Raw genomic sequence first — 525,474 nt, forward strand, 5'->3', positions numbered from 1 at the left:
GTGATTTCTGTGCATAAGCAGTCTTCCCATTGATTGGATATGTATTTATGGGACAGTAGGGCCTAGTTTTATTGGGGAAATATTCTATTGTTACTTTTCTTGCTGTGTTATGCCATTAAATGCTTTTGCTTCAAACTAATTTTGTACTCAAAAGTTGTCTAGTTGTCCTGAAGCACCTTGGTGGTGCAGTAGATATAGCCCTGGAATTGGAGTCAGGAAGACTTGAGTTCTAAGTCTAAGTCTAAGTCTGAGCTTCAGACATGATCCTGGGCAAGTTGCTCAACCTCTGTCTGACTCAGTTTCTTCAACTGTAAAATGGGGATCATGATAGTACCCACCTCCCAAGGTTGTTGTAAGGATCAGACGAGAAATTTGTAAAGCACTTCACACAGTGCTTGGCACATAGTAAGTACTATATAAATGCTTATGCCCTCACCTCAAACCACCTTTATTCTTTTTTTTCATGCCTCTGTCTCCCTATGCCAGAGTGTGGGTTTCCCTTGTGTCTTACCTTTATCTTTAAAATTTATCTTTAAAAATTAGATAGTGCCTAAGAACAGTATTAAATCTGAGATATTCCTTTGTTCTGTATTATCTAGAGTCTTTGAGCAGTCCTTTGGATAAGAAAATCATCACCAAAGAACAAAGCTAGAAGAGACCTTGCTAGGTTCCTCTTATCCATCCAGTCAAGAAGGACCACTTCCAAGTCATCCTAGGCAAATGAGAATCTATACTGATTTTAAAGTTCATAGAGGGGAAAAAGACTCCATGCTTTTTTTCCATGGCCTAGAAGTTTGGGGTTGGCTTTTTTTTTTTGGTGGGAGTGTTTTGGTCTTGACCCATGTGATTTCAGGAATTCCCAGTGTGGAAACTCCCACTACCAATGCTGGTCAGCAGCTGTTCTGCAGTTTGTTGTCTTAAACTATTGCCTGAGGTTCAGAGAGGTAAAATGTCTCGCTTAGTGTCATACAATCAGTATCTACTCTATCATGGTGCCTTTGTCACTTTTCTAATATCAGCTACTAATCACATCCTTTCCTCTGCCCTCTGCAACTCTAAAAATAATTAAAATTCAAATGGCCCAAGTCTGGAATGCAACTCCTTAGGAACATTCACACAAATTTTGCTTATATTTATATTTATTGTATTACCTGGTCATGTCACTCAAGAAACTCCAGTAGCCTCCTATTGACTCTAGGGTAAAACATGACCTTCTGTTTTTAGCTCTTCAAGCTCTTCCCAACCTCTGCCCAGTCTATCTTTTAGCCTCATTGTACATTATTACTCCCTCCCCAGCACTCTGTGATCCTGACAAACTGGCTTCTTCTAAAGTCATTGCCCAGGAATCTCCATCTTCTGTTTTTCATCATTTGCACTGGCCATCTCCTATGCCTAAACTGCACTCACAGCTCACCTCCAATTCATAGAAACCCCGCCTTCCTTCAGTTTGTAGCTCAGGCACCACCTTCTATGTGACATCTTTCCTGATCCCCTCAATTGCTAGTGCCCTCCCCTAAAAACCACTTTGAATTTAGGTGTGGTTGTTCAGTCATTGTGACCCCACGGACCATAACATGGCAACACTGCCCATGGGATTTTCTTGGCGAAAATACTGGAGTGGTTTGCTATTTCCTTTTCCAGGGGATTAAAGAAAATAGAGGTTAAATGACTTTCCAAGGGTCACGAAGCTATTAAGTATCTAAGGACAGATCTGAATTCAAGTCTTCCTGACTCCGGGCCCGGTGCCTGAGCCACCTAGCTGCCTTGAATTTAGCTACTTTGTATTTAATGGTATTTATCCTTTTTATTTTATACATACATACTGTATATGTGTGTATATACATATATCTACATGTGCATATAAACATATTTGTACACACATATATGGAGACAGTCAATGGCACAGGGGATAGGATGCACTGAATGGAGTCAGGAAAACCCAAGTTCAAATCCAGCCTCAGACACTTAATAATTATTTGACCCTAGTCAAGTTACTTAATCTCAGTTTTCTCAATAAAATGGGGATATACTTAGACGTGTACTTGTTGTCTCTCCCATTATAATGTTAGCCTCCTTGAGAGAAAGCGCTGTTCCATTCTTTGTATTTGTCCCCCTAGGTATAACGGTGCTAAGCATATAATGAAAAAATGCTTGTTGATGACTGGTGGACTGATGGATGCACCTAGGATCCTTGAATGGTGGTCATATATGAATATGAAAAAAATTTAAAATGCTTTTAGGAATCTGTCAAACTTTTCTATTCCATGTTACAGGCAATGCATAAATAGCAAGCCTTTAATTTAACATGTAGTCAGGAAAAATTCTGGGGTAGCTAGGTGGTACAGTGGACACAGTGCCAGGCCTAGAGTCAGGAAGACCTGAGTTCAAATTTGGCTTTAGATTCTTTCTAGCCGTGTGACCTTGGGCAAGTCACTTAACCCTGTTTGCTTCAGTTTCCTCATCTGTAAAATGATCTGGAGAAAGAAATGGCAAACCACTCCAGGGTCTTTGCCAAGAAAACCCCAAATGTGGTCATGAAAAATTGGACACAACTTAAAAATACCTGAACAACAGGAAAAATTTAGATGAGTAATTAAAATCCCACATCTACCTATCATTCATGTCATTAATTCAATTCTAAGTCCTTGGGAAGAAGTGTCCATCAACAAGTCTCCTTCCATTGCCAGAAGGGAACAGCATCTTAGGATTATTTAGAGCTCAGTGAAACTGCTCCTCGGTGAAACTTCACCTTGGTCCTTTCCAGTTCCCTTGTTTCTCTGGAAGTCTAGGTCAATCTATTTACATTGTGTGGAAATGAATTACTTCAGAAGACTGTTGGATAATTAATTAGCGAACAGAGTCTTGGCTCAGTCCTTTATTTGGCACCAGTCAAAGGAAGGGCGTATTGGATACCAGTTGTATTAACTAATGTTTTTGAATTTCCAAAACAGAAATAAAATCATAGAATTTAATACCAACTTTCAGAGCATAATAATTAATTCAGTAGTTCTTTATTCATTGCAATTCAGAGAATCACAGGATTTCCTTAAAACCTTAAGGGAATTTAGTAGCCACTTAGTCCAAGCTATTCCCCCCCAAAGTTGGGCAGCTAGGTGGTGCAGTGGATACAGCCCTGGCCCTGGAGTTAAGAAAACCTGAGCTCAAATCCAGCCTCACATATTTACTAGCTGTGTGACCCTGGTCAAGTCTTTTAATTACGTTTGCTTCAGTTTCCTCCTTTGTAAAATGAGCTGGTGAAGGAAATGGCAAACCACTCTAGTATCTTTGCCAAGAAAACCCCAAATGGAGTCACTAAGAGTTGGACACAACTGAAAAACAAAAGAACAATAGACTTTGTAGATCAGAATGATATCCTGTACATGCTCTTAATAGATTAATTGATCACCCCCCAAAATAATCCCTTCTACAATGTCCCTGACAAGTGGTCATCTAGCTTTTGCCCAAAGACCTCTACAGAGAAGAAACCAACTACTTCTTCTTTTTAGTCATTTTTCTCATTGAGCTCTGTTGTTTGTACCTGCTAAAGGAATATAACTATGTGGAGTAGCACATAGAGTGGTAGACTTAGAGTCAGGAAGACCTGAGTTCAAATCCTGTCTCAGATGCTTACTAGCTATGTGACCCTGACTTAGTCTCTCAACCTCAGTTTCCTCATCTACAAAATGAATAAAATTGTGAAACCTACTTCATGAGGCTGCAGTAAGGATCAAAATGAAATAATATATGTAAAGTGCTTTGAAATTTTTGAACACTACATAACAGTGATCTATTGCTATTATTACAAATATAGTCAGTATCCTCTAAATTTCAGGACCCTGCGATAAAGCCCCAGTTGCCTTATTCTATGGCTTTATACTTCTAAAAAGGATGAGGGGCAGAAGATTTTATAAGACTTCTCTGGAGATCTGTTGCTGCCATCACCAAAATAGCTTCCTCATTTACTTATTAGTGATTGAAATTCTTTTAAAAAGTGACCAAAGCCTTTCATTCTACATTTTGAGATAAAAATGAGATAATAAAATTATCCCTGAGAAACATAATACATTAGCTTAAAATCACACTAAGATAAAAATTATTAATATCTGCTATTAATAATTAGTATGTATAATGTTAGTATATAGACATATGTGTCTATAAACACGTGGTAAGAGGAAAAGGCATAGGAAGGAGGCCACTGGATTCCAAAAATAGTGAGTACCATAAAGAGGAGGCTGGAAAAAGTCCAAGTGGGTCCAACTGTTTGCATTTGTGGCATACTGGGGTTTGGACCTATGGTTTAATTTCTGTAGGGAACTCACTTGTAATTTGATTGTAGAGAGTTAACCTGGAACAATGACAAGTTAAGTGCCTTGTCTATGGCCACATAGCTAATGTGCTTCAGAGGAAGGATTTAAAACCAGTTCTTCTTGACTTTAAGAACAGGTCTCTAACCACTGCCTTATATTGAGAGCTATTTGTAAATTTCATATAAAAATAAAACTCCCCCCCCCCCAGTTCTCTGCTTTTATCTGGGAGTTACATACATCAAGAGGGTTGATCAAATTTGGGAGAAATGAGAGGAGAAAGAAGGAAGAGGGGAAAAGAATTTTTAACAAGTAGAATTGATGGAAAGCAGTTTGGAAGACAGACAAACATCTCATATGGTATTACAAGGTAAGGTCAAAATGGATAAATATTTTAAATATAAAATGAGATAATCATAAGTAATTTAAGGGAGCATAAAAAATGTACTTGCAAGATATACGGAAAAGCGTCAAGAGTTTATGACCAAACTAGAGATATGGAGGATCACAGGAAGTAAAATGGATAATTTTGATTACGTAAAATTTAAAAAGGGTTTGCACAAGCAAAACTAATGCAGCCAAAATTAGAAGGAGAACAAGAAACTGGGGAAATTTTTATAGCAAATTTCTCTGATAAAGGTCTCATTTCTCAAATGTGTAGGGAACTGAACCAAATTCTTAAAAATTCAGCCATTTCCCAATTGACAAATGATCTAAGGATATGAACAGGCAGTTTTCAGAACAAGAAAGCAAAGCTATCAATAGTCACTAGAAAAAAATGCTCTAACTCACTATTGGTTAGAGAAATGCAAATTAAAAAAACTGAGATACAACCTCACACCTATCAGATAGGCTAACATGACAGAAGAGGAAAATTACAAGTACTGGAAGGGTTCAGAAAAATTGGGACACTTATGCATTGTTGGTGAAGTTGTGAACTGATCCAACCACTCTTGAGAATAATTTGGAACCACATCCAAAATGCTATAAAACTGTGCATACCCTTTGACCCAACAATACCACTACGAGGTCTGAGAGCTAAAAAAAAAAAAAAGGAAAATGAAAAGAACTCATTCGTACAAAAATCTTTGCATGAAAATCTTTTTGTTGTGGCAAACAATTGGAAATTGAAGGGATGACCATCGATTGGGGAATAGCCGAACAAGTTGTGACATGTGATTGTTATGGAATGCTATTGTGTTATAAGAAATGATGAATTGGATGGTTTCAGAATAACCTGGAAAGACTTGTATGAACTGATGTAAAGTGGAATGAGCAGAACCAGGAGAACGTTGTACACAGTAACAGCAACATTGTAAGAATGACAAACTGTGAAAGATTCAGGTACTCTGATCAAGACAATGAAGCAAGTCAGTTTCAAAAGACCCATAATGAAAAAATGTTATCTACCTCCAGAGAGAGAACTGATGAACTCTGAATGTAGAGTGAGGCATGCTTTTTTTAAACTTCCTTTATTTTTGTTGCTGTTGTGGGGGGTGGGGGGAAGACAGGAGTTGCAACATAGCTATTATGGAAATGTGCTTTGCATGACTTTGCATGTATAATCAGTGTCATATTGCTTGCCTTCTCAATGGATGGGAAAGATACAGGAGGGAGAGTGAATTTGGAACTCAAAACTTTTTTTAAATGAATGTTAAAAATGTCACATGTGACTTGGAAATATTTAATGAAATAAATAAAAATACATGTAAAATTTTTAAATAGATGTGAACAACTCATTTTTTGTTCATTAAAAGACATTGAATAACTAGTTTAACTAGAGGCAATAAAATAATAAAAAAAACTAGAGACAATGTGTATGGTATGGGGAAAATAGGAATAGATTTGAAATCAAAGAACCTAGGATCAACTCGTGGTTCTGCCACTTATTAACTGTGTGTCCTTGGCTTTTTTGGGCCTCAGTTTTCACATCTGTAAAATAAAGCAGTTGGATTAGATGACCTCCTGGATATATTCTAGCTCTAAATTGATAACAGTGTTTTTCTTTTCTTTTCTTTTAGGGAGAGGGCCAGGCAGTTGGCGTTAAGTGACTTGCCCAGGGTCACACAGCTAGTAAGTGTCAAGTGTCTGAGGACAGATTTGAACTCAGGTCCTCCTGACTCCAGGGCTGGTGCTCTATTCACTGTACCACCTAGCTGCCCCAAATGTTTGCTTTTATAAGGATTATTCTGGCTTTATGTTGAAAGAATTTGGATAGACACAGAGTTGACGTTTTCTAACACCTCACCAAATGCCTTCTTCATTAAATTACACTTCCTTGCTAAACTTTCACAAGACATGGTACCAAATTTTAGTGGGTATGTTCATTTATTTTGCCAAATTTTAATAAGAATATTGTTTTCTATGTCCACATGTGGTGCTCTGACTCCTACCTCCAGGCCTTTGCACTGGCTGTTCCTCACTCCTGGAATGCTCACCTTTCCCTCATAGAATCCTTCACATCCTCTAAGTCTCAGCTCAAGCATCACCTTCTATGTAAAACTTTTCCCAGACTTTCCAATTTCTAGTGCCCTCCCTTCCCAACTACCTTGCATTTAACCTTCTTGTCTTTATCTTGTATTTATTCTATAATCATATAGGTACATGTGATTTGCTCTGATGTATTATAAACTCCTTCAAACAAGTTTTTTTCATTTTTCTATCTCTAGCACTTGGCATATAATAGATAATTAATAGATGCTCATTTATTGGTTGATGAGCTAGAGCATATCCAGAGGAGGGCACAGACTAGGAAGGGAAGTTGAGGATGAGTCATATGAAGGATGGTCCAAGGCCCTCTTGACATTAATCCTGGACAAGAAGACTTGGTGGGGGGAGGCAACGGAGAGGGGGAGATATAATTAGCTCTCTTCAAATATTTGAAAGTAAGTCATGTGACTGAAGGATTAGAGCTAATCCACTTAACCCCAGGTGGCAGAAGCAGGACCAAAATAAGTGGGAGGTAGATTCCGAATCAATATAAAGAAGAAATTTCCAACTATTACTACCATAGAGAAAAGCTACTTTGTTAAATGAGTTCTCCACTTTAATTATAATGATCAAGCTTGGCCCCCAGAGAAAAAAAAGAGAAAATCTATCCCCCTCCCTCCTTTGCAAAAGTTGGGGAGGGGGGGCTATGAGTGAGTAGCAGTGCATATACTTCATAATCAAAATAATAGAAGGATTTGGATTCACTCCTTACTGACTCTGGGGTCCAACCCCCTATCCACTGTGCCACCTAGCTGCCTCTAGTTAGATGTGGGTGGGTCAGTTTTATTGACCTGCTTTTTCTCCTGTCTCTTCTCTACTGTTACAAGCTCTGACTCTTTGACTGGGGAAGAGCTACATATCTTTTGAAAAGGAGGTGATGTAAAATAAAAGAAAGATCAATAAAATTAAAAACAAATTAGTTCCTCATGGTTGGAGGGATTCAAAAAGAGCTTGGGTGGTGACACATCCAAAGTTTTGTAGACAGCAGTAACACCACTCAGGTAAGGGTGGAAGGAGGGTAAGTTCTGGAATTCCTTCCAAATTGAGGGCTCCATGTAAAGCTAGTAATATTATGAAAGGTTCTAAAGAAGAGGAATCTTCTTGAGAATAAAAGGGGAAAGAAAAGTTCTAGATACTGGAATGCTTTCAAGGAGACACTAGCTGGTCATATAAAATGAAAAATAAAATCGTTTGCATGCCACATTGTTGCTATACCCGCCTATATAGTTAAAGACACTGGAGAAAGTCTGATCAGTGAAAAGGAAGTGGTTTGCTAAGAGTTACACGAATGCTTTCAGATTGCAATGGAACCATTTAGGTTCAGTGAAGAGCAATTTACCCAGATGCCTCTTCCACACTGATCATTATTTTCACCTTTACCCCAGTGGAACCTCGTTCTCTGCCCCTGCATCCCCAGGCTCCAATAGTTGAGCATTTGCCTTATTTTGCCCAAACCCAGGATTCAAGTGGGCCCTCCCCAAATTTCCACTTCGCTTTATGGGCCATCTACCCCATTAGAATGTAAGCTGCTCATCTGGTTTACTTAGCACAGTGCCTAGTACAGAGTGAGCAGTTAATAAATTATCTCTCTACCTACCTATTTGTCTGCCTACCCAATACACGGGGTATAAATAAGTAATAAACAGAGTGAACTAGAGATCTTATATCAGCATGTTAAACAGGACTTCGTAGGAATACCCTTATGCAAAAACAAATAAACAAACAAACAAACCTACATCCCCAGATGATGTTAGAAAAGGAATTCGGATAGCATTGTACATAAAGTATGTGTTCAACTGTGCAAGAACCCACTAACATGAGATGAAAGGCATGATGGGTTAGAAGCAAAGGAGACAATTCACTTCAGATTAAGAAGCAAAACTGAAAAAAGAAAAATGACAAACATTGGAGGGAATATAGGGAAAGAGGAATGTTAATAAATTTTTGGTAGAGCTGGAATCAATCTAACCATTCTGGAAATCACTTTGGAAATAGGCCCCCAGATTTATTAAACTGTACATATCCTCTGATAAAGTGATCCCACCACCAGCTCTATGTCCCAAAGAGATCAAAGAAAGAGGGGACTTTCTATGTAAAAAAATGTTATAACAGGGCTTTTAATGTGGGCAAAGAACTGGAAGCTAAGGAGTGTGAAATTGATTATTGCTTACTGACTGATTGAGAATTTTTAATTACTGAAACTAATGTCTAAGGACCGGATTTGTGTAGGCCTCAACATTTAGGGTTTGTAAGAGTTTAAGTACCCTAACTTTAAGGGCTACAAGCTAGTCCTGTCTCATGAAGATAAGAAAGATGAACAGTAGATGAATTAACCTGGTCAGATGTTTTGCTTAGCGCTGGGTCTCTCTGGTACTGAGTGGTACCTGTCGCAAGACTTTCCAGAGGGTGTTGTTTAAGTCTGTGTTTTCCCATTGCTATGGATTCTGGATACATTATATTAAGTAAGCCTAAAATCATAAAAAGCATCTTGTAAATAGAATGGAATTAGATTCCTTCACCTGAGTCCAGATGGGGATACTTTGAATTGAGGCCACACAAGCTTCCCAGCTCCAAATCAGAAAGAGACAGAGAAAGATAGATGGAAAGACAGAGGAAGATACAGAGCCATAGTCAGAGACACCAAGACAGAACTTGCCAGAGAAGGAGGAGAAGAGGAACTTCTACCAGTCAAAAATAATGATGAAATAAACAAAAGAGTTCTCTGTCCTTTTTTTTGGAGAAGCAGTAAGTGTAGTGGGCAGAATACTGAACTTGGAGTAAGGAAGACTGAGTTTAAATCTTTCCTCATAAATTATTAGTTATAAGATTGTGTAATGTATTATTAAAAGAATAACATAAATACTTAGAAGATGAGGTGGTTATTAGGCAATCACTGGATGCCAAAATTGAGATTCAAAAAGACCTTGACAAGCTAACAGATGAATAAGATCAAAGAAGATGAAAAGGTTAAATGTAGTATCCTCCATGAGTTCTAAAAGGCAATTATACCACATTAATGGAATGGAATATTACAGAAATGTAAGAAATGACAGCCATGAAGAATTCAAAGAAACATGGACCTCCTTATATAAACTGATGCAGAGCAAAGTAGGAAGAACCAAGAAGACAATATACACAGAAAGCATCGATGTGAATGGAAAGGAAAAAAGGAAATTCAGTACTACGTAATTATGACAGCTGAGCTTGATCAATTTTTTTTAACTTTTTTAAAAAAGTACCTTCCTCCCTTCCAAGCAGAAGTGGAATATTATGAGATGGTAATGGCTACGTTCCAACAGAAATACATGGGCCTATATCTGTTTGCCCATGTGATTTCCTGGCTGACATTTGCCTGTCTTTTTTCTTCCTCCCCAAGCATAGGTCAGAGACTGGAGTCCTGAGATTGAACTTTTCCAGCCTAAGAGATAGAAGTAACTACAATAATTATGGAGTATTAAGAATTTTTACAGGAAGAACCAGGAGAACAATTTATAATAAAAAGATGATGTCTTAATAACAAATTTGAAAGACTTCAGAACTCTGATCCACCATAATTCCAGAGGACTGATAATGAAGAATACTACCAGCCTTCTGACAGAGAGAATTAATATGCAAAACGAGACTCTCATTTTTGGACATGGCTAATATAGGAATTTGTTTTGCTTAACTGTGCTTATTTGTCACAAGACTTGTTTTTTTTTTCTTTTTGTCAGGGGAAGGGTGTTGCGGGCCGAGTTAGAGCTGAGCCCTGCTCTCCTCAGACCTCCAGGCCCAGGGGCCTGCTGAGATAAACTCAGGGCTTTGGGATGTGGGTGGAGCCAGGAGGAGGGGTCTCGCCTTTGTTGCCTCCCTGGCAATTCCAGGTCTTTGCCCGTGCCCGTGACCTGCCTGACCACATGGAACTTCCGGCTGCCTGACCACGTGGAGTTTCCAGTTCTTTGCCTGGACTGCCTGCCCGCAGGGAGCTTTGGGTAGCTCGGGAAGAGAAGGGGAGGCGAGTAGGTGGAGTCGGGGCGGTCCTAGTCACCCAGGTGAATTGAATTTTACCTGTCCTTCACCTACATAACCAAAGAATGTACCTACGTCACTAAAGATATAAATGTGCTGCTTGCTGACATAATAAACGGAGTCCTTCACCATCTTTTCGGCTCCCGCCCCATACATTGTCCGCGAGATCAGGTCCTTTGCCTAGGCAAAGGCCTGGGGCTTGGGGGGGACCCCGAGCATAGTTACGAGGTTTCGGAAGCCCGTAACAGAAGGGGAGGAAGTTGAAGGGAGAAAAATTAAATGCTTGATAACTGAAATAAATAAAATTTAGTTTAAAAAAAAGCAGAAAGTTTCTGCAGAAGCACATGGCAAAAGCAGACATGTACTTCTGAATGGCCTGATAAGGAAGTCCACGGACAATAGCCTTAAAACACTAACTCCTATGTAGAGAAGAGGTGGAAATGTTTATTTCCTAGGCAAAATGATGACAGAATCTAGCCTTCTAGCCAGAGAAGGGAGATTTCTTTAGTAACATTGGTGCCTGATGGGCGCCTCATTAGGAATCCCAAATTCAAAAGTTTTTTAGGGGTGGGAGGGGGAGGTGGGCAGGTTGGACCTTCTAGAGATAGAAGGGGGTTTCCTGAGCAGTGAATCTGGTGGAAAAGAAAATACCTGTCTGAATCCCATAATGCCTTAAAAAGCTAATGCTACAAAGCTGAGAAGGCCTTACTGATCTTTTCATGAGTGATGGTAACAGTATAGATCCAATAAGAAGAGAGTGGCCTATTGAGCAGAATAAAAATCTACTTGCCTTCACGGGGGAGTACAAACAACAGGGTGTTTCCACAAATCTTGGGAAGACAATGTTGGACTCCATGGGAGAGAGGGATTTCACCAGAATACCAAGGTGTTGCCCTACTGTAACACTGGAAGTCCCCTTCTGAGTGGAACGATCATGAATGTTTCATACGTTGGGTTTTTTAAAATCTGTATATAGGCTCCTATGAGTCCTTTCAAGTTCTGCATTTTGTGTAAGATAATATAAAGACCATCCTTTAACCTATATGCACTTTTTATTTTGAGAGCTTATACAGGAACTAGGAACCCTATTATCCACATTTTTGAAAACCTAAACATGAGTATTTTTGGAGATATTCCAGAGTAAACTTTGGGTAAGCATAAAAACCAAACAGAAATTGACCTATTAGAATAGTTTCAAAATCACCCCAATATCTGTAAGTCCAGAGCTTGGAGGGAGGGCAAGGGAAATGGGAAGAAGTGGACAGAGTACATGGGCTATATAAGTAAATATTAAATATATACAACATAAGTTGGTGGGGGTGGGGAATTGTGAAGTGCCTTGCACAGTAAGCAGGACTTTAGGTGAACCTGAAAAAAGCTATAGGAAGTCTAAGAGGTGGTGTTGCTGAGTGCATTTTTAGCTTGGGGGCGGGGCGGGGGATGGCGGGCATCAATCTATGCAAAAGCATGGGATTTGGCAATGGAGTGCTAAATATGGGGAAGAGTAAATAGGCCAGTTTGGATGGATCATAGAGTACACAAGAGGGAATAATGATCACTGAAGTTGTAAAGATAGACTGGAACCAAATTATAAAGGGCTTTAAATACCGAGCTGGGAAGTTTGCATTTTATCCTAGAGGCAAAATCCTTCAGTATCCTGAATAATCCAAGGGTGAAGATGAGGTTGGACTGGCCAAATATTGATCCCTGGAATCCCCCTTTTAAAAATCACATTTCCTTGGGTAAAATTTCTCTGGAAAAATGAAACAAAAGAAGCAAATTTAGAATGCTGTTTAAAGTTTCTCTATTTGCAAAGGAAAAATGTTATCAATCCCCGAAAATGATTAAATAAAGATATGTTCCAAGAGTAATTTCCTGGTAACCAGTATTTATATATGTTTCAAAAATATATATACAAACTTTGAGCTGACCCACTGAAAACAGATCGAGGGTTTTGTGAGGTTCACATATGCCATTTGACTTAGTAACAAAGTGACTCACTGCAAGGGGCATATCAAAGCTGCCCAATTATTTCCTATTTTCTGATGTGCCCAGGAAAACAGGAAAAGAGCTACCTCAGAGTAGGAAATGGGACCGCCATCTCCAGAATCATTTGGGCAAATGAGTCAGTAGGGGTACAGTCAGAGCACATAACTGAGCTTTAATCTCTATCCCCAGTGAGGAATAAATTAAAATCACTAAACACAAAAGCCCTCTTCTGTTTGCTTTCATGCCCCACCCCTTTTCCTTTCCTTCCCTTCTTTCTAGAATGGACTTTCTCTTCCCTACTGGATTTTTTACAATACAGTCCAAATATGGCCAATGCCACTGCCACACCCTTCCCGCTGAACAGTTTACCAGCGCTCCTCCTAAAATATAGACTCAGACAGATGGAAGGAAAGAAGCCAAGAAGGCATGTAGACTTTCCTTTCAGAATCAACCAATCAATAAAAATTTATTAATTGCCAACTACTTGTTAAGCATGGTGCTGGGTACTAGGGAGACAAAAACAGAAAGGAATCAGTCCCTACCCTTAAGAATCTTACATCTTGGGGGCAGGTAGGTGGCACAGTAAGTAGAGCACCAGCCCTGGAGTCAGGACCTGAGTTCAAATCCAGGCTCAGACACTTGACATACTAGCTGTGTGACCTTGGTCAAGTCACTTAACCCCAATTGCCTTGCCTTCCCCCCTCAACCAAAAATAAAAAAATTTTACATATCACTAATCCAGAATTTTAGACACCACAGTGTTATGGATTGCCTTAGGATATGGCAGGCTCCCTCTCATTAGAGGTCTTCAGGCATAGGCTATTTGCTCCCTCTTTGGGTACTTTGTAGAAAGGATTGCTTTCTTCAACATACAGGCAACTAGGTGACACAGTCAATAGAGTGTTGTACCAGGAGTCAGGAAGACCGGAGTCCAAATTGTGTTTCAAATATTTAGTAGCTCTATGACCTTGGGGCAAGTCGGTTAACCTTTGCCTGCTTCAGTTTCCTCAACTGTAAAGTAGGGATAATAATAGGACCTACATCACAGTGTTGTGATAATATCTGAGATAATATCTGCAGAGTGCTTAGCACAGTGCCTGGCATATAGCTGGCACTTAATAAATGGCTTTTCCCCCTTCCTTTTGGGTACCAATTAGACTAAATGGTATTTGTGATCTCTTCCAATTCCAAAGTCATGTCATGCTCTGATCCCACCTTCCTTCAAGGCTGAGCAAAAGTACTAACTAGCTCCTTAACAAGCCTCCTTTGATCCCTCTCTCTTCCCAATTATTAGAGATCTGTCCCTCCTTAAATCACCTTATGTTTACTTATACATGGATGTAACCTATTCCAGTAGAATGTAAGCTTCTTGTGGTCAAGTACTGATTTTTTTTTCTTCGTGTTTGTATGCCCATTATCTAGCATGGTACCTTGAACACAGTAGGCATTTATTTGTCAAATTGAATTGAATGTATTTGGAGGGATTTTCTGGATGGTAAGAACGTGAGTCATGTGTCAAATGAGAAAAATATATTCTGAATTAAGCGGAAGAGAGCACCGAAGACTCCCGAAGATTTACACTACATAGACTTGCACACCAGGGGTTGTTGTATTTCCAGTATCTGTTATTAATGGCAAACCTAGTCATGACTCTCCTCCAGAGTGAAAAAGCATTCAGCTATCGTCTAGTTAACTCTCACAGCTGAGGGCTACTGAATCTCCCAGAACCGATAACATTTATCAGACTCTTTAGCAGGAATGAGAGGGAAGTTGTGAGAACCACATCTATTTAAGAGACAGAAGCTCTCATATCCCCAAAGAGTCTCCTGGGCACTGATATCATAGGCATTTTGTGAAGTACAAACTGCTCTGTAAAGCTCTAATGAAAATGTATTCTTGGGTTAAATGGAAGAGAACACTGATGGCCTCTGAAACAAATACATCTGACTGCATGCCCATCATAATGTTCATTGGCTTGGAAAGTATGTATTTAACAATAAAGGTAATTGTAATAACTAACATCATACAGAATTTTAAGGTTTGCCAAGTGCTTTACATCTGTTCTCTCATTTAATACAACAACCCTGAGGGGTAGGTGCACCTATTATTTCTATTTTACAGGTAAAGAAACTGAGGCTGAGAGAGGTTTAAATGACCTGTGTGGAGCTACATAGCTAGTAAGTGACTGAGATAAGATTAAAATTTCAGTCTTTTTGTCTTCAGCGCCAACCCATCTAGTAGACCGTCTATCATAATTTTAAATGACACCACACAAAATAACCAGTTTTTGTGCCAAGATGATGGCACTGGAAGTTCTAGGGGTGGTGGGAAAGGGGTGCACAGTTATTCATAAGATCAAAAGACTGAATAATACTACCACTGCCTTAAGGAAGTTCTCCTCTTTGATGGGGGCACTTGGCTGAGTCAGCCCGAAGAGCCAAAAGAACCCTGATGATAGACATCACAGCTGGGCTGCCCTCAAGCTCAGATATGACCCTCTGTGAGGGAGAAAACCCAACTTCCCCTAAGCCTTGGCTGACCCTGTGCAGTTTTTAGAGATTCCAGGGCACGTGTATTTCACTTGGCTATAGCATGGAAGACAAAATAAACCTTCCAAAGATATAATTGAATAAAAATACAAAACTGACCAGCTGCCCACTCACTGAATGAGCCAAATGAAAAAGGAACGTGGTGTCCTGGGTTAACTGAATGGGAAAGAGGGGTTACACTATACAACAGAACTTTTAAAGCACTCACAAGCAGAGTCCCTGGTATAGGCTTCAGCTAGAAAGAAAGCCTAAGGGAAAATTTCTTTTTAATCCATCCCTTGATCCTGAGGTCACTACTCAAGGAGGCAGACATACCAACAACTCATTTGTTCTGTGATCCATAATAGCTGTTGAGATGGGAAATTGAGAATCTGGGTCATAAAAAAATTGCCAACTGTTTGCCTACCTTTGACCTGGTAAGAAAATAAAAAGAAATGTACTTTAAAAAAAGTTCAGATAAAATAAGCAGGTGAGCAAAACCAAACTGCCCAACCAATAAAAAAAGAACAGAATCCAAAATTCTCCTGCTTTTCTTCTAGTGGCATGATTTTTACTTTTCAATATTTCTGCTGAGATGACAGCAAGTGTGTTATAGCAAATCTGTAACCATCATAGCCCTGTTATAGCTCAGCTGTAGTTTACTAAGCTAAAAACTCAGGAGCAGAATTCTCTTCTCTAGTTTCCAATCAAACTTCTCTGCAGTGAGATGTTGGTACATAAATGGAACAAAGCTTATGGGAACAACATTTTCTTTTTTAAAAAAAACTCATTTCAATTGATGTTTTTTGCTTTTGTATCTTATTCATTTCCAAATATATCCTTGCCCATCCCCTCCCTAGCAGGCCATCCCATGTAATAAAGATTAAGAAGGAAGGGGGAGGGGTAGCTAGGTGGCGCAGTGGATAGAGCACAGCCCTGGAGTCAGGAGGACCTAAGTTCAAATCTGGCTTCAAACATGTGACACTTACTTGTTGTGTGACACCAGGCAAGTCACTTAACCCCAACTGCCATCCACCAAACCTGAAAGTATGTACGATATTGTACGCCCAGAGTCTTCTGCTCCTCCCATAACATAAGAGAAATATATTTTCTCAACTCACCCCCAGAGCCAAGTTTGGTCATTATAATTATATACCTCTCAGTTTTGGGGGTGGGGCTTTCTGTTTACATTCATGGGCCACACTTTGATTAGCCATTCCCCAATCAATATGCAGGGCAGCTTGGTGCAGTAGTGGATAGAGTTCTGGGCTGGAAATTAGGAAGACTCATTTTCCTGAGTTCAAATCCAGCCTCAGCCATTTACTAGTTGAATGGCACTTAGCCCTGTTTGCCTCAGTTTCCTCATCTGTAAAATGAGCTGGAGAAGGAAATGGCAAACCACTCTAGTATTTTTGCCAGGAAAACCCCAAATGGGGTCACGAAGAGTTGGACATGACTTAAATGACTGAACGACAACAAATTAATATGCACCTAGTTTATCTCCAGTTCTTAGCTACAACAAAATGTGTTGTTATGAATATCTTGGCTCATGCAGGACCAATTTTTTTTCTGTCTTTGATTTTCTTAGGATATATGCCTAGTAATGGGATCTCTGAGTCAAAGGGTAAAAACATTTTGACAACTTTTAAAACTCATTATTCTAAACTCCTAAAAACATAATTTGCAACAAAGATCCAAAAACAGTAATTCCCCTTCCCTTCTCTCCTCCCATCTACTGCTTACCAACTCTATGACCTCATAGTCATTCCCCTTCTTTGGGTCTCTGCTGCTTCATCCAGAAGAAGAGAAGGCTGGACCAGATGAACTCTAAACTTCCTTCCCACTCTCAATCTACAATCCTTTGATTAGCTAGTTTGGGGATAACTTTATTCCATTCAGAGATTATCTGGACCTGTAACTAAATTTGTTCGTGCATAAATGAGGTCTCAAAGACCAACAAAGATTCCCCATCTCTATCCTGACTACATAGACCAAAGTAACTGATAGAAGAGTGAAACATGCAGTCTGTTTTTTTTCTGCATGATACACAGCATCTGAAAAACATCTCTTCCATCCAATGCCTTCTCCCTACTTACACTGCCACCACCCTTATCACCTCTCACTTAGACATGGCGATAGCTTCCTAACTGATCTCCCTGCCTCAAGTATCTGCTCACCCTTGTCAATCATCCATATAAATGACAAAAGATTTTCCCTAAGCACAGATCTGACCACGCCACCCCCTACACTCAATAAACTTCAGTGGCTCCCTATCACCACTAAAATAAATTCCTCTGCTGAGCTTTTGATGCCCTAAACAACCTACCAGACAGTATTATTTACATGATAGGTGCATGAGAGGATTGCAAAGTGCTATGTAATATATATATATATATGTATATATATATATTGTGCTCCATGTATTTGTCATGTTTCTATTAACAGCGGTTGCCTTTTTAAAAGTATGTTTATATTCTATATGTTTTGAATGGCACTTAATGTTTTTCCACACTTGGACGAGACCAGGTCTTTCAGAGCCAAGCCTAGTCTGCGTGTCTGTAATAAAGAAGCTTTGGGAATTAAGTATCATTTACAGCCTTTATTCTCTCATCTTTAAAATGAAAGTTGAGCTGCTAAATGATATTTAACACTCCTTCAACTCTAAAATCTTATGATTCCTATTTAAACAAGTAAAGTAACAATATACTGAGGGTAAATCGGCCTTTACCTTGGAGAAAACTCGATGGAAAAACTGAATTTATGCAGACTGCTAGAATGGAAAAAATATTGGATTTTGAATCCAAAGATCCATGTTATATCATGTTAGACAAATCCCCTCTCCTCCCTGGGCATCCATTTCTTCATCTGTAAAAATATGGAGGTTGGCTTCAATATTCTCTAAGATTCCTTCCATCGATTCTATGAACTTACTCTAGAAATGCAATCGATAAAATGTCAAGCTGAATATATTGTTGGAAAGCATAATGAAAGCTCATGTAGGGGAAAGATAAATGTTTTAAATTATTGAATTATAAGGATATTAGGATTATTAGGATATGAGGAAATTATTGAAGTATTAGGATAAATTATGATAAATCTGTAAAGGGGAAAGCTCTCTAAAATTAGAGCTTCGAATGAAGACTAACTGGAGGGTAAACATTCTTGTTTGGGGTTTTTTAAAAACTTTCTAGTCCAAAGATAAGAAATCCAATCCATCACTTTCCCTCTAATGTCTTCTTTGTACCTCAAGTCTCTGCACTTCGAGGTTGGTTTTTATTTGAAGAGTCATCAGTACAGAAGAGAAGTGAGCTTAGTCTCAGAGGATGTAGCTAGAGAAGCCACAAGGAGGCAGAGTGGACATAAGAAGTCTTCAGATTGAAGCTGGTTGACCACTTGTCTGAGACATCATGAAAGAGATTTCTGCTTTGAGGAAGGAGCTGGGATAGAGAAACTCTCAGGTCTCTTGCAACTCTGAGATCCCATAATTCTCTATTTCAGTAATTCTACTACCAGTATACCACCATAAAGGAGAAGGTTCATTTTTAAAAGCATGGGATAATAATATTTTCTCACTAATTATGTGGAAAGAACACTGGTTTTGAAGTTGGGGATCTGGATTCCAGTCCTGATGGTTATTTTTTACTTATTTGTCTTTTGACGAAATCACTGCTATTAATCAATCATGAATGTTTATTAAGCAGCTACCATGTGAGGCTCCATGTTAAGTACTGAGGTTCCAAAGGCAGAAAAAAATCAATTAACTCCTGCCCTCAGGGAACTCACATCCTAAGGAGCATGGGAATGGGGGCAGAGGTGGGGAGGGAAGACAATGTTTATATAAATAAGCATGGCATCACCTCCCTGGTGTCATGGTCCTCTTCAGGAATGAAAGACAAATAATGATAACAACAAGCATATAAAATAACTACAAGATAGATTGCCCGGAGGAAGGACATTAACAGCTGGGGAATCAGGAAAAAGACAGTGCCTCCACAGAGTCTTGAAAGAAACAAGGGATTCTAAGTGTGTTCCAGGTATGGAGCTTCACTAGTGCAAAGCACAGAGATGAGAGATGGAGAAGGGACTATAAGAATGCCAACTTGGCTGAGCCATGGAGTAGGCTTATCCAGGCCTCAGTTTCCTCATCTCTAAAATGAGGGAGTTAGATTAATCCCTAAAGTTGCTTCCAACTCTAAATCCTGCCCTCCTATAAGTGTGCAGTAGAAGTAATTTTCACAGTAGCATAAAATCAGTTTGTGGCATTTATCCAATTTTCTTTGCCTCTTTCCAGTCATCTTTAAATTTCAGACCTACATGTTCAAAGATAAAAAGATTTGTAGGTTTCTTTCCCTCTACTCGCGCAAGCACATCATTTTTGAAACCTGCTGTCTGGCTTATGTCATTCTCAGCGGGTCACTGAATTAATCTATATCTAGCTGATGTCTTCCCTAGGAAGCTTTTAGGAAATCAAAATAGTAGTAGATTATTCTTCATAAACACACACATGTGCTCAATGCCTAGTGAGAGCCCAACATTGCCACTGGGGCATAAGGTCAGCTTCAGGGGAGTGATGTTCATTTCTTGAATACTAAACGGAAGTGAGAGGGGGCAATCTACTTCATTTTTTTTTTAGTTCAGGAGTGCATGCTGAAATATCTCTAATGATAAATAAATATTCAGAAAGGCCATTGTCCTTGGATTCAGGAGACTAGGGTTTGAATCCTGGTTCTGATATTTGTTGTAGGAACCATAGGCATACCACTTAATGTCTTTAAGCCCGATGTGCAAAATGGAGAAAATCATACTTGTACCCACAGGACTGTTGTGATGAAAGCACTTTGCAAACTGTGAAGCACTATAGAAATGTGAATATTTAGTCATCTCGTATCAGCAGGTTAGGATGTTGGGGAGGAGCTGTAGAGAACAAGCATTTATTAAGTGCCTTTTGTCATTGTTCAGTTGTGCCCAACTCCCCGTGACCCTGTGAACTACACTCTCCATGGGGTTTTCTTGGCAAAGATACTAGAGTGGTTTACCTTTTCCTTCTCCAGGTCATTTTGTAGATGCGGAAACTGAGGCAAACAGGATTAAGTGACTTGCCCAGAATCATACAGCTAGTAAATGTCTGAAGCAGCATTTGAACTAAGGTCTTGCTGACTCCAAGACCAGTGCTCTGTACATTACGCCACCTAGCTGCCCGCCTAGGAATAGCATGATGCACTGCAAAGAGTCCTGGCTCCGGAGTCAGAGGGTCTGGGTTCATATCCAGCTTCTGATGCTTACTACCTGTGTGTCTTTTCCGGGGGCTTAGTTTCTTCATCTGTGAAATGAGAGGTTTGGATTAGATAATCTCTGAAGCCCTTTCCACTTCTTCCAAATACAGAATCCCGTGAGTCAGTTGTAGTAGGATGTGGACAGTTTTCTATTTCATTCTAGGCAAAAGAAGGTGATTGTTCTTTAACATCCATAAAAGAGACTCAATCAATAAGCATTAAGCTCCTACTGTGTGCCTAACACATAGTGAGCACCAGGAGTACAAAGACAAACAGGAAACTATCTTGGTCCCCAAAGAACTTTTATTCTAGCAGAGAAACAATGTGCACACACACATACACACAACATGCACACGCATATATATATATAATATACGTGCACATATAATAACCAGATGTCTAATTTTACTGCCACTGGAGTTTCCAATGGGGAAATTCTCTATAGATACAGCAAACTCTCAGGAATTCTGAGTTATAAGAAAGGAGGGAATTCATTCTAGGCATAAGGGACAATCCATGAAAAGGCACAGAATTAATTGTTGTGTGTGAGTATTAGCAACAAGACCATTTTGTCAGGACTGCAGTGTACAGAAAAGGAAGTCATGTTATAATAAGTCTGGAGGGAGGGAGGTTGGAACCAGGTTGTGAGAAGCTCTAAATACTAAATAGATGAGTTTATATTTGACCCTGGGGGTAATTGGGAGCCATCGGAGTTCATTGATCATTGAGATGACATGGAACATAACTTTGCCAGCTGTATGGATGATGATGGATTGGAATTGGAGCGACGAGGCAGGAAGATGTCAGAGGATGATTGCAATCATTCAGGAGAGGGGCCTGAGCTAGGGCAGCAGCCTTATGAGTAGAGAAAGAATATATGAGAAAGGCGTGGGGTCTGCCTGCCTCTCAAATCCATCCTCCAGCTGCTAAAGTGATTTTCCTCAAGTACAGGTCTCATCACATCACCCCTCCTACTTATTAAACTCCAGTGGTTCCCTATTGCCATGAGAGCAAATATATTCAAAGCACCCCCCCGTAACCTGCCCCCTCCTACCTTTCCAGTCTTCTTACACCTTAATCCCCAACACATACTCTTTAATCCAATGCCACTGACCTGGCAGAACCATGGGCATGAAATGCCATAGTAATGCAGTGCCACCTACCATAACTTCCCTCCTTAGGGTACCCAGCACAAATATCGGGGTATCTTTCATACCTGTAGTATTATAATTAGCCCTAGTTCAATGAAGAAATGGGGGGAGGAGTAGAAAGTGAAAACATCATTGGTTTAAGCCTCTTATTCTATACCTGAGAAAACTTAAAGACATAGAGGTAAATGTATATGGCCACAGTGAAAAGTAAGTATGGGAGCCAAGATTCACACCCGAGTCTTGTGACTTCAGATCCTCTCCACTAAACACTCCTTGACACCATCTCACTGTCAGTGGCTTCCTATCTCCAACCAAGCAAGCAAGCAGCCTTTTTAGACACCTGGGATGTACCAGGAATTGTTCTGGGCTCTAGAGATACAAACATAAAGCTGAGACCATCTCAGCCCTTGGAGGGTTTACATTCAGCAACATGTTCAGAAATAAGTAAATATATGGATATCTATATGTATATTATAAAAATAGCTAAAATTAATTTAGCAAAAAACACTTTTACAAATATTATTTCATTTTATCCTCATATGCCTCCCTAGGAAGCACTTATTATTATCTATATTTTATAAATGAGGAAATTGAGGCCTTTTCCTTTCTTATTGATTTTTTTCTTCTTCCTCATTTTCTTTTTTTCTTAAGTATTTTTTTCTTTTTGGAGGGGGAAGGCAGGGCAATTGGGGTTAAGTGACTTGCCCAAGGTCACACAGCTAGTAAGTGTGTCAAGTGTCTGAGGCCAGATTTGAACTCAGGTCCTCCTGACTCCAGGGGTGGTGCTCTACTCACTGTGCCACCTAGTTGCCCACCTTGTTTTCTTTTAAAAATATTCCTTGTTCTATGGGATGACTTTCTGGGAGCAGGGGAAAGAAAATTATACAATGGGTAATTTGGGCCATGGAAAAACACAAAACATCAAAATTTATTTTTAAATAAAAATAAATAAAATTTCATTTAAAAAAACCATAGTGATAGAGTAACACTATATATATGTCTAACTTTTGGACCAGGCATTCAAGGCACTCCACAAAATTCTGTGCTCTGATGCCTTTCCAGTCTATTACAGGACACCACATTTTGTGGTAAATGCATTCAAGGACTGCAAAAGAAAATACCGAGTGAGTGCCAGGGAGTGAGCAGGAAGAGAAGGAAAGGGAAGGGAACAGGACAATCTTCATTAAAGAGATTCGGAACTTGTTTTGATTTTATGTAGTAAGCACTTTATAAATGTCAGTTATCATCATCATCATCTCCTGTTTTGGGTCAGTTTGCCTTGAAATCTGTTTCAGTTTGGCTCCACTCTCACTGTTTCCCTTGGACCTTTGCTTCCTGGGTTTGAAGCTATTTTCTTTTACCTTCATTGCATGTTACAATTAGTGGTACTCACTCCTTGGCTGGCCACTGAAATGCCCTCTTTCTGTCACCTTTTTTTTTTCTTCCATGACTGTTTGAGCAGGGTTGGGTTCAGTTCTCCTGGAAGGTGCTGATCTCTTAAAAGCCTTTTCGTCTGTTTCCCTCCCCCAGGGTATTTCTCGCCTTCGGAGAATCCATCTTACTGACAGCAGGCTCATCTTGTGACTGTAATGTGTCCAAGAAATGCCGCCTTATTGATAGTAAGTGGCCTGCCAGCTCTTGCTGTCCTGACCCAGCTGTGGGAAAATTCCAGAATGGTTTCCTGGGCTTAGGCATCTCTCTGGGATAAAGGTTTGTAACCTCTAAAGTTCTATGAGTGGGAACATTTTTCCCCTGTATAATCCTTTGGGAGTGGGAGTGGCCTCCCTCCACCAAAGTCCTTTTCTGTTACCACTGTCATGGGGGGCACAGGGCAGGGGTTGATCAAGACACCTCTGTTCAATTGATTTCTGCCCCAGCCTATATAATACAATCACTGAAAGTAAGGAGCATGTAACAGCAGGTGTTTAAAGCCTTAAACGAAGTGCAAACCAAGTCTACACTCTTCCTTGAAGAGAGGCTGAGTCAAGTCTGATAAAATGAAAGGGTGGCTAGCCAGTTGCTGAGCCAAATTGTCGAGGAATTTCATAGAGGCAGGAGACAGGTAAGAGCAGCAGAGTACAGAGCCAACTACAAAGAACCCAACTAGCGAGAGGGAATCATTCCTCGACTTTCAGGAAAAAGAAGGGAATTTCTCTCCGCTATCAGTCATGGTATCTTGAAGCAAAACTACAGTTATCCCTTCCACATCATGATTTTCCCTATACTGATTTTGATATATTGTGGCTTGGCATAAGAAATTAAATGGGAATTTTAGGGGAGTTTTGCAGAAGCTGCAGGCAACATGTGAAGGCCAGCAGACAACACAGAAAATGTTTAGATACTCGGAAATGCATAAAATATATGCATAATATTGTGTAATATAGATATAGTTTATCTTTTAATACCATAGTAATTCAGACTTCTTCTCTGGTACAAAGGGAGGGACAACAAATTTTATGCAGACTTTCCAGACTGCAGTGGCACAGTGCCCCTAACACCTTTGATGTGGAAGGGATGATTATATTTGCTTGGTAGAAGATAGGAGAGAGGGTCCAGTGAGCCGAAGCAGGTGACAGATCTAAGCAGAAGACAGGTCAGAGGAATATAAGTCAAGAAGATTATCAGTCCCAGATGTTCAGAATGGAGCTGTGAAAGGAAGAGGAGCAGGGAGTCTGAGTGATCTATCCAGTAGAGACATTGCACCCAGGGGAAATAACATGGATGTATCTCAAGAAGGGAAATCACATTGGGGCCCTGTAGTGCCAGAGGTGTGAGTTGCCTAAGCCATATGTGTACACTTTGTGTGCCCCTCTATACTAGCGTATCTGTGTGCCTATTCTTCCTACAGGGGCATCTAGGTGGCACAGCAGATAGAGCACTGGGTCTGGAGTCAGTAAGACATGAATTCAAATCCAGCCTCAGACACTTAGCTGTATTTTCCTGGGCAAGTCATTCAACCCTGTTTGCCTCAGTTTCCTCATTTGTAAAATGAGCCAGCAAAGGAAATGGCAAACCACTCCATCTTTGCCAAGAAAACCCCACATGGGATCACAAAGAGTTGGACATGACTAAACAACAACTCTTCTTATAGATGCTATGTATAGTTATGGGATAATTCACCTCAGGTCTCTCGAGGAATATTTTGTACCTACTATCCCTACAATGCAGCTACAGCAAACACCTTTGTTTTGAGCTCTGTTTGTGTCCTCTGGTTGATTGTTAAAGGTCAATGCATCAGCAGAGGCTTATGAGTAAGAGTCTTAGGAAAGCAGACCCACCAATACCTTCAACCCTCTGAGGGATCCAATCTGTGAGTGTGAGCTGGTGGAGCAGGCTGAAGGGGGTGCTGCACCTTATTGTGGCTAGGAGGCGATGATGAGTTCTCAAAGATTATGCCAATAGAATGGAAGCTCTGATAGCTTCTTCCAAGTTGGCCTGGTGAGAGAATGCCCCCAAGGCACCAGACTAGCCAAGTTCAGAGAGGAATATGGCCAAAATATTGGCCACAAAGTTTGAAATTTAGGGGACGCTAAAACTCATTAAGCTTGTTAGACCAAGCTGTGGAAGCATCAAAATCTACAAGGAGTAGGGTATACCCACACTGATGAAATCATGAATCATTTGCTATGTTGGTATAGGGATTTCATCGTTACAAGAAAACTCCTTGAGATTTAGAGTTGACTGGAGCACAGAGAAGGTAAGTGACCTGCCCTGAGTCACATAGCTAGTATGTCCCAGTGGTGGGAATTGACCCCAAGTGTTCCTGCCTTCAAGGCCGCATTCCCTAAAAATACCGATGTAGCTTCCTCCCTCTTTTTCCTTATAAATGCTTATTAACTGACTATGAGCCATCTTAGCCTTCTCCTTCTCTTCCTCTTCTTCCCCATCTTCCTCCTTTTCTTCTCCTCATTAGTGTGGCCTAATGGATAGACAGCTGGCTTCAGAGTAAGGAAGACCTAAGTTTAAGTTTCACGCTTGACACATACCAGCTGTGGGACACTGTGCTGGTCACTCTCAGTGCCCCAGGCAACTCTCTAAGACTATAAATTGCAAAGCAGTTGCATACCTGCACTGGAGAAGAGAGTTTCCTCACCTAGGAGTTCCCTAGACCCATTAAATCACTTATCTGGTGCCTGCCCACCAAAATGTAATTGGCATTATTTTTGTGACTGGGCCCCATCCTAACTTGATTTGCAAAAATCTGCCCATTAAGGGGACAATTAGAAGGCTAAGGGACTGGGAGCTGGGAAGGGGGCTATCACGAATGTTAATAGATGTCTGTGTGCCAATAAAGCCCATTATCTCAAAGAAATTCCAATTAAAGAGCATCTGTGGAAAAAGAAGGTTAATCCCAGGTGTTTACTGAACCCCACCAGATCAATTAGCCTTAGTCTTCAGTTACATGAAACTTCCTGATCAGCACTAGGCTCTCACCCTCTCACATTCCTCTTGGTAATTGTACACTCCCCCACTTTCCTGAATCATTAATGGTCCAAAATGATTTCAATTCAGAACATTCTATTCAGACTAGAGATGTAAATTTTCTAGAAATTTTGAAATTATTGGTGACAAGGAGAGGGTTGGAGGTTTTGTTTTCTCAGCTTGAGGAAGGAGGCAAAATTTGAGGAACACTAGAAGTCTACATAATAATTATTCTTTAGACCCTTTTACAGATCTGATTTCTCTACCTCTTCAACCTCTGCAACTGATGTTGATGAATGAGCTTGCAGTTATTTGGTGCTCTTTTTTGTGAGTACTTATTGTATCTCACTACATGATAAATATCCCATGATGCTTCTTGTATTCGTTAGGCTTATTATAAAGCTGACTACCAGCTCCTTTATGTGCCTTCTGAGGATCCCCACCCCCTGCCCCAAACACGTACATACATGCTCAATAAATCCCAGTGGCTTCCAATCACCTCTAGGATCAAATATTAAATCCTCCGTTTGGCTTGTAAAGCCCTTCCCAAGCTGACCCCTTCGGATCTTTCCAGTTACTATTCCATCCTGTGACACTGGCCTCCTTGCTTTAATTTGCACAAGACACTCCATCTCCCGTCTCCTGAATTTTCTGTGGCCCTCCCCCATGTCTGGAAATTTCTCCCTCTTCATCTCAGCTTCCTGGTTTCCATGGCATCCTTTAAGACTCAGCTCATATTTTACCTTCTGAAGGCCTTTCCAGTCCTCCCCTAACTCCACTATTAGTATCTTCCATGAGAGTGCCTTCCATCTACCCCATATACATCTTGTATGTACATAGTTGTTTGAATGACATCTCTCTAATTAAATTGTAAGTGGTTCATTTGCCTATGAGCCCTCTTTCCATTTAGCTACAACTTCCCTCTTTCTTGTGGTTTATAATGAGAATGTCAAGCTTGATATGATTCACCTCTTCCTCCTCGGTAACACCCCGGTTTCATGGCCTTAAGCAATGTGAGAATCTTGGAAGAGTTTCTACCCAGGACAGTTTGGTTTTCCAGCTGAAGGGTGAAAGAGTGCCTTCAAGTCTTTTCAGATCCTCAGTCTCTGTGGGGAGAGACAGACACAGAGAGAGACAGAGACAGAGACAAAGAGACAGAGAGACAGAGACAGAGAGAGAGACAGAGAGAGAGAGACAGAAACAGAGGCAGAGACAGAGACAGAGACAGAGAAACAGAGAGAGACTAAATTCACTGAACTTTCTGCAAGGAATGTGTTTCCTTTCTCAGATAAGAACTCAATTTTTTTTTTCTTTTTATATTAGTCAGTAATTAAACTCAGCCTGTGGGGAGGAGTCCATAGTAAAGAAGCCCCTTAGTGGAAAGGAAGAGAACAATTACCCAAGTGCTCTTTGAATCCAATGTCAATTTTGTCATAGCATTGGGTACCCAACTATGTCCATAGGAGTGTGGGCCCTCAGTAAAAGATAAAGAGAACAAAGGGCCCCAGCCTGCCTGGAACTAGTGGATCAGTGTTGCTATACAAACACCAAGCCAAATCATTGGGTTTCTCACCTGAAGGGTTGAGGGAGTGACTTCCGGTAGAGCCCTGGTCCTGGGATCCCTCCAAGGAGCTCTCCATGTACTCAAGAGAAAGGACCAGGATTTTTCCTCTGTGAAAGGAGGCCTGGTTTCCTTTTCTTTTATTGTTTCTGGATTTGCTAGCACTAAGACCTACTAGAACTTTAAAAAAAATGATATTAGTTTGTTAAATTGGATCACCACATATTTAGAAATATAAATGAGTCTTAATTTTTGGATTTGATTATCAACAGTGCCACACAGTGCTTAAAATTTTAGTATAAGGCACAGGGAAAGACATTCAAGAATGGTCATATAGACCCTCTATAAGTTTCAAAAGAGCTATCCAGTATTTGGAACTATGGCCTTCACCAAACACACTCCAGTAGAGTTGCTGAGAATATCACATTTTAAAATTCAGGACAGACTGCGAAGGTAGGGGTCAGCTTGGACAAATATTCCACCCGCCCCCTTTAAGCAAGTGACAAAATGCCATGACACTTTAAACAATGAGAACAAGTCTTGATTTTTCAGTGGGTATGAACAAGTCCTGGATATAACCCTGTTCAATCAAACAATTAATCAGCCATAGACATTAGACTAAATGCAAAAAAGACTTTAATCAGCTTAGATGTCTTTGAAAGCCACTAAATAAACTGGAATGATTTTGCAAAAAACGTGTGTTCAGATTGGTTCCCCACTCTTGGTTGAGTGACTTGGTCATATCTTTCCGAGCTTCTTTGAAGCCAGTTAGATACACAGAATCATTTGAAAGAAGAAAGAAGTGTCTTGCAAAACTTCTGAGAAGCAGTCACTTTTGGAGACATGGGAAGGGGAAGAAGGCAGGAAGAAGAGCACTTGGACCCCTCCTCCCTTGGCCAGAGGAGGATCTGATACACTTCATGGGACTAGAGGATTTGGATTTTTCATTTGCATCCTAGTAGTGTTCCTGTGATAGCAACAACTAACAGTGGTATCTGCATTGGGAACAAAGAACTGGATTTAATGAGAAAAGTCACCTCAATGCTCTACAAGGAGTTCAGCAGAAAATTACACCATAACTAAGAGAACATCTTGAAGACTACAGCAAAAGAAATTTGAGGAGCTGTGAGTTACCTCTTTAACATATATGCTTTCTGAGTTTGAAACCACTTTCCCCCAGACCACTCCCCTGAGCCAATTAGACAATGTTTCACAGACTTTGACTGCATCGTAAAAAATATATCACCATACCGCTATAGTAAATACCTTTTTCTAAAAAACTAATTAAATCTAGCTGAGCGGAAGGAAAACACACCAATGGGGGGCTCATGAGTGTTAGGATAACACACACATGTGCATATGTACAGTCTATACACATACAGACACATGTTATATACATGTATATACTCTTATGGTACAGTATATATGTGTGCATTAGACATGTGCATGTGCACAGGTGTGTATTCATGGTAGACAGATAGACTGATAGTTAATCATCCAACCCCTCAGGGCTATGCCTAGATTCTAGAACTCTGAGGTGTAAGTGGCAGCCATGCTGTAGGGACCTACCTTGACAGTTCAGGTTGGGGTTAGGAGGACTATGTCTCAGAGCACATTCTACAGTTGGACGAATCCATAGCTCTAATGTGTGCCTTTTTCCCACAATCCTTTCAACACTATTACCATCTTTTAATATGATGCGCATTTGGAAGGGCAACCTATAGAGCTTATTGATAGGTATGTAATATCTGGTTGGCCCTGGATTGAACAGGAAGAGAAGAGAAGGCTGGATTATTTCACGAAATTATAATGCTCCTTTGTTGACCCCAATCTCTTTCTGGAAACAATGGCTCATCTTCTGAATGCTGACATTCTACAGATCTATCCCCTGCAGCGCTTTGCTCTCCTGAAACCTCAATGGTAGATAGAAAATCCTTTTCTGTTTTTGGACCCTATAAAGTTGAAAAGGCTTCAAGTCCAGATCCTGTACCAAATTCTGCGTCTGTCATCTGAGATCCATTCTAGCTAAATTCAGGGATACTCTTCACCAGAAAATTGCTTACCAAATGATGTTTTTTTAGAGGCATTTGGGGTTGTGACTTGCCCAGGGTCACACAGCTAGTAAGTGTCGGAAGCCAGATTTTAATTCAGGTCCTCGTGACTTCAGGGCCTGTGTTCTATCCACTGCATCACCTAGCTGCTCCCAGGTGACAGGTTTTGTTTTTTGGGTTTTTTTTTTTGATCACACAATCTTATCAAACTGTGTACTATTAAGGCCTAGAGAGATGGGGATCTGTATTGCTGGCAGGAGTACTCATACTCATAAAACTTTGGATATTTTGAACTGTTGTAGTAAGTTGTCAATGTTTTAACAAGCTCCAGCTTGGGATTTTTGCCTTCCTAACATTTTTCTTACCATTGTGGTTTTGTGCAACCCATGTATCCCTGCATGAGTATGCTCCCTTCCTTCCATCATTTATACAGATCAGAGACATCACAGATTCATCAAAGTAACAAAATAAGTTTGAGATCCTGGAAGAAAAGATGTTTCAAAGGGAATGCAAAGTAGCTTACTTTTCTACTTAACATGCCCTCTATACAGAGACAAGGGATGGAAAACCTCTCTGGACAATTTGGAGTCTTTCCAGGCATGTTAAACTTCCTCCAAAGGGGGTTTCTTCTGAGGAGGGGAAATGCTTGTTTTTCAAAAACATCTCATTAGGGACCTGCCAACTGACTAACTTTTTCATAGCTGGAAAATTTCATCCTCTGATAAGAGACCTGAGAACAGCTGGCTGAGAAACACATCTATAAACAGCAAGAAGAAGCATGACAAAGGACTCTGTAAGGACAGATGCCCAGGACAAGTTTTCATCTCCCCTGCTACAAGTACATCAAGGCCTTCTTGTTGGTTTGAGGCCAGCCTGGGGGCAATATTACTACAGAGGAAGAAGAGGAAAGAGAGAAGGACAAGTTCCAGAATCTAACTGATTTGTCTGTTGTTTCAATTGTCATCAAACAAACCCAGTCCTGATAAGGGCAGGAGCTAACTGCTGGGGGTCTATCCTGGAGTATTGCAAAGGAAACAGATATGTCCCTTTTTACTCCTTTAGTTAGATAGGCGTTCCTGGGTTGTTACAAAATGGCACTGGCTTTTAGCCATGAGCTATGGTGAAAGTGCTGACCTCTGGATTTTCTAGAGACACCTTGAAGGGGGACCTAAAAACAATGAAGTTCTTTGTTAAATGCTATTTTTTACCTCCCCTTAGTACTCCCTAAATGTCGAAAACCACTTAGTGTGAGAAGAATTGACGCTGAGAGTGATCCAGTATTTTTAGACCAGCTCTCTTTCTTACAGACACGTGAAACACAGAAGTAGAAGTTATAGAGATGATGGAGAAGGAGCAGGTATGGAAGTATAACTCAGGAATGCCGGCTGTAATCCAAAGGAGAGCTAATACACAGGACAGCAGAATCATGACGAAAGACTGTGTTGACAGGTTAGAACATTGGGCTGAAACTGGCGATAATGTGAAGTTTTATCCTATGTTGAAAAAAAATTGCTTCATAAATTCAAGATGAGGGAGGCATGAAAAAAAGGTTTGAGTGGATTATAAATTCCGTATGAGTCAAGAGCATGATATGGAAGCTAAGAAAGCTAATATATTTTGGGGCTGCTTTAAGAGAGACAGAGTAGCTAGGACTAGGGATATAATAGAAGGATTCATTCTATGACTAGAGATTCTAAAAAGGAATTTGCATCAAGTGGCCTTCAGCCAATCAACAAACATTTTTGAAGCTCTTATTATGTGGGAGGCAGTGTGCTAAGTACTGGAAGATACAGATAAAAGCAAAAATCTGAGCCCAGCCATCGAGGAGCTTATATTCTAATGAGGGAGATATCATGCAAATAACTCTGATCATACAAGATATAGACAGTATAAATAGAAGGTATTATCACAGAGGAAGCCCTAGAGGGTTGGTAGGAGGAGGACAGCAGAAAAGGGATTTGAAGTGAGTCTGGAAGGAAGCCACAGTGGCTAGGAGTTGAAGGTGAGGAAAGAGAGCTTCCCAGGTGTAAGAAATGGGAGGAGGAGTTTTGTTTCCACAGAACTAAAGGTGTGCTTCCCTGCCCTTCCCCACCACAGCTTTAGCAGAGACCAGGGCTCAAGGTCGGTCAGGTGAGAGGTCAGAGGCTTGTACGCATGTGCATACTTTTTGAGAAGGCAGTCTGGGGAATTAGAGAGGCCAAACCCACTTGAACCTGTTCAAGCTCATCTAGGGTCTGGTCTTGGTCGAGAATCCAGGCCTACTGATTTGCATCATTTGCATATGTTAAAGAAGGAAAGTAGGGGAAGTAAAAGAATATAGTTTAATCCTAAACTAAGACAAGGAAAATCTAATTAACTTCACTTTTGCTTCTGTATCTTATTATCCTATTTATATAAACTGTATAACCTAGGAAAACTATGTAAAAAAACAAAGATTGTAAACTAATCATGACTCTAGCAGGAGTGGAGGGAATGGTTACCCCTGCTCCTGCAGCTGTATCGGTGTGAGTGTTCCTGTGAGCACTACACCCGCTCTCTCCGGGAGCGTAATAAAATGCCTTCCTCTGCCCACTCTGGTCCTGAGTTCTTTGGCTGTGAATGGGCAAATCACGTGGACTTTCCTAGGGTCAAGTGAAGGGAAGCAACAGGCAGCGGAAGCTTACCGGGCTTACTCCTGGATCTTGTCTTGGGGTGTCCTGTGATCCCCACTGCAGTGTTAAGAGGGCTACCACCCTGGATTCCCTTGGGGAACCTTGTGGTCTGCACGGCCTTCTTAAGGGGACATCACTTGGGACTTCCGGCCCTGTCTCGGGAGCCTTGTGATCTTACCGCCATCCTAAGGGGCCATCCCTTGGGTCTTCCTTAGGGTCTGACCCCTAGGAGGCCCTGTGATCCCCACAGATTAATGATGGCTACCACTTGGTCTTCCTCTGGGAATCCTGTGGTCTGTACAGCCTTCCCTAGGGAGTATCACAGGGTTCTTCCTCAGGACTTTGGCCCTGCCTAGGAAGTCCAGTGATCCCCAAAACCACATTTCTCACACCAGGCATGAGAGCTTCCCAGCCAGCACAAATTCATGGAAGCAGGGAATGCAGTGTCATGTGTGAGGAACAGCATTTAGTCTAGGTCAGCTAGATAAGAGTGCACAGTATTGAGTAAAGATTAAGAAGACTGGGAAGGTAGGAAGGCTTAAGACTATTAAGGACCGGGGCGGAGCCAAGATGGCGACTGGTAAGCAGGGACTAGCGTGAGCTCCATACCGAGTCCCTCCAAAAACCTATAAAAAAAGGCTCTGAACCAATTCTAGAACGGCAGAACCCACAAAACAGCAGAGGGAAGCAGGGCTCTAGCCCAGGACAGCCTGGATGGTCTCTGGGTGAGGTCTATCCCACATGGAGCTGGGAGCTGGGAACGGAGTGGAGCAGAGCCCAGCCTGAGCGGCGTGGACCAAAGACACCAGGAGCCAGGCGGAGGGGGCCCTAGCGCCCTGAATCAGTGAGCTGCGGCAGTTACCAGGCTTCTCAACCCACAAACACCAAAGACTGCGGAGAAGGTTAGTGGGAAAAGCTGCGCGAGTGGAAGGAGTTTGCGGTTTCGGCTTCCGGCCCCGGGGGCAGCGGAGGTGGGGCAGCTACAGCTGTTGTTGCTTCTGGCCCCAGGCCCACCTGGTGGGAGGAATTAAGTGGCGGATCAGAGCAGGAGTGCACAGCCTGCTGAAGATCTAAGCCCAGTCCGGGTTGGGAGTTCTTGGGGAAGGAGGAGTGCTGGTGTGGCAGAGCCGACACCTCCCCCCCAAACATGGAACATAGAACTCTCTAGTCTACAAGCAGTCATACCCCACCGAAAAACTCAAGGGTCAAGTTGGTTGGCTGGGAATATGGCCAGGCAGTGAAAACACACCCAGATTCAGTCTCAGACTTTGCATTCTTTCTTTGGGGACAAAGAAGACCAAAACATACAGCCTAAAGAAGTCAACAAAGTCATAGAGCCTACACAAAAAGCCTCCAAGAAAAACATGAACTGGTCCCAGGCCATGGAAGAGCTCAAAAAGGAGTTGGAAAAGCAAGTTAGAGAAGTAGAGGAAAAATTGGGAAGAGAAATGAGAAGGATGCGAGAAAACCATGAAAAACAAGTCAATGACTTGCTAAAGGAGACCCAAAAAAATACTGAAAGATACACTGAAGAAAACAACACCTTAAAAAACAGACTAACTCAAAGGGCAAAAGAGCTCCAAACAGCCAATGAGGAGAAGAATGCCTTGAAAGGCAGAATTAGTCAAATGGAAAAGGAGGTCCAATAGACCACTGAAGAAAATACTACTTTAAAAATTAGATTGGAGCAAGTGGAAGCTAGTGACTTTATGAGAAATCAGGATATTATAAAACAGAACCAAAGGAATGAAAAAATGGAAGACAATGTGAAATATCTCATTGGAAAAACCACTGACCTGGAAAATAGATCCAGGAGAGATAATTTAAAAATTATTGGACTACCTGAAAGCCATGATCAAAAAAAGAGCCTAGATACCATCTTTCAAGAAATTATCAAGGAGAACTGCCCTGATATTCTAGAGCCACAGGGCAAAATAGAAATTGAAAGAATCCATCGATCGCCTCCTCAAATAGATCCCAAAAAGAAATCTCCCTGGAATATTGTCGCCAAATTCCAGAGCTCCCAGATCAAGGAGAAAATACTGCAAGCAGCCAGAAAGAAACAATTTGAGTATTGTGGAAACCCAATCAGAATAACCCAAGATCTGGCAGCCTCTACATTAAGAGATCGAAGGACTTGGAATACGATATTCCGGAGGTCAGTGGAGTTAGGATTAAAACCTAGAATCACCTACCCAGCAAAACTGAGTATCATGCTCCAAGGCAAAATATGGACTTTCAATAAAATAGAGGACTTTCAAGCTTTCTCAGTGAAAAGGTCAGAGCTGAATAGAAAATTTGACTTTCAAACACAAGAATCAAGAGAAGCATGAAAAGGTAATCAAGAAAAAGAACAAGAAAAAGAAATTGCAAGGGACTTACTAAAGGTGAACTGTTTTATTTACATTCCTACATGGAAAGATGATGTGTATGATTCATGAGACCTCAGTATTAGGGTAGCTGAAGGGAATATGCATACATATATGTTTATGTATATATATATATATATATATATATATATATATATATATATATATATATATATGGGTGAATGTGTATGTGTGTATATATCTATGTGTATATGTATATATATATATAGAGAGAGAGAGAGAGCGTGGACACAGGATGAGTTGAAGATGAAGGGAAGATATCTAAAAGAAATAAAATCAAATTAAGCGATGAGAGAGGAGCATACTGAGAGAGGGAGATAAGGAGAGATAGAATGGGGTGGATTATCTCACATAAAGGTGGCAAGAGGAAGCAGTCCTGTGGGAGGAGGGGAGAGGGCAGGTGAGGGGGGAATGAGTGAACCTTGCTCTCATCAGATTTGGCCTAAGGAGGGAATACCATACATACCCAATTGGGAATCTTACCCCACAGGAAAGAAGAGGGAAGAAGATATAAAAAAAGTGGGGGATGGTGGAGGGGAGGGCTGATGGGGGTGGAGGTAGTCAAAAACAAATACTTTCGAAAGGGGACAGGGTCAAGGGAGAAAATTCAATAAAGGGGAATGGGTTGGGAAGGAGCAAAATATAATTAGTCTTTCACAACATGAGTATTGTGGAAGGGTTATACATAATGATACACATGTGGCCCATGTTGAATTGCTTGACTTCTTAGGGAAGGTGGGTGGGAAGGAAAGTGGGGAGAGAATTTGGAACTCAAAGTTTTAAAAACAGAAGTTCAAAAACAAAAAAAAAAGTTTTTGCATGCAACTAGAAAATAAGATACACAGGCAATGGGGTGTAGAAATTTATCTTGCCCTACAAGAAAGGAAGGGAAAAGGGGGTGGGAGGGGAGTGGGGTGACAGAGGGGAGGGCTGACTGGGGAACAGGGCAACCAGAATATACGCCATCTTGAAGTGGGGGGGAGGGTAGAAATGGAGAGAAAATTTGTAATTCAAACTCTTGTGAAAATCAATGCTGAAAACTAAATATGGTAAATAAATAAATTAAAAATAAAAAAAGATAAAAAAAAGACTTTTTTGCATCATTCATATGTAACTTTTGACCTGTTGCCTTTCCGTGCTCCAAGTTTCCATGTTTCCAAGTTCCATGAGAACATATGCATTTATATGCCTTTCAGCCCCTCAGCCAGTCTCCCACCCTACTAGGCTTACTCAGTAAACATTTATGTAGTATCAAATTAATCAAGTACGAATCATTTGCCTTTGTGTTCAGCCCTAGCATACAATTTTTCATTTTCTTACTGAATTTTTTATTATATTAAATGGGCAGTTAGGTGGTACAGCGGATAGAGTGCTGGGCCTGGAGTCAGGAAGACTCACCTTCCTGAGTTATATCTGGTCTCAGACACTTACCAGCTGTGTGACTCTGGGCAAGTCACTTACTCCTGTTTGCCTCAGTTTCCTCATCTGTAAAATGAGCTGGAGAAGAAAACAGCAAACCACTCTAGTATCTTTGCCAAGAAAACCGCAAATGGGGTCACAAAGTGTCAGACACAAGACTAAACAACAACAACAAAATTATTAACTAGTGGACTTCCTTCCTCACCTAGCAATGTAGGGAACTCAGATGATCCGCAATTCTGGACAAGTGCTCATTCCCCACCCCCCACCCCCACCAAAAGGATAGAATCACAGAATCTCCAGGGATTTCAATGGCCGTATCCGTATCTGAACAGGAATCCCCCCCACAATATACCTGCTTAATGATCATTCAGTTTTTGTTCAAAGATTTCCAGAGAAGAGGAGCCAGCACCTTCCCAGGGTAGCCAATTCTGCTTTGGGAAAGCAGCAATCCTTTGGAAGATTTTCTGTACATTGAAATGAAATCTGCCTTTCTGAAAATTTCCACCATTGGCATTAGTTTTGCCTTCTGGAGACAAGCGGAGCAAATCTAATCCCTCTTCTACCGGCCAGTCATTCAAATACTGTGATAGAGTATTTTCTTTTCTTTAGAAGCAGCTAGGCAATAGAGTGCTGATCTTGGAGTTTGGAACACAAGTTCAAATTCTGCCTTAAACATTTACTAGCTGACAGTCCCTGGGAAAATCACTTAACCTCCATCTGCTTCAGTTTCCCCATTGTAAAACGAAGCTAATGATATCACATTGTTGCTGTTGAGTCATTTTTCATTCCTGTCCAACTCTCCATGACCCCATTTAGGGTTTTCTTGGCAAAGATACTGGAGTGATTTGCCATTTCCTTCTGCAGCTGATTTTACAGATGAGGAAACCAAGGCAAATGGGGTTAAATGACTTGCCCAGGGTCATCTCTTAGCATTATTATGAGGAAGAAAGGTGGTATTTCTAAAAGTGGTTTGCAAACCTTAAGGTGCTATATAAATGCCAACTATTATTATAAAGTGGCCCTTCAGGTAGCATGAATAAATGTTTCTTCTCCCTAAAGAAGGATTTCTTGTGCTTCGCTCAATGGATAAATTTGAAAGTCTCTGTGGTTTCCTATAATCTGGTTCTAATGTTGTTCATCCCCTTGCCCAGCAGGAAGATGTTATTTTAAAAGTCTCTGCTTACTGTGTCCATCAATCTTTCCCTGGAATTGAGTGAGAGTTGTTTTTCATTATTCCCAGGGACTAAAGAATGTATCTGTACTCAGTATGCAGGACGCCCTCCCCATGTGTAGGAGTAGGTTCTTGAAACCTCAGAGAATAGCTAAATCTGTAACCAATTATCTCCAATATAAAATGCTTCCAGCGGCTACCCATTTCCTCTCTAATGTTTGGCTCTTTCAATTCTTTTGATTACTTGATGAAGAAAGCTATAATCACGGGTTAACTGCCTTTAGCACCACTCTTTAACACCTAATAATCTCCCATTTATCAATTAAATTTGTCAAGGCAGTAGGGGCCAGATGCCTGAGGAGATAAATATGTGCAGCCTCAATGACTGGTGCCAAACTGAGAGGCCATAGAGCAGGGGTGGGGAACCTGTGGCCTCAAGGCCACATGTGACCCTCTAGGCCCTCAAGTGTGACCTTTTGAATCCAAACTTCACAGAACAAATCCCCTTAATAAAAGGATTTTTTCTGTAAAACTTGGACTCAGTCAAAATGCCTCCCCCAAGGACCTAGAAGGCCACAGATTCCCCACCCCTGCCATAGAATGAGGCTGAAGCTGCACCCTGGACCAGGGATCATTTTAGTGGAAAGACCAGGGAGGAGTTCTTAAAATTTTTGTGTGATATTGCAATCCACTAGCAGCCTGATGGAGCATAGGGACCCCTTCTTCAGATGTTTATTGCCCAGATTTGTAATTAATTTGTAAATTAATCTGAAGGGCCACTTTATAATAATAGCTAGCATTTAAATAACACCATAAGATTTGTAATTAAAAGAAATGTTAAATTTTAGTTAGAGGTTAGAGAAAATAAAGATGTAATTCCCCCCCCAATCATAGACTTCCTGAAATCTACCCTGAACTCCTTAGATTTCTGGTTAAGAACCTTTGCTCAGAAAGAGGCAAGTGGTAGAGACTGGGAGTATGTAAGGATGGAGCTATGTTCAGGCCCAGCTGGTAAGAAAGGGTGCAGGATGCACCTCAGAGAGCAGTTTGGTTGTCTGCTCATACTCCTAAGGCAAAGGCCTGGGCTGGTCCACCTAGGGGTAGAGGAAGCCCAACTCACAGCAAGCCAGCCCCACTTAGTGCTAGCAGTGGACAGTGGGTGGCACTTCAGGGACACATTCTCAGCATATCTCAGGCCACCTGGGAGGCACTCCTTCCTCTGCCCTCTTCCCCTCTACCAGATCATCTGGCTGGTAAGGAACCATGGAACCCTGAGGAGGGAGTCAGCTTGGAAGAAGTGACCCAGACCCTGGAAGGCTAGACTGTGCCTTTCTGGGTACAGCTCTGGCTCACCGATACCAAGAACTTCTTCTTTTTCCTGAAATTGTTTTACCCTTCCTGGCTTCTCAAGTACTGTCCAAGGACCAGAGTCTGGAAGTTGGACAAAAAGATGAGGTAGAAAATATGTGTAAACCAACCATTGCCCAAGGCCCTCAGGGGCACACAGGAATATAAATGGACTTTGAAAGACACCTATCCCACAGTGAAAAAAGGACAGAAGTATCCTAAGGCTATGAATACTGAGAATTGTGGTCCTGGAGAAAGTGTTCTTTTCCACACTGGAACTGACTAAAGATTAGAGCTCTAAATATGTCAGCAATAGAGAGAGAGAGAGAGAGAAGTAAGTGGGGGAGGGCAGAAAGAGAACATGGAGTTCCTCCAAACCAGGACTTTTGAACAAAACTGTGGGAGAGTGAGGGAGAAAATGGGGAAGCCAAGAGAGATGTAGGCAGCAGCAACAGTAACCCTATGTGAAAACAATGCTAGCTTTGAGACTAGAAACTAAGCATTTTAGGCTGACTCCATCAGCAGGCCTCCACTCTATAATATATGAATTCTGATGAGAGTTGACTGCTCAGAGTCACACCTTGGGGGTTAACACAAGGATAATGCCTGTCCTGGCAAGAATTTTATATATGAATTTTCATTCTTTAAGTGGTTTCTATTTCCTAATTTGGTTGGCTATAAAGAAAACTAAGATCAGCCATATCTGCTTTGATATATTTGATATATTAATTGAGTGTGAGGGAGTATAATGGAGGAACCCAAGGATGAACTGGAAATCCATAAGATTTAACCTGAACAGAGGACAGCACCACAATCCAAAGCAGAGTTTTCTCTGATTTGGGGGCTCTGAGCTGTAGTAGTAAAAGGTCTTTGTGATTTTGGTGTTTATTATTAATGACTTTTATAAACTCCTAAAATATCAGAGAAATATGACCATTACCCCTACACTAAAATGAGTCATTGTTGTAGCCAGGGCTTAGAACAAGAGTTCTTCAGTGGAAAAACTCCATCTTCTGACGTGGACAGGGAGGTGTGGAACAAAAAATGGCCCCTCATCCTAGGCTTCCTAATGAGAGGAGAAAGGTATGCTTTGTAAGAGTAATTACTCCCCTAGAGTAAAGCATTTAGCACAGTGCCTGACACATAGTAGGTGCTTCATAAATGCTTTTCCTCCCCCCTCCTTTTCTTCCTTCTTTTTAATTCCTCAATTTACTCATTTACTATGACCTATTCTCCTACCCCACCTCAGCTACACACAAAGATGTTGATACCTTGATCCGGCGTGTATCATCCACAAATGCTCCATTTCCACATTCATGGATTCTGAAATTCTTTTATCTGATCACAATCTGTTGTCATTCCACCTCTCCCTCTGTTTTGCAACCCCAAACTCTGTTCTTTGTCCTCAGCATGACCTCCATAATCCCTCCACTCCTCAGTCCTTTCCAGGGCCACTACCCCTGCAGTAGCTACACTCACTTCCCTTTCGCCATCTTGACCTCTTGATGAACCAGTTCAACTCTCCACTGTCCTTTTCTTTTGAGTCACTTACTCCCATGTCCAATTGAAGATCTTCTCCTGCTGAGTCTTAGTGTTGGATTATTGTTACTATCCTCTGCCTTTATTCTTACTCACAGGATGCTGAATGAAGCTGGAGAAAACAACAAGCTGTGCTGACTAGATCCACCACAAACTGGGCCCTCATTAAGGTAAGGAAATCATTTTACACCACCTGAAATGACTCACTGCCTCACTCACAGCAGTGGCTTTTCCAAAACTTCTTATCTCTCCTCAAGCCAATCAGGCTCCCCACCCTCTCAGCTGAAAGATAAAAGGCCAAAGGGAAAAACTAACCCTTTGGATTCAGTTTCCTGAATCGAACCAGATCCATATGAGCCCAGAGTCCCAGGTGACTCTGAGCCATGAGTTACATGGGTACAAATATTTTGAATACATTTTTATATCTTTTGTTTTCATGTCACCTACATTCCCATAGTATATTCCCTTTACTTATCCCTCCCAGACAGAAATTCCTTATAATGAAAAAACTAAAAAGAAAAAATAGCCACTTTAGCGAAACTAATTTCTATGTTGAAAAAGTCTGGCATCATATGCAATATATCAGAGGGCTACTGAGAAAGATCTAGAGAGCACAGATAGGTTAAATGTTCTGTCCAGGGTCATGGAGCCAGTCTGCACCAAAGGCAGGCCTTGGATTCAGGTATTCCTGACCTTCAAGGTCGGAGCCAATTTCTTAAGGGTTAAGAGCAAATTAGCATTATGAAGCATTTATGAAGCACCCACTGTGTGCCAAGCAATGTGTTAAGTGCCAAGGATACAAAGAAAGGCAAAAAAAAAAAAAAAGAAAAAAGCAGTTCCTTCTATGTTACAGAGGAAAAGTTTTGGCTTTGAAATAGGAAGACCTGGATTCAAGTATCATTCTGCTACTTATTACTTTAAGAATAAAATCACTAAAATGCTCTGAGAGCCCAGTCTCCTCATCTCTCAAACGACGGCACTAGACTAGATGGTCTCTAAATTCCTTTCCAGCTTAAATTCTTTGTCCCAATGACTTTTAAAGCACTTCACTGATGAAGTCACCCAGAAAGGGATAGTATTGATAAACCATATGTTTGGAAAAGACATTTAACAATGCATTAGGAAGAGAAAGGACCTATATTTACAAAAATACTTATAGCAGCTCTTTTTTGGTGGCAAAGAAATAGAAATCGAGGGGATAGCCATCAATTGAGAATGGCTGAACAAGTTGTAGTATATAATTATGTGGAATGCTATTGTGATGGAATAAGAAATGCTGAGCCGACTGGGCTCAGAAAAGCCTGGGAAGACTTATATAAACTGATGCAAAGTAAAGTGAGCAGAACCAGGTCATTGTATACTGTAACAGCAATATTATTAATGATGATCAACTGTGAAAGACCAGCTACTTTGATCAATACAATGATCCACAACAAAGTTTCATGATAAAAAATGCTATCCACCTCCAGAGAGAGAACTGATCTCTGAGTGCAGATTGAAGCATATTATTTTTTACTCCTTAATTTTCTGGCTTTTTTTTGGCAACATGGCTTATATGGAAATATATGCATGATTTCACATGATGTATAATGGGTATCATATTACTTGCCTTCTCAGCGGGTTGGGGAGGATCTAAAAGGAGGGATTCAAATTTTTTTAAATGAATGTTGAAAACAAAACAAAAAAGTGCATTAGAAAAGAGCTTCATTTCAAACCAGGTAAAAGGAAAGCAAAGGGAAGGCTTTTGGAGGGAAAGAAGTGTGAGTTTTGATAACAACTCAGATAATCTTGTAAATTTCAATGAAAGCAGGACAGGGAAATTACAGGCTGTCATTTGTATTTACAATTTCTCTCCAACAGGAGACTGCATTTAAACCCATGCATGTGAAATGTATCTGTGAGGAAAGGTTTTAGAGGACCAGCCAGCTTGTTGGAACACTGTTCTGAGCACTGGTCTCAGTCACAATTAATTAGCTAGATGACCTTGGATAAGTAACCAGTGGTGCCAGTTTCCTCTTCTTATCTCAGAGAAATGTTCAGAGGACTCATTAGTGGGGAAGAAGGAGAGAAGGGAAATGGCCAGTATTGAAGGACATATTAAAAATACAAAGAGTAATTGAAATTCCTGTCTTAATCATGACCAGTCAACAGAGTCTGCTGTAAACCCTTGGGCCCTGTTAAAAAACATGCTAAGTTCAACCCGAGTTCAGATCTTAGAAATGTTATCAGCTCATTGACCACTTTCATTGGTTCAGCTAAGAGGGTTTGCACTACAATTCCAAGTTATTGTTGTTGGTTTTTAATTGATTTTTTTTTTAATTAGACCAGGGTATAAGGAAACATATACATAGAGGGTTTGTGATTTCTTTTGTCTAGGGAAATCCTAGGGAGGGGAAATCCATCCAACTCCTCTGATTTGGTATGTAAATCCTAGGGACTTGACCAATACACATAAAGGTTCAGTGATTTGCCCAGGATAATGTAACAAGCAAGTAGCAGAAGAAGGATTTGAACTCAAGTCTTAAAACTTGATAGAATCTGATTAAAATAGATATGATAAAATCGCAGTATTTTTTTCAAATTCGAAAGAACCTCAGTGGTCAGATTCTAGCCCAATCCAAACTAAAGAACATCCTCCAAACCACATCCAACTGGTCACTTAGCCTTTTTATGAAGACCTTCATCAAGTGTGAACTCACTACCTATCAAAGAAGCCCTCCAAAATCCTCAATACAACATACCTAGTGGGTAGTTATGAAGCCTTTTCTCAAAAGTGACCAGTGAGTAAGAACCCATCACCTCCTGAAGCATTTCATTCCCCTTTTGAATAGTGCTAATTATTAGAAAGCTTTTCCTCACCTCAAGTTTAAATTTGCCTCAGGGGAACTTCTTATTGATTCTAGTTTCACCCTCCACAAACAATTTACCCCAGTTTCCATATGACAACCTTCAAATTCTTCAGCATAGCTAACATGCCCCACCTTGAATGTTCAGTCTAACCAACCCTAGTCCCTTCAACTGATCCTCACTTGAGGACCTTTACCATTATTAATGAAGGACAAACAACAACAAATGCTCTCCAGCTTGTCAATACCCTTCCTAAAATGCAGTGCTCAGAAATGAGCACCGTACTGCAGGTATGGTTTGACCAGGAGGATAAAGAGGGACTATCACCTCCATGGGAGCTAAGCCTGCCATATTGCAGAGCTGCTTCATGTTAACGTCCACTAAAACCCACTGATCTTTTTCAGAAGAACTGACATCTATCCATGCCTAGATCCTTTTAGCATAGTAGAGCCAACAGTGGTTTAGGCTTTGGACAACCTAGAATCCACAGGGAAATACCATAGCACCGGCACGAAAGCATATCCACGATATATATGTAGATGTATCTATAACCATAGTGATGGGGTGCTTGGGTGCCTGGGCTTGGACCCCAATTCTACAATCACATTTCTCCCTACCCTCAAAACACTGTCCCTGGCAGTTTCCCCCCAGCCCAAGGACAGTATGCTCTAGCAAAACAGGACAGTGTGCCCTAGCAAAAAATTTATCTCTTCCTGACACAGTAGCCAGCTGCACCCATAGAATTTATTAGTTTGAACCAGCTGTATACTGGCTGAACTGGCTGTGTACTGGCTCATAAAGATATTTACTACTCACTGGACTACTATACATATGCATCCTGGACTCCTCATTATGTGCATCCTAGACTTAGACATATGTATACTCCCTACCTTTATCTTGTCTAACAAGACACTGATTGATGGGGGACAGCCTGGGTATTTCTCAGTCAGCCCTGACCAGTAGTTGACTTAGTGATGTTTCAGACCTAAAACTACACCTCCCTGGAGCCCCTCTTTGGGTTATTTCTCTGGGTAAAATGCCTATGCAGTAGATACTAAAAGTGCATGTTCCTTTAAGAACTGACCACTCCTTAACCACTCCCTAATCCAGCCCTGAACCACCTAGTCAACACATTTAGCACATGTTTTACTATAGTTTATCCTATATAAACTTTAACTGTAGCCCTCTAAGATTGCAGATTCCCTAAGCACTCTTGCCTGCTTAAAAGCATAACAATAAATCTTTGCCACCTTGACTTAGAGAATGCTTGAGTTCATTAATTCATTCCAGATAACCCTGTCCATGAACTTTAGTCTTTGGGGTTCCTGTATCTCTCCAGCCCAATCAATAGGACTTTTATCTGAAGGCTTAGCAAATGTTACATTTCAAAGGACCATATTTATTTTTAAACACAACTGATAGTTAGCTACACCTACAGGTACAGATAGGCCCTGGACACTGAAGGGCATTAAAGATCTAATACTGATCAATACCCAGTAGCTGAAAGCCATCTCTGCCTCTAAAATTAATTGTGATGCTTACAACATGAGAGTTCCATAACTAATTACTGTTTCCCCAGGCCTGGAATGTACTCCCTGCTTATCTGACTCTACATGAGTCCTCCAATCCTCCCTTCCCATCCCCACCCTTAGCTACTATTGTCTTGCCCTTAAGATAACACAGCATCTATATTGTATATTACTATATATGTACATGTTCTTCCCCTTCCCCTCAAAAAAATTGTAAGCTCCTTAATGGTAGGGACTTTTTTGCCTTCTGTCTTTTTATTTCTAGCACAATTCCTGTCATAAATGTTTGTTGATTGATTGATTTAATATATAACTAAATAATTTTTTAATGAAGTTGAATTTACGCTGAGTTAAACAATTGATTTCTTCACAGCAGGTGTGGGCAGAGGGCCTTAGGATGGTATTTACATTACAATGAAACCCATGAAAAAGTCTTGATTGTATAGTCCTAAAAAGTGTTTCATCTGTAAAACAGCTGCAATTATAAGCTAAGGTAACTAATAGTGAAATTTGGTAAATCCATGGTTGAATTGATGCAAAGAATAGAACATCTTCCTTCACCAAAAGGAATCACCAAGCCCGAGGTTATAATGCCTTTAGTGAGGAAGGTTATATTATCCCTGTCTCTGCTATTCTTGTTAAGGACATAAATAAGTTTCTTAAAGTTTTAAGCCCTAGAAATTTGCTTTCTCCTTTAGGCAGCACCTCACAGAGGGGGAGAGGGAAGTAGATTTCTCAAACAAGGATTTAATTTACATCTAAAATGAAAACTCCCCTTGTGCTAATTATGCTCCTTGTCAGAACTGATAACTTCACCGTGGAGACAATTTGTGCCAATTTGTCTCAAAAGGAATGAGACTGTGGTTTTTGTTCAGTGAGATATTATTTTCTGGACCCCACTCTTCAAAATGAATAATCCTTAAAGATGAACAATCAAACATGTGTGTTTGAGTCATAAAGCTTCAAAAGAAATTACAGATAAAAGGGTTGTATTTGGCATTTAATCCATTCTTCTTGAGAAGAAAAAGAGTCACCTAAGATTTTACACTCACGTCTTCAATCTCAAATAAAAGGCTTCATATTTCAGTTTCAAGTGCAGTAAGATCTCTTGAATAATTGGTTCTTAAAGGGTATGGTACAAACTTGGCTCAGAAAATTTGGGGGCCAGAAGGGGACATTGTGGACCATTTGAATGACAGAATCTTTGCCATCCAAACAAAGAAAGTGGTATGACCAGAGAAGAGTAAAAGAATTGCCTCCTCCTGATTCCTGGAAGCTTACAACTCTCTTACTGTTGCCCAATATTGCATTTGCTTTCTGGGCCACCATATCACACTATGAACTCATGTGGTCCAAGCTCCTCACTGAGAGATGAGGAAAGGGAGTTCAATGAAGGAGAGGTGCTTACTCACAATCACACAGCTCATTAGTAGTAGACCCAGTCTCCATTCTCATCACTAAGATGTGACCAACTGCCTCTGCGTGCCCTCATTGTGTTCCTCCAGATTTGTGGCCCACTATCTATAAGTTGTTAATTGCACAATTTCATGATCCCTTCTAAACTGTTGTTATGACAATAAATGACAATACAAATGAAATAAAAGTGCTGCTCCTTCACACTTTCCACAAAACCCTAGTTCCTGAGATGAAATTCCTGCTGATCAGAAAGCCTGTCCCAACCATCTTTGCTCTGGTGTTGCGCACCATCATGTTCACCTATGGGACAGGTCCTCCTACTTCTCGGTAACTGATTTACAGTAGAAGCCTTTGTCAGGTTACACAAATTGGACCTTCCTTGTGAATTCAAGGAGGAGAGAAGCCCTATGGAGTGATCCTAAGTTAGGGTTAGAGATAAGAAAAAGAGCCAGCATGGTCTGATGGACTGCTGTAAAGTAAAAGGAAGGGAATAAACATTTATTAAACACCTACTGTGTGCCAGGCACTGCACTGAGTCCTTTACATGTGTCAACTCATTCAATTCTTACAACAATCCTAGGGATTAGGTTTTATTACTATTCTCATTTTACAGTTGAAGAAACTGAGTCAGGCAGAAGTTAAGCAGTTTGCCCAGGGTCACATAACTGCTAAGTGTCTAATCCTAGATTTGAACTCAGGTCTTCCTGATTCCAGGACCAATGCTCTATCCATGACTCTGGCAGCAAAGCAAGCAGCATGTTGTAGTGGAAAGGGGGAGTGGGAGGGTCTAGGTTCCAATCCTAACTCTCCTCCTTAATGCCTGTGTGACCTTAGACAAATAACTTCTCTCTGAGAATTAATTTGTTCATCTCTAAAATGGAACTTAGATTACTTTGTCATGCCTCCCCCATTCTGGTTTCTAAACCATCTACCCTCATTGCCACCAATCAGTGACTTCAGGCTATCCCTCGAATGACCCGTTCCCTTTCCCCATTGTTTATATTCAATTTATTGCTTTATTATAGACTCTCTTATAAATTTCATGTTGATCGAAGGAATGTGTTCTGAGCACTGTGCTAAAAATATTTTATTAAGTACTCACTATGCACTGGGGGCTTAGTTTGCAATATATCAAACCTGTATGTGTTTCTCTGAAATTTCTTCCCATTGCCCCTGGGCATCACTGACCCTAGAGACAAGTAGATCAAATCTAGTTCCTCTTCAACACAACAGCCATTCAATCACTCAAAGAAAGTTATCATATCCCTCTTATGTCTCCCTTTTTTCAGGCTAAACATCCTGTTTAGGTGTGTACTCTTCCTTCCTTTGACTCTCGAGCCCCCAAATTAGATGAGATAATTTCCCCTATCCTTCCTATCCCTTTCCACCCCATATATACATTCCTTTCCATCCTCCCTTTCCTCTTTGCTTTGAAGATCATCAAAGTGTAACAATCCCTCCCGATCTCTTGGTCTATGACACCTAATGACGAGTAGCTTCTAAGGGGACACATATATCACTAAGTGCTAGGGATAAAATACAAAACAAGTAAGACCATTCCTACCATCAAGAAGTTCATATTCTAATAGAGGAAGACAACATATATAGAGAAGCTACAGTTGGTAGAGATGGAAAGTCATGGGTGGGGGGCTGGTCGAAGGTATGCCCATGGTGGTGCAGTAAGCCTGGAACTGAACAAGATGAGGTGAAAGCTTGCTAATCAGAGCTCAGAGTCTGAGGGGTAGGAGACTGAGTTCAAGTGGGAGAAGAAGGAGAAGGAGAAGGAGGCAAAGGAAGAGAAGGAAGAGAAAGAGGAGAAAGAAGTAGAAGAGGAGAAGGCTGGAGTGCAGGCAACTGTGAAGAGCATGTGGAGAGAAGCATAGTACCCAAGACTAGGGAAGTGGTAGTACTCAAGTATTCTTCCCTAGTCAGACCACATCCAGAGTACTGTGTTCAGTTGTGGCTACCATATTTTATTTAGGAAGGCTATTGATAAAATGAAGAATACCCAGAGGAAGGCAACCAGGATGATTACGGGCCTCTGAAATTATGCCAAATGAGAATCAACTGAAAAAAAAACAGGATGTTTAGCCTGAAGAAAAGGAGACATAAGAGGGGTATGATAGCTGTCTTTGAGTTATTGAATGGCTGTTGTGTTGAGGAGGAGCTAGATTTGTTTTACTTGTCTCTAGGGCTGGCAATGTCCAAGAGTAATGGGAAGAAGTTTCAGAAAAACACATGTAGTTTTGATACATTGCAAACATCAGGAAAGAAAGAATTCCAGTATTAAGGAGCCACTACCAGACTCACACAAGATTTAGAGCCACTATTATAAAGAAAAAGAGAGCACAGAATATGATATTCCAAAAGGCAAATGAGTTATTATGATAATGGCTTGTAACCAATAATATACCAAGCAAAGCTGAGTATATACCTACAGGGGGAAGCTTTAATGAAATAGAGGGCTTCCAAGCCATCCTACTAAAAAGATCAGAACTGCCTAGAAACTTTGAAATATAAATACAGGAATAAAGAGAAAATTTTAAAGTAAATATGATTGAACAACCATAAAATACTAAACAAGGATGAACTATTTACCTTCTCTTATGAGGAGATGATATATGTGTCCCCTCAGAAGCTATTCATCATCAGGTGCCATAGACCAAGAGATTGGGAGGGATTACTACATTTTGATCATCTTCAAAGAAGAAAGGAAAGGGAGGAAGGAAAGGAATGTATATATGGGGTAGAAAAAGGATAAGAAGGATAGGGGAAATTATCCCATAATTTGGGGGCTCAAGTAGAGCCCCCAAAGAGTCAAAGGAGGGAAGAATACACACATATGCAATTGGATGCAAAAATGCATTCCATTCACAACGAAACAGGAGGGGAAGAGAGAAGAGAGAAGGATAAATAAGAGAAAGGGTAGATCAAGGGAGGGAATAGTCCTAAGGAATACAAATTCTAACTATGGAGGGTGGATTGCAAAGGTTTTAAATGGAAAGAAAGTATAAGGATTTGTGACTGGCCTCTAAGTTAGGGAAAGAGGAGAGGGGGGAAAAGCAGAGGCAGATTGTACCACCAATGCTGAGCATATGCATTCTCTCTGACCACCATCTTCTTCTTTATAAAGAGAGAGTAGACAGATACAGTGAAGAACCATGAACTCATAATGAAGTATGCTACCCACCTCCTGACAGAGAGATGATGGACTCAGTGTGCAAACTGAGATACATGTGTTTTTTGGACATGATCATTTCAGGAATTTGTTTTGCTTGAATATGCATATTTCTTACAAAGGCTTTGTTTTTCTTTCTATTTCAGGGAGAAAGAAGGTGAGAAAGTGATTTTCACCAATTAAAAATAATGCTAGGCTTGAAAAATCTAAATGACACATTGACATATGTTATAGCAGGAATTCTTGTACAGATTGGATTAGATGGCCTCTGAGATCCCTTCCAACTTTAAGACAAAATAATTCTGTGTAAGACCTGTCTCTATAACAACACTGGAAAGTCCTTGTAAGCAGTGACCTACTTAAGCTATGCTTCGAGAACGAAATGCGCTTAATAAAATGTTTGTCAAACTGAATATTTAGTTTTTAACCCTATAGTATATACTATAGCAAGCATTGTAAATTGAATTGCTTTCCTTTTGACTGGAAATTATTCAAAGACATCTTGGACCTTTCAGTAATCATAGACTTAAAAACATAGTACCAATTACTGGGCCTAAAGAGGCTAGGTAACTCACCCTATCCCCCAAAGAGGTCCTTAATTCTAGACCCATGCCTGTGAACTAGATTCAGGCCTGAGAGATTTATTGTTGTTCAGTTGTTTTTTTCAGTCGTGTCTGACTCTTGGTGACCCCATTTGGGATTTTCTTAGCAAAGATACTGTAGTGGTTGGTCATTTCCTTCTCTAACTTATTTTATAGATGAGAAAACTGAGGCAAACAGGGTTAAGTGACTTACCCAGGGTCACACAGCTAGTAAGTGTGTGAGGCTAGATTTGAACTCATAAAGCTGAGTCTTCCTTACTCCAGGCCTGGTGTTCTGTCCACTGTGCTACCTAGCTGTCCCTAAATAGAGAAGTTAGACTCTTTCCTGAGCTCTCTAACTCTTTACATCCCAGCCCAGGACCCTAGGGAGAATCATTTAAAGCTTAGGTTTGGACAGGGTCTTTCAAAAAGGAGAAATAAAAAGGTATTCAACATACAATGTAGATAAGTCACAAGACAGCTATTTATTTCCTACACACACACAGACACACACACACATACACACACTCACACAAATGCTTAAAACACAATGACTTACAAGTGCATATTGAAAAAGATTTAAACAGGAAGCAATAACTTAGAACTCCTATTATAGTCTCTCAGGATGTGTCTTTAGCCTCTCTTTGTATTCCTAGCACTTAGCAAGCACAGTCAGTGTCTGCCACAAAGTAGTCACCTGAAATGTTTATTAAATGACATATTTACAACATCATAACGCAGAACATTTTATGGGATGGCTGAAAAAGCATTTCACTTTCTCTTAGGCACCGGCTAAATAGCTCCCTCAAGGTAGATAAGTTCTGAAGCCAGGCCAGGGATTGGACTCCACCTTTTATTAACCCTCCTCTTCACTAAGAAGCATTGTAGTATCAACAGGGGCTCCCACCCAAAATGTAACAGATAATGACTGAGGAACTCAATAATTCCCAAATTTCAGAAATAGCCATTCCCGAAAAGTCCATGTCTCAGGACCTCTGTTCAGGCAACTCTGCTCCAGGAAAGAAACACAAAGCAGAAGAAGGAGAAAGGAGTACAAGCTCCTGACTCTGGCAAAGAAAGTTACATGAAAGACAGATGAGAGTTACAGCTCTCTCAGAAAGCCAATTGTTAAAATTTCAGTGTTAGCTTTTACAGATCAGAAATTGATAAATGCTACAAATAAGAGCTTGAGTTATTGCTTTGTTGATTGTCTAAGCTTAACAAAATGATGAAGAAAACATTAGTAATGAATATTTTTCACCCAATGAGCCAGTTATTAAACATTCACTAGCACACCAGAATAGTTATATGCTGCTTTACAAAGGGAGGAAGAAGAGAAAGCTCCTGAGGATGGAGCCACACCTGTAAGGTCTATTAAATGGCTGGCTCCTTTTGTCCCAGTGGCTCATCCTATTAGATTCAGCCCCTTCCTCCTGTTGTTATATTGGAAGGCCAGTAAAGTGGTGTGTCATCTCAAAGTACCAAATTTTTTTCTGCACTGAGCCCACATGGACCACTGCAAAACACCAAGTCAAATGTTACCAATGGGAGCTTAAATCCTAGAATAGCAAATATAGCACTAGAAAGGGCCCAGTTCCAGGGCTACTCATGAGGTATGCGCGATACAAAATTGACTAGGCTTTCTTAATTATACTCATTGTGATGACAGTATAGTTTCAGAGCTAGAAGGGAACCTAAAGGTCATGTAGTCCAACAGATGGGCAAAGATGACCAAAGAGGAAAATGATAGTTGTTGGAAGGGCTGAGAGAAAATAGGCACTATTGGTAGAACTGTGAATTAGTCCAATTCTGGAAAGCAATTTGGACCTATGCCCCCAAAGTCACTAAACTGTGTGTGCCACTACTATGTATATAACCTAAATAGATCACAGAAAGAGGGAAAAGACATGTATACATATACATAAATAATATTTATAGCAACTCTTTTCATAGTAGCAAAGAACTCATCTGTCGGGAAATGGCTAAACAAATTTTCATATGTGAATGTAATGGGGTGTTATGTTGGAAAAAATGATGAAATGAGTCATATCAAAGAGATAATGAAATGGATGGTATTAGATACATATAAACTTATGCAGATTGGAATGAACAGATTTAGGAGAGCAAGTCTAGGAGAGCAATTTGTACAATAAAAACAATTAAAAAAAACTTGAAAGACAAGAACTCTGATCAATGCAATAAACAACCATAATTCCAGAGGACAGATAATGAAGTTTGCTACCCAATTCTTGACAGAAAGGTGGTAGACATAAGATTCAGAATGAGACGTACATTTGTGGGAACAGCCAATGTGGAAACAGAGTTATTGAGGCATCTCAATGAGATGAGAAAAGAACAGAAGAAAGGCTACAAAGAATCACAAACAGGACAGCTTTGAAAGCTACAGGATGACTCTGATATATACTAGAAAACAAATAAATAAATGCAAACTTTACCTGATAGACAGCTGCAGTTTCATGGACAATTTTCCTTTTCCTACTATTTATATGTAAAAGTCCCTTCAATTGGCGGTTCTTTAAGTTTAGAATAAAAATTTAAAATAATTTTTAAAAGGATAATAAAGGTTGAGGTTTTTCCAATGTTTGGCATCCTACCTTATTTGAATACCTCAAGAACTGAACAATTAGATTTTTAATCAAAGCTATTTGTTCAGATCGTGTAGCAAGAACAATTTTTTACAAAGCAGCGGTGCACTCTCTTACTGCACAAATAAGGTATCTGGGGAAAGTGGGATTAACCATAGAGTGCAAGTATAGGGACTCTATGTGGTAAAGGCAAACCTTGCAAGTCATAGCACTGAGAGTCCTTTTCTCCCTTTGGAGATTGAGTGCCCTGTGTGAGAAACAGCCAGGAGGCCAGTGTCTCTGGATCACAAATACGTGTCACAAGAGTAAGGTGTGAGAAGACTGGAAAAGTAGGAAGGGGACAAGTTATGAAAGGCTTTAGTAGTGATGCTAAAACAAAAAAAAGAGAGAGAAAAGAAAGAAAAAAGTGCCAATGGAACATTTTTTAAAACTGTGCACAGAGATCAGAAGGAGGATAAGAGGCCCATGGAAACAACCAACACAATTTTGGAACGAAAATGCTGAATTGAATATATGCTTAAAAAATAAAGTCTTGTAGGTAATGAGAAAAAAAAAAACAAAAAAAAGATTTTATATTTGATACCAAAGGTCACAGGAAACCACTAAAGTGGAGCAACATGGTCAGACCTGAGCTTTAGGAAAATCAGTTTGTCGACTGAGTGGAGGATGGACCAGAGTGGGGAGAGATCTGAGTCAGGATGACGAATCAGATATAATACAAACTATGATAATAATAACAGCTAACATTCACACAGTACCTACTATGTGCCACACACTTTATAAATATGACATTTGATCTCAAAACCACTCTGGGGAGTAGATGCATATTATTATCCTCATTTTTACAAATGAGGAAACTGATGCAAGCAGATGTTAAGTGACTTACCCAGGGTGATACAATTAATAAAGTGGCTGAGGTCAGATTTGAATTCAGGATTTCTTGACTTCAGGTCTGGTGCTCTATTCAGTGAGCCACCTAGTTGCTCCATGGTATAATAAGTAATTTGTAGAGCTACTAAACAAAGTGTTCCATGAGATCTGAGGAGAAGGTTATATGTTTTTTTCCTTAGTAGACTATAAACTCCATGAGAGTGGGGATCTTTTCTTGACTATACTCCATTGTTCTGCCCCTAGGATATGTTTAATAAACATAAATTATGTCATTTGGAAAAAAATCATCAAAAATGGGATGGGCGTTGTAAGTCCTGAAATGGGCAGATGGTGTTCCAATTTTCAAAAAGTGAAAACAGATTTTTCAAGCTGCAGGCCAGTAAACTTGACTCTATCCTAGCAGAATTCAAGTACATCACTAAAAGGATTTTTGTCAGTTCTGAGGCTTTGTGTCTGGCCCAGCAAACTGGCAAAGATAACAAAAGATGCAGACAGTCAATGCTAGAAGGACTGGAAGAATACGGGAACCCTGTTGGCACTGTGAACTGGTCAGATTTCAGCCAATTAACAAGTTTTTGTTAATCACCTATTTTTTCTCTGGCACTGTACTAGGCACTGGGAATAAAAATACAAATTTGACAGTTTCTACCCTCAAGAAACTTACATTTTACCATTCTGGAAAAGGAGTCAGAATTAGGCTAAAAAAAATCGCAAAAGTGCATCCAGAAAAAGTAGCTAAGGGTTAATAGGTTAATGGTAATAGCTTACATTTATATAGAATTTAAAAGTTTTCAAAGCATGATAGATAGCTAGATAGACAGACAGATAAACAGTCATACAGATATATAGATAGATGGATAGATAGATAGACAGATAAAAAGACATACAGATAGACAGATAGATAAAAAGACATAGACAGACAGACAGATAGATAAACAGACATACAGATAGATAGATAGACAGATAAACAGACATACAGATAGATAGATAAAAAGACATATAAATAGATAGATAGATAAACAGACAGACAGATAGATAGACAGATAAACAGACATACAGACAGATAGATAGACAGACAGATAGATAGACAAACAGACATACAGATAGATAAACAGACATACAGATAGATAGAGACAGACAGATAAACAGACATATAGATAGATAGATAGACAGATAGATAGGCAGACATGCAGATAGATAGATAGATAAACAGACATATAGATAGACAGACAGACAGACAGACAGACAGATAGATAGATAGACAGACAGATAGACAGACAGGCAGGCAGGCAGACAGACAGACAGACAGACATATTTTGTCTTCACAATTCTGAAGTAGGTGCTACTGTAATCTTCATTTTACAAAGAAAATTTAGATTACAGAGGTTAAGTGATTTGCCCAGAATCACACAGCATGCCCTTCTCTATCATGGTCACCCTTTATATGGCATTCACCAGCTTATCAATGTGTTTCCTGAACTGCTACACCTGGAACCAACTTCAGTACTACATATATGGTCTCATTCAAGCAAAGTATTATGTGCATATTACCACTTCCCTATTCCTGGATTTGTTCAGTCATTTTTTACTCATGTCAGACTTTTATGACCCCATTTTCTAAATGGCAAAGATACTGGAGTGGTTTGCCATTTCCTTCTCCAACTCATTTTGCAGATAAGGAAACTGAGGCAAAAAGGGTTAAGAGACTTGCCCAGGGTCACATAAATAGTAAGTGTCTGAGGCCATATTGGAACTCAGAAAGATGAGTCTTCCCATCTCCAGTCCTGGCACACTATCCATCGTGCCTAGTCCTAGTACTAGATACTACACCTTTAATAGAGCCTACTTTCATGTTAGATTTTCACAGGTGATTTGAACAGTGGAAGGGAAAGGAGAGAGGCTTTGCCAGAAATCAAAATCCTTCTCACTGGCCTTTATTCTGTAAACTCGGTTCTATTCTCTTTTTTGAAAAGAGGAGATGGTTGCCATTCTCTAATCTTGCAGATCCTCTCCCAATTCTCCACTATCTTTGCGACATCACTGATGGCAACTCAGCAATCACATTGGTCAGTTCCTTCAGGACCCTGGGATATGGTTCATTTGTTCCTGGTCTTCTGAACTTACCACGAGATGGCAGGTGCTTTCTTACTCTTACCCTCTATACCTAAGGTTATCGGGTTATCCTATTAACCTCTTTTTTAGGTCCTTTCCAGTACAAAGATCATTATAGGTTAAACAATCATGCATTAAGTGCCTACTATGTGCCAGGTACTATTCTAGGAATTAGAGTTACAAACAGTCCCACCCTCAAGGAGATTTTATAAATACACATACCTCTGTGTGTGTGTGTGTGTGTGTGTGTGTGTGTGTGTGTGTATACATATCATAAGAAATATGTAGGAGTAGATATAGGAATATAGCATCTTTTATCAAAAGATGGAACCTATTGTTACAAGACATCATCTTCCTCACTGTCATCACAGCTCTAGTATCTCATACCTAGGGTTCCATGATTCTAAGTCCGAAGGGCATTAGCAGAATAGGGGTTTGTACTCGATTGTAGCTCTCCCCTGTTCTCAGTTTAAAATGTTAATGGATCAAAACAAATTAGCTTTTATAAAATCTGTATTACAGTAAAAATGAAAGGGAGGAAAGACTAGCCATAATAAAAAGCTCCCTTGCTATTTCAAGGGGGGGGGTGGAAATCATGCTTATAATCTTACGTATCTCTGAAATAAAGATTCAAGAACAGAAAAACACAGAGATAAAAATCTGAGAGTGGTATAGAGATGGTAATTTACTGTAGCTAAAAATAGGCCTCCACGTCAGTACATTTACATCATAAGCATTGTTATCAGAATGTCTGGGCCTTCAAGTATACCTATGTCAGAGCCCTCTGATGGGAACTAGGAGTTTTGTTTTAATATGATTTGCTTATGAGTCGAACCAACGTCTTATCTTTCCAATTTTGCCTGTATCCATCCCCACTAGGGACAGAATTGCTGCATCATACGCCGCCCCTCTCCCTTTAATTATCCTTTGTGTGAGATGACTTCTCAGATCTAAATATCTAGCTCAAGTTTCTCTACTAGCTCCAGTTCAACGTCACCTACTGCCTATTAGACGTTTTGAACTTGACGTCCCATTGGACATGCTATCCCTTCTACATATTTCCATGGCCATTACCCTCGCTGAGACCTTCATCCCCTCTAGTCTATTTCAATAACCTCCTAATTGGCTTCCCTGCTTCAAGTAGGTCACCTCTTTAATCCATCCTCCACACAGCTGCCAAAGCGGCGAAAAGTACAGATCTGACCATATCTCTTTTCTACTTTTAAAACAACAACAGCAACAACTCCAGAGACTTCCTAATACCTCTAACATCAAACCATCGAAGCTCTTCTCAGACTGTATCCAACCTACCTTTGCAACCTTATTATACGTGACCTCCCTTCATGTATGCTTTAGTTCAGCTAGACTGACCTTATCGCCATTCTTCATACAACGCTCCAGCCACTGTTTCCACACTTTTCTGTAAGGCTGTCACTCATACCTGAAATTCCATCTCCACCTCTACCTCATAGAATCCCTAGTTTTCTGATTCTTAGCTCATCTCAAATGCCCCTCCTAGATCAAGTCTTTCCTGATTTTCTCCAGCTACTAGCGTCTGGCCCCCTCCAATTACTTTGTATTTCTATTTTTATAGACTTTATTATCTACACATTATCTATCCTGATAAAATGCAAGGTTTTTGAGGCCAGGGACTATTGGCACAGTACCTGCCACCTACCAGGTGCCTAACATATTCATCTTGATTGATTGTTTGACTTAGGCAGATTGCTGGGAAGAAGCACATTCTATATAAAAAAATATTTTTCATCTAGACACTTCATTGAATATCCCATTCAGCCCGTCTTTAGTAGCTCCATGGGGAGATCCAAGGCATTCCTGAAGCATCTTTCTAAGCTAAGTAATAGGTATTATCTCCAAGAAAACCTACTGGGGAGGAAGCAGATGCTAAAAGAGTTGCCTCTTTCTTAGCACAGCTGAATAGTGACTGTCTTTGCAAATTGAAATCCCCATGTTTAAGAGACAGAGAATCTTGGAAATAGTCCTGCCTTCATAGTAAAGGTGTTAAATCTGATCTTCCATTTGAATCATTTATACATTTTTTTAAATAGAAGCTGAGAAAGCTTTGTACGAAGTACACAAACTAGCAATTGTCCTATATTTGGAGAGAGTCATTGGTGTTCTCATATTTTGATAGTATGTAATATCTCCTATGTATAGTGATTTTTTTATACAGTATTATGTTTGGTATATGCATAATGGTAATGTTATATGTACAATAGTAATAATTTTTTAAAGATGTACAACCAGTAGTGAGGGCTAACAGATGGACAGCCCACATATTCCATCAGGACCAACTTAATGTCAAGAGAGCTAAATAATGCTCTCCAGCTGTATTGGGGATCAAGATGGGCTCTTAGCACTTATTCAACCAAGTGCCCTTGAAGAGTTTGGCCTTTGTTTCCTTTGATTAATTCAGTGTCTTTGATTGAGTCTTACTAGGTGCTAAGCCCCAGGCCCAAACCCCTATCTATTAGGTGCTAAGCCTATGTAGGTGTGAATTGGTAACTAAGGTGGGGCTCCAGGTGGGGCCAATGAAGGGAGGTGCTAAGACCAGGGCCAACAGTGAGAGCTTAAGTTCTGGTCACTCAGATGACATTTGATGATGGCTAAAGAGTGCATAAAAAGGAAAGACAGAGCTATTTGCTTAGGGCTGTCACTCTTGGCTGTGCATTGATGTGGAGACTCCTGGCAGCTGTAGTTAAGAGCCCCGGATGTTTGGACTTTGTTAAACTCTGGTTACTATGCATTGAGATTTGAATCAGACAAGGTCTGTCTGTTGATGTTTGTAATTTGTTTGTATTTGCTCTGAAGTTCAGGGTGCTGGCTTTTCCTCTAAACTAAGCGAATGATATTTGTATGTTGTATTAAAGTAAGATTGTTAACCCCTTAACGTTGCTTTCCTTAGTAAAGCAGATCTAAAGAACCTGGGCTTGAAGCATTCTATGTGCTGGTTGTTGTTGGTTTTACACCCCCCACTGCAGATGCTAGCTGAATTGTTAAAACACCAGCACACTGAGGGAAACCTTTGTAGAAGATTTACAGGACAAAATGGGAAGGTTTCAAAGATGGAACTCTGAAAACATGGAGAGACAATTCCATTGAGGAGTTAAAAAAAAAAGTAGAGTTCTCTAAAGAGACCAGTGTGTGTACAAAGTGAACTCATCAACCCATCAACTTTGGTTCTTAAAATCTGTGCAGAAAATGGGAGCAAAGGAAGATAACAGAGGATGAATGCAAATACATGGCTCTTATAAGAATATATAAAAGTAAAACTACAAGAATGGTGCCAAAAGTCATGTGGCTAGTGATGAAAACTAAGGACATCAACAACTACAGAAAGGTAGGGAGCTGTATTGAGGAAAAGAGTATATTCAACATGGAACTAAAATCATTAGTTGGGTTGAATGTAATAATGATGATGATGATGATGATGGACTGAAGGTAGGTTTGCTCAACTCATATTTTGTTTCCATTTTCTCTGCCAAAGATAATGATCTTTGGACCAGAAAAGACAGAAAAATGGCTAATAGAGACTTGATGCTCAGCTTAAGTAGGAAGTGAAAGAGTACCTAGCTCCCCCTGATGATTTCATGCCATCTGTCCCAGATATGCCAGTCTCCGACACTCAGATGTCAAATCGATCTTCCTTAAGCACAGGTCTTTCTTTCCATGTCACCTCCTTACTCAATAAACTCCAGTCCCTATTAACTCAATATAAATTCCTCAGTTTGGGTTTTTAATTCCTTCATAACCTGGACCTTTCCTACCTTTCCAGTCTTCTTACATCTCTCTCTCCTTGCCTCCCACCCCCACCAGTGACACTATTTTATGTTTCTGTACTGTCCCTTATTCACTACACTCCATGTCCCCAAACCAAATGTTTTCATTGGCTGTCACCCATGCCTGGAACTCTCCCTCCTCATCTGCTTCCTCTCTTCTCTAGTTTCCTTAAAGTCTCCCATAAAGTCCTACCCTCTGCAAGAAGCCTTTCCTAAATATGTTTTGCATGACTTCACATATATTGTTGTTGAGTTGTTTTTCAGTCGTATCTAACTCTTCGTGACCCCTTATGGGGTTTTCTTGGCAAAAATACCAGGGTGAGTTACCATTTCCTTCTCCAGCTCATTTTACAGATGAGGAAACTGAGGCAAATAGGGTTAAGGGACTTGCCAGGGAGACACAGCTAGTAAGTGTCTGAGGCAGAATTTGAACTCAGATCTAATTTATCCAGCATATATCTTGTTTATACCTAGTTTTCTATATGTCGTCTCTGTTATTATACTAAGAACTCCTTGAGAGCAGAGATTGGGTTTTGGTTTTGGTTTTTGAAATTTTATTCTTTTTGTTTGTTTATTATTGTTTGCTTTTCTTTGTATCCTCAGTGGTCAGCATAATATCTGGCGCATAGTAGGCACTGAATATGCTTGTTGACTAATTGACATGCCAGATGTGATAGGATCACCAGCTACCAATGTTCCTTCCCTCTCCTCCCCTATCACGTAGGTTAGGAAAGCTATTCCCAAAACTTGACTGGTCCTTAATTGGACTAAGGCTCAAGTTGAGTCTCCATTGAAGCAACTTCCTGATTTTCTTTGGCTATATTGACTTGGCTTCCTGGTCACCCAAGGGCATAAAAAAATCCTATACCCATGAAGTATGGGCCCTTCAGACTTGGTGGAATGTGTCCCAAGGCTGCATGAGCTACCATTCACTGTTCTACTAGACAAGGGGGGGCAGAGTCTACCCAAGCTCAGTGCTACAATACCTTTGTTGAGCATCCTTTCTATGTGATAGCTATGTAAGCCTCCTTTTGTTAAATGTTGAATGACCTATAAGTGTTTCATTTTGTTCCAATACCAAATCTAAGCTAACAGGAGACTGATCTGAGCTAGGGCTGTATGTTACAGCAGGATACTGAATGAACTGACAGATGTCATTGCTGAGCTACTGTTCAACTTAGGAAGATTGTAGAAACTGGGAGAGGTGCTCCAGGAACTGAGAAGAGCAAATGTTGTTCCTATTTTCCAAAAGAGAGAGAAAGAGGGAGAGAGAGAGAGCCTACCACTCCCTTTTAAAAAAAATTACTCAGATCCCCCCTGGAAATCCATTTTCTTTAACCCTTTAATGGTTTTATTTTTTGAAATTTGTGTCATTTCAAAAAATATAAATTTTTTTAAACGACATCTTAAGTTAAATAATTTATTGTAAATTTGTATTCTTTTTTGCATTGAAATTTTGATGATGCAATATTGTGTCATGTAAACATAAAGTATCATATTGTAAACAAGTTATTACACACACATGTTCCTGCCAATAATGATGCATGCTGCACTTCCTGACAATGCATGGCATGCTCACCTGCCAACACTTGCTATTAGGACCTGTTGGTGGGCTTGACCACTGAGCAGTTATAATTTGCCTTTTGTGTATTTATTTGGAAAATAATGTAATCACTATGACTTTAAACTAAGAATTTTAACTCTGTTATACAATAGATGAAACATGTATGAATAGTTTTTCAAAATTTTCTTTCATTATGCTTCTATCACCCCCTTATTTTGATTCAACACCACACACCCCCCCCGCCCCAAATCATTCCAGTGCCCACCAGGAGGCTAATTACAATTCCTCACAATATTCTAGAATATATTGTTAAGGACACGATTACCATAAAATACAAGAAGCAGCAATAACAAAGAAACAGTATAGGTTTGTCAAAATTAACCTGACTTCCCTTTTGTGTGCGTCAAGAGGATATTGCAAATATAGAGTATGTAGCATTTGAAAAAGTCTCTCAAACTATTTTTTGTGGACAAGATGTGGAGAGATATGGGTCACACAATAGTAGTATTGTTAAAGGCATCCAAAATTGGTCAAGTGACCCAACCTAAAGAGCAGTTGCTGATTTGTAAGGAGATTTTCAGTGGAATGCCTTAGGGATAAGTAATTGGCCCAGTGCTGCCTAAAATTTTTTATCAGTGACTTAAATAATGGCACATGTGGAACGCTTATCAAAATTTGTAGATGATACAAAGCTAGAGACTTCTGGGTCACATGAATAACAAGATGGAGATCTAAACAATTTTTTCCAATCCTTACAACCTTCCAGACTTCTCCAAAAAGGAATTATGCACAAGAAATAAAGCATTTTCAACTGTCTCAATAGTCTAAGACACTAAGAACGCAAATGAGGTGGCCATTCAATGACCTTAAAAGCAGGGATGGCTACTCATCAGCCCTGAACATGCTCCTTCAGCATGCCCTCTCCCATTACCCACCATGCTATGACAACAAGACTGCACAGTCCGTGGACTTTAATAGAACTCTACTATACCACCACCACCCCAGTACCAAAGAAATTCAAAAGACAGAAGCTTGTTCTTGCTATGAAAGCAGCTCTCAGTGCAGTAGATTTTTGTGTCAAAATACAGCCCAGTCATAAAGCTGAGGAACAGAGAGAACAGTAGCAAGATACATGGGTGGCTATGTACTATTCCACTAATTCTAAGAATAAGAGTCCAGAATACAGCCGGCGTCAGTTTTGTGTCCCCAGAAGTCACTGAAGGCAGAATCACCCTGATTTAGAATGGTCTGAAACTGCTTTGAGGTGCAGCCTCCAGGGAAACCACACTCAAAAGGGAAGGAGTCAGAAAGGGAGAAAAATAGGGACAATAAGAAGGAAAAAAAGACTGAAATTACCAAATATCTCAGGAAGAAGAAAATTCAGTTAGAGACCTTGAGCATAAGCAGATAAACCTTCAGAAAAGATAATAATAACAGAAGAGAATATGGTTTCCAGGTCAGGTAAAAGAGTCCAGCCACCTATGAATAAATGTTGTAAGACGACGGAAAATGAATCAACACCAGATGAAACAAGGCAAGCATGATTAGCTAACAATAATAAATGACAAAGTCATCTAATATTTGTTCATCTAATCATATGAGAGAAGGAAGTATGCATTTGTTAAGTGCCTACTATGTGCCAGGTGCCGTGCTAAATGCTTTACATATATTATCTCACTTCATCCCAACAGAATATAAGCTCCTCGAGGACAGAAATGTTGTTATTACCCTATCTCCAGTACCTAACACAGTGCCTCGCACAAAGTGGCAACTTGATTGATTTGTTGCATGATTGATTAATTGACCTGCCCGTGGATACATAGCTAGTAAATGGTAAAGGTGGGATTTGAATCCAAATATTTCTTTCTGACTCCGTTAAGTCTAACACGGTAACATGCTGCCTCTCTCATGGTATGGTAATGAAGTGATGAGTTCCCTCTTACTAGAGGTCTTCAAACAACTTCCTAGGTATGTTGTAGAGGGAATTCTTTTTTTTTCAGGTATAGATTGGACTTTACGGCCTCTGAGATCCCTTCCAACTATGAGGTTCTGTCAGTTATTATTTAGAGAGGCAATTCCCTAATGTAGAAAAAGTTTCATTTTGCACAGGTAAAGAAAATTTTCTAATCTGGGAGTTCCCTATGCCCATGATCTCACTCCCTCTGAAATCCTGTAGCAATTATCAATACTAGTCATTTGGTATTTTGCCTGTGCTATCTTATATCATTCATTATCTGTTATGTATGCTCTGTCCTCCAAATTCAATTATAAGCCCTTGGATTCTTCTCCATGTTTCCAGCCCCTAGCCTCAACAAAAAAATTAACAATTAATGGTGATGATGAAGTTAATGGAAAAAGAGAAGGGAAAGGAGGAAAAAGAGAGGAAGAGAATGAGGAGGAGAAAGAGGAGAAGAAAATGAGGAGAAAGGGGAGAAAGGGAAAGAGGAAAAGGAGGAGAAGAAGGAGAAAGGGAAGGAGGACAAGGAGAAAGTAAAAAAAATGAGTGAGAGAGAAAGAGTGAAAAGAAGTAGAAGAGGAAGGGGAGAGGAGAGGAAAAGCAGAGGAAGAAATAATCTAATTACAACTCTGAAAATAGATTTATACAGTCTATTTCCACTACTGGTGAAAATAGCTTAAAAGGACAGGTCGTTCTGACAATGCATCACTAACATCTGTTCTGTATATTAATAATGAAACATCTCTAAATCGAGTATTTCAGAATTGTTCAAGGAATGAATGAATGAATGAATAGGAATGAGAAAGTATGGATTGAGCATTTACTAAGTGCTACGTGTTGGATGGATTTATATAGCAAAGAAGTCTGAGAATTATTGGTTCTCACATGCTTTTTATCGTTCAGTCATGCCTGACTCTTTGTGACCTTATTTGGGATTTTTTTGGGGGCAGAGATACTAGAGTGGTTTGCCATTTCTTTCTCTAGCTCATTTTATAGATGAGAACACTAAGGCAAATAAGGTTAAGTGACTTGCCCAGGGTCACACAGCTAGTGAAGTCAAATTTGAACTCAGGAAGGTGAGTCTTCCTGACTTGAGTCCCAGCACTCCATCCACTGTGCCACCTAGTGGCTAAGATTTGTTTTTCAGTGAACTCAAAATAGCACTGCATTGAGACTCAGTGTGTGCTAAGCTTCAGTATTACAATATAATACCCACTGCAAAGACAGTGGGAAGTAGATGGAGAAACTATAAAGGACTCGGTGTGTGCTAAGTTTGAGTATTACAATAAGATACCCACTGCAAAGACAGTGGGAAGTAGATGCAGAAACTGTAAAGGGCTTGGTGAAGCTACACTTGCATCTGGCACATGGAAAAGAACTCACCTGGGGAACTGAATCCACTAAAGACACCTTTTAGGCTGGAGCCATGGAGAATAATTGACCCAACAATACATGTCTTTTAACTGATCTCCCCAAGAAAGGCATCAAAAAGCCATTTATAACAGCTTTAAATCAAGTTATAAATTTGCATTTCAAGTCTCAAAGTTCATGTTTTAACAAAATTCTGCAGGGTCTCGTGTCTGACTTACAGCTTCCAAAACACTCAAGAATGGGGAAGGTGTGGAGACAGAGAGAGAAACAGAGAGCAAGAGAGTGTGACAGAGATAGAGATGGAGAGACAGAGAGACAGCGGGGAGACAGAGAGAGAGAAAGAGACAGAGATGGAGAGACAGAGAGAGAAACTCTACAAGAAGAAGATGCATTCCAAGCATGAGGAACGGCCAGTGCAAAGACAGAGATGAAGTGTTGTTTGTGAGGAATAAAGAGATTAGTTTGCTTGGATTTTACTGTGCAGAAAGAGGAACAATGTCCACTGAGGTTGGGGTGGGGGCCTGGCTGTGTAGGGCAAGCTAAACAGAGGAGGTCATATTTCAGCTTCAAGGCAATAAGGAACCACTGAAGAGTCGCGTGATCAGATTGAGGGAAATCATTTTGGCAGTAATGAGAAGGACAGATGACTTGAGTCAGGAGCCCACTCAGGAGTCTGTAGCAATAACATAGGCGAGAGGTGACAATAGGATACAGTAAACAGTTATTAAGTATCTATTATATACCAGGCACTGTGCTAAGCGCTGGGGATAGAAATAAGAAAAATAAAGAGTCCCTGCCCTCAAGGGGCTTCCAATCTAATGGGGGAAGACAATACAGAAAAGGAAGCCGGAAGGGGAGGGGAGAGTACCAGAGGGTACTTGGCACAGGAGGATGATGAAGGTGATAGTGGAGCTGAAACCAAGCAGAGCAACCAATGGCAAATGAAGACATGGCTGGCTGGTATTTTGAGTTTTCTTCAAAGGGAGGCATTGGGAGGAGGTTTTTGCTTTACCCTCCAGCCCTCTGATCAGAGAGGCAGAAGCAAATGAGGGTACTAATGAGGTGTGAGTAGCAAAGGTGAGGCAATCTCCACAGTTATGGATTTTCCGGTGATAAGTTTTCTGGATGGGACATGATGAAGATGATGATGGAGTTGAAACCAGGCAGAGCAGCTGGTAGCAAATGAAGAGATGGCTGGCATTTGGAGCTCTCTATGAAGGGAGCCCTGAATTAAGGTGGTCGCTAAATGGGTGGCAAGAAAGAATCAGAGGTAAGAGATACTAAGGTAATAATGGCAAGATCTGGCAGCTGATTCGATATATGGGGTAAAGGACAAGGAGTCCGGGATAATGCTGAGATTAGGAATATGAGACACCGAAAGGGTGGTGGTGCCTTCAACATAAACAGGAAAGTGTGAAGAGAGTAGCTTAAGGGGAAAGATAATGAGTAGCTTTATATATTTGGAGTTTAAGTTATATCCAGAATATCCCCTTTAAAATAGCGAATAGATAATTGGTGATTTGGGACTGAAGCTCAAGGGAGACACTAGGGAAGGATTTATAGATAATAATTAACTCTTTAAGATTTACAAAGTGCCTTACAAGTACATCTCATTTAATCCACACAACCCTGTGAGATAGGTGCTAATATCATCTCCATTTTACAGATGAGGAAACTGAGGTAAAGACAAAACTTAAGTGTCTTGCCCAGGGTCACACAGCCAGTAAGTAAATTGAGGCAAGATTTGAACCCAGGTCTTCCTGACCTCAGGTCCAGTGCTCAATCTACTGTGCCAACTAGCTGCCTAGATCTTCACAGAGATAATGGCAAGACTCATAGGAAGCAATAAGGTTACCCAGAGTATGGAGGGAGAGGAAGAAAGGACCCTCAGAATCTTGGGGAAAATCCACAGGTAGGAGATGTGAAATGGATGGTGAGTTAGCAGAGGAGATTAAGAATTGGTTAGACAGGTAGGAGTCAAACCAGGACAGACCAGGGGCACAAAGACAAAAACAAATGAAACGAAGGGACAGAGGATCCAGGAAGAAAAGTTGGTAACAATATTAAGTGTAGCTTTGCTCTTCTGTTGGCTACCAAGTAATCAGGCCAAAGCTAAGGTCCAGGCTCCAATTCCCAAACAGAAGCTCTTTTTGCCTTATCACCAGGGGTGTGCTGATAAATATTTAACAACCGGCTCTCTGGGGGAAAAGTATCCATGGCATAATTTAACATATAATCAGCTTCATTAACATTTTCTCCATCATTTAAGTCTAGTCGATCAACAAAACAATAAATCAAGACCTGATTTGTAGCATTTGGTGATGTCCAAGGTATAACTGCTCAAGCCTGAGCCTGTAGGAGCTAGCTCCAGCATATCCCTGCTCAGCACCACAAAGCTAGAATTGACCTTCTATCCTCAACCATGGAAAGAAATGATACAAAATCAAAGAATATGCAGTTGTAAGGCACCATGGAGGCAATCTAGTCCCACCTTCTATGCAGTGCAAAAATACTTCCACAACATCTCTGACGGTCATCCAACATCTTCCTGAATACGTCAATTAATGAGGAATTCGCTAATTAACCAAGGCCACTCTTGCTACTCTAAATCACAAATTTCAGCAGGACATGGGACCTGATGACCGCAATGAGTTGGCTTTCAGTCAGCAAGCATTTATTAAACATTTATTATGTGCCAGGTACTGTGCTAAATGCTGGTGGCAAAGTAAAACTAGCATGAAAGCAGAGCAAACGGGTATAATTTACCTCAAAAGGGATTTAGATTACATTTGAAGATTTAAAGAATGTCAGACAGTAAAAGCAGCAGAAAACTGAACTAGAAGATATCAAGTAACTAGCTCTGTGACCTCAGGCAAGTCACTTAACCCCAATTGTTCTGCCAAAAAAAAAAAAAGATGATATCAAGTAGTTTCTTCCAATCCTATAATTCTGAGAAATAGCAAGGAACAAGGAAGATAATTCCCAGGCTCTTTCCCCAGGTCTCAGGGTAACTCTAGCAAGCTCATAGCACTTCTGTATGTATCAATAACCATAATTTGTGGAAAACCAGGGGGAAAAAAACTTTGCTTTTGGAGAATTATTGAGCTTCTTGGGCAGTCGCCCCTTACACTGAAAAGAAAATTTGTTTCTGAGGTGATTTCAGAGAAACCAGTTTGGGGTATAACAGGAAGATGATCACCAACCTGACCTCACAGTTAACACCGTGATTCACAGACTCATACTTGGATGTATTATCATGGTACTATAGCTGCCCTGAGATATCCTTCAGCAAGGTATGATTTAGAGGATGTGATATTCTTAGAACTAGCTTGCTAAAGGATAAATTGGGCAGGAGGGGAGACCAAAAGCTGGTTTTCCTCCTCCTGCTCACTGACTAATATCTTTCTTCTCAGCCAATATTTATCAAGCTCCAACTTGGTGTTACAGTGCTGGGCTTGGGGTCAGGAAGACCTGAGTTCAAATCTAGCCTAAGATACCCTAGGCAAGTCACTTGACCTGTGTTTGACTCAATTTTCTCAACTATAAAATGAGGATAATTTTGTTGTTCAGGTATTCTTCAGTTGTGTCTGACTCTTTGTGACCCCATTTGGGATTTTCTTGGCAGAGATAGTGGGGTGATTTGCCATTTCCTTCTCCAGCTCATTTTACAGATGAGGAAACTGAGGCAAACAGGGCTAAATGACCTGCCCAAGGTCACATAGCTAGTAAGTATCTGAGGCCAGTTTGAACTTAGGAAGAAAAATCTTCCTGTCTCTAGGCCCAGCATTCTATCCATTGTGCCATCTACCTGCCCAAAAGGGAATGATAACAGCATCTATCTCCCAAGGTTGTTCTGAGGATCACATGAAATTGTACTTGTAAAGTACTTAGCACAGCGCCAAGCACATGGTAGGTATGATATAAAGCCTTGGTCCTTTCCTTCTCAGAGTACTAACCAATGAATTAAAGATGATGTGACAACACAGGCACGCAGAGAACATGGCCTAGGTGTGCCAATACACCTTGAGGCAAGCCTTGCCATTAGCCATTCCCCTGAAGGAAATAAAATTTTAAAAATAAAACCCCCAAAGACATCAATAACCTAAGATTGAAAAAAGAATAGTGTCAGGAAAGCTGAGGCCCCAAATCAAAGAATTTCTTCTGAGGCAGAAAAAAGAATCAATAGTCATGTTGACTTTAAGAGTATGCGGGCACACTCATGCACACATGGCCCAGGGTCCATGGATGCCTAGATGAGACATGGTCCTCACTCTAAAGGTACCTGCCATTTTCTTTGGAGAAACAGTGCGTAAATGAAGATATAACTAATATAAGCTATGTTTATTTACTAAGTGTCCAATGAATAGTGAAAGAAATTCCTGCTGTAGGGGTTCAATGTAGGGAATGATCACTGTGACCTGAAGTCCAGGCCCATAGCTGCAGCTGAATAAGAAGAGGGCTTGGTTACCACAGCCATCACCTTGGTCTCAGACTGCATATTCACATAAGATCACCCATCTCTTATACATATGACTTCATGCTTCCTTCCTTCCTCAGTGTTTTCCTAACCTTACCTGGTATGGACCAACCTCCACCAGATTTCAGAATTATTTGCCCTCTCATTCTATTCACAACTGCTTGTTTAATCCTATAAACCAGTTGCCTTTATGAACCCTGGGCGGGGGGGGGGGGTGTTATTTATCTTTATATTCCAGCTTTCTATTAACCTGTTTGGGTCTCTTCTTAGATCAGAGTCATAACTAAGGAAAGGTGATCATAGCTTTGACCCAGGATGCTAAATTCAAAGAGTACATGCTTGAGCAGCATAGAGACGGCAGAGTGTAAAATGTAGATAGCAAGAATAATGAGTTCAAATAATGAGGCATTCAAATATGGCTGAGGGTGAGTTCCTCCCCCACCTTGCCTTGCTCTCCCCATTCAATAGCCTCTGACTGCTAGGGTCTCTATCTCCCCTCAAATCAACTGAAGATAATCACACCACTTGCCCCCGCCTTGGTTTGTGGCCCTTGCCACAGTTACAAAAATGTCTAGTTACAGCTCTTTGGGAATCATAAAAATGCTGCTACTTGGAGTAGATGGATGAATGATAATGGACAATAGAGTGAAGGGCTTTGCTTGCTTTCTCTACCAAGGAGAATTATATCAAATCTGGGAATGAATGGGGTGGGGGGAATGCTTAACTGGTAGTTGAAAACCAAGACCAATAGGTGGCAAGAAAATCCCCAGCTACTCTCAATGAGCTCATGTTCAGAGAAACTACATCCCAGGATATGGAAAGAATTAATAGATGTAACTCCTGAATCATTTTCAGTAATCTTTGAAAAACATGGCCAATGGGAGCAGTGCTAGAGAATTAGAAACAAGTAAATGTTGTGATTTTGTAAAAAGCAAAGAGCATGAATTCTTCATTCTGAACAATAGTGAGTTTGACCAGAATGTATTATTAAAGGGTATGAACATTTAGAAAGGGAAATGGTACCCACTGAGAAGCAGCGTTGCTTCATCAAGAACAAGTCATGCCTGACCAACCTCATTGCCTTTTTTGAGAGGATTGCTAAACTGCTGATTAAATGAAATGCTATGTGTAAAGTGTTTAGTATAGCGCCTGACACATAGTAGGCACTATGAAAAGATTTCTTTCCTTTCCTTTCTGGAGTGGGAGAACACTGTAGGCATAGTATATCTGGGTTTTAGGAAGGCATCATTTCCTCCTTGTAAGCAAAAAGGAAAAATGTGAGCCAGATGGTAATATCGAAGAATTTCATTGGCAACAAACCTCAGCGGTCATTGATTCCAATCCCACTAAGAGAATCCCCTCTATATCATCCCCAATAGATGATCATACTTTGCTTTAAGACCTCTTCCAAGGGGAAACTCACTGCCTCCCAGGGCAACCTATTCAACTTTTCCTACATCTCTCCTCCCCTTCCCTCTCAGTTTTCCTTAAGAAATCCATCTTTACTAGATACCGTCTCTTCTTTTCCTCTCACTTTCAGAAACCTTTTTACAATCCAGCCTGATCATTCAATTGAAACTGTTCTTTCCATAATTATCGATGATCTTTTAATTAATATCTCTAATGGACTTTTCACAATCCTCATCCTTCTTGACTTTTCTGCAGTTTTTTACATTGTTCATCACCCTCTTCTCCTGGGTAATTTCTCCCCTTTTCACTTCCATGGCACTTCTCTCTTCTTGGTTCAACTTCTATCTGTCTATTCCTTCTCAGTCTCCTTTGCCGGATCTTTACCCAGATCACACTGACTAACTATGAGTTTCCACCAAGACTATCCTGGACTCTCTCCTCTTCTTCCTCCATACTATCTTGCTTAGTGATCTCATCAGTTCCCAGGAATTCAATTATCATCTCTATACAGATAATTATGTGTATATATACATATACAAAGAAATGTGTACATATATGCATTATATGTATTGTACGTACACATGCATGTATATGCATGAATAATCTTTCCTGAACTCTAGTCTTGAATCACCAGATACTTTTTGTATCTCTTCAACTGGATGTCACATAGGCTTCTAAAAGGCAATATGTCCAACCAGAATTTAGTCTTTCCCCCCAAACTCTCTCTTCTTTTTAGTTCTTTGTACCCATCCCACATATCCAATCTATGATTGAGTCTTGTTTCTACCTGAACAAAATCTCTAGTATATATCCCCTTCTCTAAGCCACACTGGTGTAGGCTTTGTCATGATCCCATACTTGGACTATGGGCAATGACCTTCTGCTTGGTCTCCATTCCTCAACTCTCTCCCCACTCTAACCCAACCTTAGTTCAGCTGCCAAAGCATTTTTCCCAAATTTCAAGTCTGACCATGTCACACACACTCCTACTCAGTAAACTCCAGTGGCTCTCAAGTGCTTCCAGGGTCAAATATAAAATGTCCTGTTTGGTATCTAAAGCCCTTCATAATCTGGCTCTTCCTGCCTTTCCAGTAGGTTTAGACTTTACTCCTCTCTATGTGTTCTATGATACAACTATGCTAGGGTTCATGATGTTCTTCACACATGACACTCCATGTCCCACCACCATGTCTTCCGCAGTTCCTATCCCCTATGATGAGATGTTCTCTCTCCTCATCTCCACCTCCTAGCTTCCCTTTAAAACGCCACTCAAATCTTACCCTCTGTAGGAGGAGGCTTTTCATCAACACCCCAGTTGCAAGTGCCTTCCTTCTGAGATAACTTTCCACCTCCTCTGTATATATCTTGTAGGTAGGTACCTAGTCATTTGTATACCATCTCCCTCATTAGAACGTGAATTTTATGACTGCAGGAACCATGGTGTTTTTCTTTTCCCTTTCTTTGTATCTCCAGTACTAATCACAGTGTCTAGAATATAGTAAGGGCTTATTGTTCACTGACTGATATATAGATCTAAATATTAGCAAAATTGTATTTGTATCAAGTATAAATGTTTCTGTCTCTCAGAATTTTGGATCCATTGCTCTTGTTTCTGTTACTTGGTTTTACATAGATCAAGTCCAATCCACATGAAAACTTTTCAAATATCAGAAAGGAACTCCCATGTCTCCCCTAACTCTTCTTATCTATAAGCTAAACAAGGCCATTTTCCCCTCCTGATCTTAATGGCCTGGAAGCTCCTTATCAGCTGGGTCTTTCTCATCTGGATATCTCCACCTTATCAATATCCTTCCCGAAATCTTATACCCAGAACTGAGTACAATAATCCAGATGTAGTTTGATCAGGGCAGAATACAACAGGAGAATCACATTCTGTCTTCCAGCCACCATAATTCTCTTAGTTCAACCTATTAGCTTTTGTCTTCACCCCAAAATACCTTCATACAGATAGCTAGATTTGGGGCTGGTTCAATGGTTGGCATCAAAGAGTAGTGGCCATCCTGTTTGGAGGTATCTAGTGGAATGTACCAGGTGTCTCTCAATCCTGTGCTGTTCAATATTTTATCATTGTCATAAATAAAAGCATAGAAGTAATACTAATCAAATATGAAGATTTTTTAAAGGGTGAGAGAACATGTTAAAATGTTGGATCACAGAATTAGGAACCGAAAAGTACTTGAAAGATAGAACAAAAGGGTCAATGCTAAGAGGACTAAATTTAGTAGAGATAAATATTAAGTCTTACAAACGGGTTCAAAAAATCAATTGCTCATGTATAGGATAGTGAGCCCCAGAGAGTTAAATTTGGAGACAAATATTCTGGTTTTAAATTCTGGCTCTATCCATTTTCCTGTTTTAAATTGTGCAAGTCACTTAACCTCTCTAGGCTTCTTTTTCCTTATCTGTAAAATGATTAGGGAGCATTGGACTAGATAATAAAATAATCATAGATGTAGAGCTGTAAGGGACCTCAGAGGCCATCTACTCCAATCCCTTCCTTTTACAAATGACCTATAAGATGCTTTTTAGCTATAAATCTGATCCCCTGTTCACTAGAGCTTGATTTTTCCTATTGCCTCTCCAGAGAAGAATATTCTGCCAACAAACCTAAGTGCCTATAAATGACCCTGTCACGAAAACTTTACCAGCCCCTATCCCACCTACCACACACTAGGACTTGTCCATTGCTGGAAACCTCCATATGGTGTAAAATATTACTCAACTCTGGATAGCTCTTTATAAGGAAGAATATGTGATTGTTGTCACTTTTGCTTCTGGAAGGTGGGTGAGTGGGAGTGAGGGGGAGAGTAGTAACTAAGTCTTATAGTCACGAAAAACAAAGTGAAGGCAAAGGACAACCCACGGTAGTCATTAGGATATTTTCTTCCTGTGTGGATAATACATGGTTTCATTTAAATAAGAAAAAAAGCTTCCATTAACAGTATTTAATAGCAGCAGCTTAAACACTTCCCAGCTCCTAGCTGTTAAGACAACTCCAGGCACTTCACGGGTTGCTTTTAAATTACAAGTAAAAGCAGTCCTGCAGAGCTAATTACCAATATACCTCAGAGTAGGTCTTACCAATGGTGCTGGGCTAGTGTAGGGAGAGGTCTGATGTTAAGTTTCTCCGAACTACAATAACTGGAGTGCCAATTAAGTGGAAAGCTATACCTACTCACATGTCAAACCTAAGCATGGAGACAGACAGGATGGCTTTGCAGGGACCACAGGGGAAAATGAAGGGGAGGAAAAGAGCTTCAAAAGATATCCTTTGAAAGAAGGATCCTACAAAATCAAGACCTGTTTTTGGGCTGAGTTCTGAGCCTGATACTCAAATACGTTGAGTTTCCAGATACGAAGTTTGAGGGCAGAGGCCAAAAACAATATCAACCAAGGCAGACCACTGAGTCACCCTAGGAGCAGAGTCCTATCACATTTTCTTGACCACACTTACACTTAATACCACCTATATTCCAGCTGTAACCACAGGCTCCTTGTGAATCTCACAGGACTTAATTCTAGCATAAAAGTCTGGCAATGCTTATAATAATTTCTATTAGCATCTTCCTATGGCAATGAAAGATAGTATCTTGAAATTGACTATTCTTGATGACTTATTACAGCTTTGTGGCCGAAATTCTAATGGTTTGTAGAAAACTAATATTGAAAATTACATTTGTGAGCCCGGCAAGAGTAAACATTAGACAGGATGATTTCCAGGAGAGGCTCGTCAGGAGATGATCTGAAATATAACACATTTTGGAAACCAGGAATAAAAATAAGTGAGGGAGCCAAGGAGTTGCTTTATCATTGTTAGTGCTAATCGCCATAGTTTGTCGTGTAATATAAAAGTTGTAGAACATGAGGACGCAGAGGAAGCAGCCTGTAAAATTGGAGCCAAGAAGCTGGTCGAGGAGTCGAGAAGCCCGGGGTTCAAGACCTGCATTGACTATGGCCCTCAAGCCCTCAGTGCCCCAGTCACTTCTTTATGGTTGTAAATTGCAGATAAGTTGCTGATCTGTGTGGATGGAGTCAAATCAAGAAAAAAAAAATGCATGACCCAGAGTGGATAGAATGAAGAATTTAGAGTCAAGAAAATTTGTGTTTAAATTCTGCTTTTTAACATTTACTAGTTGCATACCACTTCTCTGTGCATGAGGCATAGAGCTGCCTGGGATTTTATCTAAGTCATAGTTTTTATCTAAGAAGAGTTGTTTTTTCAATTGTTGAAGAGTGAGCTCCCACACCTAAAGGCCTGCCACAAAATCATAGTTATTTCAAATAGAAAGACACTGTGGATTAGTGTCCCTGAAGGCAGATAAAGAAAATGAGACAAAAAGTAGCCCAAGGAGTTGTGGTCGGAACTTTAATCAAATATTTTAAGTGAGAAAATGTGATACCTTAGAAAACTGATGCATGCACAAGATAGCTAGATCAATAAAATGCCAATTAGCTGACTTTTAATGCATCTGTGCTATACAGACTCTTTTTTAATGCATCTGAGCTATATATTTTCCCCTACAAATAAGTCAATTCTTCCAATAACTCATAATATTCTAAGCCACAAAAGTCCTTATTTAGAATTGGAACAGCTTTTCCACATGAAAAAATATATACTAGTATCCCTATAAGGTACATACTAGAACCCTTGTGGAGTATTTATGGGAGGACAGGGGACAAAAGCTACAAAGTTATGGGAGGGTGTGATCTGCACCCATGGAGGAAGTGTACACATCAGTGAGGTCAGATTACCAATCTACCCAAGAATCAAAGAATTATTGTACAGCCATATGAACAGTCACAATCACGCCCCACCCCCCATAATTCAGACAAAAAGTCCATACACTTGGTAGCAGAAATCCATGTCTGGGGGCTATGATGCCATAGAGAAGCTAACTGATAACAGTTCCACCAGGAAGTCAGTGTAATAGATTGAAACTGAGCCTGGTTACTCATTGCTTAGCCAGTTGTCTAAGATACTTCTATCCCCCCCCACCGCCCCCCACAGATGCCAACCAAAGCAAAGAATTTTATCTGTATTACTAGGGCAAATTATAGCTGCTGTGGCATAGACTTGGTATAACTGGCTACCCAAATACTGATACAGCATTATTTTAAAATGAAAAAAACCTAGAACTTTGACTTTCTTTCCATTTTAATCCTCTAGTGATTTTATTTCCTCTTAAATAACAAGTGGCCATTTCAAAATAATTTAACAAATGGAAGATTTGCTAAAATCATAAATCTCAAAGACACTATTTTGACTTCCATTTGCATTTTACATTCTCCATATGACAGAGTTAATAAGTCCTCATATACACTTGTACGATTATACTTGTCAGGGTACTATGAGTACTAAATTTAAACCAGCGTCAACTTGCTGCTGTCCAATGTTCTAAACCCCAAGCACACAGATGACTTTATACAAACCAGATCACATCACTGGTTCATCTTGCCAGCTACTCTGTCTACAAATATCAAACCAGAATTTTTTTTTTCCTGTTAGTTAAAAAGGATAAGAAGAGCCCTATGTAACCTTTTGTGTTGTAGTCCTTAAGGAAAGGTTTCTTCTTCTGAAAGAAGTAGAATGTCCAGTGGCCCATGTCTAGTGGGGTATACAGCCTTTGATCCATTACCTGCACTCTCCATAAGTTCTAACACTTAGGAGCATGCAACAGCTGCTAAGTTTAGCTATGAAGTCATTGTACTAAGAGTGTTTAATTATATCATGTGCATTGAGATATTTTTAATGTTAAGCATACAACAGAAATCTTACTCTCCTTAGCAACCATTAAATTACAGAATGTAAAACAAAACAAAACTGCAATCACACTTGGAGGGCATATAGAACTGTTACAAGATATTGGTTGCAATGAGTTGGTGCATGCTATAGAAACCATGAAATCATTTCCTAAATTAAAAAGCCCCCTCATTTGTTTTCACAACTGCCTACTGTTACTAGCTCCTACAATGAACTCTCAGCTTACCAAATGTCGATTTAATATCTTATGAAACTTCCTACATCCAGGATTGCAAAAAGCTATTACAAGTAAGCAATTCTTGACTTCCTCACTGGCTGAGTGAATCTCATTCAGGAGACACTTTGCCATCTCTGAAGCAAAGTCTTACCAACATTACCGATAACTCATATTTTGCAAAATTCTGCTCCAACACTACTGCAGGCTAATAATATACATTGGATAAATGAACAAAGACCAAATCAAAATTAGCAGGTATCTCCTAAAAATCATAGAGCATAAAGAATCTTTGTCCCATGCACACCCAGGGCTTTTAATAAACTATTATACAATGAAGGGGGAAATAAAGGTACTTTAATCACGGTGAATGATCCAAAAGGAAAACGCGAGTTGACCTGTAGTATGTAGTCTATGGTTTAGAATGAAGTTCGCATGGGTGTTTAAATTGCCAGCTTCGGTGTCCTCTTCCCTCCTACCCGCAGTCTAAGGGGTAATAAGCAGTCAATAGCAGACCGAACTGAATGATTGGGGGAAGAAAGTGAGTTTTCTTTTCTTCGGGACACCCGCACCCCATCCCTTTCGCGTTCTGAGAGTGAGGGAGCTGGCGATCCTGGCTGTCCCTGTGAGAGCTGGATGAAGTTTCTCTTGCCAGCTTTATTGCAGTGTATTTCATGAGTCCTCTTCCTCCAGCGATGTGCTGCTTTGGAGGAGGGGGCGGTCTGGGAGTTGGGAGTCGGGCAACCTCTTCTCCGTCGCCTGGGCTGCCCTGCCAACCGCGTCACCAGTGCTGGCCAGCGGCCCGGGTGCCCAGCTGTGCCTGGGACACAGCTGGTACGGCAGTGGCGGCGGCGGCTGCGGCCGCCGCGTCCCCGATGCCTGGCAGGACCGAGCGCACCGAACGGCGGAACTCTTCGTTCTTCCAGGTGTAGAGCAGCGGGTTGAGGGCGGACAGAGAGCAGCACAGAAGCCAGCTGGCCGCCTGCAACCCCCAGGGGACTGGCAGAGAGAAGCCGCTGGCTAGGCTCACCCACACGAGGGGCTGCGTGGCCAGCAGGAAGACGCAGCAGAGCAGCAGCACGGACAGCCCGTTGAGGCGCCTCTGTGCCCGGCGCGGGTGCAGAGTGGGCGGCAGGGGCTGAGCCGCTGCTGCGGCCGCTTGGGGCACCTGGTGCGGGTGAGGGGGGCCGGGGGCACTTGGAAAGGCGGCCGCGGCCGCGGCACAGCCCGGCAGCTGGTGCAGCAGGTGGAAGTTGAGCACGCTGACCCGCTTGACGCTCACCCGCACCCGCCGCACGATGCCCAGGTAGCAGTGCAGCAACAACGCCGTCTGAGCCAGCAGCGCCAGAGCGGCCAGCAGCGCCGGGTAGTGCACCTCTGGGGGCACGCGACCTGCCGGCGCTTCCCAGGGCGGTAGCAGCAGCACGAGCCCCAGAGCCAGTGCCCAGGACAGTGCCAGCATGCCTGCCGTGTGGCGCCGCTGGTACAGCACCTGGTAGGTGGCGGGCGCCCGCGTGATGAGCAGGTAGCGGTTCAAAGCCACCAAGCAGTGGGATAGGAGGGACACGGTGAGACCGAGGCCCAGCAACCCGCCCCGCAGAAGGCGGTAGCTGCCCCCAGCGCCGTCCCACCCCCCTGGAGGCTCGGGCGAGGAGTTGGGCAGCAGTCCTAATACGGCCTCCTGCGGCATCCAGAGGGCGCACACGCTCAGGTCAGCAGCGCAGCCGTTCACAATGAAAGCGTTGCTAGTGGTCTGGAGCTTTCGGAAGGATGACACCAGGTAGATGACCATGCCGTTGGCCAGCGTCCCTCCGATGGCCAGGCCCGAGTAGAGGAGGGACACGGGAATCCGACGTCCTGCCCACGAGCCCTCCTCTTCGCACAGCAGTAGCAGCGACCCCCCGGCACTGGAGGTGGTGGTGGACGTGGAGGAGCTGTTGGTCATGCTGGCTTCCACTTTCACCCCCAGCTCTTTAACTTTGACTTCTTTCTGAGGGCTCCATTACAACCAGCACTGTCCTGGAGGGTCAACGAGGGTGGCGGTCCACCCTCTACCCCGCTAATCGAAAGGCTGTGGAAGAGCGGACTTTAGGTGGAGATCTGGGGAGGGGCAGAGAGACTACAATTTGGTAGGTGAGCTTAATTTCTGGTAGCAGGTACCTGCTTCAGAAATGTCCCCAGAGCAAGGAAAAAGGGGGTTCCTGCTTTCAGTAGGAACGGGGCAAACAGCAGCAGTAGCAGAAATAACCTTTCTCCTTCCAGTTGGAAATAATGCCAGCTAGAGCACCCACTTCCAGGAGCCAGCAAGTATATCCCAGCTGGGAAAAATGCCCAGATGGAGTGTTGGGGTGGGAGTGGGGGGTGGAGGGATAGGAGATACCTTGCTCTCAGGCCGGTCCTGTGCCGAAAGTAACAGAGGAAGTGATTCTCTAAAGCACCTTATCCCAACAGCAGCATCTATGGTCCCAGGAAAAATGCCATTGGAGAAGTTCCACTGGGATCAGTGCCAGGAGCATCCCCAATATTCACGAACTAGGCACATGGTCCAAGGCTTGGTAGCAACAGCAGCAGCAACAAGCAAGGCTGGCAGCAGTGCCAGGGGGAAGACTGACTTTTAGCAGCCTGGAGACCCACCCAGGCAAGCAACCTCCTGCAGTCACAGTAGCAGAGAGTAGAAGCTTGTTGAAAAGCAAAATGAGAGCTGTAGAACACTGGGCTGAGAAGCAGGAGTGGTGGCTGATGTGATACAGCCTCTCCCTGCTCAGCTCACTCCTGTTCAGTTATTCATCACCCTGGGTAAATTCAGCCTTTCCACGCTTTTCATGAATTATTCAGCAGCCTTCGAACTTGGGAAAGGAAGAAAAATATCTTGCTCAGAAAGTCTTGCAATTAGGGGGTTTCTTTCTCTATCCTTTACTCTGTCTCCTACTCCCTCCTCACCCCCTCCCCCATCAATTTCTTTTCTCTTTTTAGTACCCTCCTTCTTCCCCCCTTTGATTGAAATAGAACCGTATAGGTCGACAGCACCTTTATTCCAATCTGATTCACAGACTGGTAGGAGATGTCGTAGCTGGTGAAATAGATACCTTAAACCTATATCTTCCTATAACACTAGTTTATCAGGAATTTAAAAAAAAATCAGTTAACTTCTCAGTTTACCTGGGCAAAATGCAACAGGGATTACACATAATCCCCCAGTATTATTATTTTGGTTTTCCTACTCAAGCCCTTTCCAGAGGCTGTAAAGGAATAGTGAAGTATGAATTTCCTTATCAAACAGCTGCAAAAAGTAGTCACCTGAATCTGCGTACACACAACAGAGAAACGTCCAGAATCGAACTCCTTCCATTGCTGGGTTACAGCTATTTGTTCCGTTGTGGTTGTTTTAATAGTGAAATGGCCAAAAGGTGAGTGATAGAGAATAAGAGAAGACAGGAATTGTGAACAATCTGCATAGGGAAAAATCAGGCTCCAAGTGACAGAGATTTGACTGCTTTCTTCCAAATTCATTTTCTTCTGAATAAGTCTTGAATAAGGCCTTAACATCTGAATTTGTAAACATTTTGTTGATGCCAGAAGTCTTTCACCTTTCTTGAGGGGGAAAATATGTTCAAGGGCAGCCCCCCCCAAAAAGTGCTTCCTGAAAATGGGGGGACAATTGTTTGAGAAAAGGAAGAATGATTAAGCAAAGAGCGCTAGACTAACAGTCTCTTTGATGGTGTTGCCATTTACCGGCTTGTTGCCATTAGCCAGCTATTTGACATTGGGTCAGTCACAAAACCTGCGTGATTTAGTATTTTTTTCTGTCTATGATGAGGGTATTTAACTAAAACTTTCTGGATCTAAAATTTAGTGATACTTAAAATCTATCCTCTTTCTATGGCCCTGGCACTTCCGCCTGACCAAGGAGAATAACACCTCACTTCAGCCAGGAGGAAAGATAGGGTGATAAGAATCGAGCCCAAAGGTCTGGCAGGATATAAGCCAAAGATGCAACCCATACTTCAGGGCTTTGTTTTCTCATCTGAAAAAAAAAAGATATATTTTTTTTTCCCCTTTCAAAGGAACCATGCTGATTACTTCATGATTGTAAAGTGCTTTGAAGAAAGTAAGTGCTAAGTATTACTAAATTAAGTCTAACCCATTTAAACTGTTATTCAAATGAGATTGGTGGTGATCTCAGACTGTAAAGCTAGATTTTTTTTTTGCCATCTGGAGTCTTTTGTAATTGAAGGATTGAGGGACTGGGTAATTTTTCTTTATATTAAAGACTATGCATCTAAAGTATATTTACTGAGCACAATACAACTCAAAAAGCATTTATTAATTACTTACTGTGTGCATGTATACTGCAGTATACTTTTCAGGGATGTACGCAGAGATGATCAGGTTGATGCAGGCATTGCCAGAACAAGCTCAGCGTTTGGGAGGCACCCAAGGAAAGTGTGGGAGAAAAGAAGTGTTAGGCTGCCTACCAAACTGAAGGTTTACAGAGCCATTATGCTGACCTCATTGTTGTATGCCTGTGAAACCTGGACGGTATACCAGTGCCATGCCAGGAAACTGAATCGCTTCCATTTGAATTGTCTTAGGAAGATTCTGAAGATCACCTGGCAAGATAGGGTCCTTTGTAGAGCTCTACTGCAGAGAGTGCAACTCTGACGGGCTGGCCATGTTTTTGGATGCCAAACATATATTTGCCCAAAAGACTATTTTATGGAGAATTCACACAAGGCAAGTATTCACATAGAGGCCAGAAGAAGTGATACAAGTACAATCTCAAGGTCTCTCTGAAGAATTCTGGGGTTGATTGTGAGATGTGGGAGGCACAAGATTACCCAGCATAGCACGCCCACATCAAAAAGGTGCTGGGCTCTAGGAGCAAAGCAAGATTACCGTAACTCAAAAGAAATATGAGATGTGCTGCTTTAGAGACATCTCCACTCCAAACATTGGTATGGACTATTTGTGTCTGACCTGTGGTAGAGCTAGTATTGGTCTGATCAGCCACAGTCAGACACCACTGTACCTTGACCCCAAAACGTTCTCTTTCAGCATGAAGGACAACAACCGTGTGCAGGGCAACGGAAGTAATCCGATTGGTCTAAACAGTTTTTTCCCAACCTAGACATTTGGTTGTTAGAGAAAAGATGTAGAATAGTAGCTTAAGAGGATAGCAGTCAGGTGAAGGATGGGGGAGACTTGGGCTTGTTTGTGGAGAGCAGGAAAGGAGTCAGAGGAAGAGAGATTAAAGATTGGAATGAAGGGATGATTAAGGGGACTGTGCCATTGGAGGAGACAGAAAAGATTCAATTCTACAAGCATGGGAGGAGAGAAGATCAAATAACTACAGGCATTGACTTTGATGAGGTAAAGTGCCCCCTCTTCCTCTTGAGTTTGGAGCAGAGGAGGAGAGAATGGGGGTGAAATTATGAGCTGAGATCCTCAGCTGAGAGGCATCATGAATCATAGAATTTTGGAGCTGAAAGTTTTTCAAGCTCATGTAGTCCATTTCCCTTATTTTACAGATGAGTAAATTGAGGCCCATAGAAGAAAAATTATTTGCCCAAGCTCGCACAGTTAATTGCAAAGGTAGGTCTCCTACTTCCCTATACAGTGCTATAACCATTACACCACATTCTCTCTCAATTTCCCCCTTTTTTTTTTACAGCCAAGTACATTTTTAAAAGCAAGAAAACCAAGACTCTAAGTTTTCTTGAAATCCCTTATAGTAAAATCTTGAAATTAACATCAAAACCTCTCCATTTTTACCATCTAAAAAGGATTCTCCATTAATCACCAAGATAGTGAGTGAATATCACAGTTCCAAACACAGGCAGCCTTTTCAGATTTTCCTTCAAAAGTAAATTGTAGACAGAGTGATGGCTTCAGATTCAGGTTTTTGGGCTTTTGCCCCCAAGCAGGCCCAAAAGTCAATGTCAGACTTCAGCACTTTCAGTGGGCCTTAGAAAACTTTCTGCTTTCATCTAGGGTTTCCTTGGCCCTAGCCGATCAGTGGATGTTCCCCATGCCTGGAATTCACTCCTTCCTCACTTTGGTCTCTCAGAATCTCTAATTTCTTTCAAAACTTGACTAAAATACCAACCTCCTAAGCTTCTCCTGATCCATTCAGATCTGAGTCTCCCCTCCCTCCAAACAAATTCCCTTGTATTTTTGTATCTATTTTGCATATATGTATATATGCACATATTATTTTTCTTACATAGACTATAAACTCCTCAAGGGCATAGGCTTTTTCATCTTTTTACTTTATGCCCAGCACCTGGTACAGTGTCTGGTACATCACAGTGGCTTAATAAATTTTTGATTGATTTATTCTCAATTCGATTAACTGTGGCCTCCCTCCCTCAACCCAAGACCCCCTGATTAGCTCAATGTCACTCATTCATAGAATTGAGGTTTGAACTCAGGAATGGAGTCTTCATCCAGGGCTCTTTTCACTTGAGCATGATACACACATCCCTTAAACATAAAAACCCAAACTGTTGAGGCCAAAACCAGTGTTCTCTGCATTGTTCCAAGCCAGATGGACTCCAAGTCCTCCATTTGCCCACTTATAAAGTTAAGCCTGCCCCTAGACATACTCAGAGTTCCTTCCTATCTATGGGAAGCCATGAATCTCTCTCTGCCTTTGTACCAGTAGGGCATCCTCAACCTGATGTTTCTGCTTTGGAGAGTTGCTTTGTGAAGTTTCCAAGGCATTTCTTTAGTGACCTACATTTGCTTGTAGCTTTTCTAAGAATACCACCATTCTTTGGGATTAAAATCGTTCCGGCTTGGTGTCTGTCTAGAAAAGCCTGCCCTCCTCTTCCCTCCATCAAGACATTTAATTTGATTTGTTTTTTAATCTGCTTAAAAATCCTAACTGCTGGTGTTAAGGGCAGCATATAGAAAAGAGAGGAGGGAAACTTTCTAGAAATTAGAAATACCTTCAGATAATTCTTTTTGCGTTGAGATGAAAAAAAAATTTTCTGTATTTTTCAAGTACAAAATACATTGGGTAATGAGCATGTTCTACCTGACAGGAAAGAGTTAAAGGTATTACTGGACTTCACTGCTGTGAGTATTGGTTCCACCTCTACAGATTGCCACTCCTACATGGTCTTCAGTTCCTACAAAGCATAGCCCAGGGCCTAACTTTCTAAGTGAGACCTTTCTTGATCACCTCAGTCCTTAGAACTCTTTTTCTTCTTGAAGTTACTTTCTATACCATGGTATATATACTTTGCATTTACTTACCTGTGTACATGATGTATTTATTCCCTTTCCAGTGGATTGTAAACTCCTTGAAGGCAAGAACCATTTCATTTTTGGTTTTGTAGCCCTTGTGTTCCAGCACAAGGCTTTGCTCATAGTAGATGTTTAATTGAATTAAAGTAGATTGTTGAATTGGTTAGTTGTGGGGACAACAGAATAAACAATTGTAAAGAATCTCTGTAACCAAAATAAAATTCTATCACCCAGAGCCAACCTTCTGGCTAGGAACCTCTTCAGACTTAGACTTTTCACTGGACAACATACATACAAAGTCTGTCTATGGATCTGTACTTCTAACCTTCTCAACCTTGGTAGGAAGTGCAAAATATATCTCTGCTGGCATCGCTTTTAAGAACAATTTAAACTTTGCAGAGTACTTTGTATTATTATCCCATTTGGGGCTCCCAACAACCCTGTGAGATATTATCCCCATTTTGCAGAGGAGGAAACTGAAACTTTGAGGGGCTGAGTAACTTGCCAATGATCAGATGTTTCAGGAGAGATTCAAACCCAGTTCTTCCCTGAACCCAAGTTCTGGGTCCTGTCTGCTACCTCAGGCTGCCTCTCAGTGTTATGCATTTGGATTGAATACTAGAATAGAAATTTCACCAAGGCAATTTATTCATGAATACGTTGAATTGATTTGCCAAAATGAAGGAAAAGAAAGAATGTTCATCTATGAAAAGGAGAGACAGAGAGGGGAAGAGACAGACAGAGACAGGGAGAAGGGAGGGAGAGAGAAAGAGAGAGGGGAAGTAGGCTAGGAGAGAGAATCTTCTTTGAATTATTGAATGGGAATTCAGGAAATACTTAATTGTGGAAAATTCGTGGTAGTGAAGACAGACCCCAAATTCTCATGAGCTTGGGCTAGTTTATATTGTTGATGGAGAGCTAGTGTCTATATTCTAGACTTTTCATATTTATTATGTCTTTGAACAATCAATTTGGCCTAATGGAAAGAGCCTTGGTGTAGGAGTCAGGAAGTCTTGTTTTTTAATACTGGCACTGGTTACTGAGTAGCTTAAATTCTGGACCATAATCTCATCTGTTAAAATGAGAAAGTTGAACAAGATCTCTTAGGTCTCTTTTCAACTCCAAAATTCTGTAATTTTAGGACAACAAATACATTTCTGTAAAAAAAAAATTTTACAAAGCATTTCTTCAAAATAATCATTGTCAGGTGGGCAATGCAACTGAGGCCCAGAAAGGTTAAAGTACTTAGCATATTAGATTCATCAAATTAGAGATGGAACTGATCAGAAGATCATAGATTTAAATCTAGAAAGGACAGTAGAGGCCTTCTAATCCAATGCCTCCATTTTACAGGTGAGGAAACAGAGGCCACTTAAACTGAGAGGTTTAGTGATTTGTTCGAAATTATTGTTAGTCATTTTTCAGTCATGTCCAAGAGTTGGATGATAGGTAGATTGGGGAATTTTAATTACTCATCTAAATTTTTTCCTGTTGTTACTCAGTTATTTTTCAGTTGTGTCCAACTTTTCATGACCCCATCTGGAGTTTTCTTGTCAAGGACACCAGAGCCATTTGCCATTTCCTTCTCCAGTTCATTGTACAGTTGAGGAAACTACAACAAACAGGGTTAAGTGACTTGCCCAGGGTCACACAGATAGTATGTGTCTGAGGCTAGATTGGAACCCATGAAGATGAGTCTGCTCAGCACTCTATCCACTATGCTACCTAGCTGCTCATATGTATAGCTATTGAGAGACAGAGACAGAGAAAGACAGAGAGACAGAGACACAGAGAGAGAGATGGAAAGAGACAGAGAGAAAGAGACAGAGAGAGGAAGAGAGAGAGAGAGAGAGAGAGAGAGAGAGAGAGAGAGAGAGAGAGAGAGAGAGAGAGAGCTTAGAGCTTAGATCTGGAATTAAACACAGTCCTCCCACCCCAGACCCAGTACTCTTTTCAGAATCATATTGCCACTTAATGAGCTACAATTTGGATCCAAGGTCTTCTAACTTCAAATCTAGGCCACGATGAAGCATCAGAGTAAGGCTATATGATCATCTTTCCTAATTTTAAGAGTTAAAGAGAAATTGGCAAGCTTGATCGGTAAAAGAGAATGAAAGACCAAAGTGTCAATTATAATGATTTAGAGGAAGATTAAAGAACCAGGAGACACAGTTTTATTTCCAACTATTTTATGCAGTCAGTGGAAAATTGAACGAGTCTATATACACACACTATCCTTTTTACCCCATATGCAAGGAATAAGGCAGGAATTCTCGCTTAACTGAATGAAAAGCATTACCCAGGATTTTCCTTTCTTCCTTTATGTACACAAAGTTTCCCAACATTCACACTATGATAAGCAGTTGGATGGATAACTTATCAAGCTCATCCATCCATATAGGTTATCTTGGATAAATGTCCAAAGAATTGAGCCTGGGATAGTGAACAGGAGGGGTAATATAGACAAGGTTGCCTCTGAAAAATTGCAAAGTTCTTTTAATGACCAAAAGCTTCTTCCTGAAATAAAGACCCAATTCTTCCTGTGCTGTTTTAAGGCTACCAGTCATGAAATGCTACTGTATCTGCAAAACAGAAGTTGAGGATTAACTAAAATGTAATAGATGGGCATACGCTAGGTGTGAGCAGGTGGCAAAAATTGCAGACAAAGAACTTTAATGAAGATGCAGTGCCATAAAACCACCAAAGAAATGCAGGATTGGAAAAGAAGATAGGTTGATTATGTGGCAAAAGCAAGAAAAAACTGAAGGTCAGCCTAAATGCTCTGCTGGTTCCTCATAATGTAAAGACTAAGAAGACCTCCAGCATGCTTCGTGGCTCCTGTTGGTGTACTCTGTGTGGGGAAGAAGTTGTGTTTTCACCCAAACTTAAGGGAGAACATGAAGAATCCCACAGAATAGAGAAAGTAAGGATGGGTCTGCACTGAAGGAAGGAATACTCACATTGATGAGATTACAGATATGTTGGAGTATCATTGCATTTAATCACATACAGAGCCTTGTCCTATCTTTTGGCTAAATAGATTGTTTATACACACTGCTGGATTTGGAGTCCAAGGATCTGAGTTCAAACCCTGGCTTTGTTACTTACTATGTGGGTGACCCTGAACAAGTCACTCCTCTCGAGACATCAAATTCCTCATCTATAAAGTGAGGGTACTAGTAAATGACCTCTGAGGTCTCTTCCACCTCTGGATCTATGGTCCTAGGATCCTCACCCATGACCAAATCTCTCGCTTGTCTTTTAAAGGTCAGGCAACTTGAACTTTCCTAGGACAATATTTTCTTTGCAGTGAAAACATTTGTGGTAAACTATTTCCTTAAGATAGTTCTCAGGTGGAATTTTCCGTCTCAGCCCAGAATGCCTTGTTCCTTATTTCCTTCTCAACTTCCTTTAGGATTCTGCCAGGAGAATTCCACAACCTCCATCTCACTTTATCTCCTGCCCCATTTTTACCAACTTTTAGGAGGCATATGGGTTTCTTTGAGAGTTATCAAGAGACTAAAATAATACTTTATTGAATCATGTTTTCCTAGGGCATCTGTTTCCCTCTTATCTGCTCAGTCTTGAAGTAATCCTTAATGCTAAATAATCCAAAAGGGATGAGAGAGGAAGATGATTACCCGAACCTAACATAATTATACATATATTGGCTGAAGATTCATAATGTTAGTTAACTCTGATCAAAACAGATCTCATTCTTCCAGTTTTCTTACTGTGATCTACACACCATAGGCATCAATTAAAAATCTGATGTACTTGTTAGATTTACATTCTCATTTTAACTGGAAGCTATCAATTTCAGTGATGGCACAAACATTCCAGTGTATGTTTCTACTGTTCTAAAATAAGGCCACGTTTCTTTTGGCTAATAGACAATTCTTTGTTAAACTCATGAGATGAATTTGACATCCATACATGGTATTGCCACCAAGACACTGAGACACAGTATATAAACACAGAGAAACAAGTTGAGAGTTAAAAATTCAGGGCTGCATTCTTGAAGGCAGATAAAAGAAGAGAAGAAAAGAAACATGTATCCACTAACCACAGTCCCTTGAAAATTTATTTCAATTGCCTCTCCCTTTTATTCTGGGTCTAGGAAGACAATAGCAACAAAGTCCATTAGCATTTCTAATTTTTTTTCCTTAAATTTTGCTGATGGTGTGGAGAATTAGACCCATATGATTTCTTCAGAGTGAGAAAAAACGTAGCACATTTTCCTTTCTTTTGATATTTTCAAATAGTCCAAATCTCAAGAAAGTAAGTAAAATCAACTGGTTTCAAAATCAAATATCCTATTTATGTGACCTTAAAGCCCTTAACCACATTGGATCTCAATTTTCTCATCCTCAGCCCAACAAGTGGGTTCAATTAGATGATATTTAAGGTACCTTTTTGTACAAAACCCTCTGATTCTATTAAGTATAATTCCAGCCAGGTCATATAACCTCCTGGACTCGTAAAATGGGCAGGTTGGAATAGGTAGTCTCTACGGTCTTTTCCAGCTTTAATATTCTAAAGTCCACGTGCAGCCCTCATTAGCTGTAGTCCCACAACACCAAAGTCTGTTTGACATCTCCACCTGGATGTCCTTTAGGTGTCTCAAACTCAACACTTCCAAAATATAACTCATTATCACACCCCAACTCACTCCATGTCCTAACTTCTCTATGTCTGTTGGGAACACCAACATGCTTCCTGTTACCCAGAACCACCACTTTTAGGTCACTTTCTTGTCCTCCTTTTCTGTAATACCTCATTCCCCCCTTTCCCTTATCCACTCATCCACCAGGCTCTGTTGATTGTTCACCACATCTACATCCAATCCCTTCTCTGCATACACATAGCCACCACCCTAATTCAGACCCTTATCGCCTTTCACCTGGACTATTGTAGTAACCTCTTCAATGGTCTCCCTGCCTCCAGTCTCTCCCCTTTCTAATCTGTCCTTCACAGAGCTGGTATTCCTACATCATAGATTTAACTATGTCATTCCTCATCTGTAGCGGTATCTTCTTTCCTCTGGAATAAAATACAAACTCCTCCGTTTTGTTTCTAAATGCCTTCAAACCCTGGTTCTACCCCATCTTTCCAGATTTAATAAGCATTTCTTTTCTTCACACACTCTGTCCTCCAGCCAAACTAGACCACTTGCTCTTTCCCTTATGTGACATTCCACACCCCACTCTCAGTGCCTTTGCGCAGACTGCCTCCATGCCTAGAATATACACCATCTTTACCTCCCTGCTTCATCTTAGGTCCCTTCAAAAGGTCCCTCAGTGCAAGTGCTTTGTCCTAGAGATGGCATACTCTGACATCCCCAGTTGGGAATGATCTCCCTAACACCATCTGCCCAAATACTGACATAGATTTTGTTTTTCCTTTTATGTGCACATATTGCATTTCTGTAGTGTGATGTCAGCTCTTTGAGGGCAAAACTTGCTTCCACTGTGTCTTTGTATTCCCAGCCTGGCACAGTAGATTGTACCTGATAGGCACTCAATAAATGCCCGTTGATTTGATTTCCCTATTCTTGTTCAAATTACTGTCATTACCTGTCCTCCCTGTACCGCTGAGATCCTTACCTATTCTTCAAGATCCATTTAAAATCTTAACACCTCAATGAAGTCTTCCCCCCACCTGGCAGCGCTCTGTCCTTCCTCTGAATCCCTGCACCATCCATGTGGTTATTAGGTATGTGCTGCTTTCTGATATCTATTGTGCTGCTGTCTTGAACTGCTATTTAACTCTTGTATTGTTATTTCACTGTTCACATACTTATCTCTGGTCTGCTCCAGGTATACTATAAGGTTCTCGAGGAGAGTAGGAGCCACAGTGCCTAGCACACTGCCTTGCACGCTGTAGGTACTCAAGAAATATTTCTCAATTGCTTGATTGCCATGACTAAGATTCTAGGCTGTCATTTTTTTCCAACTAAGTTTCGACTCTGAAAGTCCTCTTGAACAATTTAACACCAAAAATGCAGCATTTTCCTATGAGATGTTATATGCACATGTATTGGTTCGTACAGTGTTCGTATTAGAAAAATACAGAGCAGCCTTAACATGGCTGAATGCACAGAATATGGATGACGTCATTTTCATCTCTCAGGAAACAGTATAGACACGGTGGAAGGGAGAACTACATGGTTTGAAGTGTGTTCTGCTCTCCCTACTTTCTGGTTCCTTGACAAGAAGACAAATCGTGGTGTTGGGATTTGGGGGTTTCTTTGTTTTTTTAATGAGGAAAAATATTCCCAGATTCCCTCCTCCACCTCCTTGAGCTTTGCTAGCCCCACACTCAACTTTCCCCATCTCTATGAACAGGTAGCTCCTTTAGCACTCCCAGGTTTGGAAGAACAGTAGTGTCCTCTTCTTTTTGCTCCCATTTCACATGGATGTCGCAACATGGTGATCCTTTGTCCTCCATGACGTCCTCAAAATTCGTCCTTTCTATCCTCAAAGCCGAATTCCTGGTTCGGCATTTGTCATGTGATAGCCTGCGTATATGAAGATGATCTACCATCAGTAGGGCAAATACTAGGGTTTATCTTTCCAGTAGCACTGAAGAATTCACAAGGTCTCACCAAGTCCCCTTTGTGACCAGGATATATAGGCTAACTATGGAACAGACAGCAAATTCAGCTTATGAGTACCATGAGAACATCATCCATAACTGATATATTGGTCAAGCCCCAAGTAATCTACCACAAACTTATTCAGCTTCATCCTCTAGTTGATCCCAAGTTACCTTCCATACTAAATCCTTTTCCCTCCCACAAAGGTATCCCACAGCAGCAGATTCTAGTTTCTCATACTAAGTGCCAAGGATCTCAGCTAAGTCATATAATTTCATACATCACCTCTTCAGGCCCTTTTTTCTTACCTGCTTGCTTCACTATAAGACCAGTAAATCTACTCAAAGACCCTTCTCCTCCTACTTCAATCTGACTCTTCTTACAAGACTGCAACATACAGTCTCATATTCCTTGATAGAGCCTCCCACCAAACCACCCCTAACCAAGCCAAACATTTCATTTAAAATCTTCCTTAAAATCCCATCTCATGCAGAAAAACATCTCAGACTTTATTGGGTTAGGTGAAAAATCTCACTTTTCTCAAGCTTCTAGATCTAATCCATGCGTGTTTAGTGTCTTTTTCTAAGTCCCCATTAAGTACCCAGTACTGATGATAAAAATTGGATGTACGCAGCACCCCACTGCCAAAGAGCTCAAGGAAAAACGAGAAAACTTGAACAAAAGGTTCAAACCATGTATAAGAAGCAGAGATCCTTGAAACGTATGGCCTCAAAACTGCATTAAAATGGAACAAGCAAGAGGGAAGGGAACATGTGGTTTGTCTGTGTGTGTACGTGCGTGTATACACACACACATATAAACATATATACATGTGTGTATGTGTATATATGTGTATGTATATGTATGTATACAGAAGTAAATATAAAAAATCTGGTCCTCTTTGAAAACAATGGACAAACAACATATACAGAAGTGGAAAGTTGTGGTTCATGTGCAAGTATATGCAGGAAAGTGTAAAACACGTTGCATTTTTTAGATTTCCAAGTGCAGCCAATTTAAAATTACATGCTTCTTAATAAAAATTTCATATTAAATAGGGTCCTAAAATTTAGTGTATAGCAGGTATAATAATTCAAAAATGATGCACTCCCACAGAAACCAGAAAGTGTTATTGATAAACTGAATTGTATCCCACTGATTCCTACATTCATTTTAAAGAATAAAAATCATCTTAAAATTCCTTCTAATGATTGTTGCTCAGTGTTGTGTAAGCATGCAAAGAGGTCCCTATTGTAATTCAAAACAAAGGAGGCAGGGAAGGTTGCTGTGGAAACCTAAAAACTGAACTTTCTGACTTTTGGCCAATTAAATTCTTATCTCTAGTGCTGCATTAATTTTTTTGAGAGGGGAGCAAAAGAGAAGGCTCCTTTCTCCATTCCCAGTTGTAGAAATCTCGCCCTCTCAGGTTTATTGTGCTAGCTGGAATCAGATGAGTTATTAAGATTCCACATACATGCTCCTGAGACATCACTACATGAGACACCCTATTTTCAAAGCAGACTGACATTCTAACAAAACTTTCCTACAACTGTGTACTTCCTCATTTGTTGTTTCCAACTTCCCAAAATTTCCATATTTTTGCTTTTTATATTTGATAATATGGGAAGAAAGTGTCACTTTGAAGCAATGAAGTGAACTTCTCAACTGAAACCTTTGGAACCTGAAGTCTTTTCTCTAGTTAATATGCTCCCCAGTTTTCTTCTTGCATCCCTACTTCTTAGAAATGCTTTGAACAGCTCCAGAAATGACAGTGGCATATGTGGACCAAAGCTAAACAATGAAATTGTCTAGGTTAATACCCTTCCCACACCTAACCCCTCTAAAAAATAAACAATAAAAGCTTAAATAAATTCAAATAGTCAGCTAACTTCTTTTTTTAACAGCTTGCAAGTTAGCTGCTAATTAGAAGCATCTTAGGCTACCCAATATTAGTTTCCATCTGAACTTTTTTTTTAATAAAGGTTTTATGCTTCTTATAAAAGTTGTTTTTTCCCTCTTGGTCTGATTAACATAATTCATTCCATAGAGAAGGAACTGGGTAGGAATATATTAACATTTTAATGCAGTTCAAAATAATTTTATACAATCATTTTCTACTTTCCTTTGGATCCCACATGAACTCTACATGCAAACTACATGTAAATAAAAATACTTACGTGGAACTTCATACTGTAATTAGAAATATCCTTAATCTCTTGAGGGTAGACTGATATGTTCTGTTATCCAAATTTTGTTATATGATCAAAGACAAAAACTCTTAATTCTATAGATACCATTAACTCCTCCCATTAAAATGGCAGTGCATTATCAAAGGATAGAGGATAGTGGTAGAAGGAATTCATTCACAAAATGGGCAGAGAGCTGGATAAGATGTCTCAGATCTCTTCTAACTCTTCCATTCTACAATTCCATCCAATATGTGAGTCATTATGAAATACCATCCAACTTATATTATAGCAATTGTTTACAGAAGGATCATGTAACACACTGATATGCTTAGAATAATTCAGAGGAAGGTTCACAAATGAAATTCGTACTCAGAAATTAATGTAGCATCTAGTGAATAAAGAAAATATTTTAATTCCGTTAAAATTGCAGTTAAACCTATTTATAGCATCTCTTTTTGGAAACCGAGGGGAGGCCCATTAACTGGGGAATGTCGAACAAGTTGTGTGGCATATGATTGTGATGGCACACTGTTGTGCTGTGAGAAATGATGAAGACTGGAAAGACTTATATGAGTCGATGCAAAGTAGAGTGAGTATCAGGAGAACATTATACACAGTAACAGTAGTAGGGTAATGATGATCAGCTGTGAAAGACTTAGCTACACTGATCAACACAATTGATCCACAGTCATTCCAAAAGACTCATGATGAAAAATGCTATCCACCTGCAGAGATCTGATGAATTCTGACTACAGATTGAAGCATACTTTTTTTCTACTTTATTTTACTTGCCTTTTTTTCCACAACCTAGCTCATATAGAAATGTTTTGCATGACTTCATATATATAATGAATATCGTATTTCTTGCCTTCTCAATGGATAGTAGAGGGTGTAGAGGGAGGGAGAAAATTTAGAAATGAAAACAAAAAAAGTTTAATTAAAAAAGTTTTTAAAAAAAGAACCACAGGTAAACCAAGTTGAGTAGCTTCTTTGGATCTTCATAGAGCGTGATGCATCATTCAAAGCCCATCTGTTTAAAACTATGCAAACTTAATTCCTACAAAATAACTGTTGGTTTAGTTTCTTTTGCAACAAAAATTCTGAACTTATAGGAAGACACAGAATGCCTACTCTCTGACAGACTCTAAATTGGAAGGACCCAGATTTCTTTCTTTTTTTTACATTTGTTCTATTTTTACACAAGTTCAAGTCAGTTATTTTAACCCTTTCCATTATTTTTCACATACTGCTTTTACCAGCCACTGAGTATTTAGCTCATCCTCCATTCTCTGGCCAGATATTTAGAGTGGCCTGTTGGCAGATTAACTTTAACCGTCATTAGTTGGACTTGTTTTCTTCCCCAGAAATCAGAAAAATAAGAGGTAAGAAAAATAAGGCCTATCTTTCCAACCACTTCCATTACTTCGGCTATCCCCCCAAATTAAGACAATGTAGAACTCAATAAAACATGCCGACTACCATCAGCTAGCTCCTCCAAAGGAGGAACACTCCATAATTCTTTGTGCAGGGACCTATGCAGCTATTAGGAGAGACTGTTCCATGACCCCCAAAAAGTTACTCTGCTTTTTCCTTAATGGATACCTTTTTGCAGTCACCCAGCCTCTGATTTGACAAATGCATTACAGAACTGAAAAATATGCAGGCCAACAGGAAATCGTTCTTTTCCCCATGGCTCTATTTTCCACCGGGGCTAGTTCTGATGACAGGCATGACCCAAAAGAGTAAGCGTGACAATGGCAGACAGAAAAGGGAAAATAATTGTAGTTTGAGACTATTTGACTTTTATGAAAGCTTAGACAGTAAATACATAATAAAAACTTCCAATAATAAAACATGTAATAAAATAAAGCATAACGCTTAACAGTAGCAGCCATTTCCCCAAAACATGTTGTACATGTATGACATTAGTGGTTTTTTGAGTGGCAGACCTGTGGTCTCACCATTGTAGTCAACTTTCCATGTGAAAGCTCCCTACACTGATGCAAATCAGCAACTTGTCTGTAAATGGACAGTCTTAGAGAGATTCCTAGGGTGCTGATAGGGGTTAAGTCACTTGCCCATGGCTAGAAAATTACTATGTGTTAGAGACCTGACTTGAGCCTAGATTTTTTTGATTCCAAGGTCAGGGCTGCAGCCCTCTACCCACTCTGTCATTAGCCTCTCAAAAGGCTAATTATGATAAATAGGCAGTAAAGATAAAAACACATAACTGAAATTTTTAGAAATTCAGAAAACAGCGGCCAGCCAGATTAGTTGAAAATTAAAATTCCAGACAAACACCAGGATATCAGGGCTAGAAAGCAAACACATCTGAATTATAAGAGCCAGGGAATGATTTAAATGGATAAAACTTTTATTATTTATTAGCAACGTATTTATCTACACTTCAAAATACAACAAAATATAGCTTTGAAGGTATGCTATTCATAACAAAATACATGTCAAACATTTTTTTATAATTGGAATAGAATTATTTTGCTCTATATTTTCCATACTATGTACACATACTTTTTGGTGTGTCTATGTATGCACATGTGTAAAAATAACATTAAGACACATACACATATGCAGATACAAATGACTCCTATACACACGTACAACATGAACATTTACAGTAGTCAGGTTTACAGTCATTTAATATAGCTGCACACAAATCACTGTTCACAGACCAAAGTTGTCAACATGATTTTTTCTCCCCCCCACCCCACAGCAAATGTTACACGAATGGATTTCCTTCAATAATTCACATAAAATTGATATTGCAACAGTCATGATATATTATCATCTTCTTGTACTTATTCACTGATCATTTTGACAATAACACATAAATAATCAAAGACACTTTTTTGTATTGTTATTCACAACTTCTTTTGCTTTTACTTCTGCAAATTTGATTCCTTCCTTTCTGATCCAGTTTAAAACAATTACTTGGTCTTGCAAGTCCATTCATTTTTATTCGGTCTATATGGGCTAAACTAAGTTGATCAGAGCCCAATATTTATTTCTATGATATTTTTCAAGTAAAACAAGACCTGGGCATTTTGTTGGTATAAGCACTATTCATATAGCAGGATTAATCTCAAGGATTGGAGTAAAGTATTATGAACCTTTCTTGCTAACATTTCACATGCTAGCCTAAGTACAGCAGGAAGAGCATTTAGGGACCATGGTTGTTTTGTCCAAAGCAATACTGTCTAGGGATACTGATAAATAAATGCATGATTAATTAGTCTTATAAAAGAAAACTGTAGTAACACATATTAAATGGTCACTTAAAAATTATGTTGCTAAGATGTCCAAATCTGCATCAAACTCTTACGCTCTTAAAAAAAAATTTTAATGAAGTGATTAATAGCAGCATCTTGTGAATTTTTGTCCTTTTGTGACTTAAAGCTACTGAGAGAACATGTATGACTGACTACAGGCAGCAACAAACTCATATATTTGAAGCGAAGTCTAATCTAGAAAAATATCTTTTGGAAACAAATTTAAATGTAAAATTCTAGGAATGTTTCACTGTGTCGGGTACAGAAGGACCTATGTTCCAAGGAGGAATGTTTAGTTAACTTTTATCTGTAGCGAGATGTGAAGCTTAAAAGACAAGGAACATTAAGATGCGTGGAAAATGAATAGGGGATCGTCCAAAGGAATGGAGAAAAAAAGAAAAACTGGCACCATACCAACCAACTCCACTCATTTGCTAGTGACAGTCTTGTAACTAAACTGTTTAAATAAGACCGATTACCCAAAGAACTGAACTGGTCGTATAGTATTTTTAGTGGGTCCATAAAAATCATTCTTTTCCTTCTGTTCTTTTCTCCTACCTCCTTTTTTAATTATGAGAAAATATTTATTCATCATAGATAAAATCATCCTAGCAAGTTCAAAATACATATTTTGGTAGCAAATAGCAAGAAAATCTAAATCAAAATATATTCTAATCTTTACACAATTACATATTTATAAATTTATCAAAATAGTCTTTAGCTTGACAATACATACATAATATAACACTGTACAGAAATGTGATAACAAGTGTATTACCGAAATACATTAAAAATACTCCTTCAAAACACCAGGCTCAACATGAAAAATTCCCTTTAAAAAACACACCGACAGAATCATTAACATTTCCATAAACATAACCTCAGTGCATTTACAGTAGTCATTAACCAGAGCTTTCTGGTTTCAAGTCTCTCCTTGAGGTCTGATCTGAGTGCTTTCTTTAATTTTAAGGTTAAGAATGCAGAGATCTCCACCCAGTGAGCAGTTTCTCTCCCTCAACATTGTTCCTCCTCATGAAGAAATGAGTTTCTAAGGGCTGAGCAGCTTTCATCGAAGCAGCAAGGCTTTAGTACTGAACATATTCAGACTGAAGGGACTGTGCAGAGGAGAAACATAAACCTTTGTTAAAATGCAAAATCAGCAAAAACTTCCAATTATGCATCCAGCAACCTCTACCTTCAAACCAAGGTAGTCTTATTCTATTATTCTATAGACATGTGAAATAAGCTTTTTAAAAAAATAGAAAAGGGGGGGGAATAATTAACGCAGATGTCTATAATATATAGTTAACCAATTTTATAGTTAAATGGGTAAAACCAGATTTCAAAATCAAATCACAACTAGAAAGTGAAAAGGAGAAAAAGATTCTAAATGTTATTTTACTTCAATATCACAACTGACTTTTAAATACAATTAAATGACAAATATCCATTGGGGAAAAATGTACTTTCATGTAATTCAATATAGCTCAATGATGCTACTTCTAATCACAGTAATTAGCAACCTTTTAATTTTATTCTTTAAGGCTTTTCTCTCTTGATAGACACTTTGTAAAATGATTTCAAGAAAAATATCCAAATAAAATTACCACCATTTCTTAAAACTGATCCAGTGAGGGGAAAGGGTTCATGTAGGAGAACTTTACAATCATTCTGAATTTTATCAGAATGCCTAGTGCACGGTGGTGAGATTAGATAATGACAGACAAAATGAGCAGGAGCAAAACAGCAAATCATGCGAAAGAGGAAACAGAGAACATTGGACAACAGGAAAAATACAAAGATGGACAGAGAGTTCTCCAAGTAGTTTTCTTTTAGCAACAAAACAACATAGATAAGGTCCTTTGTTTAAAAGGGAACCACATCCAAATTTGTCCCTGAATTCATTAAATGTAATTTTTTGGTAAAAATTTACTCTACTCTCTAACACCAAACAGACTTTCTGTGTTCTAATAGTCATGTCTGAAAATGGTGCCTAATTCAATTAGGAATGATATGGTATACTTTACTAATATATCTTATTAAAGTTTACAAAGCATAAAATGCTCACAACCCTGAAAGGTCACTATGGATTACAGGGCATTATTCCATCATTTTATTACCCATATAGGTATCACTAAAAAAGGACCTTGCCATTTTCCTAAGAATCTCATAAATTAATACATGCTGCCTTTCAGAAAACCTAAAGAATCTCAAAAAGCTTCATAAAAAGTCAAAGAATTTCACTAATTTTATTTAATTCACCTGTAAAATATGTAACTGTCCCATAAAATTAAGGCTTATTTCCCAAATAAAATTCAACGACTGAGAGTCTGGATTGGAACAGAAAGCATCTAGTTTGACAAACGTTAATAATAACAAAAACATGATTGAGTCTATCTTAAACCGAAATTCTGGACACCAACACAGAAAGAAAACTACTTTGATCTCTCACATGGCATTGCTTACTTTCTGTATTCCACAGCACATTTATACATTCATAATTAGGCTTGAGTACAGCTGCTGGAGGCAGTAGTCACGAATAGCATGCCCAGAATCGCTACTACAGAAGGATTCTGTACTGGAAGGCACAGGTCCCCAACTAGGTAACTGTCCCACTAGTTTCCAACTCATTAAAACTGGGGGAAGAATACAGATTGGCGAGGGTGGAGGGAGGGAAGAGGGGGTGAGGGGCAAAGGATGCACAAATAATAGTGACCTTGGCATCAATCCCTAATGAAGAAGAATAAAAGTCAGAGCTTCAAAGGAAGTCCGTCGTACCCAGAAATACCAGTTTAATCTCTGCATTGTGCTGGGGGAAGAGGGGACTGTATCCAAGACATGATCCTTCCTTATCACTGCCAAAACACACCTTTTGACACACTGTGTTATGGAAATAAACAGATGCAGCCTTTGCCCTGCGGATATGTACAAGCTAAGACAGAGGACAATAATATGGATAAAGACATAAAGAAATGAGCTAACCTTGAGTGATTACTTAAATGACTATCTTGTCACTAGTATGAAGAAGGGAAAGGGTTGAGTTTGGATTGGCCAATGAAAGGCAAGCTGTGAAGCTACAACTTTAGACACAAATGATCTTCCTTTCCCATTTATTTGAGGAAATCTGCAGGGAAAGGCTGGCTTTCGGGAGCTTTTAGGATAAGGGGGAAAAAAGGCTGGCAAAGCAAAGGGTATATTCTAACCAAAATTAATGAATAAGTATATGGCTAGTGGAAATCTTTGATGTTCTATCGACCAGCACAGAAGTAGTGGACAATACAAGAGACTGGGTTTTTCCAACTCCATAGAAGTCTCATATGTGATATGTTAGTCGTGGCTTCTTTAAAATATTTTATTTTTCTCCCTTCTTTATGATCATAAAAATCCACTATATTAATTGGTCTCCCCATCACTGACATTCATTAAAAACAAATAAATAAAAAACCTTCTCAAGGGCCTTCTCAAGCTGACTTCTCAAATTCAAGTTCATTCAGGGTAGATTGTCTTTATTTCTGAATTTATCTGTAAACAACCATAAATTCTCAATGAATACTTATGATTTCTTTTTCAGAAAGATAACAAATGAATCAGCAAGTGTCCCTTATTAAATAGGTTTCTTCACAGTGGTTGCTAAAACACTAAACTAGAAAATAAAACACATGGCTGATAGAACATCAAAGATTTCCACTAGTCACGTATTTATTCATTAGCTTCTTTCTCCTCTCTTTAAAGCAAAGAAAGTCTTTATTTGGCATTATGTCACACTAATTTCCAAAGAGTACATGCCATCATCTCTGCAAGACTCAATGCAATGTGGAATTTTAGGGGATAGGAAACAGAAAAAGACTTAACAAGTGATTCTAACCAGACTTCTTTATACCAGATTTATATTCTTTGATTTAAATTTCAAAAACATTTGGTTTTCTCAGTTTCTTTTCCACTTAGCTGGTATTTCCATTATGGTAGTGGGTTGGGAGTCCTTAGGGAATAATTTATTGTTAATATGTGAAGAAAGGCCCAGTGTATCTTGGAGTTTTAAAACCAGACAGATACTTCTCCACTGGGCTCTTCAGTAAGGAAGCAGTAGCTGAATATGATGGCATTAGGTAAATTTCAAAAATCTTAAGTTCACACAAAAGACTTTTGTTGAACAGGGTCCACTTTTATTCCCACTAGTCCACAATTAAAGAAACTGAGAGGCCACCAAATCAGCACTTTCAGGTACACAACATAAGCAGTGGGAAGCCTGAAAGACAAACAAGGCAGCCACCAGTCTCAGATAATATAATTCAAAGAAGAATATAAAAGCCTCAGGCAAGCTCCCTCGCCACTGAAAACATTTCACAAATGACTGAGGAAATTTTAGTAATATTATGGAATTGTAATATTATATTACTGTAATATAATGTAATTGTAATATTGTAACATAATATTCTAATATTATAGCAATATTATGGAATTGTAATAAATATAAATGACCAGCTACCAGCAACTTAAAACTGATACCAAAGATAAAAGTTTCAAAGAATTTTTTTAAAAAGGAGTTTTAAATATTTATTGGTCAGGATGATTATAATCATTATCATAATAATAATAATAATAATCGGTAAGCAAGCACTAATTAAATGCCTAAGAAAATTGTACTAGGTGCTAAGGATATTGATAAAGAATGAAACTATTCTCAAGGAGCATACATTCTAAGAAATAATAATAATTAATTTGTATCTCTCTTCTTTTCTACGCATAGCATGGTCTTCTGCACACAGTACGTACTCAACTAAACTGAATCAAAGTAGAACTTCAAATGACTGGGGAACTCTTCTTTCCATAATAAAAGTTGTTAAAAATCAGAGATTTTTAAAAATAACAGCCTAAGTTACGTTTGTGGCCAATGTAATATTCAGATAAATTTCCTACATCTACAATAAAATGAGAATTGGTGTTAACAATGATGACTCTATGGCAACGTAAAATCTCATTTAACAAAAGAAAATAAATATTCAAAATCTCCTATTTTTTAAGGCAGAAAGTCAATAAAGTTTAGAAAAATGAAAAAAGTTCAGTAAATGTTTCACTGAGCTGCTCTGAATCTACACGAACAAGGATAAAAACAAATACGGATTTCTAACCCTTCAGTTTACCAGAAACTTAAGAAAACAGACAAGCCAGTCTTAAGCGTTCTAGTTAGTAAAGATTTTATTATACTTCCCCAACAGGGCCACACTGCTGCTGAAACTTGACAACAAATTCATCTGAGTTAGAAAAAAATACGCAGCAACAATAACTGTAGCAATAAGAACAGAACTGAGGATTGTACGGTACTTTTGTTATTAATGGAAAAGGTGATACTTTTACATGCTTATAATCTTGCAATTTTAGTCCCCGAAATAGAATATCCTCATTTATTTGGCAGTTAGGATGAACACTGTGGTAAGGAGTTCAAAGCAGATTCACATTATTTCCATCATCTATCTGCTTCTCTTTTCTCCATCAGCCCCCACCCTAGTTCAGGCCAACATCAATCTCATCTTGACCACGGCAGCAGCAACCTGAAGAGTCTCCCTGTTCCCGGCCTCTCCTTCCTCTAAACCCATGTTCTACACAGTTGCCAAACTGATATTCTTAAAACAGGTCTGGGTGCATCGTTTCCCTGTTGTCGAAGCTTCCTATTGCTTCTAGGATCAAATATAAAAATCTTCTGTTTGTCATCTGAAGCCCCTCTTTCTAGGCTAATTTTAATTTCACCTCTCTCTCTCTCTCTCTCTCTCTCTCTCTCTCTCTCTCTCTCTCTCTCTCTCTCTCTCTCTCCATTCTAGCCAGAGAAGCCTATTTGCTCTTTCCTCTACATAGTTCTGCCTTAATGCCACTGCACAAGGTTGCGCCTCATGTCTGGAAGGCTTTTCTTCTTGGATAACTTAACTCTATTCCAGGCTTGGCTTAAGTACCACCTCCTAAGAGAGGCCTTTTCTGATCCATGACGGCCCATTTCCCCATCTCCTCTACCCTCAAACCCATTTTTTGGTACATATTTTGTATTTATTTTCTGTACACATGCTGTTTCCATCTAGTAAAACATACATTCCTTGAGAGCAAGGACTGTTTTTAAATTTCCCCAGCAGCTAGTACAGTGCCTGGAACACAGTATATGTTTAATAAATATTTGTTGAATTGAGGAATAATGATAATACCAATCAAAGCCCAATCTGAACAGAGGAAAAAATCTCCTTAAAACTTGTAGCTTAATAGATTTTATGTCAAAATATAAGGTCTCATCAAGAAATCTCATTCTCTGACAGTAGCAAGACTTCTGACATAAAACAATCTGTTAGGTATGGGGGATCAAGACAATTTGTTCTGTTCTGGAAATCTGCTGCTAATCTGTTTTGTCAGATGTGGGTAGTGACTTTAAAAAAAATTAGCTATTCTGGGGGCGTTTCTTTTTTAAACAACCTAGTTACCTAATCATGGCTAAAAAAAAGTCTAGTTATGAATATAAATACTGTGCTGATAGTTTAATAAATAAAACCAAAGAAATTTCATTTTCTACTACATAAGATAATAATTTATAAATTTCAAGAAAAAATCTAAATATATTTGCTAATGATAAAGCAAAATAAGGTTTTTGGTACATAACAAATACAGACACGGCAAGTAGGGTACCTGGGATGATAACAGTAAATGCAGCTTCCATTCCTATGGTATTTTACCACTTTATCAAGTGCTTTAAAATATTATCTCCTTTGATTTTAATTACAACTCTGTGAGGTAGAGAACAGTTATTTCCATTTCATAGATGAGAAAACTGAGTCTCAGGGACATTATGCGACTTCTCTAAGTAAATGGCTGAGTAGAGACTCAAATCCATGTCTTCTGACTTCAAATCTAGTGTTCTTTTTACTACAACAGGATTATGCTAGCATAAAAGACCCAAATTCCCACTGATTATTCCCTTCCTTTTCTAGACCTTTGTTCTATATTGGCTTTTCTTGTTTTTAATTTTCCCCTTTATCCATTTTGTCAAGCTCTTTAAAAGTTTTAATGAGATGATAACTGTAGGGTATTCAGCACAGTGCCTCAAACACAGTAAGTGCTATAGAAATGTTAACTATTATATAAAGGTACACACATACACACACCCAGACATAGAACAGTCACAGTACTGAATGTTTTGCTTTTGTTGTTATTGTTACAAAGGAGGGTTCAGTCTGACAGCAAATGGGACAGGGGATATTTTCAGAAATATTTGTGATGTAAAAATGAAAAGCAATGATAATTTATTTTAATTTTAAAGATTTTATAAAAGAACTAATTGATTTGAAGATGAAGAGTCAGGTAGGTTTAGAAGCAAAATCTTTCCTGTTCTCTACATTCTGCTACTACTTTTATTAGGAGTAGTATTTAAAAGGACAATGCTCATCCACATGCTTTATCCCATATTATCCTCACTGGAGCCTATGTGAGGCAGATAAAATATTATTACCCCCATTTTTACAAGTGAACAAAACTGAGAATCAGAAAAGACTGTTATAGGTCACTGAAAATGTTAGTGCTAGAAGGACCCTTAGAAAACATTAAATCTCTTCTTTATAAAGGTAAGGAAACTGAGACACAGAGCAATTACAAACACTGGAAAGATTACACACAGCTAGCCACCCACCTGGATATGATTTCTTTTTTTTTCCTCAATCCCTAAAGCGCTTTGTCCCTTTCTTAGGATACTTACCTTACTATGTTCCTGTTTCATTTCTTTTAACTGATTACAAGTTCCTTGAGGATGGAGACTGTCTCATTCAGCTTTGTATTCCTCACAGCACCTACCAGTCAATTAATAATCATTTATTATTTACTATATGCTGGCCACTGTGCTAAGCACCATGGCTACAACAAGAAGCAAAAGACAGTCTCCACTTTCAAGGGGCTTGCAGTGCTTTGTGCCAGAAGTAGCAAAGTTTCAAATATTCGGTGAATTTTAATCAATCCAAATAAAATCCTATTATGATAAGCTAAAAAAAAGTTTTAATATAGTTTAGTTACTATACCTGCCCCTAAACCAAAGCAAAGCTAAAAGGCATCCTAAATACTATCCTATAATACTGTTTGTTTTTTAAAAATTTGTAAAAGTATTGTTTCTGACTTCTTATGTTAATTGCTGCAAATGATGGAAAATGAAAAACATGATACTAGAAAAGATTCTATTTTTGCCTCCTCTTGTACCTCTTGGGTACCACTGTTACCATGTCAACAGAATTTTTCAATTTTTGCACTTTATGACAATTTAGAACTATTTTACTAATGTGAAATCAATAAAATTATTTACTCAATAGTAAAAGTATTTGTTTCTATTTCTACAGTATATGCTGATATGGATATCAAGTTAATAGTGGGTTGTTAGGGTAAATAAAGTCAGTTTATATTGATATCACTGCAACTACAATAAAACACCTTAGGTTTTTCAGTTTTGATAGAGTATATGCATTTCCTGAGAAAGCATGGTGTAGTACAATGGGGTCTGTCATTGGAGTTAGAAAGACCTAGGTTTAAGTTCTGACTCTGTTAAAACTGGCTGTAGCAACATGGGGAAGTCACTTAACTACTCTGAGAGCCCTAAGGGAACTCTAAGATTATAAATTATAGACTAGTTGCCAATCTTTGTAAATAGAGTTTTTAACACCTGGAAATCACTATTACAATAGTATCTAAAATATTCATCCCACCACATCTGGGGGAACCAGATTAAAATCTATTTGGGAAACAGTTTTTAAAAATAAATTAAAATACAATGAAACATAGATAATGTTAATATGTAGCTGTCTAAGTCAAAATAAAGGCCACAGGGATCCTTATCTAAGTTTAGTGGCCTCAATTCTATTTGAGTTTGACACCACTGCATCAATAAAACCAAAGGGCAGTAAAAAGCAACTAGGTGGCACAGTGGTTAGTGTGCTGGACCTCAAGTCAGGAGGATCTCAGTTCAAATCTTGCCCCAGACACTTCCTGGCTATGTGTCACAGGAAGTCCCTTAACCTTCCTCTGCCTCAATAAATAGGCATAATAATAGCACCTACTTGCCAGGGTTGTTGCGAAGATCAAATGAGAGAATACTTGTAAAAGTGTTTAAACACCTATTAAGCTCCTACTGTGTTCTGGGCACCATGCAAAGACCAAAACAACAACAAATTAATTTCCTTAGTCTTCATTTTAAGGATCCTGAGCTGAGATTTTAAGGAGAGTAATATTTTTTAAAATGAAAATTATATACAAAATGTTCTTCCTACCTTTATATGTGATTTTTTGCAGTTTTTTCAAAAGAAATTCAATGTATACTTTTTATATTATTAGATATCAGACTGTTGACATCCAATTGGATTCTGAAAACCATAAACTTATTGAGGAAAATTCTGGTACAATTCTCATTTTTCTCTATATTTTAGTCACATAAAGCCATGGTACAAAATATGTTAAATAATTCCCAGATTGTTGCATTTGGCTTGGTTTTCTGATAGCAAAACTTTCCTGTGAAGATAATGATGCATGGATAATTAAAGGAAACCATACTTGTGAGTAACAACCAAATTAGTACTTTTCACTAACTTTCATCAGCCCATGTAATATTTATTCTCTTAGGTACAGAAACCTAACATCACCCTGCTCGCTTTGAAGGTTGATACTCCTTGACTTTCTGGATAGAAATCATCTCCCCTTGCTTTTTTCCCTCTGTTTTCCCCCCTCTTCTCTAACCCCTCTTAAATGAGGCTAGTGATTCTAAACACTTCCTCACCCCATACTGGGAGAATACCTTTCTAAAGCTGTCGGGCACCGTGAGTACTAGAAGCAACCGACTGGGAATTTCAAGTAACCAGCTAAGAATCCACATAGCACAGTAAGATGTAGTAGGAATATGTTCTTGCGCGCAAAATGATGCTAGTCTTCTATACGTGGTGTTCGACCCTTGGTCGTCTGAACAGTTTAGATCATCACCCTTGCAGAGATCCTGTGTCATTACCAGGCATTTTCATCAGAAAGAAATTAAATATCCTTTGACCAGCCAGGCCACTACTGGGCCTGTACCCCAAAGATATCAAAGAAAGAGAAAAAGGAACTCTATGTACAGAAATATTTATAACAGCTATTTTTATAGTAACCAGAAAATACAGGGGTACCCATCTACTGGGAAATGACTAAACAAACTATGGTATATAAAATATGAATATCAGAATGTCATCAAAAATGCATAGGTAAAGAAGAAACAAAATTATCACTTTTCGCAAATGACTTACTTAGAGAACCCTAAAAAGCCAACTAAAAATTAAATGAAATAACTATTAATTTCAGCAACCAACAAAACTCAGCAAAGAGTTAGAAAGTGGAATTCTATTCTGAAATAATTACACAAGATATAGTATATCATGGAGCATATATACCAAGATTCATCTAAGAACGATACGAATCTAACTATAAAATACTCTTTGTAGAAATACAGACCTAAAATACTGGAGAGACATTAATTACTTATGATGAGGTCAGGCCAATATAATAAAAATAGAAACACTACCTAAATTAATTTAATTCAGTACTATACCAAACTCTCAAAAGAATATTTCATAGAGCTAGAAAAAATCACAACAAAATTCAAATGGAGGAACAAAAGGTAAAGAATCCCAAGAGTTATAATAAAAAAAGTAAGATGAATGGGTATCTATTAGTACCAGATCTCAAATCATACTACAAAGCAATAATCATTAAAATTATTTGGTACTAGTTAAAACGAGAGAGATTGATCCAAGGTACAGATCAGGTACACACAACATACAAAGGCAAACAAATACAATAGAGCAAGATTTTTTGAAAAACCTAAAGACGCCAGTTACTGAGTATACTCATTATTTGATTTAAAAAACCACTGGGAGAACTGGACAGTAATCTGGCAAAAATTAGTTTAGACCAACACCTCACACAAAATACCAGAATGAGTTCTAAATTGACACATGATCTAGATATAAGAGGTCTCATCATTAATAAATTAGAAGAGAAAGGAAGAAATTATCTTTTAGATCTATGGACTGGGGAAGAGTTCATGACTAAACAAGTGTTAGTGTAAGATAAAACAGACAATTTTGATTATGTAAAATTAAAATATTTTGCAAAACAAATTTAATGTAAAAATTAGATAGGAAATAGATACCTGGCAAAAAAATCTTGGAAATAAAAATTTCCGTGGTTAAAATGTCATATCTTAGGAATATAAAGAATTTATTCAAGTTTTTAAAATTAAGAGCCATTTCCCAATGGATAAATGGTCAAATTATATGAACAGGAAATTTTTGAAGGAAGAAATTCAAGCTACCAACAATCACATAAAAATGCTCTAAAGGGAAATATGCATTTATTAAGCACCTTCTATGTACCAAGCTCTGTGCAAAATGCTTTGAAAATATTATCTCATTTGCTCCTCACAACAACCTTGAAAGTAAGTACCATCATCTTGATTTTACATTGAGGAAACAGAAGCAGGTTGCCCAGGGTCACACAGCTGGTAAGAATCTGAGGCCAGATTCAAACTCAGGCCTTCCTGACTCCAGGCCCACTGTGCTGCCTAGGTGCCTAAATCACTAACAGCACAGGAATGTAAGTTCATGTCCCTATCAAAATGGCAAAAATAACAAAAGAGGAAAACGGCAAATGTTGGAGGAACTATAAGAGATACTGGTGTACTGGTGCTGAGCTGTGAATCAGTCCAATCATTCTGGAAAGCAATTTGAAACCATTCCCAGAAAGTTACCAGATTGTGCATACCCTTTGCCCCAGATGTACCACTCACAGCCCATACCCCAAAGTAAGAGGAAAGGCATCTATATGTACAAAAATATAGTCACTTTTTTCATGGCAGCAAACCTTGGAAATTAAGAAGATATCTCCTATTGGGGAATGCCTAAACACACTATGGCATATTAATTTAATATAATATCAGAAATGGTCAATTTCAGATGAAACTAGGAAGACCTTTATAAACTGATACAGAGGAAAAAGAGCAGAAGAACATTTTCTACAATGAAACCAGCATTATAGAGAAAAACAACTTTGAAAGACTTTTACAACTCTGATCAACACAATGACAAACCATGAATCCAAAAGAATGAAGATGAAACATGCAACTCATTTCCTGAGAGGTAATTAACTTAAAATACAGAAAGAGACATACATTTTCAGACATGTGGGTATTTGTTTTGCCAAACTATTTAAAAAATTTGCTCTTTAAGGGCAGTGAGAGTGGGGTTGGTGGGACAGATGAATTAAAAAAACTTGTTATTTGAAAAATAAAAATAATAAAGTTTTTTAAAAGAAAATCAAAAAAGAAATGACAAAATGAATAGTTGTAGAGGGAACTTGGTAAGATTTATGAACTAATGCAGAGTAAAATGAGTAGAATTAGGAGAAAATTTATACGATGACACCATTACTGAGAAAAGCAATTTTATAAGACATCAGAACTCAGATCAATGCAATGATAACCACAAGCCTAGATGATGGAAGATGAAGCATGTGCTTAAAATGCAGAGAGGCGTATTTTTAACATGGTTGGTGTAGGGATTTATTTTGTTGGAATAAGCATGTTTGTTATGTTTGAATGGTTTATTTTGTACCATTTAACAGAGGAGGGAGTAAAAGAGATAATTAATATTCATAAAATGAAAAAGAAATACTTTTTAAAAATATTTTAAAGCAATTACAAACTTTTTGGCAACCAAAACCCTCTTTATTAGACTAAAGTAACATCTCCACCAAAAAAATCTAATTTTAGAAAAATACAAAACAAAGGCTTAATTTCTTTCTTGGGAAAGATTTAATTCTTCAGTAAACATAATTTTAGTTCCTATTATGCATATTCACTATGCTAGACACAAGATACAAAGAAATAAAAAGACTATCTCTGCATGTGTATTAGAGCATATATATTTGTGTGTAATTCATATAAATATAAATATGTAACTATTAAATAACGATGCAAGGAAATACATTATTAAATGATAAATGAGTCATACAAAAAATAAGAGTTTAGAGGAGGGGATATTTACCATGGTTACAATAGTCAAAGGAGAGCTGCAGGAGGCAGGACTGGATTTGAGCACTAAACTGGTAGAATATGTTGGGTAGAGAGGAGAAAAAGGTATTCCAAGGAAAAGCATGGAGGCAGGAATTAGTTTGGCATGTTTTGGATAATAAATAAATAACCCATCCTGGCTTTTTTAAAAGGCTCATTCTGAGAGTAGTAGGTGGTAGGAAATAAATTTGGAAGGTGGGCTGCAGATAGATTATGAAAGACTTTGAATGACAAGTACACATTGAAGAAATCTATGCTATAAGTTCCAGGATTTAGAAAGCATTAAAGGAAAGATGTTCAAGAAATCTCAGATGGAACATACCAAAGGAATGAAAAAATGGCAAAAAAAAAAAAAAGATATCAGCAACTACCAACTCATGCTATCTTTCTCTCCACTATAAAATCTTTAGGAGAAGAGCACTATGCACATAATGAGGATATCCATGAGAAAAGCAGGAGAAGGGAACAGTAAAGTATCTGCAAGTTTATGTTCTATATATATGCTTTTACAGTCATAAAAATGACTGCAAGGTTTAACTACTATAATAAGTTCTTGCTGTTTTTGTTATTAATCAATTATTTTTTAAGCTCATTTTACTCTGTAGACCAAACGAAGAATTAAAGTTCCTTTAACCCTAAAGTTATGCCACTAATGTGTTTCCACAATATGTATTAAGAAGCAGAGAGCTTTTTTTCAACAATCCTCTGGATATCAATATCTAAGGAATTACAAAACACCATAGCTATTTCCTACTGTCACGGAGAATGTCCAGTACAGATTCCCAATAGAAGAGGGAGTCCCTAAAGCTGGTGAGGTCCTTTAGAGCCTCCTGTTTGAGGCCAATATTGCACTATCAAGTCACAGAATTTTACAGGGACACTTCAACCAGACTCATAGTCACTCAAAGTCACACACTATCAGCCTAGTAATCCCCCCAAAAAACCCCAAAAAGATAAGGAACACATATTGAGTAGATTCTAACATATGATGTTCAGGTAGACCAGTAAATCATTCTATCTTAGACAGAAACTACAGATAGAAAATCAGTGGGGCCTAGAATGGAATAGGACAAAGAAGGTTGGCCGAACCGCAGTAGGCAAATTGTATAGCATTTTTAAGCCTAACACAAAAATTCTTTTTGCATACAAATATTCTTCTGTGGAGAGCAAAAGGTCACAATCCATGTAATATCATTAAAATTCAAAGTACGCAAAGAAGACATAATTGGTTTAAATAGGTTACAGCATCAATGATGACTTGTATGCAAAAAGTGGTGTAAAAGATATCACAAAAGAATATATACACACACATATCTTTACATCTATATATATATATACACACATATACATACACCACACACACACACACACACACACACACACATATGATCATATAAGGAGGTTGGCTGTTGGAGTGTTGCACAAAATGGTAAAAGAACTAGAAAAGGGCCTGTACCATGTTCTATAGATCTCCTATGTCAGCTTTAAAAGAGAATGAACACAAAAATAAGGAATGGGATGGTTGTGATCTGCAGTGATAACAAAAATACTGACAATGCGATCGCTCAATAAGCAAACATTCATTAAGCATTCACTATAGACAAGGCACTGTGCTGTGTGACAATAATATAAAGAAAAAAGCAAAAGCAAAAAGTCCTTGCCCCCAAGGAGCTACATTCTAGGGGGAGACAATATGTACCTAAAAAGACATGTACAATATTCGCGGAGAGTAAGTAAAAAGTAACTTTAGGAGAGAAGACACTAGCAGCTGGGAGAACTGGGAAAGGTGGCCTGGAGAAAGTTGGATTTGAAATGGATCTTAAAGAAAGCTTCAGAAAAGTCACTTAAGACCCCCGGGTCTCCATTTCCTCATCTGTTAAAATGAGAAGGCTGGACCAAATGATCGCCAAGATTCCCTCCAACTCCAAGATTCTCTGACTAAGCAAATTTTATAGTTTGTATACAGATGTCATTTTCCCACTGTCATTAATCTACCATTAATTAGTGGCAGAACAAAGAATAAATCTAGACTCTCAGTCCTATTGCCTAGTTCTACATCTCAAGCCCTAACTAACCCTTGACATTCAGACCTATCACTTCAATTGTCTGCTATAAATTTCACAGAATTGCTTAATAATTGGGGAGCTAGAACGTACCTCAGAGGTCATCTAGTCTAGTACATACCTGAACAGGAATCTCTTCTACAGCATCATTAACAAGGGGTCATTCAGTTAGACCTCCAGTGAAGGAGAACCCACTACATCACTTTCATTTTCTTACTGCAGCCCTATATTAGATTAGTCTTTGTAGCGGCCACATCATACCATTAACATGAGTTGACTCTGAAATCCACCAAAACCCCCAAATCTTTTTCACAGGAACAATTGTCTTGACATACTGTATGAGAAAGGTAGATTTTTTTTGAACCAACATGTAGAAACCCATGTTTATGTATTCCTGTTTAATTTCATCTTTATCATTTAGCTTATTGTTTTAGCCTGTCAAAAGTTTTGTCATCCAGCTCATTAGTTAACCCTCCCAGTTTTGCATTCTTTGTACATTTAGAAAACATATTATTTCTGCTCCCTTTCATAGCATTCCTAAAACTTTTGAATATAGGGCTTTCCACTAGAGACCTCCTTCTTGGTTGATATGGAAAATTAGTGACTGCTATTTGAGTAGCTCTGAATCCTTCCAACTGTACTATCTAATCCACATTGTCCACAGGAATAGCATGAGATACTATCAAATGCTAAGCTAAAATCCAGGAATGTTGTGTGATCTAATCTTATCTAGTAACTGTCCAAAACAAAATAAGTTTAGTCTTAATGATTACCACTTCTAAATACTCCTTTAATAATACATTCTACAATTATGCAAAATTTGTGTCAATCTCAGCCTTGACATCCATTTGCGTGCCCTTAACAACATGTTTAAGTTCAATATGTTTAAACTAAACTCATATTTCCTCATTAAGTATCTCCTCCTTTCGACCTTATTTCTGTCAATGGCTCCACCATTTTCTCAGGCATTCAACCTTAAAATGCTGGTGTTATCTTTGACCCTTCCCTGTCCACTGTTTCTCTCATTCAGTCTCAGCAAGTCCTGATTACTGATTATATGTGTTGTCTCCTCCATTAGAATTTAAATTCTTTGAAGGCAAAGGCTGTTTCATTTTCCAATTTGTTCCCAAGCACATAGCTCAATAGCTGTCATCCAGTAGGTGCTCAATAAATGCTTGTTGATTAATTGGTTGATAAGTTATATGTGCTGATACTTCCTCAATATCCCCTTCTCCTGGAGCCAGCCCCTCCCTCTGATTGGAAAGGGTGGAAGGTTGAAAGCAGAGAGCTCCTCCTAGATCCTCCATTTAAAAGGCATACCAAGACCAACTATCTTTTCAATTCCCATGAGGCTGCACTCCTCTGGACTTCATCATTCTTCCATATCAGTTACTCTCCCCTCATTGCCTCCCACTTTTCAGATTTTTTAAATGTGTTGTCTCCCCCCATTAGATTGTGAGCTCCTTGAGGGTAGGGACTCTCTTATGCCTTTCTTTGCATCACCAGTACTTAGCACAGCTCCTGACACATGCAGGCACTTCACATATGTTCTATTGACTGACTGACTAATGAGGAAAACAACTAGACTCAGGAACCCTCAGCCAAGTGACTTTAAAGCAATTTAACTATGCCCTGAACTTTAAAAAGTTATTTAACTTTTAGATAGAAAGGAAATAGTGGACCTTTATATAACAGAACAAATACACACACATTGCATGAGGAGCTTATAAATTTACGGGTCACATTAATGAATGGCTCCAGGCATGCCACAGCAGATAAAACGACAGACTGGGAATCAGTTAGACCCAGGTTCAAAAGCCGCTTCAGACATCCATTAGATGTGCGACCATGGGTAAGTCACTTCAATTCTCAGAGATTCAATTCCCTGGCCTGGAAAATAGAAATAGTAATCCTCAAAGTACCCACCCTTCCCAGTGTTGTTGGCTCAAATGAGATAATGAGTATTAAGTATTCTAGATATTTTAAGAGCTTCATAAATATCAGTAGTAGTATTAGTTAGAATCATCACCATCGTTTTACTTAAAGTCCTATTTTTTCCCTCATGGCTTAGAGTAGAGAGAGCCCATGGCACTAAGTGTAAAGTCATTGTGGTTCAAGCAAGCTACAAGGACTTTGAGTATGGGCCTAGAAAGGGACTATATATATGTTCCTTCATTTAAGGACTGGCTTAGCTAAATGTTGAAAGACTCATTACCAGGTTTTCTGCAGAATAATGAATGTTCTGCCTATAGCAACTCATAAAGACTGAGATATAATCTACAGTAGTGCTAGCAGTACCCACACAATCAGAGATCTTTGAAATAATGCGCTATGATTAGGTAGGCATAAGGGGACTTCCTCATTCCTACAGCTTCCCTTTCTCTCCCACACTTCTTCAGTTATGATCAATCACATAAACAAACCTCCCTCAGGAACAGAAGAGTATGGCAAGAAATGGACCAAACCAATTGTGTACTTACGGTGTATACTAAGAATGAAGTCAGAAACTTAGTGTTGGAAAGGACTTCAAGAGCCATTCAGTCTAGCTCCTTCCTAGGAATACCCTTTACAAAATCCCCAACAAATGTATCTTTTCAATACCAATTCTAAACATGCTATCTGTTCTGTCATACATTCAAACATATAACCGTGCTATCATCACTCATATTTCTGCCTTTGAATCTTGGAACCAAGAGTTAGGCAGTGGCTTGAGTCAGCTAACAACAAAATTCTTCCCATTTCTTAATAGACCTTTGATTTTATGTTTTCTTATACTCTAAATAATATATACTCAATGGTCAGATTCTCAAAAATAGCTCATTTTATCTGGGGTCACTGGGCAAGAGAGGAGGAGGATGATATGGTAGATAAAGGTTTAGTCTTAAGAATTAAGAAGACCCAGCTTTATGTCCTGCCTCAGTCACATACTAGCTTTATGACCAAGAACAAGCAGGCTTTACTTCTCATGGGCCCAGGCCACTCTCTTAGGATGAGTTACAGACCAGTTGCTCAATTGTGTTGAAGGGAATTTCCATACTAGGAGTTGCCCATACTGATTAAATCAGAGATGTAAGCAAAACAGTTGGGCAAAGAATAGCTGACAAAAATGGGCTACCTGATTCATATGGTTCCTTTCATTTCTAACATTCTATGATCTAAGACAATGGTATCAAACTCAAATAGAAACAGATCCCTTTAGGCTGCATACTGGTGAATTTGACAACTCTGATGTAGGATAATTAGAAGCAGGGGCGGGAAATTTAATAAGTTCTGTAGCTGAACCCAGATTTTTTGTAGTAAATTATAAAATGCTATTGCCACTCCTCTGCCAAAGAGTTTTTCTACAGTTCCAACATCATAATTTTAGTCTTTATTTTCTCCTTGCTTCCAAAGTCACAATATAAGTCACTATTACACAGCTTATAATTGCTTTGGCTCTTTTTATAGATGTAGGGAAGACCCAACTTTGTGAAATCTTTACAAAGCATATATAGATCATAAGTCCTGTTGCAGTAGAATATGGAATAAATATGTTGGAAAGGGCTCTGAGTATCTGGGGCTCCAATCTTAGCTCCTATATATTAATCACTACCATGTACTCTTTAATCTAATGACACTGCCTCCTTACTGTCCCCTCACACAAGACATTCTTATTCCCAATTCTTGACATTTTCACATGTTCTCTTCCCATTCCTAGGATTCTTTTTCATCATCTCTGCCTCCTGACTTCCTCCAAGTCCCTGCTAAAATACAACTTTCTATGAGAAACCTTTCCTGATCCACCTTCATGCTGGTGCCTTCCTTCTGCTGGTTGTCTCCAATTTCTCCTCTACAAGGCTTGGTTGTACGTAGTCGTTTGCATGTTTTCTCTCCCATTAGACCATGAGCTCCTTGGGGAGGGACTGTCTTTTGCCTTTCTTTGCATCCCCAGTACTTAATATATTGCCTGAAATACAGTAGGTCTTTAATAAATGAGTCTTGACTGTCAAAGTTATGGCTCAACACAAACTTTCAGTTCAAATGCCCAACATTATTAAAATCTCTCAGCTAAATAATAGCATTAAATTTAAGGAGATGTCATGACAGGAAGAATAGATTAAAAAACCATAGCAACATCAAAAATCAAAGACAAATAGAAAGGTATAACACTCAAGTCTCAGTGATTAAATATAATTCTTCAAGTGAGGATAGGATGACAGTGTTCAAAGTGAGAAATGAAAAAGGAAAAACATATCTACTCAAAGTCAGGAAAAGTCAAGAAATACTACTGGAAATTGGAGACTGTTTAAATAATATAGTGAAATAATACAATTGAGATTTGGAGTTTTTTTTCAAATCTGCAAATATCTCAATTAGAAATAGCTATGTGCTGGGTTTGGTGGCAAAATGCCTTATAATTCCAGCTGCCAGGGAATCTCAGATATAGTGGGCTCTGCCAATCAAGTGTTTCCACTAAGTTTAGAATCAATATGGTTAGCCCCAGAAACAAGAGTCACCAAGTTGCCTAAGGAGGAATTAACTGGTGGAGGTCAATGGGGCAGGTCAAAGCTCCCATGCTGTAGGATCATCCTTATGAGGAGGTAGTCCTTGAACTTCCAGCCTGGGCAAGATGAAGAAACCCAATTAAAAATAAATAAAGAGAACTATGTAGGACTAATTTCCAAAGGGAAAGGAGTGCATGTTAAGAGATCTGCTATCCATTCAGCAGCTGCTTACTGATATGACAACATTCCAATGCCAAAGGTCCTCTGATAAATGCCTCATTTCTCAAATATACAGGGAACTGAGACAAATTTATAAAAAGAAGAGCTATTCCCTATTTTGATAAATGGTCAAAGAATATGAACAAGTGTTTCAAAACTATCAATAGTCACATTAAAAATGATCTAAATAATTATTGATTGGAGAAATGCAAATTAAAACACTCAGGTACATCTCAAACCTATCAGATTGGTTAATATGACAGAAAAGGAAAATGACAAATGCTGGAGGGAATGTGGAAAAACTGGGCACTGATGCAATGCTGCTGGAGTTGTGAATTAGTCTAATCATTCTGGAGAACAATTTGGAACTACATACACCCAAAGGGCTATAAAACTGTGTGTGTATACCCTTTGACCCAGCAATACCACCTGGGTCTGAATCCCATGAGATCAAAGAAGAGGGAAAAGAACCTATTTGTAACAAAAGTATTTATAGTAGCTCTTTTTGTGGTGGTAATGAATTGGAAATTGAGGGGATGCCCATCAGCTGAAAATGGATAAACAAGCTGTGGTATATGATTGGCATGGGATACTACTGTTCTATAAGAAAAGATGAGCAAGATGGTTTCAGAAAAACCTGGGAAATCTTATACAAATCAATGCAAAGTGAGATGAGAAGAACTGAGAGATCACTGTGCACAGTAACAGTAATGTTGTAATGATGTAATGATGATCAATTGTGAAAGGCTTAGCTACTCAGATCAAAACAATGATCCAAGACAATTTCAAAGGACCCATGATGAAAAATGCAATCCACCTCCAGAGACAGAGAACTGATGAACTCATGAGTCCAGATTGAAGTATATTTTTTTATTTTATTTTTTCTTGGTTTTTGTGTGTGTGTGTGTGTATGTTTGCTTTGCAATGGGGCTAATATGGAAATTTGTTTTCTGTGACTCCACATTTCAACATCATATTGCTTGCCTTCTCAAGGGGTGGGAGAGGGGCAAGAGGGAGGAAGAGAGTTTAGAACTCAAAATTTTTAAAAATTACTGTTAAAAATGTTTTACATGTCGTTAGGAATTATTTAATGAAATAAATAAAAATGTTTAACTGGAAAAAATGTTCCAATGCTGAAATCTAACAATCTATGCCTGATTTAACTCCTACTCTAGTTCATAGGAGTTTAAAAACTTAAAATTTTTTGAATATTCTGAGAAAATATCCTGAGAAAACTTTGCCGTGTTCCTATTATATGCTTATCCTAGACAGATTTTGTAGTAATAGACACTTTCGCCAAGGAAAGCACAGAGTCTTCATAAGCACAATTTGTAAACAAAATAAAACTGGGCCCTTAACCAAAGCACCAGTCCAGTAAATTTCATCCTGATTTAAATGTTAACAAACAGCACCACAGTAAACAATTCAGCAATTTAATTTCTTTGATCAAACATCAAAGGAGCATCTATTATACTTAATATATTTGCCTAGCACCGGTAAAGTACAAAAGCCATAGGTACAGTCCCAAAAGTAGTTCACAATCTAGTTTGGGGAACAAGAGACAACTTTTATCCTAACCCCCTTTCTAGTCGTCTTCTACTTTATTACTCCCCACACTGCAATTCAGCTGCACTGGATTACTCAATGCCTTTCACAGGTGACATCATCTCCTGAATACACTAGGGGTGCCCCTCCTCCAATCCCTGAACTGCTCTCCTTCCTCACCCCTACCCCTTTACTTCCCTTACTCCCTTCAAGACAGCTCAAGTCTTGCCTCTGGCAGAAGGCCTTTTATGGCTTCCCCCGATATCAGTATCTTCCCTCTGATATTACCTTTCATTTACATGATGTCTTGCATGTCTCTAATTATTTGCATGTTGTTTTCCCCATTAGAATATGAGCTTCTTGAGAGCAAGGATCATATTTTGTCTTTTTTTTTAATTCCCAGAGCTTATAGTGCCTGGTACATAGTAAGCAATTAATAAACGCTTGTTGATTGACTGATGTTACATACTGATAAAGTACTAAATCGTGAAGTAGAAAATTTAAAACTAGAACAGCACATAACAATGAGCTAGTTGTGAAATACAAATAATAAGTGCAAAAGGAGTTTGAACATGGAGATACTATTGTGGACTAGGAGTTAAAGTACAGGTATGCTAGGGGCAAAAAAGAAGTGAAGGTAAACTACTCAATAAACTCCAGTGGTTCCCTATCACCTCTGAGATCAAATATCGGTTCCTCTGTTTGGCATTCAAAGCCCTTCATAACCTCGTCTGCTTCCTTTCTAGTCTTCTTGTACCTCCACACCCACACCACCTATCTACATCCACCCCTGCCAAATACTCTAGGATCCAGTAACATTGGCCTCTTGGCTGTTGCTGGAACAAGACATTCCACCTCCTGACTCCAAAGCATTTTCATTGGCTGTTCCCCCATGCCTGGAAGGCTCTCCTTCTTCATCCCTGCCTCCTAGCTTCCCTGGCTTTCCTTAAGTCTCAGCTAAAATTGCACCTTCTATGAACAGCCCCTTAATGCTCTCGCCCTCCCTCTGTTCATTACTTCCAATTTATCCTGTATATATCTTGTTCGTCTGCATGCTCTCTCCTCCATTAATTATGAACTCACTGAAAGCAAGAACTGTCTTTTGTCCTCGGAATCCCCAGAACTTAGCAAATTGTCTGGCACATAGAAGGCATTAAATAAATGTTTACTGACTGACTAAGGATATTTTAGGGACAGGAAAGAGCATGAGAAAGAAACACAGAGGAGGAAATGAGTGGGCATGTGGTAGGTGGGTAGGGAAGCCTAGGAGAAAAGAATAACTGGAATGTAGGGTTCATATATTAGAGAATGGTAGAGAGTAAAGCTGGATATTTGATGGTGAATCTGGAAGTGTTTTGCTGAATGAATTAAAGGGGAGAGGGGGACACAGAAGACAACAGGAGAGAGAGATCATCTAGGTTAGAAGGTAATTCACAGAATCAGGTAATGTTTGAGCCAAAAAGGACCTCATTCATCATCTAATCTATCTACTTCACCTTGCGTAAGAGAAGTGAAGTCCAAAGTTTCAGTTATTTGCCAAGAACACACAACTCGTCATACAGAACCAGAACTCAATCTCAGATCGTGGCAATTAGAATAGTGAAGAAATCTGAGAAATATTAACAGAAGCAGAACTGACAGTATTTCCAAATCTCATTGAGAAAGTAACCCTCTGAGGGGTATACAGACTGACATCTAAGACTAAATAACGGTACTTCACAAATATTACTACTTACTGGTGAACTAGGTAAGAAGTCTTTTTTTAATGAGGCCACGTCCAGTCTAGAGAATAACCAGCATTTATCTAGCCCTTGAAGGCTTATAAAGTGCTTTGCATTTATTATCTCGCCACAACCCCGCAAAGTGGCTACTACTGTTACAATTCACTTTTTATAGACGAGAAAACTGAAGCCGATGTATTAAGTCACTCGTCCAAGATCCCACAACTACAAAGTATCTGAGGCAGTAATGAATCCCAGTGTCCTAAACAAACCTTGGTCCCTAGTTCTGTAGCCGAGATGAGAGACCTGAAATCTGATGGGCCGTGAATCCTTATCAATTACATGGACCACTAGGCTTGTATCTGGGATCATAGATTGAAGGCTGGAAAGGGCCTTAGAAGAAATCAAGTCCAACCTCCTCATTTTACAGATGAGGCATTCAGAAGTTCGGGGACTTGACTTGGGTCACACATTAATAAGGATCTGAGGCAAAATTTGAAAACATGCCTTCCTGACTCCAAGTTCAGTGTTCTATCCGCTATTCCATTCTGTTACCTACATTCTCTGTAGTATAGATTCTAACACTAAAAAATGAGGATGATGATATTTATAAATCCCAAGGGTGTATGAAGATATTTGCACTTGCCTGTTCTAACTCTTGCTATCTTCAGATGAATAGTGCTACATAAATAGGGCATAAAAATAGTGAGGTATAATGGATAGCGTGCTGCATCTGGTGCCAGGACTCCTTGGGTTCAAATCCAGCTTTATGATTCTTCCTCAGGGTTCTCCTTTCTCAGGGTTGTTTGTGAGGATCAAGTGAGATAATGGATGTAATTGATATAAATATCACAGCTGTAATCATGACTGTTGCAGTTTGGATTTATTTCATTATATTTCTTTTGTTTTTCTCTTTCTGAAGGATATTCTCACTGGTGCTCATTAATAAAACCATAAGTAACTCAGGTGCCAAGAAAGTAGCAAACAAGGAACTTAAAGCTAATTTATAATTCCTAGTAGCACTCGTGGGAAAAACAAAGATACTTTTTTAAGGGAATTTCTTGGCCTTTGGAAACTATGTGTTTAACTGCTTTATCAGCTGAAGCAATAAAAAAAAACTCACACAACTTGAATATAAGAACAGTGTAAAAAATTTTAAATCTTAAAAATGTTAAGACATATGACAGAACTCTACAACTCTGATTTTTTAACAAATTTTTTTTCTCCTCTTTGAAGATTTTACCCACTCATTCCCTTGACTGGAAAAGCCCTCCAATTAGAAGGAAATCAGTAGTTGATGAAAATGAAGTTATTCAGAATGAGAGCATTACTACAAGAGATGCTCTGTCCTGCTCCTAGAAAAAAAGCAAAAAAAAAAAAAGATGGAAACAAAGTTTGACAATTGCCTCATTTTTGTCAAAACCATAAGAGTTCTTCACGGTTGCCTCTTAACATGTGTGCTAAAAAGCTTTAACGACAGAATAAGTGAAGTGTGTTTTACATGTACTGTTTTTCTGGGCTGAACTGTTACATAAAGCTAAAGAACAAGTGAAGCTTCTCAAAGAAAAATGGTAATTGTAGCTTTTAAAGTATTAAATTCCCTCTAGACCCTTCCCCCACCAGCAGTTCATTTGAAATCAATAGATCAAAAAGCATTTTTAAGTGCCTACTATGTTCCAGGCACTATGCTAGGCAGCATTATTTCCAAGAAACCTTAATACAATATAGCAATCCATGATTCTCATCTTCAAATTCAGCTATCGTTATGGCTGGCACCATTAGAAAAAAATGAAAGATGGACTATTTTACTTGCTACAATAAAGAAACTAAACTTAGCATTCAGCATAAATTTCCCAAGTTAATTTGTTCCACATAAATGGGAGTTTCCATACCAATCCAGGCTTTCTGTCATCAATCCACTGGGATCAAAATACCCAGCCATTTCTTTCCAAGAAATATATTTTTTAAAAAAAGGACAAGACTTGTTCTTGCTTCTCCTTATTTAGTGTAGGCAGGAAGAAAAGGAGGGAATAAAATTGTGTCATGCTGGACAACTCTATACATAAATGATTTCCTTTAAAATGAGATGGCAAATTGGGGGAGCAGGGAGTATAAGCAGTAGTTGCCTACACAGGCTATTATTTCAAATTCGGTTATTGGAAAACTATTCCTGTCCAACCACGAATGGATGAGTGGAAGAAGATGAAAAGAAATAAAGAATTACAGAGACAGACAAAAATGTTACGTAAAAATCATCAGAGGCAAAAAGCAACATCAGGTAAAAGGAGATGTCTAAAATTTCTCAGGTCTCCAGTAGCAAGAAGGAAAACTGAAGCAATTAGCCTGATATTTCAGCTCAAATAACCAATTCCCCCGGCATTTATATCTGACATACTTCAAATGTGACTCATGTTCACCTTTCTGCTCTTTCTAATCTCCTTGGGATAAATCTGTATTTATTTATATGTGACTCCTAATCCCAAAATGGGCATATTAAAGTCTGTAGGTGTTGAAAACAATTAGCAAAATCAATGAGTCATAGTTTTGTTTATAATTCTATTGTGAAGCAGAACAATTATTAGCTTAAATTAAAAGTATTTTGTTAATTACGAGCACCAAATTGTAAAAATATTTACTTAGGAGCCCTGCTGTGAAATATACGATTTGTGAACATACTTATGAAAATTCAAACACATTAATATTTACATTTAAAAACCCCAGTTACATAGGTTTGCATAGTGTTGTTGATTCACATGTGTTTTATAGAGCGTGATCAGCACTTTAACATACATTGTCTAATCTGTCACATCTACTTATTTTCATTCATCCCCTCTAATAAAAACAGCAATTTGATTTAGAAGACTTGGCTAAAATACTTTACAATAAGATTATGAAATAGTAGGATTGGTCCTTCTTGGGGGTATTTGAATTTTAAAGGAAGTGCTTGATAAGGCAAAAGCATCTCTAATTAGTGGAAATACTTATGAAAGTGCTTCCTTACACATGAGTCTTCTGAAGGCAGAGACAGAAGGCTGGAAAAGAACAGGCTCCAAACAGACTGCTTTTCTTCTAGGCTGGCAAGATCACCACTTTGGCAAGGGAGCCTATGCCATGTTGGATATCCCCAATCGTTAGAAAGTTCTGTGTGTAAACTGCCCACTTCTTTTTTTTTCAACAATCACTTTCACATTAACCCTATAAAAACTTCCTTCAGGGTCTTTGGAGAAACACAGGAAGGACAGCTTTTCTTGAAAATAAGATATTTCTACGTAACTAGATATGAGATCAATCAACTGTATTCGGTTATTATTTCTGTTACGTATCAAAATGGAAAATGTAGATAATGACCTTTTCAGACAGTACTCATCAGGTTTACCTATTTTAACAGGTTCGTTGATGTCTTAGACTTGTAACTCATCTGAGCCAAAAAGCTCAAAGTCTTACTCACATTTGTTATTTCATTTGTGCCCACAAATCAACATAATGCAAATGGAACTATGTTAAAAGACTGGTCAAGAGACTTGTTCCAGGTACATATCGAGTGAAGAGCAGAATAAGAACTTATTTATCTAGATCAATCCTCTTTCCATGACAGAACGGGGCAAACTATTTACTGGCCAGACTCTCTTGTATTCCTCTCTATAAATGCTTCTTTATCCTGGCTCTGGGATTACTTAGTTGTGTGTCTAAAAGCAAGTCATTCAGCCTCACTTAAGGCTCAGTTTCTTCAGGTATAAAATCAGAGGGTAAGAAGATGTTCTCAAGGATATGTGTAAGCATTAAAAGTCTATGATTCTAGTTCGCATGTAATTTGATGAATTTTAGGTAATATAAAAGGCTTTGAAGACAGAACATAAATATACTATTCATTCGCTGTATTTTAAACAAAAATAGTCATTTTATGTATTCATTTATATCATGAAAGATATAGCTCATATCACTATAACTTAATGTGACAAATCAAACAAACTCATAAGATTGACACCATATAATCTAAATTATTTTTTTAAAAAAACTGAACCTGAAAGTAACTTAAATGAGAAGTCTTGCTTTTGAACAAATTAGAGATTAAAGGTTGTTCCCCTTCTAAGAGTGACAGTTAAAAAAGAATGAAAAAAATGAAGAAAAACCCGGTTGAAATTTGGCATTTACTAAAAGAAGAGGAGCAAGCAGAATTTATGTGTTAAGACAGTTTCAAAAAGGGGGGAAGGGATCAGAAAGCTTCTTTGACACTATTAAATTTCTTTGGTGGTAGCTTTGGCTGGGAAGGCAAGGTACAGAAGTTTCTTTCAGGGTTCTGACCAAGAGGTGGTGTCTGCGAACTTACGGGGATGGAACGGCTCAGGAACCTTGATGAAGAAGCAGAGAGGCCAGTGTAAGGTCGAAAGACGTATTCATCGGCCTTGGCGCTGTGCAGGCTGGTGTGGTTGTTCAGGGTGGTGCCAGCGCTGGTGCTCCGGCTGTACTGGTTGTTGTTGAGCTCAGGGTAATTTCTGGCAGGCGGCTGTGAGCTGCCATTCAAGTGGTTGGAGAAATGGTTGACTGTGTAACCTGTCCTAGTGGGCGGTGTGGTCTTTTTGCTCTCTGAATCATCTGTTGCAGCATGCAGGTTCCCTAGAGAACTGGCTAGTCGAGTATTTATGGAAAAGCTGAACAGAAACACATGTGGGGGGAGGGAAAAACATACACAATGCATATCCATGTAAAGAATTCATGATTTTAAGACATCTATTTAAGACACTAAGGGAAAGTGATGAGGACAATTCTGATCAATGTACACGACGATTGAACAACTTCTTTCTCTTTCTTGATGATGATATCATGTGTTGTTTATATATGGAGGGGACTCAAACTTCTGCTGCCAAAAAAAATTATTCGAGGCATAAGAAGCTAGGCTAAATGCTTTGAATCGGGATCTTGAAATAAAACATCTGGGGTCCTTTATGTTCCAGGGCATGAATTAAATGAAAATGGCTTTCTTAGAAGAAACAACAGATTTTAGTATGCAACATTTAACTTAATGTACATTCAATCTGAAGCCTATGTCAACGGTCACTGACAAATTTAGGTTCCAACCACATATGTCATGTGCATTATGAAATAAGAAATGAAAATACTATTTTATATTCACAGATTACAAATTCACAGGGGCTGCCAAAGTTTGAAGATTATTTCCTGAATCGCTGGAAAGGGGAAAATTACAAGGTAGGCCTTTACACAAAGTTCTGCTCTTTAAGTCTTGTACCTAATTTAATGCTGGCAGAGAGACAGAACAAAACTTTCCAAATATCTCTTTACTCCTAGTGCCCCCATATCCTGTTCCCACCCCTGCAGGTCGCTACTACAGTATAACCAAAATAGAGACTGGCCGTACCCCCCACCTTCCATTTGGCATCCCTTTCCCAGAGCTCCATATGTTGGCTGCTGTAGTCACAATCACTTTCACCACACTGACTACAGTTTCTCACCCTGACACTCCAGGAAAGTGATAGTACCTTGAAGGAAAAGGAGAGAAAAAACATACCTCCTTGTGCTGGAGCCTGAGGAGCATGAACCTCTGTTTATTCTCTTGGCAGAGGCTGAAGGTGACAATACCACCTTGGAGGGCTTCAAAGGAGATATGCAGCCTTGTGAGGAAGAGCACACTCTTTGGGGAGAGGTGGGGAAAAGCATCACATTACATGTCAGACACTTCAAAAAATATTCAATAACTTTTAAAACACAGATAAGAAAAAAATCCCAACTAGATAAAGGTAATAAACGTCAGGTATACCAAACATTCCAATGAACCTTTCCTGATGTCTAATAATAGAAGGAACACTGGACTGAAATGTGACTATAAGAGGCCTAATAATTATAATGGCTTAGCACATGTGAGTTTACAAAGGATTTTCCCTACAATGCTCTTCTAAGGTCTGGGGTACAAATATTATCTCCTTTTTACAAGTAAAAAAAGTTCAGAGAGCTAAGTTAAATTAATCGCCCAAGGTCACACTTTGTAACTGGAATGGTCTGGTCTTCTAAATTCACTGTTCTTTACTCGAAATGATACAGCTTGCTCCTTTAATGAGGCTGCTACCAAATGTGTTGAATCCCAAACAAAAATCTACATTCGTCTCTCCTTTCTCTTAACACATTCTATGAAACAGGGACTTCATTTAACTGCATCATTCCATCGTCTCCCACCTCCTTTACAAAGTACTTTGCCACTAAGAGAAGAATGGGAACAGATAGACAAATTAAATGTTCTCAAGCTTCCAGAGACTGAAGGGGATTATCTTTTGGCAAGCACTCAGCATTCTCTCAAACAAAATTTCTAAGTGTTTGATAAGAACTACTGAAGAAGAAGAGGAAGAAAACACCGTAGCTGGTGATATGGCAGACAGAGCAGGGGGCCTTGAGTTAGAAAGACCTAAGCTCAAACTCAGACTCAGACACTTACTGCGTGTGTGACCCTGGGCAAGTAACATCAAAAAAAATCTCTCTCTGCCTCTGTTTCCCCAACTGTAAAATGGAAATAGTAATGGCACCTCTCTCTCTCCCAGGGCTGTGGGGAGGATCAAATGAGTTAGCATTTATGAAATGCTTAGCACAGAGACTGGCACATAGTAGGCACTTAAGAAATGCCCATTCCCCTTCCCCGATGTAATTATTTAACCGTTTCTTTGGCTATCACAAAACTTTCAGATGGATTCCTGATACTGCTGACAACTAGGGAGAAAATCATAAATAGGAAAAGACTCATCATTTCCTTCTTAAAATGGAAGGGATGAGAAGATATCAAAGGGAGGGGGGAGTTCCATAAGCAGAAAGCAGCTATTCATGGTTTTCCATTTCAGAGCAACAGATTACACTCCAAAAAGAAAAAGAAAAAGAAGACCAATGAAAGGAAAATATTTGACTGAAGAAAATCTAGACATGTAGAAATACAGTCCTCCTACTCAGTGAGAGAAAAGCAGTAACTTTGGAAAAGTCATCTGTAAACTGACAAGATCTTTAAGGTTCCTAAATCCTATGAGCCTAAGTATCCACTTAATGTCTAAATAATGCAGTAATGCTATATGGACAGGTCATTCTCTAAATGTATAACCACAATGAAATAAATGGAGATTGGAAGTGAAAATGAGTTACGGATGGCAATGTGGTAGAGTAGAAAAAGACTGGCTTTTGGAGTCAGAGGCCCTGGGTTCGCTGATGCCAGTTACCTATGTGACATCAGGCAAATCCCCTAACCTCCCTGGGCTTCAGCTTCCTCATCTATAAAATCAGAAGGTTGGACTGGCCGTCTCTGAGGTCCCTTCTGGCCATAGAGCCACATCCATGATACTCTGAAGTATCTTCTACATTGAGGACATCAATTAGCACTTCATTCAAAATGGATAGGACACAAATTAGAAAACTCCAAATCCATGTGCTATTTTGGTTTTTAAGTATGTCCAAATTGAGAAATGTTCCAAAGGATTGTAGTTATAGGCTGTCCAGAAACCTGACTTTATCGGTACCTGAGAGGCTGTGATATTGATCTGGCATGCTGTCTCAATTCCTCCAATCGACTGAAATCAAAAGCAGATGTTTACATATTACTAAAGAGTAAGGGAGCAGTATTTTACTTCCTTATAAAAATATATGATCAGACAATTACATGTTATCCTCGTGAAGTCACACTAGTAAAAACAGAAAACTGGCAAGGAGAATTTTTTAAATGACTTTTTATACAAGAAGCTTGCTTTTTTTTAATGCTTATTTCTCCCAGGTCTGGCTTTCCATTTTGCTAATGTTCTTTTAAAATGGCTATTTCTTGACTCCACAAATAGAACACCGCTGTGATCTTAATTGAAAGAATCTTCTATAACTTTTTGTCCAAAAGTAAGCAAAGAAGATTTCCATTACAGATGGTGAAGTGAAAAGTTTAAACCAAGTGCAGCTCCCCTCAAAAACTCCCCAGCAAAGATTAAAAAACAGTGCCAGATGACACAATGATCAATAAAAACCAAAGGGAAAATAATAGTAATTTTTCCCATCCAGACCAGAATTACACAGGAAGATGATCTGTGGGCACTGCAGGACCTGAAGCCAGTTCGGTTTCCAACAAACAAGGCCTACTCAGCCCTGGCCTGTCGAAGTCATTGCAAGGGACAAAGGCACACTCTGTTAGGTAACTGTCCGAAGAGACACAGATGGGCAAAGATGCTGCGGAGATCTCCAGACAGTCTGAAGCCAGCATGCTCTCCAATATTTGATATATTGTTGAGGCCTATCAGGACCCACAGCAGGGAACAAAACCCGATGGGTCACTGCATGAGGAAAAGTACACAGGAGCAAGACCAAGGCCAGCACCTGTATTAGGACCTCAGGTAGCGAGGGCAAAAGACAAGGATTCAGGTAGAGTGAAGGTCCTTGTTCCAACACTGGACACAGCTCTCTGACACAGGCCATAGCTGTGGAGGAGGGTGTAAGGAAGAGGACTCGGAACCAGCCATCCCATCTAGAACTGTCACAGGGCAACAGTAGTGGTAACAGTATTCAGACTACACAGAAGGGTCTGTAAGACCAGGCTCTAGCAAAACCATCCAGGAGGAAAAGAAGGGGTAGAATCTGGATCTGGCACAGTGCCACAAACCTCCAGAAAGATATACCTCAAATCCAGAGCTTCCAGGTCAAAGCAGAAATGTCATAAGGGGCTAGAAAAAGCAAAGATTCAAATATCAAAGAATCAAAGTCAGGATCATACCAGACTATCCTAAAAATATTGCAAGCAGGAAAATATTGGAAGACAATCTATCCCAAAAGGCAAAATAAAAAGGTTTAAATCCTAGAATAATTCATCTGGAAAAAATGGAAGCATTACCTTACAGGGGAATAAAATGAATCTTGAATAAAACAGAAAACTTTCAAGTATCCTTGATGATAATATCGGAAGCTGGGTAGAACTGCAGAAATGGAAACACTGGAGTCAAGAAAAATCCTGACAGGTAAATGTTGTTGTTCAATCATTTCAGTCACATTCAACTCTTCATGACCCCATTTAGGATTTTCTTGGCAAAGATACTGGAGTGGTTTGCCATTTCCTTCTCCAGCTCATTTTACAGATGAGGAAACTGAGGCAAACTGGGTTAAATAACTGGCCCAGGGTCACACAGCTAGAAAGTGTCTGAAGCCAGATCTGAACTCAAATATTCCTGACTCCATGCCCAGCACTGTAGCCACTACATCACCTAGCTGACAGATATATACGTTATAGCAACTGGAAAGATCTTAATCATGATGGAATGCTTAAATTCTAACAGGGGGAGAAGATACAAAGGCCTCATCTTCAAGGGTCACAACAGAATTAAAGACAAAAAGCAAGACTTGGCATTGCTTTTGTCTTGATTTACTTTGTTTTAAGAGAGGAAAGGGAAGAAAGAAATGCACTAGGGAAGAAATAAGGAAAGGAGAGGAACTTCCTGTTTTTCATAATTGGAGTGTGCCAGAAGAGGAGTATACAAACATGGAGTAGAGGGGAGTGGGAATCTCATGAGCCTTACTCATCTGAACTAGGCAACAGTAGGTTGAAAACACACACATGCATGCATGTACAAATGCACACACTCAGGCACAGACCCTGGTGTGCAAATTCATCAAATTCAACAAAGAAATAAGCAGGAGCTAGGAGAAGGAAGACAGAGGTCAGAGTTGAGGAGGGAATATTCCTAAGCAAAACAAACTCCAAATGGGATCATCAACTGATTAACCAACAAGCATTTATTATCTACTATGTGCCAAGTACTATGCTGAGTGCTAAGTGTACAAAAATAAAAGAAAAACAGTCCCTGCCTTCAAGACATTTGCATTCTAAGGGGAGCAGTAGCATATACTTACACAAATATACAATAAGGTATACAAGATAGCTTAGGGAGGGAGGGCATTAGTGGCTATAGGAAAGTAAGGGAGATCTTATTCACAATTATGAATAGATGCTGATTTCATGACCACAAGAGGGATAGAGCAGGTAAAATAGACAACGGTGATTACATAAAACTGATAACCTTTTTCACAAATAAAATCAATGCTGAAGAGATCTTTGCAGCAAATTTCTCTGATCAAGGTCTGATATTCAAGCTAGGAGAAAGGGAACACAGAGCAAAGAAGAGAAAGATGATCTGCCTCTGCTCCATCCTGGCCGCGTGACCCCAGACATGTCACCTAAGCTTCCCAGTGCTCCTCTGTAAGACCAGAGATGCAAAGAAATGCCCAATCAAGCTTATAACAATCTATAAGAGCAGATGATACTGTCCAAGAGATTTAAAAACAAGGTCAAAGAATATGAATGGGCAGATTTCAAAAGAAGAAAGGTCGATATGAATAATCCTATGATACATCGGTAAGTTACTAATGCATCATGGGAGAAGTTTTGAATTTAACTGTTTTGGGTCTTAATTTGGTACTTTATCCCCAAATTCACAAAACTCTTTGACTTTGTGAAGTTTGGATTCAGTCAAAGGGCCGCACTTGAGGACCTAGAGGCTACATGTGGCCTTGAGGCAGCAGGTTTTCCACCCCTGTGCTAAGCACTTTTTTAAAAAATTATTTCATTTGATCTTCATAACAATCCTGTGAGATAGGTGCTATTATATCCTTATTTTACAGATATGAAAACTGAGACAAATGGAAGTTAAGTGACTTGCCCAGGGTCACGAGGCTAGCAAGTGTCTGAGGCTAGATTTTAATTGAGGTATTCCTAACCCCAGGCCCAGAATTCTATCCACTGTTCCACCAGCTGCCCCAATATGTAAGAAATGATGCAGACTGAAGTGAGGTGGAACTAGGAGAATTATTTACATAATGACTCCAATTATATAAAGTATAACAACTGTAAAAGATTTCAGAATTCTGATCAATAAAATCACTCATGACCTTAGAGACTGATAAAAGATTTCAGAAGAATCTTTCCATCTCCTAACAGAGAAGGCACAGAACGAGACAAACATTTCAAGTACAACCAATGTGAAATTTTGTTTTGCTTGTCTATACTTATTTGTTATGAAAGGGCTTAACTTGGGGGGTGGGAGCGGGGAGAGAACTTGACGGCTAGTGATAGTGATTTTAAAAAAGAAGAATGTCAGTGAAACATTTAAAAATACACAGAAAACAGCAGAAGCATGTTCAGTAGGAACACAGAAGAGCAAGATAGTTTAGTACTGTTTTAAATTTAATATACATTTTTAAAAGGACAAACTGAAGATAAGTCCACTATTCAATATACAATCTTGTTTTTGTATAATGAAATGTTATTTGTTGTTATACTGTCAAACTTAAGTTGACAATAAAAAAGAAAATTTTAAATAAAAAAAAATATAGACTCAACATCAGAAAGAGTTGTGTTGTAGTTTCATTGAACCAAAGAAACCCTCATTTTATGGTAAAGTTGAAAAGAAAATAGATTCTCAAGAAAACAAGGCCAATTTTTGAGTACTAAAAAACTAAACTAGGACAAGAAAAGGAATACAAAGAAACAAACCATATGTCTTGGGCTTTTAAAAATCGGTGCAATTGATTATGGTTTTTTGCTTTAGCTTACTTTCCAAAAAGGTTCACAGCTTAAATATATAAATAACTATATGTCTTTACATATATACAACATATATGGGATATATGGATAGATATGTTCCAATTTAAGCCATGTATAATAGCAGCTCAAGGAAAAGACGTGGTTAGTAAAAAGGGGTAGATAAAAAATGAACTTATGATTACAAAATTAACTTTAGGCTCCTTTTATTCTGGCTGTAAATCATGGTGGTAGCTCAAAGGTAGAAATTAATTGTTACTAAGTACAGTTTACTATCCTACTTCAGGAAAGTGCCATTGCCCCTCCTTTATCTCTCACACTAGCAGTAAAGACTATCTCACAAATCACAGGTCTAATCTAACCAAAAGCCAACTTCAGTTTGATTTCTTTTTCACTAGGGGACCCTTAGAAAGCCAACTTTTTAGTGTGGATCCATTACCACAACATTTGGTGAAGGAATTTTTCTGCTCCTATAATAGAGATGTAATTCATTCAGCCGCCCATGGAAAATGTCCACCAACCAATTAATAAGCATTTAAATAGTGCCTACTATGCATAAGGTCCTGTGAGATAGCTACTGTGGATACAAAATTAAACAGTCTTTATCTTCACAGAATTTACATTCAATCAAGGAAAACAGCATGTTCACAAATATGCATACATAATATATGTATATATAATGCATATGATAAAAAGTCTCTATATATTATGCATAAAATATATGTTTCTATATATTATGTAGTCATCCGGGAGAGGGGGAGCTAGCAGTTGAGGGGATCAAGAAAGGCTTCATGTTGAAAGTGGTGCTTGAACAGAGTTTTGAAGGAAACAAAATGAGATGAGATAAGAGTACACATTCTGGGAAATACAGAACAGTAAGTGCAAAGGTGTGGATCTGGGAGACATAGCATGATGTACAAAGTATAGCAAGAACGCATGTTGGGATGGACCGTGTAGAGTGCAGGAAGGGGAGTACTACATAATAAGGTGGGAAAAGTAGTCTGGGGTCAGGTTGATAAATGGAGGAACTTATATTTTATGCTACAGGCGAAAAGAAGCCATTAGTGTTTGAGTGAGTAGGCGAGTGTCATGGTTACACCTGCACATTAGGAAAATCACTTTGGCAGCTATGTGGAAGATGTGGAAAGGGGAGAACAGTTAGGAGGTAACTGTAATAGTCTAGGGGACACATGAAGAAGGCCAGGAGTAGAGCAGGGACCTTGTGAGTAGGGAGAAGCAGGAATGATAGAAGAGATGTGGAGGTAGCAGTGACAAGATCTGGCAAAAACGTGGGGTAAGGAAGAGTGAGGTGCCTGGGATAATGCTGAGGTTGTGAATCTGGGTACCTGGAACGATTGTGATCCCCTTGCCAGAACTGGGAAGTGTGGAAGAAGAATGGGTGTTTGGAGGAAAAATATGATGAGTTCTGTTTTGGACATAGAGGACCATGAAATAACCAACAGGAAAATGAAGATGTGTAATTGGAGCTCAGAAGAGATTAGGGTCAGGTGTAAAGATTCAGGAGTCATAAAGATGACAAGAAAACCCATGGGAGTTAATGAGGAATCGAGAGAGAGGCTAAGAGGACCCAGAACAGCACCTACAATCAGGAGATGTGATACGGATGGTGAGCCAGAAAACAACACCTGAGAGTGCTCAGAAAGGTATGGCGAGAACCCAGAGAGATCAATGTCACCAAAACCCAGAGAGGGGAGAGCGTTCAGTATGAGAAGGTAAGTCAACCGTGTCCAAGGCTAACGAGGGAGCAAAGTGGGATGCAAAAATCTCCCCCCTTCTGAAAAAATCCCCCCTAAAATCTAGCAGCCACTCAAATTACCATCCTCACAGCCAAGCTTCTAGAAAAAAAATAAAACTGGATACAGAGTGTGTCCACTTCCTCTCTTCTCATTCATTTCTCTGCCCTTCGCCATTTGGCTGCCAGTTTCAGTTCTCAACTGAAACTCTTAATTGCAAACCTAATGGCCTTTTCTCAATGTGCATTCCTCTAACACCTTACTATGCTCTCATGCTAGACGCTCTCTCCTTCCGGGGGCCTGGTGACACTGCTCATTCTTCATTCTTATCTTATGTGGCCACTTCTCAAGTCTCCCTCACTGAGCCTTTGGGGATACCCCAAGGCTCTATCCTGAGCCCTCTAACCTATTCTCACTACACTCTTTCCCTGGGAGGCCTCATCATCATCTATGCCACTGCTCTCTCTTGGCTCTTATCCTACCTTTCTGACCACTCCTTCGTGGTCATTACTCATGTCATTCCTTTAGTGGAAGAGTTTGTCACCACGCAGGACAGAAAAATGGAGACCCCTTGAAGAGATTTATAAAATTTCTCTGTGCTTTCACTGCCTCTATCTTTCCTCACCCCAATGTTTGTTAAATTAATGGTAGATTTAAAGTCGAGGGTTCAGAAATCAGGTCCAATTGAGGGAATTTTAAAATAACTTCCAATTTCAAAACCAGGAAGGTTTAAACTTTGTAGGCATGTATATCTCATGTGCTTTTCCAGGTCCTTGATATCACGCAGAAGCAGAAGTTAAGCTGGGAAAAAATGATGGAGGACTTGGCAGCAAACAGAAGGGAATACTGTTGTATACTCATTTCAGCAAAATGTAGTTACACAAATGTCTTAAATGTTGTCCATAACAAAAAAAGATGAATGAACTCAAATGAAAAATGAAGAAATTATAACAGTTTAAAAAATTAGCAGCGGATTAGATTATTTAAAGGACATATGGAGAAAATCCTGTGTGTATATATGTGTGTGTGTGTGTGTGTGTGTGTGTGTGTGTGTGTGTACAAAGGAAACTCATTCTGAATTAAGCACACGCAGAGGCAATCCAATTAACTTACCTAAGTACACTAGCTGTTGAAGAGCGTGGCTGTCTCTGATTTTTTAAGGCACGAAGTTTGTCTCCCTGCGTCATGGTGTTTTTAATTTCCAAATCCCCATCATCATCGGTACTTCCCTGGAAAAAAAATTTTTTTGATTAAGATTTATATAACAACCATCCACAGTAATTTTGCTTCTTACAATGTCCTCTAATATAATGGCAAAGTCCTAAAAAAATGTCAGCTATATCATCTGTATACTTATTGCCAGGACATATAAGCATCAAATTCAAAAGCAGAGAAACACACACCTGTGTGTAATGAGAAATGAATAAAGAAAACAGAGGAAAGTGTCCAGGACTTATTTGCTGTATTTTGGGCATGATGAAGATGAGATGCCTGTAGAACATTCAGTTTGACATGGCATCCTCTACCACCTCCCCTTTATTCCATTGTTTGGACGTGTCTTTTAAAAACCTAAGCTCCCTGAGCATCCACATCTATCTCTTTAGACTACTCCCCACTTTCTTCTTCTTCCTATCTTCTTCTGTTTCTATCTTCAAAATTTCATTCTTGGGAACTAAACATACATCTAGTATAGAAAAGTTTAGGTCATGAGATCCTACCTATTCTTCACTTTCTTTTGTGTTATGGGTCCCTTTGGCGAAGGGACTTCACCCCCACTAAAGAATATGGAGCCCTTTTAAGAATAATGAATAAACATATAACCTACAAGGCAGGAGTTCTTAACCTGGGGTCCATGAACCTGGCTGTTATATATTTTGATAACTGCATTCTATATATTTAATATAATTAGCTTCTTTGTAATCCTATGCATTTTTATACATTTAAAAACGTTATTCTTAAAAAGAAGCTGAATAATCTCTTCTCTAAAGGATCTGGGTGAGGAAACTCCCTTTACCAATGTAGGTCAGCATCTATTCTGAAACTGAGTTGTACTTCAGTTGAGTGAATCGTCCAGGGTCACATACAGCTAGTACATATGAAAGGCAGAACCTAAACCCAGGTCTTCTTTTGGACTTTCTGAAAGGTCCAGTGACCTTTTAACCCACTATATGCTGGTTCTCATGCATGATGTTTAAGTCAATTTAAAGTTTAGAGTTAATTAGTCAAACACGTCCCTGTGATGGAAATAAAACCAAACTATGGCATCAAATATAAATTGGGGCACTGAAAATAATGGAAGAGAAAGCAATAGAAATATAAAGAAATAGCTCAGGAAAATTTATAAAAAGAAGAAAAGAATGAGATATATGAGTCATATGCTGCATGGATACGACTTTTTAACGGAAAGAACACCAATTTGGGAGTGGTGCAACCTGAGTTCTAATCCTGGCTCTGCCACTGATTTGCTTTGTAACCTAAAATAAGTCATTCTGCAGACTTCAGTTTCATTTATAAAACAAGGGAACCAGATGCTCTCTAAAACCCCTTCTAGCTTTGCTATCCAGTGGTCATTAGAATATCATACCAGCTTAAATGCATGATTACGCCAATAACTTGCCTGGAATAATGTGTGTAAAGAGGGAAAAAAGAGAAGAAACAAATGAGGGAAAGAGAACTGGAAAATGTTGCTGAACAAGGAATAAAACATACATATATATGTGTGTGTGTGTGTGTATTTACAAAAATATCACATTACGTGTAGATTGAATTTCACACATAAATACCTCTTCAGGAATAAAACCTTGTACACTCAACATCACTAGAGTACTTTAAAAATAAGAGTAACTATCTGTTCTCAGATGAAATAGTTAATTAAACTAATGTCTGAAAACAAGGAGCTGAGCCAAATTACCTCTAAATATCCCTTTTATCTCCATGATTATACACTGCTAAGAAGAGTGTCAAAAACAGAGTTAGGAACCTACAGCATGGTTTAAAGACAAATCCTTGAGAACTTTAAGAAGATATGAAATAAGACTTTCAAGAAAGAAATGCTTTAGAGGCAGTTTTTGTTTTGCTGTTACAAGCCATCCATTATCCCACTTCTAAAAGTGGTCTCCTTGGTCTTTGCAATAACAGTTTCATGACACTTTATAAATAAAGTAGGCCTTTTGGTATTTTGATAACTCAACTCCCCTTCCTTTCTTTATATAGAGATTGGCTTTATACCAAAATTTGTTTTCTCAGTCAGAAAATAACACATACATAGATTAAGTATAAAAATATTCCAAATAAAGCCAATTCAGGAGAGGGAAGAAAAGGAGGAGTAGTAACTATGAAGATGAAAAGAATCCTCTTAGAGAAGATGGCATTTGAGCACAGCAGAGAAAGTAAAAGAGGACCATGAAGCAAGAAGAAGCAACCAACAAATTTAACACATATCAAGAACCCCTAATAGGATGGAGCTCCTGAAGCCTACACCGGTGGACAGTAAGCAACAGGTCTTTACTAAACTGTAACAGCATTTGGCCACATGAAGTGATATTTCAAGCTATCAAGGGTTCTAACATCCCATATGCTTATTTGTACTATACCACAAAACCATAACCATAATGCCATCCTAAAGTTCCACACTCTCTCTCCAGGCTCAAACACCACAGCACTGCTGAACGGTCACATTTGAAATTTTACCCACAGTAAGTGCTGACTTATAATGATTTTGATTTCTTTCCCCAGCCTCCCTCCTCCATTTAGGCAATTATAATAGACACTTGTAAAAGGAAAAAAAAACTATTTTCTTAGTAAGAGTAGAGGAAAGAGGGAGAAGGGAAGAAGGAAGAGAAAGAAGACAACAGGGAGGGAAAGGGTACAATGAAAAAGAAGTCATCTGAAGAGATGCACACATTAATTATTCAGATACTTTACACTCTACTAATATTGTACCAATCCCTTGTCCAGTTATAAATTGATCTTCCACAAAAATAAAAGCCATTTTTTAAAAAACAGAATCTTGGCAAATCTGAAGTCCTCAAAAAAGTAAAAACAGTAATTTCCCAAGTTATCAGAGACTAATTTAATGCAATTTAGGATTTAGAAAGTTCTATATTGCTTCATGCTAATCATTTTTTCTCAATCACTGAAAAAATACATTTGTATCTTCAGATGTCTTTATTCAAAACTACATGGTTTTAATCCATCCTGTGAAGGGCTTAATCAGCACAATAAGGAAAATAATAAAAAGGTCCAACATAAAATCCTCTGGTTCATAAGGCTCTTCATAACCTGGTTCCTTCCTGCCTTTCCAGGCTTCTTGCGCCTTACCCTCTCTCTTGCCATGTATTCCATGATCCAGTGACACTGGTCTCTCCTTCCTGATCCTCCCACAAGATATTCTATCTCCTAACTCGGTGCATTTTCACTGGCTTTCTCTCATGCCTGGAACCTTCTTTTGCCTCATAATCCACCTCCTGGCTTCCTTCACATCTCAGCTAAAATCTCATCTTCTATAGAAAGCCTTTCCTGGTCCCCTCTTAATCTTAGTGCCTTTCTCCTGAGATTATCTCCAGTATATCCTGTACATATCTTCTTTGTACACAATATATGGTTGTTTGCACGGTGTCTTTCCCATTAGATTGTAATCTCCTCAAGGGCAGGATCTGTTTTTGCTTTTCTTTGTATCTAGAGCACTATTCAGTGTTGGGGAAAATTAATTTAAATGCTATATCATTTAATTATTAATATTAATCCATATCATTCCCTTTTCTGTCAAAATCTCCATCTCTTAGCCTAGCTCAAAAGATACCTCCCCCATTCTAGCTGAGGAATGCAATGACTCCCAGTCCCCTGTAATGTTAATGGAATGGGAAGATTTTATATGGAGCCCATTAAGGGAAGCTTGCTTAAGGGAAGCCTGCTTTTAGGAAGGCTCACACCTTTCACTAAATTCTAATTAGGCACTGAGTCATGAGGATTGTGATGCCTTCTGGATCTGAGAAGTGTATCTCTACTCTAAGGTGAGATTTTGCTTTGGGGGCTTGCTTATGTGAAGGACCTTGTGATTCCTTGGTCGAGACTCTGAGTGGCCATATGTTCAGAGTTCCCCAACTGCTCGGAGGTAAAGGCTCTCTTGATCCAGTGATGTATGTAAAGTGTACAGCAATATTGCTTTGATTCAGACGGCAGAGTCCTGTCTGTTGGTCTTTATTTCTCTGCTTCTATTTTCTCTGAAGTTCGGGGTGCTGACTTTTCCCCTGAAGTAGTGAATGTAATTAAAGATTGTTGATCCCTTAAACAGCTATCTTTCCCAGTAAAGCAGATCTAAGAACCTGTGCTAGCAGCCATCCTGGGTATGGCAGTGTGGTTGCTGTTACAAACCCAAAGACTTCTGCCTGGGTAGGGACCCTCAATTTGTTTATCCCATAAACAAAAGACAGCTTGAGCCAAGTCCCAGCTACCAAAGGATGACTCTTTGCTCTCTAATAAGTTCCAGATAACCGATCTACAAAGGGAAAACTAAGCCAGAGAGATCCTGATTAGGATGGTTTTCCTAGCTCAGATTGCTAGAGGTGGCATGAATCCTGTGACCAGGCCACATTCCCAGCTATTCTCCTCCTCCTAATGATGAAGTAATCTGGATGAGTACAGACTTATTAGCCCACTCATTCAATGTCCACCAATCAGGACTGCCTTTCACTCATCATGGGAAATCCCAAAGATGTACTGTCAGAAGGAAGACACCTAGATTTAAGATGACCTGGAATGCTCACTTGGGGGTCTTTAATCATCAGAGAGATGTAGGACATTGATTTATTGGTGATTTGCTGGCTGTGTTAATAAACTGATAAATCATACCCAGAACTTTGTCTCTCAAAAGTTTATTTGCAATAAGGTCAAGCACATGATGGTGGTTTAATAAATGTTTGCTGACTTACTTACAATTAAGTATTTTGGACATTAAATTCCTATTTAAGATAATTTTGTTTGAATTTAATTGATGTGCCTACAATATAGCCAAAGGATATTCAATTCTAGCTAGGAATCACAGTATCACATTAAAACTAGAATTTAAATTTATTTCAGGACAGAATATTCAAACATATTCAGATATATTCAATACTGGATTATCCTAGAAACATGATGCAGGATTGAAATTTTTTTCATTTAAAATTTTTGCTTTCTTTGTTATGAAGAAAATTCATCCTCTTCCAATCCCTCCCTCCTCTTCCAATCCCTCCCAAGCCCAAGCTGACTGATTGATCAGCTGACTGATTCACAATCTGGTGGCCTTTCCTGAGGAAATTCATTTCTGAGAAAATTCTTCTGGCCCAAGATAATGACAATGCATTTACTATTCCATTTTGTTAATCCTTTCAACATATTACTTTCATCTCTAGTATGGATTTCTAATAAATTTCTATCTAATGAGATTTGAATCTTCAATTCCTAAATAGACGAGCTCATTCCAGGAGGACCTTTACCACTTTTAGCTTATATCACCTTAACATAAAAACACTGAAGAAGACAGTTCATCTTTACTTTGAGTATATGGAGGCAGCCATGGAAAAAGCTTTGGACTGGGAGGCAAAAGTTCTAGCTCTGGCTCTTCAATTAACTAGATGTGTCATCTTATGTCACTTAATTTCCCTGGGACTTAGTTTCCTTCTCTGCAGAATGAGGGGTTGTAATACAAGATCTCTAAGATTTCTTATTCTTCTTCACTATCTCTCAAAGTTTGTCCAACTTCATGTTCATTGTTCCCATGATACTCTCTATACATACATCTCATTCTCTGCCATCCCCTTTTCTTTTGCCTTCAAACTTTCCCAACATCAATGTTTTTCCCAGTGAGTCCTGTCTTCTTATGATATGGCCAGGGTATTTAAGCTTCAGCTTCAGTATTTGACCTTTCAGTGAATGGCCTGAATTAATTTCTTCAAGTATTGACTGATTTGATCTCCTAGCTGTCCAAGGAACTCTCAAAAGTCTTCTCTCACAGCCATACACTGCCACTGGCAAAACCATAGCTTTGATTATGCAGACCTTTGTCAGCCAGGTCATTTCTCTGCCTCTTAGTGTGCTGTCCAGATCTGCCGTAGCTTTCCTTCCAAGGAGCAAGTGTCTTTTAATCTCATGGCTGCAGCTGCCATCTGCAGTAATCTCTGAGCCCAAGAATATGGAATCTAACACTGCTTCCACTTCTTCTCCTTGCCAGGAAGTGATGGGACTAGTTGCCAAGATCTTTTTTGTTTTTTTGGGGGTGTGTGTGTGTGTGTGTGTGTGTGTGTGTGTGTGTGTGTGTAGTTTCAAACCGGCTTTTACACTTTCTTCTTTTGCTCTCAGTAAGAGGCTTAATTCCTCTTCACTTTTTGCCAGCAGAAATCTAAGATTTAACATTCTATAAATCAATGATTGATCTTCATTTTTCAAGCAGGTCATTTCCTGACTTATCAGGCATGATAACTAACTCTGATTTTACTCTGGGAATACAGCATGAAGTGGGGTCTTTTAAAATGTCACTTGTAGTTTACATTATGCTTTTTAACTTTTCCTCATGGTCTATTTTACTTTCAACTTCCACCATTGTCAATTACAGAGCTTTTAAATTCCTGTTTTTGCCTCTTCACTTCCTCCTTTCAACGAAGCCTTCCTTCTTGGTTCATATTCAAAGAGGCACCTAGGTGATGCAGGGGATAGAGTGCAGGACTTAGAGAAGACCTCGGTTCAAATCCTGCATCTGACATCTGATAGCCGTGTGCCTATGGGCAAGTCACTTAACCTTTCTCAGCCTTCATTTCCTCCTCTGTAAAATGCTGGAAATAATATCACTCACCTCACAGGGTTGTTGTGAGGACCAAATGAGGTCATGCATGCAAATCACTTTGCAAACTTAAAGCACTTTGTGAATGAACTAGCTATTATTCACAAAATTACACGGTCCTTTATTCTTTGACTTCTTATTGTAGTTTCTGTTTGAAAGTATGAAGTATCTTTCCTGGTTTTAATTAAGTTCATTAATTTAACTTAAATACTGGACTTCATCCATTAAAATTCAGTGCTATGATATCTTTAGGTCCTATCATATTATATTTGTAAAACAGTAACGAAATACCAAAGAGAAGAGATACATGAATAGTCCTACAGATGACTTACCTCTCCATATCTGTCCAATGTTTGTAATTTGGAATAGCTTCCACCAATTGACAGTTCATCCAAACCAGACAGAATCTTATTTATACTTCCTTCGCTGGATGGTCTGTTTTTCAGTTTGGAACGATAAATGTCTCCTTGAACCCACAATACTGCTTGCTTTCTGTTCAGAGTAAAATAAACAATTTTTAGAATAAAATATAGTCATCAGAAACTTATTATTGGCTAGCAAATGAGATCCTATCAAGGGAAATAAATATTTACAAAAAGGAAACAAATTAGATGGACCACAATCAAAATTTTTAGATTTAAGAAAATATCACTTATTTTCTGAAAGCCAAGATCTAAGATTTTTAAATATTTCACATTAAAATATACTTTTCAAATTATAAGACTGGCAGGCTACCTATGGCACAAAATTATTTCCATGGCAGTTGTGACCATAAAGAGGTGAGTATTTTGTGTACTAATCAAAGCAACCTCAGTTTTAATCAGAACTTTCACTGAAAAAATGTTTCATTAATCTGTATTTTTATCTATCTTTTAGAATAACTGTTGACCCAGGAGAGAGAATAACAAATTAACAGATTTTAAGACAATTTTCACTGCCCCCAGAACAGAAGAGCCAACAATATCATTTATTTCTTAAAATGAGAAAATAAAAATCTAAACTATATTTCACAGGTACCAAAAACAGTACTGTACAAAATAAACAGTAAAGAACTGAATACTGACATTACACCTCAAAAAATATATATTTAATTATTAACTGTGCATGGAAAAGACACCAATCACAAAGGCCCAGATCTTTTTGGCCTCAATTAGGGTTTTATTTTCCTTCAGGGGAGAAAATACGTACCCAAAATTCTTTTATAAGCTTTTTCTTAGATAAACTAAAGGCTACTATAATTGTTCTTCAAGATGAAGAGAACTTTGGAAGAATAAGCCCAGTGATAATTTTGGATTAATACTGGGTCACATTACCAAGGGTAAGGCTAATTAGTATAAAGAATCAGATTAAGGTTGGTTGGTTTGTTTTGAAATGGTCTATGGTTCATCATGAGTAATAATCAATTTCCATGGCATGATCAGAAAGTAAATACTACACCCTTTAAATCTAAAAACAATACATTGATTTTCTGTTGCTGGTATTACTATTTTTAAGCTTTAGGTGATGAAAATGCTTCTACTCTATCTTTAGAGCTAGAAGGGCCCTGAGAAATCATCTTCATTTTATTTTAATTTTTAAAAATCATTTCTTTCTTAAGCACATATCTCTCCTTCCCATGTTCTCTCTCATTGAACAATTTAAAAAATGAAAAATAAAACCCTCATAACAAACCTGCATAGTCCAGCCAACAAATTCTCATATTGACCACATCCAAAAACGCATATCTTGCCCTGCATTTTAAGTCCATTTCACTGGCAGGAGGGGGTGGCATGTTTAATCATGAGAGAACACAAATTATTTCATTTTGTCTTTTTATATCTCTAGTGCTCGGCACAGTGCCTGTAGGCCCTGTAGGCACTTATTAAAGACTTGTTGAACTGAACTGAATGACATGGATTGGGGCCTGCATAAAAGATGAGACTATAAAAACAAGCAACCTTGAAAGCCTTAAGAACTCTGATCAACCCAAGGACCAGGCAGAATTCCAGAGGACTGATGATAAAGCATGCGTATACCTACCTCCTAATGTAGAAGTGATGGATTAAAGGTATAGAATGAGACATATTTTGGGGACATAGCCCATGTAAGAATTTGTTTTGATCGACTGTGCATATTTGTTATTAGGTTTTTTTCAGTGGTGGGCAAAGGAGGAAGAAGAGAAAAAAGAAATTTTGTTAATTAAAAAACAAAATTTAATTTAAACATTTTTTAAAAAAGGAGCTGTCTAGGACCTCAAAGCTTACATGGAACTATTTGAATCTTTGGATCGTTCATTAAAACTTAACATAGTACTGGCTGCGACCAGTCAAACAATTAACGAAAAGAAGCCTAATAAAATTTCAAGTGGTGCATAATCAACAAGTGGGTAGCATTGTAAAAGTTCATTTCTAAGTTGATGATTTGGAATCCAGAAAATATTTTATTTTCCATTCAGAAAAAAAAAAACTTATAAGTGGTTTTTAGCTTCCTAGGTTCATTTACAAAAGCCTATTTAAACCATAATAAAGCTAAAATACTATATATTTATTACAAAGAAAAATATATCATTAGAAAATAACACTTGGAAACCCAAAGAACTCTCACATTTTCGTTGTCGTGGAGTATCCTCCAGTAACCTCCTTTACAAATGGGCTCTGTGGCCTAGCTCCCCCTTCCCCCCAGCCAGGTCACCTGTGATCATCCGCCTCAGCCCTGACAGGGGCTGCTCGGGAGCTGCCACTAAAATTTACGTCATCATAAGAAGAACAAGCAACATGGCAGCAATCCACTTCCAGCAATGGCTCCTGTGGAATTGCTGAGTACTCTGGGGAAGTGATCCCCCACCATCCTGGCTTTCTCAAATCAAACCCAGGGCACCGGTGGGCAAGCTTCTTCTTTGGGAAGTCGAGTCATCCATTCACGACAACTGTATCGGAATCCCCAGAGCACTCAGGAACTTTCCAGGTTGCTCATGGCACAATCACCTGTAACCTGGCTCAGGAGGCCATGAGGAAGTGGCATGTCAGCGAGCCCAGCAAGACCAACACTGGGCCTTCTGCATAAGGAGCAGCAGCACCCTCCTTGCTGCTCCCCCGCTTCTGAAGGGTACTAGGCATCAGAGCCCATTTCCCCCTCCCCTTCTCTGCCCCCTTCCCTCACCCACCTATTCCCTTAGAATAGACTGCTTAAGTGTAGAAGTAGGTGTGTTGTGTGTGTGGTTTTTTTTTTAAAGGAAAACAAAAGCAAAACACCAAAAAAAACGAGTAAAAGAAACCACACTGCTATTGTTTGTTTGTTTGTTTGTTTTACTATCTGAATCACCTATGTGCTTTTCAGCAGCCTCAGTAACTTGTCTACTTTGTACTCAACAGAAACTAATAAACTTTGAGCAGACTTTAAAAAAAAAGAAAATAACACTTGCAGAGATGCAGTACACACTTCCAGTGCATCATGAGTTAAATATACTTATTTAAGTCATAACACCAAGAATACATCTTCTCTCTGTCCTCATAACATAAAGGGATTTACTCCTCCCACCTTCTGTCCACCTCAGCAGGAGCCACACACCACCTTGACAGTGATGGGAAAAAGGGATTTCGCACAATCTCGGTTAGTTATTTTGTTAAACTTCCGAGCTTTAGGAAAAGGAGGGAAGGTCAACAACCAAACAAAATGTTAAAAAAAACAAAGAGAACAGTCCATGTCTCAGAGTTCAGTTTGGCTCCGACCCACTTACAAGGTTTTCTGCCACAGCGTCTGCCTCCCTTTGCCTACTGGTGACTTCTGTATTATATTACAATGTGTATCAACATTATTACTCCTCTCTCATTATTCTGTTCTGTTTTACTAATGTTATGATATCACAATTAACAACAGTAACAGACACTCCAGTAGTGTTTAAAAGTCTGCAGAGCCCTTTCACAGACATTACTCCATTCAGGCCTCACAACAACCCTGTGAGGTAGGTACTACAGACATTATTGGCCCCATTTTACAGGCTCAGAGATGGTTAAATAACTTGCCCCTAGTCACACAGCTAATAAGAGGGCAGATGCAGCCACAGACCTTCCTGACGCCATGTTCTGTAGTCGAGCGTGCCATGCGGCTTCCTGCAACGTGTGCCTACAGACCTGGTTTGGTTCTTGATCCTGTTCTCCAACTCGCTCTTGCAAACCCATGGCTCTCAATCAACCTCCAACCCAGTTTGTCTCAAGACAAGTCACTGCACCTGCCTGGGCCTCAGTTTCCTCATCTGTAATTCATAGGAAACATGATCTAAAAAAGGACTCAGAAAGAAGACCCTCAGGTTCCTTCCAGCTCTAAATCCTGCGATGCCATGAAGGGAAGGTGAAATGGTCAGCCACCCAAGTAAGATGCAAAAAGCTGTAGAACACAACGAAGGATACTTCTGAAAGCTACTTACAATAAATAACCAGTGCCCACAAATTTCATCCCCAGTGGCCTGTGTGGTATCATTTTTATGAAATGTCAAGTCACACATATGACAATGTAGATAGCAAACCTCTGGATGGTTCTTAACATAAACCAGGACACAATTTTCAAATCTCGCATAGGGTACCTAAATGCCTTGTCCCAACTCACTGTAGATTTAGAACAGTGGTAGAATGATAGGCTTCTAGGTTTGAAGCTGAAAGGGAACAGAGAGGCCATCCTACCCAACCCTTTTATTTTACAGATAAGAAAACTGAGACCCAGAGAGGTCAGTGACTTTCCCAAGGTCATGCAAGTAGAAGGTAGAAAAGCTGGGATTTGAACCTGGGTCCTTTTGACTCCAAAATGTAGTGATCTTTTCACTGCACTAAACTGCCTTCTCATGAAAGCTTTGATAGAATTTTCAAATTGAACACCTCACAGTCATCTTACTGATCCTCCATTTTAAATTTCTTTCCCCCTAGAAACCATCCTACCACTTAGTTGGCAGGATTGTTTTTTTTTTCCTTGGTTTGGTTTTAAAGAACAAACCTGTTATCTTGGGCACAGCCCAACAAGGAGGCTGCAGAGGTGAGTGTGAACCACTTCACAGCTGTGGCTCCGATGGCCCCCGAGACTTGGGGCGGGGTTGGCGGTGGGGGTGGGAGGACTAGCTCTACACAACCCAGCTTTCAAAGGCCACTGGTAATTTCTACTCAGTGAGAATAACAGTGTAAGAACTTCTCTAAGCTCAGACACTTTGTTTGACTGATCCTTCATGTAATGTTGGGATCGCAGGAACATATATTTTAAACTGGAAGAGGCCTTATAGATGATCTAAGTCTACCCTGTTGATCCTCTCTCTGGATATTGCTAACTATTACCAACATACGGAGAGTCCCAATTTCCAAGCTGGAAGAGAGTTCTGGGGCAATCCGGTCCAAATCCTACCTAAAAATCTTCCACATTTTCAATAAGCAGTTATGCAAATTCTGCAGGTTGGCAATCTCCGGTGAGGAGGAGTCAGCATAGTCTTCTTTTGGATAGATCTACTTGTTAGGAAGTTTTTCCTAAAATTGGCCGTAAATTTTCCTTTCTTAGAATATAACTTTCCCTCTTCCCGGAAACAGGGCTTTGAAATAGGTCTTTGAAATCATCTGAAATGTATACAAACCCCTCTTTGCCTCTGGCCCTCCAGGCATTTGGTCTATTTCACTTTCTACAACTATTCACAACTAAATTATGAGGCCAAGATCCTCATGAGACTGAGACTCTTTGATATCTTCAAAGTAACCATGGAAGACTCAAGGCTGCCATACACATTTGTTCTCAACCTCAAGTTGAAGAAGGGTGGAACGGGAGGCAGGGCAGAGAGAGAGACTAACAACCAATAGAATCAAACCCTTAGAGGATACCTTTAGAGGAACCTTTGAGGTCATCTCATCCAAACCTCTTCATTTTATAGATAAAAAATTATGCCCAGAGAGGTTATGTAACTTGTCTCACAGAACACAGAATCCAAACCCTCAGTGGTTTTGGGAACTTCCCTTTGTACATGAATTGCTTTTTAAAAAAAAAATCTTATTTTTCAAACTGATGAACAGAAATATGTAAGGGTGGGGGAAGGAAATTCTAATAATTTCCTGAAAAATTCTTTTGACTAAACTTTTCATTTGGTGGTTGGGGTTTAGTTAGATTTTCCTTGTTTTGTTTCATTTTTCCTGTCTAAGGAAGTAAATAAGTGAAATAAAATATTCTGTGGATGAGCACTTCACATATAATTCAGCAAAAGTTATTCTGCTTGTAGCATATGTTGTTCAACACCAACAGGGAATCACAGAACCAAATTATTAAGAGACATATTAAAAGACATTATCACAAAGAACAGAATCAACTAAATGAGGCAAGTGGGAAAGAAAAACTTCCCACTGTCAAAAAACAATGTTTGTTTTCATTTGATTAGTTTGTGATATCTCAGAAAAGTCTATTAACCATTTGTAATAATTATTAAATGAATATTTACGTTCCTCTATTCTTTTATTGTCATATATGAAATCCACTAGGATATTTAAATTTTTTAAAAATCTTTCATGGCTATAAATAGTTTACTTTTGTTTTTTCTTAAATAAAACACTCCTAAGTAAGTTGATTAGTCAGTGAACAGGCATTTAGTTTGAACTGGCAATGAAATCCACATACATTTCTTTAAATTACTGACCTGAGTGAGAAGGTGAGAGCAAAATATTTAAATATTCTCCAAATCAAAATTTAATTTGGTTTAATTCCTTGATTCAGAGTGAAAAGGCCTCCTTCTGGGCTCATTCATTTTCCCACTGCCTACTCATTCACCTATTGGGGGTCAAACACATTAAGATTTCACAAAGCACCTTCCTCACAATAACCACACTACGCAGGCATTGAAAGTATTTTATCTTCATTTTACACATGAAAAAACCTGAGGCTCAGAGAGATGAAGTAATTTGTGCAGTCATACAACTGGTAAGAGTGTGAGTCTCTCCTAATTTCAAGTCCAACATGCTTTCTACTATACCACAACTGCTCTCTCAAAAAAAAGGAGGCAGCATAGATGTGAAGTCATAAGACCTGGATTTGACTCTCAGACTCTCTTACTTATTATCTGTATGTGACCTTCAGAAAAATCTCCTTATCATCCTACGTCTCAGTTTCCTCCATAAGTGAAGTGCCTAGACTATATGACCTATAAAGTCCTTTCCCTCTCAAGATCCTGTGAGCTAAGTGTCCAAACTTGAACCAGTATGTGCCGGTAAGAGTCTAATAGTCTATAACATTTTGTTATGATAATCAATACCAAAAAGATAAGAGGATAAAAACTAGCTGCATCAAATAGATCAGGAAAAAGGAAAGCCAATTCAACTCAACGTTTACTAAAGACCTCCACTGTGCAAGGCAATGAGTTTTGGGGAGAAACAAAGACAAATATGGAACAATCTTTGCCTCCAGGAAGCTTACACTACTGGAGACCTTCAGCATATAAACAGAAAGGCATAACACAAGCTACCTTGAAATTGGAGGGAAGACTAGCAATTTGGGGGGTAGGGAAGAGAGATCACAAAAGGCTTCATGGGGAAGGTGGCACTTCAAATCAAAACAGAAGGAACTTAAAAAGGAGAGAGCTAGAGAATAAGAAAAATACATCCTAGGATGAAAGCCCAGTGAAAGGACAAAACAACCCTGATTTCTCTGTCCTTTCTGAGAAACGGTTCGGTAGGAAGAGCAGTCAACAGTTGTTGGCAATACTTTCTAGAAGCTTACCATAGTTTATTTCATTAAATTTTCTTTTTATTACGAACTTAGTCAACAAACACAAACATTCCAAGATACAAAGAAAAACGGAAGAGCATTGTATAAAAACTGAATTTCATAGTTTGTTTTTGCATTTCATTTGCATTTCAAAGATTCTATACGTGGTCATTTCACCAGGAATTCTTAAAAGTGTCTATTTTATTCAAGTTCCATTTTTCCCATTCTGAAAAACTGCTGCAGAATAAGCTATTTTTAGATTAATCCTTCTTTCTCCTTCCAGTTTATGAAACTCCAAGATTTCCTTTCTTTTCATGTAGTTGCTGTGAAGTCTTGTGAGATACTGACTGGTTTCTTTGCACTTGATCTTTTTTTGCTGACTGCTTTCAATAATTTTTCTTTAACCTCCAAACTCAAAAACTCTGAATTTTTGCTTGACATTTCTGGGTACATTCCATAAGAACCTTCATTCAACAGATGTTCTATGATTTCTTAAAATTGTTTTTAAATGTTTACTTTGCTCCCTGGCTCTAATAATTCTGGGAAGTTTCTTTTAATATTCCAAGGTTCAAGGATTTTTGTTTTATCATGATTTTCAAGGAGTCCAATATTTCTTAAACTATCTCCCCTTTTGTTTTCCAGTCATTTGTTTTTGATCATAGATATCTCACTGAGTTTTAAATTATTTAGTCTATTTCTTTTTACTTCACTGAATCATTTGAGTTCTCTTTGCTTTATTCTTATTTTCAGAGTGTTGACTACTTAAACAAGATTGTCCACTTTTTCCTCAAAGTTTTTTCTTTTCTTTCCAAGAGAATAAATATCTAATATATTTTATTTTTGCCTTCATTTCCACCATATACTCTTGCAGGCCTTGTGGCCAAATCCATTCTTTTTTCTGTGATTGTACATGTGAATGTTTAAGAGCTATTTTCTTTCTCTGGGACTTTATCATGGAATTTTTAAAAGCCATAGTATTTTTTCATTGTAGTAGTTTTCTTGTGTTTTCTCATGTCTACTGTATTAGTTCTTGAATTAGGATTTGAATCAAAGCCAGTATTTACCCCTTACTGCAGTGCTGGATGGATTAGTTAGGTGTTGCCCCTACTACATTCTGAAGGCCACTGTCTGTATTCCTTGGATAGGAGGCTGCCTGGAACCAGGGCCAGACTTCTTCTGGATTAGGCTATTAGCTATTAGTTCTGACCTGGAGCCAGGTATTAGGTACCATGTCCTGCCCGCTGTTGCAGTCTATAGCTTCCAGCTATTTTCTACAGTGTTTCTCCTAACTCTGGTCATATTGGCTTCCATTTTCTTGTAATAGTCCTCCCAGATACCCATAGCTTCAGATCTTGGCTAATGGAGCAACCAACCCAAATCTTGCTTCTTCATTCAGGTCAACTAGGGTATTCTCAAGTTTCTTTGTGCACTCACCTACCTAGTAGTAGTCTGTGGCTTCAGGTGAGGCTCCTGGAATGACCCCATAGAAGAGAATATAGGCTTCAAGCTAATCTCCTGGGGCATCCAGAAACCCCATTCACACTGGCCTTCACCTAATTTCCATACATAATTACCTACCAAGAAGCCTCAATCCCTGGGAGAGGCCCTTGCTTCATATCCTATTGCCTACTGCTCTTTTATGAAACAGAGGAACTCAATGGTGCACTCTTTGTTGTTAATAAGTGTTACTCAGGGAGTTGGGTTTGGCTACAACTCTTTATGTCTTCATTTTAACCAGCTGTCTCCTTTAATATAAAATTCAGTAGGGGCGGAGTCAAGATGGCCACGTGAAAACAGCATCTTTCCGGAACTCTCTCACAAGTTCTGCCAGATACCGCTAAAACAGTGACTCTGAGCAGACTTGAAAGAGTTAGAAGCCACTAGCAGACTGAGTGGGTCAAATTTCCAAGCCAAGAGAGCCCAAAAGGCCAACAAGATGGATTTGTAGGCTGGGAGAATGCTCGGTGTGTGGAGCTGCACCAGACAGCACCAAAGCAGAAGCAGCTGTGGAAACCAGCCAGCGATCCAGGCTGGGAGAAAGCTGGGCACCTGAAACAGGCAGAGATCCCCAGGCCTCTCAACACAGGACAGGAGTCTGTCAAAGTGACAAGAGGCAGCAGCACAATGCCTCTGGCCGTGAGACATCTACTACTGAGGCTTGCAGCTCAAAGGTTTGAAATGTGCCTTCTTGAAATTCCGGAAGACATAATGGCCAGGTAAATGGGGCTCTAATCCCTCCCTCCCTGACCCAAAGAATTCCTCCAGAAAAACTCTGGAATAGAGGAGACAGAAGTGGGGCTTCAGTGGCCGAGCAGTGGGAGTTCCTGAGTCCCAAAGGGGCAGAGTCAGCAGGAGTCAACACCAGGAGCCCAGACGTACCTTTGCACAGCCAGGGGAAGTGGCAGCCACCAGTACAGACCATTGCTGAAGAGCAACAGTGCTGGAGAGCAGCCCCAGGGGAAAAGGAGACTTCAGGCAGCCAGACCCCTCCCCCACACCTTGGGAAACTGAAGGCTATCATACACAAAGCTAGTATGTAGACTCACAATCCCCAGAACAAGAAACCTGGGACAGAGATCTCTGAGCCCCAAAAAGAGAAATCCATTGTAAAGCCAGGAAAAAGCTAACCAACATGAAGAAGAACAGGACAAAACCGAGGACCATTGATTCTTTTTATGGAGACAGGGAAGATCAAAATACCAATTCGGAAGAGGACAGCATTGACACTATACTCACACCTGATACCTCAAAAGGTAATGTGAACTGGTCTCAAGCCCAGAAAGCATTACTGGAAGAGCTAAAGGAGGATTTTAAAAAACCAAATTAGGGAGGTAAAAGAAAAAATGGAAAAAAAAACCACTGATGAAATCAAGTCTTTAAAAAAATAAGATCAGCAAAATTGCTACAGAGATTCAGAATCTAAATAGAGAAAATGACACCCTGAAAGGTAAAATCAACCAACTGGAAAAGGAAACTCAAAAGCAAAATGAAGACAACACCACATTAAAAATCAGAATTGAGCAAGTGGAAGCTAATGACTCTATGAGGCATCAAGAAGTACTCAAACAAAATGTAAAGAATGAAAAAAATAGAAAAAAAATGTAAAATATCTGATTGGAAAAACAACTGACCTGGAAAATAGATCCAGGAGAGACAATTTAAGAATTATTGGTCTACCAGAAATCCACAATGAAAAAAAGAGCCTTGACAGTATCTTCGAAGAAATTATCAAAGATAATTGCCCAGAGGTCCTAGAATCAGAGGGTAAAATAGTCATTGAACAAATCTACCAATCATGCCCTGAAAGAGATCCCAAATTGAAAACTCCGAGAAATATTATAGCCAAATTTCAGAATTACAAAGTCAAGGAGAAAATACTGCAAGCAGCCAAAAAGAAACAATTTAAATATCATGGAACTATAGTCAGGATCACGCACAATCTTTCAGCTTCTACATTAAATGACAGGAGAAATTGGAATATGATATTCCGAAGGGCAAAGGAGCTTGGACTACAATCAAGGATCAACTACCCAGCAAAATTGAGCATAATTTTTCAGGCAAGGAGATGGACATTCAACAAAATAAGGAAATTCCAGACCTTCCTGATGAAAAGGCCAGAACCCAATGGAAAATTTGATTTTCAATCACAGAGCTCGAGAGACATAAAAAGGTAAACAGAGGTAAAAATCCCCACAAACCTTATTAATCAATAAGGGCAAATTATTTACATCTTTATATATTATTATATCATTTTATATATATCTGTCAGTCTGGAGAATAGTACAGTTATTATTGCAATTGAAAGGGATACACATAGACTGTGGGTGTCAGTAAAGAATAACTAATATAAGGATAAAAAACATAATTAGGAGATGTAAAAGGAGGGTTCTGGAAGAAGAGGTAAGGAGGTAGTAGAAAAGGGTAAATTACATCAAATGAAGAGGCACAAAAACACATTTATAGTAGAGGGAAAGACAGGAGGGAGAAGAGTAGTACATGAGCTTTACTCTCATCGGATTTGGTTCAACAAGAGAATAACATACTCTGAAAAGTCTAGAAATCTAACTTGTCCTACAGGCAGTAGGAGGGGAAAAGGGAAAAGAAAAGGAAGGGTGATCAGAAGGGAGGGAATAAGTAGCAAGGGGGAACGGGTAAGAAAAAGGAGGGAAATCAAGAGGGAATGTAAATTGAGGAAGGCTGTGGTCAAAAGCAAAACTGTATTGAGGAGCAGAAAGTCGGAGGGAGAAACAAAACCATAAACGGGGGGGGGGGGGGGGGCCAGAAACAGGATGGAGAAAAAGGCACAGCTTGTAATCATAACTGTGAATGTGAATTGGATGAACTCTTCCATAAAACGGAGGCAGACAGCAGAATGGATTAAAAATCATAATCCTAAAATATGGGGTTTACAAGAAACACATTTGAAAAAGGTGGATACACACAGTGTAAAAGGATGGAGTAGAATATATTGTGCTTCAGCTAAAGTAAAAAAAAAAGCAGGAGTAGCAATCTTAATCTCAGACAAAGCAAAAGCAAAACTAGATCTAATTAAAAGAGATAAGGAAGGACACTATATCTTGCTAAAAGGCACCATAGACAATGAAGCAATATCATTATTTAACATATATGCACCAAGTGATATGGCATGCAAATTCTTAGAGGAGAAGTTAAGGGAGTTACAGGAAGAAATAGAGAGCAAAACCATACTAGTGGGGACTTTAACCTCCCCCTCTCTGAACTTGATAAATCTAATGTCAAAATAAACAAGAAAGAAGTTAAGGAGGTGAAAAGAATTTTAGAAAAGGCAGATATGACAGACCTCTGGAGAAAACTGAATGGAGATAAAAAGGTATATACTTTTTCTCAGCGGTACATGGCACATACTCAAAAACTGACCATGTACTAGGGCATAAAAACCTCGCAATCCAGTGCAGAAAGGCAGAAGTAGTCAAAGCATACTTTTCAGATCATGATGCAATAAAAATTATTTGTAATAAAGGACCATGGAAAGATAAACTAAAAATTAATTGGAAACTAAATAATCTAATCCTAAAGAATGAGTGGGCCAAAGAACAAATCAGAGAAACAATTAATAACTTCATTCAAGAGAATGACAATAATGAGACAACATACCAAAACTTATGGGATGCAGCGAAAGCAGTTCTTAGGGGAAGTTTTATATCTCTAAATGCTTACATGATTAAAATAGAGAAAAAGTCGATCAATGAATTGGGCATGCAACTGAAAAAGCTAGAAAAAGAAAAATTGAAAATTCCCAATTAAATACCAAATCAGAAATACTGAAAATCAAAGGAGAGATAAATAAAATTGAAATCAAGAAAACTACTGAATTAATAAATAAAATCAAGAGCTGGTTTTATGAAAAAAAAAACAGTAAAATTGATAAACCTTTAGTCAGTTTGATTTAAAAAAAGAAAGAAAATCAAATTTCCAGTATCAAAAATGAAAAGGGTGAATTAACCTCCAATGAAGAGGAAATTAAAACAATAATTAGGAATTATTTTGCCCAATTGTATGCCTATAAATTTGACAACCTTAGGGATATGGATGAATTTCTACAAAAAATATAAATTGCCCAGGTTAACAGAAAAGGAAGTAAAACTCCTAAATAACCCCATCTCAGAAAAAGAAATTGAGCAAGCCATCAACAAACTCCCTAGGAAAAAATCTCCAGGGCCAGATGGTTTTACACGTGAATTTTATCAAACATCTAAAGAACAATTAATTCCTACACTTTATAGACTAATTTGGGAAAACAGGTGAAGGAGTCTTACCAAATTCTTTTTATGACACAAATATGGTACTAATACCCAAACCAGGTAGACTCAAAACAGAGAAAGAAAATTATAGACCAATTTCCCTAATGAATATTGATGCAAAAATTTTAAATAAAATATTTGCAAAAAGACTGTAGCAACTTATCACGAGAATAATACACTACAACCAGGTAGGATTTATTCCAGGAATGCAAGGCTGGTTCAATATTAGGAAAACTATCAGCATAATTGATCACATCAACAACAAAAGTAGCATAAACCATATGATCATCTCAACAGATGCAGAAAAAGCCTCTGACAAAATACAACACGCATTCCCATTAAAAACACTAGAAAGCACAGGAATAAATGGAGCCTTCCTTAAAATTATAAATAGCATCTACCTAAAACCATCAACAAGCATTATTTGTAATGCAGATAAGCTAGATGCATTCCCAATAAGATCAGGGGTGAAACAAGGATGTCCATTATCACCGCTACTATTCAATTTAGTGCTAGAAATGTTAGCTGTAGCAATAAGAGAAGAAAAAAGAAATTGAAGGAATCAGAATAGACAAAGAGTAAACTAAATTATCACTTTTTGCAGATGATATGATGATTTATTTAGAGAGTCCTAGAGAATCAAGTAAAAAACTACCTGAAATAATAAACAACTTTAGCAAAGTTGCAGGATATAAAGTAAACCCACATAAATCCTCAGCATTCCTATACATTACTAACAAAGCCCAACAGCAAGAGGTAAAAAGAGAAACTCCACGCAAAGTTACTGTAGACACTACAAAGTATTTGGGAGTCTATGTGCCAAGACAAACCCAGGGCCTATATGAACATAATTATGAAACACTTCACACAAATAAAGTCAGATCTAAATAAATGGAAAAATATCAGTTGCTCATGGTTAGGCTGAGCTAATATAATAAAAATGACAATTTTAACCTAAATTAATTTATTTATTCAGTGCCATACCAGTTGAACTACCAAAAAATTATTTTACAGAGCTGGAAAAAATAATGACAAAATTCTTCTGGAAGAACAAGAGGTCTAGCATATCTGGGGAATTAATGAAAAGAAATGCTAGGGAAGGTGACCTAGCCATACCAGACATTAAACTGTACTATAAAGCAGCAGTCATCAAAACTATTTGGTACTGGCTAAGAAACAGAATCACGGATCAGTGGAATAGGATAGGTACACAAGACGCAGTAGTCAATGACTATAGCAATCTACTCTTTGATAAACCTAAAGAATCCAGCTTATGGGCTAAGAATTCACTATTTCACAAAAACTTCTGGGAAAATTGGAAAACGGTAGGGCAAAAACTGGGCATAGACCAATATCTTACACCATATGCCAAAATAAAATCAAAGTGGGATCATGATTTAGGAATAAAGGCTGATACTATAAGCAATTTGGGAAAGCAAGGAATAGTTTACCTATCAGATTTATTGAAAATAAAAGAATTCATGACCCAACAAGAGATACAGAGCATTACAAAATGCAAAATGGATAATTTTGATTATGTTAAATTGAAATGTTTTTGTATGAAAAAAAGCCAATGCAACAAAGATTAGGAGGGAAGCAGAAAATTGGGAGAAGATCTTTACAACCAGTGTCTCTGATAAAGGTCTCATCTCTAAAATATACAGGGAACTGAGCCAAATTTATAGGAATACAAGTCATTCCCCAATTGAGAAATGGTCAAAGGATATGAACAGGCAGTTTTCAGAGGAAGAAATTAAAGATATCTATAAGCAGATGAAAAAATGCTCGAAATAACTATTGATTAGAGAAATGCAAATCAAAACAACTCTTAGGTACCACATCTCTCCTGTCAGATTGGCTAAAATGACGAAACAGTAAAATGATAAATGCTGGAGAGGATGTGGGAAAACTGGAACATTGTTACATTACTGGTGGAATTGTGAACTGATCCAGCCATTCTGGAGGGCAACTTGAAACTATGCCCAAAGGGATATAAAAATGTTCATACCCTTTGATCCAGCAATACCATTCTTAGGGGTTGTATCCCAAAGAGATCACACAAGTGGGAAAAGGACCCATGTGTACAAAAATATTTATAGCGGCTCTTTTTGTAGTAGCAAAGAATTGGAAATCAAGGCGATGCCCATCAATTGGGGAATGGCTGAACAAGTTGTGGCATATGAAGGTAATAGAATACTATTGTGCTATAAGAAATGGGGAAGTTATGGACTTTGCAACAACCTGGAAAAACCTACACCATATAATGCTGAGCGAGGGGAGCAGAACCAGGAGAACACTATATACAACCACAGATATATGGATTCTGTGATGACTAACCCTGATAGACTTCGCTCTTCTCAGCAATGCAAGGTGCAAAGACAACTCCCAAGGATTCATGATGGAGAAAGCTATCTGCATCCGGAGAAAGAACTATGGAGTCTAAATGCAGACTGAGGCACACTGTTTGCTCTCCCTTTTTCCCCCTTTGTATTTTTTTCTCTTTTGTTTTTGTTTGTTTTTTTTTTGTTTTGTTTCTTCTTTCTCATGATTCATTCCATTGGTCATAATTCTTTACAACTTGACTATTGTGTAAATAAATTCAATACGAAGTTATATGTAGAAGATATATCGGATTCCATGCCGTCTTGGGGAAGGAGAGGGGGAAGAAAATCTGGACCTCAAAATTATGCGGAACTGAGAGTTGTAAACTAAAAATAAAAAATCTTAATTACAAAAAAATTTTAAAAAATAAAATTCAGACCTGTAAGAGACCTCACTAGTCCAATCCACTCAATTTACATATGAGGAAACTGAGACTCAAATCAGTCATCACTCGTCCAAGGCTACACTGAGAATTCATGGCAGAACCAGGACTACAGTCCAGGTCTTTCCCAGTTCCCTGACTCTTACCCAGTGCCTTCCCTCTTATCTTCCACTTACACTCTACATATTTTATATATAATTATTAATTTTCATGTTGTCTCCCTCATTGTATGTGAGTTCCTTGAAGGCAGGGACCATGTTTTTGCCATTCGCTAAATCTTCCAAAATTAGAATAGTGTGCTATACATGATAAGTGCTTAAATACAAATTAATTGACTGACTAAACAAATACTGTCCATCAATCAATAAGCACCTAATAGTACTTACTGTTTCTGTGTGCCAAGAACTCTTGGAGCACTAGAGACAGAAAATAAATGAAACCATCAACCTCTACAAGAGCTTACAAGTCTAGTAGGGGAGACAAATACACAACTGAATATATAAATAAAGTAAAAACAAAGTGTCAGGAAAGGTCTGATAAGGCGGAGCTTGAGCTGAACTCTGAAGGAAATTAAGGCTTTTAAGAGGCAAAAATGAGGCTACAGGCCATTTGAAGCATGGAGGACAGACTGCACAAAGGAGATGGGAGACGGAATATTATGTGTAAGAAATACCAAGAGCCTACTTCTCTACCACACTAAGGTGCTGTAAGGGAATGTATAAACCCAACTCGCTGGGTCTCAAGAGAGCCAGATACACAGTCTGCTTTAAGCAAAGAAGAGGATGTCATATACAATTTTTTCCCCAAATCATTCAAGGAGTGACACTGACTGAGTACAAAGGAAAAATCAAATCACTTCTTTGAGGACAGAATTAGTATCAGGACTTGAGAGAATAGGCAGTGGCTAGGAAAAGGATAAGAATTCAGAGTAAAATGAAGAGAGGATAAAGAATTTAAAAGTCTTTAAAATTAGAAAAAAGGAAGATGAGCATATCCATTATCAAGCTCAAACAAAGGTTATTTTTGAACTCATCCCACCAAAAATAGGACCACAAGAACAGCTAATAAATATAAAATGAGAAGAAAGTCATTATGGAATATTTTCTAAGTTAACAATTTCTCAGCTGTAACTATTTCACAACGAAATCCAAAATCTTTCTTTCAAAGCAGATATCTGTTTCCAAACATGACCAAGAACAAAGGCTACCCCCATCCTCACCTTAAACTTAAAAGCAGAGTTCAACAGAATCTGCCTTCAATTTTCTTCTTAACACCAAAATACAACTCAGACTAGTTAATACAGCTTATCAAAAGAATCTCTTTTGCTTTTTAAGTTTCTACACTTGAGAAGAGGAATAAGGAGCAAAAAACAAAAACAATCAAACCATAATAAATTAGGGCTTTGTCTTTATGCTTTAAAGCTTTCCCCTGTAACTCTCCATCACTGCAGTACCGTCTTCATACCTGACTGCAGATTCATAATTGGCCACCACTCAGCTCTCTCTTTCAGATTAGAACTGAAGTGGTTTATTTATTTCATGGTTGGTTTATTTTTATTATGGGCTTTTGAGGCTCTAGTTTTGTACTTTTATTAACAGAAGCTAAAAAGCATAAAATAGATGAGGGGGAGAGGAGATAAAAGAGAAGGAAAGGCAAAATGAAAAAAAAGAAACTCCCAGATCTCCAAACAGTTCTGAAACTAAAGCCCTGATGCTGCTGCAAAACTAAAAAGTGAAACTTGAAAAGCAACACTTTTCACTTGTTCTGATTAAAAGGCTCCGTCTTGCCCATATATAAATGATTTCTCTGGAACATGAATATGAAAAGGTGGATAATATGTCAAAGCTGATTTATGTGTTGCTAAGCAATGCCATCAGCAAATACTCCAGACAAAAAGAAGCTCTTCATGCAAAAGTCCTTTTATTGACGATGTAAACTCAGCTTTTATTGTGGGATCTATTACCTTTTAAAATCTCCACCTCAAACACAAAGAAGTAAGACACTGTATTTTAAAGTATTTCACATTTAAAATCACACCCCGCTAATGTTAAAACTGCTTGCTCAATAGATATTCCATAAAACATGCTATCTTCTATGTCTGAAAATGACAATACTAGCCACAATCAGGAGGTTATGTATTTGGATTTGTCTTCCATAGCCTTTTTACCCTCATATCACCTTCAAACCCTCTCATTGGGAGACCAGATAAATTAATCAGCAAGATGGCTGGTCAGAGAAGAGCCAGAGGCCACTAAAGCTAATGGGACCTGGTCTAGACAATTCAATAGGTGCTAGGGATAGAAAGACTAAACAAAAAAGAATCTCCACCCTCAAGGAGTTTAATTAATCAATCGATAAATATTTATTAAGCCCTTACTATGTGCTAGACACTGGAGATATAAAGACACACAGATAACAATGCCTCCAAAGGGGAAAATAATATGCATATTATAGGAATATGGTAGAAACAAGACAACTCTGAACTAGCAGAAAAGGCTTACATAAAAGTGGTGCTCAAACTAAGAGTTGATCGCAAATGGAATGTTCTGTATAAGGAACAGCAAAGTCAGGCTAGGATGAGATGTACTGATCTGCGCAAAGATAATCACTGAATCCATGATAGTTGACGAGCTCTCATCAAGTGTGAAAGTACAGCAAGAGAACAGAAGAGTATCTAAGAGCTACATCCCCACACCCACAATTATAGGGCATGACACGGATGATCATCCAGCAAAACATCCCCCAAATGAGCAATCAGACATGTAGGAAGGGAACCAAGAGAGAGCAGGGTCACCAAAACCCACTGAGTGGAGATCAGGAGGGATGAGGCGTTGTAAAAGGCCATTAGGTTTGGCTGTTAAGAGATCACTGGTGACTGGAGATAGCAAAGGGTGCAACTAAAGTCCAAAAATATAAAAACTGGAGAGAGTTTGGAAGGGAGGCTTATGGAACAGGGAAGTTGGGGAAAATCTGTGTTTAGAAAAACAAAACAGGAAGAAGTGGCGGGAACGGGGTAGGGTTGGGGCAGAGAGAAACCACTTATGAAGTTCCTTCTAGCTGCAGAGAAGAAGCAAGCAGGGGCTGGATGCAGTGCCCTGCTATCAAGCACTGTTAACACCATAGGCACCTTGGCATCTTGTAAAAATATAACCATGATGGCAACTTTGCCACATTATCAACATCACTGCTAAAAAAAACTTTTAATTTAAAAAAATAACTATAGTCATCTTCCCTAGAACGTTATACAATTCAAAAAAAATTAATGTAAGCTTGTTACCCAAACAAACTAAACTCAACTGTAAAAAGGAATGAATAAGGGAATATTATAATTTGTGCAGGCTTTGAGACTGCCACCTTCTATACCAAAGATTTCTAATAGATATACCTGTTTTCTCTGAAATCAAATACTTATTCAATACTGATGTTCAATTAATTCAAAATAGTATCAGAATTTCATTTCCTTTCAACCCAGTTTCAGTGCCCCTAGACAGTTAAAGGAACAAGTCAAAATTTACAAAAGTAAATATTAAAGTTAACATTTAAAGAAACTACTGGTAAATGGATTTCCAAGAGAACAAGTACGCCTAATCTTCTTATTATTCCAGCAAATTTAACAAAAGCAAGCTTTACCTGATGTTTAAAAATTATTTGGTAAGCTTCAGACTTTGTCGTGTTTGCTTTCATTTACATACTTCAGAAATACATAGACAATCTGACTTTAAAGTACAAAAAATCTTTATGATAGTCTCAATCCTTTTCATAGCATCTGAATACATTCATTAAAAACTACATTATCAAAGTCACATGGCATGAATCAAGTATAATTAATTTTGCTTTAAACCTTCAGTGAGGAGTTTCATCTTTTTTCATTTTCTTCTTTTTTTAATCTCAGTATTATTCTTCCATCCTTCTTCTGACTACCTAAAATGACACTCAATAGCTATTTTAGCCCAACCCTATATTAAATTCTGAATCATGTCAATTCAACTCAGAAATCCATTAAGATCTACATATGCACAACGATTTGGCATTCATCAATACTTTTTGGGTAATAATGTGCTAGTGACAACTTTCCTACACTTAAGTACTGAAATAATAATGTTTCCAATTAAGGAAGAATATTGAATAATACAGAATTGACTGGAATACAATATAAAAATCCATGACAGCACAGCATACGTAGCACTACTCATTAATGAGAGCAAATTGCTGATTTACAGAAATTAAGAATCAAAGAGAGACAGCTCAAGAGAAATCACTGCCCTCTGGAGAGGACTTCAGGTGATTCTGGGTCACAGCAAGATGAGGCACATGTGATATATCCTCCATTCTCACAAGATGGATCCTCCTTGAAGTGTTTGAGAAAGAAACAAGATGGGGAAGGAACTAGAAAAAGCCACTATATTTGGAGTCATAAAACTTGAATTCCAAGTTCAGCTCTGATGTTTATTATGAAATAACCGATAAACATTAATTAAGTACCTACTACATGCCAGACACACAGGAAAAAGGGACCACGGTATATACAGCAATGGCCTCAGATTCAGAGGGAACTGGGTTCAAGTGCTGCCTCTGACATATTCTGGCTAGGTGAACTTGGGGAAGTCACATTCTTTCAGTGTAGCAGGCAGTTCTCTAAACTATCAGCTGCAATTGGTAGAGGGAGAGCCTTATCTCTAAATAAGATAAAATACGCCAGGCTCTTTGTTAGGTGTTGGAAATGCAAATACAAAAGTCAGGAACACCCCCTACCATAACAGAACTTGCATTCAACAAGGCATTATATTAAACACACAATGATTTGGTGGAGAGGACTCTAACAACTGGGCAAGAATCAAGAAAAGACTCTTGAAGGAGGCTGTACCTGAGCTAAACCTTTAAGGGAGACTGGAGTTGCACAGGCAGAGGAGAGGAAAGAGAGGATTCCAGGCATTGTGGGACAGCCCATACAAAGACATGGCAGCAGGAGACAGAATGCTGTATATGGGGAAGGACAAGCAGGCAGCTTGTCTAGAGTGTCAGTTGCATGAAAGAGAACTAATACATCATTAGTCTAGAAAGACGGCTAAAACGAGTTTGTGAAGTGATTTAATTGCTAAAGGCACTTGTATTTTATTCTAAAGGTAAAAGAGAGTCACTCAAACTTTTTGAGTAAGACAACGATTTGGTCCGGCCTGCCTTTGAGGAATGTCAGGTTTTACAAATGTGTGGAGGATGAATAATAATGAGGAAAGACCAGTTTGGGGGGCTTTATAATAGCCTAGGCAAAAACCAAAAAGGAACTGAATTAGGAGGCTGTGGTGTTTGCAAAGAGAGGACAGATGTAAGAGACATCAAGGATATGGAATTGACAAGGCTATGCAACTGACCAGATGGGGACAAAAGAGAGTGAGATTAGTTAAAGGAAATGAAGATGATGTCTAAGTTGCAAACATGGATAAAAAGTAGAATGGTGGTGACCTAGACATAAACAAGGAAGTTAGGAGAAAGAGTGGGTTAAGGGGGAAAAGTGATGAGTTGAAAAAATTGCTCCAAGTCACTAATTAAAGCAACTGTGAGGTTCCACATCACCAAACAGATTGGCAAACTTGACAGAAAGAAAAGAAAATGACAAGTGTTGAAAGGGGCTTTGGGAAAACAGACACATTGATGTGATATACTCTTGGTGGAGATGTGAAATGTCAATGCCATTATGGAACATAATTCTACACTGTCCCCAAAGTTACTAAATGACTACTACTAAGCCTATATTCCAAAGGGATCAAAGAGTTAGGGAAAAGTCTAATATGTACAAAAAATATTTGCAGCAGCTCTTTCTGTGGGGACCAAAAAAACCTGGAAACTAACAGGGTGCCCATCCATTGGTGAATGGCTAAACAAATCATGGCATGTGAATGTAATGTAACACTGTTGTGCTATAATAAATGAGGAAAGAGTGTGGAGAAACCCTGAGAAGACTTGTATGAACTGACGCAGAGTGAACTGAGCAGAAAAAGTAAAATATGTTATTCTATAATTATTCTATAATGTCAACATTGTAAAAAGGAACTTTTGGAAAACTTTAGAATTCTGATCAGCCATATTCTCTATGGCTGGGGAAGCTGAGGCTAGTGTATCTGCTAAGTTTGGTAGTTCTGAGTTACAGGAGGGCTAAACTCTATTGAGTATCTACACTAAGTCTAACACCAATATGGTAAGCCTCCTGGAGTGGGGACCACCAGGTCATCTAAGGAAAAGCAAACCAGCTAAGATTGACAAATGGAGCAAGTTAAAGCTTGTGGGCTGATCAGTATTACATGTGGGCACTGTACTTCCAACTTAAGTAACATAGGAAGAGCTGACCTGCAAAAAAAAAGTTATGAAAACAGTCATCAATAAATTATCAACCATGATTCCAGAGGACTAAAGAAGAAAATGAAACAGAAAAGTTTTACTTATCTCCAGAGAGATGATGGACTAATATGCAGAATGACAAATATTTCGGGATGAAATCAATATGGGAATTCATTTTGTTGGATTATATTTATTTGTTACAAAGGTGTTTTTTTTCCTTTTTTTCCATCAAGGGAGGAGGGAGAAAAAAATAAGTGCTCAACAATTGAAAAAAATTTAAAATTAAAAAAGAAAAGTAATCTATCTTGTTTGGGGCAAGATGAATTTGCCTATTCCATCTAATTTGAGAGGTTCATTAGACAGCAAGTGATCTAGGACCAGAGGCTAGCCACTACCACTGTCCGGGGAATGTTAAAAGCCAGATAAATAGATGCAGGGGTCCTTTGTAACAGAGGTGACAGGAGAACCTATGGGAACTGACAAGATCACGGATAAAATGGAGAGAAAAGAAGAGATAGCCTGGGACAGAGGTCTAAGGTACATCCATAGAGAGCAAGGCAACATGATGACCCTGCAAATGTGACTACAAATGATCAGAAGGGTCAGTCAAACAGTTAAGAAGAAAATCACAACAGAGCGATGTCCCAAGAATCCAAAGAAGGTAGAGTGTATCCAGGAAGGATGATTGATCAATATTGTCAAATATTGCAGAGAGGTCAAGGAGGAGGAGAACTGAGGGAAAAGGTGGTAGGTGGGGGAGGGGAAGACTGGATTTAACATAAAAAAGTCAATGGCAACCTTAAGGAGAGTCTTTTCAGAAGAGTGGTAGGCATGGAAACCATAGTACCAGAAGTGGAAAAATGAGTCAGAGCTGAGAAAGTGGAAAGTGTTACCTTAGGCAAATAACTACACCTCTCTAGGATTCAGAGTCCTCCTCTATAAAATTAGCCAGCTGGACTCAGTGATCTCAAGAGTCCCCTTCTAGTTCTAAATCTCTAATTTCCCTTTCTAGTAATAAATGCTATGATCTTAGGACTCATAGTAATTAAGTATCAAGAGGTAAACTAATGAAATAAAAAGGATAAACTGACTGAAAACCTTAAGTCATTATAATCAACAGGAATGAACAAAAAGAAAACACAGTTCATGAGTTCAGTAACTGATTTATCATACCAATGAAGATCAAGAAACCCCAGAACAGGTAAGAGGTCTGTAGGTGAAATCCATAACCACTTAAAAGAATAAAGTCTAACAATCCAGACAAGAAAAACCAAGTGGATAAAAAATTCTAGTTGTCCAAACTATAATACATAATTAGCTATACAGCACAATGAACTGGTCCATCAGTGCTTGCATATCTTGGACAGCTATTACAGATGAGCAACCAATTAGGTAAGAGAAAGAGTGGGCACGATTGCACTTGGTAAATTGCATACTTTTTAAAATGACCTCAAGATTCTCTCATACAAAATTCCATCTTTTGATCACCAATGTTCTTCAAGGACTGTCATTAATATGTCTACCAACAACGGACACTTGCCTAAAAGACTATTTTATGGAGAACTCACACAGGGCAAGTGTTCACATGGTGGTCATAAGAAGCAATACAAGGATACTCTCAAGGTCTCTCTTAAGAGCTCTGGAATTGATTGTGTGACGTGGGAGACACTGGCACAGGACTGCTCATCATGGTGTGCCCACATCAGAGAAGGTGCTGTGCTCTATGAGCAAAGCAGAATTGAAGTGGCTCAAAAGAAACACAAGATGCACAATTTTAGAGAATCCACCCTAAATGTTCACATGGACTATTTGTGCCTGACCTGTGGTAGAGCATTCCGAAATTGTACTGGTCTAATCAGCCACAGTCGGAGGCATTGTAACTTGACTCTAACATAGTGATGTCATTTTGGTCCTCTTCAGGAACAAAGAACAACAGTCAACAACCATAATGGAACATCACAACCTTCAAAACCTCAAAATTCAAACGGGCAATGGAGAGAAATATTGTAGGCCTAAGCATGCTGCAACATATTATCAATAATACCTTACATCTCAGTGGCATAAAACATACTTCCCTTCTTCCTCACCTATCCAAATCCTATTCATTTAGTTCAAAATTTACCTCCTTTCTGAAGGAAGTAATGATCCTATTAGTTGTTAAAGCTCTGTCCCTTCTCAAATTACTTTGTATTTACTATGTATGAATATATTGAATCATCATATAAAATGTTAAGTTCTTCAAAGACAAAGACTATTTCAGTTTATGCCTTTCTATTCCCGGTGCCTTGCAGAGGGTCTTGCACACCGTAGGCAATTAATGTTCGCTGAATTGGATTAAGGTCCTGATCTCCTCTATGAATCTTTCTCTAATTATTCCATCTCTCAACAATCTTCCTCTCCTCCAAACAAAATAAATCTATAGGATAAAATTTAGCACTCAGTTATACAGTTTTATATTGTTCACCATTTCATTATTAAAAATAAAGGAGGGGCCTTGGATACAAGGAGGTGAGAGGCTACATAAATACAGATACAGATATAATAAATATTCATACAAACACTCTCCATGGAAGCAAAAAAGTAGAAACAACAAGTTGCCTATAAATTTGGGAATGTTTGAACAAATTGTGGTATATGAATGTGATAGAGTATCATTACACCGTAAGAAATGACAAACCTGAGGAATTCAGTGAAACATACAGGATCATTGGAGAACAGAATGAGATTTAAGGCTGGAACGCCTTCAAGTCCAACACCCTCATTTTAGAGGTGAGGAAAAGCTGAGAGATAAATGACTTGCCCAGGGTCAAACATCTAGTAAATATCTGAGGCAAGAATTAAACTCAAGTCTTCCTGACTCCAACCTGTGCATTCTGTCCCCCGTATCACCTAGCTACTCCATCACGGAAAGACTTATATTAAATGATTCAGTGAAGAAAGGAGAAGCAAGAGAACATTATACTCAATATTTACAAAAATGTTCAGTGACAGTAACACTAAAAAGCAGTGGAACTCAAGATGTTACAAGAACAATCAGTCCAAGAGGACTGATAATTAATAATTAAACACTTTCCTTTTCTCAAATTAGTGTAGATTATAGGTGTGAAATGCAGTGTGTGTGTGTCTGTGTGTGCACATATATGTATATATATGTGAATATGTGTGTGTATATATATATTTACATATATGTGTACGTGTATGTATATATATACATATATATATATAAAACAGCTGATTTTGTTTGACAGTTGATTTTGTTTAAATGCTTTCTGTTCCTAAAAATGGGTTCAAATTGGAAGTGGGGAGCACTTCAATCCATTGTATGCCTGTGAAACCTGGACAGTCTACCAGTGCCATTCCAGGAAACTGAATAGTTTCCATTTGAATTGTCTTAGGAATATTCTGAAGATCACCTAGCAAGATAAGACACCAGACAGTGAGGTCCTTTGTCAAGCTGAACTACCAAGCATTCAAACTCTGCTTCAGAGAGTGCAACTCTGATGGGCTAGCCACGTTGTCTGAATGCAAAATGTATGCTTGCCAAAAGACTATTTTATGAAGAACTTACACAGGGTAAATGTTCACATGGTGGTCAGAAGGAGTGATACAAGGACACTCTCAAAGTCTCTCTTATGAGCTTTGTAACTGATTGTGTGTCATGGGAGACTCTGGGCACAGGACCACTCGGCATGGCATACCTACATCAGAGAAGGTGTTGTGCTCCAGAACTGAAGTCGCTCAAAAGAAATGTGAGAGGTACAAATTTAGAGAATCCACCCCAAATGTTCACATGGACTATTTGTGCCAGACCCATGGTAGAGCATTCTGAGCTCGTATTGGTCTGATCAGCCACAGTCAGACACGGTATAACTTGACTCTAGCATAGTGATGACATTCTGCTCCTCTTCGAGAATGAAGGATTACAACCAACCAATTAGTACATATCATTTAATATCACTGGACCTCAGTTTCCTCCCTTGTTATACAAGAAAGCTAGATTAGATGACTTGTAATCTCCTTCCAATTCTAAAATACTTTGTTGCTGGTTATAAAAAGTTTAGAATTTTCAAGTTCATCATTATAGTCAAAATCATTTAATTATCCATTTTGCATGTGACTTTATGTTAATGTAGAATAAATAATAGTCTCTGTCATATTACAAAAGAGATAAAATTGGCATCAATATCTAAGAAGGTGAAAAAATAAAACAGAAAAACAGGTAAGGTATGTTCAAGTAAGGGTGGGATGATTCAATGAATTATAAATAATGGGAATTAGAAGCTACATGTTGAAACGAGGTGGGTGTCAAGGGAAATTGCTTTTTATTTTCCAAACAGTTTTAGATTTGATGAACAAAGTGAACTTTTGCCAGTTGAAGCAAGAGAGCTGAGGAGTATGGAAGAAAAATTATCTTGAGCCTAGAGGGCCTAGTTACTTGTTCAAGGTCACATGACTAGTCAGGGCTGGAACCAAAATCCAGGCTATCTCCTTGTTATTTATTTGTCACCTAATGACTAGTTTGCCCACAGGTGCACCAATAGTTCAGTTACATGTAAATATGCTGGCAACATTATTCAGCTCATTGGTTGACCTCACTGCTGCTTTTCACTCTATTTTTAAACATGCAAACAGAAGGAAAGAATGAAAAGTGCCAAGTGAAATGACACAAGAAAATTGCACTCTAGCCAGATCAGACAAAGAAAAATGACAGAAAAAAGGTGGGCAGAGATGGCTCTGTGATTTCCTCCTCACTCTCACCTGAGCAAATTATATAAAAGGCACTAAGTTAGAATGCATTAGCTGTCAAATCAACAAAACTCCATTAGACAGAAAGCCTTCCCACAATGTGGCCTCTCTATAACCACAGACTTGACATGGTCCATGACCAGGGAACAAGAAGCAGATGAGCAGGAACAAAATTTATAATACAATAATGGAGAAGATATACTCACTCTTCCAGGAAGTGTTGTTGGGGTCCTATAATAGAACCTGGCCGGCAGATTCGGACCCACGCGATGATTTCAGCATGTGTGAACCTGTAGTGCTTCATTACATAACAGGCTATCAATGTTCCTGTTCTTCCAAGACCAGCTATGAGAGAGAAAGAGAAAGAGAGAGAGAGAGAGAGAGAGAGAGAGAGAGAGAGAGAGAGAGAGAAATGAGATACAGCATGTGAGCATGTGCACAGGCAAATACAATATAGTAAAACTGAGTACAGTTAATAGCATCAACAGTTTTTAGATTCTGGTAAGCTGACACCACTAGTCTCATATTTAATGTACGACTTTTAAATCAGATATTTTCAGTATAATTATACATTCTTTGATGTTCTGGAGTTTAAAAAAATTTAATGATAATATTCAAAGAGACACAATAATAACAAAGCATAAAACTGGATTTGAAAAGCATTTTAAAAGACCATCTAGTCTTTTTTCCCCTGAAATTTTAAGGATTCCATTAGGAAAACTATTAAAATATTAATCCCAGAACTAGTCTTCATAAGAGATCATTTTTAATACTACCTAGGTTGAGATGAATCTATTGATAACCACTCTGTAAGGCCAACTAGCCAGTTCCAAATGCAAGTAAGTTATATTATCAAGATTTTATTTTATAAACTTAGTGATTATTAATATCAGAAGGTTCAGAATCAAAAACCCTTCTCTAATCAAAGCAGATAACCTCTATCATCACTGTTTCTTAACTCTACCAGACAGATTACTCTGGCTGACTCCCAAGCGTAGACACTCTCTTTCCTCCACTCTGCCTACTGACCTCCTTTGGCTTCCTTTAAATCCCAACTAAAATACCACACCTTTTACTAGAAGCCTTCCCCAAACCCTCTTAATTTCCCAAGAGCTGTGGAAATTAAAATTTTATAGAACTATAATTTTAGACTTATTTTTTAAAGTTGTACATAATACAATGATTCTCATTATTTTTCCCTACTCCACTTCCCCCATGAGTGATCAAATTCATCAATCCAAAATCTCAAAAATGGCACTTCCTGGCTCATTTTAAGATGAAGAAACTGAAGGCTAGAGAAGGTAAGCAATATGCTGAGTTTCTTAACTAGCTAGTGGGCAGATCCAGTGTATACTCTTTCTACAATATCCCACTGTGCTTACAAACTTGAAAACATCTAAATCTTCACAGAATCCCCCAAACGGGAAGGAACTTCAAAGACCGTCTAGTTCAGCCTCATATTTCAGCTTTTTCCCTACTATCCAAACCTTCACATTGTCTTGGGCACCACAGGGAAGTGTGGAAGGAGTTTTGGGAAAACACATAAAACTGTGAGCCAAAGCATGAAGTAGTGGGGTGAATAAGATGTATACTAGAAAGGATCCAGGTCGGACTACGGAAGACATTAAAAGTCAGACAGCAGAATTTGTACTTGATGCAAATAGAAAACAGAAGTCATTTCTTTTGGTTCTTGAGGAGAGAAATGATATGATCAAGACAGATCTTAAGGAAACTCAGATTGGTAGCAGCACAGAGGTTAAATCAGGAGTGTCAAAATTTAAGCAAATAGGCTCTTGCAATAATACAGGGATGAAGGTTCTGGACAGCAGTAGTGCCAGCATTGGTAACAGAGAGGAAGGAGTGAATCGAGGAAGCATTTTAAAAGAAACCAGCTTTGGTGATAGACCACGCAGCATTAGGAATGCAGAATCTTCTATCTGAGTAAATGGAAGGGTGATAACTGACAGATATGATATAGTTGAGGAGACAAATCAATCTGAGCAATGGGGTAGTTTTGTGAGCTATTTAAATCCATCTTTTTCACTAATTTAAATTAAGGAAAATTGTTTTCCTTAATCCATCCCTTTTTTTACCTCACTAAATCTTGTTATAACTATGTTCAGGTATCTAGACTTTCATTTCCCATGCTCCATAAAAGTTGTACGTAATGCAAGGTATTTAAGATTTGTCCCTTATTTTTCATTACAATTACATTACTTCCTACTTATCCCTTGAAGTTAGGATGTTTTTAATAGCTTCCTGGAATCTTGTTTTTACCAGAAATATCTTCTACCTTCACTTAAACTAACTTCAGTTTTAAGTTACAACAATATACTTGTAGAAGTTAGATGATATTCTCAAGAGTCACCTCTTTCTCTAAACCTCTTTTCCCCTAAATATAAGAACGGAGATGACCGCTGTTTTTTTTTGGGTTTTTTTTTTTACTGCGTGGAGCTCTGGAGTCCTTTACAACTAATCCAAATACATGATCATTTGTGCCCACACTAATACACAGAACGAGGCTCAGGGAGTTTCAGTAGCCTCTTCTGGAGGTCATGTATTTTAAGCATCCAAAATATGCCTCAAAAATTTCTCTACCTGGATAGCAGATGGCTATCATGTCCTTCAGACACTCCCTTGCCCTTCTGGTTCCATTAGCTAAAAGTGAAAGAGTGTAGAAGTTTCTCAAACATCTCTGAAACTAAAGTTGCATCACTTTTTTTAACAGAAACTTCACAGAGTCTCCAATTTGGATCTATAAAAAGAATGCTCTTAGCACTGAATGGCTGGGAGTTCTTAACATATAATTGAACAAAAGAAAATTTCACCATTTTTAAAAATTTTGTTTTAATTGTTAAAATAGTCCAAACCAAAGGTGTTCTTGTAGAGTTGGTGGTATAAAAGAGATAATCAAGATATTCTCTATTAACATCAAGTGTAATCATAATTGCTTTGCCATTCTATTCATTTGACAAAATTCCTATAAATAAATCAGTATTCACTTTTCCAAGTGTTTTTTTTCATTGTTTCCCAAGAATTCACAGCCAAACCCTTTATCATCCATACAGACTGAATAGCAAGGCTAAAACTGCAGATATGAAATCATTACAGAATTTGGAATTTCATTTCCATAAATGGGTTACTAGCTTGCCTTCTGGCACCAAAGTTGCCTGTGGAGATGTGGCATCTTCATTCCTTTTCCAAAAGCTACTGAACTTCATTTACTGCAGGATAAGCTTCCCTTCCTCTCCTCCCTCATATTCAATTAAACTGCTCAGTTCCGCTTCAATTCTCAGAAAATTAAGCTGACTCAATTAGGGCAGATGTTGAAATAATTAATAGGCCCATAGTAGATACAAGTGTTCTATTAAAAGCAATGCAGCTATAATTAAAATGGGAGTTACAAGCTTTATCAAATAATACTACAAGTATGTATATGTGGAAATAACCATAACAAACAAGTAGAAAAATCTTCAACTTGGAAAATTGTTATCTCCTTATCAAGATAGCTTAATGTCGATTAATTGATTTTATTGTTTAAGGTTCTAATTAGGGATATAATTTTTTAAAAACTATGCAATGTCAAAATTGATATTTCTAATTAACACTTTGCTTAGGCACACAAAGGACAGAGAACTCCTGTAATAAGTAATGCTTTAGTAAGTGAGTTTCTTTATAGAATGACTCAAGGGGTGAAGTACCACACATGTCATTCAAGGTAAAGAACTTCAATGAAAACTGATCTCCTTAAAATCTGTAAACCCAAAGTATATTTTACAGATAAAATGTCTTTTCTTAGAAAGGAAAAAGCTTGACTTTGTACATCAACAATTACTTTATTAAAAAATGAAACTCATATTCATGACAGCAAAAACTCGGAATTTTAATTATTTTCCTTTTTTATTTTGTAATACTTTGAAGATGAAAAGGGAATATGCGTTCTCAGCTCAAGATAATACAGGTATCTAGTTAACTATTTTTCCCACATAAATTCTGCTGAGATATCAAACTTGGATTTTTCTAAATCTAAGCAAGCTCAAACTATATAAAAAGGTAACAAGCTAGAATGGTAAGGCAAACTTATGATGTACATGAATCATAAATCTAGGAGAAGCCTACTCAACCCCACTCACTGTGACCTGATTAGAAGCAGAATTACAGCTAGAGCAAACGGCAAATTAATAATGAATCTTTTAAGCAAGATCTCCTTATATTTTAAAATTCTGCAAAAATAGAAACACTCAGCTAGGAAGTAAGTTGGGGACTGGGGGTGGGTGGGACAGGGGAGAAAGGACCATGTTCAAAGTGCATAAAAGTTGACACCAGATGCCCTCATCTAAACTCTTGGGCCACGTGCTGATCATTTTGATCTTTCCAGGGCTCTGGAAAACTGAAGCTTCTACAAGCAGCTCACGTGTTCATCAAAGTCTCTACACCTACACGATTATTAAACATAGAAACCAGAGCCTACAAAATGGTATTTAAATTTTTTATCAGAAAGAAAGCCATGCTCATCTGAATAAGTCAGAAACAGTAGCTTCAGACATAGAAGAAGAGCTATATAATCCCTAACACCTACTAGCCAATTTTCCTAACACACTAAAGAAACTGCCTTCTCTAAAACTAAAATATGAGAACAGCGCCACTAAGTGGCACTTTTTAAAACCTGCACATGCAAAATAACAAGGATGCTGTGGGTACAAAGGTGCCCAGAGTGTTTCTTTACCACTGAAATGAAAGCTGTTCTATTCATTGAAGTTATGAAGGATGACTTCAAAGAACTTTAGTATCTCTTGACCTCACGCTATTCTAGGAAAGGCAAAGGCAGTCAGAAGTGGAGTTTGCTATCCTTCAGAATCTGATGATGGTTTTGCTTGTTTCTGGTAACTTTCCTGGTTTTCTGAAAGCCAATGTTACCTTGTTCATAGGATGACTAGCCCATCACCAAAAATGTCTATCCCCACCGGGATCAGAACCTGAAATTTTCTCATATGTTTTAAATAATCAAGTAAATCATTAGGGGCAGGTAGGTGGCACAGTAGATAGACTGCTGGACCTATTATCAGGAAGACTCATCTTCCTGAGTTCAAATCTGGCCTCAGACAATTACTAGCTGTGTTGGGCAAGTCAGGTAACCCTGTTTGCCTCAGTTTCCTCATCTATAAAATGAGCCGGAGAAGAAAATGGCAAACCACTCCAGTATCTTTGCCAAGGAAACCCCAAATGGGGTCGCAAAGAGTTGGACACAGCTGAAATGGGAAAGTGGCAATGATTTGTAACAAGTAATTTTGATGGTAAAGAGGGGAAGTAGAAGTTCAGAAGCCTTACTAAGTAAAGGACCATCTTCAATTACCAGAGAACAAGGCACTGAACTTCAAATAGGCGAAGAGAGGGTGAAAATGGAGTCAGAGACTTTTGAAAGGAGGGCACAGAAACAAACCTTTCTATTTCACAATTTTATCTGCTTCAGTGTACTACAGTTAGGTCCCAATGAGTGTGAGTAATGAATGCGAATAAAGTGGTTGCAAGTACTCAAATTCCCACTACTTGAAGTTATAATTATGTAAAAATAGCAGCTGGTTCCAGGCTAATGGAAATATGCCATGCAGATTCAAATAATGCTACCATGTCAGGGAAGTCATTATTTATACTAATTGGGACTTCACTGAATATCCCCAGTAATTTGCATATCATATTTCCTAATCACAGTGGACAATGCCAGAAAAACAGTTTAGGAGTAGCCACTGCATTTCCTTCCAGAAGTGGTCACAGAAAACCTCACCTATCACCTGAGATCAGTCAATGCCCCCCGGTACTCCACAAGCAAAGTAGTCTTTTCTTCAGAGAAAGGGAAATTAAAGAGGTTCTTGTGTCTCAGTTTTATGAATTAGAAAAGATCAGGATTTTATTATCCCCCCCCCCACGCTGCTCTATGTCCTTGGGTTTTCGTTTGGTTTTTTTAGTTGTTTGAGATTTGTTGGGGTTTTTTTTCTTTGTTTGGTTGGTTGGTTGGTTTTTGCCTTATCCAAATTTGTAAAAATATACTACAAAGGGCTTTGTACCAACCTTTGCAATGTACAGCAATTGCTCCTTCAGTGTTTTCACATATGTTTAGGAATCGTCGAACAATGTTATCACTTGGTGTGCTGCCATCTATGAAGAAGAGGTCATAGTGCTCAAAACCGGCATCTGTGAATCGCTTTGCCTCATAGATCTTTTTATTCAGCCTAATAATTGTAGTCACGTTATTCTTTTTAAAATAAGGGAAGTAGGCTTCAGGGGCGTGAAGAGGATAACCTAAAAGAGAAAGTGGAGGAAAAAAAGAGAGCAACGTAAGAAACTCCTATGCAAATCACCTTGGCAGAACAATAAAAACAAAAATCACTCACATCATAAGTGATAAATTATATAAATCCCAAGAGGAAATGTGAAATAGTGGATGGAAAACTAGCCCTGGAGTCACTAAGACCTGAGTTCAAGTTCTGCTTCCAACCCATACTGGCTACAAAAAGTTGAGTAAGTCACAAGCAATTCTCTAAGACTGTAATAGTAGGAAAGCAGGTACCAATCTTCATGGGTAGAGAGTTTCTTTACCAGAAGTTTCATACACCCATGAAATTACAAATCTGGCTTATATTTTCCTTCCTTCCTTAATTCCTTCCTTCCTTTCTTGTTTACAAAATTCAGTTCCACAAGCTTTTGAATTCAAAATTTTCTCCCCCTCTCACTCCTCCCCACTCCCCAAGACGGCATGCAATCTGATATAAGCTCTACATATACATTCACATTAAACATAATTTTCACATTAGTCATGTTGCAAAGAAAAATTCTAACCAATGGAATGAACCATGAGAAAGAAGAAACAAAACAATACAAAAGAGAGAGAGCAAATAGTATACTTCGATCTACATTCACACTCCCTAATTCTTTTTCTGAATGTGGAATGGCTTATCTTTTTAAGTATATGAATATCAAAGAGCATGGGAGACAAACACACTTTTACCCTTAAGAGTGAGCAGTAAATATAAATAGTACATTTAAAGATTAGGTCCAAATGTCAATCTAAATATGCTTCTATTACAAAAGCTTAAAGAAGTTTTTTTTTTTTTTAAGGTATAGTTTGTTATTCACAAAAACAAAATTTAAAAAGTATCCAAATAAAGTTTGAAGTTTTAATCTGAGATTTGGAAGTCCCAAGACTCTTTGGATGCTAAAACAAATGCATTCAGGGACCAACACAGTATTTCCCAAAAAAACCCTGTATTTTATCTGTGAACTTTGTGGGCTAGTTCAACCTATTCTAAATGTTTTTCTGTACCAGAAAAATGATTTCCGAATACAGCAGAATCTTTTTAACTAAAGTTCGTAAATATGGATACTTTACCTTTTATTACAACTCCAACTACTTAGTTATTCTACAAGTATTTGGTATGTACGATGTATGCAAACTTCTCATTGAAATTATAAAGAAAATACAGTCCTTCTAGCCAACCAACACTCAATATACTTTAATAGCTCAGCATCAGTGGATTTAAATATGGAATCAAAATATTTAGTGATCAATAAAACATACAGTTTTCTCTTTCTGCCTCTTCATACTAGATACCACATCTGCCTGTTTTCCAACGTAGTCTGAATTTATCAGTTTCTGTCTATGTTAAAACAAACTCCAGATTTGAGATTTTGCCTAATTCATGCTCACTTCAGGCTCATAACTGAAATGATTTATCATCTTAAATCACTCCCTTTCTATTTTCACTGGAGTTGGTTAAATTGTTGGCCAACTTTTAATTATTTGTACTGAAAGCACAGGAGAGGTAGTGCCAATACAACAAAGTGTCTTTATGTTTGGCTTTGGAATGCATTATATCTTTGTTCTGGCTCTCCCACAGAAGCAGCATATGCATCTTCCTAATTACACTTTGTCTATGCCAATATTAATTAACTTTCATTCCCTGAGTACACATGTACTTGGCAACAGAGTAGACAGTCAGGGAGCAAGCCAAAGAAGACAGACCAGAATTTAAAATTGGGTAGAGAGAATCCACAAAGCAGACAATCTAGAGTTGGTTTACATCTGTCAATGCCAGGCACAGTAATTTATGCACAAATTTAGAAAAAATATACACTGCTATTTAGGAAACACCAGATTTATTTTGCCTACTTTCCCCATTACCCAAATTATTTCCAGACATTCACAGTGTGCGGAAGTGAAGCCTACGTATGACACAATGAAAAAGATATCAATTAGATAGGGGAAGGAAGACATTCATAAATATCTTCAACAAAGATATCAATGTAACTGTACGGATGCCTGCCCCCATTATAAAGCAGTTCAACAGACCAGATTTAATTATACTATGGGCATAACCCAAGTACTATAGGTACAAGAGATGCCAAATACGTGCTAGTTTAACGAATGAAGTATTGAATATCTCTCTAACACAGAAAAGCTCATCTCTCAGTTTCTAAACCTTGTCCCTTAAAGGATTCTACCTGCCATATGACATTAAAGTTAACATGCCTTTTGAATTTAATAAGTAAACATATATTCCAGTATTCTGAAGTTATACATAATGATTTAAAAGTCAGAAATTATAAATTCTTAATTCAAGAAAGTTAACTACCTGACAGCTAAGCCCACATACAGTTATAAATTTAATATTACAGAGAACACTTCAGAGGCTGTCAATTCAATTTAAAAAAAATTTCCCTGATATGCCAAAAATTCCTTGATCAAAAATGAATCAGATTAATTTTTTTCATAAACAACCTCTGTAGCACACAGAATACATATGCACCACATTTCTAGCATTGCTACTCTAAATATCAAATGATGGGCAAATATGGTACTTCTTTATACTATATCACAATGAAATCATTCCTTTTTTTCTTTCTATTTCTTTCAAGAGGACTGCATGGAATCCTAGATACCAGATACAGAAGAATAGGAAAACTAAGAAGTGTGGGATACATCCCTGAATTTTTTAAGATTTGCATTGTGGAAGACACATACACAGTCCCATAAAACTGGCCTCTGTGCCAGAGTCAAAGAAAGAAAAGTATGACAGATGGTCCATAGGTATAACCCAGTACAGCACTTCTTCCTAAAGCTTCTCAACTGAACACTGAGATCCACTAAAAAATACGTACTTCATTTGGAACTTCCAGGATCAGATAAGCGACATATTGTTATCAGGTATTTTCCATGAGGAACATAAAAATGGGTGTGTCTGTTTATATGCATATACAATCTCCAATAAAGACATTCCAATATCTCTTGATGACTATACAAACCATAAAGACGCACTGCAGGACACTTTGTCTATTCCAATATTAATTAGCTTTCATTACCTGAATATACAGTTGGTCCTACAGAGTGGTGAAGGCTATGCGAATTGCATCAAAGGGCATATGTATCACTCAAGGACCAGCCTAGCTAGGTTCACAGTGGCCTTTATCAGACTGACCACAGGTTGAATTTTTCAACCACAGCAACCCTTACAGACCATCTCTGTGCTGGTGGAAAGTGTGCTCCCAACAATGAAATCACAGATAACTGAAATGTTAAAGCAAATATGTAATGTAACAGCGCTTTTGGATGGCATAGCAAGGACTGAGAAAGCAGATGCCTTCCTTTTTAAACTTTAAATCTATACCTGCCCTATTCAATCCCAAGTAAGTCAAAGCCTCCACACTAACCTCCACACTTTTAGATTGGTTCTCTTAGGAAGTTTTGCGCCCCATTAAATCAAGTCCTAACAATGAGAAGCCATGTGATACAGTGAAAAGAGAATGGATGGATGTGGAGTCAGGAAAGATCTGGATCTAAAGCCTACATCTGCCCTTACTAGTTGGGGATCTTAACTCATTTGTAAAAATAGGGACAACAGTAGCTACAGTATCTCTCTCCCAGAATCTTGCAAGGATCAAATACGATAATGCATGTAAAAAAAAACACGGAGAACCTCAAAGTGATGCAATCTAAAGTGGATAACGTATAAAAATCATTTATTACTATTATTATCACTCTTCAGGTCTGGCCACTATTTCATTCTACCTTTGTGCTTCCAGTAATCGGCACAATACCTAGCATTTATTAGGGGCCTGTTGACTGAATTAACTAACCAAGTTTTGAAATTCACCTAACCATACTGTTATGCAACAACCACAAAACAACAACAGTAATAATAATAGAATTTATATTACAGCACTTTAAGGTTTGTAAAACACATTCCAAATATTATCTCATTCGTCATCATAACTTCTCTATGCTTACTGGGTGCTTACTATTAAACCCATTTTTAAGATGAGGAAAATAAGGCAGGCAGAGGTTAAGTGACTTGCCCAAGATCTCATAGCTGCTAAGTACCTAAGGCTGGATTTGAACTCATGTATTCCTGATTCCAGGTCCAGTGCTCTATACACTGTATCACCTGGCTGCCAACATCACTTCATCTTGTACACAAAAAAAATAACATGGGAGACTTTGAAATCTATACGTATTTTTTCTCTATAGAATTTCTCTGCTCTGCCAGTCTAGTTATATTTTAAAAAAAGAAAAGAAAAGGGAAGAGAAGAGAAGAAAAGAAAAAAGAAAAGAAGAGAAAAGAAAAAGGTTAACCTGTCAAAATTCTATGCCAGACTGGCTTTCAGGGCTCAGCTCTTTCCTTTCTAAATGCTCACAAACTACCCCTTTGAAAATGTCACCTACATTTTTGCTCATTGTGGTCTATAGTTTGCACGTTGGTTCTTTTCCCTTCCCTTCAGAAAAAAATGGGGACAATATTTCCCTTTTTCCAAGCCTACGGGGCTTTTTTCACCTTCCATGATCACCACCAGCAGTTCAGCAGTCATATCCTCCAGTTATTTCAGTACCCTCGGAACTTAATCAAATCAATCTTGATATTCAATAGAAACAAAACCAAAACACAAAATATATTTGCAGCTAAATGGAAGGAAGACTCACAGGTTCTCCTTGCAGAGGCAAATTAAGGACTTGGCAGAGTTGGTTTTATCGTACATCCAAAGGCAACAAGAAACATCATTTCATGGGACGTTTGGTCATCTCTTATTTGCAGTGCTCATGAAAAGTATTTGCAAAAAGACCACCATAAAAATGACTGCAGCTTATGTATCAACATCTGTTACAGAAGATGAAGAGGTAGAGAAAGTCTATGAAGAACTCAATAAGATCCCTCAAATTAAATCAACATACATACTGATACTCAGTGACTTCAAAGCAAAGATGGAATAGGTAAGGTCAGCAAAAAGGATGACTATGACGTCAAAATTAGTACACAACACAGAAGATTCAACACCTAGACGTCATGTACATTTTCTTCAAGAATAACATCAGCACTCAACATTGTGATTCCAATTCTTTATACTGAATAGCATGCCACACAAAAATAAAACTGATTCTATTTGAGCAGGCGAGAAATGACCTTTCACTTATGGGAGAGTCATTCCTGAAACAGCTGCCTATGTAGATTCGGACAAGTCAGAGCAAAGGTCAAAATTAATAAAAAGACGAAACAACAGAAATGAGAAAAAGATAAGAGTATACACTTAAAATAATTCCATCCTGATATAGTTAAATAAGTTCTTGATGCCAAAAAAAAGTAGAAAGTGGATGGAAAAAAGCATACAGAATTACAACAAAGCATACAATAATTTCATAAAGAATTTTAAACAACATAAATCAAAATGTCATTGTAAGGTCAAAAGAGACTAAAACAAGCACCTTAGTCAGGAAATATAACCTGAACCTAGGTCTGCCTTGCTCCAAAGCCACTTCTCTCTCTACTGCACCATAGATGTTTCTCAATGTACATGTTTCCAAATATTTGCTACTGAGAATTAATGAATGCACTGGAAATGAAGGTCCTTTATGATTAAGCTAGCTTTGTTTAAAAGCAAAATAAGCCATAAATCCTAGAGTTGTCTGCTTTTAGCCACCCACCCACCTGCCCACCCCCCCCCCCAGTTTCTATTCCAGAAAAGGCAGCATGATATAGTAGAAAAGAACAGTGGATCTGGGTGCAAATTCTGGTCTCAGTGCACTCATGTGTGAAAAAGGGGAATTGGACCAGATGATCTCTAAGGTCCTTTTTCCAGTCCTAAATCTATAAATCTAGAGATCATCTTTGAGGAACAGGCAGGTCTTTCAAAAGCCTGCCAACTTAGATTCTGTGAAAACATGTCATTCCAGAGTTCTCAGGCAGGTTAAGATTTCAAACATAAAAGAATTGGAGAAGCATAGTGGTAAGAGTGTTAGATATAACAGGAGACCACGACTCAAATCCCACTTCTACTACTTGGCTCCTGGAATGTCTTTGGCCAATATAAATGATACCTACAGTATCATCCATGTATCTAATCTTGTGATATTGTGAACCCAAGTACTTAAAGTAGGTTTATAGTCCATAGAACTGTTGTGACCTAAACTGTCCTGTTACATTTCTATAACTAGCTAAGTATACTATGGGTTCGCATTTGTTTCCGCTGATTTTTGGCACGGGAGATTTTTTCAAGAATCAGTATTAAGCATCCACCTTCCCAACCCAGCAGGATTATCGCAATGCCTTGCTGGAACACCCAGCCAGCCAGCCTGCACTCATCTCAAGTTGCCAGTAGATGGCACTCATGCATGCTCTCATACTCCAGCCAAGGGCTATCTATGTCAGTGTATCCAGCTGGTGAGCCACAGGGTGCTGATACCTCCTCCCGGGGCTGGATGTGCCTGTCCTCAGGTGCCTGAGCAGAGAGAAGGCGGTCTACAGCTGCTGGTGGGGTGAGAGTGAAGCAAGGCTGGGCAAGGTGCATCGTTTCCAGCAGTCTGGCTGCCTAAGGGCTGTGCCTGAGCCACAGACCAGTTACAGACTCCAGCTCTCACTTCACAGGGTGGTGAAGAAGGGGCTTTGCTTTGTCAGTAGCTAAAAGCCTCCTATCAACAGAGCCATCAGCATTACGACTTGCCCCAACAATCCGTTAATTCAGGCCATATGATTTTTCCTGCCCCTCCCATAAAAAAGGATTTCTGTGCCTGCATTAATCCAAACCCTGTATAAACTACCACCACCTCATTTTGTCTTTAAATTGTAACCTATGAAATCTCAAATCTTGCTAAAAATAAATGTAAACAATATAGATTCAAAACTAAATTCCTCCCTTTCCCCTTCCCACCTCCTAATTCCATTCAGCTGTTGTGTAACTGGGGCTCAGTGAGAGTTACCCTTTCCCCAGAAAAGAAGCATCAGTCAGGTCCCAGCCCTTGACTTCAGCCACACAGCTGCTTTTCTACAATCCACCACCCACAGAAAGAGATAAGACTCCTAAATGGGGAAGAGAGTTGATTCTCTACCTGCTCTTTTCCCCTCTTTTTTTTTGAGGTAACAAATAGAGAACTATTCCATTATTGAGATAAAGGCCTGGAAGGAAAATGGGAAGAGGATTGGGGATGACCCCTTTTCTTCCTAGGTAGGAGGAAACAGTCAGAATCTACTACTGCTCCATGAAGTGGAGGCCTCTGGCAGTGGATTAGTCAACATGCTTCTGTTAAAGGACTTTCTACAAATCTGGCACTGTGCTAAGATCTAGGAATACCAAAAAAGGAAAAAATACAAAAACAGTCACTCCCCTCAAGGCGCTTACATTCAAATGTGGGAAACACATAAATAACTAGGGACAAACAAGACATACACAGTGTAAACATAAGGTGACCTCAGAGGAGATGTCACTAGCAAATAGGGGATGCTGGGAAAAGAGTCCTACAGAAGGTGGGCTTTGAGCTGAGTCTTAAAGGCAGCCAGAGTAACTCAGAGGCAGAAGACAGGCTTGCTCAGAATATATGGTGAGTGAGCCAGTTTAACTGGCTCAAAAACACAGTGGGGGGAAGGGGGTAGACATGTGGGACAAGTAGAAAGGTCAGAAGAGGACAGGATGTAAAGAGCTTTAAAAGGACAGAGGACTTTCTGTTTGATCCTGAAGGTGAGAGATAGGGAACCACCGAAGTTGACAGAGTAGAGGGGTTGTCATGGTCAGACCTGCTCTTTAGGAAATTCACCTTGGTAGCTGAGGGGAGGATGGACTGGAGCGGAGAAAGGAGGACAACCAGAAAGCTGCTGCAATTGTTCAAACAAGGGCTAAGATGCTAGGAAGAGAAGGCAAGCTGAAGATATAGTACTCAAAATTCCTGGGTTGTCTTAGGAGCTTGCTCTTCCCTTAATTAAGGGAGTGTGGTGGTAGAGTAAGTGGTGGCTAGGAAAAGGAGAAATCTGATTATCTTCTCTCCTCCTAAATAAAAAAGTGACAAAGTAGTTCTTGTGATGTATAGACTGGAGCCACAGAGACTGGGGGAAGAAAGAGGAGCTTCCAAATGAAGTATTAATCTTGCCCCTCCCCGCAAAGCAGATTTACTCTAAGGACAAAGACTTCCCCATGAGCTAGGAGGAGCTGCCTGAGGTATCGTTTGTTGAATTTGACAGAACCTAGAAGGATCTAAAGTTTGTTCGTGCTGTTTTCCTATAAAACAGAGGTGTCAAACACAGCTCCCAACACTCTCAAGTGCAGCCCAAACCAGATTAAAATGTAACTGGGAAATATTTAGCCAAATAAATAAAAATACGACAAAACTGAGATGATATTACATTTTAAAACAAAGTCAATACGCAGCCAGCAGGGATTCAAAGAGAAGTGGAAAGAAAAGGAGTAACTTTATGTAAGGATTAGTGACCCCCATTTCTATCTGAGTGTGATACCAGTGCTATAAAGTACAGATTAGTCCTCCTCCATGATATAACTTGGAATGATACCTATTTACACAGATATAAAAATATAAAAATCCGCATAAATGTTTCACATATATGTATATGGAAGATATATGCACATATATGATGGTAAAAATCTAATTTTTAAAGAGTTATGGAGGCTTATCTTACAAAAATCCATTTGTCGGAAAAAGTGGAGGAAGGAAGACTTGTAATTCATTTGATAAATCTCCTCGTCCTCTGCCACCTGTACTTCACAAACCTCCTTCATGTGTCCACAATGACACCCAATGGAGTCCCAACACTACACTTTTCCAAAAAGAAGATGCCAACCTACTTTGTCATAGAATCAAGAAAAAAATAACATCTCCCTTGAACTGTGCTAAGCACTGAGAATATAAAATAGAAGTAGAGAATAATTCCCCTCAAGGAGCTCATATTCTAATGGTGGAAGAAAACACAGAACCGGAAGATGAAAAGGCAAGGGACATGAAGGGCAGGGAGAGACCAAGGTACAGTAGCATATAATACAGAAAGTCCAGAGTGCAGCCCGCAGAGATATGAGGCATGGCTGACTAGGGCAGCCTCCCGAAATAGAGGCTCTGGGAGTTGATAAAGAGTGAGAGAGCTTCCAAAATGTGGATAACAAGGCTGGACCATGGCTTCAGGATGAATAGCTGGGGCACAGTGAGGCTTAAGAATGGGAGAGGAAGTCTGGAGTGCAGCCTAAAGAAGAATCAGAGGGTCCCTTTTCTGTATTCCTGAGACATTTACTAACTTTTCCCACTAAGTTATCCCTCTCTTTCTGATTCTGAGACACCCAACTAGAATAATCAAAACATATTTATATAGCATTTCAAAGTTTGCACATTGTTTTCCTCACAACAATCTTAAGAAGTACGTACAGCAAGTTAACTTATTAAGCCTACTATGTGCTAGGCATTCAGTAGATACAAAGAAAGGCAATCCCTGCTTGGAGGAGGGGCTCACAATCTATTATCATTAGCCTTTTAAAGACTACGAAGATCTGAGCAGGATCTAAAAGGGCTAAGTGATTGGCCCATAAATATGCATCTAGTCAGTGTCCACAGTAAGACTAGAAGCCAGCTTTCCAGATTTCAATTCCAGCAATCTCTCTGCCTCTCTCTCCCACACACCCTACTGCCATATTTCTGTGAAGCATCAGAAGTGGATAATGGCAGCCAATGTGGACAGATAAAAAGGGAAAGGGAAAAAAATCACTTTGACCTAACCTTCATTTCATTTGTATAAATAGCTCTTGATGAAGAAATCCCTCTATCCTGCCAAGAACTCTGAATTAAATTTCCTAAGGAAAACATACCTTAAGAAGAAAGATTCAATAATAATATAAACACTTTATCCTTAGCGGGCTAAGGCACTCCAAGGTCCTTGGGCAAGAAAAATAATAGCAGAAATTTGGGGCATAAAGCTACTTATCCACAACTTAACCACTCTTCCCAGACTCAGCGTCAATCCTAAATCAGATGTTGATGTGTAGGTGCATGTGTGATTACCAATACCAATAGTCTTTACCACTTTTGTGTATCTTTTAAAATTAGTACAATAAAAAGCTATCTACCCAAGTTCAAAGAATGAGAAGAATGAGATTAGATTTTATATACAAAAGGTTATAGAGAAATGAGCTGCTGAGAATAGAGTCCCAGAGCTGGAAAAGGTGTGAATAGAATTATGCTAAGCCTAGTTTTGTAACTCCGTGGGATGTCATCAAGTTGTTTATAAGGTTTCTAAAAATTCTCCATTTCCCTATCCTAAAGAATTTCAACCTGTTTTAATTTATAACAAAATATTCACTACCTACATACCTTTAAAAAATAAAAATATGGAAAGGCATACTCAGAAGAACAAACAAATTCTACAATCAAATTTCAAAAGAAGAGCATCCATGATGATGCATTCATGAGTTCCTGAAATATTGATGTGTAAGCAAGAGATGAGGAAACGTGTTCATTCTAAAAGGGCTCTTTGGAATTCTGTTCTTCGGCATATATTCAAAGAATGTGAGACTACGGAAAAATCAAGTAAGAGTTTCTTATTAATAATTAATGCGCAAAACTCATACACATAAATATATCAACGAGGTAGATGGCTATGTCAGTTACAGAAAATGACTAGGCCTCTTTTAATGGCCGACACCATGGAAATTCTTCTCTGAAATATTTTCCTTCTGCAACTAGAGTGTGAACACATTATGTCTAAATAAGAAATTAATTATAAGCTTTGGGCACCTTGAGGAGCCTAATACAGCATATCAAGCACCATGAAGTATACAATAAAAAATACCTGTGGGTTGTGATTTCAGTGAATAAAATAATTTCTGCAGTTACACAAGAAAAGACTGAATAACAATAATACTTTGCATTTGTATATCCTTTCACAGCTTAAAAATTGATGTCAGACACATATGAACCTAAGAGCAACCCCATAAGGTAGACTGGGTAGACATCATTATTACATTTAACAGATAGGGAAACTGAGGCCCACAGAAGTTAAAAGATTTGTCCAGAGTTACCTGGCTATGAGGTAGAGAGCACAAAATCCTGATAACTATTAAAATGTGTTTTTTCCATCCTACTACCTCATCTAGAACTTTTAACCCACAAGCACCAAGAAAAAAACAGTGGCTTTTCCAGTGCCAAATTACCTGCAAACATTTTATTTCCCAGTGTTTACTTAGCACAGTGCCTGGCATATAGTAGGTAATTAATAAGCTCACTGACTGGATCTGTTGACTTTTAAGTGAATTCTGATAAGAGATATCATTACCAAATATGCAAAACTAAAAGGAGCCAAATTCCTTCTGAAGACCTATATGGAAGTTAACATGCCTAAAAGGGCATGTTAAAATTGAAATTAGAGGCAGAAAATTGGGAAAGAATTTTTACAACCAGCATCTCTGAAAAAGGCCTCATCTCTAAAATATACAGGGATTTGAGTCAAATTTATAAGAATACAAGTCATTCCCCAATTGATAAATGGTCAAAGGATATGAATAAGCAGTTTTCAGAGAAAAAAAATTAAAGATATCTATAGTCATATGAAAAAATCTCTATTGATTAGAGAAACGCAAATCAAAACCACATCTCTCCTGTCAGACTGGCTAACATGCCAAAACAGGAAAATGATAAATGCTGTAGAAGGTGTGGGAAAATTGGAACACTACTGCATTGTTGGTAGAGCTGCGAACTCATCCAACCATTCTGGAGAGCAATTTGGAACTATGCCCAAAGGGCTATAAAAATGTGCATACCCTTTGACCCAGGAATACCACTTCTAAGGCTATATCCCAAAGAGATCATACAAGGGGGAAAAGGACCTGTATGTACAAAAATGTTTATAGCAGCTCTTTTTGTGGTGGCAAAGAACTAGAAATCAAGGAGATGCCCATCAATTGGGGAATGGCTAAACAAACCGTGGTATATGAATGTAATGGAATACTATTGTGCTATGAGAAATGAGGAGCAGATGGACTTCATAAGAACCTGGAGAAACTTATATGATCTGATGATGAGCGAAGGGAGCAAAACCAAGAGAACATGGTACACAACCACAGACACACTGCTTCTGTGATGACTAACTTTGATCGACTTGGCTCTTCTCAACAATGCAAGGCTCTAAGACAGCTCCAAAATACTCATGAAGGAAAAGGCCAATCCACATCCAGAGAAAAAAATTACGGAGTCTGAATATAGATTGAAGCCAACTATTTGCTCTCTTTTTTAAATTTAATTTTATTTGCTTTGATTTTTGGTATTGTTTCATCTTTCTCATGGTTCATTTCATTGGTTATAATTCTTCTTTACAACCTGATTGTTGGGAAAATAAATTTAATGTCAAGGTACATGTAGAATCTATATCAGATCACATGCTGTCCTGGGCAGGAGGGTGGAATCTGGAACTCAAAAACTTCTGGAACTTAGTGTTGTAAACTAAAAAAAAATAACTTTTAAAAAATAAAAAAAATGAAATTATATATCTGAACAGACTTTCTTTAAACAAGACAGATAATTCTGTTCAAAAACCAAGAGCTGTCCTAAAAGATAGCCTCTCTAAAGGTATCTCCTTGAGACTGCTCAAGAGTCAACTAGAATATAGGCTAATTAATGTCTAGCACATACAAAAAAAATCCAACCCATTAGCAAATTTATAAATAAGAATTTCTAATGTCTTGTTCTTTTAATAAATTTAATAAAAAATTTTGAAGCTCTATCTCAATTTACTCTTAGTATTAAAAAAAATAACAGTGAGGCACAGTCCATGAAGGGGAATTGTCAGGTGTGAAATGATTAGAAAAACTTATAGAAATTGAAACAAATCACAATTTATTGGCAGGAGACTAGTTCATATGATTAATCTCAATGCTAGACCAATAAAACTAATCCCTAATATAAGAACTCACGGTAAGTTGTAACTTTTCGCACCTGGGCAAACGGCACTTCTTTTGTGATAACTAAAAGACCCATAATCAGCTAAATATCTTAAGTCCTAATGAATCTGCCCCTTGAAAACATGTTTATAGCTCCACCTATTAGTACTGCTGTAATAAAAATATTTAAGATGTTTTAGTCAGGAATTACTAAATAATGTTAACTCTTTAAACTTATAGATAGGGATCAGATCATACACATGATCTGAAGAGTAGAAAAAGGTAAAGGTATATCCAAAGCAAAGTAGGAATATTCAAGAAGAGAAAATAACTTTTTTAAAAAAAGAAAAACATACCATTTTCAATTTTGCTTTTGGGATGTGGTCCACTAAACGCTAAAAATTTTCCTGGAACAATCCAATTGAAGTCACCATTTTCAACCCTCTGTGAGAATTTCAAAAGAGAAAGAAAAGCACTGAACAACACTTGAACAACAAAGAAGGAAGTCATTAGTAAATAAATTGCTTTTGATTTTAATCTCTGTATAAAGTTGATAAACTATGTTGTCATGTGAAATTGAAACTATAATAAATTCAAAAATGTACATGCTACCCAGAATACACTTGCTTTAGCATCGTACTTCACAATCATTTCTACAAGTATAAGAAGTTCACATGATTTCATGTAAAATAATTTAATTCAAAGGTCCTGCCCCTCCACCCCCCAACAAAAAAAAAAAGCCTCTACAAATTCATAAAGAAAAGATCTGTAATCAAATAGCATCTCTGCTGAATTTTAGTGATTTGAAGGTGTGTAGATAATACGCATACAAACAAAAGAAACGCATACTATATCCTAGGTTTGTTTTTTTTTTCCTTTTAACTCAGCCTAAAAATAGATATAGAGCTAATATTTATTTTTCAGGAATAGATTATTTAGGTTGTAAATTATCTAGCTCTTTACTCCTTTCTCTTTTATCCTGTTCATTAATAAGTCAATCCACTAGAGGGTGCCAGGACAAAAGAAAAATTCTAAAATCATAAAATGTTAGAGCAATTATTCCAAATCTCTCAATTTAGAGATGAGGACACTGATAATAAGACAAGACTATATGATTTACCTAAAGTCCCACACGGCAATGTGCTATGGGGCAGAAATGAAGCTAAAGCTCAAATCTCCTTACCCCTAATTCAACTTACCAATCACAAGTTCTGGGAAAAGATTTCTTTTTAAAATCAATCTCAAAAAGCATTTAGGGAGGATTATATGTCTATTTTAATCATCTATATCATCTTTGTCACCACATCTCTAAATGGCTAAAAATTGGCTGACTACATTTCACCTTAAAGATGGGTCTTTGGGGTATCTTATATGGATAATCTGTCTGTCTACAATTCATTACCTTGTGGTTTAGAAATACCTTTCTATAACATCCTAAATAAAATTTTAGAAAGATTAAAGTTATGATTACTACCACTAAATTAAATCTTACTGGTTTGGGTCACCCATTTTACTTCATTTGAACATTTCATTAGAAACAGCTCTTTATAACAACTGAAACATTTCTTTTAGTAAAATATGAACTTGAACCAATGGTTCAAACATTCTCATGAGTTATATAGGATCTGTCAAAACTATCAATAACAACAAGAAATTTTTTTATGTTTTAAAAATTATAAATGTTTCCAATGTTAATGTAGTTTAAGCACTTTCTCTACACATGTGATGTGTTAGCTAGATAGCATTTGTAAAGATTTTAACATATTTGGTATAAATAGCACATAGGATCAATACGATCATAATTCATGAAAATGGTTAGTCCACATCTATAAAAAGCAAATTCTTATACATTAAATGACACTAACCATATTGTCCATTTATAACCCACAAAGACAAACATGGAAAATGGTTTAGAAAAAAAAACCCAGTTGGGATTTTTAATCATGTGCCACTCTATATATGCTTAATAAAGCTAAATAACGCTAAAAAATTTTGAAAATATATTTTAAAAAGGCACAAACCTTCAATGGATCATGGATGATAACTGGTTTCTTTGTTAAAGGCATCTACACACTTGTGAAATATGTTTACTACATGTATATTAGTAAAAATATGGCTCTAAATCTATATCTTTTGGTCATATAACTCAGTAATTTAATATTACCATCATATATAAAAAGAAAACCTGCTCATAAAGATATATATATATATATATTCACTCCTTAAGATAAAAATAACTGATCTTTCTAAGTAAAAACATATGCATTACTTATATTGGGCTAATTTTAGTAGCTTGAAGTAATCTAATATCGTAAACAAAGAAAATTAACATTCAGGGAGTAAGTTTTCTTCTGGAAAAAAATCGACATCAGAAGCTATAGCTACAGCTAAAAATTATTCAATTCAAGCCTGTTTTGGTTATTTTCCAAAATTCAATAGATTTGGAGTTGGAAAATCTAGGTGTTAATCCTGGCTTTGCTACTAATAATATTAGCTGTGTAACCTTAGTTGTAAACTTTCAGGGTTTCAATTTCCTCATCTATAAATTTCAAAAGCTTCATGATAAGAACACAAGAACAAATTCCCAAGAAGACTAAGTGTATGCGACGTTGACAGCAACAGACTGAAAGTCCATAGACTCAAGGCTTGAACCTTTAAGCTTTGTTATCCTCTGGTAAGTGAATCAATTAATAATCAATTATCAATGAACTGATGCAAAGTGAGTTAGTTTGGAACAGTGCTAGATGAGATGCCAGCTCAGGTGGTATTAAAACCCCTGGCTTTGTAGCCAGAGGGAATTGGGTTCAAATTCAGGCTTTGCTACTGGTTAGGTCACTTCAGCTCCCGTATCTCAGGCTGTTCTTCTATAAAATAAGCCAGGTTTAACCAGAGGACATTCAAGGTCCTTTACCTCTCTAAATCTATGGTCATGGGATCTCTAGAACCCTGTTCCAGCTCTAACCTGGCTTTATATCTTCATTCTGACTATATTATGCTAAATGTAAACAGTTAACCATAAGAGTTAAGATCACTGACTGACTTATCTATCTGACTTTTCTAAGAAATCTAGGCCAGAATGGAATTAAAAGGCACTCTAAAGAAATTACTTTTGTCAAATGTCTAAATAAGAGAAAGGCAAAAATAAATATGCTCAAATGAAATAGTATAATCCATACTTAATAATGTCACATGACTACTGATATGCCTCCCTTTAAGAAAACTCAATAATCAAAGCTCTGATTCACAAGAATGGCAAATTAAGGTATGTTTTTCACTTCAAAATACAATTCTTCATTTTATAAAAGCATTTACTACAGATCTGGTTTTTTTAATTCCCTACCCGTTGAATTTAAAACAAAGTTTTACACTCAACTTTTCAGAAACTCACCTATTCCGTAAAGTGAAGTAAGACTGCACTCTCATAGTAATACATACACTTTCTTCACTCAAGTCCTACTAGTACTTTACAACTACAGATAGAACTTGCCTTCTATACCAAGTATGATCTAAAATGTTCACAAGACTATCGGATCACAGATTTAGAAGTACAGGATCATTGGAAAATATTAGATTTAAGTATAAATTGAGTTCTGTGACCACAATAGTTTAAAATGCAATATAGAAATTCACTATTTAAAATTATATCATAAATTTTCCTATAAGGTGATGGGATCCTTTTGTAATATAAAATCATACCTATATATTGTTTTTACTTCAAACAAGATAAACCTCCTCAACTACAGCATGGCCAAGAACTAAAGTCTTGATTTCAGAGTATACTTTTAGAATAGTGGCAGTTTTTTCCTTTGTTAAATCTTACAAGGTACTCAATATGCTAACTTATTCTAAAGAACACTTCAAACACAGTCAAATATTACAAGTTACACATCTAGCAAGAAAATAAAAATCTAATGAGCCCAGGAAAAGAAGACTTCTGGTCTCTGTTGTACTATGATTTTCTAAAAGTTCTACTGCTTCCTACAACATGATCTTACTTTAGAAAGTCTTTGTCTAATATATGTATATATGTATATGTGTGCATGTATGTTTGTATGTATTCATATGTGTATACACACATATATATGCATATAAACACACACACACACACACACACACACACACACACACACACACACACACACACCAAGCTTCTATCGCTGTCAAAGTGTCAAGGGGATAGTTTCCCAAAGTGAGTGTGTAGTCTGTAGTATTAAGAAAACCAGACTGGGCTGCCACCAACTGGCTACAGAACTATGAGCTAGTCTTTGAACCTGTCTAGGTCTTATCTGTAAAGGATGAGGAGTGGGGAGTGGGGTGGGAAGAAGAGTGAGAGATTTAATTTAAGAAACGTTTAGCACCTTCTATGTGAAAGGCCATGCACTAGACTGAGGGGGCATAAAGACAAAAATGAAAACAATCCATTCTGTCCTCAGAAAGCTTACATTCTACTGAATGGTTAGCCTAGATGACTTCCAATGTTCCTTTACACTACACGACTATCAATAAGAGTTTGAACTAAACTTTAGATTTTTAAAAAACCTCACTACATTAATAGGAGAGAAAATAGAAGGGGAAGGGAAAGGGAGAGAAAAGAGAAATTACTGACTTTTAATTAACCCAACTAATCTCACCACTATTTTATCAATATACACATTATATATCATTCTACCATGACACGTAGCCTCAACTATGCTCCCACTGACATCTGACAATCCTTCCAGACCAATCTGAATGACTCATATTTAGAGGCAAAATGAGCAATTTTTAAAACAAACTCGGCACTGGGTCTAAAAGTAAACATATTATACAACTTTCAACAGCACAAATAAAAGTGAGAGTGCCCCCTCTCCACCGTTTCTTAAGTCACACCAGACTACAGTACCAAAGAGTAATACCAGACTATAGTATAAGGGAGTGACAAAAAGGACCTATCTGCATCTGCTAAATTTTCCCTTTGTTCCACTAAAGATGTATTTAATTTTAACAAAGAAACTAAATTTATATGTGAAATGTTACAAAATTTACAAACCTCATAATGTTCATATTCTTCCACATCAAAGGACTCAAAGTCAAAAAACCCATGCTGCAATCCCTGAAAGACAGAAATCAAATTAGTTTTTTTTTCTCCAGTATAAACACTAATAATTAAGATGCAGAATTATTTTCCTTCACCTCAAGTTCCAATGTCATTTAAATGATCCTAATTTAGCAAGAAACTGTTTAAAATTCTTTGATATTTAATTTAGATCTAGAAATTAACTTCCCAATACTGGTATTCAAGATGAGGTTTATTGGATTATTTCAAAGAATTTGCTATTTTAAGAAACACTGAAACATGCCCCACAAAAATCATCCAAAATTTATGTTCATGTGTAGTTTGTGCTCATGAATAAATCTCAATATATACTACCATAATATTCAAGCTTAGATCACAGAGGGGTTATACATCATTAATTTATACATTATTTATCCTGGTGCTTGGATTCTGAAAAACAATTTTAAATAATTGATACTAGGAAGAATTTTTTTTTAGCATGATGATAGGCAGGGAATGAATTTCTCATAAATGGTTCCTCACACTGTTTCTACAATCACATTTTGGAAGAAGTTATTTCTTATTGATTATCCTCTTAGCAGTGAGTTTTTGATAGCATAAAAAACTGAAAGAATTTGATTGAGAAGGAAAAAGAACTTTAATCCATCTTGAAAATGTTAAAAGACTAACTATGGTAATTTGATACCCTGAACTTTTTGCAAACCAACTCACTGAAAACTCATTTGATGGGAAGACATAGAGTATTTTCTATGTATAAAGAAAGCAAGGTGAATTCCAAAGGAAAAACACATAACAGGTACTTGAAAAGAAAAAAAGAGAGAAAGAGAAATAAAATCACATCTTAAAGCTATTAAAAATGGAGAGGGAGGATGGAAAATGACCAAGTTAAGCTTCTCATCTACCCTGTAAAAATACCTACTTAACCAATCACTCCAAATAGCAAAATAAACAAGAGTGAAGTTATTTTAATTCTCTCAAGTTTAAATAAAACAACCAAGTTCATCTGAACGCACTATGCCAGAGAAACTACCGAGGGGGAAAATACCATCGACTCAAATCAACTTTTCCATTTCTCTTCTTTTCAATTAAAAATGAAAACATATTAGCAACTTATGATCAGAGATTTAGAGTTGGGAGAGACAGCAAAGGTCCACCTAGTCCAAATCCGTAATTTTACAGATGATGAAACTGAGGCCCAAGGAGGTTAAATAATTTGCCCCAGGTCATGCAGGTTATTTATCAGTAAGTGGCAGAGCCAACTGGGGCTCAAAGAACAGGGGGTCTGAAAATAATCTCAGCTCTCAATGTGCAATTTTAAAGGAATCAAGCCCAGAAAATTATGCTACATAATTTGACCATCATGTGATACACATGTACATGTATGTCATGTCATAATATCACATTTGCATTTATATACTTAGGTAATTACACACATGTTTATGGAGCCTTCTCACTGCTCTATAAACAGAGAAGAAAATGGTGTTTGATGTTACATTCACAGTATGGGCAACAGGCTTCTATTGCTAAAGAGCTACTGGAAAACCTAATCTCATTTCATCTAACCTCTCAATTTGATGTTTGTATTAACTTTGAAAATACACAGTCTCTAAGGAGACCCTATGAATGAAGCTATAACTTTCCTTTGAAAGGTAAACAATGTAACAAATGCCTGGATCAGGTTACTGTTACTATATCAACAAACAGAAACATTCCAGGGTGAACTCATTCTGAAATAGGCGTTCAGTACAAGGCATGTCCTGGGGTGCTGGACTTTCATCAGTTTTTTAAGTTTACACTCATGAGAATATTCAATTGAAATACTCTTATAATTCTAACTAAAGGCCCTTAGTTCAGTTCATTGAAATTTGTATGTGTGTGTGTATGTACGTGTGTATGTATGTGTTCGTGTGTATGCATGTGTTTGCATGTATATGTTCGTATGTATATGTGTGTATGTATGTATGTTTCACCAAGTAAATATCTTGGGATTTAGATTAGGCTTAGCATGTAGAGAAGGGCCAGCCCTGGAGTAGGGAAGACCCAAATTCAAGTCCTTTCTCTGACCCAGCGTTGTGTAAAACCTCTATGACCATGAGAAAATTCCCAAACCTCTAAGCAGTGTCCCAGACAACCAGCCTAGAGTATAAGATCTCCATCGGTAAAGGGATTTCCTAAACAAGGAGATCCTCCTATCAGTAAAAACACTGATCAAAACAAAAACATCAGGGTTTATTTAAATGTGTGCCCCGACTCTGCCCTTACTGATGAAGGGAATTATTTGTTATTATTTTCTATACGTTTAAGGTATTTTCCAAATGCAAACATGTAATGAGAGTGGAGCTTTTTAAAAAGTCACTTTCCTGAGGAGAGGCAAGTGTCATGGGAATCTAAGAGCCTAGACTAGAGCTGAAAAAGATCTCAAAGGCTTCTCTTTTGACAGATGAGGAAACTGAGGCCCAGGCAAGCTGAGCAACCCATCCAAAGCCACAGGGGTGCAGTAAGTTTCAGAGATGTGATTTAAACTTGAGATTTCTGAACAGCTAATTCAGAAAACAATATGGGGGAAAAGAGGTCCAAGGAGGCAAGACAGAAAACAGGGGAAAAAATTAAAACCAAGATAAACTGTTCAATTCAGCCTTTATTAAACTTCACTCTGAGTAGCATATTTTGCTAAGTGGTATATTGTGTGTGTGTGTATGTGTGCGCGCGCATGGTCTAGGGATCCAGTGGCTCCTGTTTTCTAGAGAATCAAATATAAAATCCTATTTGGTGCTCAGAGTTCTTTAAACCTGGCCCCTTCCCACGTCTCCCGGTTTCTCACACTTTACTCCCCCCTCCACTCTCTACTATCCAGCTACACTAGCCGTCCTGCAGTTCCTAAACACCAGACTCTCTCCTGTCTCTGAGGCTCTGGACTGGATGCTACTCTCAGGCCTGGAATGTTCTGCCCTCTTCTTCTAAGTTCCTCTCATCTCTATCAAGACTCAGCTCAAAGCCCACCTTCCTCAGAAAGCCATTCCTCGGGGGTAGCTAGGTGGCGCAGTGAATAGAGCACCAGCCCTGGAGTCAGGAGGACCTGAGTTCAAATCCGACCTCAGACACTTGATATTTACTAGCTGTGTGACCTTGGGCAAGTCACTTAACCCCCAACTGCCTTGCATTCCCCACCTCCAAAAAAAAAATAAACAAAACAAAGATATTAGAGTGGTTTGCCATTTCCTTAAAAAAAAAAAAGCCATCCCCGCTCCTTCCCCCCAACCCCATGGCCAATGCCTCCCCTTTCAGATTACATCTGATCTACTCTGTATATATCCCGTATATACCTAGTTACTTAGATATTGTCTCCCCCATTAGAATAATAATAATAATACCTAATATTTATATGGCACATTGAGGTTTACAAAACACTTTTATAAAGACTTTTTTCATTTATCATTACAACACCAGGAAGAAGATTATATTATTATGCCTATTTTACATATTAGTAAACTAGGAGATAACAATTAAGTAACTTTTCTAGGGTCACACAGAGTGTGTCCGAGGCTAAATTAGAACTCAGGTCTTCCTGACTTCAGTCCTAGCACACTATCTACTGTACCATCTAAATGCCTTGAGGGCCCCCAGAGGCTGGGGTTTTTTTTTTTGTTCTTGTTGTTACTGTTTTTTTCCTGTCCTTGCATTCCCTGTGCCTAACATAGTACTTGGCACATATTAAGAGCTTAATAAATACTGACTGAGACTGACCTATAATTTCCAATATGGGACATGCCCCGGTGAGGAAACTATCTCTACCAACACTGGCTGGCACATCCTTAGCAACTTATGGTCTTAGACTTGCCTACAGCAATGAGAGGTTTAAGTGCTTTGCCCAGAGTTCACCAATGCATATCACACACACACACACACACACACACAATCTGTGCCTCTCTTGGATATAAATAAACTTGTATATACACACACTTATATATGTACCATGCTGGCATAATCAAACCCTAGCACCTCAATGAAGTATAAATTTTATATTTTATACATATATATACATATTTGGGTCAGACTTGTAATTTCATTGGAAAAAGACCTCCCTCTTCTAAGGCAATTCAGCATCTGCTCAGAAGCTTTCAGTCTTAGCTGCCTGCTATATGAAAAGATGAGGTGACTCACCCAGGCTCATGCAGCTGTTTGTATCAGAAATGAGACTTAAACCCAGGTATTCCTAATTACAAGGAGTAATCCAATAAACAGGGCTTCAAAAACAGTGTCTTCAGCAAAAAACCAAGACGACTCAAATCAAGAAAGAGGAAGGAGGACGGGAGAAAAATATGCAAGACGCAAGTTTTGTTTTTGTTTTTTTTTTTTAAATAGGAACAGGTATTCCTAAAGGCAAAATGGGATGGGCTAAGAGGTGGATGAATTGGGTTGGAATGTTCTTTTAAGTAGAACAAAATTAATTTGAACAAAAGTGAGACTTTGGAAAGAGATAGTAAGGGCAGACAATTTTTGCCTCAAAGGTATCTAAAACTGAATGGTTTGGATTGGGGAATTAGTATGATTGAACTGGTAGGGTGGCAGTAGTTTGAGAAAGGAGAATTTAAGAAAAGGAAGTATTTATTTAACAGAAATTTTAAAATACAGGAATTTTAAAAGATAACCAAACTCAAAATTCTAAATGGTACATGGTACATGGAATACTATAAGACATCAGCCCAATCCAATGAAAGGTTATTGAACTTTGGCATAGGAATGACTACTGATGAGAGGCCTGCATGAAATCTCATCCATTACGCAGTATCCTCAGAAGGCATCTACTCCAACCTGGCACCTGAACAGGGCTCCCCGCAAGAACAGGGTCAGCAAATGGCTAACCAGAGTGCATTTAAGAACCTATAAAGAGGAAGAATCTACTACATCCTGAGGCAGCCCATTATACTCTTAAAGAGATAAAAATCATTTAAGAAGTTTGTCCTTACATCAATCCTAAATCTGCCTCTCTGCAATATCCATCCATTGTTTCTACTTCTTACCACTAGTGCCAAGAAAAATAAACCTAATCTCCAAAGGAGAGTAAATCTAATCCTACATGACAGCCATTCAAATACCTGAAGGCAGCTATCGTGTTACCTCTACCTTGTCTATGCTTTCCATTAAACCTCCTCACTTCTCTCAATTGACTCTGATATGTCATGTTCTCCAGGCCCCTCACCATACTAGTTGAGATCTTCTGGGAATAATAAAGTTTGTCAATGTCCACCTTTGCATGCAACGTCCAGAGCTCATCACCATGTTGCAGACAGAGCCGAACCAAAACAGTTACAGCAGAACTTTAATTCCCTTGTTATAGATATGCCTCTACTGATGCATTTTAAAACATTAGATTTTTTGGCTGCAATATCACATAGTGAAGTCTCATTAAGCTTTAAGTCCACAAAACTCCTATTTTATGAACATTTCCTTTTATTATTTTATCCTCTTTCATGTTTCCTTGCAATACATAACAACAAAAGCTTTAAAAAAAACTAAACTAAGTTGTATGTTGCCTTCAGACAGCAATGAGGGATAGTAAAATCTGACTGGCAGAGTCCATATCAAAAAAGAAGGTGTTATTATTGAGGAACCAACAGCATACCGGTAGAAAAAGAGGGGGCTGGGCATGAGAAGCTGGAGAGATCAAAATATAACGTATTGAAAAAACCAAGCTCCATAATGAAGGAAGGAAGGAAGGATATGGTACAGTAGGGCTGGTGATAGTGCAAAACTAGTAATATTTATAAGGGCAATAATAACTGATATGTGTGTTTGAGGGGAGAAGGTCTTTAAGGTTTACAAAGTATTTCTCATAATTTGCAAAATTTCCCTCAACATGCAGCAAACTAATCAAATAACCAAATTTACCATGAGTCAAAATATATGTCGGTTAGAGAATATTGCTCTGTATGACTTGAAAAGAAACTTAAGGAGAAAAAAATTATAGATTTTGATATGACAAATTTAATACTACTCCTCAGAACAGAAACTGTTGCTATATTCCATTCCTTATAATTTCTTCAATAAAACATAATGACATATAATTTGCTTTAACAGAATTCATGGCATGGCTTGCATAACACCTAACACTGCTACCAAACTTTATTAACATGGGAATGCATCCTGGAAATCCTCTAGCAAGAGGGTGGTGGGATGTGGCCCTGTGCTTTCCAGCGTTTTTGTCAATGACTCCAGTGGTGTAGGCCCTAGTCCAAGCAAATTTAGAGAGAACACACGCAAATAAATTTGACATACTGAACTGAAGAGTCAAATCCAAAAGGAACTTGATAAGGAGAAAGCTGGACTTAATCTAATAAAATGAAATTATAAAATAGGGCTAAATGTAAGTCCTCTATTTGGGTTAAGAAAACAAAACCAGTGCTACCAAGTCAATCCAGGCTATAGGAAGTTAAAGAGTCCTCTGCCCGGTACTTTTCCCTGGTTAAACTACATCTCCAGACGCATTCAATTCTGGAACCTCCATTTTAGGAATGTCACTAACCAGCTGAAATATTTCCAGAGAAAAGAGACCAAGATGGTGAGGGGACTCGATCTTATGCCATATGAGAACTGGCTCAGGTAACTGGAGATATTTAACTTGAAGAAGGATGATTGGGCAGGGTGGGGTGGTAGAGAGAAAAGATGGAGACAGGATAGCTGTCTTTCAAGTCTACTGAACCTCAATCCAATGATTCCTAATGAATGATCACCTACCTCCTTTCTGTATGAATATGTCCAGTGATTTGCCTGTATTCAGTCTTCCAAAACAAACACTAGTTGGACACTCATATTCAATAGAATGTAAGCTTGAAGAGAGGAGTTATCTCAGATTTATATTGACAGGAGCACAGGATCATACACTTGAGAAGTAGAAGGAACCACTGAGTCCAACCACCTTCATTGTACAGATGATGGGAAGTCATCTGCCCGAGGTTACACAGGCAATAAGTGATAAGAAGATTTGAACCCAAATCCTCTGACTCCAAATGCTGAGCCCTTTTCCCTATACTATGTTGAAGTACCTAATCTTTAATAAATGCTTGGTAACCATCTAATCTTTAAGTTCTTTCAGTATCTTGAAATGTAATTTGCTTGGGCCCAGAAAATTAAACTTATTTAAAACAGTGGATATTCTGGCAGTCTGGTGAAGCCTATGGACCCCTTCTCAGAATAATGTTGTCAAATGCATAAAATAAGATACAGGACTAAAACATAAACCAATTTTATTGAAATTGTTATAAAATTATTTTTTAAGACCATAGTAGGTTCACAGACCTTGGGCTAAGAAGCCTGCCCTAACCTAACTCAGACCTCCAATTTCCCCCCTGACTTTTATCTGTTTTTTCCCCAGAAGCAATGCCACACAGTGAACAGAGCACCAGACTCTAAGTCAGGCCTCTCCTTCTTGTTCTGGCATCATATGGCTTTATGACACTGGGCCAGTGATTTAACTTCTCTACCTCAAAGTTCTCATCTATATTTATACATCTGTAAAATGCATGATCTCTAAACTCAAAAATCCCATGATGTTAACAGTTGAGAGTAATCACTCTCTATAACAGGCGATAGAACCAAAATGAGATGCAGCATCATTACACCATTAAAAGAAGGCTTGGGGCAATTCTTCATACTTGTATGGGAATTTGCCTCCCTTTAGAACCTTTTATTACAGAAAACTCAAGATAAGGAATATTAAACTAGCTACCTACTGCCTTACAACTCCAAACCTATTCTGAGGCCAACAGTCACTTTATTCAGATTAACATGTAATCAAATGAACAAGTTTTTTTTCTAAAAAGAAAGAATAATTTACATAACAATAGTGCAAATACATGAGAAATAAAGTTTGCAACAAACAGGCAAGTTTCATTGTGATACCATTGCTCAGAAGCTAAGAAGAGAGAATTAAATGAAGATAAACACATTCTAATTAAGAGGGAAGAATAGAGGTGTACAGGAGCAACAAATAATTTACATTTGCTAGAGGATCAAGGGTTGAAAGCTGAAAGGAACCTTAGGGATCATATAACACAACTTCTTCATTTTACAGATGAGAAAGCTAGGGCCCTAAGCTAAGGGACAGTGTGGCAGGTCTCAAACCTTAGTCATAGGGCCTCTAACTTCCCATCCAGTATTCATGGCACCACATCATAAACATTCTTTTTACTGTTATTCTTGCCAATTTCCTGGTTCGTGCCTGAACTTACTGACTCTCAAACACCAAGAACCAACTGAATGAAAAGAAAAGATAAAGACAGAATAAAACCCTCTGGGCCTCAGTTTCCTTATCTATAACATAAAGGGATTTTACAAAATCATCTCGAAAGATCCTTTCCATCTCTTACATCCTACAGTTGTATGGTTTCCATGCATCAGGCAAAACAGAGGAGGATGGCAATAAATGCTGAGTCCAAACTAGATCTGAGTCGGGCAGAGCACGGTCCCTTCTACTTCTTTCAGATGTCCGTGGCTAGCATCATCCATGTCTAGGGAAATGAAATGTTTGAAGATTCCACTCCTAGACTTGTCCAAATGCTAACACTGTGTAAGTGGAGAAGATTCGTCTGCTTGCTGAATCAGTCTACTAAAGGAACACTTTTTACCCTCAATTTAAACAAGTTTGTCATTTTCATTCTTTGCACATGCTAAAACTTAATTTTTTTGTATTTTTCTATTTTAAATCACTCTATGTCAACCATTTAATTGCAATGAGCGTTGTCATTACCTTCCTGATTCCCTGCAAACAGTCCAGGATTGTGAGATTGTATGTACAATTTCCGAAGGAAGCATCCCTATAAATATAAATAAAATGGATGTTAATCATACATTTAGAGAAGTCAAGAAAGAAAATGCACAACACATATAAATGGATATTTATTCCTGTTCATGTTTTGTGAATGTGGGATCTTTCTCTAATAGAACAGATGCTGCTAGGTAAGTTCCAAAGTCTAAGGTTTCTTTTTCTGAGGTTCGATCAATCATCTGTCATTCATACTAAAGTGAAGTTTATTTCTTGAAGAAGCAAAATGGTTTAAATGGAAAAAGTCCTTGATTCAGAGTCAGAAACCTGACCAAGGTTCACCTTGGTTCAACCAACTTATTCCATGACTTGAAGCAAGTGATTTCTCTGCCTTCAGCTTCTTCATCTACAGAATGAGGCAAGATGACCTCTATACCACCCTTTGTTAGGATCCCAGACCTAGAGCTAGAAGAAACTGCAGAGGCCATGCCACACTGTACAGAGAAGGAAGGGAAGTTACTTGACCTACACATACACTCAGAGGTGACATTTGGACTCAGGCTCTCTGACTCTAAAGCCAAGGCTTTTCCACTCTTTTCCAGCTCTGAATCCTAGGAGCCTTGAAGGAGGTGTCTTATCTTGTTGGGGAGACATTTAAATGGGGCAGAGTGGGGAGGGGCAGAGAAGGTCAGTCAGGAGCACTCAAAGGACAAGCAAGAGAGAAGTCTACTACAAACAGTCACTCAAATGTTCTGTTTTTCCAGTATTCAGTGTCACTATGTGGAATATTCCAGGAACACAGTAAACCTGGGCTAGAAGATACAGGGGGCCACTCTTGGCCTGGAGTAGCATTATCTGGCACCTTACCAGTTCCTGAATGCCAAGAATGAAGAGGGAGATGAGCAACATCTTTTCTTTCACCCTAGCAACCCATTTCCCTCATGGACACAAAAGCAGAGAGAGTACATTTGCAAGCCCACAGTAATCTCATTTGCCTCTGGATTCTATCCCATGGTAAACAGGGGAATCTTCCTCCCTAGTGATTGAGACAGACAAAATGTTCGGGGGGGGGGGGATGCAGGATGGTGCAGTGTCTGATGATCATATCACATAAGGATCAGTGGGAGATCAGGGGGTGTTGTTACAGTCCAGAGGGGTGAAAAATGGTGGTGGAACAGCATCCAAGTATCTATCATGTAGAAATGGGATTATCCTTGTTATGCTTGGACCCAGACAGAAGAACTAGAAGAAAAAGTGGTCAAGAAGTGAGGGGCTCCACCTCATTAGAGGTGGTCTTATGATGTTTTGATGATTACTTGTCAAATCAGGCAACCTTAGCAACTGTGAATGCTTGCAACTGCAGATACATGTGACATTCTCTGTAAAATCTTTCAAAATGAAACCTACATGTAGGCATCAAAAGCATTTTCAATAAAAACCTAAGAAAGGTTTTAACGTGTGTTTTTTCCATCAACTAGTCAGACAGCTAAATGATTAAGAAGTATAGAGAATATGAAATTATACTGTTTGTTTTTTAAGGAAGCATCTGATTTAGCGATAAAACTGAGCACAGAAGGCACTCCTCAAAGGAAGTTCTTCTCATAAATATGCCAAAGTATATAGAAATAAGAGAACATCTAAATTCATCACCTTAATTCACTCACTCCCTACTCACTCTTAAGTCCCTTGCAAACTGATTTCTGGTATTACCTCTCTCCTGAAAATGTTCTTGCTAAGATTACTAATGACCTAGTAACCGTAAAATCCAATGGATTTTTCTTAAATGATTATTGTCAAATCCAATGTATTTTTCTCAATCATGACCCTTCTTTACCTTTTGAGACTATCGGCTAACTCTCCCTCCCGTACCTCTCCATTTCAGTCTCCTTTGATGGTTCTTCAACAACTAACCCTGTGTTTTCCTCAAAGAAAAAACCCTAGTCCATCTCCCTTCTCCATGCTTTTATACTGGATGCCTCCCATACCTGGAATGTTCTGCCCCTCTCCTCCACCTTTTTGGGGGAGATAATGAGATAACATTTGTTAAGCACTTAGCACAGTGCTTAGATCAAGATGGTGCTTTAAAAAAATGTTTGTTCCCTACTCTGTGCCCCTTCATGTCAGTCACCCACTATGTGCCAGATACTATGCCAAGCACTGAGGATACAGGGAAAGGCAAAAAACCAGTTCCTACTCTCAAGGAGCTCTAATGAGAGAGATACATGAAAACAACTATGTACAAACAAGATAATTAGAGGATAAATTAAGAGATAATTACAGAGAGAAGGCACACAAGGGGATTGGTAAAACTTCTTGTAGAAGGTGGCACTTTAGCTGGGACATGAAGGAGAAAAGGAGATGAAGATGAGGCGGAAAGAATTCCAAGCATGGGAAATGACCAGTAAAATGCACAGAACTAGGAGAGAGCAGGTCTTGTCTGAGGAACAGCAAGGAGGCCAGTATCCCTGGATCAGAGACTACATAGAGGGTGTAAGGTGTAAGGGATGGGAAAGGCAGGAGGAGGCTGGGTTATGCAAGGTTTCGAATACCAAATAGATTGTCCTAGAGGTGACAGGGCACCATTGGGTTTTACTGAACAGGAGAGAAGAAGGGAGAGACCTGCACTTTAGGGAGATCACTTTGGACTGGAATGGGGAGAGATATACTCTGCTCAGTGGGTTAGACGGAAGATGCAACGAGGCAAATTTCCCTTAGAAGCCTAGTAGCAGGCTTCCCGACAATCAGAGTTAAGTAATAGTGGGATGAATTGCCTAGGAGATAGTGAGTTCCTCCTTCTTAGAGATCTTTAACTAGGAGCTGGATGATCATTTACTGGGTATGACATGAGAGTTCTTTTTCACATATGGGTTGGATTCGATAGATAGCCCCTGACAGCCCTCTGAACTCTAAAATTTCATGGAACTCATTTTCTCCACCTCTGAACTCACCTTTCCTCTGAACTTCCTTATTTCAGTTGAGGGTACCATTATTCTTCTAGCCAAGCAGGTTTGTAATCTCAGAGTTGTCCTCAACCCTTCTCTTTTTCTCACCCTCAAGGTTCAATAAATTGCCAAGTTGTGTTAATTCTAAATTCATAACATCTCTTGCATCCTTCCCCTTTCTCTCCACTCACATGACCAACAAACACCCAAGTTAAGGCTCTCCTAACGTCTCATGTAGACTACCACAATCACCTCCAAATTGGTTTTCCTCTTTCCAGTCTTTTCCTTCCCTAATCCTTCCTCCATAAAATTGTCAAAATAATCTCCAAGCTAATAAATCCTATGATCCTTAAAGGAGTTTCACTGGCTTATTCAGAAGACATTTAAATGGATCCCTTAAGTACAAATATAACCATGCCTGTCATTCCCTTGCCAGAAGAATATTTAGTAGCTCCCTATTACCACCAAGATAAAATACAAACTCTTCAGCTTGGCATTGAAGGCTCTACTATGTACATTCCTATATTATTTCACATTAATTTCCCTTACATCTTCTATGCTCCAGCCAAAGTGCCAAACTTGTGGCTAGTCAACATTTAATTTCTTGCCTCTGTGCTGATTGCTCCCAATGCCTGGAATGTATCCCTCCTTACCTCTGGCTCCTTCGAATCCCTGTCTTCTCTTCAAGGCTAGTCCAGACACCACATTCTCTGGGAAGCCTTTTACTAAACCTCTGGTTATATATGCTCTTTTCTTCTTTAAATTACTTCGTCTTTATTTATCTGTTCATATGTTGATTCCCCCCAAAGAACACAAGTTCCTTAAGGGAAGAACACATGTTTTGCTTTTATAGCCTCCTCAGCTACAGTGCCATGAACAGAGTAATCACTTACTACGCTTAATAAACTGAAGTGAATTCGGAATGGTGTCAGTGGGATTCTTGGTCAGGTATGGGTCAGATTAAATGGCCTCTCAGATTCCCTACAATTCAGATGCTGTGATCTGGTCAAACATCACCCACCCAAAAGTTAATGTCTACATATTTCCTTTGGTAGCAGTACAATCTTATACCTTTCCAAAAATGCTATAAAATTATCTCCTTACCAATGAAAATGGATCTTAATTAGGTTTTAGGATATATGTCTCATTAACAAAGGCTATGATGTCTGGAAATTATTCCTGGTATATTGAGAATAAAAATTTCAGGAAACACAATAGCTTCTAATCAAAAGAAACTTTACTTTCTGCTCAACAAAGTCATCAATAAACATTTATTAAGCACAACTATGTACCAGCACTATGTTAACCACTGGGAATAAAAAAAGAGGTCAAATATAGTTCCTGCCCTCAAGGAGCTCACATTTATTAAGAGCCTACTATGCTTAAGACAAAACCCTCAAGACCCATCTGAATAAGCTGTCCAAGAGATAGCAACAACTATGATATTAAAACTTGCTGCTCCTTTCCCAATTTTCTCTATCTTTTGCTGGAAGCTAGAAGACTTTGTCCAAGAAGAAACCTCCCCCTTCCTCTTAAGATTCTTATAATCATTTCAATTTCTCTGTGTCCTTTACTTTTCTCCAATTTATTCCTTTCACTTACACATGCTGAAGAATCACACAGTAACACCGAACTGCTCAATTTCATTAGACTGTAGTGCTGGACTCAGAATCAGGAAGATTTCAGCGTATGAATCCTGCCTCAGACACTACCTGTGCACAGACTCTAGGCAAGTCACTTAACCTCTCTCAAGGTCTAGTTTGCTCATCTGTAAAATGGAAATAGCAGCAGACCTACCTCACAGGATTATTATTAGGTTCTAACAAGATAACTAATGTAAAGTGCTTTGCATACTTGAATGTACTATATAAATGCTCATTATTATCATTATATTATACATTTCTTATTACAAGTCAATCCAACAAACATTTACTAAGCATCTACCATGCACAAAAAGGCACTATGCAAGGAAATGGAAAACACAAATTGGGCAAGTCACAAAGATAAATAAAGATACAGCCCCTATCCCCAAGAAGTTTATACTCTAGCACAATGGTGTCGGTTAGAGAAAATAAATATTGTGCATAATTATAAAACAGAACATGATAAATATATATGTAAGTAAATATATATGCGAATATGAGAGAGGTAAAGTGCTACTGTTCAAAGTACTAGGAGGAAAGACTTTCTGATTCAGGATATCAAAGAAGACTTTACAAAGTAGGTGACATAGCCTCTCTCCCCAGAAATTAAATCTAGATCTGGACAGTTACAGATAAATAAATCCTAGCCACTAAAGTACCAAGAATATAGATGATAAAAATCATTTCTCCTTCCTCTGAACTTCCAGTTGTTTAAACAGTTCACTTAAGCAATTAATCATGTTCTACCTTTTGACATTCCAGCCACTGTTTTTGAAATTAAAGCTTTTATGATTATTTAATTTTTCAAGCTTATGTCTTCTCAAATAGACAATAAAGTCACTGAGAGCAATGGTCATACATCTTATCTTCCATCAAAGACCTTGCCAAAAACATCTCTGACTTACTTTTCTACATTTATATGATCTCTATCTATATACTCTACCCAAGGATATTCACCATTCCCAAACATACCTCACTTTCCCACAGGAGCATAGTACTTTAAGGTCAGGGGTCACTTAATCCAACACTTTTACTTTTTATAACTATCTGTGCCTTTGCCTAAATATAGTTACCTACTCTCAGAATGTCATCCTTTCCCTTTTCCTATCTCTACTTGTTAAAACACTATCTATCCTTCAATGCTATCTCCTCAACCTTTCAGCCAGATGTGTGACCTCATGCCCTCACCTTCTTGGAACACTTATAGTACTTGTCTTGAATATATCACATTTATTTTAAGTCATTATATACCAAGTAGAATTGCTTCTGTACCTCATAGACAGAAAAACAAAACAAGAATCACACAAAATAAGAAGGTACTAATGGATTGCAAGCCCTGATCTCTCTCCTAATCCCTAATCTCACATGTCCAGCTTCCTATTAGACATCTTCAACTCAACATGTCCAAAACCAAATTCCTTATCTATTCCCCCAACCCTTCTTCCTTCCAAATTTCCCTATTACAACAGAGGACACCACTATCCCTCCAGGCACCCAAGTCTGCAACCTTGGTGTCATCCTCAACTTGTTCACTCTCTCTCCCTCTCCAAATCCAATCTGCCAACAAGTCCCACCAGTTTTACCTTCTTGACATCTCTTATAGATGCCCATTTCTCTCCTTTGACACTGATCCCCTTGGTTCAAGCCCATATCACCTTACCCCGGGACTGCTGGTTGGTCTCCCTGCCAAATGCCTCCCCACTAAGGACCATCCATCCAGCTGGAAACATCAAATTGATCTTCCTAAAGTATAATTCTGACAATGACACACATTCCTACCTACACACACTCATTAAACTCCAGTGGCCCTCTATCACCTCCAGGACCAAACATAAAATAATCTGATTGACATTCAAAGGCTTTCATAACCTCCCCTCTCCTAACTTTTCAGTCTTCTTACACTTCCCCCCCCCACACACACACACACACAAATAGACACCACATAAGCTGTGACCCAGTGACACTGGTCTCCCTGCTAATCTCTCTACTCCAGGCATTTTCATTGGCTATCCCCCATGCCTGGAATACTCTCCCTTATCATCTCTGTTTCTTGGCTTACCTGCATAAATTCAAGTCCCAGCTAAAATCCTACCTTCTACAGAAAGCCTTTTGTGATGCTCCTTAATGTTAGTGCCTTCCCTTTGTGATTATCTCCAATATATCCTGCACATTTATGTTTGTGCATACATACATATATATAAATGCAAGTTTTATATGTGTATATATGTACACGCATATGTGTGTATTTGTACATACTTGTTTTCATTTCATATTGTGTCCCCCATCAGATTGGTAACTTGTTGAGTGCAGGGACTATTCTTCTGCCTTCTTTGTATCCCTAGTTTTAGTACAGTGCCTAACATAGAGTAGACACTTACTACTTGTTAACTGAATGATATAAAGGGACTAACCACACCAGTGAAATCACAGGTCCACTGAAATATCAAAGCAAGCATACATATCTTATTTTCCCAACTGGAATCTAAGCTTCTCGTTAGCAAGCACTGCATCTCATTCACTTTTGTATTCTCAGAATCTACTATATAAAATCTTGGATATAATAATTGCTGCTCAATAAATGACCGCTGAATGAAAATACTGCATTTGAATTTGATGGTAAAATTCAGAAAAGTGTTTTGACTTTATAAACCTAAAAAAAGAGAATATTTTCATTTATTTTTAAGTTTTCCTGGGGTATTAAATGCTGGAGTATGAGCTAAACAGGAGGAATTTATTCATATACGATTAATTTACATTTGTGAAAATCAATTTCTCCATTAATCTTAGGTTTGCGCAGCAGATACCCCAGTATCTTTACCAAGAGGAAATGTAAGTCAAACTCAGATTGTGGAGCATTTAGAATGCCAGGTTGAGGAGTGTGTATTTTATCTTAGAAGCAATATGTAGCCACAGTATACCATTTGCAGTGTTTAAAGCAGAACTCAGCATACCAGGGGAAAATTCTAAGGAGAGTAGTTAAAGAAACTGTCCTACAAAATAAGAGTGTTTTGTTCTAACCTCAGAGTTTTTGTACAAAACTCACATTTTGGTACTAAAAAACAAGGAGGCAAAGGGTTTTGCCAAACATTTTTGAGGCTATAGAGTAAATTTACTGCTATCTAAACGGAATACAATCTGCAAGATCAATCACCTTTTGCTTTTGAAAGACAGTATGACAGGGTGAATAGGAAATCTGCCTCAGTCAGGTGGCTCTGAGTTCCAGTCTTACCAGTCCACCTCTGACCTCTTCACCACTGTAAGCTGTGACACAAGCCATTTTCTATGACTAAGTTACAGCACTACTCCTGATCTACATCCATCATAGTTCATGTTCTCAAGGAGTGAACAAGTGGCTTCTTGAATAAAATATGCCTAAGTTATTAAGTGCTTTTCTCAATACACTTCTCAATTTTTTCTCCTAGAAGTACACAGTATAAATAAAGATGTTACCCGTGGTTGACAAGTCACAGCTTTCAGACCTTCTCATGGGCAGCAAGATACAATAGAGAGAACAGTAGTCAAGGCATGGAGAAACCTAGCTCTGGGTTTAACTGATACCCTCCCTGGACCCTGAATTTTCTCATCCATTAAATAAGAGGTGAATAACATGATCACTAAGGCACCTTTTTCTAGCTCTAAAACATTTGACAATTTTATGAAAATCAATCTTAGAATTTCCATTATCCATCCCACCTGCTTATATTTTGCTCCATTAAAGAGAGAAGTGTGAACAGCGAGCTTCAAATGTAAGATCTTGGTAGGCTATGGAGTGGCTTTTATCCCCCTTTTTGGACAGTCTGCTGAAAAATAGCATTCAATTCTTACTTTGAATGTTATCACCAAAGGAGACAAGTGTGCCTTCCCATAGCTGTACCTGCCTAACACCTTCTTCTATAATAAATCAAGTGAACTGATGCAATGCAACATCTCCATTTAGTTGAACCAAAATACAAAGAGAAAAAAGACAGGGAACCAAAGTAGATGCTATAATCTAAATTTCATTAACAATAACAGTATTCTGAAAGAGAATACTAGCATAATGCAATGAATTTGAAAAGGCATGAGCACAGAGAGAGCTGCCATTCCAAATAACCCATAAGACAATTGTTGGGCCAGGAGGAGTCAGGATTTGTGGATAAATGGCAAAGGTATCAGGAGGTAAGGGGAGGAGGAAAAGACACTAAAGGGCGATCTTTCTTTGTAAAGTTTAACTTAGAACTTAAATCTTGCCCCCCATCAGTCAAAATCTCTGCCACTATCCGGGCATCCATGCAATGGGATAGAAAGAAGAATTGGGAGTCCTAGATTCCAGCTTCAACCACGTCACTTACCATCTATGTGACCTTGAACAAATCACCGACCCTTTGTGAACCACAGTTTCTTCAACTATACAATACAGCTATAGGTCTGCCTAATCCCATGGAATTTTTGTGAGAAAAGTTATTTGAAAACCTCAAAGTGCTACATAAATATGGGTTAGACAAGAACAAGGAAGCAATGAATAAGGACACAGAGTTAGGCAAAATCACAATGCACTGTCTTGGGGGTGTGCTCTACCTTCATCCCTTTACTAAAGATTTTCAAGCAGATGATGGCAGATGAATGATGGATGACTAGTCAGTCAATAAACAGTTATTAAGCATTTACTACTATGCAAGAGGCAATGTGCAAAGCACTGGGGATACAAAGAAAGCCAAAAAAATCTCTCATTTCAAGGAGCTCCCTGTCAGGAGCTCACAGTCTAATAGGGGAGACAAGATACAAAGAACTAGATACAAAAAAAGCAATATAGGATACACTAGAAATAATCCATAAAGTGGATGGTGCTAGAATTAAGGGGGGATCAAGAAGAAAACAAGTATTTATTAAATGCCTACTATGTGCAAGGCATGGAACAAGGTGCAGAGTAGAGGAGGAAAGAGTAAGAAGGGACCAACCAACTTGTGAAGGGCTCTGAATGCTAAAGAGAGGGTATTATATTTGATCCTGAAGGTAATAGGGAGCCTCTGGAGTTGACTGAATAGCAGGGTAACATGATCAGACTCGCACTTTGACAGCTGAGTAAATGATGGACTAGAGTAAGGGAACATTTGTGTCAGGGAAAACAGATACAGTGTAGACTGGACATTCCAACTCAGAGACACAATGATTCTATGATATATTTAAGCAGTTTGTTTTCCGGAGAGTTGAACCTCAATAGAAACTCAGGAAAAGTCTATGGAAAAGGATTCCAGGGAGCCCAAGCAGATAAACTGAAGGACATTCAATGCTATTCATTCTGACTTATGCTTTGCCTTTTTCAAATAATAAAATTGAATTCAATAGAGAATCAGATGAATGAATTCTGAAGGATATTTTTAATAAATATGCCCAGGTGGCAACAGGAACTCATAACATATTCCACAAGTCACTAAAATTCCATAATCAAACCCGTTGTTCAACAGCATTACAATAAAGCTCCTAACAAGGTATGTTACTTGTGGTTTTAGATAACACTTCACAGGCCTCATCCATCAGCAGGGAATTCCTGACAACCCACTCAGACATTGTTCGGTAGTACTTTGAGTTTAATAGGTCTCTACCACCCTGAATTAAATGTTTCGTGCTCTGAGTTTGTAAGGCCAACCTTTAGGCAATAAAAAACTCATCATGGATCAAGTCCAGGAAAGTCAGGCAAGGACAGCAACAATGCATTAAACACTACCAACAGTACAGGGGCGCAGAAAGCAAAAAACAAACAAAAAAAACCAAAACTTCACACTCTTAATCAGTTTGTCAAACACCAACAGCTGATGAAAAGGAAAAAGATTTGTAGATTTGTGCAGAGCCAGGTAAAGAAACAGATAAACATCCCTTTAAAAATAAAAAGTCTTTCATCCTTCTGTATCTATGCCCAAGCCATGAGAAGAAAAAAAGAAAGAGGATGGAGTCCTAAAAATACCTAGATAACCAAAGAAGAGAGGTTTAATGAAGTTAATAGACATAAATTACCATACCAAGGTTTATTAAGCTATCCACCATGCAATGTGAAGCTGCATGCATAGCTAAGTCATAAAAGAATATGCAACATTAATGTCACCAAATTTCAGTATCATTTTGGTCTGTTGTTCAAATACAAACTCATCAAAGTAGTTTAATAAAAACGCTTCCAAGTAATTGACCCAACTTCAAAGATAACAGATGCAAACATGGACAGCCTTATTTCCAATATTTATGTCTAATCTCAAAATCTCTTTTTAAAAATGCCATCTGAACTCCTGAGCCACTGAAAAACAAAAAAGGTTATTTGAAACAGAAGCATTTAAAATAGCTTTTGAAAGGCATGCATTATATATTAGGATACAAAATGTTAATGCTATTAAACTGGGAGGGTAATTGGGTATCTAAAATCTACCACATCAAGCTCATATTCATATTAAAGTTTCCTAGGATTTCAGAGTTGGAAGAAACCTTAGAAATAATCTAATACAATCTTTCTTTCATGCCTTACGTAAGATCTATCCCTGGTATGCCTACATTAGAAGATTACCTGGTATCTTTTGAACACTTCTAGTGCTAAGAAATTCAGTACTTCACAAAACAGCTCATTACATTCAGGGGCATGTTAAAATGTTCATCTTGAATTCTGCTGAACCAAAATCTGTCTCCCTAAAACTTCTAAACATTTTCTCATTTCTGTCCTCTGGAGCTATATAAAATAAATCTATTTCTCTTCAACATGGAATCCTTTCAAAATTGAACGTAATTATAGCGTCCATCTACCATTGTCCTTTCTCAACCATAAGTCTCCCCTCTGGACTATAGAGGCACAATTCCTGCAACCATTCTGAGTGTAAGATGGTTTCAAGTTCCCTCATCATCCTGGTCATCCTCTTCTGGTCACCATATATTCTACCAATATCTTTCAAAGTATGACTCCCTGAATTGAATAAAATATGGTCTTGCCAGTCTGAAAAGCAGCTACACTATGATCTTCCTTTTGCTAGATACCATACTTCTATTAATGCAGCCTAAGATTGTGTCAGCTTGATTAGATATAATTATCATCAGCCATTAAAAGTTTACTACATATTAGATTAACTAGATGTCATGATAACACTAATTACCAATTACTAATTACTGATATTTGCTGAAGAATAAACATAGTTTTGTAAACCTTTAAAACAAACAAAAACACTATAATTTCCTTCTGCTGGACTGTGGCCCTAACTAAAGATATCCAAATAAAAATGTAACTGAGTAATTACATTTCAACATACCAACATTTAGAATCTTGGGAATTCTCTCAGCCTTCATGTGGCCTAAAAAGAGCCAACAGCCCCAGAAAACCACAACAAACTCAACATTAAAATTCATATATCAATAATTCTGGGTGGGGGTGAAGGTATGTATGAAAGGATATAATATTAAATTAGAGCAAAGACCCACCACTCACAAAGAGCAATCAGAAATGGTTTGTGAATAAAAGTAAGAAAAAGCTAAACCACCACCAGATGAATATAAAATCACAAATACGAAGCATTTTCATAAAGACCACAATTCTACCACCAGGAAAAGAAAGATTTGAAGTGGTCAGCAGATTTACTACAAGTCCTGCCACTTCAATCTGGAGGGTTTAGGCATAGGGGGAAACCACTTTTATCAGGCCTAACGTGGAGAAATAGACCTGATGCCCACTAACTTCCACATTTGTAGTCAGAGACACTTCTAGAATAACCAAATCAAATTTGATTGACCCTGGTCAATAGGGAATCATTAACCACTGAAGATATAGGGTCTTATCTAGAAGCGACAAATATGTAATCCAGCATAGCCAAACCATGGGAAATATTTAATGCAACTGGGAAATATTTAACAAAATAGGTAAATACAATAAAATGTAGATAATGTTCATTTGTGGTTTTCTTAGTCAATACACAGCCCACAGGGATCTTTATATTTGGTTTAGTGGTCCCTAGTTTCTATTTGAGTTTGACGCTGGTGTCATCTACCAGGTCCTTAAAGTTTTATTTTAAATAGCAATAATCTTCAACATAATTTAGTGTTCTTCTTAAGCATAGATATTTATATGACCTATGGGACCTTCCCTAATCCTCCTAGAAACTATGTCTAGAAACCTCTCAGAGGCTTTCTTCAAGTAAGGGAAATCCAAGAATCAAAAGTATCTGCCAATGTTTTGAATGCAACACACACTTGAATATTTTTTGATCAGGCTAGGTAAAAGTATAGGAGAGAATTATAGACTGCAGATAACTCCCAAATCAACATATCCAACCCTATGTCTCTCTCCTGAGCTCTTCGTTCTCCCTCATGCCCCCACATCCAATCAGTTACCAAATCTAATTGATGCTACAACACGTTCATATTTCCTATCCCCTTTCTTCTATATTACACAGCCTCTATACTAGTTCAAACTCTCATCAACCTCTCAGCTGGACTTCTGCAACAGACTCCTAACTAGTGACCATGCCTCCTCTCCCTGCTCCAATCTAGGCCCCCTCCACATAGGTGTCAATGAAATACACCTAAAACATAGTTCTATCTAAATCAAAATACTGACTCCTCTGTTTGGCATTTAAAGCCCATCATCATCTGCTTCTAGCCTACCTTTCCCAACATACTGCCCTTTACTCCTCCCTCCTCATGCATTTTACATTCTGGTCAAACTGGCCCACTTGCTGTCCCTCATACACATTCCATTTCCCATCTCTCTCTCTCTTTCCATGCTTGGAACCCACTTCCTTTTCACCTCTCTCTCCTCCCGGCCCAGAACTCACAGCCTCCTCCAAAACTCAGTTCAAGGGCTTTTTGTTGAACATGAGGCTTCTTCTAATCCTCCTAGCAGCTAGTTAACTCCTACATCCAGAAATTACCCTCCCATTATTTTTATTTTGTTTACTTTGTATATATGTTTCTCCTAATAGGACGTAAGTTCCCAAGGGCAAGCGTTATTTTGGTTTTTTACTATGTGTGCCTAGAACTTAGCAGAACACCTGTCACATAGGCAGCCCTTAATAAATGCTTGCTCTCTGACTGACCAAGGTGCTGAAGGGCTTGGGTTCCCATAGTAGGATCACAAGATTTCAAGCTGCAAGGGATCTTTTGGAATGTATTAAGAACTACCTCCTCACTTTATAGATGAGGACACTGAAATCCAGAGGAGCATGTGGCACATCTGATAAATGCTTATAGACTGACTGTGATTTTCCAAAGGTCACACAGAGGGACCTAGGATTTGAACCCCAGTGTTCTAACTACAAACATAGCATGCCTTTCACTGAACTGTGATGTCCTTTACCTCATGTAATCAAAGTGATCCACCATTCTTCTCTTCTGTGGTTCCATATAAATTCTGGGTAAATTATCAAAGCAAATACTGTAAAGAACTCATATTTTCATGGTAATTTAGAATTTACAGCATTTTCTTCCCAACAAACTTGTAGGCAATACAAATATTATGGAGATCAATCTGTTGCAATGCATGGAATGTAGGTCTTGAAGTTGGGAAATCTGTGTCCAGACACTTCAATCATGGGGCAAGTTCCTTAACTCTAAAAGCCTCTACTTCCTCATCGATAAAATGGGAATACACTACCTACTTCACAAGTCCACTGTGAAGAAAGTTCTTTGTAAATCTTAAAGTGAAGTATTAATCAATCAACAAGGATCCGGCGATACGAATACAAAGAATACAACAATCTCTACTAAAATAGGCTTACATTCTAACAGGGCAACAGGTACACATATAAGAACATATAAAATAAATACAGGTAAATACAAGGTAGGGTAGCTAGGTGGCCCCATAGTGCATAGAGCTCATGGCCTGGAGTCTGGAAGACACACTTTCCTGAGTTCAAATTTGGCCTCAAACACTGTATGACTCTGGGCAAGTAGCTTAACCCTGTCTGCCTCAGTTTCCTCAGCTGTAAAATGAGCTGGAGAAGGAAATGGCAAAACCACTCCAGTATTCTTGTCAAGAAAACCCCAAATGGAGTCAACAAAGAGTCAGACACGAATGAAAACAACTGAAAAACAACAAACACCCGGTAATCAAGGAGAGAGAGACCAGAAAAGTCTTTATGTGGAAGGTGCTGCTTGAAGGAACAGAGGGATTCTATGATGCAGAGCTGAAGAGGGATTACACTCCAGGTATGGGGGAGAGCAAGTACAAGAACAAAGGGAAAAGCTTAGCATAGTGCCTGGCACACAGTACGCGCTTAATGTTTGTAGATTTGACTTGAAGGGCAACAGAGTACCATGTGAGGAACAGAGAGAAGGTTAGGCTGGGCTGGATTACAGATTCAGGAAGGAGAGGAATGTATGATAAGACAGGAAAGATAGGTTGGGGCCACACTGTGGAAGACTTGAAAAGCTAAACAAAGATGTCTATCCAGAGGGAACAGAGAATGACTGGTGTTTACTAAGCAGGAGAGTGTCATGGTCTGATCTGCGATTGAGGAAAATTATTTTGCAGGTGTGTAGAAGATAAACTGGAGTAGGGAAGATGCTTTGAGGGGGTTAGATAAATTGGAAGGATGCTTCAATAATCTAGGTGAGAGATGGTGAACACCTGGCCTAAAACGGTGCCTATGGGACCAAATAGAAGGGTTTGGATGAGAGACATGTGGTGGAAGGGAAAACAGCAAGATCTGGTAACTGACTGAATATGTGTGATCAGTGATAATGAGGAATCATTGATGATACTGAGGTAACAAACCTGAGAGACTAGAAGAAGGACAATGCCTTTGACAGGAATTAAAAAAAGTTCGACAATGTATAGGTTTTTGGGAAAAGATAATAGAAGTTCAATTCTGGACACACAGGGTTTGATGTGTTCTCTGGGGTATCCAATTTGACATTATGATCCTCCTATTGCTGATGAGGGAACTAAAGCTCACAGAGAAGGACGGGGCTTGCCAATGGCCACACCACTGATAAGTGTCAAAATCTGGATTTGAACACAGATCTCCTGACTTCCTTCCAAAGGGTAGTTCTTCCTTGCAAAGACCTAGCTGCATTTACAAGCTGGCCTGTTTTGGTCAGGACGGTTTTGTTTTTGTTTTGTTTTCACAGGAGTGGGGTAAGGAGTGTGGGTTGGAATACAGGGCCACTGAAGTCTCTGACAAGTCTGAGATGCTCTGACAGATACCACAGTCCCCCTAAGTCTTCTTCTCTGTCAGTTAAGTAGCCCTAGTTCCTTCAGTCGAGTTTCATATGACATGATTTTGAGGCCTTTTTAACCAATCCTCATCACCCTCCTCTTGATGGTTGTCATCTCAAGAATGTCTTTACTAAAATTTTACACTAGAATTGAAAATAACACTCCAGCTGTGACCAAGGAAAAATAAGTGTAAGGCTTTTTAATATAAGGCAGAACTTGATCTGAACCTTGAAAAGACACCTAAGGATTCCAAGGAGTACAAGGGATGAGGGAGTTAATTATAGTTGCCGAAGTTAATCAGTGTGAAGGTAGGAAGGTGGAAGACAGAATCATGAGTTTGGGAAACATCTGTGAGAACAATTTGGCTGGAATGCTGAGTGAGTGAAAGGGAGTTACACGGTTTTATTAAATTTATTTTCAATTAACGAAAATCTATTTTGTTTCCCTCCTACTCAAATCCACTGCCCACTCCCATGCCTGGCTCAAGTGAAAAAACAAAACCCTTGTTACAAATAAGGTTCCTTGGAGGTCATCATTCCCTTGTCTAGAAGTTCATTAACCAACTCTTTAATAACGCATTCTAGGACTTTGTCCAGAATCAAAGTCAAGCTCGTTGGCCCAGTAATTAACAGATTCTTTTTGCTTCCCTTTTTCTGAAAGTGGGCCATCTGTTCCTCTCTAGTCCTACACTGCCTCTCCTGTCTCTCAGCAATCTTTCACGTGGAAAAAGGATTGGACTTTCTCTGTTCAACCCTGGAGGGCAAAACTACCAACAATGGATGGAAAACAAATGACATGATGTACGTAAAGAATTCTGCAAACTTTAAAGTGCTATAAATGGAAGCTCCCACTATTATTTCCCAATCTGTTCTTTAGTTTCCCCCACCTGTAAAGTGGCTGAGATGTTCTCCAAGGTATCCAAGCTCCAAGACATTTTCCAAGGTCCATTCTATATCTAAAACTGATTTCATGGAGTAAATGGCATTTCCAGACTTTCCCAACCCAACAAAGATACTATCTTATCCAAGAACTAAAAGCAAAATTTAGCCACATGGTATTCGTAGGAATAAGCTAAGACAGCTGACTGAGAACATTTTAGTAATGTATAAAAAGGTCATTCAGATTGGCTTTGTTTAGGATTTGGAAAAATACAAGATACCACGGACAACTGTAAAGCACGAAGCAAAATTGTAAATAAAACTTGATAAAATTCAGAATGTCACTTTATAACTAATAAGTAGACATAGCATCTTATGTAAAGAAATAACTTTTGCAATGAATCTACATACTTATATTTACCTTGGCTCATAAAACAGATCACCTAACTTACAAGTTTCCCAAGTAGCTGACCTCTTTTGTGCCTCCAACAAGTTCTGGCACGCCTAAAAGATCATGAGTAACAGCTACCAACATAAGCTATTAAATGAGCTTCACTGCTATCAGCCTCTGCAGTCAAGTATCTCTAAGTCATTCCCAAAAGTCATCCCCCCAAATAAGTAAATCTTAAAAAGAAAAATACACTTAGAAATACTATGTCCATCTAACAATGGGTCATCAAGTTCTTGCCATAGTACTTCATGGAACATCTACTAAGGGAGAGTTTCTGAAGCCATAGCTGTCTTGGAAATTAAAAGATTCCTACTTGTGTTAGTTTATAAAAATCCTTTACTTCTGCACCACTAAACATTAAGCTTATTTAAAAGATTTCCATGTCCGAGAGCACCAAAACAGTCGCAACAACGTGTAGTCTTTTTCTCTCCCCTACTCCTCACATAACCTTTTATGTTTAGGGCACCTTTGAGGTAATAAGTCTATATCAAAATGAACCTGAGAGGTCGTCTCTTATTAAAATGTAAGTTCCTTGAGGAAAGGGACTTTTTGCATTTGTGTCCTAGATCTTAGTAAATAATGCCTAGCAAGGGGCAGCTAGGTGGCTCAGTGAGTACAGTACCGGCCCTGGAGTCAGGAGGACCTGAGTTCAAATTTGACCTCAGACACTTGACACATGTACTAGCTGTGTGACCTTGGACAAGTCACTTAACCCCAATTGTCCTGCCCCCCAAAAAAATTAATGCCTAGCACATATAGAGTAAGCACTTGAGAAACATTTTTTTATCCATTCATTTACTCCACTCCAAAATGAAAGAGCCCACAATATGTGCCCCAGATTAAACTTCTGGACCTCTCTGGAACAGATCCATCCTAGAACTACATCCCAAGTGTTTCTACAGAATCCAATCAGTTTCTGAAGGTACAGAATCCAGCATTCATTTAGTTTTTTCAATTAATAATAATAAGCTCTAGGTATTATGAAATGAAAAAGCTTTCAAAATATAAAGACCTAACAGAAGAAATCAAAACCACATGAGAACAAGAGGAAGTAGAATACAACCCTCATCATCCAACTTAGGGCTCTTTCAGTGAACCTACTGAGGATGACCTCACATCCTAAAACTTCTGTTTAGCTGTAAAAGAAGTCACTTTATCCACTTGTGCAAAAAATATCCTAAATATTAAATATAAAATAATAATACTAATGTAGAAACCTGTCCCAGGCCATCATTTCTAACTGAATTCTATTGAACAACGAAAATGACTTCTTTAATAATAATAATGCAGCTAACATTTTTATAGTCTTCTGTTTACAAATCACTTTATTTTATCTCATTTGAAATTCACAATATCCTGTGAGACATATAGCATGGGTATTATTATGACTATTTTATAGACCAGGAAATTGAGCCTTCCACTCCTCTCATTAAGCCCACAAAGAGGCTGAGTAGCCCAAAATGTATCCAGAAAGTATTTTAGGAAAGAGGTCTTTGGGTAACATCACAATCTGATAGGATCATGGACTGCCTAGCCAGAAAGGATCATAGGAGATCATCCAGTACAATTCTTTAATAGATAAAGAAACTGAAGCCAAGAGAAGTGAAATAACTTACCTAAGATCATCCAGGCAGCCTGGAGTACTGGACCTGGATTCAAGTCCCACCTCTGACATTTCTGGCAGTGTAATATTGGACAAGTCTCAATGCACTAGACACCTAAGGCTCTAAGTTGCTGATCAGGTAAAATGAGGAAGTTTCCCCATGTAGGAAGGAGCTCCCAACACCAGAGAGACCACAGATCCCATACCTATCCCTATCCATACAGAAACAAGGGGCAAAGACAAGATTCAAATCTAAGATTTTTAACCCAAATCCAGAGTTCTTTCTATTATGCCCAAATCTAAAACCCATTCTGATCATTTATAAAGTATTGCTCAAAAGCTTAATTTCAAAAAGAAACAAAAAATTTTGGATACATCCCCAAAATTATGTTTCGATCTTGTCCTGTTTAATGAGAAAATTTATTCCACATTCAATTCCCTGTGCCATCAAATAAGGCTGCCTTAGGAAACTCTACACTCTTCCCAGTACAAAAATAAATAGTGTTTACCAGTAGAAAGCTCTGAAACACCTCCAGCACGAAGGACCTGACATATATTCATCAATATACATAGAGGTGGTTGCAATGAGATAAAAATACAAAAGAAATTCAAGCAAACAACTACTTAACATGGGATTATTTGTTAACTTTAAAATCCTGGACAACACTGAAAAGTCTTCATGCTGTTTTTATAAATATATGCATTCTCAAGATTGCAGACTGAGTGCTTTAGCTTGATGGTTTCGGTGAGCCTTACGATGACTGCCAGCTAATCTTCTAATGAATTCTGATGCTACTCTTTAAATAGCAATTGGCCAACAGCACTCAACCCTAGGCTTGTTAGCTTACTGAAAAATAAGCTTTGCCAGATTCACACCAGGTTAGCCATTCCAGCTTTCGCTGACTCACTCTAGAAGTGAAAGGGCACTTGTTTTCTAGAAGGTCAAGTTACAGTCCAATACTGAGGAGAGATTCAAATTAAAGAAAGATGGCAAGTCCCCCTTTTTTCTGTTCAGTTCTAATTGAAAACTTCAAAAGCTGAAGTCACAAAGAGGAATCATGCTGAAACTTCATCCACAAGTGGAAAACACACTAAGTGATAAAATACTCCCTTCGATCTATACAATTCTAATAAGAGAAATTAAATTGAGATTAATATAAAGTCCTGCAAATGGGGTAAAAACAAAATCAATTGCATAGGGGGCAAGATGGGAAATGCTTGACTAGACAAGTCCCTGTAAAGAAGACCAGGGGGATTTTGGCGGACTACAAATTCCACTGACTATACTTATATATTCAATTAAAATGATGTTTCTGTCCTTTCTTCTATTATCTATTTTTCATTATCAATAACTTGTCCGAATCAGGCTGGGTTGAGTTGTTTCAATTGAATACCATCTTTTTCATTTTTATTTTTCTACTTTGACTGAAAACAGACAGATCTTTCTGCAATTACTCCCACATGAAGTTGAGTTGAATCAAGTCAATAATCATTTATTAAATACCTACTATGTGTCAGGCACTCTGCTAAGTGGTGGGAATACAAAGAATGGCAAAAACATCTCTTACTCTTTTTTTCCTTTTTTTATTTATTTTTCATTTTCAACATTCACTTCCACAAGATTTTAAGTTCCAAATTTTCTCCCCATCTTTTCCCTCCCCCCATCCCAAGATGGCATGCATTCTGATTAACCCTTTCCCCAATCTGCCCTCCCTTCTATCACCCGTTTCTCTTATCCCCCTCCCTTCTATTCTTCGGTAGGGCAAGATAGATTTCTATGCCCCATTGCAATAGCCCCTACACTTGAAGAGCTCACAATCTAATAGGAATTGTTCCTTGTGGCTGTTAAAATATAATCTATTTCATTTTGTGCGTGTGAGATTGTTTGATGTTCACCATGCCCAAAGCCTACTGATTCCTTTCTTAAAGAAAGTCTGAAAAAGATCTAGGCATGAAGTTTCTGAGCAATCTAACAGTCTTTGTGCTTTCTCGTTCCTTAATAATTACATGAAGGTAAACGTGTTTAACAAATGTTATGTCAAAAGAATACAAGCTTTGGCAGGTTCTTCCATGCTAGAAAGCCTCTGAATATGGTCCCAGAAACAGATGGCATCTGTGTTCCAAGAAGTAGTCTAGCAAAGTAATACAGAGAGATTCATCAACAGTAGTAGGCTGGATACTTGATAATAAATTCTTTGGCCATAGCAACACAACAAAAATACAAAATGACACTCAGACCCTTGTTGCAGAAAAGGAGGAAGTGGGTGCTAAAAATATCGACCAAACAAAACAATACCTAAAACCATATAAGCTAATATTATATATCTATATGCATTTAAGCTAATTGTCTGTACTCTAAATTGTAAATGTGAGGGCCTTGCCCAATGACCTAACGCAACCATGACAGTGGAAGACCTCAATCTTATTAATTTTGGCATTTGTATTATAAACAAAAGGGGGAGAGCCACAGCTATATGGAAGGTTTGCTCACAGGTTTTCCTTGGGTAGGGACGACAAAGAAAATGGTTTTTTCCTATATCCAAAAGCAAGAAGAAAGATATCATGGGGCATCTAGTCCTTGAATATCATAATGTGCATGATAAATATTTGCAAAAAGACCACCATGAAAATATTCAATATTCTACCAATATGTGTGGTGTAAAGTATGAAGAGATAGAGAGACTCTCTGAATTTATTAAGACTCTCCAAATAAAATCATTATAAACTTTGATAAGGAGTAAGGTCAATACAAAGACTGAAAGAGGTAAAGATGGAAATAAATATACTGGAAAACACGGATCAGGATTAAGGAATGAGAAAGCACAAAAATTGTTAGATTACCCTGAAGCTCATGTCTATATGGTATGCATGCTCATACCATGTATACTTTCTTTAAGAAAAGAAGTTTGGACATGGCTAACACCAAATACCATCACTAAAAAAAAGAGAAAAGAAAAGAAACATTATATTTTAACAGCCAAGAAGCAATTCCCATTAGATTGTAAGCTCCCTCGAGGGAAGGAGCTGTTTTTGACTTTCTCTGTATTCCCAGCACTTAGCAGAGTACCTAGTACATAGTAGGTGTTTAATAAATGCTTGTTAACTTGATTTGGCTAGACTTTGTGTGAAAGTAACTGCAGAAAGAGCTATCTGCATTCAGTCAAACCACTAAGTTTTTAAACCAAAAATCAAAATTAGTACAATTCTAGAAAAAAAATTTAAATATGGAATTCAATTGAAACAACTCAAGTCAACACTGTTCAATTCAAACAATGAAAAAGACAATGAATAGAAGAAAGGACCTTAACAGATTACTATAATTTCTTTTTTTTCAGTTTTTTTTGGGGGGCAGGGCAATTGGGGTTAAGTGACTTGCCCAAGGTCACACAACTAGTAAAAGTGTCAAGTGTCTGGGGCCGGATTTGAACTCAGGTACTCCTGACTACAGAGCCGGTGCTCTACTCACTGTGCCACCTCGCTGCCCCAATTATTATAATTTCTAACATCAATGTCCAGGATATGAGGACAGAGGAATCATCTTCAGGAAATTAAAAAGTTCCTTTATCAAATAAAATAACATGTAAATGACTGCACAAACCTTAAGGCACTAGCTATTATCATTATTTGCTGCTGCTATTAATATTAATATTAATAATTCCCAGAAATTAAGGCCCATCTTTTCAAATAACACTATTATTCTACCAGTGTTGTTGCACAGATGAAATTAATGGAATGCTATGTCTCCAAAGAATTAAAAATAAGTAACAAAAGAAATGCCGAAGAGCATGACAGACTGCAACGTGTAAAAAACAAGGAATTTCGGTGAAAAAACAGTAAAGATTTCATCAGGAAACTACACGGGCAAAAGATAAGCCGGTCATATGTGAAGAGCAAGGGACAACAGGTGGAACACTATTATCCACACAATGCCAGGAAGTTCCCTAGGACATTGGGTGGATCCCTGAGATGGACTTAGAAGAGACGGCCAGTCATTGTACAAGAATAGCCAGTGCTACGTATTAGTGGAGGTAAAATCCAAATCAGTGAAATCCCAGATATATTTAAGTATTTAATATTTTGAGTGTTTAGAACAAGACTATAGTCCCAGCACATTCTGCTTTGGTCATGCCATGCCTTTAATATTGGGCTGAGTTCTGGGTATCACACTTCAGAAAAGAACAAGCTGAAGCATATCCAGAAGAGGGAAACCAGAAGACTAGAAACCAGGTGCCACAGGAACAACAACTAAAAGAAATCAGAACCTTTAGGCTGGTGAAGAGAACATTTAGTGGGCACATGATAGCTTACTTCAAATATTTTAAGGGCTGTCATGTGGAAAAAGGATTAGATTTGTTCCGCTTGACCCCAAAACACAGTCAAAAGAGTCAGAGACGAAATTTACAAAAAGGCAAATTTTGTCCTGACATGAGGAAAAACTTCTATTAACTGGAGCTAAACAGAATGGAATGGGTTCCCTTTGTAATTAGTAGGATCCTAATCACTAAGAGACTTTCAAAAAGGAATGTGATGACCACTTGTCATTGTTATGGCTCAGGAGATTCTTTGTTAGGTATTGGTTGGACTATCTGAGGTGGGAAACCTGCAGCCTCAAGGCCACATGTGGCCTTCTAAGTCCTCAAGTTTGGATTCAGTCAAAGGGCTGCACTTGAGGACCTAGAGGGCCACATGTGGCCTTAAGGCCGCATGTTCCTCACCCCTGCCGATTGTTTCTGAGATCCTTTATCACTGTAATGACCGGGCACTAAAACGATGATTCAACAAAACATCATCGGGCATCATATCCTGCCCTGAAGCAAATTCAGCTGACTCTGGATATGTAATGTATAAGGCCAAACTCTTAACTTCTAATTTATCTTTAATTACCTATCTGCTTATTTCTGCTACAGTAACTAAGAGCCAAATCTAAAATATTATTTCAAAATGCAAATAAAATAAAGGAAACTAAATCAGTTGGATCTTTTTGAGGACAATAATACTCCCACACTAGAATCATTAATAGTTAGCTACATAACAGAATTCTACACATGATTCATCATATGAGTAACGGGCTGTGCTACTGACTTCCCTCTACAGGACTTTCTCTTCCATGGCCCCTTGACCTTCATTGCCCCTTTGCTTTTCAGCTCCCTTCTATGTGTTGTCTTCCTCCACTAAAATGTAAATTAGAATGTAAGCTCCTTGAAGGTAGAGAATTTTTTTTTCTGCTCATATATGTATTCCAGAACTTAGCACATGGGCTGGTATATACTATACTCTTAATAAATGCTTGTTGACTTGACTATAAAAAAATCAGCAACTGTACACTCAAATATACAGCTTTTAACAGAGATGATGAAAAGTTTTTCTCTATACATATAAATGATATATACATCTACATATGTAAAATATATGCAGACATACTCACATATGCAAAGTGACTTTCCTTCGCATTTAACATTAAAAGCCTAAATAATCATAGCACAAATTATAAAAGTAGGAGCACCACCACTATTAACATTATTGTTGCTAAGAATAATAACTCACATTTATATGACACTTTAAGAGAATGAATTTTACATTAGTGACAGCTACACCTGCAGAAGGCCCAGCCGTTTTTATGGATCTCCTAAATTGTCTTCTACATTAAACAAATTATAATCAGGAACCCATGATTTGCTTAGGTATAGAAACTCCCTCCCTCCACTGACAAAAAAAATCAAAACCAATCTGTAATTTGGTGGATAGTCTTTGAAAATTGCTTAAGGCTGAAAAAAAGATTAATCAACTTTCCCATAATCACAAAGCTAGTGTTAAAGGCAGGACCTTCAACCCAAGTCTTCCCAAATAAAAGTCCAGCACTCCCATCCACTATACAGGATGTCTCTTATTAACAAATATGATAAATTAATTTCTAAAATTCCTTTTGAACTACCACTGCTTCAAATGAAACTTTCTTAATTTAGCTATGATTGACACTGGGGTTCCATGGAAGAGAAAACAAGAGAGAGATGTTAAAACCCAGAGCTGTAAGAGAGACTGAATCCCTAATGGATTGAGTCATCCTAGGATAGGCAACAGTCTATTAAGTTTAGCAAATCTCTATGATGGCTTAGGAAGCCCAAAGGTGCCAATTCTGAATTTTGGTCAAGATTTCAACACACTTGCCAAAACTGGAAACTGGATTAATCTTAGCATTAATAGCCTGGCCATTCTAAAAGTTAAACAACGCATGAAACATAATGTCTTAATATGAGAAAAGAAATTAATATTTAAAATGAAGTCCAATTGTGGAAAGCCAATAAAGAGTATCTTTTCACTTGTGTTTCTATATACATTACAAGAATATCAGCATGGCACTTTTGGGGGGCAGGTTTTGCTTCTGAAAAGTTTTATTTTGAAAATTCTTATTAATGTGACTTCCAGTCATGAATACCGATGCTTTTATTTTACTGAGAGCACCTATTGAAAGAGAAACTCAGATGATTCAAAAGCTATAGTTAAATTTAAAAACATTTAATGGTAGGCAAGTAGTGATAAACTGAAAAATAAATTATCCTGTACTTTTGTCAAGCCCTCTTCTTGTACACAGTAAGTGCCGTCACATGCATAAGTTACTAAAATTGTTCTTTCAGGTTTTCTATCCATAACTTTGTAGCATTCTTCTGAGCAAACCTTCAGTTGTTTGTTTTTTTTTTTTTAACACTGGAGAATACTGGACACAAAGGAGCCAAATGAGTGCTGAGTAGTAGTATTCCAGGCCTATGTTAACCAGGCATCATTTTCTTAGAGAGCGTCTGTCCATTCTGGTCACATTGCTCTAAAATGGTGGCATTCTGAAAGTAAGTTCCCTTTTTAACACACATTAAGAGCTGGGTGATAAGCAAGGATAATGTTATATGTGTATGTATATACACATATAATATTATATAGGTCCCAGAACAAATTCTGTTATCCATATTTTTTCCTCCACTTCCAATTTCTTTTCTTCAATTCAGTTTAATCTAGGCAAATGGGGAAAATAAAGTAGTAGGTCCCAATGGACCTCTAAGTAAAATAACAAAGCATAGAAATGAATAGATAATTTTTCTACTTAAAACCACACAAATAACTATAATGTGTCAACCCTTTTAACTGAAAGACCAGGGGCATCCTACAAAACTGTTTCATCCTTAAATTTCCTCTAGGAAGTATCCAGTCTTTGCATTAAATTAATGAAAAAGTTTGGTGCCTTAAGTGAAATTTCAGCAATATACAACTGTGTTGAATTAATATCCTCTACAAAGATTCTCTCATCCTGCCTATGTTCTTTGGCTACTAAAAAAAAAAAAAGTTTCCTCAGGAAGAAGAGGTATGGGGGCAAGAAAACTGAAGTGATGATTGAAACATTAATTACCAAGAATCAAAGAGGAAAAACAAATTGCAGGCAGTGCTCACGGGGGAAAGGAAAGAGAATTAGCTGAAGATTTGCTTTCTGTCCTAATGAAGGAAAAATAATAGTAAGCTGCATTCATCAATTCTAATACTCAATTAACCCTGAGAACACACTTCTGCACATGCATAATTTTAACTTGTCTTTTCTTGTTGTGGTTCCCCCCCACCAAAAAATTGGGAAAATAATAAGCTGGAGGAGCTGGAGGATGGAATGCTAAGAGGAAGTTTCTCTTCTTAAATTCAGTTTTCAGCTATCCGAACCACCATCATACCTAAAGTTCAGTCAATTTTTTAAGCAGAATTACTTCCCAAAGAATGTAAATGCATAAGTTCTGATCTATGAGGTGAACTGAGTGGAATTTGGGGAAGATGTATCATTTCTATATTTAAAGAGCTGATGTTTCAACCCAGAATGAGACATTTACTTGTCTACTAAAAGTCAACAAACATTATTAAGCACCTACTATGTGCCAGGCATTGTGCTGCATATGTGGTGGCAATGTAAAAGTGCCTTTAAGGAGCTTATATTCTACTGGGGAGATAAATAGGTACAGAGAGAATATATACAAAATATACCAATGAAAGGGGTGGAGAGTAGTTAACGAACCTCAAGTACCACACCTCATTCAAGAGGGAGAGTCAGGAAGAAGACTTCTTGAGTCAGGTGGCACTTGAAATATGGATCTTGAAGGAAGCTAATAGTTCAAAACAATAGAGATAAAAAGGAAAGGCCCTGAAAGCACGTGGGACAGGCCACGCAAAAACACGGAGGTAAGCCCACCACAGGACATCCTGTATGGGGGCTGGTAAGTAGGCTATTTTGGCTACAGCAGTGTCTGTATGGAGAATTAGCACATATTAGAAAGCCAAGAGAGAGAAGCTGCAGCCAGACCGTGAAGGGCTTTTAATTCCAGAGGAATCTGTATCTTATCCTAAAGGCAATAAAGGGCCAATTATGCTTCTTCAGAAGCAGAGTGACATTGCCAGACTTGCATTTCAGGGCTATTAACAAGTAATCAAAAACTAAGACTAGACCTTTTCTCCTATTATGTTCAGAAATAGAAATGAACTTGAATATATGAATAGGCTGGGAAAGTGGAAAATAAATATTAATGTTCCTACAAACAAATCCAATGACCCAAAGCTGGTGAATAAGCACTGGAGTGGCAGCAAGAGAACATGCACACATAAAAGCCTACAGATTAGGCAGCTAAACAGCAGCTGATGATTTATCAGATTAATCTGAGGTTTTAAAGCTTATCTGAACCCTTTAGTAGTTTTATGATGTTGTTTGGGTTTAGAGGAGAAAAGGTGGAGTGAGAGAGGAGGTAATCTGCTAATTTTATTCATCCCCACCTCCAAAAGGTGCCTTGAAGAATGGTAACTAACCTAGAGGAACCTTTCACTTTTCCCAATTCTAGACTACTTAGATACAGTGGCAAGAAACAGTAGGTAAGCAGGTGAGCACTTTCCTTTTATTAGCAATGAATTATCCAAGAGAATGAAACATAAATTATGTATTTTTATCTAATTCTACATTGCCCAAGGACTACAATAAAGTAAATGAAAAGAAGAGAACTGAATTGTAGCTAAAAAACCAACAGTCCCTGAAAACATTAGATAAAACGCACCTCGCCCTCCTCTTGGCAGAGAGGCAGAGGGCTATGAGGGCCAAATGTTCCAAACACTGTCAGACCAGGTCACCGGCTGGCCAAAGTTAACTGCGTTATTGCTTGAACAGTTTTCCCTTGTTGCCAGGGAGGGTTCAGTGAGGTAGGAACGAGAACACACATACATTACCTCCCACAATGATAGTGAGGTTAAAAACAAAAAGCAGCAATAAAAGCTTATCTAGTTAACCCTAAACTGGTCACCACCGCTGGTGAGAGACTGGAAGGTAGAAATAAGCAGGAAAGGCCAAGCCCCCGGATATCAGATTAGGGCAGTTGAAGAAGGGCAGGCAGGGTCCTGCCTTGGGCTACCCACCCACACATCTCCTCGCACATGCGCAGTGCTTCCCATTCCTCCTATGTCACTTGGATTCTTTTTCCTCCAGCCCCGACTGCTTTCCCTAGACAGACAGCAGAGGAAAATGTCCCCCCTCTACTCAAAAGTGCCTAAGCCCCTACTCTCAGGGAGAAACCCTGCCAAACTGTGAAAGGTTCCTCACCAAGAGGGATTGCTCCCTACCCATTCCCGGGGCCCTGACTCCCCAGGAGATAAGCAGCCTTCTCAAGCATGAGGTGGGGTGAGGGTGGGTGGAGAGTGGAGAATGGTGATCTGCTTCAGGAATGGGAACAACAAGCCAGATGATATCAGGGCTCTCTACAGAATACAAAAGTACAGAACTATGAAATTATCAACTCCCTATTCTGGATAGTAACTCCAAAGGTCTCTCTTCACCATCCCCTTCTACCTCCTCTTCTCAAACTCCAAATAAGGCAAAAGGATACATTGCCCAGGCAATATTACTTTAACTGGGGGATGCAAGGGCTTCTTATATAACAACAGCAAAAACAAAAGTAATTCACTCTGAATTTAGGTTTGGGGAAGCCAATGAGTAACAACAAGTAACTCCTGGTGTGAAGTCTCTGTACCACAGATCACCTCTGAAAATGCTTGCCCTAAAATTGCCCAATTAGTCATGTTAACAAAGTACAAATTTGGTTCAGTTCAAATTACAAGAATTTTCATCTATCCTAATAGGGTCTTCTGGAAAAAAGGATTACAAATCTCTTTTACCCATCAAGATCTGATATTTACTAGAGAGAGAGAGAGAGAGGGAGGGAGGGAAGGAAGGAGGGAGGGGGGTAGAGGGGGAGAAAGAGAGAGAGAGAGAGAGAGAGAGAGAGAGAGAGAGAGAGAGAGAGAGAGAGATGATATACATAGATACATAAATAGATACAGATAGATACATAGATACATACATAGACACAAAGATAGATACCTAGTTAGATACAGAGATACCTAGATAGACATACATGATATTTACTAACAAGATACTATGAATATATTAAAATCTATCTTAGTAAGAAGTTGAAAATATTTCTATAATAGACACTTCTCAGGAAGCAAGGAATTATAGCTAAATATTAATGCAAGAAAAATACTGCCAAGAATCAAAAAAAGTATCAAAATATCATGACATAGTTTCCCTCATCACAAAAGAATCTATTTTTAAGTTTAGCAAATATGAGATGAATGATCTCAAAAACTTCTACAAGATGTTCTGGGACAATTTTGTCTGTAATTTTCTTATGGTGGTCTCAAAACAGCTTCTGAATATATAATCTGATTAAGACTTTTCAGGTCACTAAGCTAAAGGAATCTGGATCATGCTGGAGTTTACTATATGCTCTCTCAGCTTGTAAACATTTCTCTAAATACATCTCAAAACTTGAAACTTCATACTAAAAATGGAAGGGAGGAGGAAAAAACCACATCAAAAGAAACCAAAGCATTTTAGAGCTAGAAAGGATCTCGGAGGTCATCTACTTTGACTGTTATTTTACAGATAAACAGGAAAGGTGTATTTGCATAATCTTCTTAATGCAGACATTTAAACTAGAGTCCCCCTACCCCTATGGAGCAAAGAATATACTGTCAGGCTCTCTGTGATCTATTTAGTAGTTTTGCTTCTCTCTTTTTTGATTTGCTACAAAGGATCTGAGGAAAGGAGGCGAGGGGAATATATTTGGAAACAGAAGTAAGGTAAATATAAAAGATGTCAATAATATTTTTTTAAAAAATAAAGTGTAACTCCCTTAATAACAGCTACAATTATAGAATTTCAGAGTTGGGATGACCTAAGTAGCCATTTACTACAACACATACAACAAGATAGATTCCCACTATGACACATCTGGCAAGTGGTCATCTGGTCTTCTCTAGTGATGGGAAGCTGCTCTCTCCTAAGGCAGCCATTGCATAATGAAATCCTTTGTAAAAACAAGCTCCAGGGAAAACCCTAGCACTGAGGGAGCAAGGTATAGTTGAAAGGGAACCACACTTGTAGAATACTGATAATGCCTTCTAGAGCTCTATCTGTCCTACAGTGTAATTATGAGGATCAAATCAGATAACCTACATACAAAACAGCAATTTGAAAACTACAAAGCAACACATAGGGAGAATGTGATGCTATTAAATGATCTGAAGTATTTAAAATTATAGAGTAATGACTATTTTTCATCTTAATACTCAGAGACTGATTGCTTCTACAAGTCACTGAAAATTCAGTGAAGTAGAATAAGCAGACCACCTAGTCACAATGACGCAAACCATTTAGTTTAAAACTGTCACATTGTAAAACAGGCCATGGATGTTCCTGAAGCCAATTTTGCTGAATTAAACAGAAAACCCATATAAAACATGCTGGTTTCCATGGTAGTCAGTCTGCTGGACCACAAGCTATTCAATTCTTTCTCATCCATCAGATTTGGTGGTTTACAGCACTGTGGACAGCAGCAGTCATCAGAACCTGCCCTATCTTTTGGCAGTTACCTACTGATGTGCCAATAGCCTTACGTTAATAAGAAATCTTTAGTCGATAAGCCATGTCAATTATTTCATCACCAAACTGGGCCAAGAGTCACAACTGCTATTCGGGGAGAAATATGTAATTTAGGTAAATGTCAGATGGTTCATTTATAAAGTCCTCAGGGCTTCTCACCTAATGTATGCCAAGTTCTGTGCCGGACACCGAGAGTAAGAGAGCAAAATTTTTCCAGCTTCAAGGAGCTGACATGCTATTGGGGCAGGGGGACAGGGGAAGATAATAACATACTCACACACAGCTAGCATTTATACTGTGCTTTAAGGTTCACAAGGCACTTTGGAGGTATCTCATTTGATCCCCAAAACAACTCCAGGAGGTACAGGTGCCGTTATTATTCCCGTTTTACAGATGAGAAAACTGAGGCTGTGTGGCAATAATCTGGCTAGCAGCTGCTGTGGGTGTGAAAAACCAACAGGAGCCCAACACCAAAAATGCTGCAAGCCCAGGTTCTTTTGATCTGCTTTACTAAGGAAAGCAACATTAAGGGGTTAATAAGCCTACCTTAATCCAACATACAAATATCATTCACTCAGCTCAGGGGTAAAAGCCAGCACCCTGAGCTTCAGAGCAAATAAACACAAATCAATGGACAGATTTCTGGCTGACAAAATCACAATATACAGTTACCAGAGAAGCACCAACATCTGGGTTTTCTTCAAAGCTGGGGAACTCATAACAACCACTCCTGCTGTGGCTCAGAACTCGAAAAGAGAAAGCCAACCTCTGGGTTTATGTATCTTGTTCAGGGTCAAAGGTGAGTCACACAAGCGACTCATCCACGTGACCTAAAATCATCACAAAAACGCGACTTAAACCCACGTGGTCTAAAAGCCTCTGATGTCACAAACACGTCACTCAAACCCATGTAAACGAGGCTTTCCTTTGAGGCAAGGAGGTCATCAAGGACTCCTAATTTAATCAAGGAAACAAAGGCCAAACTCTTTAAGGGCACTTGGCTGAATGAGTGCTAAGAGCCCATCTTGATTCCCAATACAGGCTGACAGGTTAAGTTACATGCCTGGGTGTCACACAGCTAGAATGTGTCAAGAGGCAGGAATTAAACTCAGGTTTTGCTGACTCCAAGGTCAGGTTTCTGTCCACTGAGACACCTACTCACATAGTTATGAAGGATGTAAAACATATACACAAAAGAAAAACAAAGTGGGGGGGGGGGACTAACAACTAGGGGAGAGATCAGGAAAAGCCTCTTGAAGGAAGGATGTCTTAAATTGAGCCATAAGGGAAGCCAGGAATTTTCTAAAAGGTGGTGTAAAGGGGAAAAGCATGCGAGGCATGGGACACAACCTGTACAAAGGTGCTGAGACAGGACGAAAGCCATGTATGAGGAATAGCAAGGAAACCAGTTTGGCTGGAATTTAAAGCATGTGATGGGGACTAATATATAATCTTCCTGGAAATACATGCCAGGGATAGATTTTTTAAGAGATTTAAATGCAATCAGAAGAGTTTGCATGCCTCAATATCAATAATCATCATCCTCGTCATCATCATAGTAATAATGAAAGTTACAACGACCACCACTCACACAAGCACTTTCCTAACAAGAACCCTATGAAGCAGGGTAATGAAAGTGTTCTGATTCTCATTTTACAGAGGAGGAAATGGGAATCCAGAAGTTACGTGACTTCACAATCAACAGCTGGTAAGGGTCAAAATAGAAACTTCAACTCAGATTTCTGACACAAAGTCAGTGTTTTTTCAAATGTGTCATGAATCAAAACAAGAAAAATGCTTATCAGAAGTAATAATGTGACTGCAATATAGAGCAATCAAGTGTCAAATGATCTAATGAAGGTGAGAAGGAAAAAAACATTAATTTGTCTATATTTCAATATTTGTGAAAATAGTTTAAGTTGTCTCTCCAGGAGGGATTCAGGACACTTCAGAAGTTTGCTAACTGGAAGTTACAAGGAGCTACTGTGTAGTTAACAAGTGAGTTTTGGCACAGTCAGAGAAATAGGAACTAAGATGTGCTTGGTGACCAGAGACAAATTATGCCACCTAGAAAAAAGGGGTGAGCTTACCTTCTCAAGTTTCTGGGCCCTCTCTCTGAAGGAGGAAGAGAGGCCTTCCCTCCCAGACTTTAAAGAATGGAACAGCAGCTCTCAGAGGTACTGGGTAGCATGGGAGGGATGCCTTTAGAATAGACATTCATTCCAATTTCAAGTGTATTTTGCCAAGATTAGTCCATGAGTCAGGCTAAGTTTACCTTTTACACTAAATGTCAAAATCAGAGAGGAGTAAAGAGGTGAATACTGACTGTGTACTTCTAAACTTATTAAAAAAATTATTCTTTTACCTTAATTCCTAAAGATAGATAAGGGAAAGTGACCCAAAATAGAGTCTTAAAGACTATTATGCTCGTGACATAAGAACCTGAGACCATCCTCAACAGAAAGAAGTGTTCATTATTTCAAATCAAATGTAGCAAAAAAACACTGGCAGACAGCAACAACTACATGTCACATGCAGATATACCTGAATGGAAGATAGGGGGGATTTGAGCCAGCTATGAGTGCTCTGTAGGCTTCTTCTGGTGTCTTCTTTAAATAGATTACCTAAGATAAACAAACAGTAACATTTAGATATAAATGCATACACAACATTAATCTGCTCACATACCAAGTATAATATTTGGTTATATTTTCATTCTTTGGACAGACATCTTAATTACCTACTATTACCTACCTTAATAACCTACGACCAGGCAATCGCCTCTTCTAATCAAGAAGTTTAGCAGAGTTTAATTCAAGAGTAATACAAAGGGAAAGATTTCAAGCTTAGACAAGGAACCATAGAGAAGGCTCTCCAAAAATTATTTACTAAAGTAACAGTGAACAAAGGCATATCCGGAGGGAGGAGAAGGTATGGAAAGAAGAATATTACATTTTACTAATATCTGCCAACCAGAGGCATAGCTAAGGCTTCTTTCATAGGAATGTCCACAAGAGGTAAAAGTCCAAGGTCTTGGTCAGTTGACAAATGGAAATCTTACATAGGACATGAGCCCATGTCTAGGTTTATTAAAAGGTCTACTTGGTATGATGGACCCCAGTGACGATTCCTAAAGACTAAATAAAACCAAACTAAATATTTAACGAGTTACTGTATTTACTGGCTACCTTTATGGAAACAAAAGCCAAAAGTTATTCATTTTACTACAGATATCTGCAATACCTAAGTCTCAGCTAGCCTAGTGAAAGCTATCTTACAAAAAGTAAGCACAGATTCCAAGTGACAATTTCACAAAGAGCTTCTTCTTGGTGTCTAGCTTCAAATTATGAAAACCTCCTATGTAAACCACAAACAACAGTAACTACTGACATAATCATGTAACTTGGCATAAGCCATAATACACATGACAGGTGCTCAATAATTATTTAAAGTTTATATAGATAATCTTGTTTGGTCCTGACAACAACTCTCCAAGGTATAATATTCATTTTACAGATTAGGAAAACAGACTGTGAGATGCTAAATGATTTGTCCATGGAAAGTACTCAAGCAAGCAATCACAACAAGCACTTAATTAGCATCTACCTATGTTCCAAGCTCTGTGCAAAGTACGAGATACAAAGAAAACGTGAAATAGTTCTTGTCCTCAAGGAGATTACATTCCAGTGGGCAATAAAAACATACATACACACATGTACATATCTATTATATACGTATATACACACATATATACACATGTGTGTATTATAAAAGGATATATAGATGGATGTGTGAAACACAGCAAATAATCAGTATGACTCAATGGTAGAGTCTGCAAAAGAGAACACTGGAAAAACTGGGAAGGTCCAGGTAGTGAAAAGCTCGAAATGCCAAACAGTTGATATTGAATCTGAAAGTGGTAGGGAGCCACTGGGGTTTATTAAGTGGAGGGGTGTGACATGGTGAAGCTACTGCTTTAGGAAAATCACAACAGCTGAGTGGAGGATAGACTGTGTCCCTTGAGGCAAAGAGACAAATTAGAAAAGTTATTGCAATAGTCCAGGCAAGAGGTAATAAGGGACTAAACTAGGGTGGTGGCTATGTGAGTGGAGAAAAGACAATGTATAGAAATTATATGGTGGAGATAGAGATGACAAGATTTGACAAACAACTGGATATATGCACTGAGAGTAAAGCATCAAGGATGAAACTGGGGGAATGGAAAGAATATTGAAAATACAATTTACTGGTTAAGTTCTCCAGGATATTTGCAGCATGGATATTTATCCTCTATCAGCTCAAGAAAGACACTGAGCTTCTGGTATATAATTCGTATCAGCACTATACAAAGGATGGTACATGAATGTAAAGGATTAGAAACTAGGAAAGAAAGGGATTCAGAGAAGGTTGAGAAGGCTGGTATGAACAGATGCAAAGTAGAACCAGGAGAGCAATTTATATAATTACTACAATAATATAAAGAAAAATAATTTTAAAAGCCTTAAGAACTGTGACCAATGAACAATCAGGACACCAGAAGACTGAACATGAAGTATGTTATCATCTCTTGGTAGAGGAAGGATATACTAGAGATACAGAACGAGACATTTACAGGCATGACCAATGTGTGGAATTGTTGTACTTGATTATTTGTTGCAAGGCAAGGGTTTATTTTTTGAGGGGGGCAGGGGAATTTTGAGGGTGAAGAGGAACAGAGGAGGTGGTGACAGTGGTGCTCCTTTCAAAAAAACCATCAATAAAACATTTGAAAATAAATAGAAGAGAACAGAAGGACAATCTGAAAGGGACACATACCCCCAGGAAAGTGTTGAAGTTATCAGGTTAGATTTAATGTCGTTGTTCAGTTGTGCCCAACTCTCCATGACCATTTGGAGTTTTCTTGGCAAAGATACTGGAGTGGTTTGCCATTTCCTTCTCCAGCTCATTTGACATATGAGGAAACTGAGGCATACAGGATTAAGTGACTTGCCCAGGGTCACACAGCTAGTGTCTGAGGCCAGATCTGAACTTAAGAAGATGAATCTTCCTGACCCAAGGCCCAGCTCTCCATCCACTATGCTACCTAACTGCCTAGCTACTTTAAAAAAAAACCAAGTTGTACACAAGAGATTTAGAATTTTATATATAGTCCTCTTCTCTTCTTCTCTGTCTGTGGAAATATTCATGTTTGTCAAGTTCATAATAAAGAAATTTTAATTTTAAAAATAGAATTCTAGCCACCAGTTCATTCTGGATATTAGGCAGGCATTTTTATAGCCTGCATATGTTCCATTTCCTACCCTTTCTTTGAATAATCTACATCGATCACTAAATCCGGGATACTTACGGATAACCCTTCTGTAATTTCTGGTAGAAATTACCTGGTTCTGAATTGTCTTTAAAAATTCTTCATTTCCACAGAAAAATAAGCCAAAGAGCCATTTTTCAGTGCTTCTTTGTCAATATATTGTCAGCTAAGTTCATTCAGATAGCAACCATGAAATGCCTCTCGATTCCATTCTTGGTCCTTGACTAGCACATAGACGTCAGCTAGAGGTAAACTATTTTTGGTAAGATTTGGTAATCCCTGTTACTGGTCTTTTTATTAAGTGCAAGAGGGGGAAGAAGATGACCTTGCTTTGTGATATGATGTTGACTTGTTCAAAAGTATTTCTGTAGATTTTTGGCCATTCATCATCAATCCTCTTACTTCTTTTTAATAAAAAAAAGTATCAATCTCTCTATAGCTGTGTTGGGATAATGGGCCCCAATTTTCATTAATATTGCATGGGTTTCTGTTAAGATTCTTTTCAGATATCTTTGGTCCATTTTATAGCTCCAAATGTGTACATAAACTAGTGGTATTAATTACTTTAAATATGTTCTTCTCATTCGAACATGATTTCCCAACTTCCTGCCGTGGCACCCTGCCCCTGCTACTGCTACTGAGAGAACAGCAACCCTGGAGGTATAATGTCCTAATTAAAGAGAGCCCACTATATTTAGCCATCCCCAGGGCCCCAGCCAGGCATCACTCCAGCCATTTTCCTACTTATTGTCCTGCTGCTGCTGTTGCTGATGCTGATGCTGATGCTGCTGATGATGATGATACTAGTGCCCCAAGAACTCCTATCCTGAATTGGTACTGTCTAGACTGCTGTAAGCCCACTATATCCAACCATCCTACCCATCTGATCATATACCTGCCATACTTCCCTCCCCAGTCCTGCTGCTAGGGACGTCCAAACTTCCACACTGGGGCTGCTGTCTATTCTGTTTGCCCAGAGCCCACTATAAGCAGCCAGCCTCAGACCCCTATCCAGGCTTAACCATAGCCATCTTCTCGCCATATTGAAACGTATATATCATCTCACCCTGCGCCCCACTGATTTTCACCTCTTGCTCTAGGAACGATAATCAAATCAACAAGATGATTGCTTCTAGAGTGGCTGTATCTACTAACTGTTTTATGGTTTCCCTCACCATCCCTGTGATGTCACAAACCAAAAGGCTCTTTCTTCCCAGCCCACCATTATCTTAAATGTGTCACCTCTCTTACTTAGAATGAAAGCTCCTAGAAGGAGGGATTAGTGTCCCTTTTGGTTTTGTATCCTCAGCCCTTAGCACATGCCTGGCACAGAGCAGGCATTTTTTAAATACCTTTCGAATTGGAAAATTGAGGGGATGTCAATCAATTGGGGAGTGACTGAACAAGCTGTGGCATACAATGTGATGGAATATTACTGTGCAATAAGAAATGACTAGCAGGATGCTTTCAGAAAAACCTGGAAAGACCTGCATGAACTGATGCAAAGTGAAATGGGCAGAACCAAGAGAACACTGTACACAGTAATGGCAATACTGTACAATGATCAACTGTGAACGACTTAACTATTCTCAGCAATGCAATGATCTAAGACAATTCTGAAAGACTCATGATGAAAAATGCTATCCACTTCCAGAGAAAGAAATGATGGAGTCTAAATGCAGATGAAAGAATACTTTTACTTTAATTTTTCTTGTTTTTGTTTTCTGGTCTGTTTTCTCTTTCACAACATAACTAATGTGGAAATATGTTTTGCATGACTGCACATGTATAATCTATATCAAATTGCTTTCCATCTCAATGAGGGGGGATGGAAGGGACAGAGGGAGAGAATTTGGAACTCAAAATTAAAAAAAACAAATATTTTTTAAAATTACATATAATTGTAAAAATTTTTTAATTAAAAATACTTTTTTATTCATTCATTCATTGAAGACGCCAGTAAATTTTTAGCATATTCAGCCACAGACTTCTCTTGATAGCTTTCTGCTCAATATTTCTTGCCTGAAGCAGACCAATGTTGTTGCAAGTATTGCTTCTCCTCTGTTGTTTCAAAGTGATCTTGAGATTCAAGATCAAAGCCTTCATTTACACACATTAAGAATTTTGTACTTAATGAGACCAAGGGGCATTTTTATATCATTGGAGGAAAAAAAAACATGAAATGAAGGAGTTACACACACACACACACACACACACCCATATGCAAAATTTAGCAGTCCTGTGTGGGAACACACTGTCCCAAAGTATTCTTTCAACTTAGGTAAAGTATCTTAGAGTTGGTTTTTTTTGGTGGGGGTGGTATTTAACTGCTTTTCAAAATTCATTTTATTTTCAGGTTCACATTATTTTCTTTCTCACCTTTCTTCCCTCCACTCAGAAAGCAAGAAAAACAAATATGTATAGTCAAATAAAACAAATTCAGGCAATAGCCATGTTCCCTCCCTCCACTAAAAACAAAAAAACCCACATATGCCTCTATCTGGGGTGGAGGAGGTGGGTAGCATGTTTCATCATAAGTCTGGAGAATTGTAATTGGAAACTATGTTGCTCAGAGTTCCTAAGTCTTTCAACGTGGTTTGTCTTCACAATATTATTATTGTATAAATTGTTCTCCTGATTCTGCTCACTTCACTTTGCATCAGTGCATACAAGTTTTCACAGGCTTCTCAGAAACCATCCCCTTCACTTCTTTTAGCACAACAGTATTTCATCACACTCATATATCATATTGTGTTCAGTCATTCCCTAACTGATGGGTACACCCCTGCAGAAGGGCTAAGCCCTATAGCCTGATACCATCCATATACACCAAGACAATTTTGTTGTCTTTCGTTTGGAAGTCATAGTTAGTTCTACTTAAGAAAAATGATAAAGCATTAATGTTAGGCAAAACCATAATGAGCTTAAACTCCCTCCTTGAAAAATGCTGTTTTATGTCAATTGTTCTTAACATTATTGTATTGGTGACGTTTTAAATAAAAAACTACTTTCCATGTGGAAAAAATAATAGCCAGCATTTATAGAACACTTTAGGTTTGCAAAGTGCTTTACAAATATTATTTTCTCTTCACAACAATCCTGGAAGTAGAGTTTTTTCATTTTGCAAATGAGAAAAAAAGAGAAAGAAAGGTTAAATGGCAAGCTCAGAGTCACAAAGGTGGTGTCTAAGGTTGGATTTGAACACAGGTCTTCCTGACTCCAAAGTCCAACCCTCTATGTACTGTGCCACCCAGCTGCTACCAAATCCTCCAGTCTTTTATTATCTTCTAACTCTAGTTGGGGTTATTTTATATATTTGCAATACATGATAAGTGTCATGAGGATGGAACTGAGTAACAGGTTTTACAAAACTCAACAAAGGCAATATAAATGTTACGGTACCTACAGGCAGCTTTTTCAATAATTACTAAATCAATAATAATTTGTACTTTACGCTTCTGGAACTTTTTGGTCTTCTTTTTGTTCCTAACCAATCTATTGTTTTCTTCTAAATGTTCACAGATTGGAGCAGGAGGGCTTCAAGCTATGAAGACTTCGCAGAAAGTACACAAACATGTAACTGGCTTACAGTTACAGGAATCGCTGGTATTGTCATCTTTTGATAATGGATATAGGGTGCCTTCCATCAGGAAAGGTGAGATCAGGCTTGCATCTGGGAGAAAGCTCTCGAGTGCTTTTCTATTAAGTTATGAACCATTGTGAAGCATATGAGCCAGTAATCCTAGATCTTATTCAGCCCCATCACCTTCTAGCAGTTTTACAAAGAAGTCAGCATTTCCATCACCTCACTTGACCTAACAGCTCTACCCTTCATTATGTTAACAGTGTATAAGGAGCACAGGTTGTGTCTTATTGGAGCCAACTTTCAGTCTGCCTTTTGTAATTCTTAGAACTACACAGATGACCAGAAATCTTCCATATCCTCATTCTTCTGTGGTTTTCTCTAGTTTCTGATTTCTTTAACTCTTCAAGCCACAGTAATAGTTTTTTATTAATGTTGAATTATTTATTTTGTTCCTTGGACTGCTTTGTCCTCTTGCACACCTTAACCTTTTGAATTTTGCTCTCAAATGCAGACTATGGGAATTTTTCCACCTATTTCTGTTTCACTGCCTTTAACTTGGCAACGCTGTGTTTTCTACTACATTTACCAGCTAAATCTTGATGTAATCTCCCAAAGCCTTTCTTGCAGATCTTCAAAAACTCTCTCAAGTTGCTTTTGTCATGGCACCATTTGATGCCTGTCCTTAGGGATATTCGCTGATAGTGTCATTTTCCTCAGATACTCAACTGGTAAACTGGTCGGCAATATATGATAGCCTGACTTAGGGCTGGAGATCTCGCCACCCTTCCCTGACAAAAGCTGTATGAAGTCCTTGCTTAGAACAAGAGAAATCTTTTTCCAAGTGTGTTAGATAAAGTACTTGTGTGTAATGAAAGTATTCATATTTTCAATGCATTCCATGCACACTTGCCTATGTGAGTTCCACCTCCACTTCAGTCTCTGCAATGGTGACCTTAGTATTGCTGATCTGTTCTGGTGATATTCACCATCTTATACTACCAGAACACAAAGAAGAACCACTCGCTCATGTCAAGCTGATTTCTACAATGGATACCAGCAAGGCCAGCCTATAACCTTGTGCTACCCTGTCTATCTCTTAGATGCAGAGAAGCAGTTTCATCCCAATGCCCAGGGTATTAGCCTAATCCGTGTTACCACCAGAGTACAACCAGTCAATGTTTCAGGATTCCTGCCCAGCCTCCAAAACCACCACAGCAATATACATTACCCTGGCTAACATTCCCTTACTTTGATGCTGACCCCTGTACCTCACAACACAGACAATGATATAAAAATTATATGGTATTATATATTGTATCACAGACTACAAATTATTCTATCCTGATAATCCTCTATCACGCTGGTTAGGCAAACTACACAGAAACCAAAATGAACCAAGTCCCTGAAAAGGCCTTAAAATGTATAAATGTGCTGACCCTCAGGCAAGAGATACCGATCTTATTTTAAAATACACCTTAATAATAACTGATAAATAACTAACAACATCCATTCGAACAAAGTTATCCTTTAAAAAAAATCAGCTTCCAATAATAATGTCAAATCTGGGTTCAGGTCTGTTGTAACATGCAAAGATAGGTTATAGTTAAGTCTCGAACTGTTTCTAAGAAAGCTTATAACATCTATATTAGGCTAAGAAAGTGAAAAGCCATCTCCAGGAAGCATACACACATATTCCCCTTCCTACTTCATGGTCATTTAAAGTTCTACTCCCACCACGAAGTGGTTTTTAAATTATTTTGCTTCTCATGTCACATGCATGACTTCACACATGTGACCAATGTTCTCACACAGCAAATTGAGACCCCTCGTTTTTATTTTTATCCAAGTGCTAAAATATTAATAACTGCAAAATGAAACCCAGCAGATACCATTCCATCCACAAGGTTCCAGAGACATAACAATGACATCATACAGCATCATGGACCCAGGCTGGGGAGAGAAACATTCTGAAATAAATGGCTTCACTTATTCAGAATGGCGTAATGCCAGAAAAGTGTAATGCCACCCATGAGATTTCCCTTTGATAGTTGAGGATACACTACTTTCCAACAAAGTCTCCTTGGGTACTTTTCCAGATAAGAAACTTGAGACATAGCCTGCTTCAAGCCCTACAAATAAAAACCCAGTAAACAAACATACCACTAAGTTAACTGGAGATAATAATTACTCCTTCTGGTCTCCCTCCCCCCATCAAGTATTTTATATCCCTTATACTTGGGATCATGACACGGAAGATTTAGAATTGGCAGAAACCTCACAGGTCAACTAGTCCAACTGAACTGAGGCAGGCCCATGGATATCAGGTCATGGAGACGGTAAGCAGCAGAGCAAGGATATGAGGTCCTCTTGACCATAAATCCAGTGGTCATTGCAGTATTCTGTGACCAACTTCAGAAAGAGTATAAAAATAAATGTACCTGCTCTGGGTCATGTGACCAACAAGATAACAGATTTGACCTTTTCTTCGATCCTCATGACCTCTCAAACCAAAGATTAAAAGATAAAGCAACGTCTGCTGTAACCATGGTTTGGGCACCAGGAGACCAAAAGAAAGTAAAAAACTCTATGAACTCTAATGTTCAACTTTAGCTTACTCAGAAGCCCCTAATGTCCATCACACATAAAGAAGCAAGGCTGCACTAGCCAACCCAACTCCTGGGCTTACAACAAAACACCCCTAAAACCCCCTTCCCCCTCCCTCTTCCACAGACCTTGCACTATGAAGACCAAAGCTCCAAACTGCAAAAATTTGTTAGGATCTCCTTAGTCAGCACCCTAGCAGCATTCTGGACTGCAAAAGATCTCTGCATGAGAACAAGGAATAATGGGAAAGGGGCAAGACTTGTTGGAACTTGAAATAGAGGCTCAACTGCACACCCCAGCCCCACCCTCAAAGACCCAAACTGAAAATTATAGAAGACATCCCAAGCTGCAAAAGCAAACCAGTGTGGCAACCCTCTATACTGGCAAGGAAGGAACAGGGCACTGTTGGGGGTGGGGGGTATAAAGGGCTATGTGATACTCCATTAAACCTAAAGGGGAAGAGTCTAGCATCCACCCAGGGCCAATTCCTTCTCCCCCTCCCCAACAAAAATCACTCAGGACAGAGGCCTAGGCTGGTGAACCCTGAATTGCCCAGTCTGGAAGGAGGCTGAAACACTTTAAGATCCAGCCCCCAGGAAAACCACCATCAGAGGCAAAGTAGTTAAAATATGAGCAACAGGTGAAAATAAGGAGAAAAAAGACTGACATTACCAAAGATCTAAGGAGGAAGAAAATTCAAAGACCTTGAGCACAAGCAGATAAACCAATAATGAAAACATTAATAGTAGAAGAACATAAGCCCCAGATTTAATAAATGAATTCAGGCATATGAATAAATAATGCAAAATAAAAGAAAATGATTCAATACTTGATGAGACAGAGGACCATGTGACTTATTTTGAGACCATGGAAACCACAACACACTGTTCCTGAGGAGTTTAAAAGAAAAATAAGATTGTTGAGAGCAGGATTTAAGGCCTAAACAACAGAAATAAAGAGCAGAATAGAAAACTTGAACCCAAAATGGCAAGTCTCACCAAGAAAAATAGTTGAGAATACAAATACATAGAAGTGAAGGATAATTTAGAAGAAACAAAAAGCAATGACATTAAAACAAAATATGCTGCCTATTCAAAGCATACTGATCTCAAAGACAGGATGCGTAGAGGAAGCCCAAGGATTATAAATCTCCCTCCCAAAAGAACATGTCCAAAAACCTGAACGCTATTGTGCAAAAATAACACAAGAAAATGGCCTAGAACCTCTGAACACAGAAATCAAAATGCCAATTGAAAGAATCCAAACATTACCTCCAGGGGTAAAAAAAAAAGCCCAAGGCTGCAAACTCCAAGACACAGTTTTTAAATTTAACAACTCAATTCAGAAACCACAAATTTTATAAACAACCACCAAGTACAAAGGAAAGAAAACTTGAATAACATAAGACTATTTTGGTCCTACCAGATAACACAAGAAGGAATGGAATAACATGTTCTCTAGGGCAATGGAATTCAGGATGCAACCTGGGGTGAGCTCCCTGTAAATATGAGATTAAGCATAAATGAAAAGGAGATGAATATTCAATAATAAAGAAATGTTTGAAACATTCTTAGAAAGAAAACCATTCCTGAAGAGATGATTTGCTTCTTGAACACCCCAGATAACAGAAACACAAGAAGCGTAAACTAATATAGCTGCCAAGGGAAAGCATCAGCAGGAGTGGTGTAGCAGAGACCAGTGAGAGACTTCTTTCTAAATATGTACAAACAAGATGACACGGGTAAAAAAACAAAAGTCAGGTAGAAGTACTGGTGGAAAGATAGGCCTATGGCATTCTGGACACTACCTTTCCGCGCCATGCCTACAGGTGAATTAACGTTTCCTGTGGGACTCCATTACATAATGGGAGGGTGCAAAGAGGAGGGGAGGGGAGGAGAGGGGAGGAGGAGGAGGACAAAGGGGAGTATATAATGTGCTGTGGTCAAGTCAAAGAGTAGTAATGAGGGAAAGGTGACACCTGTAGTTTCTCAGGAAAAGAAAAACCTATGGGGAATGAGTGAGAAGGTGGGGGGGGGATGGATTGAAGAGGGTAGAAGGGAAAGGAACAGGTCTTGTTTTGGTGGTGGGTATATATGTTCCTATAGCTGAAGAGGGATGTTCTGTGAAGGGAGATGGGAACCTTGCACTGGGTGTTGTCTATGGGGATTTGAAAAGACCACTCACTCATCCTACCTCAGGATGGGGTAGAGTTAAAGCTCCTAGGGGCAACTGGAACCTGGGGATGTGGAAAGGCAGGGACCCAGGGAGGAGATTTTGAGGCAAAAGGACAGAAAGTGATCAGGCAAGGGGTAAATAGGTCAGTGGTAGGATGCATAGTATGGGATGCTGAGGTGAGACAGATCCTGCCATGACGCAGCGACGTGTCACCTGTTTGGTTTTTTTTTTCAGTCTTCTGACTTTGTTTTATGGTTTCTTCATGACTCCACTTGACCAACTCTAATTTTTAAAGAGTTATTTTCTTCAAGGAGATTTTGCACCTCTATTCTCTTTTGCCAATCCTGACTTTTAAGGAGTTCTTTTCTTCAGTTTGTGTGTGTGTGTGTGTGTATGTAGGCATGCGTACACCCCTTTTATCAAATGGTTAAATCTCCTTTTCATAATTTTCTTGCATGGCTTTCATTTCTTTTCCCAATTTTTCCTCTACTGTTCTTTGTGATTTATAAAATCATTTTTATGCTCTTTTAAAAATCTTTAATTCTTCTAGGAATTATTGTTGGGCTTGTGTCCAATCTTCACTTTTCTTTGAGGTTTTACTTATAGATGTTTTTGAGTCATTGTCTTGGGAGTTTCTGTATTGAGCATCCTTGTCACGACAGTATTTTTAATGGAAGTTTCTTTTTTATTTGCTCTTTTTCCCAACCTACTTTTTGACTTTAGACTTTACTTTTGAGTTGAGCTCTGCTCACCTCTGGGGATGGTGAGAGATACCTGGCTTGAGTTTTTGTCTTTTATGTCCTTCTGCTGTTACAGCTCATTCTGGAGGCCTGTATTCAGTGCTCCCAAAGTGGTGTGATCAAGGAAGAGGATCTGCTCTTCTACACTGCACTCCACTACTTGCACAGGGAGGGTCCCTGCTCCCTCACAACTGCAACCACTCTGCTCTGACCTAAAAAAAAGTAACCCAGAACTGGATAATGGGTGACAGTGCTAGTAGATAGCACCAATTCCTGATCCCTGTGCCAGTACAAGGGATCTCCTAGAATATATTTCTTCCCAGATGTTCAATCCCCATAGGTCCTTGGACACCTCTCACCATGACTACTGATACCATGGATCACACCATGGTGCCACTTCAGCTGCTGCACTGTGCTCTGTCCATCCCAACCCCAATCTCCAGGTACCACTCTATCTTCCCAAGCTTCCTTGGTCTGGAAAAATTACTCACTTTGACTTTTTTCTTGGCTTTTCTATTCAGAATTCACTTTGATACATTTTCCAGGTCATGGTAGAAGTGAGTTTGAGGGAGCTGAAACAAAGTTGCTAGCTTTCACTCTACATCTTGACTCCACCTCTCACAGTGTCCTGTCACCTGAAGAACTGGCATTTTTCTGGGAGTGGGGTAAAATGGAAAGGGGGAATCTTCAGGGCAAGCTCTAAAAGGCAGTGGCAAAAACTACTTAGAAGAGAGGGACCAAAATGGATACCTCATAAGTTTTTATTCAGTAAGGAATACATAGAATAGAGAGAAATAAGTATAGAGAATTCAGACAGAAAGGGAAGATGAATAATGAATAGAGTGAAGGGGAGAAATCCTCTCTGGAAAAGGGTACAAAAAATGAAAATTTTAAACCTAAAAAATAGGACTAAGTTAAAAGGGAGGAGAAGGGAGAATCTGCTTTCCCAAGAGAGAAAAAAAGCAGAGAAAAATTAAATAACTAGATAAAAACATGAAAGAAAAAGGAACTAATAAGCAAAACTCCAAAAAGAAAAGCTAAATGAAATGGAAGATTTGGGGTTTGAGAAAACAACAAATAGGAGTAGGGCCACTCAAAAAAAAAAAAGACTAAGCTAAAGGAACAGAAGAGATATGGCACTGTGTTCATAGCAGAGGGGGAGAAATCACAATTTGGAAAAAAAAAAAAAAACAATGCGTTACAGACAAATAGAGGAAAATATAAACCTAACTCTCAAAACTTTAAATGTAAATTTATTAAACAATCCAATAAAATAAAAAGAATGACAGATTGGATAAGAAAATGAAACCCTACAATCTGCTGCTTATAAGAAACACATTTTAAAAACAAAGACATAGAAAAAAATTTACTATGCGTCAAGTGAATCCAAAAAATGCAGGGGCTGCAATCATGCTATCTGAACAAAGCAAAAACATTCATTAAATAAAAGGAAAAAACAAGGAAAATGCATTATGCTGGAAGGAACTATAGACAACAAATCAGTATTAGTACTAAACTCTGATGCTCTAAATATTTCAGCATCCAAATGCATAAAAGAAACATTAATTGAGCTATAAGAATACATAGACAGTAACACAATAGTAACTACAGGAGACTTCAATGTCCTCTCACTATTGGCTAAGTCTAACAAAAAAAATAAAAGAGAAAATGTGAAAATGAACAAATTGCTGGAGAAACTAGAGCTAAAAGACTTATCAAGTTTTCTAAATGAAGCTTCAAAAAATCCATTTATTTTCTCAGTACCACTGAAACTTTCACAAATATTGACTATTAGGGCACAGAGATACTGCAAGCAAATATGAAAAGGGAGGCAAATACACCCTTTACGGATCATAATGCAATAAAAAGTCATTGATATAGTGACACCAAAAAAAGACACACACACAAATGGAGACTTAACAACAAAATCCTAAATAATGAATGAACCAAAATCATAGAACAATTAATAATTATGTGGAAAAAATGAAAACAACATGCCAAAATTCTGGAAAGCCATTAAAGCGGTACTCTGAGGAAAAATTATATCCTTACAAGCATACATTAACAAAACAGAAAAAGAGAGGATTAATTATGTATTTTTAAAAATTAGAAAATGAACAAACCTTTAAAAAGCACAAAAGAGGAAATATTAAAAATTGGAAAAGAAATAAACTGGAAGCCCCCAAAATTATAAATTAAAAAGCTCTTCATTTTAAAAGACTAATAAAATAAGCCATTAACTAATTTGATTAAAAAGAGAGCAGAAAATCAAATATATAATCTATGAAATAAGAAAAATGAAATCACAACAAAATTCAGAATAAAAAGAATAAGAAGAACATATTATACACGATTATATGCTAACAAAACCTAGAACATAAAATTTTAAAAGGGTTAAAAATATAAAGTCCTTAGACTTTCATAAGACCACATAGAGATCTTAAATAACCCAATCTCAGAAAAGGAAATGTAACTAGCTATAAAGGAATTACCAAAGGAAAAAACTCCTGGTCCTAATGGATAAACAAGAGAATTCTATCAAACGTTTATAGAACAATTCATACTCATACTTCACAAATTATTCTCAAAAACTGAGAAAGAAAGCACACCACCAGAATCCTTTTATGAGACAAACATAGTCATAATACAATGAAAGATAAAACATAGAAAATTATAGACCAATATCATTAACAAATACTGACTCAAGAACTGTAAACAAAATCCTGTCAGAGACTACAGTGATTTATTTAATCACTCATCGAGACCAAGCTGAATTTATACCATGGATGCAAAGATTCAACATTAGGAAAACAATTAACATAATTAATCATACTTAAAAATCAAAATATCCAGAATCACGTGATTCTATCAAGCAGATGAAGAAAAGGCTTTTGACAAAGTACTACACCCATTTATACTAAAAATCTTACAAAATATAGGCACAGAGGGATTTTTTAATGTCATAAAGAACATCTATCTAAAACCAAAACAAACATCATATACAAAGAGGATACACTACTAGTCCCTGTCCCAATAGCATAAAGCAAGGATGCCCTCTCTTCCCGCTATTATTTGATATAGTTCTGGAAATGCTAACAACAGCAATAAGGTAAGAGAAAGAATTTAAAGACACAAAGATAGGTTAAGAGGAGATAAAACTATTTCTATTTGCTGTTGATGTGATGGTATATTTGGAACATACTAGAGAATCAGAAAAGATACTGAGAAAATAAGTTCAGCAAAGTTGCAGACTACCAAATAAACCTTCAAAAAACAATTACATATCTATGTAATAATAACAAAATCCAAGAAGCAATGGCAGCAAGGGAAATCCCATTCCAAAAAACTACAAAATGTATGAAATATCTAGGGTTCAACCCACCAAAAATACACAACACACAAAATTTGTATATATTCAATTACAAAGTATTCCCTAAAGAAAAAAGAACAAGTTAAATTAGCTGGAGAAATAGTCTATGCTCATGACTGAGTCATGCCAATATAATAAAAAAGACACTACTATCAAAGTTAATTAATAATTTTAATTCTATATCAACCAAATTACTAAGAGGATACTTCACAGAATTTCACAAAATAATAAAATTCATTTGGAAAAGCAAAAGATCTAGAACATCAAGGGAAATGATGTAAAGATGTAAGACTGAAGAGGGAATAGCACTTCCATACCTCAATCTATATATCATAAAGCAGCAGTAATCAAAACCATCTGGTATTTGTTTAAAAAAAAAACAACAGAGAAATAGATGCATGGAACAATCTAGACAAGGGAGAAACAGAAACAATACAGTTCAATAATCCAGTGTTTGATAAAGTAGGAAACATAAATTACCCGGCGGGGAAAGTCCTAACTATTTTTTTAAAAAGTGCTGTGAAAACTGGAAGGCATTCCAGCAGAAATTAGGTTTAAACAACCCCTTACACCATCTTCCATACTACGTTCCAATCTGTTACCTGACTTTAATATTAATGATCATACTATTAAAAATTAGAAGGGAAGCAGATCATGTAACTCTCAAAGCTATGGGTAGGAGATGTATTCTTCACCATGTAACAGAGGCAATTACAGAAGATAAAACAGATTAATTAAGTGAAACTGAACATTAATACACCTAGGGTAAAAGAAGCAGCAGTAGAATTGGGAAAAAAATCTTTCCATCAAATTTTTGTGAAAAGTTTCTAGCCGAGGCAGTAGGTTCTCAGTAGGTTTGTTCTTTTTTTTAAGGAGGTAAAAAGAACCAAAACAATAAATATAGTAATAAATTAAATGCTGAAATGGAATCAATGTATCCTCTTTACCAACTGCATAACATTAAGGTATTTTCACATAATAACTACTTCCATTTTTCCATGTTTAAGATTATTGATTACTTACATGTAAATAAATATATTTTTTTACATTACAGTGTAGCATTTACAAAAAGACCCTGTACATGTGGTTAAAAGTTCTACTGTGGTCAATATTAAAATCTCTCGGGAAAAGAATCAAAAGCAATTTTGTTTAGATTACTATTTTTAAGGCTAATCATTTGATAGCTTGGTATCTGTCCCCTGGGTTATTTGAATTATTAAACTGTTTTGGCTATGAAATATAAAATTCTAACAACGTGTTTATGGACAGGAATCAAGGGCCTAATGAACGCATAAGACTTTAGTTCATAGAAAAAGATTATCAGGTTGACTGTAGGAGGTATAAATAGGAGCTTGGTGAGTGAATTTGCTAATCATATGTTTGGGGCCTCAAAATAAAGGAAAGATAACATCTATTAGTACAAAATATATCATTCTTTTGTAAAATTCTAGTTTTCATAATAAAACCCCACATCATCTGATATTTGGAATAAATTTAAGATCATCGATTACAAAGTAGAAAACGTATGCTGACATAAAACAGGAGTAAGCAAACTATGGCCTAAGGGCCAAATACAGCCCAATGCCTGGTTTTTTTAAGTTTGAGTGCCAAACCCTGGTATAGAGAATAATCCCTATACCAATCAGACCGTGAATCTCTGAATCCCCTAAACTTCAGACCTATGTTACCAATCACATATTGTACATTTCAAAAATGAATGCTCCAGAGATCTTGAATTCAATAACAGGTAAAACTAAATTATTATCTTTCTTCCCAATCCTTCCTCTCTTCCAAACTCCCCAATTTCTATTGAAGACACACTTCCTTTCAGTATACCAGATTTGTAATCTCAACATTAATCTATCTCAGCTTTGCATTCTCACTTAACCCCCAGGATTGACCATGTCATTACCCTAAACTCAATAAACTCCAGTGGCTTCCTATTGCTTCTAGAACAAAATATATATGTCTCTGTTGAGCTTTTAAGACTCTACACAAACTGGCCCCAACCTACCTCTCCAGATTTGTTAGACATTACTTCCCCCACTCCAGTACTCAGGGATCCAGGCAAACCGGCTTCTTTGTTCCTCAAACAACACTCCCTACTCCTGTCCATACTTCTGGCTTTGCACTGTTCATTTCCCATACACCTAGAATGCACTCCCTCCTTACTATCACCTCATATAGTCCCTTTCTTCTTTAAGACACGGTTCAAGACTGATAGAATAGTGGAAAGATGGTGATGTGTAAGGATCTCCTAGAGGAAACCAATTCCCCCACAAACACCCAGTAAATCTCTAAAACTGCACCAGAAAGAACAATGATAAAACCAAAGTGAATCAACTCTATTAGGTCAAGGACTAACAAAAAAAAGACTGCCAGAAGTCTATGAAATTAGAAGCAGCAAGTAAAGAAAAGCTGTACTAAGTGGAATAAATTGCAAGGACCTCAGTCCTAAAGCAAAAGTCAGGCCAGATTTGTGCCCAGCAGCCCAAAAGGGCTTCATCCCTATCTCTGGCAGAAGATAGAGCCAAACTAGCATTCAAACAGCCCATTCTCAAACCAGCAAATAGGTAGTCTGTGCTCAACCCAGCATTCAAGCAGTCACAGACCAACTCAGACAGCACTGGCCTGAACCACAGTCAAGAGACACGGCTAGACAATTTCTAGGGAATGTGGAGCCTAGACTTAGCCACGAAACTCAGGATTAAATAGGGCTTCCTACATCATTCAGAAATAGATGACTGGAGTTTGACCAAAGTAAAAGGCCCTGATACAGAAAATGAAGCTGGAGATATGAATAAACAGAACACAAACACAATGGAGAAGAACTCTAAAGAAGAGATTAATTCCACCCCAGAAGAAGAGATTAACTCCACAACAAGAACAAATGGAACCTTATAGAAAAATTGGCTAGATACTTGTCCCAGGCAAGCCACCTCTAGCTGACACGAGACACTCTAAGGGAGAGACTGAAGATAGCAAGTGCCAGATAAATCAAACAACAAAGACACACCTTGACCATCATTTCCACTCAGACTCTGATGGAGAGAGCCCAGGACTCTGAACCCAAGAAGCCTTAGCAGTTGTAATACTACCAGACCAATGCCCTCAGCCATTATCTTGAGACGCAACTGCTATAAAGATGCAGCCTGGGAACAACACAATAAAAATTACATTCAACAAAAGACCTTTGAAGAAAGTATGAAAAATGAATTAAAGAATAAGTACTTTAATCATAAAGTATTGGTGGATAAAAGAGCAAATTACAGAAAATTTATCAAAAAAAAAAAAAAAAACAATGAGACCACATACCAAAATATATGAAATGCAGTTAAAGCAATCCTTGGGGTAAACTGGAGAGGGAAAGGAGGCAGAGAGAAAGAGAGAGGGAGGGGAGAGGGACAGAGAAAGGGGGAGGGAGAGGAAAAGAGAGAGAGAGAGAGAGAGAGAGAGAGAGAGAGAGAGAGAGAGAGAGAGAGAGAGAGAGAGAGAGAGAGAGAATTGGCCATGAAACTAAAAAAAAAGCAACAAATCAAAAAATCCCAATTTAATACCAAAAGAAATACCAAAAATCAAAGAAGAAATTAACAAAGCTGAAAGCAAAAAAGCCACTGAATGAACACATAAAAGGAGATAGTTTTAAAAAAACTAACAAAATAGATAAACAGTTACTATGATTTTTTAAAGAAAAAACAAATTGTATAAAAAATTAAAAGGGAATTCAAACAAATGAAGAGAAAATAAAAGCAAATATCAAAAATTATTTTGCTCAACTATATATGCCAACAAAATGGATAACATAAAATGAACGAAAACTTACAAAAATATAAAATACTCAAATTAATGGAAGTAAAAATTACTTAAATAACTTAATATGAGAAAAAATAAACAACCATAATTGAACTCCCAAGGAAAAAACTCCAGAACCAAATGGATTTACAGTAAATTCTACCAATATTCAAAGAATAATTAATTACAAACTACATTAACTGTTAACAAAAATAGGAAAAGGGAGTCATCTCTTTCTACATGGCATTGATACCTAAACCAGGGAGAGAGAATGCAAAAAAAGAAAACAGAAGACCAATATTCCTGGGGAACATTAATATTAAATAAAGTATTAGCAAACAGGCTACAACATATTCAATATAGATTATACACTATGATCATGTTGGATTTATACCATGAATTCAAGTTTGGTTCAATATAAGGAACATAATAAACACAATGGAACATATTAATAATAAGAATATGATTATATAAGTAGATGCTAAAAAGGCTTCCAACAAAGCCAACAACTATTTCTCTGAAAAACATCATAAAGTTTTCAAAAAATGTACTTGTCCTTACAATGATAAGCAATATCTATCTAAAACCAAGAATAAACAATATATGTAATGGAAAAAGGCTCAAAACTTTTTCAAAAAGATCAGGGATAAAGCAATGATGCCCATTATAACCACTTCTATTTGATGATACTAGCTCTACTGTAATGCGACAAGAAAAAGGAATCAAGGAAATAAACACGTGCACACAGGAAAAAAATTATTGCTTTTCACACACAACAAGACAGCTTATCTTAAGAACCTGTATCAGTAAGGTAATAATAACAATGTAGATGATAATTGTCAAAATGCCTGTGTAGTTCTGTACTGCAAAGTATACAAGACTCTCCACATAAAAGGTAGAAGAAGTTACCATTTATTCAGACACCAGAGAACCAGATCCCACAAGCCATTTATCCAGTTTATCAGAGCAGTAAAACATTCAATATTTAGTATCACAACATGGAGCCTTGCCATCCCAAAACCTCTCCCACCCCCTGCTGGGGTCTTCCCAAAAACAAACGCAGAGTACAGCTAAGTCAGTCTGTTCAGCTCTATCATGAAGACCCTTAGCAGCCATTAGGAGCCATAACAGCGCTCTCTCTCTCTCTCTCTCTCACTCTCTCTCTCTGTCTCTCTCTCTCTCTCTCTCTCCCCCCCCCTCCCTCCCCCCTCTCAGCATTTCCTGTGACGCAGTTTCCCTTTTCTGTCAGGAAGCTCCTCCCACCACATGTGACTCAGGCTGCCTGTGATGTAAGCAGGTCACATGGCCTATTAATGGGTGGGAAAGATCTTCAAATCTAAATTGCTACTACAGAACTCTAAAGAGTCAACTAAAATTAATGGAAACAATTTAATAAACTGATCAAAGTTCCAGGATATAAAATTAATCTGCATAAACTATTAATATTTCTGTATACTACCAACAAAACCCCAGCTTTCTTTTTCCCATCAGTGAAAGACAGAAAGAGAAAATCCATTTAAAATAACAACAAAATGTAAAAAATACTCGGGAGACTATCTACCACAACACAAAGGAACTACATGAATGTAACTACAAAACAGAAATTTTACAAAAATAAACAGACCTAAATAATTAGAGAAGTTATTCATTGTTTATGAGAGGTTATACAATCATAATAAAAACGACAATACTATATTACTTAGCCATTGCCATACATGGGCTATAAAGTATCACTTTATAAAGCTACAAAAACAATAAGATTCATTTAGAGGAGGAAATAGTCAAGAATCGCAAGGGAAATTATGGGGAGGGGAGTGAGAAAGAAGAGGGTTTAGCAGTGCCAGATCTCAAACTATCTACAAAATAGTAATCATCAAAATGATTTGGTACTGGCTAAAAAATAGATAAGTCAGTCCGTGGAACATTATTACATAACACAACACAGAGAACAAATGAATCTAGCAACCTAGTGGTTAATGTTTCCAAACACCCCAGCTATTGTGGTAATGCCTCACTACTCAATTAAAAACTTCTGGAAAAACTGGAAAGTAATCTGACAGAAATTAAATATTTCTCTAAAAATCTCACACCATATACCAAGATAAGCTACCAAACGTACATATGACTTAGACATAAAAGGTGACATCATAAACACATCAGAGTGAATAAGAAAGAAACTACATTTTGAATCTATGAATGGGAAACATTTCATAACTGAACAAGAGACAGACAGGATTCCAAGTTTAATTGTATAAAATTCAAATACTTTTGTACAAACAAAACTAATGAAGTTAAAACTGGAAGAGAAACAGATACATGCAAAAAATATTTCCATAAAGTTTCTCTCATAAAGGTTTCATACCCAAGATATATAAGAAACTGATTCAAATTTACAAAAATAAGAGCCGAAAATTTCCCCCAACAGATAAATGATCAAAGTATATAAAAAATTTTCAAAGGAAGAAGTTATCAATGTAGTTATCAATAATAATTAGAGAAATACAAATTGAAGCAAGTCTGAGATTCCACTTCACACTCACAATGGCAAAGGCGGCAAAAAGCAAAATTTTGTGAACACAACAAAAATCACGGGATTATTTCAACAGATGTAGAAAAAAAATTTTTTTGACAAAATAAAACACCTATTCCTATTTTTTAAGATGCTAGAAAACATAGGAATCAATTGAGTCTTTCTTAAAATAAGTTTTATATATCTGAACCAAAAAGCAAGCATTACCTATAATGGGGATAAACTTGAAGCCTTCCCAATAAGATCAGGGGTGAAAACAAGAATGCTCATTATCATCTCTATTATTCAACATTGTATTAAAAATGCTAGCCATAGCAATAAGACAAGAAAAAATCAGAGGAATAAAAATAGGAAATAAGGAAATAAAATTATCACTCTTTACAGACAATATAAAAGTATACTTAAAGAATCGACTAAAAAAACAGGTTCAAACAATTAACAACTTTAGCAAAGTTGCATGTTATAAAATAAACCCACATAAATCAGCAGAATTTCTATATACTGTACTACCAGCAGAACCCAGCAGCAAGAGACAGAAAAACAAATTCCAATTAAACAGTTGTAGATAATACAAAATATTTGCCAAGACAAGCTCAGGGAGTATATGAACACAATTACAAACCACTCTTTACACAAATAAAGACGGATCTAAATAATTGGAGAAATGTTCATTACTCATAGGTAGGCGGAGCAATATAATAAAAATAACAATTCTACTTAATTTAATTCATTTATTCAGTGCTGTACCAATCAAACTAGCAAAGAGTTATTTTATAGAGCTAGAAAAATAATAATAAAATTCATCTGGAAGAACAAAAAGTCAAGAATACCAAAGGAACTGATGAAAAAAAATGTTAAGAAAAGCAGCCTAGCAGTACCAGATTTCAAACTGTATTACAAAGTAGTAATCATAAAAATAATCTGGTACTGGCCAAGAAATAGAGTACACTGGTGGAATAGATTAGGTACACAGTAGTTAATGATCACAGTAATCTAGTTTGTTCAAATGAAATATTCAAGCTTTTGGGGTAAGAACTCATCATTTGACAAAAATTTCTGGGAAGACTATAAAATAGCTTGGAGGAAATGAGGCACAGGTCAACATCTTACCCCACACACCAAGATAAGGTCAGAAAAGATAAATGATTTAGACATAAAGGGTGATATCATAAGTATATTAAGGGAAAATGGAAATATGCACCTGTCAGATCTATGGAAAAGGGAAGAATTTATAACCAAACAAGAGATAGAAAGGCTCATAAGGAAGTAAAATGGGTAATTTTGATTACATGAAACTAAAAAGAGGTTGTATAAACAAATAATGCAACCAAAATTAGAAGGAAAACAGGAAACTAGGGGAGGGGGGAATTTTACAGCCAGTTTCTCTGATAAAGGCCTCATTTCTCAAATGTAAGGGGAAGTAGGCCACATGAGCTATTCTCCAATTGATTAATGGTCAAAGGATATGAAGAAAGTTTATAGAAGTCAAAACTATCAATAGTCATATGAAAAAATGCTCTTAATCACTATTGATTAGAGGAATGCAAATTAAAACAAGTCTAAGAGACCACACATCACACCTATCAGATTGGCTAACATGACAGAAAAGGAAAATGACAAATGCTGGAGGGGATACGGAAAAATGGGTGACTAATGCACTACTGGTAGAGTTGTAAACTAGTCCAACCATTCTAGAGAACGATGTAGAACTACTCCCAACAAATCATAAAACTGCTTATAACTTTTGACCCAGCAATAACACTAGTAGGTCTGTATCCCAAAGAGATCAAAGTGAAAAAAACCTATTTCTACAAAAATATTCATAGCCGTTCTTTTTTGTGCTGGCAAAGAATTAGGAATGGAGGGGATGCCCATCAATTGGGGAATTGTTGAACAAGTTACTTGTTGTATATGATGGTGATGGAATACTGTTGTGCTATAAGAAATGATGAGCAGGATAGTTTCAGAAAAATTTGGGAAAATCTGTATGAACAAATGCAGAGTGAAGTGAGCAGAACATTCTACACAGTAACAACCACATTGTAAGGATGATCAACTTAGCTATTCTGATCAAGACAATGATCTGAGACAATTCCAAAGGACCCATGATTAAAAATGCTGTCCACATCCAGAGAGAGAACTGAATTCTGAGTGCAAATTGAAGCATACTTTTTTACTTCATTTTTGTGAGGGGGTGGAGCAGGTATGTGTTTTCTTTTGCAACATAGCTAATATAGAAATGTTTTGCATGACTTCACATATATAATCAATATCATATTGCTTCCCTGCTCAAAGGGTAGAGAAGAAGCAGAAGGGTGGGAGAGAATTTGGAACTCAATTTTTTTAAAAATGAATGGTAAAAAGTTTCTACATGTAATTGGGAAATATTTAACAAAGTTAACTTCAATTTTTTTAACTTTCAAAAAAGAACTAGTTGTGGCAGTGGCTTTGGGGAAACGGGAATACTAACATACTCCTGGTGGAGCTACAAATTGGCCCAGCCATTCTGAAAAACAATTTAAAACTATGTCGAAAAAGTGAGTAATCTGTGCAAACCCTCTAACCCAGCAATATCACTAGCAGGTCTATATCCCAAAGGCATCAAAGAAAGAAAAAGACCCATATATTTAAACATAGTTATAAAAGCTTCGTGTGGTGGCAAAGAACTAGAAACTAAGGGGACACCCACTAGCTGGGAAATGGATGAAAGGAACAGTTTGGGAGAAACCTAGGAAGATCTGTATGAACTGACGTAGAGTGCATTAAGCACAATCAGTAGAAAATTGTATACTGTAAAAATGACATTATAAAGAAAAACAACTGAAACATTTGAGAACTGATTGACATAATGACTAACCACAATTCCAGAAAACAGCAGAAGCTTTCTTTCCACCTCTTGTCAGAGAGGTGATGGACTCAAGATGCAGAATGGGAAATACATTTCAAGCACACAATACGTGAATTTATTTTACTTGACTACATGTATTTGGTACAAGGGCTTTGTTTCTTTTTTGTTTTTTTCATTTCAAGAGGTAGAGGGTAATGAGAGATAAGGATATTGAGAGGCAGACAGGAAAATCATTGAGGCATCTTTCTGTCTTTTTAAGGGAGAGAAAATTACAGAAGAAAAGCTAGAAAGAAGGCCAGACAAGCAAAATAACATTGAAAGCTATGGGTTGATCTTATCATATAATTGAAAAGCAAGCTGTACATAACAGAGACCTATAGCTTCACATACAATCTTCTTTTTCAGTATGTGTATATATGCATATTCAACTACATACACAAGCATATATGTGTGTGGATATATATATGTATATATGTATATATATATATATATATATATATATATATATATACACATATATATCCACACATACACACACACAGAGTTGTTTTCAGTTGCTTCACTCATGTCCAACTCTTTGTGACCCTAATTTGTGGTTTTCTTAGCAAAATACTGGAGCGGTTTTCCATTTCCTTCTCTAGTTCATTTTGCAGATGAGGACTGAGGCAAAAAGGGTTAAGTGATTTGCCCAGGGTCACGTGGCTGGTAAGTACCTAAAGTGAGACTTGAACTCAGGTCTTCCAGACTCCATTCTCCATGTTCTATCCACTGCACCACCTAGCTGCCTCTTCCCCCTAGCTACCACCACCCCCACCACTGCTAGTGTCTTCACTCTGATATTACCTCCTGCCCCATTTGCAGCATGGTTTCCTCCATTAGAATATGGGCTCCTTAACGACAAAAACCATTTTTGTTGCCTTTCTCTGTATCCTCAGTGCTAGGCACAATGATTGGCACATAAAAGAAGTTTCATGAATGGATTCTGATTGAATGATTTACATTCAGAATAAAAATAAAATTTATTTTAAAAGACACAGCTCAAGCAGCCTCTTCTACATGAAACCATTCCTGCTACCCTGCCACCTGCTAGGGCCATCCTTCCCAAGTTGACTTATATTTAACTACTTTGTGTTTATATTGTTGATAATATTTATATTGTATTTAATAATGTGAACTCTTTTCCAGTAGGAATTGTTTCATTCAGCTTGAGTGCTGAGGACAGATCCTGGCACATTGTAGGTGCTTAATAAATACTTGTTGATTAATTAATTTCAAGTATTAAAGAATCGCAATTTGAAATAGACTGAAGAATATAATTCCTAAATAAAATATGGATCCTCTAAAGAAGAGTAGGTGACAGGGAGACTTCCTCAAAAAAAGTGAAGCAATGCTCTTTTAAAATTACCAACCACTGAAAACAGAAATACTAAGAAAATTGTTGTCCAAACTTTAGTTCCTATAGTCACCAAAGTAAAATGCTTCCTTTTTATGTGAAAATCTCTGTATGACAGAACATAAGCTCCAATTGATCCTCTAGTAGTGATGTTATAATGAGCCAGCTTCATAGTATTTAGTTTTACTATCCCTCTTAGAATCTCAAATTACGTATTTATGAAATGGCTGTTAATGATACAGATTAGAGAACAGCTTTTGTAAAAAATAATTAGTCCATATTACGGCCATTGATATTTGCTTAATACCACCGAAATTAGCTCTCATATGATTTCCCTCATTGTCTCTGACTGCTAAAATCCCTACCTAGTCACTTGGTCTCACAGCCAAAAGAAGTCATCTTCAACTTCTCACTCTCACCTTCCATATCCAATCAATTGTAAGTCCTGTCATTTCTACCTTCTGAATATCTCCTATTTTCATCCTCTTCTCTGTTACTTGGACCACCATGATGCAGACTCAGATCATACCAGGACCCTTCCAATAGCCTGCTGGTTGGTCTCTCTGCCCCAACTCTCTCCCCGATTCCAATCAAATTTCCAGTCAGCTGTCAAAGTGGCCTTGTTAAAGCACAAGTCTGATTATGTCACCCTCATACTCAATAGACTCTACTAGATTGCTATCATTTTTAGAATCAAATAAAAAATCCTGTTTGTCCTTTAAAGTCCTTTATAACTCCTTCTTACCTTTCTGGTAAGCCTTCTTACACTCTACTCCCCACTACATTTACTCTTCAATGCAGTTAACACTGGTGTCCTTGCTAATCCTAGCACAAGGCACCATATCTCCCCACTGTGCACTATCACTGACTGTCCTTTATGCCTAGAATGTTCTCATTCCCCATCTCTGCCTCCTCTTTTCCTTGGCTTCCTCCAACTCTAAGCTAAAGTCCCTCCTTCTGTCCTTCCCAGTCCTCTTACTGCTTTTCTTCTTAGACTACTCCCAATTTGCCCTGTGTATATCTTGTTCGTACACAGTCGCTTCACACATGCTGTCTCTCCTTTTAGGCTATGAGGAGCTTGAAAGCAACTGGTTTTGCCTTTCTTATCTCTCCAGTGCTTAGCACAGTGCCTGGTACACAGCAGATGTTTAATAAGTGCTTGCTGACTGACACCACACTGCCTGCTAAGTACCCAACTAAGGGCTATATATACCAAGTATTGTTGTGATGAGCCAACTATTTTCAAGGTGCTATGTTCAAGGAGGTGATTCAAGGATTTTGAAGTAAGATTGACAAACAAGTAACAATTAGTACACAATATGAACAAGCGCTAAGTCTGGAAATGGTGGTAACAGCAGGAGAAATTCAGAAAAGGAGAATTGCAATGTGGGTTGGAGGACGAATACAATGAAGACATGGGATTTAAAATGATCCTTGAAGCACAAGAGGCAATAATATTTGACATTTATACAGTGTTCTTAAGGTTTGCCAAGCACTTTACATATAATAAATGTATGCACCATAATTTCAAACTGCCAGTTAAGTTTTTACCATATATTGAATTGGATCCTCTTGAACTCTATATAGCAATCCAGGATTATATTGTGATAATTTCTCATTAATAAAGATACAACCTCTTTCTCATTAGGCTTTTAATTAGCTCCAACCCCAATTTATTAAATATTAATTATTCAATGAACTAGAGAAATTTCCTTTCCCATTAGTAATTACTCTTATTCATCCATAATTGAATAAACATTAAGATTACAGAATACAGAATTTATTTTTAAATTAGAGTAATAAACAGGAAATACAACTATTTATAATATTTTCACTCTGACCAATGTTATTGCCAGAGTCAATTCAAACTCTCAAAGTATCAGTAGGTAACTTCTTCATTTGTCTGGAAACTCCACCTAAAATATAGAAACTCAGTCTCTATTCATCAAACTCACTACAGATAATGATTAACGTCTCTTAAAGTATATTTTTCTTATTTCTTTTCTGAATTAGTCATTTCTTTTTGCCCCTCTTCAAAATATGTCTTTCTGGAAATATTGTCCTGGAAATATTATTCTTAAATAAATTATTTTTATAGAACTTCCTCAAAAATAATACTTATGACAATCATTGAGAAAGAAATCTTTCCTCATCACCTCTCTGTGTTGAATAGATTCTTCATCAATGCTCATGGATCCCAGATAAGCATTTCCCTGACTCTATAAAGAGAGGTGCTTCACATCCAGTCATTTCTCAACTTTCTTCAAACTGCTTTCTCCCAACATTCTATCTGATTAACAAATACCTGTCACCAATACCTGTAACCTCTATGATCTAAACAGTTGAAGGCAAGAGATAGATAGATAGATGGATAGAAAGATAGATATAATATGTATTGTGTTACTATAAACCCGTCCTAGATCCCTGTAATACTCTGCCATGATCTTTTGCATCCTCAGCCATAGAACTAATAAGATGAACAAAACACCATGCAGTTAAGACTTTAGAAACTAACAATAGGATTAGAAAAGGGTCTTATAGATCATCTAGTTCATTACTTTCATTTTCATAGATGGAAAAAAAACTGAAGCCCAAAGAGGCTGAGTGATTTTCACAAGGATACAACTAGATAGAAGTTAAGTCTGCTGATACCAATGTTCTTGTCAACATAGCATGCTGTCATGCTATGTTCAGAAAAGTTCCCATTAGAAACTGAGATGGCAAGAGACCACCAGAACTAGCTCGGAAAGCAGAAGCACAAAAAAGCATGTAAGCTTGGAAAAGTGCCTCCCCATCCCTAGGTAAGCAAAACCCAACTTCAACATAAATTCAAAGTGAAGAAATACGCTAGAAAAATGAGCAACAAGAAAAAATAACTTGACCATTAAAAAGCTACAGGTGGAAAGGAAAAGCAAGGCATAAATTCAGAAGACAACACTGTGAAAACAGCTAGAAAAAAAAGCCTCAAAGGAAAATGCTAATTGGACCCAAGCCCAACAAGAATTCCTAGAAGAGTTAAAGAAAGAAATAAGAGTGGTAAAGGAAAAATTGGGAAAAGAAATGAGAGTGATACAAGAAAATTATGAAGAGAGAATCAACAGCTTGGTAAAAGAAGCACACAAAAAAATATTGAAAAAATACCTAAAAAAAATAGAACTTGGCACGATGGTAAAAAAAAAAGACAAAAATATTCATTAAAGAAAGAACTTCTTAGAAAGCAGAATAGGTTAAATGAAAAAGAAGGTACAAAAATTCACTGGAAAAAAAGAACTCCTTAAAAACAGAATTGGGCAAAGGGAAAAACTTACTAAAGAAAATAATTCCTTAAAAATTAGAATTGGGCAAGTGGAATCTATTGACTCCATGAGACATCAAGAAAGAATAAAACAAAGTCAAAAGAATGAAAAATAGAAGAAAATATGAAATATCTCAGTGGAAAATCACTGATTTGGAAAATGGATCAAGGGGAGATAATTTAAGAACTATTAGACTACCCAAAAGCCATGATAAAAAAAAACCCATCCTAGACATCATCTTTCAAGAAGTTATCAAGGAAAACTGCCCTGATATCTTAGATATCAAGAAGGTAAAAAATAATTCAAAAGAGATCCCAAAATTATAGCCAAATTTCAAGGCTCCCAAATCAAAGAAAAAAATATTGCAAGCAACCAGAAAGAAACAATCCAAATATCATGGAATTATAATCAGGATAACACAAGATTTAGCAGCTTCTACATTATAGAACTGGAGGGCTTAGAATATGATATTCCAGAAAGCAACATACACTCAGGTGTATATAGAAATGTAACTTAGTCGATAGGAAAATAGGAGAGGAAAGAGATGACAGAGAGACTGGGGTGGGGGTGATAAAAGGGAAGACAGTTTAAAGGAGGCAGGAATTAGAAGCAAAATGGACTTTTGAAGAGGGACAGGACAAAAAGAGAGAAAAAGAAACAGAAGAAAAGGAGATGGAGGAAAACACAGTAATCATAACTGTGAATATAAATGGGATGAGCTCACCCATAAATGGAAGCAGATAGCAGAATGGATTAGAAACCAGAATCTAACAATGCTGTTTACAAGAGACACACTTGAAACAAAAAGACGCATACAAAGTTAAAAGAAAGAGGCAGAGTAGAATCTAATATGCTTTAGCTAAACTAAAAAAAGGCAGAGGAAGCAATGAGGATCTCAGACAAAGCAAAAGAAAAAACAGACCTAATTAAAAGTGATAATTAAGGAAACCACATTTTGCTAAAAGGTACCATAGACAATGAAGTAATACCAAAAAAATTTTACAAAGAGCTTCTCTGATAAAGGCTCCATTTCTTAAATATATACCAAGTACAGAACTGAGTCAAAGTTATAAAATAAGAACCATCCTCCAATCTACAAATGGTCAAAGGATATGAACAGGGAGTTTTCAGAAAAAGAAATCAAAGCTATCTATAGTCATATTCTAAAATACTCTAAATCACTATTGACTATAGAAAGACAAATTAAAACAACTCTGAGGTGCCACCTCACATCTATCAGAAATGACAAGTGCTGGAGAAGATGAGGGAAAAATAGGTACACTCACGAAATACTGGTGGAGTAATGAACTAGTACAACCATTCTGGAGAACAATTTGGAACTAGGCACAAAGAGTCATTAAAACTGTTCATACTCTTTGATCCAGCAATACCTCTACTAGGTCTGTATCTCAAAGGGATCAAAGAAAAAGCAAAGGGACCTAAATGTACAAAAATATTTATAGTAGCTCTTTTTGTGATGGCAAAGAATTGGAAATTGGGGGAATGCTCATCCACTGGGAAATGGCTGAATAATCTGTGGCATATGACTGTGATGGAGTACTATTGTGTTATAAAAAAAATTACAAGGGTGGTAGCTTTTGGAAAAATGTAGCAAGACCTAAATTGTGAGAGCAATGTTGCAGTGATGATCAACTGTGAAAGACTTGGCTACTCTGATCAATACAAAGATCCAAGACAATTCCAAAGGACTCATGATAAAAAAAGCTATCCACTGCCAGAGAAAGAACTGAGGAACTCTGAGTGCAAATTGAGGTATAATTTTCTTACTTTCTTTATTTCTCTTGCATTTTTTGAAATATGACTAATATTAAAATTGTTTTGCATGATTTCTCATCTATAATTGATATCATACTGCTTGCCTTCTCAGTGGGTAAGTTAGGGGAAAAGAGGGAGGGAAAGAATTTTGAACTCAAAATTTTAGAAGAAACAGATACCAATTCTATTCCCAGTTCTAATACCTTAAGCCAGTGTTCTCCAAGGTGGGCTATATGCCTCAAAGAGGCATGATTCAATAGAGCACAGGAAGAACATATGAAAATAGCTATTTATATTTATCTTTTTTAAAAAACCAAGGAAGAAATTAAGTTTTGTCATACTGAATATATAGTGTTACAAAGAACCCTCACTCATTGCATACGTCAAATGATCACATATCACATAAGGTATTCAAGGTATCCTGAATTCCACAAGACGGAGGAGTTTGGCAGAGGTGCCCACTCATTCACTCAATTTTGGCATATCCTGGCATAGTTCAGTTTACATGTGCCCAGCTAAGTTTATTTATGTATGATATGACCTAGTTTAAACTAATTCTCACAAAATGGATATGTGGCTTAAAAACATCTCTTAGAAAAAATGTTAATAACGAAAACACAAGAAAACAATAAGGAAATGGCAGAGATGACACTTCTATTCTTCATATGAGGCTCACTGTCAGTCACATTATGAAGGAAAAAGAAAAATGACAATCTAATCAGATCTGACAAGAAATAAATCCAAGAACTTAAAACTGTCCATAAGATTATTTAAAATACAGATTTATATTTATTATAAATTATTATTAATGATGAACTTTTCCCTAGTATACATTGTGCCTTGCGACAATAAGCTAATGACAGCATCATGATTAATAAAACATTTTAAAACTAAGCTTTTGTTGACAAAAAGATACAAGAACTCTCATATCTGTGCATTTTCAAAAAATACAAGTTTTCTAACCTGTTTAAAAATCTTCTAAATGAAACATTTCAATAGAATTTGAGTCTGTATATCAAAAATATAGTTTTATCATATATTATTTTCAAATTTGGGGCATATTAAAAGAACAAATGATCAACAATCAAGGAAGATCAAAATTTACTAGCCCAATTGCAACAAAAATTTTTGTAGACCTGGTGGTTAATACTAAAAAATGAGAACCATTATTTACTAAGTATTTGAATATACTTATTTCATTTTGGACGGATGTATGTGTCTTTGTCAGGCCATCAAAGCCAAGTACTAAAATAAACTGAACTTAGAAAAAGACCTTCAAATTGCTTACTTCAAATATCTTTAAATAACAAAGTATATCCAGTTATATAGCCCTTATTAAAATATTAATATTTCAGTAAGATTAAAAGTTTCTGTGGTGTTAATAAATCAAGTAAAATTATTTTAAATATTGCTCTTCAACTTTATCTTATTCTTAACACCTATTTTGTGTCCTATAATATACATAATATATTAGTATAGTTGGTCACATATAATTTATAAAATATAAATATGTAAATGTATGGAATGAGCACTAAACATTTTTTACCAAGAAGAGAATAAAATTTAAAAGTTTATAGAACACCGTCTTCGGCAACCTCTAGGTACTGAAAAGAAACTAGATTTGGATTCAAAGGAATTGGGTTCAAATTCTACCTGTTTCACTTACTACCCAAATGACTTTTGGCAAGCTGTTTAACCCCTTGGGAATTGTTTGTTCCTTTACAAAATGAAAAGTTTGGCCTAGCTGATCTCTAAGGTCCATTCCATTATAAAGCTAGGATTTTATGAATCTCTTGGTGCCCTAGTTATCAGCATCAACAAAATGGATATAATGTTCCCACTATATGACATCCATTGAAAATTATCACTTTAATATCCCTAAACTGGTCAATATATTTCTTCAAGGAACTCCATTCAATTAAATGGTGTTACATCACTAGTTTTTCTCTCACTGCAGGAACAAATTAATGAGAATACTAGGTTAGATTCATTTTTAAAAGAGAATTCTAAGGAATTTGCAATCATCTGCAAAGTGATAGCCAGAATGTTTTACAGAGCTATTTCTAATATTTAAAAAACTACATAAGGAAGGGTATTAAAATATTAATATTTTTATAGAATAAAGGTCCAAGTAAAAAGCTATCTATACCCTGCCTTCAGAATGTTTCTCTCTCAGTTTTCCTAAATGGTATTGTGTGTAAAAACTGGCTCTACAGAGAAAAGCGTTCCTTCCTAAATATGGCAGTGTACTTTAATTGTAATAAGACAAAAGAATTACTAAACTTTATTATTTTAGCAGCATTTTCTTTCATTCCATTATATAGAGCCACGGAGCAAATAATATTTACACTCTATTTTTAACAACTTGTTTAGATTTTCGGAATCACTGAATCTCAGACTTAGAAGGAACCTCAGAGTTCATCTAGGCCAAAATACACCTGAACAAGACTTTAGTTTTCAAATATGCCTGAGTGGGCCAGCCTTTGCTTGAATATCTCCTGTAAGATAAGAAATCTACGACCTCCTGAAACAGCAGTTCATTCAACTTTCAGACAATAATAATTGTTAAACAGTTGTTCCTAACCTCAAGCCTAAATTTGACTCTTTGCGACTTCATCTACCGCTCCTAATACTGTCGTCTATGGACAAGCAGAACAAAGTTCTTCTTCCAAAAGACAAGCTTCAGCTACGGACAGGGACACTAATTACTTCAACTTCATATGGCACAATCTCTAGATTTCTGACGAGCCTGGCTGCACTCCTCTGAAGGTCTTCCTGTTTGTATCAAAGCATTTCCTAACACGTAGCACCTATAACTGAACACAAATAAACCACCTGTGCTCAAACCACAACAGAGGATTACTGTTTTTCTCACCTTTCTAATACAATGCTCTACAATATTCTAAAATGAAATAACCAATTTTGTTTTTTATTTGAATCTCCTGTGAAAACAAAAATTGTATCAAACTTAAGATAATCATATTTAAACAACATATTAAAAACTATGACTATTAAGTATAAGGCTTAACATTCAAATGGAATTTTGTTTCATTTTTTAATATCTACAATCTGTTACGTTTAATAAATTGAAATAGGAGAGATATATTGGTTTGTTTTCTGCTAAGATTTTTAGTTAGGAATGTTATAAAGGAAAACAGGACATTCTTTTTGCTAGATGTTGACACTATTATAAGTCGCAGAGCAAAAATTATAAATGAGCATATATAATATATATAAATTAGTATAACAGTTTTATAAAATTGGGCAACCAGAATAATTAAAACCTTAGGCAGGAACTGACATCATACCCAAACCTCTTTGTCTACCCCAAAAATGTAGCATTATATCCAGACTTCACAAGAAGCCTAGAAATAGCAAAGCATTTTCAACAGGAGCTGATCATTTACTGGAATACAATCCATAACACTAATTACAATCTGCCCAACTTGGCTAACGGTTACGAGAACCCAAGAGCAAATGGCATTATTCAGGAGAATTAGCATAGCTTAAAGATTCTAGCTGTTCCTTTCTCAGGAGAGTAACCAAAGTGGTTATCTACATTTAGAACTGTGAATCCACTGGGGCTGATTTCACAGATGACTGCAAAGAACTTCAGGAAATTATCTGGAGATGTGCATCCATCCTATTTGAGAGGAAACAATTTCTTAATAAGAAAGGCATTGCTGATCACTCCCTCCCTCCCTTAGCTTCTTTGGCACTGAACTCTCCAAGGTCTCCTCCTGCTTCAATGACCCCCCCTTCACTTTTCTTTTCTTCTAAAAACAAACGATCTGATCTTTATAATGTAAAGCTAAAGAGTCTAGACTTTGTTTTATGTTCTCTTTTTTTATATTCTCTTCTTATTAATTTCATCTCCTTCCACAACATCAACTGTATTATCTCTACATGGATAATTCCTTAATCTCTATTTTCAGTCTTTAACCCGGTCACACGAGAGCAAACTATCAGGTGGAAAACTCACTGCTGTTCCTGCAACGTGAAGTGAAAGTGAAGTGTCCAATATGTTGAGTAGACTTTGTCATGAATTCATGGGAGGATGGTGCCAAAAGTAGCAGAGGTCAGGAATTGCTGGGGGAAATACCCAAATCCATGAGATTACAGAAGTGAAGTGAGTACTTGAGCAAACTTTCTCCCAAGCCACTGATCCCCAATTTCAGACTGTCTTTAAGCAGATGTTCAGATGACACCTCAGATTTAGGATATCCAAAACTGAATTCACTTTTCTTTCTCTCATCCCTAAATCGTCTTTCTCTGATATTTCTATGAATGGCCTCACTATCTTCCCAATTACCCAATTCAATTTAGTAAACATTTACTAACTGAAGATCTTTGTGGTAAGAGTGGGGAAGATGTACGAATAAATAAGACATTTTATCTCTGTTGTCATGGAATTTACAATCAGGCAAGGGGATTTGGAACAATAAAATCATCTGCAAAAACACCCAGACCCATCATCCAATCAGTTACCAAATCTTAATGATTCTTGCATCTGGCCCCAATTTCCCATTGGCATGGCCACAACCTCAGCCCCTCATGATTAGTTCTTCTTGAACTAGTCCAATAGCCTAAAGTTGTCTACCTGCCTCCATTCTGTCTCCTTCCAATTCGTCCTAAACTACTTTCTCCTGACAGCATGAGGCTAACAAAGGGGCTTTTTGGCAATTTGTATTGTACGGCCTCGTGTGCTACAAACTTGATCTGTTGCCAAAATAATCTTGCTGATAAATGGGTATTACCATGGCACTTTCCTGCAGAAATATCTTCAACTTGTCACTGCCTACAAAACAAAGTCTAGACTCTTTAGCATTGCATTAGCAAACCCCAAGACCATTCATAATCTGGCCCCAATCTATTTCTTCAGCCTTATCTGACACTAATCCCCTTGTGCTTACAGTATATTCCAGCCACCATGGGCTACCAGAACTCGTCTGGCATGTTCCTGACTACCTCGTCTCTGTTCACACCAGTCCACTGCCTAAAATGCCCTTCCTCTCCAACTCTCTTTCCTGAGGTTTTCTCTTTCTGCATCTGTTTTATTTACCTTAGTAGTATAGTATTTAAGTTGCATGAGGCTCACAGGATCATAGACCACTGAAACCATCTGGTCTAATCTCCCCCATTTTAAAGATCAAAAAAGGCCCACCCAGGTTCAGTGATTCACCCAAGTTCACACAAGCAGGAAGCCTCAGAAGCAGAACTCAAGCCCAGGCCCCATGAGCCCAGTGCCAGCATCGAATCCTTCCACTCAATATTCATTTCCTAATTCCCCAACATACTTAGCACTTAGCCTGATGTTCTGGCCACTACAAGTATCCTATGAATGTCAGGTGAATTAAATTAAAGGATGTTTTCTTCAAAAGAATACCTATACATAGCAGCAAGGCACTAACTGGGCTGTTTTGCTTGTAGTACACAGCAGCATGTCAATAAAACTGACAGAGGGCAATCAGTGCTTAAACAAATAGGCCAAAGAAGCACTAGGTCCATTTTTCCACTGTGAGGAAACCTACTCGGACTCAGTTTAACATATGTGTGTGTGTGTGTGTGTGTGTGTGTGTGAGAGAGAGAGAGAGAGAGAGAGAGAGAGAGAGAGAGAGAGAGAGAGAGAGAGAGAGAGAGACAGACAGACAGACAAGGGAGAATAAAGAGATCTGTACTGGACATTGCTGCAACCTAGGAAAACAATACAGATAAATGCATAGGATCATAAATTCCGAGCTAGAAGGGGACTTGAAAGCCAGTGAGTTCAACCTCCTCATCGGACAAATAAGGAAAATGAGGCACAGAGAGGCTAAGTGATTTGCCCAAGGTTTTCCTGACTCCAAGTCTACTGTGCTATCAACTATGATTGAGATAGATATGTGTATGTGTATTTAAAAATACATATATGTATATGTATATGTGTATAGATATATGTGTGTATGTGTGTATATCTGTATATATACTGCCTCTCATAGTCTAGCATTTTTAAAAACATCAGACTTTAAAAAAAAACACCACAGATCGGGACCAGTTCCATAGGATCACCTGAACCAAGAATTGTCTGAAAATGAGTAGTGTCATGTTTAAAATGAAAGATCTTTAGTTTCATTTATTACTTCTAGGGACAATAGAAATTTTCAATTGATGGACAAAAGTTCAAAATATCTAACTTAAATTTCAAATCTTAGACTCATAGGGTTAGACAAGGTCTTGGAGATCCTAACTTCCCTCATTTTGTAGCTGAGGACATTAAGTCCCGGGAAAAGGAAAGTGACTTGCCTATGATCACATAGCAAGACAGCATCATAGCGTGGATTAAAGCTCATGTGTCCTGATACACAAACAAGACCAGAGCTCTTTTTAAAATATCTAAGACTTGAAAATTCTAGAAGAAATGAGTCGTAATAGCACAATGTCACAAAAAAAAAAAGAAGTGCTTTCTTCTATTTACGATGGCACTCAAAATTTAGGCAACTATCTCATCTTCCTTCGCTATTCATTTTTAGCTGCAATTAAGCTTTAAAAAACAATCAATATGATCCAACCATTCTGGAGAGCAATTTGGAACCACGCCCAAAGGGCTATAAAACTGTGCATACCCTTGGACGCAGCAATACCACTTCTAAGGCTGTATCCCAAAGAGATCATAAAAATAGGAAAAGGATCCACGTGTACAAAAATATTTATAGAAGCTCTTTTTGTGGTGGCCAAGAATACCCATCAATTGAGGAATGGCTGAATAAGTTGTGGTATATGACTGTAACAGAATACTACTGCACTATAAGAAATGATGAGCGGGGCAGCCAGGTGGCACAGTGAGTAGAGCACCAGTCCTTAGAGTCAGGAGGTCCTGGGTTCAAATCCAACCTCAGCCACTTGACACACTTACTAGCTGCATGACCTTCAGCAAGTCACTTAACTCCAATTGCCCTGCCTTCCCCACTTCAAAAAAAAAAAAGAGAAAGAAAAAAGAAATGATGAGCAGAAGGACTTCAGAAAAACCTGGAAAGACTTGAATGAACTAATGCTGAGTGAAGTGAACAGAACCAGGAGAACATGTACAGAGAAACAGCCACATTGTGTGATGACTAACTTTGATAGACGAATCTGTTAGCAATGCAAGGATCCAAGACAACTCCAAAGGACTTATGATGGAAAATGCTGTCCACATCCAGAAAAAGAACTATGGAGTCTGAATGCAAATTGAAGCATATTATTTGCTCTTTCTTTTTTTTTCTTTTTTTTGTATGTTTCTTTTTGCGTGTGGTTTCTCCCAATGTTTCTAATTCTTCTTTACAATGTGACTCATGTGAAAATAGGTTCAATATGAATATATATGTAGAGCCTATATCAAATTACACACCATCTTGGGGTGTGGGAGGGGAGAGATGGGGAGGAAATCTGGAACTCAAAACCTTATGGAAGTGAATGTTGAAAACTAAAAACAAATATATTTTTAAAAAAACACTCAATATGCTAAACCAATACTCAATTTTTAAACTTCCTGTGAATTTCACATCTATTCTCAAATATAAGAATTTTTCCACCTTACAAATGGGTTTACATTCTCAAATTTATTTGTAAGCCATTTGTGTGGACCTCAAACTGCACTTTCCTATAAGTCCCTGCTTTAGCCCATAATAGTCCATTACTATTTTACTCATTATGTAAATTACTGGACATTTGAAATGGGAGGAAAATGCTGTAATAACAATATAAAAACAAACAGAAAACTGTAAAATTTGGGAAAGTTTTTTTATTATTATTTTGAATGATAATACCCAAAATCATGTTTACTTAGGAGATTGGGAAATAAATGGAGACTTCCAGAAATTCCAAAAAAGGGGGGGGATACTTGTGGACATTTTCAAGGGCTTGAGAGGTTACTGACACTAACTTTTATTTTGTCTAATTTTACTTCAAAACTTACAGATTTTTTTGTGAATGCAGGTCTATTGATCACATTTATAATTGGTTTGGGGTTCCTACTCAGAACAAAACTTCCCTGAGATAACTAGTCACTGTTATAGGAAAAACAGTAAGGATGTCTATCTAAAAAAGTGATTGCTTGAGGGGGAATTAACTGAGTTGTGAAATAAAAGACAAAGAAAAGGGGGTATGTCATATATGTAACTTCCACGAGGTTAAAAAAAAAAAGTAGTAGTAGTAAATCAAGGATATTATATTAACTCCTCATTCTAGCCACTAGATGGCACTTACAACTGTGGAAAGCTTGGTTGCTGTCCAAAGGGACAGAAACAGGATAAAACTATGTTTATGTGTACAGCAGTTTTACAAACCAAGTGTCTGTAACCCAGGAAATACCTATATGCAGAGCAAGGACTTCCACAGGCAGTTTAATAATTTTCAACAAAAGATAAAGATAATTAACCTTAATAGGAAATTGCAGGTAGATTATAATTTTTAAATTGGATGGTCTAATATCCAGATACTGAGCCACTTAGAATTTCAAAGCACTTTATAGTAATGTTCTTTTTTCACATTTCTTGATGGCAAAAAAATGAGCTATGCCACTAAAAGAAAAGAAAATCAGGTCAGCTGTAACACTGACAGATCAGGTTACAAATCACTATGGAAACTGAATTTAGACTCTCCTGTCTACTATTCTGTGAACCTACTCAAACACAAAAGTTCAACAAGGAACTCAAACGAGGAGCAGGATGTTCTTTTTCACTATTTACAAGAGATTTGTTGCTTAGAGAAAGAAAGAGAAACGAGTTCATATTCAAATTAGCTGCTTACAGAAAAGCTAATAGAAAGGTGTTTCAATAGTGTTTCTTCCCCACCTTAAGCACAAGTTCTTAAGACATATGCAAAATTATGCAACTACCAGTTGCGTTTTAATATGTTGAAATTTTTTTTTTTAGAAAGTAACCATGTTAGTTACCCAATTTCAAGAACTGATGTCCACATCCTAATTAAACCCATCTGGGGTTTTTTTCGAGTTTCCACAAACAGCAAAACTGAGACAAATACAGGGAGTCCCTCAATTATACCCAATTCACCTGTGCCCTTAACATAACCCACAAAAGGGCACACTATAACAATTTTTCAGCCCAAGACAACTTAGAAGATTGGCAGGAAGGGTCTGTAACATGGGGTAAGAGTAGAATGCAGTCCAGCCCAGGTAAACCAGCAGCAGGCCCTGGAGAAAACTACATCAGCAACAGCAGCTTCCAGAGCTCTCTGCCCACGGCCAGTAAAGCAGTCACACAACTGGTCAGAACAAGATTACAGGGGAACCTTTGCTAGTACTGGGTGCAAGAATCTGTTGCAGATCCAGGTCCCAATCCTGGTTCACAGTCCCAGGGTGAGGAGGGGCACTAGCAAACCAGAGCTTGTGACCCCAAGGGAGCAGAGATTACAGTTTCTGGGCATAAAAAGAATGCTGGTAGTCACTCGCAGACCAGAGCATAGGCCAAGAGAATAGTAAATACACCTATCCTTATAACATAACACCTTAGAAGAACTGAAAACTTACCCCCAGAACTAACTCTGAAAACAACTGCACAAAAAAATCTGGAGCTTGTGACAGTGCCCCCTCCATCCAGGGAGCAGAGCCCAACTTTAACACAATGTTAAAAGTCAAGAAATGGGCTGGAAAATGAGAAAACAACAAAGAACCTGACCACAAAAAGTTACTATGATAACAGAAGATCAAAACACAACCTCAGAAGAAGACAACAAAGTCAAAAACTGCTATATCTAAAGCCTCAAGGAAAAGTGTGAGTTAGTCTCAAGACCAGAAAGAATTCCTGGAAGAGCTCAAAAAGGATTCTAAAACTCAGATAAGAGAGTTAGAGGAAAAATTGGGAAAAGAAATGAGGGTGTTGCAAGAAAATCATGAAGAGAGAATTAACAACTTCATAAAGGAGGTAAAAAAATACTGAAGAAAATAACACCTTTAAAAACAGAATAGGCAAATGATAAAAGCAGCACAAAAATCCACTCAAAAGAAAAATTCCTTAAAAAGCAGAATTGGCCAAATGAAAAAGATACAAAAAATTCACTTAAGAGAAGAATTCATTAAAAAAAAAAACAGAATTGGCCACATGGAAAAAGTTGTACAAAAGTTCACTGAAGAAAAGAAGTATTTAAAAACAGAACTGGCCAAATGAAAAAGGAAGCACAAAAGCTCACCAAAGAAAATAATTCCTTAAAAATTAGAATTGGGACGATGGAAGAAGCGACTCCATGAGACATCAAGAAACAATAAAACAAAATCAAAAGAATGAAAAAAATGGAAGAAAATCTAAAATATCTCATTGGAAAAACAATTGACCTGGAAAACAGATCAAGGAGCAATAACTTTTAAGAATTATTGGACTACCTGAAAGCCATAATTAAACCATGTATAACCTCTGACTCAACAATACCACTACTACATTTATATCCCAAAAAGATAAAAAACAAAAAGGAAAAGGATTTATACGTACAAAAATATTTATAGTAGCTCTTTTTGTGGTGGCAAAGATTTAGAAATTGAGGTGATACCAATCAATTGTGGAATGGCTGAACAAGCTGTGGCATATGATTGTGATGGAATACCATTTTGCTACAAGAAATGACAAGCAGGATGCTCTCAAAAAAACCTGGAAAGACTTGCATGAACTGATGTAAAGTGAAATGAGCAGAACCCAAAGAAAACTGTACACAGTAACAGCAGTACTGTACAATGATCAACTGTGAATGACTTAGCTATTCTCAGCAACATAATGATCCAAGAGAATTCCAAAGGATTTACAAAGAAAAATACTATCCACCTCCAGAGAAAGAATTGATGGGAGTCTGAATGAAAATCAAAGCACACTTTTTTGAAACTTTATTTTTCTTGTTTGTTTCTTTTTGGTTTGTGTTTTCTTTTACAACATAACTAATATGGCAATATGTTTTGCATGATTGTACATGTATAACCTATTTTAAATTGCTTGACTTCTCAATGAAGGGGCAGGGGAGGGAAGGAGAGAATTTAGAATTCAAAATTTTAAAAAACTCATATTAAAAATTGTTTTAGTGTGTAATTGGAAAAAAATTAAAGATTTTTTAAAAGAAAACTCTAAACCACTAACATGAAAAATGCAAACTAAAACAATTCTGAAGTCTCAACTCATACCCAGAGACTAGCAAAGATGACAAAAAGCAAAATCTATTTATGTTTGAGGCTATAAGAAGACAGGCCCATTAAGGCACTATTAGTAGAACACAGTTGGTCCAGACATTCTGGAAAAGAATTTGGAATTATATTAGAAAATAAACACTAAATTACAGATGCCCTTTTGGCCTTCTGTGTATACCTCTACTAGAACTACATCTCCAAAGTAAATCAAAGACAAATGGAAAAGTCACATATGTGAAAAAGCATACTTATACATACCAAAAAAAGGATGCATACAAATACATTTACAGCAAAACTTTTTTTTACAGTAGCAAAAAAAAAAACTAGAAGGAAAGTAGGTATCTATCAAATGGGGAATGACTGAAAAATTGTGGTACATCTACATAATGAAATATCATTGACACTGTAAAAAATGCTGACTACAACAAGTTTCCAGAGAAACTTGGGAAGACACACAAACAGATTCAGAGCAAAGCAAAGCCAGGAGAATAATTTACAGAATGACCACAATAAGATAAAGGAAAACAACATGAACAGACTTTAGGACTTTGATCCATAAAACAGCCAAGAATGCCTTGAGAGGCCCGTCAGTAAAACACGCCTCTTGCCTTTCAGCACAAATTTTCAGACATGGCCAATAGATTAAACTATTTTTTCACTACATTTATTTAAAAGAAAGGATACATGGGGCGGGGGGAGGTGTCAAGTCATCAGAAAGTATCAGTAACAAAACAGGACATGATCATCAATTTTTTTAATTTGAAAGCTAAGAGATAAGAGGCAGAACAATAGAGAGGGTAGAGAAAGGTGGCCTCAGAGTCAGGGAGAGCTTGGTTCAAGCCCTATCTCTAACACATACTGACTGTGGAACCCTGGAAACAACACCAGTACCTCCTAGCAACCCTTTTAAGACTCTTAAGTGGCAGAACAAGTGCCAGTCTACATTGGCAAGAAGGAATTCCTCACTTTTAGATCTATGCAAAAATAGAGAAATAGATATAAACACAGACCTGTAGGCATTTATATATGTGAATACATATATTTATTACATGTACATATGTTACATATACACATATATACTGTACACACAAATCCATAAAAGTGTCAGTACTTTATCAAGCATGTAAATTAGAGTGAAATCACTAGTGGCACCTAGGCGGCACAGTGAATAGAGTTGTTGCACTTAAAATCAGGAAGACATGGGTTTGAATTCTGCCTCAAACACTAGCTGTTATGATCCTAAGCAAGTCACTTGACCTCAGCTTCAGCTTTCTCAATTATAAAAGGAGGATAATAACACTTTCTTCACTGGACTATTATGACAAACAAATGAGATCCCATATATAAAACATCTTGCAAATCTTAAAACATTTTATAAATGCTAGATATCTCAATTACTGTTATTAGTGTAAACTTTGAAAAATATCATACTATGGACAATTGAGAATTCCCAGAGAAAACAAAAAATCCACATCATTATTATATATTTTCTAGTTCTTCGTATTACAATACTAGCAAATACGGGAAGAGTTATTTAGTGAAAACTTTGCAGATAGGTTGATTTTTTTAACCCAGTATCCAATCTCACAGATATTCATTCGCTAATATTGAGCACCTAATGGGTGTAAAACACTATCTTGGGCTCATGCTGGAGATGTGGTAATCTCTACCTCACTGAACTTGGCAGTAGGTGAGCTACAACATGCCCACAAATAACTATAATCCAACATAAAATATAAAAGCAGAATAAGACAAGTGCAAATAAAGTATGGTGTGGATTTGGAGGAAAGGAGAAAAGGCCTTACTTCACAAAAAGACCCAGAAAGGCCTGATACACCACATAGTGCTTATGCAGGACTAGGAAGGGTGAATTGCACAGGCAGACCTGGAGAGGAGAAAACCACCACTACTATCACTGCATTGGTCGTCATTTACAGTTGAAGCTCACAAAGAATTATCATATCAGTCCCCAGAATATCTGATTATCAATGAAGCTTTATACAACAACAGTTTCTAATCAGAGTTTCTCTTCTGAAAATACAGTAAGGGTGGACTGCATAGAGGAGGAGAAAAAATACTGACCACAGGACAGGAAATTTATATGCCATATTCCCATTACAATTATCATTTTCTCCTCAGTGTAGGTAAGCACTGAAAAAATTAAAATATACAATTGTGGGAGTATGTAAATTTTTGTAAATCTTGGTCATTAACTCAAATACAACAAAAAAAGAATGAGTCAAAATTAAAACAGGATGTTCTCCCCACAGTTATACTGAATATCTTTGGAAGACAATGGAAAGCAGATTCTCACTTGCACTGGAGGAATGGATAGTTATATTTCTGCTAAGGGCCAAATGACACACAGGTGATAGGTAAGGAAAGAAAATCAAGCAAGGGTTATATACAAATGCAAAGCAATTTAGTTTAGTTTAGTTTTTATCCTTGAAAGAGAAACAACCATTTTAGCCTGAATACAGGTTACTCTTGCCCCTGCCCCACTCCAAAACTGGTTTATACAAAACCTGAGTACAGGCTTTCTTCATCCTCGCTGCATGGAAAATGAACTGTGAAGGGAATGGCCCTTTGAACTCTGTTAAAACTTAAAATGTCAAGGATGTGCTCCCAGGAGAATTTGTGTATAAAACTTTTACCAGTCTGTACATACAACACTCACTGGAGTTCAATAAAATATATACTCTTTACCGCCACAAAGACCCAAGTCCCTAGAAGGCAACAAAAAGCATATCAGAACTTAAGAGGTCAAGACAAATTCTCAAAACAAAAATACAGCGTATAAGGCTCTCACTCACAAACTGGAAACCATCCCAAGATAGGGGGGTGGGTATTAGAGTAAACAAACCAAACAGAACAGAAAGTGTGTCCCCTACTGCTGTGATGCTACTTAAGAGGTGACCTCCCCACTACAAGGAGAAGCAAGGTGCTTGAGGAATGCATGCCAGGGTGCACCAAAGGCATGCAATAGTAGCACTCAACCATTTGTTAAATGAATGTCTTTGAGGCTGTGCTGGGCTTTAAAAAAAATAATAATAATCTGCCTGCAAATTTTCCACCAACCATTTCTCTTCCAATCTTCACTAGTGTTAAAATAAAGAACTAGAAAATGTATGATAATCATCATATGGGGATTTTTTTTCAGTTTCTATTTAAATTCTTAACTGTCCATTCTCTGGCTTTTCTGGTAAGCCCTTTCTTTCTTTCAGACCCTGGGTCTGTGATCCCACTCCGATTTATATGCTTGATAAAGGATTTGGACTGAATGAATGAAGACATTCCAGTATATCTCTCTGAAGACCACCGCTACTCAAAGCAGGTATTCCTCAACTTCTGAAAGACAGTGGCAACTCAAAATGTCAGAGAATACTAGATTTGTAGATGGAGGTTCTGTCAACCAAACCTTTTCTGGTGTTTTTTTCCCAGCATAATTAATCAAGGATTCTATACTATTCACAACAATTTGTAAATGCAGACCTTTATAAAATGAGTCTTCAAACAGCAAAGCTTACTTGTGCTAGAATTAATCTCAGCCCATTTAAGGAAAAAGCTATTCCCTTCTAAATGATTTTAAACTCTTTCCCTCTAAGGTCCATTCTGGCCCTTAAAATACAATCCTATGATTTCCAGTCCACCTTGCATAAAGCAATACCATTGGCTACTTTTTATGAACCCTTGTATTCAATGTCTAAACACATTCATGGCTTTCTTATGCTTTTTTCACTTTATTTTTCAAAGTAAAACAATTTAAGAGCCAATTAGTCTTTGATAACACAGAACTCTATAGATTTTAGAAAAAAAAGTTCTTAGGAATTCATCATTAGCAGCCACCTAGCCAGGAGAGGCCCAGTAGCTACAGCGCGCTATACTTCAGCAATCAAGAGACCTGCATTCAGAGGCCTTGGCAAAACAGCCTGTCAGCTCTCACAAAGAAAGCCTGTACTATATTACTGGTACTCATACTCGTCTGGAAGCACAAAGTGGCTTATGAAATACTTTGTTCCAAGGCACTTCATTAAGAAACAAAGCAGGCTCCACCTCTGTTTAAAGATTCAAAAAGTGCTTGTGGTACATTATAGAAAGTGTTAATTGTTTATTGAACTGAATAAGAGAAGAGAAGAGGTCTGATTATTATTCATTAGTTTTTTATATCGGGGAAAGGGCCACAGAAACTTACTCAAAACTTTAGAAAAAAGGATCTTCCTTCAATACTTAAAAAGAAACATGAAGTCATCAAGCTGGGTGCTCCTTTCCTTGATACGGGATTGTAACCTCCACACACCTTGACAAATTATCAAATTATCTTTATGAGTTCCTTAAGTCACTCCCCCCCCAAAAAAACATCCCTATCATCTGGTGACCAAGTCTGTGGTGGTAAGAATAAGAAATTATAAACAAAGCTCTAACCTCATCAGTGGACATCAAGATCAAATAGGATGAGGCTTCCCAATAAAATGTTTTATCAGGGCATAAAGGTGACTTTTAATTGTGTGAGTGGGGCACAAACTCTAAAAGATCCTTCCAGAGCTGAAAATACTTCAATTATGGGACCGACAATATGTCTCAAGGACACTCCAGTTAAACTTGGAGGCTCAGCCACAAAGTGGCAATTTGCTTTGGTCAGTCAACTCAAGAATATCATCTATGCTAAGGCATATGGAGAGAGGTTATGATGTACATCAGTGGAAGTAGCATCCATACTTACAAAATTCTGGTCTTTTTAAGTTTTAAAATTGAAGAGAGGCATGGAGTGGAGCTCTTTATGTAGAAGCACAAATTATGCTTCTTCTAAAATAACAGCCCTAGCTATTTACCTATACAATCTCAATGCATCTTTGTGACTAACTCAAACACATTTTTTTTTGTTCAAGGTTTTTGACACTGCAGAGATCTATGCGAGAGATTATTTTGACGATGAAGAATATAGGCATGATTTATGGTGACATTTTGGGGAAGGATGTCACATGCTAAGCTATATAAAAGATTATTAACAAATATGACAAATTATTCTAGTCCTATCAATGAAGCTCCAAATAAATGTTCTTCCACAGTACAACACAGTTGTGAAAATGACCTTTTACTCCAGAAGCCATGATTCTCCACCAGCAATATTTATGCATGCTGAATGACTCCAATAATGTATTTCCTATTTATAAGGGAGTTTGAGCAGGCATATGTAGTATATGATTATATAAGCATCGATATACCCAATTCAATTCAATAGGCTTTTATTAAGTATAGGGAAGGGCAGCAGGTGATATGACAAAACAAAGTTTGGATGATGTGTTTTAAAGACATAATAACAATAACTGAAAAATAAATAGCTCATGTTCTTTATTAGTCAAGAAAAAAGATAGCCAGCTAGTAGAGACTGCTGAGCTGAAAATCTGATCTGTTCTCTATGAGTGACAAACTAAAGTACTTAAGCAAGCCTAAGGGGAAAAAGCCTAGTCGCAGCAGCTCACATTTTTATAGAGATTTAAGGTTTAACAAAGCCCTTTGCTCACAGCAAACCCTTTGAGGTAGGTAAATAAGTACTATTATCCTCATTTTTACAATTAAAGTAAAAAAACAGGCTCTGAGAGGAAAAGGCATTTGCCCAGGACCACACAGCTAGTATGTGTAGGAACCAAGACCCCAACCTGAGCCTCCCCAATAGCTTGGTAAAAAGAGCAGAGGGTTCTGGGACAGGAAAAAGAAAGCCTTCAGCTCTACGACAATAGGTGAGGGCCTGACCTCTCTTGGAGCTGCCAAACAGGAACCTAGAGAATGAAAAACCAGCCTGACCTATTTAAAAACGACAAAGTGGTAAATACAAATCCTGCAAAAGCATTTTTAGTTACCAAATAATCTTTTTTAATAGAAAATGGGGGAGAAATCATTTTCCCTTTGCTATCCCCCTTAACTCAATCTCTCTTGCTCTCTGTCTCTCTCTTTTCTCTCTCCTTCCCTCGTTTCTTCTTCCCTCCCTCTCAACCAAAGAATCGAAAAGATACAATCTCCTAGACTTAACAAACTACCAATGAAGAGGAATAAAAAATGCCACTGGATGACATCAGCAGTAGTTTTTATGATTTAAGTACAAAAGACCAGAGATTAAATTCCCTTTAAACCAACAGTGCTCTCGATACCTCATTCGGTTTTCTTGTCTCACCTTTCAACAATGTACATGTTTCTTTGGTTGAAAGAATTATAGATTTCTTGAAATACAGGCAACTCAGAGACGATCCAAATCAACCCTCCGACTGATAATGATTCTTCTCCTCTACCACACTGATGATAGAATATCCAACCTCTGCCTGAATAGGTTCGATGACAAGTAGCTCACTACTAACTGCAGCAGTATTTACAGTTTTCAGATAGTTCTAATGCTTGGGTGAACTGAATAGGTGAACTGAAAACTTCCTCCCTACAACTTCCACCTCATGGGCCCTTTAGTGGGCCCTTTGGTTGGCCATCTGGATCCAAGACTCTTCTTTGTGATGAGCCCCATTGGGCCTTCTTCTAAATAGCTGAAGATAATTATTGTGCCTGCCCCCCGCCCCCCAATAAGTTTTCTTTTCTCTCTGCTAAACATCCTCAATTTTTCCATCTGATAATCATGTGGCACGGCACCCATTCTCCTCCTTATCCTGATACATTCTTATGCATATGTTTTCAGTCTGTTAGTATCCTTCTAAAATGAGGCACCCAGAATGGTACCACCCCTGTACCATGACCAATGCATATGTGAAGGGACTATCACATCACTTGTTCTGGACAATGGACTTTCAATCAGTTCGGCCTGAAACTGTACTATGGATTTTTTTGCCCCCTCCCCAATCATAAGTACATTCAGTCTGCAGTCAATTAAAACCCATAGAATCTTAAGAGTTGGAAGGGACTGCAGAGGGCACCTAGTTCAACTCATATCAGAAGATAAATCTCCTACACAAAATCTCTGCTAACAGGTGACCTAGGGTTGTCACTTCCAGCTTTGTGACCCTGAGAGAGTCATGTCCCACCAGGAAGTCTCAGTTTCCTTTTCTACATAAGAAGTTAATTCTGAGGAAGTTGGATATAATAGGAAAAGATGCAGATGTGAGTCCTGGTTCCTACAACTGACAGCTGTGCGACCTTGAACAAGTCACTCAATCTTTCTAGGCCTTGATTCCCCCTTCTGTAAAGTGGAAATAATAATACACTTAAATAATACCTTAAAATCACTATAAAAACAAGAGCTCTTTCTATTATTATTATTATTTTCTGGATAGCTGTCACATAATCACAAAATTTCACACATACACTTGGGGTGGGGGGGGGGAGGAAGTCTCCCTTACAACAATAAATAAGTGGTCATCCACCCTTTTCTTGAAGACAACCAGAGAGAGATATTCCACTAGTTCCTGTGTCATCCTGTTACACTTTCACATCGCTCTAAGTGTCAGGAAGTTTTTCTTTACCCCAATCCTAAATTTGTCTCCATTACAACTCCCCTTCCCCCGCCTTGATCCTCTATCTAACACTTTTGAAACTAAAAAGTAAGAAATATCACTGGATTTGATGTCAAGAGAGCTAGCTTCACTGCCCCAGGGAGCCACTTGTTATCAATGAAATCCTGGGCAATTCACTTAACCTCCCTACATCTCAGTTTCTTCCTCTGTAAAATGAGGAGGGAGGGTGGATTTTATGACTTCTGAGGTACCTTCTAGCCCTAAATCCATGTATGATATCATGATCCTAAACCTAATTCTTTGTCCATGTGACTGCCACTCCAGTACTTGAAGACAGTAATCAAAGGAGAACAAGATTAAGAACTCAAGGACAGCCCAGCCTGTCTAATCCAGCCACTTCAATTAACAAATGAGAAAGGTCTAGCCTTTTTTACATGGGAATGCTGTGCCCTTCATGCTGATTTTGTATGTTAACTATCCCAGTTCAAGTTAAATTTAGCTCAACATTCTAGCCCGCTGATATCGCTTTGCATCCTGATTCCGTCGGTCAATGTATTTAGCTATCCCTCCAAGTTTTCTGTTATCCAGAAATTTGATATGCATGTCTTCTATTTTTTTCATCCAAGTAACTGATAAAAAGGTTCAAAAGAATAAAGTCTAGGAAAAAACTTAGAGAGAGGAGAAGAGATGCACATGGAGGTCATGAATCACATCAAAAGAAGAGATTTTTGACTTCATCAAAGTGGCAAACTATGGAATGGTCAAGGTTCAAACCTGGATCTCTCTAGGTCCTTACTGGCAAATAAATCTGCTTTAGTGAAGCTTAAGCTTTATACTTTCAAAAACATGTGTTTTATGTTGAATACAGCTGAACAGCAATTCTATTTGCGTAGAAGACAGTCCTCATATATCTGATCTCTGTTATGTGACTCTTCATCTATTATTACACTTGTGATATTTGTATACTTACTTTAGAGTCTTCAAAGTCATTTATTTATTTCAGTCAGTCCTAACATCGACCCTCTGAAGTGAGTCAGGCAGATAATATCCCAACCATTTACCCGAGCTGGCATATTTCCTCGGGCACTCCCCAACTTCCAACTGCTCACACCTCCCATCTATTCTCTATCTCAGAGCTACCTTGTTTGCCTGTCGTCTCCCCCATTAGAATATAACCTTCTTGAGGGTAAGGATGTCTTTTCACCTTTCACTATATCCCCAACACTTAATACGGTACCTGGTATGTAGTAAGCATTTAATAAATACTTGTCAATAATATGGAAATGTTTTACATAATTGCACATGTATAACCTCTGATTGCTTACTGTATCTGGGTAGGGGAAGGGGAGAGAGGGACAGAATTTGGAGCCCAAAATTTTAAATAAAAATGTTTTTAAAATTGGAAATAAATAAATACTTGCCAACTTTTTTATTCTTTGTTACAAGGGATGGTTATATGGAGAGGGAAAAGGATAGGAATATATTTAGAAATTAATCTGATGTAAAAAAGTGATAGCAATTTTTAAATGAGTCAGCTGGAGATTCATTAAAGAATCACTTTATACACAGTTTTTCAAACATATGTAAATAATATACAAATAGGACATCATGCTAGGCTTCTTTCATCAGACCAGAAGGTTTTGTGAGTCTCTTAAGGAATTAGAACCTTTCCATATTTGAAGAAGCCCCAACCCCTACTGTATTATTGCAGCAAGGTCTAAGGATTCTGGTAGTAAAATAGGCAAATTTAAATGTACCTACCATACTGTCTATTAAGGGATTCCTAGAAACGTCTCATGGAAATCAAGGGTTCTCTGAAACGTGGCAGAAAACTTACTCCATTGGACTATGTCAAAGTGAACAGCTGTGGGAAGGATAGATTAGGGAAAAGGTAGATGAATGGCTCTTGATGTCAGCCTCACCAACCTTTGGAAACCAGACACTAACTTGACCAATTAACCAACAATCGTTTATTAAGCACCTACTAGGTGACAAGCCTGTGCAAGGAAGTAAAGATAACAAAGATAAAAACGTGAAATAACTCCCATTTATAAGAACTTTACATTCTATCAGTAGCTTACATTAGACTCAGGGGAAGAGTCTCCAAGTTGAGACACTTTCCCCTCCCTTCCCAAAAAAAGATATCTCTAAAAACTAGACTAAGGCAAGATAAAGTCTTGAATAGGAGACTAAGAACAACATCCTAACCACAAATCATCACCAAACCCAAGAGAAAAGAGCAGATCGTTTGTGTGGCTCAAACCTGACATTATGACAGGCTTTCTATCATATAAGTAAGCAAGGTCTCAATTATCCAAATTCAAATGAGCAGTAATTACAAATGTAAAATCAAAAGCAAGCATTGTGCTTCATCTAGATTAACTCGACCTCCCACCATCTCACTAACTCATCATGACAACAGCCAGATTTGCCTCTGGTTTTCATGGGGGGAAAAAACAGGCTAATGAAATGCTAAAACCAGAAAACTGTCATAAAAGTGGAGACTTCTATCTACTCTATTCTCATCTTACAGATGAGGAAACTAAGGCCCAGAAAAGTTGAAAAGATGTGCCTAGGGTTACACAGCTAATTAGTGGTTGAGCTGGCATACGAGGCCTGTCTCCCAGTCCAGTCCTTATGTTGTCTGTTTTGATGAAGAAAACTTCATACAGCCACAAAAGACATAGAAAAAGACCAGGGAAGGGTGAACTGGAAATGAAGACCTAGAGGGCCACATGTAGCCTCGAGGTTGCAGGTTCCCCACCCCTGGACTACTCAAAATTGCTCCCTAAAAAGGTCTCATACCAATAGTGGGCCCCCAGTCTGAAGAAAAGTGTGAACTAATGACCTAAGGATGATGGTTTGACAGAGTAGCACTTTTCCTACTGCCATTAAACCAAGGCTTGACAAAAGGTGGCTCTATGTCACCATGACCCCCTAACCATTCTATCATAAAATCCTCACCAAGGAAAGGTAGTGTCACCTAATAGATAAAGAGCCAGCCTCAGAACCAAGAACCTTGAACCCATGTTCAAGCTCCACCTCTTACACACTCAGGCTGTATGACTCTGGGCAAGATAATTAATTTCCACGTACTCTAAGGAAACACTCTGAACCATTAAAGTGCAGGGAAGGCCAACATGTACTCTTCCACTAAAAGTTCCCTATACAAATGAACAGAATCAATATAAAGAAGGTAAAAACAACATAGTTAAATACAAGGTAGTTTTAGAGGGAGGGCACCAGCAAGTGAAGGGATAAGTACAGACTTCATGAAGAAGGGTGCATTCTGAAGGAAGAGAGGGAGGCATTCCAGGAAAGAGGAATGAGCCAATACAAAGGCACAGAGATCATGCTACACATCTCTTGACAGAGAGTGAATGGACATTGAGACAGATATCCATACATATGTGTGTGTACATGTATATATGTGTATACAGATATGTAGACATGCCACAGTCAAGTCAAGAATCTGTTTTACTTGTTTGTGCATATCTGCCTTGAGGGTTTAGTTTTTTCCTTTTTTACTAATGGGGGAAGTGGAAAGGGAAAAATACAGATTTCTGTTCATTGAAAAAATTAATTTTATTAAAAAAGACACAAAGACAAGAGATGAAGTGTCATGGGTAAGGACAAAGACAAGGCTAGTTTCAAGACTTAAATCTAGGAATTTTGATTTCTGATCCATTTCTTTTCTTCCTCAAACACAGCTGCCTTGAACACTGCCAGTGTAGGAGTGCCCAAGTGCACCTATAATGAACGACCTGGGGATCTTATCCACCACTACCCTAGGTTGAGTTGCACAAACTTAGGAGTTAGAGGGATAATCACTAGCCACCAGGGCTCCTCTTAGTACCACATGTGATCCCAGAAGAACTTTGTCTAGTATGCTGAGATTTGTCTTTGAACTCTTCCACATATCCTTAAAGCTCCCATAAGTGCTACCCTAATTTGAGTCTTATTCTAAGGTTGAAAGCCACTGGCACGGTCCACTTTCTTTGAGAACTAAAAAGTTCATTGTGTCCCTAAATTTCAGGGCTCACTCCTAGATCAAAAGCAAATTTGTCAAGTCCTGCTTTAAAGCAATATATACAGTACACGGACATCACACATACATGCCATATATCCTTACAATAGCTGTCATGAATGTAGAAAAAGTCTACAAAATCACCAGACAAGAAAAACGATTTTGGTCTTTCTAAAGTATTTGCTAAAACCTAAAAAAATGAAGACTAATTCCAAATTTCCTCTCCCTCCCTCTCTCTCTCTCTCCCTCTCTCTCTCCCCCCACCCTCTCTTACACACGCGCACACACACGTGTACACAGATACGCACAGAGGTAATTCTACCTAGATTAGGCTAGATTTGTGTGTGTCAGTGCTCATAAACCCTTAAGAAAGTCATCAGGGGTGGCAGGGGTGGAGACAAGATAGTGGAGTAAACGCAGGGACTCACTTGAGCTCTCCCTCAAACCCCTCTAAATACCTGTAAAAAATGACTAAACAAATTCTAGAAAAGCAGAACCCACAAAAAGACAGAGTGAAACAAACTTCCAGCCCAAGACAACCTGGAGGGTCAACAGGAAGGGTCTGTTGTGCCAGGCCGGGAGAGGAGCACAGTACAGCATGGGCACCCACACGGACTGGGCCCCCTAGGAAACCTAGAGCAGGCCTCAGGGGACTGAATCAGCTATGACAGCCAGACTTCTCAACCCACAAACGCCAAAGACAACGTAGCAGGTCAGTAGGAAAGGTGTGTTGCTCCAGTCTGAGAGAGGAACGTGGTCCGGCTCCAGCCCCAGCCCAACAGTAGCAGAGGCAGCAGTTGCTCTGTAACTCTTGGCCCATAGATGGTGGGGGGATCAACTAGCTGATCAAAGGGGGATTGCAGGGATCCCTTTGCTGGCACTGAAGCAGGATTCTCTTGCTTTTCCCATTCCTGGATATCGGTCGCAGCCCTGGGGCAAGAAGGAACTCTGGCATGGAGGAGCTTGTGGTGGTGGTAGAGAGGAAATCCTCCTCACAGTTCCAAAGCAGAAAAGAGTGCTTGTGGTCACTCACACACCAGAGCACAAGCCAGGAAAACAGTAACACCTCTCCTTTGATCATACCACCTTAGAAGAACTGAAAAGTTATAGGTTCCTAAAAATATCTCTGAAAACAGCTGCACAAAATCCCTGGAGCTTGTTACAGTATACCCTCCATGCTGAAAGCAGAGTCCTACCTTGTTTAAAAGTCAAGTAACTGGCTGAGAAAATGAGTAAACAGTACAAAAAAATAGACTATAGAATCTTACTTTGGTGACAAGGAAGATCAAAACATACAACCAGAAGAAGACAACAAAATCAAACTACATCCAAAGCCTCCAAGAAAAATATGAATTGGTCACAAGCCATGGAAGAGCTCAAAAAGGATTTGGAAAATCAAGTAAGAGAAATAGAGGAAAAATTGGGAAGAGAAATGAGAACAATACAAGAAAATCATGAAAAAGAAGTCAACATCTTGCTAAAGGATACACAAAAAAATGCTGAAGAAAATAACACCTCAAAAACAGAGTTACCCAAATGGCAAAAGAGGTCCAAAAAGTCAATGAAGAGAAGAATGCCATAACAAGCAGAATGGGCCAAATGGAAAAGAAGATCAAAGGCTTACTGAAGAAAATTATTCCTTAAAAATTAGAATAGAACAAATGGAAGCTAATGACTCTATGATAAATCAAGAAATTCTAAAACAAAGCCGAAAGAACGAAAAAATAGAAGACAATGTGAAATATCTCACTGGAAAAGCCACTGACCTGGAAAATAATATCCAGGAGAGATAATTCAAAAATTATTGGACTACCTGAAAGCCATGATCCAAAAGAAGAGCCTAGACATCATCTTTCAAGAAATTATCAAGAAAAACTGCCCTGATATTCTAGAACCACAGGGTAAAATAGAAATTGGAAGAATCCATTGATCACCTCCTGAAAGAGATCCCAAAAGGAAAACTCCTAGGAACGTTGTAGCCAAATTCCAGAGTTCCCAGGTCAAGGAGAAAATACTACAAACAGCCAGAATGAAACAATTTAAGTATTGTGGAAACACAATCAGTATAACACAAGATTTAGTAGCTTCTACATTAAGGGATCAGAGAGCTTGCAATATGAGATTCCAGAGGTCAAAGGAGCTAGGATTAAAACCAAGAATCACCTACCCAGCAAAACTGAGTAGAATCCTGCAGGGGAAAAAATGGATATTCAATGAAAAAGAAGACTTTCAAGCATTCTTGATGAAAAGACATCAACTGAATAAAAAAATGTGACTTTCAAATACTAGACTCAAGAGAAACATGAAAAGGTAAACAGGAAAGAGAAATCATAAGGGACTCATTAAAGTTGAACTGTTTACATTTCTACATGGAAAGACAATATTTGTAACTCATGAGACCTTTATCTGTGTTAGGACAGTTGGAGGAAATATATATATAGACAGAGGGAACAGGGTGAGTTGACCATGAAGGGATGATATCTAAAAAATAAAATTAAGGGGTGAGAGAGAGGAATGTATTGGGAGAAGGAGAAAGAGAGAGATGGAATGGGATAAATTATCTCACATAAAAGAGGCAAGAAAAAGCTTTTACAGTGGAAAGGAAGAGGGGGGATGTGAGAGGGAATGAGTGAACCTTACTCTCACTGGATTTGGCTTAAGGAGGAAATAACATACACACTCAATTGGGTATGGGACTCTATCTTACCCTAAAGGAAAGTAGGGGGGAAGGGGATAAGGAGGGATGACAGAAGGGAGAACAAATGGGGAGAGGGGATAATCAGAAGCAAACACTTTTGAGGAGGGACAGAATCAAAGGAGAGAATAGAATAAATGGGGGGGTGGGATAAGATGAAGGAAAATATAGTAAGTCTTTCACAATGTGACTATTATGGAAATGTTTTGCAAGACTACACATGTATAACATATATGGAATGGAACTGCTTGCCTTTTCAATGAGGGTGGTTGGGGTGGGAGGACAGGAGATAATGTGAAACTCAAGTTTTAAAAACGAATGTTAAAAATGGTTTTTACAAGCAATTGGGAAATAAGATATACAGGCAACAGGATATAGAAATCTATCTTGCCCTACAGGAAAAAGAAGGGAAGGGGATAAGAGAAGGCAGGATGATAGAAGGGAGGGCAGATTGGGGGAAGGGGTAATCAAAATGCACACAAGGCTTGGGTTAGGGGAGGGAAAAGACGGGGAGAAAATCTAGAACTCAAAATCTTGTGGAAGTGAATGTTGAAAACTAAAAATAAATTAATTAATTTTTAAAAATAAATTTTAAAAAAGAAAGTCATCAGAAAAAGAATACAATTATGGCTGCCAATCCTCAAAAATACCAAAAGACTACTTGAACAGACTACTCCAGCTCTCTCCTACTTCTTTTTCTAAGACACCATTATCTCAGTGGAACCCAAACCGCAAGCAATTTTCCCAGTGTGATCTCACTGTCTTCTAGAATAAAGTCCAGAGAGTCTCCGTCACCTTGCTATGATCTATGCTAGTTTCCAAACTTACTGCAAAACACCTCATAGTATTACATTTCACACATCATGCTCACTGCCCAAGAGTTTAAGAGCAGGCCTTGTTTTATTCATCAGAAAGATAAGTATTATGCACAAATGCATTAGTATGATTATCATGATTTTTTAAAGATCTACTTACCGCATAAGAACCTATTAAAAATGCAGCATTCGCTCTCTTTCGTTGATCAAAACTGGTGTAGTGCACTATTTTCTTTCTTGATAAACTGTATGACTAGATAGAGGAAAAAACATGTTAGTATAACTATATAATCACAATATCCAAACATAAACAGAACATATATGACTCAAAGCCAAACCTTAAATTCCTCTCAAATTTGCAAAGATCACTAGCTTTCGAACAAGGATAATTCTAAATAATATTCATTCGTGGGACATTCAGATTACATGCCTGCTTTGTGGATCTACTTATTCACACTTTCCATAGCACACCACCAGTTATCATCATAATGAACATCTTACCATGAAAAATGATTAAATTATAGGGATCTATACTAGGCAGGAGGTATTTCTATGTGAATACTTTTTTCCAAAATATTTCTAATTTAAAAGTCAGAGAAACACAATCAATGAAACAAAGTCTGTAAACCCTCTTTCTACTCCTAATCCCTTTCAAAATCAGTCAGTTTCACCTGTACCTTGTATATAGAAAACAAAACAAACACCACTTACTGCTTCATGTGTTCAGGGCAGTAGATGAGATACAAAGATAAACATAACATAGTCCCTACCCTCACGAAGCTTATGATCAAGAAGGGAAGCTAAAAACCAATATAAAATAACTTTTTTAAGTACAGTATGTGCACCAGACATAAATAAAAAGAGATTCAGGGAGGGACTGTTACCCAGGAGGGGACAATAGAAAATATAGAAAAGGTTTAGACAGAAAATTGAAACCTAACCTATTTTTTCTCTTCAAAGTATCATATTATATATGGCGGACAGATTACCAAGTCTAATCTTATTTTCTATCTACCATTCAGTGACTAATACTAGTCTTTTTAAATTATCTACCAAGAAACTATTGGGGTGGGGTGGAGTGGGGAGGAGAAATGAAGACTCAAAAAAAATACTAAATATACAACTTTGTATGATATTCACATAAACCAAACAAAAGGTTGCTATATTTATACCTAAAATGAAGACTATTATTAATTACCAATTAAAAGGTAGGACAAATCCCATAAATCTATTTTGATTCCATAAAGTCAAAGCATTAATCCAAACTCGTTTGAACATATAATTTAAATAGTGAAACCCACTCACAGAAACCATGTTAAAATTTTAAAAAATCAAAATGTATCCCCCGCAAGTTGCTAATGTTCTCTTCAGTCTCAAATTATCCTTTACTGACTATCTGTCTATGTATTGTATTGCCCTCCCTATCACCTCGAAACATCGAGAAATATGCCAAATGCAGAAAAACAAAGGTGACAGGAGGGAAAAGAGATAAATTTTCTGAAGGAATATAATAACAACAGCAGCAGTAACAGAGACGCTAAAGAAATAAGAAAACAATGTACTACAACTAAAGTAAGTGATACGGTAGATCTGCTATTCATTTGTATCCCAAAAGAGTACAAAACCCTACACCAGGCATACTAGGTGAAGAAAAGAAACATAAAAAGATTGTACACAAGGAGCTGCTTCTTCAAATAGGTCAAGTATTGATTGGATGAAGTGATTCATCCACGACAATTATTAGTCAGTGGTACGTTGAACACGGTAGAGAAATAGTGGATAGCAGGGTGTTCATTACTGCCCGCCCACTGTCACAGCTAAGCTTTTATCACTATTACGAAAATTAAAGCAAACGTGGGATATGGCATATTTATACTTCAAAGCACAATAAGTTGAAATAAACATGCATTAAATGCCTCCTACGTTCAAGGCACTGTGGCAGATGCTGGAGCTACAAAGACAAAATAAAACAACAAAACAAAAAGAGTGACTGTATTCAAGAAGTTTACATTCTACTTGGGGGAAAGGGGCCAACACAAATTAAGACAAGAATATCTACAAGAGATATTTTCCAACTCAAAAACAAAAGAGGGTATAAAAAAAAGGAGAAATGGTGTTCCACAGCTAATGACTTCCTCTGAAAAACAGACTATATCGACTTAGTTAAAAACTAACACACACCCACTAAATACAACAAATAGTTGAGATTGTCCAAGGGTAACTTGATTGGTGCCTTGCACAAGAGCATGCTGCTTGGCATTTAGGACAGCTTTGAAGTTCTGAAGGCTGCATATTATTTAAACATTCAACAACCAAAACGAAAGTTTATGAAATCTTTTGCCTCATTAATAGCAAGGGATGCAATTAAAAGGAAAGCCAAAATTGCAAAAATCAAGCTTGAAAGCTAATTTTAAGTCAAGTATATCTTATACGATCTCTTTTATAAAAACTGTTTGTCATGCTGAAAATATAACTATAAAGTCATTTAAAGTATTTTGTTTATTTTTAAACTGTGTCAAATTTTTTGAGCAAAAGAAACCTAAAATGCTGCCTATACATAAAATCTATTTGTTCTTTGTAAGAAAGAACAAGGTCTATTTACTCCCTTTAACAAGCAATATTTGCCTTATCATGGGAGAAGGTGAAGTAGACCAAAGCACAAACATGAGATAAAGCATCATTCTCTTGCTGGGGGCTGTGTTATACTAGGCAAAAAAAAAAAATAGCAGCCACAGAGCAAACTTTGGCCAACTCACTGCAAAAGCAATAAAGTTATTTACAAGGTTTCCTATGATCAGCCATGACCACTAAGTGTTTACCTCCAGCTTTCTCAGGACTGGAATATTCTTGAAAACGTTCATTGGCTGCACAAAAAAAAATATGGTTTATGTTTTTATTAGTAGCTATAAAACTGCTATAAAGCACATGATCACCTATTTTAATTCCCTTCAAAAAAAAGTCTCTTTCTCACAAGTGAGCACTTGAAACCAACAATAAAATCTAGTTTCTATAAATGAACCAATAAAATCGTTCCTAACCTGGGTTTCATGAACTTTGTTTTGTAAATGTTTTAATAACTGTATTTCAATATCACTGGTACCCTACTTTATTTTATGTATTTAAAAACCTTATTCAGAGAAGGGTTCCGTGGGCTTCGCCACTCTACAAAAAGGTCAGATTAGTTAGACCCTAGTCCAACATTGTTTTAAAGCTAGTGTCACAAGTAAGTTGTTTCTGCTCATTATTTGATCAGGACAATAAAAGATAAATGCCAAGTTTCTAGAGCTCTCTGCAACATGTTACCATTTAATTTAAACTGCATAAACTACCACCAGAATATCGATTTAAGAATGAATGCATCTGAATAGAAAACAAGGGTATGAGACATAATGTGTGATGGAACACGTAAAGGAACAGGCTTCATTCACTAAATCAGAGGTCTAGTAAACATCTAGATTAAACTGACATACAAATCTGGTTACTGACTTTATGACACCTTCCTTCCTAAAATTGCTCTATGGCACTCTATTCATTCCTACAAACACATATTAGGCACCAAATTTTGTGAGAAAAATGTGTGTAAGAAAATTTTGAACACTTCAAGATAACTATAGACAAGGGTGTGCTGGAACCAGCTCTAAAAACTTATTGTTAAATTTTCATTGTGAATATTTGTTTATTAAGGAAATCAGCAAACAGTACAAATCAGGGTTCACTAATTATCCAGAGGCCCGACTTCATAAAGTGGAGAAAATGTGAACAATGAAGACTAAACTTAAAAATGTCATGCATTTTTCTCAAAGATCTCACTGTTAAACATTTACCAGCATGCCCCTGAGTACAGGCATTTAAAAACCAGTGTTGGGCATCCCTGCATTAAACGATACCCCACCTTCCACAGAAAGTTACTTCCTTCAGGGACCTTCGTTTAATTTTCTTCTCGACCTATGGTTCTGTTGTAAGGAAAATTAAAAATAAACAAGCCCGATCACATTCTGCTTATGTCAATTTCTAAATATTAAACATGTGTTGGATGTTTAATCCCAACTCCCCTGCCTCATCTTGGCATGGAAGTGATGATTCTGGGGTTTTTGAAAGCTAAGTCAGCAGAATACAATTCTGGAAAGACTGAGTACAGGTCCCTAAGACCTATTAATGAGATAGAACCTAATGAAATTCAAACAAACTCATCACCAGAAGGTTGGCAGAGTGAGGCAGAGAGAGGTTTCAAGCTATATGAGAGGAGGAAGCACCCTAGAACGATCTTTGAAGGTGCTGGGGGAAAGGTCAGGTTTTTCTTCCCAAGTAAGTCTCAAGAGGTTATTTTAAATAATGAGTTTTTTTAAATAGAATATATTAATTCTCCTTTGGTCAGCCCTCTAACCCTATTCTCTCAACAGCTGATGGCATTTTCCTTTAAGTGGCATTTATAGTTCCTCAAACTGCGAATGCCTGTCAAATATGCCATCCACCCTTTCAGGTAAAATCATTAGAAAGACAATAAAATGTGACCACCACTCCACAGAGACCTTTCTGCAATCTACAATCACAAGGAGGCAGCTCAGAAATAAGCATGGGCTTGAGAATTTTTCCATTCTGATCAACTGCCCATTCAAATCAAGGTCATTCTGCATGGAATGCTTACTACCTGACAGAAATCAATATGTAACTACCACAAAACCTCAATTTGGGGTTTGAAAAAAAAACTTTGATAGCAACATAACGTGTTACTCTCTGCAGTTAACTGGAATGTATTTATTGCAATCTTACTAATAGCATAAAGAACATCATCAGAAAACTATTATTTATCACAAGGCCCTTACAAAGTAAAAACTCATTTTTGTAGGAAATGCTTTCACAAGCAACTTCTCAGTAGCTCCCCTAGTCTTAGAGAGATGTCTGGGTTACTAAGAGATTTAGTGACTTGGCCACAGTCTTTCAGCTCATAACTAGTGGGTTGGAATCAGACTAATCCACAATCTGAATGCAGGCAATTCCTGTCTCCAAGGGCCACCAGCAAATACAATGCTGACTCTCATCAAAACACATTAGGAAAACAAACTTAAAAACTGTGCAGTCACATTCGAACAAGAAATTCAGAAAAACGAACCCATGACAACATGACCTGAATCTTAAGCAAGAGTTGCTAGGTTTCTTTCCCTAACATGTGTTTGGCTAGAATAGCACAAAATCACTAAATTATGAATTCATGGTATATTTTTAAAATTAGCCTTGACATAATACTAGGGTCAGAGGCATTGATCCAATGTTAGATTCACATTTAATAAACCTGGATCAAATTTACAAGACAGAGTTAAGCCTAAACTGTTAGCTGGAAGGATTTCAGCTAGACCTCGGGAATATTTCCAGATAATTAAGAGACACTGGAACAAATTGTTAAAAGAAGCTGTTATCCTGTCTTGACATGTTTTTAGAAATCACTAAGATGACTAAGATAGAGTGAGACAGAGAAATGAATTAGATTGTCTAAAGCTCTTCTCAGAGGCAGCTAAGTGGTACCATGAATAGAGCATTGGCCCTGGAGTCAGGAGGACCTGAGTTCAAACCCAGCCTTAGACATTTAGCTAGCTGTGTGACCCTGGACAAGTCACTTAACCCTGTCTGCCTCAGTTTCTCATCTGTAAAATGAGCTGGAGAAAGAAATGACAAACCACTCCAGTATCTCTGCCAAGAAAACCCCAAATGGGGTCACAGAGAGTCAGGCAGGACTGAAATGACTCAACAACAACAAAGTTCTCCTCAGAACCCTGGTCCACAGTGATCTCCTCCTGTGAACAATCTACTAGCACTTCGTGTACATCTGTACAATTATAGGGCCATTATTCATATGCTCTGGGATTGTTGCCTCCTGCTGTGTCCTTACTCTTATAAATATAATAATAGTAACTGGTACTTTTTAATTCTTTAAAGTTTACAAAGTGCTTTATATATTACCTTATTTGATCCTCAGTACAACTCTGCGAGGTAAGAACTATGCATTTAATTTGCCCCATTTCACAACAGGAAAAACTGATTCTCAGAGAGATTTAGCGACTTGCAGCTAACTGATGGCTAGAGTCAGAGACCAGATCTTGAACCCTAGTCTCATCTAACTCAAAGACCAGTCTTCCATTCAATATACCACCCTACCTGCCTTGTTATTTAACTTTTTACAAAGTTATATTAAAAAAGCCTCTTCAACTAGATCATGAGCTCCTTGATAGCAAATGTCTAGACCACAAGTCTTATGCTTATAAAAAGGGAGGGCTGGAAAGGACTTAGAGAAGGAAAAGTACAACTCTCTCATTCAACAAACTAAGAAACAGAGGGACATTTCATAAGTCGGTCATGATCCTAAAGTGGCTTAAGTAGCAACGCCAGGACTATAACCCAGGCCAGAGCTCTCTCCCTGATCCTGAGCTGTATCTCCTTTCTATCCTTCCACAATACCTAAAATAGCTCCTTGAACAAAGGAGGCACCCAATGACTATTTGTTGGCTCATTCCACACCTTTATCCATTAAAGAAACTCCATCTCTCTGAAGACAGCCATTCTTTTACCTCTCTCTGAGTCTTATATTTCAGTTCTTTCCCATTTTAGTTATGCTAAAAATCCCATGAGACTTGTTCTTCATGAGAATCACAGAATTTCAGAAAGGAATCTTAGTGGTATCCCTCCAAAGAAAGAAGAAAGAGAAGTAAGCCTTGGCTGCCTGAGTGGATGAGGTATTTGGCAACAGTGATGGATGGCACCTGGGTGCTTTCTGAATGGTGCTTTATTACGTTTCTGAGGTGATGCTTTTACCTGTTTTGTATTTCTATTTTTCCTCTTGATTGGGGAGGGGAAGGGAAAGCTAGATGGTATAAAGTAATAACATAAAGTAGAAGAAATGTAGGCAAATATTTATACAATTGTGCTCACTATGCAACAGAAGGTTCCCTGATCATTCAACGGAGACACCCTAAAATTACAGAATAAATGAACCAACGTGTTCAATTCACAGTCGTCAGATGGGCCAGCCTAAAAGCGTGGGAAATGATCTTTGGTAGAATATATTCTTCTTTTAGGACAGGGGTGAAGAAATCCAGTGTGGTTCTTGCCCTGGAGACAAACACAGGGCCAGCTAAGCCTAAACCATCACAGATCAAGGAATTTGGCCTAACACTTGATATTTTTCTTTTATATGAACTTTTAATTACCTCATTCTCACAGATTACTTCTGACTCAACATGTTCTTTTTTCCCTGGTGAATAAACTCTTGAAAGTCCATCCTTATGGTCTGGATCACTATGACAAACCAGGGTATGAAGGAAAGTGAGGGCAGATGCCAGACAAGGACAGCCAATTACGGTGGTAGCAGCAAAGGTATAATGTCCTTAAGCTAGAATTTGGTGCCAAGGAAAGTGTTAGTGGGTGAAAAATGCCCCCAAGTCAAACGCCAAAGTCCCCTGATTTGGCTGCAAGGAAGAGATACCGAGGAAGCTTATTTGGATCAGCAAGTCCTATGGCCTGAGGCTGGATTTCTCACAATTCAGTTAACAGCTGCAACTCTACTAAAATATAATAATCATTCCAAGTTTATGAAACAAATATTTACTAAACAGCCAGGCTACACATAAGAGTGTTGAACTAAAAGTCCAAAGATCTGAGTTCAAATCCTGCCTCAAACATTTACTAGTGCTGTGACCCCAGAAAAGTCACTTAACTTCTTAGCCTCAGGTTCTTTATCTGTAAAGTGGACATAATAATAACACCTACCTCACAGGGTTTGTTGTGATGATCAAAATGAGACAATATGCATAAAGCTCTTTGCAAACCTTAAATCCTAGCTAGCTATTATGACTGAGTGCCTCCTATATGCAAGATGCTATATGGGAATACAAAGATGAAGAGGAAACGGACCCTACCCTCAATGACTTAATAATCAAGTGACGTAGCTTTCAATTATATGTGTTTTAATATGAGGCAGCAAAAGGGACAACAAAAATTCACATTTAACACTTTGCTTTAAGATTTACAATGTGCTTTTCCTCACAACAATACCATAAAGGAGGTATTATCCCCATTTTTTTAACATGCAAGAACACTGAGGCTCTTTGTGGTTAGTACCTTACCCGAGCCCACAAACCTAAACTTTCAGAGCTGGGATTCAAGATCTGGGTCTTGGTTTCATCATTTGTAAAATAAGGGGTTTGAACTCTCCAATACCAGCCAAAATCTACAAGCCTATGATCTCTCATTCTACTCCTCAAAAAAAAACCCAATGGGGTATGGGCATTGAGAGAGGGAAATTACTATGAGTTGATAGAGGGAAAGGATTAATCAGAAAAGGCAGCATTTTGGTGGATGCCATCCTCAAAGGACAGAAATGGGCTCTCCAAATAGAAGAAAGAAACTGTATAATCAAAGATGAGAAATCAGAAATATTCAGGTTACCTAGTCCACTTTGGAGTGCTGCCTGGAGAAACCTATTAGCAACCTCTCTTCAAGAGGCTTAAATGCCAACATAATGAGGTCAGATTTTAATTGTAAGACAATGGAAAGCCACTGAAAGTTTGGCGGGGAGAGGGACAGAAGAGTGGTGTTATCAGGGCAGACAGGATGGTTCAAAAGGGACAAAAACTCTGGGAAAAGTTACAACTGAAAATTGGCTAAAACCAAGGTCTTTATGTACTTACAATGTGCAGCAGGGATGCATTAAGCTTTAAAACGGTCATTACTCAACAGGTCTGTTCTTTTGTATTTGGTCTGGGTTAAATGTAAATATACTGCCAGCTTTTTTTAAACAGTGACCTCTTCCCTCTTTGGTCATTCATACAAAACAGACTCAGTTCCCAGACTGTTATTGTTAACACCCACTTTACACCAAATGCATTAAAATATAACATCAGAAAGGCAAAAAAATTACTTAAACCCCAAAAGAAAGAACAGGCTTCAATTATTTATGAATTATCCTTTCCCCATTAATTCACCCATTAAAAACATACTTTACATAAAAATAGTCTCTAAAGAATGAAAATATCTCAAGCATATATTTTGAACTATAATTTGCCTCAGCAGAAAGCTAAAAGGTACTAATAGTTCTTTGAAAACTATAACTCTCGTTTGAATGATGGATAAATGCCTAGTATGTATGTTTCTAAGTCATATTACATTTTGAAAATCATTTCCACCAATGATAGATAATAACAGATTTAATAATACATTAGCATCGGCTACAATAGTTTCCTTCCACTGTATTTCACATTTCTTTAAAAATGCCAAATTTTGTTCTCAGAATTGAAATTATTATTGTGAATTTTGACTTATCAGCATTTAATTAGAATTAAGTACCAATTTACCTGAAAAATTTGAAGTAGAAAAGATGGATTAAATATTTTTCTGTATTAAGAAACAAAACCTTTTTTATTTCCAGCTTTTAAAAAAGACAAAAAGGTAAAATAATCACAGTATCAAAGAATGTAGGTATAATATCCTTCACATGGTGTTGAATGTTAAGGAAAACAAAATCCATATGTTCATATAACGGAAATAAAAACATAGATTCAATATTATAGACATCTAAATATGATATTTCTGGCTCTGATAGACACAAAGGGTAAGATAATCCTAACAAAATCACTGCTAGCTTATTCAAGGTGTCATGGTTTACATACATATATTTAAGTGTGTGTCTGTATTTAAGTATGTGTGTGTGTGTATATATATAAGTGTATGCACTTTCATACACAAAGTGTCCTGTCAATGTACACAGAGCACTTTAAAGCAGAACCAAAGTTAGATCTTTATTAAACAAAACAAGGTTTAATTCTAGAGCTGTTGCCATGTAATCGTTGATCATATCACCTGGTAACAATGTTCCAGGGTAGACATAAAGGTTTTGGGAAGATAATCCTAGTTGGGAATTTGAGAGACACTCATTAATGAAAACCTAAGAGGATTTGCCCTTTATTTCTCAGCTCACTACTCCAGTGACTTCACTCAGTTCATATTTCAATCCAACCTGAAAAGTAAAAGAAGTGAACATGTCCTTTGTGGTGAACTCAAGAGGATCAGTTTCAGCTGGTGAATGGGTGGACAAGTGTCCACACAAACTCCCAGAGTTTAAGGATAACACAACAAAATGGTCTGTATAGAGCAAACTCTGGGTCAAAATCAACTGTATCAGGCTTTGTAAGTTCTCATACCAAAACAAACTCACCTTTAGTTTCTTGTTAAGTTTACAGCAATATCTGTATACCATTGCCAAGTTCAGAGGTCCAAAATCTGCATAGAAACTGTTTAAAAAAACAAATGTTATTTAGTAGAGCTATAAATTTCATGAATTTTATTAAATTTAATTTTATTAAATAAATTTCTGAATTTTAGCTTTATATTACTAAAGTAAATTAATAATGAAGTTTCCATTTTCCAGGTTAACAGGAGACAGCATGTGAACAAATGAAAATCCTATAGTTAACTCAAATACCTCAGTTTATTAAATCATTTCAGCTTCCCATCCCACAACAACCACCTTAAATATCACCAAAACCTGTTTACAAAAAGCAAAATTTATCAATATGAGGTGTCACCTTTAATTTCTCTAGGTGCCCAACAAGGATGAAATACTGATGAGCCAAGAAAGGAAAGACAGAACCCAGAAGATACAGGAATGAACAAAAAGGCATAGGCTACAAAGACAACAAGGAAACCCTCAATAATCTTCCAAGTGACTGAATTACCACTTGGATCTAATGTAGCCTGGACTGACAACAGCAACGTATCAAAGTTAAATAGGAATGGATCCCTGGCAGCAGCATATTAACTTAGAAAAACACAAACTAACATTGTCTATGTTCTATTACATTTTTATTTATTTTGTTAAACATTTCCCAGTTACACTGCAATCTGGTTCAGGCCTTTGCCATGCAGCCCTGGCTTGTGAGCTGAACACCTCTGGAACACAGTACACATTCCCTTTCATTGAGGATCAAATGAGATAATGCATGAAAAGCATTTAGCACTGTGCCTGGCACACAGTAACCCCTTAATAAATGTTCATTGATTAATTGATTTTTAAAGAAGCACCATACAGACTTTGAGGCATTAGAAGTATCTGGTATTGCTAACATGAGAAATAATAAAAGAATTTCAGAGATAAATTCAAGCCCTCTATCTAAAAATACATATTTTTTAATGTGCTATCTAAAAGTATCTAGTGTTCCGAAGAACACTTAGTCCTTGAGAGGCAGTGTAGGTGACACAGAAAGAACACTGACCTTTAAGTCCAAAAAGCTGATTTCCAGTCCAGCTCTAACTTACTAATCGGGTGATGACAAGAAAGTCGCCCTAACCTATCCAAACCCCTGATTTTACAGATGAAAAAACTGAGGTCCACAATAATGAAAGTACTTTTGATAGGTAACACAGGAAGGAAGCAGCAGAGTCACAAATTAGAACCAGTCATCTAGCTCTAAATGCCAGGGTTGGCATTTAGGCTGAGCTTCACTTCCTCTTGTGGCATTTAAAACTCGTCACAAGCTGGTCCCTTCCTATCTTTACCCGTAATTCAGCTGCATGTTCTCTATGGTCTCTTGCTACCTCTCCCATTCCACACTCTCTTATCTTCTCAGCTCTGTGCCTCTGCATGGGCCTTTTCCTTTCCTAAAATACTCTCCCCCTCCTCACCTCCACTTTTTAGAATCTCTAACTTCCTTCAAAATTTTGTTCATTCACTTTTCTTATACTCCCTATCTGCCACTGTCTTCCCCTCAAAGGTTATCTTGTGTCTATCCTGTACGTGGTTTGTATATACCTATTTATGTATGTATTTTTTTCCTTATCAGAATATAAGTTCCTTGAGGGCAGGGGCCATTATTGATTTTTCTTTGTCCCCCTGGTGCTTAGCACAGGGCCTGTGGCTGTGTAAGGCCAATAACACCAACACACAGGAGGGTAGCTAGCACAAGTCTTTTGATCCGCTTTTCTAAGGAAAGCAACTTTAAGGAGTTTACAATCTCACTTTAATTAAACATACATATATCATTCACTTAGTTCAAGGGAAAAAGTCAGCACCCTGAACTTCAGAGAAAGTACTAACAGAAATTACAAGCAGGAAAACTAACACAAATCAATAGACAGGCTTCTATCTGTCTGACCATAGCAATACATACATAGTTACCAGAGAGAAAAGCACCAACATCTGTCTTTTCAAAGCTGGGGGCTCCTTAACAGCTATCCAGAGTCTCATCTGGTGAAATCATGGGAACACTCTTCCAATGAGTGAATCCCCAAAGCAAACCCTCTCCTCCCACAGTTCTGAGAGTTCTCCATTCTCAAGTCTCAATTCTGAGTTCAATGGCTATCCTCTAGGAATATATACACTTTTTCAGGGCCTAACACCTCTAGAAGGCTTTATACCTCTCAGGACCTAATTAGCAAAAGGGTGTGGGCCTTCCTACAAACAAACACAAGACTCAATCAAAGGCACTTGATTGCCTTGGTGCTGAGCACTCCAAAAGAAAAAAACAGTAAAAAGTCCCACTTTGCTTGCCCTTACACATATATACTAAGTCATAAATGCTTAGTGATCAATTGATTCTCTAGAGAGGGATAATTATACTTGCACTATGTCAAAGGGTTACTGGAAAAGAGCTTTGTAAATCACAAAGCATTATGTAAGTGTTACTAAATAATACTATTGCCACTTCTGCCTCCTCACTATCCACTGTCTCACCAAACTGGTTTCCACCTTCACCACTCAACTGAAACCAGGTCATAAATAACATTCCAATCACCAAATCAAATAGACCAGGGGTGGAGAACCTGTGGCCTCAAGACCACATGTGGCCTTCTAAGGCCCTTGGGTGTGGCCTTTTGACTGAATCCAAACTTCGCAGAACAAATCCTTTTATTAAGGGAATTTGTTCTGTGAAGTTTGGGTTCAGTCAAAGGGCTGCACTTGAGGACCTAGAGGGCCACATGTGGCCTCAAGGCTGCAGGTTCCCCACCCCTGGAATATACTTTTCTCAGTCCTCATTCTTCTCAACCTCTCTGCAATATCTGACATTGATGATCAACTTCTGAAATTCTTCCTTCTTGCCTTCCATTTTCTCACTCAAAATATCTGAGGGAAATTTCCTTGACATATGACCCCAAAATTCAGTCCCCAGACATTCTGCTCTTCATATTCTTCCCAAGAAATTCCCTCCACTAAAGTCTCAAATCCACATTATCAACCCTAACCTAGACATGGGTTAGAATTTCTTCTGGGTTAGAATCAAGGATTGTTACCATAAAATCAAAATCTTAGCTGTATCCTCAAAGACCATCTATTTTGATCTTTATGAATGCTTTCTAAAATGCCTAACAAGTGGTTATTACTTTGCCTCCACTTGAAGACCTCCAGGAAGGGAGAATCTACTCTCTTGAGGAAGCTCGTTCCACTTTTGGAGACTTTTAATTATTAAGATGTCCTTATTCACATCTATCTGAAATCACCCTCTCTATAATTTCCACCGGTAGTTCCTAGTTTTGCCCTCTGAAATCAGGCATAACAAGAAAGTCTAATTCCTCTTCCACATGAGACCTTTAAATACAAATGAATAAGCTCTAAACTGCACAAAGACTTTTGGAACACCCTGTACTTTGAAGATTGCTATCATACCTACCCCTTCCCCAAACTTTCTCTTCTCCAACCTAAACTTGCCCCGTGCCAGATTTCCTCGTCTCCAACTACCTCCATGTCCGTTGTCATGTGAAACTCAAAAAGTCTAAAACCAAACTTGGCATCTTCCCCCACCCCAAAAAAAAAAAACCTTTCCCCTCCACATATTTTTCTACTTCTGTCACTGTGGCCTACTTCACAGGATTGTTTTTTGTAGCACTTACAAGTAAGTGCAGTTCACTATTACTTATGAATTGTGATTATTACCACTATCATTCTTCTAAGCATCTGTGTTCTTGATTCTCTGGTCCCTCCCTCTCCCACCTTCCACCTCTCTCTCTCTCTATCTCTCTCTTTCACACACACATACACACTCTCCTGTGGTTTCTTTCTTTCCATTCCCACTGTCACCTCACTATCTCATATGAGAACTCTCAGAATAGGCTCTTCCTTAACTTCCTAGCTTCTATATTTTCCCCATTCTAATCAGCGCACACATCTGTGTGACCTTGGCTAAGTCACTTGAGGTCTCTCAATCTTCATTTCCTCATCTGTAAAATGATGGGGTTTGGAATAGATAATCTCTAAAGTCCCTTCTAGCTCTCTAGCTATGATAATGTCAGGTTAACTTTTCTTCCTTTTTTTGGAAATTTTAAAATTTCTATGTAATTTCAAAATTTTAGATTTAAATTTTTAATTAAGTTTTTAAAATTTTTAAATTGCCATGTACACAGTAGAACATAAGGATTCAAAATAAACAATAAATTTCCATTTCAAGAAAATGTATATAATAAATACTATGCATTGTTTTCAAAGCTGCCTAGCTTTTCTTTGCTTCCATATAGATTTTCTTTTGTTCTCTGCTGTTCACTTTTCACTTTATTTTTCCCCCTCCCTGCCCCCACCCCAACTCTAAAGAAGGCTATAATTAAGTGCTGAGATATATAGATATACATATACATATATATCTCCGTACATATATGTATATATGTATATATGTACACACACACCAGGTTAACTTTTCTAAAATGCCACTATGCAAATATTGTTCTTCTGACCAAACATTTATTGATTCTGCATTATCTATATATAGGATAAAATCCAAATTTCTTGGTTTAGCATTCAAGGCCCTTCACAACAAATTTGGCACCTGTCCCATCACCATTTATATTTATATACCTACATATATAAATGCTGACTACATATACCAGTTAAACCTCTCTATTTATCATCCCTCTGAAATCTACCATGCAAACTAAGCACTTTTCCACCACCATTCATTTGTTGACACTGTTTCCTCTGCCTGAAATGGACTCCCCCTCTCCTTTCCAATTTGTCTAAAGTCTATATTTTGATCAAAGCTAGTCTATATCCCAGCTTCCTCCACTTCATGGGGCTCTCGATAACCATGCTGGAGAAGCAAAGTAATGTAGTAGTGCAAAAAAAGGCCTAAATTTGGAGTTAGGTTAAAAATTCTGGCCTTAACACATAATGCCTACATGACCCAGGGACAACTCATTTAACCTCCCCTTCTGTAAAATGAGATGTAAAAGGATCTTCAACTAGGTTTTAAGCAATACAAGGGCAAAAACCTTGTTTCATGCTAAATATTTTTTCCCTGCCCGTAGTAGTCGTTCAAAAAAATGTTAACATGAAGAATATTCTGCTAGCTTCTTACTGTCCTGTATGCAAGATACATTATCTCCATTTTGCAGATACATCAACTGAGGCTCTGGGAGACTAAATGACTTGTTTGTAGCATCTAATAAGCATCAGAGGCAGGATTTAGACCCAGGTCTTCTTAACTCCACATTAAAGGCTTAATAAGAATATTCCTAAGCAACAACAAAATGTCAAGGAAAAAGCAGCCAAAAGACCTTTAAGATAAATTCTCTTTATCAACTTTACTATCTGAAAAATTGGTTATCCCCTGAAAACTAATGTAGGCCTACCAAGTGTCATTTGCCCTAAACCAGTAAAAAAAATTCTGCTTTTGCATCTCTAACTATCCACACCTTGGTAACATTTTAGTCCTTCTCTTCAGAGAAGCAATAATCAGCCTGGCTCTGCTGAAAGCATATAGGAAAAGACGAGCACCTATCAACACAGACAGCATAGAAATGGCCTCTATTAAATAACCTTGATCTAAAATGTCGTATAGATGTGGTTCAGAACACAGACATAGTGAACCTCAACTCAGAATCCAGCACTGGTAGACATCAGGAAGTGGAACTTAACATCAGAAATCACCAATCCAAAAGATGCAAGTGAAAACCAAAGACCCATCACAAACTGAGCTTTGCAAATGACACTCACTCATCTTAATAAAACACCCATCACAAAATGAGCTTTGCAAATGAAACCCACATCCCACAACATTTGATTAAGGCTGCCCTGTTCTTATCACTACCACACGGAGAACTCTTTGTTCCACAGACGTCTGAAGTGATAGCCTAGGCCAGACCACTTCTTGTCTACTTGGACATGACTACACCGATATATGTAGAAATTTAAGGTAAAGCCACAATCTTTAGGCTTTGAAGCATTTAAAATTTACTTCAGAGGAAATTAATGCCAACGCAACAACTTCTGGCCTTCCATTTTTTACTCTATACTGATTTAACGTTAAAAAATACACAAATTAATCTTAACAAGCCTTTCATTAGCTTATACATATTTTGATTGGCTCTATTGTAATGAAGGACTGTACAATTAGTAAAGAAATTAAGGCCCTTACGTAGTAGAAAATAAGGAATCAATAGTCAACTGAATAATGAACTCCATTGGTGTCTGGTATCCACCCAGAGTCAACAGGCCTAGAGGAAAGTTCTCAACATTCCAAGATGTTCCCTGGGCAGAGGATTTATGGGAAGACATGGGTAAGAGTTAATATATCACACAGGACGAGAGAGACATGGGATGGGTAGCAATTTTACCCAGTCTGAAAGGTGTACCCACACTGATGAGCTTGAAGATGCATTGAAGCATATTACACAATAGTTTATGGTACATCAAAGATCCCAGTAAAGGATAAAAATCCTTAATAAAACTTGTCTGTGCTAAGGAATTAGATGTGGAGTGAGGGGAGAAAGACAGCACTGGGGTCTGAACAGGAAGGAAGAAGCACTGAGAGGGTAAAGGGCAGCAAAAGGAGAAGCTGGAACCCAGAACATAAATTTCACAATTGTGCTGAGGGCTGGTTCTACCAACTTTCAATCACCTGGGGAGAAGTAAAAGATAAGAATAATATAAAAGAGGATGTGAAGAGGGCTAAGGATATATACCAACAAGGTATTCCACGAAAATCTGAGGTAGGATCATACAAGGTTTCATAGAAAAAACAGGCATCTTATTGGACCATGAAGGAAAAAAAAGATTTCAACAGCTGAAATGAGAATACAGGATAAAATTGGGGAATAACAAATAGTGAGGTCTGGCTGCATCATAAGAGTGTACAGAGGGTACCTCCCTCCCTTCACTGCCAAAGACGAAGACCATGACAGTGAACTACCATAAATAGTACTGCCAGATTTCACTGAAGGATTGATAACGTGTTGCTGAGTTGCTTTTTCCCCTCAATTCCTCATTATAGACGAATGTCTAGATGAAGAGAAGGATATATTAAGGCAAGGTTTCCTAATTTCTTTTCTGTTGTGGATGCCTTTGCAATCTAGTGAAACCTATGGACCCCTTCTCAGAATAATGTTTTGAAATGAGTAAAATAAAAAGGCTTACAAAAGAATCCAATTATATTGAAATAAAGTTATAAAAAAATTTAAACAAAATTCATAGACCCCAAGTTTAGGAACCCCTAAATTAAGGTGATATAAAAACCAAAGACATAAATAAAAACAACTTCAAGGAGAGCAGACATGGGAGAGTGGTGTGAAATAAGTCTGGACAGGAAAAAGTCAGAATATGCAGGGCCTTAAAAGCCAAGCTAAGAACTTTATATTTTTTCCTCAAGATTGTGAAGTTTTGTAAGGGTTTATCCTTGTCCTTTTCTTTTTTTTTTTACCACACTACACTTTGTTATAAATGGTCTTCATTCCCAGAGAATTCATCTTTAATCAAGGTATCATTGTGTACTTTCTTATGAATATTTTTTAATTCCTCAGAGGGGAAAAAAGGCTGCATAAAGTATTAAGTTCATAGCATTTTTCATTGAATATAATTTGGAACAAACTGAGCCTCATCTTGATTTAGACAAATAGTCATAAAAATCTACAAGCTATAGAATTCTTCACCATATCTACATATTCTCTTCATCTACATTAACAAACCACCCCTCCTGTATCCTAGTCTTTGGATTTCTAGATTCTAGTAGCATCCCTACACCCAGATGCAAAGTTCTCCTAAAAAACATGAAACCTAAGAAGAGGCAAAGATGTTTGTCTTGTCTTTACACTCACTCATTTAAGCTCAAGGCAGAAGTCACTTTTCTTTGAAGTAAACATGCAAATTTCAGTTTAATTCATTAATAAAAATGAAATAAAATATGAAAGAGGAGATTTGCCTATGATGACAGAGAATGCCAGTAGCAAGAAGTTAGCCTCACTCTGAACCTTTCTTCATTGACCTTTAAAGAGAAAAAAAAACCATCACATCAGCTGTCTTAAAGCTATTAAGATCGAATTTCACTCAGTTCCTAACTCCTCAAAGTTAAAAAGAGTAAAATTCCTAGACCGAATCCAAGGTCAATTTCAACATTTCTGCACTGCCTCAATAGCATCCTTGCTTATGCTGACTTCCTGACCAAAAAAAAAATGAATTTCTAATACAGGTGTACCAGCTATAAATCATGGAAGAAGTGAGATCCAAAAAACACTGGACCAGGATCCAGTTCCAGCAACTGTGTCAACCTAGTGTAAACCATTCAACCCTTTCAGCTCTAAAATTTTATGACAAGAATCTAAGTTTCCCTATTAGTCAAACTTGTTGCATTATCAAAATGAAGTCTGTGACTAGGGAAGCTCGTGCCCTCTCTAAATACAGCCTGTCTTCAGAATAAGAGGTAGGGGCAACCACAGAAAAAGTAAATCCTTTGATTCTTTCCTTTCTTCGTTCCTTGAAAAGTCAAAGCGATTTACACCCAGTTGGAAGATAATAAACCAAACTATGTCACAGAAGGGAGAGCATTTTCTGAAGATCAGAACACCTGACTTCTTCTAGAAAGCTGATTTGTTAAAAATGAAGGAAACAGGAAGAAAGCAGTCTAATGTTAAATCTAGTGACTGCACACTAATACATTGCTGGCAGAGCTGTGATTTGGCACAAGCATTGTGAAAAGCAATTTGGAATTATGCAAATAAAGTAACTAAATGTCCATACCAGGGGTGGGGAAACTTCAGGCCACTTATGGCCCTCTAGGTCCTCAAGTGCAGCCCTTTAACTGAATCTAAACTTCACAGAACAAATCCCCTTAATAAAAGGATCTGTTCCGTAAAACTTGGACTCAGGCAAAAGGCTGCACCCAAGGACCTAGAAGGCCTTGAGAGATTCCCTACCCTTGGTCCATACTTTCTGACCCAGAGATTCCACTGCTAGGTATATACCCTAAGGAGGTCAGTGACAAAAATGTCTCCATATATAAAAATATTTATAGCAGCACTTTTTTGTGATAACAGAACTGAAAACAAAGTAGCTGCCCATCAAATTGTGGGGCACAAATGTAACAGACTCTTACTGCACTGTAAGAAAAAAAAAGACATGCATACAGAAGCATGGAAGGACAAAAAGTGAAGTGCTTACTTACTTTAGATCCAGAAAAATAATGCAAATAGAAAGGACCACTAAATAATCTAAACTGTACATTGTGAAACTATAAAGTACAAGTGTGGCCCCAATGAAGGAAGATACCTCGCCAGATCCTTTAATAAGTCAGATTTTCTTCCACGTACTGACAGAATTTGCTGGATTTTTTCCCTCCTTTTTTGTAAAAAAAAATTGTTATAAGGGATAGCTATCTGAGAAGGGGGAAGAGGAAGGATACCAAAGGAAAGTGAAGTGATATTAAAAAATATGAATAAAATCCATTTTTAATCTCCTGTCTTCAAATTGGATGTTTTGTCTCAGATCAAATAAATTCATGATGATATATTCTGGTATACACCATATACCATGTAAAGAGTACAGCCCTAGAGGGCAGCAGGACACTTACTCCCATCCTACCACCTCTTATTAGTTTGGGCAAAAATCACGAGCTCTTTAGACCTAGTGGCCCTACTCAAAATTTAAGAAAGATGTAACAAAGACCTATAAACAACATGAGTGGCATTAATTGAGCAATAGCTAAACAAACTGCAGGGCATAAATGAATGAAAAGCATTTATTGAGCAACTGTTACATGTCAGACTCTAGAAACAGAAGTAAAAAAAAAGTAAGACCACCAGTGTCCTCATGGAGCTTACATTCTAATGAGTGAGATAAAATGAACAAGGAATGGTGGCTAACGAAGGGAGTTTTCATCTGGAAAGTCATAAGGATGATGAGTAAAGCCTGTAATGATTTTTCTCTTTAAAAAAGTCTTTTATGTCTTTATTTTATTTTTATAGTCTCTTCATTTCTGCCTACATATAGATGTATATCCACCTCAGCCCCAGTCCCCAGGAAATCATACCTTGTAACTTTTTAAAGACAACTTTTAGAAGACAAAAGCAGTTTAAGAGAACCAACACATCAAATCTCAGTCTAAACAATACATCACACACATTGCCCCCCCACCACTGAAAAGTAGATCTCTCCCCCTCCAGTTCTTATAAAAGCATCTCCATGCCTACTTGCATTCAACCTCGAACCACCAAGTGATTTTTTGACATGATGCCATGAACTCTTACTATGTACATGGGACTTTTTTATGTATAAAATGAATTTAGCCCAGTATTTTAGTAGTATCAACACTACCCTGTTTTTGTTCCCTTCTTTGTACTTTCTTCTGTGCCTGTGTCTATGTTTTTTTAATGTTCCATCAACACTCTTTTCACTCTTTTCTGGAGGAGGAGAGGGGCTGGTATCACTGATCTACCCCTCAACTTCCATATGGATCTCCCCATCCCACCAAAAAAAAATCTTCCCTCGTAACAAGTCCATATAGTTAAGAGCAAAACAAAATCGCACATTAGCCTAAAAACGTATGGCTCACTTTGCACCTCCAGTGTATCACCCTTCTGCCAAAACGTAAGCGGCATGATATCTCCTCAATCCTCTGGAGCTGTGAATCAGCAGTGATCATAGTTCTTACGTCTTTCATAGTCGTTTTCCTTTACAATGTTGCAGTGGTAGAAACTGTTTTCCCATTTGTGCTCATTTTACTTTGCTTCAATTCATCTAAGGCCTCCCAGGTTTCTGTAAATTTTCTCTTTTATCATTTCTACAGTATAAGAATGTTCTATCATATTCATACACCATAGCTTGTTCAGTCATTCCCCAACTGATAAGCACCCACTCTGTTTCCAGTTTTTTGATCTAACAAAAAGTCCTTTCCCCCATTTTTGAACTCTCTGAGATATATTCTAGTAGTGCTATTACAGGGTCAAAGGCTATGCACAGCTTCATCACTTTGGGAATGTAGTTCCAAATTGCTTCTCAGAATTATCAGAGCAATTGACAGCAGGACTGTCCAACAATAGGCCTTTTCCTTCTCCGTTATCTCTGCCAATAAGATGGGGAGAAGGTAGAACTTCCAAGTTGATTTAACAGCATTTCTCTTATTATTAGTGATTTAGGGCACTTTTACATGGTTGTTGGTAGCCCCTGCCTTTCTTCTTTTGAGAAATCCCTGTTCATAGCTTCTGACCATTTATCTAGAGGGTAATGGCTCTTGTTCCTAAACACTGGTAAAACTGATTAAATAGAAGGAAGAATAGGAGGGCAGAAGAAGAGAGATGAAGGTAGCAGCACTCATGCAGCAAATGAGGGAGATGGCAAGATGCCCAGAGTAGGTGGTCAAATAGGATGGGAAGTATGGTCTGAAGCCAGGTTAGTGGGTTAGGTGAGCTTGCACTCAGCCCAGGGCAGAGTTCCAAAACCTAAGTGAACTAATTTCCTCATGGAAGAGGTGCCATTGACACCAGAGGTCTAGTCTAGAAGGTACTTTTCCAAATGGGGAGAAAGGAGGTAACACAGGGGCACAAGGAAAGATGTAAAAGAATAATTACTATAACATGAAAAGGATGTTAGTTATTCAGTTATGTCCAATTCTCCATGACCTCCTTTGGGGTTTTCTTGGCAAAGACACTGGAGTGGTTTTCCAGGTCCTTCCCCAACTCATTTTATAGGTGAGGAACTAAGGCAGACAGGGTTAAGTGACTTGCCCAGGGTCACACAGTTAGTAAGTATCTAAGGGTAGTTTTGAATTCAGGTTTTCCTGACTCCAGGACCAGGGCTGTATCTACTTTGCCACCTTGGAACCTAAGTAATGACAAATTGAGGAAGACGGAGAAACATAAGAAAATTTTTCTGAACTGACACCATAAGCAGAACCAGTAAAACAACGTACATTAATACAGAATTATTATGTAAAGGAGAAGAATAATCAAAACTGAACACTGCAAAATTATGTTAATGGCCAGCCCTAGATAAGAGATTAAAAACTGCCTTCTTCCTTGGATTGGTTAGGTGGAGTACTATTGGCTTTTCATTTTTTGTTACAAAGGAAGCCTTCGCTGCGGAAAGCAGAGAGATGGGTGTGTTTGGAAATTATTCCATTTTCGTGATATAAAAAGAAAAGGCTTCAATAAAATTGAATTTCTTTAAATAAAATAAGGATTTTGGACCAGATGGTCATTAATGGTCTTTCCAATTCTAAATTCTATGATCTCACAAATGAGACGACCTTTAAGGTCCCTTCCAGCTCAGAAAGCTACAATTCTATACAAAGTTGTTTAATGAACCACAACAAACTATCTTAGAAAAAAACAATGAGCCCAGCTCATGGCCACATGAATCAACAGGCTATGTATAATAAAGAGGCCCTAAGGCAACTAGTACGGATGTTCTCTAGGACATCTGGGGTTCCATATGGTGGCTTGAAAAAAGCCCAGTGACTTTACATAAGAGAGTCCCAGTGACAGCACAAAACTGAGTTTTATTCTGACTTTACGAATATTTATTTAGCCTCATTGTTGTTATTCAGTAGAGTCTAACTCTACGTGACCCCAAGGACTTTTTAAAAACTCCATGGTGTTTTCTTGGCAAAGACACTGGAGTGGTTTGCCATTTCCTTCTCCAGTATGTCCCCAGTTCAGAGATGAGTAACTGAGGTAAACAAGGGTTCAGTGACTTGCCCAGGGTCACACAACTAACACGTATCTAAGGTCAAATTTGAACTCAAATCTTCTTAACTCAAGGTCCAGTGCTCTAACCACTGCACTACCTAGTTGCCTCCCAGAAAAGCCTTAGAAAGGACTAAGAGCAAAGTCTCCACCTCCAGATAGAAAGGAAGCCGTTAGAAAACAGACAACAGAACAGTGGGGGAGGAAATGCCTGGGTAAGGAAGAAAGGGCAAGAAATGTCTGGGATGGAGAAGAGTCAGACCTGGAACTGACTCCCCACAATGGCACAGATGCCCTCCATTCTCATTTGAGGCTGGCCAATTCCCTGTTTGGCCCAAGATATAGAGCTTTCTTTGCCTGCTGCCCATCATCTAGCTCAATTTTTCTCACAACTCATCGTCTTTCCACCAGTTTCACCTACGTAAGTTTTCCAAGGCTGTAAGTAATGTTCTTCTATACTGGGTGATAATAGAAACAAATAGTAAATATTGCAGTTGGGTGGTGTTTTTTAAAAAGAATGCATATATTCTATTCTATATTATGCACATTATGGATGTGGAATATTGTATATACTGTCAGACAGGGCTGATGCATTGACTGGTTTTGTAGAACTGATTTTATTTCCTCTTTTTTTTTAATCTTTGTGACAAGAGCTGGGTTGCTAGGGAGAGGAAAGGAGAAGGATGCATTCAGAGATGAATATGTTTAAAGTATCAATGAAAATAAGAATTTTTAAAGAAAAATAAAAATCAAAACCACTCTGAGGTTAGAAGCTGGATTTGAACCAAGACCAGGGTTCATCACAGCTCTGACACTTATTACCTGTGTGATGGTAGAAAAATAAAATCACTTAGCCTCACAATGTCTCAGTTTCCCCATCTGTAAAAAGAGAGGGTTGGACAACAGCATCTTTAAGGTCCTTTCCAGCTCTATAGCTACAACCCTATTATGACTTCATTTCACCCGACAACATGTAAATTGGCAAAGACGACAAAAAATGGAAGTAGACAATGTTGGACAGGCTATAGACTGACAGATACACGAATCTACTATTGCTACAACTGCGTATTGTTCCAACTGGTCTGGAAAAGAATTTGGAATCATGAAAAAATGATTAAAATGTTCATTTTCTTTGACCCTATGATCCCCATGCTGATCATATGACCCAAAAAGTCAAAGACAGAAAAGTCTGTAAATACACTAAGAGCATCATTGCAGCATGTTTTGTGGTAGCCAAAAACTGGGAATAAAGTAAGTATCTATTAAATGGAAAATGGATGAACAGATTGTGGTGCATGGATGTAATAGAATATTATTGCACCATAATGAAACAATGAAGAGTTCACAGAAACATGGAGAAATAGAGGAATTGATACGGAAGCAGAAAAACAACATCCACAATATACACAATGGTTATAATAACATAAACAGAAAAACAAGAAAGTAAAGCTGAATATTATATGATAATAATTACCACCAAGTTTCACCACAGGGAAGAAATGAGAACCTGTACCTCTTTTCCCCCTTCACTGCAGAGATAAGAGATTAAAGCTATGGAATGTTGCTTATGCTATAAAGAATTGGAAGCTGTGTTGGTTCTGCTAAAAAAATTTCTTTGTTTAAGCTCTAGCATATGGGAAGATGGAAAGACATTCAGAAATGAATGGGATATTGGAACTAAGCATCAGTAAAATAAAAAATGTTTTAAAATAAAAAATAAATTAAACACAGTACTACAGCAATACCCCTGAAATCTCCAAAAGAAAAATACATATATAGTATCTCTATACAGATACAGTGTGCATCTAATACATATATATACACTATAATATACTATGGCATCTATATGTACTATGGTAGATCTACTATATATATTTAACATCTACTATGATAGTTCAACCACAGATAGACACCATACTACTGCCATACTAGTAAATCTACGCTATCCATGTGTGTGTATATAAGTATATACTATTGTAGATCTACTATGTATTTCTATAGTAGATATACATAAATAGATATCTGGATATCTACTATCATATGTACAGAGTAAGCACCGGTCCTGGAGTCAGGAAGACCAGAATTCAAAACCTCAGACACCTACTAGTCATGGGACGCTGTGCATGCTATTTAACCTTTGTTTGCCTTAATCCACTGGAGAAGGCAATGGCAAAGCACTCCAGTATCTTTGCAAAGAAAACCCCAGCAAGGGGACAGTATGGTCCATGGGGTCATGAAGAGTCAGACACAAACGAATGACTGAAAAACAACGCAGTATGTGCATATACCATGGTGGGGATGTTATACTGTCTGTATGTTGTACATATATGTGACATATATCATATCTCTATATACCACATATGTATTTTTCTTATATAGATATCCTAATACTACAGTATAATGTATATATTCTATAGTAGATATATCTATAGCATATTTACTATCTAGAGTCTACATAGTATCATCTATGTGTGTATATATAGTGTATATACACACAGAGAGTATATATATATATGTATATATGTATATATACATATATATGTGTGTGTGTGTGAATAGTATATAGGTATATGTATCTTGTGTATATGTCTGTAGTATATGTATATGCACATACCATAGACACACACACTGTGTTCTATACCAAGCAGCGAGGTGGTGCAGTGGAATAGAGTCAGGAAGACGTGAGTTCAAAACTGGCCTCAGACACCTTTGTGATCCTCGACAAGTCGCTTCACCTGTGTTTGACTCAGTTTCCTCATCTATAAAATAGGGATAACAATAGCACCTACCTCCTCCATAGTTGTAAAGCGCTTGACACAGTGCCTGAATACAGCAGGCACTCTATAAGTGCTTATTCTCTTCCCCTCTCCTTCCCTAGTACCTATATATACTAGTCTATTATGTAAGTGTGTACGTATATGCTAGTGTATCTAAAGCTATACTATGTAGTTTATCTCAGCAGCCAAGTATCAACATAGCAGCCAAAATTATAAACATCTATGCACTAAATAAAGCTCATTAATTTTCCTTACAGGAGACCCTCTCAAGCTCTCACTGAGCCCTTACTTTCATTTTAGGTACAATCCTAGCCACCATAATTACCTGTTTTCCAGCCCATATGAACTTAGAAGCAGAAAATAAGAGTAAAGAAATGTCTAGAGGAAGGCACACTGGTGGCTAAAATGTAAGAAATAGGAAAAAACAAATACAAGAAATGGAAAAAGCCTGATAGTCTGACTGCATTTAGCTCAGGACTAAGCAGCCTTCTGTGTACTTTACCACCACCACCACCCTCCAAAGGCATCATTTTGGGGGAGAAGGGGTAATTGCATGAGATCTCATCTTCATTTTTTTCTCCAAATTTGTTATTTTTTAATAATTTATTTATAGCTTTCAACATTCACTTCCATAAGTTTTAAATTTTCTCTGCCTTCCTTCCCTCCCCCCTTTCCCAAAAAGGCATGTAATCTGATATAGGCTCTATATATACTTTCTTATTAAACATATTTTCACATTAGTCATGCTGTGTAGAAGAACTAGAACGAATGGGAAGAACCATGAGAAAGAAAACATAAAACAAAAAAAGAGAGCAGTCTGCTTTGATCTGCATTCAGACTTCATATTTCTTTCTTTGGATGTGGATGGGATTCTCCATCATGAGTCTTTTGGAGTTATTTTAGATCCTTGCATTGCTGAGAAGAGCTAAGTCTATCAAAGTTGGTCTTCACACATTGTGGCTGTTACTGTGTACAATGTCCTCCTGGTTCTGCTCACTTCACTCAGCATCAGTTCATAGAAGTCTTTCCAGGTTTTTCTCAAGTCCACCTGATCATTTCTTCTAGCACAACATTATTTCATTACATTCATATACCATAACATGTTCAGCCATTCCCCAATTGATGGGCATCCCCTTAATTTCCAGTTCTCAGCCACCACAAAAAGAGTTGCTATAAATATTTTTGTACTTGTGGGTCCTTTTCCGACTTTTATGATCTCTTTGAGATACAACCCTAGAAATGGTATTGCTGGGTCAGAGTATGTACGTTTTTATAGCCCTTCGGGCATAGTTCCAAACTGCTCTCCAGAATGGTTGGATCAGTTCACAACTCCACCAACAATGAATTAGTGTTCCAATTTTCCTACATCTTCTCCACCATTCATAATTTTCCTGTTTTGTCATGTTAGCCAATCTGATAGGTGTGATGTAGTACTTCAGAGTTGTTTTGATTTGCATTTCTCTAATCAATAGTGAATAAGGGCATTTTTTCATATAACTGTAGCTAGCTTTAATTTCTTCCTCTGCAAACTGCCTATTCATATGCTTTGACCATGTATCAATTGGGGAATGACTTGTATTCTTATAAATTTGACTCAGTTCTCTAAATATTTTAGAAAAGAGATCTTTATCACAGATACTGGTTGTAAAATTTCTTTCCCAATTCTCTGCTTCCCTCCTAATCTTGGTTACATTAACTTTGTTTGTGGAAAAACTTTTCAATTTAATGTAATCAAAATTATCCATTTTGGATTTCATAATCTTCTCTTCTATCTTTTGTTTGGTCATAAATTCCTCCCTTCTCCATAAATCTGACAGTAAACTATTCCTTGCTCTCCTAATCTGCTTATAGTATCAGCCTTTATATCTAAATCATGTACCCATTTTGATTTTATTTTGGAATAAGGTGTAAGGTGTTGGTCCAGGCCCACCTTCCGCCATACTATATTCCAGTTTTCCCACCAGCTTTTGTCAAATAGTGAGTGTTCTTATCCCAGAAGCTGGGGTCTTTGGGTTTATCAAACAGTAGATTACTATAGTCACTGAGTAGTGTGTTTTGTGTTACCTAACCTATTCCACTGATCCACCACTCTATTTCAAAGGCATCATTCTTAATACAATATACAACACAATAAATGTGTATGAAGGACGATCATGAGTTATCCAAAAAAAAAGTTAAATCATTTTCAGTACAGAACAGGCCAATTTTGTGATCTGAGCAAGCACTGAAAATTGTGTAAACAAGTGTACATTCATATACACAGAGATATATGCTCTTAAGTCCACCACAGGGTTGGAACCTCCCTGCCACACATGTGACAATATCTCCACATCATAAAAAGAAGAATTTTCTGCCATTGAAACTATGTGCATTTGTACGTAGTAACAATAAAACCCTCTCTCCTTGTACCCCCACAGCGTGACATGACCCATTTTGCCTACCCTTAGTTCTACTTCAGCATACATGTCTAAATAGCTTTCAAGCAATTTGCTGAAAGATTTCCATCAAAAGAATGGCCAAAGGAAAAACAAAACATTGCAAACACTGATAATAATCCATTACCTAGTAAACTCTTATTCTCCTAAGATGAAAAATAAAAGAAACCATAACACTGTAGGATTTTAAAGCTCCAACAAACTTTATCAGCCATCAAATCCAATAGCATCTGACTTCCTCAATTTTAACAGATGAGGAAACAGCACACTAAGAGACTTGCTCAAGATCAGACAGGAAAGCAAGTGGTAGAGCAGAGATCTGAATCTAGGACTACAAAGAAAAGTACTCTTTAAAATGAGATCCCTCCAAATAACAAGTCTTCCCTATTTATCCAAAGGAAATTAAATTGTTCAACTGAAGAAAGCATCCACATCGTTTAATTCTTAACTTCAAATCATTCACAGGATATCTAGGCCAAAATGATTTGATTACATTGGCTAACATTGTCTGGCTAGAACACTTTATCCAAGATGCTATCACTGACACACACTTCTTATTGTACAAAGGAACTGATTGTCAACTAAACATACTTGTGTCTTCATTCATAAAATATTTCTCAGTAAACAGAGACAAACTACTGTATGTCAAGCACTTTTGATACACAGTCCTCATTAAATGTCTAAATATTATTGGCAGATTCCATCCATCACATTATAACTTTGGTGGGAATGAAAGACGTATTTAAAAAACTAAAATGGATTCTAATCTCCTCACATGAAAATTAAGCAAAAACTCTCTCAACAAAGTCAAAAAGAAACAACAGTATGGAAAGTCAGACTCAATGAATCCTACAGGGAGAAGGCAGTTTGCTCCCCTCCTGCCTTTGGAGAAGCCAGTGTCTAAATACCCAGGAGAAAGATTTCTGATCTCTTTCTAAATGCCTGCAAAGACTTTGATTAACATAGTTTACCAGATAATGGATTTTTGCCCCTTTGTTGTTCAGTCATTTCAGTCACATCTGACTCTTCGTGACTCCATTTGGGGTTTTCCTGACAAAGATATTGGAGTGGTTTGCCATTTCCTTCTCCAGCTCGTTCTGCATAGGAGGAAGAGGAACTGAGGCAAACAGGGTTAAGTGACTTGCCTGGGATCAGACAGCCATAAGTGCCTGAGGCCAAATTTGGACTTCAGGCCCAGCACTCTATCTGCTTTGCCACCTAACTGCCCCTAGGAAAAAAATTTTTAAAAAGGAGCTTAGCCTGACCTCGATGTAACTTGAATACATAACCTTTGCCACTTTGAACATGTCCAACTGGTTTTTTTAGTTTTAACAGTTAATCCAAGTCTTTCTAAAACACTCCTGTGTTTTATTATCCCAATTGTGAAGATCTCCTTCCTTTTACCTAACCCGAATCACTGTACCATGCTCTCTCTGTCACCAAGGCTCAAAACCTTGGGTTCATATCTTTGACTCCTCCTTCCTTTCTACACATCAGTCACTGACCAAGTCCAATAGCCTCCTATCTCATCACCTCTGTTCAAGCTGTGCCATCCATCTGGAATGTTACACAGCTCTCACCTACCCATCCCTCCCTTCACGGCCAGTACCTGCCAGAGGAGGACCCTGCACCCAGGTCTTGGGGGCTTTGAGGTCAGCTCTCTATCCCCTTTATCATGCTGCCTCCAAAAATAAGTCAACTTTTTCTATTCCCTCAAAAAGAATACCAAATATCAATAGTATGTACCATATTGGGTATAAAAACATTAAATATTTATCTATATATGCATATTATAAATATCCTCCCTAAGTTATTCTTCCTCCAAAGCTCCATCATGTTCTATGCCAGTAATCCTTAGTTACCACAGGCTAAGTCAGCAGACAGCAAGATCTAGAAGGTCCTGACAAGTTGAAATAATAATAATAACAGCATTCATACAGCTTTTAAGGTTTGCAAGGTACTTTACATATGCTATTATATCTGATCCTCACAAGCCTTTGAGGTAGGGGCTATTATTAAACCCCATTTTACAGATGAGGATGCTGAGGCAGAGGCAAACTGACTTGACCAGGGTCCCATCGCTAATAAGTACCTGAAGGAAGAGGTCTTCCTCTCTAAGTGGAATACTCAATCCACTAGGCCACCGAGACGTTCGCAGACACAGGGCTATGGTACAGTCTCTACATGTCATCCAAGAACAAGCTGTATATGCAGAGAAGTTCCCCACCAGGTTGGCTGCAGGTTTCTGCCACGATAGTTCCCAAAATATTTCCACTAAACTTTCCCATCTCTCCCCTTCCCTGCCCTCACAAAGCCACCAACCTAGTTCAGGCCATTATCACCTCTTACATGGATTATTGTAATAGCTTCCTAATTAGTCTTCCCTGCCTGCTGTCCCTCTTCCCTCTCCATTACCCATATCACTTCATCAATCCACACAGGTGCTACATTGATATTCCTAAAGCACCGGTCACACTACGTCAGTCTCCTGCTCAAGCAGAATCGGTGCTTTCTTACTGCTAATAAAATAAAATCCAGACCCTCTTTATTTGCAATTTAAAGTCCTACACAATCTGGTTCCAGCACCTATCTTTCAGACTGACTTTACATCGCTTCTCCTTGTATACTCTCTACAACTAAGTTAGTCTCTTTGGGGTTCCCAGCTTGGAATGCTGTCTGGCCTCACCTTTGGCCCTTGGAATTCTGAGCTCCATTCAAAATTCAACTCAGTTGTCACTTTCTATATGAAGCATTTCCTGAAACCCAGTTGTTACTGCTTGCCTCACTCTCCAAACTGTGTTTCCTATATTTAGCATTTATTTAAAGGTGTATGTATTGTTTCTCCCACCTGGAAGGCAAAGGCTATCTCTTTTTTTCTTTGTATCTTCAGTGCTTAAAACAGTGCCTAGATGCTGATAGAGTTAATTGTCTGTGGTGGGAAGAATAACTCCAATTGAAGGAAATTACAAAGCCTCTAAGAAAAAAGTGTACAACATATACAAAGACAGAGAGAGGGACAGAAAAGGAACGGAGCAGTTAATAATCTAAAAGGTGTTTGTCTTTAAAATGTTTATGAACTCACAAACATAACATTTTCTGAAGATGGAAGAAAAAAATAAAAAGATGGATGATGAAGACCTGAGTGAGCTGAGAAAACTGACCAAGATTCCTCATACTTCCTTTCTACTCTCATGGTTAATATGATTCAGTAATCCACTTGGGAATAGACCATTCACTTAAATCAACGTAAGATTTGTACTAAAAGGAATCCTTAGAGCAGGAGTAAAATATTTAGGTTTCAAAGGATTTTCTGCAGAGATATAAAAAAAGAGTTAGGTTTATAAATCCAAAGAACATACAATCATAAATTCTTTAAGGCCCAGCTAAGGTACCACCTCCTCCATGAAGCCATCCCTGATCACCTCAACAAAAGTTAGAGGATTATAGATTAAGAGTTCTCAAAGGTCCTTACTTCAACACCCTCAACTTCATGAATGAGGTTTTCTTATAATATTTGATATTGATCTCACCTTTATCCTGATCATGTTTTACCCTGTCATTTTTATTTCTGTAAGACATATTCCCCTACTAAGACTGTAACCCAAGATCCTTGAGAGCAAGAACTGTGTTGTTTTTCCTCTTTGTATTGGCAGTACCTGGTTCACAAAAGGTACTTAATAAACATGAGCAGAATACTTTTTATTAAGCTAATTATGTATCAACTAATAACAGTAAGCACTCATAAGGCCAATGCTATAAATAATTTAGTAGGAACTACCAATAATTAGAAAGCAATTTTTTCTTTGAGTAAATCAATGAATGAAGATTTGACTGACAGGAGGTATATGTACCCAGACAGAAACCACAAACTAGAGGAGACCTAAAATATCACAGCATCCTACCATGTGTCCTACCATACCCTTCAACGGGTGGTGTCAAACTCAAACAGAAATGAATCCCAGCTGGTCCATACCTACTTAGAAAACCACAAATTAATATTACTTGTGTTCTATTTTATTTTTACTTATTTTATTAAACATTTCCCAATTACATTTAATTGGGAAAGAGCTTTAGCAGCCCACAAGTTTGACACCTCTGTCTTAAAGGATCACAGGTTTAAAGCTGCAAGGGATCTTCAACACCATCTTATCAAATACCCACATTTTACAGATTAGGAAACTGAGGACCACAAGGATTAAGTGATTTGCCCAAGGTCACATAAAGGACAAGTTGAAAGAGCCAGAATTCAAACCCAGACCCTTGGATTACAAATCCCGGCTAGTCCCATTACATAAAGCTGTCTCTAAAATACCAAAAACATAAGTAAGTCTTAAGAGGTTGGAGCTGAGGGAAATCTGCTCTCCAATTGTAGCTGCTGAAAGGGAATTCACTATCAACTACTTCGGCCTCTTCCTAGAATGACAGAGAGAAAATGATTTTAGACTTGACTGTAAAATGACACACAGAAAGCACTGGACCTTTTTATAGGGTGTTTTTGGGTGGTCTATTTTTAAATGTCCCAAACAGACAGGTCCTCTGGAGGACAACAAAAAGCAGTGTGGGTGCTGAGGTTTCTGGGCTGCCGGGTTTTGGGGTCTACTTTTTGTTTCACTTTTTATAAAAGAGTACCTGTTCCTTGTGAAGAAATCATTATGAGAAAAGAAGTGAGATTCAACAGCAGAGAGAACCTTTCACGAGATTAAGCCCTGAACAGTCATTTTTACAGACTTATCAAAAAAAAGCCCACTTTGTTCCCCTAGTTTCTACTGTTCTTTCTTTAATATAAGACTAAAACCTCTGTTTGGTGAGGGTGGTTGGGTTTTTGTTTTATTTTTTCTATTCCATTTTGAAGATCCAAATCACAGCTGAAATCAAAGATTTTAAAAAAAAACATCCCAATAAGTGGGGATGACACATGTCCTACCTATGATGATCAATGTCAAAGAGCATTAGAATGTACTATATAAATTTAGGACCATAATTATTCAACGGAGGCTCTAATCCATTCTATCTGCAAGTGATCTCCGTAGGCCATGCCTCCCTCCTGCCTCCCCCAGCTGAAAACTAATACCAGCAAAGTGCTGTTTTTGAAGAGGAGTTGGTCAAAAGGATGGTGTTTTGCCAAGTATGGACATATTCCTTCTCTCCCTTGCCCGTTCCTTGTCTCTGACCCTCTTCTCTCTCTGGGCTTTCCTCCCTTCAACCTTTCTCTTCTCCATCTCCTCTCCTTACCAACCCTCTATGGACTGGTGCAGTGTCACATCAGGGAAAGAAAAGGAATCTCACAGAAATGAGTCCTGCTGATGGTCTCTTCAGTGTTAAGGAAATACCTGCTCTCTTTCAAAGCTACTTGCCAGAGTTTTACTCAAATATAAAAGTTATTTCTGTGACTACGTTAAGTGTGAATTAAATATTCCGTACTTTGAAATTAATTTTGATCTGTAAAGTCGTAAGTCATTTTTTTCCTAATTATAGCTATCATTTAATAGCCACAACAAGAACCAATATTGTCTAGTAATGTGCAAGTCCAGCTTGCAGCCAAAGAATCACATTACAATTATAAAACTTAACTGTCACTTATCTTTTGTTTTCCCCTACTTTTCAGTAGATTTTTTAAATTTTATTTTAGACTTAAGGACCAGAACACAAATACAGAATAAAGAAAAGGAACAAAACATATCAAATTTAAATATTGAAACTTGAATACAAAGTAAGAAAGAAAAAAAAACATGTCACGTGTATAGCAGAACGTAAGAGAGGATCCGAAATATATATTTTCAGTAGATTTTTATTGCATTCAGTGGAACTGCAACATCCTCCTTCAGCCACCAATATAAAATTAGGCTGTAACTTTACAAGAAGTGTAGTTTACGAAGAATCTACATCTTAGTATATTTGGACAGAGCAGTAGACTTGGGGTCAGGGAAATCTAAATTCAAATTTCACCTCAGAAACATACTAGCTATGTGACCCTGGGTGAGTAACTTAACTTCCCTGGTTCTCAATTCCTCATCCATAAAATAACGGGGTTGGGCTCAATGACCTCTGAGGTCCTAAATCTACGATCCTGTATTTGCAGAATGTTAGAACTACAAGAGATCTTGGAGATCACCTACTTCAACACTCTAAATTTACAAATGAGGAAAGTGACGTTTGGAGAGGTGAAACAACTTAGAAGTACCTTGGGCATCGATCAGAGATGAATACAAAAGAACCAAAGAATCACAGGATTTGAGAGCTGGAAGAAATTCTCAGGAGCCATCTAGACCAACTCATACACAAAAGAAATTCTCACTACAAACACACCCTACAGCGGACATGGACATCCAACCTCTGCCCCAAAACCTCCCAAGTTCAAGAAGCCATCACCCTCTAGAAATAGCCCATCTCACTACTAGATGGTTCTAATTGCTAGGAAGCTTTTCCTGACATCAAGCCTAAGCTTGGTTCTCTGGAACTTCTACCCAGTGGTCCTGGTTCCACTCTCTGAGGCCAAATGGAGCAAGTCTAGTCCCTCCTTGATAAGACAGTCCTTCGGATACTTGCTGAAGACAGCAATCATGTACCCCCCAAGTCTGCTCTTCTCCAAATTGCATGTTAGGTTCCTCCAATTGATCCTCCTATGACATGAAATCAAAGCCTTCCAACATCCTTGATGCCCTCTCCTGGACACTTCTCTAGTTCATAAATGCTCTTCTTAATCCACGGCACCCAGAACTGAACCCAATATTCAAGATGAGTTCTAATAAAGGCAGAATACAGTGGGACTATCACCCCCCAGTTCCTGAAAGCTCTACCCCTCTTAATGCAGTTTAAGATTGAATTGGCTTTTTTGGATGCCACACACCACTGATTCATATTGAGCTTGGGTTCTCTAAAACCCACAGATCTTTTCCAGAACTGCTGTCGATCTATACTTCCCATGCCTTATATTATTTTTGGTACCTAAATATGAGACCTTATATTTATCCCCAGTGAAATTCACCCCATCCAGTTCATCCCAATGATCTCACTTGTCAAGATCCTTTTGGATCCTGACTGTCATACACTTTGTTAGTTATCCCTCCTAGCTTTGTGTCATCTACAAATTTGAAATCTATTGATAAAAATGTTCAACAGGACAGGACAAAGCAGAGATACCTGGGACATTCCAATGGAGACCTCCTGCCATATTAATGATGAATCATTAACATTCAATCTTTGAGTCTGTCCATCCAACCAGTTCTGAAATGCATTGTACTACCTTTCCATGTTCACCATAAGAATAATGAGAAACTATCAAACGCTTTAAGAAAATCTAGATAAACTATATCCGCAGCATTCCCTTCACCTACCAGGATAATACTGTCAAAACAGGAAATGAGGTTAGTCTGGCATAACCTGTTCTTGATGAAGACAGACTGGCTCTTTGTAATCATCCCTATAATTCCATCTCACACTTCCCACAGAAGTAATTCCAAACCTTTCTCTTCCTGAAGTAGTTGTTCCAAACTTTCTTCTATCACCCAAACCCCATTCCTGACCCATCCTTTCTCTATCGGCAGATAACCCACCTACTCCTTTACTAAAAAGATGGAGGCCATCTAACTTGAACTCCTTCATATCCCTCCTCCACGGCACAGCTCAAAACCTGTGATCTCACTCATCCTCTCCTTCTTCCTTCCAGTCTGCACTCTTCTTTGCCAAGACTAACTTCAATATGTGCCATTAATCTCATCTCCTCCAGACTCCTCCAGGGACCTTGGTCCATACATCATATTGTCTTGTTCATTTTCAATCTCTGACTCCCAATTGATTTCTTTCCCTCTACTATCAAACATGTTTAGGTCTCTCCTATCCTAAAAAAGCTACTCTTTCCTCCCTTTCATTGTTAAAAACTTCAGTAAGTATATTCAATCACCTCCTCATTTCCTCAACCCACTATAATTTAGCTTCCTTACCCTCCATTCATCAACAGTGACATCTTAACTAATAAATCCAATGACTTCTTCCCAGTCCCGCTGCTCCTTAATATTTGTACAGCATATGATACTGATGACAAGACCATCATTTTCTTGATATTGTCACCTCACTTGACTTCCATGATACCATTCTCTTCCTGGTTCTCCTCCTCTGTCTCATTTGAAAATTCATCTTCTTGTTCCCTAGCCCTACCCCCATACAAGTATGGGTGACCCCAAAGTTCTGTCTCTCACTCTCTTCTCATCTACTTCATCTACTCACATGGCTCCTAAATCTGTATATTCAGCCAGAATCTCTCAACTAAGCATCAATCCCAAATGTCCATCCCTACAAAAATCCAAACTCACCATATCCCAAACCGAGTTCATCATAGGATCATATATTCAGAGCGGAAAGGGAACATCAATGTTGTGTAGTTCAACCCTCTCGTTTTACAGATGAAGAAACTGAAACCAACCAAACTGAAGTTTAAAGGTCTTGCTCAAAGACACAGAGATACTAAGAAGCTGAGTCATGATTCTAACCTACATCCTTTAGTCCCATACTCAATGTCCTTTTCACTGAACCACCTCCCAAAAAATCTGTCACCCAGTCTTAAAATCTCAGAGTCATCTTTGAATCTTTCCTTTTCATCATCCAACCTCCCTCATCCACTTAACTGCCAGAGGCAGCCAGGTAGATAAAGTGCTGGGACTTCAGTCAGGAACACCTGAGTTCATATGGCCTCAAATACTTACTGTGTGACCCTGGGGCAAGTCATTTAAGCCCAGTTTCTTCAACTGAAAATGGGGGTGATCTTAGCACCTACCTCCCAGGGTTATTCTGAGGATCAAATGAGATAATATTTATAAAGCATTTAGCACTATGCTTAGCACATAGTACGTGCTTAATAAATGCTTGTTCCTTTCCTTCCAAGTACTGTAGAATCTGCCTCTATATTATTTCTTGCTTCCTCCTTCTACTCTCCATTCACACTGCCACTACTGTGTAAGACTCCTCTTCTCCAGTTTGCATTTCTTTAGCTGATCTCCATGTCCAGGATGCTCTCCTTCCTCATCTCCACCTCCTGGCCTCCCTGGCTTCCTCTGAATCCCAGCTAAAATCCCATCTTCTACACGAAGCCTTTCCCAATTTCCCATGATGCTACTTTGTGTGATTATCTCCAATTTATCCTGCATATCTCCTGCTTATACAAAGATATTTCTGTGTTTTCTTCCAAAATAGACCTTGAGCTCTGTGAAAGCAGGGACTGGTTTTTCTCTTTCTTTGTATCTTCAGTGCTTAGCATGGTGCCTGGCACACAGTAGGTGCTTCATCAATGCTGACTTGCCTGGGCCAGATCATTATCACTCCCCTAGACTAAGGTTAACAGCCTCTTACACATTTTCCCTAACTCTAATCTCTCCTCTCTACAATCCAGTCTTCATATACAGCTGACAAATGAATCAGCCTGACCATGTTACTCCCTTAATTCGAAAACTTTCAATGGTTTCCTACCTCTTGTAATACAAAATTTAAAATCCTACACCTGGCATTCCCTAGTCTGGTCTGGCCCCAACCCTACTTCAGACACAACCCTTCAAGCATACCACATTTCAATCAAATGGGACAACCAGCTGCTCCCAGACCTCATCCTGCACTCCCCACTCCCCTACTTCCCTGCAGTCACACAGATCGTTCCCCATGCCGCAAATCTGGAATACAATCCATTCACATCTCTACCTGCTGAAATCTTAATATGATAATAGATTTGAACCTGGAGGGGCCATCTAGTCCAACCCCCACTTTGGAGATGAGGAAAAAGATATTCAAAAGAAGTTCTAGAACTTTGCTAGGAAGAAAGCAGCAGAGAGTCAGGGCCAAACTTAGGTCTCTTACCTCCAGACCCAGTGCTCTCCACACGGTACCATGCTGCCCTCTCTTCCTTCAAGGCCCCACTTAGGTACCACCCTCCGAAATAGAATCCCCCATGATCTCCCCAGCTCAAAATGATCTCTCCCATGTCAAAGTTAAAAGATCAAAGATTTAGGGCTGGAAGGGACCACGAAGGTCTTCTTCTCATTCGATGATGACACCAGTGATGGTTTGCCTCTAAGGGCATTTGAGATCTTCCCAAAGGAAGGGATCTTGTGACAGAGTTCCAAAAGTGGAGAGAACTTTTCTCTTACCTTTGAACCGACTGCTCAAGGTTTTCTTACAGTACTTTGACAATGAGGTTTTCTTAGAGCAGGGGTGGGGAACCTGTGGCCTCTGGGCCGCATGTGGCCTTTAGGTCATGAGTGTCAAGTTTCACAGAATGAATCCTTTTATTAAGGGGTTTGTTCTGTGAAGTTTGGCTTCAGTCAAAGGGCCAAACTTGAGGACCTAGAGGGCCACATGTGGCCTCAAGGCCCAAGGTTTCCCTCCCCATCTTAGAGTTTTATTGTTGTTTAGTTTTCGGTAATATATGACTCTCCGTGACCCCATTTGGAATTTTCTTGGCAAAGATGCTGGAGTGGTTTGCCATTTCCTTCTCCAGCTCATTTTACAGATGAGAAACTGAGGCAAACAGGGTGAAGTGACTTGCCCAAGATCACAGAATTAGTGAGTGTCTGAGGCTGGATTTGAACTCAGGAAGTTGAGTCTAATTGACTCCAGGCCAGCACTCTACCCACTGTACCACCTAGCTACCCCTTTCTTAGAGTACTTTGTCTAAATGCCTCCTTTACCCTTGTCACATGTTACCCTATGTCACACTTAGTGTATATGTCACATTCTCTTATTAAGAGATGAACACAAGCTCTTTAAGAGCAGGAACTGTGTTAATTTCCTCTTGGTTTGGCAGCTCCTAAGTCTAGCACCTTGCATGTAGTAAGTGTTCCTATTAAAATGAATAGTTTGTGTGACAGAACAGGAACTAGAACCCAGGGACTAAGTCTCCTGGATCCTCATCCACGGCTTTTCCTATTCCTCACCCCCATTAGAACTGTGGTTCCCACATTCAACATGCATCAATTGCCAACTATAAGTTTCCCCCAATGGGTAGATGCAGAAGACACAGGAAAAAAGAAAAAAGCTAATGAAGTGTCCTTGTCCTCAAGAATTTTACAATTTATCATTCACCAATTGTTAAATGGTCAAAAGATATGAACAAGCAGTTTTTAGATAAAGAAATTTAAGTTATCTGTAGTCATATAAAAAATGCTCTAAATGACTACTGACTAGAGAAATGCAAATTAAAACAACTTTGAGGTACCACCTCACACCTATCAGATTGGCTAATATGACAAAACAAGAAAATGATAAATTTTGGAGAAGACGTGGGAAGATTGGAACACTAATGCATTGTGGTGAAGTTGAAGTTGTGAACTGGTCCAATCATTCTGGAGAACAATTTGGAACTCTGCCCAAAGGGCTATAAAACTGTGCATACCCTTTGATCCAACAATACTACTAGGTCTGTATCCCAAAGAGATCATAGAAAAGGGAAAAGGACCCACATGTACAAAAATATTTACAGAAGCTCTTTTTGTAGTGACAGAGAATTGAAAAGTGGGGGGATGCCCATCAACTGCCCATGAACAAGTAGTGGTGTGTGAATGTAATGGAATACTATCATTCCATAGGAAATGGTGAGACTGGAAAGACTTGCATTAACTGATTCGGAGTGAAGTGAGCAAAACCAGGAGAACACTGTACACTGTAACAGCTACACTGTGAGATGACTGACTCTGTTAGACTTAACTCTTCTGAGCAATGCAATAATCTAAGACAGTTCCAAAAGACTCATGATGGAAAATGCTATCCACATCTAGAGAAATAACTATGGAGTCTGAATGCAGATCCAAGCATAATATTTTCTCTTTTTTGTTGTTGTTTTTTGTGTTTTCTTTTTCATGGTTTTTCCCTTTGGTTCTGATTCTTAAAACATGAATAATGTGAAAATATGTTTAATATGATCATACATGCATAGCCTATATCAGATTGCATGCCATCTTAGGGAGGATGAATGGGGGGGAGGATTTAGAACTCAAAATCTCATAAAAGTGAACGTTGAAAACTAAAAATAAATTAATTTTTAAAAAGAATCTTACAATTTAGTGGGGAATATGACGTATGTGCATGAAAAAAAGGTAAAGACTTATAAAAAAACTCACAAAGAAAAAAATAAGGACCACAAAATCTAGATGTCCCTCTGGGTCAGCAAATCTAATTTGTACCTGAAAGGGAATCCCCTCTAGGGCATCCTCAAAGGAGGGGTCATTCAACTTCTACTTTAAGACCTCTGGTGAGGCAGAGTCTGCTGCCTTCTGGGATAGCCTGTTCTACCTTCCAAGAGTTCTAACGATTAGGGAGTTTCTTCTCACATGGAGCCTCAATTTGCCACTCTCAAATCAGCACTGGGGCCAAGGAACACAAGTCTAATCTCGCTTCCGTATGACAGATCTTCATCTATTTGAAGTCAGTGATTACACATTTCCTAAGGCTTCTTTTTCTCTAAATTAAGCAACACAACCAATCTCTTTAATCCAAGCATTCTTAACCTGGGATCTGTGGAATTGGTTTGGTTTTGTTGTTGTTATTACTGACAAGAGTATATCAATGTAATTGGTTTCCTTTGTAATTCTATTTATTTTATGTTATGAATTTAAAAGTATTTTTCTGAGAAAGGATCCTTAGGCTTCCCCAGCCTGCCAAAGGAGTTGATGGCACAGGAACAATTATTTTAATTGCTCCTGGCTGCCCTCCTCTTTAACACACTCCAGCTTAAAATGTTGCACTGAACAGAACACAACACCCCAGATGTATTCTGACCTAGGTAAAGTACAGGGGACCATCAATTCCTCTCCCCTCCCCTCCAACTGTAGACACTCTAATAGTTCTATCAAAGTGGCCTCAGATAACATTCCTTTTTTGCCTATCATGCTACACTAGGGAGCTTTCAAGTCATTAAAACTCCCAAGAGTTTGGGGTCTGGTTTTGTTTTTTCTTGTTTAAATTTTATTTTAATTATTTTATTTTTAATTTATCAAATAAAACAAGCATTTCCATAACATAGTAGAATAAAAAAGATGATTACACATGAAACTGCAAATATATTACGTACAACCTGCTATTCTTTTCAAATATATAATAAAAGTTATACAACTTTCTTTTTGTTTTTCTTCTCTCCCCCCAGAGATGGCTACCAATAGACAAAAATATGTATATAAATCTGTGTGTGTGTGTGTGTGTGTGTGTGTAAATAAAATCATTCTATACATACTTTTTTATCTATTCTATTTCTCTGGATACAGATGATATCTTCCTTCATAGGTCCTTTGTAGTTAATTTAAATGTTTATAATAGAAATTATTATTTGGGGGGTTAATTTGGATTTGTTGTGGTTTTGGTGGTGGTTGTCATTTTTTCCCACATAAACTGCTCTGTAGCCATGTCCTTCTCCATCACCCCCACACCCCACCTGCTATTTGGGCAACAGATTTCTGGAATCCCTGTTGGGCTTGACATAACCCTATTAAATGAAATCTTCTTAAAACTTAGCCCATCATGCCAGCCAGGATCCCAATTTTGTCATTCTTATTAGCGATCTCTTTTAGTTTTATCTCAATCCTAATTTTTTAAAGAGTTAAATTCCTAAGGTTGTACCTTAAACAGGAATCCAGCTTTTCTTTCTTTCACTCCCTCACTCATCACAAATGTAATAAGCACCACCTATGCGTGAGGACCCATGATGGAAGATAATACACAGTCTCTGTCATAAGATAGAGACGTTATCTAGGCATGTATATGCCAGCCAGGATTTTTACAGGATCACAGCTAGAATCTACAGGAATTCTTTGCCCTTTCAAGAGCTTTGCAGATTTGTTTCATACTCCACACAGGAAGTGGTGGTGTTGGCCTGTGGTAGTGAGCACTAAGGGAGGAGTCTAAAAGCAGGAAGGACTTCGGCATGGCAGTAAGACTGTAAAAGTTGTTAATATAGCAAGAAAAAAAAAAGAGGTTAACAGCTGAGACCCAGAAGTATGGCCAGTTCAAAGGTAAGAGAAAAGTTCTCCCTAAGGTTGGAACTCTCCCAAGATCCCTTCCTTTAGAGTCCCAAGTGGCATTAAAGCCAAAACCAGCATCATCATGTATAAGACAGATAACAATATGGGGGGGGGGGGTCTCAGAGATGAGGCAATGGACCTGTGATTTCATTAGTCTAAGGAACTCTGGTGTGAAGCCAGCAGTAATCATAGAATTAAGAGACTTGGAGCCCTCAAGGGTTAAATGACTTGCCCAGGAATGGCAGAGTCAGGCCAGGTCAGAAGTAAGAGCTGATATCCACATCCAGAAAAAGAACTATGGAGTCCAAATGCAGATCGAAGCATACTATTTGCTCACTCTTTCTCTCTCTCTGTCTCTTTTTTTTTCTTCTTTCTCACGGTTTCTCCCATCGGTTCTAATTCTTCTTTACAACGTGACTAATATAAAAATATGTTTAATATGAATATATATGAATGCATATCAGATTGCACACCATCTTGGGGAGGGAGAAAGGGAAGGAGGGAGGGAAAATTTAGAACTCAAAATCTTATGGAAGTGAATGTTGAAAATTAAAAATAAATAAATAAATGGATCTTAAAAAGAAGAAGTAGGAGCTGAACTCAGTTCTTCGTGACTCCAAGGCCAACACTCTACAGTTCTTCGTGACTCCAAGGCCAACACTCTAAGCCACAACTCTTCCTGGCAAAAACTCATACTTATGAAGCTCTTATTTAAGGTCTGAGAGGCAGCACGCACAGACTAGTAAATAGAGAGCAAAATCAGCCTTGGAATCAGTTGTAGAGAAGGTAGGATTGCCTTGACAGAGGGAGTTTCTTCACCTGGGAGTTCCCTGGACCAGTAAAATCACAGGCCTGGTTCCTATGTCTATCTTTTAAGGTTCACAAAGAGGATTCCTCCCTTACCTTGACCCTGTGAGTAGGTGGAATATGTACTGCCATCTCCTTTTACAGATTAGGAAGCTACAGTAAAGAGAGATTAAAGGGATGCGTCCATGTCACAAGCCAGTGTCAGAGGCAGGCTTCAAACCCAAGGGTCATGACTCCAATTTCAACACTCTCTGCACCACCCCCTGCCTCCTCTTATTATCACCAAACATAATACATAAATTTAAAAGTCACTTAATTAATAATAATTTGACCTTATTTATAGATAACACTTCTCCTCTAACATATCAATAAAAGCTAGAAGTATTTTCCCTTAAAGCTTGTTAAACACCACTGGATGTTGGATTTATAGCCACAAAAGAACACTAAGAGAAGGATTTCACACAAAAATGACAAAGCTTTAAAATAACGTGTCAATCACTATTTAGTATGCTAGTTATCCAACTACAGAACAAATACACAGTCCCTTCATTTAACAAGATACCACTTAATAATCAGTCTTCAATTCCTAAGCCCAAAAATAAAAATTAAACAGGAGTCACAGTAGTAATCAGTCACAAAAATACAGTGGATATCTGACAAATGTTTCTGGCAGTGAATTAACCAAACTACATAGTACTCATGAGCAATATCAGAAAATACCAAGGTCCCTACCAGAAGTACATTCAATTAATAATCTGATTTTTCTTATAGCTAACCTCTCCCCTAACATATCAATAAAAGCTAGAAGTTATTTTCCCCTAAATCTTGTTAGATATCACTGTGTGTTGGATTTATAGCAATGGAAGAAAACTTTTATTTTTTAAAGACAAGTGTCAAGCAAGTACTAAGACAGTTATTTTAGCTTCTTTGACTCACTGCCTCATCTACAAAATGAAGGTCCAAGATCCCATCTCTCTTGGACCACATGCATTTTTTTTTAAATTCACACTGAAATACCTACAGCTATTTTCTACATCAAGGACTATTATATTCCAATCAGGACTCCAACACTCCTCAAGAACTAAGACCCCAGGGCTCCTAAAAAACAAATAATCAGGGAGAAATCAGCTTTAAGATAACAGATAGAAAAAAAATGACTGTTACAGAAATCCTTTCTCCCTAACCAATATAGAAGCTTATGACTTGGTGATAAGCTCATTTCTTTAATGGAGGACCACACTCACCAGTCTCTAAGAAATGGCAACATACTTAGCAAAGCCTATGTGATGAGACAGCTTAATAAAGTAACTTTGGTAACTGACCATTCTCAACACTATACATTTAGATTAGAATAAAAAGAATCCAATGAAGTACCTGAATTGACATACAAACAGGATACCTCTAGAATTCATTTCTGATTTGGCTTGGTTTGGGTTTTTTCTTTTTAAGACAAATGTCAAGCAAGCAGATTTTGGCCAGTCCAAAATCTATAATAAGACTGTCTTTGCTTACTAGAATTTTTGGTTCTGCAATTTGTCTCCATTCACACGTCCATCATTCAAGCTCTAAAGCCTCCTAACTGCCTCCCTACCTCAAGTCTAGCCCCTCTTCAATCTAATTACCACACAACTGCTAAAGTGAGATTCTACAGGCTGACCAATGTCCACTCCCTGCTCGATAAACTTCAGTGGTTCTCTATTACTTCTATGATCAAATACAAACTCTTTTGTCTGGTATTTTCAAAGCCCTTTACACCTTGACTCCAGCCTACATTTTCCAAGCTTATTCTACACTGCTGCCCTTCACTAATTTACAGTCTAGCCAAATTGACCTTTCTAAAGAATATCTCATCTCCTTTGTACGGGTTATCCCTGCTTGCCTGGAATGCACCCCTGCCTAACCACCTTTTGAAGCCTTCATTCCCTTCAAAACTCAGCACACCCACCATATTCAACATGAGGCCATTCCTGATCCCCTCAGCTTCAAGGATCCCCCCTTATCATTTCCTTGTACTAATTTATCTCCTCCCCCAACAGAACATAAGCTCCCTGATGGCAGGGACTGTTTCCTTTTTTAGCTTTGTATCCCCATCACTTAATGCAAAGATATAATCATAAGCTCTTAATATACCCTTACTGATTGATTTAATTAGTATAGTGAATTCCCTCTGCCCATGCAAACTGGCAACTAATTTGTAATTTAGGTGACTTCTGACTTCTAATCCTATGAAATTAGTCATATGTCACTTAAGAGACTGGCCTTGGGCACAGAGACATTAAGTAATTTGCCCAGTCACAAAACGTGTGTGTGTGTGTGTGTGTGTGTGCGCCAGCACATGTGTGTGTAAAGTAGGACTTGAATGGGCCAGTCCTTTATCATCTACAAAAGTGGTGTCCAATAGAAACTGGGTCCACTAATCCTTGTAAACAAGGGTCCCTGCAGGCCTAATATTGACCATTTTACTATATAATATTATTTTTGTTGTATTGTATTTTTATTTATTTTGTTACATATTTCCCAATTACATCTGAATCAGGTTCAGGCCTGCATCTTTGACACCTCTGGTATGTGCTATACTAAGCTGACTCTACCAGAGTACCAGAGGGAAAAGAACATTGGACTTGGAGTTGGAAAATCTGAGTATGAATTAAGGCTTTGACCCTGACACTATCAATATGATAGTGAGTCAGCTGTTTAACCACTCTGGCCTTCAGTTTCATCTTCAATAAAATGAATACTGCTATTTTGCATGGTTAGGTGGAAAGCACTCAATAAAGTACAAAGTACCATATAAATGTAAAGTCTTAGTCACAATAACAAAACAAAGAGGTAAGATGAAAGTGTGTATCCTCGATTTCTTAAGCAAACCTGTAATTGTGGTATTCTAAATCATTATAGTTGTACCTTGATCTTAAATGGAGTAGGGGAGCTCCTTATTTAAAGAAACCCTAGAGTCAATCCTTTCATAAATTGAAAATATTTATTTTAAAATAGGAAAACTCACTCCGCTTCATCAGTCTACTTTGAAAGTTTATGTTTTCACATTAGCGAAACACACTTCTTTATTCCTGACCTGCTCCCTTTACATTTGGCCTCCCCAACAGGTACATCATGATGGACCCATGGTTCTCAGAGCTTTAGGGAGTCAACCTGCCACAGGGTGCTCATCATACTCCCACTCTCCTGGAGAAGGGCACGTGCCACACACACACACACACACACACACACACACACACACACACCCTTCAAGGAAAAGACAGATGTCATTCTTACAAACAGTAAGGAACTACCTTTGTATCAATCAAAACAAGTAATATGAATGGAGGAAGGTGATCCCCCTAATCGACCATGGAGTAGTAGATAGCATACTTCAGTACCTGGAAGACCTGGGTTCAAATCCTACCTTAGACAATTACCAGTTATGTGACCCTGAGCAAATCACTGAAATGTGCCCCTCAATTTCCTCATCCACAAAATGGGGGGGGGGGGAAGAAGGGGGAAATGAAGGATGGCCTAGATGGCCTCAAGTACCTTCCAGCTCTTAAATCTATGATCCTAATATTCCATTCAGTGCTGATCGATGATTTGGGAAGAAGCCAGGTGTTACAGTAAAAAATACACTATACTCTTGAGTCAAGAGACATGCCCCTATTCTGACATTAACTAGTTATGGGATACCAGTCAAGTCACTACTCTCTGGCCTTCAGTTTCTTCACCCATAAAATAAGATGTGAATTAGATGCTTTCTGAGGTCCTTTCCAGCTTTGCGGATCTTACAATTTTCCTAAAGCTCGTACTCAATTGCTGGAAAGCCTGTGAGCTTTCCAGACAGTAATGATAAACTTCATCCTTCTGAAGACTACAACCAAATCAACAACAAGACAGGTGAAATTTATGGGAGATGACACCATCTTCAGAACCTTCCTCATAATTCCTTCTCTATTCCTCCCCAAAAAACCTCACCACACCGAGAAAAAGCACCTCTTTCTTTTCCTTAATTGGCCAAAACACACAAAACCTGTCTGTTTAAAATTTATTTGTTGAATATGTTAAATGGTGCTTTAAATCTCCCTGTCCAAATTGAAAAACCAGAGGAGATAAACATTTTCTATTTCATTCTAAAAGACCAAAAGATACTTAATCCCTAACCTTGCTTACATTTGCATAGAGCAAAATCCAACTTCCTTCTAAGTTATTTCTAACAGCCAGGATCTTCATAGTATTTAAGTTGCAGACAACAGTATTCATGTCACTTAGGATCCATATTTCCTAATCAATATGAAACAATTTACCACAAAACCCCTAACACTCAACTGGATATACGACCACTTAGCCTCTTGGATCCAACTTTCATCTAATGTGCTCCATTCATTGGGCATTTAAGGACAAAACCATTCTTAGATATGGCCCAAGCTATGCTCAAGTCTGCAAAGCTCTAAAGTCTCAGTCTAGGGCATTGCTATGCACACTGTGGGTGCTCCATAAATACTTGGTGACTAAGAGGTCAATTATCATGCCTTGTAAATTGCCAGTCTCTCTCTAGACTTTTCACGTGGGTGTGCTCTAGAGTCATTTTTATTTTCCAAAACAGCCACCCATATAACCAAGAAGCTGTTACTCTCAAATTTTGCAAACATTCCCTACAGTAGCAACACCCACGTCTACCGAGGTGAACTGCTGATCGCCTCAAACAGAATACTACAATAAATACGTTGCATCACAACCTAAGCCTTAAAAACAGTGCTGGAATGATGATTTTCTCTTATTTACACTCTTATCCCCTGGGGGTGGGGGGGGATGGAGTTAAAAGTCTCAGAAACTGCCACAGAGTAGCAAAACATTTTCCCAAAGAAAACTGGGAAAAAAGCAAAACAAAACAGAAACTTACTTTTCATAGACCAGCTCCTCATCGGTGGAGAAATAGTGGGTATTTATTGTGCTTTTTGGTCTATTCCTTAAAGTAGCAAAATATAAGCGATCTGAAAGACAAGTTTAAAAGACAGGAGAAAATATATCAGAAGTGGGATCACAGATGCAGAGCAACCTCAGGGGCCATCTAGCTTCTTAACCCTTTCATTTTACAGACGAGGAAACCGAGGCTTTGGAAGACTATGTGATGTGGTAAGCATTAGAGCTGAAACCTGAAGCCAGTGCCCTGTTGTCCACTCAGTGGCTGAGTCTATGAGGGGTGAGAGCCAAGCAGCAAAGGGTGCAGATAACACAACCAAAACAATCATCGTTTCTCGGATTTAAAGACATCCTCACACCACCACCCAAGAAATTAAAAAATAAAACAAAAACACGTGGAATTATCGTCTCAAACTGGTCTCTTGGTGCTAGCGTCAGAAATGGGAGAATACCTTCAGTGAAGGGAGACAGGAGATGCAGAGACCGAGAGAAGGGGAGGAACTCGGATCGCCTCTCCTCTCCTTCGGCCCAATTAAAGGGAGTTGGGGATACAACAAAAGAAACAATTTTTGCTCCAGGGCCGCTCTAGACCTAGAGGCTCCCAAGGGGAGCGCTATGAAAAAGGGGTGGGAAGGGGAGACAAAGAGGTGTGGTTTGGGGAGGGGGTGGGGTCCAAAAGAATAGAGAGATCCGAAGGATGGGGAGGAAAGCGGGAGGAGGGGGGCAGCCCCCCCCCCACCTCGTGTGTAAGAATTCCCAGAGAGGGCCGGCGGGGCGTACAGCTGCTGCAGGGAGATGGGCTCAGACCAAGACCGGGAGGCGGGGAAGGACCAGAAGCCGGAAGAGGCAGGGGGTCCCCGGAGAGGTACGGAGAAGCCCCCTTGACTGAGAAGCGGCGTGGCCCGGACAGGACCAGACGATGCTGGACGGGACAGGTAGTGGATGGGATGGAAGGGACGGGGCGGGAGTCCGGGGGGCTGCCCCTCACCTTTCAAGAACTCAGAAGCCCCGATTAGGTCTCCGGCGTCCGCTGCCATCTTAAGCATGAACCGTGCTCCAGCGGGCTTGATGGTGCCTGGTTTCACCCACCCCCCGGGAGTTCCCTTCTTCCCCAGGGCCAAAGAGCTCGGGGCTTCGAGCGCGAAGCCAGGCGGAGAGAAAAGCGGCGGCGGGGGCTACGGCGGCGGCGGGAGCGGGAGCAGAAGGCGGAGGCTGCTGGGGGGTCAGCGCGCGGGGCGCCCCGGGGACATTCCGAGGGGAGCCCGAGCTCGAGCCCTGCCTGCGCGGGGCGCACACTCCCCCGGCCGCCGCTGCTCCGCGCCCGACCCCGCTCCGCCGCCGCCGCGCCTTAAGATACGCAGACCAGCTCTCACGTCCGGGCAAAGTCTGCTCCCGGCCCCCAAAGTGATCATGGAGGAGGAGACTACTGGCCCCGATCGCGCCCGTGGCTACTTGTGCTGCAAGCAGGCAGGCGCCTGGGTGCCTGCCCGACTGGCAGCCGCTGCTCCTCCTCTGCCTTCAGCCCGTTCTCCTGCTTCTGTTTCTGCTGCTGCTCCCTCTGCTTCTTCTCTTCTTCTTCTTCGTCTTCTTCTTCTTCCTCCTGCTCCTCCTCCTCCTTCTCCTCCTCCTCCTCTAGGTCCACCCCCAGACCTACCTCCCCGCCCTCCCCCCCCTTCCTCCACTTTCACCGCTCCGCGGCCATCCCTTAAAGAGGCCGCCCCTCTCCTATCTCCACCCCCCCCACCCCAGCCCCACGCCCGAGTAGTTACCAGGCGCCCAATCGGGTCACTAGGAGCCGGTTGCTAAGGCTTTGTTGCAGCTCACCAATTGCAGCAGAGGAAACTGCGCCCTAGGCCGGGAGGAACCGGGAGGGGCCTCTAGGCCAGAAACTTGTGAATGGAACATTGGAGTGAGAGGGGAAGGTGGGGGAGGGGTGCTGCCGTAAGACGCGGATGCTCTAAGATTAGAATCCCTTCCTCCGCTCTCGCACTAAATCCTCTCCTGCCTCGGGTTCTAAAAGCCCCGGCATCTAACTTCTTGTATTTATTCCTCGCTCCCAAGGCAGTTACCCACCTCCTAATCACTTTACTGCCCGAGACACTGACTCCTCCTGCACCTAGATTTTCCTTTAGCTTTACTTTGCGCAATACCCTCTATCCACAGTACATACCCCCTCCCACCATCTTTGGGATTTCCATCTTTAAAAGAAAAAAAAAGTTATTCCCATATCCCACAAGAGGAGGTAGCGAGGGGCTACTCTCAGGATTTTCAAATGTTCTCAAATTCCAAGATTTATTCGCGGGGGGAGGGGGGAGAGGAGAGGAGGAAGGGAAAGAGGACGGGGGGGTGGGGCGGGGGGAGGAAGAAAAGGACAGGGGAAGTTCCATTCAGACTCTCTGAACCTGCAGGCTAAACTTTGCTCAGAGGCATAGTGTCACGTGCCTCTTTTAATCGTGTTTTCTGGGAAGGTGGAAGGAGGTGGAAAGGAAACGGGACACCCCCCCCAAAAAAAAAAGTGGCAAATCTTAGGAGGGAAAGTTACACAAAAACATATCTTTTCGTTCCCACATCTGTAGCGCAGTCTTTTACCTAGAACCTGGCTTATTTCTGCTTAAAAGGTGCTAACACTTAGGCAAAAACTCTCTTCTGTTACATTTTTGTGGCCAGTTAATTGCCACTTTCCTATTCGAAAATGACACCACTGACGAGTTCTTAACGCTTATGAAAACTAGGTCTTGCTGTCATAGTGTGTGGTTAATCAGCTGTCACTTTGCCTATTCAAAACTGGTGCCACTGACCTTCCACCATTAGGACCCGAAGCGGTGGTGCCTTTGTGTTGATCCCTCCTCACACTTCCCACTAGTCTCAACCGAGGAAGGGGGTGAATTTATTGGAAGGAGCATTAAGGGTGAAATCTGTGATGAGGCTAAGCTAATTGGCCTTAGACTAATTAGCAGGTCACTATGGCCAACTGACTTAAACAGCCTTCAAGATGGGGGTGGGGGGGCGGTTTTATACCTTTTGAGGAAAGGCGTTTCCTAGTCTGAAAATTAAATTGTTTGGAAATTCTCATTAATCCTTACCAGACCATTGTAAAATTAATAAAACAAAAATGGAACAAAGCCCTGACATCCAGGGGTCTGAACACTAACCACCTCTAAACCTCAGAAGTGTGTTTAAAATGCAAAGGCCTGAGAATGTGTTGTGCTTCTGAGAATACAAAGTAGTTCTGGACTAATGAGAAATACAACGAATATTGAGTTATATTCCATGTTTTGCAGATTACTGTTTGAGCAGTGATGCTCATAGTGAATGAGTCAGCTTCCAAACCTTGTGGTCACCTAAGCAACACTGCATCAAGCTGATTTCCGCTTAGATGTTATCAGCCTGGTTTTCTGCCTCAGGAAAAAAAAACCCAAGGCAATCATATAATAGCTAACATTTACTTATGTTGCTCTCACTATGTGCCAGTCACTGTGCTGAAAGGCAGTACTGTTATTATCTCCATTTTAAAGACGAAGAAATTTAGGCAGAAGGTAAGCGATTTGTCTAGGATCACACAGCAGAGCTAGAAAGTGTCTGAGGCCAGTTTTGGAACCTTTCGACAGTCACATGTAAATTACCCACTACCTCATGAAATTAGTTTGAATTACAATGTTGCGGTAAATTCGCATGATTGCATGGATCAATCCTTTTATTCTTCCAAATCATAATTTTTAGAGCTGGATGAAACTTGAGAATTATCCAACCCCATTAGTCAGTCAGTCAAGAAGCATTTATTAGGCGCTTACTATGGGTCGCTGTACTAAGTCCTATGGGGATACAAGGAAAGGCAAAACCAAATTGTGCTTCTGAGGAGCTCATAATCTAATAGGGGAGAGAGCACAAAAGCACAACTATGTACAAAAAAAGGTATTATACAGGATACATTGGAGATCATCTCAGAGGGAAGACACTAAGATTAAGAAGGATTGGGAAAGGCTATTGGCAAAAGGTAGGATTTTAGCCAAGACTTGAAGGAAGCTAGGAGCTGGAGATAAGAAGGGAGAGGGTTCCGGGAATGAGGATCAACCAGTGACAATGCTCAGAGTAGGGGATGGTCTCTCACGTTTAAGGAACAGCACTTCACAAATGATGAAACTGAAGTGCAGAAAAGATACCCAAAGTTCTAAAATTAGGAAGTGTCAGAGACTGGATTTGCAATCAAGTCCTTTGATTCCCCAGTCTTCCTCCTATCACACCACATTTCCTGACACTCCTCACCCCGACTGAGATGGGTGTCTCTGCAAATATGGAAGCAGCTGGTGTTTTTATTTGGAAAGGCTGCCTCTGACTCCTTAGTCTCTTTCAAGGGGAAGTTAGTGCCAAAGGTTTTTGAAAAGCCAGTTGAGACTTAGATATCATATTGGGGGGGAGGGGAATGACAATTCATTTAAATTCATTAAAATCTTATAGTTTAGCCTTTATCTCTCAGATGGACCTATTGCCAGAATCTTGGTATCAATACAAATTGGACCAATTCAAAGCCAACATGTATATTAGAATTCTCATTTATGTCTGACATGTAAAAAAGAATGAAAAATAAAAGGTATAGTTCAAAGAATTTAGTGGTTTCCTTCTCTTAATGTACATATCATTGTTTTAAAATTTTACTTGTATTCCAAATATGTCAGCTTCAACACCAGAATTTCCAAATCTCATATATAATAAATCCATCCTGTTATCTTCCTAACTGGCTTTATATATACAGGGAGTCTAATAATAGATTTTGGGGTTCTAATTTATTAAATAGCCCTTTTTAAAAATTTTACATTGTGGATTTAAGTAGTCCCATTCTATGTATTTATAGAAATTCAAGGGGCAACTGGGTGGCACAATATATGTAGCACATTGAAGTCAGGAGGACCTAAATTCAAATCTGGCCTCAGGCTTGTACTAGCTGTGTGACATTAGGCAAGTCACTTAACCCTGATTGCCTCCCAAAAAAGAAAAAGAAATTCAAAGTGGATCACAGATCCAGAGTTGGAAAGGGCCTCTGAAGGCAATCTAAACTAACCCCCTTATTGTACAACTACAGAAACAGCACACGGGAAGTTGAAATAATTTTTCCAAGACCACACCATTAGAAACCAGCAGAGGAGGACTTTGAACTCACATCCTCCAAATTCAGAGCGAGCTCTCTACCACACGACCTACTATGCCTCAGACAGAGAAGGAAAGTTAAACCACGCAAACTATTATTTTCAAAGTCTAATTTCAAATCAAATTTCCCTCCTATAATTACTCCACTTAGCAATTAAGTTCATATCATTGTTAGTTATCAGAGCAGATAGAATGAGGCCTGAATGAACATCCCTAAATTTAACCAGTATTTAGAGAACTCCTTTTGTCTCATGGCAAAAATAATTAAAAGGCCTAACAGCATTCTCTCAAAAGATTTCCCACTCATAGTCTAAAGGTACACTTCAGTTAATTCAGGGGGAAAAAAGATTTCATTATCTTACTATTAGAAATCCTAGAAAGCATGGCTTCAAGATGAAAGCAATCCCTCCCTCCCCCTCCACCTTAAGCATAAATACTTTGTGAATACTTTGATGATGAAAAATAAAAAGGAAATACATATCTAATAAGTGATGAATCTTACCTAAAAAAATTCAGCATGAAGAACAATGAGTTACTATCACTTTAATAATGATTTTCCTAGTTAAAATCTATACCATTAGTGAAAAACAGATTTGTGGGAGACATAACAACCTCCCCAAAAAAGGTGTAAGTGAACCAGCCCATACAAAGTTCTAATGATGTCATAGAAGCATTATTATTTTCTCAACTAGCATGGCCAAAGTTCTGAGATGCACCCTTGTACCATGGTTATAAACCCTAAGGAAGAATTCTACAAAGGATAGTCTGTGGCAAAAGTCTTTGGAGGAGAGCTTTCAAGTGTTGCTAACTCCTTTATGTTCATAAAGAATTAATAACATATTCATAAATGAACATAAAACAGTTTGGGAGACTCAGGATGAGGTAAATAGTGCAGATATCCTGTTTTACAGGTAAGAACACTGAGGTGTAAAAAAGTTGAATGACTTGCCCAAGGTCAAACAACTAGTGACAGAGTCACAATTCTGACCATGTCACTCCTTTACTGAAAAACTCAGGGCCCTCCAATTAATTACCTTTAAGACAAAGCACGAAATATTCATTCTGCTGTTTTTAGGCCTGCCACAATCTGGCTCTCCCATTGTTTTCCAGTTTTATCTCATATTACTCCAACCCCACCAAACTGACCTACCAGCTCTTCCCCAAACTAAGCATTCAGTCTCCTGCCTTCATTTCTGCACAGGCTGTCCCTTTCCCCACCATACCTAGAACTCGAGCCATCTTCTTCCTTGCCTCCACCTCTTAAAATCCCTGGATTCCTTGATTCCTTCCAGGCTCAGCTCAGATAAGGCCTTTTCTGATCCCCACCCCTCCTCCCTCCACCAACTGTTGGTACCCTCTATTTCATAAAATTATTTTGTATTTACTTAACTATATACCCCCCTTGCCCCACCCCTATCCCAGTAGAATGAAAAATCATTGAGGGCGGGGATTGTTTCTTGTTGGGGGGGGGGGTAATGTGTATGCCCTACTATGTACAAAACACTGTGCTTTGTACATAGTAGGCTTTTAGTAAATGTTTGCTCAAACTGTTGGATTGAGTTGACACTAGGACTCCAAGTCCAAGGTTCTTTCCACAGCTACATGGAAAAATAATGTTTTGAAGGTGTGATATGATGTTCTTAACTGTTTAGGGCAGCACTATTGTTCCTGGTCTGAGATTTAATTAAATAGATGAGAGAGAACTGGCATCAAAATTGTGACTGAGTAGGCGGTTAGGAGCTTTGAGATGCTGTGTGAAGGAACTGCTGGGGCGTTGGCGTTTTATTTGATAACAGTTGTGGATCTGAGATGATAATGTACAGCAATGGAGGTGTGGAAGGCAGCTAAACCATTTGGTAAAGTGCAAGGAAAATAGAGGAGGTTTGTTTCCTCCCAAACCCAAAATAAAACACCAAAGCCTCATGCAGTTTGGCTGCTGATAAAGGATTTTAGCAAGGTGGGTAAACAATGACCTTTCAAAGAAGTCACAAATACAGATATGCTTTTAGATATACCCATTCATGTAAACATATATAGATGTTTGCAAAATCTGACCTGATGCCAGATCATTTTCATTTTCATCTTCTGTTCTCTGATCATATCAAATCTGTAAAATTACTAATTAAACCATAGTACTCAGTACTCCTAAGCAACTTCCGTGTTCATCAAACTTTATGAATGGATTGATTCAGCCTCTAAGAAAATTAGGCTATTTCAGTTTTGTGACTGAGGCATTGAAACTACTGAAGGATTATATAATTTTCTGCACACCAAAAAATGGCTCACAGAGGTAATTAGTATCGGGCTTGATTCTCCAAGGTGGGAGTCCTGACTCTCCTCTGTCGGAGCACCAGGGTAAGTCAATTGGTCAACAGGTATCTACTTATTTATTAAGTATCTACTGCTTATCGGGCACCATGCTAAGCCCTAAGGGGGGTACAAAGAAAAACAAAAAGCCTGTTCTCATTCTCAAGCTCACAGTGGAGGAGATAATATGCAAATAACTATGTGCAAAGATCTATAGTAGTCAACTTCTGAAGCAGTCCTTCAGGAGGAAGGAACTAGCATTAAAAGGGACAGGGAGAGGCTTCTTGCAGAGAGTGGAATTTTAGCTGAAACTTGAAGGAAGCCAAGGAAACTCTGAGGTGGAGATGAGGAGGCAGAGAATTCCAGGCATGGGGGACAACCAGTGAAAATGCCTGGAGTTAGGAGATGGATCCTTGGGTGCCTAGATCACATAATTCTGACCACCCATGATCAGATGGGCCAGATTTCACTTAAAAGAAAATCTCAGATTTAATAAACGACCAATTTAACAGAAGATACAGCTGCAGCCATCAGGGCCATATGATAAAGTGAAATGAACCTGGACCCAGAAGTCAATGGGATAGTAATTCAGGTGCCAATCCCCAAAGTTAGAAGGCAACAGATAAATACTGGTTAAATTCACAAAACAGATTACAAACAAAGCTAAGGATTCCCTGAAGAAAGTGTGAACCAATGCAAGGAATAAACTAAAGAAATTCAAATGTACAGTGGCTGAAGAGAAGGTTAGACTAATAGAAAAAATGGGCAAAAATGGTAGATGGCACATAACCAAGATGGACAGACACATCAATGACCCAGGAATTTCTGAGAAAGGAAAGAAGTTCCAGGTGTATATTAGCAGTTTACTACATTCAGTGCTTTTCGTCTTCATTACAAGATGCCTCATTTAAGCCACAAGATTGTCCTGTCTCTCACCAAAGAGGAGAGGAAGGGAAGGGAATGAGCATTTATTAAACATCTTCGGTGTACCAGGCACCATGCCAAGCACTTTTACAAATATTATTTCATTTGATCACAGCATCAACCGGTATGAGACAAGGCCATTATAGACTTAGCTGACCTTGATTGTTGACTAGTTTCATCTGGTCCTATCAGCACAGTCAACTTCCACTTAGTAAATACCTGTAGTTGTGAAATATACCTAATCCAGGCTCAGTTCCATTTATTTTATATCCCTAGGGGAGTGGGAATATTAACAGATTGTAACCTCCTCTGCTTTCTCCTTGTCAGCCTGTAGTAGCAATTAGATTTGAAGATCTTTCCCACCGATTAATAGACCAAGTGACCTACTTACTGACAAAAAGCCTAAGACACATGGTGGGAGGAACTTCCTGACAGGAAAAGTAAGTTATATCACAGAAAATGCTGAGAGAGCAGTTATGGCTACTAATGGTTGCCCTCGTGATTGTTAGAACTAAACAAGCTGACTTAGCTGTACTATGAGTTTGTTTTGGGGAAGACCCCAGCAGGGTGTCTGAGAAGTTTTGGGATGGCCAGGCTCCAGGCTGTTATATGGTGTTTTAAGTTCCATGCTGTTACGATAAACTGGGCTGACTGGCTGTGGGAGCTGAACATTTGGTTATGGGATATGGTTTTCTGGTGTCTGAATAAATGTTATACTTCTTTTGCCTTCTTTATGGAGAGTCTCTCATATTTTGTGATGCAGAACTACATAGGCATATTCATGTTGTGTTTATTGCCTTACTGTTACACAGCCCTACCCCAAGGAGCATTTAGTGGGAGGGGTGATGGGAATGGAGGGGTGGGTTATTTCCCTCCTTTTGAATAACACAGTGAACACATCTTTTTATTGTTGTTCTTGAGATTAAACTTCACTTTGACTTCACTTTTTTTTGAGGGGGGAAGGCCGGGCAATTGGGGTTACGTGACTTGCCCAAAGTCACACAGCTAGTAAGTGTGTTAAGTGTCTGAGGCCGAATTTGAACTCATGTCCTCCTGACTCCAGGGCCAGTGCTCTACTCACTGTGCCACCTAGCTGCCCCTTTAACTTAACCTATTCATAATCCAGATTCTGAAGCCAGGACTGAATTTTAGTTGTCTATGATATTTTGCCCACATTGGTTTTCATTGATAAATATAAAAAATGGAATTAATAGAAACAAAAAACTAATCAACAAGTATTTAAGTGACAACTTTGTGCCAAGTGCTTTGCTCAGCCCCTGGGAATATAAAGATTAAAAAAACAACCACCACCACCTACTCAAGTCAATTCAACAGGCAAACTTATTAGGAGCCTATTAGGTAACAGAGACACTGCTGAATGCTTAGGAAACAAAGAAAAACAAAAACAAAAAGTTACAATACAAAGTCTAACACAGCTCGCTTTCTTCTATGAATAAATGAAAAGGCATCTATTAAGTGATCTACAGATACAAATACAAAAGCAAAGATAGTCCCTGATTTCAAAGAACTCACATTCTAGCTGTGGTAACCCAGAAAGCCAAGGGGGAGCCTAGAAGGTAAACTTTGGTCTCCCTAAAGTTATGGGGATATAAGTGTAGCTATATTGGCACATGGCATCCAGGACAATGGCAAAGTTGACTTTAAACCGCAGAGGTGGAGAGGAGGAGATGGTCAAGAGGGCAGGGAGTGATTTGAAACATGACTGAGGCTTTATGAAGTAGTGGTCTGGGAGAAGCAGTCACCAATCAGAAAAAGGGAAGAAGTTTCTCCAAAGTAGTAGGCAATTAATGAGGAGATGGCCAGAGATTAGGTACTGATGTATGCAAAATAAGGTCACAATGATGGAAGGAAGACTAATAACAGTAGTAAATTGTACTGCTAGATAAGCACAATGGATAGAATGCTGGGCCTGGAGTCAGAAAGACTCATCTTTCTGAGTTCAAATCTAGCCTCAAATACTTACTAGCTTACTTACTAGCTGGGTGACCCTGGGCAAGTCACTTAACCCTGTTTCCCTCATATTCCTCACCTGAAAAATGAGCTGGAGACAGAAATGGCAAACCATTCCATTATCTTTGCCAAGAAAACCCCAAATGGGGTCACAAAGAGTCAGACACAACTGAAAACTGTACATCAGTAAATTAGTTAATAAAGGCAGTATGCCACAATAGATAAAGAGTTGTCCTGAGAATAAGAAAGAACTGGGTTCAAATCCTACCTCTGAAACATACTGGTTTTACCCTAGGCAAATCATTTAATCTCTGATTGCCTCAAGTATCACTGTGAGAATATAAATTGCATGGAGCTACCCAAAGAGCTACAAAACTATGCATACTCTGTGACCCAGCAATATACCACTACTAGGTCTGTATCCCAAAAAGATAAAAGGAAAACGACCCACATGCACAAAAATATTTATAGCAGCTTTTTGTGGTGGCAAAAAAAATGGAAACTGAGGGGATACCCATCAATTGGGGAATGGCTGAGGAAACTGTACTATAAAAAATGACGAGCAGAATGGTTTTAGAAAAACCTGGGAAGACTTATATGAACTAATACTACGTGACGTGAGCAGAACCTGAACACTCTACAAGGCAATAGCAATATTGTAAGGATAAACAATTGTGGAAGACTTTGCTTCTCTGATCAAGACAATGATCCAAGACAATTCCAAAAGACCCATGATGAAAAATGCTACCTATCTCCAGAGACAGAACTGAATTCAATGCAGATTGAAGCATACTTTTTTAAACTTTATTTTTCTTGTTTTATTTTTTGTCTGTGCTTTCTTTTGCAACGTGGCTAGTATGTAAATATGTTTTGCATGACTTCTTATGTATGGTCGATATCAAATTTCTTGCCTTCTCAAGAAAGGGGGTCCAGGAGGGAGGGAGAGAATCTGAAACTTAATTTTTTTAAGTGATTTTTAAAAATTACAATGTAATTGGGAAATATTTAATGAAATAGATTAAAATATATTGTAGAAAAGAGAATATAAATTGCAAAGATGGAGCTGGGTTGCCTCAAGAGAGGAAGTTTATCATTGGGACCTCCCTACATAGTAAAATCACAGATTTGATTTTTTAAAAATGGCCTTAGACAACTGAAAGCAATTAAATATTCAATAGGAAAGAGACTAAACAATGGACTGTTTACTGATTATTTCTGATTGGTGAGTGCTTTTATAATCAAAATTCTGCTAAAGAGAGAAGTTTTACTTTTTGCCTTGTTACCAAAAAGCCCTTAAAGTGTTAACAAATTTTTAAGGGTTTGTGTGTATGTGTGGTTTGTCTTTCATTCTGGAAGAAGACCATGACATCAGGGAAATGATGACATGACTTGCAATTGACTTTAATTTGAGGGAGGGAGGGCTGTGCAAGGTCACTAGCTTCACTTTCTCCTCCAGAGGCATCTGGTGTTAAATAAGGGTTTGAATAGCCGTGTAAAAATAAGCATTTGCTGATAATTGTCTTAAATTGATATTTACAGATGATGATGATGATGATATCCAATATTCATCTCCAATCCTAAATTCTTTATCTGAATTTCAGTCTTAAATTTCAAACTAACAACTAGACTTTCTGTACATACACTCACATACATAGATAAGACATATATATGTGTGTATGTGTGTATGTATATATACATATATAATTGAAAGGAAGGAAATAAGTGTGAAGTACCTACTATGTTCCCTATTGCTAAGTGCTTTACAAATATTATCTCATTTGTTCCTCACAACAATCCTGGGAGGTAGGTGCTATTATTATTCTTATTTTACATTTAAGGAAACTGAGGCAGAAGAGATCAAATGACTTGCCCAGTGTCACACAGCCAACAAATTATCTGAGATGGGATTTGAACTTAGGTCTTCCTAACTCCAGGCCCAGTACTCTATTCACTATGTCATCTAGCTGATATATACATATATAGATATATATATACACATATATATACATATATATAGATAGATAGATAGATAGATACAAATATAGATACACATACACCTATGTGTCAATGTGTGTGTATATATTGTGTGTATGTGTTGTGTATAAATATATAATATATGTACACATATATACACAAATGTGTGCATATTTTTATATATGTTCAGATCCTCTGATACTTAACTAGCAGTTTTAGCCAGGGCAAGTCACTTAACTATGATCCCTAAGGAACAGAATCAGAAACCTACCCCTGGAGGTTTTAGCCCCTTCGTCTTTGGAACTTCTGTCTGCTGTTGTGACTGGTTAGCATTTCATCTGGCCCACTATTTCAGGCAGCCCTGCTTCAGCCATGCGTCACTTTACTCTTGTCCCATACCCCATCCAGTTCTGAAACCATGGAATCAACTCTGCCATTGCTCCTGGAAGGGGTGTGTTGATTATAACCAAGCTTCAGGTCCTGGCTGCATAGGTTTATAGGAATCAAAGTCCAAAGGGACAGTGGGAGTTCTTCTCATTTGGAGGGGAAGGATCCAGAGTGCTGAGCAATAAGTTGTACTTCCTTGCTGTGCTGGAAGGTTTTGAACCAGACTGTGGAACCAGGGAAAATTGGTTGGCAGTGGCAGTGAGTGAAACTCAGCATGATAGCAGGTGCTTGAATGGAGACTAACAATAGGGCATTGATGTGGCCAGCGCTTTCCCTGTATGATTTTCTACCTATTAAAAGATGCTGATAGAGTTGTCTGGCATGGACTGAGGCTGCAAGTTGTGACTGTACAAGCAGAAAATCTGTGAAAGATTTACGTACTCCCCCTCACCCCTACTCCAGCTCTCTCTCTGGTATCTATTGTTTGTCTAAGCTTTACCTATAATTTCTCCATTTCTTTAAGCTGTTTCCATTTCCTGCTTTTCTATAGATGATCATAACTTCTTTGTGGTGCATGTCTATGTACTAGTAGTACTCAGAGTAGAATGTAATGGAAGACACCGATAAATAGCTGGAAACCACACATAATTAAAACAGCAGGAGGTGCTTGAACCTCAATCTAAAATAATCAAGATTTCATCATGACTTGGGCACTCCAAATATAATAGAAAATTTTATGGTTTTGATTTTTAGTAATTTGTACAAGCTCCAAAATGAGGGAGAGAAATTAGCCAGTGAATTGGTTGCATTTCACCGCTAGATTAAAACAAGTCACTGTTGAACCAGAGGCAGGTATAGCTCAGAACTCGGAGCCTCGAAAAGAAAAAGGTAAAGTAGGGGCATAGACCAAGGGAAGGTCATGTCTCAGGGGTACATGGCTGGAATGGAAATCCTCAAAGAAAAACTTCATAGTGACACCTGCTGGCTATACAAATATTCCCACTCATCCCTGAAATTTAGTGCCCCTCCCTCACCACCACACCCCAGGGTGAATTGTCTCTCCTTCCACATTAGAATTTAAGCCTCTTGAAAACTAGGATCAAATGTCTTTGGTTTTGTATTTGTATTTGTATCCCTAGGGCTTACCACATAGTAAGATCTTAATGGGTGTTTTCAGTTCTCCGTTTTTACTCATTTATTCATTCAGTCTCAAACAATCCTCTAGGAATTATCATCTAGGTTATTATAACTTGTAATGTACCTAGATGAAAGGAGTTCCCCACAGAAATGAAATCAAAGATTTTTCATGTATCCTCACTGGTTTGTATGAAAACAATTAAAAAAATGCAGAGAAAGTATTTCGGGTTTTTGATAGGCCATGAAGAAGAAAAGGTTTTCTTTTGAGAGAGGAGGACCGCCCCCCCCCCCCAGTCTCTCCACTTTCTAATGCCTCTGGAAATATTTTTATTCTTTATCACAGTTTTTTTTTTCAAACAAGTAAAGGCTCAGCCTCAGATTTAAACATTGTAAGTTGAGACACAATATTGACTAAACCCCTCAAAAGCTCCTAGAGCTCAGTATCATTTTAGTACTCAAAATATGCATTGATACCTGTTGTCCCATTATTGTGGCTAACTTTCCAATTAGCTAGCAGAGAGAATAGATTCCCTTTAGCACAGGGAGTAGATTACAGAACTGTTAGTTCTCTGAATTTGGATGGCTTAGGAAGAAAGAACAAAAAGCCTGGAGTATATTCTACACATTCACAGAAACTAAATTTTGAGAGGGAAAGCACTGGATTTAAAATGGGGAGCCCCAGGTTCAATTCCCAGTTCAAGTCCCATTTGTGTGACTTTGGGCAAGTCACTTTCTTTCCCTATACCTGAGGGGTTTTTTTCTGTAAACTGGTAGAACTGGACAAGATGATCTCTGAGGTTCTTCTAATCCTAAATTTTATGATCTTAGATGCCATCTTGTTCAACCCCTTGATTTCACAGATAAATAAATTGCCTTGGACCCTGTGCTGGTCAATGTTTTTATCAATGACTTGGATTGGAAGCATAGACGGCAGATTTGTCATAATTTCAGATGTCAGGAAAAGAGGGTCCAAAAAGATCATTATAGGCCAGAAAGATGGGCTGACCTTAATATGATTAAAGGTAATTGGGATAAATGTAAATTCATAAGATCATAAGATATAAAGCTCCATGGGACTTTGGAATTGATCAAGTCCATCCCCCTCATTTTACAGATGAGGCAACAGGATCACTTAGTAGCTCACAAGGAACTCTCATGCTGATGAAATCATAGGTCAAGTCTCTATCCCACTGAAAAGCTCTAACATATCCTGAGTCAATCGGTTAGTCAATAAACATTCAAGTGCTTACAATGTTCCGGGCACTGTGCTAAATTCTGAGGATAGAAAGAAAAGACAGTCCCCATTCTCAAGGAACTCACAGTCTAATAGGAGAGACAACATGCAAACAACTACGTAAAACAAGCTATATATTGAATAAATTAGAAATAATTGACAAAAGAAAGGTAATTGAATTAAGGAGAGGGAAAGGCTTCCTGTGATGATGGGGTTTTAGCCAGGACTTGGAGACCAGAGAAGCCAGGAGGCAGAAATGATGAGGCGAAAATCCTAGACATGGGGCTCAGCCAATGAAAATGCCTGGAGTCAGGAAGTAGGGTACCTTATTAGAGGAGGGATCCAGGATGGCAAAGGGCTCCACATTCATGTCACATAAGTTGACAGAGTTGGAGACATTTAGCCTGGAGAAGAGAAGATTCAGGTTGGGATGAGATAGCCATCTTCAAATATTTGAAGGCTATCATTGTGTGGAAGAAGAATTACACTTGTTCTGTTGTCCCCAAAAGGGCAAAAACAGGAGGAATGGGTCAGAGTTGCCAAGAAGTCTAAGCTTAAAGTCAGAAACTTCTTAACAATTAGAGATACCTGAATGGCTCCCCTGAGTACCATTGGCTTCCCTCTCCTTGGAAATGCTCTGTTAGAGACTGGATGACTGCTTGTATGTTATGGAAAGAATTCCTTTGGGGCATGGGATGGCCTTCAGGCCCTCTATTCTCTGAGTTAATATGTATCCATCATTAAGTCATTCAATAAACATTAGAGAGTGGCTGCTATGGTCCAAAACTCTGTGTTATTTGCCTTTGCTATTTTTAGGAGTATTGTTATCACTACTACTATTGTTATCTAGTTATGGGGAAGAAAGTTTCTATAAAAATGCAAAGCATTAAGACATTTTATTACAGTATTAAAAACTGGTTGTTGTCCAGCTATGATCCTAAAATCTCCCTGAATTAAATCAATCAACAAACATTCATTAACCATCCACTCTGTGCCAGGCACTATTCTAGGAGCTGGGGTTACATGGACAAAAACCAAAACAGTCCTTGGACAGTCCACGTGGAGATACATGTTCATAGACAAGTAAATACAGGCTATACAGAAATAGGGTGATTTGGGGGGGGGCGTACTAATAACTGGGAATCAGGAAAGACCCCTTGAAGGAGATGGTGCCTGCGTTGAGCCTTGGAAGGAACAAGGATATCCAAGAAGCAATACAGAGAAGGGAGTACATTCCAGGCATGGGGAGGGGTGGGGTGGGGGTAGGGAGTCTGTGCAAAAGAATCAAGGTGGCAGGTGGAATGCCATCTACAAGGAAGACAAGCAGTGCAGTTATTAGTTGGAATGTGGCACTCATGAGAGGGAGCAGTGTGTAATCAGGCTGGAAAAATAGGCCAGAGCCACATTCTGAAAACATTTACTGTCCAACTGAAGAATAATTAATAGATATGTAGCCAACAGCTCCCCTAATGTTTAAAAATATCTCCTTGACTATTTCAATGATGGCATAAATAAATATGAAATAAAATCACAAAACTGTATCTGATAAACCTAACTTGAAACCATGTGCTACTGTAAGGAGTGACATTTCTTAAGGTCCAGTCTCAACAATATGCTGTCAGGTGACCTGATCATAGCTCTGTTCTCACAGGCCACCAGGAATGTATGTAACGTGTTTCACAGGCAACAAAAAAAGGTGGTTGTGGTTTACAGTATGAGAACATAAAGCTGGTGATAGCAAGGAAGTTATCAAGCAAATAAAACATTTTTAGAACTGAGTTTTAAGTGTAATCTCTAGAACAGAGGCAGGCATGAATCATAACATATTTTATGATTCTTGCCTCTACACCCTCCCTACAAACACTAGAACTGGTTCCTTTCTAGCTTTCAATCGATCAACAAGAATTGAGTCCTTACTATGTGCAAGGCTAGAAGGAAGAGGATCACTAATGGATCAGCTTGTAGTTAAAGAACTAAAGATGTGCTATGGGAGTTGGTATGGTGGGGAGGAGGGGGTGGGGAGAGGGGGGAGGAAAGGTGTCTGAACTTGTTTCATAGACGCCCAGATTCCTTGGAAGGCCAGGGAGGAGAGGGCTTTTGCATAATATCTGTATTTTGTATTTATCTATATGTGTACATACTGTCTCACCTGATAGAATGTAAGTTCCTTAAGGGCAAGGACTGCCTCATGTTCATCTTTTGTGTTTCCATTGACTAGAATTATGCCTGGTATGCACCAGGTGCTTAATAAATGCTTTATGGACTCAACTCACCATCTTTAGGAACCCCTACTTCAGTTCACTCAGTAGATCTTGTAAAGTTCCATAAGTGAATTTCACTATAAAAAGACCTGAGTTCAAAATCTGCCTCAGGCACTTACTAGTTGTATGACCCTGAACAAATCAGCTAACCTCTCTCAGCCTCATTTGTAATACGGGGATAATAATAGCACCTACTTCACAGGGTCATTGTGAGGATCCAGTGAGATAATAAATGGATAGCACTCTGCCAGCGCTGAAGCACTACGCAAACACTACTGTTGTTGTTAAAAAGACAATGTTAGGGCCAAATGGTTTATAATCAGAATTTTGTAAAGCATTAATAACACTTCATGTCACCACTACTTGTTTTGTATCTCACTTCTTCCCCTCCCCATTGAAATAGAAAAAGGAAAACAAATGAGACAATTATGCATAGTCAAGCAAAATCATTGGCCCATGTTCAAAAAATGTCTCAATCTGTACCCAGAGTCTATCAGTCCCTTTTAGCTTGAGATCTGTGATCACGGTCTAAATTCTCTTTTTACAGATGAGCAAAATCAATTTATCCAGTCATGTAATTATAATAATTAATAATAATGATAATGACAATAGCACTCACATAATGCTTTAAATTTTGCAAAGTCCTGTACCATAAGTTAACTTCTTTGATGAGAGAAAGAGCTAAAATTCAGCTCTCTTGCTCCCTGATCCAACGTTCTTTCCACTACTCCTCGGTTAGGATATAATGCAAATAGTTAAGAGAAGAATCTGTATGTGTATGATGGGGGTAAAAGAGAAAGAAGAGATTTTAACTACGAGGAGCAGAAAAAGATACTTCAGTGCTTAGTGGGTAGGTGACACAATGAATAGATTCCTGAACTTGGCATCAGGAAGACCTGACTTTAATTTCTGCCTCAGACACTTTCTAGCTGTGTGACTCTGGGCAAGTCACATAACCACGTTAAGCATAAGCTTGTTTATATTTTTTAAAAAGGGAGGGGATTAAAAACCCTAATTGTTGGGGAGATCAAGTGAGACAACACGTAGAGTGCTTTGCAAGCCTTAAAACACCATCTAAGTGCCAGCTATCATGATTATTGCTGCAACTTTCCCCAGTTAGAGGGGAGCTAGACATGCATCTTTCAAGTCATCCAGGGCCATTATCTGTTTTTGCAGATAGATTGGGAATAATGTAATGGGAACCAAAAGAAGATTGGAATGTCATTTTTTTAAAAATAGAGAAACATTCAGACAACCCAAATCTTCTGAGTTTCCTTATATTTAGGCAAATTTCTCTTTCTTATTCTTAAATTAAAAGAATGAGAAAGGGGCAGCTAGGTGGCACAGTGATTAGAGCATCAGCCCTGGAGTCAGGAGGACCTGAGTTCAGATGCGGCCTCAGACGCTTGACACATGTACTAGCTATGTGTGACTTTGGGCAAGTCACTTAACCCCAATTGCCCTGCCAAAAACAAACAAAAAATGAGAAAATTTGTGCATCATAAAAGTTAATAACACCAAATAATTTTGTAGTTAATTAGTATAATTCAGTTCCTTCTGTTTCTAAAGCAGCAGCCAGTTACATGACCCATGCAGTTAAGACAATACATGTCTCTTTGTGGAAAAAGGAGTTGGGGAAAAGACCAAAAATGTCTCTGAGAACTCTGTTTCAATATCCACAGCACTTTGGAGGTTTTTTGATTTGGTTCCAAATGGTCCAAATGGAATTTTGACATCTTGATCTGGAAAGTGGTCTTACTTTATGTACATACTTCATCTTAGCTACTGAAATATAGGAGCAGATTGGCCCAAGAAGAATTTAAACCAGACTGTTTCGACATCATGGTTTCATGGAACGAAAATTCTTTTCTCAAATAATATCATCCAGAGCCATAATTAGGTCAGGGTGACCAGGGAGAAAGCCCCAAGGAATCAAAATTTAGAGGGGCATGCTTTCTCTCCAGGTGGATCTCAAGTCTATTGTCTCAAAGTTTTTTGTTAGTTAGTCCTGCATCATTCTTCCTGCTTCACATCCTCAACGTAAATGTACCTGCTCCTTCACCTGTTTCCAGGCTTTCTTCCCAAGACCATTGGAGAACATTTCTTGGAGCTTAGTGGTTCAGCAGCCCTTTGCCACACCTGCTGCACATTCTTCCCAAATCTTACAATTGAAGGAAACAACCACTGTGCCCACATTCACCATGGTGACCCCTACAGCTGCCATCATCACCCTTTTCCCACCTCTTACTCAGGAATATGGAATTTGGAGGTTTGTGGTTGAACTAAGTGAGGGAAGGTCAGACCTTTTAGAGGACAAGCTGTCCATTCTCACCCCCACTATATCACGACTAGCAGCTCATTTGGAAGTCACTGATTCTGCAATGAAGGTAAGATCTGTCATATACTGAAAGTGAAATCTCAAGGCCTTTCTACAATCGAGGTGAATTTTGCTCTGGCCTGACCCCACTTTGCTTTCTCCCTGGGTAGTGGCCTCCCAAGTATCAGCTTTTCAGTCCATCCACAAGGTATCTTTCTGAGGTCTCCTCCCTATCCTCTAACTCAATTTTTCCATAGTTGCCAGACTACCTAGTTGTGGTTCTGATGCTGGCCCAATTCTCTTCCTATCTCCCCTCAATAACCACAAGTGATTTTCTTCTTTCCAATTCATATTTACAAAATCATAGGATTTAAAAGTAACCAGTACCCTAGAGGTCATCTAGAGCAATTCCACCATTTTATAGATAAGGAAACTGTGGCTCAAAAAGAGTAAATGACTTGCCCAAGGTCACACAGATAGTAACTAGTAAAGCCAGGATCTGACTTCCATATATGACTGATAAACCAAAAGACCAAGATCCAAGTTCTAGGTTTATCTATAATATAAATATAACTTCAACACAAATATCATCTGTACTGTTTGAAAGCCCATGAGATTAAAGAGTCCCTCTAGCTCATGGTTGAATGTTTCTGCAGAACATTAACTAGAGCAGGGCCCTCTGTAGAATTTTGCTTATGTTTTTTAGATTTGAAACTACACTAAAGCATGGACCTTAGAATTTCTTTGAATCTTTGGAAAATTCATCCTCTTTTTGATCTTTATGCCCCTGGGGGAAAATTAACAGCTGTCAGTCATCTACCACCACTATTTTTAAGAAGGGATAAACAAAAATGTCTATAAAGTCCTACTAATTATATGAAAGAAAGACAACATATCAGCCTGACTATATGTAGGGAAAAATTCACTAGTCCACAAAAATGCCCTCACCCTTTCGTTTTCCCTCTAGACAACACAACTGATGATATAGTAGTAACAGAAGACAAAAAAATCTACATTCTTTATGATTGATCCATTGAAAATTATGACTGGCTGAGTCCAAAAAGATAATCTTGTTATCACAAAGGCAGGTTTGAATGCTAACAAAATTATCATTGCTAAAAATTCCATCTGCTATTAAAGAGGAACCCACATAAGTTTATCCACACAGTTCTTATCCTATAAATCCCAAAACTGAAAGAGTATGACGCATTAGACCCATTGAATCTCTAAATATCTACTTATGGATCTCTAAGTAACCTCATGAAACAACCTGGTCCCAAATGAATGTCAAAATTACACTAACCTCCGATTTGCGGGGCCCATACCTCCTCTTCTTCATAAGGATATCCACCTGGCCTATAAGGACCCCACATATTCTGAGTTACCTTTTCATCCTTCTAGATGGCACAAACCTGTTATCCCCAGGTGAGAAGACAGGAGAATTCGGTGCGATCACATGGTACGGCTCAGTATTTGATTACCTTCTATCAGTTAGATTATGGGGTTAAAGAACTGGATCCAATTTCACCCTGGAAGAGCTCAGAAATTCTAATGGCAAGACAAGGTGTGGGTGACAGTGAGCGCATGCTCTATCTTGAGAAAATACAGAACTTTCCTAAAGAGAAAAAATAATACGAACCTATCCAAAAACATACCTTCAATAAAACTTCCCTGAAAATCTCAAGAGTTTAGAAGGAATAGTATCCAGTACTGTAGAGGATAGAAGGGAAAGTATACCACTTAATACTGGCTAGAACAGACTATGTAAATTGGACTATGCTCAGGTTTGCAGTGCTGAGACCCAGCTCAGAGTTAGATTTGAGCCAAAGGCAGAGCAGAATTAGACTTGACCCAAAGTTTTAGCTGGTTCAGTTTACCAGTTCACTATGCATCTGTGCCAACAGTAGGAATTCAGGAGTACTGTATATCATGACACATAAACTGATCTTTCCAGATTAGAATGGTCTTCCTCAAACTGTTTTGAATTGATAGTCACCGGTGTGAACCACCCATAGCCTAGCTCTTGGCTGCTCCAGTAGGGCCTTGAGGGTGGGGGAAGGAGGACTGGAATCCACACAATGATAGAAGTACCTGGAAGATGTCAAAGGATCATAGATTTAGACCTGGAAGCTCATCTAGTCCATCGTGAGAGAGACAGGATAGTGAAGTGAAATGTATATACTTCATATGGATTTAAATCCTGACTTTCTCACTTGTTCCTGTGTCACCTTGAGCAAGTCACTTGAGTTCAAGAAGGGAGTAAAACTTTATGCAGTATCCTCAACTATGTGCCAAGCACTTTACAAATATTATCTCATTTGATCAACACAACAACCCTGCCAAACAGGTGCTGCTGTCGCCTCTGTTTTATGGTTGAGGAAACTGAAGCAAACAAAAGTTAAGTGACTTGCCTGGGGCCACACAGCTAGTGTCTTGAGTTCATATTTGAACTCAGGACTTCCTTGAACTCTAGCCCAGTACTCTATCCACCGGACCATCTGGTTGCCTCGGGACTTGATATCCCTTTCACTTCTAAATCTCTGAGCCCCGCCCCTCATTTTGCCAAAGATGGGGCCCATAGAGCTTACATGATTTGCCTATTGTCACGTAGTCACAGAACCCAGTTCCTCCGACTCCACCACTCCAGCACTGTCTGTGTCACCACCCTGCTTCTTTAGAGGCCATCTAACTCAACCAGGAACTTCTGCACTTGTGAGAATTGGTTATCCAAAAGACCTAGAGGTATAGGGAACTCACTACCACTCGACAACCCATTTTGAGATGCCTCTAGCTGTTAGGAAGTTTTCTTCTATTAGGTCTAAACTTGCCTCTTCTCATCTTCCACCCATTCCTCCTAGTCTTGCCATGCGGCCAAATGAAATAAGTATAATTTGCCTTCCATAAAACTCTGAAATACTTGAAGACAGCAGGGAACCATATGATTCAGAGGACAGGACTCAGAATTTGGAGTGAGAGGGCTATGGTTTGAGTCCCAGTTCTTTTTCTTACCTTGGACAGGTCACTTGACCACTTCAGGTGTCAAGGATCTCATTCTTAAAATGAGGAGGTTGGACTCCATTACCTGTAAAGTCCTTTTCAGCTCTCTGATCCTATGTTCTTATATTCTCTCAGATTAATACTCCAAAGTTAATACTCATATGGCATAATTCCAGCCCCCTCATCAATACTAACTCTGAATTGGAAGGAACTTCAGAGTCCCTCTAAGGACTCTGGACCTAAAGAGGATTTCCTGACAAAATATTCCAAGAAAGTGGCCATCCTTCCTTCACATGAAGACCTGGAGTGATAGGTACCTCTTTCTTCTTTTCACAAGGCACTTAGGTGAGGCAGTAGATAGCATGTTATAACTGGAATCAGGAAGACCTGAATTCAAAGCCTGCCTCAGATGCTTCACAGCTGAGTGAACCAGGGCACGTGAATTAACCTTTCTCAGCCTCAGTTTCCTCATTGTAAAATTAGGATAACAATAGTACCTACCTCAAAGGGTGGTTGTGAGGATTAAATGAGCTAACATGTGTAAAGTGCTATGCAAACATTAAAGTGTGAGTTATAATCTTTGTTTTTTGTCTTAATGGTGCTGTTTTTAAATGTTGCTATCACTTCCCAGGGACTCTACTCCCAACAATAGAAACCTCCTTCATATCAAAAAAATACAATTAAGCAAAACAAATTAACCCATTTGGCCTTGTCTAGCAATGTATGACTCATTCTGCACCTGCAGTCTACCACTACTCTACCCAAAAGAAGGAGGCCTGCTTCACCTTTAGTGCTCTGAGTTCATGACTTGTCCCAACATTGATCAAAATTCTGGTGTTCTTCAATGCTGTTTTTCTTTACATTATTAGGAACTCAAGATTTATTAAGGCATACTAGTCACCCTTCTATGTGCCCCTTTACAATTACCTTCCTAAATTGTGATGTCCAAAATCTTGGCTGAGTGATCTCTATTAGAGCAGCTACTTAAAGCAACAAACCAAGAAAGTTTTGCTTAGAGCTTCTTCTATAGAAACACTGAGGGCCCCCTACACACTAGGTTAAATGCCAAATTAATAATAATAAAAGTTTGCATTTACCATGAGATTTTATGTACTTTACATACATTATCTCATTTGATTCTTTTAATTTTTTTTCTTAAAGATTGGGTCTCCCTTACTCAGTCTGGAAGTACAGAGGCTATTCATGGGCCTAATCCCACTACTGATCGGTACAGGAAGCTTTGACCCTGCTCCATTTCTACGCTGGGCCAGTTCATCCCTCTTTAAGCAAAATTTTGGTCCTCCAATCCTAGGAGTTGAAGGAACCCCACCATATCAATTCCAGACTTAGTGGAGGCACACATCATAGCCCATTGAAGCTCAGAACTCCAGAGCTCAAGAGATCCATGAGACTCAGCATCCCTTATAGCTGGGATTACAGATATTTGCCAACAAACCCAGTATCTCATTTGATTTTCACAACTCTGTGAAGTAAGTGCTTCCGTTTTCATGTCCCTATTTTGCAGATGAGAAATTGAGGCTGAGAAAGTTTCAGTTATATGTCCATAATCACACAGATCACACCAGTAAAACAAGTTTGAGGAGACAAGCCAAATCTTCCAGTTAGGATGAAGCAATCTAAGTAGTCTGGGAAAATCATTAAGATGAATTCAGTAGGAATGACCCAGGAGAAAAATGGAGTCAAAGCTGCCTCTTCCATGGTCAATAGAGTTGGGCATACAGTATTGTCCTATTTTTTTTTAAAGTGCAATATGCCTTTTATTATGTTTATGTGTGTACGTGTCACAAAACAGCTCCTCCGCATTACATCGTAAGTTTCTTGAAACCAAGAACTATATTCTTTTTTGCTTTTCATCTCCTGTACCTAGCACAGCGTTGTCCATGGAGAAGGCTCACGTGATCACATATTTAGTGCTAAAGGGGGTCTTAGTGGTCATCTAGTACAAATCCGTCATTTTACATATTAATTACCTGAAGAGGTCAAGAGACTTGCCCAAGATCAAACAGCTAGTAAATGGCTTATCTGCAATCCAGACTCAGGTCCTCTGATGCAGGGCTCTTAGGTGCTTAATGGATGTCTGTTGTCTTGAATGAAAGATGCGCAAATGATTTAATAAGATAAAAAAAATTGTTTTAAAACTGTTTTCACCTTTACCAAGACTTCCCCCATCTACAACACATTAAATATTTCTGAATTCTGTTAAGCAGCCATTAAGGGCACATTTTAGCTTTTAGCATTCAGTAGGTGTTCTTCAGAAGTGCTTTCTGTAGATATGCCCAGCACAGTGCTAGGAACACAGCTGACCCAATACATACTGCATTCCCTAGACATCTGTCAATTCCCTCCAAACACTCCTGCAAAAGATTTCTTAAAACTGCCAATAATTCTCAAGTGGCCCTTAGCATGACAATTTATTTAACTACATGGGAAAGTCAAATCAAGAGCCTTACAATGTAATATAACACATGAATTTATAACTGTTTAATCAGGGCACGGTGCAGAATGAACATTATTGAGCTATCTTCATGTGCCCACCCCAATAGAGAGAGCTAATTGCATCAGGCGATTGCATGATATTTCCAGCTCACACACATGAGGATACTTAGATCCCCGGTGATTTGCTATTGAGATGTAAGTTGGTAAACAAACATCCTGCTCCATCAAGTCCTGTTAGTTCAACCCATAGTTTCTCTTTCTTAGGGTACAAGTGAACCCTCGGCTCAATGTTGTTTCAGCTTACACCTGTCATTTTTAAACTCTCTATCTATTAATGCACAAAGGTCAGAGAGAAAAAAGAGTCACAATGGTAAAAAGCTAAAGATGTTAGTTTATGTTAATGATCTAAGCATTAGAGAAAATGAACTCCATGTTGCCTGGGGCTATCTGTTTGTGTGTCCAGGTAGAAAATGCAGCTAAATGATGGTGGTAGGAAGGGAATAGGTGGAATCACTTGTACTAGTAGAAGACACTGTCTTTGGGCCCATGTTGGGGTGACAAGCAGCAGCATATTTAAGCAGCAAGTCACATTGGAAGGGTTGCTGGTGTTTGTAGATCAGCTCTCAGGATTCTGTAGGTGTGGCTCTCAAGAACAAAGAAAAAACTGAATGGAGTCAAGCACAGTTTTGTGGCAGTGAGGGATGGAGTATGTTAGCATGACCTACCTATGTACAACCTGTTCCATGAAGGCAACCAGAAGGACAAGTCCTGTCTGTCTACATTTACAGGCATCTTATGCATCTGTGGCCATGTTGCTAAGCTGTCCAGGGTCTAGACACATTTAGCCTACAAGGAAATTGGTCTATCATGACTCTTTGCCTTTTGCTCAGCAGAAATTGCCTATCTGATGGTATCTTCTTATATTCTCTTCTCCTTTATTTTACAGGTGAGGAAATTGAAGTGCATATAGATTAAATGACCTTGTCCAAGGTCACACTGGTAATAAGTATCAGAAGCAGGATTTGAACTCTCAAGTACTCTGACCCCAGACTCAGTGCAACTAATTTATTTTATATTTTTAGTAAGACTGGTCATTGAGGGCAGCTGTGTTTATAGTGGATAGAATGCTGGGCCTGAAGTCAGGACAGCCTGAGTTCAAATCCAGCCTCAGATACTACCTGTATGACCCTGGACAAGTCACTTAACCCTGTTTGCTTCAGTTTCCTCATCTGTAAGATGAGCTGGAGAAGGAAATAGCAAACCATTCCAGTATCTTTACCAAGAAAACCCCAGATTGGCTCGTGAAGAGTCAAACTCTTCAGATATGAAGAGTCACGACTGGAATGACTGAACAACAACAAGGACTGGTCATCAACTTTGAAGGCAGAAACTCTGAAGGGACTCTGGACCTGGGACTCACGGCATAAGAACATAGAACTTGGGATCTGCTGAGAATTGATCCTTAAGAGGGTTGGTGCTTCTCTCCAGTCTCAGCATCTGGTTGCTGGTGGAGACCTCTGATCATATCCAGCCTTAGCTACCCTATCATGGAACGAGTTGAGGAAACTCAGCAGCCAGCCCCAGAAAGAAGCAGTGCTGGTATTACCCTTCTCCCAGCCTTAATTTCAGCACCTTATGTCCTGGCACCTGCGTCCATTCACCAATCAGGGCCTAGGGGCTCCGAGCAGCAGTGTTGGGGAGAGGCAATCAGACTGAGAGGGCACGGGCACAAAACAATAAAACAGCCCCTACCCTCAGAGAACTTACACTCTACTGGGTGATGTGACACCTACACAGATAAGTACATCTAATGTAGTTTAAGGTAGGCAATAGCAATAAAAACTGGGGGAATCATGAGAGGCTTCCTGGAGGAGAAGGTAAGGATTCTAAGAGCTAAAGATAAGGAGAGAGTGTGGGAAAAGTTTGGTGTAGAATGTTAAATTTCAGAAATTGCCAGAAATCTGGTTTGGTTAGAATAGAAAGTGTGATGTAAGGAGCAACATGAAATAAGGAGGCAAAAACCCTTACTAGATCCATCAAATTCTGCTGAGAGCCATTTGGGGCTAGGGGTCATCATAGGACTATGCAAATGGTCACTTCTAAGAAAGAGTTAAAGGAGGAGCTCTCAGATTAGTTGACAGAGCCCTCCCACCCCGAACTTCTGATAAGCATACCCAGCCAGCTCAATGAGAGAATGAACTACCAGAAGAAGGGGTGAGTTTAGGACTGAGAGTAATGGAAAGCGGGAAGAGGATGAGTAAAAGCAGCCAGACGCCATGCCGTGAGGGGCCAGCTGGCAATGACAGGCTTTTCAGGGTTGTTAGTGTTAGACAAGACTCGTCCTGTGCTTCAGGCATGCGGCCTCCATTCATCCATCTGATCCAGCCCTCTCCCTCATTCATCCGTCGATTTACTCAGCAAACGTCTGCTTAGTGCCTGCTGTCGGCTGAAGATGTAAAGACAAAAAGGAAAACGGGGCTCTGCCTTCAAGGAGTTTGCATCGTCTTGGGAGGAACCAACAGCTACAGAGGCAAGTAAATGAAAAATATACAGGATGTCCCCCAAATCTTAAGCTGTTCAAGCTATGGTAGCTTCCAGGTGCACTAAGACTTTTGGGACACACCGTATACAAAGTGAATATAAAGGTTCCTCCCTCCGGTTGAGGGATTAAGGAAGAGCCTAGAATAGAAAGTAGCCCTTGAATTGACAAGGACAGCTGGCCCTTACGGATTGCTTTAAGGTTTGTAAAGTGCTTTACATCTGTTAACTCTTTTGATCCTGTGAAGTTGATGCTTCCGTTATCCCCACTTTGTTATTATTGTAGCTGTTTAGTTGACCAGTCCTGTTGGGCGCTTTGTGACCTCATTTGGGGTTTTCACGGCAAAGATAATGGAGCGGTTTGCCATTTCCCTCTCCAGCTCATTTTACAGATGAGGAAACTGAGGCAAACAGGGTTAAGTGACTTGCCCAGGGTCACACAGCTAGTAAGTGTCTGGTGGCAGATTTGAACTCAGAGCCTGCTGACTCCAGGCCTGTTGTTTTATCCACTGCACCACTTAGCCATCCTTTATCCCCACTTTATAGATGCGAAAACTGGAGACTGAGAGCAATTAAGTCACTTACCTAGGGTCACACAGCTAGCAAGCGTCTGAGGACAGGATTCTAACGTGGCTAGGAATCTAGCACTCTATCTACTGTACCACCTAGGTGCTTCAGGCTAAGGTGATGGAGGAAGGGAAAGAGACAGAGACAGAGAGATAGAGAGAGAGACAGAGACAGAAACAGAGAGAGCATTCTAACCATAGGGGACAAACTTAAGCAAAGGTTTGTGTAATGGCAAGCAAAGTGGGACTTTTCGCTGTTTTTTCTTTTGGAGTGCTTCTCAGCACTAAGGCAATCAAATGCCTTTAATTGAGTCTTGCTTTTGAATCAAGAGGCTTTGATGGCCTGCTTAAGTCACAAGAAAGCCCAAGTCAGATGAGTTTGAGTCACATGTTTGTGACGCCCTCTGACTCTGAAGAAGTGCATGGATACTCTGAGGTTAGCGTTTTGCTTTGGGGACTCACTCATTGAAAGAATGTTTGTGTGGAGACTCTGGGTAGCCATTAAGGAGCCCCCCGTCTTTGAAAACCCAGATGTTAGTGCTGCTTCTCTCTCTCTCTCTCTCTCTCTCTCTCTCTCTCTCTCTCTCTCTCGTAACTATGTATGTATCGCTATCGCTATGGACAGTTAGAAGCCCTGTCTGCCAATTTGCTCTGTTTATATAATTTCTGCTTGTAATTTCTATTTGTATTTTCTCTGAAGTTCAAGGTGCTGACTTTTTCCCCTAAACTAAGTGAATGATATATGCATGTTTAATTAAAGTGAGATTGTAAACCGCTTAAAGTTGCTTTCCTTAGAAAAGCAGATCAAAGAACCTGTCCTAGCGGCCCTCCTATGTGTTGGTGCTGCTGGTCTTGTTGGTCTTACACCTCCACAGCAGTTGCTAGTAACATTGCTGTTACAGTTCAAATGCAGAAGACGATATTATGGATGGAGAACATTAAGTTAATTGCTTAAAACTAGAACTCAGTGGTCTTAGAGTTGGGAAACAAGCAGGGGGTTCCTGGGGAATACAGGAAAGTCTAGAGCATCCTCAGATCCACAGAAAATCATCTTCTAGGACCCAACTGTACCTGTTTTCAGTTGGTGTGATAACCTTGCTCATCTAATACAACTGTGTAGGCAGTATTTCTCTTCTCTGTTAGACCATCAAGTCAATAGACCTTGGTCAGCTGGGGCTCAGAGAGATGGATCAGAGACCCCTGGCATGATTCCATCTTAGCAGCAGTAGCCCAATTCCAAGGGCACTTGGGCAGAGGGGCTGCAAGATGACAAGACCTCCAGTAGCTTCTGAGGTAGGACAAAGCTGTCTATTGTTCTGACCACGTGTGAATTGGGCCCCAAAGCCTTGTGTACAAGAGCAAGGGGAAAAAAACCCACAGTGAACAAGGGCTCTAAATTGAATGGAAAAATTCTAAAAAGAGAAGATACAAGAACCAGAGGTTATTCTTCTTGGCACAGTGCTGAAGGAGTAACTGGAGTGATTCTTAATGCAATCCAGTCCTCTTGAGAGAAGGAAACAAAAGAAGATCCAAAGAAGTTTCTGGAAAACACTAAGATAAATCCTATGAGCATTCTCTGATATAGACCTATCAGGTGAGGCAGGGCCAGAACTAGGTTGGATACATCGGAGCTTAGCCACAGAGCAGAAAATGTATTATTATTATTTTTATTAATGCCTCTGGTTTTATATCCCATTTATTTCTGAATACATCCTTCTCCTCTCCCTTACACAGTAAGCCTTTCCTTGTGTAACGGGAGAAATCAAATGAGATAACATTTGCAAAGTGCTTAGCACAGCACCTGGTATATAGTAGGCACTTAATAAATGCTTCTTCCCTTTCTTTGCTTCCAATCCCCACGTGGAAGAGACTGAGGAGCCTGTTTCTGGAAAGGCATGATGATGTGTGATAGAAGACTGTTGGCTGGTTGCTTAGCCAGAAATGGGGAGGCGGGGGAGGGGAGGCATTCAGAAGGCACCAACCGTCCAATGTGAGGCTGGACCTCATTCTTGCCAGAGTGAGTTCCACTGAAGAGGCAAAAATTGCTGAAAGCTCCCAGTGTAAAGAGAGACCTCGGGCCTTTATTTCCCAATCAAGGCTGCCATAGTTTGGCTGGTGAGCTCATGTCCCTGCAATAGTTTCTGTCTGTGTTGTACATGTTCTTCCTGCTTTTAACTTAAGGAGATTAAGAATGGCCACAACCTTTTGAACTTTGAAGAATTAGGAGAGGGAGTCATAAGAAGTCTGGTCCCCTTTAAGGCTAATGACTTCCCTCTGTTGATTATCTTCAGTTTATCCTGGATATAACATGTTCGTAAATCACTCTTTGCGTGTTGTCTCCGTTTGTTAGACTGTGAGATCTTTGGGAGCAGGCTCTGTCTTTTGCCTTTCTTTATATCCTCTGTGCTTATTACAGCATCTGGCATGTGTTATTGTTTAGTTGTGTTGAACTCTTCGTGACCTCATGGACCGTAATGTCCATGTGGTTTTCTTGGAAAGGATACTAGAGTGGTTTGCCATTTCCTTCTTTGATGCCTTCTCCAAAGGCAAACAGAGGTTAAGTGACTTGCCCATGGTCACACAGCTAGTAAGTGTCTGAGCCCAGATTTGAACTCAGGTCTTCCTGACTGAGCCACCTCGCTGTGCCATCTGGCACATAGTAGGTACTTAGTAAATGCTAGTTGGTTGACTGGGAGCTAGAGTGCATGCTGGCATTTGGTAGAAGCCTGGTAGTAAAGAGTGAAGTTCTGAGTGACCTCTTAACCCAGCTCAACAGACTATGGATTCATATATCTATGAGCTGTGCTGCATTTGGAAGTGAACTTGGTGGGGCAAATGCTATGTGGCAACTGCATTAAGTCCGAGCCCACTTTCCCTAAGCACTGAACTAATTTAGAAGAGAGTATTCCCTAAGTATCCCCTTGGGGAAAATAAAGGCAATTTCTGTTCTTGCTATATTATCAAAGGAAATAATCATATAAGCATATAAAACCAAATAAAAATGAATTTTTGTTAATTCATTAAATAAAACTAGGTGCTAATCACTGGCAGTTAACAATAGGAACAAAACACTAGAATGGGTGCTCAAGCCAATAATGTTAGCAAAGAATCACCCTGACCCCTTAGAGATATCCCTAGCACCCTGAGTGGACAGTCTTGCTCTAAAGATTGAGTCCAAAGTATTGCTACACTTGTAACAAAGATTTAAAAAGAAAGAGAAAAAAGCATTTCAGCAAAACTAACAGATTGACAGAAGCTCACAATATATACAGTATTCTACACTCAAATCCCCGAACTCTACAAAGAGGGCAGGGAGGTACATTTTCTCACCTCTTGTTTAGGTCCAAGTTTGGTCAATAAAACTACAATGCTTTCAGTTTTCATTTTGTTGTCCTTTCCATTCATATTGTGGTTATCATGCATATTACTTTCTTAGTTCTATTTACATCATCCAGAATTAGTTCATATAAGTCTTTTCATGTTTTTCTGAATTTTTCAATAATTTTTACTAATATTAATATTCCGTTACATACATATACTACAATTTGTTTAGCCACTCACCAATCAATGGTCATTCACTCCATTTCCAGTTTTTGTTACAAAAAATTATGTTATTAATATTTTGGTATTCATTCCCATATTAGTCATTTTGTACAGAAAGACATGAATAAAAGAAAAAGAATAAAGAAAGAAAGTGAAAATAGCATGATTCAGTCTGTATTCAATCAGTATCAGTTCTTTCTCTGGAGGTAGATAGTATGCTTCATCATTAGTCCTATGGGATTGTCTTGGATCATTGCATTGCTAAGAATAGCTGTCATTCACAGTTCTTCATTGAACAATATTGCTGTTACTGTGTACAATGTTCTCCTGGTTCTGTTTACTTCACTGTGCATCAGTTCATGTAAGTCTTTACAGGTTTTACTGAAGTCATCTTGCTTGCCATTTCTTATAGCACAATAATATTCCATTATAATCATATACCACAGGTTGTTTACCATTCTCCGATTGACGGCCATCCCTTTGATTTCCAATTCTTAGCCACCACAAAAATAGCTATAAAAAATAAATATTTTTGTATAAATGGATCTTTTTCCTTTTTTGATATCTTTGGGATATAGAGCTAGTAGTGGTATTGCTGGATCAAAGGGTATGCACGGTTTTTGGGCATAGTTCCAAATTGCTCTCCAGAATGGTTGGATCAGTTCACAATGCCACCAACAGTACACTAGTGACCTAATTTTTCCACATCCCCTCTAACATCCAACATTTTCCTTTTTTGTCACATTAGCCACTCTGATAGGTGTGAAGTGGTACCTCAGAGTTGTTTTAATTTGCATTTCTCTGATCAATAGTGATTTAGAGCATTTTTTCATATGATTATAGATAGCTTTGATATCTTTGTCTGAAAATCTCCTGTTCGTATCTTTTGACCATTTATCAATTGGGGAATAACTTGTATTTTTATGAATTTGACTAAGTTCTCTATATATTTGAGAAATGAGGCCTTTATCAGAGATGTCTGCTACAAATTTTTCCCCCAGTTTTCTCCTTTCCTTATGATTTTGGTGGCATTGGTTTTGTTTGTGCAAAAACTGTTTAATTTTATATAATCAAAATGATCTATTTTACATTATATCATGCTCTCTATATCTTTTTTGTCCTAAATTCTTCCCTTATCCATAAATCTAACAGATAAACTGTTCCTTGCTCTCTTAAATTGCTTATGATATCACCCTTTATGTATGAATCATGTGCCCATTTTGACCTTATCTTGGTATATGATGTGAGATGTTGGTCTATACCTAGTTTCTGCTTTACTGTTTTCCAATTTTCCCAGAAATTTTTGTCAAATAATGAGTTTTTGTTCCAAAAGCTTGGATCTTTGGGTTTATCATATACTAGATTACTTTGGTCATTTACTATAATGTAATTTGTACTTAATCTGTTCCACTGATCCACCACTCTATTTCTTAGCCAATACCAGATTCTTTTGATAACTACCACTTTATAATACAGTTTGAGATCTGGTATGGCTAGAACACCGTCTTTCATATGTTTTTTCATTGACTCCCTTGATATCCTTAAGGCTTTTGTTCTTCCGGGTCAATTTTGTTATTCTTTTTTCTAGCTCTATAAAATGATTTTTTGATAATTTAATTGGTATGACACTAAAGAAACAGATTAATTTAGGTAGAATTGTCATTCTCAGCCTACCTATGAGCAATTAATATGTTTCTAATTGTTTAGATCTGACTTTATTTGTGCGAAAAGTGTTTTATAGTTGTGTTCATATAGTTCCTGGGTTTGTCTTGGCAGGTAGACTCTCAAGTATTTTATATTTTCTATAGTTATTTTAAATGGAATTTTTCTTTCTCTCTCTTGCTGCTGGACATCATTGGTAATATATATAGAAATGCTGATGAGTGCCGTGGATTTATTTTGTATCCTGCAACTTTGCTAAAGTTTTTATAATTTCAAGTAGTTTTTTTAGTTGATTCTCTAGGATTTCCTAAGTATAACATCATATATCTGCAAAGAGTGACAGTTTTGTTTCCTCGTTGCCTATTCTAATTCCTCTTGATTTCTTTTTCTCCACTTATTGCTATAGTTAACATCTCTAATATAATATTAAATAACAGAAGTGATAATGGGCATCCTTGTTTCATCCTTCATCTTATCTAATGCTTCTAGCTTATCCCCATTAAATATAATGGCTTGCTGATGTTTTTAGATAAATATTACTTCTCATTGTAAGGTAAGCTCCATTTATTCCTTTGTTCTCTAGTGTCTTTAATAGGAATGGATGCTGTATTTTTTCCCAAAGGCTTTTTCTGCATCTATTAAGATAACCATATGATTTCTGTTGGTTTTGTTATTGATATAGTCAATTGTGCTGATAATTTTCCTAATATTGAACCAGCCCTGCATTCCTGGTATAAATCCCACCTGGTCATAGTGTATGAACCTTGTGATATATTGCTATAATCTCTTTACTGGTATTTTATTTAAAAGTTTTACATCAATATTCATTGGGGAAATTGATCTATAATTTTCTTCCTCTGTTTTGGCTCTTCCTGGTTTGAATATAAGCACTATATTTGTGTCATAGAAGGAATTTGGTAGTACTCTTTCTTCACTACTTTTCCAAATAGTTTATATAGTATTGGGATTAATTGTTCTTTAAATGTTTGGTAGAATTTGCTTGTGAATCCATCTGGTCCTGGGGATTTTTTCTTAGGAAGTTCATTGATGGCTTGTTTAATTTCTTTTTGTAAGATTTGGCTATTTAAGTATTTTATTTCTTCTCCTAATCTGGATAATTTATATTTTTGAAGATATTCATTCATTTCATTTAGATTGTCAAATTTGTTGGCATATAATTGCCTTAATTTCTTCTTCATTGGTAGTGAATTCATCCCTTTCATTTTTGATACTAGTAATTTGGTTTTCTTCTTTCCTTTTTAAAATAAAATTAACCAATGGTTTATCTATTTTATTGGTTTTTTCATAAAATCAGCTTCTAGTTTTATTTATTAGTTTAATGTTTTTCTTACTTTCAACTTTACTAATCTCTCCTTTGATTTTCAGGATTTCCAACTTGGTGTTTAATTGGGGATTTTTAATTTGTTCTTTTCTAGTTTTTTTAGTTGCATGCCCATTGATCTGCTTTTTCTCTATTTTATTCATGTAAGCAATTAGAGATATAAATTTTCCCCTAAGTACCATTTGGGCTGCATCCCATAAATTTTGGTATGTTGTCTCATATGTTGTCATTTTCTTTAATGAAATCATTGATTGTTTCAATGATTTGTTCTTTGACTGACTTTTTTTAGGATTAGATTATTTAATTTCCAACTAATTTTTATTCTCTCTTTCCATTATCCATTATCGAATGTAATTTTTATTGCATTGTGATCTGAAAATGATGCGTTTACTATTTCTGCTTTTCTGCATTTCATTGTGAGATATTTGTATCCTACCACATGGTCAATTTTTGTGTGAGTGCCATGTACTGCTGAGAAAAAGGTATATTCCTTTCTATTCCCATTCAATTTTCTGCATCTATCATATCTAACTTTTCCAGGATTTTATTCACTTCCTTAACTTCTTTCTTGTTTACTTTCTGGTTAGGTTTATCTAGTTCTGAGAGGGGAAAGTTGAGGACCCCCCCCCCAGCAAAGTTTTATCATCTCCTGAAACTGATTCGACTTCTTCAAAAATTTAGATGCTATACCATTTGGTGCATATATGTTTAGTATTGATATGCCTTCATCGTCTATAGTACCTTTCAGCAACATAGTTTCCTTCTTTATCTCTTTTAATTAGATTTATTTTTGCTTTTGCTTTGTTTGCAATCATGATTGCTACCCCTGCTTTCTTTGCTTCAGCTGAAGCATTATAGATTCTGCTCCAGAATTTGCCTTTACCCTGTGTGTATCTATCTGCTTCAAATGTGTTTCTTGTAAACAACATATTATAGGATTCTGGTTTTTAATCCATTCTGCTATCTGCTTCCATTTTATGGGTAAGTTCATCCCATTCACATTTATATTATCATATTTATATTTAACTGACTGTGTATTACCCTCCATGCTATTTTTCATTTGTTTATCCCCCTTTCTTTCCTACACCCCACCTCTTTCCCTCCTCATAAGTGTTTTACTTCAGATCACAGCCTTCCTCAATATATCCTCCCTTTTATCAGTCTCCTTTCCACCTTCTATTATCCTCATCCCTTTTTACTTCATTATAGGGTAAGTTAGATTTCTATGTCCAACTGAGTGTGTATATTATTCCTTCTTTGAGCCAATTTTTATGAAAGTAAGGTTTAAACTTTGCCCACCACCAGCCCATCTTCCCCCTCCATTATAATAGTTCTTGCATGCCTCTTTTATGTGGTATAATTTACTCTGTTCAGTCTTCCCCCTCCTTCTTCCTCCAGTGCAATTTTCTTTCTCACCTCTTTATTTTGTTTTTGGGGGGTATTATCCCACCAAAGTCACCTCTGTCTACATATACTCCTTCTAATTGCTCTTGTACAATTGTTAAGAGTTATAAATATTATCTTGCCATTTAGAAATATAACCAGTTTAACCTTATCAAATTTCTCATGTTTTCTCTTTCTTGTTTCTGTTTTACCTTTTAATGTTTCCCTTAAGTCTTGTATTTGGAGGTCACATTTTTTATTCAGCTCTAGTCTTTTAATTAGAAATACTTGAAGGTCCTCTATTTTGTTAAATATCCATTTTTCCCCCTGAAGGATTATATTCAATTTTGCTAGGTAGGTGATTCTTGGTTGTAATCCTAACTCCTTTGCCTTCTGGTATATCAAATTCCAAGCCCTCTGATTCTTTAATGTGGAAGCTGCCAAATCCTGTATAATCCTGACTGTAGCTCCAGGATTTTTGAATTGTTTCTTTTTGGCTACTTGAAATATTTTCTCCTTGATCTGTGAGCTCTGGAATTTGGATATGGTGTTCCTGGGTGTTTTCATTTTGGGATCTCTTTCAGGCAGTGATCAATGGATACTTTGAATTTCTATTTTGACCTCTGGTTCTAATATATCAGGGCAGTTTTCTTTGATAATTTCTTGAAAGATGTTGTCCAGGCTTTTTTTTATCATGGCTTTCAGGTTAGTCCAATAATTCTTATATTATCTCTCCTGGATCTGTTTTCTAGGCCAGTTGTTTTTACAATGAGAAATTTCACATTTTCTTCTATTTTTTTTATTTTGTTTAATTGTATCTTTTTTTGTTTGCTCGTTTTTGTTTGGCAGGGCAATTGGGGTTAAGTGACTTGCTCAAGGTCACACAGCTAGTACATGTGTCAAGTGTCTGAGGCCGGATTTGAACTCAGGTCCTCCTGACTCCAGGGCTGGCGCTCTACTCATTGCAGCACCTAGCTTCCCCTTGTTTTATTGTATCTTGATGTCTCACAGAGTCATTATTATTCACTTGTTTAATTCTAATTTTTAAGGAATTATTTTCTTCAGTGAGTTTTTGTATTTCCTCTTTCATTTGGCCAATTTTATTTTTTAGGGAATAATTTTGCTCAATAAATTCTTATATATCTTTTCTTATGCTATTGACTCTTATTTCATGATTCTCTTGCATTATTCTCACTTCTTTTCCCAATTTTTCTTCTACTTCTTTAATTTGCTTTTTAAAATCCTTTTTAAGCTCTTCCAGGAATTCTAGTCAGGCCTGAGACCAAAGTACATTTTTCTTTGAGGCTTCACATGTAGCCATTTTGACCCTATTGTCCTTTTCTAACTTTATGCCTTGATCCTTCCTGTCACCATAGTAACTTTCTATAGTCAAGCTCTTTTTCTGTTGCTTTTTGTTCATTTTTCTGCCTTTTTTGTGATTTAGTGTTTTTGATTTTGGTGTTTTTGTGCTGGATCTTACTGCCTGCTTTCACTGGGCTTCAGGGCTTAGCTGCTTGCTTTCTCTGAGGGGAGGCTTCCCTTCTGGCTTGTATTGGGGTGTGGTGCTTCCCTGTTGGCCTTCCCTGGGTGTGGGGTTTAGCTGCTGGCCTGCTCCAGGGGCTGGGCCTTGCTTCTGGGTTGCTGTGGTAACAGAATCTTTCTAGTGGCTGTCCCTGAAGTAGGGAATTTGTTACTGGTCTGTCCGGGGAGGGCTGGGGCGGGGGGGCGGGAGCCTGGTGCTGGGTCTCTCTGCTGGTATACCCTACGGGCAGGGTCTTGCTGCCGGCCAGCTTAGGAGTGGGGCTTCACTACTGGTTGGCAGTGGGGTGAAGGCCTTGCTGGTGGTTTGTGCTGGGGGTGGGGAAGCTGGGGTGGGGCCTTGCTGTGCTGCTGAGACTGCTTACTTTCCTAAGGGTCTGCTGGTTTGCAGGAGATCAGGGCTTGCTGGTGGATTGCCCCCAGGCTTGGAGTCTTGCTGCAGGCCCCCTGTTGTGAGCCTGGCTGCTCCTGCTACTCTTGTACCTTGTTCCCCTCTCACCCCAGTGAGACCAACCTTTCCTGCCAGACTGGTAAACGGCTTCCCTGCTCCTAGATTCATTGTGAAGTGGTTTTCTAGTTGTTTGGAGGGGAATTTGGGAGGACTTCAGATGTTCCTTCCTAACTCTGCCATCTTGGCACCAGAAGCCTTTAGTCACTTTTTAAGCATAATTCCAACTGCTTTCCATAATGATTGGTTCAATTCACAGTTGCACCAACAGTGTACTAGGGTGACTGTCTTCCCGCAGCCTCTCTAACTTTGTCTAGTTCCATCTTTTTTTTTCAGCTTGGCCTGAGCAAGAAATTTGAGAAGCCATGGATAACTCTTGTACTTCTCTAAGAAAGAGAGGAGTAGTCACAGCATGGTGGCGGGGATGGGGCGGTGTTGGGGCAAAGGTAGGGTGAGGCCAGGTGAAGAAAAGTCTTCTTCAGAGAGAGAAGCTCAGCAGAGGATTCTGCAGGAGAGCCACAAGAAGGAGGATCAGAGCATTTTAAACCATATCAATTAGAGAGCAGCTGAAGGAAATAATGCTGCTAATCTGGAAAACTCAGGACTGTCCTACAAACACGTAAAGGGTCATCATGTAAAAGAGAGAGCAGACTTTATCCTCTTTGAGTCCCGGGCCCAGAATTAGAGCCAATGGGAAGTAGAGCAGCTCAGTATAGGAACTTCCCAACAACTAGTGCTATCTTAAAAGTGGCTGGATTGCTCTCTTTAGTAATGATTTCTCCAACCATGGAGGTATTCAAGCAGAGGCTTGTGTAACTATTTTTCAGGGATGGTGTAGATGGGATCTGTGCATTGAATAGTGGTTGGCTGAGTTAAGAGTAGGGTAGGTAGGTAGGCAAAGTAGCCAGATGCTTAGACCTTGACATGCCAGTGGACCCAAGGGATATTTCCTAACATTTTTTTAGAATAGTCATTTTGTTTAAAAAAATTTTTTTACAAAATTATAGAATTTGAAAATTGGAGGGGATCTCAGCAGCCATTGAGTCCAGCCCATACATGAAAGGAACCCTCCCTGAAATATACCTGACAAATGATTTAATTGATACCTTTTATTTTTAGCTCACAGTCACCTCCACTCTTCATGTACCATGTTTCAAATCTCAGCCAGCTGATCATGCCCTGAGGGACTTAATCCCCTCAGTTCTGTAATTCCTTCCTGGGTCTAAACTGTCCTAATTATGAGTGAGCACAAACACAAAACTCACTGTATCTAGCCTAGGGCTTACAGATACCTTGTCCTATCTCCAGAGGTTTAGCTAATGACTGACATTTTGTGAATCTGTGGACCTCGGGCAGTGGGACAAAGTGAAGGATTTTTGACAGAATAAAAGAAATATCTGGGGGCAGGAGGGTGAGGGACATATATCTATCTCTCCTTAAATTGTGTAATATAGCAATGGACCCTATTGTGAACATAGTAAGCTTCCTTATAGACTGTCTCTTACCTTATTCATTGACGTTTTCTATCTGTTCTGTCATTGACCCATGGGGCAAGCTTCATCTGACCCCTCCCCTCGTCATTCTAACTTTGTTTCTACTTTTTTGAGTCTACATGGGAAAACTTGTAATGGACTGGCTTCAAAGAGGTCAGAATGTTCATTTCCCGGTCTTCACCATGCACTATTTCATGTTCTAAATCCCTACTGGCTCTGAGATAAAGATAGAGCATATTTCAGCGAGGGATGCTTCTGAAAGCATTGAACAAGTTGATAGCTTTTAGATCCCCTTCCACAACGGCTTTGTTCAGAAGTGAGCACTGAGGAATTTTACTCAGTTTTCCCTCCTGGTGTAGTATAAATGAGCCCTGGAAGAACAATTAGCCTATTGTAGTCACTAACTAGGAAACACTTGTCTGTTTGGTGAACCTCATCATTCAGAAGATTGGAGGAACCATGGTTTGTTAGTACTCCTTACTGGGGTGTGAGTTTCATGAGTGATCCATCCTGAAGCCAAAGCTGGTTGTCAGTGACTTATCCCTCATCTTGACCACTCCGCCTCTCTTAATGTTGCCCAAGGCCATATCAGCTTTTAAGCTGCTGCGTCATGTTGATTCTGACTTCATAAACTGCTGAAATCCCAAGACCTTTCTTCAACCTCCATCTAACTAAATCTCTTCTGTTTTATCTTTGTACAACTCCTAACTTCTAGACTTGTTGGAACAGTGAGATAACTTCAGGAGGCCAGAATTTGAGTCTTCTTGCATCATTTAGAATTTTTACCGGCCAAGAAGAAAGACCACGCTTTGAGAATGGATGCTCTGTACCATGCTGAAGTAATTTTGGTGATGTCGCATAACCTATTTCCTGTATTCATGTCTATTTTGAAGTGACTTTTGAACTACAGTTGCTGAAATTGAGAATATCTATTAATTATGACAATAATGATAGATTATAAGGGCCTTCCTTATAACATGCTGCATTCGCTCAGAAGGAAGCGTAGGCACTGCCTAAAGTGTACGGGAAGAAAGATGAAATGGTAGCTATACTACATGAGTTGTCTGTATATGGGGAACATTCTGGAAGTCCCAAAGAGTTCATTGCAAGGATTACTTGAGACTAGTTGTTAAACCTCCTGCTGTTGCTCATGAGATGAAGAAGTTTAAAGCCTTCATGGTGAGAAAAGAATCATAGGATCGTGGGTTCATACATGTAGAGACTCGGAGGTCATCTTTTACAGATGAAAAAACTGACACTCAGGTTAAATGCTGTGCCTGGGTCACCCAGCTAGTAACTATCAGAGACAGGATTTGAACCCAGATCTTCCTGACAGTTCAATGCTCTATCTACTCTATCTACTCACCTTTAAAAAGCACACCTGTGTCTATTATGGGGTGTGAACTCATAGCACTGAGATTAAAAGTCTCGTATTTTACTACTTGAAGTAACTAGGCAGCCATGGGCTATGGCTATCCTAAAAGGCCTTCCAATGAGAAGGGGGCGGGGTGGGGTGGGTATGTTTGGGTTTCATGATGTGTTGTGGTAGAACCATTTCAAAGAATTCAGAGTCAGACCACCTCTAATCCAGAGGCATTTATTGAGATCAATGCCTCTCATGAAGTGGGCTAAATTCCAAAAGGAACCAACAACTTCATAGAAAGCAAGATGGGTTTTTATAGAGTGAGGATGTATTTATATAACAGAAATTACGAATATTAAAAGGGCAGGAGGGGTTTGTTAAAGGATTAGGTAATAGGGGAGGGGTCCCAGCCACAGTGGAACTACATGTGAGATTACCCATAATGCATATAGAAAAACCTATGGGGGGGTAATGTATGATAATGATATTATAATAAGCTTCCCTAGGTCATAAATTCACCTAAAGGGCAGTTTTTGCTATTACTGCGCAAATGCCTACTTAGGGAAAGTCCCTTCTGTTGTTTTGGGATCCACATCCTGCTCAGGCATCCTGGTGGTGCTGCTTTCTGATTGGCTGGGTATTGTGGTCCTGTCTGAGACTAGATGGATGTGGTTGTGGTTGAATGTATGGACACACCTGCTGTTTCTGTGGGAAATATGAGGAATGGGTCTGGGGCCAGTGGCTAGCTAGAGGCAGTGGCTGGGATCCCTTCACATGGACACGCCTGCTGTTTCTTTGAGAAATGTGAGTTCATGGACACGCCTGTTGTTCTAGTGAGCAGTGAGGCATATATGAAGAAGTTAAGATATTGAGTTGGGGAAGGCAGTGGTGAGTGGCTAGGTAGGGCCTGCTGTTTAGTAGGACCGATAAGGAAGTTAGAATATTGGAGCTGGGGGCAACTTTATTTGGATTCCATCAGGTAGACATATTTTTTCCAGCAAAGAATAACCCGGTGGCCACACCTTTTTCAGTAGATTATAATCAAGTGTCTATACTTTCCTCAGTAGATGATGACCTAGGAACTAATGTGACAATTATTATTCACCTGGGACAGACCATCTGTCAACCAGTACTATGAAAAGGAACACAATACAGAAATCTATCATCTTTTTGGTGAGAGGGAGCATCCTTACTCATCTAGAGAAGAAACTTTCAAGTCCTATCTTGGGCATGTTGTGGATTATTGCAGAAATGACAGGTGATGTGCAAAAAAGTAGAAGAGAAAATGGGAAGTCTTAGAGGACTTACGTTTAATCTCATATGACTCCTGAAAATGCAGTGTCACAAGGACACAGTGTTTGAGTTCCTGAAGAAACTTGATAGTTAATTTGGGGGGAGGCAGATTATGTAGGATATATATGGTGTGTTCTTTAGAGTTTGTGATCTTTAAATGAAGAAGAAGAGTATCAATGAGACACAGAGGCTCACTTCAGTTTAGATAATCCTTTCTGGTAAAATTCAGACCAAGACTGCTAGAAGACAAATCTGTGAACCCCTGCAAGAAAGAGGAACAAGGAGCTTAGTATTGTTGCCAAATTCCAGAGCACCCAGGTAAGGAGAAAATACTGCAAGCAGCCAGAAAGAAACAATTTGAGTATTGTGGAAACACAATCAGAATAATCTAAGATCTAGCAGCTTCTACATTAAGAGATTGAAGGGCTTGGAATACGATATTCTGGAGGTCAGTGGAGCTAGGATTAAAACCAAGAATCAACTACCCAGCAAAACTGAGTATCATGCTCCAAGGCAAAATATGGATTTTCAATAAAATAGAGGACCTTCAAGCTTTCTTAGTGAAAAGACCAGAGCTGAATAGAAAATTTGACTTTCAAACACAAGAATCAAGAGAAGCATGAAAAGGTAATCAAGAAAAAGAAATTGCAAGGGACTTACTAAAGTTGAACTGTTTTGTTTACATTTCTACATGGAAAGATGATGTGTGTGATTCATGAGACCTCAGTATTAGGGTAGCTGAAGGGAATATGCATATATATATGTATATATGTATATATATATATATGTATATGTTTGTGAATATATGTATATGTGAGTGTGTATGTATGTATGTATCTATATATAGAGTATATATATATATATATATATATATATATATATAGAAAGAGAGAGAGAGAGAGAGAGAGAGAGAGAGAGAGAGAGAGAGAGAGCGGGCACAGGGTGAGTTGAAGATGAAGGGGAGATATCTAAAAGAAATAAAATCAAATTAAGGGATGAGAGAGGAATATATTGAGAGAGGGAGATAGGGAGATATAGAATGGGGTAAATTATCTTGCATAAAAGTGGCAAGAAAAAGCAGTTCTGTAGGAAGGGAAGAGAAGGCAGGTGAGGGGGAATGAGTGAATCCTGCTCTCATCAGATTTGACCTGAGGAGGGAATACCGTACATACTCAATTGGGTATCTTAGGAAGAAGCAAAATATAGTTAGCCTTTCACAACATGAGTATTGTGGAAGGGTTATACATAATGATACGCAGGTGGCCCATGTTGAATTGCTTGACTTCTTAGGGAGGGTGGGTGGGAAGGGAAGAGGGGAGAGAATTTGGAACTCAAAGTTTTAAAAACTGATGTTCAAAAACAAAAAAAAAAAAGTTTTTGCATGCAACTAGAAAATAAGATACACAGGCAATGGGGTGTAGAAATTTATCTTGCCCTACAAGAAAGGAAGGGAAAAGGGGATGGGAGGGGAGTGAGGTGACAGAAGGGAGGGCTGACTGGGGAACAGGGCAATCAGAATATATGCCATCTTGGAGTGGGGGGGGAGGGTAGAAATGGAGAGAAAATTTGTAACTCAAACTCTTGTGAAAATCAATGCTGAAAACTAAATATATTAAATAAAAAAAATAACTACAGGAAATCTTAGAGTAATTAAAGGGACTGCTACACACCTCTTCTACTCTGATTTTCTTTTCTCTCTTGACCTTCTTCCCTGTTTTCTCAGTCCTCACCCACTCTGGCTCTACTTGTGATGGTTGCTTGCCCCAACACCAGGGTCTACTACTTTAATGATTCCCTAGCCAACACCCTAAAAGCCCAACTCTCATACCCTGGGCCTTCTGCTGCTCAGGACTACTAAAAAAAAGGACTTATGAACATTGCTAGGGAAAGTGAAGAAATCAAGCTGCTTTTAACTTCTATAAATTTATGCTTGTTTAATCACATCTGGGCTCTAACTGCTGCACAACAGTCTGGTTTTCTTACTGACTCCAGTTTAACTGTAATGGAGACATTGATTGACTTTTGAACAGGCTGCTGACAGTAAGGAAGTGAGGCAGGGAGCCTGCTATAGCTCAGGCAGAGGAACATTTGGGAGCTCTAAGTAGAGGGTCCCACAGCTACCAAGGCATTTCAGTTTTCCCCACTTTGTAACTAGAAACCTAGATAAAGGTGAACTTCATCCCTGTATGATGCTGGGGAAGAAGAGGTCAAGAAAGCACTCAGTGCTCAAATGCACTTAGCAAGGGCTGTTGAATCTATCTAGGTTTAATTCATTTCCTTTTTTGTTCCAATTAAATGCTCTCATCAATTTGATACTGTGGTCTGCTTTGTTAGAATGGTAATAACTGAGTATCTAGACTTGAGTTGAAGTCTCTGATTTCACCCTGTGGTAAGGGAGTGAGCCATAATTGAGGTTAGTTATTTCCGACTAGAAGTCTCTGGTTTCACCTTGAGGTAGAGGCATGAGCCATGGTTGAGGTTCACTTATTTCCAAAATAATTTTCATTGAACCCAGTAATTTGTGGGAACTCTAGAATGGAATAGAAAGAAAGCTGAAACAGGAGCTCCATTTTTTCACACTTCTTGGGATGGTCTCTAGAGAAGACATGTAGAAGCTATGTAGACACAGAAGGATAGGGATAGGAAACAGACCTGTGATTTCAATAGTATAGGGTACTCCCAGATAAGGAAATTCCCTCTACCAATGCAGCTTGGTTCCCTCTCTGCAACAGTCTTAGTTACCTAGGGAACTGAGGGGTTAAGTGATTTGCCCAAGGTCACACAGCCAGTATGTGTCAGAGGTGAGACACAAAACCCTAGTAATATGTGTTTATATAGTATGGCACTTTAAGGTTTGCAAAGGAAACAACCCTGAGAAGTAGGTATTAATTATTAGCCCCACTTTACAAATGAGGAAACTGAGGTAGAGATGGTAGGTGACTTGCTTGAGATCATGCAGCTAGTCAGAAATCACCCCAGGCATCATCGTCATTATTAATAGCCCATAGCTAGCTAGCCCTTTAAGCATACTTTAGCATACATTTATCTTCTTTGCTCCCACAGGAGCCTGGGTTTCTGAAAGGAGATTTTTATTTGGAACATCAAGGATGAGCTTGAAAACATCCTCTGTTATAAGCTCTTCCGCAACCATATCCCCTGCAGTCTTGCCCACAGTCAGCCTCTTTCCCATTGCCTAGCTCTGGTCAACACCAGTGTCCTTCAGAGGACTTTGCAGTCCTACAGTGTGGCTGGGTTCTAGCCCTAGAAGGCTGAGTCATCCAAAATGTGCAAGGAAGCTTCCCAAAGAGCCTGCAATGGATAGGGCCGATTCCATCTCTGCAGCCACCTGGGGCTAGAGACAACTGCCCACAGGATAGCTCGTCACCTGATAAGCTTTGTCCTTAACCTTAGAGATGCCTTTTCATTCCTTTGTGGAAAAAAAATGTAGAGCGTCCTTCCTACTGATTAGCTTGTTGTAGCTGTTTTAAAGAAAGAAATGTATCCATATTCTTAACCTTGGGGAGCACCCTGACCCCCAGCAGCTACATGGTGCAGTAGGTACGGCGTTGAGCCTTTAGTCAGGAAGACTTGAGTTGAATCCAGCCTCAGACACTCACTAGTTGTGTGACCCTGGGCAAGTCACTCAACCTCTTCTTTGCCTCAGTTTCCTTATCTGTAAAATGAGGATAATTATAGCACCTACTTCCAAAGAAGATATTTGTCATGTCTGGCACATAGGAGGTGCTTAATAAATGCTTGTTTCTTTTTTTCCCCACGTTAATGTTTAAAGAGCCATATTTGAAGTGCAAATTGACCACTCTACCTTGGTGGAGACACAATTTGGATCATTAATGAGCTTTATAAATATCAAGGCCTAGTTGTTGTTGTTCAATTGTGTCAGACTCTTTGTGACCCCATTTGGGGTTTTCTTGGCAAAAATACTGGATTAGCTTTTCACTTCCTTCTCCAGCTCATTTTATAGATGAGGAGACAGAGGCAAACAGGGTGAAGTGACTGTCCCAGGGTCACCTAGCTAAGTGTCTAAGGTCACATTTGAACTCAGAAAGATGAGTCTTTCTGACTTCAGGCCTGGTACTCCATCCACTGTGCCTCCTAGCCGCCCAGTTCAAGTTTTAGAAGCCATAAAATATTAGATCTGGGAGAAACCTTAGAGAGTAGGTAATTATAGGATTGTAAACTTAACTGCTTGAAAGAACTTTGAGATCATCTGATTCCAAGCTACTGGTTCTCAAACTTTTCAGTCTCAGGACCCCTTTATACTCTTAAAAATTATTTTCCTTCACCAAGAGGTTTTGTTTGAGTTATGTCTATGGATATTTATTATATTAGGAATTTAAAAGTCTTAGCATTAATACGAAATTATTTATGAAATTGCTGTGACTTTGCCAATCCCCTGAGTTTCAGGACCCCCAGATCACACCTTGAGAGCTGCTCATCTTGTCCAACCCCATCATATTACACCAGGGAAGAGATTTAACTTGTCCAACATCACAAAACTAGCCAGAGGAAGGGATAGGATTCAAACCCAATTGTCCTGACTCTTGGGCCAGAGCTCTTCCAATGACATCATTCTGCTTCGTGTAAAGGCACAATAAAATAAAATACAACGTAAGATCCCCAGTGTCTCCTCTCCACAGGAGCGCCTGCTTTAAATGACACTGGAAATGGAAAGACTCACAGGTGGTGTTGGAATAATTAGAGTTTGATGTCTGTTGTAAACCACCAGGTGGCATTCTTAGCTTGAGTTGCTTTGAGTCCCAAATAACTGACCATCAGTGACTCTCCCTCATGCATTGCAGGAGTCCATCTGGGTCGCTACAGCCTCTAGCCCAAGGGCCCTGTCTATGAAAACAGAACAGCCTAGGTTCCCTGTGGCTCCCAGAGTTGGAAATCAACCCCACTTCTGTTTTCTCTCGTTTAGTGTAGAGTTAAAAATGTTAAGATTATCATCATGGCAACACGACATAGTAGAAAACATACTGGATTTGGAATCAGAGGACTTGGTTCAATCTTACTACCTTTGTGACCTTGAACAAGTTACTTAACTTCCTTGCGCCTCACTTTTCTCATTTACAAAATCAGGAGCCTAACTAGATGATCTGGAGGTCTCTTCCAACTCTAAATCTATGATCTATAATTTATTTCATAATTTTATCAAAATGGCCCTGTCTCTATCTCATTAAGATGCTTAATTCTTTCCAACTTTGGAAAGCAAGATATTTGCCAAGCCATCTGAAAGGAGAATTCAGATGCCCATCTTTTGTCAATGTTGTATGGAGAGAGTTCTGCACAGAGGTGTGTATTTTGCAAATGTATAGACAAATGTACAATGTGATTCCGCCAATTAACTCATGACCTAAAACCTATTGTCCTACACTAACCAGGATCCAATTCCCTAATTGCTGAATTCAGAGGACCAATAAATTTCTCTTTAAATCCTTTTCCTAATCCAGCACTACTGCAATTTCATGAAAGGTGGGTTGGTTTTTTTCGTTTGTTTGTTTGTTTCTCATTCTGGATCTAATATCCCAGCATTTCTTAAAACAAAACTGACATAGCATTAGAAAGCTCCACCTCATGCAACCAGATCATTAAATATGATTACAGACACATGGTCTTTGTAAGGACTAACTTTGATAGACTTGACTCCTCTCATCAATACAAGGTTCAAAGCCAGCTCCAAAAGACTCATGATGGAAAAAGCTATGCACATCCAGAGAAAGAAAATTATGGAGTCTCAATGCAGACTGAGGCAAACTATTTGCCCTCTCTTTTTTTCCTTCTTTTTTTTGGTTTCATTTCTCCATTCTCATGATTCATTCCATTGGTTATAATTCTTCTTTACAACTAGACTATTATGTAAATAAGTTCAATGTGAAGGTAAATGTAGAACCTATATTGGATTACGTGCTGGGGGAAGGAGTGGGAGGGAGAGAAAATTTGGACCCAAGAACCTGTGGAACTGAGTGTTGTAAACTAAAAATAAAAAAATAAATTTAAATAAATAAATGAGAAAGCTCCACCTCTGAGAGTTTCATCATTTTGAAGAGGGTCTCCTTTTCTAGAGATCGATGCCTAGAATACTCTTGCCTACTGGATAAGTATAAAACCTTGCAATCCAAACACATGCAGTCTCCCAAGTTATTGCTGAGAACAATCTTTGTCCCTTAGGGCCTAGACATCCTTTTCTGGATTTTTTGAGCACTCGGTTTGATTGTTCTTACCTGGTACACTGCTCCTGAATCCTATGTGAGCTTCAATATCATTTCTCCTCTCTTCCCTTCTCCCTTTCTCCTCCTCCTCATCTTCTCTCTTCCCATTTTCTCTTTTTCATTCTCTGTAGCTCTGTCTCTCTCTCCCTCCCCCTTTTTTTCCTCTTTCTCTTTCTCTCCTTTTCTGTCTCTGTCTCTTCATCTCTCTGTCTCTTCCTCATGCTTTCTCATGAATGAGGCACCACAAATTTGCAGCAAGTAGGTCATCAAGCAGAATCCATGGCCTTACTTATACCTCTGGTAGTTCAATACCTTGCTCTGCACCAGAGGGATCCCAAGACTTTACCCTGTTCTTAACTTTGCTTTGCCATGTCCGTTCCCTATGCTGTCTCCTCAGTTCCCATGACCGGCAGCTGCCTCTTCAGAAGAATTTCTCACCTATATACTCTTCTATGTTTCTGTAAGCCTATCGCTTCAGAGACCCAAGTAAAATATTCTCAAATGATTCATTATGTCTCTCTCCCCTTGATACTTCATGCTTTCTTCTCTGATCAATCAGGCTCTGTGGAGATTAAATCAGCAAAATCATCAATTATCTGGTTTAATTTCCATATTGCCCCATCATCAAAATGAACTTATTTCCCCTTGATATCTTTATATTCTTTCTGCAATTTATCATGGGCCAATTACAATTCTTTGAACAGACACCTAATCCTCAAGACAGATAATGTTACTGTCTTTCATGGCCACTAAAAGGATGGATTGGTGGGTTAGGGCTCTTGCCTGTTTATCAAAATACTTTCCCCAGCTTGCCAAATATGTCACAACTTTCTCATTGCTTTTGGAATCCCAGCACTTGGATTTAGGCTCACAGTTGTCAAACCCCTTCTTTTGTAAGTCCTCCTAACTAGCCTTTGGTTTCTTACAGGACACCTCCCGCCAATCAGTATCTCCTGGATCGTGCCCTGAACCAAAAGCGATACCCAAAGGATGTGACAGATCATAGGATCATAGCTGTAGAGCTAGAAGGGACCTCATAACCCAAACAGTCCGACCTCCTCATCATACAGATGAAGAAACTGAGGACCAGGGATTAAATGATTTGCCCAAGATCACACCACGCAGTAAGCTTCAGAGATGGAGTTTGAACCCAGGTCCTCTGTCTTCAAAGTTAGTTTTCTCTTTCCAAAAGTATCTTACAATTCTAGCCTACTCCCCTGCTGACTGTGCCAAGATAGTAATATTTTTTTTACCTTGCCTTTTATTTCAAGAAAATGCTTTTGTTTCTAAATAAATGGTCCTCTGGTTGGTCTGGTGGGATTATATTTTTGTGTGTGTGTGTATATATATATATATATATATATATATATATATATACACAGAGAATTATTAATCTATTACTATGTATATATTTGTGCATATATATATATACACAGAGAATTATTAATCTATTACTATGTATATATTTGTGCATATATATATATATATGTATATACACACACACACACACACACAGAATTATTAATCCATTACCATGTACTGTGCTAAGTGCTGGTGCTACAAATGCAAGCAAGAAGAGCTTACTTTCTAACAAGGGAAAACAATACGTAAAGGGGTAATAGCAAGGGAGTGGTGAGAGATACAATTTGTGAGTATATGGTAAAGAGACATCCAAGAAATGGTTTAGAGGCCAGGACTTCTTGGCAAGATAATACGATACACAGAGAGGAAAGGGGCCCTCCCTTTATATCTTCTTGGACTGTTCACCCTTCCCCTTTTCTCCCTTCCCCTCTCTCCCCCTCCCTTTCCCTCTTCTTCCCCATCCCATCCTTTCTCCTACCTCCCTTCCCCGGCCTAGACGATGCCATGGTGGAGACGGCAGAGGAGGCCACGGGGCCCGCCAAGGCAGACATCACGGGGCTGTGCCAGGACATGTTCTCCAAAGTGGCCATGTACCTGACGGGCAAGCTGACAGCTACCAGTGAAGACTATAAACTTCTGGAAAATATGAACAAACTGACTAGCTTGAAGTATCTAGAAATGAAAGATATTGCAGTAAACCTAAGTAGAAACCTAAAGGACTTAAACCAGAAATATGCAGCACTTCAGCCTTATCTGGATCATATAGCTTTAACTGAGGAGCAAGTAGCAGCTCTTGAGCAGGCAGCTTACAAGTTGGATGCATATTCAAAGAAACTAGAAGCAAAGTACAAGAAGTTAGAGAGGCCATGAAAGAATTCTTTAGCACAAAGACTTTTAACTACAAGAATGTTTTATAAGAGCTGAAATAAGCAGGATGAAATTTATTACTATGCTTCAATTCCTAAAAAGAAGCGGTGCTGCTGATCCAAGGAGAATCCCAGCCCCCACCTCTGGTTGGATGTGTAACTCTGGCCACCCTCACCCCATGTTTTCCTAAACCTGTACCCCCCAACCTCTTCTTATCGCGTGCTTCGTTGTGTGCCCTGGAACAAGGCTCAGAAATTAAGATCAACCCCGTCTAGAGCAGACACAAGCGAGAGACTCTCGTCTCCCTGTCTCCTCCCTCCCTCTCCCCTAGGCCCTCCCACACCCATCCCTTTCACGACCTGTTCTTGAACTTAAATAATAAATGCCAACATATGAGAGGAAAGGGGACAGGAGAAGAATGGAAGGAAGATAAGGATGAAGGTCCAGAGGGCAGCCAGTATGGTGAGGAGACAGTCAGGAAGTGATCTTGGAAAAATAGCCTGTCAGGGTTTCCGTTTGTCAAATGAAGAATTCATTCAACAAGATGATGGCTAAGGTTCCCACCACATGTAAAATTCTATGATTCTATGACCATGTTAAAAGAATTATCAAACCAGAGGTATTTTCCTGGTCATTTCCTTGAGTACCTGATAATCTCCTCTTGAGCTAAACTGTTCCCTTCAGGCTTCCCAGATTTCAAGTACTTTCAGTAATGAAATCCACTGAATCCATTCAGATTGTGGTATGACCTTTGAATGTTTATTTAGAAGACAAAGATCAGCTAGTAATTGAAAAGAGAAATTGGGCATTTAGATCTATAATTCTATTTACCTTGGCGCAACAGAACACTTGCATCACTTACTGAAAAAGAAATACATTCCATTACTTTAGCATGTTAGTTTCTCCAAGGCAGGATCAACGTTGCTTATTCAGCTTTTCAATTAAAAACTCTGAGTTTCCCCCTATAAATCACTGAAATTAAGTTATGTAATATTTATAATCATATATTACACTATTCATCCTCCTTCAGCACCTCCCCTGCCTGCTGTGCCCTTCGTTCCCCAAAGGAAATTAATACTTTAAGCTAAGATATAAAGTTAGAAAGTATTTAGAGGTCAGTCACCGAACTTTAAATTTAATATAAACATTGATTTAGCGAATTCCTAATTGTTTCACTGATCAATTGTTGAAGTCCAGAAAAAAACAGATTTTTCTGGCCTAGTCTTTCTCTGTCCGCCAGGGCTGTATGTGCCCTGGTCATGTCCTTTCTCCTTACCTGGTTTGTTGTTTGGTCCTTTCAGTCATGTCCAACTCTTTGTGACCCTATCTCCATCTGGGTTTTTTTTGGCAAAGATACTGGAGTGGTCTTCCATTTCCTTCTCCAGCTCATTTTACAGATGAGGAACTGAGGCAAATAAGGTAAAGCAACCTTGCTTAGAGTCAAACAGCTAGTAAGGATTTGAACTCATGAAGATGAGTCTTCCTGACTCTAGGCCCAGCACTCTATCCACTGTGCCACCTGGCTGCCCTCTAACCTAGCAGCCTTTCCTTTCAGTCTGGAATCCATCCCTCTCCCTTATATCTGGAACCTTCTACAGTTATCCCTCCCACATCGCAGGGGTTTAGGATGCAACACTCCCGTGATCTGGAAAAGCCACATAAATTTCTTGGCCCTCCTTTCATACCAGAAAAGAAGTCTGAATTTTTTTCTTTTTCTTTTACGGAGTATTTATGGTACCTGATTTGTAAAAATTGGGCTAAGTATTTGGTCATAGGCTATTTTATACATTAATTTTATGCATTTCTGAGTTTAGAAACTTTTTTGTGTCATCTCCTGGTCTTTGCATGTCATCTGTGACTCCCACAAAACTCCTAAAAATTCCCATTTCATTTCTTATACTAACAAAGCATAATGGGGAAAATAGCGATGTGGAAGGGACTTGAGTCTAGAAACATCATTTCCTAGTTCATTGGTATTTCTGACCTCAGGAATGGGAAATCAACCAGGCCCAGGACCCCACCCCTCCAAGACATCTGAGCTACCCAGAAGCTCCAAGGATCCTGGAGTCCCAAGGGAGAATTGATAATAACTATGCACCAGGTCCAAGTGACAACCTCTGGCTAGAGACCATCACAGACTCATACTAAAGTTAAATAAGGAGACATTCCTGTGCCTACGGGATAGCATAGAAAAGAACCATTTTGAAGCACACATCTTTTTGGTGCAACACAGGTCTCATTTCAAGATGTTCATACAGAAATTAGCTCTCCAGTCTCAAGCATTTGTCTTTGAATTTTAACAGTTCATTATACACATCTCAGTAAACATTCATGGAAAGATTTTATCAGGTAAAGCTTTTTCTAAACAAACTAAGAACACTCTGTACTTCACCTCCAAAGTTAAGCTCATTCATTTGATAAATTACTCCCCATTCACCATGATTCACTCTGGTTGCAGGTGGTAAATAATAAGTACTCAGTACTAAAGATCATCTGGCCTGAGATTATTTGATGACATCCTTGGTACTTTCCCCAATCTCTCTCCAGAGGTGTTAGCCCAGCCCTAGTAGCTTATGATCTTGCCTTAGTTTATAAGTATTTAAGTCCTGGCCTTACTGCACATGGGAGATTCATTGGGTATATGGATGCAGCAGCAGGGCCAGTGACAAGATGGCTGGATGATCTAGTCTGGGGCTGGCTAGGCATAGCAAGTTAAGCAAGGGCATTCACCTATTCACTTTTAAGACATCCCAGCTTAAGGGTGGTAGTTCCAAAGATGAGTGGAATTAATTTCCTCAAAAAGGTAGGGCATAGTTTCTCTAAAGTCTCTAGTTCCAGCATGTTCATAAGTTTTAACTCTAAGCCAAGGTACTAACATAATGCACATACACATTCCTTGGCTTATCCTGGAGTAGGCTTTTGGCCATAAATATCAGTGTCATGCATGTACGAGTCTACGTAGGCAGATTACTTATGACTGTGAAGAGAATCTTTACAGAGCTCCTCTTCCCATATACCATCGTTGCATGGAGGCCACCCCAGCTTTAGCATATCCTAAAGATGGAAAGGCTTCAAGCATAGGTCCAGCAATGGACCAAATAGTTGCTATCCAAAGACTGGCATAGCTAAGTTGGAAGATAGGTTTATTGGCGATTTGGCTACTGGGTAATGGATTTCTTGGCCCGGCAATTCTCAAATTATCTATTATTGATTGATTGTGATCTGCATGAATACTCATAACAAATCACTGATGCTTAAAATTTAAAGTGACAAAAATATATGATCCAAATTAAAAACTGGTCTTACATAAATTTGTAGCATACACAAATTGAATTGCCAACCTACAACTAAGATTTCATGATGACATGATAGAGAATTTCCTGCCTGTGGAAAGAATGAGCCAATCTTAGGGTGCTATGCTTTAGGGAGGAAAAAAGAAAGGAAGGAATACCCCCCATCTATCTCCAGGCCCAAGCTGCAAAGTACAGGGGGATGAAAAAATCGCTAACATCTGAACCATATAAAAGTGAAGTGAGCTGCTTGAAGACCTTGCTGGAGGTAGAGGTATTACCTCTAGTGAGGTCTGGAAGCAAAGGCTGGATGACTACTTAATGTGTATGTTGTATTGTGAATTGTTGTTCAGGTGTATACTGAACTAAGTGGCTGCTGAGTCCCCCTCCAACTCTGAGAGTCTATGATGTGCAACCCACTTCCCCTAAGTAAGAATTGCCATGTTTTTTGCTTATGTGACTCTTCTTGAACTTTCTACCTCACCTGGTACCTAATGAGCTCTACTTGTTTGCTGAATGTTAACAGAGCCTCCTTTGCCTAAGGGATTTTAAAATGTCCACATCCACATCTCATTTTTCCTTATGAGATGTCAGGCCAAAAGAACATACTACATATTCCTATTTCACGTAGAAGGAAATGTTATCAACAGTACAAGATCACTAACATAGACCATCAAATGATCTTTTCACCAACACTGTGACAGTCTTATTTAAGAATTTTCTTCCAATGGGGCTCTATCATCCTCATGGGTCTAAGACTTAGGTCCTTTTATGTTACCTTTCCAGTAATTTTGCTAACTAAACCTCCTCGGATGGAGTCCAAGAAGAATCCAAGTGCTTTACTACCTAAGGCGGCACAGTGTAAACTATCTGTTATGAAATTTGTTTCATTTGAGTACTTATTATTTACCACGTGCAACCAGAATGAAGCAATACCGTTTTAAAGTTTACCAATAAGAACAAATAATTAGTTCATTGCCTAGAATTGCTTTATTAGTATTCTTTAGATGAGATTTCAGCAAACTGAATACAGAGATTAGATACAAGTTAATTAAGGAGACATTCCTGTGCCTACGGGATAGCATAGAAAAGAACCATTTCAAAGCACACATCTTTTTGGTGCAACACAGGTCTCATTTCAAGATGTTCATACAGAAATTAGCTCTCCAGTCTCAAGCATTTGTCTTTGAATTTTAACAGTCATTATACACATCTCAGTAAACATTCATGGAAAGATTTATCAGGTAAAGCTTTTTCTAAACAAACCAAGAACACCGTACTTCATCTCTAAAGTTAAGCTCATTCATTTGATAAATTACTCCCCGTTCACCATCATGTACTATTTATCAACTAAAAGTTAGTGCAATCCATCATGGAGGTATCATAAAAAAGGCAAACATCCTACAAATGTGGATTTGTCATCCCAATTCCTTGGCACTCAATAGTGTAAGTTTCTTTAGAGGAATCATCTTCATCTTCTGACTTTTTCACAGTAAATTTGGCCTAAAACAAGAAAAACAAAATTTAGTATATAATTTATATTAGGAGAGTCAGATGACAATCCTTTAATTTCCTACAAAGTAAACAGGTGCTAATAACACTCTTATTTTTTTTGATGAAGCTACAAAGATCAAGAGAATTATCAGATTTAAAATCCCTTTTAAAACATTCCAGAGTTGGAAGAAACCTCAGCAGCCACTGAGTCTAAGCCATACTGGAAAGGAATCCCCACTACTGCCCAACAAGTGTTCATCCACTCTCTACTTGAAGACCGCCAATAAAGGAAAAACCCACTACCACCTGAAGCAGGCTAATGCACTTTAGGACAGCTCTAATTCCTGCCAAATTTTCCTTGACGTCAAGCCTCTCTTTATCTCTTTGCAACTGCTACCTATTGTTCCTGGTGGCATAGTGCCTCTTCCATGTTGACAGAGCTTCAAGTATCTGAAAAAAGCCATCCGGTCCAGCCTAAGTCTTCTCTCTGCCAGCCTAACAATCCCCATATTTTCAAGTGACCTTTAGATGGTCCTCCTTTGGACATCCTCCAGCTTAACAACATCTACCCCAAAATGGGGCACATAGTTCTAAGTAAAACACTTCAGATGTAGTCTGACCAGAGCAAAAAAAAGCAGAAATATAATTTCACCAGTCAGTCCTGAATACTATGTCTCTCCACATAGCCCAGGAAGGCATTAGCTTTTTTAGTTGCTATATTACAGGATATTAATGAATCATATTCAAACTGTAGTTTAATTAAAACCCTTATGTCATTTTCAAAGAAATGCTAACCATGTCTGTCCCCCGCCCCACTCTCATTCTGTACTTGTGAAACTCATTTTCTAAGCCTAAGCATGGGACTTTACACTTATCCCTATTCTATTTTCTCTTATTGGCTTTGAACCCCCTGCTCAGTCAAGCCTGTCAGGATCTTGAATCCTACCATCTGATATGCTAGCTATACCTCTCAGTTTTGTGTCACTTGCAAAGCTGCTGAAGAGCCCATCTATGCCTAACTGATAAAAAGGTTAAACAGTTTAGGTTGTCTGGGGCACTCTCACTGGGGACCAACCTACTACCAAGCTGAAATTCTATATAACATTTGCCTATACTAGCAGATTAGGCCGAACTGTTTATATTTCTTTCACATCAAGTTATGATTACACTCTAATTCCTATCACTTTTTCAAATGCCTGAATAAAACTGACCCTGACACCAAGCCACTTATCAAAACAAGATACCACATAAAAGATTTAAGTGATTCTTTCAAGACCCAATACTAATCTCCTGATTCCTCCTCCCCACAGTCCCTCCCCCACCTGTTCCCTCTTGACATCATCTCCTGCTAACACAGTATATATTTTGTATGCACATGGTTGTTTGCATTTTGTTCCCCCATTAGAAGATAAGAGCTCCTTAAGTGTAAGGACTATGGTTCTGCCAAATGCCTAATACAATGCCTGACATAGTGAGTGCTGAATAAATGTTTGTTGATTAAATAAAAAGATAAAGTTGGGATTAACTGACATTTAATTCCTTCAAGTCTTACATTAATTAACATACATGGGCAAGACATTGTGCTAGGCAGTTGGGGATAAAAAAAGACAAATGAAACCCTGATCTCTCCTCCTTTCAGGCCAAACTCATAGGAAAAAAAGCTGTCTGCAAATACTCCTCGACTCCATTCTCCTCTCACTTTTCAACCCTGAGGGCAGAACCTGGAGCAATGAGAAGTTGCAAAGGGAACAAATTGGTATCAGGAAAAAAGCCTTAGAACTTAGAGCTGTCCAAAGTGGAATGGCTTGCATTGAGAAGTAGTGGAATCTTCCACTCCTTGATGGGTCTTCAAGTAGAGGCTGGTCAACCAGTCACAGTGTATATGAGAGTGGAGGTGCTTCTGTGTATAGGTCAGACCAGATGACCTCTGAGGTCCCTTCACGCTCTCAAATTCTGCAATTCTGGCACAAGACAGCTAGTTAAGAAATGCTTATTCAGAGCTGGAGAAGGAAATGGCAAGCCACTCTAGTATCTTTGCTGAGAAAACCTCAAATGGGGTCACAGAGAATCTGTCATCTGGGAAGTGGCTGAACAAGTTGTGGTATATGATCGTGATGAAATATTACTGTAAGAAATTATGAGCTCAATGGTATTAGAAAAAACAGACTTGCACGAAATAATGAAGAGTACAATGAGTAGAACCAAGAGAACGTTGTATACAGTAACAGCAATATTGTTTTAAGAACAACTCTGAGTGACTGTCATTTTGATTATTATAAATACCCAAATTAACTATAAAGGACATAAGAAGGAAGATACTATCTGTATCCAGAGAAAGAAATGATAAATAAAAGTATGTACAGTATGGATTTACATATATGTGTGTGTGTATATGTGTGTATACACCCACACACACACACACACACACACACACACACACTTAGTGTCTAATGGCCATCGCTGTGGGGAGGGGAGAAGAAAAAAAGTTAAATGATAACTTTGTTATATATTTAAAAGGAATAGCAAACTGTACATAATAGATTTGCAGTTTTTACATTACCTTCTCCTTTATTCTATGTTATGGAAATGCTTTATTTTATTTCTTAAGTTCAGAACAAAATAAAATTTAAAACAAATCAAACAAACAAAAAGAAATGCTTATTCACAAGCATTCACAAGTTATGGAATAATTTTCCATAAGTGTTTCTAATTTAGCAGGGTTGAGTGTTTAATGAATAAATGAAGCTTGAGTACTCTGCTTATCAACTGGCCTACATAAGGTTCTCCCATCGCATTTATAGATTCACAGCCTTGGTACTCACACCTCATCAGCAACCTCTGCCCCTCTGATCGGACATGGAGCCATGAGCTCCCAAAGCCGCCTTTTAAGAAGGTGAGTAGGGAACCATCCAGGTTGATCTGTCCTCCTTTGAACTCTGGGCAGCTGTAGTTAAGAGCCCTCCAGCTTGCAAACCCAGATGTTGGGACTTTGTTAAACCCTAGTAACTATGCACTGAGATTTGAATCAGATGGGGAGGAATTAAGTGGCGGATCAGAGCAGGAGTGCACAGCCTGCTGAAGATCTAAGCCCAGTCCGGGTTGGGGGTTGGGGAAGGAGCAGTACTGGTTTGGCAGAGCTGACACCTCCCCCCCAAATGTGGAACATAGAACTCTCTAGTCTACGAGCAGTCATACCCCACTGAAAAACTCAAAGGTCAAGTTAGTTGGCTGGGAATATGTCCAGGCAGCGAAAACACACCAAGATTCAGTCTCAGACTTTGGATTCTTTCTTTGCTGACAAAGAAGACCAAAACATACAGACAGAAGAAGTCAATAAAGTCAAAGAGCCTACACCAAAAGCTTCCAAGAAAAACATGAACTGGTCCCAGGCCATGGAAGAGCTCAAAAAGGATTTAGAAAAGCAAGTTAGAGAAGTAGAGGAAAAATTGGGAAGAGAAATGAGAAGGATGCGAGAAAACCATGAAAAACAAATCAATGACTTGCTAAAGGAGACCCAAAAAAATACTGAAAAATACACTGAAGAAAACAACACCTTAAAAAACAGACTAACTCAAATGGCAAAAGAGCTCCAAAAAGCCAATGAGGAGAAGAATGCCTTGAAAGGCAGAATTAGCCAAATGGAAAAGGAGGTCCAAAAGACCACTGAAGAAAATACTACTTTAAAAATTAGATTGGAGCAAGTGGAAGCTAGTGACTTTATGAGAAATCAAGATATTATAAAACAGAACCAAAGGAATGAAAAAATGGAAGACAATGAGATTTGAATCAGACAAGGTCTGTCTGTTGCTTTGGACTCTCACCTACCCTCCTTTTCAACTTCCTTTTGTGTGTTATTTTCCCCCATTAGGTTGCAAGGACTATCTTTTTGGATCTGTATGCTAAGCACTTAGCACAGTATTTGGCACATAGTACGGAATTAACAAATGTTTACTGACTAAAAGAGGTGTAGTATGGAGAAGCCAGGATAGAGAGAGAGAGAGAGCAGACTAATGATTTCAACCTCCAGGAGAAGAAACTCTACCAATGCAGGCCAGCACCTTTTTTACAACTTAGTCTTAGACAGCAACATCCTACAGGCTGCATATTGATTTAGAAAACCACAAATTAACATTATCTTTGTTGTACTGTATTTTTATTTTGTTAAACATTTCCCAATGACATTTTAATCTGGTTCAAGAATTTGACACCTCTGGTCTAGGGTACCAAGAGGTTGAGTGGCTTGCCCATACTGTTTCCTTAGCCAGTATATGAGACAGGCAGAACTTAAACCCAGGTTTTCTTGGTTCCTATGCTGGCTTTCTATCCTCTACAATCCAGCGCTTCTTTAAGAAGCACACTGGACAGGTTGCAAGTGGAAAAAGTTTAAGAAGCCCTGCACATCATGCTGCAGTGTTTTGGAATGTAAAGCTGAGACAAATTTCAGGTGGACTACATAATGCCATAACACTTATGAAACCCTTTATAAAAATTTCACATATATCACTAAGAAATACAAGCATGTGGTATGGAGGGGGAAAGGAAGTATATATTAGATTAAAGCACTCTAAACATTCTAAAACCAACCACTGGATCTAGTCAGATTTCTATTTCTAGAAAGTTATCATCAGAACACATTTCTTAAGTATCCTATTACTCTGGGAACCAATACGTATGTGTTCTGTGCTCCAGTTAAAAATGACTCAGGACAGGACTGGTTGTTTGCTGGGTGATGAATTATGGAGGTAGGAAGCTGCAACCTGTATCAATGGATGGAGTACCCCCGTGAATGAAATCACAGATCCTGAAAGTATATTATCCCATTATTCAAAATCATTCCAAATAATAGCTACCATAAAACCAAGTAGTCTTCATCAATATACACTCACATTTGTTAGTTGTTCAGCAAAATGTATGGCAGTTTGTGTATGGAGTGTAATTGGTCCTGTTTTTACTCTGGAGACTCCACTGGCCAAGGCCATGAAAATGATCAGCTGTATAAAATAACAACAAAGAGGAAAACTTCACAAAACTAATAATACCAATGATGCAACTCTACCCTTTCTCCATTAAAAAATTGATACCAGAAAGAGTGAATTAAAATAAATGTGTATTTGTAAAAAAAAAAAAATTGATCATTTCAAATTTTCTTGATGAATGATTTAAGCCAAGTCTAGTTTTTAAAAATTATGTGAAAATCTGAGTATACTAGGTAGGAATACTAATAATAGCTTACTTTTACATAACAACAAGAGAAATAAAAGTAGCTACATTCATGTGGTTGTTTATAGTGTTTAATATCATTAGCTTATTTGAGCTACATCATAACCCTTTAAGTTAGTTAATATATTATCATCTCTGTTTTAAGAACGAGGAAACAGAGGATCTTCAGAGATAAGTGATTTCACCAATGTCACACAGATGCTACTAACCCATGCCTTTTGGCCCCACATCCAGTGTTCTTTCCATTCTGCTGTACTGTTGGTATGTGAAATTACCTGGTCCTGCAGATACTCATCCACAGCTCCCCCATGTCTCAGATTTCCCAGCAGCATCTCTGCAGCTTCAATTCCAACCTTGTCAGCAGATATGCCTAAGACAGAGAGTGCAGGTGAGTTAATTGGCACCACAACAGGTAAAAAATCAGTAGTCAAGAAGTCAGCATGCCTTTGATCTTTAGGGGCTGATTCAGTCAGTACCTGGAGACTTCATTTTCACCTATTCTCTTATGGGAGGCTGGCAGGTATAGATAGATAGATGGATAGATAGATATAGACATACGGGGCATCCCAAGAGTCTTACTGTAGTTTTAAGCTTTAAACCTACATAGAAGTTTACATACACAATACATGTATTTACCTATAATACAAGTTTGAAGATTATAATTGCACTAAGTTTTTTAGGACATTCGATATTTCAATCCTGACATGCACAGAGGAGAAAATTCCTCTGGTCTTATCCAAATGATCGTAATTTATAGCTCTTGATTACAAAGTTTGGCCTATTATAATTTGCCTCCATTTCAACTGCCATCACATCATGTTGAAGACTTAGCCTGATCAGACACTAAGATGTAAAACAGCATAGTTTATTCAACAAAACTTTGTTATGTGTCAGTTATTGTGTTAATGACATTGACAATATGCAACAAAATAGTACCTGCTCTCAGGAGCTTACATGCTATATAGTGAGGGAAAACAGTACATTCCAAGTATCACTTAAACCCCCAACAGGTAAAAATTCTCTTAGCTCAAATGTATGCTAAATCTTCCCTAAGGTTTTTCAAAGTAGAAAGATGTGCTAGGCCAGAGGCTTCAGACCTGGAAAAAAGGGCCAATCCAGCAACACAAATTATCTTTTGGACATCTTGAACTAGATGTTCCATAGGCATCTCAAACTCAGTGTGTCCAAAACTCTTTTATTTTACCTTAAACACTCCCCTCTTCCCAACTTTCCTATTACTATCAAGGATACCACCATCCTCCCAGTCAATCGGGCTCATGACCTTGGTGTCATTCCTCACCTGCTTCAGCCTATATATCCCATCTGTTATCAAGGCTTGTCATTTGCTTCTACACTATGTCTTTCATATACATCCTCTTCTCTCTACTCATACAGCCACCATCTGATCACCTTGGGCCTAGACTCTCACAAAAACCTTCTAATTGGTCTTTCTAAGTCATCTCTTCCCACTCTAATCCATTCTCCACTGAGAAGCCAAAGTAATTTTTCTACAGCACAGGTGTAATCATATTATTTCTCCCTACACACACCAAATTCGGTAAGCTCCAGGGGCTCCCTATTCCTTCCAGGATCAAATAGAAAATTCTATCTGGCTTTTAAAGCCCTTCAAAATCTGGCCCCTTCCTAGATTTACTATCTTCTTATGCTTACATCTCCCTCACTCCTCTACAATCCAGCTACCCTGGACACCTTGACATTTCTCACTCATGACACTTCTATCTCCTGACTCTGCCTTCTCACTGGCTGCCCCTCATATCTGGAATGCTTTCCCTCTATACCTCAGCCTCCTGCCTTCCCTAAAGACTCAGTTCAAATTTCACCTTCTGCAAGAGGCCTTTTCCTCTCTCTTCAGGCCTTCCCCAACTACTGCCTTCCCTCTTAATTTTCCATTTATGCTGAATACATCTTGTATATATGGTGTTGTCCCCCGTTAGACTGTAAGTTTGTTGAGAACAGGGCCACATTTTTGCCTTTCTTTGTATCCCGTGTTTAGGACTATACCTGGCACAAAAAAGGTGCATGTAAATGTTTGTTGACTAACTTACTCAAATCACTTTTCTATTTAAGTGGCAGAACTGGATAAGAATCTAAGCCCCCAAACTTAGAATCCCAGAAGGCTGGAATTGAAAGGAAACTCAGATTTCATCAAGACCAACACCCACCCTTTATCTGAGAGATGAAGACACTGATGTCAAGTGACTTGCCCCAAGGTCGGTTTATTAAGAAATTCCCTTGATTACATCAGGGCCCACAAGTGTTCCCATAAGACATGGAATTTCGAAATAAACTGCCCTCCTTAGCTTTAAGTTTATGGAATTGCCTCATAAGAAAAATATAAAACATCCATTCATGGAAAAGGCAATTCTAATACAACAATGTTCACCATGACCCTAGAGCTATTGTTCTTTGCACACTGGCCTCCGTTCCATCATCTCCCAAGCACAAGCTCAACAATGTACTAGGTATTATACAGAACGTGAAAGACGCAGAAGGCATGATCCCTGCCTACAAGGAATTTACATGCAGTGGAAAAAATACAAATGAGTAAATTAAAGGAAAAAAATGCAATGTCAGACTGCAGTAATGATTATAAGTTCAACCTAAGTGTATGAAGGCTAACAGTAAGAGGGGTTGGAGTAGTCAGAGAAAGCTTCCTGAAGAAAAGACTCCAGCTGGCTTTTGAAATCTTGCTAAGATCTGACTAAGAGGGAAGGAGAGTTCAAAGAAGACTATGTTAAGAATAAGGCAACATGTGGCAATAGGTAGTACTAAGCATGCTTCCCTCGCTCAGCCCTGTGGGATGAAATGGACAGAACACTGTTGGAAAGCAGAAGACTAGGGTTTTAGTCATGGGAACATCACCATGGCCAAATCATTTAACCTTCCTGAGCCTTGGTTTTCTTATCTTTAAGACTGGGACAATATTTGTACAACCTACTTTAGAAGGTTGTTGTGAGCAAAGTGCTTTGTTAAAAGTGTCAAGTCCTATTCACATGAAAGCTATGTTACAACTAATGGTATATATTTACAAAATGGCTGTGGAAGAGAGTATACTGAATTCTTGAACAAGATTTCATTAGAATTACATTCTTACCCAAATAAGCTAAAGGGTCACAATAATAATATAGACAACTAGGTGGCACAGTGGATAGAGTGCGAGGCCTAGAGTCAGGAAGACTCATCTTCCTGAGTTCAAATATGGCCTCAGACACTTACTAGTTGTGTGATTCTGGGCAAGTAACTTAACTCTGTTTGCCCCAGTTTCCTCATCTGTCAAATGAGCTGCAGAAGAAAATGGCTAACCACTCAGTCTTTGCCAAGAAAACCCCAAATGGGGTCACAAAGAGTGGGACATCACTGCAAAATGACTAAATAACACAATAATAACAGTTATAACTTTTGAAATCTTATTCTTTGCAAATTAACACTAAATCCTTGGTAGTTCTGCAAGTTTCTAAACATAAACCATGCCATATGAAGTGCCAATAAAAAATAATCCAATTAAATACAACCTAAAGGAAGTTTAACTACAACTTCTAGCCCATTGAAAATAAACATCAAGAAATAGTTCCCAGGACTCAAGGAAGGCCTCAGGATAAATACACAACGAATTCAAATAGTACCGGCCAAATACACTAGAGGAGATGGAAATGAGGAATAGTGACTTCATTTACTGATGGTATAATCATAATTTTAGCTGACTGGTTTTTGGCAATAAAATTTGACTTGGCTAAAGAAGGGTTTTGAAGAGTATACAAAAGTTCAGAAGCAGCTAGAACCCACTGTATGTTTCATCTCCACTAGAATTATACAATGTTAAAGTTGGAAAAGATCACACAAAGAATCTCAAATTTGAAATAACGTTAAGAAACCATCCATCAGAATGTACCTGAACAAGGATCCACACTATTCAATTTAATGACAGTTTATTAAGCACCTACTATGTGCACAGTCTTATACTGGTGCTGGGGATACAATGACAAAGGTAAACTAGTCCTTGTCCCAACTCAAGGAGTTCACATTCTATTGGGGGCACACAAGAGGCCCACAGATAAGTAAGTACAGAATACAAATGAAATACTTTGCAACTTCCACCAGGGGCCTCTAGTCCCACCACCCAATGGAGCCCAGTAGAATAGATCTAATCTCTCTTCCACATGACAACCCCTAAAGACAGATATTATGCACACCAAAGTCTTCTTTTGGTTAAACAACCCCCACTCCCAATTCCTTCAACCAATGCTCAATGACATGAACATGAAGCCATTCAGCATCTTGGTTGTCCTCCTCTGGATGATCTCTGGCTTATCAATGTCCTTCCTAAAATGTGGTGCCAGAATTGAACAGAATACTCCAGATGTGGCTTGGCCAGGTCAGAGAACAGTAAGGTGATTACTCTCCTAGTCATAGATAATAGGCTTCTCTAAATGAAACCTGCATTAGTTTTCCCGGCTGCCTTATCACAATTGATTCATGCTGAGCTTGCATGTTACTCATACCCCCAGATCTTTTTCTATCTATCCACAATTCCCAAGTTTTGTATTTATAAAGGTGACTTTTTGAACCCAAGCATAAGACTCTACTATCCCTATTCAATCTCATCTTTATAGATTCAGTCCAACTTTGTAGTCTATCAGAAAAGGCTTAGATCTTAGAGACCACTAAAAATTTGCATTTAAGATCTAAGACTTGATTCTTAAGAGATCACCCAGTCCAACCCTCCTTTTATAAATGAAAAAACTGGAGCCCAAATAGATTAAGTGCCCAGCACTATTGAGCTAGTTATTGGAAAAATTATGACCACCACTAAAATTACAAGACTTTCTGAGAAGCAACCTCCCTTTGCCATAACCTATCCTCATCTGTTAATATTTCATAGAAATTAACTAGACATTTGTTTGGCTCATCTACCAACAAGCTTCTAACAAGTGTCTAATATATGCCAGGCACTGTGGTAGTTCTACTAATAATTCATTTAGTTCCTCAAAAATTGTCAATGGCTCCCTATTGCCTTGCTAATTAGATCTAAGCTTCTTAACTTAGGCAGTCAAGATCCTTCATGATCTGGTCCTAATCCACCTGTCCAAACTTACTTCTCACAATTGCCTAACACAAACCTGTAGTTCCAGTTGACCTAGTACTCATACAATTCCTTGAAAATGCTTTATTCATTCCCACTTGAATATGTCTTTCTTCAAGTCATAACCCTCACCCAAAATATTCAGCTCCATTCTCTCTTACCATTTTAAACCCCATCCATTCATACTCATTCAGTCCACATACAATTTCTTGCATAAAGCCTCCCCTAATCACTGTAAGCCCCAAATGAGCTCTGTCTCTCTCTCTCTCTCTGAATTCTTATAGCACTGCACCATTAATTAGGAACTTATTTATATACTGAATTGTTAGTCAATTCTATGTATGTGCTCTACTTGCTTTTCCAATTAGATTACAAGATCCTTGATGGCAGAAAATGTGCCTTACTAACTAGCACAGAGTTGCACGTACAGTGACTGCTCAACAAATACTTGTTGCCTAAATGAGGTTTTAAGCTAGGTCAATTAGAAGTAATACACATTGTATTTTTTACCTACTGAGTAAAATGCGTTTGGCTGCCCGCTCAATATATTAGAGCTACTACAAAACATTCCATCTTAAACAGGCTTATGATGAAAGGATTCTTAAATTTTTATACACAGTAACCTTCAGTTTGAGGTCTCTCCTTGTCAGGCTACTAATATGTCTTTTTAAGTTATTTTATGGGGAAAAAAATCATCAGTTGTCAATAACAGGAACAGAGAGGATCTTAGAGGTAATCTAGTCCAATCTGCTAATTTTACATATGAGAAAACTGAGGCTCAGAGAGGCTAAGTGTCTTACCCAGGGTCACAAAGTTAGCAAATGTATCAAAAGAGTACAGCAGTGGCCCAAGGCACAGGATTCAAATTGTGGCTCTGTCACTATCTACTGTGTCCTGGAATAACCATTTAAACTTTCCTAGGCTTCAGTCTCTTCAACTATAAAATCAGGGAGCTGGACTAGAAAACTTTAAAGGTTTCTTCCAAGGCTAAATCCATGACCTTATGAAACTGAATATTAATTTTTTTTAACCAAATCCAAACTGACGACTTTACACACACAAACACACACACACACACACACCCACCCTCATTTTCTATAACATTTCGGTTCTTATGCCAAGAAAATAATCTCCCTTTCAAAAAAGTACTGTTTTAAATTATGATTGATTTTAAACAGCAATATAATTCTAAAAAACATTAGACTATCATATCCATCTCCATTCTACTAAATTTCAGACTTCTTTCTTCGCAACTATTTTTGTTTGACTGCAACATTTAAAACTGTGGCTCTCTTATTTATCTGTACCTCTTTTACCAAGTGATGATCCAGCAAACAAGCAACCTGTTGATGTCTCAGCAACAATGCTGCATAGAAATTAAAAAATGTCAATTCCATTATATTATAAATATCCTTTAAAATTATTGGCAAATATAACAGTACACTGTTATCACTAAATAGATAGAATCAAACTTAAACCAAATAAGTCAAACTTAAACCTGAATCCTTATCAAAAAATAATGAGGTACCCTAAGTTTATATGCATAGGCACCCCATAATGCAACTAACTGAAAAATGGCCTTGACCACTGATATAAGTATTCCTGGGGACTTTTTTTTTAAGCAGGGGAAATTGGCCAGATTTTAATCAGGATCTACATATGGAGCATTTTCTCCTTCAGGATAATAACTGACTTGTTAAGGAGAACAAAAAATAAAACACAAAGTCAGAATGGGATGACATAAAATGGTTATAAAGCAGACTAAGATTATCTCAGATAAAAAGGTCTTTTATATGGAAATTTGTGGGAAATTTTTTTTTCAGTTTATGGATAGTATCATAAATAGAATATTTACTTTAAAAAGCCTTAATTAAGAGTAATCTAAAAAGATCACAGCATAGGCACTAAATGTAAATAAATGCTCACCTGAAGGGCACTTTTACTCTTCAAGTATATCAATTTAAGAAACTTTCTAAACTTTGACCCAGTCCCCTTTTTATTGGATAGCCATTCTCGGCCTGAAAAAAGTCTTCATCACCTTAGGTATTTACAAAATGACTTCTCAACCAAGTTACATTAAAAGCATTTGGAAAAGTTTCCTTCTGGATTCTTTTTAAAGACCAACTGCTAATAAGATCCATTAAAAATGAAATTCTCTAAACAAATCAGAGGCCTCTTATCATAACAATGGCAAAGTTCTCACAAGAATCTCAAGTTTTAGAAACTACAAAATTCTTGGAATGAACTTTTCTTGTTAAACCTTACATATATTTTTATATTAAGCTAGAATACTTTCAACAAGTCTTTTCAAAAACACTACTCTCATACTTTTTTAAATAGGAAAATTATTTCATAACTCTAAACTAGTGACACAGGAAGAGATTAGTGTCTTGTCTCACATTATTCCATTTCCATTGCCAAAGGCTTGTTCTTTAGGTTCCTGAACAGGCTGGATGTTAACGTACAGATCCCTGATTTCCTTTCTGATGCATCTCACTGCTGCTGCTGCCATATCTTTTGCTATCTAATTTGGTAAGACAGAAAGGCAACAGTTACAGTAAAATTGAAATAAATCACTGGTTAATTTGACAATTCTTTTCAAGCCATCAAGGATAATTAAAGTAATTAACAACTTTTATATACATAATTCAGAATCAATGCTCAAGTGCAAAAAGCTAATTTTCCTTAAAAATTAGCTATTATATCATGAAAAGATTTATCAAAAATAAACAGCTATTCCAATAATTTCAAAGAACAGGTAACATGCCATTTACCAAGAAATACACATGCTTGTAACATCTGAGATACTTACTTTAAATGGCAAAACACCAGCAACAAATGTTCTTCCATATATCTTGGTCACTGTGCCACGGTCAGTTAAATTTATTGGGTTCAGCTGTTTAACTGGTGACATTCGGACAACTACTTCACCACCACCTTTAGGGTAGTAGCCCCTAAGAAAAGCATACAAGATCACATGTAACCACATTCCAGGACAAAAAAACAAGGCAGTGACAGCTGAATAAAAGACAAATGGTATCTGAACATCACCAATGAATAGTTCTAAAACTGCTAAAACAGCAATGATGACAAAATATTGAAGCATTATATCCTTGCGGTAGATCAGCTACATTAGTCATGCAATAAAAAAATGCAAAGACCCTGTGATATCAAAAGTATGTGTTTGGGGGGGAGGGGGCAGCGAAGGGGAGGGAGAGGAAATGGGATTCCTGGTGTAGGAATTACCTCCACTAAAGCACAAGGCAACCACTCTGACTGAGTAGGTAGATCCTATGGAGTTGGCTGAAGCATTAAGGGAGTTGCCTAGGGTCAAGGTAGTGTTCAAGGTAGGATTTGAATCCAGGTGTTCCTACTCCAAGCCCCATCATTTTGTCCATTACATCATGCTGCCTCTAACAATGAAACTAAAATTAATTTAAAGCAGAGTCAAAAATTCATTCTTCATCACTACCACCAAGCTTAGGGATAATGGAAGGCAATCTCAAAATAATGTCTAAGTCTTTGATCATTCTGTGAAACTACTCCCAATTATATCACGACAAATGAAAAAAAAAACTTTGTCTAGAGTCACCTTCCACTTTGTCCTCTTTTTTTCAATGCCTGTAACAAGAATGTGAAGAAAAAAATGACTTTTTCTAAATTTCCTAATTATGAAGACTGGGACTTCTTTCCACAGTGGACTATAGTAAACAGTATATACCCCATCACTGTGTACTTCTTTGTACGTTTCCAGTATCTATTTATTTGAGAACATTTTTATGTCTCTAGCAGAATATAAGGTCCTTAACGCCAGGGACTGTTTCCTTTTTACTTTTATCCCCAGTGCCTGGCATATGGTAAATACCTAATAAATGCTTGTTGATAGTCTAATACAGGGGTGGGGAACCTTCGGCCTCAAGGACTTCTAGGTCTTTGGGTGTGGCCTTTTGACTGAATCCAAGTTTTACAGAACAAATCCTTTTATTAAGGGAATTTGTTCTGGGAAGTTTGGATTCAGTCAAAGGCCCCATTTGAGGACCTAGAGGGCCATACGTAACCTCAAGGCCATAGGTTCCCCACCCCTGGTCTAATGTTTGGCACATAATGGGATCTAAATGTTGCTAAATGATAAGACAAAGATACTGTTTTGTGGGGCCAAAAGACACAAAGTACAAGTTTCCTGATTAAGGATCTATACCCTATGCTACACAATGAATACTGTATACAATTGTGACCATCACTACAACTTCAAATTCCACATGCCCTTGTGGCTTACCTTTCCGAGTATTAATGAACCCTACGAGAAATGTAATCTCTATTTAGGGAAGGGAATAAGCATTTATTAAGTACCTACTACATACCAGGCACTATGCTAAGCACTTTACACAACCCTGTAAGGTAAGTGCTACTATTATTCCCATTTTACAGTTGCAGAACCTGAGACAGGGAGGTTAAATGACTTGCCTGGGGTCACATAGCTAGTAAGTACCTAAGGCCAGATTTGAACTTAGATCTCTTTGATTCCAGGCCTGGAGCTCTACCCGCTGTGCTAACTAGTGGTTAGTCACAAAATGATAGTACTCTAGCCATGTTCATAATTATACTGTAGAGTATGTCTGACCAGTGTAACTGCTAAGCACAGAAGCATCTCATTCACCATGCCAGTAAGACCAATGTAAATAAGAGAGCAAAATTAGAAAATATTAAATATGCAACCTACCTCATTTTAATATCACAATCAAACTTGAAACCAAACTTTTCAACAACTGGTTTGAAGACCTACAAAATTAATATGTTTTGTTATTTTAACCATCAAACATTTATTAAGTGCCCACAAGCCCATCCCTTTATAAAGTATTAAAATAGTGCTTAGGGAAATGTCACATGCAAAAATACTTAGGGAATTTCAGTATTTTGAATAAAATGAAAGACATATTACCAAAATTAAAAGTTTTAACACTTTCTTAGAATCATAGATTTAGAGCTGAGATAAGAAAACAGACTCAGATTTAAGTGACTTGCCCAGGATCATGTAGGCTTGTGGTAAATTCCAACAAAGTAAGGTGATATTCTTAGAAAAGCCTTATCTCTACACAGCTGTACAGGAGCTTCCCTATCCCTTATACTTGTAAATCTACAAACTTCTCAAGGCCAGGAGAAAGGTTTCCACTAAGGCGCTGCACGAAGAGAGAGCAGAAAAAAGTTAAATGCCTATAACAATGAAAAGGGAGAAGAGAAGGTGATGGCAGGCAGAGGCATGCCCTGAAGAAGGAAGGGAATGAAGCTGAAGAGAACATAGGGAAGAGGACTGGGATGTGGTAGCCCAGGAAATCAATTTGTGAACCAGAGACAGAGGCTTCACAGAGAACACAGGCACATCAATCAGAAAATACCAATCCAAGGCCAAGAATAATGGATTCCTTGAAGTCCCCAAGATACCTATTCTGCCTTTTTTTTTCTACCTCAAAATTATTACATTCGAAGTTAAAGTCCTCTACTTTAAAAGTTGACTGTGATCCGGTATAAGTACTGCTACAGTCTTGGCTTGAAGCTAAGCCCAAAAGCTTAGGTCACCAGACCCATCATGAAATTAAAAGCCAATTTTAAAGAGCACAGTTCAGAAGAGTGTGTACAACCATCTGATGGCTTTGACATGGAGAGAAAGGCACTTACCATCAACGTGTAATCTATCTGTGGGGCCATTTCAGCATTAGTGCCGCCTTTCAAACGGAGCTCGGATGGAGAAGCAGCAAAGAGGACGCAAGGCATGGAGACCTGCAGCAACAGGCACACGCTCCTAGGTGGGAGTCAGCAAAGAGATGATGCTATGATAAACCATCACATTTTACTTTCAAAAATACATAAATAAAAATAGATAAATTTTTGAAAGATTTAATGACTACAAAGTTTAACATAACATTTTCCATGGAATTCAATGTTTGAATATTTTACACAGTAAAATGGTCTGAGAACTGAAATGTTCAGCTGAAGCTTTAAATAAGCACACTTAGAAAAATGTAAGATAGAGATAGAAACAAGAGACGAAAAGCAGACAGATGTCCAGATAGTCCAAATGATATATGTCCCTCTTCTCTATAGTTTTGCTAACAGAATCAGATTTTTGATTCAGTTTCAATACACTGACATGCCTCTTTATTCATCAACATGTTGGACTTATACCTGGGTTTCCTATTAGACAATGATACGTATAGAAGTCTTTGTCACTGAGATTGATTGGTGCTTAAAGCATAAGATAGTCAAACGCTAAAAAGTACATGTTAGAGGTCTGACCACCAACCAAGAAAGGCTTATTTTGTTACTCTCCCTCAGTTTTCTGAAGCATCAATGTCAAACCTCTCCCTTCTACATACTCCAGTGCAAAACCTAGATTCTAATCCCAGTTTTGCCAAGTGGCTGAGAATCCTGGGCAGGTCATTTAACATCCCTGAGCCTAAATTTCCTCAACAGTAAAATGAGATATTTTTCTGAGTTCTTTTCTAAACAGCTGAAAAAGGAAGATTTCCCTTAAGAAAAGGTTTTTTAATAGAAAAAGCCTAGTTCTCATTAAAAAAATAAACAGAGGAGAAAAGGAAGTTTAGAAGAGGATACAGACAAGCAAGGCAGTATTGGAACCACCATGTAAAACTTGAAATATTAAAAAAAACTGCAGTGGAGATTCATGGTTTCATTTACACAGTACTCTCTTTTTTTACATTATTCTTTGTTGATATTTGCCAAGTTCATACTAATAAACAGGGAAAAAAGTTAAATACTGCCTAGATAAATAAAATTTTCAAATCAAAGAAGCTCCTGTGTGAAAAATGCCTTAAGTACCAAGGAAATAAATTAAATACCTATGTTCATAATTTTAAAGCTCCATATGAAAACTGCAAAACTCATGCACATGTAAAATTCATAACCAATCAAAATAAAAATTTTTGGAGAAAAAAGAAAAACAAATGAGGAATCCTATCTTATACTATCTGACATTCTCTTAAATGCCCATGGTATTAGTGGCAGAGGTAACTCACTTTTCCAATGCAGTCTGGCACCTGCTCTGCAACAAGATGGCATAGTGGATAGAGCACTTGGCCTTGGGTCAAAAACAGCTGATTTTAAATCTGGCCTCAGGCCTCACTAGTTGTGTGACCCTGGGAAAGTCATTTAACCTCTATCTACCTTAGTTTCCTCAACTGTAAAATGGGTTTAATAATAGCACCTATCTCCCAAAGTAGTTGTGAGGATAAAATGAAATATTATTTGTAGAGTGCTTAGCATACTGCCTGGCGTATAGTTGGTGCTTAATAAATGCTTGTTTCTCCTCTTTCTTCATCCTCCTCCATTTACTGTATTAGAAAATTGCCTGGGGCACTAAGAGGTTATGTGACTTAAGAAACTTGATCCCAGTTATATCTCACTTTGAGGCTGCCTTTCTATCCAATTAGCCATGCTGCCTCTTTAATCTGTTCTAATGTGTAAAAATTCAAATCCCTCAGACCTGGCAAGACTTAGTGATATCTAAAGGATCTATGTACTTACCACTTCAGTGCTTTTCTGACTACTCTTGAAGACCTAACTTAAATGAGAACAATTAGCAACCATGAAAAGGCCAAATAGCTAATCCAAATAGGGTGGGACATGTCTACATAGTAAAGAAACAGGCTCAAAATGAAATATGCCCAAAGCAGGAATTACAATACCTAAAAGCATCAGGAGTTTATATAACAAATGTGCTGCATGGAAACTGAAAATGTGGTTTAGATATTTAATTTCCAAATATCAAATATGCTATATAACACATTTCATCACAACCACTCAATTTAAGTTTTTCAACCGAAAAGATGTTTTCTCATAACCTTGTAGGGTATACTATACAAATATTATCCTCAGAAAACTAACATTCAGAGATATAACCTAACTTGACTGTGGTGGTATAACTAGCAAGTAGCAGAGCCAGGATTTTGAACCCAAGATGAGTCCAAAACAAATACTTTTTCTAGTATAGGGTGGCACAGGAGAGGAGTATTTGGGAGGCAAAGATCTGGGGGCATATGAGGACAGATGAAACATGCACATTAACTCAGTGAATAATGGGACAGAACACGTGATATGACTAGGAGTCAATGGACCTGGGATCCAGTCCTAGGTCTGCCACAAACCAGCTATGTGACTCTGGGAAAATCAGTTTATTACTCTGATTTTGGTTTTATCATTTATAAGATAGAAAGGCTGACCTGGATGATTGCTAAAGTGCCTGCCAGCTCTGGAACTCTATATGCTGGGTATTAGGGGACTTTTACCCAAGAGAACCGGTATTCAGAATAACTACTGAATTTCAAACACTATCCTGTCTTCTATAAGTGAATGGAATAATTTTACTCATGTATATACAGTTACAATACATTTTTTAATCTTCTTAAGTTACCTTTACTAAGGAAAGAAAAAAAAAACAAAGTTAAATAAGAAAACAATTTAGTGGAACCAATGACCTTACATTTGTCATTGCTTGGCTTCTTAAATGGAACTATTAAATGGTTACTTCTCAGATCGCAAATACATGTAGAGACATACCCAGCTGTCTTGGTATCTGCTGTGTGGGTTCCACCTTTGATCTTCTCTGGTGTGAATGTTATTTCTGTTGAGCCGATTTCTGCCCCTTCTAGTTGCCCATCACATAAATCTCGAATCATTTCCAATCCAGAGAGGTGTTGAGGCCTTCAGGTCATAATACTGCATCAAAACGTGTGCATTCAGACTGCCTATATACCCATATTATTTCAAACATTTATGAAATTTTAATGATAGTGAAATTATAATGCCCAACTTAGTGGCAGAAATTCCTTATACTTATAACTCATTATTAGAAGTGTTACCTTCTGTCTTCATTTCACCAGTCAGACAAAACATTTTTTAAAGTAATAGTATATAACTGGGAAGACGGCTTCAACTGAAGTCATTTTAAAACAAACACTTAAAAAACCCCACCAGCGTTACTCTGAGTGGCAAGGATGCAAATAGGGGGCAAAGAAATCCCACCATTCTATAAATCAACCTACCAAAAATGTTTAAAGTCCAATTAGACTCCTTTCCAATTCAGCGAATTATCCACATGCATTAACACCATCCTTAATAGTTAGGAATACCTCTTATCCACATGCAAAGTGAATTAGACTCAACCACACACAAACATCTTTTAAGTAATTTTAAATGGGTAGACAATTAAAAATTTTAAAAATCTTGCCTCACAACCATTAACCATTCAGTGGGCTCATTGAAAGGTAGGTAAGATACGATAAATTATTTAGAAGTAAATCAGTTGGGCTGAGCTCTCTGGCGCATTATAGTAGGCTTCCACTCTGTCTCTTTTCTAGGTGGTATATGTGACACAGCATAAAACTAATACTGCTTTTCTGACAGATACTAGAGTAAAAGCATTTTGGTGTATACACACTATGTCTTCATACTTCAGGTATAGACAAACATGAAGACCATAGGTGTGAAAAGATTTAATGTGAAACAAGGGCATGGAAGTACAAGAAGCACCTATCCCAGAACAGAGCAAGTCATAAAGAATCAGCTGGGAGGTTACAATTAAGGGACTTCAGACACTTAGCCAGAACTGCAGAAATGTAACATTAAGACACTCCCTTAGAAACAGCAGTGTGGCTTTCCGCCGCCTCCGCCATATTCCAGTGAGTTGCCAAAATGACGAACCCAAAAGGAAAAAGGAGAGGGACACGCTACATGTTTTCTAGGCCCTTTCGAAAACATGGTGTTGGTCCTTTGGCTACATATATGCAAATATACAAGAAAGGTAATATTGTAGATATCAAGGGCATGGGCACAGTTCAGCAGGGAATGCCCCACAAATGTTACCAGGGCAAGACTAGATGAGTCCATAATGTTACTTAACATGCTGCAGGCATTGGTAAACAAACAGATTAAGGGCAAGATTCTAGCCAAGAGAATTAATGTGCGTATTGAGCATATTACGCATTCTAAGAGCAGAGAGAGCTTCCTGAAGCGTGTAAAAGAAAATGATCAGAAGAAGGAGGAAGCCAAAGAAAAAGGCACTTGGGTTCAACTGAAACGCCAGCCTGCTCCACCCAGAGAAGCACACTTTGTGAGAACCAATGGCAAGGTGTTGCAACCAATCCCCTACGAATTCACGGCATAAGTGACTGCTAAAAAAACAATAAAAAAAACTTGGATTATGAAAAAAAAAAAAACCCAGCAGTGTGGTACAGTGGAAGGAACAGCAGATTTAGAGACAGAGGACTTCTATTCAAATTCTGGTTCTATTCCTTACTCCTCATGTGACAACTTCTCAGATCTGATGAATCAGAGGACAAATGAGGTTCCTTTCAGCTTCAAATGACATAAGGAATATCAAAATTCTGTTCACCCTAGCTTTGAAACTGCTAGGATGCCTTTCTGGACATAGGGCAAGGCATAATTTTTTTAATACGGATTTTCTAAAGAAAGGCTAGGTAAGAGCTATATGCCCATTTTTGTTTCCTAGATATAGTATTTTTACTTGATATGGCACTACCTAGCTGCTCCATACATATACAAAGATATACTTAAATTCCATTTGTGTTCATTTATTAAACAAACATGTAAGTGCTTCCTATATAGAAAGTGTTCTGGAGAAATAAAAGGCAAGGTCCTTTTGTATCTAATCTGATATGACCAAGAAGCAGCTTATAATTTACTAGACATAAACATGCATGAAAATAACTATAATATAATGTAGCATAAGTGCGAGAAGAAGGTATAAAGAAAAGATATAGGCCACTATTCAATGAAAGAGTGATCATTTCTGGCTGAGAAGGTTTCATGGAAAAGACAACATTTGAGATTGGCCTTGAATGGGTAGGATTTTGAATGACAGATGGTCAATTTAACTTTGCTCAAAACATAATTCAGGGTAGTCAGTGAATAGAAAAACAAATGGGGCATGATCCCTCTTGTCAAAGATCTTTGGCTTAATTAAGAACACAATGTATATACAAATAAATACAAGACAGAAGTGAACAAAGATAATTGTTATAGAAGAAGTACAAGCAAAATGTTATCTGATAAGCAGTTAAGAGTAACTGAAAAGTTTTGAGCAAGAGACTTAGATGATCAGAATTGTGCTTTAGAAAGATTAACATGGCAGCAATAAGTGGGATGACTGGAAGAGAGGTTGAGGAGATTAGGAGTCTATTATAACAATCCAGGTGAGGGGTAATACGGGCTTGAATCAGGGTGGCAACCGTGAGAATGGAAAGGAAAATAAAGATCTGAGTGACACTGCCAATTTAGTGACCATCTGATGTGTAGAAAAAGAGGGAAAGAAGTGTCTAAGATGACATCAACATTTCTATCCTAAAGGGCAATAAAAAAAAAGCTAAGAACTGAAACCTGAAATACATCTAGAATTGAAGACTAAGGAGGTAAGAATGAGTAAGAAGCAGAATCAGAGGAGAATACAGAATATACAGTGTCAGGTCCCCTCTGACAAGACAGAAGAAAGTTTTAAGACAGAAGGTGGTCAAATGTTCTAGGGTGATCAAGGAGTAAGAGGCCTAAGAAAAGGACATGGGTTTTGATAACTGAGAGAGGAAGGCCATGCTTCTTATTTTCTAATTTTAAAGAGTTATCATTTAGATGGCTGCTGGAAAGCAGGGACTAGCGTGAGCTCCCCGCCAAGTCCCTCCAAAAACCTATAAAAAATGGCTCTGAACCAATTCTAGAACTGCAGAACCCACAAAATAACAGAGGGAAGCGGGGCTCCAGCCCAGGACAGCCTGGATGGTTGCTGGGTGAGGTCTTTTGCGCACGGAGCTGGCAGCGGAGCAGAACCCAGCGTGGGTCATGGGGACCAACCAGACCAGGAGCCAGGCGAAGCGGGCCCTAGCGCCCTGAATCAGCAAGCTGTGGCAGTTGCCAGACTTCTCAACCCACAAACACCAAAGACAACAGAGAAGAACTGCAGAACCCACAAAATAGCGGAGGGAAGCAGGGCTCTAGCCCAGAACAGCCTGGATGGTCTCTGGGTAAGGTCTATCCCGCACAGAGCTGGGAGTGGAGCGGAGCAGAGCAGAGCCCAGCGTGGGCAGCACAGACCAACCAGACCAGGAGCTGGGCGGAGTGGGCCCTAGCGCCCTGAATCAGTGAGCTGCAGCAGTTACCAGACTTCTCAACCCACAAACACCAAAGACAACAGAGAAGGTTAGTGGGAAAAGCTGCGGGGAGTGGAAGGAAGGAGTTCGTGGTTCAGCCACCACCTGGGTGGAGGGAGAGGGAGCAGCAGAGGTGGGGAAGCTACAGAACTACAGCTGCAGTTGCTTCCAGCCCCAGACCCACCTGGTGGGAGGAATTAAGTGGCAGATCACAGCAGGAGTGCAGAGCCTGCTGAAGATCTAAGTCCAGTCCAGGTTGGGGGTTCTTGGGGAAGGAGTGCTGGTTTGGCAGAGCTGGCTGTAATAGCTCTGAAATCAACAGTGCATCCCCCCAAGCTTGGAACATAGAACTCTTTACAAGCAGTCATAACCCTCTGAAAAACTCAAGGGTCAAGTAAGTTGGCTGGGAACATGGCCAGGCAGCGAAAACGCACCCAGGTTCAGTCTCAGCCTTTGGAATCTTTCTTTGGTGACAAGACCAAAACATACAGGCAGAAGAAGTCAACAAAGTCATAGAGCCTACAACAAAAGCCTCCAAGAAAAACATGAACTGGTCTCAGGCCATGGAAGAGCTCAAAAAGGATTTGGAAAAGCAACTTAGAAAAGTAGAGGAAAAATTGGGAAGAGAAATGAGAAGGATGAGAGAAAACCATGAAAAACAAGTCAATGACTTGCTAGAGAAGACCCAAAAAAATACTGAAAAATATACTGAAGAAAAAAACACCTTAAAAAATAGACTAACTCAAATGACAAAAGAGCTCCAAAAAGCCAATGAGGAGAAGAATGCCTTGAAAGGCAGAATTAGCCAAATGGAAAAGCAGCTCCAAAAGACCACTGAAGAAAATACTACCTTAAAAATTAGATTGGAGCAAGTGGAAGCTAGTGACTTTATGAGAAATCAAGATATTATAAAACAGAACCAAAGGAATGAAAAAGTGGAAGACAATGTGAAATATCTCATTGGAAAAATAGATCCAGGAGAGATAATTTAAAAATTATTGGACTACCTGAAAGCCATGATCGAAAAAAGAGCCTAGATATCATCTTTCAAGAGACTATCAAGGAGAACTGCCCTGATATTCTAGAGCCACAGGGCAAAACAGAAATTGAAAAAATCCACAGATCGCCTCCTCAGATAGATCCCAAAAAGAAATCCCCTAGGAATACTGTCGCCAAATTCTAGATCTCCCAGATCAAGGAGAAAATACTGCAGGCAGCCAGAAAGAAACAATTTGAGTATTGTGGAAACACAATCAGAATAACCAAAGATCTAGCAGCTTTTACATTAAGAGATCAAAGGGCTTGGAATACAATAATGGAGCTAGGATTAAAACCAACAATCACCTACCCAGCAAAACTGAGTATCGTGCTGCAAGGTAAAATATTGACTTTCAATAAAATAGAGGACTTTTAAGCTTTCTCAGTGAAAAGACCAGAGCTGAATAGAAAATTTGACTTTCAAACACAAGAATCAAGAGAAGCATGAAAAGGTAATCAAGAAAAAGAACAAGAAAAAGAAATTGCAAGGTACTTACTAAAGTTGAACTGTTTTGTTTACATTCCTACATGGAAAGATGATGTGTTTGATTCATGAGACCTCAGTATTAGGGTAGCTGAAGGGAATATGCATATATACATATATATATATATATATATATATATATATATATATATATATAGACACACACACATATGTACGTGTGTGTGTATATATATGTATATGTGTGTGTATGTATATATGTACGTGTGTGTGTGTGTGTGTGTGTATATATAGAGAGAGAGAGAGAGGGAGAGGGCACAGGGTGAGTTGAAGATGAAGGGATGATATCTAAAAGAAATAAAATCAAATTAAGGGATGAGAGAGGAATATATTGAGAGAGGGAGAAAGGGAGCGATAGAATGGGGTAAATTATCTCACATAAAAGTGGCAAGAAAAGGCAGTTCTGTAGGAAGGGAAGAGAAGGCAGGTGAGGGGGAATGAGTGAATCTCGCTCTCATCAGATTTGACCTGAGGAGGGAATACCATACACACTCAATTGGGTATCTTATGCCACAGGAAAGGAGGAAGAATATAAAAAAAAAAGGGGGATGACAGAAGGGAGGGCAGATGGGGGAGGAGGTAATCAAAAACAAACACTTTCGAAAAGGGACAGGGTCAAGGGAGAAAATTCAATAAGGGGGATAGGTTAGGAAGGAGCAAAACATAGTTAGTCTTTTACAACATGAGTATTGTGGAAGGGTTATACATAATGATATGCATGTGGCCTATGTCAAATTGCTTGACTGCTAGGAAGGGTGGGTGGGAAGGGAAGAGGGGAGAGAATTTGGAACTAAAAGTTTTAAAAACATGTTCAAAAACAAACAAAAAAAAGTTTTTGCATGCAACTAGAAAATAAGATACATAGGCAATGGGGCATAGAAATTTATCTTGCCCTACAAGAAAGTAAGGGAAAAGGGGATGGGAGGGGAGTGGGGTGACAGAAGGGAGGGCTGAATGGGGAACAGGGCAACCAGAATATACGCCATCTTGGAGTGGGGGGAGGGTAGAAATGGGGAGAAAATTTGTAACTCAAACTCTTGTGAAAATCAATGCTGAAAACTAAATATATTAAATAAATTAAATTAAACAAAAAAAAAGAGTTATCATTTAGAAGAGGAATGATAATTAGAACAAAATTAGAGCCGGTTAACTGAAGGCACAGCTAAGCAAATTTCTACTCAATCTATAAGGAAGAACTTTCCAAGAACAGTCTCCTTCAAAAATTTAATGGGCTACCTCATGAGGCACTGAGTTCTTATGATAAGAGCTATTTAAGCAGAGGTTAGCTGGCTACCTCTTAGAAGGGATTCTGACATGCAGCAGAAGGTCCCCTTAGTTGACTTCTAGTATCCCTTCCAAAATTATATGAGTCACCCAGTGCTATTTAATATCCTTGTTATTCACCTCCTGCTGACCCCCAAGAGTTCTTTTTAGACTCTTAGCATCAGAATGGACCTCACAAGTGACCTACTTCATCATCTTACCCAATGAAGGCTGGTGAAGTAGTGCATAGAGTCAGAAAAACCTGAGTTCAAGCCTTGCCTCAATTACTAGCTATATTACCCTGGGCAAATCACTTAACCTCTCTCAGTCCAGGTTTCCTCAACTGTGAAACAGGGATGATAATAAAATTATCTACTTCACTGGGTTGTTGTGAGGATCAAATAAAGCCAAACTTTCTATAAATCTTACAGTACTATAGCAATTTTAACTTCTATTACTGATGCATGACTCCACACTACAAGATTCCTGTCAAGTGGCCATTCCATCTCCACCTGAACTACTGCAGTGATAGAGGACGAGTCACTATCTCAAAGGCAGCTCATTACAATGTTGTAATGAGTAACGAGTCATTGTGAGGAAGTTTGTTATTATACTGAACTGAAATCTGACTCCCTATAGCTTTCACCTACTTGTTCTAGTTCTGCCCTCTGGATCAGAATTAAGAAAATTTCTATTCTAAATACTAGAAGACCACTACTCCCTAAATCTAAAATCATCTCTAGGAGAAATATGCCCGGTTCCTTCAATGGTTTCGCGTCTCCCTCACTATCCTGGTCACCCTCCTCCATTATGTGCTCCAGCTTGAGATGCGTCTCTTTAAGATATAGCCCTCAGAACAGAGCACATTAGCCCAGCACAGAGGGTAGTTGTGATATTACTTGTCTGTTCTGGACATGTATGGAGAAGTTAGAGAACACATATGTGTAGCGGGTAAAGTCTGCACAGTTCTAAGCTTTTCTCTAGTAATATACTATAGTCTGGGAGAAGAAAAGGAAATCAAATATCAGATGGCAGGAATAATTCAGGGTTAGGCAACAGCTGTAGTAACCATGGCAGGTTAGTTAATAGGGTAAAGAGAATCAAAGGTATTAATATTGTTAGTGTCTTCCCTCTGAGCTTACCTTCCATTTACTCTCTTACGTACGAATAATAGTTTATAAATATATATATATATATATATATATATGTGTGTGTGTGTGTGTGTACACACACACATATACATACATATGTATCTATATATCTTGAGTGTATAATTTTCCCCCCATCGTCTCCTCCTTTGGAATATGACCTCCTCAGGGGCTTTCTTTGAATCCCCAGTTCTCAGCACAGTGCATCACACATACTAAGAGTTTAACAAATGCAAGCTGATTTATTAATAAGGGTAGTATTAAAATATCTTGTCATGACATCTGAGACGTACAGATATCAAGCTATAAAAACATCTCAACAATCCTATGATGATCTGCTGAAGGATATATTATGTCTTGGAGTAACTCAATTTTATGAGTGTGTATTTCAGAAGTCACTCAAGTGACTTCTGAAAGGCAGCAAGAAAATCAGAAGAATAGCAGATTTGTCAGGAGTCTAATGTGCTTCATATTTCTTTCTTCTGAATCATAAACAACCAAAGAAGAAAATTAACTGAACATCATTTTCAGTCACAGTAAATGTTGGTTGTCAAATCCAGTCCAATACAACAATGTTTGCAAAGCATATGCTATAAGAAAGGCACTGGAAAATACAAAATAAGTGTAGTTCTATGCTGTAGGAGATAATACACTACTCCTGGAGGATGCTAGGGAAGAGGCACTGGTGAGGAGTGAATCCATTCTAGATAGGAGGAAACAGACTCTGCCAAAGCATGAAACAGGAGGCAAAACACTGAGCTCAGGTAACAGGAGGTTAATTTAGCTAAAAGGCAGGGAATATATATATATATATATATATATATATATATATATATATATATATATATATATGTATGTATTAGAGAGGGATTATACAATAAACCTGGAAGAGCAGAATGGTGTCAGAATGTGAAGCTTTAAAGCAAAGCTGAAGTTTTTTTTCTTAGAACCATCAAGGAGGGAGCTATTGAGGGATATTGAACCATTGAGTAACATGGTCAGACCTGTGCTTTAAGAAGATTATTTTGGAAAGGGAAGAGACTGGAAGCAGAAAATCCCAATTAGGAGACTAATGAAATAGAGCAACCGAGAACTGAAGAGGAGTTGAACTTGGTTAGTGGCTGAGAGTGGACAGAAGGAGATGGATGCTGAGGATGCTGTGAAGGTAGGCTAGACAAGATTCATCAACTGACTAGTAAGGCGATGAAAGGGAAGGAAGAGTCAAGTATGACTCCAAGGTTGCAAAACCTGGGAGAATAGCAGAATGGTGGTCCCATCTATAGAAGTTTAGAGGAGTGGTTGGGAAGCGGTGGGGGCAAAATAATTTCTATTTGGGCTAAGTTGTTCTTGAGGTGTGTATATAACAGAAAATTAGAAACATTCAATTGCAGTTCATGATGCAGAACTGGAGCTTAGGAGTTAGACTAAGGCTAGATATATAGCTCTACAAAGAAACGATAACTGAACCCTTGGGAGGTGAAGAGATTGAGAGAAAAATGAAGAGGGACCAGGGCAGAGCCTGAGGAGGACACCCAAAGTTAGGAGGCTCAGAAAAGTCAAAACTCATTTAGTAGACGAAAATCATTTTGGTTTTTCCAAACTCCCTTCAGAGATGTTAGACAGTAAATAACAGCTTCTTCATCAAGTTCTGAATGAAGACAAGAACGATTTTTTCAGGACAGCTATAGGATGGAGATAAATCTCTAAAGGTTTCACCCATTTGTGTGTGTTTAAAATGAACAGCAGCAGCTAGTGAAATGGGTAAAAAGGATTGGTCTTTGCTTTGTTTTCCCTAAGGCAAGGAAATTCTATACAGACCTAACTATACTAAAGTTTAAAAATAGGTCGATCTGAGCAGCAAGGAATGCCTGATGAAGTAATGCTCCTTTGTGTCTGCAAAAGCCCCTTTCCTAAGAGGTGGTAAGGAGGCCAGGGGGCATCCTAGGGTTCTAGTCCTGACCTGCTGCCCCCGGGGAGGGCTCTACCTGAGCCAGAGGGCCTGGGCTCAAACCTTGCCTTTTCACTTACCACGTCCGTTTTCTGACAGTAAAATGAAGTGACTGGCCCAAGTGTCTTCTAAGGGTCCCTTCCAGATTTAAATCTGCGACACTCCGCGGGGCTGAGACCCACGGATGTCCAAGGGGTCACGAATGCTCGGACGGGCCTTTAGTTGTTCGGTTGTGTCAGCCTCTCCGTAACCCCACTTGGGACTGCGGGGGTTTGCCGTCCCCTCCTCCAGCCCATTTTACAGATGAGGAACTGAACGGGTTAGGTCTTAAAGGCTGTCAAAGGGGCAGCTCCCCGGGATTAGCTAGTAAGGGGCCCTGCCCCAAGTAGATCCTCCCGGACTGATGGACTCTGACCCACGCGTCCCTCGGGAATGCCCGCACGCCCCGCCCCGGGGGTGCCGCTTTACCTGAGGCCCGGAGTGCTGCGGCCTGCCCGGATCTTGCGCACGCGCAGCGGGAGGCCCAGCAGGCAGCTCAGTGCCGTGGACACGCGCAGGATCTGGCCGCCCTGGTAGAAAGAAGAAGGAGATCGGCTCAGGGTCAAGGCGAGAAGGAAAGCGGAGGAGGAGGGTGCGGGGGCAGGGGAGAGGACAGGGTCCCGGGGAGCCGGGTCGCGCGCGCGCGCTCACTCACCCCTTCCATGATGCCACCATCGATCTCCACCCGCTGCCCCGACATGGCGGTTGCCCCTGGCAACAAAGCCCCGGCCCTAGGGAGGGCGAGCGAAAGGCGGCGGGAGAGGTGGCGACTCGGGCACCAGGTCCCCCGGCCCGCCCTGGTGTGGCGTGGCCGTAAGACCAGGGCGGTGCGGAGCCGCAGCTTGCGGTGGGGAGGCAGCTGCCGCAGAGAAGGCCACAGGCCCAGGCCACGCCGCAGTTCCCTGAGCATGCGTACTCCCGGAGCCTGCTCCCCCCTCCCTGTCCCTTTAGCTGAAGAGGCCCGGCTTAAAGGGACCGCTCCCCGAACCTTCAGTGAACGCAGCTTAGAGTCATCAGAATCACAGAATTTCAGAGTCGGAGGGGACCTCAGTGGCCATCTGGTCTGACTCACGCCCAAAAGACAATTCCCACCACAACGCAGTCCACTAGTGGTTTTCCATTTGTTCCACGTTGCTGGGGCACATCAGTAGAGATGTCTATCCAAAATGACATCGGCAACAACTAGCCTTTATATGGAGTGCTTTAAAGCAGGGCTGTGCGGTAGCCACCCCACACTGCCTCCCGCGAGCCGATTGTTAAATTTCCTGTGTGAACACTGACACCTTGGAATCCGCAGACGCTACCATTTCAGGGTTGGTTTTGTTGTCCATACTTAAAGTGATTCAGAAAATGTTGATAATGCAGACTGAACGTAAATGTATCCTGTATCTTTTTACAAATAATATCTCATTTTCTCCTCCCAACAACCCTGGGAAGTAGGTGTGATTATTATGCCTATTTTACAGATAAGGAAATTGAGGCAGATAGAGGTTAGCTGACTTGGACCCAGGCTGGATTTGAACTTGACAATACTTCTTGATTCTGGCTTGCATTCCATCCACACCTAAATGTTTCTACCATTTGTCACCTGCCTCTGCTGCCTCTCCCCAAAATACTTTCCTTCATTTTTCTTGAGGTTCCTGAACTTCCTAAGTTTAAAAGGGATAGGGACTGGACTTGGGGTTTCATTAATACAGGCAACTCCCAGATGAAACTCCCTCTTACAGTATAGGCAGATGCTGTCTTTGTGACTTCTGTTAGAAAGCTGCTTAAAGCAGTGTGTTAAAGATCACACAGTAGAACTCGGGTCTTTCTTCCCTATCCCAGTGCCCCAAAGATAAATTATGTAACCTTAAGTTTTGACTCTCCTCAAAGAGGGAATGGGAATGGAGTGCAAAAGTACTCAATGTATAATATGAACCAGATATATGGAAGAAATTTCCTACATTTTCCTTCATTTCCTAGACACAAATGAAATGCCAAAGGATATGCAGTATGCATTAACAGAATAACCTAAAACAGGATTCAGAAACAACTTAAAACTACTTTTAAAATCATCAAGGAGGCTGACACTTAAACTTTTTCTAAATATTGAAGCAGTTTGCAGGACCACCAAAAGTAGACATTTTACATTTCAGCTCTGTTCTGCACTGTCTACCTCAAAGTCTATTTCTTGTGGCAAACTAGGCCAGGAACTTGGGCTCCTCCTCTTATGAGTGGTTGTCTTTTCTGAAACAAAAGGATTGCCTTCTGTAGGATCCAGAATTCCCCCAAACAGTGGGGCAAGTTTGATATCGTAGAGAGAGGCTGGGAGCTCCTAGTTAGCTTACATAAGAGAGGTTTAATAATCACAATGGGTTACTTACGCTGGAGCAGTCTGGGGAGGTGGCCAAACAAACGATGGATCCCCACCAAGAGTTTTAACAATCCTCAGTCTGACAGTTCTTTTTGCATCTCTTTTGCTGGCTCACCATCCACATCACATATATGCTAGATATAGGTGATGCCCAAGGTTTCTCTCCTAGGCCTAGAGAGATTAATTGACTGCCCAAAGCCACGCAGATTAACAAGTGGCAGGGGATAAAATTACAACCAAGGATCTCTGATTCCAAAATCAGAGCCTTTTCCACTGTACTACACAGACTCCCATATTACCCTCCTGTTGAGCTGAAATCTACCTACATGTAATTCCAATTAGTTCTGCTTCCTAAGCCCAGAAAAAAAGTTTCTCTTCTTCTACATGACAGTTAAATACCTGATGATATCTCTTTCATCCAGGCCCTCTGTTCCTAAGCCTTTTCTTCCCCAAGCCAAATGTTCCCTTACTTCAACTTATTTTCTGATTTTTTTCCACTCCTAATATTCCCTGATCACTCTCCCATTTGTCAGTATTCCTCCAAAATAAAGTTCTCAGAGCTAGGTAAACAGGAAGCCCTGATTAGAACATAAATTCATTAAGAACTGGCTGTACCAGAGTGAACTCACTCCTTTTTTAATAAAGTTATTAGACTAGTAAATCAGGGGAATGACATAGACATCATATCCTGGGATGTCAGCATAGCATTTGACCAAGCCTCCTCAAGCTATCTCCATGGACAAGAAAAATGTGGGATAACTGGTAACAGAGTACAGGGAGTTGGATTCAGAACTGGTGCCTTTTCCTCTCTTATTTCCTATTTTTCCTGTGTACATCTCATTTGTGCATAGTTGCTTGCTTGTTGTCTCCCCCATTAGATTGTGAGCCCCTCGAGGGCTGCCTCTTTTTTGTTCACCTATTGCTTAACATAGTGATTGACACACAGTAGGCACTCAATAAATGGTTATTGACTGACTGGTTAAATGACAGCTCAGCATCCACACTAAGGAAATCAGCCTCCACATAAGGAAAAGGCCCATTCAGCAGATATATTTCCAGATGAATTTATTAAAGAATAATCTCTACAACCAACCAAGGCCTCAGGAAGCCTAGAATTGGAAGTGGGATACTACTACAGTCCTCAAAATCCACATCTGAATTGGGATGATGACATGGTGGCTCCAAAAACAGTTTTCTACATTTCCCCTTTTTAAGAGGAAAAGTCCAGTCTTTGAGATGTTAGAGATGTGATTGGCAGAGAGTGTTTTGATTTCTTTCATCATAGTGACTGGTTGAGGAGGAAGGGAGTGAACTTAACTTCCTCATGGGTAGCTAACGAGGAACATGGAGAATCTTATATGTGATACTAGGTGCTGGGCCCAGATGGACACATTATTTATGAGGTATTATTGGGAAAAGAGGAAGGTATCTTCTCACCTGATTTTAGGGTTAAAAAATAAAAACAAGGGAAAGTTAATACTTACAAAATATATACCAAGTGATATGAATATAAATTTTCCCAGGTTGTCATGTTTTGAATTATCTGGCCAATGCAAAAAGAATAGCCTTGAATTATTCTGGTAAATGAGGAATCAAAGGCTTTATAGAGATTCTCTATGATTTTCTTCTTTGGGATTCTACATGTAAGAGAGGGTGCCTTGGTGAGACTTCAGCAAAACTTGAAGAGGTGCAGGGGCTAAAAAAGAGTGAAACGTTAAGAGGAAATTTCACCTGTGGAAGCAAAATAGATATTTCTTATCCCAAAAAGGGTCTTGAATAATTGAATTACGTATGGAGAGGCCAGCAAAGTAACAAATTTGCCTCCGGGACGTAGACTATATTTTTATTTTTATCTCAAGCCATCATTTATATAAGATTTCCAAAGGAACATGGGATGGAGAACCAAGTGAATTGAGACTGACCACTCTAAGGCAACATGGAGTGGCTGCCTAAGGGAATGGGCTTTTGAGTCCGAAGAATTGTAGAAGAGAATTAAACTTCTGTCTCTTTCCTGAAGACGACAAACAGTTTTAGAGCTTAAGGCTCTGAGGCTATCAAAGGGGAAAAGCTTCTGCCAATCCTAAATTAAGGGTTGTTGCCCTAGTTGAAAGAGCTCTGTAGAAATTTAGCAGTAAAGAGCACCCTACACCCCAGAAGAAGAGAGTATAGTACCATGCCATGTCAGTGGATGAAAGTGAAAAAGACTGCAGTTACTCATCAAAAATCCAACCTAGTAAGTCCAGCAGACCACCTCGTCTAGCAGAGTAAACATGCCCCAAACAACCTGCCCTTCCCAGCCTGGCAGTAGTTACCCATTGGCAGAATGGCCTGCCCAGCCCTGTGCTTTAGCCACTCTCCAAAAGCAGCAAGTTCTATAGGTATTGCCCAGAGGCGGTACCACCTACCCAGCCCAGTAAAGCCGCTGAACTTAATGGGGAACCAGCACAACCACTAAATCACCCAAACAAGCCGGCCAGAGAGAAACATTGTATCCTATGATGAGAAAGCCTAGCTGAGCTGCCCATCCTATAAAGACAGTGTAACCTGAGACGAGCCAGCCCAGCTGAACAGTGGTGTCATTATTATGATTGGCTGGTTTTGTGTAAATGGAAGTGCAGTAGTTCTCTATGAACTCAGGCCTATCAAAGTGAGTAAATGACCCACACTCCATGCAATGGTAACATTATAGACCCTACATCAGGCATCCCATTTGTTACATGTATATTCTTTATCAAGCAGTTATGACTTTATTGTTATAACAATGATAGCTGACATTTACAAGGCATTTCAAGGTTTACAAAGCACTTTACATATATTAATTCATTTATGTTTTGAAGAATAGTACTCGTAGCTCTAAACCATATCATTATATACAGAAGACCACATCCAGAGTAGCATGTTCATATAATGGCATCGTAGTTTACAACAGGGCTGTCCAAAATGCGACCCACCTACAAGCATAGAAATTTACATAAATGCTTTAGTAAATGAAGCCGAGCTACTGCAGAGCTCTCACTAAAATGGCAAATCAAAATATATTGTCTATTGTTTCAATAAAAACCTAAGGTTGGACAGCCCTGGTTTAAAAAAGACATTGACAAACAAGAATGTGTCCAGAGAAGAGGAGATTGTGTCATATGAAGGTCCATTGAAGGAACTGGAGTTTTTTGGCCTGGATTACAAAAGCATTAGGGGTATGTAATTATTGTTCTCAAGTATTTGAAAAGCTATCATGTAAGAGGAGGGATTATACTTAAAATAATTATGTATTACATATTATTACTATCAATGTAGTGATATAAAAGATTACTATATTATATATGATTATATATAGACCATATACATATATAAAACTTATATTAAGTTCTTCTTGGGCCCAGGGGGAAGAACTAGGAACAGCAATGAGGCAGATTTTGGCTCAATATAAGAAAAAGAGAGTTGTTCCAACATGGGATGGACTTCGTCAGTGGAGGCTCTCTGGTAAGGAGCTCTTCAAACAGAGGATAGATGGTAACTTGGTAGAGATGTTGTAGAGAGGATTTCTACGGCAATTTGTGTTAGGTGGCCTGTGGGGCTCCTCCTAACTCTGAAGTCTGGCTACTTCTGCATTGAAGTCTGATTATAATCAAGTGAAGACTAAGAATCAAGAAGACCTTGGCTCTAGTTTTAATTCTACAATTGTGCATCCTCAGGCAATTTTTTAACCAATCACATAGAGAGGGAATAATATTCAGACACTCCAGCAGATTTGTGATTTTATTGGTTTTATTCCCTCCAGTGATGAAGCTTTCAATGTAACCATGCCTGTTCATCTTGCGTGACTTTTTCTCCATGTCCTCTCATGAGTTTGACATAGGGGGCTCACCATACATGCCGGAGGCCTTCCTCAGTTTCTCCTGATGTCACAGGTAGAGCACTTGGACTATATACACAGTCTTTGATCTCCCCCCCCTTGTTTCTTGACCTACCTGTCTTCTCTTCCTATCATACATTTTACCGTGAAATGTTTGTTCATTTGTAAGGCCAGGAATTCATTGAGTCAATCACCTTACCCACCAAAAGTAACTTGCTTAACCAGGTAAAAACATCTCTATTCAATCAATCAGTGGCATTAGATGAGGCACAAGAATTCCTTGAAAGTCATTGGATGAAATGGAAGAATGCTCCACAGGAGGTGTTAGCATTGGTTAAGAGAATATGATCATACTCCATGGATCTTCTTAAAGTAACAGTCTAGTTCAGAATCCAAGGATTCAAGTGTCTGGCAGCAAAGATGAGAAAGCCCATGCCTTGTGGAGGAATCATGCGATGGAGAGAAGACAAGCTTCTCTTTCATCCCCCTTCTTTTGATTGGAGAAGGACCTTTTAATTTTGGACGGTCAGAGGCTTTGGACTTATCAGCATCCTAAGAGCGTCCATCCCTGAGAGAGCCGTGACTGGCACCAGTGCCTACGCTGGAACAGAGGACAAACTAGGCACAGTAAGGAAAGGCAGCTTCAAGACACTATAAGGAAGCTAGAAGAAAGCTACAGAATGCCAAAGAGGAACTTCACAAGTATTCCTCAAAGAGGAGAAAAGGATCTTCATCAATCAGGAACTGCGGCTTACCCCTCCGCCAAATGTTCTCCCTTACTCACTTTTCCTTTGGACTTTGTACCTACTGGTGGGAATACTCAACAGGGATAATCTCACTGGTGGGGGCACCTGAGGCATAGAATTAGACACCTAAGTAGTAGCCGCTCCTGGGGACTCAGCTGGCCTGTGCACTTTCAGATAGCAGCCCAAGAGCATGCGCTACACTCCTTTGAAATTCCGCATCCTGCTCACATCCACCATGTGTTTCTTCATTGCCATCCAAAGGCCCATCTTTGTAATACTGGTATTCTACTAATGTTATTGTAAGGCTGTGAAACATGGAACATAATAGTCTGGAGAATTAGAAACGAATATCACTGGGTTGTTGTTTCTAGAAGTTTGGGATCATGGAAAAAGCTTTGCAATTCTTTAAAGACGATGCAGGCTGCTCTCACTTTTTCCTGTTTATTTCTGGACTTATCTATTATACTTAGATATGTATGCTAATATTTGGACTGTATGGGTTGTCTAACTCTGTGTCATAGTTTGGATCACAGTAATTATTTACCCACTTGCTTTTTTCTGTGTAAAGCGAACTTCTTTGAGTAATTATGAATCTCATTCAGGAAATTCTGCAATTTCTGGGCTTAACTCAACCCGGATAATGTCATCCACAAATAAGAGCATCTGGAGGACCTTGCCATCCGTAGAGAATTCTTCAGCTTGGACTCTGGTTTCTCCTCCATGATAGTAGTAAACACCTTTGGTGAATATACATCTCCCTGTTTTATGCTTGCTTGATATCTATGATAAGAGTCAAACAAGTTATCACCGTTATATTTTTCAAGGAGTTAAGAATTATTTTGCTATATAGATGGTAAACACCAAATTTGAAGGGAGCCTTTAAGGTGACATTTTGCTCTACCAAATGAAATGCTTTTTTATAATCAATAAACAAGAAGCACAGTGGGAATTATATATTCTCTACATATTTTAGTTATATGGTATACTGTACAATGCTGTTTATAAAACCCTGAAAGTTCTCTCATCAAATACTCTTGATCTTTGTGTAAGTGATTCCCATAACCTTTTTATGTAGATGGATGAAATAGATTTGTCTTTTTTTAATTGATTCTATTTACAATTTATTGATTTTGTCCTATAACTGCCTAAGTCATGATTCTTTGCCTTTGTACTTAACTCAGAAATTTAGCTGGTCTGTAATGAGTTAAGTTTAGAAATCCAGTTGTCCTATTAGTCACTGTTCTATTCTTGTGCCAAGGAAATCTGTTACCTTTGACGTATGTAGGTAGACACCAGGGAATCTGGTCTATTATCTTTATACCATCAAGCTATCCTTCAAAGTTTCTGGTTTATTAACCAAAGAAGTCTAATTTGTTATCTCTGTCCTTGAAGATTCATCTAGACTCAAAGAATGAACATTTAGTCTGAGAGGGAAGGAAGGTGTTGTTGCTAGCCCTCATTCCCAATTTCCATCCAATCATATTTTCTTCCATCTATGGTGCTAGCCTTCCTATTTTTTGTACTCCCAAAATTATAAAAGAGAGTTGTCCCCTTCATTCAGGGTCTTAACTTTGCTGGGGAAGCTGGGATCCTATTTATTGATAAATTTACACCTTAATAATAAATTGCTCATGCTTGGAACTTTGTGCCTCAGTCTACCTTAATTTTTATCTGTTACATAGAAGAGTGGGCATAAAGGTCAGTAGCTGATGATGTTCTTTCAGTCTTTTTCAATATTAATGTCAGGTTTTTTCTGTGTTGATTTTGTGATCTTCTCCTTTAGCTACTTTGTGAATTGATTTGTCAGTATCCTCACTATTGTGTCCCCTCCAACTCAAATCTCTTCTGTATAATACTTGGTCTTTTTTCTCTTAAATTCCATTTTTACATCCTCTGTAATCACGTCTGGTACTGTGATGTTTTACAGTCAAAATGTCATGACTATTATTCTTGATGGTGAAAAACAAGTTTGCCATAAAAATCCTTTTTAGATATTTTCCATCTTTCTTCTCTTTGTCTTCCTTCTGCTTGTATCCTTAAATGTCCCCAGAATGATTTTGCTTAGTAGGGACTCTTGCCAACCTTTCTTCAAACTTGTTTTATGCTCCAGTGATTCTCATGTTATGAGGGAATGCTGCTCATAATATTTAATCATTCTTCCACATAGTACTTTATGGGCTCTTTTGAGCTTCTTACTATGATGATTTACATCAGTTAACTTTTGCATGAAATTATTATAAATTGTCTCAGAGTTCATTGTAAAAAAAATTTCTTTACCTCTTTATCTTCTGCAACAGATGTTGATAAGATTTTTTGTTGTTTATATTTTGTGTTGATGTTTCTGCAAATACTCGTCATAAGCACTGCAATAAGAGATGACTAAGTGTCTGAAGAAAAACATTTCTTGTTGCCTTTGAATGTGTGATAAAACCAACTCCACCGAAGGCTTTATTCACCACTAAAGGAGAACAGGTGAACCATCCTTCTATTTAGTTGTAACTTTCCACTTTCTTCTGATTTCATTTAAATCGAGAATGTCAAGATTGCTATGATTCAGTTTCTCTAGTAGTATATTCACTAGGGTCATTTTTAGTCAGCCAACAGGCAGTGAACATTTATTATGCACCTACTATGTGCCAGGTACCATCTAAGTGCTGTAGATAAAAAGGTCAGTCCCTGTTCTCCTCGATCTCACAGTCGAATGGACTTGTGCCATTAGACAAGTATTTCACATTTGGGGAATCAAAGTGAAGTTAAAGTTTATAGACAGTCTAAAAATTCATGCTTACTATTGCCGAGTGGATAGAGTGCTGGTCCTGAAGTCAGGAAGACTTGTCTTCCTGAGTTCAAAAGTGGCTTCAGATTTTTATCAGTTATATGACCCTAGGCAAGTCTAACCCCATTTGCCTTAGTTTTTTCACCTGAAAAATGAACTGGAAAAGGAAAGGCAAACCAAGAAGGTTCCAAATGGGATCCTGGAGAGTTAGACATGACTGAAATGATTCAACAACCACAAACAATGTTGATTGATTGGAAGACTGGCTCAGGGCTATACAATTTATTTATGTTGATGGTATCTTTTTCTGAGGAAGCCCCATACCTCTCCTGTACTTCACTGTCCTAGAGGCCTTCAATATTTGACTCTCAGATTCTCTCGGAAGTGATCACTGTCGTCTCAGGTGCATGAAGCTGTAAGACATCACCATCGACTTTGCTTTTTCCTTGTCAGTTTTGAAGCTTGGACTCATAGTTGGCCATGGCAAATGTTGATCTCTGGCTATTAACTCAAATTTTGTACTTGATAGAATGTTAGAGGATTGAAGAATGTCACACTGAGGAGGAAGGGAGAAAGAAAGATCATTGAATACTTGGTGAAAAGAAATAAACTGATGACTGATCATATATAAAGGGAGCTTGAATCCTCTGAAGGAGTTACTAATCCTCCAAGGAATAACAATGACAATATTTCACATTTACATCACACTTTAATGTTTGGAAATCACTTTACAAATATTATTGCTTTTGATCTTCACAATAACCCTGTAAATGGCACTAATATTATCCCCATTTTATAGCTGAGGAAACTGAGGCAAACAGAGGTTAAGTGACTTGCCCAGGGCTACACAGTTAGTAGGTGTCTGAGAGAGGATTCAAACTCAGGTTTTCCTGACTCCAGGCCATGCAGTCCATTCACCATGCCAACTGGCTGATGATATACATCCATACATTATGTCAAGTCAAGTCATCCAGCAAAATTTAGAAGAAGAAGAGAATAGTGGACGTAAGATCTTAGAGCCAGAAAGAACCTTAGAAATTATCTAGGCCAACACTCTCATTTTCTAATGAGGAAACTAAGGTTCAGAGATTTTGTGGTCACCACTCAGCCAAATAGGAAGAGGCGAGGGAGGGAGCTGGGACTTTAATCCAGATACCCAAATCCCAGGGCCAGTGATTTTTTACTACACTGATGCCTCCTGGTATTTGGTGGTTTTCAATGAGGAGAACTAAGGAAATTGTTTGTCAAAATGATTTTTTTTAAGAATGGTGAAGATTTGCTGTCTCCCTATGGCATGTATTTAAGACATGGAAGAGAATATTCCAAAATCTGTCAAAACTGATTACTACTATCTGCCTATGGTGATTCACATGGGTGAAGAAACATGGAAGGCAGTAATGATTAGGAAGCCTTATATGAGGAACTGAAGTGTTTTCATCACTGCTGCTCATAAAAGGCAACTTTAGAAGGGCTTCAAAAGAGGAAAGAAAATTTGGGAAGTGAACAGCTGGTTAAAAGAATAGTGTTTGAGAGTAGGATTTGTGTATCTGGACCACAGCTTTAAAAGAGGAATGAGAAGATCTTGGCCAAGGGTTTAATACAAGGGCTTTCGCTGTTATTTGGTCATGTCCAGCTCCTTGTCACCATTTTGAGGTTTTCTTGGCAAAGATACTTGAGGGGTTTGCCATTTCCTTTTCTGGCTCATTTTACAGATGAGGAATTGAGGCAAACGGTTCAAGAAGAATCTGTAATAAATGGGTTTTCTATTTTTAACATACATAATATATTAAATGCAGGCTCTCTAGAAATCTTCTCCACTATGTCTCTGACATCTCTCCTCTCTTGTTGTATCTTGTTAATATATATTAACTGATACTCAAATTTCTCTTTTCCTTCTAGGTGACAGTATCTTTTTTTAAGATAATATTTTATTTTTTCCCCAATTACATCTAAAAATGATTTTAACCTCCCTTTTTAAAAAATGTTGAGTTCAAATTCTCTTCCTCCCTCCCCTCTGAGAGGGTAAGCAATCTGATGTAGTTTATACATGTGAAATCATGTAAAACATTTCCATATTAGTTATTTTGTGGAAGAAAACAAAAAAGGAAGGAAGGAGGGAGAGAGGGAGGAAAGGAGGGAGGGAAGGAAGGGAAAAATATGCTTCAGTCTGTATTCAGACACCATCAGTTCTTTCTCTGGAGGTGGATGGCATTTTTCACCATGAGTCCTTTGGGATTGGGTGACAGTATCTATTAACAATGATGGCAATTTATTAGATCCACTCAAGATACCATCATAATGCTTGTCCCAGAGCCTGTCAAGGACTTCTGATGATAGACCATATTTAGTGCTAAAGAAACTCCTCCACACAAATAGCTAAAATTCTGCTTTTCTTCCTCAGGAAGTCACTTCAAAACTCAGTATTTGTAGCAGGGGGCTCTACGATTATGTTCCATGTGTGTTTGCCCCTCTACTTTCAGATACCTGCCTAGAATTCTGGAAGATACTACTGTTTCAGAAAACTCACACAGGGCAATATTTTATAACAACATAGTAGAATTGATTTAGAATGGGAAGATTCCTTAGAGATCATCTAGTCTTATCTCCTTATATTATGCATAGAAAACTGAGGCTCAAGAGTTTAAATGACAGGGGTGGGACTAGACCAAGTCCTCTGTCTCTAAATCCATGGCTTTGTACTATGCTATTTACATTACCTTCTGTCCAGATTTTCTTACCAAAAGACTCCAAAACAATATGCAGAATCCCTTGAGTCACATCACAGGTCAAGGGCACTTCTAAAATCAACTATATTTTGCTATGTGTGAATTTATCCCAAGTCACCAGTCTGATAAACAACTTTCCTTATGAAATTGCTTGAACAATAGTGAGGTACACACAGAGAAAAATGCATAGAGGCCCCTGCCTATGAGACCTAATGCCTGCCTTAGTGTTTCTGTGGTATTTGCCAAGCTTAGCCACTAAAAATGCAAAAGATTTCTATGTTTCAAGCAACGGTACCAGATGAGTCACCAAAATATAACCCTTATGTCAGAGACTCTTCAGTTCAACGATTAAAAGAACCTACTATGTATAAATCACTACAGATACACCAAAGGGCCCTGGTACATGTTGTAAAAAATGTTTCAATCTTTCAATCTCTTTTCCTAAAGCACAAGTCTGACCATGTCACTCCGTCTTGCCTCAAGGATAAGCTATGAACTCCTCAGTTTGGCATTTAAAGCCCTTCTTAGTGTGGCTCCAGACTATTAGTTAGGCAACAAGCATCTATTAATTATCCTCTCTATCATTTCAATTATTTAATTTATCTTCAGTCTTTCCCTGTCTACTAACTGCTTCCCTATTGCCTACAAACATGCCCATGTTCTCCTCATCCTCAAAAATTTTGGGCAAACTGCCTACTCGTAGACAGTTTCCTCCCTGAAGTCTCAAAAGTCATTTTCTGCTGTGGTGTGACCATAGGTAGACCTATGAGTTATCCGCAAAGATGACAATTGAATCCATGGGAGCTGATAAAATCACCATGTTAGAGAATTCAAGAGAACCCAAAGTTCAAAGGGAAAACACAGATGATGAAGTAGTGAAGGAGGCTGAGGAGTAGCCAAACCAAGGAGAAACAAGAGAGAACAATGTTATGAAAAATATATTTATACCAGCCTTCATTAGGCACACTTAGTAAATAAATAAATGAATGCAGATTGTGTGTGTGCGCGAAAGAGAGAGAGAGAGAGAGAGAGAGAGAGAGAGAGAGAGAGAGAGAGAGAGAGAGAGGTTTTTCAAATCTGATGAAGAGGGAATTAAAAGGAGAATGAATGGTGAGGGAGAAAACTGACTTAATATAGCCATCCTCCCTGGTGGAGAGTAGCTGGTACCACATAAAAAATATCAGAATAGAACAGCAACAAACATTTACTAAGTGTTTGCTATCCTAGGTGCATTTCCAGCCCTATGCAAGGAGCTAGAGATACAAAGACAATTAGTCCTTGCCTTCTGGGAGGGCATTCCATTCCATTAGGAGGGGAAACAAAGGATATACAAATAAGTTAATACAAAATAATTTGAGGAGGAAGAAAGCAATAACATGTAAAAGTATTAGGAAAGACTTCCTTTAGTAGGTGACATTGGCACTGAGCCTTGAAGGAAGTTATGAATTCAAGAAATAAAGGTAAGGAGGGGAGGATATTTGAGGAATAGGGACAGTTTATGCCAGGAGATAGAATACTGAATTCAAGAAATAGAAAATAAGCCAACATGATTAAAATATAAAGTACATGAAAGGAAGTGATGTGAAATAAATTGGAAAATTGACTTCATGACCTTGACTGTTATTCATCCTCTCCTCCTGGATACTTTCTTCTCTTTAGATTTTCATGACATTATTCTCTCCTGGTTCTCCTTGGTCTGGCTACTTCTTAGCTTCCTTTGCTTCTCCATCATCTTGTCTTACCCTTGAATTTTGGGTGTATCCCAAGGTTTAGAACTGAGCCTTCTTCTCTTGAATTCTCTGACACGGTGATTTTTATCAGCTCCCATGGATTCAATTGTCATCTTTGCAAATGACTCACAGATCTACCTATGGTCACACCACAGCAGAAAATGACTTCAGAAAGGAAACTATTAGTAGTCAGTTTAACCATAATTCCTCAAGTTCTGGAGTCGGCCATGATCACGAAGCACCGTACCTCACATTTTTCGATCCCACCAAACTGGCCCTTTTGTTGTTCCTTACATACTACATTCTATCAATTGTCCTCATGTCTTTGCACAAGCTGTCTCTCATATCTTTAATGCATTCATTCCCTCATTACGTTGGCCTCTTGGAATCCCTGGCCTCCTTCAAAGCTCAGTTTACGTGTCACCTCCCATAGGAATCTTCCCCCAAGTGATGATGCTTCCCCCCCACCCTCCCAAATTATCATTTCTTTACTTAACATCCATTTATTTGTGTACATGTTATTTCCATAGCATCTAAGCTCTTTGGTGGACATGAACTGTTTGAATTTTGTTTTTGTAACTCCAGAGCCCAGCAACATGCCTGGTAGGCACTTAATAAATGCTTGCTAAATGATGGAGTAGCTTTTTACTATTAAATAGTCTTTCTTCCCTCCTTTTTCTTTGCAATATTCTTTCAGCCTTTAACTACCTAACAAGGTAGGAATTACCTCTTCCTCTACCATCCTCTTTACGTCCCTTTTTTCCCTTGTTACCTTCTTAACTGCTCTTGAAACTGTCCTATTCTCTCCACTCACAATACTAGGTCAGGCCCTCATCACCTTTTACTTAACTGTGAACAGCCTCTCAATTGGCCTACCTGCCTCAAGTCTTCCATTCTTTCCATTTTTTCAAGTCATGCACACTTTCCCCTCCATAATAATCTGAAGAAAAAAGGTAGCCCTCCAGCATTTTTAGACTGGTCCTTTAGGGCAGAGACTAACCTGTATTTGACACATACGTAGCTGCTACCTGGTACCTGTAGAAATACCAACATAGCACCCAGTCTGAGTAACTCACTGCAAGATTCTCATTTGATTTCACGCTTGATTGAAGCAAGATATGTATCTTTTCCTCTTGTTTATAGTTCCCATTGCTTACTCTTCTGGCTAACTGCCCAGGCAAAATCGCTATTTGCCACACCTGCTCGCTTGCTTTAATGGGGGTTCCTAACCACTGCTTAATTTATTTATAGCTGGTTTCCAGGCTTTTCTCACAATATACTCCAACTGTGAAGCACTATCTGTTCAGCTGTCTTGAATCAACAATTGCCCTACTCCTAGCAAATAGAACCCCTGAGCACGTCTAATTATCCATCATTTCTTGCCTGCCCCACCCCACCTGTTTTGTAGAACTGCTTCACTAGTTACTCATGTCCCTCCGCTGCCCAGAACTCCTCCGTGGTTCTGACTATCTACTGAAAAGAGTTCAAATTCCTTTTCCTGTTATTAAGGTTTTTCATACCCTGGCATCACCGTACTTCCCCTAATCTGATACTCTTCCTTTCATAGTGTTACCACAATAAGGAAGGCAGGGAATATTTATCAGGGTTAACTTTTAGGGGAGATGGGGGGATAGAGTGCTAGGCCTGAAGTCAGGAAGACTATCTTACTGAATTTAAATCTGACTTCAGATACTTACTATCTGTGTGACTCTAGGGAAGTCACTTAACCCTGTTTGCCTCAGTTTCCACATCTGTAAAAATGAGCTGGAGAAGGAAATGGCACTCTAGTATTTTTGTCAAGAAAACCCCAAATGAGGTCACAAAGAATCAGGCACAACTAAAATGACTGAACAACAACAAACCTTTAGGACCCACATTTCTGGAAAACAAGTCTCCAGGGACCTGGGGAAGAGTTGGGGGTAGGTGGGCAGGTGTCAGCATGTAGCACATGAACAGATGATCTGCTTCCATTACCTCTATTCCTCTATGACTGAGCTCTGTGGAACAGAGCATTGGAAGCTTGAGCTAATTTCTGCCATTTGGAGTTTGGATATCCATGACACTTGATGGAGGCAGATGTGGGAATTGGAGTATAGAGTTGAATTCTGTTGAAAGCTCATAGGTTTGCTTTTGCAGCCCTGCGGCTCAGTGCAAGTTCCACTAGCATTAGTAGGCTGAGTCTTAAGAGGGTGGCTGACTACCCCTCAAATATGAGTGGTAACCCTGAAGGTTGTTGTTTATGAGCCCCCATCTGATTTATTCCATAACATCAATGAGCCAGTTGATATTGATTAACTTTTACAAAGGGACATTTCCTGAGACAGTATAGCAAGGATAAAAATTACAAAAATGTTTGCCAAACTAAGGGTGCACTCTGACCTTTGAAGACACTGGGGACAGTGGGATCAAACGTAAAGAACAAAGGTAGAGAAGCACCTATTTAGAAAACGTATGTGGCCAAGGGGAATCCTTTTCTCTCTTAGCAGAGTCCCTGCGATGCTTACTCTTCAGGTAACATTGTTCCCATGATTACCTGGAGATGCTGACTTGGCTAATGCATCAATTTACAGCTGGTCTGGACCAAATAGGTCCCTTTCTAGAGCTGACTCATCACCAAACTTAACCAAGGTTACACCCAGCTCTGGTGGTCGTTGCTACTGACTCTAGTTGTTGAACTTCTCTGAATCTTTCCTGTTCCTTTCCCACTCCAGAACTTGGCCTCTTTGTCCAGAGGGAGAGCCAGTTATGATTATGTTAGGGGCATATGGCAATTCTATTATCTCTGCAGCAGCGAAGAGAACCAGCATTCATTTAGCATCTGCTACAGGCCAGGCACCATGCTAACACTCTACAAATATTATCTCATTTGATCCTCATCACAACCGTGGGACTTAGGTGCTATGATGATCCTCACTTTACAGTTGAGGAAAGTTAGGCACAGAAGTGCCTTATCCACGATCACACAGCTAGTAAGTGTCTGAGATAAATGTGAACTCAGGACTCCTGATTATAGGCCCAGCACTCTATATCCACTGAGACACCTAGCTGCCTCAAGCAGCTCAGCAGTGTCAGACATTCTCAAAGAAGTGCTCAAAGGAAGTGGGGTAGATTCTTATGTTGCCCTGTAAGGACTCAGACATTCGTGCCTTTTCTAGGTTAGAAAATATAAATTTAATTGTGTGGATGAGACTACGTGGAAGGAATAAATAAAAAGGCTAGACTGGCTGTGAAGCTGGCCAAGTTAGTAAACATTATAAAAAATGCCAGGTAGTGATTATAGAATGTGAAAATGCAAAAAGCAGGCCACAAAATAATGCAGTCTCTGTTTGCAAAGTAGAGATTACAACATAAGGAAGAGATATAAAAAGGCTTTGTGATTTATCGAGCTGGGGAATTCCCTCCACCAATTGACCTATGGATCTGTGACTTAGCAGATACGTTCCAGAGAGTTTAAAGTGTCAAAAGGGTGATTTGAACCCAGGTTTTCCTGATTTCAAGATTTGTACTTGAGGTACAAGGTGTCCTAATAGTCTTAATGCAGTGTTAGAGCAGAGGGTCTTTTGAGACACCTTGTATTATGCCACAGCCTCTAAGGAGAAAATAAAAAAAAATGTGTTTGTGGAACCATGTGACTTATGAATTTTGTTTTGTATTTACTTTGCCTATACTACATATTTCCTTTTCTGTGCACATATTTTACTTCCATCAATAGAATGTAAGCCTTTTGAGGGCAAGGAATTGGATTTTGTATTTGTATCCTCATTTAGTACATGAAAATAGCTCTTAAGCTGAGTCAATTGATATGTATGCTTTTTTTTAATCCATAAGGAAAAAAATGAAATAGGAGGAAAATTTTTATTCCAAAGTAAAACCATAATAAAATTTTTCTGTCAATTGACATACTTGGTCCTTCTAGCATTAACAAATGCTTGCTGAATTGAACTGAATTTGTCATTATTAAATCTGTTGCTTTAATTCCCCCCCCTTTTTCAGACCTATGATTTCATTGGTATAGAGGACTCCCAGTGAGGAAACTCCCTCTACCAATGCACATCAGCAGCTATTCTGAAATTTATAGTCTTAGTTCTTGGGCTACTGAGAGGTTAAGCGACTGGCCCAAGCAGTATCAGAGGCCAGACACGGGCTTAACTCAATTTTTCTTTGCTTCCCCTCTCAGCATTTCAGTTTAAAGGAAAGAGCTTTGCTACCTTTCTACAAACACATTACTGTAGAGGGCACCACTATCCTCCCAATCCCCCAGGCTCACAACCTAGGCGTCATCCTCGACTCCTCACTCACTCCCACACACAATCTGTTGCCAAGATCTATTTCACCTTTGCGACAACCCTCCAATATACCCTTTTCTCTCCTCTGACACTGCCACCACTCTAGTGCAGGTACATATCACCTCACACTATTGCAATGGCCTGCTGATAGGTCCGCCTGTCTCGAGTCTCTCCCCGCTCCAATTCCTCCTCCGTTCAGATACCAAAGTCATTTTCCTAAAGTGTCTCCCTCTCCCCCATTCAAAAAGTCCAGATGCTTCCTATAGCCACCAGGAACAAATATAAAATTCTCTGGCGTTTAAAGCTCTTCATTGTTGTACCAGAAGCGAGCGAGACACACCACAGAGTATAAGTTTTAAGTGGAGAATTTATTAGCTGGTGGCCATTGGGGTATGGCACCACAAATCAATGGCAATGTGTTGAAGTGAAAGGGTAGTTTATATAGGATATGGGGGTACAGAGTGGGGAGGGGGAACAGGAACAAAGGTCCTGGCTGATCAAAAGATTCAGTCAGGTTATCGTAATAGTGGGATAATCTCATTTACATTCCTTGGTGGAGTCACGGAGCTCCAGGGATATCTGCTAGAAAGGATCTGCCAGGTTATCCTTCAGTGGGATGGTCCTATCTATTGAGATTCCTTGGTGGAGTCATGGAGTCCCAGGGGGTTTGCTAAATGCCAAAGATATCTGAGTTCATTCTTTCTGGGGGTGCTTGTCAGTAGCTAGGGGTTTCTCAGGGGTTCCTAATTTTCCTTGTATTACATTCCCCACTTTTTTTTTTCATGGGGGGTTTCAAATCCTTGAAAAAGGAATGACCTGATGGGGCATAGCAATAAAATTAGGAGGCCAACCAAAACGCTAAGCAGGGGTGACAATAAAAGGAACGTTAGGTCATTGGCCCCAGGGGAAGGTCAGACCTAGTTGGAAGACTCAAGGAGAGTCCAAGGAGCCTCCCTGGGTACTGCAGTCCAGAAATTTTTTTAAAAATGGTATAAAACATTCCACATTTCCCCCTTTTTGGTCAAAGGCAAACTGAAAGTTTCACCTAAGGACCAATTAATCCAATAATAAAATCCCTGTCTAGGTGGAGTCAGGTTTTCCCTTTTCTGTATTTGGACATCCCCAGGGACTGGCAGGAATTGTAAACTAATTGTAAGTAAGCAGCGGGAACATAATAAAAATTCAGGAAAAACAGTCTTGGGAACACAAGGACGCAGAAGGGAAAAAGCAGGTCTTTGCTCAGGTTCTGGTTCCGGATCCCGTGAGAAAGCCGTCCGCGTCCGGTGCTGTCCCTCTCAGGCTCTTGGAACCGCAGGGTGAGGCTCCTATAGGCCCAGATGTCCACTCCTCACACGGGGTTCCCAGAACACATGTAATTGATGATTAAGAAAGAAACACAACATAGGTCCCAGCCACACAGGGCTAAGTTCTGCCTCTCTGGTTCAGATCTAGAAATTCTCAGACAATTTTAACTTACTATAACTTACAGATACTTTACAAAGGGGATATATTTTCACTTGTACCATTATCTTATACAATTTTCTTGTATTAGCATCCAAATTTAAGATCTTATTACCAAAACACACTTATCAGCTCAAATTTCCAGAATTGATAAATTTTTAGAGCCAATCATACACATCTGATCCTATTGCCTTTCTCAAAATTCGCTATCCCTTCCTTTTATTAGACATTGATCACATTACATCTTGGCCTTATTTGCTTTGCCTAATCATTTTCCCCTTTTTGGAGGATGTTATCCCTATATTATTTCAATGTTTTACTTGGTCATGAACATAAGTTAAAATTGTAAGCTATTCATACCTATATCCTATTATAATAACTCAGAGATATTTCAATATTCATCCATCTATTACCTAACAGATTTAGCATAGTGCTTACAAAACTTCTTGATAATTTAAATTTGCTATGAAAGAAATGAGGAACTATGTCATATATCTTAACAGAAGGAAAGAACTTCCTTAGCTCTGTTTGATTCCAGGTGATGAGGGTTTGGGGTGAGAGGTGCTCGACACCCCAAAGTACTGACACACCTCGTCCTGCCGAAAGAATTCGACTCAAGCTTTCTCAGCCAAGGGAAAAGATACAGTTTATTAAGAGTTAGCCAAATAGGCCTGCCCCAAGACATCCCACCCCTTGTGACGCCTGTAAGGAAAGCAGGCCAGACCAATCTGAGCTAGATTGGATCTGACCACCTTCATGGAGGCAAGATGGAGATTATATACACAAAGGTTGTGGGAGGGATTGAGGGGTGGTCTGGGGTGACCAGAGGAGGGGTCTAGGGAGAGACTTAAGGAGGAGTCTAAGGAGGGGCTTGAAGGGACTGGGATGAGACCAGACTCCAGGGTGGGGGAAATAGCTGAAGGCTATATGGAAATGACAGACCATAAAGGGCTGGGGTAACAGAGCTAGGGTGCAGATATTTTGATCAGGATTAAGAATGGGAAACAGGATTAAGGGTGGGAAACAGCTGGACAATAGAGGACTGGGCAAGGTAGGCATTTGGGCTTAATGGTTATAGCCTCAGGCCAAGGCCAGGTTGAGTGGGAAGATTCAAGGAGGGTTCAAGGGGTTCCCAGAGACTGTGCCCTCATCACAGGCCCGAGTCATATCTGATAGCCAATCTTATAGTCACCAGGTGCTGAAAGCAGGACTTAGGTGTAACCAGGTGGGGACTTTCCTTTTCAGAAAGGAAATAGCAGAGTTGGGAAATAGTCAGGAAGATCCTACCTAGGCTGTGACCAAGGTCGTCTTCACGACTGCTCCCAGGCAGATCCACCTCAAATTCTCAGCTTGCAATGCCTGCCATGCCGTTACCGGCTTCATGTGACCTAGTCCTGTAATCAGAGCTTAAGACAATATTAAATTGTAGTCCCATAAAATCTTAAATAGCAAATAAATATCCTTCAGATAAGACTGTACAAATTTTATTGAGCTAATAATTATCAAATCAAGCTACATAACTTTTCCATCTTCTAAATACTTCCTCACAGTCATCTCCAACTTACTTTGACCTTCTGAAACTATCATTCTCGGGACAGGAGAGGCTTAGCTAACTCCCATTTGTCCCCAAACTTTCTTATCTGCCTTTCCTATTTTCCCTCAACCTTAATTTACCTTTCCAAATCTTTCAAACCTAGTACTCAGTCTTCCTTTACATTTCAACCATAAGACAAAACAATTCATAAGTTAGTACTTTCATTGTCATAACTGTGTATACTGGAATCCCATTCCAGCTTCTTAAACACAAAGACACAAAAAGGGGATTTGTTTTTCGTGATAACTCATTCTAAAAAAAGAGAACACTTATTAAAAAGATCTGCCATCTCATCTCCCCCTGAGGGTGGGTTCTTCTCCATCAGATGGCAGACTTCACTAATTAAACTACCAGGCCAAACCCATCTCAAGTCTTAGTCTAATCTTATCAGTTTTTTTAAGAAGTCAGGTTGGAGGCTTCTTGGCCCCTACTGTCCTCTTATTGCTGCCCCTCCCCTTTCCTTCCCTTCTGACTGGTGGCTAAGGTGAAATTCTTTTCTTCTTATCTAAACTAAGGGCCGGCAGGAGTAAGGAATTTAGACTGTCCTTTGAACCTCCTTACTCAAAAAAAAAAAAACTTGAATAAGACATTGAATGGGCGCTTCTATAGATAAGCATTAATTCTAATAATTCTAATAAGGATTTTTTTATCCTGATGTTAAAAGGCATGCTTGCTAAACTTTCCTGAAGACAACTATTTAGAAGGTTTTAAAATGATAGACATCTCCTTTTTCCTTAAAGCAAATTAACCCTTAAATGCTGGAATTCATTAACTAAGTTGGTGCCAAATGTCCTCATTCTCAAATATTGCACAGAATTCCTAGACATTACAAAGTTCCTTAATCAAAAAGTGTTATAATGGGAGGACACTTAATTTCTATAAATTACATACTCAATTAATTAGCCTTATCACAATAATAAGGTTTACCAGGACTTAAAAAGCTTTTTCCATAAGAATTCCTCTACACAGAAAACCACACAAGATTGATAAGAATTCATGACTAGATGGTTTCAAAAGTTCTTTTTTCAGTTAATAACCTCAATTTCTTAATTAAGTACAATTCTTAATCTAACAACATCCCGATTATAAGAGAAATTATTCTCTAACAGCACAGGTAATGCGATGTTAACCAATTTGTATATAATAACAAACTTAGAAATAAGTACACCACAAGCAATTATCATGTATCTAAAACTTGAAACAGATTCCAATTAATTACCAATCTAGTGATCATAACTGAGTTGGATAAGCAAATCAAATCTGATTCATAACCACTAGTGGTAACATTTTAATTTCTAAGGCCCAATACTCTCTGCATTGTAAAAGATTACCACATTTTTCAACATTGCTGATACATCTATTTGTCAAATTACACAATTTAGAAATGTACCAGTGCCCTAAACATAATTATGCATTTTAAAACTTGAAACAACCCTTTTATCAATTTAGGTGAACACATTTCTAAATCTCCTTGCACAGAGAATCTTTCATATCGTTATTTGAAACTATAACTTTAAATCACCAGATATATTCTCATGATAGAAAACTTTTTCACACAGAAAGTCTGTTCTCATGGTTAAATATCAGTATTATTAATTATTTACTTGTTATAACCACATATAACAGTTCCAAATTTTATCACATCCCTTTAAAAACCCAATTCACATATATCAAAATCAGATTAAAATTGCTATAATATCATTTCTTACCACACAATGGTCTTCTCAAATTTCACAATCTAAGAGAATTTTTGGGAACACAATGCAAGTTTAGAAATACAGAAACAATAATTTTCAGATGACATCTATTGCATTTCCAGATTTCCACATATAGAAATTATTCAGCTTATTACTTTTGGTGTTATATATTAATGTATTAATATATAAATACATGTATCACATATCTCTTCTAATCTGATCTGGGAGGAGGGGAGTTTGATTTAACTGCTCTAACTTTTACTGCAGCCCTAGTGAAAAGATCTCAATGATTGTAATTCAAGTAAATTTCACCCCCTTGCTCACTCCGAAAAACCTCTTTTGTACTCGAATCTAAGGGAATCAGGGACTAAGACAAACGCGAGAGTCCCACTGAAGACTTTAACGGAGGTTTTAGCGAGAAGGCATTCATTGGGAGGAGAGGTTTTCAGGAAGAGTGAGCTCCTGCAATGGATTTACAATTTCAGGAGTTCTTTCTTCTCAAATTCAACTAACCAATTTCCAAACTTTTTAACAATTTAAAACCCAGAATTTGCCAAATTTTAACCCATTCCCCGTAGTTCCACGCTGGCCAAACGGGAGCCACAAGGAAGGGAGTCTGTTTCCCTAGTGGCAGCCTGATATCTCTGGCTGCCTATGTTTCAGATTTTTTAATAAAACATAGACATTTCACAATTTTGACATAGACACACGAACAGAGACAAACTCAAAACGTAACAAAATTCACGGTGTGGATCGAATTGAAGGCTAAGCAGGTCCCCTCAGAGGAAAGATTTCCTCCTCAAAGATATAAGCCCCAACCTCTCTCACACCTCCAACACAAAACGGAGACCAACAGCATGGGTTAATTGGAGGCTAAACAGGTCCCCTCAGAGGAAAGAAGATAAACCAGGTTTCCTCTTCAAGGAAAACACCCCCAATCTTCCCACACCCCAAACAGACCCGGTAGCATTGATGAGGGCTCAGGGTGAGAGGTGCTCGACAACCCAAAGTACCGACACACCGCGTCCTGCCGAAAGAATTCGACTCAAGCTTTCTCAGCCAAGGGAAAAGATAAAGTTTATTAAGAGTTAGCCAAATAGGCCTGCCCCAAGACATCCCATCCCTTGCTACGCCTGTAAGGAAAGCAGGCCAGACCAATCTGAGCTAGATTGGATCTGACCACGTTCATGGAGGCAAGATGGAGATTATATACACAAAGGTTGTGGGAGGGATTGAGGGGTAGTCTGGGGTGACCAGAGGAGGGGTCTAGGGAGAGACTTAAGGAGGAGTCTAAGGAGGAGCTTGAAGGGACTGGGATGAGATCAGACTCCAGGGTGGGGGAAATAGCTGAAGGCTATATGGAAATGACAGACCATAAAGGGCTGGGGTAACAGAGCTAGGGTGTAGATATTTTGATCAGGATTAAGGATGGGAAACAGGATTAAGGGTGGGAAACAGCTGGACAATAGAGGACTGGGCAAGGTAGGCATTTGGACTTAATGGTTATAGCCTCAGGCCAAGGCCAGGTCGAGTGGGAAGATTCAAGGAGGGTTCAAGGGGTTCCCAGAGACTGTGCCCTCATCAGCATGGGTTAACTGAGGCTAAGCAGGTCCCCTCAGAGGGAAGAAAATAAACCAGGTTCCCTCTTCAACGAAAACACCCCAATCTTCCCATACCCCAACACAAAACAGATAACCAATAGCATGAGTTAATTGGGGCTAAGCAGGTCCCCTCAGAGGGAAGAAAATAAACCAGGTTCCCTCTTCAAGGAAAACACCCCAATCTTCCCACACCCAACACAAAACATATAACCAATGGCATGAGTTAACTGGAGCTAAGCAGGTCCCCTCAGAGGAAAGAAAATAAACCAGGTTCCCTCTTCAAGGAAAACACCCCAATCTTCCCACACCCCAATAGGAAGGGTGGCGTCCCAGCCCCACTAGCTCTGTACCACAGCCTCGTCAGGGTTTAGCATGATAACAGAGACCCAAATGGCTAGCCCCAAACCAGAAACCAAACCAGAAAAACCTTACCTCTAGAGGTCTACAAAACCAGAATTCTCCGTAGGCCGAAAAAGGACAGGTCAGCAAAGAGCCCATTCTCAGAGACCATCACTTCACATCAGAGTCCTAGGAAAAGAAATCCCCAGGAGCCGGCCCTCTGAAGTGAGAGAAGGTGGATCGGGGTCAGAGACTCCCTGTTGCGGTCCAGAATTCTGCGTGTGTCTCCAGGGTGGTAACACGAAATACCGCCTCATCTCGCTGGGGCCTCCAAAATGTTGTACCAGAAGCAAGTGAGACACACCACAGAGTGTAAGTTTTAAGTGGAGAATTTATTAGCAGGCGGCCATTGGGGTACGGCACCACAAATCAATGGCAATGTGTTGAAGCGAAAGGGTAGTTTATATAGGATATGGGGGTACAGAGTGGGGAGGGGGAACAGGAACAAAGGTCCTGGCTGATCAAAAGATTCAGTCAGGTTATCGTACTAGTGGGATAATCTCATTTACATTACTTGGTGGAGTCACGGAGCTCCAGGGATATCTGCTAGAAAGGATCTGCCAGGTTATCCTTCAGTGGGATGGTCCTATCTATTGAGATTCCTTGGTGGAGTCATGGAGTCCTAGGGGGTTTGCTAAATGCCAAAGATATCTGAGTCCATTCTTTCTGGGGGTGCTTGTCAGTAGCTAGGGGTTTCTCAGGGGTTCCTAATTTTCCTTGTATTACATCATAAGCCCCCAACCCAATCTTTCCAGTCTTCTTACACCCTTCTCTCTCTCCTCTCCCTGTACTCTTTATTCAGTGCCATTGGCCTGGCTGTTTCACTCCATCCCTCGCTGGGCTCCTGGCATTTTCTCTGTTCCCCGTGCCTGAAACGCGCTCTCTCCTCTGCTTTGACTACTGACCTCCCTGGCTTCCTTTAAGTCTCACCTAAGATCCCATCTTTTGCTGGAAGTCTTCCCCAGCTCCTCTTAATTCTAGTGCCTTCCCTCTGCTAATTATTAACTATTTATTCTGCAATACAGTTGTTTGCACGCCGTCCCCCATAAGGTGGTAAACCCCTTGGGGGCAGGGTGTACCTTTTGCCTCTTTTTGGATCCCCAGCGCATAGCACAGTGCCCGGCACATAAAAGGCACTTAAATGCTTATTGAAGAACTGACTTCCTTGGCACACATACACAAATAACTGACTGCCTTCACACACACACAGCCCTAGAGATGGGGATGAGGAATGCGGCCGGAGTCCTACCTGTACTTGCTGTTCCTCACCTAGACAGCCCCGTACTCAGTCTCTCCCTCATCCCCCACTAACCCCCGCCTCGTGTTTACCCCAGGCCCCACCCCGACCCTCCTATTGGTCGTTTCAGGGGAGGCTTGCGCTCACTGTCCTGATTGGATGTCCAGGGGGAGGCTCGCTTCCTCGCCCCCTCCTAAGGTGCCACTCGGAGGCGGCTCCCGACGTGGAGAAGCTGTGGCTGTTTCCGGACTAAGATGGCGGCAGCGAGGGTCTTGAGGGGCTGGAGCAGGAGCACCCGGCACCTGGTAAGGTAGGAGGGACCGACGGACGCGCGCGGATCCAGCCGCCGGGTGTGCCGGGCCCAGAGCGTGGATTTAGCCTTTCGCGAGTTGGTTGAGGGTCATGGGGAGGGGATGACCTAGGAGAGGGAGAAACCCCCACTGGGGACTGGGGACCGGGAGCCCCGGGGAGGGGGCGAGCGGAGCTCTCGGCCTAGACCGCGGCGCCCTCCGGCCACGAACCGCCGGTCAGCGCGCCCTCGTACTCCTTTTCGTGATGCCGTCACTCCCTCCTCGGCGTCGGCGCCCTGCATCCTCCAGCCCTGGCATCCCCTGCCTGTCACTCGGTCTCCCTGGCCCACCAGCGGGGCAGCGCTGGCTCTTCCCTTTGCCCCAGCCTCCGCTACCTCCCCGACCCCTTCTCCCAGCCGCTCGGCTCCAGGCGGACCTGCCTGTGTCATTTTCCTCTTCAGTCCGGTCCCCGGGTGCGTTGTCTCCCATCCCGCATTCCAGAAGCGGGAGGGTGGATGGCGAGACCCGGGAAGCCGAGGCTTCATCGCCTTTGCTCCGCGGCGAGGAGAGATGTGCAGAACTGAGTACGAAAGGTGCCCGGGAGAACCGCCACCGCACTCTGGGATCTCTGTTATTTATCTAGTGTTGTAACATTTCATATATATGTGTGTGTGTATACATATGTATATATGGGGACACACACACACACACACACACACACACACACACACACACAATGTGTCCCAAAAGTCTTAGTGCGGTTTTAAGCTTTGGGGACGTCCTGTACTTGTGTGTGTTCTTGGAATAAATCGTTTTAGTTCGGGACCTCTCTGTATTCTAGGCAACGCTTCAAAACAGGAGTTTGGTATTTTGTTTTGTTTTTTTTAAGAACTTTAAAAAACGAAACAAAACTTATAAGCGAAAAAAATCGATAATATAACTAGTTTCTATTGTATTCCTATGTCTTTTATGCATCTAAAAACATTTCCCTGAGGAGTCGATAAGGCTTCTCTAGACTAACAAAGGTGTTAAATCTCAGGGCTGGTAAATTGTAGAGGTTTCTAACTGAATTGGTGGAGGGAGATTCCTCATCAGCTAATTCCTTATATCAGTTAAATCACAGTTCCCGTCCCTGTTCCTATTCCTTATGCCGTGTGTACATGTTATTTCTCCTTATAAAACTGTGAGGGCAGCTGTCTAGACCTTGGTTTCTACCTCCATAAAATGATAAGAGTTTTATCTAGATAAAGGGCCCTTGCCATTTTTTTTGTGTCATGGAACTTTTGACAGTATGATGAAACTTTTCAGAATGTGTGTAAATGCATAAAGTAATTTAGAAAGAGTGACAAAGGAAACCTATTATATGCAAATTCAGTTATAAAATATATGTATTTTACAAACAAGTTTTCATATCTCAGGTTAAAAATCTTTAGGCCTTAATATCTAAGATATTCTAGATCTAAACTTTATGAAATGATGTATTCCACATGTAAGCCAGATAATAAGGCATAATAAAATAATAACAATGATGGCTAATCTTTATATAGTATTTACTATGTGCCAGACACTGTGCTGAAAACTTTACAATTCTACCTTATGATAATATGATTTTAAAATTAGCATATGTATTGCACCATTGTCTTTACTTTTTAAAAGTTGGTTGGGCTTCAATCTTGGCATAGATGAGAGCTGTTTAATTTATGATTTTGTATCTCCAGTGCCTGGCACATAAAGGGAGCTTAATAAATGCTTGTTGATTTATCTTCCTATACTATCTGCTTCCCCTACCTTTGTCTCTCTTGGAAGCATTACTGATGTTTTTTTAACTACTATGTCTCCATCTATAGGTCTTTAAGACTATAAATTGTAGAGAAGGTGCCTATATGGTAGAAGGTGTTTCTTCATCCTGGAATTACTTATTCTGATGAATTGACAGGTTCAGCTCCTATCCCTGTTTTTATCTCCCACTGTTGCTGAAATGAGCAAAACTAAAAGAACTCTTAAGCAAACTAGAATTTAAACTATTTTTTTCTGTTAACATGAGCATGCTCGCACAGAATTCATTTTCTGAGAATTCATATTTAGTCATACTCAGGCCATTTTGGATTGTTTATATTAACAAAACAGCAAAAATAGAATGGTCACAGGTATTGAAACCCATGAGTAATCCCCAAATCAAAATTCCATTGCTATGAATCCTGCTAAGAAAAATCATATATTTGAGCAGTGTGAGTTTGAGAATTGTAGTTTTTATGTGGAGACTATTTTATCCTGATTGCATTTTGGTGAACGGTTTGCTGAATAGGGAATCCTTACCCAAGCAGTTCAAACCTTGGGTTTGAAAGCTTACTCCCTAAATGTTTAGGATTATAGAATTTTAATTTAATCCTGAAGAGGCTTTAAAAATCACGTGGTGATTGGAGGAAGTTGAGGCCTAAATCACTGTCAGTGAATGGCAGAAGTAGAACTAGAAGAATGGAGGTCTTTTGAACCTCTGCAAGTTTCTGCCACACTAACCCACCTCTCAGGGAATTTTAGTGACTTCCTCAAATGGAAAAATGTTTTTTGCAGTAATGTGCATGTTTAGAGCTTAGTACAAATTTCACTACCTTTGATAGGCCTTTTAAATTGACACCGTTATTAGTGTCCCACATCCCACTCACTGTGTTTATTTTGTGTGTATCCACTCTCTATTTCTGAACAGGTCATAACCCCCAGTAGAATGTCAGCTCTTTGGAAGCAAAAACTCTCTCACTTGTTTGTACCGCTAGCGAGTGATGTCTGTGTATTTATGTCAGATTTACATGTGCTCTTGTTTTTCCATTTTTAGCACCTATCCTGTACCATGTTTTGTCAGGCATATTGAGAAGGCAATGATGAACTGCCATCTGCAGAGTGCTGAAAAGTTTGCAAAATGCTTTAACCTACATTCTATCATCTGAACCTTACAATAATCACATGAGAGTAGGTACTGTCATTTTAAAGATGAGAAAACAGAGGCTAACAAAGGTTAAGGGATCTTTCCAACTACATAGACCTCAGAGGAGTGATTCGAATTCAGCCTTCCTGACAGCACTATGGTACGTTGCTTGTCACAAGTTTAATATATGAATGTTGAACGGGGCTCTGTTCTGGGCCCTTTTCTTTGTACAATTTCACTTGACGATTTCATCACTTCTCATGGATTTAATTACCATTTTTATGCTGCTGATTTTCAAATCTACTCATCTAGCCCTAACTTGTCTGCTGACCATCAGACTAATATCTCCAACTGCCTTTTGGACATGTCCCAAGGATAAAGAGACAAATTATAGCATTTAAGAATTTCTTAATTCATGTTTTCTTATATTTAGACTCATTTTGTCTACCCTTCAAAAAGAAAGGAATTTTTCAGGCCAACAAGCATTTATTAAGTGCCTACTATTGACCTGTTTAATTCTGCTATGAGGTAGTTAATAATGATGAGGAGGAAAAAGTATGAGAGACAAAAGAGGCTTGTGAGTATTTGTGAAAGTTATGTCTTTATTATTTCAAAATTTTATCTTTAGCCCTTTCCAACACTAGATTTTTACGTATTGTGACAGTTAAAATTTATACAATAGGATTTCTTATTCCAGATTTGAAATTTTAAAAAATTATTTTTTATGTTTTAGGGTAGAGACTTGCCCAATGAGAAATTCTTTATTAACACTTTAGTAATTAGTAGGCACTTGGTCACTATTAGGAACTTTAAGAGGAAACCACAACATTGTTTTTTCATTTGTTGATCAAGTATTTGATGTCATGCCTGAAAAGGACCAAGTCTTTCTTCTTGCTTGGAAATAGTTTGGATTAGAATATAGTCAGTCAGTCACTAGGAACTTAAGTGCTTCCTATGTGTCAGGACTTTTGCTAAGTTCTGGGGATACAGGGAAAGGCAAAAACAGTCCTTGACCTCAAGGAGCTCACATTCCAGTGGGGGAAAACAGTATGCAAACAGCTGTTTTTCCAAGAAATGCACAGGTTAAATGGAAAGTAATCTCAGAGGGAAAGTACTAACATTAAGGTGACCAGGGAAAGGCCTTGTAGAAGATGGGATTTTAAATAAGACTTGAAAGATCCTAGAGAACCCATGAGACTGAGGTGAGGAGGGAGAGCATTCTAGGCATGGCAGACAGCCAGTGCAAATGCCCACAGTTGGAGGTAGAGTATCATGTGGAAAGAAGAGCAAGGACAGTGTTACTAGCTTGTATAGTATATGGAAGAGAGAGTAAATTATGAGAAAGCTAGAGAGATCGGAAGGGCTTAGGTCATGAAGGGCTTTAAAAGCCAAACAGGGTTTTATATTTGATCCTCCAGGTAATGGGGAGCCACTAGACTTTAATAGAGTCCTAGGACCTAAGATAACCCGAAATAATTTTAATGAAAGATTAGGAAACACTTTACAAAATTATAAAATTAATAATACCTTGAAATAACCTTTAAAAAAACTTTGTGCTCTATTAATTAAAATCAATTAAACCATAACCTTTTTTTCTCCTTAAAACTAACAATTACTTTACCTATTATAAAACCATCTGTTTAAACTCTTATAAATTATGGAACAAGACATTCTCAGGCATGTGACTGAGCTCATGAAGTTTCTGAGCCTTTTAAAAATATCTCACGTTGGTCATGTTTAAGACCGCATAGTATGGTAGAGCTCTAGATTTGGTGTTCATATAGAACGGAAACTCTTTGAAGGCAGGGGCTGGGTTTTTTTGGTCCTTGTTTGACACATAGCACTTAAAAAATGCTTCTCAGGTGATTAGATTCAAAAGATTCAAATCTTGGTCTTACCATTTCCTACCTTTTGGAAGTTGGACAAGTCACTTAAGGAGATTTACTTTCTTCCTCTAGGAAATGAGGGAGTTGGGACTAAATGATTTCAAAAGTTCCTCCAGGCGCAAAAGTTTAATAGCTAACTGTAGCCCATGTTTAAAAAAAAAAACAGGAGAAATAAGAATTTCATAAGTGAAATTTTTTGTTTTCAGAATTTCAGCTTTTGATTCAAGTAGTTGCATGCATTTAGTTGGGGTAGCTCTGTGTCAAGGACTTGGAATCATGAGTTCAAATCCTACCTCAGTCACTTCTTAGCTGTGTGACTTTGGACAAGTCACTTAACTTCTCTCAGTCAGTTTCCTCATCTGTAAAATTAAGATAACATTTTTTGTACAGGTGGGTCCTTTTCCCATTTGTATGATCTCTTTGGGATGTAGACCTAGAAGTGGTATTGCTGAGTCAAAGGGTATGGACATTTGTATAGCCCCTTGGGCGTATTTCCAAATTGTTTTCTAGAATGGTTGAATCAGTTCACAACTCCACCAACCATGCATTAGAGTTCCAATTTTCCCACATCTTCTCCAGCATTTATCATTTTCCTGTTTTGTCATGTTAGCCAATCTAATAGATGTGATGTGGTACCTCAGGGTTGTTTAGATATGCATTTCTCTAATCAATAGTGATTTAGAGCATTTTTTCATATGACTATAGGTAGCTTTAATTTCTTCATCTGAAAATTGCCTATTCATATCTTTTGACCATTTTTCAATTGGGGAATGACTTGCATTCTTGTAAATTTGACTCAGTTCTCTATATACTTTAGAGATGAGGCCTTTATCAGAGGCACTGATTGTAAAAATTCTTTCCTAGTTTTCTGTTTCCCTCCTAATCTCGGTTGCATTGGGTTTGTGCAAAAACTTTGCAATTTAATGTAATCAAAATTATCCATTTTGCATTTTATAATGTTCTCTATCTCTTGTTTGGTCATTAACTCTTCCCTTCTCCATAAATCTGACAGGTAAACTATTCATTGCTCTCCCAGTCTGCTTATTAGTGTCAGCCTTTATGTCTAAATCATGTACCCATTTTGACTTTATTTTGGTATATAGCATATGTTGTTGGTCTATGCCTGGTTTCTGCCATACTATTTTCCAGTTTTCCCAGCAGTTTTTGTCAAATAGTGAGCTCTTATCCCAGAAGCTGGAGTCTTTGGGTTTATCAAACAGTAGATTACTATAGTCATTGACTACTGTGTCTCATGTACTTAACCTATTCTACTGATCCATCACTCTGTTTCTTAGCCAGTACCAAGTGCTTTTGATGATTGCTGCTTTATGATACAATTTAAGAACAGGTATGGCTAGGCTACCTTATTTCTTTTCATTAATTCCCTTGATATTCTGGACCTTTTGTTCTTCCATATGAATTTTATTGTTATTTTTTGGAGCCCTATAAAATAATTTTTTGGTGATTTGGTTGGTATGGCACGATTTTAGTAGGTTTTTTTATGTTAAGTTTTCCAGCCAGCTTTTACACTTTCTACTTTCACCCTAATCAAGAGGCTTCTCAATTTTTCCTCACTTTCTGCCATCAGCATATTGTCTGCATATCTGAGATTGTTGATCTTTCTCCCAGCAATTTTAATTCTGGCTTTTGATTTGTTTAACTGGGCATTTCACATGCACATGGCATTTCACTCTGCATATAAGTTAAATAAAAAAGGTGACACTATACAGCCTTAATGTACTCTTTTTTCAATCTTAAACCAATCAGTTGTTTCATGTTCAGTTCTAACTGTCGCTTCTTGGCTTACATATATAGGTTCCTTAAAAGACAAATAAGATGATCTGGTACTCCTGTCTCTTTGAGGACTTGCCATATTTTGTTGTGATCCACACAGTCAAAGGCTTTAGTGTACATTGTCAATGAAACAGAAATAGATGTTTTTCTGGAACTCTCTTGTTTTGCCCATAATCCAGTGAAAGTTGGCAGTTTGGTCTCTAGTTCCTTTGCCTCTTTGAAAACCAGCTTGCTCTTTTGTTCTCAGTTTACATATTGAAGAGTCTTAAGCATAACCTTTCTTGCATGTGAAATGAGTGTAATTGTTCTGTAATTTGAACATTTCCTTGTCATTGCCCTTCTTCAGGATTGGGACATAAACTGATCTTTTCCAACCCAGCGGCCACTGTTGAGTTTTCCAAATTTGCCGACATATTGAGTGCAACATTTTAATAGCATAATCTTTTAGGATTTTAAGTAGCTCAGCTGGAATTCCATCACTTCCACTAGCCTTATTGTTAGCAGTGCTTCCTAAGGTCCACTTGAGTTCATTCTCCAGGATTTCTGGCTCTAGATCAGTAGCCACACCATTGTGATTAGTAGTTATTGATAATGTTAAGATCTTTTTTGTATAGTTCTTTTGTGTAGTCTTGCCACTTCTTCTTAATCTCTTCTGCTTCTGTTAAGTCCCTACCATTTTTGTCTTTTATCATGCCCATTTCTGCATGAACAATTCCCTTGTGTTGGAACAATTCGGCTAGCAGGTGCTGTAGGGGTGTAAGACTCACCAACGATCAGCACACAGAAAGCTGCCAACATAGGTTCTTTTGATCTGCTTTACTAAGGAAAACAGTGTTAAGGGGGTTAACAATCTTATTTTAATCCAGCATACAAATATTCACTTAGTTCAGGGGAAAAAGCCAGCACCCTGAACTTCAGAGCAAATACAAACAAATTACAAACATCAACAGACAGACCTTGTCTGATTCAAATCGCAATGCATAGTTACCAGGGTTTAACAAAGTCTGAACATCCGGGTTTACAAGCTGGGGGGCTCTTAACTACAGCTGCCCAGAGTCTCCACATCAGCACTCCACCAACAGTGAGAGCCCCAAAACAAAACATCTGGGTTTCTTCAAGACTGGGGGGCTCTTAACAATGGCTGCCCAGAGTCTCTACACCAACACTTTCAGCGAGAGCCCCAAACAAAACATCTGGGTTTCTTCAAAGCTGGGGGACTCTTAACAACGGCTACCCAGAGTCTCCACATCAACACTCTTCCAGTGAGTGAGAGCCCCAAATAAATAGCTCTGTTCTCTCTTTTTATACACTCTTTAGCCATCGTTAAACGTCATCTGAGCGACCAGAACTCAGGCTCCTACTATTGGCTCTGGTCTTAGCAACTCCCCTTAGGACCTAGAGGGCTTCACACCCACATAGGCTTAGCACCTAGTAGATAGAGGTTTGGGTCTGGGGCTTTGCACCTAGTAAGGCTCAAAGATGCTTAATTAATCCATATTACACCTTGATATCTCTGATTTTCTTGAAGAGATCTCACCTTTCCCGTTCTGTTGTTTTCTTCTATTTCTTTGCATTGCTTATTTAAGAAAACCTTATCTTTCCTTGCTATTCCCTAGAATTCTGCATTCAATTGGGTATATCTTTCCTTTTCTCCTTTACTTTTCCCTTTCCTTCTTTCCTCAGCTATTTGTAAAGCCTGATCAGACATCCATTTTGCTGTCTTGCTCTTTTTCTTTGGAATGTTTTTTGTTACTACCTCCTGTACAATATTGCAAACCTCTGTCCATAGTTCTGCAGGCACTCTGTCTACCAGATATAATCCCTTAAATCTGTTTATCACCTCTACTTCATGTTCATAAGTGATATTATTTAGGTCATACATATATGATCCAATGGTTTCCCCTACTTTCTTCACTTTATTCTGAATTTTGCAGTAAGACATTCATGCTTTGAGTCACAAAGTCTAGGTCTTGTTTTAATTGACTATATACAGCTTCTCTATCTTTGGCTGCAGAGTATATGATCATTCTTATTTCTATATTGACCATCTGGTGATGTGTGTGTGTAGTCGCCTTTTGGGTTGTTGAAAAAGGGTGTCATCGGCCAGTGGGTTATCTGGACAAAACTCTGTTAGTCTTTGCCTTGCTACATTTTGTACTCCAAGACCAAACTTCCCTGTTATTCCAGTTATCTTTTGATTTCCTACATTAGCATTCCAATCCCCTGTGATGAATGTGACCTCTTTTTTTGGTGTTTTTTCTAGAAGATGCTGCAGGTCTTCATAGAACTGATCACCTCTGGCCTCTTCAGCATCAGTGGTTGGAGCACAAACTTCTTTACTGAGATATTGAACAGTTTGCCTTAGATTCAAACAGATATCATTCTGTCCTATTTGAGATTTTGATATTTTACCCCCATTCTGCTTTTCTCACCCTTTTATTGACTATGAGGGATACTCTATTTCTTCTAAGGAATCCTTGCCCACAGTAGCCTATGCAGTGATCATCTGAATTAAATTTACCCGTTTCCATCCATTTAAGTTCACTGACACCCAAGATGTTGATGTTTAATCTTTCCATCTCCTGTTTGACCACATCCAGTTTATCTTGGTTCATAGAGCTTACATTCCAGGTTCCTATGCAATATTGATTTTTACAGCCTTAAACTTTCCTTTGGTCACCAGATGTATTTGCAGCTAAGCTTCCTTTTCACTTATTCCCAGCCACTTCTTTAGTACTGGAGCTACTTGTAGATGTTCTCTGCTATCCCCTAGTAGTGCATTGGGCAGTTTATGACCTGAGGGGCCCATCTTGCAGTGTCATCTCTTTTATCATTTTAATGCTGGCCGTGGGGTTTCTTGGTAAAGATACTGGAGTGGTTTGCCATTTCCTTCCCCAATGGATCACCTTTTGTCAGAACTCACCCCTCTAACTTGTCTGTCTTGGATAATTCTGCATGGCATAGCTCATAGTTTCATTGAGCTACACAAGCCCCTCTGCCACAAAAAGGCAGTGATTCAGGGGGTGTTGCAAACTTTAAGGGGCTATATAAATGCTAGTGGCAATTAAGTGGCACAATAGATAGAGTGCTAGCCTTGGGGTCAAGAAGATTCATCTTCTTGAGTTCAAATCTAGCCTTAGATGCTTACTACTTACTGGCTATGTAACCCTGGGTAAGTCACTGTTTGCCTCAGTTTCGTTGTTTGTAAAATGAGCTGGAGAAAGAAATGACAAACCACTCCATTATCTTTGCCAAGAAAACCACAAAGGAAGTCACTTATGATTGAACAACAAAAAATGCTAGCTTTTGTTATATAGGCTTACTTATTTCTTTAAAGTTTACATATTGTTATTTCTTCTGGTATCCAGAATCCTTCCAAATCCGTGAGAGAAACTAATCCAGCTTTATTGGGGATGGGGACAGTACAGAAGAGTGAGGAAAATGAGTGTTGGAGTGGAGAGAGAACCCTGTGAACCATGAAAAGAGAAATCAAGAGGAAAGATTAATAGACAAATTACAGCACTTAGGAATTTATAATTCTTGCTTTCTTATATTTAGCCTCATTTTGTCCACCTTACAAAAAATAGGAATTTTTCATGCCAACAAACATTTATTATAAGTGCCTACTAGGTGCCCGGCACTGTGGTTTCTCTTTTCTGAAGAAGACAGAATAGCCATCATAAAATAGCTCTCTTCCTAGTCCTACAGGTGATATGAGAGAGCCAAGAGTTTTGACCATATTTTTGTCTATGTATCTTCCATTGTTGTTTTAATTAGTATATATCTACCATTGTTGTTTTAATTTATACTTTTGTGTTTACAGACATCCTAGTGTCTCAATAATGAAACATAAGTATTTGTAATTTTATAAATATTATGGTGAATTTTGCATTCTGTGATATAATGAAAAAACCTTCAGGATTATTCATAAAGAAAAATTGCTTCTAAAAAATGGCACCCTCTCTGGGTTCACTCTTCCAACTTCCACAACATTGGCAGACTGGGTCCCCCAGAGGGTGGCAGACTAATCTTTCCCTCAGGGAGTTAGGGATCATGTTTTGTTGGGTACAAGCCCCCAGCAGTGTGGCACTTCCCCCAATTGATCGTTCGGTTGATGTCAGTTAACCAGCCAAAATTACTTAGCTTTTTTAGTTAAGGGTGACAAATTCTTTGTCACATTCTCCCACTAGGTCTGGAGCCCTGAGGTTGCCTTCACTAAGTGTGTCTAATTTGTCCTAGGCTCCCCGTGCAAATGCTTGCTGTTAGCCACTGCTGTTCCAGGGCAATACTAAGAATGCCTGCCAATGGGAAGTTCAAATCTTCTGACCTTTTGAACTTCACAAGGTCATCCTCTGGTAAAGGAGGGAAGGGAAGGGAAGGAGACAGAGACTCCCTGTCCACCCTCCTCAACAGTTCTCTTTCAAGGGCTTGGCAGAAATTGCTCTATCCTATGCTGGCCTGCTTTTGGAATACTGGGCTGTGAAACTGGCTTACTGTTTTATCCAAGCCCCTCACGGGGTGTGACTGATTTTCTTCATCCAGCCCCAATATAATTCCATGTACCATTATCTCCTTTGATGTAATGACTTGAGGTATTTCATTCCTTCCAAACTGACTAAGGGCTTTTTTGCATCTATTTTATCACTTTGATTTGATTTGAGGGTATCTGAATTATTAACACCAATTTTACGTATATTGATTTTGTAACTCTAAATTTTGCATATATTGATTTTGTAATGCCAAAGAGGCATTCTCACCTGATAATTGTATGAAATGTGTTGGTGGGGTGGGGGAAGGGTGTAAGGACACATCCCTCTTAAATTAAAAACAGGCTAGCAAGGTGTAATAGAAAGAACACTGTCCTGGAAATCAAGAGTCTGGGTTTTAGTCCTGGCTCTGCTATTAATCAGTTGTCATAACCTGGGTAAATTATTTAACCTTTCTTGGTTGTTGGCATCTCCTATTCTCTCCTCCCTCCCTCATTACCTCTCCTTGTCTTTGTATATATTTTTGCATTTACTCACATGTGTACATGTTACTTCCCAAAGTGGAATATAAATAAATACCTTGTGAAGGGGACTGTTCCAGTTTTTGTCTTTATATCCTGAGTGTCTAGAATAATGACTGGAATAGTAGGTGCTTAATAAATACTTGTTCATTAATTTTATTATCCACAGTAAAAGTCTCCATTAGACTAGATAACCTCTAAGGTCCCTTCCACTCAGTGATTCTACTCAAATGTCATGATTAAGTAATTGTTATAACTTTAAATTACAGCAAGAAAATCTATCAGGATAACAATAAAACATTTTAACCAAGTCATAGGCACCATGATGTAATCATCTGCTTGGACCCAGGCAGGCAAGTCAACCTTTTTAAGGCTCAGCTTCCTCTTTGAGGCTCAGCTTCTTTTTTGTAAATGAGATAACAATGTCTGTAGTACTGGTGTTACAGAGTTCTAATGATCAAATAAGATAATGTAAATAAAGTGGTTTGCAAATTTGAAAGCATTGTACCAATGTAAGCTACTATAATTACTGTTTTTGGAACTGAAAGAGACCTTAGAGATTATCTAGTCCAACTTCACAGATAGTTCTTTAAGTTCTGATAATTCATTTTTCGTTCTTTACGTTGAATCTTAACATTTCATACTAATTTTTATCATATAGGACATATTATAAAAATATACTTTAAAAATATTCTACATATGCTATATATGTACACATATATAAATATACTATAAAAATATACCTAAGAAATTGTGATTAAGTAAGGGAATAAATCTAATCGTAAGGAGGAAAATACTGAATAGGCCACCTAAATCTCTTCATTAGACTAGGTTTAAAAACATGTTATAGTAAATATTTCTACTTTTATTGATTTCATATAAAGGTCTTAAAAATCCAGCATAGGTGAAATGATAGTATGAGGAGGGAGGAATTAGGAGCACCATTTTAAATGGGTAGTTCACCAAATGATCTTTTGTAGTGTTGTTTGGTTATGTTGTAGTAATAATAATTACAAAATAATGTTGGTTGGGGCAGTCTTACATGCTTATATAGAAATCCTTATGAAAATATACTAGCATGAATAAAATAGCTATTGCTCAGTGTCTGATTAAAAAAAACTTATAGCATAGGTTGGGTGCTTTCTATTGCTATATTGTTGCAATTCTAATTCTTTATGTAACTAACTAGTTTTTAACATCTATTTAATTTAAAATAAACTTAATTCTAAAGTATGTATTTGATAAGAACCTATCAGTATGATTTTTACAAAAATCTAACTTTTTCTTTTTATTCTTCTAGAGTTGTGTTCATCATATTCAAATGTGCAGTCGTGGTCATGTTGTGAAGCCCAAATATACATGTCTCTTTGGTTATTCTTCTTTCAAGTTTAGTCATCCACATCGGTTATTGAGAACATCTAGTAGTAAGTATGGACTTTAGCAGGAAACATATAATATATATGAGTGTTTTGTATGACATGCGATGATTTTCCCCCAAGCACTTCAGAGTACTTTAAAGAACCTGGAAAGTAATTGCATAGAATTTATAAGAGTAAATAAGATAATTGTTCCACTTTCCCTTTCTTTTGTTTCACTTGTTCTAATATTGGGGGTTGGTTGCCTTTACATGAACCCTCCATACGCTGACCTTCTTTCACTCTGAGGATCAAACAGAATTGTGAGATGGCTCTCTAATATTTACTGTGTAGTCTGCAGCAAAGGGAGAATCTGCATCCAAGGGAAGGCACCAGCAGTGGAAAGAATGCAAAATGCCTCTGTAGTTATTGCTCTTTTGGTGTGGCCATTTAGCTAGTTCCAAATTCATGTAATTACTATCATTTATAAAATACTTTTCCATCTTTTCTATGAGAATGCCATGAGAGACTTCATCAAGTACTTTGCTAAAATCTATATAAATTATTATATAGTATTCTCTGTGCCCTGCTCCTGACTTTCTAGACTTCTTTCTCCGTGATTTCCAGTATCTCCTCATCCTGGAGGCTGCCTTCACTGCAGTGATCCAATAGCCTTCTCACCCTGAAAGATACCTCTATAGTCTATAGTCCCTTCCTTTTCTTTGTTCTCCCCCTCCACCCCCTCCATTTTTAATCTTTTGTCAGGAGGAGATCACAAAACCACTATGAGCTTAGTACAAATTTAAATAACAAAATCTCTGGTCAGCCCTTACTGCACCAAGATGGACATGTTATTCCTCCCGAATTGCTTTACTGTCTCACTCTCTCAGTATTTGTTTGACACATTCTTATCTTTCTTTGATCTTCCCATGACATCCTCCCCCCTCTCAGTTGAGGACCACGTCTACTGAGCTTCTAAGGGGATTTTTCTCAGGTAAAGGTCTGACCATCTCACTTCTCTGCCCACTGAGTGTCAGGGGCTTCTTGTTACTTCCAAGATCCAAAATAAAGTTTTTTCGGTCATTTAAAACTCTTCACAATCTGACTTTTCTTGCTTTCCATTCTTACACTTCACTCCACATACTCTCCGGTCCAGCTGCAGTGGCCTGCTTGTTGCAGTTTTGACAATAGAATTGCACCTCCTCTTTTTGTACCTTTGAAATAGCTATCCTCTGTGCCTTCTGGTCCCTCACTTCCACCACATGATTTCCCTGGCTTCCTTCAAGACTCAGATCAAGTCTCATCTTCTGTAGGAGATCTTTCCTGGTGCCCCCATTGCCAGTGCCTTTCCCTCTCAGATTGCCTTCCATCTATTCTGTATTTCCCTTCTATATACAGTACATAATTATTCACGTGTTGTCTCCTCCATTACAGTGTGAGCTCTTTGAGAGCAAGGTCTGTTTTTTGCCTTTCTTCGTATCATAGCACTTAGTACATATTAAGGGAGCATATAGTAAGTACTTGATAAATGCTACTTGACTGGCTAATTCAATTTTGGTGCTGTTAAGAGAGAGACAGTTTCTAGGACCAGGAATGTGTTAGTCCTGGTATATTGTGCCCTCCCTGTTCAGACCACCTCTGGTATATTGTGTTTAGTTTTAGGAACCACATTTTAGTATTTTAGTAATAGCTACTTAGTTTAAAACAATTCCCATGATCTGAGAAGTAGAGCACACTCATGATTGGTTTGTTTGCATAGGTTTTATTTAAGGATATGCTTGGATAGAAATTAGCTGTCTTAAGGTGACATTAGCAGCAGCTGCTGTTCGTGGTGCCCCTTTCCTACATGGTGATTATTCTGGGGAATACAACAGTTAGCAGAATTTTCTCCATACCAATCAAAACTACTATTAGAGCTAAGGAACCTGTCTCCCGAGGAGACTCTCCATAGAGTGGTTTCTGGTTTAAATAATGATTCTATTATATAAAGAAGACTTTGGTTGAACTTGAGCCATTGCAGATGGTATTTTTTGTTGTTTTCTCCACTCTAAGGACAAATACTGAGCAAGGTTCTGGGCTTGAGTGACATATAGTCTGGGTGGAACTGCCACGTTTCCTGGTCTTCCACAACATAATGAGTTAGAGAGCATGGCATGCTTTTCAGATTGGCATAGTAGGAGGAACAGCTAACATACTGGATAACAGTGTTATGGGCAAGGCTTAACCCAGGCTTATATAGTAATTCAGGCGTTGCAGTTAAAATACACTGAGTCACTCATAGAGCATAAAAATAATTTTTAAAAAACACTTTACTAAGTGAAACATTAAAAGAATCAAATTCTAAGTTAAAAGGATACAAAATATTACTCTCATTCGTCCATCCCACCCCTTCCCCAGAGACTCTCAGGACAGTTGTCCCACTTGCTGTCAGAGCTCAATATTCTCTGTATTCTGTACTCTGTATGCTGTACTCTGTACTGTATTCTCTATAGGAAGTTCCTGCTTGGCTAGGTCTTTTTAATATTCAGGTGGCAAGGAACCAAATGGCCTTCCTGAACCTAAAAGGACCACCAGTATATACTGCTAGAACTGCTGTGTAAGATGCCAGGTGGGGTTCCTGAGGAGGCAAAATAAATGAGAGCAAGGGGCCCGGATGAAAGGGAAAGGGAAGAAAGGACTTCTGGACAAACTGACTGCCTGAATGAGAGGTACGCCTCTCAGCTCCCACATATCTACTTTGACAAAGCCCTGAAGTTGGCACCAGACCAAATAATCAAGAATTCTAACAAGAAACTACAATAAGTGATACCTTCCAATCCAACTTGCACAAAAAAGCAGCCAGAACCAAGTTTCTTTAGGATCTTGCTATCAGTTTGTACAATTTTCCCTTAGCAAGTTACTCCCTTCTCAAGGCTTTTCATTGTCGCCTTTATTTGGCTATATGAAGACTGTTAGTTGATTCATGAAACCATTAATTTGTTGGATGGGCCTTACATAGAAAGAACACCATGCTATCAGTCAGGACACATGGTTCTAACTGTTGTTTTGTCAACTTACTATATGTTTGAAGAAATTATTAAAGCTTTTCACATGTAAAAAAAGTGATAATTCCTTCCCTTTCTAACCTTGTGGGATCTTTTGAGAGTATAATCAGATGTTAGAATTGAAACCATTCGGAAATCTTTGAGGAAAAAATGTGTTAATATATTTATGTATGCAGTGTACATTTATGATGGTTTCTTTTCTTTGTAGCTGTAAATGGACAAATCCTTCAGTTTAAACTCTCGGACATTGGAGAAGGGATTACAGAAGTGACAGTTAAAGAATGGTAAGTTGACTATACCTTTTTCTTGAAAAAACTTAGTACTTATAAGTGAAGATAGTTGTTTGAATAATTATAAACAGGGTTCATCTTTACATTAATAATGATGATAGCTAACATTTATATATTGCTTACTGTGTGCCAGGCACTGTGCTAAGCACTTTACAACTATCTCATTTAATCTTCACAACAACCCTGGAATTAGGCGCTGTTCTTAACCCCATATTACTTATTAGGAAACTGAGGCAAACAGATTATATGACTTGCCCAGGGTCACACAACTAGTTAGTGTCTGAGGTCAAATTTGAACTCAGGTCTTCCTGACTCCAAGCCTGGTACTCTGTACCACAGAGCTGCCACCTGTTATAGAGGAAATAGCCTCGTCAACTGTGAATGTATAGAACTAGTTCCAGCAATATGTTGTTGTTTAGTCGTGTCCAACTTTTTGTGACTTCATTTGGGATTTTCTTGATAGAGATACTGGAGTGGTTTGCCACTTCCTTCTCCAGCTCATTTTATAGATGAGAAACTGAGGCCCAGGGTCAGACAGGTAGGTAGTAAGTGTCTGAGACCAGATTTGAACACAGAAAGATGGATCTTCCTGACTCCAGGCCTGGCACTTTATCCATTGCCCTGCCTAGCTGCACCATCCAGCAATATGCTTGGTAGCATAAAATAGCAATTTGATGTAGCTATTTGAAAACCTGCCTATTGTGTCTGTCCTTTTTTATTTTCTCAAACATTTTCTTCTCTATGTATTCATCTTTACATGCTCTCAATCCCCATAAGGTAGAAATGAACCCCTGAGAAGTTGTGTCTAATAACAATGTAGCTATTCCAGTATTTTTGAATAAGCATTTATGAGGACCTAAGACTTGTACTCACACTTGATGTTTATAAATTGTGTAATAGTGAAAAAGTTATTAAAGTCTGTGGTTTAGCCTATGCTGAAATGACAACTAGTTTTGTTTTACCTTGTACCTGACAGAGTTTGTTTATATGATAAAATTGTAACTAATCGTCTTGAAAGTTCTATTTAGATGCAGAAATTTCCACTTAAACGTCATCTTTCCCTCTCTCCAAAACGTTCAATATAAAAAAAGTAAAACAAAACCTACTTCCTCAACTCAACTCATTTGCTGAGGATGCCACAATATGGAAATAGAAAACATTTGAAAAACTAGATCACTCCCACCCCCATGGTACCCTGCTGTCCTAATTTTTATTTTTGTCTGGAAAGGTGAAAACTCAAAATGAGCATGGAGTATGTAAAATTGGGAAGGGACTAGATAGGAAAGATGGGTTTGTTGAAAAGATTCTACAATTGTATAGTAAAGGTCACTTTTTGAAAGTTTATAGGCATAAATATAAGATAAAAAGAAGTACTACTTTGCATGTATATCCATTGAAGCCATTTTTTTAAAGATATCTTAGGATCAAAGAATTTAGAACTTGAAGACAACATGGAGGTTATCAACTTCAACCTATTTTACAGATGAGGAAACATATATAGTAGAAAATATTAATTTTAAGAAAGATTTAGGTTAATTAATGGATACTTGGTTTTGAGGTCAATTGGGGATGTTTGGGATATAGTTGTAGATTTCTTGGGTTGATGTGGAGGATATCCATAGTCTTGTACAAACTAACTATTCTCTCAGAGACAGAATACAAAGTGGGATAGCTTATCAACCTGACATCATATAGCATGTATATTATTAGGATGTTTTTATATTTTAATTTGTATAATTTTATATTTTTCCTTTTAGGTATGTAAAAGAAGGAGATACTGTGTCTCAGTTTGATAGCATCTGTGAAGTACAAAGTGATAAAGCTTCTGTTACCATCACTAGTCGTTATGATGGTATCATTAGAAAACTCTACTATGATGTAGATGAGATTGCCCTTGTGGGGAAGCCATTAATAGATATAGAAACAGAAGCTTTAAAAGGTATTGTAAAGTGTGTTTATCCATTTTGTAAATGTATAACTGCTGTCTTTTTCCGTTGTCACAAGACCCTCAATTAATTTGATTGTTTTTAAAGATGCTACACAAGTTTGTTTTTTCAAGTATCTTTTACACTTTTGGTTGTGTTTCACCTAAACAGAAAAAATTAAAAAGGAACTTCTGTTATATAATTCATAAAATGATCAGTTAAGTTTCTGGTATGCCATGTCACCACTACTCAGAAAAGCATGTGCTGATGTATTAGCTGGAGGTCAGATGTCCAGCAACTTTAAACATCTCATCAGCTGATGATGACTTTAATAGTCTCTTTCACAATTAAACTAAGATAAATGAGAAAAGTTATAGGAAAGAGAAGGCATTTCTAGTTGGCAGTGTCTGCTAAGCTCTAGTTCAGTGCTTTATTTAACCCCTATTCTGCTTATGGCACCATGGTGTAGGTACTGGTGATGAAAAGACCAAACAATCCCTGCCCCAAGAAAATTAAGTCCCACTGAGGAGATATAGCATGTATACAAGCAAGTCTATAAAAGTCTACAGAAAGTAATTTCTGAAGGGACAGAATGCAAAAAAGTAAAGAAAAAAGAATGAAGAGGGCAGTAAACCAAAATAGAAGCAGTAGTCATGGAGATGGCAAACAGCAGACATTGTAGAAGAGTTAAACGACAAGAAAAAAACAACAAAGGAAAATGACAACAGCTCTGCAGCCTGGGTGAGGTGAGAAGGGCAGAGAGCATCTCTCCGGTGTGGGACTTCAAAGACCTCGTTGAGTGGTACTGCCCGCACAACATCCAGAGATCAGCTGGGAGTGAGAGGCCAATTTGATCCACTCATTTCAGTAGCCTCTTAGGACACAACTGTATTCTGGTATAGTTCAGTGGTAACTAATATACTTTTAGTTCATGGCTGCAGAACAGAGCTAGCTGTATTGTACAAAAAAACCTACAATAGGAGTTCCAGGCTTATAAAAGGCAAAAGAGCAGGAGGTATAACAAAATTGTGCTAATGTTGGGAGTGAGAAAAAGTACTTAATAATTGAATTGTATCTTTAAAAAGAGGAATTGAGCATTTGTACAAAGCTTAAAAAGTAGAAGCATAGGAAAATCTTGAAGGAGGGGGGTTAGTATGATAATGGTTTATTCGTTAAGAGCATAACAGTGCATGCTAGCTACTAAGTGCTAAGGACTGCAGACACAAGGACAAAAACAGTTTTTTGTCTTTACAATATTGTTGTCATTTTTTGTTCTCCTTACTTCACTCTGCATCAGTCCATATAAATCTTCCCAAATTCCTCTGATACCATCTCTTTCATCATTTCTTACAGCACAGTATTAATTCCATCACATTTTTATAGCCACTTTTCAATTTATGGGCACCCCTCAGTTTCCAATTCTTTGCTACCACAAAAAGTGCTATAAATATTTTTTATATCCTTAGCTTTATTTTATTTAGGATTAATCCCTCCCTTAATCTACCCTCCTTCCAAATCCCCTTTCTCCTTTTCTACTTTCTCTCCTATTTCCATGTTGAGTGAAATGTGTTTTTCTACCCTACGTACTAGTGTGTTTGTGTGTGTGTGTGTGTGAGTACGTGTGTGTGTATTCTTTCCTCCTTTAGTGCAAATGAGAGTGATGTTCAAGTGTTGGCTATTCCCCCAATGCTTTCTCCGTGTTAGAATAGCCTTTTCTACTTGTGCACCCTGATTATGTGAGATAATTTCCCCTAACCTTCTCTCTCTTCTTTCCTAGTTTCTCCTCCTCCCTGTTACATTGTTCTTTTAAGATCATTAAGACATAACAGAACCCACTCCCAGGGCTTCTTTCTGATTAGATTCCCTCTATGAGACCTGATAATAATAAGGTTAAGAAAAAACACACGTCACTTCCCCATATTAGGATGTAAACAAATTATTTCGTTCCTTATGATCATTCATATTTATCATGCCATCTCTTTCCCCCCATACTTCATTGCTTCTTATACTTAGTTCATGCATTGTTTCTTCTGGCCCAAGTTTGGTTCTTTTTTTCCCATTTTAGTTCAGTTGTCATCAGACTAGATCCAAAGAATTAGCAAAACACAGTGAGATACAAACAATTGGATAAAAATTATTTGAGCTTTGCAGAACTAAGATTAATGAGTATATAGGGACATATGTTTCAGTTCACAAAACAGCTTAACTGTCTTATAAAATCTTGCCTTTTTTTGTTACTGGAGATAGGTATGCATTTGGAGGCTGGCTAATTATTTGGGGATATTAGGAAAGAAAGTAATTCCTGCTTCAGGTATGTTTTAGATGAGATAATAATATACATTAAACCTCCAAAATCCTTTGCAGCAGTGTATCAACAATTTCTCTCATTTAGGACCGTGCTGTGAGCAAAGAGAACAAAGAAAGTACTTTATCAAGTAGTAATTATGTTTTATGAAATAGCTAGCAGTGAAAATGCTAATGCTTTTTAGATGGCAGGGAATCTCCCTATGCCCTTTAGCACTTTTTTAACCATAGATTCCCTATTAATTTGTTGTATAGATGGGAAGAGTCCCTGTTAAGGTTTCCAGAAGTGGTTAAGGGCTGGCCAACTACTAAGCGCCATTCTGCTTACTTAATAACTGACTTGGACATCATATTAGAGAAAATTTGACTATTACTTATCTGGCAGGTTCTTAGACCCTTTTCTCCTGTGTATGTGTTACTGATGTATATGTTATTGATTCTTTTTAAAAATTACTTCTACTTCCTCTCTATAGAACCCTGAAATACAGTCAAGCCATTTATAGCAGAATATTGTCCATGCCTATAAATGTTTGCCTTATTCTGTACCTATGTAACACAACTTCTCCGCTAAAGATGTAGAAGGCAGTATCAGTGCTCTGGAGGCCCATTTGGACACTGATTGGTCAGAATTCTGAAGTCTTTTGATATTGTTTTCTTTCACATTATCAAGGTCTTCAGGCTTTGGTTCTGCTTATTTTGCTCTATATCAGTTCATATAAGTTGTGCTAAGTTTCTCCGATTTCCTCACTGATCATTTCTTATAATACAGTATTTCTTTACTTTCATGTACTACACTGTTCAGCCACTTTCCTTCAAGACCTTAGTGCTGTACTTGGTAACAGAATTCACTGTGGTGTTGTAAAAAGAACATATAGCCTCATATTAAAAGCCCATATAGTAATGGAGGAAAAGCTTTCTATCAATTAGAGCAGTCCAGAATTGGAATTGAATGCCTTGAGAAGTGGTTGCTTAACCCTCCTTCAAGGTCTTAAGTAGAAGCTGGATGCTTACTTGGGAGTGTTATTTTTGGGGTGTTCTTTTTGGATGTAGGTTGGCCTGCATTCCTTTTGGGTATAGGCTGACTGATGAGTTCCCTTTTAACTTTGAATTGGTGGTACTATGATTCTTTTAACTGGTAACTTGGGTTGTTGCAGGATTATTACTGAACTAGGTAGCTTAGTTTAGTCTAGGTAGTTTCAGTCCTTGTTCTGCTATAAAACTGTGTAATCTTGAGATAATATGTCATTTAACCTGTGTGTTAACTTCATCTTTAAATGGAAATAATAATTATTTTTTCTGTATATATTTTATTTAATATTTTAGTTTTTAACATTGATTTTCACAAGATTTTGGGTTACAAATTTTCTCCCCATTTCTACCCTCCCCCCCATTCAGAAATAATAATTCTGCCCCATTTTGTAGTTTTGGGGAAAAAAAAGTATTTTTGAAGCCTTTTGAGATAACAGTATTACAGATAAAGTCCATTTATAATGTATAGTCACAAAAGAAAGGCATGAAGTGAATTCTTTGTCTCATAGGACGTAGTCCTTAGTATTTTGTGGACTTGGTAATAATGAATTATTATTGAGAAATTATCCTGTATAACATGTTTTATCTGGTCCTTGTCCATTTAATAGCAACACTGTAGCAAAAGTACCCAATTCAGTGTAGTTTGCATTGGAAATAAGAAAAGGAAGATGAGCTGAGCCTTTTATAATTCTCTCTTCAGCCAGTGAGTAGCAATACATCTTTTATCTGACCTATTCCCACAAGGGACATCTAACAGAACTATTAAAATTGTCTACCCTACCCACACAAAGTATAAAAGTGATATGTACATCAAATCTGCCCTCTTTAAAGACCTTTTTTCATTTACTGTTTCAATATAGAGAGTTGGATTTCTGCTTGTGTGAGTAGAAAAGACAGAAGGGCAACTTTTGGCTCAATATTAAGGAAAACTGCATAACAAATCTAAAGCTGGAACATGTATGGTATTTAGTGAATTCCTTATGACTGTTTTTCTGGAGTTTGTGTTTCTTCCTATTTTAAGATACCCTTCTTAAGAAAAAACACTCATCCCTGTTTCTTCATCTTAAAGATAAAACTTTGTTGGCTTCATCAAACTAAACATTAGACTGGGAGTCAGGAGATCTTTGTTTTAGGCCTGGCTCTGTCACTAACATTAGTCTTCTTTTGCTCAATCACTGATTGACTTAATAACAGTTTAATATATCATTCACAACATGTTTTAAGCAGTTATATAGAGTACTAGGTGAATATATAGTTACATGTGGCTGTTTATCTTGAGGTTCATATTTTTCCTTTAAATTATTTGGATCTTTTGAAGAAAGTATAGGATTATTAGCCAATAATCAAAGACTCAGAATTTTAAAAGTAGAAGGGACCTTAATGATCATATAATACAATTTCCTAAATTTATATGTGAGAAAACTTGAAGTTATAACCTTAGTCTGTCAGATTTTGATGAATAATAATAATGCTTGTCTAAATTAAAATGACTACATAATTAGTGAAATGAGACCCATGACTAGAATACAACACTGGAAGAGGCTACATCTTAATCAAAAGACTCAAGAAAGGTAAAAAGGGAGCAGAGTAGAAAAAGATCTGGACTTCAAGTCAGGAGAGACCTGAGTTCAAATCCACTTAGCTGTGTCACCAGAGGCAAGTCATCTAACGTCCGCATCCGTGAAATGTTAGTTATGATATCTGTAGTTCATGCTTCATAGAACTCGTATGAGGCTGATACAAGCTAATATACAGAAAGTATTTTGAAAGCTTTAGAGCAGGGATTCTCAACCTGGGGTCCCTAGCCCTGAAGGGGTCTGTGGTTAAACTTCGTGAAATCTCTGAACTTGGATGGGAAAGCAATTGCATCTCTATTTTCACCAACTTCTAGTTGAAACTTAGTATTTATTTCAATTATGAATTTAAAAAATAAAATAACATTCTAAGAAGGGTTTTATAGCCTTTATCAGACTACCAGAGAGATCACAACACAAAAAAGTTAAGAACTATTATTTCTTAGCATTAGGAAAGTAACAACTTGTTAAAAAAAGATAAATTTCAGGAAGGATATATTTGAGTGTAAGGTTTAAACAAACTATACATTTGGGAATTACGTAAATTTTAAGGCCCCTTAAATGCTCTTGTAGAATTATATCCATCTATTTAGAAATGGATTTCATAGAGAGTTTGATTTCAAGCAGCTTAGATTACAGTTTTATTCATGTCATTATTGTATCATGTCATTCATGTACTGTTTTTGATACTTTGAAGATGGCAGGGCTTTTTTGTGTGTGCCTATTTCATTTTCAGCACAGACTGGCAGACCTACAAATCTTACTTATGACTAATGAATTTAAGTAAGCACCTTCCTGTTTCAGAGGCTTTCAAAACCCCAATGTATTCTAAATCAAATTATTTTCTAAGATTGAATTATGAAATACAGAGTATAGCTTTCCTTGCCCTCAAAGTGAGTATTCTGTTGGGTTAGGGTGGGCATGGGCACAAAAATTAAATACAAAAAGTATCTGCAACGTAATTTCCCAGGGGATGCCCCTAGTAACTGCAGGGATCAGGATAGGCTTCATGTTATTAACTTTTTTTGTAACATAGACACCTTTGGCAATCCGGTAAAGTCTATGAAACCCTTCTTAGAATAATGTTTTAAATATATAAAATAAAATACATAGGATTACAAAGGGAAATATGTTATATTGATTATGAAATTTTTTTTAAATTTCACAGATTTCAAGTTAAGAATCCCTGATTATAGGAGGTAGCATTTGAGCTAAGCTTTAAAGGAAGCTAGGGATTTCTATTAGGTAAACATGAAAAGGGAGTTCATACCTGGTATTTGGGCAGCCTGTGGAAAGACACAGAAATGGAAAATGGGATGTCTTGTATAGGGAACATCAATAAGACATTTAGATGGACTGTAGAATGTGTGAAGAAGAAGAATATATGGCAATCCTAGAAAGATACACTGGAGCTAAATTCTGAAGAGCTTTAAGAGCCAAACAGAAGAGTTCGTATTTTGTGTCACAGGCGAGAGAGTGCCACTGTAGCTTCTTGAGTAGGGGAGTGATATGGTCAAACATTGTCAGGCTTATTATGGGTCTCATGCAGCCAATTATATGGTCTGTCTTTTAGTTCCCAGAGATATTACCATTACTCATTAAAATAGCTGTTTAAGAGCAGGGACTGTCTTTTCCCTCTTTTTGTATCCCCAGTGCTTAGCACAGCACCTGACACATAGTAGGAACTTAGTAAATGTTTGATCTTTAAAATCTATTATACTAAGATTATAATTTAAAGTTTTCTTATGTAAGATAAGGGAGGTGTACATATGAGCGCTAAAATTCTATGATTCTTTAAATATTGCTGACAGTCTTTTTTCCCCTTTATGGTACATAATTTATCGATAGAATATTATTCTCATTTTACAGATGGGAAAACACTGAGGCAAAGAATCATTTAAGGTATAAAATCTAAATACATATTATGTCAGTCATAGAAACATATAGAATATATAGAATCTTAATTCCCAGTACATCGATTTAAACAATTTGCCATGTTTTCTTCCTTTGTAATGCAGATTTGACTTTTTTGCCATATTGCAGATTGCATTCCTGTCTTCATTCTTAAGTAGTCTGGAAATTTGATGGAAATGCTACTATAGTTTTCCTAAACCTGTCTGAAGTGTTCTGGCTGTGGAAAGGCCCATAATTATTTGACATATACATGTTCAGTTACAATTGTGGCACTTAAAAGCTACAAGCACAAGCCTTAAAGAACTTTCAGACCTTTACAAGTTGAAATATCATTATAATATCATATATTAATTATAAGGAAGATACAATAAAGTTCTTTCAAGATGATATAGTATTGATCTTAGAGTCAGGAGACTTGGATTCAAATTCTGGCTCAGTGCTTGCCTTGAATCTGGCATCTAGCTGCTCATTTAACTTCTCTGATCTGTAGTTTCCTCATTTGCAAATCACCACATCACAAGGTTGTGAGGAAAATATTTTGTAAACCTTATAGTGCTGTATAATTAAGTTGTGATGGTGGTATTACGTTCCAGAGTGGCTCATAGAAACTTTGATTAAATTATTTAGTTCTCCACAGTAATGATACTATAAAACTAATGTTTTTTTCCTAACCTCCATTATATAATTTGTAAACTCCATGTCACCTCATTTATCTGGCATGAATGGGGAATGAAATGTTCCACATAAAAGAATAAATAACTGAAGCATGTGCCCTTTTTATTGCCAAATTATCATTTATTTTTATTTTCCTAGATAGATGTCTCTATACTTTTGTAACTTACTAACAGATGGTATGGAACATAATTTAACTTCCTGATGATAAATGTTTATCATTATGAACGTTAATTATTGCATTGTTGTTCTCTTTTGACTTGGTGAGTTTTTCTTTCTCTTCTGTCATTTTATTAAACTGTTGTCTTGTGTACAAGTGAAATTGCTCTATCCCTTCTCTTCTAATTTGTTGCTTTTAATCTGAACCAAGATAAATAATTAAATGATTAAAAAAATTTGAAAGAGGAGTAAATGTTTTTACAGATGTTTCAGAATAAATGCCCTTTTGGGGGGCGGGAGGAGGGAGGAAGAAGGAGGAAAGAGTCCTTAATTTCAGGTTCATAACTGTGTTCTAGAAGGTTGATGTTGCCAGTTAGTTAATTGTGTTCTGGAGGCTAAGAGGAGTTTGCTCTTGCTGAATTTTTAAGAAGGTGATTCTCTTTTGAAATTCTAGCTTGGTGTTAGACAGATCTTTCCCCATTAGTGTTTTTCTGTATTGTCCTGGCTGCATTCTTTCTATGCAACAACTTCTTGATTTGATTTAATCAAAATTATCTATTTTAACTTTAGTGTTTGCTTTATCACTCATTTTGTTAGGAATCCTTGCCCTAATCATAGCTTATTTTTTATGGTGTTCTCTTTTTTATCCAGGTCACATTGTGATTTGGATTTTCACAAATATATTAGATTTCACCTCTCTCTCCCTTTAGGGCCACATCTGCCAGATTATACTGTAAATTTATCTTTGGTGAGGGGGCAGAGCCAAGGGAGCAGAGCAATAAGAAGAACTGAGGTGGGATACCCTCCATAAATTCCTCCAAACAGACCTAGAAAAGAGTCACAGTGAGTCATTTGGCCAGTCCAGGTCAGCATAGGGAGACAGATAGAGAGTTCTATAGTTACTGGGGATGGGATCAAGGCAGGAGCATGCTTTGCAGGGCACTCCTGGGAAGAGGCTATGCACCAGTGCAAAAGGAGGTTCCAGACCACCTCATGGCTCTACCAGAGCCACCCTGGAGTACCACAGTGGTGGCAGGTGCCAACTGGGAGGTTGCCCCCAATCCAGTTCTGAATCATAGATCCAGGGTGGAATGATAAGGGAAACTGAGCACAGGGGTGGTATTTCTGAGTAGGGACACCTTGGACAGCATAAAGAAGGAAGTTAAGAAGCCAGTGGTATGGTTCAGAACCCAAGCTCAGAGCAGGGTCTCACTTTCTGCATCAAGCCCAGCTTATTATTATTATTATTGTTTGTCCTTTGTTCTTGAAGAGGACCATGACATGGGGAAGGTGATATCATGACTTGCAAGTGAATTAGATTTAAGTGAGGTAGGGCTATGCACAGTCATCAGCCTCATTCTCTCTTCCTCAGCCATCTGGATCCAATGGCAGGATATAGATCAGGACTACTGGAGATGGCCCCCGATACAGTGGAAAACCTTGGCCTTTTTAAAAAGTCTTTCCCGGTCTCAGGTTGTCTGAGGCAACACCCATTCAGTGATTAAGGCTACATAAAGAAAAAAAAGCAAAAAATGAGGCAAAAAATAGTCAAAAAAATCAGTCTGGGAGGGGAAGACTCTCAGAGTTTCTGGCCAAAACAGAAAAAAATTGCTATTACATTCACTCTGAGCCAGGCATTAGAACCCAAAGAGTGACCAAGGCTGACTTGGGCTGGAACTTATGTTGGCCAATCAGTGAGAGTCCGAGTGATTTAGGTTTAAGGCATAGTCCTTAAAAAAGAAATCTAGCCTGTAAACCCCAAGATATCTTGCAAGGTTTCAGCAATCAAAATTTATATTCCTTTGGGCAGAATACCTGCAGGTAAGGGTATGATTCCCTATGTGGATGAAAGGAGAGGAAGGAAGCAAAAAGGAAAGGAGGGAAGGAGCTGTGTTGCCAACTGGAACTGGCCACTTGGGTCCCCAGTGGGACAGCTACTACTACTCTTCATAGGTTGTTATTTGTCTTTGTTCTTGAAAAGGACCATGACATCGGGAAGGTGAAGTCATGACTTGCAAGTGAATTGTATTTAAGTGAGGCAGGGCTGTGCACAGTCACTAGCCTCATTCCTCCTGAGCTATCTGGGTCCAGTGGCAGGATATAGATCAGGACTACTAGAAATGGTCCCTGATGCAGTGGGAGATGGCCTTTTTAAGCTAAGATCTTTCCTAGATCTCAGTTTGTCTGAGGCAACACTCATTCAGTGATTAAGGCTAAGTAAGAAATGAGGGAAAAGATGGCCTCTTTTACGTCCTCAAAAAAAGAAAAATCACTTTGGGAGGGGAAGACCGTCAGGGTTTCTGGTCCAGCCTGTAGAGGGATAACCAAGGTGGGGATCCTGGTTCTTGTCCTTCATTCTTGAAGAGGACCAAAATGACACAACTATGTTAGAGTCAAGTTACAGTATCCAGCTGTGGCTTATCAGACCAGTATGAGCTTGGAATGCTTTACCACAGGTTGAACATAATTGTCCATGTGAACATTTGGGGTGGATTCTCTAAATTTGTGCATCTCGAGTTTCTTTGAGCTACTTCAATTCCTCTTTGCTCATAGAGCACAACACCTTTTTTAAGGTAGGTATGCTATGCTGGGCATTCCTTTGCCAGTGTCTCTCATGTTATGCAGTCAACTCCAGAGTTCTTCAGAGTGACTTTGAGAGTGTCCTTGTATCGCTTCTTCTGACCACCATGTGAGTGCTTGCCTTGTGTGAGGTCTTTTAGGCAATTGTACATTGCATTCAAGCAACATGGCTAGTTCATTGGAATTGTAATCTCGACGTGAAGTTTGAATGCTTGGCACCTTAGCTCAAGAGAGGACCTCAGTGTCTGGTACCTTATCTTGCCAGGTGATCTTTAGAATCTTCCCTAGACAATTCAAATGGAAGTGATTTAGTTTGCTACATGGTGCTTGTAGACTGTCCAGATTACACAGGCGTACGACAGTGAGGTCAGCACAACGATTCTGTAGACCTCCTGTAGACCAAAGGGGAGTCTACAGATCTTCCACTCTGAACCAACAGAGCTTTCCAGGTGGCTAATAGGTACAGAGTCCAGCAGTAGTCTGCTCTTTCACAGATCCAAACAGAAACTTGCAGAGTTCAGACTGGGAGCAGCAGTCAGACTTTGCCTTGTATCACTTTGGGACCACCTTTGGGAAAACTTGCAGATCCCTAGCCTGCCCTGAAGATCCTGGAACAACCCAACACTCATTAACCCAAGAAGACAGCAAAAAGACCCATATCTTCCCTCCAGAAGTATAGCCCAGCCCAGCTCTAACACCAATTCTAAAGTCAGGAAGTGGGTGGAAAGCTGGATAAACCAAAAAAGAACCCTACATAATGATTTATTATGTTGACAGAAGCTCAGGATACAAACAGAAGAGAAATACTCCAAAACATCTACAAACAATGCCTTGAAGAAAAACATTCAAATATGGGGAGATGACATGTTTCCCCTCTAAATCCTATCATCTTCAGGGTTCATAGGAGTCCAATTAGACAGGGCCTCACTTAAATCTAATTCACTTGCAAGTCATGATATCACCTTCCCCATGTCATGGTCCTCTTCAAGAACAAAGGACAAACAATAATAATAATAATAAGCTGATTCTCGTATCTTAATTATTGTAAGAAAGAAGGGGAAGAGGAAACACTTGGGAGGAAGGGAAAAGAAGGTTAGGGAAAATTATCTTACATAATTAGGGTACACAAAGAGATACCTATACAAAGGAGAAGTGGGTGGGTGAACAGCTGACACTTGAACCTCACTCTCATCTGAACCGGTCCAAAGAAGGAAGAACACACACACACACACACGCACACACGCACACATTTGTATCCAGAAACACATTTCACTTAATAGGGAAATAAGAGGAAAAGGAGGGAGGGAGAAATTAGTAAGGGAACAGATTAAGAGAGGGATTAGTTATAAGCAAAACAAGCTCTAAAGATGTACAAAAATATTTACAGCTCATTTTGAGGTGTCAGAATGGGAGTCTGAAGAGGTGTACCCATAAATTGGAGAAATAGATGAACAAGTAATGGTATATAAATTTGATAAATACTATTTTGGTTAACGGCATCATGAACAATCAGGATTCCAGAATACTGATTATGAAATATGACTGTCCCCTTCCTCGTGGAGAGAGAAAGGACTGAGAATACAGAATGAGACAAAAAATTTTTGGATACGGACAATGAGAAAACTTATTTTGGTTGACTATACATGTACCAATATGAATTTTTTTCTTATGTTCTCAATTGAGAATTGGGGTGGGGGGGAAGTTAAGAAGGTAAGAAGGTGAATCTTAGCTGAATAAAACAAAAAATATCTAAAAATTTTTAAAAAGAAAATGTATCTTTAGTAGGAAGTATGACTACTGCTTTGATGATTTTTCATTCTTTATGAAAATATGTTTAAGCCTTTCTAAAATATTAAGCTCTACATTTAAAATTAACTCATAAGAAAGAAAAGTCTATATATTGTAATTCTAGAATCATTCTTAATTCATAAGGCTTTATACCAAAATCAGATGTGATATATCTGATAACTACAAATGCATATATAACATGAATGGACTTTTCCCTCCAGCTAGTAATGCCCCTCCAAATTACTTTGGTTTTGTTTTGTATATAAGTAGAATGGGTTGACGCAGTAGATAGTGGTTTCTTCCTCACTAGAGGTCTTCAAACTGAGCCTTGATTACTACTTGTTGGATATGTTGTAGAGGGGATTTCTTCTTTCTATATGTCTGTGTACTTATTTACACACGTGTTTTTTTTTCCAATAAAATGTAATTTTTGTCTTTGTCTCCCCAGTGCCTGGCACATAGCATTTTAAAAATGCTTGTTGGCTGATTGATATAACTCCCTCCTAATTGCATCTTGAGCTATTTCAAAAGTCAGTAGGAAAAAAGATAAACATGTCAAAGTGATAGTCTTGAAAAATGGGCAGCAACAAAGTATTTTGAACTATAGGTATGCATAATGACTAGAGAAAAGATGTAGTATGGGGGAAGAGTGCTGGATTTGGAATCAGAAGAGACTCAGGTTAGTTTAGCCCAAGGGTGGGGAACCTGCAGCCTTGAGGTCATATGTGGCCTTCTGGGTCTTTGGGTGTGGCCTTTTGACCAAGTCCAAGTTTTATAGAATAAATCCTTTTATTAGGGGGGTTTGTTCTGTGAAGTTTGGATTCAGTCAGAGGGCCTTACTTGAGGACCTAGAAGACCACATGTGGCCTTGAGGCTGCAGGCTCCCCACCCCTGGTTTAGCCTAAAATGTCAAGTGAGTCAGGTCTGATACTGCTGAGGTGTGACTGTGGCCAAGTCACTTCTCTTAGCATTAGTTTTCTAATCTGTAGATCAAGGATAATGCCTATTTCACTAGATGGTTTTAAGAATCCAATTAAAAGTCCTTTCTAAACCTTTAAAGCTCTATGTAAAACAGCTGTTGTTATTGCTGAAGATCACACTGATAATAAATAGCCATTTCCCCGAAATAGAAGTCTGTCTTCTGGCATCCATTGATGTCATATGATTGCAAATCATGGAATACCATATCCTTTGACAAATTAAAGTTTCAGGTCACCAAAAAGAGAATGATACCCAATGTGGGGCATTTATAAAAGTGTAGCATCTGTTATGAAAACTCAGAATGACTGAAGTTGGTAAAAAAAAAAAGCTGAGTATGATAAAAAGGGATTTTTAAGTTATATTGAGGAAAAGAAGGGATTGCACCACTGCCCAGATTGGGTAAAAAAAAAAAAACATGGCAGAGGAGACAGAGCTTCTCAACTCTCATTTTCCTTCTCTTTTTTTCTGCTCAGGAGTAGACAGAACAAGAGACAGAACAAAACTGGTTAATAAAGGTTAGTACTTAAGATCAGTAAGTAGATAGTCAGTGAGCACCTAACTGCCCTTAATCAGTTCAAGACGCCTGAAGATCTGGGGTGTTTAGTGGACCGCAAGCTCAGTAAGAATCATCAGTGTGCCACCATTGCAGACCAAAAAAAAAAATTCAATTTCTGGTTACATAAAGAGAGTCGTGAAACTATAGAGGTAATAATTCTGCTGTATTTTGCCTTGGAGACACCACATCTAGATATTCTGTTCTATTTGTGTATGTGTTCTATTCTGTGTATTTTAGGAAGGACATTGAAAAACTGAAATGTATTCAGGTGAGGGCACCCAGGATGGTGAGGAACCTTCAATTCATGCAGTATCAAAAGTAGTTGGGAATGCTGGGGATATTTAGCTTGGAGGAGAAAATTCTCAAAGTGACATGATACCCCCTTCAAGTATTTCAAGGGCTATCAATTGTACAAGGTAACAGATTTGTTCTGCTTGGCCTCAGAAGACAGAACTAGGAGCATCAGGTTGGAGTTGCGTGGAGGTAGCTTTAGGTTTGAAGTAAGGAAAAGCCTCCTAACTATTAGAAATAACCACAAGTAGAATAGGTTGACGCAGTAGATAGCGGGTTCTTCCTCACTAGAGGTCTTCAAACTGAGCCCTGATGACTACTTGTTGGATATGTTGTAGAGGGGATTTTCAGAGTCTTCTTTCTATATGTCTAGCCACATCATTCATAGTCCTCATTTCATATTATGTTCAGTTTTAGAGTTAGGAAAATATATCAGAAACTGCTTTATGTGCAACATGTATTGTCAGTTTGTGGAAGATAAATTTATTTTTCTCCTTTGACTTGTAACTGATACTTTAATTTAACACAAATATATACACAATTTTCCTTTATCTGTTAATAGGCATCATCAGAATCCCCTACTAGTACTATGAAGTACTTCCTTTTAGAATGTTGTTAATGCTGTATGCTTAATTTCTGATAGGTAGTAATATGTTTTGCTGTTATCAAATACCCAGTTTTACATTTATGTATTTTTTATTTTTATAGAAAAAAATACAAATTTGTATTGATATTCATTTAATATTTTTAATTGGTGCAGTCTTGTGCCTTATTTCCAGATTCAGAAGAAGATGTTGTTGAAACACCTGCAGTGTTTCATGATGAACATACTCATCAGGAGATAAAGGGCCACAAAACACTAGCAACTCCTGCAGTTCGTCGCCTTGCCATGGAAAACAATGTAGGTTCTCCCACTAATTTTTCTGTATGTATTCCTACTTTTTAAAAAAGATGGTGTATTTCTGTTACTTATTTCAGGGAGAAGTTTGAGGTCCTACAAGGCACTGAACAATTTTCCAAGAGCAGTCTAGACCACTTCTACTTACTCAGTTTGGGGCCTGTTTAATTGTTCATCTGTAGCATCTATCTAAGGTCTATGTGTTAATGGACCTATTTGTCAATGTGTCATTGGGCTTTTTTATCCAACTGTATATGATAGTTTAGATGATACGAATTCTTCATCCACTTGATTTTTCCTGTGTGGATTCTTGGGTCAAATTCTTTTCAAAGTTGGAAGGAACCTTAGAGGCTCCATTTAAATCCAACCTATAACTGAAAAAGAATCCCCTTTATAATGTAACAAGTGGCTATAGTTGTCCGCATGTTGTTTCTCCCATTAGAATATGAGCTCCTTGAAGGCAGATTATGTCTTTTTTCTTTTCTTTATGTCTTCAGCACTTAGCACAGGGCCTGGTACATAGTAAGGGCATAATAAATGCTTGTTGATTAACTAGCTGGCCAACCAGCTTTTATTTGAAGACCTCTGATGAGGGGATCACCCCTTATTTTCTCAAGTAGTCCATTCTACCCTGAGATAACATCTACCCACTGCTGCCCTCTGAGGTCAGATAGAACATTTCTACTGTCTCTTTCATATGACAGCTTTAGCTATTTGAATACTACTTTCATGGTCCCTCCAAGGTTATTAATTTCCTTACTAATGTGATGCCCGGAGTTGAACACAATACTTCAGGTATGATCTGACCAATGCAGAATATAAGCCATTCACTTTCTTAGACAGTAGCCCACTATACCTCTTAATGCAGCCTGTAATAACAGTAATAAAATGTTTTTATCATATAATATTAATAATAATAGTTTTGGCTGTTTTGTATCAGGAATACTTCTGCCACTTGAACACTTTGCTGGGCATCCTACATGATAGTTGTAAACACCTTTGGTGAGCAGAAGGCTCCCTATTTTATGCCTAGCTTGATAGTAATGATTAGGGTCATTGGACAAAATTTTTTCTCTTTCATTTTTCATGAGATCTTGAAAGTTGCAAAAGAAACCCTCCAGCTTCATTATCTTTTTGCACTCCTGTATGTGAATAGGTATTCTCCATTCTTCATTAGTTCCTCTAGTGCTTTTCAGTATTCAGATTTTGGTAATGGAAATTTATATTTTTTTTCTTACATCACCTCCTGTCCATAAATTGATAAATTACATTGCACATTTAGTATCATGGAATATCACACTCTCCAGAGAAGCAAAATTTCAGGTGATCCAAAAACCAGTGGAAGGACACATAGTAATCATATGTAAGCTGTAGCATATTGCCAATGAAGAATGGAACTCTAGAAGTCATGTAAGGTATCATCAAAAAGCTATATGACCAGAAAATGTTCTGGGAATTTATGAAGAGAGAGGGAGGGATAGCTCATGTGCTCTATTGATGTCTAAATAAGGCCAGGAATATGATAGGTGGAATACCTCTAGAGGATTTATGGGAGAACAAGTACAAGAGTTGTATAAAATAAGAAAGCACAGATGGCTTGTGGTCTCTTACTGTTAGAGGTACTATGTAAATGGATAAGACCACTGAAGTAAAGTATCAACCAATGATCATTGAAGTATCAAAATATTCTATAAGACATATTGAAATACTATTTATTAAGACCTATAAATCAGCGTAATAGAATGATAGATGGGAAGAAGTCAAGGATATAACAAAAGAATAATTTTTTCTTGAAAAAATTGCTAGAAGAATAGTGGGAAATGAGGAATGATAACTATTCACATGAATATAATTCTTTATGGTTTAGTGACAGTGAATTCCTTGCTTCAAATGAGCTAGAGATGCCTCATTATGTCTGATTTACAGTTATTTAGTTAGTAGGTTTTTTTAATTTAGGAATTATTGCCTGTAGAAATGGGTTGTAGTATTTGAACTTAATTTGTCTTACCACAAATAAGTAGAGGAGAATACCACAGCTAATCTGTTTGTTGAAGTAGTAAATGATTAGAAATTATCTACCTAGAAGTAATCTCATAGTTCCAAATCTTGACATTTGATTTTGTTTTTTTTTTTTTAAGAAAAGCTAAATCATGAGCATTTAAACATAGCTTTTAAAATTATTTAAGTTCGCAGAAAATAATTTACATAAATCCAGATATCCTGTATGGCTGTAAGATACGAAGTAACCATAGTTTCTGAAGAATTAAAGTTGCAGCTAACCCAAAGGCTCAAACAAAATGACATATGTAAAAATGCCTTGCAGACTTCAATGTAAATGTCAGTCATTATTAGTATTACTGAGGCCCATGTGTGAGTTTCAGTGCATCAGCAGCAGTGAGGCCCAAGAGATATGTTACTAGAAGAAGTGAGGTATCTGTGCAGTGAGAAGGTATAATGGAAGGATAGTCTCTTTGCTCCATTAGTGTCTATGCAGTGTTAGCAGATTTAAAAGAATGCCCCAAGCATGTTAAATGGACACTTTGTAGAATATTTACAGGAGAACATGGACAAACATGTTACAGGATAACATGTGCATGATGAAAAGGTGAGTGTGATCTGCAGTGTTGGAGGTAGTACACACATTGATGCATAGATTCATCCAATTTGTGACAGGATGAATACAATTTTTGTCTTTCAAGGATAACTTAGTCCTTTGAAAAACATTTCATATGGGAGGGGGAAGAGCCAAGATGTCAGAGAAAAGGGAGGGACTCTTCTGAGTTATCCCAAAATCTCCTCCAAACAACTTTAAATAATGCCTCAAAATAAATTCTGGAGCAGTACAATCAAAAAAGGACAGGGTGAAACAACTTTCCAGTCCAAGACAATTTAGAATATCAGCAGGAAAGGTCTTTTGTACCAGAATAAAAGTGGAGCACAGCCTAGTGCAGGCCACACCCCAGGAAACCAACAGCAGGCTGTGAAGGTGACTGAATCAGCTGTGGAAGCAGAAGGTTCCAGGACTTTAGCCTATAGATGGTAAGAAGGTTGGATAACAGATCAGCAGGAGGCTCCAGGGGTCCCTTTGCTGGCACTGGGTGCAGATCTGGGTCCCTGTCCTAAGTTGTCATTCCAGGATGAGGAAGAACAATAGCATGCCAGAGTTTGAAGTTGCAGGGGAGCAAGGACTTTGGTTACAGTTCCAGGGTGGAAAAGAGTGCTTGTGCTCACACACAGATCAGAACACAGGCCAGGAGAGTAGTAAACACACTTCTCTTTAGATCATACCTCCTTGGAAGAACTGAAAATGTACAGACACCCCAGAATTAGTTCCGAAAACTTACACAAAAAAACCTGAAGCTTGAGACAGTGCCTCTTCCACCCTATGAGCAGGGCCCAACTTCATCATAAAGTTAATAGTCAAGAAATAGGCTGGAAAATGAGCAAACAAAAAAAGAATAAGACAATAGAAAGTTACTATGGTGACAGAGAAGATCAAAATACAAACTTGAGAAGACAGCAAAGTCAAAACTGCTACATCCAAAGCCCCAATGAAAAATGTGAATTCGTCTCAAACCCAAAAAGAATTGCTGGAAGAGCTCGAAAAGGATTTTAAAAATCAGATAAGAGAATTAGAGGAAGAACTGGGAAAAGAAATAATTCAAGAAAATCATGAGAAAAAGAGTTAACAGCTTGGTAAAGTAGAATTGGCAAAATGTAAAAGGAAGTACAAAGCTCACTGAAGAAAATAATTCCTTAAAAATTAAAATTGGACAAAAGGAAGCTAGTGACTCCATGAGACATCAAGAAACAATAAAACAAAACCAAAAGAATGAAAAGGCAGAAGAAAAATATGAAATATCTCATTGGAAAAACAACTGACATGGAAAACAGATTGAACAGAGATAATTTAAAAATTATTGGACTTCCTGAAAGCTATGATCAAAAAAAAGAGCCTAAACATCACCTTTCGAGAAATTATCAAGGAAAACCAGCCTACACTGATCACCTCGTGAAGGAGATCCCAACATGAAAACTGACAGAAATATTATAGCTAAATTCCAGAACTCCTAGGTCAAAGAAAAAAATATTGCAAGCATCCAGAAAGAAACAATTCAGCTATCATGGAGCTACAGTCAAGTTAGCACAAGATTTAGCAGCATCTGCATTAAAGAATCAGAGAGCTTGGGATATGATATTCTGGAAGGCAAAGGAGCTAGGATATCAATCAAGAATCACTTACCCAGCAAAATTGAGTATAATACTTCAGGGGAAAAAAATGGATATTCAATTAAATGGAGGACTTTCAAGCATTCCTGATAAAATGACCAGAGCTGAATAGGAAATTTGACTTTCAAATACAAGACTCAAGGGAAGCACAAAAAGGTAAACAAGAAAGAGAAACCATAAAGGATTCAATAAGTTTAAACTGTTTACATTCCTACATGGGAAGATACTTGTAACTACTAAGAACTTTCTTGTTATTAGGGTATTTAGAAGGAGCATACACAGACAGAAGGCACCAGGTGTGAGTTGAATATAATGGTGTGATATCTAAAAAAAATTAAATGAAGGGGTGAGAAAAAGGAATGCACTGGGAGAAGGGGGAATGGAGAAGTAGAAGGTGATAAATTGTCTCACATAAAAGAGGCATAAAAGAGCTTTTACAGTGGAAAGGAAGATGGGGAAAGTGTGTGTTGGGCAGGTACTACTTGAACCTTTCTCTTATAAGTATTGGCTCGAAGAGAGAATAAGTCAGCCGGGCATAGAAGTCTATCTTACCCTTCAGGAAAGTAGAAAAGCAAGGAAATAAAACAAGAATTGGGGGGTGTAATAAAAGGGAGAGCAGATTGGCAGAGGCAGTAGTGAAAAGCAGAACACTTTTGAGGATGGAAAGGGGTAAAAGGAGAAAGTACGGATAAATGAGGGAAAACAGGATTCAGTAAAACACAGAGTAATCATACCTTTGACAAAAATTTTACGGCAAGTTTCCCTGATAGAAGCCTCATTTCTCAAATATATAGGAAACTGAGTCAAATTAATAGGAAATGAGAGCCATTCCCCAGTTGATAAACAGTTGAAGGATATGAACAGGTAGTTTTCAGGAAAGACAAAGTAATCAAAACTATCTATAAAATACCTATGTGATATAAATATCTACAAAATAAAACAACATAAAAATGCTCTGAATCACTTTGATTAGAGAAATGCAAATTAAAAAAAACTCTGAAGTACCATTATATACCCATCAGATTATCTAATATGACAAAAATGGAAAATGAAAAATGTTGGAGGGAATGTGGGAAAATTGAGACACTAATGAGCTGTTGGTAAAGTTACGAACTGATCCATCCAATCTGGAGAGTAATTTGGAAGGCTATAAAGCCATGTATATGTTTTGAATCAGCAGTGCCACTACTAGGTCTGTATCCCAAGGAGATCAAAGAAAAGGGAGAAAGACCTATATGTGCAAAAATATAGCAACTCTTTTGTGGTGGCAAATAATTGGAAATTGAGGGGATGCCCATCATTTGGGGAATGGTTGGCTGAACAAGTTGTAGTATATGACTGTAATGGAATACTATTGTACTGTAAAAAAATGATGAGCAGGATGCTGCACATGTGTAGCCTATATCAAATTGTTCACCTTCTCAATGAGAGGGGAGAGGAGGAAGAGGATTTGGACCTCAAAATTTTAAAAAGGAATGTTAAGATTGTTTTTACATGTAATTGGGAAAAATATTAAATACATTTTGAAGAAATAAAAACATTCATATAAATGAAATAGAGGTTAAGACTGAGGAATTGATTCATAATATTAGCAAGAATGTAGTCAGTTATTTCTCTACTCACATTAATGTAGACAGAATAGAATTGTAGTTTAATAGAAATACCTTGCAGAGGCAAAAAGAAGCAAGGAGTAAAGTGGACTAAAAAAATCATCTCTTTTTTTTTTTCAAATTAAGCCATAATATCTTATTGATTCAAGAATAAATAATATAAATGTAAACATTGTAAACAATATACTTCTACTGAGTAAAATTCTGGAGTTGAAAGGCATTAAAGTATAGTTAAGTGTATTTGTACTATTAGTATCTAAGTCTCATTCCTCTTCAATGAGTGAATGAAAGCATTTATTAGGCATTTTCTATGTGTCAAGCTCTATGCTAAGCTTTGAGGCTACAAATAAAAAAGCAAGACTGTCCCTGTTCTCAGGGAACTTACATTCTAATTAGATATGACAGCACAAATGAGAGAATTCAATTATAGAACAGAAAGAAGGGCCTAGTGGTCCAGGCCACCAGGGTACAATGACAGAAGATGGCAAAGCCCAGGGGTTCTTAAGGTTCAGCACCACAATGACATCACTTAGACTTGTTCCTTTATGCCTACAATAATATACATTGGTAAGATTTTATGCGGTTTGACAATAGCAAGAGCATTGGATTTTAATTCAGAGGACCTAGGTTTGAATCCTGACTCTGACCTTGGACACATTGGACCATCTCTCATGGCCTCTCATTCATGATCTATAAAATCAGGGGCTTCAACTAGATGATGTCTAAGGCCATTTTCAGGTCTAAATCTATGATCCTATGATCTATTCCAGTCCTTCACCCAATACATTAATTTCTTGTATAATATTCCCAACATTCAGCCTCTGTTTAAATATATCCAGTAAAAAGGAGCTCATTACTGCAGGGAACTACAAACTGCATGTGGCAGTGAACTCACTGCTGTGTGAAAAAGTCCATTTCATTTTCAAACAGCTCTTGTTAGAAAGTTTCTTCTTACATTAAGCCAAAACCTCTCTCCTTGTAATTTAAGATTACAGAATCTCAGTGTTGGAAGTCCAAACTGAACTTGAAAATCCCTTCTTTAACATCCTCAACAAGTCATCATCTGGTGTCTGCTTAAAGACATTTAATGAACCTAATCCTTCCTGAGACAACCTATTCTATCTTGGGACATTTTTAATTTTTAAGGAGGAAAACTTACATGTTTTAAAGTGAAATGAACAGAACCAAGAGAACATTGTACACAGTAACAGAAATATTATAAGAATAATCAACTGTGAAAGATTTAGCCACCCTGATCAATACAGTGATCCAGGACAATTCCAAAAGACTCATGATGAAAAATGCTATCCACCTCCAGAGAGAAAACTGATAAGTTAAGTAGTACAAGTACAAATGGAAGCATTTTTTCTATTTTCTTTATTTTTCTTTTTTTGTGGCATGGCTAATATGGAAATATGTTTTGCATGACTTCACATGCATTGTGGGTATCACCTTGCTTGTCTTCTTAGTGGGTAGTAGAGGGACCGGAAGAAAGGAGAGAATTTGGGATTCAAATGAAAAAATGTTTTTAAAAAAAAGTGTTTTCTTTTATCAAGTTGAAATTTGACTGTCTGTGGCTTCTACCTATTCATTGATTCTAGTTCTCCCAGGAGCCAAGTAGAATAAGTCTTAGTTCACTTTCATTTGGTAGCTTTTCAGATACTTGATGACAACTACCATGTTCCCCTAAGCTTTATCTCCTCCAGGCTAAATATCCCTCCTTTCTTCAACCAGCTCTCCTATGGCATGGTCCCTAAGGTTTTCACCATCTGGATTGCCCTCTGGATGGGTTCCTTGGAAAGGGAACTTACCAGTTTCCTTCCTAAAATATGGCATGCAGAACTAAGCACAGGGACAGGGAGAATATCTGCAACTTCTGCGCACTGGTCCTAGTTCTTCCTTCTGGAGCCAAGTAGAATAAGTCTTAGCCCTCTTCTACAAGATAGCTCTTGAAAATTTTGAAATTATCGTTGCCTGTCTCTTTTTCCCCAGATTAAACATTCCCAATTGAATCAACCAATCCTTAACCCAGTAATTTAGATATTCAGATGCCAAATGTGCCTCTAATACAATTATTTTTTATAATTTATATACTTTTCTAGCAAAAAAAAAGAATGTATTTGAGATCTTTGCTATGGTGGTTCTTTTCATTGTTATATTTTTATTTTAATATGTTTAGCTTTGTTCTGTTGCAAATGGATTAATCTGTTAACTGAAAAATGTTATTTTTTTGTTACACATTTTTTTCAGATAAAACTGAGTGAAGTTGTTGGAACAGGAAAAGATAGTAGAATCCTCAAAGAAGATATTCTCAATTATTTGGCAAAGCAGACAGGAGCTATTTTACCTCCATCACCAAAGTCTGAAATCATCCCACCTTTACTAAAATCTGAAACAACTCAGTCTATTCCTGTACCAGTGTTGAAACCTAAAGTATTTACAGGCAAAGATAGAACAGAGCCCATAACAGGTAAAGTCATTAATATAATGTATCAGTAAAACAACTTTTGGGAAAATTTCTTAAAGGTCTGTTCAAGTATGGCATTGGCAAATTTATTATGAATTTGTTGAGAAATTCTCTGAACCAAGAGGAATGGAACCTTTTCGGAGTTGTGTATCCATCAGTGGGAGTCTCATAACTGGGTGATGGATAGGAGGCCAAATTAAGGTAAGAAATTTATTAGTATGCTATTAGGGAATACTGCTTTCACCAAGTTAGCTTCAACTTTCTAGGGTACAGATACGGTTTTTATAACCTTTCAGGACAGTATAGCATTCTGCAGAAACTTAGATCAGTCAAGCATTACACATTAGAGGGGGAGGTATAGAAAAAGAGAGGTCATCAGCTGAATCAGAAGAGGGGAGTATTTGGTATGCAACTGGCAAGATTTATTTTAAGAAAACAATCCCCCTTCAAAGGCTGTAGACTAGGGGAAGTAACCAAATACTTTTACAATTGTGAAAGAAATCCTTTCTGCAGAAATGTCTCTGCAGAAGACTGCAGTCTCGTAAACAAGAAGAGCAAGTAGTTGCTACAACAGTATATGAAACTATCTGCTTCACTCTGTCCTTTCATAGTTTGTTATATTTTGTTTCTCCTTCAACAAGGTTTTGAGATTTTATTTTATTAGACTACCAGGTGGTTAGGGGATTAGTTTGTCAAGAGGCTATAAAACAATTGTGATTCCTATTTTTATCCAAGTTTCATGTAATTATTAATTAAACAAGTAAATTTTTGATAAATTGTAATGAGTAATACTGGAGCAAGTTTACTTAAAATATAACCTCTGTTATTTATGGCTTTATTTGAAGACATACAAGATTTCAGCTTTTCCTTTTGAGTTCAAGTTTTCAGAATGGAAGTATGTTCTGGTTAACTTACAGACTCATATAAAACATCTGGGGACTATCTGCAACTTGTAAATGACAGTCATCATGTGACAGATAAAAGTAAAAAGAGGGGGCAGCTAGGTGGTGCAGTGAGTGAAGCACCAGCCCTGGAGTCAGGAGGACCCGAGTTCGAATACGGCCTCAGACACTTGACACACTTACTAGCTGTGTGACCCTGGGCAAATCACTTAACCCCAATTGCCCTGCTTTCCCCCATGCAAAAAAGAAAAAGTAAAAAAAAAAAAGTAAAAAGAGACTTCTCTGTTTAAATTTTCATCTTGAGCTATTGAATATTTCACCCTCAAAAAGCTACTTAAAACACTGCCAAGTACCTTTGGATAAATTTCCCTCAGTTGTCCAAAACCAGTAGCTTCCAGGTTTTGTAAGGCAGATAGTTGTTATAAGAAAAAAGTTTCATTTTTGAAATCAAATATCATAAAAATGTAATGTTCTGATAAAGTAAGATTCTAATAAATGGTTATTTAATTTTTTCCAGGCTTTGAGAAAGCTATGGTCAAGACCATGACTATGGCCATGAAGATTCCTCATTTTGGTTATAGTGATGAGGTTGACCTTACTCAACTGGTTAAGCTACGAGAAGAATTAAAGCCCATAGCTTTGGCCCGTGGAATTAAACTCTCCTTTATGCCTTTTTTCTTAAAGGTGAGAATTCATTTATATTAGGGGCATCAAATATAGAGCATTTGAAATTCAGTTTATCGAAAATATAGTATATTGCATGTGGATTTCCCAATCAAATATTACTTTTTATTCAAACATACTATTTAAGATTTCTCATGAATTCCCCTTTTCCCTTGTTCCCCAAGAATTCCTAAACTAAGTATCTCCTTACTATCTTTTATCTAACCTTCCTAAGTATAGTGTTATCTGTTGTGAGACATCTAGTCTTTACTGACAGGGTCATATAATCTTAGATTTATTCAATTCATTTCATTAAATATTAATTAAGTACCTACTATATATAAGGTATTTTGCAGGGGATATAAAGTACAAAACAAAAATGTTCTTGATAGATTTCTAATAATCATGATGGTTTTATCTTTAGGAGCTTATATACTCCTAGGGAGATATAGCATGTGCATCTGTAAAGACAAAGTATATGCAAAGCAATACAAAGTAATGTCAAAAGGGGAGAGCATACTAATAATGAGGGGGTGTCAAGAAAAAGCTTAGGTGGAAGGCATTACCTGGGGACAAACTAAGGGTGCTTTGATGGGGAGAGGAAGAAGGAGAACATTCCAGACGATGGGGTGGAGTGAGGGTGGAGAGGTTGAGTTACCACTTATGCAAAGGCCTGAGGATAAGTAAAATGTGTGGGCAACAGACCAAACTGACTTGAATAGTGTGGGAAGGAGACTCATATGAGCTCAGACTGGGTAGATTGGTCGGCCTCAGATTGTGGGGGACTTTTTATGCCAGGCTGAGAAGTCAGGATTTTATCTTAGAGGCAGTAGGGTGCCTTTGAAGATTTTTTGAATGGGATGTGTGGGAGAAGCAGGAGGAAAGTAACATGGTCAAATCTGTGTTTTAGGAATACCATTTTGGCAACTGCATGAAAGACTGAAGAGGGGAGAGACTGAAAGCATGCAGACCATTTGGGAAGTTGTTAGAATAATCCATGGAAGAGGTCATGATGGCCTGAACACTAGGGCAGCAGCTATGTTAGTAGAGACAAGGGCACATGTTGATAACATATGTATAGAATTTTGCAAAACACTGTGGAAAGCACTATGTAAATGCTAGTTATTCTTTTTTAGATATGAAAGATGTTGTGGAGCTAGTATCAGTAAGACTTAGCTGACTGGATGTAAGGATTAAAGGGAAGGAAAGAATTAAAGATAATTCCTGTGTTATGAACCTGGATAACCTGAAGAACAGTGGTACCATCAGTAGAAATTTGAAAGAGGGAAGGTTTTGAGGAGAAAATATAATTCCGTTTTGGACATGTTGAATTTGAGGTACCGGTGGGACATGCAGGTGGACATGCAGTCCAAGTATTTGGTAATTTGGGACTGAAGTTCAGGAGAGAGGTTACAGCTGATCATATTGGTTTGCAGATCATCTACACAGAAGTGAAAATGGAAACCATGGGAGCCACATAATGTTAGATTAGAACTACACAGGATCTTAGAGATCATCTGATCCAACCCTCTTATCTTACCAGTGAGGACACTGAAGGCCAGAAAGGTTCACCCATTTGCCTTTGGTCATATAGCAACTGGCAGAGTCAGTATAAAAACCAAGCTGTGCTAGTGGGGGCAGCATGGTGACAAAGAGGAGAGAGAACTGCATGTGAAGTCAGGAAGACGTGAGTTTGAATCCTGCCTCAGATACTCACTGTGTAGCCCTGAGCAAATCACATGATTTCTCAGCCTCTGTTTCCTCATGTATAAAATGAGAATCATAGTAGCACCCCTCTCATAGGGTTCTTGTGAGGATCAAAGCACTTCACTAACCTTAGAGCACTGTATAAATGCTGGCTATTACAATTGTGTTTTCCATTATACAGTGCTGACTTATTCTGGTGAGCTTTGAGTTAAAATAATGTGACTCGGTATTCATTGTTTGCATTTCAAATACTGATTCAGTGAAACTTAATTCAACTAATTAAACTTGATTTAATTAAAATTATTTTAGATTAGTCTTAATTAGGAAATAGGGACTTCTCAAGCTGGGAAATGAATGTCTTAAAACTCTCATGCCCTATGTTCCCTTTGAGTGTGTGCAGCTAAGTAAATTATTGCCTGTTATCATTGACTCTTGAAAATCTTAATTTCACGATTCTAATTCAAATACTTATTAAGAGTCTATACTGCAGTTACAGAGTTGTACTGGAGGACGTACAAAGGTTAGATAAGATGCTGTCCTTGTTATCATGGCATTTAAAATCCCTTTTATCTTGAAAGTCCCTTTCCTGCTATTTGGGACTTTGTTTGTAAGAAGGATTAACTTTTTTGCCAGCAAGTTCTTTTAAAAAATGTAATTATGACTTTACTAACCATTAAACAAAAAGTCAAACAAAATAAAAATAAAATCATCCGTAAAATTATTCAGTTTAACAAACATTAAATGACTACCATGTGCTAGGTTCTGTGCTAGATGCTGGGGATACAAAGATAAATAAACAATGACACAGCTCTTGACCTCAAGGATCTTACATTGTATTATATTTGGGAGATATACAAAAAGGACATTTGTGATCAGACCAAATGAGAGATCCTGACCAAAGTATTCTAGTAAATTTAAGAGTTAGAGACAGAAGCACACACATACACAGAGGTACACACTCACATAGTGACATACAAAGAAAGATATATGCAGAAACAGACATACACACATACAGAGGCATACATAGAGAGATCATAGAGAAACATGGTACAGAGACACGTAAACAGAAAAAGACACAGAGATATGTATAGAGAACTTTTAGCTGAAGGAAAAGGCTCAGGAGAGGCCTCATTGAGTAGGTGACAATTGAGGTGAGTGTTGAAGGAAGAACAAGATATTGGGTAAGGTGAAGATGTGGAGGAAGTACATTTCATGCATTCTGTGGAAGTGGACACAACATCAGCGAATAAACAGTCTAGTTTGTCTGGAGTGATTGTAGACGACCTTGAACACCTCTATATTTTATCCTAGAGGTAATAGAGAGAGCTAGTAAAGGATTTTAAGCAGGGCAGTGATGTGTTTAAACCTGTGTTAGGTGGACTATTTTAGTAATTGTGTGAAAGTTCCACTAGAGAGAGGAGAGATACTTGACACACTTACTAGCTGTGTGACCTTGGACAAATCACTTAACCCCAATTGCCTTGCCTTCCCTCCTCAAAAAAAAAAAATGGAGAGAGTAGAAAAAAATGTACGTTAACTTGAATAAAATATTTAAAAACTAACTTCCTATTTAGTTGTCTTCCCTTCCAAATTCTTTTTTTTCTGTGTACTTATTTGGTTGTCATCGTGTTTTTTGTAGTTATCAGCTTGTATATTCTGGTTCTACCTTCTTTACTCTGTCACTTCCTAAGGCTTTCCATATTTCTTTATATTCTTCATACTTGTCATTTATTGTGATGCATTATATTGTACATTTCTTATGTGACATTAATACACCACACTTTATTCAGGCACTCCATAGTCGTTGGACACATAGAGTGTTTCTAGCCTTTCACTATTAGAAAAAAAGCTAAGAATATTTTTTAACAGAAATGTCTTCTTTTTCCTTTTAACTAACTTTCTTAGAGTATAATCCTAGTTGAGAACAGTAGGCCAAAAGGGCACTCATGTTATACATTGCCAGGTAATTATTTTCCAAAATGATTAACTTTACAGAAATGTCCCATACCCACAGCTAAGTTTAACTTTATAATATTTAACTATCTTTGTCATTCTAATGAGTAAAGAGTTGTACAACAAAGATCTGTATTGATGAGAAAGTAGTGTCCTCCCAAATGAAATCATAGGTCATTGAAGTAAATGTCTATTTCTTTGGAAGGTAAGCATTTTCTTCTTCTCCACAATTGAGATAAAAAAGAAGGAAAATTAATGTGTTGTGTGCATATAATAACTATATTTACGTTATTGATACACTTTTTACTAAATTATATGCTGTGAGCCTTCCCCAATGATTCATTATAAGATGGAGGTAACTTTGGTGTTGCTTGGAAGTAATAACAAGTTGAACAGGCCTCAGGTAGGAACCCAGAGACTGACTATATGTCTGTTATATGATGATGAGGTTAATTAAATTAAAAGAGACTCATTATCAGGTTGGTTTGGAGGGTGATGAATTACTTGACCATAGCAACTCTTGAAGACTGCATAGCAGGTTGAGAAGAGAATTACCCTTTCTGACATCATCATGGCTAGTTGAAATGTAAGACATGAAATTGTGGGTCTAATCCCCACTTTTTCATCATAGTTCTGTGCAGTTTTTAAAATAAAAATTGTTGAAAAATGATCTCTTAACCAATGTTTTGTAATCTTAAGTTTATCAAACAGTAATACATTTTTTGCCCTTGATTTTAATATTGAATTTTCTGTTTGGTCCATTAATTTACTTTTTCATCTAGTACCAAATAGTTACTACTGTGCTTGCTTTCAGCAGCACATATACTAAGATTGGAACAATACAGAGAAGATTAGTATGGAAGGATGACATACAAATTCGTGAACCAAATAGTTACTACTTGTGCAACTTCTCCTTACCCCCGATTTTTCCTCCGTGGTTCACCTTGTTATTTTTGTCTGTTTTTCAATATAAATTTTATGCTTTTTTATATATTCTACTAGTTTGAGATATGTTAAATTTCTAAGTTAATTTAAGTAATATTGATAAATTCTTTTGGTATGTTGCTTTATTTTCTAATTTCAGTATATACAAACAACTTATTTGATTTTTGTTGTTTTTTTGTTAATATAGGCATCCTGGGCTATAAAATCCTTGAATCACATAGATTTTCATATCTTGTGTATATGATGTCATTATCTTTGAAGTGATCTGTTTTTATTTCAACAATTCTTTAACACAGGCCGCATTTAATAAATGCTTTTAAAATTTTTGTTTAGGCCTGCACTTTTGATCTTGTGTTTATTGTTTTTCAGCTTATTCCAGTTTTATCTTACTATAATCTTTAAATCTACAAAATTTGTCTGTGAATTTAACTATAACTTCTCCATAAGCTAGACCTTAATTAGTTTTGTGAATATTACATTTGTATTTGAAAAATATATATATCACCTGTTTATTCCATTCACTTTTCCCATATTTGTCAAAATCAGTTTCAATACTCTATTCAAGCTGTAACCTTGTTTTCTTTTTGTTTGCATTGTATTAGCAGAATATGGGAATATCCTATTAATTTTCTATTTATTTATTCTTGGGAAATTCTTAGGCTTTTTGTCAATTTAAGTACTGTATTTTTTGGTGTATACCTATTCAAGATTCTTAGTCTCATCAGTGATACATTTAAGCACTAAGTATCTTTTTTTATCTTAATGATTTCTAATTTAATTACAGCATCATTGCTGCAATTCAGAATTTTCTTCAGCTAGCTATAGCATGGCAAAATTTACTTTTTGACAGTAGAAATGTTTTTTCGGGTAACATGAATTGTATTTTCAGTTCACTCTATAACTTTATCTTTTTCTAGGGGAATTCAGTCCATTTATATTCAAAATTATAATTGTTAAATTTAACTTACCTCTTAAATTGTTATGTTATTCATTTTGTCAGAAAGGAATTCATTTTTCATTATTTTACTAATTTTAGTTCTTGCTGAGCTTAACCAAAAAACTAAACTAAGTTCATGGTTTTTTTAAATTTATTTAATATATTTAGTTTTCAGCATTGATTTTCACAAGAGTTTGAATTACAAATTTTCTCCCCATTTCTAGCCTCCCGTCCACTCCAAGATGGCGTGTATTCTGGTTGCCCCGTTCCCCAGTCAGCCCTCCCTTCTGTTGCCCCACTCCCCTCAAATCCCCTTTTCTCTTCCCTTCTTGTAGGGCAAGACAAATTTCTACGCGCCATTGCCTGTGTATCTCGCTTCCTAGTTGCATGCAAAAACTTTTTTTTGTTTGTTTTTGAACATCTGTTTTTAAAACTTTGAGTTCCAAATTCTCTCCCTTCTTCCCTCCCCACCCACCCTCCCTAAGAAGGCAAGCAATTCAGCATAGGCCACATGTGTATCATTATGTAAAACCCTTCCACAATACTCATGTTGTGAAAGACTAACTGTATATTGCTCCTTCCTAACCTATCCCCCTTTATTGAATTTTCTCCCCTGACCCTATCCCTTTTCGAAAGGTTTGTTTTTGATTACCTCTTCCCCCTATCTGCCCTCCCTTCTATCATCCCCCCTTTTTTATCTTCTTCCTCCTTCTTTCCTGTGGGGTAAGATGCCCAATTGAGTGTGTATGGTATTCCCTCCTCAGGTCAAATCTGATGAGAGCAAGATTCACTCATTCCCCCTCACCTGCCCTCTCTTCCCTTCCTACAGAACTGCTTTTTCTTACCACTTTTATGAGAGATAATTTACCCCATTCCATCTCTCCCTTTCTCCCTCTCTCAGTATATTCCTCTCTCATCCCTTAATTTGATTTTATTTTTTTAGATATCATCCCTTCATATTCAACTCACCCTGTGCCCTTTGTCTATATATATATATATATACACACACACATATATATATACACACATACATATATACACATATATATATACACACATACATATATACATGCATACACAAATACATACATATACATACCTATATACACACACACATATATACATGCATATTTCCTTCAGCTACCCTAATACTGAGGTCTCATGAATCATACACATCATCTTTCCAAGTAGGGATGTAAACAAAACAGTTCAACTTTAGTAAGTCCCTTGGGATTTCTCTTTCTTGTTTACCTTTTCATGCTTCTCTTGATTCTTGTGTTTCAAAGTCAAATTTTCTGTTTAGCTCTGGTCTTTTCACTGAGAAAGCTTGAAAGTCCTCTATTTTGTTGAAAGTCCATATTTTGCCTTGGAGCATGATACTCAGCTTTGCTGGGTAGGTGATTCTAAGTTTTAATCCTAGCTCCATTGACCTCTGGAATATTGTATTGATAAATAACTTGATTTTTTGGACAGGATTTTTTTCTTTGTCTTCATAGCTTGATGTATGCTGTGTTTGGATGAGCTGAATGTAGGGTTCTTTGTCATTAGTGTTCTATGGATTCTCTGTTTTAATTATTATGACATCTTACATACTTTAGGAAGTTTTCTTATTCCTGGAATATAATGATCATATTATTATCTTTTTCAAAATTTTCTAGAATTGCAATTATCTTGAAGATACCTCCATCTTTATCTCTTCTCCAGATCTATCACTTTCTTCTCTATTAATTCCCAGTAATTTTCTAAAAATATTAGTTTGTAGGTTTATTTGTCATAGTTTTCTTCCATTTTTCTGCCCTTCAATTGACTAGTTTTGTGTTTGATGTCTTCCATTAATGTCATTTTCATGCTAATTTCTCAATCAGATTGGAATTCAATATTATGCCCTTATTTTTCCTTAGGTAATTCTAACTCTTCACTTATTTCCTCTTGTATTTCTTTGCATATTCTGTTTCTTTTAATTCCTTTCTTTGTCTATTATCTATTTTATTGTGCCAAGGTATTCCTTTTCTTTTTTGATGCTATTGTTGATGCTGTTTCAGTACATTTTACATGGTGTTTTTGTTTACTCTTTTTTTATCATTGGCATTCTTGTGAGTTTTCCTGGTATTTTTACTTCTTTTTTGTGTGTTTTTATTGCAATTTTTGAGAGCCCATTCAGAATTATTGTAGGTTTTTCCATCCTGGAAAAGCTTTAATTCAGGTCCTAGTGACAGACTTTTTTTTCTGAGGATCCGCCAAGGTAAGTATAGAGAGGCTCACCACTACTTGGGTATCAATTCCTTGGTCGTGACAATCCAGGGGCCTCAAATATTACATGGCCTGAACCTCTACTTTCAAAGTAGTGTTAGTTCCATAGAATCCTTAATATTTTATTTATATGAAGGCATATCTTAGATTTTAGAAATTAGCTTTGCTTCCCTAGAGGTCTGTTCTTTTCCATCTCCCATCCTTGAAGTCCCTTTGACATTCAAAAGCTGACTACCTTGTCTTTGTTTCTTGAATGATTAGGGCTATCTTATTCTCTAGGATCAGAAGTTTACATTTTAGATCAGTGTCACTTATTGGTGTTGTTGGCTTGAAATTAGTTCCAAGATAGAAAAAGATTTGTGGTTTTTTTTCCCCTCCCTTTCCTCATAGCCAATTTAAATGACTAAAGGTGGCATTTTTTTCTGTTTACCAGGCTGCATCTTTGGGATTATTGCAATTTCCTATCCTCAACGCTTCAGTGGATGAAAACTGCCAGAATATAACATATAAGGTTTGTTCTGTACTACTTAAAATAGTCTTCCAATAGCAAGTGTCTTAGATGTGTTTACATTTGAAAGATGCAGAGTACCTTTGATAAATGTTTTTAAGGAAGGGAACAAAGAATATGAAAAAAAATGGATCATGTTTAGAAATAGGGGTTCACTACTTTAAAGAACTTTTGTTTTTATCAATGCATGAGACAGATAAGTACTTTGAGGGAAAGGGGAGGGATACTGAAGGGAAACGATTTAATTTGTAAAAGAAGCCTCCAAAAATCAATTTCTAAGAATTTGAAAAAAAAAAAAAGCAAAAACCCAAAAAAGTACTTTAAAGAGGCAAGATACAGGTTGTATTCCACTGAATAACTTGATTTTATCTCATCTTCCATACGTAAACTCTAGTGCTTTGTTGGATTTTTGATGAAAGTGCTTTTTAAAAAAAAATTACCTTCTAGTACAGAAAATCAGTATCAAATTTACACACACACACACATACACACACACACACACACACACACACACACACACACACACTTCATTAAAACATTCCCAAAGCATTAGCACAAAGAAATTTGTAGGCAAAACCAGCTTTTACTTGTGTGGAAAAAAAACTAGCTGTTAAGGTAAAATGTCTGGTTGGGATTTTTTTTAAAATATAAGACAACTTGTAATTTCACCCCATAGAAATGAAGGGAAAAAAACAACATAAAGGCCAGTAGTTCACAGTCAAAATGGTTCCCTTTCTCTCCCTAGTGTGTTTTAACTGCTCCCCTTCCTCTATCTCTGGGGACAATTCAGTCTTCTAGACTTATGCCACTCATCTTTGTTTTATATTCCCTTTGAAGGAAAATTATTTTGGGTATAGTGGGGAGGCAAATCCCCAATATTGTGGTGAGTCTGTCTTTTATCTAGACTCATATTCCTCTGAGGGCTCAGTCTCTCCCCATCCTAGAAGGAAAGTGAACTCGAGGTTAGAGGGGCAAACTGCTTCCCTTTGGACTATACCATCCGAAATATTCCTGGTAATAGTGGAAGGCAAAATCCAGACCTTTTTCTCCTCTATTTTTTGTGACTTTATTCCCTTTTCCTCCTCTAGCTTCAATATCATCTAATTAATCCTCTATTTCTTATAGGAAGAAAGATCAGTTCTAGAATTGTTAAGCTTAAAGTTGCTAAAGAGTGATCTCTGAAATGCTCAATGCACAGGAAATCTCCCCCTTTATTTTTTAAAAATATCATTTTATTTTTCTCCAGTTACACATGGAAATAATTTTTTAACATTTGTTGGGGTTTTTTTTTTACTTCCAAATTCTATCTTTTCCTCCCTGTCCTTCCCCTTTCCTGAGACGGTAAGCATTGAATTTCATACATGTGCAGTCAAGCAACACATTTCCATGTTAGTCATTTTGTGGAAGAAAGCTGACCAGAAAAAAAAGCGAAAAATAGTATGCTTTGGTCCGTATTCAGACACCATCAATTCTTTCTCTGGAAATGGATAGCACTTTTCATCATGAATCTTTTGGGATTGTCTTGGATCATTGTGTTGCTGAAAATAGCTAAGTCATTCACAGTTGTTCATGGTACAGTTTTCCTGTTATTATGTACCATGTTCTCCTGGTTCTGTTCACTTCACTTTGTATCGGTTCATATAAGTTTTTCTAGGTTTTTCTGAAATCAGCCTGCTCACCATTTCTTATAACACAATAAAATCCATTACAATCATAAACCACAACTTGTTTAGCTGTTCCCCAATTGATGGACATCCCATCAATTTCCAATTCTTTGCCACCACAAAGAGTTACTAAAAATATTTTTGTACAAATAAATTCTTTTCCATTTTTTAAATCTCTTTGAGATACAGACCTAGTAGTGGTATTGCTCAATCAAAGGGTGTGCGTGGATTTATAGCCCTTTGAGCATAGTTCCAAATTGCTCTCCAGAATGGCTGGATCAGTTCACAACTCCATTAACAGTGCATTAATGTCCCAATTTTCTCACATCCCCTCAAACATTTATCATTTTCCTTTTCTGTCATATTAGCTAATCTGATAGATGTGAGGTAGTACCTCAGAGTTGTTTTAATTTGCGATTCTCTAATCAATACTGATTTAGAGTATTTTATATAACTATAGCTAGGTTGATTACTTCATCTGCAAACTTCCTGTTCATATCCTTTGACCATTTACCATTTGAGGAATGACTTGTATTCGTATACACTTGACTCATTTCTCTCTATTTTGAGAAGTAGGCCTTTATCAGAGATATTTGCTGTAAAAATTTTCCCCTGTTTTCTGCTTTCCTTCTAATTTTAGTTGCATTGGTTTTATTTATGCAAAAACTTTAATTTTATATAATCTAAATTTTATATTTTGTAATGTTTTCCATATCCTGTTTGGTTCTAAATTCTTCCCTTATCCATAGATTGTCAGGTAAACTATTCCATACTTTGCTAATTTGCTTATGGTATCACCCTTTATATCGAAATCATGTACATATTTTAACCTTATCTTGGTGTACAGTGTGATATATTGATTGATCCCTAGTTTTTGTCATATTCTTTCCCAGTTTTCCCAGCAGTTTTTGTCAAATGATGAGTTTTTATCCCAAAAGCTTGGATCTTTGGGTTTATCAAACACTAAATTACTACAGTCATTTACTACACTGTATTGTGTACCAAATCTGTTCCACTGATCCACCTATTTCTTAGCTAGTACCAGATTGTTTTGATAATTACCACTTTGTAATGCAGTTTGAGATCTAGTATGTCGTTTGGATTTTGGAACTATCTCTAGGGTAAGTGATTTTGTTTCAGTGACCTGGAAATTAGAATAGACTTAGAACTTTATCCTAAAATTCAGTTACTTGGGCTGGGAGCAGAAAAATAATGGGTTTTTTATAAACAGAATTATAGGGATTAGAGGTGGGGAAAGCAGCCCTCTTTTAGGGGAACACAGGGAGGTAAAGTCAATCTTTCCCTAATTTCATATTCAGTTGTTAACTTTGTGAAACAAATATTTTGCCATTTTTATTTTATAGGCTTCTCATAATATTGGAATTGCTATGGATACTGAACAAGGGCTTATTGTCCCCAATGTGAAAAATGTTCAACTCTGTAGTGTGTTTGAGATTGCCATTGAATTAAATCGTCTACAGAAACTGGGTTCTGCAAAGCAGCTGAGAACTGTTGACATCACAGGGGGAACATTCACATTGTCCAACATCGGATCAGTGAGTACTGTAATATTTAAAATATTCACATTTATAAACTGAGTCACAAAAATTTCAGAATTGAACAGAATCAGGAATAAATCTTGAAAAGTATTTCTTTATAGCAATACTAAATTTGCCTGTTGCGAACTTTAACCTCATTTCTCCTAGTAATCCTCTGGCCCAAGTAGAATGCCTCTCATTCTTCTGTAAGATAAACAACCTTTCAAATAAATACTTGAATTCTGATGAATTTCTGCGGTCATTTCTGCCCAAGACTTCTCCACACTTACATCCCCAATTCCTTCATATGGCTTGAACTTAAGACCAATGAAAAGCCCAAGACAAAGTTCCTGTGCAATTAATAATCAATTTATTAATTAGGCTAGCAAATAATAAATTGATAGTTAGTGCTCTCTCTTGGTGACCAAAGACAAACCTTGGAGATGATCAAATGCTTAAATACCTTTAGAAAAGTGGGTGCCCTTGACAGGGGGATATCAATTCAGATTGGTGAACAATCAGTGAGGAGGCAAGCAGATTTTCAAATGGGGAGGTGGGCTGAAAGCCTTCAGCTCCTCCTGCTGCTTAATAATGAGACTCAGCTGCCTCCAGCTGTCTAGATAAAGGGATACATCCACCTAGACCACTTAAGCTGAACCTTAGTGGGGCATAAACCTAATGCTTTTTAGAGGCAGAATTCACCTAGATTGGATTCTCTTTACACTTTCATCAGAAATAAGCTCTCCTACTTGCATGAGGTCCCACCCAAAATTGAGGTGAATGTTCTTGGAAGGTTAAGCCAGTCTCATCATTGGCCCTGTCCTTCAGAGATTGGCTGACCTACAAGGGCTGGTCCCTGAATCAGGAAATAAAAAAAGAAAAAAACCTGGATCCCAGTACTAATAATTGGTTATCTCAAACTCGAGTCCCTTTGTTAATATGGAGGTTATGAATCATATCTATACATCTAAAAATATAAAATTATAAATGTAAAAAACCTCTAAAATTCTTTAGAGTATTTTTTCTAAAACCCCAATTTCTGTACTTTTCTCTCTTTCAGATTGGCGGTACCTATGCCAAACCAGTGATATTACCACCAGAAGTAGCAATTGGAGCTCTTGGAGCCATAAAGGTACAAATAGATAAGTAACTGAGGAATGTCAGCACTAATTAAATTTAATCCTTTTGTTAATGGTAGAAGCATAGTGACGCTTTGTGATGTTTCTCATCACGTTGTAGATTTGGGATTCTGAAAGTATCCCTACAGAAGTTACTTATAAATGCAGGAATACAAGAGGCAAATATAAAAGTAATCCCTGCCATAAAGGAGCTTAGAATCTGATGAGGAAGACAACATGTGAACAGATACACACAAGACAAGCTACATACAGGATAAATAGGAGATAACTAACAGAGTAAAGATGTGGGAATTAAGAGGAGTTGAGGAGTGCTTCCTATAGAAGGTGGGATTTTAGTTGGAACTAAAAGGAAGCCAGGGAGATTAGTAGTCAGAGCAGAAGAGGAACAGCATTCCAGGTATGAGGGCCAGCAAGAGAAAATGCCTGGAGCTGAGAGATGGAATGTCTTGGTCGTGGAACTGCCAGGAGGCCATTGTCACTGGTTTGAAGAATGTGTTTTAGGGAGTATGGTATAAGAAGACTGGAGAGAGGTAGGAAGGGGCTAGGTTATAAAGGACTTTGAATGCCAGACAGAGCTTTTTGTATTTGCTCCTGGAGGCAATAGGAAACCCTTGGAATTTATTGAATAGGGGGTGACAGGATCAGACCTGCACTTCAGGAAAATCATTTAGTGGCTTTGGTGGAGGATTAATTGGAGTGGAGAAAGACGTGAGGCAGGCCGACCCACCAGCAGGCTATTATAATAGTCCAGTCATGAGGTTGATGAGGGCCTGGACCTGTATTAGAGTGGTGGCAATGTCAGAGGAAGGAAGGAGGAGCATTCAAGAGATGTTGTAAAGGTGAAATCAACTAGCCTTGTCAACAGCTTGGATATGGAAGGGAGAGGAGGGTAAGAGATACTGAGGAATCCAGGATGATTCCTAGGTTGTGAGCCTGAGAGACTGGGAGGATGGTGTTGCTCTTTACAGTAATAGGAAAGATAAGAGGGGGGAAGGTTTAAGGAGAAATATAATGAGTTCCATTTTGGACCTGAGAGACTGGGAGGATGGTGTTGCTCTTTACAGTAATAGGAAAGATAAGAGGGGGGAAGGTTTAAGGAGAAATATAATGAGTTCCATTTTGGACGTGTTGAGTTTCATGACTACTGCACATACGGTTCGAGATGTCCAAAAGGTAGTTGGAGATTCAAGATTGGAGGTTAGCAAAAAGTTTGAGGCAGGATGGGTAGCTTTGAGAATCATCACCATAGAAGTAGTAATTTAATCCATAGGAGCTGATGAGATCCCCAAGTGAAGTAGAAGAGAAGAGGGCCTAGGACAGAACCCTAAGGTACACTGATGGTTAAAGAGCATGAACTAGAAGATCCAGCAAAGGAGACAAAGGAGCTGTCAGATAGGGAGAAGGAAAACCAGGAGAGAGCAATGTTCTAGAAACTGAGAGATCAAAGAGTGCCGAGGAAGAGAGAGTGATCAGCAGTGTCAAAGGCTGAAGAGAGGTCAAGGAGGATGGGGACTGAGAAACGACCATTGGATTTGGCAACTAAGAGACCATGTGTAACTTTGAAAAGTATAGTTTCACTGCAGTAGGGAGCAGCTAAGGTGATCACTTTGTGGATAACTGAGACAGTATAGATTAGCATAGGGTAACATCAACTATGTCTTTCTTATAAATATTATATTTATTTTAAAACACCAAATATAAGTTATCTCATATATAAGGAAGGAAGAAAACAAGCATTTATTAACTACCTACTATGTGCTAATGATTGTGCTAAGCACTTTACAAATATCTCATTTGATCCTTACAACAACTCTGTAAGGTAGGTGCTATTCTTATATACTGAGTCAGCGACAGGTTAAGTACTTGCCCAGGGTCACTGCTAGTTAAGGGTGTGAGGCTAGATTCAAATGCAGGTCTTCCTGGCTCCAGGCCCAGTGGGCCATCTGGCTCCCTGAAAGTGATGAAAAGCAGTGTTGTTTAGTGGAGGAAAGAGGGAGGTCATAAAATAAAGATGACTTGGGCTCAAATTCGGAGTAGGGAAAATACTAGTTGTTGGACACCCTGGATAAGTGACTTAAACTGTCAGGGCCCCTGGATCTTTAAGTCTATAAATTGTTGATCTTTGTGTAAAAGAGAACTTCCATACCACAGGTAGAAATCACAGGTCTATATATTTTTTTAAGAATAGCAAAATTTGCCAAAAACATAGTAGGCACTTAATGAATGCTAATTGACTGAATGGCTCCTTTTTGAGCTCTGCATTCTATCTCCTTCCTCACTTCTATCTTTCAAGTCAACAAGCTTAATGAAACACACATTATGTGCCAGGCGCTGTGCTGAAAAGTATAGACAGGTTAAGTTGGAGATAATCTTAGGGGGAAAGCCCTAAAATAGTGGAATGAAGCCAATGAAGCCAGAAGGTAGAGGCAGGGAAGGAGAGCATTCCCATCATGGGAGACAGCCAGGGAAAATTCACCGAGTCAGGAAGTGAAGCATCTTGTGAGGAACCACAGTGAGGCCAGTGTCACCAGGTCATGGAGTACATGAGAGTAAGATGTAGGAACACTGGAAAGGTAGGAAGGGACCAGGTTATGGAGCGTTTTAAAAGCCAAAGTAGTCGTATTTGATCATGGAGGTAATGGGGGTCCACTGGAGTTTATTGGGTAGGGGCATGACATGGTCAGACCTGTGCTTTAGGAAGATCACTGTGCTGGCTGAGAAGCGGGATGGACTGGAGTAGGCAGACGCACCAGTAGCTATTAGAGTAGTCCAGACATGACATGATGACAGCCTGAACCAGGGTGATGGCAGTGTCTGAGGAGAGAAAGGGCCATATTTAAGAGATGTTGCAAAGGCGAAATCAACAGCTTGGATATATGGTAGGTGAGAGAGAGTGAGGCGTCGGGGGTGTCAAGCCTGTGACTTTGAGAAGCTTTACCTTCAGTTCTTAATCTGCTTCCTATGAATGATTCCTATTGATGTTGTCTTCCTCTTTCAAATTGCTTGATATTTACTAACGTGTATACACATCATGCCCCCTAAGTAACATGGTAGAAATAGTCATAATAATATGACATTTTTTCTAAAGTACTTTATATAATTTCTTTTGGGCTTCACTGTGACCCTGTGAGATACACATTGCAAATATTATCTTCATTTTTAAAGATGAGAAAACTGAGGCTCTGGTCATAAAGCTAATGTCAGAGGTAGGATTTGAACCCAGGTCTTCCTGTCCAATGCCAGCATTCTGTTTTGCCACGTTTCCTCTAGAATGGAAGCTCCTTGGAGGGAGAGACGTTCACTTTTATCATTGTGTGCCCAGCACTGCACCATGAGAGGAATTTTGTGAATGGTTGTTGAACTGAATTAATTACCTGCATGTTCGCCACTCTTCCTGGGAGATTTGTTTTGTCTTACTTTCTCTTAGCAAGCCAGAGCAGAGAGCCAGTAAAAGAAAGAGGAAAGCCATTGTGTACAGGTTCACAGAATGGGATGGCTTTCATTTTTCCAGTCCAGAGCTCCTCTAGCAGCGAGTTTATGCATCCCATACTCTCCTTCCAGATGGGTTGTCAGCATTGGGATAGAACTGCTGGTTTCTTTACTAAGTTCTTTTAGTTTGTAATAATTGGATGGCCTGTCACAAGCCCCTATAACAAATTATTCCTTTTTTAGAGAAATCAGGCCCTTTTCTTCTAAGTATTTTAAAAAATGACAACATGCAGTACATACTCACCATGCTGCACACTGGCTATCTTTCTGCCATTTTCATGTCTCTCCATTCTAGCTTTCCATCATCTCTGGGAGCAGTAACCGGATTGATATTGCCATTCCTGGAGAGGATGTGTCAATCAATTGCCTGTGTCTACCCTCACCAGCCCTTTGACTTCCCAAACAAAAACATTCCTCCCTGGCCACTACTCTACTATATGAGAAATACAAGCTCCTTGAAGACAAGAACTGTCACAATTTTTGTATTTGTACTCACATAACTTAGCACTGTGCCTGGAATATAGTAAGGTCTTATTGTTCATGCCATTAAAGTTTTAAAAATATGATTCTCTAACAAGAAGATTTATATGAATTAGCATAGTGGATAGAGAGCCAGTCTTTGGAGAAGACCTGAATTTGAATCCTGCCTCTGATACATGCTATATAACCGTATGACCCTGGGCAAGTCACTTAATCTATCAGCCTCAGTTTTCTCATCTGTAAAATGTCAATAATAATTGCACCTACCTAATAGGGTGGTTGTGAGGATCAAGCAAGATAATATATAAAGAAAGCACTTTGTAAATCTTTAAATACTATATAAATGTTATCCGCATCATCCTTATCATTTAGTAGCCACAAATAAACATGGAGAATGAAGGGTGAGGGGGACAAAAGCTTTCTTTTCCCATTTCCTAATTCTCCTGTCTCATTTTTTTGTTTATAATTATATAATAAATTTTAAAACAGAGTGAGATCTATGCCAAATCCCCCTAGAGCACAGATTCTTAACCTGAGATTTATAAACTTGTTTCTTTACTATTTTGATAACTTTGTCTTTCTTTTTTTTTTTATTTATAGCCCCAGGATTTAGCACAGTGGGTATTTAGCATGTAGTTGGTACTTAATAAATATTTATTGACTATTGACTATAACTGTATTTCAACATAATTGGTTTCCTTTCTAATTCTGTGTATTTTATTTTATGCAACTAAAAACAGTATTTTAGGAGGAGATCTATAGGCTTCACTAGACTTCCAGAGAGGTCCACAACCCAAAAAAAGGCTAAGAACCCCTTGTTAGAGAATTGCATATATCACCAGGAGAATAGTCTAGTTAGATAAGCTCCATTGAGTACAGGAAATATTGATGTCCTCTTAGCTAAAATACCCTACTCGTTAGGAAATATAAAATAGAAACTCCTTGAATGATACATATAGATACATATGGTTTGTTTTCCAGTATAAGTTTTTATGGCCTCACATCACATCTGTTAGACTTTACTGACACTATTAGAGAAGAGACATAGATAGTCCTTGCAGCCACAACTGCTTTGCATAGTTTGGAATTTGAGCAAAATTGTTCCCCTTTTTTATTTCTAGGCTTTGCCTCGGTTTAATGAGAAAGGTGAAGTAATCAAAGCACAGATAATGAATGTGAGCTGGTCCGCTGATCATAGGATTATTGATGGTGCTACAGTGGCCCGCTTCTCTAATGTATGGAAATCCTTCTTGGAAAATCCGGCTTCTATGCTGCTAGAACTGAAATAAATATTGATTTGAAACATCCTTGAACTTTCTGGGCATCAGAAGAATGTATAAAACCTAGCTATGCTAGAACATTTTCTTTATTTAAGTTCGTATTATGTGAATGATTATATTACATGACCAAGATCCCATAGTAAAATGCCAATCTTCCTTACCATGTTGCAGCTTTTAAATTTAAATGGGCAGCTTTATTGTAGCTCTCTTAAGGTTGTCAAATTTTATAAAACAGGGTGTGACATGTAATATCTTAATGTTATACTGAGATCTTAAATGTAAGGGATATTGGCAGCAACAAGACTGACATTACTGAAAACTAATATCTCCATATGCTATCTCAGTATGATATTTTTTAATTGTCTTACAGGGGTTGGGAAAAGGAATTTATATACTATAATATTTCTTTGCCTAGTATTAATTATACAAATTTTTAAATAAAGTGCACTTATGTTTATCTTTAAAGACTTTTATTATTCAGTAATGTTATTTTCATTCCTGTAAATGTCTTATCCCTTATAAACACTACCGTAAATCTTTTTTTTCTGTGTATAGTCTTTTTTTGTTTTTTTTAAAATAATTATCATTTATTTATTTAATGTTTTTAGTTTTCAGCATTGATTTTCACAAGAGTTTGAATTACAAATTTTCTTCCCATTTCTACCTTCCCTCCCACTCCAAGATGGCATATATTCTGATTGCCCCATTCCCCACTCAGCCCTCCCTTCTGTCACCCCACTGCCCCTCATCCCCATTTCCCTTACTTTCTTGTAGGGTAAGATAGATTTCCATGCCCCATTGCCTGTATATCTTATTTCCTAGTTGCATGCAAAAACTTTTTTTTGAACATCTGCTTTTAAAAGTTTGAGTTCCAAATTCTCTCCCCTCTTCCCTCCCCACCCACCCTCCCTAAGAAGGCAAGCAATTCAACATAGGCTACATGTGTATCATTATGCAAAACCCTTCCATAATACTAATGTTGTAAAAGACTAACTATATTTTGATCCTTCCTGTCCTACCCCCCTTATTCAGTTTTCTCCCTTGACCCTGTCCCTTTTTAAAAGTGTTTGCTTTTGATTTCCTCCTCCCCCATCTGTCCTCCTTTCTATCGTCCCTGCTTTTTTATCTCCTTCCTTCTTCTTTCCTGTGGGGTAAGATACCCAATTGAGCATGTATGTTATTCCCTCCTCAGTTCAAATCTGATGAGAGCAAGATTCACTCATTCCCCCTCACCTGCCCCTCTTCCCTTTCTACATAACTGCTTTTTCTTGCCACTTTTATGCAAGACAATTTACCCCATTCTCTCTCTCCCTTTCTCCCTCTCTCAATATATTCCTCTCTCATCCCTTAATTTGATTTTATTTTTTTAGATATCATCCCACCTTAAATCTTAAAAGAGGGAAGACTGAAATGATCTTAAAGGAATCCTGAAATTATGTTTTATAACTATTTCCCTACTATTTGCCTTCTCTATTTCTACATATATGATACTGGAGAAAGTCATACAGCTTTGCTAACTGGGTCCACTGCAAATTTTTTAACCTAATCTCAGCTGAGTAATCGCTATTGCACAGCAACCCTTCTATTCTTCCCTAATTAACTATCATGCTCCCCAGAGTAGTTTTTCCAAACCTAACCTTCTCTCCTAAAGCAATTCTTACCACCCTTTCTGCTATCCTTGTCCCTTGCCTTACTGGGGAGATAGAGATATCTGCCATGAGCTTCCTCTTCTTACCCTTTCATGCACTTAGGATTCTAGAAAAATGGGCCTTCCAGTTGATCTGAGCACCAGAGTCCATCGCTTGTCCTCAAGTCTTTTATAGGCTGTCCTCTGTGCCTGGGATGCCCTCCCTTCTCATCACAGTTTCTGTCAAGGCTGAGCTCTGGCACCATCTCCCCACTATGCAAAGACTTTCCCTCTTTTCCTCAGTTGTGGGTGCTCTTTCCTTCTTCAAATTACTTTGTATTTTTGTACAAAATATTTTGTAATTTTTGTACACACATCAACACCGGCTGATGAAAGTTCCTTCAGTGTAGGAACTACTTTCCATTTTTTGCCCTATTTTTTGTCTTGGTATTCCTAGCTTCTGGCACAGTGGCTTGTATATGACACAAGTTGGAGCTTAATAAATGTTTAATTACCAGTAAGTTCTTTAAGGACACTATCTAATTCAGGTTTCTAATGTTCCTGATCCTTATAAAACTGTTATTTGGGGATTCTTGACCAATCATCTAAGTGTTGCTAATTTAAAGGAATATATTTGGAGAAATTTGTGCACTTCTTATATAGGAAAATCCTGTAGCTCTTCCTTTTACATGTAGCAGCTTATATACCCTTTCCCTCTATTTAGGATTTCACTGCCTTCTTTATTGCCCTCTGCCAAACCAAAGATAGTGTGGTATGTTTAGTCAGTCATGAAGCATTTATTACTAGGCACTGGTAAAAAGAATTCATTTTTTTTGTTCTTAGGAGGAAACTAAGTAATAGGGGACAGGCAAATCAAGGACAATAAGAGTGAGGACAACAAGTAGAATAGACTGCCTTAGCTGGGGAATTCCTTGTCCTTGTGGGTGTTCAAGCAGATATGTAGATGACCAGTTTATGAGGGATACTGGAAAGAGGGCTCCTGCATCCTTGACCTAGGTAACCTATAAGATCTTTTCAACTCTAGAATTCTGTGATTTTAGAATAAAAATGGGCAATGATTGAGCAATCGAATAGATTCCCTCAGGAGCATAAGCCAATGCTGACTTTCATTCAGAAATACAATCTTGTTTTAATGCTGTGCAATTGAATATATCAGGTGCTAAATATATTGACTTGAGATTTGTGATATAAAAAGAAAGAAAGGTTTCATGTTTGTATTAAATTAAAATTTTGATTTAGAGTTGAAATCAACATTTTTTAAACCACTTAAAGAGAATCTGTACATAGGACAGGGAGAATTGATTTTCAAGTATATACAAATAGAATAGTTTTGCACTTAATTCATTATTGAAAAGGATATTGTGTTATATTAATTGATTTCAAAGAAAAATTCATGTATCTTTTGGAATCGAATTTTTCAATAAAATTTTTAATAATCTTTTTTTTTCATTCTTTCAGTATTCAACAGTCTTTGGTTGAAAAGGAGTTTAAATGATTCTAGACCCAAGAGAATCCACTATGCTTATAGAAAATTGTGTGAGAAGATGGCAGAGTAGCATGAAATACAGCAATTCCCTCCCTCAAAACCAAAAGCAAAAATTTCAAACTGATCTAGAAAATGTACCAGATCAAATCCAAGAAAAAGTCATAGTGATTCATTGTCTAGCCCAAATCACCATAGAGACAGAGAGAGAGGCCTGTGGACACTGGGGACCGGGTCTAAGGGTGCCCCATTCCTGTTCCAGGGCTCCAGGACTGAAACAAGCTATAAAAAGGCCCAGACCCATACCAGGGCACCATATTGTGCAGGCTACAGGCACAAGTGTCCATTGGCAGCTTTGTTGCTCACTACCCAACAAGATGATAAACTAGACATTTTCTCTGGTCCCCTTGACATCTCAGATGTCTCCAAAACAGAAATTAAGTGCCAAAGATGATAACAACTAACATTTGCTAGGCACTTTACCATTATTCTCTCATTTAGTCCTCACAGCAACACTGAGAGGCAAGTGTTGCTATTATCTCCATTTTACAGATGAGGAAATTAAGGTAAATAGAGGGTAAGTAACTTGTCCAGGCTCACAGAGCTAGTGAAGGCAGATTTGAAATCAGGTCTTCTGACTCCAGATCTGGTGCTCTTGTCGACTATGCAACGCAGGTTCCTCTCACTGGTCATACTTGAATTGTCTTCTACACTGAACTCTTTCATTCAACATCCTCCCCCACTTTCTGAACCACTGGCCCTGAAGGTGCAGTTAGCCACCCCAAGGATCCCTTCACAGGCTCACAACAAAACCCAATTCCAGGTCCAGTGCCCTGGCAATCACGGCTCCAAGATATGGGGCCCAGGCTGTGACAGCCCACCAGCAGGATGGCTGCATTGCAGGGGCAGAAAACTCCTGGGCCCCCAACAGCCAGCTAGCACCACAACTGAAGTAGTTCTCTAAGGCAGAAGCTTGCTGGGGGGTGTGGTGGTGGGGTGAGGAAGGAGGCACCAGCTTGTGCTGCAAAAGATCTCTGCAGGATAGCCAGGAACAGAGGGAAGGGGGCAGGACAATGTCTGAGCTAGAAATCAGCAACACACCATATCCCATTCTCCTCCCAGAACTCCAGAGAGCCAAACTATAGAAATGAAACCTGTAGTACCGCTGATGCCAAGCTAAGGCACTGAGGTATAGAGGAAGTGGGACAGAATGCTGGAATGAGTCACTGTGTGTTGGATTGGGGGAGGGAGAGTGCATGCACTCCACTAAGCCTGAGCTCCAGCCAGTTCTGTGCCCCCTAAAGTCATTTGAAGCAGACCCAGACTGGTGAATAGTGAAATATCCACCATAGGAGGAGGCTGAGACATTTGAATTCCAGCCTCTATAGTAATCACCATCAGAGCAGAGGCAGTCAGGCAGTGAACAAAGGGGGAAAATAAGGAGGGGGAGCTGAAATTACCAAAGATCTCGGGAAGAAAACTCAAAAGACTTCGAACTTATTAAGCAGATAAATCAATAGAGAAAACATTAACAGCAGAAAGAAGTGTGGTCTCCAGATCTAGTAAAGACGTCTAGGTATATATGAATAAATATTGCAAAACAGGAAAATGATCCAGTGCTTAATGAGAAAGAGGATCCTGTGGAATTTGAGGAGAACATGGAACCACAACATAAATGGTTGGAAAAAGAAATTAAAATTATGAGAGCAGAATTTTATGGCTTGTGCATCAAAAATAATCAGGAATAAAACAAAAACAAAACCCTGGAATCTGCAATGGCAAATCTTACCAAAGAAACAAAAGAACAGTAGATTGGGAATGAAAATGCACAGAAATAAAGGACAATCTTGAAAAGAAGCAAAAACTAGTAAAATTAGAAGAAAAAATGTGCTCACTATGCAAGCAAGTCATACTATCTCAAAGACAGGATGCATAAAGACAACTTAAAGATCATAGAACTTGCAGAGGAACATGACAGGATAAAAAACTCTTAATACCACAAAGCAGGAGATAGTAGAAGACAACTGCCCAGAATTTCTGAACACAGAAAATTTAATACCAATGGAAATAATTCATAAATTGTCTCCAGAAAGAAAGACTGCAAAATCCAAGACAGATAGTGGTTAAATTTTTTTTTAATTTCTTTATTTATTTTTAGTTTACCACATACGGTTCTACGTAGTTTTGAGTTCCAGATTTTCTCCTCTCCCACCCCCCTCCCTCCCCAAGACGGCATGGAATCTCATATAACTGTCATGTATAACTTTGCATTGAATTAATTTATGCACTAGTCAAGTTGTGGAGAAGAATTTTGACCAATGGAATGAATCATGAGAAAGAAGAAACAGAACCAAAAAAAAAACAACCCAAAAACAAAAACAAGCGAGAAGCAAAAAAGGCGAGCATGTAGTGCGCCTCGATCTGTATTCAAACTTCACAGTTCTTTCTCTGGATGAAGACAGCATTCTCCATCTTGAGTCCCCTGGAGTTGTCCTTGCCCCTTAGGTTGCTGAGAAGAGCGCAGTATGTCAGGGTTGGTCCTCACGGGATCCATATATCTGTGGCTGTGCACAACGTTCTCCTGGCTCTGCTCCGCTCACTCAGCATTATGTCGTGTAGGTTTTTCCAGGTTGTTACGAAGTCTGCATCATCCCCATTTCTTATGGCACAATAGTATTCCATCACCTTCATATACCACAGCTTGTTCAGCCATTCCCCAATTGATGGGCATCCCTTTGATTTCCAATTCTTGGCTACCACAAAAAGAGCTGCTATAAATATCCTTGTACATATGGGTCCTTTTCCCGCTTGTGTGATTTCTTTGGGATACAACCCTAGAAGTGGTATTGCTGGGTCAAAGGGTATGAACATATCTATAGCCCTTTGGGCATAGTTCCAAACTGCTCTCCAAAATGGCTGGATCAGCTCACAACTCCACCAGCAATGCAACAATGTTCCAATTTCCCCACATCCTTTCCAGCATTTATCACTTTCCTGTCTTGTTATTTTAGCCAGTCTGACAGGAGAGATGTGGTAGTTAAGAGTTGTTTTGATTTGCATTTCTCTAATCAGTAGTGATCCAGAGCATTTTTTCATATGCCAATAGATAGCTTTAATTTCTTCCTCTGAAAACTGCCTGTTCATATCCTTTGACCATTTCTCAATTGGGGAATGGCTTGTATTCCTATATATTTGGCCCAGTTCCCTGTATATTTTAGAAATGAGGCCTTTATCAGAGATACTAGTTGCAAAGATTTTCTCCCAATTTTCTGCTTCCCTCCTAATTCTTGTTGCATTGGCTTTTTTTGTACAAAAACATTTCAATTTGGCATAATCAAAATTATCCATTTTGCATTTTGTAATGCTCTCTATCTCTTGTTGGGTCATGAATTCTTTACTTTTCCATAAATCTGATAAGTAAACTATTCCTTGCTTTCCCAAATTACTTATAGTATCAGCTTTTACTCCTAAATCATGAACCCATTTTGACTTTATTTTGGTATATGGTGTAAGATATTGGTCTATGTGATAGTGGTTAAATTTAATAATTCAATTCAGAAACAAGTTCTGGAAGCGATCAAGAGATAGACCTTCAAAGGTAAGAACATTCAAATAACACAAGACCATTCTGCACCCACCCTTGGGTGACTGTATCATTGGAGCTCTGGATGCAGCCTAGAATGACCTGCTTACCCTACAAATCTGATACCAAACCCTAATCAGAGAAATCTGAGGCCAAGATTTTCCCCCCATTTGACCACTTCCTTTCTTATTCTATGGGCATTAATTTTGTCTACATAGAAGCATTTCAGTTTCACATAATCAAAGTTATCTATTTTATCTTCTATAAAATGCAAAAATATTCATAGTTCTTTTTGACGTAGAAAAGAATTGCAAACTCAGTGGGTATTCATCAATTGGGAAATAAGCAAACAAGTTATGGTATATAGAATATACTAATGTGAGAAAATCCAGGCACTAGAGTAGGGAACCATGGCAGAATGCATTTGAATGAAAATCAATAGAAGCCAGAGCAGAAGCAAAAATAATGTTACTGGAATATTCTAACGATAACTTGGATGGAAAGAGAGAGTAGATAAGTTCAGGAAGCAGATTAGATTTTAAGCTCCCTGAAAGAAGGGAATATCTTTTGACTTTTTTCATCTCCTTACCACTTAACACAGTGCCTGGCACAAAGTAGGTGCATAGTAAATGTTTATTGATGGATTGATTCATTGAGATCACAAGCCTGACACATAAGTAGGATATAATATTGATGAGGGATTCTAGTTATTTTTCAGACATCTTCTGGCACTGTGTGGAAAAGACCCTGAAAGATTGAAGGCAAAAGGAAAAGGGAATGGCAGGGGATGAGCCGAATAAGGTTGTGGAAACAACGAACATGAACTTGGATAGACCTTGAGAGATAGTGACGGATAGAAGGGCCTGGCATGCTGTGGTCCATGGGGTCACAAAAAGTTGGACATGACTTAAGGACTGAACGACAGCACTGAGGTGAAGGGGGGGAGTAAGTGTAAGAAGATTGGAAAGGTAGGACAGGGTGAGGTTATGCAGGACTTTAAAAGTCAATGAGGGGAATACTATTCAGGATTTGTTTCTCATTAACAATGGTTGTTGTAACAGAAATGACCAGAATCCAGGAGAGAAAATGACCACTCCAGCTTACAGTTTGTGGTAGAGTAAAAGTCAGACACGGTGCATTATGGACACTAGGTTTTGAGAGAACAGATTTCATATGGTTTACAGAGGCGAGCAGGACCCCCAAGAACTAAAATCCTGGAAAAGTCATGAAACTTGTGTGAAAACTAGGTTTATCACGAGAGAAATGAGCATGCATGTGGAACCCAAAGAGTTCACAGTCCAAACAGAAGTTTGTCTATTTATATCAGTGGGACAAAGGAAGGAGAAGGAAACACAAAACTCTACCTGGCATGGGAGGAGGGAAAGCAGTAAAAAGTGGAAAAAGAACAAAACCCCTCCCGAAAGGGAGGAGCAAGGCGATGGCAAAAGTCTCATCCTTTTGGTTTGGGAATTGCTAGACTATGAAGATTGGAGGATCCACCTATCTTAAAGGGACCCAGATGCCCAAGCAAATTTCCCAGCCTGGTGCAGACCAGCATGTGTTTTGCCTCCCAAGGACACACAAGGAATCCAGCTTAGGGCGCAAAAAACAAATTATGTCGCATCAAGGGTGGGGCTTTGTCCTTGGCACATTCAGGGCCTCCTGAATACCCTAGGTCCAGTGTTTCTGGAAAATACGGCATCTCAAAAAGACAAGTTCAGGGGACCCCTTAACAGTCAGTCCTTAACAAAGCTAAGCCTGGGGTGGGTGGGGGGAGAGGCGATGGGAAGTTTTCAAGAATGAAATTCTGATGGTACAAAGAGGAACAATTCCAATCAGGAGAAAAAGTGGGAGTTTTCTAAGGAGGCTGATAGCAGCACAGAGGGTGCTTTTCAATCAACTTAAAAGCAAGTATTGGAGGACAAATACAAAAGAGTGGCAAGATGCGGTAAAAATATGTACAAGAGCTCATTGCCTGAGTTTGTAAAAGAAAATTAAAGGCACCTTTTTCTGTTCCTGGCTTCCAAGATGACCAAGAAGAGGAGGAACAACTGGCGCGCCAAGAAGGCCCCCGGCCACCTGCTCGCACCAACTGCACCCGCTGCGCGCCCGAGGCCAAGGCCATCAAGAAGTTCGTCATCCTCGAAATCGTGGAATCCGCGGCCGTCAGGGACATCTCCAAGGCCAGCGTCTTCGACCCCGATGTGCTGCCCAAACTGTATGTGAAACTACATTGCTGTGTAAGCTACGCGATCCACAGCAAGGTAGTGAGCAATCGCTCCCGGGAGACACGAAAGGATCGGACGCCCCCACCCCGATTCAGACCTGCAGGTGCTGCCCCCAGATCCTCTCCAAAGCCCATGTAAAGAGCTCTCTGCCCATTAACATTCCCGAACCGATCAGAGGAAAAGAAAATGGTTGGTCTAGCTTAAAAAAGAAATGTTAAAGGCAGTGAAAAGATGTGGTGAGTTTTTTGTTTATTTGGTTTTCAGCTACATTGGGGGAAAGAGGTGGATTTTTTTTCCCCTCCAGCCCAGCCACAGGACTGGAGAAGGACAAATGTCCCAATTTTCAAAATATGGGAAGAAAGGGAATCTGCAAACTCTGGAAGCATTAAGAGGTCTGCTGTTCGTTTTGCTTGCTTTCTCAATGGAGATGGGGAGGGAACATGGCAGGGAGTGACTGCAGACCTGAAAATAAAGTTTAAAAAAAAAGAGGACTGCAGTTCAAATTGGAGAATGATAGTAACCAAGAAAGTTGCTCAACTGTTTCTGGTTTTTCTCCCAAGAGGAATGGGCGTTGGACTGGAAAGGACAGAACAATAATGATCGATAGGGAGGTGATATCCAAAATAGAGAGAAATAGTGAGGACGCACCTAGCTGCTTTTGATGAGGTTAAGGTACCCAATCAAAAAGGAACTACATTTACAAGTATGGAAAGAACAGGCAGATGTGATTCTGAGCCACTGTTAGTGATGTTTGAAAGTGTGGAAACAGGAGAGGCACCGCTGGATTGAAGAAGGGCAAATGTCCCAATTTTCAAAATAGAGAAGAGAACCCACAAACTGTAGGCCAGAGAGTTTGGCTCAAATTACTGGAAAAATTTCAACATATATCATTAAAAGATGTGGTTAATGAGCATATAGAAAAGGAAGTGGTGATCCCAAAGGAAGGGCCAGCATGGTGGCTTCATCTGGAGCAAATCTTGACAGACTAATCTCATTTCTGGTAATTTAAGGAAATGCTGTAGATAAACACATATAGATGGAAAAAAACATTTATTAAGTTGGTTACTCTGTGCCAGGTACGGTGCTAAGCACTAGGGATACAAATACCAGCAAGCAGGACTCAACCTACCCTCAAGGAGTTTATATTCTAATGGAGGAAGAAAACACAATAGGGAGAGCTGGAAATGGGCAGAGAAGGGGAAACGTGGGAGGAGGAAGGATACCTGCTCAGAGGCAATGCATTAGGCAAGGAGGTAGTGAAATTCCAGGCCTGAGTGAGGTGAAGCATGGCCAGTACCCTTCCTAAAATGGTGGTTAGGGTGAGGTAATTACTAATGAGGAAAAGAGGGCCCCAGGACACTGGTTCCTCAGGAGACAAGGCAGTAGGAAAGGAGGAGAAAGATTGAGATCCAAGGTGTGAGATAGTGTATATTTAGACCAGCAAAATATATAACAAACCTTAAATCCTATATTTGTAACCTGGGGCACACTGTCTCTTCCCCATTAGAACATGAGCACCTTTGGAACAAAGACTGTCTTGCCTTTCTGTGTGTCTTCTCAATGCTTAGAACAGTGCTTTCCACATAGTACTTAATAAACGCTTATTCATTCATGAGTTGATTCGTTAAATCATCTCAGAAGCAATTTCCAAAGAGCCCAAATTGTCAGGCACGACTGGTTACTGGGGTATTTAACATGTTCTTTCTCCCAGCTGGTCCTTATTTAAGAAGGTAGATTGTAGGTGGAATGGAATGAGAAAAAATGGGATGATATAGCCAGGCCCCAGACATTCCTGTTTCTGTTCTCTGCCTTGCAACCCCTGCCCAAATCTGCATCCACTGCCAAGAACAATAGTACTGCATATACAAATTTAGTAACATTAAACAACTCCTTTCACATTGCTGGCAATTGCCTGGAGATAGGGATTGGGGCTGTAATTTCATTGTTAGGGGCCAGAAATTATTTTGTTGTCTGAACCATTTTATACTCTTAAAAATTATTAATGACACCAAAGAACTTTTAAAAGCATGAGTTATATCTATTGATATTTACTATATTAGAAAATAAAACTGATACATTTAAAATACTTAATTCATTTAATAATAATAATAATTTCATCATATTTAACATTTTGTGAAAAATAAAAATTTCAAAACAAAAAATAGTGAGACGAGTGGCATTGTTTTGCCTATTTTTCCGAATCTCTTTAATATTTGGCTTAATGATTACCCACTGAGAGGTAAATGACTTACCCATAGTCATACTGTCAGTTTGTGTCAGAAAAACAACTTGAACCCTAGTTATCCTGGCTTTGGGGCTGGTTCTCTATTCACTATGACGTGCTGTTCTAATGGTAAAATTATCATAAACTTATTTTGAGGTCTTACCGGTGACATCATGTCTATCAGTTGAGTTCAGCTCAGGTGGTTAGAGTCTGGAAACTTGACCCCCGTGGGGGTGTTCTATGATAACAAACTGTATTTTCCTTTTGCAAAAAAAAAAAAAAGTCATTAAGACGTAGCTGGCATAGTGGATGGAGTCAGAAATACTTGGTTTTGAAGCTTGCTTCTGATTCATACTAGCAGTGACACAGTGTTCAAGTTGTTTAACCTCTTCTTTCCCCGAGCAATTTGCTAAGGCGTGTCACGAGTAAAATTCAACAAAGATAGACTGAAGTATGTTCTCTCTAAGCAAGATAACGTTTTATTAACAGAGGCATTACCTGCCAATAGAATGGGTCAATGGCTTGCCTTGGTTTAGCCAAAGACCCCAAGATGGGGACTTCCTTATTATAAGATTAGAACAAAAAACAAAACAGGGTAGGTGGGAAAATAGTACAATTGGTTATGAGGTTAGTGACGTCATGGGGATGAGAACAGCATAGTTAGTTACATGGCTCAGGTGTGGGGAAGGATATGATTGGTTGGAAGTTGGGATTAAGGGGGTAGCAATAACCCCCTCCTTCCCTCCTGTGACTAAGAAAAGTTCATTGTTTGAGTCCACCTGCAGGGTTAAAGGTTGGGGTCCAGACTTCTTTGAATAACAAACCAGACACCCTTGAAGGATAGCTCGGTGGTGTTAGAACATATTAGAACAGACTCCCTGGTGGACAACCACTCACATCCTTCAAAGATAGCAGATTTCCTTGAGTCAAGGATAGAACAGTGAATAGCAGAACTGGGTTTCTAAACTTAACTCGTTACAAACAGGCTGAATTTCTGCACTAAGTTCAGAAAGAACCATGACTTAGGCAGTTATAGGCCAAAATCAATTAACTGTAAGTAGGGTCAACGAAAATGATCCAAAATCAAATTAACCTTCTCAGACTATAAATTACAGAAAAGTGTTTATTCTGCATAGATGGAGGGAGTTTATACACCCGGAGCTCCGCACACCTGTGATTTCACAGGCCTGGACTAAAAAAAGAAAATCGCTAAATATAACATGAGTTTGGTGGGTGGGTAGGTCAAGAGAATTTAAATATACATATTTACCACCATATATCACAGGCAGATCATTTGTCTTCCTGTATGTCATATTCATGTATGTGGGTGTGTATGTGTGTGGGGGGGGCAGGAAATGTAAAGCAATTTGTAACAGTATAAAGTGTCAGCTACTTTATATAAATATCAGTTACTTTAAGTAATTGGGCAGGTCTGCCTATCCATTACCCTTGAGATCAATGTCAGTCAATAAGCATATATTAACCACCTACTATGTAGCAGGCACTATGCCAAGTGCTGGGATACAAAGAAAGGCGAAAAACAGACCTTGCCCCTCAAGGAACTCACACTCCAATGGAGACAAAATGTAAACAATTACGTGGGAACAAGATAGAGACAGAATGAACAGGTAGTAACAAAGGGGAGGCAGCAGAAGAAAGAGGGCTTGGGAAAGGTGGGACTAGAGGGAATCTGGGGAAGCCAAGAGGCAGAGACGAGGAGGGAGGGAGAGAGACAGAGAGACACAGAGAGAACGAGAGAGATATCATTCAAAGAATGAGGGACAGCCAGTGAAAATTTATGGAGCTGAGATGAAGTATTTTGTTCCAAGAACAGCAAGGCCAGTGGCACTGGATAGAAGAGTAGGTGGGAGTGGAGGGATGTGTAAGATGTAAGAAGACTGGAAAGTCTGGGGTGGGGGGGGTAGGGGTGAGGTGAGGGGAGCCAAATTGCAAAGGGTTTTTAAAGATAAATTGAAGATTTTATATTGGTCTAGGAAGTGATAGGGAGCCACTGGTATTTATTGAGTCGGGGCGGGGGGGAGTGTAACATGTTTGGTCAGACCTGTCCTTTAGGAAAATGAGTTTGTTTGCTGAGCAGAGGGCGGACTGGAGATGCTTGTTGCAGAACAGCAGGTTATTGCGATAGTGCAGGTGGGAGGGCCTTCACTAGAGTGGTGACAGTATGTGGGTGAGAGAGAAAGATACTCTTACCCGGAGCCCTTATCCAATACCTATTCTGCTTACAGAACAGACGAATCATTACAAATTTAAAAAAGCATTTAATTGAACCATATTAACAAAACATAACAGGAAAATGCAGAATCACTTTTATTCTCTAAACCTCATATTGCTTGTGTATTTGCTTTTTTCTTCGAAGTATCAGATGGCTTATACATGCTTTTCTCTGAAACCCGGGTAAGGGACCAGATGTTCTTTGTTGTTCACTCTTTTTCACTCGTGTCTAATTCTTTGTGACCCTATTTGGAGTTTTCTTGGCAAAGACGCCGGAGTGGTTTGCTGTTTCCTTCTCCAGCTCATTTTGTGGATGAGGAAACTGAGGCAAATAGAGTTAAGTGACTTGCCCAGGGTCATACAGCTATTAAGTGTCTGAGGCTAGATTTGAACTCACAAAGATGAATCTTCCAAACTCTGGGCTCAGCACTCTCTCCACTGTGCCACCTAGCCACTGTAGCCATTCATCCTCTTTATCTCTGTTCTTATTACCCGCTAGACTTCAGTATTAAAAAAAAAAAAAGGTCTCAAACCTCACCACCCATATCTCCAATCCTATTCAATGGAGTAGAATTTTATAATCATAACAATAATAACTAACATTTATATAGCCCTTACTGTGTGCCAGGCGCAAATCTTATAGGTACTCTAGTCTGTTTTCCAGAACTTTAAAGATAAGGAAACCAAAGCCAAAATGCCCAGTGTCACACAGAGAGTTAAGAATAGAATTGAGACTAAGGAGGACCCAAGTCTTGTGTCTTTCAGGTAGGTGCCCTTCCTCTTATCACACTGCTACCAAATTCTCCAGGCTTCCTCTCCCTGAAGCCAAAGGACCATCAGATGGCTTCTGTGTTTCTGATGTCATGATCAAAACCACCAAAGAGATCCAGACCCCAAATGACTACTTTTTCTTTATAAGGAATCTTTCTGCCCTGGACCAAGAGACCCTGTGCACAGAGACCTTAGAGACCATTTACTTCAGCAATTTTTACAGATGAGGAAACTGATGTTCCCCCCAACCCTCTGTCCTAGGCAACAGAGGATTCTCTCTCTCTCTCTCTCTCTCTCTCTCTCTCTCTCTCTCTCTCTCTCTCTCTCTCTCTCTCTCTCTCTCTCTCTCTCCATATATATATATATATATACATATATATATATACATATATACATATATATGTATGTGTGTGTGTATACACATGAATGTATATACAGATATCTCTTTCTATTTATCTATCATCTCTCTTGGTAAGCTCATCAGCTTCCATGGATTCAATTATTGTCCCTATTCAGACAATTCCCAAATCTCTATCTCCAGCTGTGTAGTCCTTCTCCTAAGCTACCATCTCACATTACTAATTGCCTATTGAACATTTAATCTGCATGTCTTGTAGGCATTTCAAACTCATGATAACCACACCAAGCCCATTATCTTTTCCTCTAAACCTTCCCCTCTTCTGAACTTCCTGATTACTGTCAAGAGCACCTCCATCTTCTTAGTCAACCAAGATTCACAACCTTAGCATCATCCTCAAATCTTCATTTCCTCAATTGATAAATGGTCAAAGAATATGAACAGGCAGTTTTCAGATGAAGAAATTAAAGCTATTTACAATCTTTTGAAAAATGCTCTAAATCACTTTTGATTAGAGAAATGCAAATTAAAACAACTCTGAGGTGCCACATCACACCTATAAGATTAGCTAACATGACAAAACTGGAAAATGATAAATGTTGAAAAAGATGTGGGAAAATTGGAACACGAATGCGTTGTTGGTGGAGTTGTGAACTGATCCAACCATTCTGGAGAGCAATTTGGAACTACGCCCAAAGGGCTATAAAAATGTGCCTACCCTTTGACCCAGCAATACCACTTCTAGGTCTGTATCCCAAAGAGATCATAGAAAGGGGAAAAGGACCCACATGTACAAAACTGTTTATAGCAGCTCTTTTTGTGGTGGCAAAGAATTGGACATTGAGGGGATGCCCATCAATCAGGGAATGGCTAAACAAATTGTGGTATATGAATGTAATGGAATGCTATTGTTCCATAAGAAATTATGAGAAGGTGGACTTTGGAAAAACCTGGAAAGATTTACATGAACTGATGCTGAGCGAAGTAAGCAGAACCAAGAGAACATTGTACACAGTAACAGCAACATTGCGCAATGACCAATTTTGATAAACTTAGCTCTTCTCGGGTGTAGAGGCCCGGAGCTGAGTCTGACCTCAACATGAACTCTTCATGTTTTGAGAAAAGGCTCCTAGGAATGCTCCAAACATGGCTTCCGCATACCCAGACTGAGATGGAACATGGAAATACAGTATGGGAAAAAGAAAATGTGGTATGTAAATACAAAGTGATCATATTGGGGAAACACAGGAAACGTTCTTGGCATACGACCCACACAAAAGCTTCAAAGCAGTAGAAACACTATATAAGAACTTGCCTAGCTTTCAATAAATGCGCTGTGTTCCAGTACCCACCTGACCTGTGTCTTCATTTCCTGGCGACTGGTTGGGGTCCGCCGGCCAGACCCCGACACTCAGCAATGCAAGGATCTAAGACAATACCAAAAGTTTCATGATGGAAAATGCTATCCACATCCAGAGAAAGAGCTATGGAGTCTGAATGTAGATCGAAGCATACTCTTTTCTCTGTCTCTTTTTTGTTTCTTCTTTCTCATGGTTTTTCCCTTTGGTTCTAATTCTTCTTTACAACATAACTAATGT

General features: G+C 38.5%; 4 protein-coding genes and 2 pseudogenes across 10 annotated transcripts; 3 read left to right on the forward strand and 3 right to left on the reverse strand.

The window, feature by feature from the left end:
- Window positions 1-24,302: 24,302 nt before the first annotated feature.
- Window positions 24,303-77,978, reverse strand: GPR88 (G protein-coupled receptor 88). The gene is made up of 4 exons (XM_036766179.1): window positions 75,594-77,978; window positions 27,739-27,906; window positions 27,135-27,271; window positions 24,303-24,389 (listed from the first exon to the last, which is right to left on the reverse strand). The coding sequence occupies exon 1, from the start codon at window positions 77,975-77,977 to the stop codon at window positions 76,814-76,816; it is 1,164 nt and encodes a 387-aa protein (XP_036622074.1). The 5' UTR covers window position 77,978; the 3' UTR covers window positions 24,303-24,389; window positions 27,135-27,271; window positions 27,739-27,906; window positions 75,594-76,813.
- A 16,452-nt stretch (window positions 77,979-94,430) lies between these two features.
- CDC14A (cell division cycle 14A) lies at window positions 94,431-339,536 on the reverse strand. 5 transcript variants are annotated; one of them, XM_036768493.1, is made up of 15 exons: window positions 338,903-339,536; window positions 337,895-337,985; window positions 300,281-300,356; window positions 290,240-290,332; window positions 233,081-233,160; window positions 199,900-199,966; window positions 191,127-191,189; window positions 186,454-186,541; window positions 172,988-173,218; window positions 167,128-167,266; window positions 139,939-140,098; window positions 132,904-133,019; window positions 124,013-124,135; window positions 122,816-123,137; window positions 94,431-96,472 (listed from the first exon to the last, which is right to left on the reverse strand). In XM_036768493.1, exons 1-15 carry the CDS (start codon window positions 338,958-338,960, stop codon window positions 96,443-96,445), a joined length of 1,737 nt encoding a protein of 578 aa, XP_036624388.1. In that variant the 5' UTR covers window positions 338,961-339,536; the 3' UTR covers window positions 94,431-96,442. The 5 variants fall into 5 exon arrangements, with proteins under 5 accessions (XP_036624388.1, XP_036624389.1, XP_036624390.1 ...); XM_036768496.1 differs by lacking the exon at window positions 94,431-96,472 and adding an exon at window positions 125,991-126,041 and having other exon boundaries at window positions 122,702-123,137; window positions 338,903-339,092; XM_036768494.1 differs by lacking the exon at window positions 122,816-123,137 and having other exon boundaries at window positions 338,903-339,092.
- A 48,755-nt stretch (window positions 339,537-388,291) lies between these two features.
- LOC118858778 lies at window positions 388,292-388,625 on the forward strand (annotated as a pseudogene).
- A 4,290-nt stretch (window positions 388,626-392,915) lies between these two features.
- On the reverse strand, window positions 392,916-422,845 carry RTCA (RNA 3'-terminal phosphate cyclase). 2 transcript variants are annotated; one of them, XM_036767741.1, is made up of 11 exons: window positions 422,523-422,845; window positions 422,297-422,397; window positions 412,331-412,474; window positions 409,433-409,556; window positions 408,480-408,538; window positions 406,572-406,713; window positions 406,159-406,283; window positions 405,067-405,125; window positions 398,934-399,028; window positions 398,325-398,429; window positions 392,916-393,447 (listed from the first exon to the last, which is right to left on the reverse strand). In XM_036767741.1, the coding sequence occupies exons 1-11, from the start codon at window positions 422,775-422,777 to the stop codon at window positions 393,346-393,348; spliced, it is 1,311 nt and encodes a 436-aa protein (XP_036623636.1). In that variant the 5' UTR covers window positions 422,778-422,845; the 3' UTR covers window positions 392,916-393,345. The 2 variants fall into 2 exon arrangements, with proteins under 2 accessions (XP_036623636.1, XP_036623637.1); XM_036767742.1 differs by lacking the exons at window positions 422,297-422,397; window positions 422,523-422,845 and adding an exon at window positions 421,909-422,266.
- A 25,629-nt stretch (window positions 422,846-448,474) lies between these two features.
- On the forward strand, window positions 448,475-509,889 carry DBT (dihydrolipoamide branched chain transacylase E2). 2 transcript variants are annotated; one of them, XM_036767418.1, is made up of 12 exons: window positions 448,475-448,634; window positions 461,528-461,651; window positions 464,835-464,910; window positions 466,674-466,855; window positions 480,316-480,357; window positions 481,469-481,590; window positions 489,678-489,897; window positions 491,314-491,480; window positions 499,685-499,762; window positions 502,788-502,979; window positions 504,022-504,093; window positions 509,191-509,888. In XM_036767418.1, the coding sequence occupies exons 1-12, from the start codon at window positions 448,584-448,586 to the stop codon at window positions 509,356-509,358; spliced, it is 1,494 nt and encodes a 497-aa protein (XP_036623313.1). In that variant the 5' UTR covers window positions 448,475-448,583; the 3' UTR covers window positions 509,359-509,888. The 2 variants fall into 2 exon arrangements, with proteins under 2 accessions (XP_036623313.1, XP_036623314.1); XM_036767419.1 differs by lacking the exon at window positions 480,316-480,357 and having other exon boundaries at window positions 448,529-448,634; window positions 509,191-509,889.
- Window positions 495,920-496,018, forward strand: LOC118858926 (annotated as a pseudogene).
- Window positions 509,890-525,474: the final 15,585 nt, after the last annotated feature.

The sequence above is a fragment of the Trichosurus vulpecula genome, chromosome 7, assembly GCF_011100635.1.
Source record: "Trichosurus vulpecula isolate mTriVul1 chromosome 7, mTriVul1.pri, whole genome shotgun sequence".
NCBI classification, from domain to species: domain Eukaryota; kingdom Metazoa; phylum Chordata; class Mammalia; order Diprotodontia; family Phalangeridae; genus Trichosurus; species Trichosurus vulpecula.

What these genes read in the sequence shown, in the direction of transcription:
- GPR88 (XM_036766179.1), bottom strand. Translation starts at nt 77,977, where the DNA reads ATGACCAACAGCTCCTCCACGTCCACCACCACCTCCAGTGCCGGGGGG.
- CDC14A (XM_036768496.1), bottom strand. Translation starts at nt 338,960, where the DNA reads ATGCTTAAGATGGCAGCGGACGCCGGAGACCTAATCGGGGCTTCTGAG. An exon ending in CATTGGACAGATATGGAGAG is followed by an intron (nt 133,020 to 139,938) that starts GTAAGTCATCTG and finishes TTTTTTTTCCAG; the next exon opens with GGAAGTACCGATGATGATGG. An exon ending in TCAATATCACAGCCTCTCAG is followed by an intron (nt 124,136 to 125,990) that starts GTACCGATAAAG and finishes CTCTCCCCAAAG; the next exon opens with AGTGTGCTCTTCCTCACAAG.
- RTCA (XM_036767741.1), bottom strand. Translation starts at nt 422,777, where the DNA reads ATGCTCAGGGAACTGCGGCGTGGCCTGGGCCTGTGGCCTTCTCTGCGG. An exon ending in CGCAGCACTCCGGGCCTCAG is followed by an intron (nt 412,475 to 422,296) that starts GTAAAGCGGCAC and finishes TATGACCTGAAG; the next exon opens with GCCTCAACACCTCTCTGGAT. An exon ending in GATTGTGATATTAAAATGAG is followed by an intron (nt 406,714 to 408,479) that starts GTAGGTTGCATA and finishes TGCTTTTCTTAG; the next exon opens with GGGCTACTACCCTAAAGGTG.
- DBT (XM_036767418.1), top strand. Translation starts at nt 448,584, where the DNA reads ATGGCGGCAGCGAGGGTCTTGAGGGGCTGGAGCAGGAGCACCCGGCAC. An exon ending in GCCTTGCCATGGAAAACAAT is followed by an intron (nt 481,591 to 489,677) that starts GTAGGTTCTCCC and finishes CATTTTTTTCAG; the next exon opens with ATAAAACTGAGTGAAGTTGT. An exon ending in CATTGTCCAACATCGGATCA is followed by an intron (nt 502,980 to 504,021) that starts GTGAGTACTGTA and finishes TCTCTCTTTCAG; the next exon opens with ATTGGCGGTACCTATGCCAA.